The sequence below is a fragment of the Pinus tabuliformis genome, chromosome 6 (genome assembly GCF_031772625.1).
Source record: "Pinus tabuliformis cultivar Carrire ecotype Pingquan chromosome 6, CPIR1, whole genome shotgun sequence".
NCBI classification, from domain to species: Eukaryota; Viridiplantae; Streptophyta; class Pinopsida; order Pinales; family Pinaceae; genus Pinus; species Pinus tabuliformis.
Window position 1 is genome coordinate 1,528,100,432 of NC_142292.1, and position 576,716 is coordinate 1,528,677,147.

A 576,716-nucleotide genomic window follows, 5' to 3' on the forward strand; every position below is an offset into this window, starting at 1 on the left:
GTCTTGATGGATGATTCTATGCTTGTTTAAGCTTGCATAGAGGAAGTGTACTTTTTTCTTTAGGAAAGTGGTAGGGAACCCACTAAAGGCATTTTTTTATAGGAAACCATTTTTTACTAAGACATGACATCAAATATCTCTCCTTATACAAAAAATGGAGTATTCTTTATTTTTGACTACTTACTTGATTTGACCAAAATGTCAAAAACGTTAAGAAATCAATTCTTATAGGAATTAGGGTTTGATTCCTCTTTCTTGATAATTACTTGTGAGTTATGTTGGCTTATTTTAATTATTTAATAGTTTTTATTTGATCAATAAATTACTACATTAAATGTATATGAAGACCACAAGAACAATAGACATAAGATGTAGGCACACAGCCAGGTAAACCCCCTTTCAATGGGAAAACATAATCTAAATCTTCCACTAGTAGATTCAAATCAAGATGAATAGAAAATCAAAGACCCTTTAGACCTAGACAAACACCTCCTCCAATCACCAACTCATCCCTTCCTCCTTGTAGATAACCTCTGTCAAAGTATCCAAGTGTTAGCTTCCCAGTAGCAGCTGCAATCTAGAATTTTAGCCGCCAGCTACATAATTTCAGACCTATAGTAGATTCATAATTTTGACCTCAGTAACTACCCAAAAAATTCACATGTGTGAGAGGTAGATAGCATAAGAACTTGTTTTATGTATTCCCAACTTCTTCCTTCCTTATCCAGCTACTTCTCTCTCTTTTTCTACTTCTTTTTCTTGTAGATCAAACTTATTGAGCGATTTCTCCAAATAGGTCGACCTGCCTCTATATATATAGCCTTTCTACTTGGTCAAATTTCTCTAATGTAGGCTAACTGCATGGGGATAGGGCTGACTTAGTGTGGAGGTGACAAATAACCTTTTTGACTCGAAAATAATTCTTTTTACATGATAAAAAATCCTAAGAAGGATCTAATAAAAGTGAGAATGACTCTATTGACTCAAGACAAAACCTAGAATCCTTCAATTGAGGCTTTGACCTAGAAACCAATTATCTAAGCATGAATCCAATGATTTAAGAAGTCATTTGATTTATTAATCAAAATTTCTTTTAATAAATACAATTATGAAGACCGAAATTAATTACATTCTTCAACACTCCCTCTTAACTAGGGAGTTATTCATAATTACATACACATAAAAGTACATGGAAGATCTCAAAATAATATGAACTACGAAGAGTTATAGCACACGCAGTGATACATATTAGATACTTGACTAGGGTACTCTAATTAGGTGGGACTAAGGTGAACTCAAGTTTTATACTCTTTAGGTACCACCAATATTCTAAGCTCTATCACTAACTTAGGGATATGGGGGCGTATCCAAGGTTAGAGCTCCATGACCAATGCCACCCTCCCTACTTCGAGATCTAGACATCAACAAATAGGTCAACCAAAATGTCCTCCCAAGAATCTTGTTGGAAAAATATGCTTCATATCTCCCTATCAACTAAATCTATAATATCAATAAATCCAAGCATGATTCTAAAATATTCAAACTTCTTATTAGAAAGAGATTTCATCAACATGTCAACCACCTATTCATTTGTCAAAATATAATGTATCTTTATGACCCATATTGTACCAAAATCCTAATGTAATAGTACTTGTTGTTGATATGCTTCATCCTGGCATGGAACACAAGGTATTCATACATCTTGATGTTTATTTGATTATCATAATTTATCACTGTAGGATCTAGAGGCTTTCCAAACAAATATGAAAACAGTTTTCTTAACCAAAAAACTTATTTTCCTACTTCACATCTAACAACATAGTCTTCTTCAACACTGCTTTACGTAACATGATCTTGATTTCTACTCATCCATGAAACCATTGTAGATCCCAAACCAAAAAATCCATCGGTAGTGCATCTTCCACTAGTCTCATTTCCATCATAATTGGAATTAGTAAACCAGTTAACTTAAATTCTTTTCCATCATACTTTAGGAAGTGATGAATTTCTCCACGTAGGTATCTCAATATATGCTTGGAAATGATCCAATGGTCATGGCAAGGCTCCAACTGAAATTGACTAAGAACATTTATAGCAAAGCATAATCAAGTCTTGTATTCACCAAGTACATCAAAGAGCCCACCAACTTACGATATCTTGTAGGATCAACGAGACTAGAGTCGGAGCTTCTCAACTTCTTGAGATTAGTTATCATGGGAGTGGTCATAAGCTTGGAATCCATCGTAACAAAATTTTGTAACATATTGATTATGTACTTACCTTGAAAAAATATATCTCATCAGGTTTCTACCAAAACTCTAAGCCCAAGTGATAATAAAAGAGTCCGAAATATTTCATTTCAATTTCTGATGCTAGCATTTTCTTGCTTTCTAATATTCCACGGTCCACACCTGTAACAAAAAAGTCATCCACATATAGTAATATAATGAATGGTTCATTCTTCACTATCTTAATGTAGATGTTTGCATCGACAGAACTTTTGACGAACCCAATCCTTAAGATGTATGCATCCATCCTTGCATACCAAGCCCTACGAGCTTACCTCAAGCCATATAGGGTTTTCTTGAGTCCGAAAACATGAGTATCCTTGATATTTATCTCAAATACTTCTAGTTGTTCAATATATACTTATTCATCAATATTTCCATTTAGAAATGTTGTTTTGACATCGATTGGTTGGATATTCCATCCCATAATAGCAGTTAGTGAAACCAAATATTTAATAGTAGTATACCTGGCAGTAAGAGCAAAGGTTTCTTCATAATCTATTCCTTCTTTTTATGAGAAACTCTTGAAACAAATCTAGCTTTGTATCTGTCTATGATTCCATCTATGGCATGTTTGATTTTGTAAATCTATTTGGATGTGACAATAAATTTGTCACTAGGTCTAGGAATGATCTCCCAAGCCCCATTATTCATGATTGATTGATATTCTTCCTGCATCACTTTCTTCCATTCTTCTTGATGAGTTGCTTCTTCAAATGTAGTTAGTTCTTAGCTGCGTAAATTTGTCATGTATGCTACATATTGCAAGTATATCTTTGGTATTTTTCTTTCTTTGAAATTTCCTTTGGTTGCTCATGTCCTTCAACATCTTCAAGTTTTTATTTTAACCAATTTTCCCTCTTCTTTTTTTTAGCAATGATTATAGGTTGAATAGGATCACTTGGTTCTTCTTCTTCTTCTTGGCTTGCAGGTTCCTTTTCATGTTTCACTTATTCTTCAAATAGTGGTACACCTTCTTCATTAGATTTGATTGGTATATCATTGGATCTTTTGTAGTCATGATTTTCATAAAAAAATAACATCCCCTCTAACTTCGATTTAAATTTCCTTCTTTGATGTAGATTATATAAGCCTTTGATGAAAGGTTTTAACCAATAAAGATACCTTTTATAATTGTATAGTATAACATTTTCACTTTTATTTTAGAACATGGATGTATGCAGGACACCCAAAGATTCAGATATGGTTGACACATGGATTCTTCCCTCTGAATGTTTCTTCTGGTGTCACATTATCGAGAATTCTATGATGAATTCTATTTTGTATGTATAATGTTGTCATAGTTTCTTATCCCTATATAAATTTTGGTTGATCATCATCAAATATCATAGTCCTTGTACATTATTCAATGGTTCTATTTTTCCTTTCTGCTACTCCATTCGATCGAGGTTGTAGGGAATAATGAGATCCCTCTTAATACCTGCTTCTTTACAATATGAAATAATTTATTTTGAAGTGTATTCCCCTCCATTGTAAAATCTAAAGGTATTTATCTTTAAGGTCTTAACTTCATATCTAAATTCCTTGAAATTTTCAAATAGTTCATCCTTTTTCTTGAGAAGATAGAACCATGTATTTTTAGAGTGATCATCAATGAAGGTCACATGGTAAATATGACCTCCAAGAGATTTGTTAGACATTGGCCCACACAACCTTAGAATGAATGAGGTATAATATTTCCTTAGACCTTGTATCACTACTTGTAAAAGGTTTCCTTGTATTCTTTCCCAATGAACATACCTTGGATACACCTTCAAGATCTTCCTTGATGTTGGGATGCCTTTTACCATTTGACTAATAGTGAGTATTATCTTGTAATGAATATGACCATATCTTCTATGCCAAATTTCAATATGGTTGATCTTCGTTTGAACTAAGGCTTGAGGAGATGGTGTTATAACTCTATATAGTCCTTCTTCATGAACTCCAATAACCTTTTCCTTTTAAATGCTTGAATCCTTTCCCCAAACCAAAAAAATTCCATTTATAAAAGAAACCCTATCTCCTTCATATTATAAAGAATAAATGGAAAGTAAATTATTTTTAAAACCTAGGACATAAAGGATGTTGTTGAGGTGTAGCTTTGATCCTCTTTCTAGCTTTAATTATGTAAATATAAGGCCCTTGACTACATAGTTGTTGTTGTCTCCTAGCTCCACTGCATGTGATGATGGTTCCCTTGATAGAGTATGAATTTGTCCACTTTATCTCATCATATTCCTGGAGGCTCCATTATCAATGATCCATGCATTATCATTATCAAGTGTACCTATAAGTGTAACCAAGAATCCTTCACTCTTGACTCTCCTAGATAGATTGTAGATGATCCTTCCAATATAGATTCCTGCAATTCTCATGATATTAAGTCCCATATTCAAGTAATTTTCCATAAAGGGAGTAACATTTTCTTCTAAGACTTATTTTCCCTAATTTAAATGATAGCCAACAATTTTCAACCTTAGCTCTGATACCATGTTGATAAATCAATGCTTATAGGAATTACAGTTTGATTCCTCTTTCATGATAATTACTTGTGAGTTATGTTAGATTATTTTACTTATTTATTAGTTTATCTTTCATTAATAAATTACCAATTAATGTATATGAATACCACAAGAACAAGATACACAAGATGTAAGCACACAACCAAGCAAAACCCCTTCAAGGGGAAAACCAATCCAACTCTTCCACTAGTAGATTCAATTCAAGATGAGACAACCCAAGACCCTTTAGACATAGACAAAGAACTCCTCCAATCACCAAGTCAACCCTTCCTCCTTGTACATAACCTCTTCCAAAGTATTCGAGAGTTAGATTCCCAGTAATAGCTACAATCTAGAATTTTTGCCCCCAACTACAGATTTTTGGCCCCTAGCTATAGAATTTCATACTTGTAGTAGATTCATAATTTCAACCTCAAAAACTGCACAAAAGTTTTTTACACGTGAGAGATAGATAGCCCAAGAACTCATTTTAGGTCTTCCCAACTTCTTAATTCCTTCTCCAGCTACTTTGCTCTCTTTGTTGGGTGCAGTATAGGGTATATGAATGGACCAACATTTAATTTCAATCCGAGGTCTATGGATTTTGAGACAAAGAACTTGAAATGCCAAAGAAATACTCCAGCAACCTTCAAAACAAAACCCTAACTTGTCCGGAAACTGTTCACACCTTCGGATTCCTGCACTAGTTAATCCTTATTCTTATCCCACACTTAAGAGAAGTCTTTATAAATAAAACCATAAATACCAATCTTGCAATCTATCAACAATTGTGAGAAAAACCTAGTTATTATCGATTAGAAAGAAAACCCTAATTATGAAAATGCACACCCTAGCTACTAATCAATTTGGAAACTTGAGCATTTATTCCTATCTATACCGAGCAGCTCCAGTGTAAAGGATATATTGATGAATTAAATAACATATGCCTTAAAATCCCTAAAAAACCCACACACTTCTTATGCAAAACCCAATCAAAATAAGACTATCCCAGGTCTTCACTTAGTTATTTTTACACTCATCCTTGTGTTTAATCAAGTAAATGAAAAAACATATGCAAATTTGTTTAAGGTGTTATCAAATCAACAAAGTGTGCATCAACTGCACATGTTGCATGCATATAAAAAGATGACCTCTCTTTAATTTAAATGACCTCACAATCTCATATACACACCCAAGTAATATCTTATATCTTCAATCAAATGGCAAGAATGGAAACATTGTATGGATATAACTTCAATACTTGTGTAAGAAAGAAACCAAGATCAATATATTTTATAATCACAATGCAAATCAAACATTACAGGAAAATTTTCAATGAAGCTACAAATATAAAAATTGAAATATTAAACTCTCTTCTCACAAGAATCTTTTTGACATTCAAGGTGGATCAAAGGTTGCAGGCCATAAATATATATCTCTGTTTAGAATGATTGAATCTTCGAACCATGTTAGTCAAACAACATTAATGATTGAATGTGCAATCTTATAAACTAGGAAACGATGATAATTAAACCTACATATTATGTTTATTACCAATACAAGAACCAATAAGGTAATCACATTATAGAATTTGTATTAAGATTTAATGTACATGGTTCCAAATATCTCTTATCATATTACAACTCAAATCAACAATCATTAGTCTAAGAAACACAAATTGAATACCTTCCAGATCTCGATGAATTATGAAATCATCCAATACTTAACTAGAGATCCTGTGATATGACTTAGATTCAAGTTACAATTGAAGGGTTTCAAATATTTAAAGTTTTTCTCTTCTTTAAAATGGCAGAGGACTATAGGTTCAGAAGCGAATTCTAGTACTAGTGACTCAAAGTTGGAGGATTTAACTTGCACTCTATAGTACCTCTGCATCAATGCTTCATAAAATCATCACAAATTAATACCACCATCAAAACCCTAAACCAAAGCTCACACAAAACATTAACTGAATACATATCCCCAGAGAATACATATAAAAAAAACTTACAACTTAAGATCAACATTCACACCTGAGATATATATTGTTCTTTACCTGTATTCATCACACAAGTAACCACACCATTCCCAAATATTAATGAAAATAAAAATTAAATTAATGATTTGTGCAAATCTTAGAAAAGATATATCATAAGCTACACACACATATTTATTAGGTTCAAAAGTAAATTTTAACAGTGAGCACACCTTATTAAGGAGTCACACACACACACCTTAAAAAATTAACAAATCATTCCAGTAAAGTAATGTACAATAGAGGTGACGATCTAGTTTTGTTAGGCCCAAACCAACCAACTCATCTCCTATGTGAGAGATCTAAATCATAGAGACAAAATCAACCATAAAATAAACAAATAAAAGGAACAAAACCTAGCATAAGTCCTTTAGATGAATAAATACTCAGTCCTTTACATCATAAACCATATGCTCAAGGTTCAAACTAATAATATAAAACTAGAGTAACATCATCATCCCTCCTCATTCCATGGCTTGTCTTTTTATGAAGGTTACAAGATCAATTTTGGCTCTAACTGTCCAATTTTTAAATTCTGAAAAAATCTGCATTTTTATCAAATTGGCCTCAAAGAAACTCACGTAACTCACAAACCATGAAGAAATTTGGAAAATGTTGGGAGGGAGCCTAATTTTCCATATTTCTAGCAAAATCCATGTCTTAAAATTTCATGATTCTTCATCATTTGCATTAAAATTGAGGATAAATTTGGTAGTTTGAAAACTTTGTGAATTTAGGGTTGAATTGTTAATTATTTTCTAAAAATTGATCCATATGACTTGGGTGCATTTTAACTCATTTGGAGGTGATAAAAAATCATTTTGGACAAAAAAAATTGGTTTTCCCTGAAAGTGTGCCGAGATGTCAAACCCCCAAATCAATGTAAGAACCCCCTTACTGGTGCGAGAACTAAACCGCACTTAGTAAATCACCATCAGTGAAGGGAATTGCACTTGAAATTGACCAAATCTTCAAAATTATCTTTGACAAGTGTATTTGACAGCCCATGTAGTGCATTTCAACGATCAAGGTAACCTACGTGTCCATTCCTCTGGTGTAGGATCTCTTATGCATAGTGCAGGAACAAGATAATCTACATTAACAAACTTTTAATGAACATTAGTCCTTAAAAATGCATATAATAAAGGTGTTATTAGATAAAATACAAACCAAGCATATATCTTCACTATTGCATCAAAAGAATGTAGAAGTGCAAGGTAGAAGTTCATAAGCCGATAAAATAAGGGAATAAGCAGGGCATCATATGCGTAAAAATATGCATTAAATACAACAATTTGAAGGCTTGACACTCTTTTTTTGCTTCTCTTTCTTGTAGATTGAACATGTTGAGTGAGAGCTCCAAATAGGTCGAGCTACCTCTCTAGATATAGCCTTTCTGTCAGGTCGAATTTCCCTTATGCAGGCCGTATTCATGGGGATAGGGACGACTTGGTGTGGAGGTGACAAATAAACTTTTTGAATTAAAACTAATTCTTTTTACATGATAAAAAACTCAAGAAGGGTCTAATAAAAGTGAAAATGACTCTATTGACTCAATACAAAACCTAGAAGCCTTCAATGGAGGCTTTGACCTAGACACCAATGACCCAAGCATTTAGTAAGTCATTTTCTTTAATAATAAAATTTTGTTTGACAAATACAATTATGAAGACTGACACTAGATACATTCTTCAACAAAAAGCTCACTCCTTCATACTTAGTGGTAAGTGAATGTTATAGAATAAAAGCATTGTGCTTAGTTCAAAGGACATTTAAAATGGAATGTTCTACGTTACATGAGTGATAATAAGTAAGATAAATTTGGAAAAAATAACCATTGATGATTTATGAAACATTTCATTAATCTACCATTTCCCTAGAACTATTATAGCTTTGATATTACTTCAATTAGTCTTCTCACAATATACAACAAATGAGACCATTGACTTATCACAAAAAGAGACTTTATATAGAGAATTCTTCATTCTATATCACTTGAACTTAAAAAGTTCATTATCACCTAAAACAATTTGAAACACCAAGTGCAAGGCTTGTGTCCCATATTTTTTCCTTAAAAAAATAGAAAGAGTCTATTTTATGAGCAAAAGAGATTGTGGTTAAGAACATAACGTTTTAATAAATTGTGGTTTATAAATTTAAATTTTTTAATAAATAAACTAATTCCTTTATTTATATAATCTTTTCATAAAAAATGGTTTTTTTTTTTTTGTTAATTTTCACCTTACCTAAATTAATAAAATGGACTCCTTTTATATTTATCCAATCATCTTTATTTATAATTTACTTTTAATCAAGTTTTTATTTAATTAAATTTTTAATGATATTTATATTTATTATTTTGTATTATAAAATATATTATATAATTATTTTCTTCCTTCCTATAAAAATGTATTCACTATGTCCATATTTTAAATTATGTGCATAATATACTTTAAAAACGTATTAATAATGCTCCATAAAAACCCATGATTAACTTCTAATTCCTCTAGGTCCTAATTAACTCCATAAACATGAATTAACCTCCTAACACCTTAAATACATTCCCCTAAGCCCCTAAGCTCCTAACCCCTAAAACTTTAAACAATAACCTCTTAGCCCTAAGCACACAAAGTAATTAACGCCTAACTCAACCTAACCCCTTAATCGACCCTGACGAAAATAATCAAATAATGTTTCTCAACATCAAGATGACATGGGTCAAACACCTCCCAAAAGAATATATAATACATTTAATATAGAAAGACAATACAAATTACAATACAAAGACATATAATGAATAACTTACTAATGGATGATATTCATGTCTGCCTTCAGTGTGTCCATAGTCTCTACAATGATTTTTAGCTATTTTTATTAGAATTTTCCTTGGCCTCAAGCCCTTGCAATTTCTACAAGGTAAATAACATCTTTGATCCTCAAAATCCCCTTATGCCGATCTCATGTATCCTTGGCCTACTTAAGGAATGTTATGTGACATTTTTTGCCACCAAACTTTCAGGGATGTTTTTGTTCAAAAATTAACCTTAGAAAGATCCTACAACCTCTCAAAACAATGACAACTAATATATCAACTATGTCAAAGTTATCTGATGTTCGGGCCCATATATCTATATATATATATATATATATATATATATATATATATATATATATATATATATATATATATATATATATATATATATATATATATATATATATATAGATATATAATTTATTTTACAATTATATAATATTATATTAATACTAATATATTATTGATATTAATATCAATATATATTAATTGTATATTAATAATATTATATATAAGTATAATATTAATGTTAGATATAAGACTTTTCTAATCCATAATGTAGAAGTTAGTCTTTCAGATTAATCACATCGTTAGGATTGGGTCGAAGTTTCGAACCAACTAATGTGGTTCATCCTCAGGACAAGGTGAGAAACCAATCAATCTGAGAGAATAAATAGCATGGATGCATCATTGTTCAAGGTTAGCCATTCAAAATGAAAAAAATTGTTGTCATTCACCACGTTAAGTTCCCATGTTACGTTATTTCTTATAGATCTATTTTGCATGCTGATTAAATTATTTATTTTCTAGTTCTTTTTAATTGAACTATGCTCCAACCATTGATTCATTTTTATGGAGGTTAATGCATCTAGAGATTTCCATAGGTCGAGTCAAAGAAATGATGCCAGTTCGAGATGAATTTTAAGCAACGATTATGAATTTTTGATTAACTAGAGCCTTGTAGATTTTATTTCATTTTTTATTAGGGTTTCATTGATTCTATTGAAGCTAGGTGTGTTGTAGTCATTCTTGAGAGGATGGCTTATTCTGGCAAACCTTAAAATGATATTTTCATCTTTGCAATGTTTTAAAAAAGCTAGATTGGATCTAGTTTAGCTCTTAATATATGCAAATTCTTGAATAGTTTTTCATTTTACATCATATCCCTTCCATGGTGGGATTTTATTATTTGAAATAAAGATTCCATATAGGTGAATTTAATAGAAATAAGTGGAAATACCTATGAATAATTTTATTTTTTTAAATGAAACCCAACATTTTGGACTTCAATGTGATTCAATATTCATGGGATTGTAATACACAATGAGTAGTTGTAACACAAATGTATATCTATTATTTGAGTCCATCTTTATGGGTTTTTTTCCTAGAATGAGGGAAATATTCATTTCCCCCATTTCTTTCACAAGTACCTTGAGATATTTATAATCACAAGAAAAAAACATCTTGGTACTCTTTTAGTAGGTCGATAAATTTTGTCATTTGTTTTTCCGACCAGTAATATCCTAGTTGAACCATCTTTGGTCGATCATCATTTGATATATAGACTTCCTTTATATTGATCTCTACATCCATCCAGTTGGGGGCCTTCGACTCATTGAGTGTCTCCTCTTCGACTTGTATTTCTTCATACGTAGGTGGAAAGGCTAGTTGTCTGGACTTCTCATTTTCCTTTTTTTCCACTTTAAACACTAATTAAATTTTTCTGATATTCTCAGGATGTTCCTTCTTCTAACTAAAACTTTGACCAGTAGTATGAGTTCCTTCCATCTCTAACTAACTGCCAAATTTTCCATTTGATGAGCATGACACATTATTACATACAACGGTCGACAAGATGTAAACTGGTGATTATTCTTTACACTTAGTGGGATATTTTTCCTTCAAACGTTCTTTAATATACTTAGTTGTCTCAACTAGTTTGGGCTCTTTTGGTTGAAATTAAAAATCTTTAATAAAATTGTCCTTTGATTCTTTCCAGTGTAACATGAGATTCCTCCAATTTATACCATTTATAGGAAAATCGTCAAAAGTATTTGAAACAATGACGTTTCTTTGCTTATTTTCTCCTGGATTATAGGTACAACTTGTATGGCGAAACAAATTTAGAACTTATTCCTTGGTATGGCTTCAATTATACAACATTCCTTTCCTTTAGAATCATTATTCTCAATTTTCCACTCATAGAGATTTGTGTCATAGTTTTATCCTAAAATGAAGAACCAGATAATATTTATTTGAATGCGTTAGGCTCCATGTTGTCTTTGTCTTCACGCAGGATGTAATATAATATCCTTGTTTCTAAATCTTCATCCCATGGCTCAACCCATGGATTTCCTTCTTGGGGTCAAGAGGAATAATTATTTTCTTACTATTACCTTTTAATTTAATTCTACCTTTTTCTAGAGATATAGTAGCTTTCATCCTTTGACCTCGTGGTCTCCCGGCTAACACTAGGTAAGAAAAAAGACCATTCACTATGTCAATAACATCAAAGTCGACAAAGGTTGGAATTCCCATAATTGACATTTTAACTTGTTGCATCATTCTGATTGATTTGATGAAGCTGTGGTTAATTAATTAGAGATAGTTAGTTGTCTTGTAAAAGTTGGGTTTCCTAAATTAATCCATGTTTCTTTTGGAAGTATGTTTACTTGTGATCCAAATTCAACCACAATTTGTTTGAACATATATCCATTTGTTTATAAGTCAACTTGGGGGTCATGATCACCTAAATTTTTTCCTTGTGAATTTTTTCACAAGTTCTTGTACTAATTTATTCATTCATTATAGTCCTTTAATAGATTTAAAAGCTTAAAAGGATGACCAACTGATTTTTCTTCTTTTAATAATTATATAAATTCCTTGAGTAAATATCCTTTGTTAATTTATGCATATCGAAATCATTTTTGAAAAGTTCTGCTAATTTTCCCATGGTATCATTTTCAGCTTGCATATTTGGGTGATTAGCAGTACCTTTAGTTGACCAAAGAATTCGTTGATTCTGAGAAGTATTTTCTTGACCTGCATCAAACCATGTAATGACATGGATACTTTTTGGATTTGGAATTGATGTAGGAGCATCTAGACTTAGCCAACAATGTGATGGTTTGTTCACATGTTGTGGCTAAAGGAGTTGACTTTCACTGACCTGAGTGGTCAAAAGTCAGTTTTGGTAGAGAGGGTTGGATCTCTTGAAAATGATCTGTACTTCATTATTGTAATAGTTAGGAAATTTTCTTATTTTAGAATAAGGGATAAGTTGTTAGAATAGGTGTGTAATAAAGCTTAAAAATAGAGAATTGATTGTTAAATTGATTAAAATAGAGATCGAGTTGTTAGTATAGTTAGAATAGGATTTGACTCATAAAAGAGAAGAAATTGTAATGGAAATGGATTAGCTAGGATGATTGAGATTTGAGTGAGAGGCGAGAGTTGAATGATAGATAGGGTTTTTGAGACTGAGACAGAGGTCTGATAAATTGTTGTAATTGAGCTAAGAGGGCCAAGACTCTGTAATTACTATTATATTGAAGAAATTGATTCAGTGTGCAACTGTGTGTTAATCTAGTGAAGACTCTCGTTTACCTCTGTGTATCTGTGTTCTGAAACTTAATTAGGTACTTTCCTTGTTTTCACACTTTAAATTGTAAATCTTAGTGTTTATGTGTTAATTGCGATCATTAGTATTAATGGAGGGGATAGTAGAGTACAGAGTTTCTGGATCATGGCTGAAGTCTCGCGCTCACTCCTACTAGTCGATCTCAATGTCAAACTTTTAGGTCCTAGTCAGTGGTGGGGGTTAGGCCTGTATTTAACTTGTGTGCTAATTGAAGACTCGCAATTCATAGGATTTGATGGCCTCTAATATCCAACGGATATCGGGACATAAAGAGATCAATATTTAACTTCAAATTCAGACCCGAACTTTTATAGACCAAGGATTATATTCCTTATCGGCTTCATAAGGGTGGCTAAGCGTCACGCAAGTTTCCTGGCTGATTTCGTTGTGAGCCATTGGATCCCACGCGCTTTGATCAACAATGGAGGAGCAACGGATAGTTTTTTTGATTGGGGTGAGTGATGACCATTAGATTTGGAGAGAGGAGATCAACGACGTAGAGTGAAGCACTGTTTATAAAGGGAAAGTCAACATGGGACCGACGTATTTGAGGGAAAAGCAGGACCCTCAGTGTAAGGTAAGCCACATACAGAATTTGCTATAACGCATAAGATTGGTTATAAAGTAACCAATAGTTTATTTTTAAGACTACCACCTTGTTTTCATCAGCCTCTTGTGTCATTTTGGTATCAGAGCACAGAGATTGAGTTGATTGTAGTAAACTTGCCGCCAAGGATAGGAGCTGGCATAGGTTGAGGAAGACCTAAAGCAAATGCAGTTCTATTGGAGAAGATCTAGAGTCTACGTACAAGGATGGACATAATGGAGACTGCCCAGAGGAGAACACCTGATGAAGAAGTTTCCAGTGCTACAAAGAATCTTCTGAGGAAGAAGAAGAAGAGGAAAATGAAACTACCAAAGTTATCAAGATGTTGGCTAAAGTAGGTGGAAAACCAAAGGTGGAAATTCCTACATATGAAGGGAGTCTCAATGCAGAAGAGCTAATGGATTGGATCAGTGCATTAGACAAATATTTTGACTATGAAGAGGTTGATGACAAAAAGAAGGTGAATTTTTCAGTTACCAGATTGAAGGGTCATGCAGCTATTTGGTGGGATGAGCTACAAACATCTAGAATAAGAAAAGGCAAGTCCAAGATCAAGCAATGGGACAAAATGGTGAGTAAAATGAAAGCTAAATTTATGCCAAAAGATTATCAGTTAAATCTTTTCAAACAGTTACAGAATTTAAGGCAAAAAGGAATGTTTGTTAAAGAATATACATAAGAGTTTTATAGATTAAGTATTAGAGTAGGACATGTAGAGGATGACATGGAGAAGGTAGCCAAATACATCAATGGCTTAAGATATGACATACAGGATGAGATAAACTTGCTGAGTCTGAAGACCATTGAAGATGCCTATTAAGTAGGTTTGAAGGCTGAAGAGAAGCGGTTGAGAAAACAAAATAAGAGGAAGAGAGGGAAAAGTTCAGTAAGAGGTAGAGGAACTACCAGACCAAGGTTTCAGCAACATCAAAATGAAGCAAGAATTTCAAGTAGCAGACCACCACAGAGGGGATATTTTAATAGAGGAAGATTTGCACCTAGAGGAAGAGGTCGAGGAAGAGATATTTGGTGTTACACATGTGGAGAATGGGGACATGGATCGTGGGACTATCCTCATAATAGAACAATGAGTCAGAGGAATGTGAATGTGGCTGAGGCAAAGCAAGAAACACCTCAAATTATAGAAAAGGAAGAATCCCCTAAAGTAGGAGAATCCTTGTTGTTGAAAAGGGCATTGCTTAAGGCAGAGAAAGAGACTGGAGAACTAGCTTAGAGGAAGAGTTTATTTAGAACTACATGCAAATACAAAGGTAAATGTTGTAAATTGATAATTGACAGTGGAAGCACGGATAACCTTGTTTCTACAGAGATGGTGGACAGGCTAGGATTAGTGAAGGCAATACACCCTACTCCTTAGAAAGTGTCATTGTTGCATAAAGGACATCGATTATTTTGATAGAACAATGCAAGGTAGAGATACAGATTGGTACTTATAAAGATGTGATATTGTGTGATGTAATGCCAATGGATGTATGCCATGTATTTTTGGGAAGACCTTGGTGTTGGAAATAATATTGAGAGGGGGGGTAGTGTCGGGGGGGGTGTTAAATCAGTATTAGCAACTTAACAATATTTCATTTCCATAAACAGATTTATATATGCTACCTCTGTTAATGCAACTTGCGTATATACGCAACTGTGTTTAGAGCAACTAGCGTATACCTTGTAAACTTATAATTTAGTCAGTTGATATTTAATCTGTGTATCAGAACCATATAATTAGTAACAGGTACAGTAAAAACAGAGCAGACAATCACACATAAGAACACAAGAAATAAGGTGGAAACCCAATGTGGGTGAAAACCACCTGCTGCAATTCATCTCTATCTTCTTTTAATAAGAAACTTATTTTTACAATATTTCTGTACTGGTGCAGTCTTATACCAGTACACAGGCTTCTACCTGCAGAAGGCTACAACCTTCCCTCGTTCTCCAGCTTCTCCTGGAAGGGAGCTACAACCCCCTTAGTTCTTGTACTAGCTGATGTACTAGTACATAGGTGCTGACCTACAGAAGGCTACAACATTCTCTTTTCTTCCATGGACCACGTCTCATAAATTTTCAGACTGGATCCATCAATAGCATCATTCAAACATCAAAATACATCTGCATCAATCAATATCCCTTGTACTAACCAAAACTGAATCAAACAATTACTTCACTAAATGTTGTAACTAGAATACTGTAACAGTACCAGAACCTAAACCAGAACCTAGAACACTGCAACACAAGTAGCTAAAACATAATTTATGAGACGTACGGTACTTCACTGTGTTGACACTGCGTGCATAGACTGTTATATGAATTTTCACCTGTGTATACGCTGTTTTGAATTGTCGAACCATCATGTATACATGCCTTTGTTATACCTAGATCATCAGATTTATAGATTAAGACATGCACCAATTATAAAAGATCAAAACCACACAAAGATACTTCTCTTCAAGCCTTAAGATCTTGACCCATCAATAGAACTTATCCTTCTTCAAGCGCTCAGGTTCCTCCTTGATTTAAATATAGATATGCACCATAACCCAATCATCAGTATTCTAGATCTTTCTCTTCATTAGATATTCAATACTTGACTGCCTTTGCCTAATGATCTCCTCCTCCTTTTATAGTCTTAGGCCTTACTCAATACCATGGTCCAAAACCACTTAGAAGCAATACCTTGGACCAAATACTTGGGGTCAACACTTCGATCAAGATACCTTGGATCAATACCACAGGTCAAAATACTAGGGACTAAATACCACGGACCAAAAACAAGTTTTCCAACATGTACGCGCTTTTCCTTGTGTGAAAGTGTCGTGTATACACATACACGCCTTCTGGATTGCTAACCTGCGTGTATACGTGGCTATTTCAAGGTAAACCTGTGTATACATCTTTTTCCTTCATTTTGTGAGCCTGAACTGTGATTTGTTATCTGAGTGAGTTGCCATCAAGGATAACACCTGTGTCATAAGGCCAAAACCTGTGTCATAATGCCAACACTTGGCAGTTTGATCGGAAAGCTATTCATGATGGGAGGAAAAATGCTTATACTCTGGAGAAGGATGGAAATAAACATACATTGGTGCCATTGAAGGATGAAGCTGACAAAGGAGCATCTGGAAACAGTGTTATGATGATGAGTGAAAAGGAGCTGTTGCAAGAGGTTGGAAAAGGTGAAGAAATGCATTTTGCTGTCATAGGGAGACCTAAGGTAATTTTAACTTCCACAAAATTAGATGATTCACCTAAAGAAATCAAAACTCTGTTGAATGATTTTGCTAATGTTATTGTGGATGAGTTTCCAAATGCATTGCAACCAATCAGGAGTATTAGTCATCATATTGATCTAATACCAGGAACAAGTTTGCCAAACAAAGTAGCATATAGATTAACTCCTCAAGAGAATGCAGAAGTTGGAAAACAAGTGAAAGAACTGATGGATAAGGGACTAATCAAAGAGAGTCTTAGTCCATGTGCTCTACCAATAGTACTCAGTCCAAAGAAATAAGTGAATGGCGTATATGTACATATTCCAGAGCCATAAACAAGATCACTATCGGGTATAGATTTCCTTTACCACACATCGATGATTTGATGGATTGTTTAAGTGGGTCAAAGTATTATACTAAAATAGATCTGAAGAGTGGATATCATCAAATAAGAATTAGAGAAGGAGATGAATGGAAGACTACATTTAAAACAAACAGTGGGTTGTATGAGTGGTTAGTGATTCCTTTTGGACTCACTAATGCACCTAGCACATTCATGAGATTGATGAATGAAGTCTTGAAGGAATATGCAGGAAAGTTTGTTATTGTCTATCTTGATCATATTCTATTTTTTAGTAAAAGTAAAGAAGAACATCTAGAGCATATTAAATTGGTTTTAAGAACTCTATAGAAAGTGAAACTATTGATAAATATGAAGAAATGTAGTTTCATGAAAGAAGAATTAATTTACTTGGGATTTTTATTTTCTAAAGAAGGGTTGAAAAATGGATCCAGAGAAAGTCCAAACAATTTAGAACTAGCCTATTCCAAGGAATATATTTGAGGTAAGAAGTTTTCATGGTCTTGCAAGTTTTCATAGGAAATTTATCAGAGGTTTTAGTTAGATTTTTGCACCAATTCTTGAAACAATGAAGGAGACAAATCAGCCATTCAAGTGAACAGAAGCAGCAGACAGGAATTTTAAGTTACTAAAGAAGAAAATCATAGAGAAACCAGTTTTAGCTTTACTTGATTTTGAAAAAGCATTTCAAGTTGAAACAGATGCTAGTGGAGTTGCAATTGGAGCGGTTTTGAGTTAAGAATAGAGACCAATAGCATATTTCAGTGAGAAACTAAATTAAGCTAAGAAGAAGTATTATTCTTATGATAAATAATTTTATGCTATCGTACAAGCCTTAAAAAATGGAGAAATTATTTGCTACCAAAGGAATTAATATTGTATTCTGACAATCATGCATTACAGTGCATAAACAACCAACCAAAATTGAACCAGAAACATGCCAAGTGGGTAGAATTTTTGCAGAGCTTTACTTTTGTGATAAAGCACACAAGTGGTAAGTTGAAAAAAGTTGTTTATGCTTTAAGCAGGGTAAATTTCATTGTGCAAGAACTAAAAGTTGGTGTTGTAGGATTTGAAGAAATGGTTGAAATGTATAAAGATGATGCAGATTTCAAAGATATTTATACAGTAGTACAAAATCCAATAGTTCATAACAGAAGTCAGTGGTTAGATTATCTTATCCAAGGAGGTTTATTGTTTAAAGGAAACAAGTTTTGCATTCCCAAATGTTCTATGATGGAAAACATAATAAAGGATAAACATAGTGGAGGGTTATCTGGTCACTTTGGACAAGACAAAACCTTTACTCAGGTAAATACTTTTTACTATTGGCCAAATATGCGGACTGATGTTAAGAGATTTGTTGAGAAGTGCAAGGTATGTCAGCATGTTAAAGGTAGAAGCTAGAATACAGGATTGTACCAGCCATTTCCAATACCAGACCGACCATGGGATGCAGTTAGCATGGATTTTGTTTTGGGTTACCTAAAACTCAAAGGGGGAATGATTTCATTTATGTTGTGGTAGATAGATTTTCCAAGATGGCACATTTCATTGCATGTAAGAAGACTAGTGATGCAACACATATTTCTAATCTATTTTTTTTAGAAATTGTAAGATTACATGGATTTCCTGTAAGTATTGTGTCTGATAGAGATACAAAGTTTGTAGGGAATTTCTGGAGAACTCTTTGGAAGAAACTAGGTAAAAAACTTAGTTTCAGTTCAGCATACCATCCTCAAACAGATGGACACACCAAAGTGGTAAACAAAAGCTTGGGAAACATATTGAGAAGTTTAGTGTATCAAAATCCTAAGCAGTGGGATTTAGCACTAGCTCAGGCTGAGTTTGCTTATAATGACACTCCAAACCAAAGTACTGAAATGAGTCCATTTCATATTGTTTTTGGGATGAATCCAAGGGGTGTGTATGAGCTTAGAAATTTGGGTAAACAATAGACAAGAAGTGCAAAATCTGAAGAGTTTGTAGGGTAGATGCAGAGACTACAAGAAGATGTCAAAGGCAGATTGTAGGAAAGCAGTGGAAAATACAAACAGACAGTAGATATGAAAATAAGAGAGAAAGAATTCCAAGTGGGAGATTTAGTGATGGTGTATTTGAGAAAAGAAATATTTCCTGTTAATACTTACAATAAACTAAAAATGAAAAAGATAGGACCATGTAGAATTGTAAGAAAGATTTCAACTAATGCTTATGAAATTGAATTGCCAGAAGGGATTGGAATATCACCTATCTTTAATGTTACAGATTGGTATCCATACAAAGAGACAAAGACAAAGCTACAGGAGGAAACTACAAAAGATGAAGTTCAAACACCGAATTGGGAAGAACATATGCCAAAGACAGTTAAGAAAGAGGTGGAAGCTGTTTTGGAGAAAAGAGTATCCAAAAGAACCAGAGGATAAGTTTATTTTCAATATCTAGTCAAATGGAAAGGACAGCGAGTGGAGGATGCTAGTTGGTTGACAACAACATAGTTACAGAAGTATGGAGTAAACCCTGAAAGTCTGAGGGATGATTATTTTATTCCCTAGGAGTCTGATGCAGGAGCATCTAGACTTAGCCAGCAATGTGATGGTTTTTTCACATGTTGTGGCTAAAGGAGTTGAATTTCACTGACCTAAGTGGTAAAAAGTTAGTTTTGGTAGAGAGGGTTGGATCTCTCAAAAATGATCTGTACTTCGTTATTGTAATAGTTAGGAAATTGTCTTATTTTAGACTAAGGGATAAGTTGTTAGAATAGGTGTGTAATAGAGCTTAAAAACAACGAATTGATTGTTAGATTGATTAAAATAGAGATCGAGTTGTTAGGATAGATAGAATAGGATTTGACTCATAAAGGAGAAGAAATTGTAATGGAAAGGGATTAGCTGAGATGATTGAGATTTGAATGAGAGTTGAGAGTTGAATGATAGATAGGGTTTTTGAGATTGAGACAGAGGTCTGATAAATTGTTGTAATTGAGCTAAGATGACCAAGACTCTGTAACTACTATTATATTGAAGAAATTGATTTAGTGTGCAACTGTGTGTTAATCTGGTGAAGACTCTCGTTTACCTCTGTGTATCTGCGTTCTGAAACTTAATTGGGTACATTCCATGTCTTCACACTTTAAATTGTAAATCTCAGCGTTTATGTGTTAATCAAGGTCATTAGTATTAATGGTGGGGATAGTAGAGTACGAAGTTTCTAGATCGTGGTTGAAGTCCTGCGCTCACTCCTAGTCGTCGATCTCAATGTCAAACTTTTAGGTCCCAGTAAACGATGGGGGTTAGGCCTGTATTTAACCCATGTGCTAATTGAAGACCCGCAAGCCGTAGGATTTGATGGCCTCTAATATCCAATGGATATCGGGCCATAAAGATATCGGACTTTAACTTCAAAGTCAGAACCGAACTTTTATAGACTAAGGATTGTATTCCTTATCGGCTCTGTAAGGGCAGTTAAGCATCGCGCAAGTTCCCTGACCGATATTGTGGTGAGCCATTGGATCCAGCGCGCTTTGATCAATGGTGGAGGATCAACGAATTGTTTATTGATCGGGGTGAGTGATGACTATTAGATCTGGAGAGAGGAGATCAACTGCGTAGAGTGAAGCACTGTTTATAAATGGAAAGTCAACATGGGACCGACGTATTTAAGGGAAAAGAAGGACCCTCAGTGTAAGGTAAGCCATGTACAAAATCTGATATAACACATCTGATTGGTCATAAAGTAACCAATAGTCTAGTTTTAAGACTACCACCTTGTTTCCATCAGCCTCCTGCATCAGGAATCTCCTACTTTGGTATAGTCTGTAACAAATTGACAATTCTTTTATTTAATATTTTTTCAAGAATTTTAGGGTAGTCTTCCAATGAGTGATCACCCAAACCACACATATTACAAAAATGTAAGTTTTTCTTGTCATTGAGAGGAAAACTAAGTGTTTTGTATCCCTATTGCCAACATGTAAGACAATAGAATATTCCTCTATCTCAACCATGACCACATCTTAGACCATTATATCTTCTACGTCAACCATTGTATCCTCCTCGCCCTCCTTGGATATGTGGTTCATTAAATTGTTTTGAAGCTTGATTAAGGTAAATAACATGATAATAAAGCTTATTATTTGCATTCAACTTACATTTTTTAGTTGAATGGCTATTATATTTGCATATGGAACACCATTTTGCCTTAGAATTACAAAAATTATACTGACATTCCTTAGTAGTATGATTCGACACAATTTGGAATATATCACAATATACATCCAATTGAACTCGTTGAAGATCTTTATCAAAATAGTCAACAAATTTGCAGTTATCCTTGGTATGCCCTTCATTTTTCCAATTTATACACAAAAGTTTATTCTTCTAGAGATATAATTCCATTAACAAAATATATAAATTTTCAATATTTTCTTCTAATTTATTGTCAATCCTAGAGTTGTTTGACTACCCTTAATCATATGTTTCAATGCATTGAGCAATTTTAAGGGCTTCTTTGCATGTTTTCACTTCCTACATCCTTAGTGTCCCTCATGTTTTATGCAACAGGTCAGAAATGTACCATTTAACTAATAATGCTTCATTAATAACACATGGGATCCAGCTTAATAAATCTTTGAATCACTTATAATATTCCCTTACTGTCTCCTGCAATCATTATTTAATCTTTTTAAGTTTTTGAGCTACAAGATGTTTAACATCTAGCGCCTTGAAGGAGGACAAAAAAATCATTTTAATATCATTTTTACTTTTTTGTTGGTTTTCTATGCTATTCAGGAACCAAGTGTTGGGAAAAATATTGGGGGGGGGGGGGGGGGGGGGAGGCAGGTGTGAATCAGTATTTTAAATTACTAAAATTTTTAATTTCATATCCAAATTTCTATATGTGACTTTACTAAAGGGAACCTGCATATGTATGCGACTCCCTACATTGGTGAGATTGGTCCCTCGATTAATCAAAGCATTCGTGAGCTTGGTGCTAACATCAAGCATGGCAGGACCCTCTCCTCCGCTTTCACGGAGCATGCAGATAAATCGAAGCATCACATCTGCATTGAGGAGCCCCAAGTCGTTTCTAGGGTTAGTCATTTCCATCATCATAAATTGAGGGAGGCCATAGAAATTGAAAAAAGACCCAATAATTTGAATAGATATGATGGTTGGAATATTAGTAGAAGTTGGTTCCCTATCCTATCCTCCTAGTTTTTTAGGCTTTTTTTGGGATTTATTTTGTTTGTTTGTTTATTTATGTAGGTATTGACGTCCTTTTCATAGTATTTCTTGTTGATTTATTCTTCAATAGAGTCTATTTTCTTGATCCTTCATGTTTTTTATGTGTTTTATCATCCTATTGGTTCTTAACTCCTTTTAGTATTTTTGTTATTTGTTTAATGGGCCTCGAGCCCATATTTTATTGTTGACCCTGTTTTATTCATTGATTACGTTTCTTTATATATATATATATATATATATATATATATATATATATATATATATATATATATAATTTGTTTTTTTATTTTTATTTATTTATATATTTCTTTTGACTTGTGTATATTTTTGTTTTGTTTTATTTATTTTTCCATTAATTATTTTTAATTTAGTTTATTTTATTTCCTTTAATTATTTTATTTATTAAATTATCTTGACTCAATTAGGGTCTTGACTCGTTTTTATAAATTTTGACTTCCCTCGTTCAGAGTTTGACTTTGATTTTTTTTTAATAAACTAATTTAAATATTATTTTTCAAAAACTAGTAATTTTTGGTTTTATTAATATAGCCATTCCTTATTAATATTTTTTATTAAATTAATGAACTAATATCATTATTTAAATATTATTTTTCAAAAACTAGCCATTTAATATGGTCGTTACCTATTAATATTTTTTAATAAAATAATAAACGAATATCATTATTTAAATATTATTTTTCAAAAACTAGTTGTTTGATATAACTGTTACTTAATAATATTTGTTTTTAATATATTTATAAATTAATATCATAATTTAAATACTATTATTCAAATATAGTTGTTACTTGAAATTATGTCTCTACATTGCTCTCTATTTAAGCCTTTGCCATGGTCTACCTCTTCATCTGGTCCTGATGATGAACCACACTTGTTGGTTTGAAATGTGTCGGCCAAAAATTTATCTTATGTGATTTCTACTGAAAGACTTTGCTTAATTTATCATCTGTGTATCTTGAGCCAATGCATTAGTACCTCAGTAGACATTAAATAAACATTAATAATGTGTAGTAAGAAAAAAATAAACCATCACACATAAGAAACACATTAACACACATGAACACCAATATTTTAGGTGGAAACCTAATGTGGGAAAAAACCATTGTTGTTGTCCTCTTTTTCTTCCTTTTATTATAAAGAAAATTTATTACAATTTTGTACTGGCACAAACTCATACCATCACGTAGGCACCCACCTACAAAATGCTAAAACCTTCTATCATTCTCCAGCACCCACTTGAAGGGAGCTTCAACCCACTGATCTCGTTTATCGCACCCACTGGAGGGGAGATCCAACCCCCTGATCTAATTTACCAGCTACCACTGGAAGGAAGCTTCAACTTCCTCATTGAAGGATCCAACCCTGGACACCTCCATGGGCCATGTTTCATAAAAAAATTTATTTGATCCACCTGATACAATAGATCACAACTTGTAGGCCACGTTTCATCAAATTTTCAGACTCGAACCATTACCAACATTTAAGCCCAAAATCAAATATCAAAACTGAAACTGTCACTCTCAAACAAACACTGAATCATACATTGATCCATTGCATCATTCTCAAATAATCACAGAACCATTACTAATCTTTAATCAAAAACATCTAGTAGCTTCGTCATTCTTTAATCAATCAATCCTCAATCAAAATATCATTATTAAGCCCAAATCATCAAGTAAGACTTCATTGACAAACAACAGAAACATAGTAAGACTGATTAAACTGATCATACATAGAGGCTTAATTAGTACACACTTTCCTCAAGGCATTTCTGCGTGTATATCACAATATACATCTAATTGAACTCGTTGAAGATCTTCATCAAAATAGTCAACAAATTTGTCGTTATCCTTGGTATGCCCTTCACTTTTGCAATTTATACACAAAAGGTTATTCTTCTAGAGAGATAATTCCAGTAACAAAATCTATAAATTTTCAATATTTTCTTCTAATTTATTGTCAATCGTAGAGTTGTTCAACTACCCTTAATCATATGTTTCAATGCATTGAGCAAGTTTAAGGGCTTCCTCGCATGTTTTCACTTCCTACATCCTTAGTGTCCCTCAGTATTTTCTGCAACAGGTCAGCAATGTACCTTTCAACTAATAATGCTTCATAAATAACATATGGGATCTATCTTAATAAATCTTTGAATCACTTATCATATTCCCTTGCTGTCTCATGCAGTCATTGTTTAATCTTTTTAAGTTTTTGAGCTACAAGATGTTTAACATCTAGTGCCTTGAAGAAGGACAAAAAACTCATTTTAATATCATTTTTACTTTTTTGTTGGTTTTCTATGCTATTCAGGAAGCACATAAGTGTTGGGAAAATCAATGAGAGGGGATGGGGGTGGTGGGGGGGGGGGGGGGGGGGGGGGGGGGTGGTGAATCAGTATTTTAAATTTCATATCCAAATTTATGTATGTGACTTTACTGAAGGGAACCCGCGCATGTACGCGACTCCCTATATTGGTGAGACTGGTCCCTCGGTTAATCAAAGGATTCGTGAGCATGGCACTAACATCAAGCATGGAAGGACCCGCTCCTTCGATTTGGTAGAGCATGTAGATAGATCGAAGAATCACATCTACATTGAGGAGGCCCAATTCATTGCTAGGCTTAGTCATTTCCATCATTGTAAATTGAGAGAGGCCCTAGAAATTGAAAAAAGACCCAATAATTTAAATACAGATGATGATTGTAATATTAGTAGAATTTGGGTCCCTGTCTTGTTCTCCTAGTTTTTTAGGCTTCTTTTTGGGATTTATTTTGTTTTTTTTTTTTTTAATCTATGTAGGTATTGACGTCATTTTTATAGTATTTGTTGTTTATTTATTCTTCATTAGAGTTTATTTTCTTGATCCTTCATGATTTTTTATGTATTTTATCATCTTATTCGTTCTTAACTCCTTTTAGTATTTTTGTTATTTGTTTAATAGGCCTCAGCCCCATATTTTATTGTTGACCCTAGCTTATATACGCACTTTCCTCAAAGCATTTATGCATGTATACATGCTTCTCTAGAATCAAACCCGCCTATAGAAATGAATATATACGCTACTACTAGTATGAAACTTGCATGTTCATGTTCCTTTCAGGTTATCAAACTTGCGTACATATCTATAATTACTAGCACAAACCTTCGCTGCATCACAGAACTTCAGACATACCTAGGTCTTGGCATACATAGAAAAATCACACATCAAGACACTACCATTACTGATCAAATCAACCCATAATCAAAACTGTCATTTCAGATCTATTGAATCTGATCCATCATCAAATTCTGGGTGCATACTTAGTTTTATGTCAAGCAAATCATTAACAACCCATTACATGCATCTTTTCTTCAAATCTAACTATTCATATAATATTCATCACTTGCACACCTTCTACCACTATGATCTTCATCTCCTTATATAGCTTAGCCCTTATCCAATACCACAAGTCAAAACCATACTAATGTCGATGGTATTCTTATACGGGATCAAATATCTGTTGTTGGGCTCAATCCCATAGGTCAATACCATGGCAAATACTATTGGTATTTAGAATACCATGGTGTGGAAATTGTACATGCCTTTCCTTCTTCATACCCATGTGTGTACACGAATTTTATTTACAAAATCCACGTATACTTCTTGAAATTTCAACATTATCAATCCTTTGTCTCTGAGTTGTTATGCCTTTAACCAAACTCTCTGTCACATATAAACACATCCTATTGACATCTTCATCAAGTAGGTTGCCATCAAAGGACATCGCATCAAGTATTTTTCCATCAAGAACAACACATTAGTCATAATGCCAACAATCTCCCCCTTTGGACTTCATGGAAACCACTTTGGTGTTTGGTCACCACCACCTATAGATACCTATAAAACATGTCAAGATAAGCACCAAAATTTTCAAACACCAAGTTACTCTCCCCCTTGACATTAAGGGCAAACATTTGACCACTGCAGAATGAAGGCTTTTCTCTTAAGCGCTGTAGATTTGAACTACTAAGTATGAACACTGAATACTGACCATGCTCCCCTTGACCACATGCTGCAATTTCTGAAGGATGTTGTTATCACGAAACCAGTACTAGGGGCTGCAACCAAGCCAAGTTTCATGTAACTGTTTCAGACCATACTTTAGATTAGGAATTAGCCTTCCTAATCAGAGAGGGCTCTCTCATGACTCTTGACAAAATCCTTCAAACACTAGAGGGCTAACTCTTCACACATTTATAAAAATATAGCTGGCTGGACATACATCAAATTAGTCTTCATTGGGCTATGGAGTCTCTCACAGTTAATAAACCAAATCACAGTCATCTCATAGAAGCCAAGGCTCTTTGCATCATCAAAGGTTCAAACATAATTTACCTAAATCAAAGCCTGCTGAACATACAGGAAGTCAGAGCATTAAAAAATGAATTCTGAGTGATGTTCAAACATGCTTCACCAAAACCCACAGCCTGTCAAGCACACAGGAAGTCAGAGCATATAATATGAATTCTGAGGGATTGTACCATAACAAGGCTGTAAAAAGAACATTAAGAAACTAAAACCACCATCACATTTGAACAAAAAGATGCATTGAGAATCTTGGGAAGAAAAAACTCTGTTTGCTATTACTGTAACAGTCTTTTCATAAGCTCTATAAAACTCTGTTTTTGTATATACAGTCCAACCCTTTTTACATTCTGATCTGATCCCTATATAGGCAAGCAAACTCACCCACCTCGAGCTTCCTCCTCCAGCATGAGGGGAGCCTCGAAGGTGGCTATTCATTATCCCTATCTATTGCATAACTAATCTATTAATTACATAATGGCTAAACTGAAATCACAAATGGTTTTCATTTAATCAAAATCCTAAATCTTTGCTCCTTGTCGCATGATGCTTTTCTGGCTTTTGACACATGTCCTTTGCTGCTTGGGTTGAGGTGTCTTGAAGGAAAGTACACTAAATGAGTTGGCCTTGGATTCCAGTCACATAGATGGCTTCATTAATTAACCAAGGAAGGTGCTCTGTTTTCACGGCTTCTGTCTCCCATCACTCTTCATCACTTTAAAAACATGTCCACTGTTCTTTAATTCTTCCTGAACAACGCATATCACCACATCTTTCAAATAAACTGGAAACCTTATGAGCTGAACAGGTGTCTGCAGTTGCTAATTGGCTCTTAATATAATATGTTTTCCATCATCCTAAAATATAGGAAACTTTTCCTGTCTGTCAGTCTTTGCTTTGCCTCATCATATTCGAACCTAAAAGAGCTTACCTTTTATCCTTAATTGACTAAAATAGAGCGGACTGCCACATATTGGATGTGCTGTAGGTTATACTGATAGACAAGTGTCTCTCTTTCAAGTTTCTCAGTCATCTTCACCATCATAGCTGCTCTGTGTTTAAAATCATCACCTACAGCAGTTTCGTAGCGCGCTACGAAACTGCTGTGTGATTTCAAAAACACAGTCTTGTGATATGCATAATAAATTCTACTGTACTTTTAATAATCCCTAACAGGATCCCTGCTCCTCTCTCTGTCATGATAACGATCACCATTGGTTGATTTTGAAATAGCATCACTGCCATTCCTGTCACGAGGCAGTGTTCGACGCACAGGTGAGGCATCTCGGGTAGAAGCACAATGTGGTGCATGCTGGCCAAATTACACAGATAAAGCAGCTTTAACTGATGGTGGCCTTCGGGCAGTGTCATCTGATCCATAGTGATTAGTATCACCAGTCACTCCTGCATGCCGAGTGGGAGGATTCATTCATTCCAAATGAGCAGTAATTTGACACATGATAGGTACCGGTATGTGAGGAAAAAGTGTATCGAAATAGTACTGGCCTAGAAGTAAATCATGAACATAAACACCCATTGTGGTCATCCTTCCATTTGATCCTGGAGAAAATTCCTCCTCGTCCTTAACATAAGGCTCAACCCAAACCCATAACGTCTTAGGATCTGCAACATAACGCAAGTACAGGAAACCACTACATCTCATGTATGGAGAATCCTCGTGCTTAAGAAGCCCATGTATTTGCTTCACTGTCAACTTCATGGTAAAAAATTTGTAGAGAAGACAAAATGCTGTAAACGGGCCCCTACAATTCCCTTCTTGTAATGAGCTATACTCTGATGTATATCTCCTTCACGCTTCACCTTTGTACCAAGGTCTGTAAGGGCTATAGTCATGTTATTCTTAGCGATTTCAAAATTAGGATATACAGTCAAACACCTCTCAAAGAGCAGCAATAAAAACTGGACTTCCCATGTGGAACAGGTGTCCGCTGAACTGGTCTTTGGCACACTTTCAATGGGCGAATATAACGCTGGGTAGTATTACAGAAGACAAAATTTACCAAGAAATCATTTTGCATCTCTGTAAAAAACCTGCAAGGCAAAGCGACCAGAAAAAGAGACAAGGGAGATGTTCTCTGACATCTCATTTAGCATAACATTGTATGTGTCCATTGATAAACGTTCTGCTAGGAACTGATAAGTGAGTCTCAAAACGTCTAACAGTTGTTGCAACTCCACAACGGCACAGAGATCATGAGACTCAAAGAGTTCAAACAAGAAGTCAATATTTTCTCTGAAAATTTTATTCATCCTCTGCGTCCTTGGAATTTCCTTGTTTGGCGAACCAACTCCGTAAAAATCTCACATATTCCATGGAACCCGCATTTTTCAGGGTGAATGCGCTCATTCCACTAAGCATCAATTTCGCCCTCTGTCCCCACTTGATAAACTCCGGCAAAACAGTCCCAACAACGCAAATCAAAGGCGAAAAAGAAAGAGTTTAGATATCTTGTGTCAATGGCTCAATTTGTCTTCCTCCATTTGCGCATGAACAGAATGATCTATAACACCCGGCAATTCCACAAACATGATCCCACAATCCAGCGCACTGTTGTAGAGGCCATGTGTCATACAGTTAACACGTATGTTGTCACTTATCCATAATCGGTTTTACCCACAGCAGAAGAAATCTCCACCGGCCCATTTTAATAGTCCTCAGCCATAATATGAAAACGGTGCTCCCATATAGACCCGTATGTTGACACATATCATTTGGGAAAAACTCCTTCATTCCAAAAGGTATGTAAGCTTTTAAGAGGCAAACGTTAAAGCTTAAGATTGCCAAGTTCTTCAAGTGAATCGTGGAGAGCGCTGAGCAGACATATAAATTCACCATATAATCGAACAACTGCCTTTACTCGACATAGCCTGCCGTGTCAAGATGCCCTTTTCTTAAATTCAATGTATGCATGCGCAATTTGGCGCGTGGCAACCTTTGAACATCTGGCAGCTATAACGGCGCCACAATAACTTGAACATGATTAACTACTTCTCTGCTCTGGCGTTCAAACATTGCTGATAAACCCCCGTCATTTACATTACTAAAATGCATATCAAAACAAGATTCATGAATCTGCTCACACTTATTCCAGAAAGAAACAAAACCACTATTACATTAATGACATCAACAGGTCCATTACTTGAAATAAATGCAGTCTCTGTTTTACCCAGACTTCGCATGTCAAAGTTAATTTCGGGACAATCTTAAAACCAGCAAACATCGAAGCGGCTTCAACTGCATTCCTTACATCGCCTTTCTCATCATATTCCTTTTCGAGGATCTTGGTTTTGTGTAGTTGCATACAAACTCCTCTTGCAGCTGTACCCTCAAATGAAAATCCTTGCTTATGATTCTCCAAAACTGAACTACGAGAGCATATCTGGATTCCAGTTCCCTCACGATCAAACGATGGATTAGGGACCTCCCATAAACAAGAATCATGATTCTCCAACTCCCCTATGAAAGGTATTAGATTCTTGACCTTTATATAACCTCCATTCAAAATATCAGCACGGCTATCTCCAAGGGAAGTATGATATGTTTAGAATTAATATAGTCCTGTGAGGCCACAGACAACATTTCCCCAGCATTCTTTCTTCTTCAAAATATGCATCCATACGTCCACTCTTCTTGAAAACACGACATAAGACAAAAGCATTCTTTAAGTAACTCAGCCGGAGCCTTGAATTTATAAACCAGATTTCCTCTTGTAGAAGTACAGATCACAGATTAATAGCAGATTTGAAGTCACCACTGAGAAGCAGTTCTTGAACATTCAAAGAGGTGTTGAAGACATTGTTTTGAGCATAGCTGAGCTTGGTGACATTGTTGAGTAGTCTATTAAAGGACCCCTGAAGCATTCTTATAACACCTGATGTTGCGCCCTATATGTTTTCAGGCATGCTAAGATTTAGACCTTCGCTGAAAACTCGAACCAATTCCCAATTTCGTAGCACGCTACGAAACCACGCAAACAGGTAGCGCTGCGAAACTGCTAAAAATAATTCAGGCGCTGCGAAAACACCCACTCTTTAAGCCAGGCTAAAAAAATTTTAACTACAGCATTTTCAGTGATAACAGATGTGTTATCACTCAGTAAAAACACTTTAGGCTGAGGAAAGGGCTACACACATAACAACAAACTGCTTTCGACTACAAACTAGTCTTTTCTAGCTGAAGGGGGCTCCCTCAACTAATGAAAACTAAAAATTTGACTCTATAGCATGCAAAGACCAGTTTTGAAAATGTTTGTATTTTGATAATGGGGGTGGTAGAGGATTCTAAGAAAACTTATTGGTAGTAATAATGATCTCCCTATTGTGACATGTTGATGTATTTCCAACCAGCTTCATATATAGAGGCTTCATTAGTACAGCTTCGAAATAGATAACAAAATTGTAGTATAGAAAAGGTAATAGTATCAAGACATTTATCAAAAGAGCATAAATAATAACATTTTATCACTGGAGCTAAGCTCGATGACCATCAAGAAGAAAAGACAATACTTTCAAAAGCATACATATTTAATTTACAATTGAAATATACCTGGTTTAGTGAGACATGAGCATGTAATATGAATTCAAGTATAAGTGTCCCCTACACCATTAAATTAGTATGAAGAAAACAAACAAGAGAATGACATATAAAGTGAGATAGAAAATGTATTCTGAAAACATCCATACCATAAGAATCTCTATAAATCGACTGGAACCCTTGCAACATTTAGGGATGATCATTAAAACCAAATCACAAGCATAACTGCAATAACTCCTCTAGCAATTGTGAAACCAACAACAACCTTCTCTGTCTTCATTCATGAAAATATATAATAGATACATGGATCAAAATAAGTTTAGGTTCACTACATCTTCTATCCAACAGAGGATCAATCCAAAACTTAAACAAAAATAGTAAATTGTTGTTTTTTAATGCCTTTCACCAAGACATAAAGCGTAAATCACCTTTTCTCTTTCAAAAAACAACTTTCTAATACAAAATAACTTGAAAAAGTGCTCAAACTGATAAAAATGACTGAAATAGAAAAAAACATAAAAGTTGTCTTTTTTATTGCTGAAAAGCTTGCGCAGTGCCCAAAAATTTATCCTTCTAGAACTAACACGTGGCAAGTAGCTGAGGTAGTGAGTTGGACACCACATGTACTCCACATCACCCGTTTCAAAACCTGATAGGTTGCTATCATCCAACATATGTGTGGTAGTTTGCATGGACTGCGTAGTGGGTGTGCAACATTTACGTAGTGAAATTCCCAAAAACTTTTTCCTGGGTACCTCTGAGTCTTGCTAGATGGCATCCTAATACTACATGTCGCTCAACATATCAAATTTAACATATTTAAATGCCAGATATTGAGTATAAAACTTGAAAAGTAAAAATGGGGTAATCACCTTCTTTTCCTCTTGCTTGACACTTTACCATTAGAAGAATTAGTATCGAGATTTTTGATCTTGGAATATGGAGTAGTGAATTCATGTTTCTCAATTGGGGGAGATGGAATAGTATTTTTTTTGTTTCAGGTGAAGCCTTAGATTTCAGCCTTGACACTTTTCCCAAAAATTGCAGGATTCTGTCAGTGGAAACTATGAAAATGAGCTACCAAGTGACGCGTGTAACTCTTGAACTATAGAACATGTGTAAAAGAGATACGGTCTTGTATATGCACTTTTTTTTGAGAGAAACCTCTCTCAATTTCCTCAAATTCTTACCCAGCTCCGCATAAAATGCTCTACAAACTAATGGCTTAAAACAGGAAATTACATAGTCAAAACATAGGCCTTAATTATGAATTTGAAACTCCTGATCTGTTATAATTGTGAAGAAAATGGAAGAGGTTATTGTTATTTGTTTTGTTCTTGAGAAAAACCTCTTTCTGTTTCCTAAAATTCACCTCCATATGACCGAAAACTATTATGCTAAAGGATGACTAAAACATAGTATTTGTGTAATAAATAACTCTTTGATGGCTGTAATTCTATCATCGTTCATTGGCTTAGCTGAAAATCAATCCTTATTCCTCAACCATGATAATTAACTAGCTTGAACTCAACAATGCAGACACTTGTGTGAAGGATATGGCAGTCCGTCCATTGCATTTGAAATTGTTACTATTTTCTCCTGTTGTGTGATGTCAAACATCACCTCCTTTGCAAAACATGATATTTTGGGCATTATAATCATTAGAAGGTTTGGTTTAGAATAATATTTGGAGTCATGGGAGGATTATATGAGTAATACCATCTCTAATGTGCAATCATAGTTTTTTAAGGTGGAAATGGAAAGGAAGTTGTGATCATTATATGATTTATGAGTGAAGAATGATTAGACGTATAGGGGAGTAGGGTAGGGGATTTAAAACATAGGGAATGGGAAATATGGTATGTAGAATGTAGTTTATAATGTTTTGGGAAAAATAATAGACTAGGGGGATAAAAAAAAGTTGTAATTTCAATAGCTATCTTACTTTTAGCAGTGATATTTTCAATTGTCACTGTCTCATGTAAACCTCATGACAGACCCACTATTGACACATAACCCATGACTAAATTATTCAATATTTGACAATATTTCCCAATAACTCAAGACAACTTCTTGCTTTCGACCAAACCTCTTGATGACCACACCCCTGGCAATATTTTGGACAATGACATTCAAACTTATGACAACAACCATGACATTAAGTTCGATTTTATTTAAACTAACAATTTATCCATTTGGAGACATTTGAAAAATGAAAACTTACTGACCCTAACATTGGCTCCAATGGGGATGGCAGCCTCCTAGTGAGCTTCCAAGAACAAAATCGTAGACTACTAACCTAAACCATTGGGCAATGGAGTCAAACATTCAAAACTAAACTTAACTAACATACTACAAATTTTGACTACTGACTGACTATACTTATGGAAACAGACCATTGGGATCTTAGGGCCTTCACCTCAGGCTTGAAATCCTAATGACGATTGATCACCTGCTAAAGATATATATACAATCATGTGAAATGATCCCTCTAGTGTAGCCAATCAAGAAAATGATTGTCTAACTTATGCTTGTATTCAACTGCACCACACATAAAAGAAAATTCTAAAAATGGCAACTCAAATTATCCATTGTGCATCTGTTCATGATCCATAAATACAATAAAAATCATATCCCGTGATGGCTGCAACAAATTAACAAAAGGATCTTCAATAATAAGGAACATTACCATGTCTTGAATGTTAGCAAAAATACAACCACTTCCTTCATTTTCCAATTCAAAATCTTTGTTAGAATGAAAGAAGGAAATATGTTCATCAAGTGTTTCACTTGCATCAGGAAAAACAAAAGTGTATTCTTGAAAATCTACATTTGAGGCAGCCACCTTATCGACAACAAGAATGTCCATATCCACGAGATCCACAACAACCTGCTCTTCTTCATAATTTTTTTGCAATATTGGGTAGCTATCACAGTGAACGATTTCACTGCCTAAATGATCCGGATTTAAATAGGAATGCAACAAATTACAAAGATAACCATAAATATAGAGATGTATCAGAAATAATACTTCATTTAATTACTGTAAAATACTAAAATATCTTACAAACAGGAATGGAAATAAACTAGCTAGGGCGATGGTAGCTTATCTCTAAGAAGAGATGTGGCGGCTACATGCCTCTGAAATGTGTTACAATGAGGCTTGAAGGCCTATTTATTGTTGAGAAACAATGGGAAACCCTAAACATCCAAAAACCTAACCCTAGGAGATGAAACGCCAAACTGAGGGCCCTGTTTGAGTAAATTGGTGCATCAACTTCCCAGGGTCGTAACTTTGGCATACAATCTCCATTTGATGCACACAATAGCTCTTTAGAAAGATCTATCTGAGGAATACAACTTTGGGAAGAGAAACATCAGTCCATGAACCCATGTTGCTCCCATTTTTCCCAAAAAATGTCGTTTAGGGCCTTAAAATGACTCTGGAAGTTCAAGACCTGAAAAAAGGCTAAAAATAGTAAATTGTGCTACAATTGAGGAAACTAAAAAACTGAAAGAGATAGTTCTGGGGGTCCAAGTGGGATAGGTGGGTGTCCACCAAAATTCACCTAGATCATCCCCCCCCCTTTAGGATGCAATGGTCCCCATTGCGTTGAGTTCCTCCATGAGATGAGGAAACTTCTGTTGAACTTGGTCCCTGGTGAGCTATCCTGTAACATCTGATGTGTCCAGTAATGGTGGGAAGCATGGTCGAGGGTGCTCTACATTGAACACTCGGTGCAATCGAAGGAATGGGGGAATGTTGTGCTTCAAAGCATTGTTTCCCACAGCCTTGGTAATGGTGTAAGGACCATATCGGAGTGGTCCGAGCTTCTGATGGGCTCTTGTAAGGTGTTCTTTCTACAGCTGCAACCAGACTTTGTCGCTCACTTGAAACTTGTGTGGTATCTATTGTTGGTTATGTCGCTGCTTGTACTTGGCATTTTCCAGAATGGAGCTGCGATCTATCGATCTGTTGGGTAGAGGTGCTCTAGGAGTCAGATCGAATGAATGCTTGACCTAATAGTGAAACGGTGTCCCTGTGGGTGAGGAGAAGATGTTCCTGTCTGCTTTCATGACCGTATCCATCTGCTGCTGCTACTGTATGGAGGAATCCTTCATAAGGGTCATGGATGTGGTGACGATCTTCCCCTTACTTTGGGAGTGAACCAAACCGAAAATGAATTTCCTAGTCTAGGAGATGAGCTTGCTACATTTCTTAATAGTGATCAAAGAGGTGGCAGTAGGTGGGGCTACCTTTGATATCCTGTATAATGAATTACCCAAAGAAATAATAACAACTCGATGCCTTAACTCATACACAACATGTTGCCTCCACAAGTATGGCTAGCCTAATAATACATCACAAACATCAAGAGGTGCAACATCAAACAATACCTCATCTGTGAAGGGCTTGATGATGTAGGGAAGGCGGCACTACTGATGGACTCGGAGATCTCATCCTTGGTGAAGCCACCTGATACTGTACGGCTATGGGTGTGGTGTATTCAGTAGGCCCAACAGCTTCATGACCTCTACTGAAATGAGGTTCTTTTGGCTGCCACTATCGATAATGAATTACAGCAGCGAACCCTTCACCCACATATGTGAGTGGAAAAGACTCTCCCCCTCCTCTAGATCTTCGGGCTCATTCTTTTGGATATTGGTGGTGGAAACAGTGGCATTGGGCTCCGTGTCAATGATCTGCTTCCCTTTGTCATTCCTCTTGTTGGGTTCTGACTCAGGGTCAAAACATGCATCTGATTTTGAAGCCTTCAACTCGGCCACCAGCGACTGCTTGGTCCGACCCTCACTTCTGTTATGAGTGGGGCTCTTATGGAACTCACACCACTTTCTTGTGTCCTTCTTTGACTTTGTGGTGTTGTTATTTTCTTGCGGCTTCGATGGGTTGTCTTGGGTCACCCTACCTTGGCTTTGTCATTTGTTCTTCGAATTCGCAGATCCAAAGTCTCACTTCTTTTGTTTAAACTTCTACTCGATTTTGACATCATATCGGTACGTCGTGCCGAGTGAGGAGATGTTCAGGAACTACATCTCATCCTGGATGTAACTATGTAGGCAACCGCAGTATTTTAGAACCAAATGTAGCTCAGTATCCTTGATACCCAACTGTGTGTGAAGGGTATGAAAAATGTTTGTGAACTTCGACACATCTTGGTCCCTTCCTTGTCACAGCGTGGTCCACTTTATGTATTTGTCCTCATAGTTTTTGAGAGGGTGGTACTACTCCTTGATGGCATCCCGGAATGAATTACAAGTGGGTGCGGCTGAAAACAGTGATCTCGTACTTTCATCCTTCTGCTCGTAGTAGGTTTCCCACTAGTCCTTGACGTGGGGGGCTGCTTTGAGAAGAGTGAAAATAATCTTTTCCCGATTGGAAAAATCATGAACAGAAAAATACCCTTCTAGTAGATTTAACCATTTATCTATGGAATCTACATCTATTTGACCCTCGAATATGGGGATTTCAAAGTTAACTTGTACCTTAAAGGGTGTGGCATTTCCAGAGTAGTTGTTGGAAGTCGATGCGTCACCCCTAGGTGGCCGCTAAAGGATCTGGGCAAATTTTTCCATCATTGCGTTCCTTTGTCGCTCGAGGGCTTCTATGAGCAAGATTTTGATAGGATATCTTGCCCCCTCATCTTTCTTTTCATCCGCCATGGGAGGCATTTGGGAGGCTGGTTTTGCAAAGGCTCGACCAGTTCAAGCCTTAACTCCTTATAACCTGACCTCATTGGGGACATGCAAAGAAAAACATAGAAAAAGAAGACCCCTCTAATACCACTAAACTGGATTTAAACAGGAACGCAAAAAATTACAGAGATAACCATAAATAAAGAGATGCAACAGAAATAATACTTCATTTCATTACTGTAAAATACTGAAATATGCTTATAAATAGAAATGGAAATAAACTAGCTAGGGCGATGGTAGCTTATCTCTAAGAAGAGATGTGGTAGCTACATGCATCTGAACTGTGTTAAAATGAGGCTTGAAGGCCTATTTATTGTTGAGAAATAATGGAAAACCCTAAACATTTAAAAACCTAACCATAGGAGATGAAATGCCAAATTGTGGGCCCCATTTGGGTAAATTGGTACATCAACTTCTCGAGGTCGTAACTTTGGCATTCGATCTCCGTTTGACGCGCACAATATCTTGTTAAATATATATCCAAGGAAACAACTTTGGGAAGAGCAACATGGGTCCAAAAAACATTTTTTAGGGCCTCAAAATAGCTCTGAAAGTTCAGGATCCGAAAAAATGCTAAAAATAGTAAATTGTGCTACAATTGAGCTAACTGAAAAACTGAAAGAGACAGTTGTGGGGGTCCAAGTGGGATAGGTGGGTGGCCACCAACATCCACCTATATCACTAAATTTTTTGTGCATGTAATTTCATAAATATTTTCTTCATGATTTTCTTCATGGGCTGCAAATTGAGACAAGGAATGGCATGAAGGAGAATTAGAAACATTATCTTCATCTTCTTTTGGTTACATGAAAATTGACAATATCTCTCTATTGGTTCTCCCTCTTGATCACATGACTACTGCAAATTGTTATCAACTACAAAAGATGGAACATGACTGTCATCATTCAGATCTTTCTCGGTTTCACTTTCATCCAAGGGTGAAGGGACCTGTTCTTCTTGGTGATGGAAATGTTTCTCATACACAGCCTCTAGGATCTCTTCATCCATAAACTCTTCATCACCATTAGAATTCTCTAGACTTTGAATGTAAACCTCAAAATGTTCATAACAATCTTCAACCAATGACAAAGAAGGATGAGATTCTCTATATATTTCAAAAAATGTTGAATGAAAATATTTAAGAGAATAAATACTAGCAGATGGAAAACCTTCATACCAAGTCCATGTTTTTCCTTCTAAGGTTTCCATGAACATATTCATCATACAATCTTCAGGAAATTGAACCCTCAACTTGTGTGCATGCATGTGAAATTTAACGAGATGTAGAGAAACATCCTCTCTTTCTTCATCTTTGAATATTGGGAGATAACTTGACCAAACAACATGAGGCATCAGATTTGGAAAGCCAAGAATACAAGATCTATCCATAGGAGCATACCTGACATTCGTTCTTGCAGAACCCATTTTGAAAACAATCACCAGTAATTCTAACCACTACTGACCTGCAACCAATGAAGTCTTTGTGAACATTTGATCTTCTAGATCCTTTGAATTTTGGAGTCACTAGGTGAATGATTCATCATTTTCTGTGTCTTCTTGTTGTTCACCGTCAACAATGAGAGTTGAAACTTTGATAATCTTTCCTAGGAAAATCAAACCTTCGATCCCTGGAAACAATGCCACTATATTCACTCTATAAAACCCTTGAGGCTAAGGAAAGGGATACATAGGTAAACACAAACCACTTTGGAATAGAAACTGGTCTTTTCTAGTCGGAAGGGGCTCCTTCAACTAATGAAAACTAAAAATTTGACTCTATAGCATATAGAGACCAGTTCTGAAAATGTTTGGATTTTGATAATGGGGGTGGTAGAGGATTCTAAGAAAAACTATTGGAAATAATAGTGATCTCCCTATTGTGACATGTTGATGTATTTCCAACCAGCTTCATATATGGAGGCTTAATTAGTACAACTTTAGAATAGATAACAAAATTGTAGTATAGAAAAGATAATAGTATCAAAAGAGCATAAATAATAACATTTTATCACTGCAACTCAGATCAATGAACATCAAGAAGAAAAGACAATACTTTCAAAGGTATACATATTTCATTTACAACTGAAATATACCCAGTTCAATCAGTGTTGGGTCCCTATAATACTAGTGATTACCCCATTACTATTGTAGTTATACCCCTTATTTATATTTTTGTGCCCCCATTTCCCCCATATTGTTATTAATGTGCCCATAGAATCCCTATATTGTTATTTTTGTGGCTTTATATTATTATTGTTAGGTCGGCTGGATTATATTGTGACTCCTTAGACTCCTATATATAGAAAGGAGGTTTTGTCATTTGTATCATCCAAGAATTGTTCATTTATGTAATGCAAAGGAGGTTGCCCTCTCGAAGAGTCTGAATTCTAAGGCGTTGATATATCTTTTCTATCTTTTCTTGAGCTGGTTTCATAACATTTGGTATCAGAGCTTTGGATTCTAGGGTTTCGCTGCTCCAAACAAGTCATTATGGCATTTTCGCTATAACTTTTTTTCTGTGACGTTTCAGAAGTCGCAAAAACAACCCATTTGAGAAGAAATTGTGCTAAACCTTGGGTCCGAATTTAAGAGCTTTTCGCACGATATTTGCGGAGATATGATCTGAGGAAGTTGGTCTTTTTGCAGACTCCTGAATTACACTCAAAACAGGTGACCTGGGGAAAATCGTCATAACTTTCTTTCTGAGCATCGGATTGAAATTTCGTAAGAAGGTACAGAAAGAGGACAGACTTTAGTTTTCTTTTATATATTTTTCAGAGTCAAAGGTTGAAACAGTGACACGTGGCACTTCATACAAGTTCACTCTACTGAACTAGTCTATAATCAGGTCACTGCGGGAGATTGTGCATAACTCTTTCTTGGAGAATCCAATTTGGATCAGACTAGTGGCATTGGAAAGAGGACATAGAAGGCTACTACAAGTCACAATTTCAGAACTGGATGATTCGAAATTACAGATATACATCAGATTCAATATCAGGCTTTTACAAAGTAAAAAAAGGTGTGTAGTTTTTTTTTTAATTTTTGAATAAGCTTGGTTTGAAGGAATTCAAAGGGCATAGTAAAGCATTATTATCGGTAACTGATGCCTCGAGGAAAGAAAATGCAAACACCTAGTAAGGAACCTGAAAGCTCTAGCATGACTCATGAAGAAGAGGAAGAAATGCTACATGATATATCAAAATTACAAGAACAAGTGCAACAAATGTCACGCTCACAAAAGCTAACAGATGCTAAGATAAATGGCATGGAATCTAAGATAAAGGGCATGGAAGCTAAGATGGATGATCTGAAGACGTATTTGAGTATAGATTTGAAGACAGACATGGCAGATTTGAAGACAGATTTGACAAATTTTCTACAAGAAATACTTACTAATGGTGAAAAGGTTGTAAAGGAAACTCATGATGTGAACAAAAGAAATGTTAATCATGATTCCATAGACTCTAATGTTGGATCAAAGACCCACCATATTCCAAAAATCGATATGAGGAAGTTTGATGGCAAGGATCCCGCCACATGGATATTACAGATGGAGCAGTTCTTCGATCTCAATATTGTGCAAAACACACAAAAGGTACGTATGGCAACTTTATATTTGGAACCAAACCAGTTTGTATGGTATCAATGGCTTTGTTCTCGTAAACAATTTATCACTTGGGCAATTTTTACAGAAGAATTGATAGCACATTATGAGGATACAAAAAGCAACACTTTTTTTAGCCAATTGATAAGTCTCAAACAAAAGGGTTCAATAATGGATCACATTGAGGAGTTCCAAAAATTGAACATAAGGGTAAAAGATATTCCAGAGCAGCATAGGATTGATGTGTTCATAGGGTCTTTAAAAGATAATATCCAACATGATGTTCGACTTTGGGAACCTGATTCATTAGAGAAGGCATTCAGGTTAGCAAGAAAAATGGAAAGCAAAATTATGGCAACCAGGAAGCATACCACTCACAACTATAAAGACGGAAGTGCAACTGCCCCTAGTCTTCCACAACCTATAAGGTTGACACCACAACAATTGGAAGAAAAAAGAGGAAAAGGGATTTGTTATAGTTGTGATAGCAAATACACTAAAGGTCATAAGTGTGCTGAGAAGAAATTATTCTACATAGATTGTGAAGAGGAAGAAGAAAAGGAGCAAGAAAGGTCAAAAGAACAGGATATGCTCCAGGAACAAAGCCTAGATGAAGAACAAATAAATCCGACCATATCTTTTAATGCATTGGCAGGAATTACCACTCCTCAAACCATCAAGATAGAAGGACAAATCAAGAAGAAAAAGGTGATAGTGTTGATTGATTCAGGAAGCACCCACAATTTTATTCATTGTAGGGTAGCAAAAGAATTGAATTGCTTCCTATATCCAGCACCAGAGTGTCAAGTGATGATTGCAAATGGAGGAACAATAAATTGCTCTGGAAAGTGCCATAATATCAAGCTATCCATGGGAGAATATGTATTGACTAGCCCAATGCTTTCCATTCCAATGGGAGGTGCTGATGTTGTACTAGGAGTCCAATGGCTACAATCCTTGGGTACAATAGCTTTTAATTTTCAAGAACTTTTCATCAAATTTTCTATGGAAGGAAAGGAAGTTGAATTAAGGGGTATTGTAGGGAAACCAGGAAAGATAATCAACTCTAATGGTATGACAAAGCTTCTAAAAAAGGAGCAAAAGGGTGTAATTTCACAATTATGTTCGCTAGATGTTTCCACATTAGAATCATCTATTTCTCCAGATCTCCAAAAAGTCCTGGACAATCATTCTAAGGTATTTGAGACTCCCAAAGGTCTCCCACCTATGTGTGATCATGATCATGCTATTCATCTGATTCCAGGAAGTGTTCCTCCAAACATCAGGCCGTACAGATATCCCTATGTCCAAAAAAGTGAAATTGAACGTATGGTTGCAGAAATGCTAGAGGCTGGTATAATTCAACCGAGTCAAAGTTCTTTCTCTGCTCTAGTAGTATTGGTGCACAAGAAGGATGGATCATGGCGCATGTGTCCGGATTATAGGGAGCTCAACAAGCTCACTATTAAAGATAAGTTCCCCATTCCTGTCATTGATGAATTACTGGATGAATTGCATGGATCAATTTACTTCACCAAGTTGGATCTTCATTCAGGATATCATCAAATCAGAATGAAGATTGAAGACATTCCGAAAACGGCATTTAGAACTCATGAGGGTCATTATGAATTTTTGGTCATGCCTTTTGGCCTTACCAATGCACCTTCAACATTTCAAGGTTTGATGAATTCAATTTTCAAACCATTCCTTAGAAAATTTGTGTTAGTATTTTTTGATGATATACTTATCTACAGCAAGTCTTGGAAGGATCATGTTGAACATGTTGACAGGGTGCTACAACTATTGGAGGAGAAACAATTATATGCCAAAAGATCCAAATGTTTCTTTGGAGTCCAGGAGGTGGAATATTTGGGTCATATTGTATCTCATGAAGGAGTTAAGGTAGACCCTACCAAAATTAAAGCCATTAAGGAATGGAAAATCCCCACATCCATAAAGCATTTGCGCGGATTTCTTGGGTTGACAGGGTATTATCGCAAGTTTGTTAAGAATTATGGGAGAATAGCAGCACCTCTAACGACATTATTGAAGAAAGATGCATTTTCATGGACTCCGGAAGCAACAAAGGCCTTTGAACATCTTAAAGAGGCAATGTGCCAAGCACCGGTCTTAGCTACACCGGACTTCACAAAAACCTTTATTGTGGAATGTGATGCTTCAGGAAATGGAATTGGTGTTGTTCTAATGCAAGATGAAAGACCCATTGCTTTTGAAAGTCGTCCAATCAAGGGAAAGTTTCTAAGCAAAGCTATTTATGAGAAGGAAATGTTGGCAATACTCCATGCACTTAAGAAATGGCGACCCTACCTAATGGGAAGACACTTCAAGGTAAAAACGGATCATGATAGCCTTAAATACTTTTTAGAACAAAGATTATCCTCTGAAGAGCAACAAAAGTGGGTCACAAAGATGTTGGGTTATGACTTTGAAATCATCTACAAAAAAGGGAAGCAAAATGTGGTGGCAGATGCACTCTCAAGGAAGGATGAGGATGTGGAAACATTGTTGTGCGCTATTTCTATCATCCAACCAGATTGGATAAATGAAGCAAGGGAGGAAAGGAAGAATGACGAAGAAGTGTGGGCACTTATTCGAAAGCTACAACAAGATTCCAGTACGTCTGATACATTTAGCTGGAAAAATGATTCGTTATGGTACAAAGATCGCTTATACCTCTGTAAGAATTCCCAGCTAAAACAAAAGATTCTTATGGAATTGCACACTTCTCCCTTAGGAGGGCACTCAGGATTTTTAAAAACTTACCACAGGGTTAAGAAGGAATTTTTTTGGGATGGCCTTAAATCAGATATTCAAAAGTTTGTGGCAGAATGTTGGGTTTGCCAACAAAATAAAGTTGAAACAATTAAGACACCGAGTCTATTACAACCTTTATCCATTCCAAGCCAACGTTGGGAGGAGGTATCAATGGATTTTATCACAGGTTTACCCAAGTCTGAGGGAAAGAGTGTCATCATGGTGGTGGTTGACAGACTTACCAAGTATGCACACTTTTGTGCATTATCACATCCAATTAAAGCCAGTACAGTTTCTACTGCATTTATGGAAACAATTCAAAAGCTACATGGAAATCCAAAGATTATTGTAAGTGACAGAGATCCCATTTTCACTGGAAATTTTTGGACAGAATTATTTTCTTGTCTTGGTACTCAGTTAGCTCATAGCTCATCTTATCATCCTCAATCTGATGGGCAAACTGAGATAGTAAACAAATGTTTGGAAGGATATCTTCATTGCTTTGTATCTGATAAACAGACACAATGGGTCAAATGCTTGCCTCTGGCTGAATGGTGGTATAACACTTCCTTTCATACAGCAACAAAAATGAATCCATTTATGGCACTTTATGGGTATCAACCACCATCCATCACATCATATTTAAGAGAAAATTCTAAGGTTCAGGCAGTGGAACATCACATCGAACATTAACAACAAGTCCTCCAACTCTTAAAGGATAACCTCGTGTTGGCACAGAATAGAATGAAACAACAGGCAGATCAACATCTCAGTGAAAGAAGTTTTGATGTAGGTGATTGGGTATTCCTACGGCTACAACCATATAAGCAAATGTCCCTCAAGCAAGCTAAGAAGGATAATAAATTATCACCAAAGTATTATGGTCCGTACAAGGTGTTGCAAAAGATTGGTACTATGGCATACAAATTGGAGCTTCCTGCAGCTTCTCGATTGCACCCAGTTTTCCATGTTTCATGCTTAAAGAAGGTTATAGGCGACAAGCTCCCAGTTCAAACAATATTGCCAGAACTTGACGAGGAAGGAAAAATTATATTGGAACCGGAAGCAGTTATAGAAACAAGAACTCGACAGCTACGAAATCTATCAATTTCAGAGTACCTTATCAAGTGGAAGAACTTATCCGCTGAAGATTCCACATAGGAGGATGAGAATTTTATGCAGAAGTATCCAGAACTACTCAAGCGTTGAGGACAACACTTTTTTGAGGGAGAGGGGCATGTTGGGTCCCTATAATACTAGTGATTACCCCATTACTATTGTAGTTATACCCCTTATTTATATTGTTGTGCCCCCATTGCCCCCATATTGTTATTAATGTGCCCATAGAATCCCTCTATTGTTATTTTTGTGGCTTTATATTATTATTGTTAGGTCGGCTGGATTATATTGTGACTCCTTAGACTCCTATATATAGAAAGGAGGTTTTGTCATTTGTATCATCCAAGAATTGTTCATTTATGTAATGTAAAGGAGGTTGCCCCCTCGAAGAGGCTGAATTCTAAGGCGTTGATCTATCTTTTCTATCTTTTCTTGAGCTGGTTTCATAACAGTCAGACATGAGCATGTAAAATGAATTCAAGTATAAGTGTCCCCTACACCTTTAAATCAGTATGAAGAAAACAGACAAGAGAATGACATATAAACTAAGAGAGAAAACTTATTTCTAAAACATCCATACCATACGAATCTTCATAAATTGACTGGAACCCCTTCAACATTCAGGCATGATCATTAAAGCCAAATCAAAAGCATAACTTCAATAACTCCTATAGCAATTGTGAAACCAACAAAAACTTTCTCTGTCTTCATTCATGAAAATATATAATAGATAAATGGATCAAAATAAGTTTAGGTTCACTGCATCTTCGATCCAACAAAGGATCGACCCAAAACTTAAACAGAAATAGTATATTGTTGTTTTTTAATGCCTTTCACCAAGACATAAATCATAACTCACCTTTTGTCTTTCAAAAAACAACTTTCTAATACAAAATAACTTGAAAAAGTCTTCAAACTGATAAAAATGGCTCAAATAGAGAAAAACATAAAAGATGCCTTTCTGACTACTAAAAAGCCTATGTAGTAGGTGCACAACACCCAAAAATTTATCCTTCCAGAACTGACACGTGGCAAGCAGCTGAGGTGGTGATCTAGACACCACATGTACCAAACACCACCCTCTTCAAAACTTGACAGGTGGCTATCATCTAGCATACGTGTGGTAGTCTCAGCATGGACTGCATAACGAGTGCGCAATGCCTGCATAGAGAAATTCCTGCAAAATTTTGCCTGGGTGCCTCTAAGTCTTGCTATATTCCATTCGGATAATAAATGCTACTCAACATATCAAATTTAACATATTTAAATGCCAGAGATTGAATATAAAACTTGAAAAGGAAAAATCGGGCAATCACCTCCTTTTGCTCTTGCTTGACACTTTACCACTAGAAGCCTTAGTGCCAGGAGTTTTGATATTGGAATCTGGAGTAGTGAAGTGATGTTTCTCAACTGGTGGTGATGGCATAGTAGTCTTTGTTTCAAGTGAAACCTTAGATTTCAGCCTTAACACTTTTCCCAAAAATTGCATAATAATGTCAGTGGAAACTGCGAAAATGGGCTACCAAGTGACGTGTTTAACTCACGAACTATAGCAACTGTGTAAAATCGGAGATAGGTTTTTGTATATGAACTTGTGTTTGAGAGAAAACTCTCTCAAGTTCCTCAAATTCATCCCCATCCCATCAGAAAATTCTCTGCAAAATGATGACTTAAAACAAGAAATTACACAATTGAAAAATAAGCCTTAATTATGATTTCGAAACTCCTGATTTGTTACACCTGTGCAAAAACTGGAAGAGGTTATTTTTCTTTGGTCTGTTCTTGAGAAAAAATCTTTCCGTTTCCCAAACTTAGCCTCCATATGATCAGAAATTGTTCTGTTAAAGGATGACTAAAACAAAGTATTTTTGTAGTAAATAACTCTGTGATGGTCGTGATTCTATCCACGATGACTAGCTTAGTTGCAAACCAATCCTTATTCCTCAATCATGATAATTAACTAGCTTGAGCTCAGCAATGCAGACACTTGTGTGAAGGATATGGCAGTCTTTTCATTGCATTTGAAATTGTTACTATTTTTTCTTGTTGTGTGATGTCATACATCACCTCCTTTGCAAAACATAATATTTTGGGCATTATAATCATTAGAAAATTTGGTTTAGCATAATATTTGGATTCATGGGAGAATTATATGAGTAATACCATCTCTAATGAACAAAATCATAGCTTTTGAAGGTGGAAATGGAAAGGAAGTTGCAATCATTATATGTTTTATGAGTGAAGAATGATTAGATGTATAGGGGAGTAGGGTAGGGTATTTAAAACATAGGGAATGGAAAATAGGGAATGTAGAATTTAGGTTATAATGTTTAGGGAAAAATAATAGACTAGGGGGAGAAAAAAATGGTGGAATTCCAACAATTATTTTACTTTGAGCAGTGATATTTTTAATTTTCATTGTCTCATGTAAACCTCATGACAGACCCACTATTGACACATAACCCATGACTAAATTATTCAATATTTGTATAATGTTTCCCAATAACTCAATACAACTTCGTGCTTTCGATCGAACCTCTTGATGAAAACACCCATGGCGATGTTTTGGATAGTGACATTCGAACTTATGACAACAACCATGACATTAAGTTTGAATTTATTCAAACCAACCATTTAATCATTTGGAGACATTTGACAAATGCAAACTTACTGACCGTAATAAGATGTACAATAAAATACATGACCTATGACTCAGCTGCATATGACTTTCCTATCGCCAAGGACACAAACTTACATCAATCACCCAAAGGACTTGACCACAATAGTCCATACATTAATGAATTTTACAATGATTACATCATAGGTCTTTACATGACCTTTACATCAAATGACATATCTGTCATTTATAACTAAGACCAAAGACCTCAATAATACCATGATAGTCATCTGTAACTATTATGTACCATATAATAGTTGCACCAGAATCATTTTTCAGCAACAACATGAACAACAACATGCACTTCTTCACCATTAAATAAGCAGCATCATAATTTATAAGCATCATTATGTATCAAGGAATTATAATGCCAAGAATGCATTATTAGAAGCATAAAAAATGCTCCCCCTGAACCTATTCCATATCTGCAAACTTTACTCAATTAATTCTAGAACTAGCAAGAAAAATTAGAGTTTGTTTCTTTATCATACCAAGATATACGTGATTGTTTAGTCTAGAACTCACATTTATATGCAACTTATATTTCTGATATCCACATACATAAAGTGAGATACTAAAGCCTCTTACCTGCAACTCCTCATGAGCCTATGTTGTCTGTGTTAGTTCATTGTTATGACATCTGATGCAGTGTCGGTAATGTAATAAATCATGAACACAAAAAACAACCACAAGAGTCATCATCAAGACATATATGTATAACTCCCCCTGAACTTGAAGAATCAACAGAGTGATGAAGCAGGAAACATTCCTAATTTATGTTTTAGATATTCAAATGCATCATGTGGAAGATGTTTTGTAAATATATCAGCAACTTGTTCTTTTGAGGGAACATATTCTAGTTTGACCTTTTGTTCAAACACATGTTCTCTTATAAAATTATATTTAATTTGAATATGCTTGGTCTTGGAGTGCATAACAATATTTTTTGAAATACTAATGGCACTTGTATTATCACATAAAATGGAAATGGGTGGATAAAAATTGATTTGGATATCTTGCAATATTTTCATCATCTAGAGAAGTTGTGTGCAACAAGATGCAGTACCAACATATTCTACTTCTATAGTAGATAAAGTAATTGAGCTTCTTTTTTTTGTTGAACCATGATACGAAGTGAAGCCCCATATAGAATGCTCCTCCACAAGTGCTTTTTCTATCATCAAAATTTCCTACCCAAATTGCATCTGTATAAGCATGAAGAGTAAGATCTGCATCTTTGGGATACCATAAACCAAAGCCTTGAGTGCCTTGTAGATATTTGAAGATTCTTTTGACTTCATGAAGATTAGTTTCCTTTGTATTAGCTTGAAATTGTCCAACAATCCCAATTGCATGCACGATATTTGGTCTTGTTCTTGTAAGATAAATTAGACTTCCGATCATGGATTTGTATTCTAATTGATTGACTACGAGAGAATCATCATGCAAACTGAGACTACATCATATCACCATGGGTGTGCATACTAGTTTGCAATCTTGCATTCCATATTTCTTTAGAATTTGCCTGAGGTACTTTGTTTGTGAGAGAAAAATGCCATTCTTTGCATGTTGTGCTTGTAAACCAAGAAAGTATGTTAGTTCACCAAGTAAAGACATTTCAAATTCTTGTTGCATGATAGAAGAAAACCCTTGACTCATGGATTCTTCATTGCTACCAAAGATGATGTCATCCACATAAACAACAACAATTAAAAGTTTACCATCATCCACCTTTATATATAGGTTGTTATTTGCAGACCCCTTAGTGAAGCCTTGTTGTTGAAGATATCTATCAAGGCGATAATACCATGCACGAGGGGCTTGTTTTAGCCCATATAATGCCTTCTTGAGTTTGCAAACAAGATTTTCATCATTTCCTAGAATAAACCCTTCAGGTTGTTCAATATAGACATCTTCTTCTAGGTTCCCATTTAAAAATGCAGATTTAACATCCATTTGATAAACTTTAAAATCATGAAAGCTTGAAAAGGCAAGAAACATTCTAATGGCTTCAATTCTGGCTACAGGTGCAAATGTTTCTTTAAAGTCTATTCCTTCCTGTTGAGCATAACCTTTTCAAATGAGTCTTGCCTTATTTCTAATTACTTCTCCATTCTCATTCAATTTATTTTGAATGCCCATTTTTTCCCAATAACATTCTTATCATGAGGTCTAGAAACTAATTCCCAAGTGTGATTATTTTCTATTTGGTTAAGTTCTTCATGCATACCCTTAACCCAACATTCATTTTTGCTAGCTTGATTTACATTTTGTGGTTCAATGGTGGATACTAGGGCTAGATGATTAGAAGTTCCAACAAGAGTTCTTATAGTTTGTATTCCAGATTCCTTACCACCTAAAATTTGAGATTCTGGATGATTTTTCTAAACATACCTTGATGGAGTATTTTCTGGTGCTTCTATACTATCAGTTCCTTCAACTTATGCTTCATTGATTCTTTATTCCTCATTATTTTTGTCTTGTTGTAGGATTATCTTCGTCATCTATTGGTGCTTGCTTTTTGATACCTGTGGATGCTTCATGAATCACAACATCAATGCATTCAACAATATTTTGAAGTCTTTTATTGTAACATTTATATCCTTTTCTTCTAGAAGAGTATCTTAGGAGAATTCCTTCATCAACTCTAGCTTCAAACTTTCCAATTTTATCATTATTATTCTTTATATAACGCTTACTTCCAAAAACTCTAAAATTCTTAACATTTGGGGGTTTACCGTACCAAATTTCATAAGGAATTTCATCATTGTTCACACGAATATGAGCTTTATTAAGAATACTTACCCATGTATGTGTTGCTTCTCCTCGGAAGGTATGAGGTATCCCAGACTCATCAAGCATGGCACATTCCATTTGTTGAATTGTCCTATTCATTATCTTTGCTACCCCATTTTGTTGAAGATTCTTAGCTATAGATAACTTCCTCTTAATGCCATGTTGTTCACAAAAGTTAAAAAAAAATCATTTGATATGAATTCTCCTCCCTTTTCAGATCTAAGACATTTGATTTTCAAGTCTAACTCATTTTCTACTAAATCTTTGAAGACTTTAAATTTATCAAATGCTTCATCTTTATACTTTAATAAACCAATCCAGCACATTCTAGTAAAGTCATCAATAAATAAGATGAAATATGTTTCACCTCTAGGTGACCTTTTCTTCACAGGCCCACACAAATCAGTATGAATAGGTTCAAGAGGCCTACTTGCATAGCCTTCTTTGGCATTGAATTGTACCCTAGTTTTCTTACCGAATTGGCATGACTTTCATATAGTATTTTAGGGTAAAGAGATGTTGGTAAAATCACGAACTGCTCCTAGATTACTTAACTTATGTATTTGAGTGAAGCTTATATGTCCCAATATTTTGTTCCATAACCAACCGTCTTCTATTTTTCTTAAGTAACATTGTTCTAGACTGCCTTCCAAGACATAGACATTGCCTGTTCTTGTTCCTTTTATTACGATTTTTCCTGTATCAATATTTCAAACCACATAAATAATTTACCTAAAAAAAACATCATTCCCTTGGTCACACATCTGGCTAACACTTAACAAGTTATGCTTCAACCCATCAATAAATAAAACATTTCCAGTTTTAACCTTTTCTTTTAGAAAAATTGTTCTCTTTCCTTTGATAGCAACAGTTGCATTATTTCCAAAAGGTTATTTTCTTTTCTTTATTTATTTCATTAAAATACATAAACTTATCTTTATCACTTTTCATGTGTTTGGAGCATCCAATATCAATGTACCACAAGTTTTCTTGATCCGCTGCATATAAATCTAGACCATAATTCTAAGATTTGATGGGCATCTTCTTCCACACCTTAGATGTTATTTCCATTTTTTTGTCCTGAGGTATAGATTGTCCTTTGCTCCTGCATTCAGATTCTTTACGCCTAAAGTTATTACAAAAATAACATTCAGTTTCATATTGAAGAGGAGAGAAGGAATTGTAAGATTATTTCTTTACCCCAACTTCATTCTTTTGTTTTCTTTCTTCCCTAGTCATGATAGTTTTGTAAGAAACAAATTGAGTAGCCTTATGACCAAAATTGTGACAAGTGAAACATTGTCCAATAAAGTAGAAGTGTCTAGGAGTATACTACCTTCTATTGTTGTTTTCCTTTTGATTGAACTGAGTAGAGTTTACTTGTGAAGTATTTGGTCCTTTATTCTTTTCCATAGGATGGAGTGATGTTGATTGCTTCTCTTTACTGCACTGAGATAGCTTCATGTTAATGTAGAATACTTTACAATATTTGATGTTTCTTCACGGTATCCAAGACCTGTTTTTATAAGACGAGAGCATTGAACTTTGATGATTTCATCTAAGGTTTCATATCCTTTAGAAAATATAAGATTAAGACTTTTTTCTTTCACAAGTTCTTTCCTTAGATTTACTATTTCACATTTTAGCTTCTCATTATTCTCTTCCTTTTCTATGACTTTTTTCTTCAAAGTTTATTATGCTAATTTAGCTTCTTCTAAAGAAATCTTAAGCTGACATATTTCTTCAATAAGAATATCCTTTTCTTTTAGGGAATCCATGAAATTATCATCAGACACATTACTACTTCTATCTTCAAGTTCCATTAATTGATATTCTTGATTAGACTCTCCTTCTTCAACATTTGAAATACCTTCACTACCATTATTGTGTAGACGGGGAAATGGATTGGAGTTAGAACAAAAGTCCATAACTAGTAATTCTTTATTATCTTATTGATGTATATCCTTCAAGCAATCAATATTTTGTTGAAGGATCGACTCTTATTCCAATTGTTGGGAAAAATACTAAGACAGGGAGGTGAATCACTATTTTAAAATCATTAAACTTTTCAATTTCATATCTCGATTTCTATACGTGACTTTACTGAAGTGAACCTGCGTATGTACGTGACTATTATTTAGACAACTGGCGTACATTTGGTAAAATTACTTTTCAGATAATTCATCATTTGTTTATCTTGAGCCAGTGCATCAGTACTTCATTAGACATTAAATAAACAATAACCATGTGCAGTAAGAACAAAATAAACCATCACACATAAATAACACATCAACACACATGAACACCAATATTTTAGGTGGAAACCCAATGTGCAAAAAAACCACCGTTTTTGTTTTCTTTGTCTTCATTTTATTATAAAGAAAACTTCTTACTATCTTGTACTAGAGCAGACTCATATCAGCACGCAGGTACCCACCGGAAGGGAGCTCCAACCCCCTGATATGATTTACCAACTACCACTAGAAAGAAGATTTGACTTCCTCATTGAAGGCTCCAACCCTCAACACCTTCGTGGACCACATTTCATAAATTTTTATAATGGATCCACCTGATACAACACATCACAACTTGTAGGCCATGTTTTGTCAAATTTTTAGACTGAACCCACTACCAACATTTAAGACCAAAATAAAATATCAAAACTGAAATTGTCACTCTCAAACAAACACTGAATCATACACAGATCCATTGCATCATTATGAAGTAATCACATAACCATTACTGATCTTCAATCACAAACAACTAGTAACTTCGTCATTCTTCAATCAATCAATCCTCAATCAACATATCATTATTAAGCCCAGATAATAAAATAAGACTTCATTGACAGATAGCGAAACCCTAGCTTTTATACGTGCTTTCCTCAAGGAATTTCCGTATGTATACGTGATTCACCAGAATCAAACTCGTGTATAGATCTAAATATATACACTACTTGCGAGTATTAAACTTGTGTGTGCACAAGCCTATCAGGTTATCAAACCTGAGTACATATCTGCAATTACTGGCACAAACCTTCGCTGCATCACAAAACTCCAAACATAGCCCGATCTCAACATACATAGAAAAATAACACTTCAGGACAATATCGTTACTAATCAAATCAACCCATAATCAAAACTGTCATTTCAGATCTATTGGATCTTATCCATCATCAAATTCCTGGGTGTATACATAGTTTTAGATCAAGAAAATCATTAACAACCCATTACATGCATATTTTCTTCAGATCTAACTTTCATAAAATATTCATCACTTTCACACCTTCTACCAATTTGATATTCATCTCCTTATATAGTTTAGCCCTTATCTAATACCACACATAAAAAACATACTAATGTCGATGGTATTCTTAGATGGGATCAAATATCCATTGTTGGGCTCAATACCATAGGTCAATACCATGGTGCATAAACTATACACACCTTTCCTTCTTCATACCTGCGAATGTATGCGGATTTTCTTTACAGTTCCTATGTATAATTCTTGAAATTTCAACGTTATTAATCCTCTATCTCTGAACTGCTATGCCTTTGACCAAACTCTCTATCACATGTAGACACATCCTGTTGACATCTTCATCAAGTAGGTTTCCATCAAAGGACAACTCATCAAGTAGTTTTCCATCAAGGACAACACATTAGTCATAATGCCAATAGTAATTTCTCACTTTTACAAAGAGGCTACAAATGATCAGCTACTCAAAAATTTGCTCAAAATTGAAAGTTGTCAGATTGGTGTGGAACTTGAATGACCACGTAGTTCTCATCATCCTAAATTTGGCGCAACTCATTTCGCATGAAACGGACTCCGTATGCTCCCAAAAACATCTTCTACCTGTTTTCCTAAACAGGTGAATTTTTAACAAAAATATGCAGGTAGCCCAGTCAGCAGTTTGTACTACTGACATGGCGCAGATTAGGCATTCCTATGTGGCAGGATGATTGTGCATCTGACTATTTGACCTCCGACGAATTTTGTGGTGCCAAGTGGCACGATTTCATTAATCGATTTTTGGACGAATTTGATTGGTTGGTTGGTGGCCAACCATAGGTGGCCACATGGCCCTGCCACGGGCTACCACATGGCAGAACAATGGCCACGAAAAATCAGGTTAAGGTCTGAGAAACAACGGGCAAGGATCAAACCCGCGACCTCCAATCTCCAAGTCTAATTCGTCTCCAATACGCTATACATTTTTTTCTTATTATATATGATATGTGACTTATATTTAAAGTGGAAGTGATGGGCCATCCAGAAAAAGGGCTAGCCCTTGGGCACATGCCATTCAACATGACCATAAAGGATTAGAGTGGGGGGTCGGCCGGCAGGGGCGGGCTGTTGGCCTTAGCCCCAGGCACATGGCCCCCCCCATGTGGCTCAAATTTTTGAAATTAATGACTTACGGGGCAATTTAACGCACCCATAATTTCTCTTGGAGTCCTGCGAATTCAGTGCCTAGTTAGCACAATTCGGGGCGGATTGTAGGATTGGTGCCGGATTTGGGGGAATTTGTAGAGAGAATAGTGAAAGAGCTAGGAAAGCTCATAACTTCTTCAGTTTTTGACCAAATCAGTCGCAGAAAGAGGCTAGACAAGCATTTTTGGGCATTTTGGAGCCACTGGAACATGTTTCAGATTTAACTGAGCATTATAAATTGATGTATTCACACTTTTTAGCATAATAGAGAGGGTCAAGCCATTGGAAGCTGGACTAAGGAGACATAGCCCAGGGGGGTTTAACTCCTTCATCATGTGTTGTTGTGATACTGTTTTGGTAATGTTCATGTTTGTTATATATTGTTGTTCATTCATTTGTTTATGTTAATTTGTACATGAAATTTACATTAAAATATTCAAAAACTCATGTTAAAACATGTAATTAACCTCATGAATCCTTAAGCAATTTTACATATTTTGAAGAGGAATTTAGCACAACAAAACTAAATTTCCCATTGAGACCAAGTTTGGTATCATAGGTCTTGGTTTTCGTTGTGCAAAGAGGATTTAATTGTTTGCAAGTGAATGTGATGCTTACAAGGTTGAAGCTTAAGAGAGGAGAAGGGAAGCTGGTTGAAGGTCCTAAAGTTAGCTCAAGGAGGGGTGTAAGATTGCCACAATCTCCACCACCATTTCTACCTCAAATTATAGTTGAAGCTTCAATAAGCATGTCACACAAGGGAGATCCTATAAATATGATAGAGGATGAGAAGGTTTTTAGGAAGGATTTCTTTGACATGACAGAGATGGTAAAATTCCCCTATGAAGAGAGGAATACAAGACTTCAGGGTGAAAGCATCCAAGCTTCCAAAAGGAGAAGGCTCTTCAGGAGGAGGAGGTAATGGAAATGGAGGTAAACCTCCACCCTCTCCACCATAATCTTCATCTTCATCTTCACTGGAATCTTCACCCTCTTCCACTAATACAACCGTTACTCATACTCATCAACATACCTCAAAATGAATTGATAAAACACCCTTGTTGAAACTTGATGTTAAATTTGAAGTGCCCATGTATAATGGTGAAGTGAATATAGAGAAGCTTGACAATTGGGTTCATCAGTTGGAGGTCTATTGCAGAATTCAAAACCTTCAAGATGATGACATAAAGATTCAACTAGCTTCCATGAGGTTGGAGGGTGTAACACTATATGGTGGGAAGCCAAGACACAAAAAGAGATAAAAAAAAATGTGGTAAGAAAGCCATCATGAATTGGAAGAAATTTAGACAACTTAAAGGTCAAAATGTGCAAGATTACACCAAATAATTTAGAAGAAGGTATCTGATGTTAGATGTATATTTGCAATCACAAGACATGTTTTTGAAGTATATAGGGGGTTTACACAGTTATCTTAGGCATACTATCCTTATTTTTAATCCTAATAGTGTAGATGAGGTTTGTGTGCAAGCCACTCATCTTGAAGCAAGAGGGAAAAATACTCTAGAAGAGGGTGGTAAAAATCCATTTAAGGATAAAGGAAAAGAAAAGGGTTTCAAAGGGAAAGGAAAGAAAAATGCATCCATTAAGAAGAAAGGAGAGAAACTAACATGCAAGTATTGTTCCAAAGAGGGTCACGATGAAGCTCATTGTTGGAAGCTTCATCCTGAGATGAAACCAAAGAAATTCAACAACAGGGGAAAAAAGACAGCTACAACCACTCAATAGGATTTGGTATCTGATTCAGGTGATGAAATTAAAATTACAACCCTGGGTATGAAAGAAAAAGAATCAATTTCTAGCACTAGTACTTAAAATTTACGCAATGAAACTCCAAATGAAAAGAAGAGGACAGAACTTTTCCACAGAAGGGTAATCTCAAAACATAGCAAAATTGATACTCTTTTTGATAGTGGTCTCAAGTCAATCTGATCTCTGAAAAAATTGTCAAAAGTTTAAACTTGGAAACCATTCCACATCATAAGCTATATCCATTAGGATGGGTGTGTGACAATGCACAATTACAAGTAACTAGAAAGTGTAGACTAAAATTCGCCATTTCTACAAATTTCATAGACGAAGTGAAACTTGTTGTTGTGCCATTAGACATATGTGGTATAGTTTTGGGCAGCCCATATCTCTATGAAATAAAAGATATCTTCCATATACATGAAAACAATTACCATTTGTTTAAAGATGGAGTAGAATACATTGTAAGAGCCCATAGCAAGAAACTAAATATTTGTGCTTCTAATGATCAAACCCAAAAATGATATTGATAATGAATATTTTCAAGGTTGTGACTCAAGATTGAAATCTGAATTGGTTGATGTTGTTAACCAATATGATGAGATGTTTCAGGAACCAAAATGATTTCCTCCCAAGAGAGGAATCCAACATGAAATACAGGGGTAGCAAGTTTTTCCTCTTCCTAACATTGGAATGTACAGGATGTCAGTGATGGAAAGTGCAGAAATTAAAAAGAAAATTCAAGAGTTGTTGGAACATGGCGCATGTGTGTGGACATTCATGCATTGAACAAGATTATGGTAAAGAACCATTGTCAAATTCCTAGAATAGATGATTTACTTGATCAATTGAAAGATGCAAAGTATTTTATGAAGTTGGACTTAAAGAGTGGCTACCATCAAATTAGAATTGCTGAAGGAGACATTTGGAAGACAGCATTCAAGACAAAACAAGGTTTGTTTTAATGGCCAGTTATGCCTTTTGGTTTATGTAATTCTCCTGATACCTTCATGTGTGTGAAGAATGATGTGTTGAGGACATTTCTTGATGAGTTTTTTATAGTATGGTTACATGAAACATTAATTTTTAATAAATCTCATGATGAACATGTCATGCATGTGCAAAAAGTACTTGATGCCTTAACGAAAGAATAGTTGTATTTAAAGATGTCAAAGTGTGAGTTTGGGAAAACTTCTTTAGTTTACTTGGGTCATATTTGATCCAGGATGTTTTTGCTTATAGATGTATAGAAAGAATCACAATCAAAATTGTAGCTTAACACAAAATTTTAATGTGCACACAGGAAAAGAAGAAGAAAACACATAAAAGGCACAAAAAGAAGACACCAAGCCTTGATAACGGAGTTCGTCCAATTCAGACTATGTCTTTGGGCCCAGCTCAACAATGGGGAGGCATTTCTTATTAAATGGCATGAAAGAAAAGAATTACAATCATCAACTGTCCACAAGAGGCTTATACCTCCAATCTGAAATATGGCTATGAAAATGGATGCCTGATGATGGAGAGGTAAGCAGAAACAATGCATCCATAGCAATGAAGGGGCTAGAGTCATGTATAATTGTCCAAAATAGACAAATATGCACTCTCGGCCTCCTGCCAAATGAAACAGTGTGCTGCAAAATGCCTCCTTCACTGCTCTTTCCATTGATCGTGTTTTTATAATGGGCTTTTGGATAGAATCCCATTTAAATCAGGGCTTTCCTGGTTCATAATAGAGGTCAGTGTCATGGAAGGTTCAGCTGGTGTAACTCCCTCTTAAAATTGCTTTTTTATCATTGAGGCAATAAGACCTTAAAATCCCGAAAAAAAACTGAAAATCCAACAAAATCTCTTTTACCCAGACTTCAAAAAAACATTAAATCGAGCGTATTTGCATATCGAGTCCGACCTAAGGTCGCAATTGGCATATCAGGGGGTGTAAAGTCTTGATTAATTAGGATTCCTGACTGCTGATATTGGCATCAGCTGATTGCGTCGGCATCCCACTTGCATATCGGCCGGTTGCTTATCGCCGTTTGCACCCTGCCACTGCCGATATACATATATATAAGACCTCCAATCTGATTGTCTCCGATCCGCTGATCTGATTTGATTGGAGATTGGTGATCGGAGTTTCCACTACAGCTCTCTTAAGTCTGCCTCCACAAGTCATCCAGTTGCAATTTGGCCTTTTAAGGCTTAAATCCATTTTTCAAAGGAAAAATCCTCATTTTCTTAAGGATCAAAGCAACCTTTCTTGTGTGATAACTTCATCATCTAGAATTGGATTGAAGTGTCATTCACACTGTTGGAATCAGGATGACGAGATCTACACTCTGATCCTAAGTTGAATTAATTCTGATCACTTTGATTTCTAAGTTTTTCCATGCCATTGTATCTAAAGATCCACCTGGATCAATCCTCCCCATTGAGGAGCTTTTGGACCACCAAAAGTTTTTCATTAGTAAATTGGAAAGTGAGGGAATTGTTCCCTCACTTTCTCTTTCTCCATCCACCTGGCCTTGCTGGGGTGCATTCCCTTGAAACCAAATCAAAGGTATTCTACATCTCCTCATTGTGAAGTCCTGGTTCTTCTATCGAGGATGATGTCTTCGAGCAACTCATCAAGATATTCTGGTGCAAAATCATCGATGGTAGGAACTGTGCCCACCTCATCAGTGTCCATGATCAAAGGTGTTTCATACAGCTTTAGGTTCTCCACATTCACTACTAAGTACATCTTCATATATACCGGCAAGTCAAGATGAAAGGCATTGTTCCCAAATCTTCTCCAATATGGTGAATGGTCCATACTGGATTGGCTGCAACTTCTTTCCTTCTCCCTTCATCCTGTCTTTGTTGATGTGGAACCACACCTTGTTGTTGAGCTATGGAAAAGGTAGGAATTTTCTATTTATTTTCTTATCTTTTCCTTTTATCATAACTCCTTTTATTCCTAAGATGATAATATATCAAAGAATTATAGCAAAAACTAGGGAGTTATTGATTATTTCGAATTAGTTAATTATTGTCTTTTTCCGTGCAGAAAATAGAAGAAATGGAAAACTACCATTTTGAAGGAAAAGACAAAACAGAGTAACTATTGTTCCTTCACCGGGAAGCCATATCCAGATAAGCAGATCAGGATCGGAGTGCACAGTTAAGGATAAGGATGGAAAATCGCAGTATCAGTGCAAGAAGACAAAGGGATCAACTGGAGTTAGAGGATGGAGTGTATCCCTCATGATGTATTGTTCATAAGGGATCATTGTTTTACAATCTATCTGTTATTCCTTATTTTATCCACCTGTCCAGTATAACAGGGACAACGCTTGTAAAGACTTGGGGAAGGATCACTTATCATTATTCAGAATTTGCTATTGTATTTCTCTAATCATTGACTCTCATTGATTGAAATAGAGTACGCTTACCTATAACATTTTCATATGATTAATACATAAGTCGGTCGCTGTTTCGTTTGTTTATACTGAAGTAGTCCAGCAGTGCTTCACTAGCGGCTAAGGGCTCGGCCCTGGTGGATCCACTTGCTTTCTGTACCATTACTTTACAATTGCAGTCGTGTGATGGTTTGGTTTGGTTTTCATTCATTTAAATCACATTTCTTTACTATTTTTTGTTTCCAGAGTTTATGAATTGTTGTAACTGTAACTGAATTGTATTGTTGTTCCTTTTCATCATAATAAGATTATTACTTTCTACAAACTATATTGTTATGCTATTCCTTTCAATTACAAAGCTTCACTGTTCATTCTAGTAAACTGACGTTGTTGTTCATTACAAATTTTTGTTCATTTCTACTAAATAGCAAATTGTTGTTCATTTCCATTCTACAAGAATTTGGTTTTGCCTTTTAGCATTATTACAGTTAGCATATTTATTCCATTTCTATTGGCAGCATTGTTGATTTAATTTCTTGCTATTTCCAATTAGTTGTTTTAGTGTGGAGTGTAAGATCAACAACTGTAAAGAACATTGGCTATCACTGTCAGAGTTCTCAGATTGAGGATCTTGTTTATGTTTGATTTCATTTACATCAGTTGACAAAGGAAAGAGTTATTGCTACTGCATCCTTGACTGATAATTGCTGTTAATTTCTTAAGTGAATGATTTAGTTTCAGAGCATTGAGTTTCTTTTAAATTGCAAGTAGGTTTTATTTCAAGCATCCATTTACTCTTGTATTTGAAGCACTGTACTGCAAATTGGAAAACATTACTCTTGGATTGAATTGACCGCCTCAGACTGAGTACACTCTTGAAATAGAAAATCGCACCTGGATTGATAATTAATGTAGGATAAATAGGAGTTAAAAAGACACCTTTTATACCTCAACATTTTGGCGCCATTGCCAGGGAGAGTGTAGCCATTTCTTTTTTCAGAGAGTAGTGTGCATCTGGTGAGTGCCTGCTAGGAGAGAATTGCGTATTAAAAACGGAAGGTAAGAACCTACATATGGAGCATGTAACAGCCCTGCTCCCTCGCCCACCTTCCAATAGATTTGTTAACTTTTTTTGGGTAGAAATAAACATTTGAGTTGTGTGTATGAATAAGAAGAAAAAACTTGAAAATGCTCCTAAACCGCTACCCAAGCCTGATAAAGCTAAGGGACCGGTGACCCTTGGTCGATCAACCTTCATAGACGAAATCATTAAGCAATCTGAATCTCAGCCATCAATGGGCCCTAGAAAAGTTGCTTCTAGATGACCTACTAGTTCCCTTCGGGCCAAAGTTTCACCATCTGTAGCCTTTGCTAAGGTGCACAGCCAAACAGAAGAGACTGAGCAAGATTTTCAAGAAATTGAGAATTTTCGCCCAATTTCTTTTCAGGAAGGGAACTCTAGCAATATCTTCGAAGGAGGAAGAGAAACAGGGGGAATAGAAGAGCCAAAAACCCCTCTCGAAATAGTTTTAACACCTAACAGCCTAGATAAGGGAAGTGTTGTTAAGGTCATCCAAAACAAAACAGAAGAACCTGAAAAGTCAAAATCCCCCCAAATAATAGTTCAACAAGGACCACTCATTATCCCTGACCAAGGAAGTGTTGTCAAGGCCATTCCTACTCCTTCTAGTCATCTTGGGAATAACTCCCTAGAAATCCCAGAAGGATATTGGCACATATTTTATCAAATGGCCCAAAACCAGCAACCACCTCAAACCTCCACACTGCAATATCCCATTGTGGACACTGCAGTTAATGCACCTATGAAGGTCATTCCTCTCCAACATATTCCTACATTCCATGGCCTAACATTGGAAGATCCAGATGCATTTCTATTTGAATTCAATGTATTATGCCGGGGGTATGACTATACCACCAATCCCCAAAAACTAAAACTATTTCCCTCCACATTAAAAGGAGCAGCTTTACGATGGTTTATGGGGTTAGGTGGGGGTGTTATAAATGATTGGGATCAGATGAAAGTTGCTTTTCTAAATAAATATCAGGATTACTGTAGGTCCAAAGAATTAAAGGATGAAATATTTCAAATGATAGCGAGACCTAATGAAACATTGGAAGAATATGTAGAATGCTTTCAATAAAATCTCCATAGATCTCCTTATGCATATTTACCCTTGCCTGACAATGTGTTAAAAACTACATTAATTAAAGGGATGAAAGAACAATGGGTTGAAACATTAAACATTATGGGCAAAGGTGACATATATCAGGAAAATTTTGCTGATGTCATTAATTTGTGTATCAGGAGTTCGAGAGGCAGCACAAGACTAAAGGCAACAGAACATGACATGATCACAAGGGATAGTAAGGTCCCCAGTGGAGGTATAACCTACACAGAAATCAGCAATATACTAGAAGATTTCAAAACTGATATTCTAGGGACTCTGTCAATGCAGTTCAACATCATGCAAGCTAAACAAAAGCAATCAGAAGCAGAGCAAAATTTGGCAATATTCTGCCCCAAATGCAGAAAGAAACATAGCCACAAAGAGTGCCCGCTAGATATAGTCCAATTTTGCGCCATCTGCACGAAATATCACTCCATAGAAAGCCACCCCTCACTCCTGAGATTGAAAGAAGTTTACAAGGAAGCAGAAGAAGAAAAAGAACCGGTTTACCTACTCAATTAGCGCTGCTACTGGTAGCCATGACAAACAGGTATTCCATTGATCCATCCTCTTCTTTTCAGCCTCCTCAATATAATGCTTAGCAATATAATAGAATGTGGCAAAATCAGCCACCTTTCCCCAGCTGAGCACGACAGCCATTTCCCATATCATCATGGCCAAATCAAACAAATCAAACCAATTGGCTGAACTTTCCTTACTATCCACCATTTTGGAAAAACAATGCATATCCAACGCAATGGTCACCCTCCACCTCGCAGAGTCAAACCTGGCAGTCAAACTGGAAAAGACCGATAAATCAGCTAGCTGGAACGATTCCTCTCCCTCAACCTACACTGTCAGCACCTTATACATTGCAACAAAATCCCCAGACCAACTTAAGACCGCAACTCCTAGCCCAACCCAACCCGAACCCCAACAATAGACCGGTTCAATCTATTCAAATAATTGAAGGACCAGAGCTAAAAACCGAGTTAAGTGAGTGCAACGACATTCAATTAAGATCTGGGCACATTATAGAAACAGAGGGAGACAAAAATGATCAAGTTGAAAAATCGTTACCTTTAGAACAAACACTACAAGAAGAGAATGTGGTTAGACAACAAACTCATGAACAAGCAACCACCTCTTCTCCTCCATTCCCAGAATGATTAATCATACTGTGCCCAATAGAACATCCTGATTTTGATCTTCTAGGAGAACTAAGAAATTTGTGTATAAAAATTCCACTCCTCCAAGCTATCAAAGATATATGAATTTATGCAGAAACCATTAAAGAATTATGTATAAAAAAACCTGAGAGGAGAATAACCACTGACCCAACTATCCAAGTAGTCGGCACCCTATCTGACTTACTATCAGGAAGAGAAGCACCTGTAAAATATGAGGACCTAGGGAATCCTATAGTCATGATGCAAATCAATGGATGCTCCTTCCCAAATGCCTTGGTTGATTTAGGAGTTGTAATCAACATTTTAAAAACCACCACTTGTCAAAAGCTTGGCATTACATCATTAGAACCAACCACAACCTTATTGGAGTTGGCTGACCGATCGGTAGTCAAACCAAAAGGTACACTACATGATGTAATGGTATCTATAGATTCCTAGGAATACCCTGCAGACTTTCTGATTATTAATCCCAAAAACTGACTAGATGGACATCCTTTAATTTTAGGTAGACCTTGGTTGGCAACTGCTGACGCTTACATTGGTTGTCGACAAGGCAGCATGACTATAGCAAGAGGGAGTAATGTCAAGAATTTAGCCTTATACCCTCCAACCCAGCCAAGCCTCACAATAATTAAAACAAAGAAACAACCTGTATCATACCTGACAAAAAATATTAGATCACCATTAACCATTGAAGATGCCCTCGAATTTAAAGACCAAATAGAGGATGGCAATATTAACAGCTTCATTAACCAACCACAAATGAGATCCCATTTACAATGTCACATGATTGAGGCAGCATTCGATAATGATGTAGAAAAAGATCCCTTGAAAGACACTCATGATCAATCAATACCCACCACCTTTGTTTACAATAGCAAAACTATAGAAATTAAACTAGGAAAAACTTTGAACATTAACAAAAATCTGACTATTGAACAAGAAAAAAGTCTGGTTCAACTACTAAGAAAGTATAATGAATCTTTTGCATGGGATTACCCAGACATGAAAGGAATTGATCCCCAGTTGTGTACGCACCACATTTATACAGAAAAGGATGCTAGACCTGTTCGCTAACCCCAACGAAGATTAAACCCTCATCTTAAGGATATTGTGAAAGCTGAATCACAAAAACTTTTAGATGTAAACTTTATTTACCCAATATCTTACAGCAAGTGGGTCTCTCCACTAGTAGTGGTGCCAAAGAAGAATGGAAAGTGGCAGATATGTGTAGACTACAGAGAATTGAACAAAGCAACCCAGAAAGACCACTTCCCCCTTCCATTCATTGATCAGGTATTAGACACATTAGCAGGAAATAAATTCTTTTGTTTCCTAGATGGCTTCAGTGGATACAATTAGATTCAAATTTCCCCTGAAGATCAAGATTAAACCACTTTTACCTGCCCTTGGGGAAAATTTTCTTACAGAGTCTTACCCTTTGGGTTATGCAATGCTCCTGACACATTTCAGAGGGCCATCCTCAACATTTTTTCAGATCTAATAAATGAAGGGCTCAAAGTATATATGGATGATTTCACACCTTATGGGGATGATTTTGAGCCAGCATTACAAACACTAGTACCACCAGGCTCTGCCTGAGCCATGAAAAGTGTCATATGATGATGACCGAAGGATTAATCTTAGGTCATTATATCTTAGCAGCTGGAATACAGGTAGATCCGGCTAAAATTCAGATAATTTTGTTAATACCTACTCCTACCACACAAATAGAGGTACGCATTTTTCTAGGATTTTTTAGTTATTATAGAATATTTATAGAACATTTTTCTCAAATTGCTGCACCTTTATATGCACTAACAGGGAATGTTGATTTCATTTGGATAGACAAGTGTGACCATGCTTTTGAGGATCTGAAAAAGCTCGTATCGACAGCCCCGGTGCTTAGGGGCCCCAATTGGGATTTTCCATTCCAAATTTCATCTGATGCTTCAGACACAACAATTGGAGAAGTTCTTGGGCAGGAAGAAGATAAAAAGCCATATGCAATTTATTATATTAGCAAGAATCTATCTCCTGCTGAATTAAACTATACTGTGACTGAAAAAGAATTTTTAGTTGTAATACATGTTGTAAATAAGTTTAGACATTATATAACTGGATATCCTGTAGTTTTATATACAGATCACTCTGCCATAAAATATATAGAAAATAAACCAGTTACAAATGGTAGAGTAACAAGATGGTTGATTCTCCTGCAGGAATTTGACATCACAATTAAGGATTGACCTAGAAAAGAGAATCCTGAGCTGATTTCCTCTCACGAATGCCAAAGGCAACGGACGCAGCAACAGTCGAAGATCAATTTCTGGATGAACATTTGTTTGTTGTTATTGTCAGAACACCATGGTATGCTAACGTTGCAAATTACTTAGCAGTAGGCAAATTACCTAAGCATTTAACGCCTAATGAATGAAAGTAGATAGTGCAGCGCAGTACCCGATTCTCTTGGATTCGAGGCTACTTATTTCATACAGGGGCAGATATGCACATCAGAAGATGTGTCCGAGAAGAAGAAATATTTGACATTTTGAAAGCATGCCATGATGGGTTGTGTGGCAAACATTTCGCAGACCACGGGACCGGTCACAAGGTTCTACAAACAGGCTATTACTGGCCCACTATTTTTAAATATGCTAAAAAGTTTGTGCAAACCTGTGATAACTGCCAAAGGGCAAGATGCCTTGGATAATCTGATGAAATGCCTCTAAACCTACAGTTAGTAATTGAGCCATTTGAGTAATGGGCACTTAATTTTATTGGTCCTATTAACCCATCATCAAATTAGAAAACATACATACTATTTGCAACAGAGTATGTTACCAAATGGGTTGAAGTAGAGGCACTACCAAGAGCTACAGAGGATTTTGTAATACATTTTATTTTTCAATTATTTGTGCGATATGGCCTCCCGTGGGAAATAATTACAGATGGAGGACCACAATTTGTAGGTAATAAAATCGCTGCAACATTAAAAAAATTACCACATTTTGCACAAAATTACAACCCCATACCACCCACAGGCGAATGGCCAAGTAGAAAGCACTAATAAGGTAATTGAGGCAATACTGACAAAAATAGTTGCATCACACAGACATGACTGGGCTTCAAGATTTCTGGAAGCCTTGTAAGCATACCGAACAACATGGAGAAACACCACCAGATATTCACCATATCAATCAGTATTTAGGAAAGAACCCATCTTTCCAATCGAATTTGAAATTCAAACATTAAGAATAGTGCAGGAGGTGGGTTTGAATTTAAATGAGACCCAGACTAATAGATTACAACAAATAAATGAGTTAGATGAAATCAGGCTCTTAGCGCTTCAACGCACTGCATTAATTCAACAGCAGAGAGCAAAGTGGCATGATGCCCTGATTAAAAAGAAAATCTTCCACGAAGGAGATTGGGCACTCCTATACGATTCTAGGTTTCAGGATTTTCCTGGAAAACTCTAGACACGATGGCTTGGACCTTATGAGATACAAAAAGTGCATGACAATGGCACCATTACATTTATTACCATTGACGGATCTGGACACTCTTTCAAAGCAAACTGTCATCGAGTGTGACTATATCACAAACCGCTTACTAAGGAATCCTTTCACCAGCAACTACGAGAAGATTCAACTATGCAGATTCTTACTGAGGAAGATAACTTCTCCTCATCATCAATTCACTGAACAATTCCGTTGATTCTAAATTTTGTATATAAACTTTTCTTTTTTCAAAATTTTCTTGTATAAATTGTTTATTTTGCACAGGTTTTTACTGTTGTTCCATTTACGGAGCAATAGATGATTTCTTTATTATATTTTTGTGTTGTTCCTTTTAAGGAACAACTGTTGTTTCTCTAAAGGAACAACAACCATTCCTCTTAAGGAACAACATTTCTGTGTGATTTTATTTTTGTGTTGTCCCTCTTAAGAAACAATTGTTGTTCCTCCTAAGGAACAACAGATGTTCCTCTTAAGGAACAACACTTTCGTGTTTTTGCATTTTTGTTGTTCCTTTTAAAAGGAACAACTGTTGTTCCTCCTAAGGAACATCAACCGTTCCTCTTAAGGAACAACACCTCCGCGTGCTTATTTTTCGTTGTTCCTTTTAAAGGAACAGCTGCAGTTCCTCCTAAGGATCAGCAGTCATTCCTCTTAAGGAACAACACTTCCGTGTTTTTGCATTTCTACTGTTCCTTTTAAAAGGAACAGTTGTTGTTCCTCCTAAGGAACAACACTTCCGCTTGTTTATTTTTTGTTGTTCCTTTTAAAGGAACAGTTGTTGTTCCTCCTAAGGAACAGTTGTTGTTCCTCCTATGGAACAACAGTCGTTCCTCTTAAGGAAAAACACTTCCACGTGTTTATTTTTTTGTTGTTCCTTTTAAAGGAACAACTGCTATTCCTCCTAAGGAACAGTAACTATTCCTCTTAAGGAACAACACTTCTGTGTTTTTGTATTTCCGTTGTTCCTTTTAAAAGGAACAATTGTTGTTCCTCCTAAGGAATAGCAGCCATTCCTCTTAAGGAACAAGACTTCTGCGTGTTTATTTTTTGTTGTTCCTTTTAAAGGAATAGTTTTTGTTCCTCCTAAGGAACAACAACTGTTCCTCTTAAGGAACAGTTGTCGTTCCTCTTAAGGAACAACACTTCTGCATGTTTATTTTTTTGTTGTTCCTTTTAAAGGAATAGTTGATGTTCCTCCTAAGGAACAGCATCCATTCCTCTTAAGGAACAACACTTCCATGTTTTTGCATTTCTGTTGTTCCTTTTAAATGGTTGTTCCTTTTAAATGGAACAACTATTGTTCCTCCTATTCCTCTTAAGGAACATCACTTCTGCGTGTTTATTTTTTGTTGTTCCTTTTAAAGGAACAACTGTTTTTCCTCCTAAGGAACAACAATCGTTCCTCTTAAAGGAAAACACTTCCGCGTGTTTATTTTTGTTGTTCCTTTTAAAGGAACAGCTACTATTCCTCTTAAGGAACAACAGATGTTCCTCTTAAGGAACAACACTTTCGCATGATTGTATTTCTGTTGTCCCATTTAAGGAACAACTGTTGTTCCTCTTAAAGAACAGCAGTTGTTCCTCTTAAGGAACAACAACCCGCGTGTATTTTTTTAGCCATTCCATTTAAAAGAACAACAAGACTACCTGCTTACATTTGCGTCGTTCCTTCTAAGGAACAACAGTTTCGATTTGGAGTGTTTTTTGGTTGTTCCGCCGAAGGATCAGCACTTTATTTTGTGCTTGTTTTACTTGCTGATCCGCTTAAGGAATAGTAGTTTCACGTGTGATTTGTTTCTTTTTTTTGTCATTCCTCTTAAAGGAACTGCAGTTTTGGGTGAAGATGTTCTTTTTGTTGTTCCTCTTAAGGAACAATAACTGTTCCATCTAAGGAACAACACTTTTTGAGTGCATTTTTCACTGTTTCTCTTAAAGAACAACAAATTTTATTGAGAGTTTTTGTGAATAATGTTTCACTCTTCATGATCCTTTCAAGGCAAAGATACAAATACATGTAAGAACACAAAAATTAGCAGTTACTGAAATAAGCAAATCAAAGAAAAATTGTCATCTCTCAAGAGATTTCTTTGTATTGATAAGAAAAAGGAAAGTACACAACTATCTATATCACTTTGCTATATTTATCTTCACTAAAACTTATTTTTATCATCTTGGTTATTCCCTAACTATCATAATTCTCTTTGATTATTATTATTGAATAGGAATAAGGGCATATTTTCCCTATTGAGATGTTCAGACTCCTTCCACCATCCCTACTCTTAAGGAGTGTTGAGCCATCGTCTATGTATAAATAGGAAGTGCTAGATAAAAGAAAAGAAAAAGAAAAATATATATCTATATGATTACTAACAATTCTATGATTCGTCAAATGGAGGATATGGGGTCTCGTCAAGAGGCATCCTACCACGATCATAAGAAAGCAATGAAGTGGCATTCCCACTATGGCCACCACACGAGGGATATGATCCAATGGGCACAACAAAAAGAAAATAAACCCTTGGAATAGGAGGTCTCATCACAAGCCAGCTTGCCCATCTTTCACTTCTTCTTGGTGAATGGCATTGTGATCCAACTAGTTACCAAGCCAGCACAATGGCCTCCATTCTGACATCACAAAGCACTTTCCTAGGCATATATAAAGGATTATGGTTCCAAGGGTGAAAAAACAACTTTGTCAAGGTTATAAACACCTGTGGGCAACAGAGCTCTGTTGATGGTATTGGAGTCATATTTTTCAACACCGCTAGTAACCATAGACCCTTTTCTTATTTCTTTATATTTATTTCAAAAAAGCCTATGTTCCAAAATTCCTTTTTTTGAACCTTTTATGCATGAATATCGTTTAAATTCAATCATAAATGGTTTAAGTGGGATGAGGATTGCATAAGCATATTACCTACGTCAGCTATTCTTTTCCCTTTCCCACATCACTCCATAGTACCTCCATATCTATTCATGATTTTCATCATAAGCCTCGATTTTAGCAACTTGATACTTTTTGTGATTTTGTCATGGATATGTACACCTTTCCTTTTTAATCTTGTACAACTATCGTCCAGTACGCTGCTCCTCCATTTAAATCGGTCGAGGATGACCTATCACATTTCAAGGGGGCACGGGTGACTTCCAAAATACTCCTGCATATGTGTCATTTTCCTATTCGGAGGTTCTAGACTGCATTAGATCCCTTAATAGCAAAGTTTTAACGGTATTGGGATATTATATGATATTCTTGTTATCTCTGTGTATTGTTGTGTAAAATTAACAGTGTATAGAAATTAGATGAAATGGGAGGTCGATCAATACGCAGCGAGCCACATGTATTAATAGTTTCCGATGCTACATGAGAAATTTTGGTAAGAGCAAGATGGATCGCCTACTTTACACGACTACAACATCCCCATGAAGCTGTGGCTATCGAATTTTTGCAGAATTTGTTGGACGATCATTCCATAGTAAGAGGAAGGTGAATAACAGTGACAGATATAGTGATTGTAGAGGTATCTAGACTACCAACAATGGGACCCATATGGACACATAAGAAATTGAGACTTCAAGATTCCATGGCCACCTTTCGGGATAAGGGACAGAACCTGATCGTTAAAGGAAAAGGAGTCCAACCTTCATCTCTGGGGGAACCATGGACGAAACTAGATAGAATAGTACAGAGCTACATTACATGTGATGGGAGAAAGGATTTGGTAAGACCATGCCACCTCTCATTATTATCAATATTAAAACATAAATGCGATGTAAATCTTCCTACATACCTAAATTTTTTGCTGCATGATGCTGAAAAGAGTATAAAAAGATCCCGTCATATAGATACTGTAGTGAGCCACCATTTTTTAATTCGATTAGTAGTAAGTTATAGCCTTGCTCAACAACAGACTAGTTGGGAAGAATTGGTGTTCTCCATAGATGGGGGACTAGCCTTACCAGCCCCAAAAGGAAAGAGAATTTCCAATACAACAAGTAGGCCTCCAAAACACAGACACTCCAGATTAAGAATAGGCAGGGGAATGTTTGAGAGCCTCCAGGGTAGCAGCAGCCAACCCTTAGAATTACTCAGTTCTGAAAACGAGCAACCCTCACAAACCGAAGGGAGAGGTAACCAAGAGTCGGAATTAGAAGAAGAAACCGAACACTCTAGTGAAGAAGAGATGGAAGGAACTGAAGTGCCTTTAAACCCTAGCGTAAGTCCACCACAAAACCCATTGCAGGAAGACAAATTGGCCCAAATTTTGGCCAATATGAGTGAGTATATCCAACCCCAAAGTCCGCTCAACCTCAATATTGAGGCAGAGCAATCACATGAACACTCTACCCACACCAAGAATTCATCAGAATAAATAAATAATGAGGAAGAAGTAGGATCAGAAGGCACTCAGGAAGTGGAAGACCAAACTAGGGATATTCCCCTATAGGAACCTAGTCCAGAGCATGTAAACACTGAAGAGACACTCCAAACAGAGGATATGGAAACTAGCCAGGGCAAAGGCACAGCCTTGAAGAGCAAAATACAATGGAACAGTTGAGCCCAGAAATAATAGAGATAGTTAGGGAAATAACTATTCCTCCTGAGAAGAAGAAGAAAAGTGAAATTAAGAAGTTGCGAAAGGAACAAAAACACTTGAAAAATTTAGTAAAACAACTCAGATGGAAGGCACTGGAAAAGGGGAAAATCACAAGAAGAACCCTGAAAACAGTGGATGTAGCCATACAAACTAAACCTCATGATGCAAAGGCCGCGGAGACTCAAACTAAGCCCATACATATTCAGAATGGTAAGGAACAACATGCAGCTATTACAGACGTAGTTGCCCAAATAGAAAATGTATGTCTGCGATAAAGATGCTCAAACAGGGGCACTATTCTCCAACAATACGACCACCTAGACATTCCATGATAAAGAGACATGGACTATGGGCACTTGGAATTGTGATAAGAGCACCCAGATAAATCTTCAACCCAAAGATGTTTTGATAAACAACCACCCTGGTATAATAAAACTCCAAGAGGACCTGGCAAAAGCTCAGTGGACTATAGAGAAGTTTGATGAAGAGACTGTCCCTCAGAAGAAATATCAAGAATTTCAACAATAATTAAAGAGCATCAATACATCAGAGAATGTAGCCTTCGATAAATATCGAAGGGTAGAAGAAAAAATTGAGGAGGTAAAAAAAAAAAAACCTAAAAAAGTTAGGAATCAAATGGATACTCTCTATTCTTTATATACAAATGTTCTAGCATGTAGGTCACTTGCCAAAAACCATGCATTGTTTCTGTTAGAAAGATATTTACAATTAAAAATTAAGGTTGTGAAGGCAGGCAAATCTATAGAGCAAAAAATTATTGATGATTTTATAAATTGCTGTAAACACCATGGATTAAAAGTTCAATGATTACTCTGTGAGTTTTATTTACATAATTTTATATTGGAAGGAGAAATGGAGAAGAATCCTAGTCCTTTCGTGGGTGATATATAGTTTCAAGCATTTATTTCATTTGTTGTTAACTAGTTAAAGTGGCCCAAGGCCCATAACACTTTTCAGAGACAAGAAAATGGGTTAGACCACTGGGTTAGGGGTGAACCGAAAAAACCATTGCAACTATGGGCTAAACATAAAAGCCTAATGAAACAGGAAGGAGTGATTCAAACCCTGGGACCCATCCACAAAGAAATTGTCCAACAAGGGGTAGAATATTTCCTCTCTATCAAAGACAATTCCTTGGCAGTAGCTAAATTCAGATGGAAGACTTCCAATCAGAATATAAAAGATAGAGAGCCATTCAATTACAAGAACTTCAAGTTAGCTACAGATCGCTTGGTTACCTATAGTAACCTAATTTTGAGGGAAGACCCGTATTGGCTTGGTTGTAGGTTTCGAAGCCCCATTATCTGGTATCCTGGAGAAGTGTACAAGGCCATATATGAGTTTCCTGAAGGGCAGATAGGGCCCATTTTTGAAGTTTTAGCTACAAATCATGGTTTTCAACCATTGCATGACAATCCCTCTCCAACCTATTCTTTGACTACTTTGCATGCCAATTACATGGTTTTCATGAGGCCATGAAAAAGGGTAAGCAGGGGGGTGTGTTGAGCTATGGAAAAGGTATGAATTTTCCATTTATTTCCTTATCTTTTCCTTTTATCATAACTCCTTTTATTCCTAAGATGATAATATATCAAAGAATTATAGCAAAAACTAGGGAGTTATTGATTATTGTGAATTAGTTAATTATTGTCTTTTTCCATGCAGAAAATAGAAGAAATGGAAAACTACCATTTTGAAGGAAAAGACAAAATAGAGTAACTGTTGTTCCTTCACCAGGAAGCCGTATCTAGATAAGCAGATTATGATCGAAGTGCACAGTTAAGGATAAGGATGGAAAATCACAGCATCAATGCAAGAAGACAAAGGGATCAACTGGAGTTAGAGGATGGAGCGTATCCCTCAGGATCTCTTGATCCTGAGGGATTGTTGTTTTACAGTCTATCTATTATTCCTTGTTTTTATCCACCTGTCCAGTATAAAAGGGACAATGCTTGTAAAGATTTTGGGGAGGATCACTTATCATTATTCAGAATTTGCTATTGTATTTCTCTGATCATTGACTCTCGTTGATTAAAATAGAGTATGATTTCCTGTAACATTTTCATATGATTAATACCTAATTCAATTGATGTTCCATTGGTTTATACTAAAGTAGTCCAGCAGTGTTTTACTAGCGGCTAAGGGCCCAGCCCTGGTGGATCCACTTGCTATCTGTACCATTACTTTACAATCATAGTCGTGTGATGGTTTGGTTTGGTTTGGTTTTCATTCATTTAAATCGCATTACATTATTGTTGTTTGTTTCCAAAGTTTATGAATTGCTATAATTGTAACTGAATTGCATTGTTGTTCCTTTTCATCATAATAAGATTATTACTCTCTGCAAACTATATTTTTATGTTGTTCATTTCAATTACAAAGCTTTGTTGTTCATTTCAGTAAATTGACTTTGTTCTTCATTATAGATTGTTGTTCATTTCTACTAAATAGCATTTTTGTTCATTTCCTTTCTACAAGTATTTGGTTTTGCCTTTTAGCCTTATTACAGTTAGCGTATTTATTCCATTTCTATTGGTAGCATTGTTGATTTAATTTCTTGCTATTTCCACTTAGTTGTTTTAGTGTGGAGTGTAAGATCAACAACTGTAAAGAACATTGGCTATCACTGTCAAAGTTCTCAGATTGAGGATCTTGTTTATGTTTGATTTCATTTACATCAATTAACAAAGGAAAAAGTCATTGCTACTACATCCTTGACTGATAAGAGTAGGTTTTATTTCAAGCATCCATCTACTCTTGTATTTGAAGCACTATACTACAAATTGGAAAACATTACTCTTGGATTGAATTGACTGCCTCAGACTGAGTACACTCTTGAAATAGAAAATCGCACCTGGATTAATAATTAATGTAGGATAAATAGGAGTTAAAAAGACATCTTTTATACCTCAATACTTGTCGCCACTTGGAATTGATGGTCAACTCAGTGTTTATCATGTCGAGCCTTATAACGGGCTTGACTTTTTTCCAACTGCTCTTGCACTGCTTGGTGAATCAATTGGATTCGTTGAATGAACTGTTGAGCTTTGTCCCTATCATTACGTCCACTGGAGCCATCTTCCCTTCCAAAGACCATATCAAAAGGGTCCTTTGGTAGGTAACCAAAACATGTCTTGAATGGTGAACGCTATGTCGATGAATGAACTACACGGTTGTATGAATGTTTTACATAGGGGAGACGTTCATCCCATAACTTGGGATGTTTCCCACAATAGCCTCGTAATAAGTGTACCACGGTACGGTTAACAACCTCTGTCTATCCATCGGTCTACAGGTGAAATGCCGTGCTTCTTTTCAATTTGGTGTCCATCATCCTCCACAGGCTGGTCCAAAACTCTCCAAGAAAGCAAGAGTCTTGATCTGACACAATTGATGTGGGTAATCCAAAGTGGACCCAAACATGCTGAAAGAAAAGAGAAGCAGTCTGCTCTGTAGTAATTTGCTTTTTACAAGGCATAAGAATACACATCTTGCTAAAATGGTCAACAACGACATACAAATAGTCATGACCCTTCCTAGACAAAGGTAAACCTCCTACAAAGTCCATTGACACACTTTCCCAAGGACGACTCGGAATAGGGAGTGGTGTGTAGAGCCCAAGTTTTCTATTAGAGGGCTTTGAAACAGAACACATCACACAACCCTTTACATAGTAAGTCAGAGTGTTTTTCATATGAGGCCAAAAACATAATCTTTGTACATGACATAAAGTCTTTTTGACACCAAAGTGTCTAGACACAAGAGAGGTGTGGGCCTCTCGAATTACATGTACTCTTTCCCCAGTGGGAATGCACAATTTACCAAGGTGATACAACACTTTCCCCTGCAAGTGATAGCTGTCCACCTGTTAAACATGGGTTAGTTTTGCATAAACCTCCTTAAAGTCATCATCGTTAGCATATTGTTCAACATAACTCTCAAAAGATAATGAAGCATTATGCAAAATAACAGAAGCAGAAATAGGAGGGCGAGATAGCATATTGGCAACTTTATTGCTAGTGCCCTTCTTATAATTTATTACTAGATGAAACTATTGAAGAAAAAGCATCCACCTAAAATGATGAGATTGCAGCAACTTGGTTTGTGACTGAATGTTGATCAAGTAGTGTTTCCACTTTTTCACACTCTGCACCAAGGCATAAAGCTCCTTTTCATAGGTGGGATATTTTATATAGCTTGAGAAAACTTCTCATAATGGTAACAAATCGGCTTCTTTTGTTGCATCAGTACAGCTCCCATGGCATAACCACTGGCATCAGTTTCCATCTCAAATGGTTGTTGGAGATCAGGTAAGGATAAGACTGGCGCAATGCTATTTTTTTCCTTCAATGTTTTGAAGGACTTTTGTTTTCTTCCTCCCCATTGGAAGACCTGTTTCACACTTGTCAATGTGTTCAAAGGTGTTGCAATAATAGAGAAATTAGCAATAAATCTCCTCCAATACTGGACTGCACCTAGAATGCTACGGACCTCAGTTACACTAGTAAGCTTAGGCCAATTTACAATTGCTTCAACTTTAGAGGGATCAACTTTTAACTGACCATGACCAACAATATGACCTAGGTAACCCAAAGAGGTTTTCCCGAACTCACACTTTGACAATTTTACAAAGACTTTTTCTTTCTTCAGTACACAAGCACTTTCTTTATATGGCTCACATGTTCAAACCAACTCTTGCTAAAAACTAATATATCATCTAAATACACGAGAACAAACTCATCAATGAAAGGCTATAAAATATCATTCATAACCCGCATAAAGGTGGCTAGAGTGTTGCAAAGCCCAAATGGCATCACCATCCATTTGAACAACCCCTGCTTGGTATTGAAATCGGTTTTCCACACGTCCTGCTCGCAATTCTGACCTAGTGATAGCTACTGTGCAAATCCAACTTTTTGAAATAAATGACACTTTTTAATTGGTCTAATAAACCATCTATGTGTGGGAGGGGATAAAGATTTTTCATTGATATCTTATTGAGCGTGTGGTAATCCACGCACATTCTCCAGCTGTCATCTTTCTTTGGCACTAGAACGATCGGCGAACCACATGGAGAGGTGCTCGGCCAAATGATGCCCTGATCCAATAATTCCTGCACTTGCCTCTTGATCTCCTCCATTTCAATCACTGAAAACCTGTACATGCTAATATTTGGCAAAGGGGCATCATGCAATAGATGGATTTCGTGTTGGATTTCCCTCTTCGGAGGTAGTCCCTTTGGCTACTAAAACAGTTCAGTATAATTAGAAATCAATTCCATTAATTCTTGTTTATGCTTCCCATCACAGCCCTAGAATGCATCAGTGAATTCAACCTCTTTCTCCCTTACAACCATAAGCATGCATGTTTTACTGGAATTCACCAGTCATTTCATTTTCCCAGCACTTACGAGGCTGGAATTAATTTTATTTTGATGAGCCTACACTATGTATTCTACCCCATCCTTGGTGATTTGATATTTATTCTCATGGCAGAAAAATACTGCTTTTCTATCATATAGGTATGGGATCCCTAATACCATGCCACATATATCTAATGGTATTACATCCAACTCTACTTCATCTACCAGCTTAGACGCAATAAAAAATTTGACCTTGCACTTTACATTCAATTTCACTTTATCGTGTATCCATCCCAACGAGTAAGGTTTTGGGTGTGGTTTTATCTCTAAGCCAAGCTTCTTTACCATGGATTCTACAATTAAGTTTGCTTGGGACGCAACATCAAACAGATTTTTTACTTTGGTGTGATTTACTACAACCCTGATATGAAATAATTGAATTCTTTTTCGGTCATTCGAAAGGGAATCATCTACAGAACTGGTGCCTTCATTCGATTTAGAATTAACAGGGGGTGTAAGAGTACCTTTGTTCCTGCTGCTGTGATCAGCGCTTCATCTCCCGAATTTGATCCAAGGTCTTGCTGTGCCACTGCCACTTTTTTCTGCTTCCCTTTTCCTCCATTTATTTTGACGCCTTTCTAGGTGCTGCTTCCAACAGTGATCGTCATTGTGGCCTTCCTTCTTGCAGTGATTGCAATAAGGTCGCTCTCCTTCTTTCGTTGCTGATGTTTTCTTCTCCTTCCCTTTCCATTTCACTTTGGATTTGCCATTGGGAGGTTTGAATAGTGGATTTCTGGACTGATCCTCTCTTTCATTCTTGCCCCTATTCTCAATATGAATTTCTTTTACATTGGCCGAATCAATAGTGGTTGGTTCAAACAATAACAATGAATTTCTAATATAACTATGTAGTGAGCCAATATACTTAGTTACAACTTCAGGTACATAAAGTGCAATACCCAAATTCAGTGCTTGCTTCCTAAATTCTTCTATAAATGATCTGAATTGGATCCATAAAAGACTGTCAAAGAACCATGACCGTATCAGGTCGGGACAAATCCCTAAAGAATCCAAAACAGTGATCAAAAACACCCTGAACAAGTGGAAATGGCAGCTAGCGTGGAACGACGAGAACCTTGGTCAAAGCGCGCTAATCGAGGCCCATGGAGATTGCGTGGGAGGTCAAAGTAGCCCCTGGGAGCCCCGGAAAGGGAAAAGGAAGTGATTTTTGATGCGCGATTAGCGCTAATCACACATCGTTGGGCGAACAGGGCCATAATGGAGGAAGCCTGAGCACACAGATGCATGGGGAGCCGGAGAACCGCGGGCGGAAAAGGAAAAAGTACTAAAAGTACAAATTCGGGACCCGCACTCTGGAAACTGGTGGTATTGATCGGGGCGCCCTCAAACAATAAGTGGTTTTGGACGAGAGTGGAGCGATTCCATTCATTGATCAACCCGTGGCAAGCGAAGGTGAGAGAAAACCGTCATTGATCGTTCGCTATTGGTCGAGCAAGTCAACCGCATGAAACGTGCGTATGGCGTTGGATCTAGAGGACCCAGATCGAACAGTTGAGATTGTGTCCGATGGAGGAAGTGGAATAGACAAAGGAATAAGCCGCAATCCAGAAATATTTGGAATCCGTTTGACTGCCACGGTGGAGGAAAGATTCATCCATGACGTAACTGAAGAAACGAAATGATGAAGTAGGTTGGAACTGTTTAGAGGATGACATGTGACCACTCCTTGAGCGCTGATGATGACGCCGAACAGGGAACTCCAAGCGCAACTGCAGAAGGTGAATTGACAAAGGTGAAAGAGGAACCGAATAGTCTTGGAACGAATGGCTAAAAGCCATGAACAGAGATAGAACAGGCACGGAGAAGTGGAACAATGAACCCCAAGAGGAGGACTGAACACAGAGAGATAGAAAACAAAGAAAGAAGGCAGTAAAGCAAAGCAGAAATAGGACAGAGGGCCGAGCTGACCAGAGGCAGTGTTGAGCACCAAAGGCTTGAGAGATCTGAGCCATCCCAAAGAGGATATGTCCAGGTTGAGCACCACATTGGGCTATCCACTGTAGACTAGAAGATCATAGAGCTGGTAGGAAAAAGAAGTCTGTGTACTCAAGTGGCTTGGGGAATCCAAGAACCACCCTGCCAAGCAAATGTGCTTCAGGAGAACTCACATTGAGTCCCTATATTGTAATTCTCTGCTTAAAGACATAATAAAACAAGGCCACCATTGAAAGTTGGACTGGAGATGGAGCCCTAGAGAATAGGGTGAACTCCTTATTAATTTCTTGTGTTCTTGTATTTTCTTACTGTATTCCTCTACTGTCTTTCCATTTAATTGTCTGTGTATTGGCAATCTAATCGATTCGTTGCTTAAATAACATAGAACACACACCATCACATGAGTCTATAATACCTTTAAACAATAAATCTTTAACTAATGTCACTCATAGGGTGAATATCAGATCAAGTGGTATCAGAGAAAAATGATGTAAGGTTAGACAAGCTTGTGTTGGCTTAGCTATGAATTCTCACTAGATCAAAGCTCAAATTAGGAGAAGGAGAGTTGGTGGAAACTAATCCTGTAATTGGTAGAGTCTATCCTTAGAAGACAATGTTAGAGGAAGGTTCTGTGGAGCCAGACCCTCAATTCATAGAAAATTTCTTAGCTATAAAGTCTATGGTAGACGAAATGTAAAAGTACTTTAGAAAGCATAGGAATGAAGACTCCTCAGGTTCTAAACAAGATAAAGAAGAAGATGAGTCTCACTTCCATGACCACTCCAAAGGAAAGGGGAAAGAGGAAAGCCTTCCCACACCTCCTAATAGCCCTATGCATAATAAGAAAGAATCTTTGATTAAGCTAGATGTTAAGTTTGATTTGCCTATATATTATGATGGAGAGCTAAATGCTGAAAAGTTGGACAATTGGATTAGACAAATTAATGTGTATTGCAGGGTATTGAACATAGACTCAGACAAGAATAAGATTCAGCTAGCAAGGCTACACCTAGGAGGCACTGCCTTGGTTTGGTGGGAAGGCAGAACCCAAGCTGATATGAAAGGACATGGAAAGACCATCTTTTTCTGTGGTGAATTTGTTGCTACAATCAAAAAGCAGTTCTATCCATTGGCCTACATGCAACAAGCCATGATGAGTTGGCAAACTCTTCGACAGTTGAAAGGGCAAAGTGTGCAAGGGTATACTCAAGAATTCAGAAAGAGAGCATTGATGTTGGGTATCTCATTAGACTCACCAAAGAATCTTTTCAAGTACATTGGTGGTCTACACAGCTACATGAGGCATACCATCCTCATATTTAGTCCCACTAGTATATATGAGGTATATGTGCAAGCTGCTCATCTAGAAGCTAGAGAAAAGAATGGAAATCTAGAAGTTGGGGGACCATCCCAACACACTGTATGCAAGATCAAGGAGAAAAGAAAGCAGAAGTGGAAAGCAAGGAAGGCTAACATTGCACAGAAAAGCAAAGCTTCATGCACTCACTATAAAAAGGATGGGCATGATGATGAGCATTGTTGGATTCTGCATCCAGAGCTGAGACCTAAGAAGTCCAAGGGCAAGAAGAAGAAGACTACTGCAGCTATTCAGAAAGATTTTGGGTTAGACTCAGGAGATGAAACAACTATAGCAGCCAAAGGTATAAAAGGTTGTATGCTTTAGAGAATGTTGAAATCAAGAAGCAGGTGCAGGAGTTGCTCGAGAAAGGGTTCATCAAGCCTAGCACATCACCATGTGGGTCACCAATCGTTTTGGTGAGAAAGAAAGATGGCTCATGGAGAATGTGCATTGATTACCGAGCACTGAATAAGATAACAATCAAAAATTGTTATCCCCTTCCTCGCATGGATGATCTTCTAGATCAATTAAAGGAAGTTGTTTATTTCACCAAGCTGGATTTGCATAGTGGATACCATCAGGTTAGAGTTGCAGAGCAAGATGCATGGAAGACTGCTTTCAAGACAAAGCAGGGATTGTATGAATGGCTGGTTATGCCTTTTGGCTTAACTAATGCTCTTGCTACTTTCATGAGATTATTGAATGATGTACTCAAACCTTTTCTTGATGACTTTGTTATTGTGTATTTGGATGACATTCTTATTTTTATTTAAACGTGGGAAGAACATTTAAAGCATGTTAAGCATACATTAGATGTTTTGAAAAGAGAAAAACTTTATGTTAAACTCTCAAAATGTGAATTTGGCAAAACATCTCTAAACTACTTGGGTCATAGAGTAGGGGGAGGTGAATTGAAAATAGATCCCTTTAAAGTGGCAATCATTGTGAACTAGCCTAAACCCAGGTCTGCTACAGAAGTGAGAATCTTCTTAGGAGCAGCATAGTATTGGAGGAAGTTCGTTTCTAACTTCTCCTTGATTACAGATCCCTTACATGCTTTAATAGGATTGAATAAGGTGTTTCAGTGGGGAGGCAAACATCAGAAAGCCTTCAACACCTTGAAAGAAAAGATTAGTACAACACATGTACTAGCATTGCCAGATCTACAAAGACCATTTGAGATCCAAACGGATGCCAGTGATTATGCCATGGGAGCAGTGTTGACACAGCACGGTAAACCCATATGTTATCATTCTGAGACTTTTAATCCTGTAGTAGTTAACTATCCTACATATGATAAAGAATTGTATGCATTAGTTCACAGTGTGAAAAAGTGGAAACATTAATTAATGGGCAAAGAGATAGTAATACATACTGATCATCAACCACTTCAATATCTACACTCCCGAACTAAGTTGCAGCAATCAATACATTACATATGGATGGGTTTTCTAACACAGTTTCATTTAGCCATCAAATATAAAAAGGGCATACATAACAAGGTTGCAGACATGTTATCTAGACCCATTATAAATGCATCTACCATACTTAAGCATAATTATGTGTTACATGAAAGCTACATAGAACAATATGCTCAGGATATGGACTTTAAAGATGTATATGCAACTTTGAGTCAAGGCAAAAGAGTAGAAGAATTGGACTATCACATGAAGGACCGACTCTTATATCATTGTGGGAAACTCTGCATTCCACAAACTGAGAGAGTAAAGATAATTAGGGAAGCACACACTTCTCATATATCAGGTCACTTTGGGGTAAGTAAAACAGTTGCACAGCTGCAAAGGTTCTACTATTGGCCGAAAATGAATGAGACAGTTTCTAGATATGTAAGAGGGTGTGCCATGTGTGCTAAAAGCAAGCCTAGCAACAGAAAACTAGGCTCGTACACTCCATTGCCAGTTCCTTCTCACCCTTGGGAAAGTGTTTCCATGGATTTTGTTGGAGGACTGCCTATATCTAGGAAAGGTCATGATTATCTATATGTTGTTGTGGAGAGGTTTAGAAAAATGTGTATTTTGATACCTTGTAGTAAACAGATTACAGCTGAACAGACTGCAAAGTTGTTCTTCGAACATGTATGGGTTCATTTTGGATTACCCACTTCCATTGTATCTGATAGAGACACCCGATTTGTGGGGAAGTTTTGGTCTAGTCTGTGGGAACTGATGGACACCAAACTAAAGAAAAGCACAACTTTTCATCCACGAAAACATGGCTAGACAGAAGTAGTAAACAGGACAATGGTCTAGTTACTAAGAGGTTATTGTAGCAAACATCCTAAGCTTTGGGATGAACACTTGTGTTATGTGCACCATGCTTACAACGGAGAAAAACACTCTTCTACATAGAGATCTCCTTTTGAGACTTGTTTTGGTTTCACACCAAGGTCTCCTTTGGATTTTGTCTTTGGTAAAGATACCATGGTTGATGGACACATTGATGTGGACAAGGCAACTAGGTTCATTGAACAGATCCAGGAGATCCACCAGGAAATATAGGAACAGCTAGAAAAGAGCCAAGCCAAGTACAAGGCTAGGCATGACAAGCATAAGATGGAGCATAGTTTTCAAGTTGGAGACCAAGTCTGGTTGTATATCAGCAAGGACAGGATGCAAGGTGAAGATAAAAAGCTAAACCCTATCAGGTATGGACCTTTTAGGATACTTTAGAAGATTGGTGAAAATGCTTTTCACCTTGATTTACTAGCTTACATGCACATCTACTCAATTGTAAATGCAGATTGCTTGAGATTGTTTGAACCTTCAATGATTGAGGACCCTGAAGAGCAGAGTCAATTGCCTTCTATTGATGACCTGCTACTTGAATATCTTAATGAATTGCAGGAAGACACAGTGCTGGACAGGAAGGTGAGGACGACACGTAGGGGAGATGTTGAGTACCTCAGGATTGGCTCAAAGGTTCAAAGCCGAGCAATGCAAAGTGGATTGAGATTGGACAAGTGAGAAAGCAATACCCTAACTTAGTCAATGCTTGAAAACCAACTTTTGGTGGTCCAAAAGCTTTTTCAGTGGGAAGGCCGTGATCCAAATTAGATCCATAAAACACTGTCAAAGAACCATCACTGTAATAGGTCGGGACAAATCTCTAAAGAATCCAAAAAAGTGATCAAAAACACTCTGAACTAGTGGCAATGGCAGCCAGCGTGAAATGACGAGGACCTCGGTCAAAGCGTGCTGACCGAGGCCCATGGAGACTGCGCGGGAGGTCAAAGTAGCCCCTGGGAGCCCCAGAATGGGAAAAGGAGGTGATTTTTGATGCACAATTAGTGCTAATCGTGTATAGCTGGGCGAATAGGGCCATAATGGAGGAAGTCTGAGCACACAGACACATGGGGAGCTAGAGAACCACAGGCAGAAAAGGCAGAAGTGCTAAAAGTACAAAGGTAGGACCTACACTCTGGAAACTGGCGGTATTGATTAGGGCACCCTCAAACAGTAAGTGGTTTTGGATGAGAGCAGAGCGATTCCATTCATCGATCGATGCATGGCAAGCAGAGGTGAGATAAAACCGTCATTGATCATGCGTTATTGGTCGAGCAAGTCAACCACGCGAAATGTGCGTATGGTGTTGGATTGGAGGACCCAAATCAGATGGCTGAGATTGCGCCCGATGGAGGAAGCGGAATTGACAAAGGAATAAGTCGCGATCCAAAAATATTTGGAATCCGTTTGACTACCATCGTGGAGGAAAGATTCATCCACGACGTAACTGAAGAAATGAACCAATGAAGCAGGCTGGTGTCGTTTAGAGGAGGACATGTGGCCACTCCCTAAGCGCTGATGATGATGCCGAACAGGGAACTCCAAGCGTAGCTGCAGAAGGTGAATCGACAGAGGCGGAAGAGGGACCGAATAGTCTTGGAACAAATGGTTAAAAGCCATGAACAGAGACAGAACAGGCACGGAGAAGTGGAACAGTGAACCCCAAGAGGAGGATTGAACATAGAGAGACAGAAAACAGAGAAAGAAGCCAGTAAAGTAAAGCAGAAAGAAGACAGAGGGCCGAGCTGACAAGAGGTAGCGTCGAGCACCAGAGGCTTGAGAGATCTGAGCCATCCCAGAGAGGATCTGTCCGGGTTGAGCACCAAATTAGGCTCTCCACTGTAGACCAGAAGGTCACAGAGCTGGTAGGAAGAAGAAGTCTGTGTACTCAAGTGGCTTGGGGAATCCAATAACCACCCTACCAAACAAATTTGCTTCAGGATAACTCACATTAAGTCCCTGTATTGTAATTCTCTGTTTAAAGACACAATAAAACAAGGCCACCACTGAAAGCTGGATCGGAGATGTAACCCTTGAGAATAGGGTGAACTCCTTATTAATTTCTTGTGTTCTTGTATTTGCTTACTGTATTCCTCTGCTATCTTTCCATTTAATTGTCTGTGTATTGGCAATCTAATTGATTCGTTGCTTCAATAACAAAGAACACACACTAGCACATGAGTCTGTAATACCTTTAAACAATAAATCTTTAACTTATGTCACTCATAGGGTGAATATCGGATCAGTAAAACTCTGATCATCCTACCCTTTGCCTTGCCTTAAGTATTTCCAATTCATCAAAGCTTTTTGTTTGTATCTTAAGGGATAAAATTGTTACTTTAATGCAGAAGTGAAATCAGACCATGAGGAAAAGAGCTTACCCACATTTGTATTGTTATGCAATTTTCTCTCCCACCAAATGGGAGTTGTGATACCTAGCCGTAGAGAGGCTAGTTCGATTTTCACCTCATCCTCTATGATTTGTTGAATCCTGTAGTAAACCTCAATCTGCCTGATCCAATTGTTAAGCTTCTCTACATTAATTTCACCATTAAACACAGGAAGATCAAAGTTAGCATCTAATTAAAAAAAAGTTTTCTTAGATGTATCCTTTGGATTTCTGTGATTATGGTGGTGAGAGGAAGGTGAGCCTTCACTACCAGAAGGAGAAGGAGGGGTTTCTTCTCCACCATTCCCATGTGTTGAACCTTGTCCTTCTGGATTTCTCTCCTCTGATCTTTCCAGTCTTAGAACCAATTGACTGATATTTTCTGCCATTGAATAGAAAGTCTTTCTAAAATTACGCTCCTCTTCAATATGAGCTTCATCTTTAGCCATGTTTCTTCTCCGAGGTGTGTGCCCTGCCTCTGGATCAAAAGGTTCTAGTTCCCCTTCGCCTCTTTGAAGCCTACTTCTTGTTAGCATACAAACATGCAATTCACATCTAAAAATCCCTGCCCTGATACCACTTGATCCAGGATGTTTTCGCTTATAGATGTATAGAAAGAATCACATGCAAAATTGCAACTTAACATAGAATTTTAATGTGCACACAGGAAAAGAAGAAGAAAACACATAAAAAGCACAAAAATAAGACACCATGGCTTTATAATGGAGTTCATCCAATTTGGACTATGTCTCTAGGTCTATCTCAACAATGAGGAGGCCTTTCTTATTAAATGGCATGAAAGAAAAGAATTACAATCATCAACTGTCCACAAGGGGCTTATATTTCTAATCTGAAAGATGGCTATGAAAATGGATGCCTGATGATGGAGAGGTAAGAAGCACTAATGCATCCATAGCAATGAAGGGGCTGGAGTCATGTAGAACTGTCCAAAATAGACAAATATGCGCTCTCGGCCTCTAGCCAAAAGAAACGACATGCTGCAAAAATGCCTCCCTCATTGCTCTTTCCATTGATCGTGTTTTTATAATGGGCTTTTGGACAGAATCCCATTTAAATCAGGGCTTTCCTGGTTCATAACAAAGGCTGGTATCATGGAAGGATCGGTGGGCGTAACTCCCTCCTAAAATGGCCTTTTTATCGTTGAGGCAATAAGACCTTAAAATCCCGAAAAACACTGAAAATTCGACAAAATCTCTTTACCCGGACTTCAAAAAAACATTAAATCAGGCGCATTTGCATATCGGGTCTGACCTGAGGTCACATTCGGCATATCAGGGGGTGTACAATCTTGATTAATGGAGATGCCTGACTGCCAATCACCAATATCGGTGTTGGCCGATCGCGTCGGCATCCCACTCATATATCGCCTAGTGCTTTATCGCTGATCGCACCCTGCCACTGTCGATATATATATATATATATATATATATAGACCTCCGATCTGATTGTCTTTGATTTTCCGATCTGATTTGATCGGAGATTGGTGATCGGGGGTTCCACTGTACCTCTCTTAAGTATGCCTCCACAAGTCCTCCGATTGCGATTTGGCGTTTAAGGCTTAAATCCATTTTTCAAAGGAAAAGTCCTCATTTTCTTAAGGATCAAAGCAACCTTCCTTATGTGATAACTTCATCATCCAGACTCGAATTGAAGTGTCGTTCATGCCATTGGAATTAGGATGACAAGATGTACGCTTTGATCCTGAGTTGACTTCATTCTGATCACTTTGATTTCTGAGTTTTTCCATGCCATTGTATCTGAAGATCCACCTGGATCAATATTGTTGGAGGAGGTGAGTTAAAAATACATCCCTCCAAGGTTGATGCCATTTTGAATTGGCCAAGGCCCAAGATAGTTACTTGGATAAGAAGTTTTTTGGGAGAAACCCAATATTGCATGAAATTCATTGCTAACTTTTCTTCTATAGAAACTCCTTGCATGCATTGACTAGTGTGAAAAAGGTTTTTTAGTGGAAAGGAATCAAACAAAAGGCCTTTGATGCATTGAAGGAAAAGATCAGTTTAGCCCCAGTAAATGCACTTCCAGACTTGAGACAGTCACTTGAGATCTAGACCGATGCTAGTGACTGCACCATGGGTGCAGTCCTCATGCAACATGGTAAGACTATCTTTTTTCATTCGGAAACTTTCAGTGGTGCAATGATTAATTGTCCTACATATGACAAGGAATTGTATGCATTGGTGCAAAGTGTGAAAAAGTGGAAATACTACTTGATGGGTAAGGAAACAATCATTCACACTGATCATCAGCCATTGCAATACTTGCAATCTCAATCTAAGTTGCAACAATCAAGGCACTTCCAATGGATGGGTTTTCTTCAATAATTCCACTTGGTAATAAGGTATAAGAAAGGTATCTACAATAAAGTTGTTGATATGCTTTCTAGGTCTATTATTACTGCAGCTACTTTACTCAAGCATAATTCTATTTTGCATGAAATTTATATTGAGAAGTATGCATCAGACAATGACTTTCAATATGTTTATGCAAGCTTGAGTCAAGGTAACCAAGTAGAGGAATTAGATTATCATTTGCATGATAACTTGTTGTGTCATCTTGGTGAAATTTGCATTCCACAGGGAGAAAGATTCAACATCATAAGAGAGGCACATACTTCTCTTATTGCTGGTCATTTCGGTGTAAGTAAGACGGTGGTACATATATTGAGGTATTATTATTGGCCTCATATGCTTGAAAGTGTGTCACTTTTTATCAAAGGATGTTCATTATGTGTAGTCAATAAGCCTAGCAATAGAAAGTTAGGATTGTACACACCACTTCCAGTACCTTGATAACCATGGGAGAGTGTTTCTATGGATTTTGTAGGAGGTCTTCCATTGTCAAAAAGAGTTTATGATTATTTGTATGTAGTTGTGGATAGGTTCAGAGAAATGTGTATTTTGATGCCATGTAAAAAGAAAATTATAGCTAAACAAACTGCTTAGTTATTCTTTCAGAATGTATGGGTGCATTTTGGATTGCCCACATCCATTATTAGTGATTGAGATTCTTGCTTTGTTGGGAACTTTTTGTCAAGCTTGTGTGGATTCATGGACACCAAATTGAAAAAGAGTACAACATTTCATCCACAAACAAATGGTCAAATAGAGGTGGTGAGAAGAAACATGATACATCTTCTTGGTGGGTATTGCAACAAGAATCCTAAGTTGTGGGATGAACATTTGCACTACATTAAACACGCTTACAATCGGGCCAAGCAATCTTCAACTTAAACATCACCATTTGAAGCATGTTTGGGATACTTTCCTAAGTCTCCTTTGGATTTCATTTTTGGAAAGGATGTTTCTATTGATGGTCATAGTGACATAGACAAAGTAAGAAGGTTCATTGAACAAATCTAATTGGTACACCAAAGAGTTCAATAACAGGTGGAAAAGAGCCAAAGCAAGTTCAAAGAAAGACATGACAAGCATCGGGTAGATCACAAGTTCCAAGTCGGTGATGAAGTTTGGCTTCACATTAGCAAAGAGAGGCTCCAAGGAGAAGGTAAAACGCTGAAGCCAATTAGACATGGTCCATTTAGAATTCTAGAAAAGATTGGTGACAATACATTTAGGTTGGATTTGGCTTCATATATGAAATTTTATGTTGTTGTTAATGTGGAAAATTTAAAGTTGTATGAGCCTCCTTTGATTGAAGATCAAGGAGAGAATGTTCAAATTCCATCCATTGAAGATTTCTCTCCTGAATACCTTGATGAACTACAATAAGACACCATTCTTGACAGAAGAATAAGGTCTTCAAAACGAGGAATGTGGATTACCTTCGTGTGGGGCTCAAAGGAAAAAATACTTCCAAAGCCAAATGGATTGAGATTGGAAATGTGAGGGAACTCTACCCTCGTCTGTTAAACAACTGAAAGTGGTCTTTTGGGGTCCAAAAGCTTCCAGTGGGTAGGAATGATCAGGTGCTCAAAAATTTGCTCAAAATTCAAAGTTGTTGGATCAATGTGGAACTTGAATGGCCATGTAATGCTCATCATCCTAAATCCAATGCAGCTCGTTTCACGCGAAATGAACTCCATATGCTCCCAGAAACATGTTCTGTATGTTTTCCTAAATAGGCAAATTTAAAAAAAAAATATGAAGGAAACCCATTCAACAGTCCATACTGCTGATGTGGCATTGACTAGGCATGCCTACGTGGCAGGATGACTGTGCATGTGACTGTTTGACCTCCGATGAATTGTGTGGTACCAAGTGGCACAATTTCATTGGTGGAGTTTTGGGCGAATTTGATTGGTTGGTTGGTGGCCAACCACAGGCTGCCATGTGGCCCAGCCAAGGGCTGCTACGTGGCAGCCCAAGGGCCACCAAAAATCAGGTTAAGGTCCGAGCAACAATGAGCGGGGATCAAGCCCGCGACCTCCAAACTCCACGTCCAAGTCGTTGCCAATATGCTATAAGATTGTTGCTTATTATCTATGATATGCGATTTATATTTAAAGCGGAAGTGGTGGGCCATCCGGAAAAAGGGCCAACCCACAGGGACCATCCCTTAGGGGTGTGCCATTCAACACGACCACGACAGAGCAGAGTGGGGGCTCGGCTAGCAGGGGCGGTCGTTGGCCCTAGCCCCGGGCACGTGCCCCCCCCCCCCCCCCCATATGGACCAAATTTTCAAAATTAAGGATGTACTGGACAATTTAATGTGCCTACAATTTTGCTTGGAATCTCATAAATTTGGCACCCAGTTAGCACAATTCGGGGTGGATTTGTAGGACTAGTGCTGCATTTGGGGGAATTTGTAGAGCGAATAATGAAAGAGCTAGGAAAGCTCGTAACTTCTTAAGTTTTAGACCAAATCAGGAGCAGAAAGAGGCTAGACAGACATTTTTGGGCATTCTGGAGCCATTGGAACAAGTTTTAGAGTTATTTGAGAATTGTAGATTGATGTATTCACACTTTTGAGTATAATAGAGAGGGTCAAGCCACTGGAAGCTTGACCAAGGAGACGTAGCCTAGGCGGGGTGAACTCCTTCATCATGTGTTGTTGTGATATTGTTTTGGTGATGTTCATGTCTGTTATATGTTGTTGTTCAGTCATTTGTTTATGTTAATTTGTACATGAAATTTACATAAAAACATTCAAAAACTCATGTTAAAAATTGCAATTAACCTCATCAATATTTAAGCACTTTTACATATTCTGAAGAGGAATTTAGCACAACAAAACTAATTTTCCCATTCAAACCAACAAACTAGGTCATTCTTCTATCTTCGTCTGTAATATCATTAGCTACCCAAACTTATCACAAACAAACTGGTGCTTGTTTATGTCTTCATCTCCTTCATACAGAGAAATATGTTTTAACCCTATCTTTACTAGTAAAGGTTTTGCTTTCTAATTGATGGACTAGTGGGTCTTATTGACTTTGACTTCTGGCTGATACATCAAGCTTGAACTATTTTCTTGGTTTGCAACTTTAACTTGTAAAAAAAAATGAGTCGTTTGTTTGACATCCTGTTGATGGCCAAAAATAACCTCATCAACATTTAGGGATACCACCCAGTGAGAGCCCCAAATTAGACTCTTTTCTATTTGTATTGATGGTTTCAGCTAGTTCTATTGGGTCCAATTACAACCTCACCCTTCCTGCTAACTTGTAATTTCTCTTATTTCTTGTCAACAAGAAAAGGAAACTAGACATACCTTATTGCCGTGCACTTGCAAGAAAGAAACCATTTAGATTAAACAAGGGCTCAACCAAGCCACACTATAGTTTACTCCTACATAAGGAGACTTGTAAAAGTGCAGTGAATTAATTCTAAATGCAGATATACTCTAAGAGGCAACAAATAAAAACCTCAGCCAACCAAATTCTTCCAAAACAAATTTAGGAATTGATTTTTTAGTACAAATTCAAACCCCCAACTTCTGATAAATTTTAGGATAGTAAATATTTAAATTTTCTTGAGTTAATGCATCCAGATTATTATCCATGATTTTAGCTTTCTAACAAGCCAACCTGAGCCTCATTTGGTTGAGTAAATCTCAAATTAAATCCTTGAGCCATCCTAAACCTCATTTGGTTGAGTAAATCTCAAATTAGAACCTTCCAAAGTCTGGGTGGTAAATTTAATTGCACGCTGGAAAATGCACAATGCTAAAAATTCTCGATAATTTCATTAAAATTATGTTTTAACAAAGTTAAACAAAATAAATAGTTTTTAAACTTTTTGAATTAATAAATTTAAAAATTCAAAATATAAAAAAATATATATAATTCACTTAATTAAATTATATTAAAATTAAAATATCACAGAATATAGAAAGCAAAATAAAATAATAATACAAAAAAATCAAAATGGAGGGCTATGTTGGTTTAATTCTCCCGCTAGAGGACTATATGGAGTAGAATGAGTGGAGGAAGGGACCCACATGGGACCTTCTCTCCACTCACTTGATTAAAAACCAAAGCTTTATACACGAGGCATGAAATGCGTAAAATTGTTGAACCACCGAGATGATTTAAGCGGGATGACGTAATATATATTTTATTATTTATTTTTATAAAATAATTATATTTGTATTATATAAAATATATATTACTTATAATGTGATTTATATAATGTAGTTTTGTATTACAGAGAATAAATATACAAGCTCTCGGCTGCGATGGTTCTATATAATGGTCAAAGAAAAATTAAATAATAATTAATTAATAATCAGTAAAAAATTAATTAAATAATAAAAAATTGATAGTTACAAATTAGTTAAATAAATTACAATTAACTTAATCAATCTAAATTAATTAAATAATAATATTTACAAAATAAAGTAAAACATAATTTGTATATATTTAAGTGACAAGGAAAATTAATTAATCTTTGAACAAGTGCCATTTTCAATCAGTAACTCCATATTCTACAAAATTTGGGTCATTGAGAAGTTGGTGAGAAACCACACACAATGTAGTGATCAAAACAAAAAACCAAGAAAAATGAAAATCTCATAAAATAAATAAAATTAAAACATTGAAAGAGTGATTTGTCCAAAATTTATATGGAGGGTCCCTATATCATTTGTAAAAAATTATGGGGGGAAGGGGGATTATGGCTGCAAAAATGGAGACACACGGGGAAGAGACAATTATCTTTGGTTAAAAATAATAGGACAAAATTTACCAAAAGAATGAAAAAAAAAACTTTCCAAAATTTTCTCACATAGCACCATTCCCAAGGGTCCCACTTAAGGTGAAATTAAAGCAAAATAAGCTCTTAAAGTTGCAAGTACTTGAATTCTCAATTCCAAGACAATGAATCCAAATATAAAGAGTCTTTATTCTTCTAATTATATCTATGCTATTGAATAGTGAAAATAACTAGTGGGTATTTGTTGGGCATGGAATCCCCCCAAGGCATGTTTTGGGGCTTAAAACCCAAGTTTTGACCCAGTGTTGTTGTAAAGCTCCGCGAATTGTGGGCGTGAAGAACGAAAAGTATGATAGAGTCACAAGGTTGTCCTCCCTAGTTTTTAATGTAATGTCGGCTGGATAGACCTGCCCATGGTCCGTGGACCATGGGATTGTATAAATAGAGTGAGGCTCTAAGTGTAAAAAAAGAAAGTAGAGAGATAGGAAGAGAGGCTAAGGAAATAAGGTGAAGTGTGTCTTTGGGTCGTAAAGTAGGAGAAGGCTCTGCAGCTGAGTGTCCAGAGGCCTAGTAGTCTGCAGCTGAGTGTGCAAGGTGGAGTCAAGTCCGTAACCAAAGAAGGAAATAATAAAGAGAAGTTTTCTCATAATTCTGTATATCTATTCTTGGGTCAATACATGTTTGAAGTAATTTGCAAATATACTATTTATTTACTGCGTGCACTTGTATAAATGGTTTATGTTGTTAAGTATAATTTAAAGCACATAAGTAGGCTAAACTAATTAACTAACATTGGAATACAAATAAGGTCTTGGGTAATAACGCAAAAGCGCAACTTTCGACCCCCGAGTAGGGCTGTGCGAAGGCAGTATATCAAGCTGCGAGGTACGGGAAAGTGCGCGAAGCGACTTGCAAGCAAGGTCAAACCATAGACCACTTGAACTCATCAGAAATCTCCAAGGTGCGGAAACCTGGTTCTAGCACCCTCCCATACTACTTCGGGTGAGACCTTAGTTCTTGCTCCATGGACTATTGCCGAAAGGGCCAGTAGTACTGGGATTTGTTTGGCTAACTTAACTCTGAACTTGGGTCAGGCCCCAATAAGCCAACAAATGGTTCTGTTGTCGGGACCAGGATCTACATAGAGATGTCTGATTCCATATCACTGGAATCCGACAAAGAAATGAATTGAACAGTGGTTGGACAGAAAGATTCACGAGTTCGCGGCGTAGGAAAACAGGGATTTGCAATTATCAAAGGAAGAATGGTTAGATTGTTACTTATATACGGAAATCCATGAAATTTTCTTTGTATCCTTCCCCACAGAGTTGTATGAGTGGATCGTGAAGCTAGCAGACAATCAAGGAAGGTGTAGGTTCGACAAACCCATTGTGTGGACTCCAGAGTTGGTGTGCAGACTGGAAGCATCGGAAGATAAGATCATGCGTGCTCTGGACCATTGGCTCGATCAAATTATAGGAGGGTTTATCACCAAGTTTGTGATAGATACTTGAGTCAACTATAGCGAGGCGGAATGACACTTCCTCAAAGGACCGTGAGGTAAGTACGTTAAATCTTTGAACACTTGGATTAAAATGCTACTGTGTGAAAAGTGGGTTATGCAAATAAATGGATGTTTGGGGCTACGCGAAGTGGGAGGATCTACAGAAATGAAGGTAGTGTAGAACTTGAATCTAGCCCCTTGATTTCACCTCTGCAGGAAAGCGAGAAGAGCTCGCAAAGGTTTCACCAAGAAGTGCGATCAGTCTGATAAAGTAACAAATTCCTTGCATACCACCTCCACCTACACCACCACTAGTTTCACCATCTTCACCCTCGTCTTCATCCACACCACCTCTGCCACCACCACAGTTCAATATGGCAAGCACGATAAAGTTGTTAGTGTTAAAAGGAGAAGGGAACGAAGATCTGGACTAGTTTTGGTTCGTGGTAAAGGCTATATGGGAAATGCAGGGAGTCACGGATGATAATATAAAGAAAGCAATGCTAGTCAGTGCATCGCAGGATCACGCACTGATGTTATACATTAAGCATTCCAATGACAATCCAAAAACAGGGATTGCGGATATCCAAACTGCGCTAAACAGGGAATTTAGCAAGCCAAAATCAGAGACACAGTCGATTATTGGATTTAAGGAAATCGCGATGCTTCCAAGCAAGAGCCCCTGGGAGCTAGATCAGAGACTGAAGTGTATGATTCGTGAAGCCAACATGACCTTGACAGATGGGCAACACCATGCATGGTTTGTGGCATCGCTAACGCCGCATCTATGGAACGCGTTGTCACAACAGAAGTTATCCACACATGCCAAGGCCTTGGAGAGCGCAATGAGACTGCACGAGACCCCAATACAAGATCCTAAGCTGAGAGTTCAACAGATCCATGCGCAATTGAAAAACTTGTGCTTTGATATGTAGAGCTTGAAACAAGACAGGACAGCTCGCCCAGAAGCGTGTGAGGAGGTATGGTGTGTAAAGTGTAAAGGCTAGGGACATGATAAGGAACATTGTCCAGTCTTCGCGAACTACCTAGTGGGAGGAGGACCAATGCTATTGAGACCAGAGGCACAAGCAGGACCGAGCACGGTGCCTGATCCAGACTTAAACAGGAACGCAATAAAATACAGAGATAACCATAAAGACAAATATGCAGCGGAAATAATGCTTCATTTCGTTACTGTAAAATACTGAAATATGCTTACAAATAGAAATGGAAATAACCCAGCTAGGGTGATGGTAGCTTATCTTTGAGAAGAGATGTGTCGGCTACATGCATCTGAACTGTTCTCCCAAAAACTATGTTACAATGAGGCTCGAGGGCCTATTTATTGTTGAGAAACAATGGAAAACCCTTCACATTCCAAAACCTAACCCTAGAAGATGAAACGCCAAATTGTGGACCCCGTTTTTGGGTAAGTTGGTACATCAACTTCCCGGGGTCGTGAATTGGTCGTACTATCTCTGTTTGACGCGCATGATAGCCCGTTGGAAAGATATCTCCGAGGATTACGACGGAAAAGATGATTTTTAGACAGAAAAATCGCTGACGATGGATTTCCCAAAAATGTCGTTTAGGGCCTCAAAACGGCTCCGGAAGTTTAGGACCCGAAAAACTGCTAAAAATAGTAAATTGTGCTATAATTAAGGAAACAGAAAAACTGAAAGAGACAATTATGGGGGTCCAAATGGGATAGGTGGATGGCCACCAACATCCACCTGGATCAGTGCCTGCATTATGGTGCGCGATTTGTCAGATAGGAGGGAAGCATGCTACAGATAATTGCCATCTATTACAGAAGTATACACAGAGTTCCCAGCAATTGTCCTGTAATTTCTGCAGATCAATAGGCTACAATGAGTGCACCTATAGAAGTTATGAACAGATTATGGATCAGACTCCTACCTACAGAGTTCAGACTAAAACATGGGCCCTCGATCAAAATACAGGGATGGCGCGCACTAGATTTCATGGGCGCAGACAAGGTCAAGGAGGAATGGCGCCAGGAAGGGGTCGCAGACAACTGATATGCTACAATTGTGAAGGACTAGGGCATTATACCTGCGATTGTACAAATCTGACGAGATCATCATGCTTATATTGTACTCAGTTTGATCATGAGAGGGAGGACTATCCCACGTTGATAGCAAGGTTGCGCGATAAAGGAGCACTCCAACCCCCCCCCCGCGACTCAGAACCTGCAAATGATGAGGTTTGGGCCACGCGAGGAAGACCCGAATGGAAATATTGTGCTCTGAAGTGGTATCACAACAGGAGATGACAAAGGCAAGCATCCCGAAGAGAGTGCTTGGGTTCACAAGGCTCCAACAAAGGAACCAGAATTTGATTTAGAGCGCGTTAAGGAGACATTCATGGAAGCTAAAAAGAGCTTTGCGAATGCCTCCACTTCATGAAGTAAAGAAAAACTGGAACCGAAAATTGACCCGTCAATGCTCACTACATTTTTGGAGACATGCATGAAGTTGTTGCGCGACAAAAAAACGATGAAGGGACTGCAAGAACTCATCACTAGATGTGTTGGCCCAGGAGAACCGCGCGTAGTCCAGAAGCTTAGAAAGCACACAACGCGAACAGAAAGGGAGATGAGATTGATAGCGCAGATCAGGGAATATGAAATGGATCAAGTGATTTTGGATCTAGGATCAGACGTGAACGTCCTACCAAAGTAGACATGGGAGCGCATGGGCAGGCCTACGTTGTAATGGTCTCCTATTCAATTGCGAATGGCGAACCAGCAAAAGATCCCACTTATGGGAAGATTGTAGGGAATAATGGTAGATATCAAAGGTGTGAGAACTTGCAAATTTCGAAGTATAGAGATTGTTGATGAAAACAATCCCTATCCTGCACTACTGGGAATATATTGGGCCACTGACATGAATGGAGTGATAAATCTAAAGAAGCACAAGATGATTTTTGAGAAAAAGTCACTACGCATAGTGGTACTTTAGACCCTGCAGAAGGATCGCGCTACACAGAGCCAGTGCGTGACTACGACAACAACAACGATCTAGACTATATCTACAAGATAACCACATGGGAGCAAGACTGGGTGAATCCAACAACAGATGGCAGGATTTTGTGGGAGCGCGAGATCTCTTGCACCTCAGGTTCAGAAAAGGAGATAGAACGATGGTAGAACTGGTTACACGAGTTAACCATGCTCAATTGCAGCATGATGATAAGGTTACTGCGCTGCATGGAAATAGAGGTAAGATATCTACCTATGTGTGACGGGTTGAGCGAGGTGGATGATTTCCTGAACACATTTAAAAGAGAAGTACCGAAACAGTAGTGCCTTGACGCTCTGAAATGGGCACTGCGCACTACGCCCACAAGCTGGTGGGGTACACACCAACAGAATTTTGAGAACTGATGCGAATGTAGAAGGAAGATGCACATGTGGTTTGGAAAGCATTAGATGTGGATAAAAGTCGAGTATGACAGACAGAACATCCTACGCACCCACCTTTCCATATGGGTACAGACGTATGGTGCACAACCTGCATGAACGCACACCATCCTCGCGATAGGAAACATGACCAACAAGCAGGAGCGGGCAAGACAATGGCATGAGCGACGACCACGAAGTATGATAAGACCAAGCGCATAGAATATTATCCACGTGGAAGCCTTTGACAAAGTATGCGAAGTACTGAATGAGGTCCACCATGTGAAGCAAACTAACTAGGATCTACGCGTACTAGCAGTTCTATGGGCTTATAGGACCATGTGCAAAACCCTGACCACACAGGAACTTCCGAAGCTGAAGTATGCAGCAGATGCTGTAATCCATATGGGGCATGCAAAGCCTAGTCCATGCATATTAGCACCCATAGATACGATGGTTCATGAAGCCCAGAAGCAAGGGATCACACAGCCGCAAGAAACAAAACGCATAGGACTTGAGGAAGAAATCCAACAGGGAAACCTTAGACTCCACAAACTTGGAGAAGAAAGGGTACGGTTAAGGAAGAAAAGTGCTTTGATGGACGTGAAAGTCAAGAAGATGGAAGACAAAATAATGAGATATTTTCTCAGCAAAAAGACCAGAATGATAATGTAGGGTGCATGCAATCCCAATGATAGGGTTAAGACCTATTGCCACGAATTGATCAGTCTAATGCCTTGGCTTGGACCGCATATTTCTATGCATAGTGACCAGGGTAGCATGTTGCAAATGGTGAAGTGCGCAATGCCGACCGTAACAATACAAGGTGGGGATTCTCCAGGAACTATGATGGAGGACATGATGGAACTCTACACGGTTGGTGCGACCACCTGACTAGCCAAGGGAAGGGTAGTCTTAGCGCTACAAGTTGTTGGAAGGGAGCGCAAGACTATAAACTATTCTGCCTGGGAGTTGCGCGATGTTGGAGATGCGCGCATAAGAAGAGAGTCACAAGGTCGGCGACCGCACATGGAGGATTGTGCTGCCTCACGGGTTGGCCAAAAAGTGACAGTTGAAGTCACTATTCACAATGGGATGCTCGACTTGAGGCCAAATGGAGCAGGCGAAAGGTATTTAAGATGCGATTTATGGGAAAGATTTGGAAAAATTTACCGCTAAGAAAGCATTAATGAACTAGAATTAGGGGGAATGGTTTAATTCAAATTCTAAAAGCGCTATAAATACAAAGGGCTTCCCAGTAAAAGCAACACTTGATCATTTGTGAATTGAGCGATTGAGCAAAGTCTTGAGTGTTGAGAGTCGAGTGTTGATTAAGACCCTGAATTCGTGAGTGATAGATTGTTGCACAACTACAATGACAACAACTAAGGATGGTATGGGGATAGCAGAGGTGACCGTCGGCGAGGCTGTAGGGCCTAACTGTGGGGGATTTTCTAGAAGGCGTCGGGATTGTGGCAGAGATCCCAAAATCACCTCGCATGCCAAGACCTAAGAAGGATAAACAAGCAATGGCTTCCATACGCATGTCCCTGCAGAACCCACTGCACAACAAATTGTCGATGGAGGAGAAGGGGAAAGCCATCACTATAGACACAGACGAAGAAGAAGAAGTTTTGCAGGAGCTTATCATCGCAGAAGAAGAAGATGAAGCAATGGAGGTAGATACTAAGCCTGCGGCCTCGGCGATAAAACTGCCCGCCTATGCCCCCCCGTGAAAAGGGAAGGCCAAAGTGCCCAAGGACCTAGATGAGACCAAGAGCTCGCTCCAGACCTGTCAGGAGGAAAGAGTCGATAGTGCGGACACAAATCAACCTCCCTAGGAGCCTATGACTCTCTAGTGACAAACAAGACAAACAAGAGAAATCCTTCTCTAAACATGCATTTACTATATAAGAAATCAAGTGTTTAGATCCTACCTGTAGTCCAACGCTGTTGTAGCAGTCCAGCTCCGCGGATTCGGATGAGCTCCTCCTTCACTTTGAAACCTGCATCCACTAACAATCAAACGATTAAATAACACTTGATAATCTCATAGAATAAAACATATTTAACACATAGACCAAGGAGTACATGAAACAACTCATAAATAACAAGTTATTGAGAAGAATGGACTCATTTGCATTAATAGGAAACAAAAGGAACAATTACAACCTGAGCCTTGGTGTTGTGCAAGTCCCTCTCAGTTCTGGCCGCCAATGCCAAATAAGTTGCCTAGTGATATACCCAAGTTCGAAGGTAAGCCTGGAGAGGATCCGTCCAATCATGTGATGACTTACCAACTCTGGTGTGCTTCAAATTCTATCTCGGATGATTCGATCTGCTTACGTCTTTTTCAGCGTACACTCATTGGTCTCGCGGCCAAGTGGTACATTGAGTTACCACGGGCCTCTTTTTACAATTTTAGCCAGTTAGCTACCTCGTTCTTAACTCACTTTCAGTTGCCGGTCAGATATGATAACGGCACGGAGTTATTAACTTCACTAAAACAATCGACGTCCACGTATATTTCCGATCACATTCATGAGTGGAGACGTCGAAGAAGGTTAGTGAAAGTTTTTATTCCGGACCAAATCTTAGCTGAATGGTTTGTTAAATCATTGTTACCGAAGATTACTGAAGATGTAGCTAAGGCCGGAGTAGTTACTGAGGAGCAAGTCATTTCTCAGGCGCAGTACCTTGACTTAGTTTATACTCAGTCGGGTACGTTACACGAGAAGATCCCAGATCTTCCAAAATCGAATCAAATCGCTGCTGCTCCTTCGGGATCTCATGCCGCTGATGGTATGATTGGTACGGTGAACACAAAGAGCAAGAAGAAGTCTTCCAAGAGTTCTACTACTCCTATAATCACCTTGCCTGATTCCCCGACAGGAGAATCTTTTCCTGAACTTTCCGCCGATATTCACGCTGTAGAGTCATCTACGGCCAAATCAAAAAACAGTGGAAAGAAGAAAGGGAAGAAGAAGGCTAAAGCAGACAAGGCTCCGAAGGAGAAAACAGAAAAGTCGGAAACCAATGACGAAAAGCGCAAACCTCGATATCCTTGTCTTATTTGTGAAGAGGATCATTTTACAAGAGATTGCCCTCATCGGGCCGAGGTTGTGAAAATAGTCAAAGGTTCTCCCACTCCTGCTGTGTTGAAAGATCCATTTCCAAAGCAGGAGAGTAAGATGATAGGTTCTTCCTCGACTGCCAGTGAAGAACCCATTTTGTCATTCGTTAGGCGCGTCAAATCTGGTAAATCCAAAGTTGCGATAAACGGTAATTGCCGGTTAGGATCTCTAAAACTCTGAGTCATGACACCAGCCCCAGGAGGAGGATATCCAGGATAACTAGGAACAGGAATCGCATTAGGGATATTATATCCTCCTGGAAAACCAGGATTAACCAGACCGTACTGGGGTTGTTGAGGTTGATGATAAGTGTACCCAGGATATGGTTGATACTGGTAAACCGGCTGTTGGACAGCTTGCCCTTGTTGGTACTGTCCCTGGTACGATTGTTGAACAAATTGAGGTTGAGTAGTGACAACCGTACTTATACCAGGCTGACCTATAGGCATCTGGACCATGGTTTGAATCGTAGATCCAGACAATGGTAAAGATGCCTGAGGAGTGGTTGCAGAGACAGTAGAAACCAGAGTTGTCGATACTCCAGAAGTAAGTGCGGTAGATGTAGCGGTAGTTGCAGCAGCCGTTTGAGATGGAGTACTAGGTGCAATTGGCGACTGAGTAACTACCGAAGTTACAGAAGTTTGAACATTTGACTGGACAGGTTGCGGTTGCTGGGGTGAACCAGAAACTACGGGTTGTCCAGCTTGAGGTACCAACTGTATACTTGGCTGCAACACCTGTTGACCCTGTGATGGATCCCACACTAACATTCCGGGGTATTGACCCGTAACGGGTTGAGAATACTGAGGTCCATAACTAGATTGAGGATAGGATTGATAACTGAAAGGTACAGTTCCCATACCTTGACCATATGACTGACCTTGAGGTGGTTGATAACCTTGACTCGAGTATTGACCTTGAGGTTGATAACCTTGGGGTAAATACTGATACTGGGGTTGACCTTGGCCTTGAGGTTGATACCCTTGAGGTTGATACCCTTGGGGTTGATACCCTTGAGGTAAATATTGATACTGAGGTTGACCTTGGGGTACATATTGAGGCTGGGGTTGACCCTGAGGCATGCATTGCACCATAGGTACATACTGACCTTGAGGTTGCCCCCCAGACATGATTTGTGTACCTTGAGGTTGCCCCCCAGGCGGTAATTGGCCACCTTGAGGTTGGGAAACAGGAACTGAACCTGACATCATGTAAATGTCTCCTACACCCAATGGTATATTACCATTGTTTCCAGCTAATAACCCATGATCGACGGGTTGAGGAGACGCCCCCGCAAAGGTACCAGAAAGCGACTGATACCCAGTGGGAACAGAAGGACCGCCGTGTAAGAAAGATTCAGGAGTTTGAGTAAACACGGACGACTGACCAGACATATTTACAGGAGTATAAATACCTCCAGGTGGAAAAGGAGTATGAGGTGTAGAAAAACCTATCCCTGAGTTGTCTAAATAATTGGTTAACGAAAGGTACCAAGTAGTACTTCTAGGAGGACTGTAAAAGATAGATTCACGCTCCCTGAGCTCAATAGTAAGTTGATCTTCAAGATTAGAGACACCTATTTCTTCCTCTGGAGCAAGTTCTTCAATAGCAATCAAACCAGTGGGAAGATTTTCGGTGATAACTCATTCTACTCTTGGTGAATCTGGAACACTAGAAGTCGGAGTAACAGGTTCAGATATTTCAGGTTCTTCGCCTATATCACTAGTAGACGAAAAACTACTAGCAAGCTCAGAAACTGTAACAGCTTCGGGATTATAACCTGTCTCTAGACTTTGGTAATCTGGATGGACTACCAAGGAAGATTCTCCTTCTTCAGGTGAACCTACTTTACTGCCACTAGGAGGAGTTACAAGGACCTTCAATCCTTCATACTGACCCGGGACGTCTTCAGGAGATCCACCCCGTGATCTACGGAGTTTCCTCAACAAATCAGTTCCGGTAACAATCTCAGGTGACTTGCCCCGAAGTCTACGGGACTGTCTCGGTAATTCCGCCACAGCTAAAAACTTTTAACTACTACACACGAAAACAAAGTAAAATCTCAAATAAAACCACCTAAAGTCGCTAAAGAACCAAACAAATTTGAATCACATGCCTAAAGAATCTAGGGCGTCAAACCAAGCACAAACAGTAGCCTTCCAGATCGAAAACGCTGGTTGGAGATGAAACCCAACATCGCCGGATTCAGTACAGAAGTGGCGGGTGGAACAGTTACCCCAGCAACCTGCTTAATGAATAGACCGGCACAAGTTCCTCCACTTTAACCGTCTCGAGTGAAGTGAACCCCCCGGAAAATCCAAGTGAGTCTAGCCGACGTCTGCTCCAGGTACAGTGGGATCTTCCCTCCACCGTCACCTCGGTAGAATCCTAAAGATAATGGTCACTAAGGTTACCAACCGCAACAAATGCACCTGGGGGAACAGTCTACACTCCGACAGCACGCAAGGGCAGAGTATCAAGCTCAATCCCCTTGCCGGTTCCTTGACAATAATCCAAGGTTTACCGACAAGTGACCCCTGGCTCCTCGAAAATGGTTAATCCGAGGTTTACCGTTTGTAATACGTGTGTGTCTGGCGTTGTTCCCAACGAGGGAGGATTGATCCCCTCACTGGTTCGGACACGAGCTCGTGCTTCTCCTTTAAGAGGAGCTTTCCCAGAGTACAAATGAGACAAATGGATTTATTCTATCACAAGATAAGCTACTTGTTTGGTTTTGTTGTCTTGGAGAGTTAATTACTCTCCTACTCCAAGACACTAGCCTGATCTAAATTGGTGTTTCAGAGCCCTAGTAAATAAAAGTTACTACGTTGATTTTACTTTAAGCGTTAATTTTATGGTTTTTCTTAAAGACAAAAGGTAGCGGAAATGAAACCAATGGTGTGTAGACTCGACTCAAACCACTACAAAGATGCACCTAAGATGATTTACGCTACTTTCCTCTTTCAATGAAATTCCTAACTAAGAGAGTTGGAAAATGCAAATTTTAATAGAAAACAACTTTCTTAGTAAAGACAATCAAAGAAACAATTCTCTTTATCTTTCCAAGCATACAAACATGACCACTCTTTACGTGCACGAAAAATTCATTTTCTTTCAAAATTCCTCAAAGCTACTTGAAACAAAACTTTTCAAAGGAGATGTTTTTGTATTTTCTTTTATCTAATAAAGCATATAAATCTATTTTAACGAAAATCAATCTCAAAAGCTATAAAATCTATGAAAAATTTACTCACAAGCAAATCAAAAGGAAATTTACTCTAAGCAAACCTAACGAGGCAAAAGCCTACAAGGATGATTCTAGGTTGTTTTACTCGACCACAATCAAGCCAAGGACCAGCTAATGCAGAATCAAAAGACCAGTCAAAACAAAACTCAAATCTTTTTGTTCTTTTTGTAAAATGGAATTCAATACTCAATCAACAAGCACTTCGAAATTTGCCAAAGAGACCACTCAAAAGTAAGTTGCTCTCACAGGTAGACTTTATGACAGGTCTGACTTCTAAGAATGCTGACAAAACCAGAGAGATCTAAGGCTTGACAACTTCTACCGCCAAAGTCACTACAAGACCTACTCAAAAATCAAACCCTAGGGCTTAAACTTCTATGAAATCCACTAAAACACTCAATGCTATCGAAACAAGTTCAGGTGAAGATCTTTGACAAGAGACTAATGAATCTGGGCAGCAAAAACTAAGAAAAAGCAAAATCTAAGAGAAAAATGCAAAAAAAATGGAAATTTCTTAATTTTTAGCAGGGGACGCAGGCAACCAGTTAAGCCAAGTGCGGGCCCGCTCTGTGCACACAGCAACAGTGCGTACAAGTACGCACTGTGCAATACTCAGAGGGTGCGTCCTACTGAAAAAACCAAGAAAAACTAAATTGAATTTAATCCTAAGCTAACCCACCCAAATACAAAGTCACAGAGCCAAAAACCAGAAAATAAATGACTTTTCTCAGATCAAAGTTACATACAAAGGAAAAGACTTTCACATCAATGGATTCCCTAGCGGAGTCGCCATTTTGTCAGGCGGAAAGAGTCGATAGTGCGGACACAAATCAACCTCCCTAGGAGCCTAAGACTCTCTAGTGACAAACAAGACAAACAAGAGCAATCCTTCTCTAAACATGCATTTACTATATAAGAAATCAAGTGTTTAGATCCTACCTGTAGTCCAACGCTGTTGTAGCAGTCCAGCTCCGCGGATCCGGATGAGCTCCTCCTTCACTTTGAAACCTGCATCCACTAACAATCAAACGATTAAATAGCACTTGATAATCTCATAGAATAAAACATATTTAACACATAGACCAAGGAGTACATGAAACAACTCATAAATAACAAGTTATTGAGAAGAATGGACTCATTTGCATTAATAGGAAACAAAAGGAACAATTACAACCTGAGCCTTGGTGTTGTGCAAGTCCCTCCCAGGGTCCATCAAGAGTTCTCCTTTACTTTGACAAAGCTCACCCACTTCCAAATAGAACAAGTAAAGATGACAATCTCTCCTCACAAGCTTCTAAATGGGAGTCCTAATTCCTGTAGCATCTACCCTTAGAAATGTTCAGCTTTCAACCTCCCCTCCTTCTGGCTCAATGCCTGTATTTATAGTGCTCAAGAAGAAGTTAATCAGGTCCACCATCAATGGGATAATCCCCTCTTTGGATGGGATAGCTCCCTTATTGATGGGATAAGTTCCTCTTTGGTAGGGGTACATGAACCATCTGGAGGCGCTCAATACACGTCGAACAACCTTCTAGAATGCTCTAGAAATGACCACAAGTAACTTTTTAAAGATGAAACTTGCGCATTTTGACCTTTACAGGGGGACGCACCTGCCCCTTTACATACAGAGCGTACAAGTACGCAGCTTTTGTGAACATTGGGTGCGTACCCGCAGGTAAGGTTGAGAGAACCTGCGTACCCAGAGATAAATACATTTATAAAGACTTTCTCTCTTTTTGGAGTTTGACATGGAGATCAGAGGCATAAGACTTGCCTAAGAGGATAGCATGACTGTTGATAGAGCCATACTAACTGTAAATAGTCATGGTGACATTTTTTAGTGTAACAAGACCCCGCTCCTCCCAAATGGAATTATGTTTGAAGGCACGCACCTAGGCCATGTACCGAGCATGAAATTCGAGTATTGGGACCTCGCTGACCATGAGAATTTCCCTCACCTGGAGACCAGAAACCTCATGAAGCAGAACACCGCGAGGGTAGTGACAACATTAGAGCCAGAAAAGTGGTTGCACGGAGTGGAAAAGGCCAGGCTGCTAAACCTACTCTAGGTGTTGCATTTCCACCATGCCCCAATCATCATTTTCGTCATCAAGCAACTGCTATGCCTGGTGCATGATGGGTGTTTATGGTTGGAGGAGCCTATTCCAATCACGGCAGACTTAATTCATTGTGTCTCCTGGCTTCCATACAAAGGAGAGGACCTTGCGGCCATATCAGAAGGAAAGGGCAGTGATTTGGCCATTGCGGAGGCCATGAAGAATAAGTACAAGCTAGAAACAAAGAATAGGGGTTATGTCATCTCCAACATCAAGGACAAAGCAATACGTGTGGCAACCCAAATCTTCGCAGGAAAATTTATGCGCAAGTGCTGCACAGGCAAGATACCTGCACTAGTGGTCGCACTAGCCGAGTAGTGAACAAAGGGGATCCAATTTAACTGGTATAAATTCCTCTGCACAAAATTTTTAGAGAATTTTCACGAAGCCCAAGAGTAGGATAAAACCTTCCACTATGCATGGTTGTTGCTGTACATAGTGCTCATAGCAAGGGAATTTCCAGAGGACAGTCAATTCCCCATCATTGACAGAGATTTACCAAAGGTCGTGAAGTACGCTTCACTCTAAGCCACGAAGGATGCTACAAGGATACATGATAGCAAGATCTTCTGGGTGCTCATGGAGATGAACATCCAAATGTGGATCAATCATAAGCCACAGTTGTTGCCCACGGTTTACAACATTCTGTAGAGTTTTGTAGAGTTTAAGGCTGACATGCATAACATATATATCAGGGTGTGCAAGGATCCGACAAAGCATTGGACAAAGCTACCCTTTGTAGCCACTGACGATGCCAATTTCAATGTCTTGGAGGCATGGCTACCAGAATGGCATGCCCCAGAAATTGCAGAACTCGAGAATTCGACAACAAAAAAGAATAAAAACGATGCCAAGCTACGCATCTCACAGTTGGCCAAAAAACAACGGAAGGAAACAACAGCAGCCGAAGTGCGGGCAGTGCAGGAAGTAGCACAAAAAGCAGCTGAGCAGGAAAAGGTCGCAGTAGCAGCAGCAGCATAGGAATCAGCCGTGAAGGCATCTGTTTCCGGGAAAACTAGTGTCTTTTCAATCTGCTAGTCCCACTAGGATTGGCAGCTATCCTAGAAACAAACAATCAAAACAATTTGCGATTTCCTTTATGTATGATAGATAAGAGAGAAGCAAAGGGACCAATCTGGATCTTCCGCTTGACTCCTTGCTTGATTCCTCTCTCCCTTGATAGAGCTTTCACCTCTTCTCCTACTTATCCTGCTCAATGAACACCTATAGAGACAAAGTAAAAAAACACCATCAAAGCATCTCGATCTATTATATCATAAACAATGCAGAATCAGAAGTACATTGAATATACAATGGCATTCATAAACAACAACATTCACAAATACATGACTGTATGGAGGAAAACTCAAAGAACTTTATTAATAGTAGAAGGGAGAATTAAAACCCAGCTGTTTGATCCAGCATCATCCTCCCAGCATCAAAGCCCTCTTCACCTCATGAAAATCAAGATCACCCAATAATACAATGTCTTCTCTCAAAAATAAACTATCAGCACTTCCTTTCAATTACAAAATTCCAGCCTCTAGAACTCTCATATGAGGGATCCATTTATAGATGTCTGCAAGGGTGTGAGCCATCTATGGTATTTTGATTATTGTCATTCCACTTGTTGTTCTTAGTTCCACTTGGAGATTTCTTGGATCTCTTACTCATCCCTAGGCGAATTCAGAGAAGCAAGTGTCATAGGAGAAGTTTTTGGAAGATTCCATGAGCATCCACTTAGAAAAATGTCTTGGACATTTGTCCATCCTCACCCATCGCACCCTACAGAAGGCCTCTTCAGTATGCATCAAACCTGACTATTGTAGAAGTCAGTATGCATCGCACCTTGACAGTGGGGCAGTCAGTATGGTTCAGTTTTTGCCAGTTCTGAGTGTTTTTTCAGGTGGAACTTTTGGGGAATAATGTAATCAATTGACCATGATCCTTTAGGGTATGAAACAACACTTTTAGGGGTTAAAGAGCCCTTGGTTTATCGACATATAAAATTGGGGTCGCAGTGCCCAAATATGTCTATAACAGTTGCCCCCTAAAGCATGAAGTCGTAAATCTTTTAATGTTAGGTGAAATGCTTTATCATGAGGATCTGAGGTATTCGAACTGGAAGGTGACCTATATAAGATACAATACAATACATCATCATCATATTATTTTCATGATCTAGCTGAGGCGGGCATTCCCATGCTCAGCTTTATAAATTCATTTTCATGTACATAGGACAGACATTCGTCTACTGTTGCAGACTGGTGATTCTTCACATGAAGAGTCATCTTCCCTGGCTTAGATGACTATCTGTGAAACTTCTATGTACACTTGATGTCTTTATGTTCCTGAATATATCACAGCCCGGATGGATGAAACTAGATCCGGGGTCTTCAAAACTCGTTCAATCTTCACCCGATGTACAAGTCGATCCATGTGAAAAGATGTCCTGAAGTCGAACATGGAAAGACATCGCTTGATTACCAGCCAATAATGTAAGTTGTTAACAGGCGCGAGAGGAATCACTGATAATGATAATGACCCTCAAAGTACTACAGTAAAATTCATGTGGTGTGAATATATGATCTAATGTCGAACACCACACAAAATCTTTCGGTTGAAGGCCATTGATGTAAACCTGTCGTTGGAAGTGAGAAACTTGCCTTTCAGGCATGCAAGCTTCAAAGTACTGAAAGAGGTGCTTCTAAGTCAACTTCTTGGATAATGAGCTGATGTCGACAAGAAGTGACCCATCGTATGAGGGCCTTAATTTATCCCACATCTATGACATGAAACGGAGCAAATGATTTTCTGGAGGTGAAAACGATCTGATGATACAAGGTTTAGGAATGGCGGTCATGAAAAATGGAGGGTGAAGGTATTACAGTGGATGAGGCATTAGCTAGATGGTGAATTCTTTGAATGACTTCTCTTGAACATATCGGCAACACTAAGATGGATTGGTAGCATTAACCCCAAAATATGGATGGTATGGAGGACCAATGATCGGTGAACAGAATAACCCAACCCGACTTAATCATGGTGATGGAGTGAAAGTGTCATGTTCAAGAGCGACCTACTACCAATAAAGTTCTTTAAGTTTTCTTCCCTTTTTCCCCAGTCATTTCTGACCAGTACCTCTTTATTTTTGTCAAGCTTGAGGAGGATAACATATGCTTGTTCTATAATTTGCCCTTCAAGCAAACCTGTCACTATGTTTTAGCAAGCCTAGCGATAGTGAAACTCATTCTTGTCTGGGTGGACAAGTTTGTTGCTATTGTTTTAACGAGTTTAACAACAAATCAAACTCAGTCCTTTTCATGTTTAGAGAGTTTGAAAAGGGATGAAAAGAGAAATACAGTAGTTCTTTTTCATAGCATAATCCCTTAAGTCCAAAAAAGATTAAAATCATACAAAATGGATGACTTTTCGATCACTTTAGCAAGCCGAAAAGACAAGCGCTCGAACTTTTTCATGAGATAATCCCTTAGGTTTAAAAAAGTTTAAAATACACAGGAGGGATGGTGCTTCCAATCACTTTAGTGAGTTGGAGAGGCCAATTGCTCGACAATATTTTCATATTTAGAAAGTTTGAAAAGGGTTTAAAGTGGACTCATTTTTTGAGGAATGAGTGGCGTTTAGGGTAGCAACTGGCTCCGAGTGAACTTGGAACTTCTAAAAACATGGTGATGTGAAGAGGGTGGCTAACAAGACCACTCATCGCAGTTGTTCCTAAAAAAGGTAAACAATCAAGTGGAAGCATATGATTGGCAAAAAGAATGGAGGTGATGGCAGGAACACAACCAAGGCTCAAAAGGCTAATACAATGGCCATCATAAAGGTTATTTACCGAGGGTGGATTCATTTTTTTTTTAACGAGCTTGAACCGGGAGAAACCATGCTTAGTGGTAGGTTTATTTTTTAACGAGCTTGAAACATGCGATAACATTGCTCATGAGAGTGCGGGTTCATTTTTTAATAAGCTCGAACTTTGCGGAAAGTATGCTCATTAGTAAGTTTATTTTTTAACGAGCTTGAACCATACGATAACATTGCTTGTTTGAGTGCGGGTTCATCTTTTAGCGACGAGCTCAAACCTTGTAGAAAGTATGCTCGGTAGCCTTTTCATGTAGGCTAGCAATGACCAAACTACAAAGCTAGAAAAACTATTAAAGCTAAAGAACTGTTGAGGTTAGGTAGGATGGTTTCATCAACTTGTTTAGACAAAACCCTTCCTTTGCTTCGCCCGCAGAATAGACGAAGGTGAATGGTGTGTCAGACCAATCACCTAACCTAAGAAGTTGAAATACTAGAAAGCTAAAAAATCTAAAAAGCTAAAAAATGAAATTGGTCGTTTTTTGCTTGCATAAAAAGGTTTGCATGCCCCCAACATGATGAAAAAGAGTTTTCAGTAACCATATGGAAGCTTTTTGTGGTTAAGCAGAATGATTTTCTGTCAATGCTTAGACAAAACAATCCTTGCACTTTATCCGCCAAATAGACAAAGGTGAAAGGTCACCCAAACCGATCACATAACCTACAAGGAAACTTATCTCTACAGCTGGGTTCGTCTGCAAAATAGACAAGGGTGCATGCCCCCTAAGCTTCGTTACATTCACCGGACTACTCGCGGTAATTAGGTGGATGGAATGAAGGTTGAAGAGTCATTCTCGACTCAAAGAGACCATTTAGGGATGATGTTTGACTTGGCACTATGTTTGAACCGGGAAATGAAAGCTAGTCAATAAGCTGGACAACTTTGCCTTCATGCGGGAAACACATCAATCGAAAGAGTGTGGAAACAATAGCTTCCATGCTATAAACATAGTCATGTCCAAGGAGTAGATTGTAATTTAACGACCCTTGGACCACCATCACGTTCAAGTGAACGATTTTCCTTCTCAAAGTTATAAGCAACTTAGGAAGGATCCATAACGATCGACTGGTTCCTTTGTCAAAGCTTGATAAATTTTGTTTACCGGGCATAAGCGATGGTGAACCAAACGCTTTCCAAGCAGTTGAGGAAAAGATACTCACTGAAGCCCCTTCATCTATGATAGTGCCAAACATGATCATTTTGTAAACTTGTACTATGATTCAGAATGGTACATTATAAGGAAGGCGATATCTTGCTAGTCGATTCCAATCAAAGGAAGCGATTAGTCTAGTTGGAGGGGGTACTGAATAAACGGGTGAAATAACCCCTTGAGTAGTGGGAACTGGGGGATTCTCTTCTTGTTGTGAAGGAATGGGTGGGTTGCCCCCAAGTTCATCGAACTCTGAATTGACAAAAGGAATTTGAACAGTATTGTTCTCACTCTCATTGGGAATGATATCATCTGAAGGTGGATCTTCTGAAGGCAAGACTGGGTCGACTGCCATCGCGACCTGTTGACTTTGGTCTAGTGTGGACTCAAAAGATTTACTTTCAATGATAGGTGCTTCAACCAATAGTTCAGTTAAGTCAGTTAGATTTTCAACTAGTAAAGGACTAGGGGAAAGTTTCTTGTATCCAGGTGGAAGTCACTGCGGTGAAGCAAGACGGTTATGTAAGACCCTTTTGGCCTCATCCAAAAAATGGAAACGGGGAAGACGGCGATGCCCTTCACATAATCCACATGGAGTTTTGACCTTTCCTTTCTGCCCAAGAATTTCATTTTCACTAGTTGATGGTGTGCTGTCAACATGATCACCAGAGGTTGATGACACTGGACAGTGTGAACGGGGAGACTATTCTCTCAAGATCCACGGAATGTAAGGACAATCTTGATGAAAATGGTTTCCTTCACAAATTAGACAAGGATATTTTGGAGATTTAGTGTGCGGATGTTCACCAGATGATTCATTGTTGCCCCCTTGCTTAACTAACTTCTTCTTCTTCTCCTTTCCTTTCTTCTTCTTCTCAGGCACTCGGTTACTAGCATCACTATTTTCACCAAGCGAAGATGAAGAAGGGGAGGGAGAAACTAATGAGGAGGAAGGTGAAGGGTCAACTTCAGTATCAACTGGATGCTGATTCGATTGCTAAGGAATCACGTTATTTTGAACCACAGAGGTTGAGAATAGCCATATTGGCAGGCCAATAGTCAGACCTGGCAGAGACAATGTGGCCATATGAGGTGCACCAATATTTCCCCAAGATGTAAAAGGGCTAGGAATCCTCTCAAGAGGGATTCCTTGATTGGTAGACTCCATTAACTCAACCTAAGATCAACGAAGGAACGGGGATGTTAGTCCGAATTTAAATAAATTTTAATGATGCTTTGACATAGCTTTGCTTTTTCAATTTTTAAGAGTCAGGAAAAGCTAAAGATGACTCTAGTCCCCTTCGATTTTTAATGAGCCTGAAGTGACAAGTGCTCAGATGGACCTTTTCTTTTAAGGAGTTGAAAAATAACGAAAGTGACTACTCTGGAAATCTAGATAGAGGGATTAACAAACCAATCGCAAAACTGCAAAATACACCTTGGTGATAAATTAAAGAGAAATTACCAAGGACTTATGTACGGTAGTCAATCTTCCCGAATGTAGTGTTTAGTGCATTGCGATCGATAGGGCGGCAAACACGACTTCCTATGGATAAAGGATATCAGCCTATTGTGGTCTCCCAATATATACTCGACGGTATGGGGAACACAAGTCCGTGCTAGCACTTGTCGTATCAAAGAGGAGGAATCACCCAACCTTCGATGAAAATGATAGTTACTAGATTTTACGACGCTGGAACATGTCTCTAGCCTAGACCTCTAGATGTGTTGTGTTAGGTTCCAAAGCGTTGTTAAGTTCATTGAGATTTATTTTAGAGTTGATATTGCTTAGAAGTTTTCTTTTCAAGGTTCACCACGTGATGTATATGTAAAATTCCTAAATATGCACTCTAAAATGATAAACAATCGTTGTTTATTTTTTTTAGCAATGAAAATCCTAGCTACTAAGGAAAGAAGATTACGATTCTTTCAAACAGAGAGCAAACAACACTCACTAAATGCACTTTTCCTAAATCATTTTTCGCACACAGTCTAAATGCAAATGCAAATGCATATATTTTTTTTTCGTTCCCTTAATTGAGAAATGCCAGAAAGGCAAACTAAGTATAGATCTGAAATATTTTTCTTCAAAGTGACATTTCGACAATTTCTTTTTCAAAATGAAAGGAAGACTTAAATGACACTTTTCAATTTCGAATAAAAAATGCTTTCAACACTTCAAATATCAACAAATCAAATCAAATACATGACAAAAAGTTCAATCGACTATCTAGAGAAGGAAGACTCAACGACACTTCACCTTTTGATACAAAACGACAGTTATGACACTCTTTTGCATCAAAATGACAGTTCGATTTTATCAACTTTTCGACAATGGATTGCAAATGATGGACAAATACATAAAAACACTTGCTAATCCTATTCAATGGAGGATGAACTATGTAAATAAAGGAGGCTTTAGCAATGAGATATTGTTCATAAGCAGCAAAACAATTGAACAGAGCTGAAAACAAGGACAAAAACCCAAATTTCAAGGAGAGAATTTCATTTATCCTATATAACAAAGGACCTGGTATAGTATTGGAAAAGAAGTCACCATCCTTTGTTATCTAGGAGTCTGAAAAATATGATCTCTCTAAGAAAGAGACATCTTCTCATCAAGAGGAAAATTCTCAAAAACAAACCACCCCTGTACATTCTGATGATATTCCAATAAACTCAACTCCCATTATAGAACAACCTTCAGTCTCTATTCAAAATCCACCTTTTCCTGAAAGATTGAAAATTGACAAAGGGGTAGAAAAACAGATTGTGTTGCCTAATTATGATATGATAGATGAACTAAAGAATGTTTGTATAAAAATTCCTTTGTTACAAGCTATCAAAGAAATATCAATATTTGCAAAGACAATCAAGGAGTTAAGTATTAAAAAATTAGGAAGAAAAAGGAAAGAAGTTAAAATAATCCAGTTAGTTGGAAAAATTATAAATATCATGATGGGAAAGACAAAAGTTCAAAAATATCTAGATCCATGAAGCCCCACTGTGAAAACACACATCAATGGTGTTGATATTCCAAACACATTGATTGATTTAGGAGCAACCATAAACATCATGAGTAAACAAATTATGAATCAGTTGAAACTTCCTAATCTTCAATATACACCTACATTATTGCAATTAGCAGATAGATTTGTTATCAAACCTGATGGTGTGTTAGAAGATGTATTTGTATCCTTATATTCTTGGGAATATCCTGTTGACTTTATTATCTTAACACCCAAGAATAATCTATGAGGACGCCCATTGATTCTAGGAAGACCATGGTTAGCTACAACTGATGCTTTTATAAGTTGTAGATCTGGTGATATGTTTATCTCTGATGGAAGTTCAACAAATAAATTCACATTATATCCTCCTGCAAAAACAATGATAGAAGTAGAAAGTGAAGCATGGATAGATGATGATAATGAAAACTTCAATATACGACAAATTTTCGCCACTTCACAAATAAATGAAGAAGATCAAATTTTGATTTTAATGGAAAATAATGAATCTTCCTCATATTGTGAACAAAATCATAGTTTTCAAGAACAATGTAATATTGAATATTCATCATCTCGTCAAATGGCTTTACATTCTATGGAAAATTTTGGAAATTCTTTAATAGAAATTTCTCCAAGAAAAACTTTGAATATTAATGATAATCTCGAAGAATGTCAAAATAAAGAATTAATAAAGATGCTGCAAGAACATTCCTCTAGTTATGCATGGGAATACATTGATATTAAAGGAATTAACCCTAACACTTGTATGCATCATACATATTGAAGAAAATGCACACCAATCCAACAACCCCAGAGGAGAATGAATCCAAGTCTAAGGAAAATGGTTAAAGAGGAATTACAAAAATTGTTAAATGTGAATTTCATTTATCCAATATCAGATAGCTAGTGGATTTCACCATTGGTAATTGTTCCGAAAAATAATGGAAAATGGAGAGTATGCATTGATTATGGGGAATTGAATAAAGCTACTTTAAAATATCATTTTCCACTTCCTTTTATAGATAAATTCCTGGATACATTGGCAGGGAAAAAATATTTTTTCATTTTTGGATGGTTTTAGTGGATATAACTAGATCCAAGTAGCTCTAGAAGATCAAGATAAAACAACTTTGACCTATCCATGGGGAACCTATTCTTACCAAGTACTTCCTTTTGGGTTATGTAATGCACCTACAACATTCCAAAGAGAAGTTCTAGGTATTTTCTACGATCTAATTCATGATTGTGTGGAAATTTACATGGATGATTTTACTATCTATGGAAATTATTTTGAAGAAGCTCTTAAAATTTTTGGAAAATGTTCTCATTAGGTGTAAAGAAGCAAATATCTCATTAAGCCGTGATTTTTTTTTTATGATTCTTACTGAGGGAATTGTCTTAGACCACCATATTTCATGAGATTCAATTAAAATGGATGCATCTAAGGTAGAAGTCATTTCCAAGTTATTAGTTCCTACATGTCAAAGGGATGTTAGAATTTTTCTTGGTTTTATTGGCTATTATAGAAGATTTATAGAAAAATTTACAAAGATTGCCTCTCCAATTTTCAAATTGTTTACAAAAGATTGTGAATTCATCTGGAATTCCGATTGCCAAAAAGTTTTTGAAACATTGAAAGAAAATATTTCCGAAACACCCATTTTAAGAAGACCAAATTGGAAACTACCTTTTCACATTTCATCTTATGCCTTAGATAAAGCTTTAGGAGTTGTATTAGGACAGAAAATTTAACTCCTTATGCCATTTACTATATAGGCAAAAATCTGACCCTCGTGGATTTGAATTATATTGTAACAGAAAAGGAACTTTTAGTTGTTGTACATGCCATCAATAAATTCAAACATTATATCACTGGTTATGAAGCATTCCTTCACATAGATCATTCTTCAATTATATATTCAATGAATAAATAAATTACTAATGGCAGAATTATAATATGGATATTGTTATTACAAGAATTCAATATTACTATTTTGAATAGACCTGGAAAACAAAACGCAGTTGTTGATTTTCTATCAAGAATCCAAAATCATAATAATGATGTTTCTATGGAAGATAATTTTCCTGATGGGAATCTTTTTGGAGTATCTATTAAATCTCCTTGGTTTGTAGATATTGCTAATTATTTGGCTACAGTGAAGTTACCATCATACTTGTATCCTCGAGAGAAAAGGAAGGTTATTCAAACTAGTGCATCTTATTCATGGCTAAATGGAGAACTGTACAAGACAAGACCTGACTTAATCATTAGAAGATGTGTTAGAGAGGATGAAGTATCAAAAATTTTAAATGCTTGTCATGATGAACCATGTGGAGGACATTTTGTTGATAAAAGAATTATTTATAAATTCCTTCACTTAGGATATTATTGGCCTTCTATTTTTAAGGATGCCAAGGAATATGTTAAGAGGTGTGATAATTGTTAAAGAATGGGGAAACTTGTTCCTTCGGATGAAATGCCTCTACAACCTCGGGTACTTATTGAACCTTTTGAGAAATGGGCTTTGGATTTTGTTGGTCCAATCAATCCACCATCAAGACAAAAAAGGTACATTCTTGTTTGTACAGATTATGTCACAAAATGGGTAGAATCTAAAGCACTTCCTTTTGCTATTGAAAATGTTGCAATTTCATTTCTTTTTGAGGATATTTTCACTCGTTTTGGTGTCCCAAGGGAAATTGTGAGATCAAGGCACTCAATTTACATCCAAGTTGGTACAAAAGATAATGGAGAAGTACAAAATCAAACATAGGAAGTCAAATCCATATCATCCACAAGCCAATGGAAAAGTTGAATCTACCAATAAATTAATTGAGGCAATTCCTACCAATACTGTGCATATGCATAGAAGGGATTGGCAGAAAAGCTTCCAGAAGATTTATGGGCATATCATACCACATGGATAAATACAACATGACATAGTCCTTATGAACTTGTTTATAGAAAGCAATTCTTGTTTCCTATTGAGTTCTAGAAAAAGAATTTTAAAATAGCAGCCAAGTTGGGTCTTGATTTATCAGAAGCCCAAAGACAAAGAATGGAGAAATTTAATGAACTTGATGAGATATGGCAAGATTCTATTCATAGAACCAATATAGTCCAACAAAAAATATCCAAGTGGCATGATAAGTTTATCAAAGAAAAAATTTCAACCTGGTGATTGGGCATTGATTTTTGATTCAAAATTCAAATATTTTCAAGGAAAATTCCAGACTCATTGGCTTGGTCCTTATGAGATTGAAACTGTCTTTGATAGTGGAGCAGTCAGAATCAAAACCATTGATGAAGAGAAAGTAACCTTCTTTGTAAATGGTCATATGTTACAAATATATCATAAACCATTAACAAGGGAAGAATTCATAAGAAATTTGCAAGATAATCTTGATTTGAAGTGGTCAAGGAAGATTATTCTTCCTATCCAACCTAGCTTTTTACTTTATTTTTCAAAATATAGAAAAAATATAAAAATAAATAAATAAACATTAAAAAAAATTGTATAAACATGAAAACCAACATCGTTGGCACGTTTATATCGAAAATCTAGGTTGAAAACCAAGAGTTTTTGGCAACCTAGATTTCATTTTTCTTATTCTAGTCCCATTTTATTTTTAATCCTCTTTTCTCTTTTGAAAAATAAAGTAGCTACGGAATTTTCAACAATCTGCAGCTCTAATAGAATTCTGCCCCTGATTTAACAGATTGTAGCTAGGGAAAATGAAGATCATGGAAAAATCAAATTCAATGAAGATTGCAGCTGGAGCAATCTAACAACCTACAAAGGACAAATCAAAATCAATAAGATAAAATATCTAAGGTATGTAAATATTAATTTATATAATAAAGGTAAAACATTTGAGTTATGAAATAAATGATGAGTAACCATTGCTACTGCCATATTGAATGATGATTACCCTTATTACTCTCACACGACTTTGGTTTTAATGGAAATATCTATGTCTTGTCAACCAAGTGGTCATTAACCTTGATATAATTTGAAATTCGCCCTCTCCTCTCTATTCATCATTCCAATTCATGCACAATACTTCCATATACCATTTCACTCAGCCATGTTTCAGTTCATACTCGAATTCCTTCCACTCCTTAACCTTGTTGAAAGAGAAATTATGGGCCAAGATTCTCTAACATGGGGTTCATTGTAAGATTAGAGTCAAATGGGGTTAAGCTTCTTGAAGGATGCCCACAAGTAAGAAAATTGTTGCAGCAGGCACGATGGCTAGAATTCATGGGAAAATTTGATGGGCACGAGAAATAGCTAACAAAGTCTTTCACTAGGGAATACGATGGCATTGAAACATAAATTGGGGACATGAAGCTAGTTTTGATAGATTATTTCGTAGCAGAAGCAATCGGATTACCAAGAATCAGAGAGAGTTGGTTCAAGAACAGAAAAATTGAAGATAAAGAATGGAAAATTTTCCTCAAGAATCCAGGTATGGATACTTCTATGTTGAAAAATGGAATACAAGTCACAACTTTGAAGAATAATTGGAGGAATTTGTTATGGATCATTCAAAAGTTTATAACTTGTGAAGGAAGATTCGGTAACATGTTATTTTATCATGCATGCTTAATGATGAATTTCTTTTGACGGGAATGAAATAAACCTACCATATTTCCTACTTCATAGCATAAGAGAGATGGTTGGTAATATTCAAAGGCAAATACAATCTGTAGATAATACCCTTTACCATCATGGCCTAGTGAAAATCCCGATTGAGGCCCATCTGAGAAACATAAGAGATAATTGGGAAGATTTCTTAATTAGAAATCATTTTAAGGAATCAGAAAATGAAGAGCTTAGCTGTAAGACCAAGAAGAGTAGAAAAAAATTCCCTCAAACCCTAAAGAAAACTCAACTGCATAAGAAGCACAAAAAGAGTAGTACTTTGATGATGAAACCCCTCTTATAAATGTGTTAGAAACTCTTAAACAAAAGAATGTTAGAAGAAATACAACCAACAATAAAAGGGAAAGTTCATCGAAAGAAGAAACGGAGCAAGAAGAAGTTAAAAAGTGTCCCCGAACTACTGAAAAACCACCATCAATTATAAGAAGAAGTGTAAGGCTTGTTAGTTCTAGTCTTCACGGCCTGTCACCAGGGATCAACATGAGCTCTTACTATGTCTGGTTTTGTTAGATGTTTTGCACATGAGGTTCAACACAAAACATGTCACAAGTGTGTCCATCAAAGAAGCTCGGAAAAATATTTCCAATGGTATATCACACTCCCATAACCGGCTCCTGGATTAGAAGATATGATCGAAATGGATGAGTAATTCTTGGTTATGCATGTTTTGAGGTCAGTTGTTGCAGACAATGGCAAGTTTAGTACAAAATCCGTTTCTGAAATAATGGTAATGAATTTTTCAAAAGTGAAAGAGGTTTTTGTTCATCACATACAAGATAACAAAAACCTCCTTCCGTTTATTCACAGTGCTACTATGTGGGAGATATATAGTGATATTTGGAGCCTACATTAAAACAAAGCAAAATTTTCATATTTTTTACTATTTTAGTCATTTTAGTACGGGGCCATTTTACAACATATGGAAAGTAATTTTGAAAAACCCAAGGAGGTTTTTTTTAACCATGAGCCATGCAACAAAAGCCTCTTTCATTTTATTCACAGGTGTCACGAATTGGGATATGTGACTAGATCTTTACAACTCATTTTCACATATTTAAATTTTTAATGATTTTCTGTTTTAGAGATGAATTTTGGAACATATTGCAAGCAAATAGAAACAAATTTCCCAAATTTGAGAGAGGCGTTTCTCCAACATGATCTTATCTACAAAAACCTCTTTCATTTTTGTAACAGGTGCTATGGTTTAGGAGATACAAGGTCATATTCAACACCTATTTTCAGAAATTGGGCCCAAGTTTAATGTAACTGATTCTATTTTGAAGAAAATGGTTGAGCTCAATTCCCTTAGTACAAGGATGAGAAAATGTATATATTGTATGAATTTCATAGTGTAGGGATTGGAATTTGGCAGAAGGTTGAACTTTTGGGAAAGCTTGGAGCTTCATTGTATATTCATTTCAGCAGTTTGGCTAAGGAATAAACCAGGGTTTGCAACACTTTATGGGATTCATGTGGCATCTTGCTTTGGTATTGTGTTTTCTTCTGTAATTGTAAGTTTACATGTGTTTTATGTATGAAATTATCTCTCTTTGCTTCATCTTAACTAAATCAAACAAGGATACAGGTAGAATACATTGAAAGTGCAGTGCTCTATCTAGGGTTTGTATAGTACTCAATTTGAAGTACCAAATCACTTGCCTACCTTGCCCCATAGAGATCTCTGCAAAACTGAGCCTCATTCCCCGGATCCAAATATGCCTTTCACATTTGAGCCAACAAAACATCATCAAATTCAATTAAACACATCTGTACACATACCTAGCCTAAAATAAGTCATTAAATCGGTTATCTCAAGCTTTCATAGGCCATATTTTCTGAGATTGACAAGGAGAGAGCCCTCTCCCGACTTGGTAGGGCTAGCTACCAGGTTAAGCGTGGTTTAATGTACCCTAGATCCTACCTTTCTCAGCTTGAGGTAGATTTAGGCCCTAACATAGTGGCGACCATACTGGGGAACAAATTGTTTGTTTGTTAGTGTTCTTCATTTTATAAACTACAGACGGAGCCTGAAGTTAAGCCAGGTAGCCTTCAAACTGCTCTTGCTCTGCAAGTGCATAAGTAGATGAATGCTGCTTCAGTCAATCTTCGGTTTAGTTTATGAATTGAACATCTGACTTGCAAATTGCCCCAGTACATTAAACTAGGGAAGAGGTGACAGATATTCTCTGCGAAAGATCATTCAAATTGCATATCTGATTGCTGATGGTGGACAACGGTCAGACACGTATGAAGGCTAAAACATTCACCTGGCGACTCCAACTCAATCCAGAGATTCCAGTGCTCACTGATCCATTCATGCACTAAAATAAAATGGTAGGGTATGTGGTAAACCCTTCGCTTTGTGAAGTTTTAAAATAAGTTAGAGCTCAGTTAGTGGATATTGAAATTGATGAAACATTTTTCATTGTCGTGCTTCAATTTTTGAGATCTCTGAAGTTTCCTCCTTAAGCTAAAATTGGTTTCTTTGAGTTAGTTGTTGAAAAACTTGAGAAAGAGATTTAGTATTTAAATGATCAGATCCAATCATATGAATTCCAAGATCCCAAAAAGTTCTTGGAAACTCTCCCTCCTTCAAAACAAGAAACAATAGAGTTGCCTATGGATGTTTGCATTGACAGTTTGCAGCTGAAAACATGTATTGAGGAGTTGGGGCAGCAAACAGAGTCTAGTTTTTTCGATCCTATTGCAACATAAATGGAAATTTTTTTCAGTTCAAATGATAGATCAAATTGTCTTTTACATAACCAGACTCGTTATGTGCATGTATGGTTGTCAACATTTACATTTGTGTCATGGTTGAAGCACTTTCAAGTAGCATCCTTGTCACAGTTACTTTATTGGTTGATATGGCATTACAACTTTACTTGATCTATCAATTTTGCAGCAAAGTGGGTTAGATTTGTACATAAATAAGCTGCCCAAGTCAACATTTCATTTTTCGGTATTTGTTTACGTACATGTTGCAACATGTATATGTTTTTGGATTGGTATGAGTTGTTTTGGGTTTGCAGTTGTTTGATTCCATTGCCCAATGGATGAGGCACTTGGTCTATGGTGTTCTTGACACCTCCAAGGAGCTGCCATCCCCCATGGAGCTGATGTTAGTTCCAATCTTCGCATCCTGTCACCAGGGATCAACATGAGCTCTTACTATGTTTGGTTTTGTTAGATGTTTTGCACATGATGTTCAACACAAAACATGTCACAAGTGTGTCCATCAGAAGAAGCTTGGAAAAATATTTCCAATGGTATATCACACTCCCGTAACCGGCTCCCGGATTAGACAATATGATCGAAATGGATGAGTGATTCTTGGTTATGCATGTTTTGAGGTCAGTTGCTGCACACAATGACAAGTTTAGTACAAAATCAGTTTTTGAAATAATGGTAAGGATTTTATCAAAAGTGAAAGAGGTTTTTGTTAATCACATACCAAATAGCAAAAACCTCCTTCATTTTATGCACAGGTGCTAATGTGGGAGATATACAATGATATTTGGACCCTACATTAAAACAAAGCAAAATTTTCATATTTTTTATTGTTTTAGTCATTTTAGTGCGGGGCCATTTTACAACATATGGAAAGTAATTTTGAAAAACCCAAGGATTTTTTTGTTAACCACGATCCATATAACAAAAACCTCTTTCAGTTTATTCACAGGTGTCATGAATTTGGATATGTGACTAGATCTTTACAGCTCATTTTCACAGACTTAAATTTTTAATGATTTTCTTTTTTAGAGATGATTTTGTGGAACAATTTCGAGCAACTGGAAACGAATTTCCCAAATTTGAGAGAGGTTTTTCTCTAACATGACCTTATATACAAAAACCTCTTTCAATTTTGTAACAAGTGCTATTTTTTAGGAGATACGAGGTCAGATTCAACACCTATTTTCAGAAATTCGTCCCAAGTTTAATGTAATTGATTCTATTTTGAAGAAAATGGTTGAGCTCAATTCCCTTAGTACAAGGATGAGAATATGTATATATTGTATGAATTTCATAGTGTAGGGGTTGGAATTTGGCAGAAGGTTGGACTTTTGGAAAATCTTGGAGCTTCATTGTATATTCTTTTCAGTGGTTTGGCTAAGGAATAGACCAGGGTTTGCAGCATTTTATGGGATTCATGTGGCATCTTGCTTTGATATTGTGTTTTCTTATGTAATTGTAAGTTTAAATGTGTTTTATGTATGCCATTGTCTTTATTTGCTTCATCTTAACTAAATCAAACAAGGATATAGGTAGAATACATTGAAAGTGCAATGCTCTACCTGGGGTTTGTATAGTTATCTATGTTTTCAGTTGTTTGAAAAGGATCCCTGAGTTTTCATGCCCCTTTCAACTCCTCACCTATATAAAAGCTCTCCATCTCACTCAATTTGAGGTACCAAATCACTTGCCTACCTTGCCCTATAGATCTTTGCAAAACTAAGCCTCATTCCCCGGATCCAAATCTGCATTTCACATTTGAGCCAACAAAACATCATCAAATTCAATCAAACACCTTTGTACACATACCTAGCCTAAGATCAGTCATTACATCAGTGATCTCCAGCTTTCTTAGGCCATATTTCCTGAGATTGACAAGGAGAGAGCCCTCTCCCGACCTGGTAGGGCTAGCTACCAGGTTAAGCGTGGTTTGATGTTACCCTAGATCCTACCTTTCTCAGCCCAAGGTATATTTAGGTCGTAACAAGGCTAAAAAAACATTGCATGAACAATCTCATCAATCTCCAGAAGTTGTCAATTTAGAAGAAGAAGACGAACCAAGAGTTCCATCACTAGTTGCAAGTCCAGCTAGAAGAACTCCAGAGATTGATCATGTCCAGTAGAAAATTTATGATTATATAGAGACATTGGAAAGAAGAGCTACATCCAAAGTTGTTGCATCATCCTAAAAACAAGAAGTAAATGAAGGAATTCATTCTAATATTTTAGGAGAACTCCAAGTTGAAGACACCCTTAAGCAAGAAATTTATGAATTGGAAATATTGAATAGACATTTGAACCAAGAGAATGAAACACTAAAGGCACAAAATGAAATCGGGAAAACTCAAAATGACAACATCTTGCTACATCTTGGTTTATGGTATAAGAAAATAAGAAATTGACAGCTAAAAACAATTTTTTTAAGAGGAAGATTATAAGTCCACAACACAGAATTTTGATGAAGAAACTGAGGATGACAATCACTGTCAAGAAAGAAATAAGGACTAAGTTGGATGTTGTTGCTCAGGTTGATCCAGGAGGATCTTGTCAAATTAGTTGCACAGGTTTAGTTTCACCATTAGCATTCAGTGTCCAGTATCTTAAGCTTCGAAAGTAATGTTATGGTTGTCTAGTGTTGGTTTTCATGATGATATGGTTTTGTACTTGGTTGTCGACATGGGTTTGTCATCCGTTGTGCAGGGTTTGGTGTCGACATGGGTTTATCGTCATGTGATGTTTGTCGCAAATGTCACATTGTGATGAAGACGGGTTATAAAAGGGTTTTTAGAACAAAGAGTGTAAAAGTCCAAGTCCTAAAACCTAATACATCATGTATTAAAATTTCATAACCCTAACCTATACCTAAAACCTCATGCAAACATTAAAACCTACACCTAAGTCTAAACCCTATTGGAACATTGTATAAATAGTACAATAGAAACCTAACACCTAAACCCTAACACATTAACCCTTTCAATACAAATCAAATGCACTAAACCTAAGTTTGGGGATTTAATACAAAGCAATGTGTTATATTCATGCCATAGTTCCCTAACCGTAGCAGTTAGCCGCATTGGAAACGCGAGCATGTGAACATGTGAGAATTCACCAGGCAGAGTTTGCATTTAACAGTGGCGGATTATGGAACCACAAAAAGGTAAACATGTGAATGGGCACTGAGTGCAATCGCATGGATAAGAAAGATCACCATGAAAATAATAGTCACAACATTGGAAATGTAGTTAGGCTAACGACAGAAACATTTGTCACATGCAGGACTGGAAAACCGCGCTGGTAGCCGAAACTGTCGGATCTAACCTGCAATTGCGGCCTTTTGTGGCTAGACCGCAGCCTATTCACATGGGCAGTCAACCAACTTCACATAGTTAGCTGACTGCCAACGGATTATGACAAACCTAAAGTCATTTTTGGGTTTTGTAATTAAAGTTTGGGCTATTTTAGTACAAGGACCTTGTAACAAACTTCTAAGGTGGCTCTAAGTCATAAGACCGAACCCTAATTTCAGTATTCATGCCAATATTGGCTAGGGAGACTTCAGATGTACCTGAAACCCTATAAATTCACCATTTTGTTCATGAAGAAGGCATTAGTGGTTTTGAAGTTTTGTGTGTAGATTCAGGAGGTTATAAGCAGTTTTGTTTTTAGTGTAACAGGAGCATCGAGAGTGAAAATTGGGAATCTATACAGGCGTTGGAAAGCTAAATCAGAGAGATTTCTTGTGGTAGTGACGAGAAGTGCATGCGTGCATAACTAGACTGGTTAATTTTCTATGTAATCAACCTCCTTAGATTCAATCCTAAGAAAGCAGTCGTCCATCTTGAAAGCGAACCCGGAGACATAGTCCACTAGGGACGAACTCCGTAATAAATCTCATTGTTTGGTATCACTGTGTTTTTGATATTTTTCACTTCTGATTACATCTTACTTATGTTTTAATTATGTAATCAATTCATCCCTTTTCAATCAATTCTCATGGTTAAAGAACTTTAAGTTAACATTCAAGTTCACCATTGGCATTCATAAATTCTACTTTAGTTTAACATATGATCATTTCAGATCATATAATTTGGTATCAGAGCGGGTTGCGTTTGTAGAATTTTTCCATTGAATGTTAACTAGGTCTAAGTTGCAATGTGGAGAAGGAACCCTCGAGGAGATTGATCCAGATATTGGAAAGTGAAGAGTCGCTCATAATTCGACCATGACAGGATCTGATGTAGGTGAAACCCCTAAAACTAAGATGAGCGAGGAACAATTTCAACAAGAATTATTGAGTATGCAACAGATGTTGGGAGAACTTTATGAAGATAAGAAGTCAAGAGATGCAGATTCTTCTTCAAAGACATCGAAGAAGGACAAAGGCAAAGGCAAGGCTGATAAACCTCCTTCACCTCCGTCATCTCCATCTTCATCTTCTTCTTCTTCTTCTTCCAGTGAAAAATATGAAACAGAAAAGAAACCTAAGAAAACATCTCTTTTGAAACTTGATGTAAAATTTGAGTTACCTATTTATGATGGTGAAATGAATCCTAAAAAGTTAGATAACTTGATTAAGCAGTTAGAAGTGTATTTTCGTATTCAAAACATTTCTTACGATAAAACGAAAATTCAGTTAGCTACACTTAGAATGGGGGGAACAACTTTAATCTAGTGGGAAATTAAAACTCAGATAGATGTAAAGCAAAAATGTAAAGTCATCTCTTCATGGTCTAAGTTTTTAAAAGCTCTTAGGAAACAATTCTATCCTTTAGGATACATGCAACAAGCTGTTATTGATTGGCAGTACTTGAGTCAAGGTAAAGGGTAGAGTGTTCAGGAGTTTACTCAGGAGTTCAAAAAGAAATCATTGGCACTTGGTATTTCATTGGATACACGTGAAACTTTATTAAAATACATCGGCAGTTTACATTCATATTTGCAGCATATATTATTGATTTTTAAGCCTGATGATTTTGATGAAGTGTGTGTTCAAGCCATACATATTGAATAAGGTGGCAGACCATTCAAATTTTCACCACAATCATCCAAAGAGTTGGAAATCAAGGATTGCAATGACAATAAAGGGAAGAACAATTTGAAGAGAAAGAAATCAATGATATCTCAGAAGGAAAGACCTACTTGTTCTCATTGCCAAAGAATCAGTCATGATGAATCTAGGTGCTGGAAACTTCATCCCGAACTTAAGCCCAATAAGTTCCTTAAAGAGAAGGATGAAAAGAAAGAAATTGCAACAATCCAACAAGATCTAGGTTCCGATTTAGGTGATGAAAGGAGGATAACTGCCATAGTTTCGACAAGTAAAACTTCTGACACTCGTTCAAGTTCGAATACTATTTCATCTTCATCAAACATAAATCCTTCAAATGAGGATAAAAGAGTTGAATTATTTATCATAACGATAACTTCTAAGCACACAAAAATAGATACAATGTTTGACAATGGATCACAAGCAAATTTTATATTTGAATATTTAGTTAAGAACTTGGATTTGGGGACACGAAATCATCCAAAACCTTACCCATTAGAGATTTTTAAAATTCTCGATAGTTTCAATAAAATTATGTTTTAACAAAGTTAATAAACTTTTTGAATTAATAAATTTAAAAATTCAAAATATAAAAAAATATATATAATTCACTTAAATTAAATTGTATTAAAATTAAAATATCACAGAATATAAAAAGCAAAATAAAATAATAATAAAAAAAAATCAAAATGGAGGGCTATGTTGGTTTAATTCTCCCGCTGGAGGACTATATGGAGTAGAATGAGTGGAGGAAGGGACCCACATGGGACCTTCTCTCCACTCACTTGATTAAAAACCAAAGCTTTATAAAGCCTCCACTTAATTAATACAAATCCCCTCGAGTCCCTCCCATTTTCACACGAGGCATGAAATGCGTAAAATTGTTGAACCACCGAGATGATTTAAGCGAGATGACGTAATATATATTTTATTATTTATTTTTATAAAATAATTATATTTGTATTATATAAAATATATATTATTTACAATGTGATTTATATAATATAGTTTTGTATTACAGAGAATAAATATACAAGCTCTCGGCTGCGGTGATTCTATATAATGGTCAAAGAAAAATTAAATAATAATTAATTAATAACAGTAAAAAATTAATTAAATAATAAAAAATTGATAGTTACAAATTAGTTAAATAAATTACAATTAACTTAATCAATCTAAATTAATTAAATAATAATATTTACAAAATAAAGTAAAATATAATTTGTATATATTTAAGTGACTGTGAAAATCAATTAATCTTTGAACAAGTACCATTTTCAATCAGTAATTCCATATTCTACAAAATTTGGGTCATTGAGAAGTTGGTGAGAAACCACACACAATGTAGTGATAAAAAAAATTGAGAAAAATGAAAATCTCATAAAATAAATAAAATTAAAACATTGAAAGAGTGATTTGTCCAAAATTTATATAGAGGGTCCCTATATCATTTGTAAAAAAATTATGGGGGGAAGGGGGATTATGGCTACAAAAATGGAGACACACGGGGAAGAGACAATTATCTTTGGTTAAAAATAATAGGACAAAATTTACCAAAAGAATGAAATTCCAAAATTTTCTCACATAGCACCCTTCCCAAGGGTCCCACTTAAGGTGAAATTAAAGCAAAATAAGCTCTTAAAGTTGCAAGTACTTGAATTCTCAATTCCAAGACAATGATTCCAAATATAAAGAGTCTTTATTCTTCTAATTATATCTCTGCTATTGAATAGTGAAAATAACTAGTGGGTATTTGTTGGGCATGGAATCCCCCCAAGGCATGTTTTAGGGCTTAAAGCCCAAGTTTTGACCCAGTGTTGTTGTAAAGCTCCGCGAATTGCGGGCGCGAAGCGCGAAAAGTATGATAGAGTCACAAGGGTGTCCTCCCTAGTTTTTAATGTAATGTCGGCTGGATAGACCTACCCATGGTCCGCAGACCATGGGATTGTATAAATAGAGTGAGGCTCTAAGTGTAAAAAAAGAAAGTAGAGAGATAGGAAGAGAGGCTAAGGAAATAAGGTGAAGTGTGCCTTTGGGTCATAGAGTAGGAGAAGGCTCTGCAGTTGAGTGCGCAGAGGCCTAGTAGTCTGCAGCTGAGTGCACAGGGTGGAGTCGAGTCTGTAACCAAAGAAGGAAATAATAAAGAGAAGTTTTCTCATAATTCTGTATATCTATTCTTGGGTCAATACATGTTTGATGTAATTTGCAAATATACTGTTTATTTACTGCGCGCACTTGCATAAATGGTTTATGTTGTTAAGTATAATTTAAAGAACGTAAGTAGGCTAAACTAATTAACTAACATTGGAATACCAATAAGGTCTTGGGTAATAACGTAGAAGCGCAACTTTCGACCCCCAAGTAGGGCTGTGCAAAGGCAATATATCAAGCTGCGAGGTACGGGAAAGTGCGCGAAGCGACTTGCAAGCAAGGTCAAACCATAGACCACTTGAACTCATCAGACATCTCCAGGGTGCGGAAACCTGGTTCTAGCACCCTCCCATACTACTTCGGGTGAGACCTTAGTTCGTGCTCCATGGACTATTGCCGAAAGGGCCAGTAGTACCAGGATTTGTTTGGCTAACTTAACTCTGAACCTGGGTCAGGCCCCAATAAGCCAACAAATGGTTCTGTTGTCGGGACCAGGATCTACATAGAGATGTCTGATGCCGTATCACTGGAATCCGACAAAGAAATGAATTGAAGAGTGGTTGGGCAGAAATATTCACGAGTTCGCGGCGTAGGAAAACAGGTATTTGCAATTATCAAAGGAAGAATGGTTAGATTGTTACTTATATACGGAAATCCATGAAATTTTCTTTGTATCCTTCCCCACAGAGTTGTACAAGTGGATCGCGAAGCTAGCAGACAATCAAGGAAGGTGTAGGTTCGATAAACCCATTGTGTGGACTCCAGAGTTGGTGAGCAAACTGGAAGCATCGGAAGATAAGATCACGCGTGCTCTGGACCATTGGCTCGATCAAATTATAGGAGGGTTTATCACCAAGTTTGTGATAGATACTTCAGTCAACTATAGCGAGGCAGAATGACACTTCCTCAAAGGACCGTGAGGTAAGTACGTTAAATCTTTGAACACTTGGATTAAAATGCTACTCTGTGAAAAGTGGGTTATGTGAATAAATGGATGTTTGGGGCTATGCGAAGTGGGAGGATCTATAGAAACGAAGGTAGTGCAGAACTCGAATCTAGCCCCTTGATTTCACCTCTGCAGGAAGCGAGAAGAGCTCGAAAAGGTTTCACCAAGAAGTGCGATCAGTCTGATAAAGTAACAAATTCCCTGCATACCACCTCCACCTACACCACCACTAGTTTCACCATCTTCACCCTCGTCTTCATCCACACCACCTCTGCCACCACCACAGTTCAATATGGCAAGCACGATAAAGTTGTTAGTGTTAAAAGGAGAAGGGAACGAAGATCTGGACTAGTTTTGGTTTGTGGTAAAGGCTATATGGGAAATGCAGGGAGTCACGGATGATAATATAAAGAAAGCAACGCTGGTCAGTGCATTGCAGGATCACGCACTGATGTTATACATTAAGCATTCCAATGACAATCCAAAAACAGGGATTGCGGATATCCAAACTGCGCTAAATAGGGAATTTAGCAGGCCAAAATCAGAGACACAGTGAATTATTGGATTTAAGGAAATCGCGATGCTTCCAAGCAAGACCCCCTGGGAGCTAGATCAGAGAGTGAAGTGTATGATTCGTGAAGCCAACATGAACTTGACGGATGGGCAACACCATGCATGGTTTGTAGCATCGCTAACGCCACATCTATTGAACGCGCTGTCACAACAGAAGTTATCCACTCAGGCCAAGGCCTTGGAGAGCGCAATGGGACTGCACGAGACCCCAATACAAGATCCTAAGCTAAGAGTTCAATAGATCTATGCGCAATTTAAAAACTTGTGCTTTGATATGCAGAGCTTGAAACAAGACAAGACAGCTTGCCCAGAAGCGTGTGAGGAGGTATGGTGTGTAAAGTGTAAAGGCTAGGGACATGATAAGGACCATTGTCTAGTCTTCGCGAACTACCTGGCTGGAGGAGGACCAATGCTATTGAGACCAGAGGCACAAGCAGGACCGAGCGTGGTGCCTACATTATGGTGCGTGATTTGTCAGATAGGAGGGAAGCATGCTACAGATAACTGCCATCCATTACAGAAGTATACGCAGAGTTCCCAGCAACTGTCCTGTAATTTTTGCAGGTCAATAGGCTACGATGAGCGCACCTGTAGAAGTTATGAACAGATTATGGATCAGACTCCTACCTACAGAGTTCAGACTAAAACACGGGCCCTCGATCAAAATACAGGGATGGTGCGCACTAGATTTCAGGGGCGCAGACGAGGTCAAGGAGGAATGGGGCCAGGAACGGGTCGCAGACAACTGATATGCTACAATTGCGAAGGACTAGGGCATTATGCCCGCAATTGTACAAATCCGACGAGACCATCATGCTTATATTGTACCCAGTTTGATCATGAGATGGAGGACTATCCCACGCTGATAGTAAGGTTGCGCGATAAAGGAGCACTCCAACCTCCCCCAACTCAGAACCTGCAAATGATGAGGTCTGAGCCACGCGAGGAAGACCCGAATGTAAATATTGTGCTCTGAAGTGGTATCACGACAGGAGATGACAAAGGCAAGCAGCCCGAAGAGAGTGCCTGGGTTCACAAGGCTCCAACAAAGGAACCAGAATTTGATTTAGAGCGCGCTAAGGAGACATTCATGGAAGCTAAGAAGAGCTTCGCGAATGCCTCCACTTCATGAAGTAAAGAAAAACTGGAACCGAAAATTGACCCGTCAATGCTCACTACATTTTTGGAGACATGCATGAAGTTGTTGCGTGACAAAAAAATGATGAAGGGACTACAAGAACTCATCACTAAATGTGTTGGCCTAGGAGAACTGCGCGTAGTTCGAAAGCTTAGAAAGCACACAACGCGAACAGGAAGAGTGATGAGATTGAAAGCGCAGATCGGGGAATATGAAATGGATCAAGTGATTTTGGATCTAGGATCAGACGGAACATCCTACCAAAGCAGACATGGGAGCGCATGGGCAGGCCTACGTTGTAATGGTCTCCTATTCAATTGCGAATGGCGAACCAGCAAAAGATCCCACTTATGGGAAGATTGTAGGGAATAACGGTAGATATCAAAGGTGTGAGAACTTGCAGATTTCGAAGTGATAGAGATTGTTGATGACAACAATCCCTATCCTGCACTACTGGGAATATATTGGGCCACTGACATGAATGGAGTGATAAATCTAAAGAAGCGCAAGATGATTTTTGAGAAAAAGTCACTGCGCGTAGTGGTACTTTAAACCCTGCGGAAGGATCGCGCTACACAGAGCCAGTTTGTGACTACGACAACAATGACGATCTAGACTATATCTACAAGATAACCACATGGGAGCAGGACTGGGTGAATCCAACAACAGATGGCAGGATTTCGTGGGAGCGCGAGAGCTCTTGCACCTCAGGTTCAGAAAAGGAGATAGAATGATGGTAGAACTGGTTACACGAGGTAACCATGCTCAATTACAGCATTATGATAAGGTTACTGCGCTGCATGGCAATAGAGGTAAGATATCTACCTATGTGTGACGGGTTGAGCGAGGTGGATGATTTCCTAAACACATTTAAAAGAGAAGTACCCAAACAGTAGTGCTTTGACACTCTAAAATGGGCAGTACGTGCTACGCCCGCAAGGTGGTGGGGTACACACCAGCAGAATTTTGAGAACTGATGCGAATGTAGAAGGAAGATGCACATGTGGTTTGGAAAGCATTAGATGTGGATGAAAGTCGAGTATGACAGACAGAACATCCTGCTCACCCACCTTTCCATATGGGTACAGACGTATGGTGCACAACCTGCATGAACACACACCATCCTCACGATAGGAAACACGACCAAAAAGCAAGAGCGGGCAAGACAATGGCATGAGCGACGACCACGAAGTATGATAAGACCAAGCGCATAGAATATTATCCACGTGGAAGCCTTTGACAAAGTATGCGAAGTACTGAATGAGGTCCACCATGTGAAGAAAACTAACTGGGACCTACGCGTACTAGCGGTTCTATGGGCTTATAGGACCATGTGCAAAACCCTGACCACACAGGAACTTCTGAAGCTGAAGTATGCAGCAGATGCTGTAATCCATATGGGGCATGCAAAGCCTAGTCCACGCATATTAGCACCTGTAGATACGATGGTTCGCGAAGCCCAGAAGCAAGGGATCACACAGCCGCAAGAAACAAAACGCATGGAACTTGAGGAAGAAATCCAACAGGGAAACCTTAGACTCCACAAACTTGAAGAAGAAAGGGTACGGTTAAGGAAGAAAAGCACTTTGATGGACGTGAAAGTCAAGAAGATGGAGGAAAAAATAATGAGAGATTTTCTCGGCAAAATGACCAGAATGATAAGGTAGGGTGCATGCGATCGCGATGATAGGGTTAAGACCTATTGCCATGAATTGATCAGTCTGATGCCTTGGCTTGGACCGCATATTGCTATGCATAGTGACCAGGGTAGCATGTTGCAAATGGTGAAGTGCGCAATGCCGACCGTAACAATACAAGGTGGGGATTCTCTAGGAACTATGATGGAGGACATGATGGAACTCTACACGGTTGGTGCGACCACCTGACTAACCAAGGGAAGGACAGTCTTAGCGCTATAGGTAGTTGGAAGGGAGTGCAAGACTATAAACTATTCTGCCTAGGAGTTGGGCGATGTTGGAGATGCGTGCATAAGAAGAGAGTCACAAGGTTGGCGACCGCGCATGGAAGATTTTGCTGCCGCACAGGTTGGCCAAAAAGTGACAGTTGAAGTCACTATTCACAATGGGATGCTCGACTTGAGGCCAAATGGAGCAGGCGAAAGGTATTTAAGATGCGATTTATGGGAAAGATTTGGGCAAATTTGCCGCTAAGAAAGCATTAATGAACTGGAATTAGGGGGAATGGTTGAATTCGAATTCTAAAAGCGCTATAAATACAAAGGGCTTCCCAGCAAACAACACTTGATCATTTGCGAATTGAGCGATTGAGCAAAGTCTTGAGTGTTGAGAGTCGAGTGTTGATTAAGACCCTAAATTCGCGAGTGATAGATTGCTGCACAACTACAATGACAACAACTAAGGATGGTATGGGGATAGCAAAGGTTTTCGTCAGCGAGGCTGTAGGGCCTAACTGTGGGGGATTTTCTAGAAGGCATCAAGATTGTGGCAGAGATCCCAAAATCACCGTGCATGCCAAGACCTAAGAAGGATAAACAAGCAATGGCTTCCATATGCATGTCCCTACAGAACCCGTTGCACAACAAATTGTCGATGGAGGAGAAGGGGAAAGCCATCACTATAGACACAGACGAAGAAGAAGAAGTTTTGCATGAGCTTATCATCGCAGAAGAAGAAGATGAAGCAATGGAGGTAGATACTCAGCCTGCGCCCTCGGCAATAAAACTGCCCGCCTATGCCCCCCCGTGAAAAGGGAAGGCCAAAGTGCCCAAGGACCTAGATGAGACCAAGAGCTCGCTCCAGACCCCGCTCCTCCCAGATGGAATTATGTTTGAAGGCACGCACCCGGGCCATGTACCGAGCATGAAATTTGAGTATTGGGACCTCGCTGACCACGAGAATTTCCCTCACTTGGAGACCAGAAACCTCATGAAGCAAAACACCGTGGAGGTAGTGACAACATTAGAGCCAGAAAAGTGGTTGCACGGAGTGGAAAAGGCCAGGCTGCTAAACCTACTCTAGGTGTCGCATTTCCACCGTGCCCCAATCATCATGTTCGTCATCAAGCAACTGCTATGCCTGGTGCATGATGGGTGTTTATGGCTGGAGGAGCCTATTCCCATCACGACGGACTTAATTCATTGTGTCTCCTGGCTTCCATACAAAGGAGAGGACCTTGCGGCCATATCAGAAGGAAAGGGCAGTGATTTGGCCATTGCGGAGGCCATGAAGAATAAATACAAGCTAGAAACGAAGAATAGGGTTACGCCATCTCCAGCATCAAGGACAAATCAGTACGCATGGCAACCCAAATCCTCGCAGGAAAATTTATGTGCAAGTGCCGCACAGGCGAGATACCTACACTAGTGGTCGCACTAGCCGAGTAGTGAACAAAGGGGATCCAATTTAACTGGTATAAATTCCTCTGCACAAATTTTTTAGAGAATTCTCGCGAAGCCCAAGAGTAGGGTAAAACCTTCCACTATGCATGGTTGTTGCTGTCCATAGTGCTTGTAGCAAGGGAATTGCCAGAGGACAGTCAATTCCCCATCATTGACAGAGATTTACCAAAGGCCATGAAGTATGCTTCGCTCTAAGCCACGAAGGATGCTACAAGGATACATGACAGCAAGATCTTCTGGGTGCTCATGGAGATGAACATCCAAATGTGGATCAACCATAAGCCACAATTGTTGCCCATGGTTTACAACATTCTGTAGAGTTTTGCAGAGTTTAAGGCTGACATGCATAACATATATATCAGGGTGTGCAAGGATCCGACAAAGCAGTGGACAAATCTACCCTTTGTAGCCACTGACGATGCCATTTTCAATGTCTTGGAGGCATGGCTGACGAAATGCCATGCCCCAAAAATTGCAGAACTTGAGAAGTCAACAACAAAAAAGAATAAAAACGATGCCAAGCTGCGCATCTCAAAGTTGGCCAAAAAACAACGGAAGGAAATAGCAGCAGCCGAAGTGCAGGTAGTGCGGGAAGTGGCACAAAAAGCAGCCGAGCAGGAAAAGGTCGCAGTAGCAGCAGCAGCATAGGAATCAGCCGCGAAGGTAGTTGTTTTCGGGAAAACTAGTGTCTTTTCAATATTCTAGTCCCACTAGGATTGGCAGCTATCCTAGAAACAAACAATCAAAACAATTTGCGATTTCCTTTATGTATGATAGATAAGAGAGAAGCAAAGGGACCAACCTGGATCTTCCGCTTGACTCCTTGCTTGATTCCTCTCTCCCTTGATAGAGCTTGCACCTCTTCTCCTACTTATCCCGCTCAATGAATACCTATAGAGACAAAGTAACAAAACACCATCAAAGTATCTCGATCTATTATATCATAAACAATGCAGAATCAGAAGTACATTGAATATACAATGGCATTTATAAACAACAACATTCACAAATACATGACTGTATGGAGGAAAAATCAAAGAACTTTATTAATAGTAGAAGGGAGAATTACAACCCAGTTTTCTGATCCAGCATCATCCTCCCAGCATCAAAGCCCTCTTCACCTCATGAAAAGCAAGATCACCCAATAATACAATGTCTTCTCTCAAAAATAAACTATCAGCACTTCCTTACAATTACAAAATTCCAGCCTCTAGAACTCTCATATGAGGGATCCATTTATAGATGTCTACAAGGGTGTGAGCCATCTCTGGTATTTTGATTATTGTCATTCCACTTGTTGTTCTTAGTTCCACTTGGAGATTTCTTGGATCTCTTACTCATCCCTAGGCGAATTCAGAGAAGCAAGTGTCATAGGAGAAGTTTCTGGAAGATTCCATGAGCATCCACTTAGCAAACTGTCTTGGACATTTTTCCATCCTCGCCCATCGCACCCTACAGAAGGCCTCTTTAGTATGCATCGCACCTTGACAGTGGGGCAGTCAGTATGGTTCAGTTTTTGCCAGTTCTGAGTGTTTTTTTAGGTGGAACTTTTGGGGAATAATGTAATCAATTGACCATGATCCTTTAGGGTATGAAACAACACTTTTAGGGGTTAAAGAGCCCTTTGTTTATCGACATATAAGATTGGGGTCGCAATGCCCAAATATGTCTATAACAGTTGCCCCCTAAAGCATGAAGTCGTAAATCTTTTAATGTCGGGTGAAATGCTTTATCATGAGGATCTGAGGTATTTGAACTGGAAGGTGACCTGTATAAGATACAATACAATACATCATCATCATATTATTTTCATGATCTAGCTAAGGCGGGCATTCCCATGCTCAGCTTTATAAACTCATTTTCATGTACATAGGACAGACATTCGTCTGCTGTTGTAGACTGGTGATTCTTCACATGAAGAGTCATCTTCCCTAGCTTAGATGACTATTTGTGCAGCTTCTATGTACACTTGATGTCTTTATGTTCCTGAATATATCACAGCTCGGATGGATGAAACTAGATCCGAGGTTTTCAAAACTCGTTCAATCTTCGCCCGATGTTCAAGTCAATCCATGTGTAAAGATGTCCTAAAGTCGAACATGGAAAGACATCGCTTGATTACCAGCTAATAATGTAAGCTGTTAACAGGCGCGAGAGGAATCACCGATAATGATAATGACCCTCAAGGTACTACAGTAAAATTCACGTGGTGTGAATATATGATCTAATGTCGAACACCACGCAAAATCTTTTGGTCGAAGGCCATTGATGTAAACCTGTCGCTAGAAGTGAGAAACTTGCCTTTGAGGCATGCAAGCTTCAAAGTACTGAAAGGGGTGATTCTAACTCAACTTCTTGGATAATGAGCTGATGTCGACAAGAAGTGACCCGTCGTAGGAGGGCCTTAATTTATCCCACATCTATGACATGAAACAGGCAAATGATTTTCTGGAGGTGAAAACGATTTAATGATACAAGGTTTAGGAATGGCGGTCATGAAAAATGGAGGGTGAAGGTATTATAGTGGATGAGGCATTAGCTAGATGGTGAATTCTTTGAATGACTTCTCTTGAACATATCGGCAACACTAAGATGGATTGGTAGCGTTAACCCTAAAATATGGATGGTATGGAGGACCAATGATCGGTGAACAGAATAACCCAACCCGACTCAATCATGGTGATGGAGTGAAAGTGTCATGTTCAAGAGTGACCTGCTACCAATAAAGTTCTTTAAGTTTTCTTCCCTTTTTCCCCAGTCATTTCTGACCAGTACCTCTTTATTTTTGTCAAGCTTGAGGAGGATAACATATGCTTGTTCTATAATTTTCCCTTCAGGCAAACCTGTCGCTATGTTTTAGCAAGCCTAGCGATAGTGAAACTCATTCTTGTCTGGGTGGACAAGTTTGTTGCTATTGTTTTAACGAGTTTAACAACAAATCAAACTCAGTCCTTTTCATGTTTAGAGAGTTTGAAAAGGGATGAAAAGAGAACTATAGTAGTTCTTTTTCATAGCATAATCCCTTAAGTCCAAAAAAGATTAAAATAATACAAAGGGGATGACTTTTCAATCACTTTAGCGAGCTGAAAAGACAAGCGCTCGAACTTTTTCATGAGATAATCCCTCAGGTTTAAAAAAGTTTAAAATACACAGGATAAATGGTGCTTCCAATCACTTTAGTGAGCTGGAGAGGCCAATTGCTCGACAATATTTTCATATTTAGCAAGTCTGAAAAGGGTTTAAAGTGGACTCGTTTTTTGAGGAACGAGTGGCGTTTAGGGCAGCAACTGGTTCCAGGTGAACTTGGAACTTCTTAAAACATGGTGATGTGAAGAGGGTGGCTAACAAGACCACTCGTCGCAATTGTTCCTCAAAAAGGTAAACAATCAAGTGGAAGCATATGATTGGCCAAAAGAATGGAGGTGATGGCAGGAACACAACCAAGGCTCAAAACGCTAATACAATGGCCATCATAAAGGTTATTTACCGAGGGTGGATTCATTTTTTTTTAACGAGCTTGAACTAGGAGAAACCATGCTTAGTGGTAGGTTTATTTTTTAACGAGCTTGAACCATGCGATAACATTGCTCATGAGAGTGCGGGTTCATTTTTTAATGAGCTCGAACTTTGGGGAAAGTATGCTCATTAGTAGGTTTATTTTTTAACGAGCTTGAACCATACGATAGCATTGCTTGTTTGAGTGCGGGTTCATTTTTTAGCGACGAGCTCGAACCTTGCAGAAAGTATGCTCGGTAGCCTTTTCATGTAGGCTAGAAATGACCAAACTACAAAGCTAGAAAAACTATTAAAGCTAAAGAACTATTGAGGTTAGGTAGGATAGTTTCATCAACTTGTTTAGACAAAACCCTTCCTTTCCTTCGCCCGCAGAATAGACGAAGGTGAATGGTGTGTCAGACCAATCACCTAAACTAAGAAGTTGAAATACTAGAAAGCTAAAAAAGTCTAAAAAGCTAAAAAATGAAATTGGTCGTTTTTTGCTTGCATAAAAAGGTTTGCATGCCCCCAACATGATGAAAAAGAGTTTTCAGTAACCATATGGAAACTTTCCGTGGTTAAGCAGGATGATTTTATGTCAATGCTTAGACAAAACAATTCCTGCACTTTATCCGCCAAATAGACAAAGGTGAAAGGTCACCCAAACCGATCACATAACCTACAGGGAAACTTATCTCTACAACTGGGTTCGTTCGCAAAATAGACAAGGGTGCATGCCCCCTAAGCTTTGTTACATTCACCGGACTACTCGCGGTAATTAGGTGGATGGAATGAAGGTTGAAGAGTCCTTCTCAACTCAAAGAGACCATTTAGGGATGATGTTTGACTTGGCACTGTGTTTGAACCGGGAAATGAAAGCTAGTCAATAAGCTAGACAACTTTGCCTTCATGCGGGAAACACGTCACTCGAAAGAGTGTGGAAACAATAGCTTCCATGCTATAAACATAGTCACATCCAAGGAGTAGGTTTTAATCTAACGACCCTTGGACCACCATCACGTTCAAGTGAACGGTTTTCCTTCTCAAAGTTATCGGAAACTTAGGAAGGATCCCTAACGATCGACTGGTTCCTTTGTTAAAGCTTGATAAATTTTGTTTACCAGGCATAAGTGATGGTGAACCAAGCCCTTTCCAAGCAGTTGAGGAAAAGATACTCACTGAAGCCCCTTCATCTATGATAGTGCCAAACATGATCATTTTATAAACTTGTACTATGATTCGGAATGGTACATTATAAGGAAGGTGATATCTTGCTAGTCAATTCCAATCAAAGGAAGCGATTAGACTGCTTAGAGGGGGTACTGAATAAATGGGTGAAATAACCCCTTGAGTAGTGGGAACTGGGGGATTCTCTTCTTGTTGTGAAGGAATGGGTGGGTTGCCCCCAAGTTCATCGGACTCTGAATTGACAAAAGGAATTTGAACATTTTCGTTCTCACTCTCATTGGGAATGATATCATCTGAAGGTGGATCTTCTGAAGGCAAGACTGGGTCGACTGCCATCTTGACTTGTTGACTTTGGTCTAGTGTGGACTCAAAAAATTTACTTTCAATGATAGGTGCTTCAACCAATAGTTCAGTTAAGTCAGTCAGATTTTCAACTAGTAAAGGACTAGGGAAAGTTTCTTGTATCCAAGTGGAAGTCACTGCGGTGAAGCAAGACGGTTATGTAAGACCCTTTTGGCCTCATCCAAAAAAGGGAAACAGGGAAGACGACGATCCCCTTAACATAATCCACATGGAGTTTTGACCTTTCCTTTCTGCCCAAGAATTTCATTTTCACTAGTTGATGGTGTGCTGTCAACATGATCACCAGAGGTTGATGACACCGAACGGTGTGAACGGGGAGACTATTCTCTAAAGATCCGCGGAATGTAAGGACAATCTTGATAAAAATGTTTTCCTTCACAAATTAGACAAGGATATTTTGGAGATTTAGTGTGTGGATTTTCACCAGATGATTCATTGTTGCCCCCTTGCTTAACTAACTTCTTCTTCTTCTTCTCCTTTCCTTTCTTCTTCTTCTCAGGCACTCGGTTACTAGCATCACTATTTTCACCAAGCGAAGATGAAGAAGGGGAGGGAGAAACTAACGAGGAGGAAGGTGAAGGATCAACTTCAGTATCAACTGGATGCTGATTCGGTTGCTAAGGAATCATGTTATTTTGAACCACAAAGGTTGAGAATAGCCATATTGGCATGCCAATAGTCAGACCTGGCAGAGACAATGTGGCCATATGAGGTGCACCAATATTTCCCCAAGATGTAAAAGGGCTAGGAATCCCCTCAAGAGGGATTCCTTGACTGGTAGACTCCATTAACTCAACCTAAGATCAACGAAGAACGGGGATGTTAGTCCGAATTTAAATAAATTTTAATGATGCTTTGACATAGCTTTGCTTTTTCAATTCTTAAGAGTCAAGAAAAGCTAAAGATGACTCTAGTCCCCTTCGATTTTTAATGAGCCTGAAGTGACAAGTGCTCAGATGGACCTTTTCTTTTAAGGAGTTGAAAAGGAATGAAAGTGACTACTCTGGAAATCTAGATAGAGGGATTACCAAACCAATCGCAAAACTGCAAAATACACCTTGGTGATAAATTAAAGAGAAATTACCAAGGACTTATGTATGGTAGTCAATCTTCCTGAATGCTGTGTTTAGTGCATTGCGATCGATAGGGTGGCAAACACGACTTCTTATGGATAAAGGATATCAGCCTATTGCGGTCTCCCAATATATACTCGACGGTATGGGGAACACAAGTCCGTGCTAACACTTGTCATATCAAAGAGGAGGAATCACCCAACCTTCGATGAAAATGATAGTTACTAGATTTTACGTTGCCGGAACATGTCTCTAGCCTAGACCTCTAGATGTGTTGTGTTAGGTTCCAAAGCGTTGTTAAGTTCATTGAAATTTATTTTAGATTTGATATTGCTTAGAAGTTTTCTTTTCAAGGTTCACCACGTGATGTATATGTAAAATTCCTAAATATGCACTCTAAAATGATAAACAATCATTGTTTATTTTTTTTAGCAATGAAAATCCTAGCTACTAAGGAAAGAAGATTACGATTCTTTCAAACAGAGAGCAAACAACACACACTAAATGCACTTTTCCTAAATCATTTTTCGCACACAGTCTAAATGAAAATGCAAATGCATATATTTGTTTTTCGTTCCCTTAATGTGAGAAATGCCAGAAAGGCAAACTAAGTATAGATCTGAAATATTTTTCTTCAAAGTGACATTTCGACAATTTCTTTTTCAAAATGAAAGGAAGACTTAAATGAAAATTTTCAATTTCGAATAAAAAATGCTTTTGACACTTCAAATATCAACAAATCAAATCAAATACATGACGAAAAGTTCAATCGATTATCTAGAGAAGGAAGACTCAACGACACTTCACCTTTTGATACAAAACGACATTTACGACACTCTTTTGCATCAAAACGACAGTTCGATTTTATCAACTTTTCGACAACGGATTGCAAATGATGGACAAATACATAAAAACACTTGCTAATCCTATTCAATGGAGGTTGAACTATGTAAATAAACGAGGCTTCAGCAATGAGATATTGTTCATAAGCAGCAAAACAATTGAACAGAGCTAAAAACAAGGACAAAAACCCAAATTTCAAGGAGAGAATTTCATTTATCCTAGATAACAAAGGATCTTGTATAGTATTGGAAAAGAAGTCACCATCCTTTGTTATCTAGGAGTTTGAAAAATATGACCTCCCTGAGAAAGAGACATCTTCTCATCAAGAGGAAAATTCTCAAAAACAAAACACCCCTGAATATTCTGATGATATTCCAATAAACTCATCTCCCATTATAGAACAACCTTCAGTCTCTATTCAAAATCCACCTATTCCTGAAAGATTGAAAATTGACAAAGGGGTAGAAAAATAGATTGTGTTCCCTGATTATGATATGATAGATGAACTAAAGAATGTTTGTATAAAAATTCCTTTGTTACAAGTTGTCAAAGAAATATCAATATTTGCAAAGACAATCAAGGAGTTAAGTATTAAAAAATTAGGAAGAAAAAGGAAAGAAGTTAAAATAATCCAGTTAGTTGGAAAAATTATAAATATCATGATGGGAAAGACAAAAGTTTAAAAATATCTAGATCCAAGAAGCCCCACTGTGAAAACACACATCAATGGTGTTGATATTCCAAACAAATTGATTGATTTAGGAGCAGCCATAAACATCATGAGTAAAGAAACTATGAATCAATTGAAACTTCCTAATCTTCAATATACACCTATATTATTGAAATTAGCAGATAGATCTGTTATCAAACCTGATGGTGTGTTAGAAGATGTATTTGTATCCTTATATTCTTGGGAATATCCTGTTGACTTTATTATCTTGAAACCCAAGAATAATCTAGGAGGACACCCATTGATTCTAGGAAGACCATGGTTAGCTACAACTGATGCTTTTATAAGTTGTAGATCTGGTGATATGTTTATCTATGATGGAAGTTCAACAAATAAATTCACATTATATCCTCCTGCAAAAACAATGATAGAAGTAGAAAGTGAAGCATGGATATATGATGATAATGAAAACTTCGATATACGACAAATTTTTGCCACTTCACAAATAAATGAAGAAGATCAAATTTTGATTTTAATGGAAAATAATGAATCTTCCTCATATTGTGAACAAAATCATAGTTTTCAAGAACAATGTAATATTGAATATTCATCATCTCATCAAATGGCTTTACATTCTATGGAAAATTTTAGAAATTCTTTAATAGAAATTTCTCCAAGAAAAACTTTGAATATTAATGATAATCTCGAAGAATGTCAAAATAAAGAATTAATAAAGATGTTGCAAGAACATTCCTCTGGTTATGCATGGGAATACACTAATATTAAAGGAATTAACCCTAACACTTGTATGCATCATACATATTGAAGAAAATGCCACACCAATCCGACAACCCCAGAGGAGAATGAATCCAAGTCTAAGGGAAATGGTTAAAGAGGAATTACAAAAATTGTTAAATGTGAATTTCATTTATCCAATATCAGATAGCTAGTGGATTTCACCATTGGTAATTGTTCCAAAAAATAATAGAAAATGGAGAGTATGCATTGATTATGGGGAATTGACTAAAGCTACTTTAAAATATCATTTTCCACTTCCTTTTATAGATCAATTCCTGGATACATTGGCAGGGAAAAAATATTTTTCATTTTTGGATGGTTTTAGTGGATATAACCAGGTCCAAGTAGCTCTAGAAGATCAAGATAAAACAACTTTTACCTATCCATGGGGAACCTATTCTTACCAAGTACTTCCTTTTGGGTTATGTAATGCACCTACAACATTCCAAAGAGAAGTTCTAGGTATCTTCTATGATCTAATTCATGATTGTGTGGAAATTTACATGGATGATTTTACTGTCTATGGAAATTATTTTGAAGAAGCTCTTAAAATCCTGGAACATGTTCTCATTAGGTGTAAAGAAGCAAATATCTCATTAAGCCGTGATTTTTTTTATGATTCTTACTGAGGGAATTCTCTTAGACCACCATATTTCATGAGATTCAATTAAAATGGATGCATCTAAGGTAGAAGTCATTTCCAAGTTATCAGTTCCTACATGTCAAAGGGATGTTAGAATTTTTCTTGGTTTTATTGGCTATTATAGAAGATTTATAGAAAAATTTACAAAGATTGCCTCTCCAATTTTCAAATTGTTTACAAAATATTGTGAATTCATCTGGAATTCTGACTGCCAAAAAGTTTTTGAAACATTGAAAGAAAATATTTCCGAAGCACCCATTTTAAGAGGACCAAATTGGAAACTAACTTTTCACATTTCATCTTATGCCTTAGATAAAGCTTTAGGAGTTGTATTAGGATAGAAAATTTAACTCCTTATGCCATTTACTATATAGGCAAAAATCTGACCCTCGTGGATTTGAATTATATTGTAACAGAAAAGGAACTTTTAGTTGTTGTACATGCCATCAATAAATTCAGACATTATATAACTGGTTATGAAACATTCATTCACATAGATCATTCTTCAATTATATATTCAATGAATAAATAAATTACTAATGGCAGAATTATAATATGGATATTGTTATTACAAGAATTCAATATTACTATTTTGAATAGACCTGGAAAACAAAACGCAGTTGTTGATTTTCTATCAAGAATCCAAAATGATAATAATGATGTTTCTATGAAAGATAATTTTCCTGATGGGAATCTTTTTGGAGTATCTATTAAATCTCCTTGGTTTGTAGATATTGCTAATTATTTGGCTACAATGAAGTTACCATCATACTTGTATCCTCGAGAGAAAAGGAAGGTTATTCAAACTAGTGCATCTTATTCATGGATAAATGGAGAATTGTACAAGACAAGACCTGACTTAATCATTCGAAGATGTGTTAGAGAGGATGAAGTATCAAAAATTTTAAATGCTTGTCATGATGAACCATGTGGAGGACATTTTGCTGATAAAAGAATTGTTTATAAATTCCTTCACTTAGGATATTATTGGCCTTCTATTTTTAAAGATGCCAAGGAATATGTTAAGAGGTGTGATAATTGTTAAAGAATGGGGAAACTTGTTCCTTCGGATGAAATGCCTCTACAACCTCGGGTACTTATTGAATCTTTTGAGAAATGGGCTTTGGATCTTGTTGGTCCAGTCAATCCACCATCAAGACAAAGAAGGTACATTCTTGTTTGTACAGATTATGTCACAAAATGGGTAGAATCTAAAGCATTTCCTTTTGCTATTGAAAATGTTGCAATTTCACTTTTTTTGAGGATGTTTTCACTCGTTTTGGTGTCCCAAGGGAAATTGTGAGATCAAGGCACTCAATTTACATCCAAGTTGGTACAAAAGATAATGGAGAAGTACAAAATCAAACATAGGAAGTCAAATCCATATCATCCACAAGCCAATGGAAAAGTTGAATCTACCAATAAATTAATTGAGGCAATTCCTACCAATATTGTGCATATGCATAGAAGGGATTGGCAGAAAAGCTTCCAGAAGCTTTATGGGCATATCATACCGCATGGATAAACACAACAAGACACAGTCCTTATGAACTTTTTTATGGAAAGCAAGTCTTGTTTCCTATTGAGTTCTAGAAAAAGAATTTTAAAATAGAAGCCAAGTTGGGTCTTGATTTATCAGAAGCCCAAAGACAAAGAATGGAGAAATTTAATGAACTTGATGAGATATGGCAAGATTCTATTCATAGAACCAATATAATCCAACAAAAAATATCCAAGTGGCATGATAAGTTTATCAAAGAAAAAATTTCAACCTGGTGATTGGGCATTGATTTTCGATTCAAAATATAAATATTTTCAAGGAAAATTCCAGACTCATTGGCTTGGTCCTTATGAGATTGAAACTGTCTTTGATAATGGAGCAGTCAGAATCAAAACCTTTGATGAAGAGAAAGTAACCTTCCTTGTAAATGGTCATATATTACAAATATATCATAAACCATTAACAAGGGAAGAATTTATAAGAAATTTGCAAGATAATCTTGATTTGAAGTGGTCAAGGAATATTATTCTTCCTATCCAACCTAGATTTTTACTTTCTTTTTCAAAATATAGAAAAATATAAAAATAAATAAATAAACATTAAAAAAAAATTGTATAAACATGAAAACCAACATCGTTGGCATGTTTATATCAAAAATCTAGGTTGAAAACCAATAGTTTTTGGCAACTTAGATTTCATTTTTCTTATTCTAGTCCCATTTTATTTTTAATCCTCTTATCTCTTTTGAAAAATAAAGTAGCTACAGAATTTTCAACAATCTGCAGCTCTAATAGAATTATGCACCTGGAGCAATCTAACAACCTACAAAAGACAAATCAAAATCAATAAGACAAAATATCTAAGGTATGTAAATATTAAGTTATATAATAAAGGTAAAACATTTGAGTTATGAAATAAATGATGAGTAACCATTGCTACTGCCATATTGAATGATTATTACCCTTATTACTCTCACACGATTTCAGTTTTAATGGAAATATCTATGTCTTGTCAACCAAGTGGTCATTAACCTTGATATAATTTGAAATTCACCCTCTCCTCTCCATTCATCATTCCACTTCATGCACAATACTTCCATATACCATTTCACTCAACCATGTTTCAGTTCATAGTCGAATTCCTTCCACTCCTTCACCTTGTCGAAAGAGAAATTATGGGCCAAGATTCTCTAACATGGGGTTCATTGTAAGATCAGAGTCAAATGGGGTTAAGCTTCTTGAAGGATACCCACAAGTAAGAAAATTGTTGCAGCAGGCACGGTGGCTAGAATTCATGGGAAAATTTGATGGGCACGAGAAATAGCTAGCAAATCTTTTACTAGGGAATGCGATGGCATTGAAACATAAATTGGGGACATGAAGCTAGTTTTGATAGATTATTTCGTAGCAGAAGCTATCGGATTACCAAGAATCGGAGAGAGTTGGTTCAAGAACAGAAAAATTGAAGATAAAGAATGGAAAATTTTCCTCAAGAATCTAGGTATGGATACTTCTATGTTGAAAAATGGAATACAAGTCACAACTTTGAAGAATAATTGGAGGAATTTGCTATGGATCATTCAAAAGTTTATAACTTGTGAAGGAAGATTCGGTAACATGTTATTTTATCATGCATGCTTAATGATGAATTTTTTTTTACGGGAATGAAATTAACCTACCATATTTCCTACTTCATAGCATAAGAAAGATGGTTGGTAATATTCAAAGGCAAATACAATCTGTAGATAATACCCTTTACCATCATGGCCTAGTGAAAATCCCAATTGAGGCCCATCTGAGAAACATAAGAGATAATTGGAGAGATTTCTTAATTAGAAATCATTTTAAGGAAGCAGAAAATGAAGAGCTTAGCGGTAAGACCAAGAAGAGTAGAAAAAAATTCCTTCAAACCCTAAGAAAACTGAACTGCACAAGAAGCACAAAAAGAGTAGTACTCTGATGATGAAACCCCTCTTATAAATGTGTTAGAAACTCTTAAACAAAAGAATGTTAGAAGAAAGATAACCAACAATAAAAGGGAAAGTTCATCGAAAGAAGAAACGGAGAAAGAAGAAGTTAAAAAGTGTCCCCAAACTACTGAAAAACCACCATCAATTATAAGAAGAAGTGTAAGGCTTGTTAGTTTCAGTCTTCACGGCCTGTCACCAGGGATCAACATGAGCTCTTACTATGTCTGGTTTTGTTAGATGTTTTGCACATGATTTTCAACACAAAACATGTCACAAGTGTGTCCATCAGAAGAAGCTCGGAAAAATATTTCCAATGGTATATCACACTCCCATAACCGGCTCCCGGATTAGAAGATATGATCGAAATGGTTGAGTGATTCTTGGTTATGCATGATTTGAGGTCAGTTGCTGCAGACAATGTTAAGTTTAGTACAAAATCAGTTTATGAGATAATGGTAATGATTTTTTCAAAAGTGAAAGAGGTTTTTGTTCATCACATACAAGATAACAAAAACCTCTTTCAGTTTATGCACAAGTGCTACTATGTGGGAGATATACAACGATATTTGGAGCCTACATTAAAACAAAGCAAAATTTTCATATTTTTCACTGTTTTAGTCATTTTAGTGCGGGGCCATTTTACAACATATGGAAAGTGATTTTGCAAAACCAAAGGAGGTTTTTTTTAACCATGAGCCATGTAACGAAAATATCTTTCATTTTATTCACAGGTGTCATGAATTGGGATATGTGACTAGATCTTTACAGCTCATTTTCACATATTTAAATTTTTAATGATTTTCTGTTTTAGAGATGATTTTTTGGAACAATTTGCGAGCAACTAGAAACGAATTTCCCAAATTTGAGAGGGATTTTCTCTAACATGACCTTATCTACAAAAACCTCTTTCATTTTTGTAACAGGTGCTATGGTTTAGGAGATACAAGGTCATATTCAACACCTATTTTCAGAAATTGGGCCCAAGTTTAATGTAACTGATTCTATTTTGAAGAAAATGGTTGAGCTCAATTCCCTTAGTACAAGGATGAGAAAATGTATATATTTTATTGATTTCATAGTGTAGGGGTTGGAATTTGGCAGAAGGTTGGACTTTTGGGAAAGCTTGGAGCTTCATTCTATATTCATTTCAGCAGTTTGGCTAAGGAATAGACCAGGGTTTGCAACACTTTATGGGATTCATGTGGCATCTTGCTTTGGTATTGTGTTTTCTTCTGTAATTGTAAGTTTACATGTGTTTTATGTATGCCATTATCTCTCTTTGCTTCATCTTAACTAAATCAAACAAGGATACAAGTAGAATACATTGAAAGTGCAGTGCTCTACCTAGGGTTTGTATAGTTATCTATGTTTTCAGTTATTTGAAAAGGATCTCTGAGTTTTCATTCCCTTTTCAACTCCTCACCTATCTAAAAGCTCTCAATCTCACTCAATTTTAAGTACCAAATCACTTGCCTACCTTGCCCCATAGAGATCTCTGCAAAACTGGGCCTCATTCCCCGGATCCAAATCTGCCTTTCACATTTGAGCCAACAAAACATCATCAAATTCAATCAAACACATTTGTACACATACCTAGCCTAAAATCAGTCATGAAATCGGTCATCTCAAGCTTTCATAGGCCATATTTTCTGAGATTGACAAGGAGAGAGCCCTCTCCCGACCTGGTAGGGCTAGCTACCAGGTTAAGCGTGGTTTAATGTTACCCTAGATCCTACCTTTCTCAGCCTGAGGTAGATTTAGGTTCTAACATAGTGGCGACCATACTGGGGAACAAATTTTTTGTTTGTTAGTGTTCTTCATTTTATAAACTACAGACGGAGCCTGAAGTTAAGCCAAGTAGCATTCAAACTGCTCTTGCTCTGCAAGTGCATAAGTAGATGAATGCTGCTTCAGTCAATCTCCGGTCTAGTTTATGAACTAAACATCTGACTTGTAAATTGCCCCAGTACATTAAACTGGGGAAGAGGTGACAGATCTTCTCCGGGAAAGATCATTCAAGTTGCAGATATGATTGCTGATGGTGGACAACAGTCAGACACATATGAAGGCTGAAACATTCACCTGGCGACTCCAACTCAATCCAGAGATTCCAGTGCTCACTGATCCATTCATGCACTAAAATAAAATGGTAGGGTATGTGGAAAACCCTGTGCTTTGTGAAGTTTTAAAAGAAGTTAGAGCTCAGTTAGTGGATATTGAAATTGATGAAACATTTTTCATTGCCGTGCTTCAATTTTTGAGATCTCCGAAGTTTCCTCCTAAAGCTAAAATTAGTTTCTTTGAGTTAGTTGTTGAAAAATTTGAGAAGGAGATTCAGTATTTAAATGATTAGATCCAATCATATGAATTTCGAGATCCCAAAAAGTTCTTGGAAACTCTCCCTCCTTGAAAACAAGAAACAATAGAGTTGCCTGTGGATGTTTGCATTGACAGTTTGCAGCTGGAAGCATGTATTGAGGAGTTGGGGCAGCAAACAGAGTCTAGTTTTTTCGATCCTATTGCAACATAAAGGGAAATTTTATTCAGTTCAAATGATAGATCAAATTGTGTTTTACATAACCAGACTCGTTATGTGCATGTATGGCTGTCAGCATTTACATTTGTGTCATGGTTGAAGCACTTTCAAGTAGCATCCTTGTCACAGTTACTTTATTGGTTGATATGGCATTACAAAATTACTTGATCTATCAATTTTGTAGCAAAGTGGGTTAGATTTGTACATAAATACGCTGTCCGAGTCAACATTTCAGTTTTCGGTATTTGTTTACGTACATGTTGTAGCATGTATATGTTTTTGGATTGGTATGAGTTGTTTTGGGTTTGCAGTTGTTTGAATCCATTGCCCAATGGATGAGGCACTTGGTCTATGGTGTTCTTGACACCTCCAAGGAGCTACCATCTCCCATGGAGCCGATGTTAGTTCCAGTCTTCGCAGCCTGTCACCAGGGATCAACATGAGCTCTTATTATGTTTGGTTTTGTTAGATGTTTTGCACATGATGTTCAGCACAAAACATGTCACAAGTGTGTCCATCAGAAGAATCTTGGAAAAATATTTCCAATGGTATATCACACTCCTGTAACCGGCTCCTGGATTAGACAATATGATCGAAATGGATGAGTGATTCTTGGTTATGCATGTTTTGAGGTCAGTTGCTGCACACAATAACAAGTTTAGTACAAAATCAGTTTCTGAAATAATGGTAAGGATTTTTTCAAAAGTGAAAGTGTTTTTTTTTAATCAGATACAAAATAAAAAAAACCTCCTTCATTTTATGCACAGGTGCTAATGTGGGAGATATACAATGATATTTGGAGCCTACATTAAAACAAAGCAAAATTTTCATATTTTTTACTGTTTTAGTCATTTTAGTGCGGGGCCATTTTACAACATATGGAAAGTAATTTTGAAAAACCCAAGGAGTTTTTTGTTAACCACGAGACATATAACAAAAACCTCTTTCAGTTTATTCACAGGTGTCACGAATTGGGATATGTGACTAGATCTTTACAGCTCATTTTCACAGACTTAAATTTTTAATGATTTTCTATTTTAGAGATGATTTTGTGGAACAATTTCGAGCAACTGGAAACGAATTTCCAAAATTGGAGAGAGGTTTTTCTCTAACATGACCTTATATACAAAACCCTCTTTCAATTTTGTAACAAGTGCTATGGTTTAGGAGATACGAGGTCATCTTCAACACCTATTTTCAGAAATTCGGCCCAAGTTTAATGTAATTGATTCTATTTTGAAGAAAATGGTTGAGCTCAATTCCATTAGTACAAGGATGAGAAAATGTATATATTGTATGAATTTCATAGTGTAGGGGTTGGAATTTGGCAGAAGGTTGGACTTTTGCGAAAGCTTGGAGCTTCATTCTATATTCATTTCAGCAGTTTGGCTAAGGAATAGACCAGGGTTTGCAACATTTTATGGGATTCATGTGGCATCTTGCTTTGGTATTATGTTTTCTTCTGTAATTTTAAGTTTAAATGTGTTTTATGTATGCCATTGTCTCTCTTTGCTTCATCTTTACTAAATCAAACAAGGATGTAGGTAGAATACATTGAAAGTGCAGTGCTCTACCTGGGGTTTGTATAGTTATCTATGTTTTCAGTTGTTTGAAAAGGATCCCTAAGTTTTCATGCCCCTTTCAACTCCTCACCTATATAAAAGCTCTCCATCTCACTCAATTTGAAGTACCAAATCACTTGCCTACCTTACCCTATAGAGATCTCTGCAAAACTAAGCCTCATTCCCCAGATCCAAATCTGCATTTCACATTTGAGCCAACAAAACATCATCAAATTCAATCAAACACCTTTGTACACATACCTAGCCTAAAATCAGTCATTACATCAGTGATTTCCAGCTTTCTTAGGCCATCTTTTCTGAGATTGATAAGGAGAGATCCCTCTCCCGACCTGGTAGGGCTAGCTACTAGGTTAAGCGTGGTTTGATGTTACCCTAGATCCTACCTTAATCAGCATGAGGTAGATTTAGGCCGTAACAAGGCTCAAAAAACATTGCATGAACAATCTCATCAATCTCCAGAATTTGTCAATTTAGAAGAAGAAGACGAACTAAGAGTTCCATCACCAGTTACAAGTCTAGCTAGAAGAACTCCAGAGATTGATCATGTCTAGCAGAAAATTTATGATTATATAGAGACATTGGAAAGAAGAGCTACATGCAAAGTTGTTGCATCATCCTAAAACCAAGAAATAAATGAAGGAATTCATTCTATTATTTTAGGAGAACTCCAAGTTGAAGACACCCTTAAGCAAGAACTTTATGGATTGGAAATATTGAATAGACATTTGAAGCAAGAGAATGAAACACTAAAGGCACAAAATGAAATACAGAGAACTCAAAATGACAACATCTTGCTACATCTTGGTTTATGGTATAAGAAAATAAGAAATTGACAGCTAAAAACAAATTTTTTAAGAGGAAGATTATAAGTCCACAACACAGAATATTTATGAAGAAACTGAGGATGACAATCACCGTCAAGAAAGAAATAAGGACTAACTTGGATGTTGTTGCTCAGGTTGATCCAGGAGGATCTTGTTAAATTAGTTGCACAGGTTTAGTTTCACCGTTAGCATTCAGTGTCCAGTATCTTCAGCTTCGAAAGTAATGTTATGGTTGTCTAGTGTTGGTTTTCATGATGATATGGTTTTGTACTTGGTCGTCGACATGGGTTTGTCATCCATTGTGCAGGGTTTGGTGTCAACATGGGTTTATCGTCATGTGATGTTTGTCGCAAATGTCACATTGTGACGAAGGCGGGTTATAAAAGGGTTATTAGAACAAAGAGTGTAAAAGTCCAAGTCCTAAAACCTAATACATCATGTATTAAAATTTCATAACCCTAACCTATACCTAAAACCTCATGCAAACATTAAAACCTACACCTAAGTCTAAACCCTATTGGAACATTGTATAAATAGTACAATAGAAACCTAACACCTAAACCCTAACACATTAACCCTTTCAATACAAATCAAATGCACTAAACCTAAGTCTGGGGATTTAATACAAAGCAATGTGTTATATTCATGCCATAGTTCCCTAACAGTAGCAGTTAGCCGCATTGGAACCGCGAGCATGTGAACATGTGAGAATTCACTAGGCAGAGTTTGCATTTAACAGTGGCGGATTATGGAACCACAGAAAGGTAAACATGTGAACGGGTACTGAGCACAACCGCATGGGTAAGAAAGATCACCATGAAAATAATAGTCGCGACATTGGAAATGTAGTTAGGCTAACTACGGAAACATTTGTCACATGCAGGACTGGAAAACCATGCTGGTAGCGAAACCGCCAGATCTAACCTGCAATTTTGGCCTTTTGTGGCTAGACCGCAGCCTATTCACATGGGCAGTCAACCAACTTCACACAGTCAGCTAACTGCCAGCGGATTATGACAAACCTAAAGTCATTTTTGGGTTTTGTAATTAAATTTTGGGCTATTTTAGTACAAGGACCTTGTAACAAACTTCTAAGGTGGCTCTAAGTCATAAGACCGAACCTTAATTTCAGTATTCATGCCAATATTGGCTAGGGAGACTTCAGATGTACCTGAAACCCTATAAATTCACCATTTTGTTCATGAAGAAGGCATTAGTGGTTTTGAAGTTTTGTGTGTAGATTCAGGAGGTTATAAGCAGTTTTGTTTTTAGTGTAATAGGAGCATCGGGAGTCAAAATTGGGAATCGATACAGGCGTTGGAAAGCTAAATCAAAGAGATTTCTTGTGGTAGTGACCAGAAGTGCATGCATGCATAACCAAACTGGTTAATTTTCTATGTAATTGACCTCCTTAGATTAAATCCTAATAAAGTAGTCGCCCATCTTGAAAGCGAACCCGGAGACACAGTGCACTAGGGACGAACTCTGTAATAAATCTCGTTGTTTGGTATCACTGTGTTTTTGATATTTTTCACTTCTGATTACATCTTACTTATGTTTTAATTATGTAATCAATTCATCCCTTTTCAATCAATTCTCATGGTTAAAGAACTTTAAGTTAACATTCAAGTTCACCATTGGCATTCATAAATTCTACTTTAGTTTAACATATGATCATTTCAGATCATATAATTTGGTATCAGAGCAGGTTGCGTTTGTAGAATTTTTCCATTGAATGTTAACTAGGTCTAAGTTGCAATGTGGAGAAGGAACCCTCGAGGAGATTGATCCAGATATTGGAAAGTGAAGGGTCGCTCATAATTCGACCATGACAGGATCTGATGTAGGTGAAACCCCTAAAACTAAGATGAGCGAGGAACAATTTCAACAAGAATTATTGAGTATGCAACAGATGTTGGGAGAACTTTATGAAGATAAGAAGGCAAGAGATGCAGATTCTTCTTCAAAGACATCGAAGAAGGACAAAGGCAAAGGCAAGGCTGATAAAACTCCTTCACCTCCGTCATCTCCATCTTCATCTTCTTCTTCTTCTTCTTCCAGTGAAAAATATGAAATAGAAAAGAAACCTAAGAAAACATCTCTTTTGAAACTTGATGTAAAATTTGAGTTACCTATTTATGATGGTGAAATGAATCCTAAAAAGTTAGATAACTGGATTAAGCAGTTAGAAGTGTATTTTCGTATTCAAAACATTTCTTACGATAAAACGAAAATTCAGTTAGCTACACTTAGAATGGGGGGAACAACTTTAATCTGGTGGGAAATTAAAACTCAGATAGATGTAAAGAAAAAATGTAAAGTCATCTCTTCATGGTTTAAGTTTTTAAAAGCTCTTAGGAAACAATTCTATCCTTTAGGATACATGCAACAAGTTGTTATTGATTGGCAGCACTTGATGCAAGGTAAAGGGCAGGGTGTTCAGGAGTTTACTCAGGAGTTCAAAAAGAAATCATTGGCACTTGGTATTTCATTGGATACACGTGAAACTTTATTAAAATACATCGGAAATTTACATTCATATTTGCAGCATATATTATTGATTTTTAAGCCTGATGATTTTGATGAAGTGTGTGTTCAAGCCATAGATATTAAATAAGGTGGCAGACCATTCAAATTTTCACCACAATCATCCAAAGAGTTGGAAATCAAGGATTGCAATGACAATAAAGGGAAGAACAATTTGAAGAGAAAGAAATCAATGATATCTCAAAAGGAAAGACCTACTTGTTCTCATTGCCAAAGAATCAGTCATGATGAATCTAGGTGCTGGAAACTTCATCCCAAACTTAAGCCCAATAAGTTCCTTAAAGAGAAGGATGAAAAGAAAGAAATTGCAACAATCCAACAAGATCTAGGTTCCGATTTAGGTGATGAAAGGAGGATAACTGCCATAGTTTCGACAAGTAAAACTTCTGACACTCGTTCAAGTTCGAATACTATTTCATCTTCATCAAACATAAATCCTTCAAATGAGGGTAAAAGAGTTGAATTATTTATCATAAGGATAAATTCTAAACACACAAAAATAGATACAATGTTTGGCAGTGGATCACAGGCAAATTTTATATCTGAATATTTAGTTAAGAACTTGGGTTTGGGGACACGAAATCATCCAAGACCTTACCCATTAGGATGGCTAAATAAATCAACTCAGATAAAATTCACAAAGTAGTGTCGGTTAAGATTTTCCATTACAGCTAATTACATTGATGAAGTGGGATTAGATGTGGTTCCAGTAGACATATGTGGAGTTGTCTTAGGAAGTCCTTATCTTTATGATCGTGATGCAACATTTTATAGGAGAGAGAATAAATATCACCTTAAGAAAGATGGGGTTGAATTTATTGTCAGGGCACATCAAAGTAAAAATCACTTGAATTTAGTTGTTGCTAATCAGATGAAGTGATTAATAAGTTCAAATAAGATATTTGTAATCATGTGTGTAAAATAACAACATAAGAATCAACATGATGTTTGTTCAGGTTGTAAGTCTCAGTTTAAAGATAGTTTGATCGAAGAGGTAGAATTTTTTTTAGTTCTATTTAAAGAAATAAAACATCTTACTCATAAGTAGGGAATACAACATGAGTTATGGTTGATGCCTAAATCTCATCTTCCTAATGTCAGAATGAATCAATTCAGTCCAATTTTGGAAGTTATCAATTAGAGGGATGCAGGTCAATATTGGGGAAAATCAATGTTAAATTTTTTTTGTATTGTGTCACCATTTCATGTTTCAAACAGTTTGGAAGCCTCTTTCAAGTGGAGAGGAAGCCCATTTGTTTTCATATCAAAGCCTTTTCTAAAGCAGTGTCAAAGTATCCAATACATCTAAGGAAAAATTATGCATCAGGGGAAAGTGCTAATCAATGGAAACATAATTTAATGAATGAAGAAACAATGATTCAAATAAATCAACAACCACTTCAATACTTTCAAAATCAAACTAAGTTGCAGCAGTTTTCACCTTACAATTTGATGACTTTATTGCAACAAGTTCACTTAGAACTCAAGAATTGAGAAAGTATATCAAATCAAGTAGCTCGTATGATGTCAAAAATATCTTTGATTGTCTCTGTCATTCCGCAATATAAATTGTTAATACATGTCAATCACATTGAATAATATCCTGTAGAGACTGATTTCAAAGATGTGTATGAATCACTAATTCATGGTACTTCATGGAAAGAAGCCAATTTCCATGTTCATAACAGGTTGTTTAACCATCTTCGCAAGTTGTGCATACTGTTGATGGATGGAATAGTTCATAGAATAAAAATGTGCCATGATTAGCATCATCAAGGTCATCACTTTTAGATGATTGATCAAATGTATTGGTACATCTTTTAGACAAGGTGGAGAGTGAGGGAGCTTTAACCTCATTTGTTATATGTCTAGTCAAACTTTTGTGGTCCAAAAGCTTTCAAGTGGAGAGGATTGATTTGTCAGATCAGTTGCACAGGTTCAATTTCGTCCTCAACATTCAGTGTCTGGTATCTTCAGCTTCGACGATAATGTCATGGTTGTCCAATGTTGGTTTTCATGATGATATGGTTTTGTACATGGTCATTGATATGGGTTTGTCATCCGTTGTGTAGGGCTTGGTGTCGACATGGGTTTGTCGTCAGGTGATGTTTGTCACAAATGTCACATTATGACAAAGACGTGTTGTAAAAAGGGTTTTTAGAACAAAGAGTGTAAAAGTATAAGTCCTAAAACCTAATACATCATGTATTAAAATTTCATAACCCTAACCTATACCTAAAACCTCATGCAAACATCAAAACCTAAACCTAAGTCTAAACCCTATCAGAACATTGTATAAACAATACAATACAAACCTAAAACCTAAACCCTAACACATTAACCCTTTCAATAAAAATCAAATGCATTAAACCTAAGTCTAGGGCTTTAATACAAAGAAATGTGTTATATTCATGTCACGTTCCCTAACCACAGCAGTTAGTCATGTCAAAATTGCAGGCATGTGAACATGTGAGCATTCACTGGGTGAATTTTTCATTTAACAGTGGCGGATTATGGAACCACAGGTAGGTAAATGTGAATAGGCACTGAGCACAACCGCGTGGGTAAGAAAGACCGCCAGACAAATAACAGTCCCGGAATTGGAAATGAAGTTAGGCTAAGTGTAGAAACAGTTGTCACATGAAGGACTGGAAAACTGCGCAGGTAGCTGGAACCGCCAGATCTAACCTGCAACCGTGGCCTTTTGTGGTTAGACCACAACCTATTCACATGGGCAGTCAACCAACTCCATGCAGTCAGCTGACCGCCAGCAGATTATGACAAACCTAAAGTCATTTTTGGGTTTTGTAATTAAAGTTTGGGCTATTTTAATACAAGGACCTTGTAACAAACTTCTAAGGTGGCTATATTTCATAAGACCGAAACCTAATTTCAGTATTCATTCCGATCTTGGCTAGGGAGACTTCAGATGTACCTAAAACCCTATAAATTCACCATTTTGTTCATGAAGAAGGCATTAGTGGTTTTGAAGTTTTGTGTGCATATTCTGGAGGTTATAGGCAGTTTTTGTTTTCAATGTCACAGGAGCATCGAGAGTCGGAATTGGGAACTGAGATAGGCATTGAAAAGTTAAATCAGAGAGCTTTCTTGTGACAGTGACCAAAAGTGCATTTATGCACAACCAATATAGTTAATTTTTTGTGTAATCGACCTCCTCATCTTCAATCCTAATAAAGAAGTCACCCATCTTGAAAGCGGACCCGGAGACGTAGTCCATCTAGGACGAACTCTGTAATCAATCTTGATATCTGGTATCGCTGTGCTTTTTCTATTTTTCACTTCTGGTTACATCTTACTTATGTCTTAATTCTATGGTCAATTCATCCCTTTTCAATCGATTTTCATGGTTAAAGCACTTTAAGTTAACATTCAAGTTCACTGTTGGCATTCATAAATTATACTTCAGCTTAACATATGATCATTTCAGATCACAGGTATCTGAAGAAGCTCAGTGACATAAAAGTATCATAAATTTTGAAATTTTGCATGAGGACATGCAATGTCTTCTGTGTAGGGGAATGTTGAACCCCAAAATTGCTTCTTTTTGACAACCTTTTATACTCCATTCTCCCCCTTTTTGACCTTCATAACTCTAATTTAGGTATAAATTTACAAGGTTTATGGCATAGCAGGTACATAATCATATTCTATTTCATAAATATCATTTGTATTTATTATTTAACTCAATATTTACTTGAGTTATTGAATTACAATGATTCTGCAACTAATGTATGATTTTGCAGCTAAGTTCAAGGTTTGATGGGTTGCGAAGCTTTAGCTGAAGAACATGGCATATGGGAAGGTGGAAATTAGTAGGTACAACGATTTTTTCCTACCTTCATAATCGGGATTAATAAGGAAGGCACCGTAGCAGTTCAACCAAAGAGAAAGTCAACCACTAAGGAAGGTGAATCAAGCAAGCGAGGAATTAGTGAATGCAAATATTCAGCCTCATGATTTGCTTTGTTGATAGAAAATCATGAGGAAATCACACTATTTTATCTTTTAATGTTAATTTTAGTCATTTTCGATTAGCATAAGGACATAATACTCTGAAACAATTATGCGTAGGAGTTTTATAAATTTGCCTCTCGGCATGATAGACACAGATTTGGATATTGTTTTTAAACTATGTTTTTCCAATTAAAGATGTTATTGTATTCCTCTACTGTGTGACTTAATGTGTGGTTAATCATCTCGTGAAGGCATTGTGTTGACACCTACTTCTCACATGAGGGACCCCTCAAGATAGTAAGATTCTCTTTTAGTTGCAATGAGTATTTTATTCTGTGTTTCCTGTAGGATTTTGTTAATTCATTTAATCGCTCAAGTTTTTATTTTTGAATGCAAGTTTAAGGTTGTTTTTCAGTAGGCTTATTTAATCATTTTATTGTTGATTGAAGTGATATTTACTAAGCACATGGACAAAGTATAAGTTGACATAGATCAATAGCATAGCTTTACATTTCAGTTCTATAGATCAGATTTTCATGTGCAGTGTTAATCTTTCTGTCAAGAGTAGATCTATTTACTGTGCTAAATTTCATTTTCAAGCAAGTGTGTGTGTGATTTCATTTTCAAGCAACCATGTGTGTGATTTTATTTCAAGAAAAGTGAGTGTGATTTTGTTTTTAACAAGTGTGAAGCAAATGTGAAGTTTATTTCAAGAAGAGTGTGATCTTTCCTTTAAGCAAGAGAAATAGAATTGATTACATTTTTTATGAATGATTTATTTACTTACATAGTTGTAGAGAAATATGTGCATTTCGATATCTCAAATTAACTTAGGAATTGTTTAAGTAATAAATACTCCTAGCACAAACAATGCACATACATTTCATCAGTTTAGTAGCCTTGGTTGATAATTCATGCAAGTAATTTAATGTCAATTAAATTACTAAACACTCCTATATAAAATATGTACAAGTGAAACTTAATCTAATAAGTCATGTCAAAGTGTACCCACTATTGGGCACAAACCAAGGATTCCCATACATGAACACATGGAAGAATGGAGGTACCATATTGCACCTCATGATGGGGCCATGCCATAGAAAGTTGAAATGAGTTATTCCTAAAAGGTTGACCAGGGACATTCTAACATAGTTGTTCTCTCAAAAGTAACCTGAGGACATAAGGGATAATCAAGACATAAAGGAGGTATAAGATGCTTGTCAATAGGTGGTAAGGAGTATGATAATTCGTTGGCAAGTTTGGTAGTAGAAGCCCATGACTTGAATTCATCCAGGGGTTGCACTTCCAAAGGGAGTCGTGGAGGTTCCCCTGAATCATTCCAATATTTATGTTTCCAACGTCTACTTGTTCCTAATTGGGGAGGCTAAAGGTAGAAAGAGGAAAAATCTCCCCAAGTTTATCATCAAGTAGATCCATGACTTCCAAGTTGGCTAGCTAGGAGAGGGTTTGTCATTGAGGGAGTCATGTGGAATAGGTGGACTGACAATCCATGTGGGAAAAGGAACCTATTCATATTCCATATCGGGATGGAGTTGTTGACTAGCGTCAAGAGGTACTAATGGGACTTCCTAAGAGGTAATATCTTCCAAAAAAATTGGCAAAGGATGATCACTAGCTTGATCAACTTCCATAAGATCAGGCGACACCCCCCAAGGATTAGGATTTCTATGGGGTCCATAGGTTTTAGACGAGATCATATTAAGATTTAGAGGAGGAGGAAGGAATGTCAAGCAGTGGTAATTGAGTAAATACCCCAATATGAGATGAGATTTTAAACAAGCCCATGCCAACACTCTGATATGGACTAGGGATATCTCCTACAAGTGGGACTAAGTTCCCTATATTGGAAATTTGAGCCAATGACATCCAATAATCAAGTTGATCAATGGTCACAATATTTCCTTCATGATGAAACCAAAGGAAATGAAATACAAATGAGGCAATTGTTGGCATTATGGCTCAGTTGTTGGTTGGAATTGATGCCAACCGAGTAGAATTGGTGTATTGTTGGTTAAAATTGATGTCAACCTAGTAGCATTGGTGTATTGTTGGTTGAAATTGATGTCAACCTAGTAGCATGAGTTGCTGGTAGCATGTGATGTAGAGGTAATTTTTTTGTGCATTGGTTTTAGATCTTAGTTCAATGGTTTCAAATGTTAGTGCAAGTATTTTGCTTGTGTGTGGATGGATTGCCAGGTTGCGGAGCTGCTACACCTAGTTGAAAGTGAATGAGACTACCAAGTTATGTTTATGATACTTAGTGTGTGTGTGGATGGTTTTTGGATTATATGATAAGTTTCAAGGCCTATCATTCATGATTTGAAGGTTATTTAGGTGTTGGAGATGTTGTGGAGTAGATTGATGTCTTAGGTGTTAGTGCAGCTGATAGTTAGAATTCAAGTCAAGATAGCTTCACTTGTGATGATGATGGAGTTGTGAAAATGGATTTTTGGAGTGTTGCAGTGGCTACAAAGGTTTCATGAGGTCTTTGTTATGGATCTAACCCAGAAATATATGATAAGATAAATAAACCCAAGAATATCAATATCTGAATATAGAAAGAAATGATTCCCTTTATTGATATCAAAACCCTTAAGGTAGGGCAACACCATACATTCACTCCTTAAGGAAGGAGAACACTCCACAAGCCATATGCCTATTCATACAATAATTCCTTGACATCTCTCCATGTGGAGTCTCTAGCCTCTATATAGGCCTCATACATACAATACCATGGGTCATTACCATGGTTCCCTCATACCATCGAACTAATACCATGGGCCCATTACATTATTACTAACTACTTGTGGTCCCTTACATGATATGGGTTAGCCACCTTATTTATTACTATGGCCCATCCCATTATTACATTATTACCTTGGGTACCTCCCTTTGTACCCCATATTATCCCCCCTAGGTATATAACATTCCACCCCCCTTAGCATGTTTCGTTCCCGAAACATGGGAAGAACACAAATAATAAGATCTACTCAAAGGAGTAGTCCACTGGTACCATTGACGTGCATCTAGCCATCCAAGAGAAAGGTGAACCCTCGATCTCGCTGGTGCCTCGCTCTCTTGAGATGGAATTTGATCGTGGCAGCTCTTCTGTGTTGATGTGTAGTAGGTGGATCTTTGCTCCACTCTATCTGTCATGTGGGGGTTGTTGTCCTTGTGGCTAATTGGTTGCCATCTTGTTGGTTGTTGTCTTTCGGGGTGATGTGGGTGATGATATGTTGAAGTTTTAACCCACGGTGTCTTTTTCTTTAATGCACCCCTTACTGGAGCCTCACTATTATCTAGTGCATGTTGTGGTGCCTGCTGTGGTGTCTTATCTTCTAACATTACTTCAACCACTGAATCCTCATCAGATGTGTCAGCACTTTTAACCTTTTCGGCTTCAGCCTCTGTTTGTGTTTGATTGTCGACCATCAACTACTCATCACATGATATGTCAATCCCTGGAATATCTTTTGCGTCAACCTCTGTGGATTCTACCTGTTTATTGATGGAAATATCCTGTAATGTAATTTTCTTCTTTTTATACCAGAGCTTCAGGAATTTCTTTTGCACATTAATATTGATAGTACCCACTGATTCCATCCAAGGATATCCCAAAACAACATCCATATTATCCATCTCTAAAGTATAAAAATCACCATGCAACACATACTTATCCATAGAAATCTTCAAATCCTTATACACTTGAACATCCTCATCATCCACCTGTGTGTGTTCAATGTGTTTTGCTGGAACTTGCAATTTTTTTGCCAAATTAACATTGATAAAATTATGCTTGCAACTAGGATTTATAGAAACAATGATCTTCTCCTTCTGAATCAATCCATGAACCTACAATAAGGAAATACCAGCATAAAATAACCCTTTAGGTTTCTTGGTTTCCTTCTTTCCTATAAAAATAAAATCTTTGCTAGGCTATGTGTTTTTCTATGTGATCTTATCCACAAGATTAGATTTATGGTCAAAGTGGTCCATAAGAGCTTTTTTGAATGTGTCCCAAGTCAAGGGCCTTCCATAGCAACGTTGATGCCCTTGCCACCATTGCCATCTTTCATTGTCCAAGTACATTTTTCCCACACTCAGCTGAGTCTCATCATCCATGACGTAATTCAATCTGAAATATTTCTCCATTTGTGCTAGCCATCTGGCTGGATGAGAGCCATCAAATTTATACACGTTCCTCTGATCTAGGCCCGCCATCACAAAAAGTTTGGCGAAAATTTGAAATGGCCACAATTCCATCAATATTGCTCAGAATCCCTATTATGACATGTTTTTGGAAATGGAACAACCATTCTGCATCTGCCCATGTGATAGAAATCTTGATCCAGGCACTAGAATTTCAGATCTACGTTGCAACTCTCCCGTCGTCACCCAAAAATTCTGAAAAAAGAGTTGATTTTAAATCAGCGATATCTCCCTCATCCGGACTCCGATTCGACTGATATTTTTTTTTGAAATTGGGTAATTTTTCACAAACAATCCAGATCTACAATTGGATTCTGTAGATATTGCACCATGACATCCAGATCTGCGCCGCAAACTCACTGCCCTGAAAAATTGTCTACAACACCACTGATTTTTAGATCAGCGATATCGCCTGCATCCGAACTTCGATTCGGCCGATTTTTTTTTTTGAAATCGGGTATTTTTTCACAAAGAATTAGATCTGCAATTAGATTTTGCAGATTTTGCCCCAAAACGTACAGATCTGATCTGCAAACTCGCCGACCCAAAAATTTCCTGCAAAACATAAAAAAAATTCTCCACTTTTTTCCCAAGAAAGTGCTCTGATACCACTTGTTATAGATCTGATCCAAAAATATAAGATAATAGAAATAAACCCAGAAATAATAAGATATAAATAGATAGAAATGCTTCACTTTATTGATCAAACCCTTAAGGTAGGACGACACCATACAGTCACTCCTTAAGGAAGGAGAACACTCCACATGCCATATGCCTGTTCATACACTAATTCTTTGACATCTCTCCATGTGGAGTCTCTAGCCTCTATATAGGCCTCATACATACAATACCATGGGTCATTACCATGGTTCTCTCGTACCATCAAACTAATACCATGGGCCCATTACATTATTACTAACTACTTGTGGTCCCTTACATGATATGGGTTAACCACCTTATTTATTACTATGGCCCATCCCATTATTACATTATTACCTTGGGTACCTCCCTTTGTACCCCATATTATCCCCCCTAGGTATATAACAGTCTTATAAAAGGTTTTAAAGTAGTAGAGAAAGTGTTTGCAAGTTTTGAGCTAAGGAAACTTGATTTTGACCATCCTCTGCCCTAACTGCACGAAGTTAAGCTTGGGCATGTGGTTGAAGGGCTCCAACCACTTAGAGATAGGCCTATGCATGTGATTTTGACTGAGATTTAGTAGTTCTATGGGTGTGGTTATGGCTTGAATGGGAAATTTCTCTAGATTCATCATGCACTTTACGAATTTCGCTGATTGCCTCGTGCATATTGAAGTGTTAATTCATCTTTTATTTGTTGTAGGTGTAAGAGAAATTCTAGAAGATGGTTAAAAATAAGAATATTCATTGTTAAGTGAAGTTAGTGGCTAGATTAAGTCAAGGAGGAAAGATATGGATCACTTCCAACATATGAACAGAGCTCCACTACAGAATTGTAATTATTGATTTAACCACTACAAAATATTACAAATAGGTGGATTTCATGAGGTTATTGGAGGGGTTATTTTGAGTAGTAAAGATATGGTTGCGTGAGTAAGGAGAGTGAGAGTGAGGGAAGAGAAGTGTGTGCAAGTTATATAGGAGATCATGCAGAAGATCTAAAGTAGTTCACAACAGTTGGAGATGATAGAAGAAGCATGATTCAACCAATATTTCTTATAGTAGTGAGGAGATGGAGTAAGGAATGATTATATATCATTTATTGTATGATTTCTCCAAGTATTTTCATCAAATTATTATTTTTATATGCAATTTTTTTTTTTCTTTTGTAGATATGGAGTGGGTATTTCATAATTGTATCATTTTGATTGATCTGATTGATTTTGAGCTAACAAGATAAGAAGTTGTGTGTTTTTCTAGTTTAGTAGTTCATATTGGATCCACTCTAAAATGAATGAAACAAGGTCCACTGAGAAACGTGGAGTGGGGAATCTGACAAAATTAGTATAATGAACAGATTTGTTCATAGTCTAATCGGTGTTGGGCAAGGTTCATTGGTCATTGTGGCTACCAGCATATCAGATGAATATCCGTAGAGTCGTGAGATTAGGATCAAATTTCCTTACTGAAAGTAGCCATGTGATTATTCTATGTAATAGAATTGTTTGAAAAATAATGAAATTATTTGAGCATCACAACAACAGCAAGGGTGGTTTTTTACTCAAAGGGGTTTTCAACCAGAAATACCTTGTGTTCCCTTATGCATTTTTATTTGGTTGATTTTATGGTTCACATGTGATGGTCTTGGTGTAGCTGCAAATTGAGATTTTTATTTGTTGAGTTGTTTAATGTTTTAAGTGATATAATATATTAATGGGTTAATGAATGTGTGGAATTAAAAATTTAATAATCTCGGTCACTACTGATTCACACCCCTCCCCCTCTCAGTAGTGATCACATTTCCAATAATTAGTATCAGAGTGGGTGCCTTTGTTGTAGCTTCACCGCTAGAAGGTAGATCATGGGAAATCAAGGATATTTTTCTATAGATGCACTATGGAAGGTGAGATTGGAAGCATACTTCATTGATCTTGATGAGAATGTTTTTCTCTCATTAGAATACAATACATATGATGAAGTCAATGTGGAAGCCAATAATATCATATACTATAGGAATTTTGAGGTCTAAAATGGGCCTTATAAGGAAATTATAAAATGATAATAGAAATAATAAAATAAGTTTATATTACGTCATAAAATTTTAGAGGGAAAAAATGAAAAACTATTTTTTCAACTCGTATTTTCAACTTAGCTCCCTATGGGTGATCTGATAATCACCCTATGAGTGACATCAGTTAAAGATATATTAAATAAAGGTATTATAGACTCATGTGCTGGTGTGTGTGTCTATGTTATTTAAGCAACGGATCGATCAGATTGCAAATACACAAACACTTGAAATGGAAAGACAACAAAGAAATATAGTAAGTAAATACAAGAACACAAGAAATTAATAAGGACTTCACCCTATTCTCCAGGGTTACATCTTCGGTCTAGCTCTCAGTGGTGGCCTTATTTTATTGTGTCTTAAGTAGAGAATTACTGTTGATACCTAATCCTTGTGATGGGGTGAATTATTGTAAATAGATAGATAGGAAATATGAACAGTCATCGGGAGACGAACTGAACAGTCTCTCCCTCATGTATATAATGAGGACCTACTTGATGGAATAATACAGTCAATTATTTCTACCCTATGGAGTTACTGCCTGGCCTGACATGGTATCAGAGCCAACTCCTTTTTTTAGCTCTTATGCTCCTGTAACTCCTCTGTCTGCCATATTCCTTTCCTGCGCTCTTTGTCTGCCAGAAGGTGGCTTTCCATAAACGTTTGTTGTTCTACCAAAAGGCGATTGTCCATAAACGTTGCTGCCTCTGCCATATTCCATCTGGAATGTCAACGTTTTCTCACATAACATTAAACATCTCTGTGAGCATGCCCTGAATCACTGAGCGCTCTGCAGTCTATCTCCATGTCGAAGGAATGTATGACCACTATTTCGCTGAGGAATCACGCTTGAGCTTGTGTCATACGAAGCGATGACAAAGGAAATGTTCTTGGACCGAGGGTTTCAGAAGTCGAGATGGTAACCCTGTATTGAATATGCTGCTCCTGATTTGAATATTGCTCCGGTGGAGAATGCTGCTCCATTTTGAAAAACACTGGTATACATATATGTTGAATGTGTTTTGGCTATACGCTTTTTTTTTTGGCATATGCGTTGAATATTGTGTGATGGTTCATGGTTACACCGCCCACTCTACCTACGGATCTTGGTATTTGCTCTTATTACCTACGGTTTTGGTATTAATACAGTTACAATTTTGATTAATATGCATATAGTGTTCCCAATAAGAGATTTTCCTGAAAGCTTCCATATGTTCTACTGCTCCTGCACGTTGAACTCCTAAACAAAAAATAATCGGTTCAAAAAATTGGTTGAACTCCTCTGCACCCTTTTGGTTGAATAATATTAATTCTTCGGAATACGCTGTGTGATTTGTTGGTTGGCAATAGGTGGGGAGACAACATGGCTATGCATGGGTATGGACGGGATACACGCTTTGTTTTGGCCATATTTCCGTAATTTTCACCACAATTTTTATGATTGTATCAATGCAGAGGAATTAAGGTTAAAGGAGTAATAGTTTATCTTTGTGTGCTAGATGTTGAGATTGTGAAGGTGTTTGACTAGCCTTGGTATCACTAAAGAAAAAAAAAAGGGGTGTTGAGTAGAAACAATTTTGCTCAAGATTTTCCTTATTTTATTAGTCATTCTGGATTTAAGGAATACAATATATTGATAATGGTGCAGTGAGCAGTTCCTTTTTGTCAAGGGCATGGATTCTTGATACATTGTATGAAATAAGGTTGAAAATACAAATGGTGATATTCTATATGGATAAAATATAGTTTTTCTCTTTTCTAGCAGAAGTATTTTTTTTACAGTACACGGATTTTTTCTTGCTAGCAGAAGTATTTTTCTATCAACAGATATATATTTTTTTTACAGAATGCATTAAATCATATCCATGGTGGGAATAGTTCTCACTAGCAAGGAGAACTATCCTGAATGGTCCCGGATGATAAAGCACACCCTCATTTTCAATGAGTTATGGAAAGGAGTGTGTGTCGGAGAAGGAGACAATGACCCAGTACAGCCTACCTCAGACAAAGAGCTCATCATTTGGGAAAACAATAACAGCAAAGCTTATGCATTAATCGCAACATCTGTAAATGAAGAGGTGAGTTGCCATATTTCATCATATTCAACTGCCTTTGAAGCCTTACAAAAGCTGAAAGAACTCTATGAATCAAATTCTGCACTTGAAGTTGTCCAACTCAGGATTAAACTCTTCACTCTTGAACTGCAAAATAATGATCCTCTTGCTCTTGCATCAGAAGTAAAATCTATAATGCATGATATCAAATCCACTAAGGTTGAATTGGATATTCCTCTTATCGCTTTTCTCAAGGCACTTTATCCTACTTACTCCAATTATCTTCAGTCATTGCAAGCAAATGGAAATCTCAAAGATATAACCTTTGAATCTCTTGTGAAAAAGTTTGCTGAAAGAGAGAAAGCTTTTGGAAAGAAGACGGCCCCTGAATCTTCTGAAGACGCTGTGTGCCTTGCTCATAAAGAAAATCATCTTGCTCAAGATTCTACAAGAGGAAGAGGTGGTCGAAAGAGGAAGAGGAAGATGTTTCAATGGCAGGGGGGCATACATTCTAATGGAGAAAAGGCAGATTTGCACTGCATTCGCCGCAAAAGAAATGGATCACATGATGCCTCTACATGCAAGCTACCATGGGACAAAATTGAGCATAAAAGAAACCAATAGAAAGGTAAAGCTGATGATACAGACAAAGGTAAAGCACCTGAATCCGCTCACTATGTTGTGGCACAATGTAACACTGGAGTAAATGAAGATTTATTTAATGCTTCACTTGCTTCTTGGAAAAATGATTGGTTGCTTGATTCAGGAGCAACCTACCACATGACTCATAGAAAATATTTTTTTGAAGATTTCATTGACAATGTTGATGGAGTGGTATACTTTGCAGATCAATCAAAATCAAGCCATCAATTCTTGGCAAAATCAGGCTTAAACTGCCTAGTCTTCCAGAATTTCTTCTGGATCGTGTTCTATATCTCCCACAGCTCAAGAGAAATTTGCTGTCCTTGGTCCACATCCGCCAGCAAGGTCACTCCATTCATATGTTTGATGGCAAGCTTGAGGTAAGAAAATCATCTGATCACTCACTTGTCATGAGGGGAATAGAAGAAGAAAGGCTTCTCAAACTGCAAGGAACCTATGCTCATGCACAACATTTCTCATACAATTCTCATCATGAAGAAGGTACACTTCCATCAAGTTTATTATGGCATGCTAGATTTGGACATTTGAACTATGACAATCTCCGCTTGTTGAAGAAACATGGTGTTACTATTTTGCCTACAATTCCTAGGAAACTTAAGCAATGTGATGCTTGAATTCTAGGAAAGCATAGCAAACAGTCTTTTCATGATTCACATTCAAGAGCACATAGGAAACTTGAACTCATTCATTCAGATTTATGTGGTCTAATGTCTATTCCTTCTGCAAATGGAAATAAATATATCATGACATTTATTGATGACTACACCAGAATGTGTTGGGTTTATTTTTTGAAGAACAAATCTGATGCTTTTGAAACATTCAAGAACTTTCATAAATGGATTAAAAATGATGCACAATCTCATACTGGGTCTATTCGCACTAATAATGGAAAATAATACACATCAAATGAATTTGAAAACTATCTTCACCAACATGGGATCAAACATCAAACAACTGTGCCTTATAATCCCCAACAGAATGGTGTAGCTGAAAGAATGAATAGGACAATCTTAAATATGGTACGATCCATGCTCTTTTTCAAGAATGTAAAGATAATGTTTTGGGCTGATGCTGCTCTATGTGCTGCATATATAAAGAATAGATGTACATCTAATGCTATAAGAAACAAGACTCCATATGAAATGTGGTATGGACATGTTCCTTCGATAGAGCATCTCAGTGTCTTTGGTTCCACCTGTTATGCCTTAATACCAAAGGTACATAGAAACAAACTTGGTGCTAGAAGTCGTAAGTGTATCTTCCTGGGGTATTCAAACACCTCCAAAGCATACCACCTCTATGATGAAGTAAATAAGAAGTTTGTTGTATCTAGAGATGTAATTTTCCTTTAATCATCCAAAACTGACAATGTTGTTGAGCAGCAACTTGATCGCTTAGATAGATTCGCAAAAGCAAAATCATTTCAAGAATTTGATAATCAGATTCCACATCTTGAAGGGGGGATTCCTATACTAGATCAACATGTGGAATCTTCTTCTGAAGAACACTCTCCCCCGCATGAAACTCCAACTACGGATGATGCTTTAAGTGATGTGATTGATAGAATTGGGAGACTCAATCTTGATTCAGTCCCAGCTCAATCAACGGAGCAGCATGGTCCATCTAAAAAAGGTCCCCCAAAGTGGGTGACAAAGACACTTGAAAGTGTTCATCCTGATGAAGTTGGAAAGACAGGAACCAGAAATTCAAACCAACAAAATGGAGGTGATGTAGATGACTCTAATTCACCTGTTGATATGGATGTTTCTTATGATTGTGAATTGAACTTGTCTACAGATTTTGAACCAACTTCCTTCAAAGAAGCTGCTTCTCATGATGAATGGAAAGAAGTGATGCAAAAGGAGTATGATGCCCTTATAAAGAACAGCACTTGGAAGTTGGTTGATCCTCCATTAGGAACCAAACCAATTGGCTGCAAGTGGGTCTACAAGAACAAGTATAAAGCTGATGGCTCACTTGACAAGCACAAATCTAGGCTTGTGGCAAAAGGTTTTACACAGAAGGAAGGGGTTGATTATGAGGAGACTTTTTCCCCCACAGCAAAATGGGCTACCATCCGGACACTCTTTGCACTAGCAGCTCAGAACGGTTAGAAAGTCCATCAAATGGATGTAAGAAATGCTTTCTTGAATGGAGTTCTAAAAGAGAATGTTTTTATGTCCTAGCCTGAAGGATTTGTTGTGAAAGGACATGAACATAAAGCATGCACACTTGTGAAATCCTTTTATGGCCTCAAACAAGCACCGCAAGCCTGGTATGAAAAACTAACTGAGCATCTTCTAAAACTCAATTTCAAACATTTTGATCTTGATGATGCAACTTTATTTGTCAAGAAAGTTGGCAAAATAGTTGTATATCTTGTGGTATATGTAGATGATCTTTTGATGACAGGGAACAATGAAAGCTACATTGCAACCATAAAGAAGGAATTGGGGAAAAGTTTTGAAATGACTGATTTGGGCTATGTTCATTACTATCTTGGCATTAAAGTAACCCAACATCCAAAGTCCATATTTCTTTCTCAAAAGAAATACATTGGAGATTTTCTGAATAGGTTTGGTATGACAGAGTGCAATTCCCTTACTACTCCAATGGAACAAAACTTAAAGCTCACATCTATTGAAGGAAAAGAATTTGAGGATGCAACAAACTATAGACAGCTTGTAGGAAGTCTCAAATACCTAACTACTACCAGACCAGACATTTCGTTTGTTGTTGGAATTCTCTCCAGGTTTATGCAAAATCCATGTGAGGGACATTGGTCTGCTGCAAAAAAAGTTCTAAGGTACTTGAGGGGAACTCGAAACTTTGGAATCAAGTATACACAGGTGGACGACTTCAACTTGATTAGATACTCTGATTCAGACTTTGATGGAGACAAAGAAACTGGGGTATCTACTTCAGGATATGTTATGAGTCTTGGATCAGGAGCTGTCTCCTGCAGATCACGCAAACAATCAATTCCAGCAGATTCCACAACAAAAGCAGAATACGTGGCAGCAGCTGAAGCAACAAAAGAAATTGTGTGGCTCAGGAAAATTCTTGAAGATTTGCAGGTAAAACAAGTACAATCAACTCCACTCATGATTGAAAATAGCTCTGCAATAAAGCTGGGCAAGAACCCAAAATTCCATGATCGAACGAAGCACATCAATACTAAATATCATCTAATTCGACATCATGTTGAGGCCAAAACAATCCATCTCCGTCATTGTTCCACAAATGAGCAAATTGCAGACATATTCACCAAAGCGCTTGGAAGAGAAAAGCTTGAACGATTCAGAATGATGCTTGGACTCACCAACATCCCTTCAGATTAAGGGGGGGAATGTTGACACCTAATCCTTGCGATTGGTTGAATTATTGTAAATAGATAGATAGGAAATATGAACAGTCACCGGGAGATGAACTGAACAGTCTCTCACTCATGTATATAATGAGGACCTACCTGATGGAATAATACAGTCAATTATTTCTGCCCTATGGAGTTACTGCCTAGCCTGACAATTACAATGCAGGGACTTAATATGAGTCTCCTGAAACATGTTTGCTTGGCAGGGTGGTTCTTGGATTCCCCAAGCCACTGGAGTGCACAGACTCTATTGCCTACCAGCTCTTTGACCTCTCTGGTCTGACATATCCTCTCGGGGATGGCTTGAATCTCTCAAGCTATCTTGTGCTCGATGTTGCCTTTGGTCAGCTCGACCCTTTGTCTTCTTTATACTTTTCCTTTGCTTCACTGTCTTCTTTACTTCTCTGTTCCTCTGTCTTTGGTTCTTCCTCCTCCCAGGGTTCTCCGGTGTCTTCTGTCTTCTATTCATGGCTTTAAATCCATTTGCTCCCATGTCTGTTCAGTTCCTCTTCCTTCCCCGTCGAATCACCTACTGCAGCTATGCTTGGAGTTCCCTATTCTACGTCATCATCAGCCTCATAGGGAGTGGCCACTTGTCCTCATCTAATTGCGCCAGCTTGCTTCGTCGGTTTATTTGTTTGGTTATGTCATGGAATGAGTCTTCCTCCACCGTGGAAGTCAAACGAACATCAAATATTTACAAACAACAGCATAATCCCTCATTGGTTATGCTTCCCCATCGGGCACGATCTCAGCTGTTAGATCTAGGGCCCCTAGATCCGACGCCATACCCACGTTTCACACAGTTTACTTGCATGACCGTTAGTGCATGATCAGTGGCAGTTTTCTCCCTCCTCTGCTTGCCATGCATCGATCGCTGAGTGGAATCGCTCCGCTTTCATCCAAAACTGCTTACCGTTCAAGGAGCCCCAGATCAATACTGCCGATTTCAGAGTGGTTCCCGCCTTTAGCTTTTAGCCCTTCTGCCTTTTGCCCTACGGCTCTCCAGTTCCCCACGCGACCGAGTGCTCAGGGCTTCTCCATTTCGATCCTTTTCGATCATAAACCTCCTCTGTTTCCCTATCTGGGCCTCCCAAGGGCTAATTCTGCCTCCTGCGCAGTCTACGTTCCACGCTGGCTACCATTGCCATTCGTTCAAGGTGTTTTTGATCACTGTTTTGAATTCTTTAATGTTTTTCCTGATCTGATGCAGTCATGGTTCATTTGACAGTTCTTTATGGATCCAATTCGGATCACAACCTTCCCACTGAAAAAGCTTTTGGACCACCAAAAGTTTGTTTTCAAGCATCGACTAAGTGAGGGTATTGCTTTCTCACTTGCCCAATCTCAATACACTTTGAACTGCTTAGCTTTCAACCTTTGAGCCCAACCCTGAGGTACTCTACATCTCCCCTGCGCATTGTCCTCACCTTCCTGTCCAACATTTTTTCTTCTTGCAATTCATTAAGATATTCAGGTAGCAGGTCATCGATAGAAGGCAATTAACTCTGCTCTTCAGGGTCTTCAATCATTGAAGGTTCAAACAATCTTTAGCAATCTGCATTTATGACTGAGTAGATGCGCATGTAAGCTGGTAGATCAAGGCAAAAATAATTTTCACCAATCTTCTCAAGTATCCTAAAGGGTCCATACCTGATAGGATTTAACTTTTTACCTTCACCTTGCATTTTGTCCTTGCTGATATACAGCCAGACCTGGTCACCAACTTGAAAACTATGCTCCATCCGATGCTTGTCATGCCTATCCTCGTATTTGGCTTGGCTCTTTTCCAGCTATTCATGTACTTCCTGGTGGATCTCCTGGATCTGTTCAATGAACCTAGTTGCCCTGTCCACATCGTTGTGTCCATCAACTATGGTATCTTTACCAAAGACAAAATCCAAAGGAGACCTTGGTGTGAAACCAAAATAGGTCTCAAAAGGAGATCTCTGTGTAGAAGAATGCTTTGCTCTGTTGTAAGCATGCTGCACATAACACAAATGTTCATCCTAAAGCTTAGGATGTTTGTTGCAATATCATCTCAGTAACTAGATCACTGTCCTGTTAACTACTTCTGTCTAGCCATCTATTTGTGGATGAAAAGTTGTGCTTTTCTTCAGTTTGGTGTCCATCAATTCCCACAAACTCGACCAAAACTTCCCCACAAATCCCGTGTCTCAATCAGATACAATGGAAGTGGGTAATCCAAAATGAACCCATACATGTTCAAAGAATAATTTTGCAATCTGTTTAGCTGTAATCTGTTTATTACAAGGTATCAAAATACACATTTTACTGAACCTATCCACAATAACATATAGATAATCATGACCTTTCCTAGATTTAGGCAGTCCTCCAACAAAATCCATGGAAACACTTTCCCAAGGGTGAGAAGGAACTGGAAATGGAGTGTACAAGCCTAGTTTTCTGTTACTGGGCTTCCTTTTAGCACACATAGCACACCCTATTACATATCTAGAAATTGTCTCACTCATTTTCGGCCAATAACAAAACCTTTGCAGCTGTGCAACTATTTTACTTACCCCCAAGTGACCTGATATCAGAGAAGTGTGTGCTTCCCTAATTATCTTTATTGTCTCAGTTTGTGGAATGCAGATTTTTCCACAATGATATAAGAGTCGGTCCTTCACATGATAGTCCAATTCTTCTACTCTTTTTCCCTAACTCAAAGTTGCATATACATCTTTAAAGTCCATATCCTGAGCATATTGTTCAATGTAGCTTTCATGTAGTATAGAATTATGCTTAAGTATGGTAGATGCATTTATAATGGATCTAGATAACATGTCTACAACTTTGTTATGTATGCCCTTTTTATATCTGATGACTAATTGAAACTGTTGTAGAAAACCCATCCATCTGTAATGTCTTGATTGCTGCAACTTATTTTGGGAGTGCAGATTTTGAAGTGGTTGATGATCAGTATGTATCACCGTATCTTTTCCCATTAAGTAATGTTTCCACTTTTTCACACTCTAGACTAATGCATACAATTATTTATCATATGTAGGATAGTTAACTATTGTAGGATTAAAAGTCTTAGAATGATAACATATGGGTTTACCATGCTGTGTCAACACTGCTCCCATGGCATAGTCACTGGCATCAGTTTGGATCTCAAATGGTCTTTGTAGATCTGGCAGTGCTAGTACAGGTGCTATACTAATCTTTTCTTTCAAGGTGTCGAAGGCTTTTTGATGTCTGCCTCCCCACTGAAACACCTTATTCAATCCTGTTAAAGCATGTAAGGGAGCTGCAATTGAGGAAAAGTTAGAAATGAACTTCCTCCAATATTGTGTTGCTCCTAAGAAGCTTCTTACTTCTGTAGCAGACTTGGGTTTAGGGTAGTTTACAATGACTGCCACTTTAGAGGGATCTATTTTCAATTCACCTCCTCCTACTATATGACCCAAGTAGTTTAGAGATGTTTTGCAAAATTCACATTTTGAGAGTTTAACATAAATTTTTTCTCTTTTCAAAACATCTAGTGTCTACTTAACAAGCTTTAAAAGTTCTTCCCACGTTTTACTAAAAATCAAAATGTCATCCAGGTACACAATAAAAAAATCATCAAGAAAAGGTCTGAGTACATCATTCATTAATCTCATGAAAGTAGCAGGAGCATTGGTCAAGCCAAAAGTCATAACCAACCATTCATACAATCCCTGCTTTGTTTTGAAAGTAGTCTTCCATGCATCTTGCTCTGCAACCCTAACCTGATGGTATCCATTATGAAAATCTAGCTTGGTGAAATAAACAGCTTCCTTCAATTGATCTAAAAAATCATCTATGTGAGGAAGGGGATAACGATTTTTTATTGTTATCTTATTCAGTGCTTGGTAGTCAATGCACATTCTCCATAAGCCATCTTTCTTTCTCACCAAAATCATTGGTGACCCAGATGGTGATGTGCTAGGCCTAATGAAACCTTTCTCGAGCAACTCCTACACCTACTTCTTGATTTCAGCATTCTCTAAAGAAGACAACCTGTACATTCCAATGTTAGGCAATGACACATCTTGCTGCAAAATAATATCATGTACTATTACCTTTTTGGGTGGCAGACCTTTAGGCTCTTGAAATAAGACATCATACTCTGAAACAACATTTTCTATATCAGCTTGTTGTTCATCATTACAGCCCTTAGTAACAATTGCTTGCATGAATTTATCATTCTTTTCATCTGCCCTGAGTTTGTGAGAGTATAATTATTCTTGAGCTTATGAGCTCTTACAAAGTATTCGATTCCATCTTTAACAAGTAGATACTTGTTCTCAGCTCTATAGAAAATAGCCTTTCTATCATACAAGTAAGGAATTCCTAAAACAATTCCACATATATCCAAAGGAATTATGTCTAACTCAACTTCATCTACAAATGTTGACCCAAAAGAAAACTTGAGTTTGCACTGTCTAGTCACTTGTAGTTGTGCTTTATCATTCAACCATCCTAATGGGTATGGTTTTTTGTGAGGTGTAGTTGCTAATCCCAGTTTCTTTACAATTGCTTCAGAATTAGATTTACTTGTGAGCCACTATCAAACAAAGTATCAATCTTTTGATTTTTGGAAACAACTTGAATATGGAAAATCTCATGTCTTTTTCTCTCGTTTTCTTCATCAATAACAGATTGAGCAGAATTACTAGTAGATGCTTCTGAATTCTTATCTTTTATACCTGTGGCTGCAATAGTTGTTTCATCTCCTAAGTCTGACCCCAAATATTTTTGAATAGTTGTAGCAGTATTCTTCTTCTTGCACTCAGACTTCTTAAGTCTCAGCTTTAGATGCAAAATCCAACAATGCTCATCATAATGCCCATCCTTTTTACAGTGAGTGCATGAAGCTTTACTTTTCTGTGTAGTGTTAGCCTTCCTTTCTTTCCACTTCTACTTTCTTTTCTCCTTGATCTTGCTTGTAGTGGGTTGGGATGGTCCCCCAACTTCTGGATTTCCATTCTTTCCTCTAGCTTCTAGATGAGTAGCTTGCATAGATAGCTCATCTATACTAGTGGGATTGAACATGAGGATGGTATGCCTCATGTTGCTGTGTAGACCACCAATGTAATTCAAAAGCATCTCTGGTGAGTCTAATTAGATACCCAGCATCAATGCTCTCTTTCTAAATTCTTGAGTGTACCCTTGCACACTTTGCCCTTTCAACTGTCGAAGAGTTTGCCAACTCATCATGGGTTGTTGCATGTAGGCCAATGGATAGAACTGCTTCTTGATTGCAGAAACAAATTCACTCCACAAAGAGATAGTCTTACCATGTCTTTTCATATCATCTTGGGTTCTGCCTTCCCACCAAACCAAGGCAATGCCTCTTAGGTGTAGGCTTGCCAGCTGAATCTTACTCTTGTCTGAGTCAATGTTCTGTACCCTGCAATAGACATCAATTTGTATAATCCAATTGTCCAACTTTTCAACATTTAGCTCTCCATCATATATAGGCAAATCAAATTTAACATCTAACTTGATCAAAGATGCTTTCTTATTATGCACAGGGCTACAAGGAGGTGTCAGAAAGCTTTCCTCTTTCCCTTTTCCTTTTGAGTGGTCATGGAAGTGAGACTCATCTTCTTCTTTATCTTGCTTAGAACCTGAGGAGTCTTCAACCTTATGCTTTCTAAAGTCCTTATACATTTCTTCTACCATGGACTTTATAGCTAGGAAAATTTCTATGAATTGAGGGTTTGGCCCCATAGAACCTTCCTCTGACATTGTATTCTGAGGATAGACTCTCCCAATTTCAGGATTAGTTTCCACCAACTCTATTTCTCCTAATTTAAGCTTTGATCTAGTGAGCATTCAATAGCTATACCAACACAAGCTTGTCTAACCTTACAGCCTAGAGCTCTGATACCACTTGATCTGATAATCACCCTATTAGTGACATCAGTTAAAGATTTATTAAATAAAGGTCTTATAGACTCATGTGTTGGTGTGTGTGTCTATGTTATTTAAGCAACGGATCGATCAGATTGAAAATACATAGACACTTGAAATGGAAAGACAACAGATAAATACAATAAGCAAATACAAGAACACAAGAAATTAATAAGGAGTTCACCCTATTCTCCAGGGCTACATCTTCGGTCCATCTCTCAGTGGTGGCCTTATTTTATTGTGCCTTAAGCAGAGAATTACAATGCAAGGACTTAATATGAGTCTCCTGAAATAGGTTTGCTTTGCAGGGTCGTTCTTGGATTCCCCATGCCACTGGAGTGCACAGACTTTGTTGCCTACCAGCTCTTTGACCTCTCTGGTCTAACAGATCCTCTCGAGGATGGCTTGAATCTCTCAAGCTCTCTGGTGCTTGACGTTGCCTTTGGTCAGCTTGGCCCTCTATCTTCTTTGTGCTTTTCCTTTGCTTCACTGTCTTCTTTGCTTCTCTTTTCCTCTATCTTCGGTTCTTCCTCCTCTTGGGGTTCTCCGGTGTCTTTTGTCTTTTGTTCATGGCTTTAAAGCCATTTTCTCCCATGTCCGTTCAGTTCCTCTTCCTTCCCCGTTGAATCACCTATTGTAGCTGCGCTTGGAGTTCCCTGTTCGGTGTCATCATCAGGCTCACAAGGAGTAGCCACTTGTCCTCCTATAACTGCGCCAGCCTGCTTCATCGGTTCAATTCTTCGGTTACATCATGGAATGAGTCTTCCTCCATCGTGGCGGTCAAATGGACCTCAAATATTTACAAACATTAGGTTAATCCCTCGTTGATTCTGCTTCCCCATCAGGCGCGATCTCAGTCGTTAGATCTGGGACCCCCAGATCTGACGCCATATGCACGTTTTGCGTGGTTGACTTTCTCGACTGTTAGCGCGCGACCAGCAGCGGTTTTCTCTCTCCTTCGCTTGCCACGTGTCAATCGTTGAGTGGAATCGCTCTGCTTTCATCCAAAATCGCTTACCATTCAACAAGCCTCCGATCAATACCACCGGTTTCAGAGCGGGTCCTGCCTTTAGCTTTTAGCCCTTCTGCCTTTTTCCCTACGGTTCTTTGGCTCCCCACGTGACTGAGTGCTCTGAGCTTCTCCATTTCGAGCCTTTTCACCCAACGAGTGCTAATCGCGAATCAAAAACCTCCTTTGTTTCCCAATCTGGGCCTCCCAGGGGCTAATTCCACCTCTCGCGCAGTCTCCATGGGCCTCAGTCAATGCACTTTGACCCAGGTCCTCGTCATTCCACGCTGGCTGCCATTTCCATTGATTCAGGGTGTTTTTTATCACTGTTTTGAATTCTTTAATGTTTGTCCTGACCTGATACAGTCATGGTTCTTTTGACAGTTCTTTATGGATCCAATTCAGATCAATGGGTTTACTCAAATTTTTAGCAAAAACACTTGTTGGATGCAGAATTGATTCCTCGTCCAAGGAGTACCTAGATTGCATACTTTCTATGAACCTTGCTACATGAAAAATGAGAAATACATGAAAAACTTGATTGCAATCACATTTTTCATGTATTTCTCATTTTTCGTGTAGCAGCATCCATCGAAAGTATGCAACATGGGTACTTCTTGGATGAGGAATCAAATTTTGCATCCAGCTAGTACTTCCACTTGAAATTCGAGTAAATATTTAGGGAGATAATTCAAAAATACAAGTCGAAAAAGTAGTTTTATTATTTTATAAATTTTTAAACTTTTTACCTTTTTGCTCCAAAAAGGGTGACTCATCCCCCATGGTTAAAATCATCATCTAGAATCCTATTGGTTCTTATAAAGATTATTTTGGTTGTACATTTTTCTTAGGAGGCCCATTTTAGACTTCAAAATTCACTTAATAGTTTGAAGAACCTATCAGATCATGATGCAACTAAAGTGAGTGGTTGCAAGACTGTAAAAGAAATTATAGAAAAGTTGAAAAATATGTATGGAAAAGAAGGATTTCAAGTTTTAGATCTTGTTGAATAACCTCACTACATTCTTGAAGAGAAGAATAATATTATAGAAGACTCCACACTCGTAGAAATAACATATTTAGACTCCTCTCAAGGAGATAGTGAGAGTAACCATGAGAGTAATGACATGCTCAAAATTGATTTAAAAAGATGGCATGATGAAATCAACAAGAAAAATGAAATATTATCAAATCGGCTGCAAGATCAGGAGGCCTATTGTGAAAGATTAGAAGATTAACTAGTCTCCTTGAGATGTGAATTAGAAAATGACAACAATCAGCTATCCTAGTATCGAAATTTGATGAAAAGCACTGGAATTTTGGATGATATCCTTATGAGTCAAGATCTCCTGTTAGAAAAACGTGATTTGGTTTTGGAGGATAGTCATGCTCCATGAAGGAAAAGGAGAAAGTAGAAGACAACTATATTGTAGAAAATCATAAGCCTATCACCATTGAAGTTAAGCAAATGCCTAGGAAGCAACATAAATAAAAGAGGTCAAGAAAGAAAAGGAATTATCATAAAAAACAAATACATGCAAATCACAACCACTACATGCAACACTTCAAAGAGAAAGGAAGCAACCAAGCTTATTTGGTATAACAAATCAAAACCCAAGGTATCAAAGTTTATTTTATGAGTATTTTTTTTCTTACAATACTTTTGGACATCGAGCTATAGGATGCAGATATTTTGCAAGAAAACAAATATTGTGGATGTGCAATGCAAGTCAAGGTAGATTTTATACTAATGTTAAATGTTTAAAATGTGGAGGAGAAAGAGACTTATGTTAGATCATAACCTACTAATATTTGAAGGAGAAAAGATGAATTGCATGGAACTAGCCCTCTAAAGGATTTCAAGAAAAAAATTTCAGCATCATGCATCTAATGATTTCAGCTCCACAAGATCATTATGAGACATAGAAGGTGTTGAGAAATCCATTGGGGTGGCAAGTGAATTGATTTATCTTAGTATGACACTATCTTGTGATGTTTTATTATCAGATATTATTCTTCCAATTTATTTTTTTCTTGTCATCAAGACTAATGCCAATCAATAAATAGGGGAGGAAACAAGATGTAGGCACAATGCCAGGGAAAAACCCCTATCTAGGGGAAAACATAGTCAAGAACTCTTCCTTTAGTAAGATTCAATAGAAAGTTAATGTTACCAAGACCCTCATAACCTAGACAAAGACTAATTCCATCCATCAAGTCAACCTTGTCACATCATGCTTCAATTTTGAGTTCAATATTGGATATTTTGTTCTACAATACTTTGTTATGGTAATAAAATCCTGCAACCCTTAACTTCAGTACTATGATTTAGTCCAACAACTATGTCATGCTTTGGTTCTGTGGTGTCTCAATAATACTTCAGTCCCGTGATAATCCCAAACAAGCTTCAATCACATAACAGTAGTATCACACTTTAGTTATGTGGCACTCCAAATGTGCTTCGATCCTATGGTGGTAGCAGTCATATGATGAAATAATATGCTTTGTTATTTTAGTGTTAGCACATATACGATAACACAATCCTTCAATAAACTTTGGTCTTATAATGATAGAAAACACAGTCTTGCTATAAAGTCATTCCTTGGTCTTGCGGTGGTAGCCCAACTTTCGGTCTTGTGGAGGTGGCCCAGTGTTTGGTCCAATGGTGGTATCCTTGTTGTGGTGGTAGCCCAGTCATGCCTCAATCCTCTTATCTAAATTATCTTCCACTGTGTTACATCGAACTTGTATCCTTTTTCTCCTTGTTGAGTGAAGTCTGCATGCCTATATATAGTTGTTCCCAACTGTGAAATAATTTTACTTGATCATTTTATGAAGCTGACTTTTGGAGGATTTGTTTGGAGGTTGACTTTGCAAGGTGACTTGATGGAGGATTCTTTTGACAATATAATTTTGACTTTGACTTAAATAAATATCCTAAAAGCCTACAATGGAAGCTTAAACTATGACAATTGACGCAAGCATGAAACCCATGCTTTAACAAGTCAATTTAATTAATAATAAATTTCTTTTTCCTTCTTTTGATAAATATATTTCATTATGACTCAATTATAATTATGAAGATCAAACCTAGTTACATTCTTCAACACTCTCTATTAACTAGGGGGGTATTCATACTTACATATATCTATAGAGGTACATGGAATATCTCAAAACACATGATCTATGAAGAGTTTAGGAACATATGGTGCCACAGATTAGATTCCTGACCAGGGTAAGCTATCAGGGTGGGACTAATATGGAATAAAGCTTTCATCCTCTATAGTTACCATTAGACTTACTTTCTAACCATCAACCTAGGGAACTAGGTGCATAATGCAAAGTCAGAGCTCTATGACCAACATCACCCTCCCTACTTTGGGAACTAGACATCAACACATATGTTGGCCAGATGTCCTCCCAATAATTTTGTATCACATTGATGCCTCCTCAAGTCTCTTTCAAAAACTTTTCGTTCAGTAAATCATTAATATCAATTAAACCAAGCATGCTTCTCAAATATTCAAACTTCCTCTTAGGAAGAGACTTTGTTAACACATCAACTACCTTTTCATTGGTTGGAACATACTGTAGATTCACGATCCTATCTTGTACCAAACTTCTAATATAGTTGATATTCTTCATCCTTGCATGGAACATGATATCTTCAGACATCTTAATGTTGCTTTTATTATCATAATTTATCATAGTAGGACTTAGAGGTTTCTCAAACAAATATGATGGAAATTTCCTCAACCATATAGCTTCCTTTCTTATTTCACATGAAACAACATATTATACAATCAAATATTGCTTTCCTTCTTTTAGTAGCACCTTAATATTCTCCAATTTCTTCTTCAACATATCCATCATGACTATAGTATGCCTTCCCTCTCAACTTGGGAGATATACCCTTCCTTTTATCTAGGCTATGTCTTAACTTAGGGCGATCAAATTATTTCTATTTCATCAGAGAATATTTCATGGCTTCCATCCTTCTTCATACAACTTTCTTTATCATGCTTATCAATCAAATCATCTTTACGTATGAAAATCTTCATCATCTTGAAGATTATGTACTTGCACAACTTAGACAACAAGTAAAACCAGATACATATATTGAAGCATGAAGTTAACTATATCAGAATCATACAATAATGGAAGCATTAGACTTTAGACATCAAATACCAAAACTTAGTTATGTTCATAATCAACTAGAGACTCATAATTATATAATTCAAATTCTTTCTCAGGTTAGGTTATAAGCACTAGATCACATCAGTAACTCAAACAAGATATCAATCTCATTAAATCTAGGGCCTAAATATTTATTTTAGAGATATAACATACTGTACTATAATATACTGTAAACCTTAGAAGCAATCCAAAAAATATAGTTCTACAATGCATCCAACAACTTTGAAATTCATATGTTAGAATTATACTAGGATTTAATGCGAACAAATTTCATAATCACAACACAATCTAAGGTTTGAACTAAATGACCAACTTCTACTAGGATTTCATTGTAAATCCTAGATTTTATCATCATAATGGAAACACTATCACCATATCCTAGAATATCAAACTTCTACTAGGGCTTAGTTACAAACCCTAGAACTTATCAACAAATAGGTTAGCACATATACATATCTAGGATAATCATGCATAAGCATATTTTATATTGGACAAACCCAAGACACAAATTTCAATACATTTAAAGTCATACATATAATGATCTTGATTATGCTATGGTTTTTTATCAGACGAACAAACATGCACCTAGGGTTTCATTCCTAGGAGCTTACTCTCGATACATAAGGGTTTCACTCATAAAACCTAATTTACCAAAAGCTCAAGGTATAGGAACACATTACCATCCAACCCTAAAGGACTAGGCTTTCCATAATAATACTAAAAGTCCAATCAAAACATTATCATTAAAAACCCCAAATATCAAAAGACTAATATTTTCTAGATTTCATCAAAAACCTTAAACAGACTAGGGTTTTCACATTAGCATTGACATACACTTTGGTTAGGGTTTTAAAGAGAACCTTTCAGGGTTCAACAAAATAATGAATGATTTTAATGAGGGTGGATTCAATCTAATGATCAATCACCCAAATAAGAATCTTTACAATTCAGAGGTCCTAGAGATAACGATGTTAGTAATGTAACACAAAATTCAAAACATAATGAACATACTTTTTAAAAGAGTTTTATAAAGTGTATTGTCTAAGACATACTTGGAGATGTTCCTTAACAAACCTTGTAGGGATTCCTTGAAGTGCTTTCTTTGAATTAAGCCATGATCTTTTATACCTGTAACAAATACTTCCAAGCAAAATATGTGATACCAAGAACATGATGTTAATTTTCAATCTAGATTTTCTATGCAACAATGGAGGATGGAATCCTCGGATAAACATATATATATAAAAAATCAAGTTATATTTTCTTTCAAACAATACTAGGATTTTACTTGAAAACCTTAGAAGATAAGGATTATGGTTCTTATATGACAAGAGTTTGTATGTCAGCTAGGGATTACAATATTTACCCTAGACTAACTATAAATAAGGATTATATGGACCATCTAAGATTTTATAATATTAGATATATTGAAAATCTAGAAGCTCATTTAAATAAAATAAATATACATACCTCGTGTTTACATACCTTTGATTCGATAGTCCATTATTCTTGTTGCATATGCAGTTGTTAAGTAAGGAACAATGGAAATACTTGATTTCTATAAGCTGGTTCCTAGAGAGTTTAATACCATTTGTTTGATGAGACATCAATATAAGATATTTTCCATAATTTTCCTAGGATGGCAATCCCTTTTGGTTACAAGGATCAATTTCCTTCATTCATGTTTCTGCCTGTGTTAACTTGGATGGCCTTCAATGATGGTGTTGTCTTAGACAAAGGATATAGGCTTGCGATTCTTAAATGCTGGAAGTGATCACTCATAAAATCCCTTTGCTAGTTCTTTAAACAACTTCTCTACCCCTACAAGGGTCTTACAACTCTCGGTTATCAATAGGAACTTTGTTCTTGATTATTTGACTTGCACAAAATAGTTTAGGGCTTCGTTGGCCTTAGACACATCTTCATATAATTTCCCTAACTCAAAGCCTTCCTCACACTTCTTGTAATAGCCAAAAAATTTAGATCATATTCTTCTTTTTCTTCCAAGACTGCATTTCCTTCTTGCCAACAAGGTGATCTTCAACCATAGCTCTAATACCATTTTAGAAATCCATTATGGTGGCAAGTGAATTGATTTCTCTTAGTATGACATTATCTTGTGATGTTTTATTATTAGATCTTGTTATTTCAATTTATTTTGTTCTTATCATCAAGACTAATCCCAATCAATAAATAGAGGAGGACACAAGATGTAGGCACACTACTAGGGAAAAACCATTCAAGAACTCTTCCTTCAGTAGATTTAATACAAAATTGAGATGACCAAGACCCTCATAACCTAGACCAAAGACTACTTCTATCCATCAAGTCAACCTTGTCATATCATGCTTCAGTTCCGATTTATGTATTGGTAACACAATCCTGCAACCCTTAACTTAGGTACTATGCTTTATTCCAGAAACTATGTCATGCTTTGGTTTTGCAGTATCTCAAGTATAATTCAGTCTTGTGACAATCCCAAAGAAGCTTTGATCACATAACAATAGTATCATAATTTAGTTCTATGGCATTCCAAATGTGCTTCGGTTTTGTGGTGATAGCACTCATATAATGACATAATATGCTTCAGTCTTGTAGTGTTATCACACATATGATAACATAGTCCTTTAGTAAACTTCAGTCCTATAATGATAGCAAACATAGTCATGCAACAAATTCATGCCTCAGTCCTATGGTGGTAGCCCAAGTTTTGGTCCTGTGGAGGTGGTTTGGTCTTTGGTCCTGTGGTGGTGGTAGCCCAGTCATGCCTTGGTCCTCTTATCCAAATTATCTTCCATTTTGTTACACCAAACTTGTATATGTTTTCTCCTTGTTGAGTGAAGTCTACATGGCTATATATAGTTGTTTCCCACTATGAAATAAGCCGACTTGTTCATTTTGTGAAGACGACTTTTGGAGGAATTGTTTGGAGGCCAACTTTGCAAGGTGACTTGATGGCGGAGTATTTTGACAAGATAATTCTGACTTTGACTTAAATAAAGATCCTAAAAGCCTACAATGGAGGCTTGACCTATGAAAATTTACCCAGGCATGAAACCCATGCTTTAACAAGTCAATTTAATTAATAATAAAATTTCTTTTTCTTTCTTCTGATAAATATATTTCGTTATGAATCAAGTGTAATTATGAATATCAAACCTAGTTACATTCTTCAATAGAAGGAGAGTGCATGAGTCTAGGGGGGGTTCTACAAGGTTTGAAGGTTTATCTATCATTTTTATCTTTTTATCTTCTCATGCCTGATAGTGGTTGCAACCATGTTGTAAGAAGACTATTTTTTTTATCCATGCATACTATCAAACATTTATGCAGCAACCAACAATTTTTTATGGAGAGGTGGAATATTCTAAGGGGGAGTTTGATATGGCTTTGTGTTTTCATGTATAACACTTAGATCGTGCAGGATACTATTTCTTCCATGGGAAGTTTGGTGATGGTTTGGGAGAGTGATGTTACTCACATTGAAACCATCACTCATTGTACTTCATATTTCACATGAGGAAGGGTCATTGATGCACGCATGTGTTTTAGAGAGTTGCTGGTCAGATTTGTGAATTGTTTGAAGAGAATTGATAGATCATTTTGTACATTATTAAGTCCTTGTGTTTTTGGTTGTATTATGGTTAAGAGTTCGTTGCATGTGTACGAACATGAGTCATGTATATCACATTGTATTATCATTTTAGCCACTTATCCTATTTTCATATAATTTTGTCATGATGTCAGTATATTTTACTTCTTCCATGTCATTAAAAATGAGTCAAGATCCGAGCACTCAAGTGTCTAGGTTTGAATCTTGTTCATGAGGATATTACCTTTAAAATTGCCACATGTACAAGTTGATGGTGATGATATTTGTGCTTGTTGGTGCACATATGATATCAAGAGAGCATGGATGTAGTTTGTATTTCAGATTCCTCACCTTGTTGATGATCATTTTATGCCTAAAGGTTGTGTTTCTATAAATATGGTTGTTGTTGCCAACTTTGATTACATCCCTTGATAGTATGATGGGTTATTTTCTCTTCACAATAGGATATTATGTTGTTGTTTGTTAGACTCATGTCATGCATCAATTGTGGGAGGATGTATGATTATATATTGTTGCTCATTGTTATGTGTTGTTGAATAATTGATGCTACAATTGATTTTTGGAGCCTTATGACATTGATGCTACTAACAATTCATGATGCAAATTTCTAGTGCTATCATGTGTTATTGATGACAATGAATGAGTGGTTGGATGTGTAAGAGTTGTGCATACTCTTTTTGGTGTGTTGATTGATTTTCTTGCTTTTGGCATGTATTGTACTTTTTCTTTAGCCATGTGTGCACTAATGAGTGCAAGATCATCTTTGTAATAACTCATGTATTGGTGCATTGGTAGAATGTTCCATGAGTTGGAGAGTGTTATGAGTTTTGGTCATGCATTGGAGAGAGTTTTGGAGGCATTATTATAGCCATATGTATTACATTATACATATTCTTTTCATCCATGTACCTTCTTATGGAGCCTTGTATCATGTTGTTATATTATTTTGGAGTTAGAATTCAAGAGAGAGAGAGAGAGTCATGGGTCATGTTAAGTATGTATTGATGTGAGTTTTTGAGAGTTGCTACAACCATGTTTGGGCTAATAGATGTCTTATATTTCATCCATGTATGGGACTTTAGTGTCATTATAGTCATGTACTATCATGTTCTTTTTATGGGTTATTGGTTTGTAAGTTGAATCATATAACAATCATGTCGTGTGAAGTTAATCTCTTGGTCCATGAGGTGTAGCCTTCAGATAGAAGGCATTGATTGTAGGTTGACGATGGTGATGCTTAGGACGAGTATGTCTAATGTATTCTTGATAATCAGATGGAGATGTTGTGTTGTTTCTTGAGAGATGATGTATGGTCATGTTGCTACTTTTCCATTGTTACCATGCATGTATTGCTATTATATTATTAGTGAGGACATTATGATTGATCAAAGGATGTTGTTTCTACTATGATATACCTATTTGTTGTTGCTAACTATTATAGTACGTTGTTGTTGTTGAGATGGTTTGATAGTGTTGTTGGGTTAGGAGCTTGTTGCTGCTAGTATATAATTGTTGTGTTTTGATGGTCATGATATGCTACTACTACTTTGTCTTGAGAGTGATGTCAATGTATATGGAGAATTTGTTATTGCTAAGTTAGGAGAGAGGGCATTTGATAGGGTTATTTTTGTTGTTGCTTGTTGGCATGATTCCGCGAGGAGTGAGAGAGATTGTTGCTACATAATTAGTGGATGACCATTAGATTTTTTATTCTTTTGATGTGCTTATCCCTTTTCCATTGATGCCAAAGGTGGAGAGAGTTAGGAGATCTATTTTTTAGAGGCCAATTGGATGGTTCAACTGGGGTTGCTATCAATGCCAAAGGGGAGAGTGTTGGCATTATGGCTCAGTTGTTGGTTGGAATTGATGCCAACCTAGTAACATTGGTGTATTGTTGGTTGGCATTGATGTCAACCAGGTAGCATGAGTCGTTGGTAGCATGTTATGCACAGGTACTTGGATTATGCATTGGTTTCAGACCTTATTTTAGTGGTTGCAGATGTTAGTGTGGGTATTTGGCTTGTGTATGGATGCCTTAACAGGTTGTGGAGCTGCTACACCTAGTTGAAAGTGATTGGAGACTATCAAGTTATGTATATGGTATTTGGTGTGTGTTGGGGGGGGTGGGGTGGTTTTTGGCCTATATGATAAGTTGCAAGGCCTATTGTTGATGATTTGAAGGTTATGTAGGTGTTAGAGAAGTTGTGGAGCAGCTTGATGGCTTAGGTGTTCGTGCAGCTAATAGATGGAATTTAAGAAAACCTAGCTTGACTTGTGATGATGATAGAGTTGTGAAAATGGTTTATTGGAGTGTTGAAATGGATACAAAGGGTCCTTGAGTTCTTACAAAAGGTTGCCAAGAAGTGGAGAAAGTTTGGGCAGGTTTTGAGCTAAGGAAACTTGATTTTGACCATCCTCTACCCCAACCGCATGGATTTAAGATTGTGCATGCAGTTGAAGGGCTCCAACTACTGGGAGACAGGCCTTTGCATGCATTTGCAACTGTAATTTGGCAGTTCTGTGGGTGCATTTGTGGCTTGAACTAGAAACTGCTCAATAGTCCTCTCGCACTTTGCAATTTTCTCCAATTTCCCCATGGATATTGAAGTGTTAACTAGTCTTTTAATTTTTGTAGGTGTAATATAACTTCTAGAGGATGGTTAAAAAAAAGAATATTCATTATTAAGTGAATTTAGTGTCTAGATTAATTCAAGGAGTAAGGATCAAGATCACTTGTAGGATATGAACAAAGCTCCACTACATAATTATAATTATTGATTTAACCACTACAAAAGATTACAAATAGGTGGATATCATGAGGTTATTGGTTGGATCTTTTGAGTAGGAAAAGGCATGGTTTCATGAGTAGGGAGAGTGAGAATGAAGGAATAGAAGTGTTATAGGACAAAATGACCTCCTTATTAACTCAGAGGTGAAAGACAAGATGACTTAAGCAAATACCACAATTGCAGGCCTTGATTCCACACTAACGCTCTCTGCACACTGCTAACATACTTTATAAAGCTTTTTACCATACATAGAGGAGCGTTAGTCACCCTGCTAACTCAAGTTGTTAGACCAGGGGGAGCGTTAGTGAACCTAAGGGATGTTCAGAGGGTCAAGCCAACGAATCTGCTCACAAATATCTAGATATTTATCCCTAAATTTGCTCAAGAAAAGCAAGGAAACTCCAAAAATTGAGATATTTGGAGAAATTCCAATCTGAGAATGAAGACAAATGGAAAAGGCTTGAAAACAAGGTAGGTTCATGGCTTTTGCCCTAATGAACTCTAGGAGGAGCTTGGTAGCCCCAATTCGATTGCTACATAAGCAGTGAGAGGGCCATTGTAAAAAGGGTCAGAGCATTTGGAAGGATAGCCCATTAAGCTATTGTGAAATTGTCATACACTTGAAGAAGTGAGCTGAAAGAGGGAGAGAGAGAGAGAGAGAGGAAGAAGGGGCAAGGGAAGGTTGATACAACAGATGGTTGCAATCACTCTTCCACTATAAATATAGAATTGTGGTTGTGTTCCCTACTCCATAGTGTCGGTAATGTTGTTCATTGATTTGTTCATTATGATGCTTTTCAAGATGAGTAGTTAAGTTATACACTAATATATGTTTATTGTGCATTCTTACATTAGTTTTCAAGAGTGTATGCTGTGATTTGTTTTCCTTGTCCTTTGTGTAGGAATTGTCTTGGAGCCGGTCTTGAAGGAGTTCTTCTTGCCGCATAGAGATCTCCAAACAAATCTAGAAGGAACTAAAGGTGATCCTCTTTCCATACCTTGCCAATTTATGTTTGATAGATGAACATGTGCATAACTTGGTAGCTTCTGCAAATAATCTTACAGTCTGTCGAAGGTCCCAGGAAGGCCTTTGAGGGTAGTTTTCATCTTACATACACCATGCATTTTACCCCATAGCAGAATTGGCGACTCCGCTGGGGACTATACATCTAGTTCTCGGTCTACCTAGTCTCCCCTCAGTTCTTCTCTTTCTTCTAAGAGCTTCCTACTTCTTCAAATCCTTTTCTGATCCACCAACTATCTTGTTACATCATACTAGTTTACATTCTCCTCAGAAACTGATCCTAAAGGCCCTTTGTTTGAGCTATTTCCCTCACTAACGCAGGTTTCCAGGCTAAATAGAGCTTTATAAAGCTCTGTGCCTATGTACAGGGAGCATTAGTGGCCCAACTAACTCTCTGTTTACACTGAAACAGAGTGTTAGTCTCCCATTTCCATGATTTCCAGAAGATTCTGTGGACCAAAAGGGGGGGGAACTTGTCTCAGGGGCTAAAGTAAGATCTGCAACTATATTATGTTAACAAATTTGGTGTCCTAAAAATTCATTTTTAGGAAAATGTTTTAGTTTTTCTCTCTTAAAATACATTTTTTTTGAAAGAAAGACTGATAAATTGTATTCATCCTTCTGTCGAAATAGTTGTAAGCTGCTTCATTTTGGTTTTTAGTAGTTGTTAGGAAATATTGGGAAAAGAATCTTTTGGTTATGCAAGTGTTGAATGGCTTTAGATGCATAGATGAATCCATGAATATGAGAAAAGATGAATATGTAGAATAAGACTTGTTTGCATAAGAAATTGAAAAAAAAATTCAAAGCATTGTTCTGCATGATTTATTGAGTCAAGAGTCTCACCATATTCATACATCAACACCCCTACCGAAGACAAATAATCAAGTACACTAAAATTTACATTAAAATCAATCAGTTACTCTTTTGAGCAAACCAACATTAGCTAGATTAGGACCTTGGGATAAGCATGTGAGTAAACTTCCCAAGGTTGAAAACCAAAACTAGTGCCGTTAATGAGTGAAAAATACTTCTACACTGATATTACTAGGACCACTCCACTAACAACGGAGTGAAATACGAGACAACATCAGACTGTAATTGAAGGTAGCCCGCCTTCTCTTACAAATCCTTTGGGCATTCTATGTATTGGGGGTCCCTTCGGGGATTTCGGAACTGAGTCAGGGACTCGGGTATCCTACCCAGACAGCGTGTTGTCTACGATTATGTCCCCCCTGGTAATGTCTATGATTTGAGGTATCTCTAGTGGCCAAAACTTCTAGGTACTTACACAAGGTGACTGGGACGGGCTGTCTTGGTACCTAAAATAGATGGATCTACTTTGTCTTTAGCTTTTGGGAGGGTGTTCATCTTTATGAGAGTACTTGGCCCCTCAATCTAAGGTTCAGGTGAAGCTCTAGAGTAACCGTAACCGTACATTTGGCCATCCTTCTCTGTTATTCATTGAGATACTGTGTTTCATCTCTAGTGATCAGTGCTTATCAGATGAGCTACTTTCCCTCAGTTTGTTGATTGATATATTTAGTGTATTTTTTATTTTTAGGTACCTGAGTGCTATCATTCTCGATACTTTAAAGAATATCACATTAAAATTTATTTGATAAAACTTAACGGTCATTGTGGCTACATCCGGCCCTCATCGTCGCTCTAGACGATTGTTAGGACTTCATCCACTCATTGTGGAAGATCCGCCGAGTTCCACTGACTTGGATTCCTCATCTTTGAGGAATCAGTCTCCTAAATCTCACACGAGATCTGTGTGGACGACCGACGATTCTAGTTTGCCAGAGGATTTCTTCACGGAAGGATTTCTTCCTCACTTTAACACTCTGATTACAAATCTGACAGATCTTATCATTGCTCCCGTGGTACCTGTACTTCCTTCTTTAGTAGGTGGAACTTTCCCATCTATCCAGTCGACGACTCAAGGGTTGTGGAATTTTAGAGACACTGTTGGTCCTCTACCACTTCCCCAGTCGATGGTCATCACAACACCGGTAATGTGGAATCCTGCTATCCTGTTTGTCCCAAGTATGACAACTCACGTAATGCCCTCTATAAGTGGAACCTAGCAGATGCCAGGTTCCACTCCTATGGTGCCACAATGCATACCTTCGACTAGTGCCACATATAGTGCTCCATATAACACTCAATGTGGCACTATGGGCGCAGTTCCTGTTTACCAACAACAAGGTCGGCCGCCAATGTACAGTTCCAACCCCCAGTTTCAGATATCTGGGGGGTTCCCAATATGCACATGACGGTGAGGAATGTCACAGTTCCCCCTCCATTCTCAGGCATGCATGGACAGTCACTGATTGACATGAGTGTTCCCTCTGTCAATCAAAGCCATATGGTTAGTTCTATGTCGGTTGGGAATCCATAAGGGGTTCCCAACCAATCCATGGGGGCACCCTACTCACAAACTCAAACGAGTTAAGGGGGCACCGCTTATACTGGGGGTAATTTCATACCCCAGTATCAAAATCCTCATGGAAATCCACTCTACAACACTTTACCGCAAAGAAACTGTTGCACCTTGCAACCCATGTACACTATGGGGAACCAAATGATGGAAGGAGCACATAGCTCCTCAGGTCATCCGTCATCACCATGGTCCGAGTCGGGGGCACCTAACTCTCCACCTTTTTTGGCAACGTTGGATATTCCTAACTTATACAAGTTGAAAAATGACCCCATCTACCACAACTTACAATGGTCGCCGATCCCGCATAAAATACCAACGGACATTCCAAAGTTTGATGGAAAACAAGGGGAGGATCCAAGCACCCATATCACCACCTACCATCTTTGGAGTGTTTCTAACTCTATGGTGGATGATAGTGTCCAGTTACGTCTTTGTCCCCACACCCTCACTGGAAACGCAACGAAATGGTATATTGAGTTACCATGTGCGTCAGTAAACACCTTTGACACTTAAGCGATGAAATTCCTAAAGCACTTCCAGCTACCCATCCGCTATGAGACTGGGATAGAGCTCCTCACTTCATTTTGTCAAGATACCACCACCCACTTCTCCAATCATATACATGAATGGAGACGTAGGCGGAGGTTAGTAAAAGCTCCCATCCCAGACTTTCTCTTAATGGACTGGTTCTGCAGGTCCTTACTTCCTCAAATCGCTAGAGATGTTGCTCTAGGTGGTGCGGTCACAGAAGACCAATCCATACGTCGTGCCTAGCACTTAGATTTGGTATATTCATAGTCTGGCACTCTTTACAACATAATACCCAATGCTCCTAGTAATCCCAATGCTTCCGCCACTCAACACACCGAAGTGCATGTCGACGGGATTGTCGACGCAACCTTTGGGGCCACTGTAAAACAAATTAGTGGTTCCATTACCAAGATGGCAATGGACCCCTCTACCAATACGACTGCTCCTCTTGCCATTGCAATAAAATCTGTGCAGTCTACACAAAATCCTAGTGGTAAGAAAAATAAGAATAAGAAAAATACTGCTCCTTCTGAGGAGCAGTCAACAAAGCAGCCCAACCCAAAACAGAAGGTTGTTGTGCCTACTGCAAATGAAAAGGATACACCTGCCAAATTTTCTTGCAAAATCTGTGCTGAAGACCACGTAACCTGGCATTGTCTACATCTTCAAGAATGCGCTGAGTACCTTGCCAAAAGGGATATTGGTAAGACCCCTGCTGTCCTTAGGAAACCTTTTCCCACTCAGCAACAGTAAAAGCCTATTGCAAACCAATAGCAACCCACGCCAGGGGGAAACGATGGTTCGCAACATCCTTCAGCTGGAGAAGGATATTCTGCTGTTTACACATTTGGGATGGTAGATCTTGCCACAAGATCCAAATCTTATGGAACTCCTGTCGCTCATGCAACGGAACCTTCCTCAAGTCAAAGCCCACCGCCGCCAAATGGTTTGCATATCGATGGGCTGGTTGCGGACCTTGTAATTCGACCCCCAAAAGGGGCACTTCAACACACAACGCACAATACATCTCCACGTGTCGCCCAACACTACAACATTGTAGAGGATTTGGCGCAAGCGCCGTTGGCTATGTCAACGCTCGAAGTATTACAAACATGCCCAACACAACAGAAAGCTTTTCTTTCGGCTATTGGTGGTATCGACCCAGAGGATTCCATGGTTGTTGTTTTCGACATGAACAAGTGTAAACCTCCCCTTTCTCACTAAATTTCATTCTAGGTGCATATCACCATGAAAGGTAAAGGTATACACAAAACTATCATCGACAAAGGTGCTTCGACCTGCGTGATGTCAGCTTCATGTTGGCTCGACTTAGGTTCTCCAACCCTATCCCCATCGTCGAACTCCCTGAAAGCTTTCGACGGCCACACCTTTATACCAAAAGGATACTTAGCCGGTTTCCCCATCACTTTGAGTGGGAAAACCGTAATGGTGGACATAGAAGTCGTGGACAGAAAACTCGACTATAATCTCTTGCTGGGTCGCAGTTGGACATATGCCATGATGGCCGTCATATCTACTATCTTTTGCATAATCCAATTTCCATTGGATGGAAAGGTAGTTATAGTAGATCAGTTGTTATTCTACACCCCTGATTATTCACCATTACCAAGTGGCTTCGTACCCCTAGTAGGAGGTGGAACTGACTCTTATGTCAATTTTGGTACCAGTCTATTGAAGGCTTCTTCCCTCATGGGTTGTTTCCCTATTCAGCCACTAAAGGTTTCACAGATGGTCAATATGCTTTCATCTATTCCTCATGAACAGACTGATCCATGGATCCTACCAGCTACTAAAAACATTGACACATATGGAGTACAAATGTCGTTGTCACCAGTTGAATTGGCCTGCGAAGCCATTCAAATTGCATCTGAGTCTTTGGTCACTTTGGTTTCGGCCAACAGTACCACTACCTCTCCCATAACCACTCCTTCTTTCGATCCACTCAATCAAGTCCTACATATGGATGAAGCTATTAGAGAGATCACGAGTTTAGAAGGGCAACTGTTGAGCTAATTTGTGGACCTAAATTAACACAATTATTTCTTATCAATCCGGGTTATTTATGCTTTGAGGCAAGTTCACTATATGTGAAGATCAGATGTAATCAAACCTTGAAAGAAAAGTTATTCAAAAGCTAAAAGTAATACATTCTGTAACTCTAATTCAATCAGCTTAAAAAGAGGAAAAACATTGAAATGGTTCTTGACTCAAGTCCACCTTCACCTCAATTATCACTTAATGAATCAGAGATTGAAACCAAAATCTTAAGATGGATAAATTGTTAATGAAAGAATCTATTAACTTAAGAGACACATAAGGTATTCCATCATAATTCATTCATCTCAATATCAAAATCTCAATGAGAAACTACTTGCATGCAAACAAAAGAAACTAGTTTTGATTCATCATTTTAGCAGAAGGGATGCCCAACTTGAACACCTGTTTTTCCAACTCAATAAAGTGATGAATAAGATATCAAATAATGAAATCAACCACTATGCATAAACCATAAATCAATCTGAAATAAAGCTTTGAAAAACTAGTGCTACAACAACCAGATTACAAGGAAATAAAACTAGTTAACAAGGAAGTGTACTTAGCTTGGAATGGGGGCCCTCCACCCTTGCCTTGCACACTTGAGAGGTGATATCAGAAGCTTAAATTCAGTCACACATCCATATAATTGAATGGAAAAATAATAATAACACAAGTCTTCAAATTAACTCCTCAATCAAAAGATGTCACAACATAAAAGTATATCATAAGTCAATACATAAGCGATCAAAGTTTTGGCTTTAAATAAGAAGTCTCATGAAAAGACTGATCTGTATTCACTCAAACAAACCCATATACTCTCATCCACCTATCTAAGTCGAATTCATTACTCCCATCCCAAGAAAGATGACCAATCCTATAGAATCTCAAAACTGCCCTATTTCTATGGGATTTCTGAATGACTAGTCATGGTTGACTAGCACCAAATGGGCCTAATAAAGCTTGTTCTGTTTGAACTAAGCCTTGCTGGTTTAGTCCTAGTTCCCAAGATGTTCATCCATGCATTTCATTCGTGCCCAAGTGTCCTGAAACCATATCAACCATAGAGCTATTACGAGAATTTCTGAATTTGCCAATTTTGCACTAAAAAACCAAATTTTCATAAAAACTTTAGAAATTGAAAAATTAAAATTAAATACCTGAATGGATATCAAATATACATCAAAATGGGATAAATGAAGGGAAAATGGATGTAAAATAGATGGATAAGTAAGTTTCTTTGAGCAAAAATAAGACCAAAACTAAGGCCCAACATCTCTCCCTTGCTTATCATCAAACATGTCCCCATGCTTGCTTGCTCATCTTTGACCTTCTTCTATTTGTAGTAGATGTTGTACCTATAGATGCTTCCTGTTGTGCTGCCCTGACCAAACAATCCAGACCTGTGTCATGTCTCTCCCTGAACAAAGCTGTTTTGACCTTTTGTTTTTCATACTTTGCCTGCCACATGTTCTTTTCCTTTAGCCATTTAAATGCTTGCTTAGAAAGTAGATCATTTTTCCTTTTCAGTCTCCCCAATTCTTCATTTAATTTTTCATTTGCCTTAACCAATTTAGCATTATCTTTCTTATTTTCCTTGTTTTCCTCTTTTAATTGTTTCTCCAAGATTTTGCTAATTTCCAATTGGTTAGTTAAGTCCCTGATTCTTCCCAAATTGATTTCTCTCTCAAAATCTTGTGTTGTTTTCATTAGTGATGCTGCTGCTGCATCATCATATGAAGAATCCTTCTCAAATACCTCTTGTGCAATATCATTTTCTTCTTGTTGTCTTGGGGAATATGTTTCTACTTCCTTGTCTAAATCAATGGAACTTTTATTCCTAAATCTTCTAGGAATAGACATAACAGACATTTCATTTTCTTGCATGACCATGTTATTCTGTTGTTTGGCTCTTGTTTTGGGATACAAGGGTGAGTTCATCAATCCTCTGTTTTCCTGCTCTGTTTTATCCTGTACTTCATTAACCTGTTCAATGAATTGATTTTTAGACATGAACTCTCGCCACACTATGCCCTGTGACCTCACCTGATACTCAACTAGGATTTTGATTAATCCTTGGTGGTAAATCTGTCCTGCTTTAGGCCTGTGTTCATGTTTGACTGTTTCAATCATTCTCAAAAGGCTCCTATATAGGAAATAAGGCAAGTTAATCCTATCCTCCCCTTTAATATGCTGCAGAAGTCTGACATGATACAAGTGGGCAACGCTATATCCTCTATCACAAGTCAAAAACTTCTGGATGACCAAAACCAACTCACCCCATGGTTCATTAAACCATTCCCTGCGTATCCATTTTGTTCTATCAAATGTCCCTTTCCGGTTCTTCTCAAGAAAGAAAGTCCAAGCTTTCTCCTTGAAGTGCAGGCCTTTGTAATACTTCTCACCTATCATGGGTAGATCTAAAGCTTGGGAAAGATATTCCTGGGTTACAGGAATAATGACATCTCCTACCCGTGTCTGGTCTTGACTGAAATTGTTTATAAAGTCCCTGGTTATTTGTTCAGAGTGGCCATCAAATTTTTGTAAGAAACTTATCATCCCCGCTTGGTAAAGTTTTTCTATAGTTTCCTTCCCCCAGCTTTCTATCTGAAATTTTGGCTCTACTCTAACTGACATTGCTTCTGTAAACCAGTGAATGAATTCCTCTGCTGTTACTAATTTCATCTTGACAATAAAAATATAACTATTTGTTTGTTTTCAAAATGAAACTTTTGAAATCAAAGAAGCTTACCTTCCTCCTCTCAATCAACTTAATTCTGACTTTCTTAACCTCTGTTTGACTCTGCTCTCTGCAACAACACTGTTTTAGTTCCCTGTTCAATGCAAACAAACACCTGTATACCCCTGTCAATATACTGCTCTCTGTTTTTGAAAACAAAATACATATACAAACAATGTCCATGTATGCTCATCGCCTTATTTCGTTGCCAAAATCAAACCATTGTTTTACTGTGTATGTTCAACCAAGAAAACTGAGTGGTTCGCATGCATATGGCTCTCGGCCTCATAAAAAAATTTCAAAATGCTCTCGGCCTAATCAAAAACATTTGAAAAAAACGCTTTTGACTGATCACAAAATTTTGGAAAATATGCTTGCGGCCTCATCATAAAAAACAATTACAAAAATGCGCTTTGTTATCTCATAAATATTTGCAAGAAGGCTTTCGGCCTCAGCATGAAAGGTTGAGGATTATACACATACTCTCGGCCTCAAAACACGGGTGATAAAACAAAAAAACACAACGCATTTAATTCTAAATGGCTCGGCAATCAAACTTTGTTTGGTAACCCAAAAATTCACATGGCATTATTCATTCAACCCTCAGGCATTTCAATCCCCTGTTTTGGTGCAAACGAAAGCAACAATGCGCAGCAAGGGTTACAGATGCATGTCGTTTCATGCATATGGTATAGTAGTTTGACTGTTTGTTTGAAGTTTAAAACGGCACACAACAGAACAAGGTGTGGCAACAAACAAAGCGTAGTGCACATTCTACAGCACTCACAATTTAATCACCACTCACCGCCATACAACATAACATGCCATAACAGTTAAGTTTCATGCCTCCTCTGTTCATAGATTTCATTGTTAACACGGCATGCCATAAAAACTCCTCATAACAATGCCAAATCCTAATGTGTTAATCATGCAATGCATTCTCATTTAAGTGAAGCGTGATTCACTAGCAGTTCATACCAAGATTCACGCAGTGAATCAACGGATTTGAGGCTATGGTTTCGGCTTACCTATTATCAATGAGCGCTCTGAGGAATATCCGGCGCTCCAAATCCTTGTTCAACTATGCAATTGACTGGTGGCAAGGGCAGAGCAATCGTAACCATTAATAACAGATAGTTCATAACCTTTACTTTACTGTGTGCCGAGCTTAAACAACTAGTGCATTACCTGATTGAATCCCGAAAATCTATTATCTCTGAACGTTAAACCTGGGACGATTTCCTTCTTTAAATTTGCTAATACTCACTTCACCCTCCTTTTCACTAGGCTGCAGCTTCAAACACCATTTCTCTGAGCTATTCGGCAATGAGGATTATGGTTTAAACAACACAAGAGCTCAGTCGGTTCATGACCGTTTCAGGGCTATACTGCGCTTCTTATTCATTGTTGTTCACAATACGTGGTTTAACATGGCCATCCTGTTTGACCAGTCGCCTCACTGTGTCATGAGGATGGCCAAATCATCATTTCATACGCATGACCCTTGCGTAGTATAATGTCCAATGACAACTGGTTGCCATGCCACCGTGTTGAGCTCGTACCTATGTGCTGGCCGGTTGTCGTTTGGGGTTAACGTTTTATTCATTGCTATTGTTTTACCATCATGTCCATCGTCGTGTGCTTGCAATGATATTCAAACATTGCTTGTCTTGCAATGATTTGTATGCAATGACATTTCAACACCACACCCCGCCACAATGTTTATATGCACAGTCTTTGCATGCGGCCGTCCACCATATATCATACCATATCGTATGCGTTGTTTCAGCCTTCACTTATAACTATATTATATACCATATATTATGCACCTTTGTTTCATATACCTTATGTCATATGCGCTTTGGGCTATATATGACTATAGCGCATTCACATTTGTTTTTGACTATGGTATATGTTGGTATGATATATAATAAATTTGATTTCCATATAGCGCATGGGGTTTGTTTGACTTGTATAACATATCTTTATAATTTTAAAATGACCATTTGGGTCATATTTAAAATTATCACCACCACTAATGCTTTGAGTTGTATGTGCAGGTTGAAAGTTGTCCCAGTTTGGTCTTTCTAAGCTCTTAAAGAAAAATACTTAGGGGTAATAGGGTTAATGAAAATAGGGAATATGTATGGAAATTAAAGGGAATAGGGTTATGATGTATAAGGGTTATAGGAATATAGGATATGAATGATAATGAATATCCTCAGGTACTAATTTCAACTTAACAAAAACTAAAAATTTCTAAGAAAAATTTGAATTTTTAAAGCACAAAATGACTATACATATACTCCCCTGGATGATGGCTGTACAAGTGAGATGAAATCAATTGATCAGATGTTGTAGATGGATCAAAATGTAAACTTTATTGCTGCTCCTTGTTCTTCATGTTCTGGTTCTTGAATTGTTAGTCAGGTCCCTCTGTAATGATTCTTTGTTTCAGGTCCCTTTGCACTGCTTACAAAATATGCACATGTTGTTTTGACATTGGCAGGTCTTTTAGGTCCCTCGGCAATGATTCGTTATGTTAGGTCCCTCTGTTGACAATACAAGTTCCTTCTATACTTCAGCTTTCCAGCTAAAGAGCTGATGTTTGCAACGTCAACTTTCAACTTCAACTTTTCCAGCTAAAGAGCTGATGCAAGTCTCCCCCTTGTTGAAGATATGACTTGTCCTCAAGTCATTTGGTGGTGGAGAGTGCCTGCATTAAAAGTATCTGAGAACAATAGAACAAGTATAAGGAATTCATAGAGTCCAAGTTGCCCTGGTTTTCCCCTATGAATTCGTGCTTGCGAAGTGCCATTTGCCTGGTTTTCACTCGCAAACAAATTATTTGTTTTTTTACGTTTTTTTTTATATGTTATTTTTTTTTATTCAACTACTAGACTGGAAGATGGCTAATCCTGTGCCATGAGTTCCAGTTCTGTATCTTCAATCAGTTGTTTCATAAAGCTTCTTTACTGATAGGCCTATTGTAAAATTTGAGCCTATGTCCATTCACTATAAATGAGGTGGAGTCCTGGTCGATTGTCCTGATCTTGACTGCTCCATTGTCAAAGATTTCGTCAATTTCATATGGGCCTAGCTAGTGTGTTGTGAACTTTGCTTTGAAGTCTTTGAATTTGGAGTCAAAAAGAAATGCCCAGTCTCCCTTGCGAAATGTCTTTGTTTTGATATATCTGTCGTGCCACTTCATTCTTTGTTGTTGCACCAATGTAGTATGTTCCATGGCTTGTTGACGATGCTCATCCAACTGATTTAGTTCCATGATCCGACGTTGTTGTGCTTCTGTCAAGTCTAGTCCTAGTTCAGCTGCTAGTCTGTACGTATGTATCTGAAACTCTATAGGCAGTAGGGCCTCTTTCCCATATACTAACTGGTATGGACTAAAACCAGTTGTAGTTTTCCATGTGATTCTGTAGGCCCATAATGCATCTTTTAATTTTTCAGACCAATCTTTTCTGTTCATCTATACTGTTTTTGTCATGATATTTTCTAGTACTTTATTTGTTGATTCAACCTGACCATTTGCTTGAGGATGATATGGTGTAGATTTCCTGTGTTTGATCTTGTATTTCTCCGTTAGATCTCGTACCAGCTTTGATGTAAACTGTGTGCCTTGATCTGTTACAATTTGTCTAGGTACTCCATATCTGACAAATATTTCTTCAAAAAGAAAGGTGACCACTGTATCTTCTGTTGCTCTGTTTACTGCTTTAGCCTCTGCCCATTTGGTTACATAGTCTGTACATACTAAGATGTACCTCTTTCCATTTGATGGTGGATTGATAGGTCCAACAAAGTCAAGTGCCCATTGCTCAAATGGTTTTATGAGGACTTGTGGCTTCAGCGGCATCTCATCTGTTGTGATTGGTCGCCCTATTCTCTGGTAGTTGTCACATTGCTTGACATATTACTTAGAATCTCTGAAGATGGATGGCCAGTAATAGCCCAGTTGCAGCACCTTATATGATGTTCGTTTATCTGCAAAATGGCCAGACATGGTTCATCGTGACATGCTCTTAGAATGTCTAATATTTCATCTTCTCGCACACATTTTCTAATTATCAAGTCTAAACCAGTATAAAATAAATCACCATTTACCCAACTATACCTAGAGCTTGCTCTAACAATTTTGTATTTTTGCTTTTTAGTGAATTGAGCTGGAAACGTTCCAGAAGATAAATAGTTTGCAATGTCTACAAACCATGGTGTTTTTACTGTGATGGCAAACAGGTGTTCATTTGGAAAGTTATTTGCAACTGGATTTGGATCGTTGGGTGAGTGTATGCGGGACAGAAAGTCAGCCACTTGATTTTCTTTCCTGGCCGGTCTTGTATTGTGATATTAAATTATTGCAATAACAGTAACCATCTTGTTGTTCGTCCATTGGTGATGGGTTTATTCATCAAGTATTTGATTGCTGAATTATCTGTATGAATGAAAACTTGATATCCTGTTATATAGTGCCGGAATTTGTTTACTGCATGTATAACGGCTAACATTTCTTTCTCTGTGACTGTGTAGTTCATTTCTGCAGGTGTTAGATTCTTGCTTATAAAGTATATTTCATAAGTGAACAAGTTCTCTTTCTGTCCAAGAGAGGCACCTATCGTGGTATCGGATGCATCAGTTGATATATGGAATGGAAAAGACCAGTTTGTCCCATGAAGAATGGGTGCAACTGACAATTTCTCTTTCAGAATTTGAAATGCATTTTGACAATCATTTGTCCAGTGAAATTCAATATCTTTTGCTAATAGTTTGAACAGAGGTTGGACTATTTTACTAAAGTTTTCAATGAATCGTCTATAATAGCCTGCATAGCCTAAGAAGCTTCTTACCTTTTTCTCTGTTGTAGGAGGCATTAAGTTTACTAGGACTTGGATTTTTGCTGGATCCACCTTAATTCCTGAAGCAGAAATATGGTGTCCCAGAACTATTCCTTCTGTCAACATCATATAGCATTTCTCATTGCTTAATGACAAATTTGTTTCAATGCATCGTTTCAAACCTTTCTCAAGGTTGTTTAGGCAATCATTATATGTGTTTCCGTAAACTGTGAAGTCATCCATATAGACCTCTACACATTCATGAATTAGATCAGCAAATATTGCAAGCACTGCTCATTGGAAAGTTGTAGGTGCATTGCATAGACCAAATGGAAAAACATTATATGCATAGGTTCCCCATGGGCAAGTGAATGTTGTCTTGTCTTGGTCTTCTATTGCTATTCTTATCTGGTTGTATCCGCTAAACCCATCTAAGAAGGATAAAAATTTCTTTCCAGCTAATGAGTCTAACACTTGATCAATGAATGGTAGAGGAAAATGATCTTTTAGTGTAGCTTTGTTTAGTTCCCGATAGTTCACACATACCCTCCACTTTCCATTTTTCTTTGGTACAATAACCAGTGGAGAAACCCATTGACTATCTGAAATAGGATAGGTGAATCCAACTTTTAACAATTTTTGCAGTTCTTCTTTCACTATTTCCTTCATCATGGGATTCATTCGTCTTTGAGGTTGTCTTACAAGTTTAAATTGATAATCTGTATAGATGTGGTGGATACATGTGCTAGGATGGATTCCTCGCATGTCAGTATAATCCCAGGCAAAAGCTTTTGAATATTTCTGTAATAATGCAATTACCTCTTGCTCTTGCGCTGATTGCAATTCGTTTCCAATGTTTAGATGTTTTCCAGGATATACCTCAATTGTTTTTATTGTTGGATTGGAGATTGTGTTTACAGGAAAGATGTCTATAAAAGATTTCCGCAGAGTTTGAATAGTACAAGTTTCCTGAAAGCATTGATTCAAAAGGTTACTTGCAGCTTCATATTGAACTTTTCTAAGCTGCTCTGAAATACTTGGTTCTGAAATGAAAAGATCCATTAAGTCTTCATTCTCTTCTTCTTCTCTAAAATCAAAGAACTGATTTATACTTAAAACTAATTTAGTTTGTTGCTTTTCTTGAGTTTCAAGTACTGATTCTAAAGAAGTTGATTGTGCAGGTGAATAAAGAGTTATGTGTTTCCTTTCATCTCCATGTGAAATAATCATGCTTCCTAATCTGCATCCTATGAAGGCATCAGCGGTAGCTAACCATGGTCTGCCTAAGATTAGAGGATGTCATCCCAAGTTTGACTTTGGTTGCAAGATAAGGAAGTCAACAGGATACTCCCATGAATCCAAAGAGACTATGATATCTTCTAATATTTCTTCAGGAACAACTTTAGATCTATCTGCTAGTTCCAAGATTGTAGAAGTTGATCTAATGTTGTTTAAATGCAAAGTTTTCATTGTCTCCATTGTCATTACATTTATAGCTGCTCCCAAGTCTATTAATGTGTTTGGTACTGAGAAATTATTTATTGATATAGTAACCATAGGGATACCAGGATCAATATATTTCTCTACTATGGTTTGTGTAGACATGAGGCTTGCTAATTTACCAATGACTTGGATTGTAGTAGGATCCTTTTTCTTTTTCTCTGATTTCCTAATGCACAATTCCTTTATTGTTTTAGCATATATTGGTATTTCTTTAATTGCCTTTAACAAAGGAATTTTTACATAAGCATTTTTTAACTCATCTAAGATATCAAATTCAGGAAGGGTTGTTTTGTTTTGTTGTTCCACTAACCTTTCAGGATAAGGTGGTGTTTGTGTTGTAATATTTGTTCCTTTCTGAATTTATATCTCAGTTTGTGATGTTTCAGGTGATTCTCCTTGTTCAATTGGTTATTCTATGATTGGAGGAGAATCCTTTTTAAGCACTTTTCCAGACCTTAGATGGACATCATTAAGAGGAAGAATCGAATATGTAGGAAAACATGCTGCTTCCTCTACAATGTATGTAGATTTGTCCACCTTATTATTTGGATTTGCCATTGGTTGGGCTGGTAGTTGAGTTGGTCTGGGTTGATTTGTGGGTAGCTGTAACTGTTGTGGTTGGGTCAACAATGATGGTGGATTCTGCTGTGGAAATGGAATGGATTGCGGATATGCAGAATGTTGTTGTTGAAAGGGTATGGATTGTGGATATGCAAATGGTTGTTGGTATTGTTGCTGGTATTGTTGTTGATACTGTTGAGGTGGCTGGTTTCCATAACCATATCCTCTCCAACCTTGTACAGGTTGTTGTGAATATTGTTGTGGAGGCCAAGCTTGCCATGGCATTGGAGGGGTCCAAGGATTTTGAGGTGGATAGGGATAATTTTGTTGAGGGAATTGCTGCTGATTTTGTTGAGGCATCCTAGGTTGCCATGGTCTTCGTGGTGCTACATAATAGAAACCTTCTATCCCTGGCACTTCTTCCATTGAGTTCATTTGTAATTCTTTCAATCTTAGACAATTTTCTGTGGAATGATTTTCTGTACAAAGACCACAAACCTGAACACTATCCAAAGGACATTCTCTCAATGGATGTTGCTTTCTACATTTGGAACAAAAGATTGCTAGAGCTTGTTCTTGTTCTTCTTTCTTCTTGTTTGCCTTTAGCACATCTACTTGTGTCCCCAATGTACTCAATAGATCTGTTTTATAAATTTTCCAATAAGCTTCCTATTTCAGCTCTTGTTATCTCTCCTGCAGCTGACTTTGCTGCTTTTGAACTTGCTTCCCTTCTTCCGGTTTTTGATCTTCCTCTAGAATATTTTTGACATAACTCAACAATTTCATCGAATGGTAGGTTTGAAATGTCTCCTTTACCCATCACTTTCAAAATGTCAAGGTATTCATCCCTTACACCCTTGAGAAAGATTGTGCGAACGGTTTCTTGATTTAGAGAGTGTTGTTTAGATTTCTGTATATTATATGCAAATCTTTCCAAATATTCTTCTAAACTTTCATCTTCTTGTTGTGTCATTCTAAAAACATCTTCCTCTGAATCTCTAGATCTACAATAAGCTTGATATTTCTTAAGGAAGACGGATCTCATATCATCCCAAGAAGCTATTGTTTGTTCTCATAAACCCTTAAACCATTTCAAAGCTGTTGCTTTTAATGTTGCAGGGAAAAGACGAAGTTTATGAATGTCATCAGTATATCCATATGTTCTACATAGAATATCAAATTCAAACATAAATGCATCAGGATCTTATATGGACATTCCATAAAAGTTTGGCAATACAGAAGGTGAATATTTTTTATTTTTACTTCTTCTCCTAATATTGCACTTGTGTTTACTATTGGAAAGCCAAAGGTAGTCTCTTGATCATTACCATCTTCTTGTCTTTTCCGATCGTTTTCTAGCTTTCTATCATTTTCTTGTTTTGCCTCCTCTTCTCTCTTTCTTCTCCATTCTCTTTGTTGTCTTTCATATTCAGCTCTTTGTTCAGGAGTGAAAATAACAGATCCATGTCCCTCTTCTGCCATTGGTTGATTTGTTTCAATTTTGAGTGGAGTTTCAGGTTGTTGGAAGATAGGAGGATTTATGGATGGAAAGACAGGTTGTTTTCCTTTGATAATTTCTTTTTGTTTTCCGGAAGTTGAGAATTGTTTTTGTTTTGCTTCCCAAGCTAACAAAGTTTTCCTTTCAATCAAGGTTAATCTTTGTCCAGTTCTTTGTTTTTCTGCCAATTCCTCAATTATTGGATTACCAGTAACTGGGGTGTTTGATGATCCTATCTCTATTTGTGGGGGGTTTTTGATAAATCTACCTTGAGGATATCTATATCTAGGCATAAAGAAACATAACTAAAAAGGAATGTAACTAATGTTTTTGTTGTTTTGAAATTTATCTTTCTATTGACTATGCCGATATTTGCCTCCCCGGCAATGGCGCCAAAATGTTGAGCTAATTTGTGGACCTAAATTAACACAATTATTTCTTATCAATCCGGCTTGTTTATGCTTTGAGGCAAGTTCACTATATGTGAAGATCAGATGTAATCAAACCTTGAAAGATAAGTTATTCAAAAGCTAAAAGTAATACATTCTATAACTCTAATTCAATCAGCTTAAAAAGAGGAAAAACATTGAAATGGTTCTTGACTCAAGAAGTCCACCTTCACCTCAATTATCACTCAATGAATCAGAGATTGAAACCAAAAGCTTAAGATGGATAAATTGTTAATGAAAGAAGCTCTTAACTTAAGAGACACATAAGGTATTCCATCATAATTCATTCATCTCAATATCAAAATCTCAATGAGAAACTACTTGCATGCAAACAAAAGAAACTAGTTTTGATTCATCATTTTAGCAGAAGGGATGCCCAACTTGAACACCTGTTTTTCCAACTCAATAAAGTGATGAATAATCTATTAACTAATGAAATCAACCACTATGCATAAACCATAAAGCAATCTGAAATAAAGCTTTGAAAAACTAGTACTACAACAACCAGATTACAAGGAAATAAAACTAGTTAACAAGGAAGTGTACTTAGCTTGGAATGGGGGCCCTCCACCCTTGCCTTGCACACTTGAGAGGTGATATCAGAAGCTTAAATTCAGTCACACATCCATAGCATTGAATAGCAAAATAATAATAACACAAGTCTTCAAATTAACTCCTCAATCCAAAGATGTCACAGCATAAAAGTATATCATAAGTCAATACATAAGCCATCAAAGTTTTGGCTTTAAATAAGAAGTCTCATGAAAAAACTGATCTATATTCACTCAAACAAACCCATCTACTCTCATCCACCTATCTAAGTCGAATTTATTACTCCCATCCCAAGAAATATGACCAATCCTATATAATCTCAAAACTGCCCTATTTCTATGGGATTTCTGAATGACTAGTCATGGTTGACTAGCACCAAATGGGCCTAATAAAGCTTGTTCTGTTCGAACTAAGCATTGATGGCTTAGTCCTAGTTCCAGAGCTGTTCATCCATGCATTCCATTCGTGCCCAAGTGTCCTGCAACCATATCAACCATAGAGCTATTACGGGAATTTCTGAATCTGCCAATTTTGCAAATAAAAACCAAATTTTCATAAAAACTTTAGAAATTGAAAAATTAAAATTAAATACCTGAATGGATATCAAATATACATCAAAATGGGATAAATGAAGGGAAAATGGATGGAAAATAGATGGATAAGTAAGTTTCTTTGAGCAAAAATAAGACCAAAACTAAGGCCCAACAACAACCTTGGGAGGATTCGCACCATCATGTTTCGATATCTGATTCGGACATGATGCATCTTCAAATCCTGCCATCTGACGCACATGAAATTGTTTCCTCATTGTATACGACTATCCAAACTTTGGACTCGAAAGGAAACAGGGGCAATATTTCAAAAACATTGCTCCTCGATATTTCTATCATGATAGGCATAGTGGAAAACATATAGATTGGAGCCAATCACAATCCTGAGGAAATTGTGAGCTTCAACTACCCATTTGGGGACTTCCACGATGTTTTTCCTTGGTCTTATGAGGAAATGCATGGCATAGAGCCTTCTAATGTCAAGCATGAGATCGAGAAAGATCAAGCATTCTTTTTACGGTATTTTTCTTGCTCGTTAATCCAAAAAACCTCGAGTCTTCTTCTTTGGGCTCGTTAAACTACTACAACGAAGATAATAGACCACTTTTAGGGATATTTTTTTCTCTTTAAAAAATATAAACATCCCTGAGTTTTCACCATTGCGCTCGTTAAATCTATGCAATGATAGCTAGAGCACTATTAGAGATATTTTATTGCTCTTTAAAAAATATAAACATCTCCTATTTTTCATCGTTAAGCTCGTTAAATCTTTGCGACAATGGTCAAAGCACTTTTGGAGATATTTTATTGCTATTTAAAAAATATAAACATCTCCGAGTTTTTTGTTGTGGGGCTCGTTAAACATACACCGCAATCAATAGAGCACCTTTAGGGATATTTTATTGCTCCTTAAAAAATGTAAACATCCCTTAGTTTTCGTCATTGTGCTCGTTAAATCTATGCAACGATAGCTAGAGCACTAATAGAGATATTTATTGCTCTTTAAAAAATATAAACATCTCTTAGTTTTCATCGTTAAGCTCGTTAAATCTTTACAACGAAGGTCAGAGCACTTTTTGTGATATTTTATTTCTCTTTAAAAAATATAAACATCTCCGAGTTTTCATCATTAAATACATGCAATGATGCTATGAGAAACTCTTTTTTGATCTTTTTCCATCTCATAAATAGAAAAAGACCAAACGAGCATTGTTTTTAGGCGCTTTTTTCTCACACTTTAAACTAAAAAAATCCCGAGCTATGTCTTGTTGCTCGTTAAACTTGCTAAAGATGACCCAAGCTATGTCTTGTTGCTCGTTAAACTTGCTAAAGATGACCCAAGCTATGTCTTGTTGCTCGTTAAACTTGCTAAAGATGACCCAATCATTCTTTTAGGTACTTTTCTCGCTCGTTAAACTGAAAAACCCCGAGTTTTTGTTACTAGGCTCGTTAAAAATTCACGATGAAACACGAGTTTAGTCGGCCATCCCGTACTCGTAAAAAAATGAGGTCGACATCTATTGGAAAAAGGTTTCTCTTTATCCGGGTTCAATATATTGAAATACGGAAAAGTAACTGACCCGGGTATACTATTAACCTTTTGTCGCACCCGATTAACAACTATGACAAAGGGACCACCATGGAGTCTCTCTTTATGATATTTTTAGACTCTCTAAATATGAAAAGACCACAGAGTTGTCTAATATGGACTCGTTAAATTACACAGACAAGATATAGAGTCATTCTCTTTACGATACTTTTCGGACTCTTAAAACATGAAAAAATCGACGAGTTTTCCTATCTGGACTCATTAAACTAATCAGATAGGGAAAAGAGTCATTCTTTTTGCGATCATTTTCAGACTCTTTAAACATGAAAAGATCGATGAGTTTACCCATCTGGACTCATTAAATTAATCAGACGGGGAAAGTGGACAATACAACTGTATTCTATATTTGAAAGCGTGGTTTAGAAGCAATCGTTCCCTTGAACATGGCACTTCCTCAGATAAACCTTGATTTTGATGGCCTCTCAATATGAACCCTACCAACCCATGAGTTTTAGCCTATATACCCTGACGTAATTGCATCTCTGTATCCTAACACTCTGTAGTGTTCATGAGTCTAGTGTTGTCTGGTTAAAACTATTGTCGTGCCTTCTATTGTTCAAGGGTCCCCATTTGTTTCCTCTATCAACCGATCATACATATCCTTTCATCATGCCCTCCGTTTCTTAGACCCAAATTCTCAAAATATTCCTCATAAAACAAAATCATTCTTGTCTTGTTTCATGTCAACTAATGTAGGACACGTCATTGCCTACCTTTCGACATGTTCCTTCCTATCGACTTCAACAGTCTATCTAGGAAGATAACCCAGAAACACATTCAGTGCCTTAGTACTTGTAGACATTAGTGGCAGGTTACCTTGTGTTTGATCATGGGTTTTCATTATTGGCTCCTAGTTAAGTGATTCTACGAGTGTTCGACGACAAAGAAATCTTTCACACTCACTAGTTTGCACTGTGCATCTTGGAGACCATCACCATTATCGGTGGCCTTCCTTGCATCTGTTAACGGTCTCCATTATTGACTGCTAATCATATGATTTCGTGCATGTTCGACGTCAACACATCTTATCACATGTACCAATCTATGTTGTTCGGTGAAGCGGAAATCAAGACCTTGGGTAGAGGCTTGCATCATTTAGCCTTGTTTCCTCTCCGAAGTTGCGGATATTATTCTTTGGAGATAGCTATTTCAGGATGATTTATTATGACACTAGATCTGCTCTGTGCTTATCGGCGGCCAGCATTGTTATATCTCTGAAGAGAAAATTACTCTGACATAGATACTGAGCATGGGAATGCTCGACTGAGGACATGATTTTAGCAGTTTTGTATATATGTGTTGTATCAGGTTTCCTTTGCCGCCCGAAACTTCACTCTCTCTACAAAATTTTGACAGAAAATTACAGTTTTAGTAAGGTATTTTGGTCATCATCTCTGCCTCTGATCTCATACTTTAGGGGGCATCTGTTATAGGACAAAATGACCTCCTCATTAACTCAGAGGTGAAAGACATGATGACTGAAGCAAAGACCACAATTGTAAGCCTTGATTCCACACTAACGCTCTTTGCACACTACTAACCTGCTTTATAAAGCTTGTTACCAAGCATAGAGGAGCATTAGTCACCCTGCTAACTCAAGTTGTTAGACCAGGGGGGCATTAGTGAACCTAAGGGATGTTCAGAGGGTCAAGACAATGAATCTGCTCACAAATATCTAGATATTTATCCTTAAATTTTCTCAAGAAAAGCAAGGAAACTCCAAAAATTGATATATTTGGAGAAATTCCAATATGAGAATGAAGGCAAATGGGAAAAATCTTGAAAACAGGGCAGGTTCATGGCTTTTTCCCTAATGAACTCTAGGAGGAGCTTGGCAGCCCTAATTCAATTGCTACATAAGCAGCGAGAGGGCCATTGTGAAAAGGGTCAGAGCATTTGGAAGGATAGCCCATTAAGTTGTTGTGAAATTGTCATACACTTGAAGAAGTGAGCTGAAAGAGGGGGAGAGAGAGAAGAAGAAGGGGAAAGGGAAGGTTGATACAATGGATGGTTGTAATCACTCTTCCACTATAAATATAGAACTGCAGTTGTGTTCCCTACTCCATAGTGTCGGTAATGTTGTTCATTGATTTGTTCATTCTGATGCTTGTCGAGATGAGTAGTTAAGTTATACACTAATATATGTTTATTGTGCATTCTTACATTAGTTTTCAAGAGTGTATGCTATGATTGGTTTGCCTTGTCCTTTGTGCAGGAATTATCTTGGAGCCGATCTTGAAGGAGTTCTTCTTGCCGCATAGAGATCTCCAAACAAATCTAGAAGGAACTAAAGGTGATCCTCTTTCCATACCTTGTCAATTTATGTTTGATAGATGAACATGTGCATAACTTGGTAGCTTCTGTAGATAATCTTACAGTCTATCAAAGGTCCTAGGAAGGCCTTTGAGGGTAGTTTTCATCTTACATACACCATGCATTTTACCCCATAGCAAGAAGTGTATGTAGGTTGTGCAAGAGATCATGCAGAAGATCTGAAGCAGTTCACATCAGTTGGAGATTATGAAACAAACATGATTCAACCAATGGTGAGGATATGGAGTAAGGAATGGTTATAGATCATTTCTTATATGATTACTCCAAGTATTTTCTTCAAAATATCATTTCTGTATGCAGGATACTATTTGGGGTTTGGCAGAGATTGATTAGATATTTCATAATTGTAGTAGTTTGATTGATGTGATTGAGTTTGAGCTAATGAGATAAGAAATTATTTTGTTGTTCTAGTTGAGCAGTTCATATTTCTTCCATTTTGAAAATGAATGAAATGAGTGCCACATACAAGAGTGGCGTGGGTGCTCTGACAAAATAAGTATAGAGAATAGATTTCTTAACAGTCTAATCAGTGTTGGGCAAGGCTTGTTGGTCATGGTGGATTCCAATGGATCATATGAATATCTATAGAGTTGTGAGATGAGGATCAGAGTTCCTTACTGAAATTAGCCACGTGATTATTATATGTAATTTAATTGTTTGAAAAAATAATTAAATTATTTGAGCAGGGCAACAATAGCAAGGGTGGTTTTTGACCTAGATGGGGCTTTCCACCAGAAATATCTTATGTTCTCTTGTGCATGTTTATTTGGTTGATTTTATGGTTCACATGTGATGATCTTGGTGTAGTTGCAAATTCATATTTTTTATTTTCTTATTTGTTTAATGTTTTATGTGATATAATATGCTAATGGGTTAATTTATGTGTGGATTTAAAAATATAATAATATCGGTCACAACTAATCCCCCCCCGCCCCACCACTCTCAGTGGTGAGCACATTTCCAGCAAAAAATGTGATCATCAAATAGAACCAACTATGACCAAGGAGCAGGTTATAATCCAAATTTGTGTTGATGACTTCAACATCGACATAAATGGTTTTACCCCCTAGCTCAATGTCAAACTTGGGAAGAACCAAATGCTTATAGAGTGGTATTAGACTTAGCGAGTGGTGGAGAGCCAATACGCGCTTCCAACATGATGCTGACATGACATAGGTAGTAGAGCCTTCATCAACTAGAGTGGAATGACTATTCCTGTGGAAGATTCATACACTTATCTAAAAGGAAATATGGTGAGGCAATCGAACAACAACATTGTCAAAATTAAATGTGATAAGATTTGAGATTGAGGGGTCCACTCTGCCAATCATAGACAACAAGGCCTTGTGTTGTTGAGGACAACTTTTCAACACCTCCAAGGTAGACATGGCACAGTGAGAGAGGGCTAGATCTTCAATAATAATATAATGTTGTATAGCCTGAGAAGATGGATTGCATGTTGTCTTATGAAAGACACCCTTAGGTGGGCAATAAACAAGTTCCATAGGCTTATCTAACATGAGAGGCCTAGTGGAAGGAGTTAGAGTGGGTGAGTCCTAAGGAGAAGAAATTGACTTAGGAAAATTATAGGACATAGCATATGTGGTAATATTAACTTTCTCTTGACACAAAAGGATGGATGAATTAGTGGTATGATTAGAATTACTAGACAATAAAACGATATGGGTAACCCAAGGAAACAAAAATTAATCAACTGATCATGCAAACAATTTCCATGTAGTTTTTAATGTTATAGAAAATTTTGAGAAAGTACCTTACCACCTCGTAGATCGGTGAAGGGTGTTGAGTTCATTGCAGAAAATATTTGTTCCAACCAAGTGATCTGTATTTGTATGATTAGTTTTGTTGTGCTAATAGAAATTATAGATTTATAAACATGTGCTTGCTTCTTGCTTTTTGTGCTGAGGTTTCCTTCGTTGTTGGTGCTTCCAAACAGGTAAATTTCCTTAAGTTAAAAAAGACATGCATGAGAAAAATAGCTTCAAAAATGAATGATGAATAACAAACATGTATAGTACAAAAAACCATCAAACATTAACACAGTTTTTTGATGAAGGAGTTCACCCCTCTTGGGCTGCATCTCCTTGGTCCAGCTTCCATGGCTTGGGCCTCTATATTAGCTCAATGTTGCAAAAATATTGTTTACAAAGATCTATTTCTCTTGATGCTTTACCAATGTGTTCAGAAGGTCCAAATTAGATAAGAAAAGTTATTTTTTATCTCAATTTAGTTGAAAATTGAGTAAGTTATGCCTCAAACATTTTTTCCTAGAAAACCTTTGCTAAATCTGGAGAGACTCCAATTACGTCTGCCAAGTTTGGTGGCAGTTCCAAATTTGGTGGCTCCGCCATAAGTTCTGCCAACTTAATCAATGGATTAATTAACTACTAATCTTGATTATGGCGCTAATCACACCTAATGTTGGCATTGGCCCTTGGTCACGTGTTTGAGGTCGCATGGGGTGGAGGCTAGCCTGCAAGGCTAGCTCCCACCACGCCACTGTCGGAAATTCTGTATACTTTAAATATAATTGCATGGCCACATGTTTCAAAGTCCACAACTGTGGTTTTCTGGTATGGAAAAGAATTCAGGTGGGGGAGGTCATGGGTTCAAAACTCACCTCCACCCAACCCATATACTTTTACCATATTAAATATATAACATATGTAATATAAATTCTAACTTTGAACATATTCCTTATTAAATATATATAACATATGTCATATAAATTAAAAATGTGAATGTATTCTTATATGCCATATTAAATATAGCACGTCATATAAATGGAGTTGTCTTTAGTGAGACTTTTTGGAAGCTTTTACGATGGGTTTTTCCCATCAAATATCTCTAAAATCCGGCAGAATTTATTGAAATCATAAGCTTGATGGGTAATCTTGTGCAATAGAAGTGCCCTAGGGGTTTCCAAGGTGATGAATCCATATATACAATAAAAAAGCTAGTTTAAATAACAAAAATTAAGATTTCACCTCAAATTTTTCCATCAGATTCTGGCACTGGAAAGCACAAAAATTCGCACTAAAGACAACTCCCATATAAATTTGAACTTTGAATATATGCACCCTTTGAAATATTCTAATTATATATATATATATATATATAGAGAGAGAGAGAGAGAGAGAGAGAGATAGTTAAAGAAACTATATAATATAAATAATAACTATATATAATATATAATAATATTTAAACAAAAACAAAAATAAATTCAAATTCCACCTTGGAGTCAACTAGGCAATTTCACCTTCCCCGAGACAAACTAGTGAATCTAGAGGTGACACTTGTCATAGCCCCATTGGGCTAAAACTGAAGAAGATTCCCCTTTTTGACTGGACTGCTGACTGGACTGCCATGTCATCATTCTGTCCCATTCTGCAATTTTTTTAGTTTTTTATGAAAACGAACAACAGGCATTTTCTCCTTCATCCAGATTCCATTTTTGATGAAACAAATTGCATTGCGATCGTCTTGACGAGACGAACACAACCATATATTTTTCGAGCCAATATGAGAACATTGAATTTTGAGCTAAATACTGAGCACCTGATCACCAAGAGATCTTGCCTCCTGCAGTAGATCTACTACCTACACACATGCATCAACAAACATATACAATAAGTAGCCTTCCACATAAGCCTGCTAGCTCAAATAAAACTTAACATGTATAATAAACCATAAGCATAGATTTATAGGAAAGGGAACATGTAATTTCATTAATCATAAAAAAAATGAAAGTAAAACAAATGTATACCTTCAAATTTGGATCTCCTCTCCAAGATTCAGCAAAGTCTTCCCATTATGACCCGTTTGACCTCAAATATGTATGAACTAGAATCAGAGTGAAAACATAACAATAAATTGTCCAAGGCTCTCTAGCTCTTCCTTAACCCTCTAGGATAGACCAGTATATATAGGACCAAAGAGCCTCCAAAGAGGATGAATGTAGACACGGGGTGACAATAAGTTAGGAAGAGTCTCCAATAATAGACCCCTAGTCAACTCATACACACATAGGTCAAGTTGATCTCCTTGGGAAAATAAGCCTCTAGAAATCTTTTTTCAATTTTGATCCTTTTCTTAATTATCTCCATTATGGAATAAGTATTTTCTCATAATTATAATACTTTAGAAAAATAATTATGATAAATTGCTTAATTATGTAATTTCATCCTTTTAACATGGAATAACCCCCACATAAGTAAATGTAGAAGTGAAAAGGGGATGCATTTTAGCCAGGAAATGAGGTAAGTTGAACTTAGGTTAATTCTCTCACTATAATGGAGTGACAAATAAGGTTATAACAAATACCTCTAATATGAATACGAAAAATAGAATATATGTTGCATTGTTCTTTGATGGCATGTCGCGATTCCTTATTTCACTAAGCATTGGCACACCTCGGGTAAGATGCCTTTCTTTCTCATTGAGTGAGGTGAAAATGTCAGTGTAATGCTAGACTACAACAGACTCTTTTGTTGGCGCCCTATGTCTAAACCCAAGATCTACCTCTATTAAAATTTTAATCCAAATGGTGAATACAACTCAAATGAGTTCAAATACTTTTGCAGAGAAGGACAATTAAGAGGGAGTTGACAACTCCCTACAACCCCCCAAAATATGGCTTTGTGGAGAGAAAGAATAGATTAATTATAGAAGGAGCTAAAGCAATGACCCATGACTATAAATTACCCATGTATCTATGGAAAAAAGCATCCATAACAATTGTATATGTTCATAACAGAAGTCCTCATAAGATATTGGGGAACAAGACACTGGAAGAAGTATCCACTAGGAAAAAATCAAAATTCAACCACTTGAGGATATTTGGTTTTCCAATGTACATACATGTTCCCAAGGAAAAGAGAACAAAGCTAGAGCCTTTAGCAAAGAAAATAAACTTCGTTGTATACAACAACATTTCAAATGCTTATATAATATACATATCCTAGTAGAGAAAGATTGAGATTACCAGAGATGTAACCTTTGATGAAAAAGCAACTTTAGGAAATATAGAGAGCCTCACATGGTGGAGGAGAGAGAGCAGTAATAGGCTCCCAAGGATACTGTGATGATTTACTCTACTCTAGAAGAACACATCCCAAAATATCAGGATGAGACAGTAGAGCTAGAGATACTAATATATCCACCCAAAGAGGTTACACTCATCAAGAAGAGACCAATATGGCTCCAAAACACGTTGTAGGAAGCAGAAAAAATATGTAGCTCCTAGAGGATACTTTATAGGGAGTAATAGACCACACAATTTTTCCATATATGTGGTGCTAATGAGTAATATCATTGATTAAGAACCTTCAACCTATATGGAAGTTTCAAAATAGCAAGTGTGGAAATAGGTTATGATGGAAGATACCAATCCATCATGAAAAATAATGTGTCAGATGCAGTTCCGATACCAGAAGGGAATTCAATGGTGACTTCAAAATGGATATACAAGATCAAGCATGCTACATATGGAAGCATAGAAAGGTACAAGCCTATATTTGTGGCTAGAGGATTCTCCCAAAAAGAGGGAAAATATTATAATGAAACATTTGCCCTAATATATAGGTACACTCATTTTAGATCTATCATATTTATTGATTTTGTTATGGATTCAAAATTACACCAAATGGATGTAAAGACTTCTTTCCTGAATGGCGTAATTGAAGAAGAAGTGTACATGGAGCAGCCACAAGGTTTTTTGATCCATGGGAAGAAGTATTATGCTTGTAAATTGATGAAACCTTTGTGTGAGATTAAGCAGGCACCTAGGTCATGGTATGCGAGAATAGATAATTATTTAATGAGCTTAGGGTTTACCAAGAGTAATGCATATCCCAAACTTTATTACAAGGTTGAAGACGGTTTCTCCTTGATATTGGTACTATATGTAGATGACATGTTCCTTAGAGTAGATGAGAAGCTCATAAATGGGTACAAGGTATATCTCACTTCAAATTTTGAAATGAAGGATACAATTTTAATGTACTATTTCTCAAGATTAGAAGTGTGGTAGAGACTAGATGAGATCTTCCTTAGCCAAGGGAAGTATACAACTAAGATCCTACAAAAATTTAGGATGATGGATGAAAATTCCATGGCCACACCTATCGTTTCGAATCTGAAGTTCTTGAATGATTTTTCTTCAAATTTGGTTGATCCCATGATGTAGAGATAGTTGATTGGATCCTTGATGTACATGGCTAATACCAAGCCAGATATATGCTTTGCATTGAACAAAATGAGTTTGTACATGGTTGCTCATAAACATGTGCATTTGGTAGAAACAAAGCATGTATTGAGGTACCGATAAGGTACTATTGGATATGGACTCAAATATGTCTCAAGAAGTGAAGTAAAGTTGCAAGGTTATATAGAGTCTGACTAAGAAGGGAGTGTAGTAGACAACAAAAGCACATCAAGATGTTGCTTTAGTTTGGGATGAGGTATGATCTCATGGTTTAGCGGAAAACAATTCTCAGTGGCACTCAGTACAATAGAGGCATAATATATAGTAGCCAATGATGCAAATAGTGAAGTAGTGTAGCTTCAAAAATTACTTCCAGGGTTATTTGATCTAAATTTAGAGGCAACCTGTTGTGTGAAGACTTCATAGAATCTATTAGCACCTAAATCTACCTTAGGCTGAAGGAAGGCAAAATTCAGGGTAACCACAAACCACGCTTAGTTTGGTAGCTAGCCCTACCAGAACAGGAGAGGGCTCTCTCTGAGTAACGCTCAACGAATAAGTAAACGGAATGGTCTAAGATGACTAACCGTGAAATATTGATCTTAGGCTAGTGAGTAAATATGGATACAAGAAGCAATTTTTTATGAATGACTAAGTTTCTGGGATGGTATGGGACCAACAGACAACAATGAGCAGAGAATTTAATACAAAGGCACAGATTACTTCGTGAGGCAAGACAGGTGGAAAGTCTAGAAATTTAGTTTGAAATAATGCGGAATGGAAGAATTGCTTAGGAGGGTGAAAAGGGCATAAGTACATGAATCCTTTTCAACAAAATAAGAACACTGAACATGAAATTTTCCCACAGGCAGAGCAATAAAAATGAATTCTACCTTATCTAACTTAGAAAATTTCATTGGAAATGAATATGAAATGAACTGTGAAACATTACGAAATGCATATGAAACATAAGAGACACATTTTCTACACTCACAACCACATGAATCTCATGAAACAGAGCCGCTGCCTTTCATTAATCCTCTGTCAAAATATACAATGAAGAACTGAGTTTCTCTCCCACAGTCTCCTAGAAATTACAAGCCAACCTTTTGCAAATGGTTTGCATACAATAAATAGACTATGCCATGAGGAAATAGAACGACCAAGAGTTGGGGAGTTTTTCGAATCATTACAAAGTGGAAGTGGAAAGCCAACCATTAGTTATAGGTGCAGCGTTACAAAAATGACAAATGGCTTGGGTGACTGCTCGCCTTCCTTTGCCACTTGGATAGAAGCCAACCTTTAGTGGAAATGCTTTAAATTTTTCCTTAGGTGCCGAAAAAATTGTAGTGTAGATGAGCGGGTCCACTTGGAGAAAGTCGCGAAACGGAGGTGAATTTGGCCCTTTTCTCTATATACGCCGCGCCACTTTGGAGGTTGTTTTGAGGCACCTGCAAGAGTCCAAAATGTGCCCAAGTGTGCTTGTTTGAAATCCTGGCCTGTCTACTTTCCAACCCAAGTGGAATTTCTGAATTTGGTGCTCATTTTCCCCTCCAAATCTTCATTATCTCAAGACTGCTTCCTGTGTGTCAAAATAGGGGCAGAGAGGTCATTTTTTTAGTGTTTTCTGACCTCCCGGAGACTCAAATCATGCCCAAATTCCTTGTCCAAGCACCAGTAGTCATGATTTTGCATGATGAATCCAAAAATGCAAACCATTTGTGATTTTGAGCTCCCAATCCTAAGTGTCGCGCCAGTGGCACGACGCACAGGGAGAAAAACCCTGTTTTGTGCCCAAAAATTTGTCATGTGACCAAAATTGCCCCAAATTTTTTGAAATTTGGGCTGGAGGTTCTCTATGAAGTGCTATGCTAGGCCACAGAGGCTTCAACCAATATCTGAAGTCGATCAGGCTCCCTTTGCCTCTTTTGATTCTTGATTGCCTTCCTCAATTTCGCCTTCAAATTCCTGATTCGGGCCTTGCACACTTTGTTTCGCGCCATGTAGTGGAAATCCATGTGTCTCAGAAATGCATGGTCCTTGTTGGCCTTGTCCAGTAGCCTCTCTAAGTGCATGTTAACTCTCTCAAGGTTGGCCTCCCGATCCTCATTAATCTCTTGCTCCAATGACGTGAGCTCAACTCTTCTCCTTTGTGCAGCTTGGTGATGCTCATGAATGTTTTGTAGCTCCAAGATCGCTTGCTGATCCTCAAGCTATTTGTTCCTCTGCTCTAGATATTTCATGTTCCACTTAGCCCTCTCCAAGTCGAGGGATAAGGCTTCGATCTCTGATTGCTGCTCCTGGATGATCTCTCTAAGTTGTGCACTTGGTGGATCTATATCTGTATCATCATCATGAAGGAGAACGAATTTGGTCTCTCGTTCACCTGATGGCTCACCTGAAGGCCCCTCATCCTGCATTGGCTCCTTGCATTTCTCCTGTTCCTGTGATGCTGATGGAGGAAGTAAGGCCCCTTCCACCCCGGGTGGAGATAACACTCGTTTTGCCGCTGCAAACAACCGTCTGGTGCCTTTCTGATATGTGATGAAAACCGGCACACTAGCAGTCTCATGGCACTCATACCGACGAGAAGGTTCACCCTCATGCTTAACCTCTGATAATACTTGTGAAGTGCTGAAGAGGTCATGGGAGATGAAATCATCCCAAGTAATGCCTTGCAATCCCAACTGATGAACCACCAAAATCTTAATAAGAGCAAAGTGATAAACACTGTTAAATTGCTGCTGAGGGGTCTTGTGCTGCATGAAGGTGTTCATCCTCTCTCTGTTCCTGCAAATGAAATATGGGATGTTCATCATCCGTACCCTGGTAAAGTGCATGAGCAACCTGATGTGATAGGCATATAGATGAGAGAACCTCCCCTCATAGCTGAAGTACTTCATGATCAACTTCATGAATGGAGCATATTCATCTTTCAAATATCGGAATGGAAAGAATCTTGTGAGTCGCCTCAAGAAACTGGCCTTAATGTAAGGGTCATAATGTTGCCGATGAACCTTTTGTTTCTTGTGCCATGGTTCTCCAACATTTGGTATGCCGGTTGCTAATGAGACAGTTTCAGGTGTCAGTGTGAAGGTGACACTGGCCAAGATAGAGTGATCTCCATGTAGGTGAAGCATAAAAAGACGGGCCAACTCATGATGAACTCGAACATTAGCCACCCTTTGGAAAAATTCAAAACATGATAGATGCTGGAAGCATGACATGGCAAGAGGGCAGGCCTGCAATTTAGTGAGGGTGGTTGGCTCATCCCTAACATGTTTGCCACTCTTGTGATGTCTCCTGGGAGCCTATTCTTCTGAGGATGAATCACTTTGTGTCTCCATCTCATACTCTGATGAATGCTCAGATGCCATGACTGTTGTGTGTACTGTACTTGGGTTGCCCTTTGATGATGGTTTGAAACTAGGTGTTGTTGTGATATCTATTGATTTGAGGGGTTTCATAAGCAACTTGAGGCAATTTGGCATGGTTTCAGGCCTTTGTGGGTGTGCGCCGCGCGCCAAACCCAGTGCGTCGCGCGCCAAACCCAGTGCACCGCGCTTGTTGTGTGCACTACGCCTGTAGAAATTTTTCACTATGGGGTGGCTCTGTATGTGCTGCGCTCTGTGTGTGCGCCGCGCTCTTGAAAATGACTCCCACTCACTCTTAAACACGCACTTTGTTCTCCTAATCACTTTGCAACATTTCTCTATGACCTTGATTTGCACAATGACCTTGTTTGCTTGTGGAAACCTCTGTTTAAAGGCTTTGAAGTCATGGGTTTAATTTTTTTTCTTCTCCAAAAACCCACTTTGCTAATGTTTCATTTTGGCTTTTTTCACTGACTTAAAGCAACACTTGAATTTATCTTTTCCCTTTGGAATTTCAGGTCAAATGATGAAGTTTTCGACACTCTTTGTAGGGATTGCATGACAGGGCATTTGGCCACGGAAACCATGACTACACCTGAAGAAATCAACTGGCGACTTTTTTGAAAATTTTATCACAAATGACACTGTTTGACTTTTCTTCAAAACATAATTTTGAAGAATAGTCGAAATTTGTCCACATGACGATGAAACTCTCTGAATCATAACTTGGTAAGGGCCTCACTCTGGCCTGCATGGCTTTATTGGACATGGTTGAAGAACAAATTGATTAATCCCTAGACCTAATTATCGAAAATGACTTTCGACCATTAAAGGACCAGACCTTGATTGTCATGGACTTTAATAACTTTGATGAAAATACCTAAGCTAGCAGGTACAAGACATGAGGGGAATGAACTGACAAGAACCTTCAGTCAGATTATGGCATGCCTCTAGCGGAATGCAGCTGAGTGAATGGAGCGAGACACCTAAAAATGAGATGCAGAAAGAGTTTTGATCTCTAACGAAGGACTGACAAGATCAACTCTAACATTGGCTCCAATGGGGGATGGTAGCTCCAGCTCCTTGGAGATGCCAAGAACTGCAGATCTTTGGGTGAGCAGACAGTGCCTTCGTCCATTGGGCTATGGAGTCATTATTTCAACAAACAACACAAGACTTTGACACATTTATTGGCTGGAACTTGGCTTAAACCGACATTAATTATGAAACCAACATGACTGAAAAACTGACTCAATGCAAAAGGAAATGACTCATGACTGAAAAAACTTGACTCTAACAAGTTAACTCAAAATACTAAGAACTGAACTTAAAACTTAAAGCTTGGTGGTAGTACATGACCACCTGCATTTCTTACAAGACTATATATCATCAAACTATATCAAACTGCCAATGTAACCAATCAAGAAGACGGCTTCTTGACTGATTCTTCCGATCAGATCTTCTAGTCAACAATTGATACTGGTAACTGGGCATCCAAAAACACAGTTGACCATGATCTCCTTCATCACTGAATACTGCAATAATCACCTTCACTGTTGACTGCAATAGATCTGCCATTGGATCCTAAAAAACATGAAGATTGACCTCTTGCTAGAAAAACAAGGTATCTTTTTCTCTTGATTCTAATCTTCCTTCATAATATACTTCAGAAAAAGTATGGTCGTGGTCCTCAAAATTTTTTGAACAAGTAGATGAGAAGATTTCCTCCTCAAAGAACATTCCAAAACATGAGACATATGAGGAAGAATCTGAAAGGGAATCCTGAATAGTCTGGTCTGCTGAAGTCTGAATATATGGTAGGTCATCTTCATACGATATGATAGCTAGATTCTCATTACATTCATCACATTCATCAATCATGAGAAAAGCAACTTCATATGTTTTTTGAAACCTAACACTAACATTTCTATCATATACCATAAATTCATCCAGAGGAACTTTTTTACTTGCTTGAGAAACGATCTCATCTTGCTATTCATGAGCTGACTAGATTACCTCTTCATGAAGACTGTGTTCTGCTGACATGAGAAAATTTGGATCCAAAACTATGTCTTCTTCATCCCAGATGATTTCAGCAGCAGATTTCTCTTTAATGGGACTTAGTACAAGGTTTTTTTGGTCATCACAATCTGAATCTAAATCTGAAATGGATGACTTGACATTATCACATTCTGGAATTAGAACTGGACTTCCTTCATGTTGTCTTCTTTTATGGATAGATCTGAACCGACACTTTTTCTTTCATCACTTTCAGCGATATGGAACTCTTCAACCTATTTCATGTAATTCATGTTTACTGTCAAGATGCAAAATTCCTTCATTTTCCACCGTACAAAGATCTTGATTCTGCTGCAACGTTTCCTAAGCATCTTGATGGGACTCCTCTAGTTTCTCTTCATGTTGCTGAAATGGATTCTCGTACAAGGCTTCCATGATCTCATCATCCATAAAATTATCATTCTCATAGTATTTTTCAAGGCTTTCAATAAAAGTAGAAGCATGTTTGCAACAGTCATGAACTAGATTTAATGATGGATAAGATTCTTGATATCTTTCAATGAACAGGGCATGAAAATCCTTTAAACAGTAAATACAAGCAGGCGGCAAACTTTCATACTAAGATTTGGCTTCATCTTCCAGAGTGGTCAGGAATATCTTCATCAAGAAATCTTCAGGAAAATCAACCTTCAACTTGCGAATATGCATGTGAAATCGAACTAGATGTAAAGCAGCATCCTTCTTACCATCATCTTTAAACGTAGGCAGATTCCTCGACCAATCTACCTTCGAAATTTTATTTGGAAGACCTGGGATGTGATCTCGGCTCATGGGAGCGTATCTTCTTGCAACCCGCTCCATATTGAAAATCTCAAAGCTACTGATCTCTCTGCAGTGGAGTCACCATGAAGGATTGATTGTTGGATTCTTCAGTGAATGGAGTCGCCAGGTGAATGATTTCAGCCTTCTTATGTCTGATCATTGTTCACCATCAACAATCAGCTCTGAACTTGAGATATGTACTGGGGCAAAACAATCTTCAAGCAAACCATTTTCGTTCCCCAGCGGAGTCGCCACTATGTTAGCACCTAAATCTGCCTTAGGCTGAAGGAAGGCAAAATTCAGGGTAACCACAAACCACGCTCAGTCTGGTAGCTAGCCCTACCAGAACAGGAGAGGGCTCTCTCCGAGTCACGCTCAGCGAATAAGTAAATGGAATGGTCTGAGATGACTAATAGTGAAATATTGATCTTAGGCTAGTAAGTAAATATGGATACAAGAAGCAATTTTTTATGAATGACTGAGTTTCTGGGATGGTATGGGACCAACGGATAGCAATGAGTAGAGAATTTAATACAAAGGCACAGATTACTTCGTGAGGCAAGACAGGCGGAAAGTCTAGAAATTTAGTTTGAAATAATGCGGAATGGAAGAATTGCTTAGGAGGATGAAAAGGGCATAAGTACATGAATCCTTTTCAACAGAAGAAGAACACTGAACATGAAATTTTCCCATAGGTAGAGCAATAAAAATGAATTCTACCTTATCTAACTTAGAAAATTTCATTGGAAATGAATATGAAATGAACTGTGAAACATTACGAAATGCATATGAAACATAAGAGACACATTTTCTACACTCACAACCACATGAATCTCATGAAATAGAGCCGCTACCTTTCATTAATCCTCTGTCAAAATATACAATGAAGAACTAAGTTTCTCTCCCACAGTCTCCCAGAAATTACAAGCCAACCTTTTGCAAATGGTTTGCATACAATAAATAGACTATGCCATGAGGAAATAGAACGACCAAGAGTTGGGGAGTTTTTCGAATCATTACAAAGTGGAAGTGGAAAGACAACCATTAGTTACAGGTGCAGCGTTACAAAAATGACAAATGGCTTGGGTGCCTGCTCGCCTTCCCTTGCCACTTGGATAGAAGCCAACCTTTAGTGGAAATACTTTAAATTTTTCCTTAGGTGCCAAAAAAGGTGTAGTGTAGATGAGCGGGCCCACTTGGAGAAAGTCGTGAATCAAAATGTCGCGAAATGGAGGTGAATTTGGCCCTTTTCTCTACATGCGCCGCACCCAATTATATATGCGCCGCGCCACTTTGGAGGCTGCTTTGAGGCACCTGCAGGAGTCCAAAATGTGCCCAAGTGTGCTTGTTTTTGAAAGCCTAGCTTGTCTACTTTCCAACCCAAGTGGAATTTCTGAATTTGATGCTCATTTTCCCCTCCAAATCTTCATTCTCCCAAGACTGCTTCCTGTGTGTCAAAATAGGGGTAGAGAGGTCATTTTTTGAGGTTTTTTTGACCTCCTAGAGACTCAAATCATGCCAAAATTTCTTGTCCAAGCACCAGTAGTCGTGATTTTTCATGCTGAATCCAAAAATGCAAACCATTTCTGATTTGTAGCTCCCAATGCACAAGGAGAAAAACCCTGTTTTGTGCCCAAAAATTTGTCATGTGACCAAAATTGCCCCAAATTTTTTGAAATTTGGGCTAGAGGTTCTCTGTGAAGTGCTATGCTGGGCCACAGAGGCTTCAACCAATATCTAAAGTCGATTGAGCTCCCTTTGCCTCTTTTGCTTCTTGATTGCCTTCCTCAATTTCGCCTTCAAATTCCTGATTCGGGCCTTGCACACTTTGTTTCGTGCCATGTAGTTGAAATCCATGTGTCTCAACAATGCATGGTCCTTTTCAGCCTTGTCCATTAGCCTCTCTAAGTGCATGTTAACTCTCTTGAGGTTGGCCTCCAGATCATCATTATTCTCTTGCTCCATTGACGTGAGCTCAACCCTTCTCCTTTGTACAGCTTGGCGATGCTCACGAATGTTTTGTAGCTCCATGATCGCTTGCTGATCCTCAAGCTGTTTGTTCCTCTGCTCCAGATATTTCATGTTCCACTTAGCCCTCTCCAAGTCGAGGGATAAGGCTTCGATCTCTGATTGCTGCTCTTGGATGATCTCTCTAATCTGTGCACTTGGCGGATCTGTATCTGTATCATCATCATGAAGGAGAACGAATTTAGTCTCTTATTCACCTGATGGCTCACCTGAAGGCCCCTCATCCTGCATTGGCTCCTTGCCTTTTTCCTGTTCCTATGATGCTGATGGAGGAAGCAACGCCCCTTCCACCCCGGGTGGAGATAACACTCGCTTTGCCGCTGCAAACAAACGTCTGGTGCCTTTCTGATATGTGATGAAAACCGGAACACTAGCAATCTCATGGCGCTCATACCGACGAGAAGGTTCACCCTCCTGCTTAACCTTTGATAATACTTGTGAAGTGCTGAAGAGGTCGCGGGAGATGAAATCATCCCAAGTAATGCCCTGCAATCCCAGCTGATGAACCACCAAAATCTTAATAAGAGCAAAGTGATAAAAACTGTTAAATTGATGCTGAGGGGTCTTGTGCTGCATGAAGGTGTTCATCCTCTCTATGTTCCTTCAAATGAAATATGGGATGTTCATCATCCATACCCTGGTAAAGTGCATGAGCAACCTGATGTGATAGGCATATAGACGAGATAACCTCCCCTCACAACTGAAGTACTTCATGATCAACTTCATGAGTGGAGCATATTCATCTTTCAAATATCAGAATGGAAAGACTCTTGTGAGCCGCCTCAAGAAACTAGCCTTAATGTAAGGGTCATAATGCTGCCGATCAACCTTCTGTTTCTTGTGCCATGGTTCTCCAACATTTGGTATGCCGGTTGCTAATGAGATAGTTTGAGGTGTCAGTGTGAAGGTGACACCGGCTAAGATAGAGTGATCTCCATGTAGGTGAAGCACAAAAAGACGGGCCAACTCATGATGAACTCAAACATTAGCCACCCTTTAACAAAATTCAAAACATGATAGATGCTGGAAGCATGACATGGCAAGAGGGCAGGCCTACAATTCAGTGAGGGTGGTTGGCTCATCCCTCACATGTTTGCAACTCTTGTGATGTCTCCTGGGAGCCTGTTCTTCCGAGGATGAATCACTTTGTGTCTCCATCTCATACTCTGATGAATGCTCATATGCCATAACTGCTGTGTGTACTATACTTGGGTTGCCCTTTGATGATGGTGTGAAACTAGGTTTTGTTGTGATATCTGTTGATTTGAGGGGTTTCACAGGCAACTTGAGGCAATTTGGCATGGTTTCGGGCCTTTGTGGGTGTGCGCCGCGTGCCAAACCCAGTGTGCCGCGCGCCAAACCTAGTGTGCCATGCCCGTAGAAATTTTTCACTGTGGGGTGGTTCTGTGTGCGCTGTGCTCTGTGTCTGTGCCCCACCCCTCTGTGTGTGCACCGCGCTCTGGAAAACGACTCCCACTCACTCTTAAACACGCACTTTACTCTCCTAATCACTTTGCAATGTTTCTCTATGACCTTGATTTGCACAATGACCTTTTTTGCTTGTGGAAACCTCTATTTAAAGGCTTTGAAGTCATGGGTTTAATTTTTTTCTTCTCCAAAAACCCACTTTGCTAATGTTTCATTTTGGCTTTTTTCACTGACTTAAAGCAACACTTGAATTTCTCTTTTCCCTTTGAAATTTCAAGTCAAATGATGAAGTTTTCAGCACTCTTTGCAGGGATTTCATGACAGGGCATTTGGCCATGGAAACCATGACTAAACCTGAAGAAATCAACTGATGACTTTTTTGAAAATTTTATCACAAATGACATTGTTTGACTTTTCTTCAAAACAGAGTTTTGAAGAATAGTCGAAATTTGTCCACATGACAATGAAACTCTGAATCATAACTTTGTAAGGGCCTCACTCTGGCCTACATGGCTTTATTGGACATGGTTGAAGACCAAATTGATTAATCCCTAGACCTAATTATCGAATATGACTTTTTTCCATTAAAGGACCAGACCTTGATTGTCATGGACTTTAATAACTTTGATGAAAAGACCTAAGCCAGCAGGTACAAGACATGAGGGGAATGAACTGACAAGACCCTTCCGTTAGCTTATGGCATGCCTCTAGCGGAATGCATCTGAGTGAATGGAGCGAGACACCTAAAAATGAGATGCATAAAGAGTTTTGATCTCTGACGGAGGACTGACAAGACTGACTCTAACAAAATCTAGTCTTTCACAACAAGTCAAAGCATATAGATATAAAATACCATTTCTTCCAATACATGGTACATAGAGGATCAGTGGAACTCTAGTACATATCCACAGATGAGCACACAATAGACATTCTCACCAAACCTTTGTCTAAAGTGAAGTTTGAATACTTCATAGACAAGCTTAGTGTGATGTAGAATGTCCACCCTCATTGAGAGGGAGTTGTGATGTTTCTCTTATAGTGGGAAAACACTCTTCCCCTTACCAAGGGTTTCCCATACCAATCATGTGAAGTGATTGAGGGAGTAATGAGTAGCCTAGTACAAGCCATACCTATGCCATGTGAAGTGGCTAGGTGTGATTGGGACTGCTAGGAGAGGAGAAGCATCATATATACTTGCATCATAGACTTGAGACTATGGTGGTAGTCTTGCCCATACCATGTGAAGTGGTTGGGTGTGAATGGGACTACTAAAGGATAACATCATGGAAAAATGCCTTCCTCGCTAAGAGGGAATGTCGATGTTTTATATAGCAGTAGAAGGTATTCCCTTATGGACAACAATGTATAATATATACTATATTATGTACAACAATATATATTTATATATTATATTACATATATAATATAATATATAAATATAAATAAACAATAATTAATTAATAATGAAAAAAAGAAAAGACATGTCTTATTAAAAAACATGTCTATAAATTAAAAGATACCCTGACTATGTGTGTGTGTGTTTGTATCAATGCCCTCAATTTTAATCAACAAAAATAAAATATCTCCTCTATCTTATATCAATCTAATAATGTTTACTCAATAATCTTATATCTCCATTGCATGTGAAACAATAATTTTACCCAGTAAAACACTAATTTAGCATATTCTAATTTGAAATTTATCCAAATTTTTTAACATTAAATTAACATCAGAAATTAACTCTAAATGTAATAGTAATACATATTGATGGCTTAATTAATTACTTAGTAATAATGTTTTTAGTTTGCTTAATATTTTTCATTAAATTTTCCTTTCATTAATATATACAACTTTTAGAAAGTAAAATATTTAATTTTAATATATATATATATATATATATATATATATATATATAGAGAGAGAGAGAGAGAGAGAGAGAGAGAGTACTTAGCAACAACGTTACAATATATTTCGTTATTTAATTTTTTTTAAATATGATAGTGAATATATTTTTGTTATTTTTTTTAAATATTATATATCACTATCATATTAGTGAATACACAATTGTACATCACCCTCATATCACATCTCCTTTTAATTATATAAAACTTATTAACACTAATTGCACCGAGATGTGCTCTATAATACGATATAGGGGAGATGTGTAGTTGTAATGTAAGTAAGTATGTCAACATTTTGTAAATGTTAAGAAAATGTATATAGAAAAAGAAAACGTCTCCCATTATGGGGATGATGTCACTCAGAGGGAGGTGAACTGCGAAGCCAAGGTAGTGCGTCTCGCCGCACCGATGAGTGACTCGGGATGAATCACGAGGATTGTGTTGGGGGACTGTTGGGTAGCGGAGGTCCCGCGTAATAGTTTTGGGTCTGATAGCCTAGAAGTTAGGGTAAAAATATTGTAAATCTATGAAATATGCAAAGCGCAAAATGTAAAAATTTGAGTTAAATGGTTGTCTGCCCAAGAAATAATATAGAGTAATAGGAAGTAAGTCAGTCCGCGGACCACAGGAAGGTATAAATAGAGCGCAGCTCTATGGGGGAGAAGGTAGTTCTTCTTGGATAATCTAGGATCTGATGTGTGATGGGTTTTTGAGGAAGACAGTTTGAAGCACTTGTAAGTCCGAGTCAAGGATTTGGGTAGTGGATAGAGGCTCTACAGCTGTGTGCACAAAGGCCTAGAAGAGTCCGCAGCTATGTGCAGCCATTTTTGCGCGGAGATCGGTTAGCAGCCTCTGTGCTTCGCTTGTACTTGCAGAAAAATCTTCCATCATTCATTGTACCTCTTCTACATGTTTCACAGACACGTCGGTCTCTATCTCTGTTGGTTCCAGGGTGGCATATTTTGTCTCCATGTGTGATATTTTGCGCTCTATGGTGGTCGAGACTGCAAATGCCTCATCTAGCCAAGGCTGGAGATAGGCCTTAATCACTGCTTCCTTCTATCTGGTGGCATCGGCCTAGATTTTCAAGTCCTGGGCCTCCCTCATCTTAGCCAAGCACTACATAATGGCCATGGTCTACACGGTTCCTTTGATCGTGTCGTGGGCTTGCTGGAGCTCCCTGGCCTCGGTTTCCAATCGCTGAAGTGTGGGATCCTCCTGGAGGGTGGTGAGCATAAAAATCGATTGGGTTAATAGGTTAGTACATTCCTTCATTGAACGTGTGAGCATCTCATGCCCAAAGGTAATGATGTTTCTACGATGCGCGGTGAGCTCTGGGGGCGTCGACGGCGGAATCTATAGTTTTAATTCCTCGATCTACAAACTGAGCTCCAGCTAAATTCGCACAGTGTCATCCTTGGCTTGAGGGAACCCAATAGCAAAATTGCATATTTGTGTCTCAATAGGTAGCTCGGCCCCAATCTATATCTCAGGGGCACCTGAGCGGCTTCTGCTACTAACTGCTCCACCTGTTGCTTCTGTGTGACTACTTCGTCCTGTTGGATGTGCAATTGTTCTATATTAATCTTATGTTCCCAGAGTATTTGTTCAGCGCAGTCTTCTATGGCGCGGAGCTCCATTATGGTGCTATCCTAGAGCTGTTACAAACTTTCTCGCGATACGGTAGCCACATTTAATCCTAGCACAACTCAGTCCTCTGCATTTGCGATGATCGATGCTCCTACAGGAATCGTGATGGAATGAGCTATTTGAGCCTTCAACAATGGTTCAGTGGCTATCCTACCAGGAACCTCCTAAGTAGTGTTAGTGCCCATTGGCACAATCCTTATCCCAAGTTCCTGGAGCTGTGTATAGAGTTCCCCCAACACAATCTGCTGGTTTGACATGGCCTCGTCGACGACATCCTGAGTGGCGTCCCGAACGGTGTTTTCTATGTCATTTAAGTCACCCTTGGTTAAGGTGGTCACTTCGCTGTTTGCTTTAGATGCCTTTGCCTTCTTTCATGGCTTCGGCCATTCTGGTTGCGCTGACCGTTTCAAAGCGGCACCCGTAGCAGTTGATGGTCATTCTTTCACGGTCGTCTAATTGGGTGCCTTCTGACTACTTTTGGCCATTGTCGATGCAGCCCCTCCTAGTGGTGTCTTTGCAACTGCCACTTGTGCAGCCTCCCGAGCTGCTTGAACCTTAGTGGCGAGCTTTTCATTTCGCTTTTGTTGGGTGGTGTGCTTAGCTTCCTCCTTTTGTTTCCAGATAGCGACCTTGTTGTGCTCTACTGCCTCTGGTTTGCGCCATGCCGGTGGCTAGGTATCCACAACCGCGTCGATAACGTCATCAATGGAAAAAAAGGGGAGCAAGGTCTATGTGTGGGCCGGGTTCTTGCACACCCTGATGTAGATACAATGCATGTCCGCTTTAAACTCGGAAATATGCTTCATGCTTTCATAGATCCCGTTGGACAGGCGGGGTTACTTGTTAATCCATTGGCATACATTCGTGTCCATCAATATCCAAAAGATTTTGATGTTCCGGATTCATCTAGCGTCCCTTGTCACCCAAAGGGAAGTGTATCTGGCAGCTTCTAGCCAATCCGGGTCCAAGATAGGAAACTGGCTATCTTCGGGTAAAGTGGTCTCCGAGTAGATAGTGGTTGAATTTTTGAAGCACATATACCATTGCTAATCCCTCTCGCTCGATAGTGGAGTAATTTTTCTCAGCTTTGACAACCGACAACTTATGAATGCAATCAGATGGTCAATTCCCTCCGCTCCTGGTTGAGTAAGTACCGTCCCCAACACAATACATGACACGTCGACATGCACATGAGATTCAACATCGCATTTCAGAAAGACCAAGATAGGGGCGGATGCCATCTTTTCCTTAAGCGTCTCCAGACTTTTGTTGCATTCCTCATTCCAGCAATAAGTAGCATCCTTCTTCAACAACTGTTCCATTGGAGTCATGATCTGGGCATAGCTTTTGATGAACTTCTGATAGTGGCCCGTGTGTCCTAGTGTGGCACATAGTTGTTTGATACTTTGTGGCGCTTGCAGATTGAGAATGACAGTGATCTTTGCCGGATCCACCATCAGGCCTTGCTTACAGACCACATGGTCCAGTAGGTTCCCGAATGGGACAAGGAAAGTACACTTCTTTAGGTTTAGTGCAATCTGGTGTCGGCGGCAAGTATCCAGTGTTAATCGTAAGCTCACTATGTGTTTCTTAACCAGTCCAATCACAGTCTAGTCATCAAGATAGACCTATAAGAACTTGTGCATAAATTCCTTCCATGCCGCTACCACTATTCGTGAAAAGATTGCTGGCGCGTTCTTCAATCCAAAGGGCATCACCGTGTACTGAAAGAAACCCCATTCAGTGGCAAACATTGTTTTACTCCCATCCTCTGGCACAATCTTGATCTGGTGGTATCTTGATGGGCCGGTAGCAATGCATCAGTGCACTTCTTATTAACATACTTTAGTAAGTATGTCAACATTTTGTAAATGTCAAGAAAATGTATATATAAAAAAACGTCTCCCATTATGGGGATGATGTTGTAGTGGTATAAATGTAAATAACTAAAAGTATTTCATAGTTTAGGCTTTTGTGAGATGAGTAATTTAGATATAAGACTTTGGATGCATCACATTCTATCTTTTAGTCAATGTTTCAAGCCAACCAATGTTGCTCATCATCAAGACACCCTGATTAGAACTTTGACTAAATGTTTATAGATAAATAGAGCAATTTTTTCATCCCGCATATCTCACCTATTTATCTATTGGAAGTTAGTCATATTTCTCATTAGAGTGTTTTGATGATAAGCCATACTAGTTGGATCAAAACGTCGACTAAAAAAAATGTGATGGATCCAAAAGTCTTATATCTAAGTTTAAAGTAATCAAAATAATAAAATTCAATTTGTTATATTTAACTTTGTTTTTATTAACAAAATTATGAACCATTGTATGGATAAAAGAAAATCATAATATTCATAGCACGTTAAAATATATATAACATATAAATAGTAGCTATAATTAAGATCTATTTTACCATATAAATTAAAACAAGTGTTGCAATCCCATAGTCTTGATTTGGAAGGAGTTAATAAATTGAGATGTGAAGTGGATAAATTAATTGATTTTTGAGGCACAAGGAATAGTTGCATAAATTTTGGTGTATAGTAATGACTAGTAAGTATACACATTTACAATTTTACTCCTGCAAAAGTGTTGAAGAAAACATAAATAATGGTAGGAAGTGACTCTTGATAAGTATACTTATTTTCATTTTATTACTATTATTTTTTTATGCAAGGGATTGCTTAAATTATGGTGGGAAGTAACTTATAATAAATATGTTATTTATGTGAGTATGAACTAATTTCAATTTTTTTTATTTTTGGGTTAAAAAATCACTACACAAATATCTAAAAATCATGCATGAATATTGGAACCATATCCATAAAGTATGGCATAAAATATATGATGCAGTTATCCACATGGAATTATATTATGCAATGGCTACAATAAAGCCTTCAAGTTATAGTCAAATCAAATATTTGAAAAATAGTTTTTTAATAAAATTAAAAAATAAGTATTTATTTTTCAAAGTTAAACATGATAAGTTGCATTGGTCAATGCTAGACTAATAATGGTCAATGACAAAATCAATTGCTAGAGTACTTCTTAGCATGGACTAATAATGATATTGTAACAATATCTAAATTTAATTAATAGGCATATAAAAGAAATTTACTGCATAACATAAATAATTACCGAGAGGAATATATATAGAAAATAACCAGCAACAACTATAAACACATAAACACTAATGTTTATTTGGGAAAACCCCAAATCCGGGGGAAAAACCCAACCTAACAAGATCTCATTAGCATTGGCCAAAACCCTGGCCAATCCGACCAAGTGAGCCTTCACCGCTCACCTCCAGGTCTTGCATTACAATGAAGTCCTTCCAGCCTTTTATAAGCTCCACTACATATTATACCATGGGCAGAATACTATGGGTGCACAATACTATGTGCCCCAAAACCATCACTGTTTAACTTGGTCAACTTTGACTCTATCCTGAGTCAAGTTTACCTGACAATAATGCTTACAATAAGCTTACAATATAATAAGGTTCGTAACCATGAATATTCACCCCCACTTTACCATGTATATTATTAACTTGTACATAGGATTTGTTACAATATCATGGAATAATACCATGCCTTATCAATATCACATGTCGAAGAGTCATAACTCATTTAACAATCAAAATATTTTAGTTTAACTTATTTTTACAACAATTTTTTAATTAAATCTAAAAGAAAAAATGTTATATTTTTAGATATATCTAACCCCTCTACCCTTACTACTAAAAATATATTTCTTGGATATTCTGTGGAGATTAAATCAAGGCTTTAATAAAATAAAAATAAGAATAATTTTATACATAGAGATGTGAAATTTAAATAATACCAACCTAGATCCATCTTAACTCCTGATCTACCAAGCACTGAGAGGGATAAAATCTCTTTTCCACCAAAAGTGGTTTGAAAAGAGATTTGATCTCTCTCAACACTTGGTAGATCCAGAGTTAAGATAGATCTAGGCTAGTTATTAGAAATCTATAGTAATAATAATAATATATATCTTTAAAAACACCTTGACTGCTCACATTTGTTTTTTTAATGAAAAGATTATAAGACACATAAATAGATATTAAAAATTTACACATAAGAACTCACATTTGTTTAAAATGTTTAAAAATAACTCATATAAATGTTAAAAACTCTATATGTTTATGTGAATATGTTATTGTACTTCAGTTTCCTGTGAGATTAGGTGAGAAAAGATATGACCTTAGAGATGTTTGATGGTTAAATTATTTGGTTGGGGTGTAGTAATCAGAACAAAGGATGAAATTTAATGTTGTCATGCAAGAGGGTGAAAGTTAATGTAACAATAATCAATGTTGAAATTCATTTTATGTATTTTTAATATTCAAAATTTGAAACAATTTGGAAATGAAGAGATGCATTTGGAATGCAAAGAGACAAGACTTGTCATTTCGAATTCACGTACATAATTCTGATAGCCATCAAAGTTTATTTATAAAAATGTGTCAGGTTGGAAGGCTAAAAACGTTATAGATTTGGAGAATGTGAGAGTTGATTGACTAGTTGTTGATTAGTTACCTGATATATAGAGAACAAATGTGAAGTGGATTTAAGAAGAAAAAGGAGCAGAGACAGAGATGGAGGTATGCAGATTCACAGACCAAGTAAACTAGAAAATTATTTCTTATTTGTATTAGGGGATTGTAGACTCCTTTCAAGTTGTAACTTGATAAAGAATAGGCTAGTTCCTATTAAGGTAGGAACCTCTTATGGGTTGTAGCATGCAGAAAAATTGTGGGATTTGGAGGTTCCTCGCGAGTTGAAACTTGTAGAAGAATTGAGGTAACAACCTCTTGTAGGTTGGAACCTATAGAAAATATGATGTAATAAGGTTCTAGGATCTTTCATTTCCATAATAGTAATAACAAATTTGTGGTTCTCTCCCTTTATGGGTTTCCACTTATATTTGATGTCGATATGTGTTGCTTTTATGTGTTGATTTGATGTTATGGTTTACATATTACATGTTGTTCACATATTAAATTTGGCATTGATAAGGTGTTGTGTTGCTCATTTAAAAGATCATTTAACCATTGAAAATAAAATAATTTATGTCCATGAATGTATTGATCCGATTCATGTGTCACCGCCTCCCCCCCCCCCCATTTTGGTCAAGTTTCCAACAATCGGTATCAAAGTTGGTTCCTTCTATGTAATCTGGAAGGTAGACCTGGTTGAGTCATGGACTATCAAAATGTGCCTATACAGTTTAGTACTGCAATATTTCAATAATGGAAAAAGAAGCTAAAATATGAACTGATGGGTTATGAACCTAATGTATGGAAGCTAGTGTGTGATGGATACAACAAAGAATCCCACTATAATCAAGAACAACAGTGGAATGTTCAAGAAAAAAATGTAATGTATAACAATGTTCATAATATGGATCCTGAGACTAAGATAGATTTAAATTTTGCAAAAGAAATTTAGGAAAGGTTATAGCTCATGCATGAAGGAGATACTTGTAGATGCAATATAGAAAAGGAAAAGAAAAAAAGGAAGAAGAAAAAGGCCCTTGAGAGGGAAAATATTCAATAAAATGAGACATGTTCTACTAGTGTGAGTGTGCCTAATTTTCATGAAGAAAAGACAGAAGAACAAGCTAAGTTCTACTAATCTTTAGTTGAAACGGAAAGAATGATGAATGAAATCAAATATCAAAAGAAGTTGTTACATATATTTGATGAAAGAGAGCATGAGTGCAAGGAGGAAATCATTAGTTTGATGACACAACTAAAAGAAGCTAAAAGAACTAAAGAAATGATGAGAAATTGGCTAAAGGAGAGAGACCTATCATGTGAAATATTATAGGTTGAGATTGTTTCAGCAAGAAGTGAAATCGATGAAAAGAATAGATTGTGTAGAAAGCTAGAACAAGAGATTATCTCCATGAAGAACTCAAAAAAGGAAGTCGTTAAAGAGGATACAACAACATCAATAAGATGAGTAGAAGAATCCAACAATAGCATGATTTGTAAAGAATAAAAAAAAATCAAGAAGAAGTATCAAAAACCAAAGAATAAGGTTAAGAAATGGTTCTTTTCAAGAAGGTAATTTTCTCATGGAGATGAGTTGAGAAAATTTGGAAGATCCCAAAGGAGATTCTTTGCTCCTGTGAAAGATATGAAGTGTTCTTCTTGCCATGAACCTATACATGTAGTAGCAGAATTTAAGAACAATCAAATCAAGACTAATTGGTAGAAGTTGTAGTAGATAAAGAAGTTTCCCCAAGCAAGCAAACATCAAAGACAATCTGTAACCAAGTACACAAACTCTTTCTATGGCTAATGTTATTTGTGCAATGGATTTGGACATAAATTTATTGAATGAAAATTGTATGCAAAGAAGAAGATGAACACAAGAAGGCACACACCATTTCCAACATTTCCTAGTCATATAAGGTGTTATTTATGTAGTAACCTTGGCCATAAAGCTAAAAGATTGGAAGATGTTGTGTACCGTAAATAAATCTAGACAAAATATGAAGACTGATCCAAAAGGAAATACAAGAAACATAAGGCAACCCACTAAAGTGTTGAAGAGAAAGAAAAAGGAGCAACATGTGACTATAATAACAAAATGAATTCAGCATGGCATCACGGGGAGTTGATCGTGAAGTAAAATAATAATATTTTTAATTTCATTGTTAGAGGAGCAACAATCATGAAACATGAAACATATCAAGGGGAGAAGAACCCCAATAGTACCTTGAGAATATATTACATAAGTTGGAGTCTCTACAATCATATGAAAAATGGATTAAGAAGAGTATAATGACATATATGAACAACTCTGATATCCAAAGAGAGAGTATCTGAACCATATGCATAATATACACAACAAAGAATTTGAAGTCTCCCCAAAACAAAATGACAAAGATAATCAACAACTTATATCATTTCAATCATAGTGAAAACAATGTAGCCAACGAATTCAATTAAAAGAAAATTAAAAGGCACATCACATCTACAAAGAATTAAATTCAAAGGAAGAAAATATGATAAAAGATACATCATTGAACTATTATTCAAAGACAATGCATAAAATCCATTCGAAGATGATAGTTATCATAATTGGTGGTGTGGTTATCGCTTGTTGTACTATAAATTCCCACAGGATCGTAAAATAAAATTAAGGTTGTTAATGAAGCGAAAGGACTAAGAATATATTGATATATATCTCTTTTGTAACACCCTCCTCCCACATCTACCCAAGTAACTAGACAACTGGGGTAAACATGTGATGAGAGGCTACTATGATTGGATTTGACCTCCTATGTGACCTTAAGGAAGTGGAATTGATGGAAACTTCACACATAGTCATCCAACATTATCTTCAGGACCCAGAGAAACCAATCCAACACTTCAAACAACTTTCCCTTGGGTCCTACTGAAGTTTTGACCAACTTAGGCCTCAGTAGCTCTCATGCTATAGGCATGATAGTGTCCAAAAATGCAAAGTCGCTCTCACCGACTTATGTCTCAGCATCCGAGGACCCAATTTTCCAGTCCTGTGCCATTGACCCCAGGATTTAAGCCACTTTTTCAGGCCCAGATCTGAGGTCACTGCCCAGAATGGAGTGATAGATTAATATCAGTAAAAGAATAGGAAAGCAATGATGCTAAATAATAATTTGAAAAGGACCTTAACCAGGCCCCTACTAGCCATGACAGGCATTTCGTCAAACATATCATCAACATGTAATCTACATGTGTAAACAACAGAATTAAGTGTAGGGATCTCATACTTATCTGAGAATTTCTATGAACCATTGTTCCCTCATGTCATTTGTTACATTATCATCTATTAGGCCATATAGATGTATTATCCATTTTTTTACAAGTAAAAACATTTTGAGATCCATACATAGCTACAATCATAAAACATACATATAATCAACATAATAGGGACAAAAATATCATAAACATATTAGCCATAAAATATGCATATACATCAGTACATTTACACATGAAAATCAAGGGAATGAATTTCTCATTAATGAATGCAATAAACCAACCAGAGATGGGACTACCATGTTCCACCCGACCATAGATTGTCTGAGCCAAGTCTCTCTTCAGCAACCACCCTCGTACCATATTCCAAGCATGAATGTGGGACTCATAGAACACGCCAAAAACACCAAATAAGCATGGATGCCATCAGATTTCTTCGCCTACACCGTGAGGAATTTGAATGCCTCCTAGTATCTCAAGCCTTACCATAATCCATAGTCTGATCTAGGGATCACTAAGCCCTACACCGAGACACACTCTCCACACTTTACCGTACATCCCATCCCAGAAATACTAGGCCCAATGGAGAGAATTCCACCTCTTGGCTTTACCATATATCCTGCCATTCATTGGCAAGTATTCCTAGGCCCACCGAGGCACACAATCTAGCTTTACTGCAACCCACTATCTAGTTCAAGGGTTAATAGGCCATTGGCTTTATCGCGATCCACAGTCTGGTTCAGGGACCACTAGGCCATGTTTTTGCTAGTTCATAGATCCACCCCACTCAGCTTCAAATCCATCCAACCATCCCACATTAACTGAATATGAGAAACACATATCATCAAAGCTATCAGGAAATGGAAAGGCTAGGCTGAAGAACACTATCACACCTGGAAAAACCCATGCCATGATAGAAAATAACCACATGCAATACCATGCATACCAAATCTAGCAAGGAAAATACACATGCAAGTTGATACCTGCAATGAATCCTATTGTAGCTACTTGATCGTGCCTTTCCCTGCTTGATCATTGCTTCCTTTTACCTTCTTTTCCTTTCTTGCTCCAATGCCTAAGTGTCCCAAGAAACTCTAAGTGTTCAGAGTGAGAAAGAGAGAGAATAATGAGAGAGCTCCAAAACTCAACTGACAAAAGATTACCAACTGATCCTTAGAAGCGTTCTTATGAACGAGGCTTATAGTTTCTTCATTTTCCATTATTTTCCTTCATTTTACTCCTCACTGCAACCTGTGACATTTCACCTCCTTTTTCTCTTAATTTCTATTATTTTCATAAATAATTGTGCCAAAAATGTCATTTTTCCTTTTCAAAACTTTAGCCATTGCCTTTGCCAATTTCCTTAGCCATAAAAAAACAAATGAACACCCCCTATGATGTCTTTCCCAACCTTCAACTTGGAATAAGTGTCTCATCAACAGTTATTATTGTTTTTAACTTTTATTACATGGAATTTTCACAAGGGATGTTACAGAACACCCCCCCGCCCCTCTTGATAAGAGAATCCGCCACATTGTTATCTTTACCTTTGATGTACCTGATCTTGAAATCAAACTCATTGATTGTGGCCAACCATATATCCTACCTGGCATTCATATTTGACTCGTAAAACAAATATCTCAACCCAATATGATCACTCATAAGTACAAAGCTCATGCCAAGAATATAGTGTCTCCACATCTTCAATGCATGTATGATCGCTGCTAACTCAAGATCATGTGTCGGGTAGTTCTGCACGTGCTTGTTTAGTTTCCATGAATCATAGCATACCAACTGTCTAACTTGCATAAGGACTCCACCAAGTCTTCTCTTGCAAGCATCCATGCATAATACAAAATATTTGTCCAGATTTGCAATATGTAGAATTGGTGCATGTGTCAACAACTGTTTAAGCTACTCAAATCTAGCCTCACACTCCTCTGTGCATTTGAATTTCTTACCTTTCCTCTGTAATGATGTGATAGGATAAGCAAGCTGTGAGAAGTTCTTGATGAACCTCCGATAATATATTGCTATCACCATCCTAACTGATGTGGCTTTATTCTTACCCTACAATATTATTGGTTCCCCATTGCCATCAACACATTCAATAACTTTATCATAGTAGTCTACCTTGATGCTACGAAGATACAACCAATCCATGCCCAATAACATATTGTACGATCCCAACAGTAATACATTTAGATGTGATGCAGTAGACATACCATTCAAGTCAAATGCGTAGGCTCTTACTCAATGATAAACTCGCTTCTTTGTACCTATAGCCAACTGCACTAACCAAGACTCTGCATGCAATTCCTTACTCAAACCACACTTATGCACCAAGTGAGGACTAACATAGCTATAATTAGATCCATGGTCAATCAAAATAGAAATAAACTGATCACAAATCTTACCATCCATCTCAATGATATATGCCTGGTGTTCTGCCCGTCTGTTGTCCACTACTGCATAAATACAAGGAATAATCTATCCAACATCCGCAATAGTCTGTGTCTCCTGTGCACTATATATCTTATGCCTGCCACCCTAATTCCACAGAAAATCTCTCCTAAGGCGTTCCTCACCACATGTCCAACACTCCAATCGACCATTGCCCTCACCTTTATGTTGTTGTTGTTGTGACCCATGTCCCTATCTAGTTGCATTAAACTTCTTTTGTAGTGCCACATTTTCTTTCCCATCTGCATTATGAGGCCTTGTTCTCTTAGGCTGCCATTTACCTCTACCTTTGTCTTTTCCTTTCCATCCTTGCTAAGATTCATTCTTACACTTTGACTATTCATAACAATGCTTCAATTCCCAATGACTTCCTCAAGTGACTAAGACTTGTCATAATTAATCCAATCCCTAAATGCTAATGGAAAACCACTCAAAAATATTTGAACTTTATCCTTCTCATCAATAAGATATGGTACATACCTCAATAGCTACAAAAAATTGGTCATGTACTCTTAATATGTCATTGATCCCACTTTAGCTCATAGAATCCTTTGGCCTTACTTTTGTAGTACCTCTCTAACAAGTACCTCTTCCTAAAAATCCTCGTGAACTCCTGCCAACTCAAGTCATATTTCCTGATGTCTCTGACTTAAAATATTCCAACTAGATGTCTGCTTTACCTTTCAAGTTGAAGATAGCTATTTTTGCCTTCATGTTATCTGTATATTCATGCAACTCAAATAATTTGTTCATCCCAAGTATCTGAGCCTCTACGTCTTCTGGCTTGTTTACATTTCCGTCAAAAGTAGGTGGTTTTGATTTCTTGAATTCGTCTGGAAAGTATCCCCTGTCACTCCTCCTGTAAGGATGATAACGGTGACGATCACGATGTCTATCAAAACCAGAACTAGAATATTACCTGTAATCATCGCCCCTCCTATTTGGAGTGTCCAACAACCTGCCATCTCTCACCGTATCAGATCTATCCAACCTATGTCTACCAAGAGACCTACTGTCATATGCCCCATTAGTTATATCCTCCTGTCCATGGCTGATCCGAAGTGGCCCTTGTCGTTGTAATTCTGTCAAAATCTAAAAAAGTATTGCATTAACCTCTGCTTGTTTCTCTTGTGCCTGTATGATCTAGTCATTATCTTCCTTACAACCCCTTATCTCTTCCTTCAAGCTTCTTAATGTATCTTCCAAATTAGAAGAGTGCCCATACCACGTTGTTCATCTAATGCATAGGGAGATTCTATGTAGTCTACCACCTTGATAGCCATTTTATCTCTTTCCTACAATGCATAATGTGTCAGATAAACCAAATCACAAGAAATCAATGTACCTTAGAATAATTCGAGGAGGATACCTCATCTGCCATATCAACAAATAAGTGTGATACATGAATAACATAAACATAATAACACATAGACATATGAAAATAAATGTATCAACACATAAACATTGTTCTAATTAGGGTCCAGCTATCAATGCAAAGCCATACCAACAATGCATGTTATGACCTCATGCATGACAAAAACCATTACTCCATTGTAAACATTCCCACATGCATAAGCAATGCCTAATGAACTACACCTGCGCATAAATGCATGTAGTCGAACATAAGTGATCAATTCTTGTAATCAACCTACAAGACCGATACATGTAATCAAATCTACAATAATGTAGCCTAACATACAAGAATGTAAGTAGGTGACATAAAATCAACATGCAAGTGACATATAACAATATGTAACTAGTCATATACTCATGACACATGCATTCCACAAAATCAACATAAAATTCAACATGGCAACCTTACTACAACCATAATCAATCATTCAGCAAATGCAACAAGAACATGGAATGCAAGTGTAAAAGACACATATGCAACTCGCATGCATGCATGACCAACACACACCACCCATCCAGTCTGAGGGGTGAACCATGCTCTGATACCACTCCGTAACACCCTCCTCCCACATCTACCCAAGTAACTAGCCAACCCGGGTAAACATGCGACAAGAGGCTACTATGATTGGATTCAACCTAATATGTGACCTTAAGGAAGTGAAATCAAAGGAAACACTACACACTGTCATCCAAAATCAGCATTAGGACCCATAGAAACCAATCCAACACTTCAGACAGCTTGCCTGTAGGTCCTAACGAAGTTTTTACCATCTTAGGCCTAGGTCACTCTCATGCTATTGGCATGATAGTGTACTGAAACCAAAAGTCACTCTCATAGGCTTATGTGTCAGTGTCCATGGACCCAATTTTCCAGTTCTGTGCCAGCAACCCCGAGATTTAAGCCATTTTTCAGGCCCACAATGGAGTGATAGCTTAACATCAGTAAAAGAACATGAAAACAATGATGCCAAAGTAATAAGTTGAACAAGACCTTAACCAGACCCCTACTAGCTAGGACATGCATTTCATCAAACATATCATCAACCTGTAACCTACAAGTGTAAACAACATAATTAAGTGTAGGGTTCTCATACTTATCTCAGAATTTCTATGAACCATTGTTCCCTCATGTCATTTGTTGCATTATCATCTATTAGGTCATATATACATCAGTACATTTACACATGAAAATAAATGGAATGAATTTCTCATTAATAATGAATGCAATAAACAAACCGGAGATGGGACTACCATGTTCCACCCAACCATAGATTGGTTGAGCCAAGTCTCTCTTCAGCTAATCACCCCCATGCCATATTCCAAGCATGAATGTGGGACTCAGAGAACACACCAAAAACACCAAATAAGCATGGATTCCATTAGAGTTCTCCACCTACACTGTGAGGAATTTGAGTGCCTCCTATTCTCTCAGGATTTACCATAATCCACAGTTTTATCCAGGGATCACTAGGCCCTACACTAAGACACACTCTCCAGGCTTTACCATAATCCCATCCCGGAACTACTTGGCCCAACGGACATAAATCCACCTCTTGGATTTATCGTATATCCCGCCATTCATCGGCAAGGTTTCCTAGGCCCATCGAAGCACACAAAATGGCTTTACTACAACCCATAGTCTGGTTCAGAGGTTATTAGGCCAGTGGCTTTACTTTGATCCATAGTCTGGTTCAGGGACCACTAGGCCATGTGTTTGTCAGTTCAGAGATCCACCCCACTCAACTTTGAATCCATCTGGCCATCCCACATTAACTGAATATGAGAAACTCATCCCATCAAAGCTATCAAGAAATGGAAAGGCTATGTTGAAGAAGACTGTCACACCTGGAAAAACCCATGCCATGATAGAAAATAACCACATGCAATACCATGCATGCCAAATCTAGCAATTAAAATACAATGCAAGTTGATACCTACAATGAAGCCTATTGTAATTGCTTGATCTTGCCTTTCCCTACTTGATCTTTGCTTCATCTTGCCTTCTTTACCTTTCTTGCTCCAATGCCACAATGCTCCAAGAAAAGCTAAGTGTATAGAGTGTGAGAGAGAGAGAATAATGAGAGAGCTCCAAAACTCAACTAACAAAAGATTACCAACTAATCCTCAGAAGCCCTTTTATGAATGAGGCCTCTATTTTCTTCATTTTCCTCCTCACATGTTGATCTGAACTTAAACAGGAGTGCAACAACTTAAAAATATAATCATAAACACAGAGATGCAGTAAAAAAACACTTCATTTCATTAATAGAAAAATATTGAACTATGCTTACAAACTTCATGGAAATAAGATAGCTCGGGTGATGGTAGCTTCTCTCTGAGAAAAGATGTGGCAGCTACATGCCTTTGAACTGTGTTAAAATGAAGCTCAGGGGCCCATTTATTATTGGAAAACATGAGAAAACCCTAAACAACCAAAACCCTAACCTCAGGAGATGTAACACCAAGAGTTTGTGGGCCTCATTGGGGTTAGCTGGGAAGCCAACTTCCTAGGGTCATAACTTGGTCATATTATCTTTGTTTGGTGCGTATGATACCTTGTTGGAAAGGTCTCTCTGAGTACTAAAGGCTTCTCTACAAGCCCTTCCATATCACCACAATGTTGTTGTGGACCCCAAAAAAACTGTTGGCATTATGATACATATGTTGTACTTGATGGCAACCCACTCATCTCAGATAATAAATTATAGTGTAGAGAAAAGTTCACGCACTTATATGCAGAGAAAAGTTTATTTCATGTAGAGAAAAGTTCACGCACTTTTATGCAGAGAAAAGTTTATTTCATGTAGAGAAAAAGTTCACGCACTTTTATGCAAGGAAAAGCGCGTATATGTTGGAGAACTTACCTTTGGTCCATGGTAGTTAGTCCTTGGTATTTGAACCTATGAGGAAAAGCGCGTATATGTTGGAGAACTTACCTTTGGTCCATGGTAGTTAGTCCTTGGTATTTGAACCTATGAGGAAAAGCGCGTATATGTTGGAGAACTTACCTTTGGTCCATGGTAGTTATTCCTTGGTATTTGAACCTATGAGGAAAAGCGCGTATATGTTGGAGAACTTACCTTTGGTCCATGGTAGTTAGTCCTTGGTATTTGAACCTATGGTTTTGGACCATGGTACTTCGTCAAAAATGTTGATCTTGTTAGGATATTCTGACACATAGGATATAGTTAAGTTCAACTTGGTCTAGTATAGAGTTAGGTTAGAGTTAGGTAAAGTGTGTTTCTTTACCGTTGTACATTTTGTAACTTACAATCCGACGGTCACGATATGTAGTGATCTGACGGTTCACTCTCACCTCGGTATTACCGACACTTGATCCGTGGCTTGACACCCGATTGGTCCATGAGTTCTATTTAAAGGGCATGGAGGGTCATTGTTCGGGTAATCCGTGCATGAGAGAAGCTTATGTAAATTTTCATTCTTTGATTAATAAATTGCCTGTAGTACCCACGTTGGGACAGGCCATGGACTGTTTCCCTCCTTGCACTCTGAGGGTTTTAACCACGTCAAAAATACTGGTGTATTGATTTGAGATCTGGTTGTGAGCGGTGTCCTTTTGGTATTATTTCTGTGGAACTTACCCTGTAAATTCCTACATGGTATCAGAGCTATTTGAGGGCCGCGTCCGTTGGTGATCCAAATCTGAAGCCGGTAGAACTGCATGCGGCTGTCGTTTCCTAGATCTGCTGTTTCTGACTGCTTTCGGGCCGAGAGGACTGCTCTGTTGCATTCGGAGCATCTGTTCCAGTGAGGAACCCCTTTCGTTTCACGTGAAAAGGTTTCCGGTAGCCCTAGCTGCGTCATTTTTCAGATCGGGAGGTATACAGTGTTTCTTTTGCAGTTTACTGTTATTTTCTCTCTGCTTATTTCGGTCTCAGTTTATTTAGCCTTTTTTTTAACCAGATCTATACCTTTCATTTCTGCGTATGCTCTTTGCCCTGCGAATCTGTGCGATCTGGGCAAATCAGAAACAGAAAGGAAGGATTTTTCTCATGCGTATGCTCTTTTCCCTGCACCTTAGTGTGATCTCGGAAAATCAGAAACATTGAGAAAAATATTTAGTTTTTCGGCTAAAGCTAACTTTGAGATTTTTTTTTTAAATTTCTAGTTTTTTGGCTAAAGCTAACTTCGAGCCACAAGGTTCGTTTTTCTTTGCATATTCGTGTTGGGTTTTGTGTTTTGTGTTTTGTAGGGAAAAAGAGCTTTCTCAAGGCAAGCACGCAAACCAAGGCCCCCCCCCCCCTCTCTCTCTCTCTCTCTCTCTCAAATTTTTTGTATAGATCAATTGGTTCAAAGCTATTTTAAGAGAGTAGAGGTCTTGGGTTCAAGTCTCCATTTTGTGGGGGCAGATTTTTTCATTCCCGCACATTCGCGCACTTTGCCGGCAACATCAACAATTTTTTTTCAAAAAGCCATAACTTCTTCATCCGGAAGCCTTTTTCAGAGCCGTTTTTTTTAAAACCGCCTATTTTTTCGAGATCTATCCGTTGGAACACTTACTTTCAGCATCTTCAGCTTCAGTTTTTAAAAAAAAAAATGGAAAGTCCATGCCAAGTCATTCTTGACAGCACTAACTACTTCCAATGGGTAGAATACATGGAAGATTTACTTAGAAGTAAAGGTCTCTTCAGAATAGCCACAAACCAAGAGAAGAAACCAAAAGATGAAGACAAGGCGGCAAAATGGGAAAATAGACAAGATCAAGCACGTGGTTTGATAGGGATGTCTATTTCTCCTGATCTTAGATTCCACATTGCAGGACTTGAGACTCCTCATGAAGCATTAGAAAAACTTGCTAAAGTTTTTGGGATTAAAAATGAAATTAGAGCCCATCAACTTGAAAATGAGCTGCTTACTTTGGATCCTAATAATTTTTCTTGCATTGAAGATTTCTTGTCCAAATTCAAGACCCTTAGATATCTCTTGGAAGGTGTTAAAGTTAAGAAAGAAGATGGTAACCTTATTTATTCCATCCTTACTAAGTTGGGACCAGCCTACTCTGTATTTGTTTCCACTTTCCATTCTACAAGGGAAGCTTTCATTTGTCAAGGACAAGACTACAAGGCCCCTTCCTTTGACTCCTTTTGTGATTCCTTAATAAGAGAACAAGAAAAACTCTTACACCTTGGTCTTCTTAATCTTGGAAACTCTTCCACGAAAGCGTTAGCCGCCCAGCAGCAACCAAATTCAAAGAATCCTAAGAAGTCATATCCTCAAAAGAATGGTCCTAAACCATCTCAGCCTCAAAATGAAAGATCATTTCAGCAAAATGATAAGACCAATAAAAACAAATGGAAGAAGACTGATAGACATTGTAACTTTTGTAATCGAGATGGCCACTTAGAATCTAAATGCTTTAAGAAGATGGAAGCCTTGGAAGCCGCAATGAAGAAACATAACATCCATGTGGAGCCTACTTCAACTTCAACTTCCGGAATGGCACTTTCTGCATCTCATTGTCAATCATCTCAGTCTGGTTATGCATTAAATGTATCTTCTTCTTCTTCTCATTCTCATGAGTGGCTCATTGATTCTGGAGCCTCTTGTCACATGGCCAAAAATCAAGCCATGTTTTCTTCTTTAAATGATTGTAACACCAAAAATATATATATTGGTGATGATAGATCTCTTAATGTTGTAGGGACTGGAACTGTTCATCTAGACAATGGTCAGTTTAATGATGTATTATGTGTTCCAACCTTATCCTGCAACCTTCTATCTGTCTATCAGATCACTCACTCAGGTGAAGGTAAAATTGTTGAATTTTCACCTCATGATGTTGTAATCAAGGATCTAAAAGATCCTAAACAGATTCTAGCTACTGGTCTTGCTGATGATTCCAAAAGGTTGTATAAGTTTCACAACTTTGGGTCATCCAATCTTCCCTCAGTATTTGTTGCTCATAATGATGAAGTGAGCAAACTTTGGCATGAGCGATTTGGTCACTTAAACTATCGCTCCCTTCAGCATCTATGTAAAGAAAATATGGTGACAGGTCTTCCTATGGTATCTTGCAGAGATGGTGTTTGTTCCGGATGTGTACTCGGAAAACATCATCGGGACAGTTTTGACAAACGTGCCTCTTGGCACGCCTCAGCCCCTTTACAGCTTGTGCACAGTGATTTATGTGGTCCTCTTCCTGTTGCTTCATTCTCTGGCTGCAAGTACTTCTTAACTTTCATTGATGATTTCTCCAGACGCACTTGGGTATACTTCTTAAAACTCAAGAGCGAAGTATTTAACACCTTTTTGGCCTTCAAAGCCTTTGTTGAAAAACAATCTGGACATCAAATTCTTAAGCTAAGAACTGATAATGGTGGAGAATATGTTAAAAACACATTCATCAACTTTTGCACCGAAAATGGAATTCAAATGCAACATACTGTTCCATACACTCCACAACAAAATGGTGTAGCTGAAAGGAAAAATCGCACCTTAAAGGAAATGGCTAATTGTATGCTGCAATCTAAAGGACTCAGTCTTAGTTTTTGGGCCGAAGCAATTAATTGTGCAAATTATATAATCAATCGCACTCCTACTAAGGTTCTAGAGAATATCACTCCAGAAGAAGCTTGGAGTTCCATTAAACCAGATGTAAGTCACTTTCGTGTGTTTGGAAGTGAAGCATGGGCCCATATTCCAGATGAAAAGCATAAAGCTTTAGAACCTAAGAGTGAGAAATGTACTTTTTTTGGATATTCTGAAGATGTAAAAGGTTATAGACTTATTCCATTTAAGTCCAAAAATGTTATCATTAGAAGAGATGTAAAATTTAATGAAAATAAATCGGCCTGCGAGCCTAGTCCGGCGGATGTGCCACCTCTTCCTATCTCTTCTACCTTTGAAAACCTTTCTTCTTCAGATGATGAAAGCGAGGATGATAATCCTCCCCCACCTTCTCAGGATCCTCAACTTCCAAGATGGGTCCGTGCTACTCGGGATGCAGCAGGTGATCTTGCCGGTGATCCTACAGATCAGCGACGTACACGTTCTCAGTTTGAAAGAGCCTCTTCTTTACTGGCTCAAGCTCCAGTAAATCATGATCCTGACACTTTTGCAGAAGCTTCAGGCCATCCACATTGGGAAGCAGCTATGAATGAAGAATATCATTCATTAATGACAAATGATACATGGGATCTTGTTCCTCTACCACAGGGACGCAAACTTGTTAGATGTAAATGGGTTTACAGAACCAAGTATGGACCAGATGGGAAAGTTGATAAACATAAAGCTCGTCTCGTTGCTAAGGGCTTTTCACAGGTTGAAGGCATTGACTACACTGAAACCTTCTCCCCTGTTGCCAAAATGAACTCTATCCGCCTTGTTCTTTCCCTTGCTGCCTCTTTAAAATGGGAAGTCCATCAGATGGATGTTAAATCTGCCTTCTTGCATGGGGACTTGCAGGAAGAAATCTATATGGAACAACCCATTGGCTTCATACAAACAGACTCCAGCCTTGTTTGTCGACTTAAGAAATCCCTTTATGGCCTCAAGCAAGCTCCTCGGGCTTGGTATGCCAAAATGGATAACTTTCTTTTAGAATCTGGCTTTTCTAGGTGTCATTCTGACAATACTGTCTACACCAAGAAAGTGGGCAACTCTCTTATCATCCTTGTTCTTTATGTTGATGATCTTATTCTTACTGGTAGTGATCCCAACCTTATAAACCATGTGAAGTCCAGCCTTAAAAAGAAATTTGAAATGACAGACTTAGGACATTTACACTATTTTCTCGGTCTTCAAGTCTTGCAATCCCAAGAGGGTATTTTCCTTTCCCAGTCCAAGTATGCTTGTGATATTCTTCGTCATTTTCACATGGAAGACTGTAAGCCAGCCCCTTCTCCCTTTCAGTCTGGAGTCAAACTTTCAGTCTCTTGTACTTCTCCTGAAGTTGATGCTACCTTATACCGTCAACTTGTCGGAAAACTCTTGTATTTAACCCATACTCGTCCTGATCTTTCCTTTGTTGTTGGCCTTGTTGCTCGTTTTATGCAAAACCCCCGTGAAAGTCATTGGAAAGTAGCTAAAAGAATACTTCGTTATGTTCGAGGTACAGTACAGTTTGGGATTCATTACAGTGCCAAAGCAGCTCCTCTGTTAGTTGGTTTCACTGATTCTGATTGGGCTGGTGACCCTGATGATCAGAAGTCTACTGCCGGTTATGTCTTCACTCTTGGTTCAGGACCTATTACATGGGCTTGTAAGAAACAGGCTGCCATTTCTCTTTCGTCAGCAGAAGCAGAGTATCGTGGTGCCGTGGAAGCTAGTAAGGAAGCCTTGTGGCTTCGTCAGATCCTATCAGAGTTTGGCTTTGAGCAGCAGCATCCAACCACACTTTGGTGTGATAATCAAAGTGCCATTCAGCTATGCAAAGATCCAGTCCAGCATCAGCGCAGCAAACACATTGAACTACACATGCACTTCATCAGAAAGCTCATTCATGACCATGTTCTTGAAGTGCAATATTGTCCAACAGATGATCAGGTTGCAAACATCTTCACAAAGGCTCTCACAGAGGCGAAGTTCACTAAACTTCGATATATGCTTGGAGTTCAGGAAGTTGTCACTAAGGGGGGATAGGCTCTAGTGCCTCCTTCCTTCTCCTATTGTGTCATATTTGTAAATCCTTCAATCCTATCCCAAGTTGTTCTTAAGGGGGGATGTTAGGATATTCCGACACATAGGATATAGTTAAGTTCAACTTGGTCTAGTATAGAGTTAGGTTAGAGTTAGGTAAAGTGTGTTTCTTTACCGTTGTACATTTTGTAACTTACAATCCGACGGTCACGATATGTAGTGATCCGACGGTTCACTCTCACCTCGGTATTACCGACACTTGATCCGTGGCTTGACACCCGATTGGTCCATGAGTTCTATTTAAAGCGCATGGAGGGTCATTGTTCGGGTAATCCGTGCATGAGAGAAGCTTATGTAAATTTTCATTCTTTTATTAATAAATTGCCTGTAGTACCCACGTTGGGACAGGCCGTGGACTGTTTCCCTCCTTGCACTCTGAGGGTTTTAACCACGTCAAAAATACTGGTGTATTGATTTGAGATCTGGTTGTGAGCGGTGTCCTTTTGGTATTATTTTTGTGGAACTTACCCTGTAAATTCCTACAGATCTCACGTACTTTCATGGCTGGTTCATGGTATTAGTCCAACAGTTTTTTGATCCTATGGTTTTGGCCCGTGGTATTGTGAAAGGCCTAAGCCTATATAAAGCAAAGGAGATCACTTGGCTAATTCATTCTTGCAAATCGAATATCTTAAGATCTGAAATATTGGGTTATTGTTTTAAAAGTTTGATCTATGAAAGGGAAGTTGAAAGCGAATCTGTGAAGGGTGATCTCTCGAGCGCTACAGCTGCGGAAGTGTGGAGGCACCATAGAAGGCGCAGTGCGGAGATGCCACAGAAGGTGCAGTGCGGAGACGCCATAGAGGTGCCACAGAAGGCGCAGTGCGGAGGTGCCACAGAAGGCGCAGTGCGGAGGCGCCACAGAAGGTGCAGTGCGGAGACGCCACAGAAGGCGCAGTACGGAGGTGCCACAGAAGGCGCAGTGTGGAGGCGCCACAGAAGGCGCAGTGCAGAGGTGCCACAGAAGGCGTAGTGCGGAGGCACCACAGAAGGCGCAGTGCAGAGGCGCCACAGAAGGCGCAGTGCGGAGGCGCCATAGAAGGCTCAGTGCAGAGGCGCCACAGAAGGCGCAGGGCGGAGACGCCACAGAGGCGCCACAGAAGGCGCAGTGCGGAGGCGCCACAGAAGGTGCAGTGCGGAGGCGCCACAGAAGGCGCAGTGCGGAGATGCCACAGAGGCGCCATAGAAGGCGCAGTGCGGAGGCGCCACAGAAGGCGCAGGTGCAGTGGTCGCGGCGCCACAGAAGGCACAGGTGCGGAGGTAGTACAGATATCCGCAGATCTATACCAGTGAAGTTGCGATCCCTGCTTAAAATTTGTTTTAACTGCCTTTGACTATTCTGCAGGGTTTTGGGTGCATAACTGATGTTTGGTTACTGGTATTGAGTTCAGATAACAGCATGATTAATGACTTATCTTTATGTACTAGATCTGGTTGATAACTCTCATAATATCATTGTATATGTATGGATCTGGTGATTGGGTGATGCAGAAGGTTGTTTGATTATGAGCTTCAATGTTGTTGTTGGGTCCAGTATGAAAATTGGATGAAAAGTGGCCTTTTAGATTATGTGTTGTGCTTCAGTGTATCCAGTCTGAAAATTGATGAAACGTGGTACCTGGAGGAGAGAAGATTGTAGGCCAGCGCCTATGTACTAGTATCTAAGCTAGTACAAAAGCTAAGGGAGATCTTTGGAGCATTGTAGCAGGTAGCAGCTTGCGTACTAGTAAATGGATCGGCTAGTACAAGAGCAAAGGGGGTTGTAGCTCCCGTACTGGTATAAGACTGCACCAGAACAAATATTGTAAAAGGATTTTCTTATTAAGAAGAAGATTGAGATGACTTGCAGCAGGTGGTTTTTCTCCCGCATTGGGTTTCCACCTTATATCATGGTGTTTGTGTGTGTGCCTTATGTGTGATGATCTATTCTCTATTACGGCATCCGTTATCTGATAATATGGTTGATAATGTTCTAATGCACTCATTGAAGATCAATTAACTTAATCATAAGAAGTTGTGGAAGTAGCATATATGAATCTGATTATGGAAATGAAAAAGTTTTATTAATGTGATAATACTGATTCACCCCCCCCTCTCAGTATTATTTCCAACAATTGGTATCAGAGCAGGTCCTTTGATAGAAGCTTGATCGCTTGAAGGAGATCCTTGGAACAATGGGAAAGAAGCTTAAGAAGAAAGCACCTAAGAAAAAGAAGTCATCTCAGAAGAACTATGACAGTGGGAGAATCGATTGGGGATTAGGTATAAGAAGCTCTTCAGATTCATAATCATTATCAGGTATGAATATATTATCCTCTGATGTTCCAGCTATCTTTCCTTTTGGAAGAGATGAAAGTGATAGCGAAACTACTGAATTTGCTCTTATGGTGAACAAGAAGATATTAAATAGAGGCAGAATTTAAAAGGCTGACAGACAAAATTAGATATCAACAAGATCTATTGAACAAAATGGAATGTGATTTCAAAGAAGAAGCTACCAAACTAAAGGCCCAACTAGAAGAAGGAAACAAGGTAAGAAAGCTACTCAAGGACAAGGAAGACCAATGTCAAAAATTGCAGCATGAAGTGACATCATTAAGAAAAGAAGTCAACGAAAGAAGCACAACCATCAAGAAACTCAAAGATAGATCCAGCTACTATGAAAATCTTGAAGCTACAATCCTCTCACTAAAAGGAGATCTTGAAGAATCAAAGAAGCAGAATACAGATCTACTCCAAGCTATTGCAAAACAAGAAAACGAAGTCACCATCTTAAAATCTCAACTAGAATGTGCCTTCCGAGTTCGTCAAATGCAGCAGGATCTGAATGAAGAACAAGAAAAGGAGATTCTCAAACTAAGGGAACAAATGGAAGAAGGAAGGAAAGTTGAAGAAGATTTGAAAAAGCAATCTCTTGAAAAGGAAGAACAGCTTCAGGTTGAGGTAAATATCTTGAAAGGTAAACTAGAAGAAAAGGATAAGCTTTTACGATTTCAAGATAGTTCTAAAGTCTTGGATGATATTCTTAGTAGTCAAAGGTCTCCTGCTATAAAGACTGGTCTTGGTTTCCATGAATCTGTTGAAGGTGAATCTAGTTCACAAGGTGAGGCAAGGAACTCTAAAGAGAAATCTAAAGTGATCAACGAAGAAATGAAAGATCAATCTCATCATCAACCAAGAAAAGAGATTCCTCAAAGAAAATCCTTTACTCCTCCTATGAATAATGTTGAATGTTATGTATGTCATAATCTTTGACATGTTGCAGCTAGATGTAGAAGAAGAAGGGTTCAAGACCATTATGCAGAAAGATCATCACATTCAAGGTACTTTTATGGATATTGCTTTGCTTGCAATATGTTTGGTCACAAAGCTGCTGATTGTTACAGGAGGAATATGAAACATGTAAGATGTTATGCATGTAACAAGCTTGGACATATAGCTAAGGAATGCAGGAACAAAGTGTGGGCACCATATCAAAAGGAGAAAATGTCATCATCACGCTTGAAGATATGGAGGAAAAAGGAAGTACAGTCAGAAAAAGGCAGCACTGCACAACATACAGACATACCAGAATCAGAGGGAGCTGAAAGTACAAAACTTCAGTGTCCTGAATCTCATATGCAAACTCCATAAAGGAAAGTTGCATATATATGCGAGTTAGTTACTGCACAGTCGTGTATATGATTGTTTGAAGAAAGGCAGTAGGGACAGATTCAAGAGAAGGATCAGTTTTGCTCTAGTTAATAATAATGATGTGTGGATATGATGGTTAGAAGTGTTTTGGTTCTAACTTGATATTGATGATGTCTTGATACTTCTTATTGATATGCATGATCAGACAGATGGCACAGGTTTAGAGGGAGCATATGGACTTAATGCATTATTGGCATTATGGTTAATAGTCCTTGGTGATGATACTTATATGGATAAATGATTCATCTTGCTATGGTTATGAGTTGTTCACATGGTTCTTGGATCAGATTTATGGTTGATTCTCTAATGATGCTTGCATGGGAAGCACTTAGCTTGAATTCACATCTTCTTGATGTTGAGTCACTCATATGCTATTGTCGTCATATGCATAAAGATCATATATTACAGTTATGATTCCTTTCATTCTTGGCGCAAATGGATGAGGATTGTTGGCTGGATACAAGGATGATTATTCAAAGTTGCATTGTTGGAGACATGATGATAATGAGCTCTTATCTATATGATGATAGGATTGTTTCATACATATGTTGATTAATGCAGATATTCCCAATTGATGATACTTGATTCATGTAGATCTGGATGGCTATGATGTTTCTCACATAGAATGTGAAATTCTGTTGATGCGGACATACCTTGATGATTCATGCACTAATACAAGTTGCTGGTCTAGTTGCTGTTGACAGATACTATGGAGCAGATCATAAAGTGTTGTTGCTGATGTTCATCTTATTTAGGTGATGTCATATCAAGACTCATGATGTAATAGTGTCATCTCTTCAGGTCATGTAACGACCTATGTTGGTTTCCCCACTATGCCTGGGATGAAGATGTAATGTATTTGGTTTTCATTTTTCTGATATATCCCCACTTGGTTGGGTGATGGATGTATGTATTGAATCTTTTAGGAAGGTCATTTGTGATGTAGAACATCCTTTTGCAGACCTTGCTTACAGTCAGGGGGAGCCTGAGCATGAACAACACTATATAGCAGAGCAGACATTTCAGCTTGTTCTCAGAAAGGATCAGATTGGTGCACCATGACATATACAAAGGGGGAGCTCATTCAGAGATTTCAACAGGTACTCAGGGGGAGCTTATAATGCATTGTTGGCATTATGGAGGACGTACAGAAGGAGATCTTGGATGTTGGTCTAATTATTCCTGCAATCTATCTCTTTCATGGTCATTTATGGTGTTTGGTGGATTATGTTTCTTCTTTACAGATCTGGTTCATATTCAGGGGGAGCATATCATGCATTGTTGGCATTATGGAGGAAGTACAGAATGAGATCATGGATGCTGGTCTGAATATTGCTGCAATACGTCTCTATCTCTTTCATGGTCATGGATTATGGTTCTTCTTTGCAGATCTGGTTTATAGTCAGGGGGAGCATAACCCTTTGCCCTTGATGTCAAAGGGGGAGAGTGATTGGTTGTTGTTGCCATCAAGTCCAAAGGGGGAGATTGTTGGCATTATGATACATATGTTGTACTTGATGGCAACCCACTCATCTCAGATAATAAATTATAGTGTAGAGAAAAGTTCACGCACTTATATGCAGAGAAAAGTTTATTTCATGTAGAGAAAAGTTCACGCACTTTTATGCAGAGAAAAGTTTATTTCATGTAGAGAAAAAGTTCACGCACTTTCATGCAAGGAAAAGCACATATATGTTGGAGAACTTACCTTTGGTCCATGGTAGTTAGTCCTTGGTATTTGAACCTATGAGGAAAAGCGCGTATATGTTGGAGAACTTACCTTTGGTCCATGGTAGTTAGTCCTTGGTATTTGAACCTATGAGGAAAAGCGCGTATATGTTGGAGAACTTACCTTTGGTCCATGGTAGTTAGTCCTTGGTATTTGAACCTATGGTTTTGGACCATGGTACTTTGTCAAAAGTGTTGATCTCACGTACTTTCATGGTTGGTTCATGGTATTAGTCCAACAGTTTTTTGATCCTATGGTTTTGGCCCGTGGTATTGTGAAAGGCCTAAGCCTATATAAAGCAAAGGAGATCACTTGGCTAATTCATTCTTGCAAATCGAATATCTTAAGATCTGAAATATTGGGTTATTGTTTTAAAAGTTTGATCTATGAAAGGGAAGTTGAAAGCGAATCTGTGAAGGGTGATCTCTCGAGCGCTGCAACTGCGGAAGTGCAGAGGCGCCACAGAAGGCGCAGTGCGGAGGCGCCATAGAAGGCGCAGTGCGGAGACGCCACAGAGGCGCCACAGAAGGCGCAGTGCGGAGACGCCACAGAGGCGCCACAGAAGGCGCAGTGCGGAGGCGCCACAGAAGGCGCAGTGCGGAGGCGCCACAGAAGGCGCAGTGCGGAGACGCCACAGAGGCGCCACAGAAGGCGCAGTGTGGAGGCACCATAGAAGGCGCAGTGCGGAGGTGCCACAGAAGGCGCAGTGCAGAGGCGCCACAGAAGGCGCAGTGCGGAGGCGCCACAGAAGGCACAGTGCAGAGGCGCCACAGAAGGCGCAGTGTGGAGGCGCCACAGAAGGCGCAGTGCAGAGGCGCCACAGAAGGCGCAGTGCGGAGACGCCACAGAGGCGCCACAGAAGGCGCAGTGCGGAGGCGCCATAGAAGGCGCAGTGCGGAGGCGCCACAGAAGGCGCAGGTGCGGAGGTAGTACAGATATCCGCAGATCTATACCAGTGAAGTTGTGATCCCTGCTTAAAATTTGTTTTAACTGCCTTTGACTATTCTGCAAGGTTTTGGGTGCATAACTGATGTTTGGTTACTGGTATTGAGTTCAGATAACAGCATGATTAATGACTTATCTTTATGTACTAGATCTGGTTGATAACTCTCATAATATCATTGTATATGTATGGATCTGGTGATTGGGTGATGCAGAAGGTTGTTTGATTATGAGCTTCAATGTTGTTGTTGGGTCCAGTATGAAAATTGGATGAAAAGTGGCCTTTTAGATTATGTGTTGTGCTTCAGTGTATCCAGTTTGAAAATTGATGAAACGTCATACCTGGAGGAGAGAAGATTGTAGGCCAGCGCCTATGTACTAGTATATAAGCTAGTACAAAAGCTAAGGGAGATCTTTGGAGCATTGTAGCAGGTAGCAGCCTGCGTACTAGTAAATGGATCGGCTAGTACAAGAGCAAAGGGGGTTGTAGCTCCCGTACTGGTATAAGACTGCACCAGTACAAATATTGTAAAAGGATTTTCTTATTAAGAAGAAGATTGAGATGACTTGCAGTAGGTGGTTTTTCTCCCGCATTGGGTTTTCACCTTATATCATGGTGTTCATGTGTGTGCCTTATGTGTGATGATCTATTCTCTATTACGGCATCTGTTATCTGATAATATGGTTGATAATGTTCTAATGCACTCATTGAAGATCAATTAACTTAATCATAAGAAGTTGTGGAAGTAGCATATATGAATCTGATCATGGAAATGAAAAAGTTTTATTAATGTGATAATACTGATTCACCCCCCCCCCTCTCAGTATTATTTCCAACAAAAACGTCGTTTAGGGGGTCAAAACTGCTCTAGAAGTTCAAGACCCAAAAAGCTGCTAAAAATAGTAAATGCTGAAATGAACAAGGAAACAGATGAAACTAAGTGGGGGGGATAGGTGGAATAGGTGGGTGGCCACAAGTATCCATCTAGATCATTCCTCCCCCCTTAGGAAGCAATGGTCCCCATTGCATGCAGAGCCTCCATGAGGTGAGTAAATTTTTGTTGAACCTGGTCCCTGGTGAACCACTTGCCCCGGTGAAGGAGTTGACCTGCTTTGACAACTCAATATAGTTGTATCCTTTGTTGGCGAGTGTTATTGATCTATGTTTCTATGATCTAATCAGTTGTGGCATGTTCCATGCAGGTCGGGTTGAGCTCTGTTGGTGTGAGTTTTTCTGCAATGTCATATGTGTCCAAAAATGGTGGAAACTATGGTTGAAGGCGATGTACATTGAACACTGGGTGCAGACCAAGGAACAGTGGTATGTTGAGCTCAAAGGAATTGTTACCAACAACCTTGCTAATGGTGTATGCCCCATATCAGAGTGGGGGAATCTTGTGATGGGGTCTAGCAAGGCACTCCTTCTACAAAGGTTGCGTGGCACTCGATGTTGATCATGGCGTCACTTGTACTTAGCATTGGCTCTGTCCAATATATCATGAACCTGCTGGCAGATGTTTTAAATGTGCCCAATGAAGTTGTTAGCCCTTTCAACTTCATACTGAACGTGAGATGAATATACCTTAGTGGTTGCAAATGTTATGGCCACATCAATGGGGCATAATGGTTGAAATCCCAGCCCTACTTGAAAGGGGATGTGGCATGTTGAGCTATGGAGAGATTTGTTGTATCTGTGTTGGACATAGGGGCGACTTTCATCCCACGTTTGTGGATTCTTTGAGTTGTACATGCGTAGAATGTGTATGATCATCATGTTGACAACCTCTGTTTGGCCATCAGTTTGGGGATGGAAAGTCATGGACTTAGTAATTTTTTTATCTAGCATCGACCAGAGACTTGACCGAAATGCAGTCAAGAATCTGTTGTCCTAATCTGAGACAATGGATTGTGGGATCACAAAGTGTACCCATACTCTCTTAAAGAAGAGCTTAGGAGTGGCATCTATAGTGATACTTTTCTTGTAGGCCACCATGATGGCCATCTTAGAGAATATGTCAACGACCATGAAAATGAAATCATTGTCATGCTCAGTAGAAGGAAGGACCAACATTTAATCCATGGAGATAGATTCCCAAGGCTAGCAAGGATTAGGTAGAGGAGTATACATGCCTTGCTTCCTGATGGTTGGTTTGGCAATGGCGCAGGAGATGCAGGATCTAATGTACTTCCCAATATCTTGATGAATTTTCAGCCAATAAAAATACTTCTGCAATACCACCAATGTTTTCTCTACTCCGAACTGTCTAGCGACCCAACTATAGTGCACCTCCCAAATCATCTTGGCACGCTCACTTGAAGGAACATAGATGTGTTCCAGGTGGCATAACAGTGTATCCTAAGGTGAAATTTTGGAACTTGCTTCCCTTCTAGGAGTGTCTAGTATATGCTGCCGAATTCTAGATCGCTCTTGTAAAGATGCAACCACCCTGATGTCTTGTGCCCATAGGAGTCGAGCACAGTGATCAGCGCCATGACCGGTGGTCAGGTAAGGAAATCAGCAACATTATTGGTGTTTCCCTTCTTATATTTAATGTTCAAATGGAACTATTGCAAATAGGTGGAACATCTATGATGGCGATCATTCTGCAACTTCCCTTGTGTCTGTATGAACTGTAGAGGTCGGTGGTCTTTGTGGATGACCATTTCCTTCCCCATAATGTAATTCTTCCATTGATGGTAGGCCTGCACGATGGAATACATTTATTTTTCATCAGTGGGGTACTTTTGGACTTTGTCTGAAAGTGTATCACTATGGAAAACCACTGAATTCCCATGCTAAGTAAGAACTGCACCAATAGCATAGTTAGAGGCATATGTCTCAATCTCAAATAGTTGTTCCAGGTCTAGTAGTGTGAGCATTGGTGTAGAACATTGGCAGTTATTCAACTCAGATAACTCTTGTTGTTAGGTTTCTGACCAAACAAAATTTTCTTTCGCTCCTCCCTTGGTGACTTGACTTAAAGGCCAATTGAAATGAGAGAACCCCAACATGAACCTACGGTAGAAATTTGCAAGACCCAAAAAGTTGTAGAGCTTTGTTAGAGTGGTTGGCACTGGCCAATCCCGAATGTGTTGTATCTTGGATGGGTCCACATGTACACCCTGCTCATTAATGATGTACCCTAGATATTGAACCTGGGTCAAGCCAAAGGTGCATTTCTCTAAGTTAGCACACAGCTTGTCTTGGTGCAGGGTTTGAAGGACCTATCGATATGGTGGAGGTGTTGTTCCCAACTCTAGCTGAAGATCAAGATGTCATCTAAAGATGCCACCATGAATGCATTGGTGAAGTGTCGCAAGATGTTGGCCATTAGTCTCATGAAGGTTGCAAGAATCTGATCAACATGACCAACCATTTGAAAATGCCCTCCTTTGATTTGAAGGCAATATTCCACACATCAGAGGGTTCGATAGGCACCTGGTGATAACCTGAATTGAAGTCAATGTTGCTGAAATATTTGGCTCCATTGAGCTGGTCCAAAAGGTCATCAATCCATGGGATTGGGTACCTATTCTAGACAATGATCTTGTTTAGTGCCCAATAGTCAATACAGAGCATCCAGGACCCATCCTTCTTATGTACTACTATAATCAGGCTCCCACAAGGTGATGATCTTGGTTTGATGTGCCCTTCCTACAATAGTTCCTGAATCTGCCTCTTGATCTCATCGTTTTCCAGAATAGAGAATCAATAGATTGGTCCATTGGGCAGCGGCACACCCAGGGTCAAATCGATAGAGTGCTTGACCTGACAATGCAGACGTAACCATGTGGGTGAGGTGAAAATATCCTTGTACTCCTCCAAAACCTTGTTCATCTGTTGTTTCTGTGAAGAGGAGCCCTGCCTGGAAGCCACAGCCACAACCTTCTTCTTGCCCTAGGGGCGAATCATATGGAAAACAAATTTTCTGGTCTAGGAAATGATCTTACTGCATTTATTTGTTGTAATCAAAGAGATGGCAGTATGCAGGGCTATCTCTGACAACCTATAAAACTTATTAGCCAAAGTAATATTCATAGAGTGAGGTCTAGACTCATATACAACATGTTTCTTCCACAAGTATGGTTGTCCTAACAATACATCACAAACTTCAAGAGGAGAAACATCACACAATACCTCATATGTGAAGGGCTTGATGCTGTAGGGAAGGTGACACTACTGGCTGACACGAAGATCTCGTCCTTGGTGAAGCCACCCCATGGTGTATGATTGTGGATGTGTTATAGTCATTAGGTCCAACCGCTTCACGACCTCTGCTAAAATCAGGTTATTTTGGCTCCCGCTGTCGATAATGAACTGCAGCGGAGAACCCTTCAACCACATATGTGAGTGGAAGAGGCGTTGCCCCTCCTCTAGATCTTCAAGCTCAATCTTCTGGATTTTGGTGGTGCCCATGGTGGCACTATGCTCTGCATCAATGATCTGCTTCCCTTTGTTAGTTCCCTTATCGAGTTCTAAATCAGAGTCAGAACCTATGTCTGATTCAGAAGCCTTCAGTTCATCCACCAGTGACTGCTTGTCCTTGTTGGAAATAATGCTGAGAGGGGGGGTGAATCAATATTATAAAATCAATAAAACTTTTTAATCTCCATACTTAGATACATATACGCTACTTCATTTAAGTGAACTCGCGTGTATACGCTACTGTGTCTAATGCAACTAGCGTATATCCAAAATACTTATAATTCAGTTAATCCATTAAATGTTGATCTTTAGTTAGTGCATCAAAACTTCATTAACCACATGAACAGTAAGTAGGTATAGTAAAACAGAACAGATCATCATACACAAGAAGCACACATGAACACCATGATATAAGGTGGAAACCCAATGTGGGTGAAAAGCACCTGTTGCAATTCGTCTCTATCTTCCTTTAATAAGAAACTTCTTTTTACAATGTACTAGTGTAGTCTTATACCAGTACGCAGGCTTCTACCTGCAGAAGGCTACAACCTTCTTAGCTCTTGTACTAGCCGATCCATTTACTAGTACGTAGGTGCTGGCCTACTGAAGGCTCCAACCTTCACTCGTTTTCCAGCTGCTCCTGGAAGGGAGCTACAACCCCCTGGCTCTTGTACTAGCCGATATGTTTACCAGTACGTAGGCGCCGGCCTACTGAACTCTACGATCTTCCAGGGACCATGTTTCATACATTTTCATACTGGATCCATAAAACAATCACCATTGCAATACAATCATGAACTACACCTACATCATCAATCTCTAAATCACCGAATACTGAAACCCTGTCAACAACACAGTCACCAGAACACAGAATAGACAACATAACTCTGCAACAACAACCAGATCCAACTGCAACTTCAAATATCACACTTCGTACTGTATACGCTACTCGGATGAACCCAACCTAAGTGTATACACGCTTTTACCAAAGACAGCCCGCGTACAGATCTACAAATTCTAACTTATAACTTTGCAGCTATTTCAGACATCAGAACATAACATTTACAGAATAAACATGCGCCAATAATTCAGATCTAGTATATCCATAATCAAACCATGTAATTATAAACATTCCAAGCCTTAATATCCTGATCCATCATCCATCATCATCCGCATAGGTGCATCCTTGATTCAGATCAAGCTAAGCATCACAAACCCATAACCAGCATACTAGATCTCACACTTCATCAGATATTCATCACCTTCTCACCTCACCTTGGCCTAATGATCTTCTCCTTATATAGGTTTAGGTCTCACACTTCATCAGATATTCATCACCTTCTCACCTCACCTTGGCCTAATGATCTTCTCCTTATATAGGTTTAGGCTTCTCTCAATACCATGGCCCAAAACCATGTTGAACCAATACCTTGGACCCAATACCTGGGGTCAACACTTCGGACCAAATACCGCGAACCAATACCATCGACCAAATACCACGGACCAAAACTTAGTTTTCCAACATGTACGCGCCTTTACTTTTGTGAACTTGCGTGTGTACGTATACGCACATTTTTCTCTACTCACCCGCGTGTATACACACTTTCATCAAGTCTAACCTACGTATACCTTTCTTTTGACCTACCGCACTAGATCTGTCATCTGATTAAGTTGCCATCACCTGTATCATACCTCTGAGTGATTTTCCATCAAGAAAAACACCTGTATCATAATGCCAACAATCTCCCCCTTTGGACTTGATGGCAACCACTACACCAAGTCACTCTCCCCCTTTGAAATCAAGGGCAAAGGGCGGACCAAGATATTCTCTTCTTTGATATACATTCTGTTGTCCATACTCCCCCTGAGTATATGCTGAAGTTTCTGAGTGAGCTCCCCCTTTGTATGTACCAAGATGTACTAATCCACCCATGCTCCCCCTGAGCACATGCAAGGTTTGAAAAAGCATAACATGACTCTATACATACATCAATCTCCCAATCAAGTGGGAATACACCATTTTTTACTCATCCACCCAATCAAGTGGGGATATACCAAATGTTTATACATGACTCATTACATCATCCATCCCATGCATAGTGGGGTAACAAAATACATCATATGACTCAGAAAGACCAAGGACCTAAACAAGACCATGATAGTTATTAGCAGCTATCATACACCATATGATCTACATTATAAGCATCTAGCATCCAGACCTATAACCTGCAATCCATTCTTTTGGTCAAGCAAGATATGTCGATAAGCATCATCACCAAAGACTTCTAACCATAATGCCAACAATGAATTATTTGAAATATATGCTCCCCCCGAACCTGTGACATGCCGTCATCAAAACAGTGACTGAACCATATCAGACTTCTGTACTGCTGCTTTTCTTTAGAACATCATATACATGACTGTGCAGCATATAACTCGTGTATATACATGACTTGTCTTCATGAAACCTGCGTATGAGATTTAGAACACTAATGTTCCACACTTCCAGCTTCCTCTGAATCTGTCATGTCTGTGTACTCTGCTATGCCACATCTTTCTGGTTGTACTTCCTTTTTCTTCCATATCTTCAACTGCGATGATGTTTTCTTCTTCTGGTTTGGTGTCCACAATCTTCTCCTACATTCTTTCGCTATATATCCAGGCTTGTTGCATGCATAACATCTTACATGTTTCATATTCCTCCTAAAATAGTCAATGGCTTTGTGACCAAACATATTTCCAGAAGAACAATATCCCTTAAAGTACCTGGAACGTGATGATCTTTCTGTTTGACGGTCTTGAACCACTCTACTTTTGCATCTGGCTACAACATGTCCAAGATTATGACCTACATAACATTCAACATTATTCATTGGAGGAAATAATCGTCTATCACTTCCAAAGTTAGGAGCAAAAGATTTTCTTTGAGGAATTCCTTTCCTTGGCTGTTGATGGGGTTGTCTTCTCATCTCCTTGTTGATCATTTTTGATTTCTCATTAGAGTTCCTTGCCTCACCTTGTGAGCTAGATTCACCTTTAGCAGATTCATAAAAACCAAGACCAGTTTTGATAGCAAGCGACCTTTGACTACTAAGAATATCATCCAAAATCTTAGTACTATCTTGAAATCGTAATAGTTTATCCTTTTCTTCTATTTTACCTTTCAAGATATTTACCTCAACTTGATGTTGTTCTTCCTTTTCAAGACATTTCTTCTTCAAAATTTCTTCAGACTTTCTTCCTTCTTCCACTTGTTGCCTTAGTTTGAGAATCTCCTTTTCTTTTTCTTCATTCAACTCCTGCAGCATTTGACGAACTCTGAAGGCATATTCCAGCTAAGCTTTTAAGCTGATAACTTCTTCTTTGAGGGAACTTTCCATTTTGCTAAGTAGATCTTGTTGATCTATGATTTTATCTGATACTTCATTTGCTTGTTCAGCTTCACTCTAGGGTGATTCAAAATTTAGATCCTTGCTTCCACTTACCGGCAGGCTGTCATTGTTCCTTTGAGTAGGCTTCTTCTTTTGACGCGCTTTCTTTCCCATTGTTCTACGGATCTCCTTCAAGCGATCAAGCTTCTACCAAAGGACCTACTTCGATACCAATTGTTGGAAATAATACTGAGAGGGGGGTGTGAATCAATATTATAAAATCAATAAAACTTTTTCATCTCCATACTTAGATACATATATGCTACTTCATTTAAGTGAACCCGCGTGTATATGCTACTATGTCTAATGCAACTAGCATATATCCAGAATAATTATGATTCAGTTAATCCATTAAATGTTGATCTTCATTTAGCGCATCAGAACTTCATTAACCACATGAATAGTAAGCAGCTATAGTAAAACAGAACAGATCATCATACATAAGAAGCACACATGAACACCATGATATAAGGTGGAAACCCAATGTGGGCGAAAACCACCTGCTACAATTCGTCTCTATCTTCCTTTAATAAGAAACGTCTTTTTACAATGTACTGGTGTAGTCTTATACCAGTACGCAGGCTTCTACCTGCAAAAGGCTACAACCTTCTTAGCTCTTGTACTAGCCAATCCATTTACTAGTACGTAGGTGCTGGCCTACTGAAGGCTCCAACCTTCACTCGTTTTCCAGCTGCTCCTGGAAGGGAGCTATAACCGCCTGGCTCTTGTACTGGCCGATATGTTTACCAGTACGTAGGCGCTGGCCTACTGAACTCTACGATCTTCCAGGGACCACATTTCATACATTTTCATACTAGATCCATAAGACAATCACCATTGCAATACAATCATCAACTACACCTGCATCATCGATCTCTAAATCACCCAATACTGAAACCCTATCAACAACACAGTCACCAGAACACAGAATAGACAACATAACTCTGCAACAACAACCAGATCCAACTGCAACTTCAAATATCATACTTCATATTGTATATGCTACTCGGATGAACCCAACCTGCGTGTATACACACTTTTACCAAATACAACCCGCGTACAGATCTACAAATTCTAACTTATAACTTTGTAGCTATTTCAGACATCAGAACATAACATTTACAGAATAAACATGCGCCAATAATTCAGATCTAGTCTATCTATAATCAAACCATATAATCATAAACATTCCAAGCCTTAATATCTTGATCCATCATCCATCATCATCCACATAGGTGCATCCTTGATTCAGATCAAGCTAAGCATCACAAACCCATAACCAGCATACTAGATCTCACACTTCATCAGATATTCATCACCTTCTCACCTCACCTTGGCCTAATGATCTTCTCCTTATATAGGTTTAGGATTCTCTCAATACCATGGCCCAAAACCATGTTGAACCAATACATTGGACCCAATACTTGGGGTCAACACTTTGGACCAAATACCACAGACCAATACCATGGACCAAATACCACAGACCAAAACATAGTTTTCCAACATGTACGTGCCTTTACTTCTGTGAACTGGCGTGTGTACGTATACACGCATTTTTCTCTACTCACCCGAGTGTATACGCACTTTCATCAAGTCTAACCCGCGTATACCTTTCTTTTGACCTACTGCACTAGATCTATCATCTGATTAAGTTGCCATCACCTGTATCATACCTCTGAGTGAGTTGCCATCAAGGACAACACTTGTATCATAATGCCAACAGTCCCGACACTCACTTGTATTCTGAGTGGATATCTTATGGAACTCACACCATTTTCCCATGTCATTCTTTGTCTTCGGGGTGTTGTTCTTTGCTTGCAGCTTCGGCAGGATGTCTTGGGTAGCACTGCTTTGACTTGTTCCTTTGTTCTATGGTTTGTGGGTGACTTTCCTTTGCTCTAGATTCACAGATCCAAAGTCTTGCTTCTTCTATTTAAACTTCTGCTCAATCTTGACATCATACTGATACACTATGCCGAGAAAGGAAATGTCCAGGAACTCCATCTCATCCTAGATGTACTTGTATAGACAACCATAGTACTTGAGCACCAAACGCCGCTTAGTATCCTGGATACCCAGCTTCATGTGAAGGGTATGGAAAGTATTTGTGAACTCTAGAACATCTTGGTCCCTTCCCTATTGTAGTGTGGTCCACTTTATGTATTTGTATTCATATCTCCCAAGAGGGTAATATTGTTCCTAGATGGCATTTCAGAAAGAATTCCAAGTGGGTGTAGCTGAAAACAACGACGGTTCACTCTCGTCCCTTTTGTCATTGTAGGTTTCCCACCAATCCTTGACGTGTGGGGTGGCTTTAAGAATTGAAAAAGTAATACTTTCCTAATTGGAAAACTCATGAACTCAAAAATATCCTTCCAATAGATTTAACCATTTATCTACAATGTTTGCATCTATCAGGTCTTCGAATATGGGAATATCGAAGTTAAATTGTACCTTAAAAGGAGTGGTGCCTCCAGAGTGGCTGTTGGATGAAGATACATCCCCTGTGGGTAGCCGTCGAAGGATCTAGGAAAATTTATCCATCATCACATCCCTTTGTCGCTCGAGGGCTTCCTCGAGCAACATTATGAAAGGATCTCCTATGCCCTCATATTTATTTTCTTCTGCCATGGGAGGTCGTCAGGTTTTGTAAGGCTGATCTTGCAATGCTTCAACCAGATCAAGCCCTAACTCCTTATACCCTAACCTCGTTGGGGACATTCAAAGAAAACAGAGAAAGGGCAGACCGCTCTCATACCACTTATTCAAACTTAAACAAGAATGCAAAAACTTACAGATATAATCATAAACATAGAGATATAGCAGAAAAACACTTCATTTCATTAATAGAAAAATATTGAACTATGCTTACAAACAAAATGGAAATAAGATAACTCATGCAATGGTAGCTTATCTCTGAGAAGAGAGGTGGTGGCTAAATGCCTCTGAACTGTGTTATAATGGGGATCAATGACCTATTTATTATTGGAAAACATGAGAAAACCCCAAACACCCAAAACCCTAACCCCAGGAGATGTAACACCAAGAGTTTGTGGGCCCCGTTGGGGTTAGTTGGGCAGCCAACTTCCTAGGGTCATAACTTAGTCATATTATCTCTGTTTGGTGCGTATGATACCTTGTTGGAAAGGTCTCTTTGAGTTCTATAGGATTCATTTTAGGCCCCTTCCTATGGCTATGGGCCTGCTATGGACCCCAAAAAAAAATTGTTTAGGGGGTTAAAACTGCTTCAGAAGTTCAAGACCTAAAAAATTGCTAAAAATAGTAAATGCAGAAATGAATAAGGAGACAGATGAAACTGACTGGGGGGTCTAGGTGGAATAAGTGGGTGGCCACCAATATCCACCTGGATCACATGCAACCTATGATCTTTCACCTCCTTTTTCTCCTAATTTCCATTATTTTCATAAATAATTGTGCCAAAAATGCCATTTTGCCTTTCCAAAGCCTTAGCCATTGCCTTTGCCAATTTCCTTAGCCATAAACAACCAAATGAACACCCCTAGGATTTCTTTCCAAAAATTCATATTGGAATAAGTGTCCCATCAACCATGGTTATTGTTTTTAAATTTTATTACATGGAATTTTCACTAGGGTTGTTACATCTTCCTTTATAGCAAAGGATGTATGGATGAATTTGGTGAATTTGATATTATAATATTTGGAGACAAAGTCATTCTTGAAGAGCCAAGTTTGACAAAGTGGCCAATTTTTTATTTCTTAATTGTTTTCTACTCAACTAGATACTCGCTTGAGAAAGTTGAAGCTTATGTTCCTCTTTAAAAGCCCTTCCTTGTGAATGAGCTAGAACCCCAACATATTTTCCATGATCATTGAAAGGTATATGAGTGCCTTAAAAAATTTGGTATTTCTACTGCAAGCAATGCACTTGTGAATAAGGATTACCCCTATCGAGAGATGGACTACTTTGTGGGGCAAGAGGATTTTTTTTAAGTCCATGTAAAATGGCCAAAGTTTGTATGGAAACATAACAAAGAACAAGGCCAAGAAGCTTGGCATTGGAGCATATTTCCAACAAAAGTCAAATTATGTTGCAGAGATATACAAGTCTACATGTGTAGATAGGTTTGAATTTATCTCATTTATTAAAAAAATCTTAAAAGTATAATTTGGTGTTGTTCCCACATCACTTGAGAATTGGCACACGAAATTCAAGAAGTGACACATTAAATTCAAGGTGCAAACATTTACGAAATTTAATGTAGAATATTTAAACATGAACCCCAACATGCAAGAAAATTGAGAAATACAAGAGCATAAGGTAGGGTTAGATCAAGATGCATGCAAGCATGAATCTCAATGCAGACAGAGCATGAATTTCAAAACTGACCTAAATGGAAAAATATACAAACTAGTCGATGTGTACAGTTGCAACAGGCTGACATGTTCCATTGCAACATAGTGACATGTATTGTAATGGAAACAAAATTCCTGCATGTGTTGTTAATTTTTTGACTTTCTAAGAACTTTTTGTATAGAAATTTGTTTTCTAAAGAGTTTTGGGCAGAAAAAATTTATGCTATAGACTAGTATAGTGGTAATGTTGCAAACAAAATGCACCTTGCATCAATGTAATAAATGTTGTATATAAAAAATAATAATAATAATAATAATAATAAAACATGATCTATCAAGCATGGCATTATGAACCAGAGACTGGTCCTACAACATATCATAGCAGAACAGTCATGGAAGATGTCACACTAGAATTGATGAGAGACTTCTTCTAGGATGATTATTTTTTACATAAATGGGATTACATGCTTATTTATTTTAGGATAGAAGGAATCATATATGAAACGTGAGAGTTTTGTCACACTATACTTTGATGATATGACAACAACACTGAGGTCAACAAATTGAAAATTGATCTAAAAATATGGAAATTGGAGTATGGATTTCTATGGGAGAAACATGTGTTGGAAAGATAATCCATTACATAGCTTGTTGGGGAATCAAGAGTGTAGAGTGAGAAACCAGTGGTAGTGTGTGTTACATGAGTGTTAGAGGGATGCATTATCATATAATTTATGAAATTACAACACTAGTATGCATAATTTATGTCGGTATTCAAACGATTATGAGACTATGAGAATGTGTTACACAAGCATATGTTATGGATAGATTGGAGGAGAACGTTATGCCTCAAAGCCCAAACTGACAGCCAGTGCATAGACCTGTAGCATGCGAACCGGTCAGGGAATACAAAACAGAATAGTTATAAAGTGCCAAAGTAGAGAATGTTGTGGTGCTAGAGATATATGCCAACAACCAACCTTCATAATTATACGTTAGTTGGAATACACCTAACCAGTGGAAGGTATGTGTTACATAGTTTTCATTACCTTCATTATCCCAGAGCAGTCTGAACATGCCATAGAAAAGGATGTCAAATGATGACAATAACACTTTAATTAATGTGAAATACATTATTCAAATATTTCCAGTATTGTAAACTATAATTAATGTGTTGATCATATTTTCTCATCAACAAGTCGGTCTCTTAGCAAATATTTATGTGATGTGATATGGGTCTATGGACTGGTTCATATTGGTAACTATTGTGATGCGCAACGTAGAAACACAACCTCACACTCTCTTTCTAAACCATCAACTTCAAGCATGCATTTGAAAATGACTATAGTATATTAACAACATAAAAAAAACACCATGTGCATAACAACAGGGTGAAATTTTATAATTCTAGTTCAAATATTGTAAAGTCGAGTAACTTCCATGAGTTCCTTTTCAAATACTAGATAATCCTCTCATCTTTTTCAACTGCAATAATAATTTCCCACAAATGACATCAATAGATTTTGCAATATGATTAGGCTGGATGAATAAGTGCAACAGGTTTGATATCCATTTTTTTCACGTTAGATGAAGTCAGGATCACAATGGTTGGTTGGTTCGGTCATTGACTTTCTTAAACATTGAAAAGTGGAGTGTTATAAAAATGCTCCTAACATTTAGTTCCCACATGAACCATTATCCATCAGTCACGTTGGTTGGTATAATAATTGTGAGGATTTATGACTAGGACCCTTTTGTGGGATATAATTGTTTGAAATTCTTATCACGATCTTTAGTTTGCTTGGAACTCCAAATGAAGAAGTTTGGTCAGGAATTTCATAATGAGTGTCCTAGATTTAGATGAGAATTGTTTAGACTTGTTATCAAAACTGCTAGTATGTGACCCTTCAAAGAGAATCTTTGCCAAGAATGATCTATTGCATCCTTATTTCTTTGAGTTGAGAAAGTTTCTCATTACTCATAAATTGTGAAGATCTCGAGAAAAATGGGCACACTCGATAATATATTTAAAGTATTGTGCACCTATATAGAGTTAAATCCTAAACCAGAAGGAGAGTTAGAAGGGGAAGGTGACTGATACTCTATGCAAAGGATATGAGTTCAAATTTAGGTGCAGTGAATGGCATTCTAGTGCAATATGCTCATTCGAATAGTCTAAATGCATATTTTGACAATTTCAGGAAGACATATAAGAAAGAATGCCACCAACATCCCTTGGATTTAAGATATGTAAAAAATGATAAATAATGCATGAGATCCCACGTATCCATCGTCATGTTCTATGTAGAAGAAGAAATCCAAAGAATTTAACTCACCAAAAAAATTCTTCAGTATACATCTGTAATACTTTCTACAATAATTACTATATCATCAATTCAATCATGTTCTCATTTGCAAGGTGTTCGATTCCCATCTGAGAAAATAGGCTTGGAAGTAAGTGAAATGAATATTATGATTGAACGCTTTGAAGTTGTTGATTCATCTAGTAGAAGATATACAAATATTGACAATATAATTGACATTGTGTAAGAATAGAATGAATGTGAAGTGGCTTTTGCTTGCAGCGATCTTTATCACTTTTTCATATCTGGTTCTGGAGTGTTTAGCTCTACCATTACTAGTGGGGATCAAATCCTGCCATAGCTCGAGTGCCTACTTGACCCAAGATGAATATTGGTTTTCTCAGAAATTCGAACACTATTCTTTAAAGAAATCATGACTGATAACTAGGTGTCAAGACAAGAGAAGAAGGAAAAGCATATATAGATGCATTGTGTGCTATAAATTTCCCTCAATTGAAAGTGAGCATAAAGGCTATCATGTAGATCGATGAAGGAATAATAAGTGGATTTGACTCTTTCTATGGAGTGTACAAATATTTTCTTAATGTGTAAAGGATCTAGTGGTTTCAGTTCATTGTGCATTTATTTAGAGGACAAATATGCCTTATCTAAAGAGGAGGAGAAGACAAGGAATGAAAGTGCTAACATGTTTTGAACTTTTTGCCATTGATGTCAAAGGGGAGGTAAGCAGAAAGGATGGAAAAATTATTCTCAAGACAAAAGGGTGAGGATCAAAGTGCTGCATTCAATTCCAAAGGTGGAGATTGTTGGCATTGTTGTCATTGATGGCAAAGGAGCAGTAGCAAAGTATGTTTGTTATTCTTGTGTTGATGTTTATGTTGTAAAGGGTGTTTTTGAAAGGTTGTTTGTGCTGGATAAAGTTTGTTTATGATGTATGCATATGATGGTTGAGTTGTTATGATACAAGCCAAAGGCATGAAGAATATTGTGATGTTAATGTGATGTTGTGATGCATTGTTTCCATATGTGATTACTTGCAGAGATTGTGCATAAGTTGTTGCAATCCATTTTCTTGTGAGATTAGGTGAGCATAGATATGGCCTTGGAGATGTGTTTATGGTTAGAATATTTTTTTGAGTTGTTGTAATAAAAACAAAGGATAAAAGTTAATGTTGTCATGTAAGAGGATGCAAGTTAATGCAACAATCATTAAAGTTGAAATTCATTTTATATATTTTTAATATTCAAGAGTTGAAATAGTTTGGAAATGGAGAGACACCTTCATAATGAAAAGAGACAAGAGTTGTCATTTTAGGTTCATGTATGGAATAATTTTTGGAAAGTTGGCTTTGACTGGATGGCCAGTGGCCTAGTGAAGGCATATGCAAGTGTGTTGGAATTGATGTCAATAGTCATGCTGGGAAGATGTGTTGGGTAGTTGGTATTGCCTAACTATTGGAAGGAGTAGTGTTGAAGTATTGGCAGAAGTGTTGACCTTGATGTCAACCAAACTAACTTGGATTATTGCTGCAGTAAATATTGGTAGTGATGGCCCAGGAGGAATCTCATGGTAGCTATAGGATTCATGTAGAAAATCATCAAAGTAGCAAGCTTATTGGAGAAGCCATAAAATTATGATTACAGTGATGGACCAGATGGAAGTCCATGATAGTTGTAGGCATCATGAAGAGGATCATCATGGTGGTTGTGAGTTCCTCTATGTGGAGAGTCAAGGAGAAGAATAATGTTAGAGAGATAGGATCCATATTAGAGGTAGAAGATGTGATCAAATGCCACATCAGACTTTCTCCATTGGAAAGTTCTATAGAAGATATTTCCAAGGATATGTGGAAGTCCAAAAATGGAATCGTGGATCAAAAGTTATGGCCTACTGAAGTTTAAGGATTTGAAGCCTTAGGTAGAAAAGAATATCGACATATCAGAGATTAGTGATTTAGCATATCGGCATATTAGAGATCATCAGACTCGCATATAGAAGGTCTAGAGATATCAGTGATCGCAACTTCATATCATCAGCCATATCTATGATCGCAACATCAGAGCATCAACCATGTCGATGATCGCAACATCAGAGCATCAGGCATATCAGCAATCACATATCGAACGTTAGGCATACCAGTGCATCACAACATTAGAGCATCAACCATATCAGGGAATCACATATCAGATAGTTGAGAGACATTGGATATTAGCGATCGTAACATCGAAACTCAAAGGAGATCGGAACATCGAAAATCGGAGGGTCGGAACTTCTGAAATGTGAAAACCTTTAAAAAGTTGCAATATTGTTAAAAGTTTTGATAGTGTTAAAAATCGATGGGTTGTGCCAATAAGGATTAACAAAGTATTTCATCGCAAAACCAAAGGTAGACATTCCCTTTTCTCTCTCCTTTAGTAGGACACATGGCAGCATATGATTGGTTTTGATAAGCTAAATGTGGCAGCATATGATTGGTTCTAATAAAGCTATAGTGGCATCTGACATCAGCATTACATGACGATACGAAAGGACATGTGGCAAGCACTTTTGTCATTTTGGAGTGATTACATCATATCACAGGTCATTGTATCATAGGTTGAGGATGTCAACACTTATAACAGTTGGCAGCTGAAAAAATGTTGATAAGGGGGCTCCGATATTAGAGCTGGCACACAATCAAGAAGAAATCATAAAACCAAGGGCGCTAAGCTCTTAACAAAGGAAAAGTCACCCCTGAGCTGGAAAAAAATTCCCTAGCGCCTTAAGGCTAAGCCTCTGGTCACTACACCCAGTCCCATCGAGGAAAATAGAAAGGGGCTAAACAAAAGGGGCCAAGGACATTAGAACTTTGTTTTCATAATGACTTTAAGAATAAAAGTCTCGATGAGTAAAAGCTTTGATATAACACCATTGCAATAATAAAAGACATATTGGGCTCCGATAGTGTAATCTAGAGAGTTATGAGATGGATGAGCCTGCAGTTGCAAGATTGAATGCAGGAATAGAGGAGTTGGTCTCAGGATTAATGGCGACTATCAAAGATTGTTGGGTCAAGGTAGCAAGGACCATAATCTTTGGGAAAGAGTGTTCGGTCTACCTTGAGGTGAGACAAGCTATCCCTGTGCTTAGATGTGTGTCTCAGTGAGTTAAGTGGATGAATGGTTCGACTACCATAGGGTTAATGCAGATCGATAGAGTTGGTTCATGGAGTTAGATGGGTCACCAGAAAACTCTAAGATAAGGGATGAGGAAAATGATCCATAGAGAAGTCATGCCAAAGTACAGTGAAACCATGAATATGCATGGAGAGCCTCAGTGATAGGATAGTTGTTCACAGAGAGGATTGTACCTAGTTGGAGTGTGTAGGTGAAATGAGAATTAATTCTTAGTATGGAGAAAATAGTCAAGTGCCCATTCTCATGGTTAATGCAGTGGCAGAGACCAAGGCAGACACAGCAGCAGAATGGAGGAGCCATGTCAAGGTATACTTGTGTTGTGTGAATATCAAATAGATTGGTAGCATTGATCAGGGGGTAGTAGAGGAAAAAACCCAGAAGCTTAGATGAGTAAGGTGGGGAAGAAACATAGTTTCTAGAGACCTATGGGAAAATCTCTCTGTGTGTGCACTTCTGTGTGAGGCTAAGTGAGCCTATTCCACAAAGAAAGGACGAGAGTGCATAGGTAGAGGTAAGAGACCGTTAGAGCTACGCTACTGTGAGAAAAGCCAAACTTTCTACGCTGCTATGAGTAAGCCTGAATGTGTCACTTCTTTGTGAGAAAGGTTGAACGTGCCTATGCAGAGAATGAAGGCCAAGAGCTGAGTGTGCGTTGTAGAGAGTAGAGGGCCAAGACTTGACTATATGTTGATTAAGGGCAGAGAGTAGTGATTTGCTTCGACTGTGATAAGTGATTGATGTTGAGAAGATCATTGTGTTGCTATAGAGTGAGCAGAGAACAGAGTTGAGATCAGGTAGAGTGGCTACCAATTACAGAGAACATTCATTTCCTATCTGAGTGTGGGTTGGAGCCTTTATACAAGAAGTTGGTGCTTCCATCTCTAGTGGGTGTTTGATATGGATTAGGGGTTGGTGCCTCCAGCAAGTTGGTGTTTGCATAAATCCAAGGAGCTGCAAGTTGGTTCTTGCAACAAATCTTTCAAGTTGGTGCTTCACATGGTGCTTCTGGTAAGTTGGACAGGTGTTGGGCACCAAATTGGCCTATATTTTTCCTGCATTTCCACTCCTCTTTTCATCCCTTTTGTATTCATTCGCATATATTTACTATGTAAAACTATGAGGTAATTCCCCTTTATCGTCTCTTGGGATATTTAACTAATGAAGTAAAGTCATGAGGGTTTTACCTATGTGAACCACTAAAACATGTTACGCAGATTATGGAGTGTAGGTGTTGACCACACGACATATCACAGCAGTCCCTCGATTCACAGCAGCTGATCGACCACGATGAAATAACATAACTAATTTGCAGCTGTTCTCAACCTGCTTTTGGATCATTCTTCTTCTTGGTCTCTCGGCGCTAGTGCTGTGATGGAACTGATGTATATCTTTGGGCATATAGTTTCCATGTTTTGGGGAGAGACGTTATTCCCCTTTGTACTGTATAAAAGACGGGTCATTCTTGTATCAGGGGTTAGTCAAACCCTGCATTGTATTCTAACAACATTGTTCAGATTAAAAAAATACAAACCCTTTTGCTGGTCTATCGTTCATTGTGAGTAATGCAACCCTTATCAAAGAGCTGGGCCTGCTCTTTTGATCAAGTGTTGCATTGCTGTGTTTATTTCTTGATTGTTGTGGCAGATTCTTTAGATCATTGTGAATACCTTTTTAATTTCTGCAGTTGAATTTCTATTTCTATTTCAGCAATGCTTTGATTTCGTAATCATGAACCCTTGGTTGATAACAGATTGTAACCTTGCCCCTGCATATACCTTGCATGTTGCCTTGAAAAGAATACGCACCTGGATTGATACATTAATGAAGGAAAAGGTGTGAGTAAATTGTTCATACCTGGACACCAACATTTTGGCACCATTACTAGGGAGGCTAACAAGGTGCAAGACACGATCCGTATCAACCAGAGGGTCAATCTCTCATCTTGGGGAGAGAATGAGCTTTCTCACTCTGCTCCAGGTCCTAAGCGTAGGTATTTCACTTGTTTCACGCTTATATTGTTTTCCTGTTTTTATTAGGGCCGATCTATTTCCCTGGGGAGGGAGGAGTCCTTTGATGCCCTGCTCCAGGTCCTGAGCTTAGATTTCCCTAGCATTTTTTGTTGTTTTGATTTTGAGAAACCCAATCTCTTGCCTTGGGGATGGATGGGTCCTCTGATACCCTAATTCAAGTCTTGAAGTGTTAGGTTTTCTCGTGTGTGTGTTATTTTCTTGATTGGGTTCTTGTCCTGGGGAGGGAGGAGTCCTTTGATTCCCTACCCCAGACCCTAAACCCTAGGTTCCTGTTTTCTTTTCTTCTTTTTCCATTAACTACCCTCTTTTCAATGTGATCTCTCGTCTTAGGGAGGGAATGGTCTTTTGACACCCTACTCCAGGCCTTGAGCATTGTGGTTTGATCACAACATCTGTCGTCACACCAAATTGTATGAATAAAGATCCAAATAAAAGGGCCAGAGGGAGAGCCCCAAAGAAAGGAGGACAGGATTTGGGAAGGAACACTTATATCTAGCAAATCATTGCAAAAGCTAAGTCAGAGGCATCTTCCCATGAAGCCATGACGCCAGGTGCATAGACAAAATCTAAGGGACAATCTGTAAATCAACCAGTGTTGTCCATAGCATCCCTTGCTGATTCGATACAACAGGCCCTTCCAGTAGCCGAAGAGACAAGCAACAGTACGCTTGATAAAGGGATATCATTGCTCGTAACAGAAGAAGAAGAAGTTGCAAGTAAAGCATCCGAGGGAACAATCCATCCCAATAGGGAAGAAGAAGTTGCAGAGAGGAGATCTGAAGGGTCAAGCCATTGTGATAGGGAGGAAGAAATTGCAAAGACACTTCTATCACCAAAGGATAGAAGAAGCGCTATTAAGGCAACTTGAATCCCTGTGAGGAAAGCCCTTCTGGTGGAGCCTACTAAAATTCCCAATGAGTATCGGAGGATATTCATGGAACCTACAACATCTACTATTGACTTCCCAATTGGGGATTTAGGGACTGGTGCACCAACAAAGCCCATTCCTTTATCAGCTTTACCCAGTTTCCATGGGCTTACTTCAGAAGACCCTGACACGTTTTTGTTTGAATTTGAAATTATGTGTCGAGGGTATGATTACATAATGGATGCTCAGAAATTGAAAATCTTCCCTGCTATTCTAAAAGGGACTGCCCTGCGGTGGTTTATGGGTCTTGGGGGAAGGTCTATCACCACATGGGAGGAGATGAGAACTGCTTTCTTGGAGAAGTACTAGGACTACTGTAAATCATGGGATATTAAAGAAGAGCTTTTTAAATTTACACAGAAAGAGGATGAAAATATGGAAGATTGTGTGGAATGCTTTAAATACACACTGCAGAGATCAGGTCACTCTGAATTGGATAAGGACATTTTGAAAATTATCCTTCTTTGGGCCTTCCGAGAAGACTCTTTGGAATTGTTAAATATAGTCAGAAAGGGAGATATATCAAAGGATAACTTTGACACCATCTGCAAGTTGTGCATCCAATGTTTAAGGGGAGTTGCAAGGAATAAACAAGGGATTCGATCAACAAAAGTATCTGGTGGAGGTGTTACAAAAGAAGAAATTGGGAATCTGTTGGACAAACTGAGGACTGATATCCTGAGTACCTTGTCTAAACAGATAGACACGCTGCAAGTAGAACATAAACAAATCAAATTGGAAAGAACTGTGGCTGTATTTTTCCCAAAATGCAGAAAGAAACACCCATAGAGGGAATGTCCATTAAACGCGGCAGAGGAGTGTGCAATCTGTGAGCTGAATCATGTGACAAGTTCATGCCCATCCTTGCCAGGACTAAAAGCAGTTTTTCAATGGACAGGCGAAGAGATGGAGTAGCTATACTTTATGGGACCTAAAAAGCCATGGAAACCTCGGCCGTAAATGGGAAATGATGGTATGTTTCCAGATCCATCTCAATATTTTAGCAATTTTAATATGGGTCCCCAGTCCATGCCTTATCTGCCCATGTGGCCCCAATACCAATTTCCACCTTAGCAACAGTGGGCTCCTCAAGCTAGTTCATGTTCCCCGTGGGCTCCGAACTGGTGGGGACCTTCTCCTCTTGGTTAGTTTCCCCAGTCAATGTCACAACAAAAACTTCATTTTCCCTCTAATGTGCCTCCTAGTAATCAGCCTGTTCATCCCCAACTTCCCATCCAACCCAATCTGAATCCTAACAATAAAGGGGTTTAGCAAGCTGACACCCTCAACCTACCTTCATATAGCATCTCTACCATAGAATTATATGAGATGAATTTATGATTTGTGCAGACAGTAGATGCTCAACCCTCACCAATATTTATTGAACAGATTGACAGTGAGGAAAAGGAATTGGAAATGGTTAAAGAGGAACCAAACTGATTCAACAAAAATCATACACCTCCTCAACCGCCAGTTACTCAAAAACATCAAGCTGAACCACCCTATCTAGAAAGGTTGGCTTTGAGTAAATCAACCCCTCAAGCTGAGTTTGACATGTTAGGGGAGTTATAGAATTTATTTGTCAAGATTCCCCTATTGCAAGCTATGAGGGACGTACCTATATATGAAAAAACTCTTAGGGAATATTGTGCTAAGAAGCCTAAAAAGAAATCAAGATACCTGCTCACCATTAACATAATGGGGAAGCTATTAGATTTCATGATGGGAAGGTCCATGCCTGTAAAATATGGGGATCCTGGGAACCCAATTTTAACCGTGCAAATTAATGGGGCAAAAATTCCAAATGTATTGGTAGATTTGGGTGTTGCCATAAATGTCATCACTACTAAAACTATGCGTGCATTAGGTCTTCATAAGTTGAAACACACACCTATAGTGTTAGAACTGGCAGATCAATCTATAACAAAACCAGTAGAGAAATTAGAAGATATCATGATTTTGGTTGATTCATGGCACTACCTTGTGGACTTCCTAGTACTCCAAATGCAATCTCCAGCTGGAGGCCATCCCCTGATTCTGGGAAGACCGTGGCTAACAACTGCAGATGCTTATATTGGGTGCTGTTTAGGACATATGATCATTTCAAATGGGAAAAACACTAAGAATCTAGTATTATATCCTCCCGCAGAACCTAGCCTATCAGCAGAATCAATAGGCCGAAAGAAATCTTTATACAAGAAAGAGTCTAAATCAGAAAATGAGGAGTTGAGACCAGTTCTTACTATTGGAAAGGCCCTCTAGATGAAAACAGAAACAAAAGATGACACAATTTCTACCTTTATCAGTGATCCCTGTTCTATTTCAGATTTGAATCGGAAAATTCTGGAGTCCATCTTGAGTTGTGAAACTCAGGAAAGTACTGGAACAGAAGATGGATTTGATGAGCTACCTACAACTGCGCCCCATGACATAATTTCCGTGGAAATAGAACCAGGAAAAGTCTTGAATTTCAATCAAGATCTGTCAGAGTCCCAGAACAAACAACTCTTTGATGTTCTCTGGAAACACAAAGAAGCCTTTGCTTGGGATTACTCAGATATGAAGGGAATTCCTGCTAATCTATGCACCCATCACATATACATTAAGGAGGACTATCTTCCTGTGAGGCAACCCCAGAGAAGAATGAACCCTGCTCTGAAAACCATTGTTAAGGAAGAGCTCCAAAAACTATTGGATGTGGGATTTATCTACCCCATTTCAGACAGCCAATGGGTTTCTCCATTGGTACTGGTCCCTAAGAAAAATGGTAAATGGTGAATATGCGTGGACTACAGAGAATTAAATAAGGCAACTTAGAGAGACCATTTTCCATTACCATTCATTGAACAAGTCTTGGATACATTAGCTGGGAAGAAGTTTTTCTCCTTCCTGGATGGATTTGGAGGGTATAACCAGATCTAGATAGCTCCTGAAGATTAGGATAAGACCACATTGACATGCCCTTAGGGAACTTTTGCATACAGAGTCCTCCCATTTGGTCTCTGTAATGCACCTATAACATTCCAGAGCGCAATTTTAGGGATTTTTCTGATCTAGTGGATGATAGTGTTGAGATTTATATGGACGATATCACGACATATGGAGATTCATTCGAAGAAGCATTGGGGAAGCTAGAAAAATTTCTTGAAATATGCAAGCAGGTGCATGTCTCTTTAAGTATGGAGAAATGCCATATGATGATGAAAGAAGGAATAGTCCTCGGACATTTTCTTTTGGCTACAGGAATCCAGATGGACCCAGCCAAGATAAAGGTAATACAACATTTTCCAATACCCAAAACACCCACTCAGGTACGTAGCTTTATCATTTGTGCTGGTTATTATAGGTGCTTTATAAAAAAATTTGCTAAACCAGCACATCCGATTTTTGAATTACTAACAAAAGATGCAAACTTTGTGTGGACAGATGACTGTGATGCAGCCTTTGTAAAAATCAAGGAACTGGTTTATAGTGCTCTAATCCTTAGAGGACTAGACTGGGCATTACCATTCCATATTCATGTTGATGCTTCCCAGACAACAGTTGGGGCATTTTTGGGTAGCAAGTGGATAAGGTACCATATGCAATATACTGTGTTAGTAAGAACTTGGCTCCTGCTGAGTTAAACTACACAGTGATTGAAAAAGAATTCCTTGCTATCATCTGCACCATCAACAAGTTTCGGCACGATATCACTGGTTACCCCAACTTTGTATACACTGATCATGCAACCATTAGGTATCTGATGAATAAACCCGTTACTCCTGGTCATATTACAAGATGGATTTTACTACTTCAAGAATTTGATATTACCATAGTAGATAAACCAGGGAAGGACAACGTGGTTGCTGATTTTCTGTCTAGGTTAGAAAATAATGCCGAAGGTACACCTATTGAAGATAGCTTTCTATATGAATATCTCTTTGAAATTTCCGCTAACACCCCATGGTATGCAGATATTGCTAACTATCTTGCTACAAGGAAGGTACCTCATCATTTTTCATATAAGGACCAACAAAAAATTATTCATTATAGTACTCGATATTCATGGATGGCAGGATACCTATTTCATACATGGGTTGATCAATAGATTTAGCGCTCTGTATCAGAGGATGATATCTATGAGATATTGAAGGCCGCCCATGGTGGACCTTGTGGGGGACATTTTGTAGATAAAAGTGCAGGCCAAAGGTGCTGCAAATGGAATACTACTAGCCTTCTATCTTTCGTGATGCTAGAGATTGTGTCCGAAGATGTGGCAATTGCCAATGAATGGGACAACCTGGGAAATCGAATGAAATGCCATTACAGCCCCAAATAGTCCTTGAACCTTTTGAGAAGTGGGCCATCGATTTCATTGGACCCATCAACCCACCTTCCCACCAGAAGGTTCACATCCTAGTCTATACTGATTATGTGACTACGTGGGTGGAAGCCAGTGTGGTTGCAAAAGCAACAGAACAGGTGGTGGCAGATTTCCTTTTTGAAGAGATTTTTGCCTGATATGGTACCCCGAGGGAAATTGTTTTAGATGGGGGAACACATTTCACATCCCACATGATAGAGAGGCTTATGTAGAAATATGGGGTTAAACACAGAGTGACAACTCCTTACCATCCCCAAGCGAATGGACAGGTAGAAAGCACAAACAAGGTATTGGAAAATATCTTGACAAAAACTGTAGCAATTCATCATCGGGATTGGTCACAGAAACTTCCGAAAGCTCTTTTGGCATATAGGATGAAATGGCGAAATACAATTGAGTTTTCACCATTTTAGCTAGTCTATGGGAAATTCCCCTTGTTTCCGGTAGAATTTGAGATTAGTACGCTCAGAACAGCTCTGGAAGTGGGATTAGACTTATCAGAGGCCCAGAAACACCGGCTGGAACAACTCAATGAGTTAGATGAGATTCGTTTAGTAGCTGTCCAGAAAGCCACTACTGTCCAAAGCAGAGAACGAAATGGCACGATAAATTTATCAAGAATAAGGTGTTTCATACAAGAGACTGGGCATTGTTATATGACTCCCGGTTCAAAGATTTTAAAGGAAAGCTTCTCACTCATTGGATGGGACCCTATGAAGTGGATGTTGTATTCAACAATGGAATAGTCATATTGGTTACAGTAGATGAAAATTGTACTTCCTTCCTAGTGAACGGACACTGTTTGAAGTTATACCACCGTCCAACTTCTAAAGATGCCTTCATCAAACATCTTTCTGATACATCTGGTTTGATGGTTGTTGGTGCAAAGAATGCTCCCTCTACCTTCTGTTAATATATATATATATATATATATATATATATATATATATATATATAGATATATCTATATATATATATAGATAGATAGATAGATAGATATAATAATAATAAAAAATATATGTTGTTACTACTTGTTTATCTTTTTGTAGGAATAAGAACCGAATTATGACAAGGAGAGACTAAGAAAGTTTTCAAGTAACAGTTGTTGTTGTTACTCCATTAGTGTTGTTACTTCGTCGTTGTTGTTACTCTACATGTTGCTATTACTCTGTTGGTGTTGTTACTCTACCGTTGTTGTTACTCCGTTGGTGTTGTTACTCCGTCATTGCTATTACTCTGTCGGTGTTGTTACTCTGCCGATTGCTTTTACTCCATTGATGTTGTTACTCTGTAGTTGTTGTTACTCTGCCGTTGCTGTTACTCCACCGGTGTTGTTACTTTGTCGTTGTTGTTACTCCGTCGGTGTTGTTACTCTGCCGTTGTTGTTACTCCATCGGTGATGTTACTCTGAAGTTGTTGTTACTCTGCCACTGCTATTACTCTATCGTGTTGTTACTCTACAGGTGTTGTTACTCTGTCAGCGTTGTTACTCTGCCATTGTCGTTACTTCGTCGGTTACTTTTGCTATTACTCCACCACCAGGTAGGTCACCAGGTACGCCTTCATTTACGCTATGGATTTAATTAAAATATTCCAAAGAAGAGACTAGTACGTAGCGCGGACAACTGCATTCAAGTTGGGGGGGTCCCATCATAAATAAATGACGGTGTATCGAAAATCATAATCATATCACATCATTACCAAATCCAATGAGAGCGGAAACCAAAAATCATGCGATTTTATAATCATGATTCCTACACATTGGAATTTGAAATCGTATGCCAAGAACTTTACTGGTCATTTCCCTAGCACGTTGTATTCAATCACCATAATCATTCACCTGTACTACCATACCCTGCCACTATTTGCTGTGTTTTTCGAGGTGTGCCAGCCTTTATTACTATTCTTTTACCCCACGGCAACCATGCTAACATTATTGCCATCATCAATTGGGTTATTGTTACTCTCCCCCTACCAGCCGACTATATCCATCATGTTGACCTAGTTCCTACAGCGATGGGTGGGTTGGCTGTGTGCCATGAGCCGGAGGGAACGACATTGGTCCGAAACAATTAGGAAGTATGGTAGGTTTTTGAAAATGCACGGTGGAACGTCTATTTCAACAGATTGCAAGGTTTTAACGAGGAGATTGCGATTGAATTCACACTTAATTTAGAGGAAGGGAGCTCTCGGGTCCAGGGGAGAGAAATCCTTGTTATAGAAGAAACCATTGTAGAGGTCAGTGGGCTACCCCAGTAGGGGAAAATATGGTTTTCACGAAGAACCGCCCTCCTAGAGTTCCCCAAAACATTCTTGCAAGCTGGAGAAAATGTTGTTCAAAAAGGTCGGGGGTACGATCGGAATTCATTACCACACCCATGGGATGAGGTAGCAGGTTTTGTAATGAGATACATAACCTGCGAGGGGAGGTATACCACCATGTTTAAATATCATTTCAAAATATTGGCTCACCTCCGGTTCCCACAGATGGAAGCCTTCTCATTGAATATGCCTTTCTTCTTGTTAAGGAGTCTCCAACTGATGGTGCACTCTGCTTGGCATTCGCGACAAGTAGCGGTAGTCATTACCAACCATGGTCTAGTTCGGCTATTAGTCATGCATGCAATCAGTCGACTTCAAATGCCATGGGAAACATTCCAGGATTCTACAGAGGAAGAGATAGCAGCTACTAGAGTCGCTACAGAAGAAGAGCTGGAAGCGATGGAGGAAGGAACCGGAGCAGAGGATGAATATATAGATCAAGAGGAAATAGAGGAAATGGAGATGAAACCCGAGGGGCTAGAATAGAACCAGGAGCGTGAACCAGAGAGGATAGTCAAGGCTGCTCCACAAGAACCAGCCTCAACTGCAGAACCGATGGAAGAAGAAGTGTTGCAGCAAGGGGCCAATATAGAAAGGGCCACTAGCACCATGACTGAGGTTGTCTCTCAAGAACCAACCTCGACCATGGAGCTAGTGGAGCAAATCAGCAGCACTGTAATAAGCGAAGAGGGACCACATCAGGCTGAGGTGGAGGAATTCGTTAATATTGTGGCCAGGGGGTGTCCCACAAGAACCACCCTCGACCGTAGAACCAATGGAGGAAGATGAACCAGGACGAGAGGGGCCCAAAGATGAAAGAACTGTGGGGCCAAGAGAAGAAGAGGCTATGGGTATAATGGATGGAATTGATGTGATGATGAAAGAATCCATTTGTATCAATGTTGTGCTAGAAGAAACAGTGCCAACATCGTCTTTTCAAGAACTATTAGATACAGAAGGTGGTGTTACACAAGAACCACCATCAACATATCCAACCCTGGAGATTACAGAGGAATTAGATTCTGGGACTGATGTTGCTCCACAAGAACTAGCATCAATCTCATAACAAGGGACTACACAGGCAGGGGTTTTAACCCAGAGCAGAGGGAAAGAGCCCAAGGCTACAACTGGGGTCAAGATAGATCAGGTAGGAAAATTCTTTCATTTTTCCTCTTACTTATCCATTCCAAAAGGGGCAAGGGTGTCTCGCTCTGCCCAAAACACAGAGGAGGATGTGTCCATTCCACTAATTTTGAAGTATGATGGGTCGAATAAGGAACCATTTGCCACAGGTTTGTTGGCCACAAACCTCCACAGAGACCTTTCCTAGGAACCCAGAATAAAGGAAGATGCAGATGTTTTTGAAACAAGGTAACCTGGAAGGGAAAGTTTGACTGAACCACCAATGGACATCCATCAAGTGAACCCGCTACCTATCGAGATAGCTTCATGGCAAGATGAGGTAGGAGACATTAAGGAAGTGGCTGCTCCCTAGGAAGAGAGACCAAGGAAAGAAGCCCCATCGATTGACCCTGTGGATACTCCCTTGAGCAATCCACCACTTGTCGAACCGGCTGCAGTACCAGATGAGGTGGTGGTCAAACAAGAATGGGTAGAATTGTGTGAGCAAAGAAGGCTGGTTATGAAGAAAAAATATTAGCTACAATTCAAAGAAACAATGTGGCTCAAAACAGAGGTTAAGAGGCTGAGAAAACAAATACATTGGTTAAAGAAACAGGTGAAGAAATATAAGCGGCGGGATAAGAATCCCAAAACCATGATGGCCGAAGCAGGGACACAGGTAGATGGAGTAGCAACAACCTCTGTTTCCACCCAGATAGAACCAATAGAATATTTGTTTGAAGGTCGTGAGTTTTCTTTGATGGCTGAGGTACAAACCTGGAAATCCATCACGGCGTGATATCAGAGTGAAGCGAATAAAGCCCAAGAATGAGCATCCATGGCTATCTTTGAATATGTGGAGCATATTGATAATGTGATTGAGGCATGCAAAGCACCAACTTTAGGTGGAGAGGCTGGAAACACAAGTGGCAGAGTTGAAAACCAATAAAGAGTAGATGCTCCATTTAGCACAAGAAGTGATGGCATGTCACCCTTCTGCTTCCAGTTACTCTTTATTTTTGCATGAAATCTTTCTTTTCTTCTATTTGGAAAGCATCCAGAAAGAAATTAGTCATGAGTTTGAGGATAGTGTACAGTTCCTCCAGATATTGAGAGCCCATGATGTGCCAACTCAGCATTTGATGTGTGAGCTTTACATGCATGGGTATCTCTTGCATGTTGAGAGAGAACTTAATCTGGTTCCATATGTGGGGTACATTCATTTAAGGGCCCTCACCTCTTACACTTTTAGTCAGATAAGTTGGCAAAAGGCTTCTGACACGTTTGAGTCAAATCAGGCCATGAAGCCTTTTATGCTAAGAGGAGAACCCGAGAGATCAGCGACTATGTACAATAAGCACACTACATTTTTAGAAATTATGGGAAATAAGGAACAGATGCTGAGGACACAAAAGTGGTGTATCAATCTCTATGTCAAAAAATTGGTCATGTTTCAAGCAGAGACCCTAGATAGTTGTCAAAAAAGGTGGATAATGTCACCCACATCTGTCCGGAATAGAGAATCGTTTGGAGCACCAAATTTTGCATGAGCACTCAGTAGGGTGCTAAGATATGTGGCATGCATCCAAACATGTGGGGTTCGGTGGATGTGAATTCAATTTTAGTACCCTGTCCTTTAGTTGCCAATAGATCACTACACCCCATCATATAATGTACCAAATTATTGGTGGAAGGAAGTTCTTATCTCATAAGGGTTTAAGGTTCCAGGAACAAAAATGGCCAAGGAATATGATCATGCCTGGCTTCATGAAGCACACAGCCTATCCAACCCAGACCTGCGAAGACGATGATCTACAAGAGGGCATGCAGAAGGCTAGTTGGGTGATTAGAAATGACCCCTAGGTGACCTCATGAAATTAATGAAGGTATTACAGACTCATGTGTTGGTGTCTATCTATGTTATTTTAGGCAACAGATCGATAATACTGCAAAATACACAGACACTTGAAATAGTAAGAGATCACAGTAAGAAAAATATAAACACAACAAAAATTTAATAAGGAGTTCACCCAATCCTCCTGGGCTACATCTCCTGGTCCACCCTTCAGTGGTGGCCTTTTTATTATGTCTTTAAAATAGAGTTTTACAATAAGGAGCTCATCTGAGTCTCACTTAATAGAGAATGATTAGTAAGATGGCACTTGGAATTCCCAAGTCCTTAGAGTTCACAGACTCCCTTACTGAATTTCGACCTCAATTGGTCTCTATCTGCTCGATGCTGTCTTTGCTCTGATGGTCAGCTCGGCTTCTCTATTCTCTGTCATTTTCCTCTGTTTCTATGCCTCTCAGCCTTCGGCTTCATTTCTGCCTCCCTTTTGCCTCACTGTCTGCTCGTGGCTTTAAAGCGAGTTCGTTCCTCCCGACTGTTCGTTTCTACTTCCTGAATCTCTGGATCACCTACCTCTATCCGCTGGAACTCCTCTGCCCTGTGTCACCATCGCTGTGTAATGCTTCGCAGAGAGGTGGCCACTTGTCTCTTTGCAAACTGAGTGTCAGTTCTTCTTGAACGATCATTATTTCCATTATCTCCCAGATGCCTGTGAAACAAATCCTTATGTCGACTCATCAGTCAAATCAGACTTCAAATCTTATGCGCCGCAGTTTATTTCTCCCTCGGGTCCGGTCATCCATTGGGTTGAACCTCTGCTGTTGATCTGGAGCCCCCAGATCCTATGGTCTTCGCTCATAACGCATGGTTGAGTTGCTCGATCATTACTCTGCGATGTAAGCAGTTTCTCTCTCTCATCTGCTGGACACACATCACTTGGTGTATGGAATCGCTGAGTCATCGGCCAAACCCACTTACCTCTCAAAATGCCTTCGATATTCTGCCAGTTTTGAGTGTGGGACCCGCCTTGTCGGTTTTAGCGCTTTCCCACGGTTTTCCAATTTTCCTTGTGACTAAGTGCTAGGGGCTTTTTCTTCTCGAGGGGTCTTGCCCAGCGATACGCAATTAACACTAATCGCGTATCAGAAACAACCTCTGTTTCTAGATCTGAGCTTCCTAATTTCCATTTTTGTGCCATGCGTGATCTCCATGGGCCAACAGTCAATGCGCTTTGACCAAAGGTCCTCATTGTTCCGTGCTGGCTGAAAATTACCATTATTGAGAGGTCATTTCTGATAGATATAAGATTTCTTGAAGTCTGTCATTCATTTTTAACAATCATGGAATTGTTTGAGGATCCAATTCGGATCACGGCCTTCCCACTAAAAAAGCTTTTGGACCACCAAAATTTGGTTTTCAAGCATCGACTAAGTGAGGATACAACTTTCTCACCTATCCAATCTCTATCCATTTTGTGCTGCTTGGCTTTGAACCCTTGAGTCCAATTCTGAGGTACTCAACATCTCCTTTGCGCATCGTTCTCACCTTCCTGTCCAGAACTGTGTCTTTCTACAATTCATTAATATATTCAGGTAATAGGTCATCAACAGAAGGCAATTGACTCTGCTCTTCAAGTTCTTAAATTAATGAAGGTTCAAATAGTCTCAAGATGTCTGCATTAACGATTGAGTAGATGTGCATGTAAGTTGGTAAATCAAGGCAAAATGCATTCTCACCAATTTTCTCAAGGATCCTGAAAGGTCCATACCTTATTGGTTTTAGCTTTTTACCTTCACCTTGCATCCTGTGTCTATGCTCCATTCAATGCTTGTCATGCCTTGCCTTGTATTTGGCCTGGCTCTTTTCCAGCTATTCTTGTACTACCTGATGGATCTCTTGGATTTTTTCAATGAACCTAGTTGCCTTGTCCACATCACTGTGTCCATCAACTGATGTGTCCTTACCAAAGAAAAAATCCAAGGGAGACCTTGGTGTGAAACAAAAACAAGTCTCAAAACGAGATCTCTATGTGGAAGAATGTTTTGCTCGGTTGTAAGCATGCTACACATAACACAAATGTTCATCCCAAAGCTTGGGATGCTTGCTGCAATATCCCCTCAGCAACTAGACCACTGCCCTGTTGACTACTTCTGTCTGACCATCGGTTTGTGGATGGAAAGTTGTTCTTTTCTTTAGTTTGGTGTCCATCAGTTCCCACAGACCTGACCAAAACTTCCCCACAAATCAGGTGTTTCGATCAGATATAATGGAAGTGGGTAATCCAAAATGAACCCATACATGCTGAAAGAATAAGTTTGCAGTTTGTTCAGCTATAATCTGTTTATTACAAGGTATCAAAATACACATTTTGCTAAACCTATGCACAACAACATATAGATAATCATGACCTTTCCTAGACTTAGGCAGTCCTCCAACAAAGTCCATGGAAACACTTTCCCAAGGATGAGAAGGAACTGGCAATGGAGTGTACAAGCCTAGTTTTCTATTGTTGGGCTTGCTTTTAGCACACATAGTACACCTTGTTACATATCTAGAAATTGTCTCGTTCATTTTTTGCCAATAACAAAATCTTTGTAGCTGTGCAACTATTTTTCTTACCCCAAAGTGACCTGATATTAGAGAAGTGTGTGCCTCTCGTATTATCTTTACTCTTTCAGTTTGTGGAATGCATAGCTTCCCACAATGATACAAGAGTTGTTCCTTAATGTGATAATCCAATTCTTCTACTTGTTTGCCTTGACTTAAGTTGCATATACATCTTTAAAGTCTATATTTTGAGCATATTGTTCAATGTAGCTCTCATGCAATACAGAATTATGCTTAAGTATAGTAGATGCATTTATAATGGGTCTAGATAACATATTTGCAACTTTATTATGTATGCCCTTTTTATATCTGATGACTAAATGAAACAGCTGTAGGAACCCCATCCATCTGTAGTGTCTTGATTGCTACAAGTTAGTTTGGGAGTGTAGATATTGAAGTGGTTGATGATCAGTATGTATAATTATTTCCTTGTCCATTAAGTAATGTTTCCACTTTTTCACACTCTGTACTAATGCATACCATTCCTTATCATATGTGGGATAGTTAACTACTGCAGAGTTAAATGTCTCAGAATGATAAAATATGGGTTTACCATGATGTATCAGCACTGCTCCCATGGCATAGTCACTAGCATCTGTTTGGATCTCAAATGGTCTTTGAAGATCAGGTAGTTCTAGTACAGGTGTTGTACTAATCTTTTTTTTCAAGGTGTAGAAGGCTTTCTGGTGTTTGCCTCCCCACTGAAACACCTTGTTCAATCCTGTTAAAGCATGTAAGGGAGTTGCAATTAAGGAAAAGTTAGAAATAAACTTTCTCCAATATTGTGCTGCTCCTAAGAAGCTTCTAACTTCTATGGCAGAAATGGGTTTAGGCCAGTTTACAATGACTACAATATTAGAGGGATCTATCTTCAATTCACCACCCCCTACTATGTGACCCAGATAATTCAAGGATGTTTTTTCAAATTCATATTTTGAGATTTTAACATAATTTTTTTCTCTTTTCAAAACATCTAATGTCTGCTTAACATGCTTTATGTGTTCTTCCCACGTTTTGCTAAATATAAGAATGTCATCCAGATATACAATAACAAAATCATCAAGAAAGGTCTGAGTACATCATTCATCATTCTCATGAAAGTAGCAGGAGCATTAGTTAAGCCGAAAGGCATAACTAGCCACTCATACAATCCCTGCTTTGTTTTGAAAGCAGTCTTCCATGCATCTTGTTCTGCAACTTTGACCTGATGATATCCACTATGCAAGTCTAACTTGGAAAAATAAACAGCTTCCTTCAATTGATCTAATAGATCATCTATGCGAGGAAGGGGATAACGATTTTTTATTGTTATCTTGTTCAGTGCCCGGTAATCAATGCACATTCTCCATGAGCCATCTTTCTTTTTCACCAAAAAGATTGGAGATCCACATGGTGATGTGCTAGGTTTGATAAACCCTTTCTCGAGCAAATCCTGAACCTGCTTCTTGATCTCTGCATTCTCTAAATCAGACAACCTATACATTCCGATGTTAGGTAATGGAGCATCTTGCTGCAAATTAATATCATGTACTATTCCATTTTTGGATGGCAGACCCTTGGGTTCTTGAAACAAGACAACATATTCTGAAACAACCTTTTTCTAAATCAGCTTGTTGTTTAGCATCACAGCCCTCAAAAACATTGGTTTTATCAGGTTTCTTTTCCTTTACAACCATCAGTAAAAATTGCTTGCATGAATTTACAATTCGTTTCATCTGCCCTGAGTTTATGAGAGTATAATTATCCCCGAGCTTATGAGCTCTTACAATATATTCAATTCCATCTTTAATGAGGAGATACTTGTTCTCATCTCTATAGAAAATAACTTTTCTATCATACAAGTAGGGACTTCCTAAAACAATTCCACATATATCCAAAGGAATTACATCTAACTCAACCTCATCTACAAATGCTGACCCAAAAGAAAACTTAAGTTTACATTGTCTAGTCACTTGTAGTTGTGCTTTATCATTCAACCAACCTAATGGGTATGGTTTCTTGTGACGTGTAGTTAGTAATCCCAATTTCTTTACGGTTGCTTCAGAAATCAAATTTACTTGTGAGTCACTATCAACAAATCTTTTGATGCTTGGAAATAACTTGAATATGGAAAAGCTCATGTCTTTTTCTCTCATTCTCTTCATTAACAGATTGTGCAAAATTATTAGTAGATGCTTCAAAATTTTTACCTCTTATACCTGTGGCTGCAATGGTTGCTTCATCTCCTGAGTCTGACCCCAAATATTTCTGAACAGCTGCAACAATCTTCTTCTTCTTGCCCTCAAACTTCTTAGGTCTCAGCTCTGGATGTAGGATCCAACAGTGCTCATCATCATGCCCCTCCTTCTTACAGTGAGTACATGAGGACTTGCTCTTCTGTGCAGTGTTGGCCTTCCTCTCTTTCCATTTCTATTTTCTTTTCTCATTATTCTTGATTGCAATGGGTTGAGATGATCACCCAACTTCTGGGTTCCCATTCTTTCCTCTAGCTTCTAGATGCGTAGCCTGAATAAATACCTCATCTAGACTAGTGGGATTAAACATGATGATAGTGTGCCTCATGTAGCTGTGCAGACCACCTATGTACTTCAACAAAGTATCAGGTGAGTCTAATGAAATTCCTAGAATTAAAGATCTCTTCCTAAATTCTTGAGTGTAACTTTGTACACTTTGCCCTTTCAATTGGTGAAGAGTTTGCCAGCTCACCATGGTTTGTTGCATATAAGCCAGTAGATAGAACTGCTTTTTGATTGCAAAAACAAATTCACTCTAGACATAAAGAGTCTTACCATGTTTCTTCATGTCATCTTGGGCCTTGCCTTCCCACCATAGCAAGGCAGTGTCCCCAAGGTGTAGGTTGGCCAGCTGAATATTGCTCTTGTCTGAGTCGACATTCTGCACTCTGAAATAAACATCAATTTGTCTTATCCAATTGTCCAGCTTCTCTACATTCAACTCTCTAACATATATTGGAAAATCAAATTTAACACCTAGTTTAATCAAAGATGCTTTCTTTTTATGTTCAAGGCTATTAGGAGGTAAGAGAAAGCTTTCTTCTTTCCCTTTGCCTTTGGAGTAGTCATGGAGGAGAGATTGTTCTTCCCCCTTATCTTGTTTGGAGCTTGATGATTCCTCATCTTTTTGTTTTCTAAAGTCCCTATACATTTCCTCTACCATGGACCTCATGGCCAAGAAAATCTCTGTAAATTATTGTTTTGGGCCCAAGGAACCTTCCTCTGACATTTTCTTTTGAGGATAGACTCTTCCATTTTCAGGATTAGTTTCGACCAACTCTCCTTCCCCTAATTTGAGCTTTGATCTAGTTAGCATTCAACTGCTAAATCCAACACAAGGTTGTCTAACCTTAACAATCTAATGCTCTGAAACCACTTGGTCTGAAATCACCCCTAGGTGACCTCATGAAATTAATGAAGGTATTACATACTCATGTGTTGGTGTGTGTCTATGTTATTTTAGGCAACGGATCGATAAGATTGTGAAATACACAGACAACTGAAACAGTAAGAGATCACAGTATGCAAAATATAAACACAACAAAAATTTAATAAGGAGTTCACCCAATCCTCCTGGGCTACATCTCCTGGTCCAGCCTTCAGTGGTGGCATTTTTATTATGTCTTTAAAATAGGGTTTTACAATAAGGAGCTCATCTAAGTCTTACTTAACATAGAATGATCAGTAGGATGGCACTTGGAATTCCCAAGTCCTTAGAGTTCACAGACTCCCTTACTGAATTTCGACCTCAATTAGTCTCTATTTGCTCGATGTTTCCTTTGCTTTAATGGTCAGCTCAGCTTCTCTATTCTTCGTAATTTTCCTCTCTTTATATGTCTCTCAGCCTTCGACTTCTTTTCTCCCTCCCTTTTTCCTCACTGTCTACTCGTGGCTTTAAAGCCAGTTCATTCCTCCCAACTGTTCGTTTCTACTTCCCGGCTCTCTAGATCACCTACCTCTGTCCGCTGGAACTCCTCTACCCTGCATCACCATCGTTGTGTAATGCTTCACAGAGAGGTGGCCACCTGTCTCTTTACGAACTGAGCGTCAGTTCTTCCTGAACGGTCGTTATTTCAGTTATCTCCTAGATGCCTGCAAAATGGATCCTTCTATTGACTCATCGGTCAAATCAGACTTCGAATATTATGCACCACAATTTATTTCTCCCTCGGGTCTATTCATCCATCGGGTTGAACCTCCGTCATTGATCTGGAGCCCCAGATCCTATGGTCTTCACTCATATCGCATCGTTGAGTTGCTCAACCGTTACTCCGAGATGTAAGTAGTTTTTCTCTCTCATCCACCGGACACACATCACTCAGTGTATGGAATCATTGGGTCCTTGTCCAAACCCACTTACCGCTCAAAATGCCTCTGATATTCTGCTAGTTTTGAGCGCAGGACCTGCCTTTTCGGTTTTAGCGCTTTCCCAGGGTTTTTGCGCTAATCGCATATCAGAAACGGCCTCCATTTCTGGATCTGAGCTTCCTAATTTCCATTTTTGCACCATGCATTGTCTCCATGGACCAACAGTCAGCGCTCTTTGACTGAAGGTCCTTGTTGTTCCATGTTGGCTGCAAATTTCCATTATTCAGAGGTTATTTATGATAGCTATAAGATTTCTTGAAGTTTGTCATTCATTCTGAACAATCATGGAATTGTTTGAGGATCCAATTTGGATCATTGGGGGGAGATGTTGGGCACCAAATTGGCCTATCTTTTCCCTCCATTTCCACTCCTCTTTTCATCCCTTTTGTATTCATTCGCATATATTTAATGTGTAAAACTATGAGGTAATTCCCCTTTATCGTCTCTTGGGATATTTAATTAATGAAGTAATTTCATGAGGGTTTTACCTATGCGAACCACTAAAACATGCTATGGCTGCAGATTATGGAGCACAGGTGTTGACGCATGGCATATTGTAGTAGTCCCGTGATTCACGGCGGCTAATTGACCATGATGAAACAACATAACTGATTTGTAGCTGTTCTCAACCTGTTTTTGTATCATTCCTATTCTTTCTCTCTCAGCGCTAGTGCTATGATGGAATTGATGTATATCTTTGGGCATATAGTTGTCAGGTTTTGGGGAGAGATGTTATTCCCCTTTGTATTGTATAAAAGACGATTCATTCCTGTATCAGGGGGTTAGTCAGACCCTACATTTTATTGTAACAACATTGTTCAGATTAATAAAATACAAACCTTTTTGTTGATCTATCGTTCGCTGTGAGTAATGTAGCCCTAATCAGAGAGCTAGGCCCGCTCTTCTCATCAGGTGCTGTGTATTTTCTTCTTGTGTGTGTATTTTGTATTGTTGTTTTTATTTCTTGATTGCTGTTGCAAATTCTTTAGATCACTATGAATACCTTTTTAAGTTCTGCAGTTGAATTTCTATTTCTATTTCAGCAATGCTTTGATTTTGTAATCTCGAATCCTTGGTCGATAACAGATTGTAACCTTGCCCTTGCATATACCTTGTGTGTTGCCTTGAAAATAATATGCACCCGGGTTGATACATTAATGAAGGAAAAGGTGTGAGTAAATTGTTCATACCTGGACACCAACAATAGGGATCTACAAAAAGAGGGAGTTGATGCTTCCTGCTAGTGGATGCTCGCAAACAAAGAAATGGAGTTGGTGCTTCTTATGAGTGGGTGCTCACAAAATAGATTGATGTAATAGAGTAGGTGCTCTTATTATATCAATAAAAACAACAAGCTTTGGTGGTTTTTTCTCGAAAGGGTTTCCACATAAAAACCTTGTGCCTCATGTGTATGATACTCATGGTGTGTATGCTTGTATGTTGATTTCATGTTGCTACCATATCACATATTGTTGCTAATTATATGGATCGGTGCAAAGCTTGAATAACAAAAGTAAATAGGCATAAAAGCTTAGAATTGGCCTTAATATTTATTCACCCCCCCCCCTTAATATTATCATTGTTTCCAATAATTAGTATCAAAGTTGCGTTCCTTTAGGAATAGCTTAATCGCTAGAAGTTAGATCAAAAGGAAATAATGGCTAATAAAGTTTGGCTAACAATAGATGGAGTTCCATTCTTAAATGAATCAGACCATGAGATCAACTATGAAATATGGAAGGCTAGAATGTTGGCCTATTTGACACTCTGGGATGCAAATATGAGTTTCTCTATCCATTATAGAGAAAAGAATGAGCAGAATGTAAAAGCCAAGGAGGTCATCATTAGAAGGCTATCTAAGTTAGATGATGATAAGGTGAGGCATTGTGTGTTAGCAATGGAAGTGTTGGATAGATTGAAATGCCAGTATGGTAGAGATAGCCATTTGGCTCAAGGAGGGACTGAGGAGTTTAGATGCTCAAGCAATGAACCGAAACTTGGAGAAGTTGTTGCTCATCACATTCCTAGAAGTGATGAAGAAGTATCGGATGGGAGATCTTGTTGCTCAGAAGGTAAGATATTGTTGTGTGATAAGTGTAAATAAATATGTCATTCATTATCTAAATGCTCATGTGAATCCCTTGAAGATAGAGAGAGACATGCATCTAATAGTTTTAATTAAGATAGACCCAGTTTAGTAGCAATAGAAAATAAGGGATCCTCTGAAGAAGAAGAGAGATTCAGGGTGTGCTCATCCATAGGAGTAAATGAGAATACCTTGGGTAGTGATGATGAAGGGATAACCCTTAAACCTGTGGAAGACTCCATGGACACAAAGAGGGACTTAGATCTTTGTGATAACTCAGCTAGCACCTCTGATAGTGAAGAAAAGGATCTAAATGAAAGGATCCATTTTAGAAAGAAGTTGATCTCTTCTCTAAAGGAGATCAAGGACCAATTAGAGGAAAATCTCAAGTAAGAGGACAAACTAAAAATTTATTAGCTTGAGAATGGAAGGTTGATAAAAACATTACTTGATCTAAATGCTCAACAAGAAGAGGCTAGTAGATCAAATGGAAAGTTAACCAATTAGCTGGGTGAGAAGGAAGCTTACTGTGGGAGACTACAAAATGAGGTAGTCTCATTGAGACATGACATAGAAAAGTCAAAAATAGAGTTGTCTCAATATCAAAACCTTGAAGGGAGAAATAATGTCTTGGATGAGATGCTTGGAAAGAAAATATCCCCTCTCATCAAGACTAGTGTAGGTTTCAAGAAGAAACCAAGCTCCAAGATTGTGAATGTTGAAGGGTCAACTTCCCATGTAATGGGAGTTCAAGATTCCAACAACAAAAAAGAAATAAAGGTAGTTGGATGGCAACAGCAGCATGGAAAGCAGCAGCAATGAGAGAAGAAAAGGCAACAGTATAAGGCTAAGAAGAAACAGTCGATAGTTCAACAAAAGAGGTCGAGGTAGCTGCAAGAAAGAGTGCATGATAGCAATGAAAGTTGTCATAGAAGGCACATGAAGAGCCAATAGAGGTCGTTTCTTACTCAAGGAAAAATCCTACAAGTAAAATGTAACCTATATCATTAAAATCCTTTTCATGGATATTGTTTTCCTTGCAATAAGTTTGGACATAAAGCCATTGATGTCAACCAGACTAGCTTGGATGTCTATTGCAATAGATGTTGGTAGTGATGGCCCAGGAGGAATCTCATAGTAGCTGAAAGCTTCATGTAGAAAATCATCACAGTAGCAGGTGTTATCACTCAAGTTTTCCCAAAAGTTGTAAGAAAGGGAAACGAGGCCGAGGTAACCATAGACCAATATTTTAGATACAAAATCTAGCCAATCTGAATCCAGAGAGGGCTCTCTCTTTATGATTTAGCTTTGTTTTTAAAGGTATTAGGCTAGTTATGAAGTTCTAGAGTTTTGTTTGAGTTTGGGTGGTGAGATTCAATAGAGCAGAGAGGTAAAATAGAGTAGTTCAGTCCATTGGGCTAATGGAGTCAAAGAAGATGGCTTTCTGGATTTGGTTTCTTAACAGAGGATGATTTCACAGAGCAAGGTAGTCAAATAGGGAACAAATAAAGACTTGAAACAGATGGAATGGGCTCAAATTGGGTGAAAGGCAGTTAAGGATCCTTCAACCTATTTAAAGAGGGAAATTGGATGATTACTGATAAGGAGCAGTTAAGTATTCTTTAACAAATAATCAACGTGAAAGAATTAGAAAACAAAAGCAATTAAGATTTCACTGCTTATCCTAATTCTAAAGAAAACACAGAGAACAATAATGAATTGAAAACAAAGTGCAATCAAGCATATTCTGAAATTAAATCTTTTCTTTATCATTTAGATTATGAAACATAGATGATGTAATAAACTAAGAAAACTTTAAAACACAAGATATAGAGTACTTATTAATCCAGTGGTTGATTCAAGAAGTCTGTGACAAGTCCTTTGCTTCAATTCTTCATCCAGTAGGCCATGCAACAGTTGATTCCAACAACTTTTTATTCCAAAAATTCAATATTACAACAAAGTCTAGGAATCCACACTCAATACGCTAATTGAGGGGGTATTTATGCAACAAATTATAAAACAAATATCTCATAATAGAGTGAGATAATATCTAGGATGACTAAAAATAGTTTCCAAGAAATAGAAACAGCTATCCTTGAAAATAGGGAAAAGATGAACTGATGTTGTGTTGATCTTGTTTTTTTTGAATGTGCTGGAGGCAGGCCCTAGGATTCAACTTGCAACTATCTTATTCAGTTACTATGTGCTGGCTGCCCATCTTAATTGATACTCTTTGACTGTGATCTGATACTCTTTGACTTGTTTTGACCCCTGTTCATCCTACTCTGGTAAAAAACTATGTCTGGTCATCTTTCCTCTATCAAGTTGTGCCTCTAAAGGTCCACTGGTTAGGGTAGCAATCTCTGGGCATCTCTCTTTATTTCTTTCTTCTGCAGGCTTGGAAGTCCCTCGGTGTTGGTTTAAACTGCGTTAAAGAGGAAGAAACCGTAATGGCAGGTTGAATGGCCGGCACAGAGCTTGTTGTTGGAATCTTTGTGGTCGGGTGTCGGTTTGTAACTGAGCTGCTGGCTCGGAAGTTTATTACTATGCCCGGAGCACTGTATGTAGCAAACTACAATGAAAATGGCAATTTTTATCATTTATTTGACAAAACGAAGGTTTGGCGAGATTTTTTGGATTTCAGTGGGCGGATGACGTCAGTGGAGGGTCGAATGACGTCAATGAAGGTGGTAAGTGGTTTTGCTCGCACTGCTTTTGGGGTCAAGTGGTATTGGATGGAGGGCAAGTGAGCACATCGGATGAGCGACGTGTGGCAGAGGTATGGGCAGAAAACTGTCGGCGATCGTGAGTTAACGTGCAGTCAAAAAGTGGTCGCGATATGGATGTCAACCGTTGGATGTGGCGACAGAGATGGCGGGGAGTTAATTTGTGGGCCCGACACAATAAACAATGTTTTAATCATTTCATGTGTGATTTAATTGGTTGGGGAAATAGTTATTAATTAACCTGGATGGTTAATTAATCCTGGTTGTCGTGCGAGAAGGTTATTAACAGATTTCAAATAAACCTGTTAACCCTCGTTTAAATGGTGTTTATGATCATATTCGACTAGGGACGGGATATTTATAATATCGGGGTTTTTTATTATATATTTACATAATATGGGGAAGGTTCAAAATGTTTGGTAATTATATAATAAGTGTTAATAGTTAATATGAAAATGAATTTGAGCGCTAAGTTATAACAACAATTGACTTTTGTAATTAAACTTAGGATCGGGATGGAAAAAGGGTTTATATGAGAAATGCTTGCCATTTTCCTAAGTAAAATAGGGTTTTACTTAGGCAATGTTTATGAACTGGAATGAATGGTTTATGAGTGATATAAAGAACAGATCTTAATATTTTAGGGGGAATTAGTGAATGATTAGGGAAAAGTAAGAAGGGGAGTTAGTTATGTAACCTTGCCTCGCTTGAGCTGCATCAAGTATAATTCATGCCTGGCACTTGCGATAGAGATAAATATTAACACATTTAGAGACATAATCTATCACAAGTATCATTCTGCAACACCATCTACCTACCCTGCCTACTTTGGCCTAGAATTTTTTCTTCTTTTTCGGGTGCACTTAGACTGGCAAACCCTTATTAACTTTCCTTTTCTTTTCATGGTAAGCCTACCTAAGTCTACACTTATTACATCCAAGGGCTCATATTTAACTGTTGAGCTCCTTTTTATTTACTCTACCTATCTACTTGTCTGCCAAGATTAAATAGTTTGGTTAGATTTTATTCTCTATCTCTAAAATAGGAAATTCAAATATGAACTAGCCAAGGTTAAGTTGTTTGTCCATTCATCAATTGTGGCATAAATTAACAAGCTGCACACAATGCTTATTACAGAAAATGAAAAAGTATTGGCATTTTGGACTTGCACACTTTCCTAGTCTTTCTTTGTTTGGGGTTCATTTCTTTCACTTTTTTGACCATTTTATTCCTTTTTTTTTTAACCTTTGATTTTTCTTTTAGGGCATACCCTCTTTACATTTTTTGATATTTTGATTTTTTGATAATATGGAAAACCTTTGCAACAAGAAAAGGGATGAACATATTACAGAGCTCATCAAGTCAATCATGAAATGTGACACCTATTGGTATAGGAGCATAATAGTGGCTCCACTTGGGGATGGCTTTTCCTAGTGGAAAGTCAAGAACAGCAGGTCAGATGGCCTTCTGAATATGCTCTGAAATCTCCTTTTGCTGGTTTCTTTATTGTATATATGACAGCACACTTGTGAAGCTTAGGGCCTTCTCTTCAGACTTCAACTCCAACAAGTTACTATCCAATCCAAACTGTGACATTATCAAGGATATAGTATGTACATGTCAGAGTCAGAATACATTAAAAAATTGAATCAAAGTAATGTTTCAGCATTTGACCATTCATTGGTCCTTCTTCTGTTTCTGTACCATCCAGGCTCTTCAGAAAGTAAGTGTTATTCCCTTGCAATGCCTGGATGATAAATGGCCCTTTCCATAGAAAGTCAAACTTCCCATGTTTTCCTTTGTCTTCTCTCCTGGAATCCCATCTTAGAACTTTGTCTCCAAGGTAGAAGTCTTTTGCTTTGGTCCTTTTATCAAATATTTTCTTGAGTTTTTCTTGTAACACTTGGAATATTTGGTGCACTTCTTCTCTAGTCTGCTGCAAATGGATGGTCTGATTTATTCTCCTTTGAATGTCATTGGGTTCCACTTGAGATTCTTGCAATAATTTCATTACAGGAACTGCTAAAGATGAAGGAAACATAGCCTCCATGCCATAAACTAACTCATAAGGGCTAGTTCCAATAGATCTTTTTGTAGTAAGTCTGTCTGCCCATAGTGCATTTATAAGTTTCTTGTGCCAGTTTTTCTTGTTCTCTTCCAACAATTTCTTAATAATATTAATCAGGCTTTATTGGAAGATTCAGCTAGACCATTACCTTGAGGATAATAGGCTATGGAATGGCCTAAAGTGATATGGTATTTGTTACAGAAATTTATCATTTTCTTGGACTTGAAGGTAGCAGCATTATCGGTTATGATCTTTTCAGGACAGCCAAATCTAGACAATATGTTGGTTTCTAAGAATCCTATAATCATTGTGTCATTGGCTTGTCTAGAAGGAATGGCTTCTATCCATTTGGTGAAATAGTATGTGGCAGTGAGGATCCATTTATGTTGGCCAGAAGAGGGAGGGTGTATTTCTCCAATGAAGTCTAAACCCCATTGTTGAAAGGGATTTTCAGTGGAAATTGGTCTCAAGGGTAAGGGTAACAGTTTCCTTTTTCCTTCAAAAATTTTGCATTTGTGGCAAGCAGTGAGAAACTTCTTTACATCAGCGAACAAGGTTGGCCAATAAAATCCAACCCTTAGGATTTTTTCTGCAGTTGATTTCCAATAAAGGTGTCCACCGCAATCCCCTGCATGAAATTCTTTGAGAACCTTGTCAGCTTCTTCTTTTATTAAACAATTCAATAGAATACCTTCATGATTTTTCCAAAAGAGAGCATTATCTAAAATATAGAATTTTGAAGCTTTCATCTTTAAAAACCTTTTCTTTGTTATGGATAACCCTGGAGGAGCCTGCAGGTTTAATAATACATGAGTTATATCAACATACCAAGGTGATTCTAAAAAGGACTGGCTGATTTGTGGAGTCGCCATCTCCTGTTCATTATCCAGTTCATTAATATCTAGGGCTTGAAAGTTTGTTTCAGTCATGAGTTTAGCCAATCCCTGTCCTTTTATAAGCTTTGTAGGTTTTATCTTAATATCATACTCCAATATATTAGCTATCCATTTACCTCGTTTGCCTTCAATTCCATCCTAAGTCAGGATGTCTTTGACAACAACATTTGGTACATAGGCTATTACATGGGAGTACAATATATAGACTCTGAAGTCTTTAATAGCTTTCACAAGTGCAAAATCCTATTTTTCCTTCATTTTGTAATTTAGAGGGGCATCTCTAAGTGCTTTATTGAAAAATGCTATGGGTTTTTCACATCCTTGACCATCTTTTTGCAGTAAAACAACTGCTATAGTGTGTTCTGATGCAAATGAAAAAATTATGAAGTCTCTATCGAACTTTGGACTTGTAAGGACTGGTGTTCTAGTCAAAGCCATTTTAATTTCTTCAAATGCTTGTTTGGCTTCTACTGTCCATTTAACCTTTGAATCCTTTTTTAACATATTGTTCAGCAATCTACTTAATTCAACCAAATTAGATATGAATCTTCTTAAAAATTTAATCTTTCCTAGGAAAGCTTGAAGTTATTTGACATTTCTAGGGTGGGGTATTTGCATAATAGCTTCTATTCTAGCAGGATCAATTCTGATGCCATCTTTGGAGATAATATGGCCTAACAATTTGCCTTCTTCTAGACCAAACAAAGACTTTTTAGGATTTAATGAAATACCATACTTTCTGCATTTTAAAAACACTTGTTTGAGATGATCTAAATGTTGCTTATCTGATTCAGAAAACACAGTCAGGTCATCTAGATATATAACCAGAAAATCATGAATTTCATTTGCAAAAGCTATGTCCATTGCTCGTTGAAAGGTTGCCCCTGTATTCTTAAGTCTGAATGGCATTTTAACATATTTGAGTGTACCCCATGGTGCTGTAAATGCAGTCATTTCTTGGTCATCAGAATGAACCAGAATCTAATTATAACCTAAAAACCCATCCAAAAGTGAAATCCTAGAAGCACCTACTACCCTTTGTAAAATATGATCCATCTTAGGTAAAGGGTAATTTTCTTTCAAAGAAACCTTGTTTACATTTCTTGAATCAACACATAATCTGATTTCTCCTGTTTTCTTCCTGGTAGGCACTAAATTAGACACCCACTCTGAAAATCTAATTGGAGCAATTATCCCTGCATCATGCATTTGTTTGATTTCTTTTTCAATTAAAGGAAGCAGTACAGGGTTAATTCTTCTGAGCTTTTGTTTGAATGGTTTTTGATTTTCCTTGAGGGGTATTATATGTTGAATTACAGAGGTGTCATAGGACTTCAGGTCTTCATAGCTCCAGGCAAAAACATCCTGGAATTCTTTTATTAGTTCAACATACTTAAGTTTTTGATCAGGGGGCAAATATTTGGATAATTTTACCATTTTTGGCTTTTCTTCAGTTCCTATGTTATAGTCTTCAATGTCTGCTTTTAGAGGTTCCATCTTGGGTTTCTTTGGAATATCGTTGAAATCAAAGAGATCTTCCAAAGGAGTTGATCCTTTGGGCAAATGATTGTCTTTCAAATTGATAACTTCAGATTCTCCTTCAATAATCTCACTAACATCTATTTCCTTAAGATCCTGTATTTCATTTTTGGTAAATTTCGATGGATGAAGCATTTGCGTTTCATTTTCTGCTGAAATGTCTATTTCTATATAATTTGTTGGATCAGACTCACTAACTGTATCTACATCTATGTTAGTGCTAGAAAATTCTTCTTCTAGGGTTAAAAAATTGTTGATCTGATTATCACTGTCAAACACTTTCCAATTATTTACATTATCAGGTATGGCTGGCATGTGTCTAATTTTAGCTGTGAATTGATGATTTGGTTCAAATGGTAATTTACAGGTGCTGGCAAATGTTGCCAGGCTATGAGCTTGCAAGTTATGTTTTCTCGGGATTTTGGCAAGCTGAGTTTCTAGAAATGTATTGAGGATCTCCATAGATGTTCCTCTGTACTCTCTTAATCTGGGATCATTTGTTAAGAACTTCCCTTTTATCTGTTGAATGATTAAATCAAAATCTCCTAGGACTGACACTCTAGTTGCTCCCAATTTCTTGACTAGTTTAAGACCTAGCAATAGAGCTTCATATTCAGCCATATTATTAGTGCATCTAAAGTTTAATCTATAGACATGGCCTTCAACATGATTGTTTTCAAGATTGTGCACCTAGACTCCTGCTGTTGCTCCTAATTTGTTCACAGAACCATGAAATTCTAAGTACCAAAGGATTTCATGTTCATAATTAGTATATGGAGTTTCAGGGATCTGTTTAATAGGGAGATCTGGTTTTTTGGTTTCTTCTAGTTTATCTGATGTTTCATGATTTTCATAAATTTCTTGGATTTGGACACTAGTCTTTTCATTTGAAATTTTTTCTATTTCATCTACTAAAATTGTTATTTCATGTGGGTGATCAATTTCAGCATTGTAAAGGATAAAAGAATCCATATTTGAATGTACTGAGAAGATAGGGAAATTTTAAGGTTTCTCTTGACTACTTACTACATACTTCATTAAGGTTTCTCTGTAGAGTCTCTTGGGTTGACCAAACACTTAAATAGTAGCGTAAGACATGTCTAACTGTAGAGATCCTTGAAGCTTTGCACCCCAAGATCTAGACAATAACATGCCATACTTTGGTGGAATATCCACTACTACTATGTCCATTAAGATGGTTTTGGCAGGATATTGGACTAGTGACACACATAAGTCTTTGATTAAACCCAAACATCTGACCTCACTTGAATCAAAAGAGAAAAGGTCCTTATATGGCCTAGTGATGTCAAGGTCTAGTCTCTCCATTACAGATTTAGGCATTAAGTTATGAGAAGCACCAGAATCAAGCATGGCATTATGAAGTATTTTATCATGTATGTTTAAACTTACATAGAAAGGAGGAACTTCTCCCTCTATTGTTTTTCCATTTACTCCAGGGCCAAATATCAATTCAGGCTGGTCATCAAAAACATTTACTGAATCTTCATTCATAGATATTTTGAGTGATCTGCTGATTTGACTTCTGTAGACATCATGTCTAGCGAATTCTGATAATGGAACATCTATCTTTAGTTTGCCTACTTCTGTCTCAATATTAAAAGGTTCTTCAGTCTACGTTCTTGTATTTCAGACAGATGGATTTTCTGCGTTTCTCTCCTCTTCAGGAGTGGGATTATGGGCTGAAGTTGTTTCCATATCAAGTTCTAGAGGCTCTTCTACTTTTCCTTTAGAAGGAATAGAAGTGGAAGGTTGTGTGTTCTTTGGTTGATTATCTGATACATCTTCAACAACTGGGTTATTAGGGTTAGGACCTGTTCTAGAAAGAATATGAACAGGGGGGGTACTGATCTTACCTTTTTTAGGCTACTTAGTATTTTTCTGTTTACTGGCTTCAAGGAAATCTATTCTTCTGCTCCTCAGATTGTATTGTTTGTGGACTTCATAAATGCTATATCATTTCCCTCCCTAAAGTCAAATGATTCACCTAACTGAGTTTGGAATTGTTTAAGGATGTGAGCTTCTTGATCCTCTTGGGTCAAGAAAACTTGTTGTTCATTGTTGAGTCCCATCAGATTAATTTGAGTGTCTTCTGTTGGTTCATCAGAAGTTGAGGCTTCAGCATAATTTTCTTGAAATGGGGGCCTAATATTTTGGTCAGGCCCTGTCTTTCTAGTGTTAGGATTTTGGTTCTTCCTGAAATTTGGATTTCTCCCAATATTGCTTGGTTGACCATCCCAAGGGGATTTTCTCTCGATTGTTTCTACTCTATCTCCAAGTCTATCCATTCCTTTAATAATAACATCTAATTTTTGTTCAAAGGCAGAAGGTTCTTCTTTGAAAGGTGTCCTCCTTTCAGCTCTGGCTCTAGATCATTTAGATATCAGGTTGGCCTCAACACTGACTGCTATACTTTGCATCTCTTCTAAGTTTCGAGGAGCTATTTCCCTAAGTTGGTATGCCATATCAAAATCAAATGCATCAGGGAATTTGATCAAGGCCAAATCTGGAGGAGGTCTGAGATTTTGAAGGATAGAATTGTAGACATTATTGAATCTGGTACAGTAATCTTGGACAGTTTCTTGTGTGCCTCTTCTTAGGTTTTCATATTCTGAAAAAATGTGGAGCGGATCTTTCTTCTTTTCCCATCTGTTCGAGAAGGTCTGATAAAGAGCTTGTGGGTCATTGATACTGTTGGTAGGGAGGGCTCTAAACCAGGTTCTAACATCTCCAGTTAAACTTTGCACAAATACTTTCATTCTAACATCATCAACATCAACCTCATATATTTCAAAATAGTCGGTCATTTTCTTGGTATGTTTTTGCGTTGTGTAAGTGGTAGTACCTTCAAAGGAAGTTATTTTACTTTGATAGTCTTGGGGCATAGCCCCTGGATTTGCAGGTAAGTGCAGGGAAGTATATTGGATTGCCATGGTTGCAGAAATAGATGTGACAATTGGAGTAGGGATAACAATGGGAATGTGTGTTGTAGATGGAGGAGTGGAAAGGGTGGCTGATGGTGAACTTGGAGAAGCTGTAATAATCAAAGAAATGTTTGGTGTTCTTTCAGTGGTAATATCAGATTGAATGGAGTTTTGCAAATGTCTGTCAAGATGTGAAGTAACAACTTCAATCTGCAATTTTTCAATGAATATTGGATCTTGAACTGTGTGGGTTAACCCAGATTCTGAAAAGGTAACAAATGAAGAGCTTTCCAAATAATCATAAAAGGGCTCATCCTTAGGGTAGATCCACTTCACAGGACAGGATCTTGATCTAAATAGAGGGCGAGAACTAGTAGAATTTTCTTGGCTCTCTTGTCTTCTAAGAATCCTAGGAATCAGATTAGGATTTCAAACACAGGTGGGGGATTAGGATCAGGGTTTGATCTGATGTAATGAATCCTTTCTGAAGCCAGGTTTCTAGGTGTGTTTTTGGTTTTTTCTTGAAATAGATTTGATAATACAACTTTAACAGTCTCTTCTAAGAAGTTCTAGATGTGGGAATTTTGAATTTTCTTAAAGACTTATTTGAAAAGAGGAACTGATCAAGTATTTGAAACCAACTGTCCAATCTATAAGCTAGACCAGAGATAGACTGAAGTAGCTTTCATTTACTTCTGCAATTGCAAAGCAAAAGCATTTCAAAGGCTACCTGGCTAACTTCAGGCTCCATCTATAGCTTATACAGAAAACGATAGCAACAAACAAATTATTCAAGTCCCCAGTGGAGTCGCCATTGATGTTATCATTCAGGTTTTCCCAAAAGTTATAAGAAAGGGAAACGAGGCCGAGGTAGCCATAGACCAATCTTTTAGATACAAAATCTAGGCAATTTGTATCCAGAGAGGGCTCTCTTTATGATTTAGCTTTTTTTTTTAAGGTATTAGGATAGTTATGAAGTTCTGGAGTTTTGTTGGAGTTTGGGTGGTGAGATTCAATAGAGAAGAGAGGTAAAACAGATTAGTTCAGTCCATTGGGCTAATGGAGTCAAGAAGATGGCTTTCTGGATTTGGTTTCTTAACAGAGGATGGTTTCACAGAGCAAGGTAGTCAAACAGGGAACAAATAAAGACTTGAAATAGATGGAATGGGCTCAAATTGGGTGAAGGGCAGTTAAGAATCCTTCAACCTATTTAAAGAGGGAAATTGGATGATTACTGATAAGGAGAAGTTAAGTATTCTTTAATAAATAATCAACGTGAAAGAATTAGGAAACAGGAGCAATTAAGATTTCACTGCTTATCCTAATTCTGAAGAAAACACATAGAACAATAATGAATTGAAAACAGGGTGCAATTAAGCATATTCTGAAATTAAATATTTTCTTTATCATTCAGATTGTGAAACACAGATGATGTAATAAACTAAGAAAACTTTAAAACACAAGATATAGAGGACTTATTGATCCAGTGGTTGATTCAAGAAGTCTGTGACAAGTCCTCTGCTTCAATTCTTCATCTAGTAGGCCATGCAACAGTCGATTCCAACAACTCTTTATTCCAAAAATTCAATATTAAAGCAAAGTCTAGGAATCCACACTCAATACTCCAATTGAGGGGGTATTTATGCAACAAATTATAATAAAAAAATATTTCATAACAGAGTGAGATAATATCTAAGATGACTAAAAATAGTTTCCAAGAAATAGAAACAGCTAGCCTTGAAAATAGGGAAAAGATGAACTGATGTTGTGCTGCTCCTGTTTTTTTTTAATGTGCTAGAGGCAGGCCCTAGGATTCGGCTTGCAGTTGTCTTCTTTAGTTACTTTGTGCTGGCTACCCGTCTTAACTGATACTCTTTGACTGTGATATGATACTCTTTGACTTGTTTTGACCCTTGTTCATCATGCTCTGGTAAAAAGCTTTGTCTGGTCATCTTTGCTCTGTCAATTTGTGCCTCTGAAGGTCCACTGGTTAGGGTAGCAATCTCTCGGTATCTCTCTTTATTTCTTTCTTCTGAAAGCTTAGAAGTCCCTCAGTGTTGGTTTAAACTGCGTTAAAGAGGAAGAAACCGTAATGGCAGGTTGAATGGCTGGCACGGAGCTCGTTGTTGGAGTCTTTGTGGTCGGGTGATGGTTTGTAACTGAACTGTTGGCTCGGAAGTTTATTACTATGCTCAGAGTGTTGTATGCAGAAAACTACAGTGAAGATGGAAATTTGTATCGTTTATTTGACAAAACGAAGGTTTGGCAGGATTTTTTGGATTTCAGTGGGCGGATGATGTCAGCGGAGGGTCGGATGACATCAGTGGAAGGCGGTAAGCGGTTTTGCTCGCACTGCTTTTGGGGTCAAGTGGTATTGGACGGAGGGCGAGCGAGCACATCGGATGAGCAACGCGTGGCAGAGGTACGGATGGAAAACCGCCGGCGATCACGAGTTAACGCGCAGTCAAAAGGTGGTTGCGATATGGATGTCAACCGTTGGATGTGGCGACGGAGATGGCGGGGAGTTAATTTGCAGGCCTAACACAATAAACAATGTTTTAGTCGTTTCGAGCACAATTTGATTGGTTGGGGAAATGGTTATTAATTAACCTGGATGGTTAATTAATCCTGATTGTCGCGTGGGAAGGTTATTAACAGATTTCAAATAAACTTGTTAACGTATTTGATCGGGGGCGGAATATTTATAATATCGAGGTTTTTTATTATATATTTACATAATACAAGGAAGGTTCAAAATGTTTGGGAATTATATAATAAGTGTTAATAGTTAATATGAAAATGAATTTGAGCGCTAAGTTATAACAACAATTGACTTTTGTAATTAAACTTAGGATCAGGATGGAAAAAGGGTTTATATGAGAAATGCTTGCCATTTTCCTAAGTAAAATAGGGTTTTATTTAGGCAATGTTTATGAACTGGAATGAGTGGTTTATGAGTGATATTAAGAACAGATCTTAATATTTTAGGGGGAATTAGTGAATGATTAGGGAAAAGTAAGAAGGGGAGTTAGTTATGTAACCTTGCCTCGCTTGAGTTGCATCAAGTATAATGTCTGCCTGGCACTTGCGATAGAGATAAAGATTAACACATTTAGAGACATAATCTATCACAAGTATCATTCTGCAACACCATCTACCTACCCTACCTACTTTGGCCTAGCATTTTTTCTTCTTTTTTTCGGGTGCACTTAGACTGGAAAACCCTTATCAACTTTCCTTTTCTTTTCATGGTAAGCGTACCTAAGTCTGCACTTATTACATCCAAGGGCTTAGATTTGACTGTTGAGCTCCTTTTTATTTACTCTACCTATCTACTTATCTGCCAAGATTAAATAGTTTGGTTAGATTTTATTCTCTATCTCTAAAACAGGAAATTCAAATATGAACTAGCCAAGGTTAAGTTGTTTGGCCATTCATCAATTGTGGCATAAGTTAACAAGCTGCACACAATGCTTATTACAGAAAATGAAAAAGTAGTGCCATTTTGGACTTGCACACTTTCCTGGTCTTTCTTTGTTTTGGGTTCATCTCTTTCACTTTTTTTACCATTTTATTCCTTTTTTTTTTTACCCTTTGATTTTTCTTTTAGGGCATACCCTCTTTACATTTTTTACATTTTTTAATCTTTTGATTTTTTGATAATATGGAAAACCTTTGCAACAAGGAAAGGGATGAACATATTATAGAGCTCATCAAGTCAATCATGAAATATGACACCTATTGGTATAGGAGCATAACAGCAGGCTTATTAGAGAATCCGTAAAATGATGATTACAGTGATGGACCAGATGGAAGTCCATGATAGTTGTAGGCTTCATGAAGAGGATCATCATGGTGGTTGTAAGTTCCTCTGTTCAGAGAATCAAGGAGCACAATAATGTCAGAGAGATTAGAGCCATCTTATAGGTAGAATATGTGCTCAAATACCACATTAGACCCTCTTCATTGGAAAGTGTTCTAGAAGAGCTTTCCAATGATATGTGGAAGTCCAAAAATGGACTCCTGGATCAAAGTTATGGCTTGCTGAAGTTCAAGAATTTGAAGCCTTATGAAGGAAAGAATATCAGCATATTAGAGATTGGCGGTCCAGCTTATTAACATTTCATAGATCAGAGGACCAGCATATCGAAGGTCCAAAGATAATGGTGACCGCAACATCATAGCATTATCCATATCAATGATCGTAGCATCAAAGCATCAGCCATGTCGGCGATCGCAACATCAAAGCATTAGGCATATTGACGATGACATATCGAAGGTAGGGAATACGAGCACATCACAACATCAAAGCATCAACCATATTGATGCATCACATATTGGAGGTCCAGAGACATCGAACATCAACAATCACAACATCGGAACTCGGAGGAGATCGAAACATCAGAAGTCGAAGGACCGAAACTTCTAAAAGTGAAAACCTTTAGAAATTTTTGATATTGTTAAAAGTTCTGATAGCGTTAAAAACCGCCGAGGAGTGCTAATAAGGATTAACAAAGGATTTCATCGAAAAACCAAAGGTGGATGTGCCCTTTTCTCTCTCCTCTAGAAGGACATGTGGCAACGTATATTGGTTCTGATAAGCTACACGTGGAAGCATATGATTGGTTCCAATAAGCTACACATGGCATCATATGATTGGTTCCGAAAAATCTATAGTCGCATCTCACATCAACATGACATGACGGTACCGTAGGACACGTGGTAGGCAGTTTTGGCATTTTAAGGGGCCTAAGGGGAAAAATATGGGTGACACATGTTGCTCAACAATATTCCTTTCTAAGGCTACCCATTATTGCCTCCTACTGCTTATCAAAGTAGCTCCCTCTGAGCCAATGCTCCTTGCGCTCCTGCACCTTCTTTCTTGCCTCTGCATGGGGACTGATCCTATGGACTTGACTTGACTGTGATCTTCCTATCATTCCACACTTCCACTGCAACCCATCTTCTTCCCACGACATAAGATATTGTTGTGTACTCCTCATGCTAGTTGCACTCCACCTTTTCAATTCCAATACTTTCAAAATAAACCAATTTATTCTTGTAATCAGCAAGAAAACACAACCATACCCTCATCAATAAGATAAACCTTTATGTTTGTTCTTCTTGGCTTCTTGCATCTAACTTATTCAACCTCCCTTGAGGCCATTCTGTTCTCTCCATAATGCACAAAAAGGCCATTCTCTTCTATCCCCCTTTTTGTGCATTATTTGGTTGTTGCTACCCAACAAATTTTATTTCCTTGCATGTCGTATACAGTCTATGGCTTTATGTCCAAACTTATTGCAAGAAAAACAATATCCATGAAAGGGATTTTGAGGACAGAGGTTACTTTTTCATTGTAGGATTTTTCCTTGAGTAAGAAAGGACCTTTGCTACCTCTTCATATGCCTTCTATGAAAACTTTCATTGTTGTCATGCACTCTTTCTTGTAGCTACCTTAACCTCTTCTGTTGCACTACCGATTGTTGCTGCTTAGCCTTATGCTGCTGCCTTTTCTTATCTTGTTGATGTTGCTTTCCATGTTGATGTTGTTGTCAAACAAACTTTTTTTCTTTGTTGTTGTTGGAATCTTAAACTCCCATTACATGGGAATTTGACCCTTCAACATTCACAATCTTATTGCTTGGTTTTTATTAAACCCACACCAGTCTTGATGAGAGGGGATATTTGCTTTCCAAGCATCTCATCCAATACTTTATTGCTCCCTTCAAGCTTTTGATATTGAGACAACTCTATTTTTGAATTTTCTAAGTCATGTCTCAATGAGACTACCTCATTTTGTAGTCTCCCACAGTAAGCTTCCTTCTCACCCAGATAATTTGTTAACTTTACATTCAGTCTGCTAGCCTCTTTTTATTGAGCATTTAGATAAACTAATTTTTTTCTCAACCTTCCATCCTCAAGCTCATAAATTTTTAGTTGCTCCTCTTGCTTGAGATTTTCCTCTGTTAGGCCCATGATCTCCTCTAGAGCAGAGATCAACTTATTTCTAAAAAGGATCCTGTCATTTAGATCCTTTTCTTCATTATCAGAGGTGCTAGATGAGTTATCACAGAGATCGAAGCCCATCTCTGTGTCCATGGAGTCTTCCATAAGTCTAAGGGTTATCCATTCATCATCACTACCTGAGGTATTCTCATTTACTCCTATGGATGAGCACACCATGAATCTTTATTTTTCTTTAGAGGATCCCTTAAATCTATTGCTACTAAGTTGTGTCAATCTTCATTAAAACTATTAAATGCATGACTCTCTTTGTCTTTAAGGGATTCACATGAACATCTAGATAATGAATGACATATTTATTTACACTTATCACACAACAATAACTTACCTTCAGAGCAACAAGATATCCCTTCCAAGACATCTTCATCACCACCAGGAGTGTGATGAGAAACAACTTCTCCATATTTTGGTTCATTGCTTGAGCGTCAGGGCTCCTTAGTCTCTCCTTGAGCCATATGGCTATCTCCACCATATAGACATTGTAGTCTGTCCAACGCTTCAGTTGCTAACATGTAATGCCTCACCTTATCATCATCTTACTTAGATAACCCTCTAATGATGACCTCCTTGGCTTTTACATTCTGCTCATTCTTTTCTCTGTAATGGATAGATAAACTCATATCTGCACCCCAGAGTGTCAAATAGGTCAATATTCTAACCTTCCATATTTCATAGTCGAGCTCATGGTCTGATTCATTTAAGAATGGAACTCCATATATTGTTAGCCAAACTTTATTAGCCATTGTTTCCCTTCGATCAACATTCTAGCGATTAATCTATTCCTGAAGGAACATGGCTCTGATACCAATTGTTGGAAACAATGATAATACTAAGAGGGGGGTGAATCAGTATCAAGCCTAATTTTAAACTTTTATGCCTATTTACTTTTCTTACTCAAGCTTGGCATCGATCCATATAATCAACAACAATATGTAATATGGCAACAACATGAAATCAACATACAAGCAGACAAAGAATGAGTATCGTACACATGAGACACAAGATTTTTATGTGGAAACGCTTTCGGGAAAAAACCACCAAAGCTTGTTGTGGTTATTGATGTAAATAAGAGCACCTACTCTGTTACATCAATCTGTTTTATGAGCACCCACTCACAGGAAGCACTAACTCCCCTTGTTTTTTTGCTAGCACCTACTAGCAGGAAGCACGAAATCCATATTTTGGCAGATCCCTATCCAGCTTACCAGAAGCACCAACTTCACGGATTTGTTGCAAGAACCAACTTACATCTCCTTAGATTTATGCAAGCACCAATTTGCAGCAGGCACCAACCCCCAAGCCTTCTCAAGCACCCACTAGAGATGGAAGCTCTAACATTGTGTATGTAGGCTCCAACCCATACTCAAATTGTAAATAATGCTCTCTATAATTGGAAGCCACTCTAATTTATCTCAAATCTATTCTCTGCTCACTCTTCTCACTTTGATATGTCTGTAACAACAAACCGATCTGCTCAACAATAGTCACTCATCACAGTTGATGCAACTCATTGTTCTATGCTCTTCATCAACAAGCAGTCATCTCTCGACCTTCTTCTCTCCACAATGCACATTCGGCTCTTGGCCTTCATTCCCTACACAGGAACCTTTAACCTTTCTCACACAGTAGTGACACCTTTCACCTTACTCACAGTAGCGAATGTAACTTTGGCCTTTCTCAAAGTAGTGCAAATCTTTGGGTCTCTTACCTCTCCCTAGGCACTCTCAAACTTTCTCTGTGGAATAGACTCACTTAGCCTCACACAACATTGCACACACATAGAGATTTTCCCCTTAGCTCTCAAGAAACTATGCTTCTTCCCCAACTTTCTCATCTAAGATTCTGGGTTTTGTTCCTCTCCTGATCGATGTTGCCACTATGTCTTGTATTCACACTACATGAGTGTACCTCGACATGGATCTTCCATTATGTTGCTACATCTGCCTTGTTCTCTACCACTCCATTAACCATGAGAATTGGCACTTGAATTTTTTCTCCATACTGAGAATTAATTCTCAGTCCACCTGCACACTCCAACCAGGTAGAGTCCTCTCTGTGAACAACTCTCCTATCACTAAGGATCTCCATCCTTATTCATGGTTTCACAATACTGCGGCATGGATTCACTGTGGATCATTGTCCTCATTACCTTGTCTAAGAGTTTTTTTCCAATCCATCTAACCCTATGAACCAACTTCGTTGATCTGCATCAATTCTATGGTAGCCAACCCATTCATCCACTTAACTCACTGAGACATGCATCAGAGCATAGAGATAGTTTGTCTCACCTCAAGGTAGACCCAACACTCTTTCCCAAAGATCATGGTCCTTGCTACCTTGACCCAATGATCTTTGACAGTGGTCATTAATCCTAAGACCAACTCCTCTGTTCTCACATTCAATCTTGCAGCTGTGGGCTCATCCATCTCATAAATCTCTATATTACACTATCAGAGCCCAATATGTCTTGTTTTATTGCAATAGTGTTATATAGGAGCTTTTACTCATCGGGACTTTTATTCTTAAAGTCATTACAAAAACATAGTTCCAGTGTCCTTGGCCCCTTTTGTTTAGCCCCTTTATATTTTCCTCCATGGGACTGGGTTCGATTACTAGAGGCTTAGTCTTACGAAACTAGGGCATTTTTTCCTACCCCAGGGTCATTTTTCCTTTGTTAAGAGCTTAGTTCCCTTGGTTCTATGAGTTCTTCTTGATCGTGTGGTAGCCCTAATATCATAGCCCCCTTATCAACACTTTTTCAATTGCCAATTGTTATAAGTGCCAACATCCTCAACCTCTGATATACCAACCTCCAACATGATGTCATCACTCCACATGGTACTTCTTGAGTCGAAAGGTTTGCATATTGGGTGAAATACCCTTATTTCATTTAAGCTGTGAGTTTAATTATGCCTAGCAGTCTTGTGTTAATGAAACACAATTGGTGTAAGCGTTCAATGTCCTTTAGTCTTTCAATTAGCATATCTAATGGAAATTCATAGTTTGGGCTCATGTGGAGTAACCTTGTGTGCAAATGCACATTTTTTTATGAGAGAATATTAATAGAGTTTGCCTGCTACATTGTTCTAGTTGTATCATTTATTTTGGTTCAGTTGATAGTAGTTGAGCAGCAGTCCCTATTATATAAATATGATCTCAAGGGGAGAAGTGGAGATGCTCAAATTAAGAAAACACAGTCTCGAAAGAAACAACAACTGTGAAGTGCGAGCTGAAATGCGTCATCATTAATTGGTATTAATGATAGTAGCAATACCATGAGAAGGTTAATTGGTATCAATTTCTTTTAATTGATACAAAAGATGCATCAGTGGAGAGAGTACTCGGCTAGCAACCATAAGGTGTCCAAGACTGGAGGCATTCAAATCAGAGGTAGTATATGTTCCGGGGGATCATATCACATATGCCTAGTTTATGGAGAAGAAACAATGACAGTCACATTAAAGATGTTTGTGAAGTAGAATGCACATCTCAACAGCTAAACTCTGGTCTTCACAACCAAGTGATTACATGGGTGGAGAAAGGTGGCTTGTAGCCCCTTGCCATTTATGTCAAGGGGGAAAATAATATGTGGAGAAAATATGATGGCTTGTGTATAAGAAAGTAGACCATTGGTGTCTTATGCAATGAGATGTGTGGAATGAGCATGAGGTATTTCCATCACATGAAGATAAGGATGGAGTGTTGCCATTAATGCCAAAGGGGGAGATTGTTAGACAATTGGCATTGAATAGATGGCTAGTGTCCTAGTGAAGGCATCTACAAGTGTATTGGCATTGATGTCAACAATCATGCTGGGAAGATGTGTTGGGAAGTTGGCATTGCTTGACTATTCGCAATAGCAATTCATAACTATTGGCAGGAGTGTTGGCATTGATGTCAAATAGACTAGCTTTGATGCTTGTTGTAGCAGATGTTGGCAGTGATGGCCTAGGAGGAATCTCATTGTAGTTGTAGGCTTCATGTATAAAATCATCACAATAACAGGCTTATTGGAGAAGCCATAAAATGATGATTACAGTGATGGACCAGATGGAAGTCCATGATAGTTACAGTCTTCATGAAGAGGATCATCATGGTGGTTGTGAGTTCCTCTATCTGGAGAGTCAAGGAGCATATTAATATCAAAGATATTGGAACCATATTAGAGGTAGAAGATAGGCTCAAAGACCACATTGGACCCTCTCCGATTGGAAATTTCTCTAGAAGAGATTTCCAGTGATATGTGGAAGTCCAAAAATGGACTCATGGATCAAAAGTTATGGCCTTGCTGAAGTTCAGGGATTTGAAGCCTTAGGTAGGAAATAATTTCAGAATATCAGAGATCTGCGGTCCAAAATATTGGCATATCAGAGATCGGCAGACCCGCATATCAGAGGTCCAGAGATATTGGTGATCACAACATCTGATAATTAGCCATATCAACGATCGCGACATCAGAGCATTAACCTTGTTGGAGATTACAACATCAGAGAATTAGGCATATCGGTGATTGCATGCCAGAGGTCGGGCATACCAGTGTATCATAACATTAGAGCATCAAGCATATCGATGCATCGCATATTAGAGGTCTAGAGACATCGGAGATCAGCGGTCACGACATCGAAGCTTGGAGGAGATCAGAACATCGATAATCAGAGGATCAGAACTTTCGAAAGTGAAAACCTTTAAAAAGTTGTGATATTGTTAAAAGTTCTAATAGCATTAAAAACCACCGGGGATCATTAATGAGGATTAACAAAGGATTTCATCGCTAAACCAAAGGTGGAGGGGCCCTTTCTCTCTCCTCTAGTAGGACACACGGCAACATATGATTGGTTATAATAAGCTACACATGGTATCATATGATTGGTTCCGATAAAGCTACAGTGGCATCTGACGTCAACATGATGTGGCAAAACGACAAGACATGTGGCAGGTATTTTTGGTGTTTTGAGGGGCCTAACGGGGAAAATATGGGTGACACATGTCACCAGTAAGGAATTGCCACGTGGATTGATGACAACATATCAAAGGTCAGCATATCGGAGGTTGAGGATGTCAGCACTTTATAACAGTTGGTAATTGAAAAAGTGTTGATAAGGGGGCTTCGATATTAGGGCTGGAACACAGTCTAGAATAACTCATAAAACCAGGGGCACTAAGATCTTAACAAAGAAACAACAACCCTCGGGCAGGAACAAAATGCCCTAGCACCTTAATGCTAAGCCTCCAGTCATCGCAACCAGTCCCATGGAGTAAAATAGAAAGGGGCTAAACAAAAGGGGCCAAGGACATCGGAACTATGTTTTCATAATGACTTTAAGAATAAAAGTTCCGATGAGTAAAACCTCTGATATAACACTATTGAAATAACACAGGACATATTGGGATCTGATAGTGTAATGCAGAGAGTTATTAGATGGATGAGTTGGAAACTGCAATATTGAATGAGGGAATAAAGGAGTTGGTCTCAATATTAATGGCAACCATCAAAGATCGTTGGGTCAAGGCAACAAGGACCATGATCTTCGAGAAACATTGTTGGGTCTGCCTTGAGGTGAGACAAGTTATCTTGTTCTCTGATGCACGACTTAGTGATTTAAGTGGATGAATGGGTCAGCTACCATAGAACCGATGCAGATCAGTGAAGTTTGTTCATGGAGTCAGATGGATCAACAAAAAACTCTGATACAAGGCAACGAGGACAATGATCCATAGAGAAGCCATGTTGAAGTATTGTGAAACCATGAATAAGCATGGAGAGCATTAATGATAGGAGAGTTGTTCATAGAGAGGATTGTGCCTAGTTGGAGTGTGTAAGTGGACTGAGAATTAATTCTCAGTATGGAGAAAATAATCAAGTGACCATTTTCATGGTTAATGTAGTGGTAGAGACCAAGGCAGACATAGAAACATAATGGAAGAATTGTGTTGAGGTACAATCATGCAGTGTGAATACAGGACATAGTGGGAGCATAGATCTTGGGGAAACAAAGGACCAAAACCCAGAAGCTCAGATGTGCAAGGTGTGGAAAATATCTATGTGTGTGCATTATTGTGTGAGGTTAAGTGAGATTTTTCTATAGATAAATTTCGAGAGTGCCTAGGCAGAGGTAAGAGACCCTAAGAGTTGTGCTACTGTGAGAAAGGCAAAATTTTCTTTTGTTGTTGTGAGTAAGGCAAAAGGTGCCTGTGCTGTGTGAGAAAGCCTAAAGGTTCCTGTGCAGAGAATGAAGGCTAAGAATTGAGTGTGTGTTGTGGAGAGAAGAAGGTTGAGAGTAGACTATATGTTGATGTAGAGCATGCAACAGTGAGTTGTGGGACTATGATGAGTGATTGTTGTTGAGTAGATCAGTGTGCTACTACAGATTAGGTAGAGTGAGTAGAGTGAGGAGAGAACAAGGCTGAGATCAGGCAGAGTGGATGCCAGTTATAGAGAACATTCAGTTCCTATTTGAGTGTTGGTTGGAGCCTGCATATAGGAAGTTGGTGCTTCCATCTCTAGTGGGTGATTGAGAAGGCTTGGGGGTTGGTGCCTCCTGCAATTTGGTGCTTTCATAAATCCATGGAGTTGCAAGTTGGTGCTTGCAACAAATTTGTGAAGTTGGTGCTTTAGTAAGCTAGATAGGGATCTACAAAATGAGGGAGTTGGTGCTTCCTGCTAGTGGGTTCTAGCAAACAAGCAAAAGGATTTGGTGCTTCTGTGAGTGGGTGCTCACAAAACAGATTGATGTAATAAAGTAGGTGCTCTTATTTACATCAATAACAACAACAAGCTTTGGTGGATTTTCCCCGAAAGGGTTTTCACGTAAAAACATTGTGTCTCGTTTGTATGATACTCATGGTGTGTATGATTGTATGTTGATTTCATGTTGCTTCCATATTACGTATTTTTGTTGATTATATCGATGGGTGCCAAGATTAAATAAGAAAAGTAAATAGGTATAAAATTTTAAAATTAGCCTTAATACTTATTTGCACCCACACCCCCCGCCCCCTCACTATTATCATTGTTTCAAACAATACTGACATCCATCAAAGTTCGTTTATAAAAATGTGTGAGGTTGGAAGGCCAAAAAAATAGCGAGTTAGATAATGTGAGAGTTGATTGATAAGTTATTCATTAGTTACCTTACACATATAGAGTGGATGTGAAGTATATTTGAGAAGAAGAAGTAGAGGCAAAAATGGAGGTATGCAATTCATAGACCAGGTAAACCAACATATTGTTTCTTGTTTGTATCAGGGGATTGTAGTCTCCTTTCAAGGTGTAGCTTGATAAAGAATAGGTTGGAACTTGTTGAGGTAGGAGCCTCCTATGGGTTGTAGCTTGCAAAAACTTTGTGGGAGTTGGAGCTTCCTTGCAAGTTGAAGCTTGCAAAAGAATTGAGGTAGCAACCTCTTATAGGTTGGAGCCTACAAAAACTCTAATGTAATAAGGGAGTAGGTTCTTTCCTTTGCATCAAAACAATAAAAAATTTGTGGTTTTCTCCATTTATGGGTTTCCACATATATCTAGTGTCCATTTGTGTTTCATTTATGTACTAATTTGATGTTATGGTTTACATATTACATGTTGTTCACATATTAAATTTGTTGTTCATACCGTGTTATGCTACTCATTTAAAAGTTCAATTAACCATTGAAAAGAAAAATCATTTATGTCCATGAATGTGCTAAACTGATTCACCCCTCCCTTTCAATTTCGTCAAGTTTCCAACCATTGAAAATGAATGGTTGCAAAAGTTTAAAAGAGTATTTTCTATATCAATCTCTTATATATAATAATCATTATTTTGTTTTTTAAGCATTTTACAAAGTATAATTAGGAATAATTATTAAAGTATTTAATATTATAAATTTAAAATATAAAATAATTTAAATAAACAAATATTTTTTTGTTATATTCAAGATTAATGTTTGCAAAAAGTTTTATAATAAATTTACTAAAAACAAATTTATAAAATCGATTTCTTATACATAAAATAATCATTATTATATTGTTAAAACATTTTACAAATCAACCCATTAATAGAATTGCAAAAAAATTATAAAAAAAATTATTATATCGATTTATTATACCTAAAATAATCATTATATATTGTTATAACATTTTACAAATTAACTAATTAATAGAATTAAAAAAAAAATTACAATAATATAGATAAAATGTAATTTGAATTTAATAATATCAACAAAGTTAATTTAAATATAATTTAAATTTAAATCATGGTTTTTTTCTTCCTTTAATTATTTTAAATTTATTTTTTAAAGTGGATAATTTTTTTTAAAAAGATTTTAAATTTCAATAATAAAAATATAATATGACTCAAGTTATAATACTTTTAAGGAAAATGGCACTCTTTAAAACTTTGAGAGTTATAATTAGGTTTTATCCAAATCATTCGACATTGTTAACTATGAATCCCTATTTTGGAGAATTTAGCATCTATGGATAAATATTAATTCCCTAGATAAGTAGTTGTATCTAGAACAACAGTTTAAAGTGTTTTAGACTTTTCCTATAAGTAATAGATAAGATGAGAAGATAGAAGGCCAACCTGTAGTTTCGCTTTCCTCACGTCTCCCTTGTATCAATTTCATCGCTCCTTCCCGTACTTCATCTGCTTGATAAGTACCCTATAAACACAAGAAAAGACAAAAACCAATCAAAGCATACGACCTATTGAATATAAGTGAAAGGAATCAGATACAATTCACACACATAAGCATTATGAAACAATACAAACATATGGAAAAAAGGTTCAAACACTTTATTAGATAGAAGAAGGAATTACAACCATCGATGACTGGTTCAAAGCCATTCCTCCAACTTGGGTCCCATCCACATCACATCAAAAGCATGGAAAACTTGTAGCATCACAATACTTTCTTCAAAGCCAAATCTCAAAACAACATTATCTCCTTACAATTCAACATAGTCCAACCCCTAATCACTTAGATGAGTGGTCAATTTATAGGAATATGAAGGAGGTTTTGTCATTAATGGTGGTGGCATTGAATGGCCTTCCATACTTAGAATTAGTTCCATGGAGGAAGGGATGAGAGGATAGGATGCACCTTAACTCATTCCTCATCCATTTCCGAGCTCATAGGAGTTGATAAGTTAGGGAACCTTCTAGATGACTCCAAAAGATAAGAATATTCCCCAAACGCTATGTGAATTTTGCTCATTCTCGTCCAGCGCAAGTGAAAGGAAGCCTAAGTGCTCCGCAAATCACCCTGGCAGTGGACTTAACTGCTCTGCATCGCACCTTCATAAGGGCGTACCTGTGTTGGTCCCTCTAGAGGTTATTTCTAGATGTCTTCAAGTCATGAAACTATCTGGGAAGGAGGAATTCACAGGGGTGACTTGTTTAGGGCATGAAGCAACTGAAATTAGGGTTTGATGAGCCCTAAAACACTGATCTCGATGTTGGGATTTAATATGCCCAAACGGATCTGTAACAGTTGTCCCCTAAAGCATGAAGTCAAAAAAATGCCAATTTCGAATGAAATGCTTTACGATGTGAGTGAGGAGGTATCAAAGTGGAAGGTGACCTGCATCAATTACAATACATATATCATGATATTTGATTTTGCATGAATTGCTGAGGGAAGGCATACCCATGCTGAGCTTATAAACTTTCATTACATGTACATAAATAGTCATCTACAAATATAGACCCATGATTGAAATGACCATCAATGTAAATCCATTGTACATATGATTTAGTACTCCTGAAATCATAGCTAGAATGGATGAAACTAGCTCTGGGGTCTTCAATCTCGTTCAACCATTCGCTCAAGTACGAGTCTAACCATGTGAATATGTGATCTGAAGTCGAACATGGGAAGACACCATCTGATTACCAACCAATGATGTAAGTTGTTAATAGATGCTAGAGAAATCACCAATAATGATAATGATCCTCAAGGTACTACAGTACTTTCTATAGGGTGTGAATGGATGATTTGATGTCGAACACCATACAAAGTATTTCGATCAAAATCCATTGATGTATGCCTATCACCGGAAGCAAGAAACCTGCCATTGATTCATGCAAGCTTCAAGGTTTCGAATGGGTGTTTCTATGTCAACTTCTTGGATAATGAGCTAATGTCGAAAAGAAGCGACTCGTTGCAGGAGGGCCTTGATGTATCCCACATCAACGACACGAAATGAGTGTAGTGATTTTAGAGATGGAATCTAACTGACAACACAAGGTTCAAGAATTGCGGTCATGAAAATGAAGGTTTATGGTATTGCAACAGATGAATTTTGATTGAATGACTTCTCTTGAACATGTCAACGACACTAAAGTGAATTGGTAGCATCGACACAAAACAAAGTGATGGATGGTATGATAGACCAATGGTGTGATAACCATCAAGCTAATAACCCAACCCATATAGTCACGATGATGGAGTGAAAGTGTCATGTTCAAGAGCGACCTGCTACCATAAAGTGGTTTTACCCTTTTCCTATTTTCCCCAGTCATTGGTGACCAGTACCCCTTTATTTTTATCAATATTGAGGAGGATAACATATGCTTTTTGTATAATTTCACCCTACAGGCGAATCCATCACCATTTGATGTTTTAACGAGTCTAGCGAAGGTGAAACTCAATCTTGTCTAGATGGACAAGTTTATCGCTATTTGATGTTTTAACGAGTTTAACGACAAAGATAACTCGGTGCTTTTCATGTTTAGAGAGTTTGAAAAGGGACAAAAAGAAAACTCCACAAGTTCTTTTTCGTAAATTAATCTCTCAAGCCCAAAAAAGCGTAAAATAATACAAGAGAGATATCATTTCCAATCCGTTAATGAGCTGAAAAGGACAAGCACTCAACAATCTTTTCATGTTTAGAGAGTCTGAAAAGAGCTTAAAGAGAACTCCACTTTGAGGAACGAGTGGTGTCTAAGATAGCAACTGGTTCCAGTGACATTAGAACTTCTCAAAACATGTTGATTTATGTGAAGAGGCTGGCTAATAAGACCACTCATTGCAACTGTTCCTCAAAAAGGGTAAAACAACCAAGTGAATGCGTATGATCGGAAAAAGGGATGGTGGCGATGGGATGAAAACAACTAAGGCTCATTTGACAAAAGAGTCTGATAGAATGGAAATCACGAGGGTTAAAATGGAGATGGGTTCATTTTTACACAAGCTTGAACCATGGGAAACTATGCTTGGATTCAGTTTCATGTTTGCACAAGCTTGAAACGAAAAACTATGCTTGGATTCAATTTCATTTTTACACAAACTTGAAACAAAGAACTATGCTTGAGATTGGTTTACATGCCCCCAACATGATGAAAGGGAGAGTGTCCTATAACTAGATGGAAGTCACTGCGGTGAAGCAGGACGGTTATCCAACACCTTTTTAGCTTCGTCTAGATAGGGACAAAGGTGAATAGGGTGATTACCTTCACTAACCTATAGGGAAACTTAACTTTACCATTAGGTGCATGGCCCCCAAGCTTCATTGCATTCACCTAAGTAGACTATTCGTGGCTATCAAGTGGATGGAATGAAGGTTCGTTTACGAGATCAAGTGAAAGACTCGACTAGGATTTTATGAGATCTACTCAAAATCTCGACCTGGAACTTTACTCCAGGGGACGTCGTTTCATTTTTTAATGAGATTGACACAAGACAAGGAACTTTGCTCAGATTCCTTATTTCATTTTTTAACGAGGTTGACACAAGACCAAGAACTATCCTCATACCCTTGGTTTCATTTTTTAACGAGGCTGACACAAGACAAGGAACTATGCTGCAGGGGTCCTTGTTTCATTTTTTAACGAGCTTGACACAAGACAAGGAACTCAGCTCATATTCCTTGTTTCTTTTTTTTTAAAGAGGTTGACACAAGACAAAGAACTATCCTCATGGGAGTTGTTTCATTTTTTTAATGAGGTTGACACAGTAAAATAATTATCCTCATGGACCTATGTCATTTTTTAACGAGGTTGACACAGTAAAAGAACTATCCTCATATCCCTGGTTTCATTTTTTAATGAGGTTCACACAAGACCAGGAACTGTCCTCGTTTTCCTTATTTTTTCACAACCCATGATAGGAGGTCATGACTTCCAAGAGGTTCTCATATGATGGGAGAATAATTCTTTGGAAAGAGAGATCTGGCTCCAATGCCCCCAGTACATAATGTACAACATCACTGAATTGATCGTCACTTGATGTAGGTATGGAACGGGTTGCCACATGATTAACCCGTGGTGGGGATGATACCATTGGTACAAAAGGACCATTTAGGGTAGATGGTTGACATGAAGTCATATTTGGACCGGGAAATGAAAGCTGGTCAACGGTGACAATTCTGCCTTCATGTGGGAAACAAATCACTCGAAAGAGTGTTGAAACAATAGCTCCCATGTCATAAACATAGTCACGCCCAAGAAGTAAATTTTAATCTAAAGGCCCTGGGACTACCATCACATTCATATAAATGATTTTTCCTCCCAAAGTAATAGGCAACTGAGGGAGGATCCCTAATGGTTGACTGGTTCCTCTATTAAAAGCCAACAAATTCTAGGTAACAGGCACAAGTGGCGGTGAACCGAGTGCTTCCCAAGAATTTGAGGAAAGGATACTCACTGATGCACCTTCATCTATAATAGTGCCCAATACAACCATATTACAAACTTGTATTATGATCTGGAAAGGCACATAAGAAGGAAGACGAAATCCTGCTAGTCGATTCCAATCAAAGGAAGTGACCAGACTACTTGGAGGGGGTCCCATAAGAACGGGAGAATGAACTTCTTGAGTTACGAGAGCAGGGGGATTTTCCTCCTGTCTTGATGGAACAGGAGGATTTCCCCCAAGCTCATTGGAATCAGAAGAAACAAAAAGAACCTGAGTGGTATCATATTCACTCTCTTCGGGAAAGGTACGATTAGATGAAGGTGAAATGGGGTCAACTATTACCTCGACCTATTGATTTGGGTCGGGTACAGACTCATACGATTCACTTTCAGAGAGAGTGGGTTTGACCAATGGTTGATTTTGGTCACTCAATTCATCAACTAATGAAGGATTAAGGGAGATTCTCCTGTAACCAGATGGAAGTCGTTGTGGTGAAGCAGGACGGTTATCCAACACTTTTTTGGCTTCATCCAGATAGGGACCAAGGTGAATTGGGTGATTCCCTTCACATAACCTATAGGGAAACTTAACTTTACCCTTATTTCCATGAACTTTACTACTGCTAGTTGATGGTGTGTCACCAGTACGATCTCTAGAATTTGATGACATAGGATGATGTGAACGAGAAGACCATTCTTCTAAGATCTGAGGAATATCAGGACAATTTCAAAGAAGATGGTTTCTCGTACAAAGTTTGCATGGATATCAAACTTTGTGAGGCTTAACGGATGGTTTCTCATCAGATGTTGCATTCAAAGCAATGGTTGCTTGGTTGCCCCTCTGCTGAATTTGCTTCTTCTTATTCTTCTTCTCCCCTTTCTTCTTCTTCTTAGCCACCTGGTTACTAGTACCAATACTTTCACCAGGCAAAGAGGAAGAAGGGGAGGAATAAACAACTGAGGAATAAGGCAAAGGGTCAACTTTAAGATCAACTGGAGGTTGATTTTGTCTAGTTGGAGGTGTACTCAATTGCGGAGAAATCACGACATTTTGAACCAAGGAGGTTGAAAACAACCATAATGACAAGCCAATGGTAAATCCTGGAAGGGACAATGTAGCCATATAATGAGCACCAATATTTCCGAAAGGAGGAAAAGGACTAGGATTCCCATCAAAAGGAATTCCTTGATCGGTGGACTCTAGATTTTTCGCCATATGTTTCAACCTAAGATCAACTAAGGAGCGAGCGTGGAGGATGTTATCTACGGTCAGTTAATTTTATTTTAATCAAAGTACCATAACAAAACAAAAAATGGATAATATAGGCAAAAGTTTTACCAAGCAACTGTGAACTACAAAATACCTCCCGGCAAACCGAGAAGTACGTGTAGGCAATCTCCCCGAAGGTTGTGTTCGGTGTATCACAGTGTTCAAGGCAGCTGACTCGATTACCTAAGGATGGATAGAAACCTAGTGTTGTCCTCCCATATATACCCTAAAGTATGTGGAGGTCCAATTCGTATAAGCGTTGTCGAATGCAAAACCACACAATGAGAGCATTCCCATATAATTTACATGCTATAACATTTCCTTATATACCCGAAGGTACATGGACAAGCTACGATATACTCACATACGTGGAATAAGGTATCACACTCAGGATGTATTGCAGACAAGTTAGTGACAACTGCTTTGTTTTACGATGCTGAAACACGTCTCTAGCCTAGACCTCTAAATATTTTTTGTTAAATGACAATTATCCATTAGGTAAATTCAGATAAATTTTAAGTTGATCTTCTTTAGAAGTTTCCTTTCAAGGTTCACCACGTGATGTATGTTTGCAATTCCTAAAATGCAACTAATATGATAAGCATTCTTTCCATTCAATTTAACAATGAAAATTCCCTAGCTAGTAGGGATAGAACAACCAGATCTTTGACAAAGAGCAAAGACCACAACTAATGCAATTTCCCTAGCTATTCCTTTCAAGCATTCAAAAACTACAATATGAAAAATGCAAGTTTTTCTTTTCGAATCCCTTAATGTTATGATGAACAAAAAGGAAATATGCACATACAATCAATCAATCTTTGATAAGAATGAAGACTTTGACGACAATTCTGATTCGAAGGAAGAGAAGCCTTTACGACACTTTCTTTCAACTGAAGATTAATCAATTATATCCTGACTTTGATTATTGATTGATAATGAAAAATAAAACATGAAGAAACATTAATCAATCCAATCAAATTTGGGCTAGACCAGGAGATAGAAACTCATTTTCTGAGACATAACATTCATTGATCAATAAGCATACAATCAAACAGAGAAAAGTTAGCAAAAACTCTTTCCAAATGTGGGAAACTGATCCTAGGAGGATCAGCGTAGCCCAAAGTGGGAGACAGTGTGCTTCATAGCACTGTCCCTAAGCCAGGGGTGCTATGCAGTGCACTGTGTCCCTCACAATCCTGCACTGGTGACAGTAAGCCATTTTAAGAGGCAATTTGACACAGTTTTGACAAATTTTTCAATGTAAAAAGCTTAATTACAATCTATGAACACAAATAAGGTCTACAAGGATGTCTTAGGAGGTGGAAAAGCTACTAGGAAAGAGGATTCTTCCCCATTATGGTTGCTAATTTGTTTTGGGGAATTTAGCATTTACGGATAAATACTAATTCCCTAGATAATTAGTTGTATGTAGAACGATAGTTTAAAGTGTTTTAGACTTTTCCTATAAGCAATAGATAAGATGAGAAGATAGAATGCCTACCTGTAGTTCCACTTTCCTCTCGTCTCCCTTGTATCAATTTCGTCGCTCCTTCCCGTACTTAATCCACTTGAGAAGTACCCTGTAAACACAACAGAAGACAAAAAACAATCAAAGCATATGATCTATTGAATATAAGTGAAAGGAATCATATACAATTCACACACATAAGCATTATGAAACCATACAAACATATGGAAAAAAGGTTCAAACACTTTATTAGATAAAAGAAGGAATTACAACCATCGATGTCTGATTCAAAGCCATTCCTCCAGCTTGGATCCCATCCACATCACATCAAAATCATGACAAACTTGTAGCATCACAATACTTGCTTCAAAGACAAATCTCATAGCAGCATTATCTCCTTACAGTTCAACATAGTCCAACCCCTGATCACTTAGACGAGTGGTCAATTTATAGGAAGATGAAGGAGGTTTTGTCATTAATGGTGGCATTGAATGGCCTTCCATACTTATAGTTAGTTCCATGGAGGAAGGGATGAGAGGATAGGATGCACCTTAACTCATTCCTCATCCATTTTCGAGCTCATATGATTTGATAAGTGAGGGAACCTTCTAGAGGACTCCAAAAGATAAGAATATTCCCCAAACCCTATGTGAATTTCACTCATTCTCGCCCAGCACATGTGAAAGGAAGCCTAACTTCTTTGTAGATCACCCTAGCAGTGGACTTAACTAATCTGTAGCGCACCTTCATAAGGGCTTACCTACACTAGTCCCTCTAGAGGCTATTTCTACATGTCTTCAAATCATGAAACTATCTAGTGAGGAGGCATTCAAAGGGGTGACTTGTTTAGGGCATGAAGCAACTGAAATTAGGGTTTGATGAGCCCTAAAACACTGATCTAGATGTTGGGATCTGATGTGCCCAAATGGATTTCTGACAATCCCTTGATATCTTTCTTAAATCTGACTATCTTTACCATCCAATATTTGTTGTAAATTACTTTCTCCTTTATGTTAACCCCCTCCTTATCATAATTAACTCCTCTAGGTCTAAAGATGACCTCCACTTGACAACTCCAGAGGTTCCTTTAACCTCTTCTCCTACACTCAACTTGTTTTTGTTAAAAGGGTGAAAAATATATGCTACCCTACTCTCCATTAGGTAAGCAAGAAACCCTCTTCTTGGGTGGAATATATATCATCTTTTATAAAAAATATTTTGTTTTCCTTAGCTATGGGGAGTTGTAGGGGTAGGGGCATCCTTCAAGGATTTGGTGTTAAAATGTAATCTAAGAGATACATATCCATATCATATGATCTATATGGTTAATGGCACCTAAACACAATCATCATTATAGTAGAAGAAAGAACAGTTCACTTCCCATTTCATAAAGGGAATGGACTCTAGTAAGATAGTTTAATGGTCTTAGGCCAAAATTGGCATACCTTCATCAATGGATTTCTTACACTTAGAAATTATAATTAAAAGAAGAAGAAGCCTAAATTGATCCATGCACTAAAATTTTCTTCATAGTTTAATTTGATATAGTAGAAGACAAAGGTAAGATCTTCATCTGTAGACCTACATTTCAATGTAAATTTGGATTCTACAAGAAATCCTAGCCTCTAACTTTTAACTTGGCATCAGATTCCATCTCCAATGCTCTTGCTTGGATAAGTTTGTGTAATCCTTTATTGCATTCTTGGGGATATATTGATTCACCCATTGATAAAGGAGATGCTTTAGGTCTAAAGTTCAAATTTAAGAGCATGTAGATAAAAGAAAAGTTAAATCAATACATACACTAGTCAAATCATTACCATCACTTGCATATGTGTGAATATGGATTTCAATACTTTTTTCCCAACGTAAATTAAGTTGGTAGAAAAAAGATACATCTACGAAAAAGAGAAGATAGTCGTAAAATGTGGGGCATGATTTGAAACATGGCATATCGGTGCTTATTACACTAAGAACCCTAAGGTATGACATGCGACAACAACTCTTAGAATCAATGCCAAAGTCTCACCACATTGTTAGCAAGGACCTCCTAGTGTCTATCCATCTAGTCACATCTCAATTCACATAAAAAAATCCTCCATATTCACGTGTGGCACTTAACCAAGGAAATAGGATAATAGACCTTCCCGCCTCCTCCTTTGATGGAGGATTTTTCACATTTAGCTCAAGTTCCTAATTTAAAAAATGAAATAGAGCCTACATGATCAACTCCCTAGTTTAGGTGAGCTCAATTGGATAAGGGGAAGAAGCAAAAGAAAATCTAAAGATGGGAAGCATGGGCACCAAATGAATTCATGCCATTTCTTCAAGTCTAGTGGGAGGAATAAATAGAACCCATCAAGAAGAAAAAAATGTAATATACCTTAACAAATGATGTTCTATATGACTCGTATTCATCATCAAAATTTATTTTAATATGTATTTTTTTATTTAGTTATGCTCTTAATACGTATGTCACTTTTCATGTGAATTTAGCTATGAAATACCATCTCACACAAAAGATAATTTTGGTCTTGGGAATCACATAGAACCAGGAGCATCAGGTGATTCCCCCCTTATCACAAAATTTCTTCTTCTGTTAATAAAACCTCATTGTATAGTAAAATAATGTTTTAATATAAAAATTTATTTATTAATGTGGAAAAATATAAATTGATGGTGATGATGATTAACATCTATTAAGATGAGAGTCTATAGGATCTTAAGAAGGTAAAATCATTACTTGGAATTTTTTGGTAAAAACATATTGAGAGAAGTCTTCCAAGATCACCATAGTTTTGTTGAATTCAAAGGCCAAGAATGTTAGTAATATGACAAATATTTTAAAAATTAGATCTAATCTGAGTATATTTTGGACAATATAAGAAAAAGTTCTTTCATTTTCAACCCTTTTAGTTTCACAAAGGTGGCAAACTCTTTCATCTCATGGTGTTTTGGTAATCAACCAATGTCCAATATCACTATGGAGGTCATGATAATTTCTTCTTATTTTAGAAATGTGTATTTTCTTCTTTACACTAATCATGATAGAGAAATATTTTTTATTTTTTAGATTACGGTTGACCAATTCCATAAAATATCTTAATTTCCTTTTCTCTCTAACTCTTTATCACCACACAATTCTTAGATTTTTATATAATGATATTTGTGTCGAAGGGTGATCTATAGCCAAGTGGGAGGAGGGCAGGAACGGGAGAAGATGATGTCCCACAATGTTACATTAACAAATTAAAAAATAAAAATAAAGAAAATAATTTAGTGTCATCCACAAATAAAACAATTCAATTTCCACGTTAATTTTACATCAACTTTATATAAAGATATAAAGTAACTGAAAGTGAAATTAATTTTTATTTTTTTAGAAAGAGGGAGATGTGTAATCCTTCAATATTTAATAGAGTTGAAACCTTGATATTTTAAAAAAATTTAAAAATTATTTTGATATTACAATTCAACATCAAGAAAAATTGTAATGCATTTTGTAATATATATATATATATATATATATATATATATATATATATATATATTTTAATGTCCATATTAACATAATTTTATATCAACTTTATATATTTCAAATGATAAAATAATTGTTAATAAAAATTATATTTCTACTTTTCTTTGTGAAAGAAAAGAAATGTGTAATGTATTTGATTCTTAGTATGGAGTTGATATGTGGCATTCAAAAACTATTAATAATAATAAAAGAATAAATATGGGTTAAAAATAAAATATTTCAACATCATATATATAAAGAAAGAGATTTTCAATGTTCAATAAATTTCAATAACAAAAATAATTCAATATATAATTATATAAGGAGAGAGAGATTTTATCCCTTGGATAAATGTTTTATACTTCCCAATATGAAGAGGAACTTATATTTAAAAATATACTAATAATGAGAAAACATTTTAATGTAAACAATGTGAATCATAAATAAAATATTTTGATGGTCATATTTAATAAAATATTTCAATGTCAACTCTCTCTCTCTATATAAAGCAAATGAAAATTAAAAAATTCTTATAGTTAAAACATTGTATCTGTATGTTCTTCAAAATGAAGAAGTTGTGTAATTCCTTCTTTGCTCAACATGGAATTGGCACATAGCATATATATATATATATATATATATATATATATATATATATATGCTTCCCAATATGAAGAGGAACTTATATTTAAAAATATACTAATAATGACAAAACATTTTAATGTAAACAAATGTGAATCATAAATAAAATATTTTGATGGTCATATTTAATAAAATATTTCAATGTCAACTCTCTCTCTCTATATAAAGAAAATGAAAATTAAAAAAAAATTATAGTTAAAACATTGTATCTGTATGTTCTTCAAAATGAAGAAGTTGTGTAATTCCTTCTTTGCTCAACATGGAATTGGCACATAGCATATATATATATATATATATATATATATATATATATATATATATATATATATATATATATATGTGTCAAGTGTCAAGATGTTTCTTGAGGTGCAAAGTTTTCTTCAATTTTTCACTCCAAAAGAGGTTTGCATCATAAGAAATTTTCTCTATAGCTTGATATATTTGGGTTAACATGGATCTATGTTGTTTGTAGAATTTTCCTTATTGTGTACATGATCTCTTCCTTTATTCTCCAATGGTCTATCCAAAAATAAGCATAGTTATGCCTTTCGTGCTTAAGCTTAAGGTTGTTTTGGCTAGATTTTGAAGCGATTTTAAGAAGCCTCATGTCTTCCATGTTGTTTAGCCTCTTCTTATACTTTAGATACCTTATCATAGTCATGCTCACAATGGAAAAGGCTTCAATGGGAAAAGACTTAGCTTCGATAAAGATAAAATAGGGTATTTTTCCTAATTTTGAGATTATAAGTTATAAATTTCTTTTAAATTTTATTCTATCTTTTTCCATGACTCTATGAAGATAACATCTCTAAACCTAACATCCATGTAAAATAATAATATTTTTTTAATATTAATATCATTGACTTTTTAAATTATTTATTAATTTATTTTAGAATTATTAATATAGATAATAAAAAAAAATTAATATTTTTAAATATTTTCTTACTTCTTAAAATAAAAATAAATTTAATAGAAATTCATTTTGGAGTCTTTTTTGAACTAATTAATGATATTTTGGATTTAATAAATTTATAAAGATATTTAAAAATAATATATTTTTATTTATTTCTTGCTTATAAATGCTAATTTTAAAAATATTTTATTTTTTATTTCATAAAAATTGAAATTATATATATATATATATATATAAAGATTCATCATAACTGATCTATTAAGCATTGAGATGGATCAAATATCTTGTAGTGCAAACCCATTTTTAGAAAAAAAACTTGAGGAAAGGTTTGCACATTGGGAAATTTGATCCTTCTCAACACTTGATAAATTTGAAGTTAGATGGATCTAGGTTGATCTAGGCTAGTTCATTATATATATATATATATATATATATATATATATATATAACTAAAATTCAGTTCATTTTATTGTTGGGTTATTTTTTAATATGGTCTCCAGAAATAGATACAAGTATCTTTCACTTTCTTATAAAAATTATTAAAAAGAAAAAGATTATAAAAAATTTAGATGATGTTTATTTATTTGTAGGAAGGAGTCTCCACTTGCAGGGCTTATCAATAGGACTAAAGGATATAATGAACATGGAGTAGACAGATCATTAAGGGCATGAATATGCATATGAAATAAAACTAGATATGTTGATTTTAACAATGGCATAACTAAGCCCCAAGAGTTAGCTCAATCAGTAAAATCAAGTGCCTCGCCAATGGGAGGTCACAGGGTCGAATCCAAAAGCTCTTGGGGTCAAGTCAGTAAATAGGCCGAGGGGTGTGACCCCCTTCGGGTGGGGTCCACCCTAGCATTGAACAACCCTGAATGTAGCAGACCCACTGACCATGGATATCCGTGAACCAGAAGTGAAAAAAAAAAAAACAATGGCATAACTCCTCTTGCAATGACACCAAGGACTATAAGTTCAGTTGCTAGTTTTATGGATAGATTTAAGTTATTTAGTATTGCTATACTGATACCTACTTTTGGATCGATACGGACTGGAATCAGGTTTCCCTTTCCTCAAGTGAAGCAATTAAATTCTCCCTTTACTTTGACATAATGAGTGTTGTATTTCTATTTTCTCCAAACGAAATGAGTATAGATTTATACATTGATGAAATATATTTATGCTTGGACTTGTTGAAGTTATATAGAAAAATATATCATCTATAAATTTGGAAGATTCAACATTGTACTTCTATATTATACTTTGATAGAATCAATGTTATATTTTTAGATGGAGAGAATGGATTTAATTTTATACTTTGAGGAGATGTATATTTATTATGGCTAAAAGAGTTTTAAATAAGATTAAAAACCAAATGCAAGATTTTTTTAACTTTAGTAGTAAATATATTTCTATTATGACCACAAGAGTAATATTTGAATGGAATATTTTTTTACTTTGGGAAAATGTGCTTCTATTTGGATTAAAGGAATGTATTTCTGTTTAGGTTCATGGATTTGTCATAAAATCTAGAGAAAAATAAGAATCCAAAAAAAAAAATTACTGCATCTAGTTAATAATGAAAGAAGAATTCTAAAAACATTTTCTCATTCATCTTCACACTCAAGTAAAATTTCAAAAATATAAAATAAAATGAGTAACATACGTGACAACTTCAAAAAAACCTCATCTTTGAAGGATCTGTAACAAAGTGAGCAAGCTTGTTCTTCCCAAGTTTTGCTAGAATACATGCATCCTCAAAGCTATTAAGTCTTTGTGTTGTATGCCTTTACTGAGTGGCTCTCTTTTCCTAATAAGATAAGAAAATTCCCCAGAATTTTGATATTTGTGGTAGAAATTAGGGTTTACTTTCATTTAGCTACATGCATGGTGTAGTACTCCTCAATTTTATTTTAATTATTATTTTATTTTAATTTAATTTAATTTTTTAATGTAATTTGACCAAGACAAAATGTTTACATAACACCATCCTATCCATTTTAACTTCGGATCTACCAAGCATTGAGAGACCAAATATCTTTTCACTCTAAAAGAGGTTTGCATCTCAAGAGATTTGATCCATATCAGTGTTTCATAGATTCGGAGTTAAGATGGATCTAGGCTAGTTTAATTTCCCCCTTTAAATAGGCTATATTCCACATGAATACCATGGGTCGATACCATGGGTCGATGCCATGGGCCATTTTTATTTTGATTTTATTTTAACTAGGTTAAAATGTATTCATTACATTACATTACAACATCTCTACAGTACTGGGTTTATTTCTTTTTTTATTTGTATTTTTTTGACCAAGTTAAAATGTTTACATTATATTACCCTACAACATCTCTACCATAGTGGGCTGGAGAGCATCTCTCAAAACAATAACATCTTATTTAAATAACTAATTTTATAATATTTTATAAAAATAAATTTAAAATAACAAATTTATAATTTGGTTACTTAATTCACAATAATGATATTTTCTTTAATTCTAATTTAATACCAACAACATCAGATCTACCAAGCACCAGGGATCAAATTTCTTTTCACTTTAAAAGAGGTTTGCCTCTAAACATGTTTGATCCCTCTGAGAATTTGGTAGATTTGGAGTTAAGATTGATCTAGGTTGGTTTAATTTCACCCTTTAATAGGCAATATTCCACATGAATACATGGGTTCTCATAAGCTTGGAGCTCAAAACCCACCATTAATATTTTTATAAATTTAATAAAAATAATAATTTATTTTTACTTTTATTTTATTTTAACCAAGTTAAAATGTTTACATGACATTGCATTGCATTGCATTACATTACATTACAATATCTCTACCATACTAGACTAGAGAATGTCTTTCGACAAGAGATTTGATTCCTCTCGGAGCTTGGTAGATTGGGAGATAAGATGCATCTAGATTGGTTTCATTTCCCCAGTTAAATAGGTTATATTCCACATGAATACCATGGGTCAATACCATGTGTCAATAGCATGGGTCTTAGATATCATTTTTTAGGATTCAACTATGTTAAGTAAGTCATTCATCTATGACCATATTCATGAGAGGTAGTGTTACACTAAAAAATGTCACCATGACTATTTACAGTTAGTATGGCTCTATCAACAGTCATGCTATCCTCTTAGGCAAGTCTTATACCTCTGCTCTCCATGTCAAACTCCAAAAAAGAGAGAAAGTCTTTATAAATGTATTTATCTCTGGGTACGCAGGTTCTCTCAACCTTACCTGCGGGGACGCACCCAATGTTCACAAAAGCTGCGTCTTTGGACGCTCTGTATGTAAAGGGGCAGGTGCGTCCCCTGTAAAGGTTAAAATGCGCAAGTTTCATCTTTAAAAAGTTACTTGTGGTCATTTCTAGAGCATTCTAGAAGGTTGTTCGACGTGTATTGAGCGCCTCCAGATGGTTCATGTACCCCTACCAAAGAGGAACTTATCCCATCAATAAGGGAGCTATCCCATCCAAAGAGGGGATTATCCCATTGATGGTGGACCTGATTAACCTCCTCTTGAGCACTATAAATACAGGCATTGGGCCACAAGGAGAAAAGGTTGAAAGCTAAACATTTCTAAGGGTAGATGCTGCAGGAATTAGGACTCCCATTTAGAAGCTTGTGAGGAGAGATTGCCATCTTTACTTGTTCTATTTGGAAGTGGGTGAGCTTTGTCAAAGTAAAGGAGAACTCTTGATGGACCCTGGGAGGGACTTGCACAACACCAAGGCTCAGGTTGTAATTGTTCCTTTTGTTTCCTATTAATGCAAATGAGTCCATTCTTCTCAATAACTTGTTATTTATGAGTTGTTTCATGTACTCCTTGGTCTATATGTTAAATGTGTCTTATCTTATGAGATTATCAAGTGCTATTTAATCGTTTGATTGTTAGTGGATGCAGGTTTCAAAGTGAAGGAGGAGCTCATCCGGATCAGCGAGGCTGGACTGCTACAACAACGTTGGACCACAGGTAGGATCTAAACACTTGATTTCTTATATAGTAAATGCATGTTTAGAGAAGGATTGCTCTTATTTGTCTTGTTTGTCACTAGAGAGTCTTAGGTTCCTAGGGAGGTTGATTTGTGTCCGCACTATCGACTCTTTCCGCCTGACAAATTGGCGACCACAGTGGGAGTTCCATTAATGTGAAAAGTCTTTTCCTTTGTGTGAACTTTGCTCTGAGAAAATTGGTTTATTTTTCTGGTTTTGGCTCTGTGACTTTGTCTGTGGGTGGGTTAGCTTAGGATTAGATTCTTTTTGGTTTTTCTTGAATTTTTCAGTAGGACGCAACCTCTGAGTGTTGCACAGTGCGTCCCTGGACGCACTGTCGCTGTGTGCACAGAGCGGGCCCGCACCTGTCTTAACGGGTTGCCTGCGTCCCCTGCTAAAATTTAAGAAAATTCCATTTTTTGCATTTTTTCTCTTAGATTTTGCTTTTTCTTAGTTTTTACTGCCCAGATCCATTAGTCTCTTGTCAAAGATCTTCACCTAGGCTTGTTTCATTGGCATTTCTGCTCTAAGCTTTCATCAATTGGGTGTTTTGAGTCTCTTTCTTGAGAAATTCTTGATTTGTTTTCCTTTGGTCATTACTTGGAGGTTTCTCTCAGTCCTTTCACAATTTTGCATCTTTTTGCTTTTGTTTTTGCAAAAAAAAATTTCCCCCTCATTCGCCGGGGGGGGCTAAATTGCGTTTGAGTGTTAATCGCCTTTGAGTGTTTTTATTTTTGATCTTTGGAACTCTCGCCCAATTTTCTCGGCTTGCACTTGATTGGTTCTTAGATTACATTAGAATCATCTTGTACTTGAGGATTCTCTTGCATAGATCACATTTGCATAATTAGAATTCTCATTTTCAGAATATGAATGAAAAATGTGCATAGATTACATTTGCATACTTTTCAAGTGAATTGTGCATAGATTACAATTGCATAGTTTACATTCTGAAAAATCAATCGTAGATTTAGATCAGTTTTCTTTGATTTGAATTTACACAAAAATAAAAATGAAAAAAATGGTTTGGAATTGATTTGCATTAGTTTTTCTTGATAAAATTAGTGCATTAGAGAATTTGTTATATTTTCTCTTAGTGATCAATTTTTTGCATTGTTGGAAGTGAATGGAAACTCTCTCCTTACTTTAGTTAGGATTCATCGAATTGAAAATATTCTATTATCATATTCGATTGCATTCAGTTGAGTCAGGTCATAACACCATTGGTTTCATATCCATTTACCCATTTGAGTAATAACAGCCTTAATAACACAGCGCTTAATTAAAATTCATCTAGTAATTTTTACATTTCTAGGGCTCTGAAACACCAATATAGATCAGGCTAGTGTCTTGGAGTAGGAGAGTAATTAACTCTCCAAGACAGCAAAACCAAACAAGTAGCTCATCTTGTGGTAGGATAAATCCAACTGTTTCATTTGTACTCTGGGAAAGCTCTTCTTAAAGGAGAAGCACGAGCTCGTGACCGAACCAGTGAGGGGATCAATCCTCCCTCGTTGGGAACGACGCCAGACACGCACGTATTACAAACGGTAAACCTCGGATTAACCATTGTCGAGGAGCCAGGGGTCACTTGTCGGTAAACCTTGGATTATTGTCAAGGAGCCGGCAAGGGGATTGAGCTTGATACTCTGCCCTTGCGTGCTGTCGGAGTGTAGACTGTTCCCCCAGGTGCATTTGTTGCTGTTGGTGACCTTAGTGACCATTATCTTTAGGGTTCTACCCAAGGTGACGGTGGAGGGAAGATCCCACTGTACCTGGAGCAGACGTCGGCTAGACTCACTTGGATTTTCTGGGGGGTTCACTTCACTCGAGACGGTTAAAGTGGAGGAACTTGGTCCAGTCTATTCATTAAGCAGGTTGCTGGGGTAACTGTTCCACCCGCCACTTCTGTACTGAATTCTGCGATGTTGGATTTCATCCCCAACTAGTGTTTTTGGTCCGGAAGGCTACTTTTTGTGTATGGTTTGACTCCTAGATTTGATAGCGCGTGTTAATTTGTTTGTTTTTACTTTTAGAGACCATAGGTGTGAATCGTGAATTTTAATTGTTAGGTGTGAATTGTGAATTGTTAATTTTAGTTTTTAAATTGTTAATAAAATTCACTGAAGTTGAATATAATGGCAAACGTTCCGGAATTTACCAACCTAGGAACCCCTCCTAACGAGAATCCTAGTACTTTTCCTTACTTTGGAAATGTTGGTCCTCCTTATATGGCTACTTTGTCATTACCTGGATTTACAATAGGTTTACCGATATGGTTATTTTCAACTTCGTTGGCCCAAAGTACTCCAATTGTTCCACCTCAACCGAATGCTTCACCTCAACAGAGTTCACCATCTCAACATCACCAACCTTCTGTTGACCCTTTACCTTCTTCGCCTAATTTTTCTTCCTCCATTTCTTCCTCTTCGCCTGGTAAAAGCCTTGATGCTAGTAACCAGGAGGCTAAGAAGAAGAAGAAGCAAGATAAGAAAGAAGTCAACCAACCAACCACGACTGTAAGTGTTAGTTGTGTTGAGGAAAACTCCGACATGCATCGTAAACCCAAATACCCTTGCAGGCTTTGTAAGGGTGACCACTTCCTTGTCAATTGTCCTGGTATTCCAAAGGTCTTGGAAGTATGGTCAGAAAAATCTCATCAACTTTCCATTGATCCATCAACCAGTGATAGTCAGGTTCCTGGGAAAAAGGGTAAAGTTAGGTTTCCTTGTAAGTTATGCAAAGGGAGTCATCAAACTCACATTTGCCCTCACATGGATGAAGCCTCAACATTGTTGGGAAACCTTACTGTTCCACAGCAAGAATTTCCAACTGGTCACCATAAACTTTCTCCCAACCTACCGTCAACTGACGGAGTGATTGATCTAAATTCAAGTACAGTCGATCACACTCTCCCATTGGAGAGTGAAACTCATGTCACTCAGGTTGATGATCAATTAGTTGATCAAGTGGTCGATTCAATTTCACATTCGATCGATCACACTTTCCCTTTGGAGAGTGAACTTCATACCGCTCAGGTTCTTCTTGTTACATCAGATTCTTCTATGTCTGGGGGCATTTCACCTGTTTCTACAGAACCCCCTCCAAGCACTGAGGTCTTTTCCTTTGATTGGAATAGACTGACAGAACCTCGTCTTCCTTCCTCCATCCCTTTTCAAATCATTGTCAAGGCTGGTGGTAGGGACATACACCGTACTCAGGTAGATGAAGGTGCTTCTGTTAGTATTTTATCCTCAACTGTTTGGAAAGCTTTGGGTTCCCCTCAGCTTGCGCCTATTACGCAGAATCTGAAAGCTTTTAACAGAACCATTAGTGAACCTTTAGGGATCCTTCCTAAGTTTTCTATTACCTTGGAAGGTAAAACTGTCTGTATTGATCTTATGGTAGTTCGAGGTCCCTTGGATTTCAATTTACTCCTTGGGCGAGACTATGTTTATGCAATGAAAGCTGTCGTATCGACACTCTTTCGCGTGATGTCTTTCCCTCACAATGGCAGTATTGTGACTGTAGACCAGCTTTCATTCCCTAGTCTTGTTTCAACTACCAATAATATGACAGCTCTAAATGTTCCTGATTCTAAAGTGGTATCTACCCCGCCACGGGTTAATTATGTGGCAACTGGTCCCATGTTTTCAGTTACCGATGTAAGTGAGCCTCTCACTATTTTTTCATCTTCCTTTGATTTAGATCCGGTAATTGACATGGAAAACTCTATGGGATTACTTGAACACGATGTTCTTATCCCTTTTGAGTCCCTTGACATGTGTTCTTTCCAGAGAACTATTCTTCCTTCTGATGAAGATCTCTTAGAAGCCATGATCAAGGTGTGTCCATTGACATGTCCTTCTTCCAATTGGAAGCCATGATCAGTGAGCGTGAGGATAGTTTCTTCTAGTCTCAACCTCATTAAAAAATGAAACTGGAAGTCATGAGCATAGTTCCTTGTCTTGTGTCAAGCTCATTCAAAAATGAAACAAGGAGTTGCGAGGAAAGTTCCTTTTACTGTGTCAACCTCGTTAAAAAATGAATCAGTTGGCGAGGACAGTTCCTTTTCCTATGCCAACCTCGTTAAAAAATGAAACAGGTGTCCACGAGGAAAGTTCCTTTTACTGTGTCGACCTCGTTAAAAAATGAATCAGTGAGTACGAGGATAGTTTTTTCCTGTATCAACCTCGTTAAAAAATGAAACAGGCTAGTATGAGGATAGTTCTTTTACTGAGTCAACCTCATTAAAAAATGAATCAGGTAGATTTCAGGATATGTAGGTAGATTGTAGCAAGTAGGGTTTGAGGATAGTTCCTGTTACTGAGTCAACCTCGTTAAAAATGAATCAGGTATGAGGATAGTTCCTTTTACTGTGTCAACCTCGTTAAAAAATGAATCAGTGAGTATGAGGACAGTTCTTTTCTTGTGTCAACCTCGTTAAAAAATGAAACAACTCCCTTTTCAAGTCTAATCTTCACAAGATCTTGAAAGTAAAGCTTCATTCCATCCAACTGGTTGAATGAAATGAAGCTTGGGGGGCATGTACCTTGATTTGCATCATTATGCTGGGGGCATGCGAACTTCTTGAGCATAGTTCCTTATCTTGTGTCAAGCTCGTTAAAAAATGAAACAAGGATAGGTTAGATAGGTAGATTTTAGAGAGTAGTCACGAGGAAAGTTCCTTTTACTGTGTCAACCTCGTTAAAAAATGAATCAGTGAGTACGAGGATAGTTTTGTTCCTGTATCAACCTCGTTAAAAAATGAAACAGGATGTTAGAGGATAGTTCCCGTTACTGAGTCAACCTCATTAAAAAATGAATCAGGTAGATTTTAGGATATGTAGGTAGTTTGTAGAAAGTAGGATTTTGAGGATAGTTCCTGTTACTGAGTCAACCTCGTTAAAAAATGAATCAGCTATGAGGATAATATGTACCTCGTTTTGCGTCATTATGCTGGGGGCATGTGAACTTATAACAAGCATAGTTTTTCGTTTCAAGCTTGCGTAAAAATGAAACTGAATCCGAGCATAGTTCTTTTCCTGTGTCAAGCTCGTTAAAAAATGAAACAAATCCTCCTCTAATTGAGTCGAGAGTTTGACTAGATCTCATAGATGTTAAGTTGTATATTTAGGTTAGTTATTTCAGTTTTTTGTTTTAGGTCCAGTCTTTCAAATGATCTCGTAACTCAACCTTCATTTCATCCAACTGGTTGAATGAAATGAAGCTGGGGGGCATGCGCTCTAGCAGTTATACTTAGGGGGCATCAAGCACAGTTTTATCTCTGTTTCAAGCTTGTGAAAAAATGAAACTACTTTGAAGCATAGTTTTCCTCTGTTTCAAGCTTTTGTAAAAATGAAACCTATCTTGAGTCAATTTCAGTTATTTTCAAGACTCGTTAAACTCATGAAAATCTCGAGATTATTTTGCTATCTTTCACTCTCGTAAAACAAATGAAAATGCCGAGTTCTTTCCGTCTTTTCCTGCTCGTAAATTAAATTGAAAGTCGGTCATATGAGTACATTTTTATCATTTTTTCAAACTCATTAAAACTTATGAAAAAGTGAAAACCATGAGTACATTTTTATCATTTTTTCGAACTCGTTAAAACTTACGAAAAAGTGAAACCTCAGAGTCATCTTTTAAGCCCTTTTCTGACTCCTAAAATATGAAAAGATTGCCGAGCGTTTCTTTTACACTCGTTAAAACGGAATTAAAAGACGGTCCCCTTATAGCCCTTTTCTGACCGTAAAAACAGGAAAAGATTGCCGGGTTTTTGTCGTTTCAAACTCGATACTGGAAATAAAACGACGTGTCCTTGATCGCTTTTTACTTTTCAGGTCAGTGGCACTAATTATGAAAGTACTCCTTGGTCGCAAGATCAAGCGGTTTCCCCAGGTATTATTTTATACTTTTTCAGGCTTGAGGGACACAAATCTACGAAAAAGTTCAACTTGGAGTCTTCTTAAGTTTTTCAGACTCTCTAAAATTGAAAAACGCCGAGTTTCTCCTATACTGGGCTCGTTAAACATTTCACAGTAAAGGACCTGTTCAATTACAAACAGGAACGAACCACTCCTTCCTAGGGTTCGAATCAAAACTAGGTTGGACTCATCCGAAGGATGAGCTTATAATCAAGCATATGTTATCCTCCTCAAGCTTGTAAAAAATAAAGAGGTACTTGCCAGAAATGGTGGGGGAAAAGAGAGAAGAATGAGCCTATTTGTTACCTTTTGTCTCAGAAGAAACTTTATTACCACTCTTGAACACGACACTTTTCATTCACCTGGGTTGGGAAATCTTTTACCTCACAATTGATCAAACCACTTTGAAAGTCTTCAGCCGGGTTCCAGGGATTAACTTTGAGTTATTCATCACCAAGCCATCTGTCGTGTCGTTATGTGTTCAAGAGGTCTGCAAACAAAACTTTCATCTGCAAAATACTTATCATCCATTTGACCATCCCTGAGTCAGTCCTTACAGCAACATTTCTTCAACTTGAACAATGATTTCGTGTTGCGGGCTTGCCTGCAACGAGTCGCTTTCTATTGACATCAGCACATTATCTAGAGAGATGACTTAGAAATCGTCAGTACCTTGAAGTCTGCATGCATCAATGGCAGGTTTCTCGCCTTTGACGTCAGTTTACATCATTGACTTTCGATCGAAGGATTCCGTGAAATGTTCAACATCAACTCATTCATTCACATCTCATGGATTGTACTGGGTACTTTGAGAACCATTGACATTACTGGTGGTCTCTCTCACGCTTGTTAACAGTTTACATCATCGACTGGTAATCAAGTGGTTTCTACCATGTTCGACATCAACTCATTTATTCGCATGGCTAGAATCGTACCAATTCGGGAAGTAGAAATGAAGACCCTGGATCTAGTTTCCACCATCCAGGCTGCGAGGAGTTTTGTATTCATTATCTAAGTAGACTAATCATAAACAGATGGCTGCGCCCATACTGTGTCTACAAAAGTCTATGATTATGATGTACTGCAAGATCATTCCTGTATCAGAGTAGTTAGTCTGTTAGTTAAAGTTTTAATCTGAGTATGGGAATGCCTACCTCAGTGATGATATAATCTTATACATGTATTTTGTGTTGAAAATTGCAGGTTCTGACCAGGCTCTCCACGAGATAATCCTTGAAATGATAAAGCGCTTCACCCTTCCTAGATAATACAAAACCCTAATCTATTACAGGCTTCGCACTTTAGGGGGCAATCTGTTACACTAAAAAATGTCACCATGACTATTTACAGTTAGTATGGCTCTATCAACAGTCATGCTATCCTCTTAGGCAAGTCTTATACCTCTGCTCTCCATGTCAAACTCCAAAAAAGAGAGAAAGTCTTTATAAATGTATTTATCTCTGGGTACGCAGGTTCTCTCAACCTTACCTGCGGGGACGCACCCAATGTTCACAAAAGCTGCGTCTTTGGACGCTCTGTATGTAAAGGGGCAGGTGCGTCCCCCTGTAAAGGTTAAAATGCGCAAGTTTCATCTTTAAAAAGTTACTTGTGGTCATTTCTAGAGCATTCTAGAAGGTTGTTCGACGTGTATTGAGCGCCTCCAGATGGTTCATGTACCCCTACCAAAGAGGAACTTATCCCATCAATAAGGGAGCTATCCCATCCAAAGAGGGGATTATCCCATTGATGGTGGACCTGATTAACCTCCTCTTGAGCACTATAAATACAGGCATTGGGCCACAAGGAGAAAAGGTTGAAAGCTATACATTTCTAAGGGTAGATGCTGCAGGAATTAGGACTCCCATTTAGAAGCTTGTGAGGAGAGATTGCCATCTTTACTTGTTCTATTTGGAAGTGGGTGAGCTTTGTCAAAGTAAAGGAGAACTCTTGATGGACCCTGGGAGGGACTTGCACAACACCAAGGCTCAGGTTGTAATTGTTCCTTTTGTTTCCTATTAATGCAAATGAGTCCATTCTTCTCAATAACTTGTTATTTATGAGTTGTTTCATGTACTCCTTGGTCTATATGTTAAATGTGTCTTATCTTATGAGATTATCAAGTGCTATTTAATCGTTTGATTGTTAGTGGATGCAGGTTTCAAAGTGAAGGAGGAGCTCATCCGGATCAGCGAGGTTGGACTGCTACAACAAAGTTGGACCACAGGTAGGATCTAAACACTTGATTTCTTATATAGTAAATGCATGTTTAGAGAAGGATTGCTCTTATTTGTCTTGTTTGTCACTAGAGAGTCTTAGGCTCCTAGGGAGGTTGATTTGTGTCCACACTATCGACTCTTTCCGCCTGACAGGTAGTCGTAACTGACTAATTTCCCATGATTTTTTAATAGTCCACTTAGCACTCATTGCATTGAGTGATGCTCATAGGGGTGAAGAAGTGGGATTGAAACTAGTGAAATGAAACACATAGCGTCAATCATCACTTCTGGGGCTTGCACCCAGTAACCAAGACTTCCTGGGAAGTCACCCATCCCAGATCACCTTTGGATCAAACACCCTTACTTTATTTTTAATATCATATTAGTTTTATAGTATCACTTTTATTTTATTATTTTTATTTTTATTTATTTTATTTTATTTTGACTCGATTACAAGGTTTACATTATATTACATTAATCTTTTTATTTTACTTTTATGTAATTCCACTTAGTCAAAACGTTAAACATTACATTACAACATCTCCACCATACTGGGCTAGAGAGCGTCTCTCAACACAATAAATATATTTCGTGTAGTCTATGTTATAAATGAAATAACATTTTTCACCCGATTTTGGCCATATAATTTTAAGATTGTGATATTTTATTGTTTAAAATGCACTTTTGAATATATAAACAGATTTAACACCTTGAAAAACCCTAGACACTTGAATTTCATAACCACATAATGATTTCATGCTATAAACTATGTTACATCTTGGCACTTAATGTAAGAAAAGTATATTAGGGGTGGGGGTGTGGGGTTGGTAATTTTTTTTCCCAAGAATAAAGGATAACATAGGTATGCTTGGGGTTTAGGTCAAACTTCCAATAACGTTATTGAAGCCTATGCCTTATATCATGGTTTGAGGCAAATTGTGAATCCGAGAATTCAGGAGATAGATTATTTTTTATGATTCCTTGAATATACTTCACTATTTATATTCAACGTCTCTCCCCTCAAATATAAATATAAGTTAGTTTTTTAAGTGGATTTATCGACTGTACAGTCTATCCCAAAGAATAAATGTGTCCATGTTCTCAAATCAAACAACTCCAAGGTTGATCACATGGCTAATTTGGGGTCAAGGTTATGATTACTATGTTATGATCATAATAATCATTATAATTGCACATGTGCGCTCCCCACATTGTTCCTTTTGGGGGTGTCTCGTGGAAGATATTTGGGTTAATTTGAATTTGGTGAAAGGGGATTGCGGAAATCTTTGGATGAAGGTGGTAGCTATTTGCAGAAACTGGGTTTGACCTCATTGTATGAGACTTGTTTATGGGTTGATGAAGAAGTATGAGTTGAATAAAGGAATTATGTGGGAGTGTCAAATATGGATGTATGTAGAGGACTTCCCAAGTCTAATCCCTTTTGAAAGTATGATGGTAGCGAGGAATGTCTATACTTCCTTCCTGCCTAAATCCTTCATTTCCAACATGTAGCTTTAGGTGCATATTTAGTTTATTTTGAGCCTTTAAATATTGAAAGGTGTCCTCTTATTTTCTTGGGAAGCTATGGGTGCAGGCATTCCACCATGAACTCTACTATGTGTGTTGTGTAAACTTTGGGATAGAGGAATGATGTCCATGTTTTACTTTCAGCTTCAAGTAAGTGAATTATCACCCCTCTACTATTCCATTGTAGACAATTTCAGTTTCTTCAGCTTTTGTTATCTTAGCCTATCTTCAAAGAAATATTTTTTTGGTGCTTTTCATCATTGGACGCCATTTCGCCTATGGTGCCATCTTTCTACGGGTTTTTGTTCTCTGTCTTTGGGTTTCATTTTATCATGGTGCCCCTACAAATCAATGAGGGTGCTCCTCAATTTTATGCCATTGCATTTCTTAAGGAATGTGTTAGTTTGGATGAATATTGGGGGATTTCATCCAACTCTAGGTTATTTGTTAATTGAGTCGAATTCGCCAGTTTTAAGACCAAGTGTTTGACTCCCTTGGAAGCTAAGAAAATTATGGGCTTTTCTGGCATCCCTTTGGAGGTGGTAGGTGGCTATTTTGGTACTGTTTGAAGTTTGCAATGATTATTTTATGCTTGGTCTGTTTTCATTTTAACTTATCTCCTTTACTCTTGTGCCCATGTCTCGTTTCCTTATTGTTCCGGAGTTTTTTATGCTCCTAGTGCTATCTTAGGGAGCCTTGTCTTCGTGGAACCTCAAAACTCAAAATAGGAAATAGAACACAGTGTTGGCTTGTAGGAATTTACTCCTTGAAGTACAGTGGAATTGGTCCCTTAACTCTAGACCCCTTCTTAGAAGTAGTTTCTCGTTGCTTGTTAGTTGGATTTAAAGTATGTATCTTAGGGGATGAAACTATTTGGAGGTTATACTTCAACCTATCAATCAATATATTTATATGATTCTTGACAATATACTCTCTCTGCAATCTAAGATTCAACGAATGGAAAATGAAATTGACCCTCTCAGATCCTAGATTAAGTAAATAATTTTTGGGTTGAATGAAAACAATAGTCAATGGAGAGACTCATAAATCAAAGCAAAGGAATAATTCCTCATGGTTTAATGTAACATTTTGATGCTTTAAAATTTTTGGTTTTTGTTAGGTCAATATTGGCAAATGTACAAGTGGAATATCGTAGATATTTTAGCATTTTGTTCAAAATATTCAAGGTCATATATTTGTAGATGGTTAATGATACATATTGCATTCCAATCATGTCTTGGTTTCAAATTGCTTACTAAATCATTTATCTAAACTAACCTTTAGTTCAGTGTATTTTAATATAATACCTATTCTCGATTCTTGTTTAAAAAAATTGCAAGAAAATTATGTTATTTACCATGTGATTTTTACCATCTATACATTGACCTAGAATTGATCATTATATTATTTTCCATCCATATTGATTCTTTTAGAGTGGGAAAATTTGAGGAATCAATGTGCAGGGCCATTTTACTGACAATAATAGTTTGGAAAATTGGGGGAAAATTGTTCAGGAGTCATTTTGAGGCATTAAATGACCCCTTTTTGGGTATTTTCCTTACTATGGACTTAGATCCCTTAATATACACACCAATACCTTTCCAACGGTACAAGAATTAACTCAATTAGAGCTTGTATGATAAATTTACGGCTCCCAAAAGTTGACCTATCATGTTTGACCACCATAGTTCAAAAGGATTCCATGTCAAACCTATTACGTATGGAAAAAGGGCTAGCCACGTAAGAAATATGAAAAAGTCTCTAGAAAGGTCATGTTTTAACTCATATTGAGGGTTGAACCAATCTAATTTAACCCCTAGTTGGCTATCAGGTTGTGTTATAGATGGGCCACTAGGGGCAAAAGGGGTTCCTTTTTTTTCAATTGCATTTTGTTCCATAGATGAGTATAGTAATTGAGAGTGGATAGGAAGAGAGTAAAAAAAGGAGGTTTTTTGTATTTAGTAGCCCATGGGCCAAAATTCTCACTCCTTTATGCTTGCATCAATTTCTATTTAGAGAAAGAGAGTGCAGAGAAACCTCATCTTGCAACTAGGTTTTCTCTCGAAATGGTTTCCCAAATCATATCTTGTGTTCACTGCGGTTTGTGAGTTTTATTTTTCTACTCTATTTTCCATATTTTATCTATTGCATGCATACACATAACACAATGATTAACAAATCCATAAATATAAGGAAAAAATAATTCTCATAATATAGATTTTGGATTTTCAAAAACATTTTATCATATCTATTGGGATGAAATGTATCCATGGCAATTTACGAATAATGTTGGTACCAAAGTAGGTTTATTTGTTTATTTGTTTTTTTGTTTTTTTGCTTTTTTTGTTTTTTTTTTTTGCTTTTTTTGTTTTTTTTTTAATGTTTTGTGGGGGGTTCCAAGGGATGTAGCTTGATTTAAGCATAAAATCATAAAAACATAGCCATTGTCATTAAATCTATAAATAACCATCGAGATTAGATAGAGAAGAGGTTCTCGAGGATGGAAGAATAGTTCACAGATATCAGCCATAACATTAATCTCCCTATGGTAGATATAGTTAAAAAGTTGGGAATCAAAGATGACATAAGTTCCAACTCAAAGGTTAGATCAAAGGGTGATACCGAAGAAATATAGAGGGATCCTACGAAGAACCTGAAAAGGAACAAACCGGTTTAAATGTTGTGAACCATTCATAGTTCCTATATAGTATGGAAGTGAAGGTTGATATCAAGCCATATCAAGTGAGATTGATGCCTTAAATTTAAATCACTAGTTGTAGTAGTTAGATGTTTATTTTAGCATTCACCACATAGAAGATGAACAAAAAAATAATTTACATGTCGAAAATTAGAGGGCCATGCCTTAACCTCATGGGAAAGCCACACAAAAAACATGATACTAGAGGTATATCCTCCAATGACTAAGTGGGAGGATTTCATAACTCTCATAAATTCACATTTCCACCCTATCAAGTATGCAGAGGACTAGTGGATATGTTGGCATTATTTTAGGCAAAGATAGGGGCATAGTGTATAGGAGTACACCACAAAATAAACAGATTTAACACCTTGAAAAACCCTGGACACTTGAATTTCATAACCACATAATGATTTGATGCTATAAACTATGTTACATCTTGGCACTTAATGTAAAAGAGGAAAATTAGGGGTGGGGGTGTGGGGTTGGTAAATTTTTTCCCGAGAATAAAGAATAACATAGGTATTCTTGGGGTTTAGGTCAGACTTCCAATAACGTTATTGAAGCCTATGCCTTATATCATGGTTTGAGGCAAATTGTGAATCCGGGAATTCAGGAGATAGATTGTTTTTTATGATTCCTTGAATATACTTCACTATTTATATTCAACGTCTCTGCCCTCAAATATAAATATAAGTTAGTTTTTCAAGTGGATTTATCAACTATACAGTCTATCCCAGAGAATAAATGTGTCCATGTTCTCAAATCAAACAACTCCAAGGTTGATCACATGGATAATTTGGGGTCAAGGTTGTGATTACTATGTTATGATCATAATAATCATTATAATTGCACATGTGCACTCCCCACATTGTTCCTTTTGGGGGTGTCTGGTGGAAGATATTTGGGTTAATTTGAATTTGGTGAAAGGGGATTGCGGATATCTTTGGATGAAGGTGGTAGCTATTTGCAGAAGTGGGTTTGGCCTCATTGTATGAGACTTGTTTATGGGTTGATGAAGAAGTATGATTTGAATAAAGGAATTATGTGGGAGTGTCAAATATGGATGTATGTAGAGGACTTCCCAAGTCTAATCCCTTTTGAAAGTATGATGGTAGTGAGGAATGTCTATACTTCCTTCCTACCTAAATCCTTCATTTCCAACGTGTGCCTTTAGGTGAATACTTGGTTTATTTTGAGCCTCTAATATTGAAAGGTGTCCTCTTATTTTCTTGGGAAGTTATGGGCTCATGCATTCCACCATGAACTCTACTATGTGTGTTGTGTAAACTTTGGGATAGAGGAATGATATCCATGTTTTACTTTCAGCTTCAGGTAAGTGAATTGTCACCCCTCTACTATTCGATTGTAGACAATTTCAGTTTCTTCAGCTTTTGTTATCTTAGCTTATCTTCAAAGAAATATTTTTTTGGTGCTTTTCGTCATCGGACACCATTTCGCCTATGGTGCCATCTTTCTACGGGTTTGTGTTCTCTGTCTTTGGGTTTCATTTTATCATGGTGCCCCTACGAATCAATGAGGGTGCTCCTCGATTTTATGCCATTGCATTTCTTAAGGAATGTGTTAGTTTGGACAATTATTGGGGGATTTCATCCAACTCTAGGTTATTTGTTAATTGAGCTGAATTGGCCAGTTTTAAGACCAAGTGTTTGACTCCCTTGGAAGATAAGAAAATTATGGGCTTTTCTGGCATCCCTTTGGAGGTGGTAGGTGGATACTTTGGTATAGTTTGAAGTTTGCACTGATTATTTTATGCTTGGTCTGTTTTCATTTTAACTTATCTCCTTTACTCTTGTGCCTATGTCTCATTTCCTTAGACTTCCGGTGTTTTTTATGCTCCTAGTGCTATCTTAGGGAGTCTTGTCTTCGTGGGACCTCAAAACTCAAAATAGGAAATAGAACACACTGTTGGCTTGTAGGAATTTACTCCTTGAAGTGCAGTGGAATTGGTCCCTTAACTCTAGACCCCTTCTTAGAAGTAGTTTCTCACTGCTCGTTAGTTGGATTTAAAGTATTTATCTTAGGGGATGAAACTAATTTGGAGGTTATACTTCAACCTATCAATCAAGATATTTATAGGATTCTTGACAATATACTCTCTCTTGCAAGAAAATTATGTTATTTACCATGTGATTTTTACCATCTATACATTGACCTAGAATTGATCATTATATTATTTTCCATCCATATTGATTCTTTTAGAGTGGGAAAATTTGAGGAATCAATGTACAGGGCCTTTTTTACTGACAATAATAGTTTGGAAAATTGGGGGAATATTTTTCAGGAGTCATTTTGAGGCATTAAATGACCCCTTTTTGGGTATTTTCCCTACTATGGACTTAGATCCCTTAATGTACACACCAATACCTTTCCAACGACACAAGAATCAACTCAATTAGAGCTTGTATGATAAATTTACGGCTCCCAAAAGTTGACCTATCATGTTTGACCACCATAGTTCAAAAGGATTCCATGTCAAACCCTATTACTTATGGAAAAAGGGCTAGCCATGTAAGAAATATGAAAAAGTCTCTAGAAAGGTCATGTTTTAACTCATATTGAGGGTTGAACCAATCTAATTTAACCCCTAGCTGGCTATCAGGTTGTGTTATAGATGGGCCACTAGGGGGAAAAGGGGTTCCATTTTTTTCAATTGCATTTTGTTCCATAGATGAGTATAGTAATTGAGAGTGGATATGAAGAGAGTAAAAAAAGGAGGTTTTTTATATTTAGTAGCCCATGGGCCAAATTCTCACTCCTTTATACTTGCATCAATTTCTATTTAGAGAAAGAGAGTGCAAAGAAACCTCATCTTGCAACTAGGTTTTCTCTCGAAGTGGTTTCCCAGATCATATCTTGTGTTCATTGCGGTTTGTGAGTTTTATTTTTCTACTCTATTTTCCATATTTTATCTATAGCATGCATACACATAACACAATGATTAACAAATCCATAAATCTAAGGAAAAAATAATTCTCATAATATAGATTTTGGATTTTCAAAAACATTTTATCATATCTATTGGGATGAAATGTATCCATGGCAATTTACGAATAATGTTGGTACCAAAGTAGGTTTATTTGTTTTTTTGTTTTTTTGTTTTTATGCTTTTTTGTTTTTTGCTTTTTTGCTTTTTTGCTTTTTTTTTTTTTTTTTTTTTTTTTTTTTAATATTTTGTGTGGGGTTCCAAGGGATCTATCTTGATTTAAGCAGAAAATCATAAAAACATAGTCGTTTTCATTAAATCTATAAACAACCATCGAGATTAGACAGAGGAGAGGTTCTCGAGGATGGAAGAATAGTTCACAGATATCAGCCATAACATTAATCTCCCTATGGTAGATATAGTGAAAAAGTTGGGAATCAAAGATGACATCAGTTCCAACTCAAAGGTTAGATCAAAGGGTGATAACAAAGAAATATAGAGGGATCCTAAGAAGAACCTGAAAAGGAACAAACCGGTTTAAATGTTGTGAACCATTCATAGTTCCTATATAATATGGAAGTGATGGTTGATATCAAGCCATATCAAGGTGAGATTGATGCCTTGAATTTAAATCACTAGTTGTAGTAGTTAGATGTTTATTTTAGCATTCACCACATAGAAGATGAACAAAAAAAATCATTTACATGTCTAAAATTAGAGGGCCATGCCTTAAGCTCAAGGGAAAGCCACACAAAAACATGATACTAGACGGATATCCTCCAATGACTAAGTGGGAGGATTTCATAACCCTCATAAATTCACATTTCTACCCTATCAAGTATGTAGAGGACTAGTGGATATGTTGGCATTATTTTAGGCAAAGATAGGGGCATAGTGTATAGGAGTACACCACAAAATAAACAGATTTAACACCTTGAAAAACCCTGGACACTTGAATTTCATTACCACATAATGATTTCATGCTATAAACTATGTTACATCTTGGTACTTAATGTAAGAAAAGTATATTAGGGGTGGGGGTGTGGGGTTGGTAATTTTTCTTCCCGAGAATAAAGAATAACATAGGTATTCTTGGGGTTCAGGTCAGACTTCCAACAACGTTATTGAAGCCTATGCCTTATATCATGGTTTGAGGCAAATTGTGAATCCGGGAATTCAGGAGATAGATTGTTTTTTATCATTCCTTGAATATACTTCACTATTTATATTCAATGTCTCTCCCCTCAAATATAAATATAAGTTAGTTTTTCAAGTGGATTTATCAATTGTACAGTCTATCCCAAAGAATAAATGTGTCCATGTTCTCAAACCAAAAAACTCCAAGGTTGATCACATGGCTAATTTGGGGTCAATGTTGTGATTACTATGTTATGATCATAATAATCATTATAATTGCACATGTGCACTCCCCACATTGTTCCTTTTGGGGGTGTCTCATGGAAGATATTTGGGTTAATGTGAATTTGGTGAAAGGGGATTGCAGATATCTTTGGATGAAGGTGGTAGCTATTTGCAGAAAGTGGGTTTGACCTCATTGTATGAGACATGTTTATGGGTTGATGAAGAAGTATGAGTTGAATAAAGGAATTATGTGGGAGTGTCAAATATGGATGTATGTAGAGGACTTCCCAAGTCTAATCCCTTTTGAAAGTATGATGGTAGCGAGGAATGTCTATACTTCCTTCCTACCTAAATCCTTCATTTCCAACATGTGGCTTTAAGTGCATATTTGGTTTATTTTGAGCCTTTAAATATTGAAAGGTGTCCTCTTATTTTCTTGGGAAGCTATGGGTGCATGCATTCCACCATGAACTCTACTATGTGTGTTGTGTAAACTTTGGGATAGAGGAATGATATCCATGTTTTACTTTCAGCTTCAGATAAGTGAATTATCAACCCTCTACCATTCCATTGTAGACAATTTCAGTTTCTTCAACTTTTGTTATCTTAGCGTATCTTCAAAGAAATTTTTTTTGGTGCTTTTTGTCATTGGATGCCATTTTTCCTATGGTGCCATCTTTCTACGGGTTTCTGTTCTCTGTCTTTGGGTTTCATTTTATCATGGTGCCCCTACGAATCAATGAGGGTGCTCCTCGATTTTATGCCATTGCATTTCTTAAGGAATGTGTTAGTTTGGATGAATATTGGGGGATTTCATCCAACTCTAGGTTATTTGTTAATTGAGTTGAATTGGCCAGTTTTAAGACCAAGTGTTTGTCTCCCTTGGAAGGTAAGAAAATTATGGGCTTTTCTGGCATCCCTTTGGAGGTGGTAGGTGGCTATTTTGGTATAGTTTGAAATTTGCAATGATTATTTTATGCTTGGTCTATTTTCATTTTAACTTATCTCCTTTACTCTTGTGCCTATGTCTCGTTTCCTTAGAGTTCCAGTGTTTTTTATGCTCCTAGTGCTATCTTAGGGAGTCTTGTCTTCGTGGAACCTCAAAACTCAGAATAGGAAATAGAACACAGTGTTGGCTTGTAGGAATTTACTCCTTGAAGTGCAGTGGAATTGGTCCCTTAACTCTAGACCCCTTCTTAGAAGTAGTTTCTCACTGCTCGTTAGTTGGATTTAAAGTATGTATCTTAGGGAATGAAACTAATTTGTAGGTTATACTTCAACCTATCAATCAAGATATTTATAGGATTCTTGACAATATACTCTCTCTACAATCTAAGATTCAACGAATGGAAAATGAAATTGACACTCTCAGATCCTAGATTAAGTAAATAATTTTTGGGTTGAATGAAAACAATAGTGAATAGAGAGACTCATAAATCAAAGCAAAGGAATAATTCCTCATGGTTTAATGTAACATTTGATGCTTTAAAATTTTTGGTTTTTGTTAGATGAGTATTGGCAAAAGTACAAGTGGAATATCGTAGGTATTTTAGCATTTTGTTCAAAATATTCAAGGTCATATATTTGTAGATGGTTAATGATACATACTACATTCCAATCATGTCATTTGGTTTCAAATTTCTTATTAAATCATTTATCTAAACTAACCTTTAGTTCAATGTATTTTAATATAATACCTATTCTCGATTCTTGTTTAAAAAAATTGCAAGAAAATTATGTTATTTACCATGTGATTTTTACCATCTATACATTGACCTAGAATTGATCATTCTATTATTTTCCATCCATATTGATTCTTTTAGAGTGGGAAAATTTGAGGAATCAATGTGCAAGGCCATTTTTACTGACAATAATAGTTTGGAAAATTGGGGAAAATTTGTTCAGGAGTCATTTTGAGGCATTAAATGACCCCTTTTTGTGTATTTTCCTTACTATGGACTTAGATCCCTTAATATACACACCAATACCTTTCCAACGACACAAGAATCAACTCAATTAGAGCTTGTATGATAAATTTACGGCTCCCAAAAGTTGACCTATCATGTTTGACCACCATAGTTCAAAAGGATTCCATGTCAAACCCTATTACTTATGGAAAAAGGGCTAGCCATGTAAGAAATATGAAAAAGTCTCTAGAAAGGTCATGTTTTAACTCATATTGAGGGTTGAACCAATCTAATTTAACCCCTAGTTGGCTATCAGGTTGTGTTATAGATGGGCCACTAGGGGCAAAAGGGGTTCCATTTTTTTCAATTGCATTTTGTTCCATAGATGAGTATAGTAATTGAGAGTGGATATGAAGAGAGTAAAAAAAGGAGGTTTTTTGTATTTTTTAGCCCATGGGCAAAAATTCTCACTCCTTTATACTTGCATCAATTTCTATTTAGAGAAAGAGAGTGCAGAAGAACCTCATCTTGCAACTAGGTTTTCTCTCGAAGTGGTTTCCCAGATCATATCTTGTGTTCATTACGGTTTGTGAGTTTTATTTTTCTACTCTATTTTCCATATTTTATCTATAGCATGCATGCACATAACACAATGATTAACAAATCCATAAATCCAAGGAAAAAATAATTCTCATAATATAGATTTTGGATTTTCAAAAACATTTTATCATATCTATTGGGATGAAATGTATCCATGGCAATTTACGAATAATGTTGGTACCAAAGTAGGTTTATTTGTGTTTTTGTTTTTTTTTTTTTCTTTTTTTTTTTTTGCTTTTCTGTTTTCTTTTTTTTCTTTTTTTCTTTTTTTTTTTTAAATATTTTGTGGGGGGTTCCAAGGGATCTAGCTTGATTTAAGCAAAAAATCATAAAAACATAGCCATTGTCATTAAATTTATAAACAACCATCGAGATTAGACAGAGGAGAGGTTCTCGAGGATGGAAGAATAGTTCACAGATATCAGCCATAACATTAATCTCCCTATGGTAGATATAATGAAAAAGTTGGGAATCAAAGATGACATAAGTTCCAACTCAAAGATTAGATCAAAGGGTGATAACGAAGAAATATAGAGGGATGCTAAGAAGAACCTGAAAAGGAACAAACCGGTTTAAATGTTGTGAACCATTCATAGTTCCTATATAATATGGAAGTGATGGTTGATATCAAGCCATATCAAGGCGAGATTGATGCCTTGAATTTAAATCACTAGTTGTAGTAGTTAGATGTTTATTTTAGCATTCACCACATAGAAGATGAACAAAAAAAATCATTTACATGTCTAAAGTTATAGGGCCATGCCTTAACCTCATGGGAACGCCACACAAAAAACATGATACTAGAGGGATATCCTCCAATGACTAAGTGGGAGGATTTCATAACTCTCATAAATTCACATTTCTACCCTATCAAGTATGCAGAGGACTAGTGGATATGTTGGCATTATTTTAGGCAAAGATAGGGGCATAGTGTATAGGAGTACACCACAAAATAAACAGATTTAACACCTTGAAAAACCCTGGACACTTGAATTTCATAACCACATAATGGTTTCATGCTATAAACTATGTTACATCTTGGCACTTAATGTAAGAAAAGTATATTAGGGGTGGGGATGTGGGGTTGTTAATTTTTTTTCCCGAGAATAAATAATAACATAGGTATGCTTGGGTTTTAGGTCAGACTTCCAATAACGTTATTGAAGCCTATGCCTTATATCATGGTTTGAGGCAAATTGTGAATCCGGGAATTTAGGAGTTAAAATGTTTTTTATGATTCCCTGAATATACTTCACTATTTATATTCAACGTCTCTCCCATCAAATATAAATATAAGTTAGTTTTTCAAGTGGATTTATCAACTGTACAGTCCATCCCAGAGAATAAATGTGTCCATGTTCTCAAATCAAACAACTCCAAGGTTGATCACATGGCTAATTTGGGGTCAAGGTTGTGATTACTATGTTATGATCATAATAATCATTATAATTGCACATGTGCACTCCCCACATTGTTCCTTTGGGGGTGTCTGGTGGAAGATATTTGGGTTAATTTGAATTTGGTGAAAGGGGATTGCAGATATCTTTGGATGAAGGTGGTAGCTATTTGCAGAAAGTGGGATTGACCTCATTGTATGAGACTTGTTTATGGGTTGATGAAGAAGTATGAGTTGAATAAAGGAATTATGTGGGAGTTTCAAATATGGATGTATGTAGAGGACTTCCCAAGTCTAATCCCTTTTGAAAGTATGATGGTAGTGAGGAATGTCTATACTTCCTTCCTACCTAAATCCTTCATTTCCAACATGTGGCTTTAGGTGCATATTTGGTTTATTTTGAGCATTTAAATATTGAAAGGTGTCCTCTTATTTTCTTGGGAAGCTATGGGTGCATGCATTCCACCATGAACTCTACTATGTTTGTTGTGTAAACTTTGGGATAGGGGAATGATATCCATGTTTTACTTTCAGCTTCAGGTAAGTGAATTATCACCCCTCTACTATTCCATTGTAGACAATTTCAGTTTCTTAAGCTTTTGTTATCTTAGCCTATCTTCAAAGAAATATTTTTTTGGTGCTTTTCGTTGTTGGACGCCATTTCACCTATGGTGCCATCTTTCTACGGGTTTGTGTTCTCTGTCTTTGGATTTCATTTTATCATGGTGCCCCTACAAATCAATGAGGGTGCTCCTCGATTTTATGTCATTGCATTTTTTAAGGAATGTGTTAGTTTGGATGAATATTGGGGGATTTCATCCAACTCTAGGTTATTTGTTAATTGAGCTGAATTGGCCAGTTTTAAGACCAGGTGTTTGACTCGCTTAGAAGCTAAGAAAATTATGGGCTTTTCTGGCATCCCTTTGGAGGTGGTAGGTGGCTATTTTGGTATAGTTTGAAGTTTGCAATGATTATTTTATGCTTCGTCTGTTTTCATTTTAACTTATCTCCTTTACTCTTGTGCCTATGTCTTGTTCCTTAGAGTTCTGGAGTTTTTTATGCTCCTAGTGCTATCTTAGGGAGCCTTGTCTTCGTGGAACCTCAAAACTCACAATAGGAAATAGAACACAGTGTTGGCTTGTAGGAGTTTACTCCTTGAAGTGCAGTGGAATTGGTCCCTTAACTCTAGACCCCTTCTTAGAAGTAGTTTCTCACTACTCGTTAGTTGGATTTAAAGTATGTATCTTAGGGGATGAAACTAATTTGGAGGTTATACTTCAACCTATCAATCAAGATATTTATAGGATTCTTGACAATATACTCTCTCTACAATCTAAGATTCAACGAATGGAAAATGAAATTGAACCTCTCAGATCCTAGATTAAGTAAATAATTTTTGGGTTGAATGAAAACAATAGTCAATCGAGAGACTCATAAATCAAAGAAAAGGAATAATTCCTCATGGTTAATGTAACATTTTGATGCTTTAAAATTTTTGGTTTTTGTTAGGTCAGTATTGGCAAATGTACAAGTGGAATATCGTAGGTATATTTTAGCATTTTGTTCAAAATATTCAAGGTCATATATTTGTAGATGGTTAATGATACATATTGCATTCCAATCATGTAATTTGGTTTCAAATTGCTTATTAAATCATTTATCTAAACTAACCTTTAGTTCAATGTATTTTAATATAATACCTATTCTCGATTCTTGTTTAAAAAAATTGCAAGAAAATTATGTTATTTACCATGTGATTTTTACCATCTATACATTGACCAAGAATTGATCATTATATTATTTTCCTTCCATATTGATTCTTTTAGAGTGGGAAAATTTGAGGAATCAATGTGCAGGGCCATTTTTACTGACAATAATAGTTTGTAAAATTGGGGGAAAATTGTTCAGGAGTCATTTTAAGGCATTAAAAGGCCCCTTTTCTATTATTTTAGGCAAAGATAGGGGCATAATGTATAGGAGTACACCACAAAATAAACAGATTTAACACCTTGAGAAACCCTGAACACTTGAATTTCATAACCACATAATGATTTCATGCTATAAACTATGTTACATCTTGGCACTTAATCTAAGAAAAGTATATTAGGGGTGGGGGTGTGGGGTTGGTAATTTTTTTTCCCGAGAATAAAGAATAACATAGGTATGCTTGGGGTTTAGGTCAGACTTCCAATAATGTTATTGAAGACTATGCCTTATATCATGGTTTGAGGCAAATTCTGAATCTGGGAAATCAGGAGATAGATTGTTTTTTATGATTCCTTGAATATACTTCACTATTTATATTCAACGTCTCTCCCCTCAAATATAAATATAAGTTAGTTTTTCAAGTGGATTTATCAACTGTACAATCTATCCCAAAGAATAAATGTGTCCATGTTCTCAAATCAAACAACTCCAAGGTTGATCACATGGCTAATTTGGGGTCAAGGTTGTGATTACTATCTATGATCATAATAATCATTATAATTGTACACGTGCGCTCCCCACATTGTTCCTTTTGGGGGTGTCTCGTGGAAGATATTTGGGTTAATTTGAATTTGGTGAAAGGGGATTGAGGATATCTTTGGATGAAGGTGGTAGCTATTTTTAGAAAGTGGGTTTGACCTCATTGTATGAGACTTGTTTATGGGTTGATGAAGAAGTATGAGTTGAATAAAGGAATTATGTGGGAGTGTCAAATATGGATGTATGTAGAGGACTTCCCAAGTCTAATCCCTTTTGAAAGTATGATGGTAGTGAGGAATGTCTATACTTCCTTCCTACCTAAATCCTTCATTTCCAACATGTGGCTTTAGGTGCATATTTGGTTTATTTTGAGCCTTTAAATATTGAAAGGTGTCCTCTTATTTTCTTGGGAAGCTATGGTTGCATGCATTCCACCATGAACTCTACTATGTGTGTTGTGTAAAATTTAGGATAGAGGAATGATATCCATGTTTTAATTTTAGCTTCACGTAAGTGAATTATCACCCCTCTACTATTCCATTGTAGACAATTTCAGTTTCTTCAGCTTTTGTTATCTTAGCCTATCTTCAAAGAAATATTTTTTTGGTGCTTTTCGTCGTTGGATGCCATTTCGCCTATGGTGCCATCTTTCTACGGGTTTGTGTTCTCTGTCTTTGGGTTTCATTTTATCATGGTGCCCCTACAAATCAATGAGGGTGCTCCTCGATTTTATGCCATTGCATTTCTTAAGGAATGTGTTAGTTTGGATGAATATTGGGGGATTTCATCCAACTCTAGGTTATTTATTAATTGAGTTGAATTAGCCAGTTTTAAGATCAAGTGTTTGAATCCCTTGGAAGCTAAGAAAATTATGGGCTTTTCTAGCATCCCTTTGGAGGTGGTAGGTGGCTATTTTGGTATAGTTTGAAGTTTGCAATGATTATTTTATGCTTGGTCTGTTTTCATTTTAACTTATCTTTTTTACACTTGTGCCTATGTCTCGTTTCCTTAGAGTTATGGTGTTTTTTATGCTCCTAGTGCTATCTTAGGGAGCCTTGTCTTCGTGGAACCTCAAAACTTAGAATAGGAAATAGAACATAGTGTTGTCTTGTAGGAATTTACTCCTTGAAGTGCAGTGCAATTGGTCCCTTAACTCTAGACCCCTTCTTAGAAGTAGTTTCTCACTGCTCATTAGTTGGATTTAGAGTATGTATCTTAGGGGATGAAACTAATTTGGAGGTTATACTTCAACCTATCAATCAGGATATTTATAGGATTCTTGACAATATACTCTCTCTACAATCTAAGATTCAATGAATGGAAAATGAAATTGACCCTCTCAGATCCTAGATTAAGTAAATAATTTTTGGGTTGAATGAAAACAATAGTCAATCGAGAGACCCATAAATCAAAGCAAAGGAATAATTCCTCATGGTTTAATGTAACATTTTGATGCTTTAAAATTTTTGGTTTTTGTTAGGTCAGTATTGGCAAATGTACAAGTGGAATATCATAGATATTTTAGCATTTTGTTCAAAATATTCAAGGTCATATATTTGTAGATGGTTAATGATACGTACTGCATTCCAATCATGTCATTTGGTTTCAAATTGCTTATTAAATCATTTATCTAAACTAACCTTTAGTTTAGTGTATTTTAATATAATACCTATTCTCGATTCTTGTTTAAAAAAATTGCAAGAAAATTATGTTATTTACCATGTGATTATTACCATCTATACATTGACCTAGAATTGATCATTATATTATTTTCCATCCATATTGATTCTTTTAGAGTGGTAAAATTTGAGGAATCAATGTGCAGGGCCATTTTTACTAACAATAATAGTTTGCAATATTGGGGGAAAATTGTTCAGGAGTCATTTTGAGGCATTAAAAGACCCCTTTTCTATTATTTTAGGCAAAGATAGGGGCATAGTGTATAGGATTACACCACAAAATAAACAGATTTAACACCTTGAAAAACCCTGGACACTTGAATTTCATAACCACATAATGATTTCATGCTATAAACTATGTTACATCTTGGCACTTAATGTAAGAAAAGTATATTAGGGGTGGGGGTGTGGGGTTGGTAATTTTTTTTCCTGAGAATAAAGAATAACATAGGTATGCTTGGGGTTTAGGTCAGACTTCCAATAACGTTATTTAAGCCTATGCCTTATGTCATGGTTTGAGGCAAATTGTGAATCCGGGAATTCAGGAGATAGATTGTTTTCTATGATTCCTTGAATATACTTCACTATTTATATTCAACGTCTCTCCCCTCAAATATATAAGTTAGTTTTTCAAGTGGATTTATCAACTGTACAATCTATCCCAAAGAATAAATGTGTCCATGTTCTCAAATCAAACAACTCCAAGGTTGATCACATGGCTAATTTGGGGTCAAGGTTGTGATTACTATGTTATGATCATAATAATCATTATAATTGCACATGTTCGCTCCCCACATTGTTCCTTTTGGGGGTGTCTCAAGGAAGATATTTGGGTTAATTTGAATTTGGTGAAAGGGGATTGCGGATATATTTGGATGAAGGTGGTATCTATTTGCAGAAAGTGGATTTGAAATATCTTCAGCTTTTGTTATCTTAGCCTATCTTCAAAGAAATATTTTTTTGGTGCTTTTCGTCGTTGGATGCCATTTCGCCTATGGTGTCATCTTTCTATGGGTTTGTGTTCTTTGTCTTTGGGTTTCATTTTATCATGGTGCCCCTATGAATCAATGAGGGTGCTCCTCGATTTTATGCCATTGCATTTCTTAAGGAATGTGTCAGTTTGGATGAATATTGGGGGATTTCATCCAACTCTAGGTTATTTGTTAATTGCGCTGAATTGGCCAGTTTTAAGACCAAGTGTTTGACTCCCTTGGAAGCTAAGAAAATTATGGGCTTTTATAGCATCCCTTTGGAGATTGTAGGTGGCTATTTTGGTACAGTTTAAAGTTTGCAATGATTATTTTATGCTTGGTCTATTTTCATTTTAACTTATCTCCTTTACTCTTGTGCCTATGTCTCGTTTCCTTAGACTTCCAGTGTTTTTAGGCAAAGATAGGGGCATAATGTATAGGAGTACACCACAAAATAAACAGATTTAACACCTTGAAAAACCCTGGACACTTGAATTTCATAACCACATAATGATTTCATGCTATAAACTATGTTACATCTTGGCACTTAATGTAAGAAAAGTATATTAGGGGTGGGGGTGTGGGGTTGGTAAATTTTTTTCCCGAGAATAAATAATAACATAGGTATGCTTGGGGTTTAGGTCAGACTTCCAATAACGTTACTAAAGCCTATGCCTTATATCATGGTTTGAGGCAAATTGTGAATCCGGGAATTTAGGAGATAGATTGTATTTTATGATTCCTCGAGTATAATTCACTATTTATATTCAACGTCTCTCCCTTCAAATATAAATATAAGTTAGTTTTTCAAGTAGATTTATCAACTATACAGTCTATCCCAAAGAATAAATGTGTCCATGTTCTCAAATCAAACAACTCCAAGGTTGATCACATTGCTAATTTGGGGTCAAGGTTGTGATTACTATGTTATGATCATAATAATCATTATAATTGCACATGTGTGCTCCCCACGTTGTTCCTTTTGCGGGTGTCTCGTGGAAGATATTTGGGTTAATTTGAATTTGGTGAAAGGGGATTGCGGATATCTTCATTATTTTAGGCAAAGATAGGGGCATAGTGTATAGGAATACACCACAATAATACATTCCTTTAATCACATGGCTAATTTGGGTTCAAGGTTGTGATTACTATGTTATGATCATAATAATCATTATAATTGCACATGTGCGCTCCCCACATTGTTCCTTTTGGGGGTGTCTCGTGGAAGATATTTGGGTTAATTTGAATTTGGTGAAAGGGGATTGTGGATATCTTCATTATTTTAGGCAAAGATAGGGGCATAGTGTATAGGAGTACACCACAAAATAAACAGATTTAACACCGTGAAAAACCCTGGACACTTGAATTTCATAACCAAATAATGATTTCATGCTATAAACTATGTTATGATCTTAATAATCATTATAATTGCACATGTGCGCTCCCCACATTGTTCCTTTTGGGGGTGTCTCGTGGAAGATATTTGGGTTAATTTGAATTTGGTGAAAGGGGATTGCAGATATCTTCATTATTTTAGGCAAAGATAGGGGCATAGTGTATAGGAGTACACAACAATAATACATTCCTTTAATCACATGGCTAATTGGGGGTCAAGGTTGTGATTACTATGTTATGATCATAATAATCATTATAATTTCACATGTGCGCTCCCCACATTGTTCCTTTTGGGGGTGTCTTGTGGAAGATATTTGGGTTAATTTGAATTTGGTGAAAGGGGATTGTGGATATCTTCATTATTTTAGGCAAAAGTTGGGAATCAAAGATGACATAAGTTCCAACTCAAAGGTTAGATCAAAGGGTGATAACGAGGAAATATAGAGGGATCCTAAGAAGAACCTGAAAAGGAACAAAACGGTTTAAATGTTGTGAACCATTCATAGTTCCTATATAATATGGAAGTGAAGGTTGATATCAAGCCATATCAAGGTGAGATTGATGCCTTGAATTTAAATCACTAGTTGTAGTAGTTAGATTATTATTTTAGCATTCACCACATAAAAGATGAACAAAAAAAATCTTTTACATGTCTAAAATTAGAGGGCCATGCCTTAACCTCATGGGAAAGCCACACAAAAAACATGATACTAGAGGGATATCCTCCAATGACTAAGTGGGAGGATTTCATAACTCCCATAAATTCACATTTCTACCCTATCAAGTATGCATAGGACTAGTGGATATGTTGGCATTATTTTAGGCAAAGATAGGGGCATAGTGTATAGGAGTATAGGAGTACACCACAAAATTTGGGAAGATGGCAATAATGTTGGGTATCTCACCAAAGAACCCAAATGTACTCCTCAAGTATATGAGGGGTCTACAAAACCATTTGTAGAAGAAAATGATGTTATTCAAACAAATAACAATGGATGAGGCTTGTGTATAGGCACACTACCTAGAGAACATAGGCCAAAAGAAAATGAAATCAAGTGGTCCAAAGTAGAAGGAGAAATAGGAAGCTTCCAAGGTGGGGAAGAAAAAGTCAAAAGTAGGAAAAGACAAAAAGAAAAAATCCACAACACACTAGGAAAAGGATCCCAACAACCACTACAAGCACTATAACATTAATGACCATACAAAGGGGTAGTGCTACAATTTACATCTAAATCTCAACTTGAAGAACAAAAAGAAAGATGGTAAGAAGAAAAATCTCATGGCCATTGATTTGAGCAACCAAATGGAAAAAACTTAGACATGGATGATAATATTTTGTGTACATTAGTGCATAAGGGGGTGAATTTTCTCAACCTTCATCAATAGGAAGAGAAGGAAATAACTAGAGTCTTCCATATAACAATACAGACCAAGAAGATGAAAATTGATGCTCTATTTGACTTAAGATTATAGGAGGATCTCATAGCAATAAATTTGGTCAAGAAACTGGGGCTGGAAACTCATGACCATCCTATTCCATATCCATTGGGTTGGGTCAACAAGGAGGAAGAGATAAAGGTAAACAACAATACAATATCACATTTTTTATTACTGTTAATTTTTTTTACTGAAGTGGAGTTGGATGTAGTTCCACTTGATGTATGTGATTTTGTATTTGGGTGTCACTATATGTACATGTGAGATGCAATCTTCATCTAGAGAGTTAACTAGTACTGCCTCATTAAGGACAAAAAATCCTTCATCATCAATGCACACAAGGGAAAGTCAAAGATCTCATTGAAGTTGATTAGTTCTAGCAAGAAGTATGTTTTGTTGTTTTAATAGAGAACTAGTTTGTAGAAGAGCCCAAGATAGTTAAGTCATCCCTACAGGGATGTACTAAGGAATAGGAAAAATAACTAGAAGATTTTTTATAGGTGTACAAGGGTGTGTTTCAGGAGCTTAAATGACTATAACCACCCAAGATAGAATTGGAGCACAAGTGTTGGGCACCAAATCGGGCTATCTTTCTATTGCATTTCCATCCCTCTTTTTGTCCTTTTTGCACTTATTCATCTGTATTTACTATGCTAAATCCGCAAGGTAATTACCCATTTCCTGTCTATTGGAATATTTTATTAATGAAGTAAAGTCATGGGGTTTTGCCTATTCACAGCACTAAAAGGCATGTTTGACCGCAGCTTCTGGAGAACATGTACCGATCTTTCATCATCCCATAGCAGATCCGTGATTCATAGCAATGACCAGCCATAAGGAAGCCATGTAGCCGAAGTCGCAGATGTCCCTGAACCATTCTTGGACCATTCCCTGATCTTGTTCATTCGGTGTTGGTGCTGTTCTGAACCGATGTATATTTTTGGGTATACGGTTACCATGTTTTGGGGAAGGATGTTTTTCTCCTTTGCTTTGTATAAAAGATAGGTTATTCCTATAAAAAGAGGAGGCTCTCCATCGATATTGTAATAGTTTTCTTCCAGTTAATAATATACCACTCCTTTTGCTGCTCCACTCTTCGCTATGATTAACGCAACCCTAATCAGAGAGTTGCGTCTGCTCTTCTGATCAAGTGTTGCGTAGTTCCTGTTGTGTTTCATTTATCATTTTATGGTTGCTATTGCAGATTGTTATTTCTTGCAGATTGTTATTTCTTGTAATTGATTTTCTTGAGTACTGCAGTTAATTTCAGTTTTATGGCAATGCTTTAAGTATTAATCACGAACCCTTGGTCGATGATGGATGGTAACCTTGCCCCTGCATATACTTTGTGTGTTGCCTTGAAAAGGATACGCACCCGGATTGATAGATTAATGTAAGAAAAAGGGTGAATAGATTGTTCATACCTGGACCCTAACATTTTGGTGTTGTTGTCGGGGAGGCTAACAAGGTGCAAGACATGATCCGGACCAACCAGAGGGTTAATCTCTTGTTCTGGGGAGAGAACGAGTTTTCTCACTCTGCTCCAGATCCTGAGCCTAGGTGTTTCTTTTTGCTTGTTTTCATTTGCTTTCCTATTTTCATAGGGCCGACCTCTTGTCCTGGGGAGGGAGGAGTCTTTTGACACCCTGCTCTAGGCCTTGTGTTAGATTTATTTTTCAAACCCTTTTGTGTTTTAATTTTCAAGAAACCCTAGCTTTTACCCTGGGGAGGGAGGAGTCTTTTGACACCCTACTTCAGATCTGGAAGTATTAGGTCTTCTCGAATGTGTGTTTTTTTTTTGTTTCTTGTCCTAGGGAGGGAGGAGTCCTTTGACACTCTGCTCTAGGCCCTGAACCTTAGATTCTTGTTTCTTTTCTATTAGGTATCTCTCTTTTCATAAGCTCTTTGGTCTTAGGGAAGGAATGGTCTTTTAACACCTTACTTCAAGTCTAGAGCATTGTAAGTTGACACCAAGACCTTCTGTCATATCAATATTTGTATGAACAGAGAACCAAATAAGAGAGGTAGAGAGAGAGCCCCAAAGAGGGGAGGACCACACTTGGGAAGAAAGTTTTACATCCAACAAAATTATAGTAAAAGTTGAATCAGAAGCATCCTCTCACGAAGCCGTGAGACTGAGTGTGCGGAGGACAAAATCTGAGGGACAATTGGTAGATCAACTAGTTCCATCCACAGTATTCTTGGGCAATTCAACACAACAGTCCCTTCTAGTAGTTGAGGAGACATCCAATAGTATACCTGACTAGGGGAACCCTACACTGGTAATAGAAAGGGAATAGGTTGCAAGTAGAACATCGATAGGGTTAGTCCACTCCAGCAAGGGAAAGGAGGTCATAGTCGAGGGATCAAGTCATCAGGATGTAGGAGAAGGAATTGTAGGGGCACTCGCATCACCAAGGGACCGAGGAAGTGTCATCAAAGTGACTCGAACCCGAGTGGTAAGGAGCCCTTGGCCATCTTCTACAAAGCCTATTGAAATACCCAGTGGTTATTAAAGGATATTTATGGCACCTACAACCTCCACTATCGATTTCCCGATCGGGGATCTGGAGGCTAGCACGCCCACGAAGCCCATTCCATTAGTAGCCTTACCAAGCTTTCATGGGCTTATTTCAGAAGAACCTGACACATTTTTGTTCGGGTTTGACATAGTGTTCCAGGGGTATGACTACATGAAGGATGCCCAGAAGTTAAAAATTTCCCTGTTGTTATAGACGTTTTTGTGCCTTACAGCATTGAGCATGAAATGTCCATAATCTAAGGGATCCAAAGTCCCTAAACATGTTGTTCCTACCCCTAGAGGAACAAGGCTAACAAACCACAGCAATTCACAGAAGTTCTCCACTAGAAACCGCTCAAAAACAAGTCAATTCAGGATCATGTCAATGGCTCCACTGGCTGTCTGTGCTGAATGTCAAAGCCAACACTGGCTACCTGCGCTGAGCGAGAGTGGACATGTGGCAAGCTCATTTCTCAAGGTGTCAAAACCCAGGAAGCTTCCAAAATGACACTTGCCTCAGGGAATTCAACTGGTGATGAGTAAGAGGTTCCAAATCTCCAAGTGGAAGCAAGAACCTCCAAGTGGAATCAAGAAATGACAGAGGGAGAGGACACTAGTCAGATCTCAAGCTGACTCATCCTCTCTCCAAACATCTATATATGGATCTCTCCTCCATGAGATCTAGAGAGGCTGGAATTTCTTTATTGCAAAGAATTACTGTTGGTTTGAGATCTGAATCATTGGGTGCTTAATGCTTTGAAGGGAGGTGAAGATAGGAATTCCATTTTGCAGGGAAGGAGATGCTGGATTGGAGCCCTCTAGGTTGTATCTCTTCCTGAACCTTGTTATTAATCAATAAAGCTATCTTGGTTTCTCCTATATACTGGTGTATCTTTGATGTATGATTTCATTAGTATGTTTAGTTTACTTCTAATCCTGAACTAGTTATGAATATGAATCTATGTCTTGTGTAGTGTTCTTCTCTTGTGATCTTGCAGAAACTTGTTGAAGCTGGGCGAGCGAGAAGGCAAGTAGCTGGGAACTCTCCAAGAGAAGAGAAACTAGATCAAGGGACAAACGGAAGACACCGGTTAGTCCATCCATCTCTCTTCATTCTTAATTCATAAAGGAAGAATACTAGAATAGCTGTCTCTGTTTGTTGCTAAGGCACTGTCACACCTTAGGTGGATAGGATCGTCCTGCATAGGCATTTTTCCCCACAAAAAATTGGCGACTCCACTGGGGAGACTTGTTTTAGTCATTTTATTTGTGCCTCTATCATTGTTTGCTTCATAGACTCAACAGCAACAATCGAACTACTTCTGCTACTCTCAGATGCAAAGTAGACAGTTGCTGCCTTGATCCAATCACTGGATTTGTCTATGATCTGAACAATGGACTCACAAATGATTTGATGATCCTTTGTGATAGATCTTAGTACCCCCTCAAAGCATCCCTTTGATTGTACCTTGCTTGTGGTTTTGATTTGGCCTGAAACCGTTGATTAATTAGCAATCTGTGACCCAGAACCCAGTGAGAAACTCTCGTTTCTCATTCAGCGCGAACCCTGTGAAGGGATTCTGCATTTCAACGCAGGTCCTGTGAAGGCCACCTACGCTGAATGTCAAAACCCCAGTGTTGAGGTTGCGCTGATCCAGTTTTGCCTTGTGCAGCTGGGGTTCTCTGCTCTCTATTGCCCTGTTTTGATCTCTGTTTTTTGCAGCCTGTAACTAGCATAGGTACCAGTCTGATAACTCCTTTTCTCTGCTTAGATTCCGCCTCCTTTTGTACAAAAAGACTGTGAGTTTTTTATGTGTTTGTGGCGTCATTTACAGTTTTCCTTTGCATGAGTGAAATAATCATCCTGTAGCCCTTGATTCAAATCTGTTCATTGTGATCTTAGGAGAGAGTTCATTGGCTGTTTACGGTTGATTATACATTTACTTTTCCTTATTGGTTTGAGTTTGTCTCTTTTAAGCGTCGAAACAAGTGTTCATTTCGAAAGTCGTAAAGTGTTGTATTCTCTTCTACCCTTTCTGATTTCGAAAAAGTAAACTTGTTTGTACTTGTCATTTAAAAGCAAATTCAAAGTTGTACAAAAAGCTTTCTTTGTAGGCATCAATACTAAGAAAGAGGAAAACAAACACCTACATTGTGCATTTGCATTTTGATAGTTTGCATGCTTGATTTAGGAAAAGTGCATTAGAGTGTGCTGATTGCTCTTTGAGAAAAGATGGTGTCTTTCTTTTCCCTTAGTAGCTAGGATTTTCAAAGTTGAAAAGATATAAAGCTTGCTTATCATCTTTAGACTGCATTTAGGAATTGTATCATACATCTCGTGGTGATCCAGAAAGGCAAACTTCTAAAAAGATCAACTTAAAATAAACTGAATGAAATTAACAACACTTTGCAACATAACGCACAACATAGAGGTCTAGGCTAGAGACGTGTTCCGGCGTCGTAAAGCCTGGTGACTGTCGATCTCGTTGAAGGTGGGTGATTCCTCCTGAGGGACGATAGCGCCAGTACGGATTGTGCTCCCACGTACCGTCGCATATATATTGGGAGACCCCTATAGGAATATAACCTTTATCCTTAGGAAGCCGTGTCGTCCGCCCTACTGATCGCAATGCACTGAACACAGCATTCAGGAAGATCGACCGCCCGTACCCTAAAAAGTATTCTGCGGTTTTGCGAAAAGTTTGGCACACCCTCTACCTAGAACTCCAGAGCAGTTTCTTTTGGCCTTTTTCAGACTCTATAACAGAAAAAGTCCATCCGAGCATTTGTCACTTCGGGCTCGTTAAAACATCGAAGGAGACTAGAGTCATCTTTAGCTTTTTCTCGACTCTTTAAAAGTGAAAAAGCAGGTTGTGTCTAAAGCGTCTAAAAAATTCATTCAATTCGGAAACACATTTTCCCCTTTTGTATTTTGGTTGATCAAGTAATCCGCAATCGTGGAAGAAAGTCAATTGAAACCCTGTCGTTCGCGGAGGCTTACAAGTCAACCGTCTTTGTCTCCGGAATCGAAAACAGTACGGACAAAGCGAACTCGTTTAACCGGTTCGAAATCTCCTATCAAAGTTAGAACAAGTGTTCCAACAACATCTGAGATTCCGGTTACTCCAAACATTTCTGGAAACCCTGCCTCTATTGAAGAAGTTCAACAGCCACAGAGGGATAGTAACATTGATCCTAGTCTGAGAGAAAATACTTGCGTTACTGAACCAGTTCCATCTGTGACCGGTTCAGAGAGTCTTGCTCCTCAAACAACTGTCGCTGTCGAATCAACCCCTTCTTCGGCACCAGAAATATTTTACGGACCTGACGGTCTTCCTCTTCCACCTGGTTTGATTGCGATAGAGGAAATTGTAGAAGATCCGCAAGCAAGTACTCCAACCCATTTTGGAGTAGGGGTCACTCTATTTCCTTCTACGTCAGAAGTTAGTCTATCACCAGTGGAAGTTCCTGTAGAGTCGCTAGGCAATCTATTGGATAGACTCAAAATGTCTGAACAACCGTCAACATCCAGGACTGTGTCGAATGATACAGCGACAGCAGAACTCCCTGCCGTCACTCCCACGATGTTTGCCGGCGTGCCATCTGTCCCAACTAGCTCGCAACCGCTAGAAGGAGTCCACCCAGGGACTATTTTGACAGTGTGGTCTGTTCCAGTTTGTTCCTCCGGAATAATATCCGGCAACTCTTATGTTGAGACTCGACAAATTGATCCCTATGGAGGTCAATTTGGGCCATCCAGTCCCCAAGGGCAATCAATCCCCTTGTGTTCCGGATTACCGCCGTATGGGGGGCAGTATGCCCTTTCATTACCCCTTCCGAGAGGATATCCATACGGGAGTTCTCAACAGTATTCAGGTTATACTGGAGTTACGACAAGTGGTTGGGTACCTATGCTACCCCAGCAACCAAGAGTTGTGTATTCTATGCAACAATGTGTACCTATGTCGAACATCCCGACAACACCAGCTATTGTAACAGTGTCACAAGTTCAAACGATGCCTGTTGTATGTCAACCTCAGATTTCTCAGGTTGTAATGCAACAGCCCCTTGACCCTGTGACTCAACCACAATCACCAACTGGTGGGGCGACACAGGTCCAAATGGGTACAATTACCCCACATCTTGGTCCGCCGGTTAGTATAGCACATCAGAACATGGCTTCACAACCGTGGCTGGTGCAATACCAACAACCACAGTTCCAGCAAGTGTACCAAGGTTCTGAGCAGCAGATCTTTGCGAACAGTGGACAACCGTACATTCAAAACGGTCAAAACCAACCGCTTTACAGTGGTCAAGTCCACCAACCGTATCAGTCATACCAACATCAATTACATTATGCTGGTATGCAAAGACCAACTGTTCAGGCGATTCCATTGTATCCTGGGTATGCTTCACCTAACCTGAATCAACAGTTACCATTCGTGGCAACTCTAGAGTTACCTGATTTACACCGGTTAACAAATGATCCAATTGCTTACGCCCCTTGGTGGCCAGCGATTCCTCACAAACTTCCATTGGACATTCCTAAATTCAATGGAAATCCAGGCGAAGACCCATCGAATCACGTGATGAATTTTCATCTGTGGTGTTCATCAAACACCCTGAACGATGATTCGATAAGGCTTCGCCTTTTCCAGAGGACGTTAACGGGTCCAGCGGCTAAATGGTATATTAAGTTACCTAGAGCCTCGTTCGACAATTTCAGCTCCCTAGCCACGACTTTCTTAACCCATTTTCAATTACCGATAAGGTATGAAACGGGAATGGAAATCTTAACCAACTTCAAGCAGACAACAGCCACTCATATATCCGATCATATACATGAGTGCCGTTGTCGTCGTAGGATGGTGAAAACATACGTTCCCGATCAGCTATTAGCTGAATGGTTTATAAAGTCGTTGCTTCCTGCCATAACGGAAGATGTGGCCAAGGGAGGAGTCGTAACAGAGGAGCAAGTTATTTCTCGTGCACAATATCTAGACTTAGTTTACACTCAGTCTGGCACGCTCTACGACAAAATACCTGACGCCCCTAGACCGGAATTCTCAATTCCTCCTCCTCCTAAATCAAATAGTGACTCTCATGCCGGCGATGGTGTGATTGGCACGGCAAACGCGAAATCGACAAAGGCTTCGTCTAAGAAAGCCCGTAAGACTTCAGATCAAAATGCGAAAGAAGAAATTCTTGCTTCGGAAGTAAATGCCGTATCAGTAGATAAAGGCAAAGAAACCAATCAACCAGGAAGCAAGAAGAAACAAAACAAAGGGAATAAGAAGAAACAAGGTGAGTCATCTCCTGGAAAAACTTCTTCAAACCCTCCTAGGAAAGGGAAACCAAGAAGTCCATGTTTTATATGTGATGAGGACCATTGGACACAAGATTGTCCATACAGAGCTAGCTTAAGAGGTTCTTCAAAAGTTCGCAAACCTCAGCTGTGTTAACTGATCCGTTTCCCAATCCAGGTCAAAATCTGGTTGATAGTGGAAATGCTTCGCCGTCACAAGTGCTAATGTTGTCGATCTCCAAGCAACAAAATGATGCTTTGATTTCGACAAGGAACAAAGATTACGGGAATCCGCAGCTATCGAACGACAAAGGTAAAGATCAACCAAGTAGTTCGACAACAACTTCGACCGAAGTTGTACCACCCATCATTCCTGAATTAACAATAAAACCGCCAAAAGGAGTAGTACACAAGTCGACATTTAATCCTCGCGCCAGAACGGCGCAGCATTATAACATAGTGGAAGATTTGGCCCAATCGCCATCCGCTATGTCGACTCTTGAAGTACTACAAAATTGCCCATCCCAAAGGCAGGCATTGTTATCGGCTATTGGTGGGATTGATCCTAAGGATTCCAATCTTGTATCCTTCGACCACAGAGGATACGATCCTCAGTTACCAGCTCAACTAGCTTTCCTTATTCAAGTGAAAGCCCTCAACAAAACTGTTCACCGAACAATTATTGATGAGGGGGCATCAACATGTATTATGTCGATGAGTTGCTGGAAAACTTTAGGATCTCCAACCTTGTCGCGATCTTCGACGACATTAAAAGCATTCGACGGAAGGACATATACCCCGTGCGGTATCCTAAATAACTTGAAGGTTGAACTAGAAGGAAAAACAGTAGAAATAGATGTTGAAGTCATCGATGGGAATCTTGATTACAACATCCTACTGGGAAGACCATGGATATATGCCATGGCAGCTGTTGTGTCGACTTATTTTAGGAAGATCGCATTCCCTTTTCAAGGAGGGATTACGATCGTCGACCAACAAAACTTCCTCCCTAATGGTTCACAAGTTACAGGAAGCATTCCCATGATCCATGGAAGCAACCATTCGCTTCAAGATATCGGAGTAGGCCTACTGAAAGACCCCACATTAATGGGAACTTTCGCACTTCCACCTCCCATCTATATAGGAGAAATAACATTGGTAGCAGCCCGCAACATGATATCTTCTACGAAGATCGCAGAAGACGATATCGACATGGATCATGCAATGGTTTTACCCCCAAGCCCAATAGAAATATTGTAGCAATCAATGTTTCGGGCATGGGAGGCGAACCCAAATCAACGCTCATCAAGCGTTTGGGTAGATAGGTCTAGAGAATATGGTACCTCATTAGATCCTTGGTCGAAAGTGCATGGGACTGACGAAGGAATCCTACAATCAATGTTGATTGAGGGGGAACCATGGAATGATTGCCACCATCGTTCCCTTCTTCCAGATTATGAAAAAGATACTCAACATGACCTTTATCACCCTTCAGTTTTTGAATTCCTATCAAATACTGTAAATACGGTGGATTCCGAGCGAAACTTATCCAATATTGAAGAGACTATAGATCTCATGGAGGAGAGATCCATATATAGATGTTTGGAGAGAGGATGAGTCAGCTTGAGATCTGACTAGTGTCCTCTCCCTCTGTCAGTTCTTGATTCCACTTGGAGGTTCTTGCTTCCACTTGGAGATTTGGAACCTCTTACTCATCACCAGTCGAATTCCCTGAGGCAAGTGTCATTTTGGAAGCTTCCTGGGTTTTGACACCTTGAGAAATGAGCTTGCCACATGTCCACTCTCGCTCAGCGCAGGTAGCCAGTGTTGGCTTTGACATTCAGCGCAGACAGCCAGTGGAGCCATTGACATGATCCTGAATTGACTTGTTTTTGAGCAGTTTCTGGTGGAGAACTTCTGTGAATTGCTGTGGTTTGTTAGCCTTGTTCCTCTAGGGGTAGGAACAACATGTTTAGGGACTTTGGATCCCTTAGATTATGGACATTTCATGCTCAATGCTGTAAGGCACAAAAATGTCTATAACAGTTGCCCCCTAAAGTATGAGGTCTTTTATCGGGTGAAATGCTTTATCCAGGAGGGTCCGAAAGTTCATCCAATGCTGGGAGGAGACCTGTAATAAGATACAATACAATACATTATTTTTCATACAGCTTTCATGATCTAGCTGAGGCGGGCATTCCCATGCTCAGCTTTATAAATTCATTTTTCTGTACATAGAACAGACAATCGTCTGATGGTAGACTGATAATTTTGATGAAATTATCATCCTTTGAGTAGGATGATTATCTGCTGAAACGATGTACATGTCAATGTCTTTATTTTTCCTGAATATATATCGCAACCAGGATGGATGAAACTAGATCCGGGGTCTTCAAACTCGTTCGATCTTCACTCTAAGTACAAGTCGATCCATGTGAGAGATGTTCTGAAGTCGAACATGGAAAGACATCGCTTGATTACCGGTCAATGAGGTAAACCGTTAACAAGCGCGAGAGGAATCACCGATAATGATAATGACCCTCAAGGTACTGCAGTACAATTCACGTGGTGTGAATAGAGGACTTGGCGTCGAACACCACGCAAAATCTTTCGGTCGAAGGTCATTGATGTATACCTGTCGCCGGAAGTGAGAAACTTGCCATTGAGGCATGCAAGCTTCAAAGTACTGAAGGGTTTGTTCCTAGATCAACTTCTTGGATAATGAGCTGATGTCGACAAGAAGCGATCCGTCAAAGGAGGGCCTTAATGAATCCCACATCAGTGACACGGAACGGAGTTAATGATTTTGATGGAGGTGAAAACGATCTGTGACATATGATTCAGGGTGGCGGTCATGAAAGGATGAAGGATAATGTATGGCAGTGGATTGGACACGGTTGACTTTTCTGAACGACTTCTCTTGAACATATGGCGACACTGATGCGATGGATTGATAGCATTACCCCAAATATGGATGGTATGGCGAGACCATGGTGATGTGACCGGTGAATGAAACAACCCAACCCGATTGTGGTACGGAGGAAAAGTGTCATGTTCAAGAGCGACTTGCTACCATCAAAGTTTTCTTTAGTTTCTCCCAATTTTTCCCCAGTCATTGCTGACCAGTACCTCTTTATTTTTGTCAAGCTTGAGGAGGATAACATATGCTTGTTCTATAACCTGCCCTTCGGGCAAGCCCATCGCTATGTTTTAACGAGCCTAGCGATAGTGAAACTCGTTCTCGTCTAAAGACAAGTTTGTCGCTATTTAATGATTTTAACGAGTCTAACGACAAAGACAACTCGGTCCCTTTTCATTTTTAGAGAGTCTGAAAAGGTACGTAAAGTTAACTCCAAAATTCCTTTTTCGTCATCTAATCCCTTAAGTCCGAAAAAGTATAAAACAATACAGAAGGGATGAGTTTTTGATAGTTTTAACGAGCCGAACAAAACAAGCGCTCGATCTTTTTGTGCAATAATCCCTCGGGTCCAAAAAGATTAAAATCTAGAGGAGGGATAGCACTTTCGGTCGTTTTAACGAGCTAGAAGGCCAAAACTCGGCAATCTTTTCATATTTTACGAGTCAGTTGAAAAGAGCTTAAAGAAGACTCGTCTTTTGAGGAACGAGTGATAAACAGGGTTAGAAGCTGCTTCCAGGTACAGGTTGGAATTTTCCAATCACGGCAGTGTCACAAGGATGGCTAGGTGAAATCACTCTTCGCAGCTGTTCCTCAAAATGGGTAAACAATCATATGGAGGTGAACGATCGGCCAAATGAAAAGTGGAGGTGATGGTGCAAACACGACCAAGGCTTTAATGGCTGATAAGGTTACATTCACAGTGGTTATTTACCGGAAGATAGTTCATTTTTTAACGAGCTTGAACGCGGAAAAACACTGCTCAATCTTATGTTTATTTTTTAACGAGCATGAACTATGCGCTAAAACTGCTCGGATCTTGCGTTTATTTTTTAATGAGCATGAACTGTGTGCTAAAACTGCTCGTTTATATGGTCAAATTTTGATTTTTTACCATAACTAGTTTTGCCCTTTTCAAAGATAGTATTGTATCCTCAATTGCTACATCAAACTAGTTAGAAATGAATAACATTTGTTTTGAAAATGAGATTAAAACCCTAATATTTCGCTTTGAACTACGTAAAAAGCAATTAAAAAGTGTTTTTTACCTCTCATTTTACCATTTCATTTGCACTTGGTTTGTTGGAGCTCTGGAGGTGCATCTTTCTCCTTGATTTTCATCAGCTGATTCCGGGAGATTCTGCGGACGATTTTCGGTGCTGTCTGGACCAGGTAGGAGCTAAACCCTAGCTCTTTCTTTTCATGGTTTCCTTTTTCCATTCTGTGCCTGTTTTCCTGCTTCTCTGAGCCCCTGGGGTTTTGTTAGGGCGCTCTTCCATCAGCGCAGCTGGTTCACTCGAAACCTGCGCTGAATGTCAAGCTGCCTTAAGGCAGTTTGACCTTCAACGCAGGTGGAACACTGGCTAGTTGCGCTGGGCACAGAAAACTGGTTTTGTTGCACAGTTTTTTATGAAAATTTCGCCAGTTTCTCATCAAATCCAGGATCTTACTCCTTCTCTTGTTTGCTTTGCAGGGACCTTTGTGCAAAATGGCCCTTACATGGCGAGAACGAGAACATGAAGAAGAGGATATGATTGCCCTCCATGATCCTGTCACGGTGAACGCGCTGCGGAACTGTGGCCTGCTGAAGTTCTTCCGTATCTCTAGTATGAGAGCACAGATCTCCCTACTACAGTATATGCTTGATGCTTGGGATCCCATCAACCAAGTATTCCAGATTAGGGGCAAATCCATCCCCTTGACCATAGTGGACATTTACTTCTTGACTGGGTTGTCAAGGCGGGGTGCCCCCATTTCTTTGTCAGGTTCGGCCCGAGGGAATGACTCAGTGAGAGATTATGTCCGCCAGTATTGCAGGGAAGGATCTCAGCCGAGCAGAGACGGCAAGGTCGTTATCCGTGAGATTACTGACAAGTCTCTCAGGTCCATTCTGTATACTATTGGTAGGATGGCTGGTAGCGCATCTCTTCATGTTGCCAACAGATCCTATGTGCAGCACGCCTTGGAGTGTCTCCAACCGAAAGTATTCAACTGGTGTGATGCAGTACTTCTTCAGATGAAAAGTCAGTTGACCAAGGTAAAGGACGGGAAGTTAAAGAACTTTGGATTTGGTTCTATTTTGACTGCCTTTGCCTTGGAGAAGATACCACTGATGCAGCCTCAGTATATCGCACTCAACCTGCCTTCTCCTACCGAGCCACGTATGCAGAGATGGGTTGATCACATGTCTAGGCATGCCAGTCAATCTCAGATTTCTTTCACTGATACCTTCTTCAGGTGGTTCGAGCGTCAGGAGATGGTCTATTCCAAGTATCCATATGTTGGCATGGATTTCCGAGGTAATCCGGATTTGGCACTGCCGGATGGCGAACAATGGGGCGCTATTGGTAAAATCTTCGACCATATCACTGTTTACTGTTTTTGTTTATAATGTCCTTGTGCTTTATTCTATCAAGACTTTAATCAAACTCATGTGTGCATGCAGATGTTGGTCCTGTTCGTCCGGCAGTTCGCCCGAGAGCGCCAGTCGCTGCCCCAGCAGGGGAGAATGCTGGGAGGGTTATTCTTCGCGATCTTGATGTGGCTGAGACCCTTACAGCTATGCAGGAGCAGGTTGAGAGCCTTACTCTTGGCATTCCAGATGTACGGATCGACGAGTTACCTTTACAGCTGCAGCGGCATACTACTGGTGTGCCTAGACGATGGACTCGTCTCTTGCGTATGATTGCACAGGCCGTGACGTGCTATCATGAGAATCACTAGGCTAGGGTGCCCCCTAGCATTTTTGAGTTTTTGGGTCATGCGACCAATTTTGTCTTGGTTACAGAACATTACATGTAAACGACAAACAGTTTATATATATATTTTGATTTTCGGGGTTTATTCTGGTTGAGTTATATGATCCATATGTACAACATTGATGGTGTGTCTCTTTTTATAAATGTCACAAATGTCTATCTAACACATAGTTTGCTAATGAGTCGGTTAATGTGTTCAAGTTTCTAGAAATATGCTGGTATTGAATTAAATCAAACTGTCTTTCCAAAATCTTAACCCTTAGAAACATACGATAAATAGCTGGGTTGCGGACGGAATATATACCATTGAGTTGTAGTATCACGAGTTGTGAGTCTAGCCTGACGATTAGTCGGCGTATACCATGGGTGACAGCATCAGAGAGTAGTTCTATCAACGCGCTATATTCAGCGATATTATTCGTTGATTGCCCAATACACACACCTCTGAAACTTACTAACTCGCCGCTTGGATCAAAAATGGCCCAGGCCGCGGAGGATAGGTTCCACGAACTACGACTCGCTCCGTCAGCATATCCCACACATGTCTCAGAAAGGTTCGACATCTGCAATAAATGTAAAAAGGTGGATTACTCGACCAAAACAAACACTTTAGCGAAAACAAAATACAACAAAAGCACACAGGTTACTATTTAAGCATAGTAACACTTGAGGTACAACCCATTTCGGGGCTGCGCCAGTGGAATTCCGTCATAATCCATTAACTCGTAGGCTCCTTTTGCTAACACTCGTTTAACAATATAGGGGCCCATCCATAAAGAATTAAATTTACCTGCTCCCAATTTGTCGGATTCTTGGTCGTAAAGCAAGACCAAGTCACCTTCTGAGAAGACACGGGGTTTGACATTTTTGTCGAACTGCGCCTTGACTCGTTTCTTATGGGCTTCGTTAGCCAAAGCGGCGTCACGACGGGTTTCATCCAATTGGATTAATTCCAAGAAACGAGCCTCTTCTTCTGAATTTCCGGGGAGGAGATCGATTGCGAGTTTAAGAGACGAAATTTCACACTGGACTGGTAAGACTGCTTCCAGGCCATACACCAGTTGGAAAGGTGTGAACCCGGTCGCATTTCTTACTGATGTTCGGTAAGCCCACAAGGCTGAGTACAGGATTAGGTGCCACCTTCTTTTGTGAACTCCGATCATCCTTTGCAACATACGCTTCAGGACCTTGTTGATCGCTTCAACTTGTCTGTTGGCTTGCGGATAATACGGGGTAGAGCTGTCGTGAGATAGCCCTAGCTTGGCAGCTAATTCAACCATCATGTGATTGCGAAAATGTGATCCATGATCTGTAACTATAGCCTGTGGTACGTCGAACCTAGCGACTACATGATTAAAAAAGAAAAGGACAGCTGTTTCACCAGTGTTATCTAATGTAGGCATCGCCTCGGCCCATTTGGTAAAATAGTCAACGACGACTATGATATACCCATGCCCCCCGGTCGAGGTGGGGTTACATGTCATGAAATCGATGCCCCATTTGGCGAAAGGCCTAACAGCAACTATTGGCTGTAAAGGTGCGGGTGGTCTTCTAGTTTTGCTATCAAAAATTTGACAAGCATGGCAACTTCTGACTGCGGTTATGCAATCTTTGAACATGGTTGGCCAGTAGTATCCTGCTCGTAAAAATTTTGTGCTGTTGCATATCCAGATTGATGCCCCCCACACGCGCCTGAATGACACTCATTCAGGGCTTTTTCGACCTCCTCATGGGTGAGGCACCTCCTCAGAACTGTATCGATACCACGACAGTAAAGCGTATCACCGACGATCATGTAGTCCTTTGCTTGGTATCGTATACGTTTCTGTTCTGAGTGAGAGGTGTTAGGCCTGAACTTTTGGGTTTGGAGATAAATTATGATATCTCCATACCATTCATTGCTTGTAGATATCAAAAACAAATTCTCGTCCACGATTGACTCTTCGGATGTTTCATCGTTGGACGACGATGGGAGATCGCACAATAATTCTGCGAAAACTAGAGCTTTCTTTGATTTGGATTTTACAAATTCTAGATCAAACTCTTGAAGGATCGCTATCCATTTTGAATATTTCCCCCCCAGCAACTGTCGCGACAGTATATAAGTCATGGGGTTGCAATCTGATAAAATGGTAGTTTTCCGAAAGAGGACATAATGTCGAAACCTTTGAATCTCTTGAACAGCTGCAAGCGCTAGTTTTTCAACATAAGAATATTTGCTTTCTGTATCATTCAAGTTTTTACTCAAATAATATATAGGATGTTCAATTCCATCGACCTCTTGAACTAAAACCATCGCAATGGTCGTATCTGCTGCAGCTAGATACATGTTAAAATCTCTTTGAAAAGAGCTTAAAGAAGACTCGTCTTTTGAGGAACGAGTGATAAACAGGGTTAGCAGCTGATTCCAGGTACAGGTTGGAATTTTCCAATCACGGCAGTGTCACAAGGATGGCTAGGTGAAATCACTCTTCGCAGCTGTTCCTCAAAATGGGTAAACAATCATATGGAGGTGAACAATCAGCCAAATGAAAAGTGGAGGTGACGGCGCAAACACGACCAAGGCTTTAATGGCTGATAAGGTTACATTCACAGTGGTTATTTACCGGAAGATAGTTCATTTTTTAACGAGCTTGAACGCGGCAAAAAACTGCTCAATCTTATGTTTATTTTTTAACGAGCATGAACTATGCGCTAAAACTGCTCGGATCTTGCGTTTATTTTTTAACGAGCATGAACTGTGTGCTAAAACTGCTCGTTTATACCAGTCATATGATAAGAGTGTCTCATTGAGATTCTATTTTTTATGGAGCTTCATCTCACGAAGCTTTGCCCCGGATCCTTTCGTTATGCAAGTTCGGAAACGACTAATCCTACGAGTTTAGAGGGTTAGAGGTCCTAAAAATTTTAAAAATAAATAGCCGCCCCTTGCTTGCACTCCAAAAGGTTTGCATGCCCCCAGGCATAAAGTACGATTTCAAGGTTACCTCTACTTCTCCCATCATCGTCCAACGATGAAACATCCGAAGAGTCAATCGTGGACGAGAATTTGTTTCTGATATCTACAAGCAATGAATGGTATGGAGATATCATAATTTATCTCCAAACCCAAAAGTTCAGGCCTAACACCTCTCACTCAGAACAGAAACGTATACGATACCAAGCAAAGGACTACATGATCGTCGGTGATACGCTTTACCGTCGTGGTATCGATACAGTTCTGAGGAGGTGCCTCACCCATGAGGAGGCCGAAAAAGCCCTAAATGAGTGTCATTTAGGCTCGTGTGGGGGGCATCAATCTGGATATGCAACAGCACAAAAAATTTTACGAGCAGGATACTACTGGCCAACCATGTTCAAAGATTGCATAACCGCAGTCAGAAGTTACCATGCTTGTCAAATTTTTGATAGCAAAACCAGAAGACCACCCACACCTTTACAGCCAATAGTTGTTGTTGGGCCTTTCGCCAAATGGGGCATCGATTTCATGACATGTAACCCCACCTCGACCGGGGGGCATGGGTATATCATAGTCGCCGTTGACTATTTTACCAAATGGGCCGAGGCGATGCCTACATTAGATAACACTGGTGAAACAGCCACCCTTTTCTTTTTTAATCATGTAGTCGCCAGGTTCGGCGTACCACAGGTTTATAGTTACAGATCATGGATCGCATTTTCGCAATCACATGATGGTTGAATTAGCTGCCAAGCTAGGGCTATCTCACGACAGCTCTACCCCGTATTATCCGCAAGCCAACGGACAAGTTGAAGCGATCAACAAGGTCCTGAAGCGTATGTTGCAAAGGATGATCGAAGTTCACAAAAGAAGGTGGCACCTAATCCTGTACTCAGCCTTGTGGGCTTACCGAACATCAATAAGAAATGCGACCGGGTTCACACCTTTCCAACTGGTGTATGGCCTGGAAGCAGTCTTACCAGTCCAGTGTGAAATTTCGTCTCTTAAACTCGCAATCGATCTCCTCCCCGGAAATTCAGAAGAAGAGGCTCGTTTCTTGGAATTAATCCAATTGGATGAAACCCGTCGTGATGCCGCTTTGGCTAACGAAGCCCATAAGAAACGAGTCAAGGCGCAGTTCGACAAAAATATCAAACCCCGTGTCTTCTCAGAAGGTGACTTGGTCTTGCTTTACGACCAAGAATCCGACAAATTGGGAGCAGGTAAATTTAATTCTTTATGGATGGGCCCCTATATTGTTAAACGAGTGTTAGCAAAAGGAGCCTACGAGTTAATGGATTATGACGGAATTCCACTAGCGCAGCCCCGAAATGGGTTGTACCTCAAGCGTTACTATGCTTAAATAGTAACCTGTGTGCTTTTGTTGTATTTTGTTTTCGCTAAAGTGTTTGTTTTGGTCGAGTAATCCACCTTTTTACATTTATTGCAGATGTCGAACCTTTCTGAGACATGTGTGGGATATGCTGACGGAGCGAGTCGTAGTTCGTGGAACCTATCCTCCGCGGCCTGGGCCATTTTTGATCCAAGCGGCGAGTTAGTAAGTTTCAGAGGTGTGTGTATTGGGCAATCAACGAATAATATCGCTGAATATAGCGCGTTGATAGAACTACTCTCTGATGCCGTCACCCATGGTATACACCGACTAATCGTCAGGCTAGACTCACAACTCGTGATACTACAACTCAATGGTATATATTCCGTCCGCAACCCAGCTATTTATCGTATGTTTCTAAGGGTTAAGATTTTGGAAAGACAGTTTGATTTAATTCAATACCAGCATATTTCCAGAAACTTGAACACATTAACCGACTCATTAGCAAACTATGTGTTAGATAGACATTTGCGACATTTATAAAAAGAGACACACCATCAATGTTGTACATATGGATCATATAACTCAACCAGAATAAACCCCGAAAATCAAAATATATATATATAAGCTGTTTGTCGTTTACATGTAATGTTCTGTAACCAAGACAAAATTGGTCGCATGACCCAAAAACTCAAAAATGCTAGGGGGCACCCTAGCCTAGTGATGCTCATGATAGCACGTCACGGCCTGTGCAATCATACGCAAGAGACGAGTCCATCGTCTAGGCACACCAGTAGTATGCCGCTGCAGCTGTAAAGGTAACTCGTCGATCCATACATCCGGAATGCCAAGAGTAAGGATCTCAACCTGCTCCTGCACAGCTGTAAGGGTCTCAGCCACATCAAGATCGCGAAGAATAACCCTCCCAGCATTCTCCCCTGCTGGGGCAGCGACTGGCGCTCTCGGGCGAACTGCCAGACGAACAGGACCAACATCTGCATGCACACATGAGTTTGATTAAAGTCTTGATAGAATAAAGCACAAGGACATTATAAACAAAAACAGTAAACAGTGATATGGTCGAAGATTTTACCAATAGTGCCCCACTGTTCGCCATCCGGCAGTGCCAAATCCGGATCACCTCGGAAATCCATGCCAACATATGGATACTCGGAATAGACCATCTCCTGATGCTCGAACCACCTGAAGAAGGTATCAGTGAAAGAAATCTGAGATTGACCGGCATGCCTAGACATGTGATCAACCCATCTCTGCATACGTGGCTCGGTAGGAGAAGGCAGGTCGAGTGCGATTTACTGAGGCTGCATCAGTGGTATCTTCTCCAAGGCAAAGGCAGTCAAAATAGAACCAAATCCAAAGTTCTTTAACTTCCCATCCTTTACCTTGGTCAACTGACTTTTCATCTGAAGAAGTACTGCATCACACCAGTTGAATACTTTCGGTTGGAGACACTCCAAGGCGTGGTGCACATAGGATCTGTTGGCAACATGAAGAGATGCGCTACCAGCCATCCTACCAATAGTATACAGAATGGACCTGAGAGACCTCTCAGTAATCTCACGGATAACGACCTTGCCGTCTCTACTCGGCTGAGATCCTTCCCTGCAATACTGGCGGACATAATCTCTCACGGAGTCATTCCCTCGAGCCGAACCTGACAAAGAAATGGGGGCACCCCGCCTTGACAACCCAGTCAAGAAGTAAATGTCCACTATGGTCAAGGGGATGTATTTGCCCCTAATCTGGAATACTTGGTTGATGGGATCCCAAGCATCAAGCATATACTATAGTAGGGAGATCTGTGCTCTCATACTAGAGATACGGAATAACTTCAGCAGGCCACAGTTCCGAAGCGCGTTCACTGTGACAGGATCATGGAGGGCAATCATATCCTCTTCTTCATGTTCTCGTTCTCGCCATGTAAGGGCCATTTTGCACAAAGGTCCCTGCAAAGCAAACAAGAGAAGGAGTAAGATCCTGGATTCGATGAGAAACTGGCGAAATTTTCATCAAAAACTGTGCAACAAAACCAGTTTTTTGTGCCCAGCGCAACCAGCCAGTGTTCCACCTGCGTTGAAGGTCAAACTACCTTAAGGCAACTTGACATTCAGCGCAGGTTTCGAGTGAACCAGCTGCGCTGATGGCAGAGCGCCCTAACAAAACCCCAGGGGCTCAGAGAAGCAGGAAAACAGGCACAGAATGGAAAAAGGAAACCATGAAAAGAAAGAGCTAGGGTTTAGCTCCTACCTGGTCCAGACGGCGCCGAAAATCGTCCGCAGAATCTCCCGGAATCAGCTGATGAAAATCAAGGAGAAAGAGGCACCTCCAAAGCTCCAACAAACCAAGTGCAAATGAAATGGTAAAATGAGAGGTAAAAACACTTTTTAATTGCTTTTTACATAGTTCAAAGCGAAATATTAGGGTTTTAATCTCATTTTCAAAACAAATGTTATTCATTTCTAACTAGTTTGATGCAGCAATTGAGGATACAGTACTATCTTTGAAAAGGGCAAAACTAGTTATGGTAAAAAATCAAAATTTGACCATATAAACGAGCAGTTTTAGCACACAGTTCATGCTCGTTAAAAAATAAACGCAAGATCCGAGCAGTTTTAGCGCATAGTTCATGCTCATTAAAAAATAAACATAAGATTGAGCAGTGTTTTTCCGCGTTCAAGCTCGTTAAAAAATGAACTATCTTTCGGTAAATAACCACTGTGAATGTAACCTTATCAGCCATTAAAGCCTTGGTCGTGTTTGCACCGTCACCTCCACTTTTCATTTGGTCGATCGTTCACCTCCATATGATTGTTTACCCATTTTGAGGAACAGCTGCGAAGAGTGATTTCACCTAGCCATCCTTGTGACACTTCCGTGATTGGAAAATTCCAACCTGTACCTGGAATCAGCTGCTAACCCTGTTTATCACTCGTTCCTCAAAAGACGAGTCTTCTTTAAGCTCTTTTCAACTGACTCGTAAAATATGAAAAGATTGCTGAGTTTTGGCCTTCCACCTCGTTAAAGCAACCGGAAGTGCTATCCCTCCTCTAGATTTTAATCTTTTTGGACCTGAGGGATTATTGCACAAAAAGATCGAGCGCTTGTTTTACTCGGCTCATTAAAACTATCGAAAACTCATCCCTTTTGTATTGTTTTATACTTTTTCGGACTTAAGGGATTAAATGACAAAAAAGGAACTTTTGGAGTTAACTTTATGTACCTTTTCAAACTCTCTAAAAATGAAAAGGACCGAGTTATCTTTGTCGTTAGACTCGTTAAAATCACTAAATAGCGACAAACTTGTCTTTAGACGAGAACGAGTTTCACTATCGCTAGGCTCGTTAAAACATAGCGATGGGCTTGCCCGAAGGGCAGGTTATAGAACAAGCATATGTTATCCTCCTCAAGCTTGACAAAAATAAAGAGGTACTGGTCAGCAATGACTGGGGAAAAATTGGGAGAAACTAAAGAAAACTTTGATGGTAGCAAGTCGCTCTTGAACATGACACTTTTCCTCCGTACCACAATCGGGTTGGGTTGTTTCATTCACCGGTCACATCACCATGGTCTCGCCATACCATCCATAATTGGGGTAATGCTACCGATCCATCGCATCAGTGTCGCCATATGTTCAAGAGAAGTCGTTCAGAAAGAGTCAACCGTGTCCCATCCACTGCCATACATTATCCTTCATCCTTTCATGACCGCCACCCTGAATCATATGTCACAGAACGTTTTCACCTCCATCAAAATCATTAACTCCGTTCCGTGTCACTGATGTGGGATTCATTAAGGCCCTCCTTTGACGGATCGCTTCTTGTCGACATCAGCTCATTATCCAAGAAGTTGATCTAGGAACAACCCCTTCAGTACTTTGAAGCTTGCATGCCTCAATGGCAAGTTTCTCACTTCCGGCGACAGGTATACATCAATGACCTTCGACCGAAAGATTTTACGTGGTGTTCGACGCCAAGTCCTTTATTCACACCACGTGAATTGTACTACAATACCTTGAGGGTCATTATCATTATCGGTGATTCCTCTCGCGCTTGTTAACGGTTTACCTCATTGACCGGTAATCAAGGGATGTCTTTCCATGTTCGACTTCAGAACATTTCTCACATGGATCGACTTGTACTTAGAGTGAAGATCAAACGAGTTTGAAGACCCCGGATCTAGTTTCATCCATCCGGGCTGCGATATATATTCAGTAAAGATAAAGACATTGACATGTACATCATTGCAGCAGATAGTCATCCTACTCAAAGGATGATAATTTCATCAAAATTATCAGTCTACCATCAGACGATTGTCTGTTCTATGTACAAAGAAATGAATTTATAAAGCTGAGCATGGGAATGCCCGCCTCAGCTAGATCATGAAAGCAGTATGAAAAATAATGTATTGTATTGTATCTTATTACAGGTCTCCTCCCAGCATTGGATGAACTTTCGGACCCTCCTGGATAAAGCATTTCACCCGATAAACGGCCTCATACTTTAGGGGGCAACTGTTATAGACATTTTTGTGCCTTACAGCATTGAGCATGAAATGTCCATAATCTAAGGGATCCAAAGTCCCTAAACATGTTGTTCCTACCCCTAGAGGAACAAGGCTAACAAACCACAGCAATTCACAGAAGTTCTCCATCAGAAACCGCTCAAAAACAAGTCAATTCAGGATCGTGTCAATGGCTCCACTGGCTGTCTGCGCTGAATGTCAAAGCCAACACTGGCTACCTGCGCTGAATGTCAAAGCCAACACTGGCTACCTGCGCTGAGCGAGAGTGGACATGTGGCAAGCTCATTTCTCAAGGTGTCAAAACCCAGGAAGCTTCCAAAATGACACTTGCCTCAGGGAATTCGACTGGTGATGAGTAAGAGGTTCCAAATCTCCAAGTGGAAGCAAGAACCTCCAAGTGGAATCAAGAACTGACAGAGGGAGAGGATACTAGTCAGATCTCAAGCTGACTCATCCTCTCTCCAAACATCTATATATGGATCTCTCCTCCATGAGATCTAGAGAGGCTGGAATTTCGTTATTGCAAAGAATTGTTGTTGGTTTGAGATCTGAATCATTGGGTGCTTAATGCTTTGAAGGGAGGTGAAGATAGGAATTCCATTTTGCAGGGAAGGAGATGCTGGATTGGAGCCCTCTAGGTTGTATCTCTTCCTGAACCTTGTTATTAATCAATAAAGCTATCTTGGTTTCTCCTATATACTGGTGTATGTTTGATGTATGATTGCATTAGTATGTTTAGTTTACTTCTAATCCTGAACTAGTTATGAATATGAATCTATGTCTTGTGTAGTGTTCTTCTCTTGTGATCTTGCAGAAACCTGTTGAAGCTGGGCGAGCGAGAAGGCAAGTAGCTGGGAACTCTCCAAGAGAAGAGAAACTAGATCGAGGGACAAACGGAAGACACCGGTTAGTCCGTCCATCTCTCTTCATTCTTAATTCATAAAGGAAGAATACTAGAATAGCTGTCTCTATTTGTTGCTAAGGCACTGTCACACCTTAGGTGGATAGGATCGTCCTGCATAGGCATTTTTCCCCACAACACCTGCCACACTAAAAGGGACAGCTTTGTGATGGTTTATGGGCCTTGGAGGAAGATCTATTTCCACATGGGATGATATGCGGACAACTTTCCTAGAAAAATACCAGGATTACTGCAAATCCCGGAACATCAAAGAGGAACTTTTTAAGTTCACACAAAAAGAAGACGAGAGCTTGGAAGACTATGTTGAACGATTTAAGTACAAATTACTCAGGTCACTTTGACCTGGATAGGGATATTTTGAAAACTATCCTCCTTCAGGATTTTCATGAGGACTCTTTGGAATTGTTGAACATCGTAGGAAAGGGAGATATATCGAAGGAAAGCTTCGATGTTATCTGTGAACTATCCATCCAGTGCTCAAGGGGACTCGCAAGAAACAAACAAGGGATTCGCTCAGCAAGGGTATTTGGCGGGGGTGTTATGAAGGCAAAAATCAGAAACTTGGTGGACAACTTGAGAAATGATATCCTTAGTACTCTGTCGGCACAGATGGACACGCTACAAGTGAAACAGAAGTAGCTGGAATTGGACAGGACCATGGCTATATTCTACCCAAAGTGTAGAATGAATCATCCAGAGAGGGAATGTCCATTGAACTCCGTAGAGGAATGCACAATCTATGAATTAAATCATGCAACAAGCTCATGCCCCTCCTTTCCAGGCCTAAAAGCAGTGTTTCAAGGGACAGGAGAAGACATGGAGTAGATGTACCTCATGGGGTCTAAAAAGCCATAGCAGCCTCGACCACCAATGGGAAATCAAGGTATTTACTCGGACCCATCTCAATACTTCAGTAATTTCAATATGAATCCTCAGTCCATGCCCTATCCACCCATGTGGCCACAATACTAGTTTTCACCTTGGCAGCAGTGGAGCCCTCAAGCTGGTTTGAGCTCCCCATGGGCTCCAACCTAGCGAGGACCTTCTCCTGGGCAATTTTCTCAACTGATGCTAGAAAAACAACTCCAGCTACCCTCTAATGTGCCTCCTAGTAGTCAACCTGTTCATCCCCAACTTCCCATCCAACATAACCCGATTCTTAATAATAAAGGAGTTCATCAAATCGACACTCGCAACCTACCTTCGTATAGCATTTCCACCGCAGAATTGTATGAAATGAATTTACAATCAAGGTGGACATTCAATGCTCAACCTCCACCAATTATCATTGAACAACTTGATAGTGAGGGTAAATAATCAAAATTAATTAACAAGGAACTAAAACAAATTAGTAGAAATCAGGCGCCTCCTGCAAAACAACATCAAGCTGAACCACCCTACCAAGAAAGATTGACTTTGAGTAAATCAAGCCCTCAAGCTGAATTCGACTTATTAGGTGAATTACAGAATTTATTTGTCAAAATTCTCTTGTTGCAAGCTATGAAGGATGTACCGATATATGAAAAGACTCTTAGGGAATAATGTTCGATGAAGCCAACAAAGAAATCCAGAGGCCCCCTTACTATTCACGTCATGGGAAAATTATCAGATTTTATGATGGGAAAGTCAATGCCTGTAAAGTATGGAGATCCAAGGAACCCAATTCTGACAGTGCAAATTAATGGGATAGAAATTCTGAATGTGCTGGTAGATCTGGGTGCTACTATCAATGTTATCACCACTGAAACCATGCATACATTAGGTCTTCGTAAGTCTTAGAACTAGCAGATCGATCGATAGTAAAACCAATAGGAAAGTTAGAATATGTAACAATTTCGGTGGATTCATGGCACTAGCCCATAGATTTCCTAGTATTACACATGTAATCTTCAGTCGGCGGCCATACCCTGATTTTAGGTAGGCTGTGGTTGGCTACTGCAGATGCTTACATTGGGTGCCATTCAGGGCACATGGTCATTTCAAATGGGCACAACACTAAGAATTTAGTGTTATACCCACCTGTAGAACCAAACCCATCCACAAAACCAGCAGGTAGCAAGAAAATCTTATCCAGGAAGGAACTTGAATCGGAAAATGAGGAATTAAGACCAGTCCTTACTATTGGATAGGCCCTCCAATTAAAAATGGAATCGGAGGATGATGCAATCACCTCTTTTATGAATAATCATTGCTCCGTTTCAGAACTAAATCAACAAATCCTAGAATCCATCTTAAGCTGTGAAACATAGGAAACTATTGAAACAACAGAGGGATCTAAGGAGCTACCCGTAGTTGCACCCCATGGAGGTATCCCAGTGGAATTAGAATCAAGAAAGACCTTGAACATTAACCCAGACCTATCAGAATCCCAAAAGAAACAACTTTTAGATGTCCTTTGGAAACATAAAGAAGCCTTCGCCTAGGATTACTCAGACATGAAGGAGATTCCTGCTAATTTATGTACCCACCATATATATATTAAGGAAGATTGACGTCCTGTGAGACAGCCTCAGAGAAGAATGAACTCTGCATTGAAAAATGTTTTAAAGAAGAACTTCAAAAATTACTAGACATAGGCTTTATTTACCCCATTTCAGACAGCCAATGGGTTTCTCCATTAGTAATGGTCCCTAAGAAAAATGGTAAATGGCGGATATGCATGGATTATAGAGAATTAAATAGGGCAATGCAGAATACCATTTTCCTTTACCATTTATTGACCAAGTTCTGGACACATTGGCTGGCAAAAAGTTTTTCTCCTTCCTAGACGGATTTAGTGGGTATAACCAAATCTAGATAGCTCCTGAAGATCAGGACAAAACTACTTTCACATGCCCCTAGGGAACATTCACATACTGGGTCCTTCCTTTTGGCCTGGGTAATGCACCTGCAACGTTCCAGAGGGAAATTTTGGGGATCTTCTCTAATTTGGTGGACGATAGTGTTGAAATTTACATGGACGACTTTACTCCATACGGGGATTCATTTGTAGAAGGGTTGAGAAATTTAGAGAAATTTCTTAAAAGGTGCATACAGGCGCATGTCTCCTTAAGTATGGTAAAGTGCCATATGATGATGAAGGAAGGAATTGTTCTGGGACATTTGCTTTCAGCTGAAGGAATTCGAATGGACCCAGCTAAAATAAAGGTAATTCTACACTTTCTGATACCCAAAACATTCATGCAGGTACGCAGCTTTATTGGTTGTGTTGGTTATTATAGGTGCTTTATAGAAAATTTTGCTAAAGTAGTACATCCACTTTTTCAATTGCTGACAAAAGATGCATATTTTGTGTGGACAAATGACTATGATGTAGCCTTCATGAAAATCAAGGAATTGGTCTATAGCACTCCGAACGATGCTTCCTAGACAGTGGTTGGTGCAGTATTGGGACAGCAAGAGGACAGGGTACCATATGCAGTTTACTATGTTAGTAAGAATTTGGCCCTTGCTGAATTAAATTACACAGTGACTGAAAAAGAGTTCCTTGCTATCATCTATGCCATCAACAAATTCTGGCATTACATTACTGGGTATCCTACCTTTGTACATACTGATCATGCAGCTATCAGGTATTTAATGAATAAATCTGTTACCCCTAGTCACATTACAAGATGGCTTTTGATACTACAAGAATTTTACATTAATATAGTAGATAAACCAGGGAAGGACAATGTGGTTGCTGATTTCCTGTCTAGGATAGAAAATGATGGTAAGAATACACCCATTGAAGATAATTTTCCAGATGAACATCTTTTTGCAGTTTCTGCTAACACTCCGTGGTATGCAGATATTGCTAACTATCTTTCTACAGGGAAGGTGCCTCGTCAGTTTTCATATAAGGATCAAAGGAATATTATTCATCATAGTACCCAATATTCATGGATGGCAAGGTATCTCTTTCATACAGGGGTTGATCAACAGATTCAATGTTGTGTGGCAGAGGATGACATCTATGAGATATTAAAGGTCGCCCATGATGGAGCCTGTGGAGGAAGTTTTGCAGATAAGAGAACAGGCTACAAAGTGCTGCAGATGGGATACTACTGACCTTCCATCTTCCGTGATGCTCGGGATTATGTTCGTAGATGTGATAGTTGCCAATGGATGGAACAACCTAGGAAAGCAGATGAAATGCCTCTACAACCCCAGATAGTCCTCAAACCTTCCGAAAAATGGGCCATCAATTTTGTTGGACCTTCAACCTACCTTCTCATCAGAAAGCTCACATCTTGGTCTACACTGATTATCTGACTAAATGGGTGGAAGCTAGAGTAGTCACAAGAGAAACAGAGCAAGTAGTGGCAGACTTTCTTTTCGAAGAAATCTTTGCTTGATATGGTACTCCAAGGGAAATTGTGTCAGATGGAGGGGTGCAGTTCACATCTCACATGATAGGGAAGTTGATGCAGAAATACGAGGTTAAACACAAAGTGACAACCCCTTATCATCCGCAGGCAAATGGACAGGTAGAAAGTACAAACAAAATATTGGAAAATATCTTGAAAAAAACAGTAGCAAGTCATCACCGGGACTGGTCACAGAAACTTCCAGAAGCCTTATGGGCGTATAAAACAACATCGCAGAACACAACCGAGTTTTCTCCATTTGAGTTAGTCTATGGGAAATCCCCCATTGTTTCCAGTAGAATTCGAGATCAACACACTTAGAATAGCTTTAGAAGTAGGGCTAGAGTTATCAGAAGCACAAAAACGCCAACTGGAACAGCTCAATGAGTTGGACGAGATTTGATCAGTAGTTGTCTAGAAAGCTACTGCTGTTCAACAGCAGAGAATGAAATGGCATGATAAATTAATCAAGAGCAAGGTGTTTCGCATAGGGGATTGGGCATTACTTTACGACTCCCGGTTTAAAGATTTCAAAGGCAAGCTTCACACTCGGTGGATGGGACCATATGAAGTGGATGCAGTGTTTGACAATGGAATAGTTAGACTAATTACAATAGATGGGAATCATACTTTGTTCTTAGTAAATGGACACCATCTAAAGCTATACCATCGTCTAGCCTCTAGAGATGCCTTCGTCAAACATCTTTCTAATTCATTTGGTTTAATGGTTGTTGGTATAAAGGACACTCTCACTCTAATCTAAAAATAAAAATAATAATAATAATAATAATAATAATAATAATAATAACAATAAATAATAATAATAAAACAAAAAAAAACATTGTTATTACTTACTTGTTTGTATTTTGCAGGAATAACGAAGGAATATAGCCAAGAGAAATGTAACACTCGACACTGTTACTCAACCGTTGTTGTTACTCCACCAGTGTTGTGTTGTTACTCCACTGGTGCCGTTACTCAGTCATTGTTGTTACTCCACCGCTGTTGTTACTCCGCCGCTGCTGTTACTTCGCAGTTGTTGTTTCTTTGCCGTTGTTGTTACACCACCGGTGTTGTTACTCAACTGTTTCTATTACTCTGCCATTGTTGTTACTCCACTGATGTTGTTAATCCATCGATGTTGTTACTCCGCTAGTGCTATTACTCACCCGTTACTGTTACTCCACTGCTTTTGTTACTCTACCAGTGTTGTTACTCCACCAGTTATGTTACTCCACCATTGTTGTTACTCTGATGGTGTTGTTACTCACCAGCACCGTTACTCCATGTTGTTGTTACTCCATCAGTAATTTTGTTGTTGCTCCACCACAAGGTAGGTCCCCAGGTATGTCTCCGCTGAATTTTACGGATTTAACTAAAATATTCCAAAAGAAACCAATACATGTTGCGGACAGTCGTAATTAAGTTGAGGGGGTCCCGTCATAATAAACGATGGCATACCAACAAAAATGCATTCATAACACACAATTCACACCAAACTAAATCCAATGTGAATGGAAATCAAAAGATTATAATGATTTTGTAATCACAACCACGACGTATTGGAATTCGTATTTGTACGCAAAAAGTTATAACCAGTCACTTCCCCAACACGCCACATTGGACCATTGAAAACATCCAACTGTACTGCCATAACTCACCATCATTCTCTGAGATTTATTTAGGCGTACCAATACTGTTACCATCCTTTTTCCTGCAGCGACCATGACATTATTACTGTTACCAATGGTTTGGGTCCCTATCATTTTCCCCTACCAGCTAACCGTATTCGTCGTGCTGATCCCGCCTCTACAGCAATGGGTTGATGGTCTATGTGACATGAGCCAGAAGACACAAAAAGAGTTCAAAACAGTCGGGAAGTATGGTAGGTCTTTGAAAATGCAGGTTGGGATGTCTACTTTGACAGGTTGAGGGGGTCCAACAAGGCAATTGTGGTGGAATTCACACTCAATCTGGAAGAAGAAAGTTCTTGGGTCTGTGGGATAGAAGTCCCTGTTACGGTGGAATCCATTGCAGAAGTTAGCGGGCTCCCTCAATATGGACAAAGATGGTTTTCAAGGAGAACTTCCCTCCCAGATTTTCTTGAAGCCTTTTTGCAGGCAGGAGAAAGCATTGCTCAGAAGGGGCAAGGATACGACCGAAACTCGTTACCGCATCCATGGGGAGAGGTAGCAAAGTTTGTAATAAAGTATATAACTTGCGAGGGGAGGTACTCCACTATGTTAAAATATCATCTCTGGATATTAGCTCACCTCTGATTCCTCCAAGTAGAGGCTTTCTCATTAAATGTGCCTTATTTCCTACTAAGGAGTCTTCAGCTAATGGCACAGTTTGCTCAACAGTCGCGGCAGGTGATGGCGATTATTACCTACCATGGGTTGGTCCAGCTACTGGTGATGAATGAAATTAGTCGGATTCCAATTCCATGGGAGATATTTCAGGATTCCACGGAGGAAGAGATAGCAGCTGTTGTGGCCGCCAAAGAAGAAGAACCAGAAGCAATGGAGGAAGAATATGGAGAAGGAGATTACTATGTTGACCAAGAGGAGCCAGAGGAAATGGAAATGGGATCCGAAGAACTTGAAGAAGAGGCTAATCCTCAAGAGAAAGCCACAACCGCGGAACTGATGAAAGACAGAGGAGTCAACATAGAAAGGCCCACTAGTAACACGGCCGAGGCTGTTCCACAAAAACCAGCCTCGACTGTGGAGCTAGCAGAGCAAATCGACAACACGACAACAATAGAAGAGGTACCACAACAAGCAAGGACGGGAGAATTGGTTGATATTGCGGCTAAAGGTACCCCACAAGAACTTCCTGCCACCGTGGAACCAATGGAGGAAGACAACCCGAATGAAGAAGAGGTCATGGCCGCCCCAACCATAGAACCAATGGAGGAGGATGAACCAGGACGAGAAGAGCTCGGAGCTAGGAGAACCATGGAAACTACGGAGGAAGTTCTAGGAGAACTAGGGCATGAGGCTGGCACTGCTCCACAAGAACCAGTGTCAACCTCGGGACCAAACACTATACAAGCAAGGAACGCGACCCAAAACATAATTGTCGAAGGCCAGAATGAAGATCCCTACCAATTTTCCTTTTTCTCTTCTATTCCAAGAGGAGCGAGGGTATCTCGTTCCCCCGGCGCACAGAAGAAGATATCGTCGTTCCCCCTGCTTTGAAATTTGATGAGTCGACTAGAAGAAGAGGTGCCAGAGGATTGTTGACTGTGGACTCCCAACAGGACCCTTTTGAAGGATAGCTCAGAGAAAAGGAGCCTGAAACATCACAAATGCCACAACCAGGTGGGATAGATGTTGCCCAGACAACAAGCATCTCGAAGCCTAAAAGAGAAGAAGAGGTAGATATCCCTGAGGCAGGGGAACTTGGAGGGGTTCCAGTAGAAATATTAACCAGTGATCATCTCACAAGGGCACCACTGGTCGTAGTGATCACACAACAAAAGGAAGCAATTGTTGGTGAAGAGGAGGGACCAAGCGAAGCGGTCCCGACGAATGATCTAGTGGTAAGGCCAGGTGAGAAGGCCGTAAAACAAGAAAGAACGAGTAATGGAAGGAAACCTAGCAGTCGGCGTAGCAGAATCTTTCCCGGGGGATTTACCTCCAGCTGAACCAGTTGCAGAAGTTGAAGAGGTTTTGGTTAAGCAAGAATGGGTGGAGTTGTGTGAACAATGAAGACTACCTATCAGACAAAAATACCAGCTGCAATTCAGAGAAACAATGCGGCTCAAGACAGAGGTTAGGAAGTTGAGAAAACAGGTACATAAATTGCACAAGTAGGTGAAGAAATACAAGCAGTGGGCCAAAAAGTCCCAAGCCAAAGTAGTTGAAGCAGGGACTCAGGTGGACTAGATAGCCACAACTTCTGCTGCCACTCAAACAGGCCCGATTGAGAAACTGCTTGAAGACCATGAATATTCCCTAATAGCCAAAGTGCAGACTTGGAAATCCACTGCAGCACGGTATCAAAGCGAGGTAAAAAGAACTCAGGAATGAGCCTCCACAACCATTCTTGAATATGTGGAGCGTATAAATGTCATGAGGTTGAGGCATGTGAAGCAACAACTCAAGATGGAGCAGTTGGAAGAGCAAGTGGCAAAATTGAAAGATGATAAGGAGTACATGTTTAACTTAGCACAAGAGGTGATGGCATGTCGTTCCCCTGCTTCTTGTTATTTTTTATTCTTGCATGAATATTTTTTTTTCTTCTGCGTGGAGAGCATCAAGAATGAAATCAGTTATGAAATAGAGGACAGTGTACAATTCCTCTATATATTGAGGAGCCATGAATTGCCAACTCAACATTTGATGTGTGAGTTTTACATGCATGGGTATCTATTGCGCACGGATAGAGGATTCAACCGAGTCCCATATGTCGGAGACATTCATCTAAGGACTCTCACCTCTTACACTTTTAATCAGATCAGTTGCCATAAGGCTTTTAATACATTTGAGTCCAATCAGGTTACAAAGCCTTTTATAATAAGAGGAGAACATGAAAGGTCAATAACCATGTTCAATAAACACAACATCTTTTTGGGAATTGTGGGAAACAAGGAAAGAATGCTAAGAACACAAAAATGGTGCCTTGATATTTGTGTCAAACAATTAGTCACGTTTCAAGATGAAGCCCTTGATTGTTGTTAGAAAAGATGGATGATGTCACCTACAGCTGTCTGGAATAGGGAACCGTTTGGAGCACTGAATTTTGCATGAGCACTCAACAGAGTGCCAAGGTATGTGGTGTGCGTCTGAACATGCGGGGTCCGGTGGATGGGGATCCGGTTCCAGTTCCCCACCATCTGGTTTCTAGTGGAAAATTACACACCAGCATATAATGTTCTGGGTGATTGGTGGAAGGAAATCCTCTTCTCATAAGGTTTTAAGGTTCTAGGGACATAGATGGCCGAAGAGTATGATCTCGCTCAACTCCAGGAAGTCAACAGTCTGCATAACCCATACCTGCGGAGGCGGCGAGTTGCATGAGGACATGTAGAAGGCTAGTTGGGGGCAGATGTTGGGCACCAAATCGAGCTATCTTTCTATTGCATTTCCATCCCTCTTTTTGTCCTTTTTGCACTTATTCATCTATATTTACTATGATAAATCCGTAAGGTAATTACCCCTTTCGTGTCTATTGGAATATTTTATTAATGAAGTAAAGTCGCGGGGTTTTGCCTATTCACAACACTAAAATGCATGTTTGACCACAGCTTCTGGAGAACAGGTACCAATCTTTCAGTGTCCCACAGTAGATCTGCGTTTCACACCAATGAACAGCCATAAGGAAGCCTTGTAGCCGGAGTCGCAGATGTCCCTAAGCCATTCTTGGACCATTCTCTGATCTTGTTCATTCAGTGTTGGTGCCGTTCTGAACCAATGTATATTTCTAGGTATACAGTTACTAGGTTTTGGGGAAGGATGTTATTCTCCTTCGCTTTGTATAAAAGATAGGTTATTCCTATAAAAGGAGGCTCCCCATTGATATTGTAATAGTTTTGTTCCAGTTAATAATATACCATTCCTTTTGCTGCTCCACTCTTCGTTGTGATTAATGTAGCCCTGTTCAGAGAGTTGGGCCCGCTCTTCTGATCAAGTTCTGCGTAGTTCATGTTGTGTGTCATTTATTGTTTTATGGTTGCTGTTGCAGATTGTTATTTCTTGTAATTGCTTTTCTTGAGTACTGTAATTAATTTCAGTTTTACAGCAATGCTTTGAGTATTAATCACGAACCCTTGGTTGGTGACGGATAGTAACCTTGCCCCTGTATATACTTTGAGTGTTGCCTTGAAAAGGATACACACCCGGATTGATAGATTAATGTAGGAAAAAGTGTGAATAGATTATTCATACCTAGACCCCAACAACGAGATCTAGTTGTTTCCAAAATATCCATTGTCAAACATTGGGATATAAAGGAATTAGTCTATTATAGAGGAATATGGGTGAAGAAGTAGTTGTAGAAACTACTAGAAAAAAGTGTTCTTTGACCAAGTACTACAACCATATAGGTCACTCGTCATCATTGTGCCAAAGAAGGATGGGAATTAGTGATTGTGTGTAGATTATAGGGTGTTAAACAAAATTATGCTAACTTAACAAGTAACCCCTCCCCAAGATAGATTATATGTTGGATTAGTTGCAGCAATCCAAATACTTCACCAAGCTGCACTTAAAGTCAGGATATCACTAGTTTTAGGTATGAGAAGAAGATACTTAGAAGGCCACCTTCAAAACTTAGAAAGGTTTGTATGAGTAGTTAGTCATGCCATTTAGCCTATGCAATTCACCAACTACGTTCATGAGACTAATGAATGATATCTCTTCTTCATCTTTTGGCAATATATTAAATGAAAATTCATTACATTAAATAGAATTTTTTCCAATATCCATGTTGGCTATTTCCAACATTATAAGTCTTAATTACAATTACAAAATTCTGGGATTCTATCTTCTTTGAGCAAGAAACGAGGAAGAATGGATGTACATGTGATCTCGCAAGGTAGAGAAGAAGGAAAGAGGTTGTGGATAAGGGAGCTATACATGATTGAGATTGATGACATTATGGAGGGTTGAGAGATAGAGGTTTAGGAATGGAGAATGAAACAAAGTTATTGGAGGAAGATATCACTCTACCTTTTACAAGGGGAGGGTAAGAAATAGGGTTTTATCATTCTAGTGGATATAATTCTAGGCTATAGAAAGAACAAGTTATTTGGATCTAGAGGATCACTTTATAGTCTTCCATTAGTCTTGAGGCCTAGAGGGCTACTAAGGAAGGGTTTGGGGCTTGCAATCCTTAGAAAAATTCCCATAGTCATGTCAAAGTTTTCACTTGAATGATAGTTTTTCATAATCCAACTTTTATAAGTGCATCTAATTATCTAGGGTTATATTAATTACTTTCAAGATAACCTTCTCTAGATCCACTTCCACATTCACTCAAGCACATCTAGAAATTCCTTTTGGATCTAGCTTGTCTATATAATTCTTTAGTAAGATCCATATTTCTACCAAGGTGTTGTCATTTTAACTTTGGAGAGAAAGGTGAGGAATCTCAACCTAAATGGTCATGTCTAACAAAATATCCACTTCTAGATCAAAATCTAGTGACAAACTATTTAAATATACCCCTTGAGAGCCCATGAGGTATGATATGTTTTAAAATATTGGATCCTTATCTTCTTTGAGTTCAAACATAAAAGGATATAATCCTTTACCAAAAAGGTAGTGAGGCAACTTGCCTTTGAGTAATGCTGACTAGGTTTTTCTAACTTACTAGTCCATGTCTCTATGAGAATACCATATACCCATGGACTATCTAGTGAGAACTTGATTTACTAAAGAAATTTCCTTCATCTTGGTTTGGTGAGAGACAAGTTCACATATGAGATAGAATTTACTTTATTCATGAATCTAGAGGGAGTGAGATTCTATCCATATTTTTTCATCAATAAGATCAATAACTAGAAGGAAGTCACATCCAATAAGGGTGCAGGGGGGTTTACATGGAATCACTCTCTTAAATCCATTGCCCCATGCCAAAGGGTTGATCATTGTAGAATTATAGTGGCACCCAAGGCAAAGACACAAACCTACATCTAACACATAAGAATTTTTTGTTTATATCAAATTGCATGTCTCTATACTTCTTCTCGTTCTGAGATTTCCTACTTTACATTATCCTTCCACATTGCTCATTGCTTATTTAATATTGAAAATAAAATTCTTGAAGACTTTAAAAAGAGCATTTGGACCTAGAGAGCTTTAAGAGGAAATAAACTAAAGAAAAAAAAAACTTAGAGTCATCTCTTCATATGCAAGATAATTCGTTGATGAAATATTTTTTCCTCACTAATAAAATCTCATTTCCTTTCAAAGTAATTCATTGATGAAATAGCTCATTACATCTCACAGCTTATGGACAAAGGTTGCCTATGCAAAATACACCTGCCCTGCTAATATCATGGACTGGGTCCGGCAGAACCAAAGGAGCAACAACAATATTTCTATTATTTGGAAGGTGGTGATAAATTCCATCTCTCTTATATGAGAAGGATTAACTTGGAGTATACATGATGGAAACACAATTCGTATTGGAGCAGATCCTTGGATTGGATGTGGAAATTCCCATAGACTTCCTAATGATCTGATAAGATTTCTATCCAGTCATGGCATCTCTCACATTAGCCACATTGCAGATCATAACAATTCTACATTTTTTCAACAGGCTTGGAAATTTGCCCTTGAGATTAATCTCCCCGCTCAGTGGCATCAAGTTTGGCATGATTTCACAGAAGCGCTCACTCAAGCCCATATTCGGATTACTGAAGGCGGGGACGAGATTATATGGGCCTTTGCAAAGCACAGGAATATTCGCCTAAGGAGGGATACTTGAAGTTGATGGAGACTGTTAACCGCAACATATTGAGCTCTGGTGGAAAGCACTCTAGAAACTCAAAGCAGCACCTAGGACTCGTATGCTCATGTGGTCTATCTTGTTTAACAAGATCCCAACCAGACTCAACTTGATGAAGAGATTATTCTACGGACCATTCTGGTGTCACCTATGTAGAAGGGACGATGAGAGTACTGAGCAACTATTTCTAGCTTGCCCTATCATTACAGAACAATGGAATCTTATCATTGCACATTATCCTTCTCTCAAATCATGGCAGGGCAGGAACATTTTAGAAGCTTGGAACAATTGGTGCAGTGGACATAATGGCAAGGGCGGGAACATGCCATTAATTATGTGCTGGGTTGTCTAGATCACCAGGAATCAGTCAATTTTTAATCTTAAGGCCCCTCATTGGCCTTCCATTATGTCCAAGGTCATAACTGATTTTGATCTCCTTCCTGAAGAAGACCCTAACCCTCCCTCTTGAATTATTCAGCCTGAATCCTTTGATAAATCCATCCCATGGGCATACTTTGATGGCTCTGGCCAGGAAGGGGGATGTGAGGGACGGGCCATATTAAATATTAATGAATCTCATTGCTTCAAAATAAAAATAAGATTGGGGAGGGGCACTAATAACTTTTTTGAACTATGTGCTACAAAATATCTCATACAATTTGCACTTGAAAAACATTGCAATCATCTTCAACTATTTGGGGATTCCAAAATAGTATGCAACTGGTTAAATAGAACATCGCATTGCAATGCATATTCATTGAGGCACATTTTGGTTGAGGCACACAGAATTTTATCATGTTTTGATTCATTTGTCTATCATCACATTTACAGGGAGCGCAACTCAGGGGCAGACTTCCTATCAAAGGAGGCAGCGCTCAGGCAAGATGATGACTGGTTAATTCAGGAAGAAATTGATGGAGTATTCTACCAACATTATCACAGACCCTTCATCGATTTGCATGCTAATCAGGGGCCATAAGCTCCTCATGGTTTTTTGAACAACTCTATATATTTATGTTTTCTTTTCTTTTTATGACGCACATGAACATACATTAAAATTTATCGATCTCTCAGAGAAGAGACAGGTTCCATTTTTGGATGTTAACAGTTATCTTTCTCTCTGTGGAAAGACAATCACCATTTTTTGGATGTTTTTCACGTCACTCCTTGCGTGGAGACCATGTTTTTTGAATACTTTTTTGTATCTCTCATCTGACTAGCTATCCAGCCACTATATACATATGCTATGGCATTTACAAAATGTAATTTCTTATTATTAATAAAAATTACAACTTTTTTCCAAGGGAAAAAAAAAATAAAAAAAATAAAAAATAATAATAATAATTAAATTCATTAATGAAATATTTTTTCTCACTAATAAAATCTCATTATCTCATTTCTTTTTTAAATTTATTTGTTTTGATACAATGTTGTTTATATTCATTTCTTTCATTAAATCTCAATTAGGATTAGGGTTTGATAACGTAAATAAGCTAAATCTACAATTTACTATTACAATATAGAGTAATATTTTATAAATTGATTATTTATAAATTTATTGTGAACTCATTGTCCTCCACTAACTCAACTTTAAAGTGGAAAAAATTGCATTTTAAAATAGGTTTTTTTTTAATTTCCCAAATTTAATTTATATTTTATTATTTTATATAATAAAATATACCTTTAAATTATGTTTACACCCATATCACAATTCAGTATTATAAGAGCGTTTTGTCACATTGCACAGAATTCTCTTATGAGGAAAGCTTTAAATCATTCCTCCATATTATAATACTTAGCACCCAAACCTACATAAGCATCTACCTTGTACAAGCATTTAAGCCCACAATGGAATTAAATTAAAACACTTTATTTTTACGAACCAAATAAACCTTATTAAAAAATTAAAAGGAAAAATCTATATAATAAATATCTACTTTATATAAAAAACCTTATTAAACCAAAAAAAGAAAAAATCTATATAATAAATATCTACTTTATATAAAAAATAATGGGGAACCTTTTCCTTTATATATGAATGATGTTTGATTTGTTACTCAAAAAGAATCCACGCATATTAAGACATATAAAGGTTAGGAGATAGTTTCGGAAATCCCTTTAGGGTTTTAAATTTGTATAAGTTTTAAATATTTTAAATTATTGATTTGATTAATAAAGCTAAGGGATTGTTCGATTTCTCATTTTAATGATTCATGCACCTCCTTGATAATTAAAGGTTTAAAAGGACTATTTGAACGGTTCTTCCCCACAAATATTTAAAAATTAAAGCTTATGATAAATATTTTTATTTCTAAGCATTGATCTTTGTAGCTATTAATTTAGTTTTAATTTTTTTTAAGAATAAAAGATTATATGTAGGGCAGTATAAAATTATTTTAAGAGATATTTTTAAATTCTTATATTTTTTATAAAAAGATAAAGTTAGTTTTTGAAATATAAGAGGAAATTTAAAAAATAATTAATAATTAAATTTGAAATTTGAAATTTAATTTATTAATTAAATTTAATATATTCATATTTGTTTTAAATATTTTATTTAAAATTTTTAATTTATATTTTTAATAAATAATTCTAATTTTTTTATTATATTTAATAAACAAAACACCTTATTACAATCAAATTATCTATCAAATTCCATCTTTATCTATAATATCTAATTCTTTTAAAAGTAATAAGTAATAATTGAATTTAAAAAAAAAAATCAAGAATGCCTCCTTAAACCCATGATAGTTAAGAATTAGGAATTTAAGGTGACTCGATTAGGCTTACCTAGGGCCCATACTTTCATAGCTCACTACTCCATCACGACATAGTCACTAAAGTAGCTCACTCAAGTCACCACTTAAGTAGGGACAATGATGTCGTTGTCAAACACACTTTATATTTCAAAGAAGAAAAATCAATCACATAATAACCTTAAAAAGTATAGCTATGGTGAATTTCACATCTATAACAACATAATAATTAAACTAATAATCAAGCAACTTAATTTATTAAACAATAAGATAAATAATACTTAACTTCACATTAGTTAAATTAATCATTTAATAAGAGAAATAATATATCAAATTATTATTTTCAAGTTTTAGAGTTAGTTTAATTGGTCGAATTCTCGTCTTTAAAGTACTTTTCTTATTAAGAAGTCACATGTTCAATTCTCTAAACACTCTTGGGGTCCATGCTTGAGTCAGTAGGAAGGCTCAAGTCAAATAAAATGAGCTCACATAGTTAATCACCCACCCTTATTTTGCACCCAATATACATGTAAACCTAACTTTTCATGCCCCAAACTTTAAGAAGCCAAAACAACTAATTAATTGATTAATATGTACTGTTGTGCGAGAGAGGTGTGTGGAAGAAATATGCGAAGAGGAAATGTATGCAAAGATTCAAAACATTGGGGATGGAATTTTGTGCTCATTGCTCCACACACTCGTTATTCCACACAACACTTATTTCTCACACACATTAAAAAGACACTTCATTTAATATTGGATACTAAGTTTATGCTTAAAGTTAAATAATTTCATGTCTATGGAAGAAATTTCCCTCTGCACCCACATTCTCTCGCACATACCCCCTCTTCCACACATACTTCATTCCACACACATCCCCAATTCCATACACCTTTTCTCCCACATAACTAAATTTGTAAAAGTTTAAAATGCAATAAAAGTTAAACCCACTAGGAGGCAATAAAAGTTCCATCAAGGTCGCCAAAGATCCATTTCAATATTGACAAAACAAAAATATTGAGCTACAAATGCACTTCATTAGAAATACCATTCATGATTGAGTTATTGAAGTTTTAATTTTCCCTTTTGATGATTAAGTTATATGCATTTTCACAAAGTCAATTAAAGAAGTGAAGTTTTGTAAACTTTGATCTATGTTAGGAGTTTAGGAAGTTATCATTAAGAGGGGAATATGCTCTAATTATTTGTTCCTTCTCCTATTGTGTCGCCTTTGTAAATCCTTTAGTCCTATCCCAAGTTGTTTATAAGGTGGGGTGTTAGTGTATTTAGACACTTAGGATTTAGTTAAGTTCAACTAGATCTAATACCTCTTTAGGTGAAAGTGTGTTTCTTGGTATGTTTCTTTGGTGTGCATTAGTTTCATTGCAATTCAATATTTTCGACATGTGTTGAAATATGGCAACAAGAATATTCCAATTTAATTTTTCCTTGAATTAAATTGTGAATTAAAATCAAATTTAGTCTTAACAGCTACGTGGAAATAATTAATTAATTTATTTTAAATTAATTAGTTGGAGAAATTCAAGTTAGAATTCTTTCTAAAGTCATGCAAGATTTATCCCTTAAATTAAGGAGATAAGATTGAGTTATATTTGAGTTGTAATTAGTTAAATCAATTTACTAAGTTAAGTCCAGTTAAATTAGTTCCAAACTGTTTGAGGAACTAATAGTGAGTTAACAGTCAGTGGATGCATTAATGTACTCAACTAGTGCTACTCCAGTTAACTGAAGATTCCTCATCAAAAACTCATGCATGTCTATTCTGAGAAAGACCCAGTTGAGATTAATGTTCAAGGACAATTTACTATCAGTGATGTGTTTTCTCATGGAGAAAACTCATGCATGCAGTCAAGGATTTATCCTTGAGGATTACGCAGTTTTGAAGATTGGTTTTCCACTTGGTAAGAGGCTAATCATCCACAAGGAATAGCGCAAGGAAATAGGAGCTTGGAGGGTAGAGAGGAAGGCTAAAGAGAAGCCAAGATTGCCTATGAGCATCTATGAGGATTGTACTGAGAGCTGGCTAGCTGTGAGAGCTAAGGCTTTGTATAATTCATATGTATTTCCACAATGTATGATAATACAATAGTGTGGGTTTTTTAGCTGAGGCTTTCCCCAAAGTATTTTCATGTGTATTGTGTCATTGATTCTTCTTCTTCTGGTTATATTGTTCATCTCGATCTTTAAGCTTCCGCAAATTGATAGTAGAAGTAGGTTATAGTATTCTACTTTGATTTATATTGCATTATCAGGTTAACCTATCACAGATTTTCTACATGGTATCAGAGATATGAACAATATACTAAGAAGAGAATTCGAAGTTTGAAGTTCAGGGTTGCAGGTGAAAATCGAATTCATATCATACTTCAAGTTTGGCCAATGGCATTTAATGGCTTGAGACTCGAGTATGCCTTGGAAGGTGGCTCGAATTACATAGCATGGAAAGATAGAATGGAGGTTGTATTATAAGACAATGGCTTGAAGGAATTCATTGATCAAGAAATCCCAAAGCCAGCTTCAACTAATGCACAAAACTTGGCTGAGTGGAAGAAGTGTGTGGCGAAGGCAAGACAGATCATCCTTGAGGGAGTTCAAGACCATATTGTCTCGAGTCTCCATGGAAAGGATACTCCATTTTTAATGTGGAATCCATTGAAGGACCTCTACCAAAACAATAGCGACCAGAGGAAATTGGAGCTCAAGGATAAGCTTCAAAGAATCAAGATGGAGAAGGGTGATACTATTTCCACATATCTGAACAAGCTCACCACCTACAGAGATGAGATTGGCTATGTGGGAATAACTACTACCAATGATGATATGGTGAGGCTCACTCTCCTTGGCTCTCCTTGGCCTTGCAAAGAGTTGGAATAGCTACTAGGACTCTGTGAATGGAAGGGACAAACAGTCATATTGGGAATGACTATGGTCGGATATTATGCAGGAGGAGGTCAGGAGGAGAACATGAGATGGTTCTTCATCCAAGAACGATGATGAAGAAAATCTAGCCTTAGCAAGTAAGGCAAGGAAAGGGAAGGGGAAGGCTTCCCATTTCAAAACGAATTCTTCTCATGGAGGGAAGAAGAGTGACATGTCTAAAGTAAGATGCTTTAATTGTCACAAAGTGGGACATTATGTGACTAATTTCCCATCAAAGAAGTCCAAGAAGGGATCCTCGAAAGGATCAGAAGGTGAGGCATTAGTCTCTCAGTTCGAAATGGACTTTACCCTCATCACTTGCATGGTGTCATCGATGTGGGTTGTGTCTGGTATCTTGACAGTGGAGCCTCATTCCACATGATCGGTGATAAAAAATTATTTAGTGCCTTGGAGGAGAAATACCTCAAGATGCGCATAGAGATGGGTGATGACAGAAGGTATTGTGTTTCAAGAGTGGGCACAGTCGCTTTTCAAAGGGAGCATGGAGCTCCTCTCACCTTGACAGATGTGATGTATGTGCCTAGATTGAAGAAGAACTTGGTATCGGTGATGATGTTGGAGGAAAAAGGCTACGATGTTGTCTTTAGTAAAGGAAAGGCGTTCCTAAGACACATAGCCACGGGTCAGACCAAGAGGAAGGGATGCAGGTGAAGAATCTCTATAAACTAGAGGTAGATGATTGTGCAAAATTGGTGCAAAGCCAAGACATTGGCGATTTGTGGCATAGGCGGTTGGGCCATTTTCATCATGGGGCTTTGAAGATAATGCAACAGATATCTACATGACTTCCCAAAGGTAAACTTGAGCAAGTTGACACATGCAAAGTTTGTACCTTGGGAAAGTACACCAAGTCTTCCTTTCATGGTCAAGATAGTCGGGCAGATGCTATCTTAGAGCGAGTTCATACTGATTTGTGTGGACCATTCTCGACGACAGCCATAGTGAATCTAAGGTATTATGTGATTTTCATTGATGACTATTCTCGTAAATGTTGGATTTATTTCATGCAGAAGAAGGACCAAACTTTCACAAAGTTTTGCGAGTTCAAAGATTTGGTCGAGAAAGAGTCAGGGAAGAAGATGAAGGCCTTGAGAAGCAACAACAGTGGAGAATATGTCTCTCAAGAGTTTAGGGACTTCTGTGCAGCGGAAGGAATTAAATGAGAGTTGTGACACTTCATAACCCACAACAGAATGGGGTGGCCGAGAGGAAGAACATAACTATTGTAGGGGTAGCACGGGCAATGTTGCATGACCAAGGCCTACCACTTCACTTGTGGGCTGAGGCATGCAACACAATGGTCTATTTGCAGAATAGAAGCCCACATCACATACTTGGGATGAAGACATCAGAGGAAGCTTTCTCCGGTAAGAGATCAGATGTGGGTCACTTCAGGATATTTGGCTCATCGGTATATTTCCATGTGACAAAGGATGCATGGAAGAAGCTTGAGTCGACAACAGAGTTGGGGATATTTGTGGGGTACACTGATACACCTCACAACTATCGAGTGTACTTGCCTACCAGTCGGAGGACAGTGGTTCACAGAGATCTCAAGTTTGATGAGCAGAAGGCCGTGCAAGTTTCCCTTGAGAGGGAGCTCCAAATGCAGGCTATGGAGGAACTGTTGGTTCCTATGGAGGAGGGGCCTCAGACTGATGCGAAGCAGCCGCATGTAGAGGTTCCAGGAGTGGAGACATCCACTCAAGTAGATTCTTCCAAAGATGGATGGAAGCGCACAAGAGAAGCTGACAGATTGTTGGAGGATGTGAGAGAGAATTTGGGAGCACCATCTTCTCAGCGCAGGCAAAGGAGGTCACTTGAGAGGTACATTGGATACAGGGTCCTTGCTAGGGAATGTGCTGAGACCGAGCCATCTTCCTTTGAGGAAGCAGTGCAACAACCGTTTTGGGTTGATGCTATGGTGGAGGATTATGACTCCATAGTTCGTAAAAGTGTTTGGGACGTGGTTCCGAGACCGGAGAACAAGTCAGTTGTGAGTTCCCAATGGATTTACAAGGTAAAGCAAGATGTTGATGGTAGTGTGAAGAAGCATAAGGCGAGATTTGTTGCCCATGGCTTTTCACAGGTTGATGGGATTGACTATGATGAGACTTTTTCTCCTGTCGCAAGGTACTCATCTATCAGATCTATGTTGGCACTATCGGCATAGATGGATTGGAAGATCCATCAGATGGATGTGAAGACTGCATTCCTCAATGGCCAGATTGAGGAAGAGGTGTACATGGAGCAGCCAGAAGACCTTCGATCGTGAGTCGCATGTGTGTCGACTCAAGAGAGCGATGTACGAGATGGAGAAAGCACCTCGTGCTTGGTACAACAGGATAGACAACTACTTCACCGGGTTGGGCTTCACAAAGAGTGAAGCGGATGCGAACCTGTACCACATCGTGGTGAAAGGTAAGTTGTTGATCATCGTACTTTATGTTGATGATCTCATATTAATGGGTGAAGTTCAATTGATCATGTCTTGCAAGGAGGACCTTGCAAGAGAATTCAAGATGAAAGACATGGGTCTCATGCATTACTTCCTTGGCATGGAATGTGGTAGAAGGATGGGGGGTTGTTTGTGTCTCAGAGAAAGTATGCCAACAAGATACTCAGGAGATTCCACATGGAGAATTGCAAGCCCATGCAGACTCCTCTAGCATGTAACTGGAGGAAGAAGGTTGATACTTCAAGAGAAGTGGTAGAGGCTACTGTGTACAGGCAACTTGTGGGTTCACTGATGTACTTAGTGAACACATGACCAAATTTCTGCTATGTGGTGAACCAGCTGAGTCAAGCGATGGTTAAACCTACTAAGATGTTTTGGAAGGCATCAAAACATGTATTGAGATACCTCAGAGGCACATCTTAGTATGGATTATGGTACAAACAGACAAAGGGAGTGAAGCTACAGGGATTCATTGATGCAGATTGGGCAGGGAGTCCATCAGATCGGAAGAGCACATCAGGAGGGATTTTCAACCTTGGGTCAGCGACAGTTTCTTGGTACAGCAGGAAACAAAGGTCGGTTGCACTCAGCTTGGCAGAGGAAGAATACATGGCTACAAGTTAGGCATCATGTGAGGCCATCTGGATGCGGAAAATTGTAGTTGGTTTGTTTGATCAAAGGATGGATCCAACTGTGATCTATTGTGATAATCAGAGTTGTATCAAACTCTCTGAGAATCTAGTATTTCATGATAGGTCCAAGCACATCGACATCTGGTATCATCATCTCAGAGGGGTAGTGAGAAGGATCATGTTGCTGCAGTATATTTCGACAGAGGAGCAAGATGCTAACATTTTGACAAAGGCATTGTCAAAGTGAAAATTTGAGTTCCATAGAAACAGGATTGGGGTGGCAGATAATCCCTTTCTTGTTGAGAGGGAGTGTTGAAATATGGCAACAAGAATATTCCAATTTAATTTGTCCTTGAATTAAATTGTGAATTAAAATCAAATTTAGTCTTAATAGCTACTTGGAAATAATTAATTAATTTATTTTAAATTAATTAGTTGGAGAAATTCAAGTTAGAAGTCGATCTGAAGTCATGCAAGAGTTATCCCTTAAATTAAGGAGATAAGATTGAGTTATATTTTAGTTGTAATTAGTTAACTCAATTTACTGAGTTAAGCCTAGTTAAATTAGTTCCAAATTGTTTGAGGAACTAATAGTGAGTTAACAGTCAGTTGATGCATTAATGTACTCAACTAGTGCTACTCCAGTTAACTAAAGATTCCCTCATCAGAGACTCATGCATGTCTATTCTGAGAAATACCCAGTTGAGATTAATGTTCAAGGACAATGTAATATCAGTTGCATGTGTTTTCTCATGGAGAAAACTCATCCATTCAGTCAAGGATTTATCCTTGAGTATTGCGTAGTTTTGAATATTGGTTTTCCACTTGGTAAGAGGCTAATCATCCACAATGAACAGCGCAAGGAAATAGGAGCTTGGAGGGTAGAGAGGAAGGCTGAAGAGAAGCCAAGATTGCCTGTGAGCATCTGTGAGGATTGTACTAAGAGTTGGCTAGCTGTGAGAGCTAAGGCCTTGTATAATTCCTATGTATTTCCACCATGTATGATAATACAATAGTGTGGAGTTTTTAGCTGAGGCTTTCCCCAAAGTATTTTCATGTGTATTGTGCCATCGACTCTTCTTCTTCTGGTCATATTGTTCATATTGATCTTTAATCTTCTGCAAATTGATAGTAGAAGTAGGTTATAGTATTCTACTTTGGTTTATATTGCATTATCGGGTTAACCTATCACAGATTTTCTTGATATTAATGACTCTTGATCCATGGATTAACACCCAATTGGTCCATGATCTCTATTTGAAGAGCATGAAGATTCATTATGAAGATGAGTTGTGAGAAAATATCTTGTAAACAAATTCTTTTGCATTAATAAAATTTCATAAAGTGGCCATAATGGATAGGGTTGTGGCATATTTCCCTCTTAGATAATTTTAACCACGTAAAAATATTGGTATTATAATCTTTGATTTGGTTGTGTGAATGATTATTGAAGGTATTCATCCTATGTGGAATACCCTAGTATCCTCAATAATAATAATACAATTTGGAGCTTAATTGGGAATGATGGCTCACAAGTGTCGAGCTTTGAGGATTTAGTCAAATCATGGGTGGAGCACTTTAGAGAACTTTATGTGGAAAAAAATAAACCTACCATGACTGAAGTGGTAAGCATGTCCACTTTATTTCCAAGATTCGTGTCTAAACATGATAACATTAGACTTATGGAAAAAATGTTAAAGGAAGAGCTTGACATAATTCTAACTTCCTTCTAGAAAGATAAAAATCCCATCCCCAATGGTTGGTCAGTGGAATTATTTCTTGGTTTTTAGGAAGTTATTGAAGCATATTTGTTAAATATTGTTGAGGAATATGTAATTTTAGGTAAAGTCTTGTTAGTTTTTAATCCAACCTTTATGTTTTTTATCCCATAGAAATATAATCTTAAGTCTCAATTTCATCCTTTAACACATTTTCCATAAGTCTAGCATATTTGTTAAGGATTGTTAAGGAACCTAGAATTTTAGGTAAAGTTTTGTTAGGTTTTAAGCCCAACTTTATTTCTTTTGGTCCCATATAAGGATAATCCTAAATATTTTGAGGAATTTAAGGTAGTTTAATTTTATAACTATATATACAATATCGTTGCCAAATCATTTCATAGTTAGAAAGATTAAAGGATTACCTTTGGGAGCAATTTCCAATGAGCAATTTGGCTTCATCAAGGGAAGACAAATTCATGAAGTTGTAGGTGTTTCCTAGGAGGAGATACATGTTGAGGTTTGTAGCTATGGTTGGTCTTCATAATTAACATTTTGTCCTTCCATATGTATGTAATGATAAATGCCAATCATGTTCTTTATGTTGGCTAAAAAAAGGGAAATTTTGGAACTTGTAAAAACTAAATTTTTGGCTCCAATTGTAAATTCCTACCTCCATAAGTTTAGGTCAACCTTCCCCTTTGGTCACACCCATTCAGCCTCACAAGACATTATATATACACCATTTGATCCTCCTCTAATAAGAATAAACTCAAACTTTATGTGGCAAGCGAATATGACTCTCTAAGGCAAGTGAAGAAGTCTTTCTATGGAAAATGAAGAAGTCAAATTTGAGGCAAGTAAAGAAGATGAATCCAAGGCATATAATAGGATGAAACTGTAGCAATTTTTTTGGGATTATCTGTAGTTGAACAAAGTTTTCATGAGAGAAGAAGAGGGTCAGACCTCAACCCTAACAAAGCAGACTAGACCGAGTTTAATTGGGCATCTTGATGACATAATTTAAGGGCAATTGATCCGGATTTAAACAGGAACGCAACAAATTACAGAGATAACCATATACACAAAGATGCAGCGGAAATAATACTTCATTTCATTAATGGAAAATACTGAAATATGCTTACAACCAGAAATGGAAATAAACTAGCTAGGGCGATGGTAGCTTATCTCTGAGAAGAGATGTGATGGCTACATGCCTCTGAACTGTATTACAATGAGGCTCGAAGGCCTATTTATTGTTGAGAAACAATGGAAAAACCCTTAACATTCCAAAACCTAAACCTAGGAGATGAAACGCCAAACTGTGGGCCCCGTTTGGGGTAAAGTGGTACATCAACTTCCCGGGGTCGTAACTTTGGCATATGATCTCCGTTTGACGCGTACAATAGCTCATTAGAAAGATCTATCCGAGCACTATCATTGTTGGGACGGGCAACATCAGTCCATTCCATGGACCCATGTTGCCCCCGGATTCCCCAAAAAACGTCGTTTAGGGCCTCAAAACGGCTCCGGAAGTTCAGGACCCAAAAAACTACTAAAAATAGTAAGTCGTGCTACAATTAAGGAAACTGAAAATGCAGAGAAAGACAATGGTGGGGGTCCAGGTGGACTTGGCAGGTGGCCACCAATATCCACCTGGATCAGCAATGGATCAGGTTTGACTTACCTTTAGTATTGGTCAATTTGACCTTGTATAATGACTTGATGTTTCTCTATTGAACTTAATGATTTCTCTAAGTAGGGTTGTTGGGTTTTTCCCCCATGTGGGTTTTCCTAGGGTAAATTATTGTGTTCTTGTGTGGTTGTCTCTTTATGATCCTACTGACATTTTTATTTTTATTGTTGAGATTATCTATGCGATTACTTTATGATTAATAATAAATTCCAGAAAATATTAACCTAAGATAAGATCATAAGAAGTAATTTTTTGTTGAGAGGATTCTTTAAAAATCGACATGGGATCAGAGCTATTGGGTGAAAGAGCAGCCTTGCCAGTTAGCATGTTTTGATAGAATGACAAAGGAGTATACCAAGAATCGTTAGACTAACATCACAGTAGGGAAAAATATCCTCAAGACTATATTACAATAAGTTGAAGAAATGCTATCAAAAGAGTCCTTGTTTGCAAAAAGAATAACATATTCATCGAAATATGTTCATGCATTTGCAGTCTGAAGTTATGATATGACAAGTCAAATTAAAGGTCGTATGTCTGGTGCGAAAAAGGGAGTTATGTTTAAGGTATAAGAATATCCCTATGTAAAAACTAGACCAAAGCTAACCTCATCTCAAGTAGGCTGAAAATCTGAGAAGAAAATTGCATCTAGGCCGAAAATCTCAAAAGATGGTTGTAGGGCGCCGAAAATATCTTAAGCTAGTTATAAGACCTAAGATACTGTTGGAAATACTGAGACGGGGGTGAATCAGGATTTCTTAGCAATTAGTAACTTACTAATATTTTGAGAGTATTAATTAATCTTCAACATCAACTTGAAGCATAAACATGCAATATATAGTAGACACTAAATATTTAGGTGGAAACCCTTCTGGGAGAAAAACCACCGAACACTTCTCTAATAATTGATGAGTACATCAATGCTTCAACTACAACTAAAATGAAAGTCCCAAATCCCTAATACTCTAGAAAAGAGTTCAATTTTCCATCTCCAACTGGAAGGACACTCCAATGCCCTAGTTTTATCAATAGCTAGTGAAAGGATGCCTCAGCACCCTAGTAAGCTCCAACTTGCCCTAGCACCACCCTACCACCTTGAAGTGTTTTGAGGCTCCACCCTGAAGGTGACTTCAACCACCTACCTAGCACCACCCAACCACCTTGAAAGTGACAATGAGATTGAAAATTATTGTGGGCTCCTGTACCAGGGATAATGACCCACTTCCAATGAGTATACTTCTGCAAATTATTTGTGGGCCCTCATACCAAGGAAAATGACCCACTTACAATGAATATAGATAGAAAAATGAAATCCCAATAATGAAACCCTTACTTCAAAAAAACTACTACAATATAACAAGACTATAGAGAAGCACAACTAAAAATTAACAAAAAACCTTAATGTGAACTTCTTATTGCTGCTATATAATCCTTTGAACCATATTGATGCAAAATAGAGACAATGATGCATAGGCATATCTATAAATCAGAAACCCTAACTATTGCACAAGATGATACTGATAATGGTGGAATCCTAACAGATTCTCTTGTGCCTTCTTGCAAAATCTTGGAAAGTTAACATCCCTATTCAATAGGCATATCACTTTTATGTTCAACATGTTGCATGATTTGTCGTATGGCTATGAAATTGGTAAAATTACATAGGTCTGAAATCTTAAAAAATAGTGTGTTTCTTCCATGTCACATATATGTAACAAGTGTATGGCCATTAGTGTCAATCCTTCTATTTGGACTGATGTGCTTTTAATTTGATCATGAGGATTCTATTTTAATAGGTTGAATTCATAACATTATAATTAACAAATAAACTAGTTGTAATTGTCTCAGAATTACCTCAATCAGTGAGGTGAAAAGTCCTTAATTTGTTCCAAGTAAGACCAAACTTATCCAGAGATTAGGACACACAAAATTTACACTTTCATGCTAATATTGGCACATGAAACCCACTTTAGATCTTAACAAGGATGAATAAATCTAACCCTTGTGCACAAATGTATTGGCTTCAGGTACTCTTCTTCAAGACAGATCTAGGCTATAAGATGAAAAAATCAAGAAATGATCAAGGTATTTCAAACTACAAAAATGTGGTCTTCTAAAGGAGCCACAACATTTTTCTATATTTTCTAGTACTGGTAGGTCACTTTATTATGCTCATAATATTTATAAGAAGGCCACAAAGTTTAGATCATGCCTAAAACTCCTTCGCTAGTCCTAATGAACAACCATCTTTCTTTTCAAGGATTCCAATTGTGCACTGAGAAAGCCCTAATGGATTTTTGGAAGGACTCCAAGTCCCAAACTCCAAACAAGAACCAAAATCCCAAGCCTTTCGATTGATACTTCCTTTCTTCACAGGATTGAGATAGTTTCAGAGATAGATTCTTTAAGAGATATTTATCAAGTTCATACATTTGTAGGAGATATCTAATCCCATATTTTAGATTTTGGAGGGACTCATGAGAAACAACCAATTTGTACTTTTGGAGGGAGAACCACAATTAAAAATTTTAATTTCAATAGCTTGGATCCCAAGAAATCATGACCATCTACCTTTGGGGATGAGAATTGAATTTTTTAATGAAGTTCAATACCCCTTGTAAATTCAAAATAATGTTTGAGGTCATACATGGGATATTTTAGCCACAAACTTGATGAAAAACATACTTCCTTGATTTGAATAATTCATATTTAAACAATCATACAAACTGTGAGGGCTCTCGGGGCATGACACATGCCAATGGAATCGACTTGATGACGAGAATCCAACAAGGATGATCCAAACTCAAAACATCATTATTTTCCATGTCATTTTGGTGAAAAAAGGTGCAGAATCTATTGGTGCTGCTTGGGTTGACACCAATGACAACAATATTTCAACAAATACCTCAAGAGACCTGAGGATACTTCAGTCAAAGTGAAGAATACCTCATGTATAATACTAGAAGGATGAATGAATTCTTAAATGGTCTCAGAAAACCTCAAACTATCACAATCAATGAAATTTATTTGGTGTATAATTCTTTTATGAATTGATTAATGTTTCTTAAAGTACAATCATTGGAGTGCATATTTCTTCAAGAATAAATCCTGAGAATGAACTTATTTTTGCATTAAGTCTTTATGACTAAAGCTGGGGAGACTTATCAAGAAGCCTAAAATAATTTTGAGATCTACTCTTTGACCAGTGGAAGAAACTTTATTCAAAAGAAGGGATTAATTTGTTGAACAAGGTTTGAGAAGAAGGAATGATACCTTGAAGTATTGAATATCTAAGAAAGCATTTGTTAGAAAAAGGGACCATCAAACAAAAGGTATGATCTCAAAACCAAGATGCATTGCAAGATATATGTTATTGCTCTCAGAAATTTTGAAGTCAAAGTTCTTCTGGAAACATTTTATGATCACTTGTTAAAGGACCAAGTATAGGTCTGATGGAGAAGTCTGTATTAAAGACTTGTGTCAAAATTTCTATTGGATTTGTTGACCTCTAATATATTAAAGGATGAAAACTTTTCAGTACAAAAAATAATTAGCCTGACTATGTCAATTTTCTTGAAACATTTCCCTACAAATCATATGAAATTATGTAAGGAATCATTAAAGAACCATGTGTGTATCATATAAGCCATTTTCGTTGCATTCAAGTATGATATGGGTGATATGAATGTGTGCAATAAAGTGATGATTAGAACATACACATTCTGTAAGGCATCCTAAATATGAGTTGAATTAAGGCTTTATATAGACATATATAAGAGACATTTCCTTAAGTCATCTCTATGGAAATATAATCGTTCTTAAGATATACGATCTCTAAACTTCCTTTCTGAAAGGGGAAGTCATGAAATTCATTTGCAAGTATCCATTCAACCCTTGAGAAATATGGTTATTAAATCTAAAGAAAATATATTGCTATGATTTGAAAGCTTAAGTGTTAATGATTTTAAAGGAGGAAGAACTACTTGATTCAAAGAATCAAGGAGGCATAAAAATTATATGGCCTTGAACATTCTTGGATATGAAAAGGTTTCTACTGATGTTTCTACTATTACCAAAAGCTTAGAATTTCTAGGCTCATAGTGAATAAGAGGTTGATTTCCTATTTAAGGCTGAAGAATGAATGTCATCATAAGATAAATGAGCCAATTGCATAACCTATTAGTATTATCGGGTCAACAACAAGGGGGATACCCGCCTGGTCCGGACCTTGGTTGGCAGCTCCTTATCCGTTTGGTGTAGCGGGTCCGACTGGGGATAATGGGACCAGTTTCCCAATCTATGGGTGTGTGTGTGCAGAATTGGATGTTTCTGATCTAATAGTAGCTATCTAAGCTATTCTAATTCAAACTTTAATCTAATTCTATGCTATGGTAATTTAATAAAAACAGCACATCTAATCTATGCTAACCCGGGATGTAATTCTTCTATTATGCGATCTAAAGAGATTTCAAATAACAACTGGTAATACAGATCGTTCAGCGATTATAAGAAAGGAAATCAATTAAGATGAACTATTTCGCATAAGAAGTTAAGCAAAATAGTTGTGAACAGCATATCGCATAATAAGCTATTCATACATTACACATAAATAAATAGTTCCACCGTACAAAAGTGCCAAATGGTAACTCAAACATTCATGCAATAACATATAAACAACTAAAAACTGTATATCACTTTAACATATAAGCAGAAATGGTCAAGAGATAAAAGTACCATTTATGACTGGTCCTACTCATAAGCTTCAAGCAATAATGATTTATTTCTCCTTGCTCTAACATCTACTAAGAGTACAAAAGTGAAACATCAGTAGCAGATATCAAATGAAAACATCAATAAATCTTGATCCATTCATTCACCAAAACCTCCTCGGAGGGTGCAAAAGTGCATGTTCTGAGGACAAGTTTTTGATAAATTTCTGGACCCTTCTCTAAATGCATGAGAAGGGTTTAAATACTACTAACTAAATAACTTATTTACACATATTCAGGATACGGTTTAAATGACCGCCCTTTTTCTAAGCAAAATTATTTCTAAAATTATATCTAATATCTAACTATTTCTATATTTGCTCCTTAATGTTGCAAGCATTCAATATTTGCCTGGGTAGAGTTGGTTGACTATCTTCCGCTTTTGGTTGAGCTAAACAAACAGAAATGGCAAGTACTGGCACCATTTTTTCCAGCAAAATAGCAAATATGCTTTAGAATCATCTCTGGCTATGTGGATTTACTGTGTATGCTCAGTAATAACTCAAATTCCACTTGGTTAACCCTTAAATTGCCTCTGCCTTTGCTTTCTTGCGTTTCCGGGCTTACGAGTGACTAAGCAGTTAAGGACTTTTCTTTTTGAGCAATTTTCTCAGCGATGTGCGATTAGCGCTAAGCGCTAATCGCGCATCGAAAACTGCCTCCGTTCTTTGATCTGGGCCTTTCTGGTGCGTTTTTCGGCTTTAGCGCCTTTCCTTCACCGGGTATAAGCTTTAAAATTTTGCAAACACACTACTTTTGTGAACTTCTACCCTTGAGCGTTAAATCGCCTGTTGATATCAGCATTGTTCAACCATTCATTGAACCATGGCTCTGACTGATAGATCTACAATGAATAGCTCAGTAGCGCTCTGAAATTTGCGGCTCTGTTGCATGCGGCATCCGTTCATGAGGGCATTTCTTCTCTGCTTCCGAGCATTGAAGCTTTACCTTTTTCCTTAATTGCTCCCTACACATTGCTTCATATTGTTTTTTTTTGTTCCTGCAATTCACACATAAGGAGAGCATAATGATAATAAAAATTGACAAGAAAGCTCTGAGCTCTACGGATGTACAAAAACATGCCACCTGACGTGAACTAACTCTTCGAAAAACACAAAACTGCCTTTCATTAACACTTGGCATACATTCATTAATTTTTATTAATGCGCGTATTCAATTTTTCTTGAATGTTGAGCCAGGGAAAATCTGCGATGGACGATTTCTGCGATTCACCTCGCAGCGTCGCATCGTCGCGTTATCGCATTTTATCAATATGTGTTATCGCAGGGTTAGCCGATCACGCCGATCACAAGATTGCAAGTTTCTATTTCACGCGATCACAAGATCGCCGATCGCATTATCGCATTATCGCAAGATCGCAATTCGTTACAATTTGTTAAATAGTTATGTGTTGTTTTTGCGATGTTGTGATATGCGATGTCGCGTATCGGCCGTCGGCCTTTTCTTAAAGTTTTTGTTTATGAGAGTTTCTTAATGCATGTGATGCGATGGATTTTGTGTCGCATTCTCACAGTTTATCATTCTACTCACAAGGGAATGTCCTATCTTTTTTGCGCGATGCGATATTTTCTTAAGGAGTATAATACATGAGTTTTAATTAAATTTTTTTAATTTTTTACTAAGGGTCCCCACTTATCTAGTGTTATTGCTAATACTAAATGAGGAGGGGGGTTGTTGGTGGCCACAACAATTGGCGATTCACTTGGAAGAACTAGTTATCTTTGTTTTCCTATTGAATTTTTCAAACTTCCAAAACAGAAAATTTTTCAGAAAATTAAACTTTGTTATGGACAGATAGAGTACATTATGCTTTTAAACTATCAATGATATTTTGTTTCAATCTCTTTTTATTCTAATTATTTGCTTCCTTAGGCTAGTCCTTGTATTTACATCAGTCATTACTCGGTCTTGTAAAGATAAAATAAAGCCTCCTCTGTAAACCAGTTTTTAAATATGCTCATTTGTCGTAGGTAGAGCCTCTGCTGCCAGCAGGCGTTTATAGCATCGATAGGGTTACCTGTTACCAAGCAATGATCCTGTATCCTACTTAAGGTGACCTACAACTTTCAAAGAAAAATCCATATTTACACTTATCGCTTTGACTTTCTTTTTATTCTTAAAGAACAATGTCTTGGTTTGGTAGCCAAATTATGACATAGTCACTCACTTGATTCATAACTTTGCTGAACAAGCTGGCTCGTGATGAGACCCCTTGTCTTTTGATTGCAACAATCTTGAGTCATTGCCCTGTTGTGGTAGACAGTATTGGCAAAGTCAACAAGTTATGATATCTGTGATCATGATAAACCGGCTCGTGATGAGACCTCTTATTCTTCAAGATATAGTGTATTCTTGGATTATCCCTCTGGAAGCTGCGATTCTCCTTTAGCAGGGAGGAAGTCATTGTTTCCTTAAGATGGCCCTGGACGACAATAATAGAGTTTTTTGGAAACAGCTGTTCTACAGAGAATCTTCATTTTGTTATTGATACCTTTCATTATGCTGATATAAAACAATTTCTTCACTAAAGGTTGCTTTCATCAAATTCCTTGAAGCTGAAACTTGTATCGTATCTAGGCTAAAGTTTTTAATTGTATCTGTCAATAATAAAGACCAATTTTCCAAAAGATTTGCTATTTATACAAGCGAAAAGCTCAAAAACTGAAAGAGAATTGGTGTCTTTTTCGTAAATACCTAATGTAACCATTCACAACTGGTTTTATTATGAAAAGAAAAATTATTCTACAAAAAATAGAAGAATAATCTTCTATGGAAAATATTTCTTGAGAATTTGTCCATTAAGCAAAGGATCCCTTCTACCTGCTAAATCCTATAACACAAATGTTGATGGACCTATGACTTCAACAATCTGAAAAGGACCAAGCCACATCCTTTGAAATTTTGTGTGTTTGCCCTTTTCTTCATGAGCCTTATCCCACTTTAAAACTAAATCTCCCATCTGAAAATCTTTTCTGGTTATTATGTTTGAATCAAAAGAGGATTTTACAAGCGCTTGATGATGAGCATGCGTTTTCTTAGCTTGTTCTCGCTCTTCTTCTAATTTAATTATTTCCATTTGTCTCAGCTGTAAGGAGGAAGTTGGTACTTCATCGATGTATTGTACTAAAGACAAAGAGGGAATGGCTAAGTGAGTTGGAAGAACCACTTCTTTCCCATAAACTAAATTAAAGGGAGAAGTACCGATTGAAGCTTTTTGCGTTATCCTATCTGCCCATAAAGCATATACCAAAGCTTTGTTCCAATTCTTTTGATTCTGGTCAACTGTTCTTTTAATAATCCTAATTAGGTTTTTATTTGTTGACTCAGCTAACCCATTACCTTGTGGATAGTAATTGGCCGAATATTTAAGTTTGAATCCTCTTTTAAGTGCAAAATCAGTCATTGCATTTCCAGAAAAGTATGATGCATTGTCAAACATTAAAGTAGATGGCAATCCAAACCTAGTGATTATAAAGTGATCTATGAACTCAATAATATTTTCAGAATTAGCTGTCTTGAGCGGAACTGCTTCTACCCATTTTGCAAAATAATCTGTTGCCGTGAGGATGTACCTATGCTACTTAGAAGAGTGAGGAACGGAATCACCTATTATGTCCAAGCCCCACTGACTGAAAGGTTGCTTGATGTTTACCGGTTGTAGTGGCAGGGACAGCTTCTTTTGTCTCCCAGCAGTAGTTTGGCAGACTTGACATCTTCTCACGTAACTGTGTGAGTCTTTGAACAGCGTGGGCCAGTAATATCCTGTGCGTAAGATTTTATGTACAGTAGCATCTCCAGCATAGTGTCCGCCTGCTGGCCCATCATGGAGTTCCTGCAAAAATATTTCAGCTTCAGTTTTTTCAAGACACCTAAGAAGAACAGAATCATAATTTTTTCTAAATAATATCATTTATGAGCTGATATTGTTTAGCTTTCAATCTTAGAGCTCTTTTCTTAGTACGATCAAGGTGTGAAGGAGCATACCCATTCCTAAGATAATAAATGATATCAGCATATAATGATTCTGCTTCGTTTAGGCTTACCTCACCCATTTGTACCTCTTCAGATGGAGTTTCAGAATTTTGCGATGCTCCGGCCAGCATTTTGCAGAAGCCTTGACCTCTTACGATGTTTGCTTGTTTTATCTCAAGGTCGTATTCCTGTAAGGCAGTAACCCAATTGGCCCTTTTCTCACCCACATCCTTTTGCACTAGAAGATTCCTTACCGCTGGAAACGGTACTATGATCTTAGTATGGGTTTTAAGTAAGAAAGGTCTGAAGTATTTGACCGCTTTGAAAACAACATAAGCCTGTTTCTCCACGTCAGAATAATTGAGTTCAGCACCTTGCAAATTTGAGCTAAAAAATGCAATTGGAGCTTCCACTTTTTCTTGATTCGCTTGAGTTAGTATCGCAGCATATGACTTATCTGAGGCAAATGTGTATAAAATAAAAGATTCTGAAAAATTCGGGGTTGCCAAAGATGGAGTATTAATAATAGCTTGCTTGATCAGGTTGAATGCTTCATGTTCATCTTGACCCCATTTAAAATTTGAATTCTTTTTAATCATGGTCTGCAAAGGAGACACGATTCGCGAAAAATCTGGAACGAATCTCTTTACAAAATTGATTTGACCAAGGAAAGATTGCATGGCCTTTTTGTTATGGGGTAGGGATATTCCAGAAATTTCTTTGATTCTGTCGGGATCAATGTGAATACCGGACTTTGACACTATGAATCCTAGAAGTTTCCCTTCACTTAATGCGAAAAATGATTTCTTTGGGTTAAGTGAAACTCCATACTTTAGACACCGTTGAAAGATTTGTTTCAGGTCTTTGAGATGGTCGCTTCGCTTCTTGGAGTACACTGTTATATCATCCAAATAAATTACTACAGATTTATTGACTAAACCTTTGAATGCAATGTCCATGGCTCTCTGAAATGTAGCACCAGCATTAATCAAACCAAATGGAATCTTCCGATATGCATATGTGCCCCATTTAGTTCTGAATGTGGTTTTCAACTGATCATCAGGATGTACCAAAACTTGATTGTACCCTGAAAATCCATCCAAGAAAGACATTAGTTATGAACCTACCACCGCCTGCAGTGTTTGCTCCATAGATGGAAGAGGAAAATTGTCTTTGACAGGCTTTGTTAAGATTCCGAAAGTCAATGCAAATCCTAATGTCTCTGTTTTTCTTTCTAATGGGTACCATATTGGAGACCCATTTGGAATGTCTGACGGGGAAGATTATCCTGGCTTTCAGTAACTTGTTGAGCTCGGTTTTTATCTGATTTTCTAAATTGGGGTGGATCTTTCTTAGTTTTTGTTGGACAGATTTTTCGTTATCAATCATAGGAATAGTGTGCTGGATGATAGAAGTGTCGTATGCTTTTAGCTCATCATAATTCCAGGCAAAAACATTTTTATATTGTCTCAAAAGACGAATATACGCTAGTTTCTCTTCAGGGGCTAGGCCGAGGCCTAGATTAATGTTTTGTGGTTTAGCATCGGTCCCTAGGTTTACTAATTCGTAGTTCAAAGTTGAGCTGTAGAGTTTTGAATTGGTAGACCTCTTAAACCGATCTTTCAAATCGTATAAGTCTTCTACCTTAACCACCGACTTTGGTATAGCATTATTAGTGCTATTTTTTTGCAATTGTCGATCGTGCTGGTCTTCGTCGATTATTTGATTGGAGTAGGATCCTTCAGATGTGAGGAAATTTACGATATCAGGATCATCATTGAATACTCTCCAATTTGTGATGTTGTCAGGAATGGACGGTCTAAAGATTAATTCTATTGAGAATCTATCTGGACTAAAATCTTCGGAGGGAATAAGCTTAGAGGCTACGTTAGCCAAAAGGTCTGCACTTGCGTTTTGGAGTCTCGGGATTGAAGAAATATTAAACGATATGAAATGCTCAGTCAGATCTTGTACTAAAGATTGATAGTGTTTTAAGTGACCTGATAAGCAATGTATAGTGTTACGTACCTGCTTAACCACAATCTTAGAGTCTCCAAAGACTTGAAGATACTTGACATTTAACCCGATTGCTTTGTACAGGCCTTGAACCAAAGCCTCGTATTCTGCTGTATTGTTTGTGCAATCAAATTCGAGTCTGCATGTGAGCATGATCTTTTCTGCTTCTGGACTAATCAGAGCGCATCCTGCTCCTGCTCCTTCGTCAGATCTAGAGCCATCAAAAAATAATTTCCAAAACAAAGATATATTTACAGGTTTATCTAAAAAATTAATACATTTCAAACTATCAGTTCGAGAAAAATTCTCAACTTGGGACAAAACAGAATTTTCTAAATAAGGTGACGCATGAGCATTGAAATTGCCAAGGAAGGAATCTACCAAGTAATTGCCAATGATACTGTTGTTATATGCTACCGGTTCATTTTCTCCCTCTAACTTCGTTACTATGTACTTCTGGTGTAGCTCTCATTCAACTTTTATTTGATTCGGTTTACCGTTGTAGGGCAGCCACATGTGCGACCAATCAATTATGAAGTATCCATGGAGTTTCTCTGACCAATCCCTGCTAAGAATTAAGCCATAGAATTCTTTGATGTCAACAACTAGAATATCAATAACCTGACATACCTTCGGGTTGGATGACAATCTTAGGGTTACTTGATTTAGTTCGCCGATCACTTCGACTTGAGATCGATCGAGCTGAACTATGTGCACTGTGGATTTTTGTGGTTGAACATTTAATTTGGCATATATAGATTTGGGTAAAATATTCGATGAAGCATCGGAATCTACTAAACAATTGTGCACATTTTTATTGAAGATTTCATAAGTAAGGAGAAACGGGGGAGTGTGAGATCTTGATCTTCCTCCAATCAAGGCGATGTCATTTGGATCAATCTTACTGATCGCGTTCGTTGGAGGTCTTACCATGTTGTGGGAAGCTTGAGAAAGTACAGCAACAGGCAAAGGTGCAATTGGCACAACGTGTAATTCTTTCATCATTATCTTCTGTTGATGTTTCAATTTGCTCAGTTCATACAGGGTGATATCAGCCCTAGTCTTTTTCATGTCATCAATAATATTGTACTCCATTTCATCCGACACTATCAGTGTTTTCGATGGAGTCATTTCATCTGCTTGGACTGGGCTAGTTTGAGTCGCTTTAGATGTCGTTTTCTTTGTTGCAACTTTTTCTTTTGTTGCAGAGCTTGCGCTCTTTTGCTTAGGGGTAGTTTGGGGAGGATCAAGCTGATTTTTACTTCATGTGCTAACTAGAAATACTTCTTGATCTTCCTCTTGTGGGAGGATGAAGTCCCACATTCCTTGTAATTCCACAACTTCTTCATCATCGGTCTGCCTTTCAATGGCAATTTCCTCTTCCTCTTCCTCGGATTCAGCATTTGATATGGCATTGGGTGGCTTTGCATCCATTGAAGGACCTCTTTTAAAAGCTCTGTAGGGCTTTTTCGTAGAAGTTTCCGCTACTTGCTTTTTTATGTTGACCATCTCATTGGACATGGTCTTTAGAAATTTCTGCAATCCTTCTAAATCAAAAGGATCTTTTGGCTATTTCTTCTTGGAGTCTTCCTTGAAGGTGACTTTTTTGGACTTTCGTTCCTCTATCGCGGATCTCTTTTCCAGGGCTATTATTCGTTTTTCTACTACTATCGCCTCTTTCATGTTTTCAGCTAAGGCTGTTTTATTTGCCCTGTCCATGAAGATGGACATGTTCGATGGCAGGGCGGTAATATACCATTCGCATCGTACTTCTTCGCTGGGCTGAGAAGCAGTAGGAATTTGTTGAAAATTTTGTTGAACCGTAAATTGAAATCCTTAATAGGTTCTCTAGCTTCGGCTTTAAGATTGGATAGGTCATTGATTAACGTTGTCGTTGATCTGTCATCACCAAACTTGGTTAGGAATTGGTCCTGGAAGATATCCCAACTTGTAATGGATCCAGAGGGTAATGAAAAGTACCATGACCCGGTTGTCCCTTGCAGTGTATAGGGAAAAAGCCGAACAACAACATCTTCATTAGTAACCCAATTTTGATTAATGGAAAGCATGAAGTTATTTATGTGCTCCTCTGCTAGCATACCTACCTCGGGATTAAATTTGGGCAGCCATTTCTCAGGATGGGCTGGTATTTGACTCAAGGGTGCAGGCATTAAGACTGCCCCAGGGTTGTTCCATGGAGACTGGGCCATCGTTGAACTGCTACCGGAGGAAAGTGCAGAAGATGATGTCTGTGGCTGGGAGGATGAGGATACTATGATCGTAGATGATTGAAGAGGGGTTGTGGGAGTTCCAGTGGACGTATGAACGATGATCTGGAGTGGAGGTGTGGATGGTTGACTTCGCGGTGAAGTATTTGAGATGGATGATGCAGACGAAAGAGTCTCACTGTCAAATTCTTGCGGTGATTTCCTTGCTCTTTTCCTGGTGGGAAGAGGTAGTTCGGTTGGCTTGACGCCAAACTTTTCACTCTTTAGCCTGGTCAGGGGATGAGCAGGGTTGTACTGCGAAGTCACGCTGCCTTGAGATTTATCAAACCTCTGAGGGGAGATGGAAAATCGCTGAAGTTTGTGAATCAGGGATTCGACTTCAGGAGGTTCAATGGTAGATTGGTCTGAAATATCAGGGTGTGTAGCAACGGTTGATACTCGAGCGACTTCTGACTCTGGATTTAAATGTAATGGGGAAGTCGGGGGAGATGATGAGGGCGATTTACTCTCAGAATGGTATTCAGATTTGGATTTACTTGCCATTCATAGTTCAGGCCCTCCTTCTAGCACCAAATATGTTGAAGCCCCGAAAATCGGGTCGACAACAAGGGGGATACCCGCCTGGTCTGGACCTTGGTTGGCAGCTCCTTATCCGTTTGGTGTAGCAGGTCCGACTGGGGATAATGGGACCAGTTTCCCAATCTATGGGTGTGTGTGTGCAGAATTGGATGTTGCTGATCTAACAGTAGCTATCTAAGCTATTCTAATTCAAACTTTAATCTAATTCTATGTTATGGTAATCTAATAAAAATAGCACATCTAATCTATGCTAACCCGGGATGTAATTCTTCTATTATCCGATCTAAAGAGATTTCAAATAACAACTGGTAATAAAGATCATTCAGCGATTATAAGAAAGGAAATCAATTAAGATGAACTATTTCGCATAAGAAGTTAGGCAAAACAGTTGTGAACAGAATATCGCATAATAAGCTTTCATACATTACACATAAATAAATAGTTCCACCGTACAAAAGTGCCAAATGGTAACTCAAACATTCATGCAATAACATATAAACAACTAAAAACTGTATATCACTTTAACATATAAGCAGAAATGGTCAAGAGATAAAAGTACCATTTATGACTGGTCCTACTCATAAGCTTCAAGCAATAATGATTTATTTCTCCTTGCTCTAACATCTACTAAGAGTATAGAAGTGAAACATCAGTAGCAGATATCAAATGCAAACATCAATAAATCTTGATCCATTCATTCACCAAAACCTCCTCGGAGGGTGCAAAAGTGCATGTTCTGAGGACAAGTTTTTGATAAATTTCTGGACCCTTCTCTAAATGCATGAGAAGGGTTTAAATACTACTAACTAAATAAATTATTTACACATATTCAGGATACGGTTTAAATGACCACCCTTTTTCTAAGAAAAATTATTTCTAAAAATTAAATCTAATATCTAACTATTTCTGTATTTGCTCCTTAATGTTGCAAGCATTCAATATTTGCCTGGGTAGAGTCGGCTGACTATCTTCCGCTTTTGGTTGAGCTAAACAAATAGAAATGGCAAGTGTTGGCACCATTTTTTCCAGCAAAATAGCAGATATGCTTTAGAATCATCTATGGCTATGTGGATTTACTATGTATGCTCAATAATAACTCAAATTGCACTTGGTTAACCCTTAAATTGCCTCTGCCTTTGCTTTCTTGCGTTTTCGGGCTTACGAGTGACTAAGTAGTGAAGGACTTTTCTTTTTGAGCAATATTCTCAGCAATGCGCGATCGCGCATCGAAAACTGCCTCCGTTCTTTGATCCGGGCCTTTCTGGTGCGTTTTTCGCCTTTAGCACCTTTCCTTCACCGGGTATAAGCTTTAAAATTTTGCAAACACACTACTTTTGTGAACTTCTACCCTTGAGCGTTAAATTGCCTGTTGATATCAGCATTGTTCAACCATTCATTGAACCATGGCTCTGACTGATAGATCTACAATGAATAGCTCAGTAGCGCTCTGAAATTTGCGGCTCTGTTGCATGTGGCATCCGTTCATGAGGGAATTTCTTCTCTGCTTCGGAGCATTGAAGCTTTACCTTTTTCCTTAATCGCTCCCTGCACCTTGCTTCATATTGTTTTTGTTTTTTATTCCTGTAATTCACACATAAGGAGAGCGTAATGATAATAAAAATTGACAAGAAAGCTCTGAGCTCTACGGATGTACAAAAACATGCCACCTGACGTGAACTAACTCTTCGAAAAACACAAAACTACCTTTCATTAACACTTGGCGTACATTCATTAATTTTTACTAACGCGCGTATTCAATTTTTCTTGAATGTTGAGCCGGGGAAAATCTGCGATGGACGATTTCTGCGATTCACCTCGCAGCATCGCATCATCGCGTTATCGCATTTTATCAATATGTGTTATCGCAGGGTTAGCCGATCACGCCGATCACAGGATTGCAGGTTGTTGTTTCGCGCAATCGCAAGATTGCCGATCGCATTATCGCATTATCGCAATTCGTTACAATTTGTTAAATAGTTATGTGTTGTTTTTGCGATGTCGCGTATCGGCCGTTGGCGTTTTCTTAAAGTTTTCGTTTATGAGTGTTTCTTAATGCATGCGATGCGATGGATTTCGCGTCGCATTCTCGCAGTTTATCATTCTAATCACAAGGGAATGTCCTATCTTTTTCGTGCAATGCGATATTTTCTTAAGGAGTATAATACATGAGTTTTGATTAAATTTTTTGAATTTTTTACTAAGGGTCCCCACTTATCTAGTGTTATTGCTAATACTAAATAAGGAGGGGGGTTGTTGGTGGCCACAACAGGTTGAAAGGATAAGAATAATGTTTAGCTAAGAATATTAGACTAGTAACCAAGTATACAATGGGATCCCTCATCTTGGTTGTTTTCCAAAAACATGGGGATTTTTTTATTTTGGAATATGACTTGAAAGAGATGTGAAATGAACCTTTGTAATTCTAGGGATTTGAAGGTTGAATCAAAGTCTAGGATGTGAAAAATTTTGTGGTCTTTTCAAAATTGGATATCTATGGTTTGTAAACCTAGCAAGAAATAAGGGTTTAAGGTTTACGGACAAAACCCTAGGATTGGATTTAAATCAAGTTTTCCGCTGAAAGAAGAAACCTTAGCTCTTGTAAGAAAGGAATGACATAATAATGATGTAGATGAAGCTGACAAAGTTGCAGATGGATGCAAGAAGACCAAATATCAAGAGGGAGTTGACATTCTTCTCAAAATATAAGTATTTTATATCTCTCTTCTTTGATTACTACTATTGTTTTTATTTTACTATTAGTTTGTCTCTTGTCTTTGAATCCTTTTCTTGGTTATAATTTCTATTCCTTGGCCTCATATTGAGAATTGAAGGTACAGAATGAAGGATGTCAAGGCTTTGGAAACATGTGGAAGAAGAAAGCAAAGTTGTGATAAGAGGACTCTCCCAAAAATAGGGATTTGTTTTGAGAGATATTATACTAGATTTGAGCTTAAGAGGGAGCAATCAGATCAACAAAATTGATGCCTTGATCTATGTTGAAAATAATTTAGTGGTGACTTCCAAAATGAAGTATGCAGTAAATGGAAACTTGAGAGAAGTACAAAGTGAACGATTACCTCAGTAATACAAGACTATGAAAGGAAATATTTTCAAGTACACTTTTGTCAAAAGATTATTATTTTTATAGTTTCTATTGAAATTTACACTAGATGGATATAGAGATTGTCTTCCTCAATGAAATAAGTGTACACAAAATATACCTCAGGTTTGTGAGGTACATGAACATTTTTTAAACTTGTAAGAAAAAAAAGACTTTGTATAGGCTCCTCAGACTTGATGAATCAAGGTTGATCCTATATGATATGTTTTTCTGACGAAAATGGAAGAACCCATGTGTTAAAGGGAGTAGCATTGACCGAAAATATTTTCTTTAAAGGGAGCATTCAATGCTTCCTGATGAACCCTTGTTTTAGCTTCATAGGGAGTTGATCTCTAGAATTAAAATTAATGATATTAATATCGTTAGTGGTAGAGGGATAAAATCATGATTGTCACAATAGGATCTGCTTCAAAAAGAATACCCAGTTAGGGTAACTAAAAGTAATCAAGATGATGGATCAAGTGAAGGAAACAAATAAATTTATGATTGTGCTAAGACATATATCTCAACATATGTTGAAGTACCAACATGGTATGATTATCATTAGTTACGGTTTTAGAGATGAATCAAACAAAGAAGTATGGTTGCATCGATGCATGAATTCAAATTGGGAAAGGAGTGATGTAGACACAAAGAGTTTGCGTATCTCTTCCGTTTGGGCTCCATTATGATCTCTTAGATGAGCAAGAAGTAGAAATTTGTTACACTTAGAGGCTAAGTATATTGCATCTTGATTGGAAAGTTGAGAAGCAGTATGAATTCAACTTGTAGGATTATTGATTAGGTGGAAATGACAGGATGATGAAAGGTCAAGGCACTTTGAGGAGAGTAGTATGGCTCCAATATTATAAAGCATATTATCCCAAGACAAGCTTGGAGTGATTGATAATGTGTCTCTTAGCAAGAGGGAGTAATGAGACAACAACATCATAGGATAATTGTTCTTATAAAGAATGGTCCTATAACTCTCTCATAGAGAGTCTTGATATGATAGCATCATGGACAATAATTTTCCCTATGTCAAATATGTTAACTAGTTCGGGAGCATGGTCCAGAAGAGGACAATCATTCTCCCTATGTCAAAGATGTTGACTAGTTGGGGAGAACAGTCTTAGAAGGCCAGGATCACCCAGTTAAGTGTGTGGCTTTCAACATTAAGCTAGGTCTCTCCAGATAGGATGAATAACTCATTTAGAGTCGAGCCTAATTTCTCAGATAGAGTGTGGTATTTGGAGTTTCACCAAGAGGTCAAAGGTACCAGCCCAGAGAATGGTGAACCAAAAATAGTCTAGTTTAGGAGTAGTAACCAAGACTATCGGTCAATGGTACCAACTAGAGTTTTCATGACTGTTTGATGCTAAATTTTATGCCATGTGCCAAGAGTATCAACCAGGATTAAGGGCGAGGAGTATCAACCAATTGTGTTATAAACCTTGATCACTATTGGGGGGCAAGGGGGTAAATCAGTAGTGTGACTTGTTATACATTTTTTTACCAAATTTTAATTTCTTTACTTAATCATGCATCAAATAACCAACAACCCATTAAATCATCACATAAGCATAAACCATGTAAGAAACTAAATCAAACAACCATGATATCAACCATAAACAACACATCAAGGCACAATCACATCATCACACACAAGACACAAGATATCTGGTGGAAAACTCCTATGGGACAAAAAACCAACCTTGTTGATGTTGCACTATTCTAAATCTTTGTTATGTCAAGAAAATATACTTTTACATAGATTATATAATACCCATCATCTAGGAGACTTGACTTCATATATAATTCACTGGCACTCATCATCCAGGAGACTCGATCCCAATGGTTAATATGAAGACTCTTCTCACATGAATCTATGGGCACCCATCCACTAGAGTCCATCATGACCAACGATCCTCACCCAGTTACCACTAAACTATACAACCACCATTGGATGGAGAAATTACTTCCAATATGTTTTCGTCGTGGAATCACTGCTCCAACTTCATGAGGCTACTCCTCCTCTACTCTATATAGACATCAATTTCATTCATTTTCAAAATGGATCCAAGACACTATGCTTAACTAGACTTAGCTCTGCAATCCAAATCTTAACAACAAGACACCATCAACAAATCAAACAAAAACACCACAAAAATATGTTGTTCACTCAAGAAAAATAGTGGCTACAATGCAACAATCAAATATACAACAACACAATCATCCAAAAACATAAACACGTCACAGTCAGACATAACATCAAACCCTCATTGCTCAAAACAAATACTACATAACACAATCAATAACATACTTAAACCCATGCAAACACAAATATCAGTCACATAACCATGGAGATGCACTATGCTCTTCTTTTCTACCATAATTCATTGATCAAAGTGCTCCATACATATTGGATAAATTCTACAACAACTTTTGCAACTCTTTCACAAATAATAGATCGAACTTTGCCTCTGCAACATAAATTTTGTCGTTGTGTTGGCTTCTCCATGCATAATTCTAGTATCTAACCTCTTCCATTACCTTTGTGTATGTACATGCATAAATATCTCAGCCTTCGTATGATCATATTTTTAGTGCCAGTCTTTGCAGCCTTCCTCCAGTGATCAAACATGCTCTTACAAAGTGATTTTAAGGTTTCAAGGTCAAATTTTGTCATTTCAATGAGTCTTCAAGCAAAATTTGGTCACTAGGTATTAGGTCTAGGGTTTGTTTTCACTCTTTCTAAAGTTGTCCAAATGTCGGTCCATGTCATCATTCAGCTGAGTGTACCATCATTTAGAGGGTTTTCATTATCATGTCAGGTTCCAATGGGTCATTTTACACCTTGTTCATGTTTCTGTTGCGCCTAGGTAAGGTCATTTCCCTCTCCTAGGGTTTTGAAGGCAATTTCTCTTGGATGGTCAAATCATCAGCAAAACTAGTATCCTGATGTTCATCCACCTTCCCCTATCCTCAATTTACCTTATTAAACACTTCCCATCACTGAGATCCCCCAAATTCCTCATTTTCGCACAAACCCTAGTTTCTTGCTACAACTTGGCAATTTTCTAGGCTAGGTCTGTGTTTTGCCCTTTTTGACCCCTTCCCCTCACTCAATCTTTGAAATTCCACTTTCCCCTATGTCCTAACATCCCTCCCTACTTCTCAAAATTTTCTCAAGAATTTATAAGCTCCCTATCCCCTTCATTTCGCTTCATTTTGACAAATCTCTTGTTCCACACATCGGGGTAGGTTTTACTCAAATGATACTTCTGAGAAAGAAAAGATGAATTTGGTAAAAATGAGAGAGGTTTTTGTCAAAAACAGTCCAAGGAAGAAAAACCTCCTTCACTTTTTACACAAGTGTCATGGTTTTACATAAATGTAAAAAATACCGTTGCCTTAGGAGAATTGATTGTACCTCTAAAGTGACCTTGGGAAAATCAAGTTTTCTCCTAGCTTGGTTGGCCAAATGACTTTTTTGATGTGTCAAATGATAACTAGACACAAATATCTTTCCACTCAGCTATCATGAGCTCAATTTTGAGGTGAGGCAGACCTTCAAAAGTTGACTGCAACAACACTCTGCCTTTAGGCAGCCTCATTTGGCACATTTTGACCAGTCTTGGGAGATTTGATTTTTGATAGGTCAAATGAACTCCAAATTGAAAAATTAAAATTGGGTTGGAAATTATACTCAAATACCTTTCCAACTAGCTATCTTGTGCCCAATTTGGACATCAGGAAGGCCTCCAAAAGTCTCCTTCAAAAAGCGCTACGCACAGGCTCTATGCGCCGCACCTCAAGCCCAATGCGCCGCGCCTTCCCTGTGCGCCGCGCCACCTGGCACGTGCTTTTGCTAGGGAGCTCCAAACTGAAAAAAGTTTACATTTTTGGATTTGGCATGAAAAATCATGACTTCTGGTGCATGGCCAAGAATTTTGGGCAAGTTTTGAGTCCTCGGGAGGTCAAAAACACTCAAAAAATGACCTCTCTGCCCCTATTTTGACACACAGAAAGCAGTCTTGGGAGATTGAAGTTTTGGAGGGGAAAATGACATCCAAATTCAGAAATTCCACTTGGGTTGGAAATTAGACAGGTAGGGCTTTCCAAAAAGCACATTTGGGCTCAATTTTTTCTTCAGGAAGTGCCTCAAAGTGGCGTGATGCATACAGATTTTGGTGCAGCGCATAGAGGATTTTTGCTCAATTTTTCACCTTCCAGCTCAGAAATTCGGCCAGTTTGACTAGTTTTGCTTTGTGATGTAATTTTTTATCTATCTTGATGTAATTGGATAAACATGATGTAATTTTGGCACTTATTTACTTGTTCTAGAAGATTCATTCACCAAAAGGTGAAATGTGAGTGAATGAATCAGTTTCCTAGCATATAGGGGTAAGTTGTTTGACTACCTAGTTTTCAGTTCCTTGTTTAGAATTGGTTCAAACAGCTCCTAGAATGATGAGCTCGACCCCTAGAGGCAAGGGAATGGGTTGGGCTAGTCTATATCATGTAATTCCTAAGTCATTTTCAGGGTTGGACACTTGGGATTGCTTTGGCATATCATTGTACATTCTATCTCTGCATTTTTGGCTAAGGAAAGACCAGGGTTTTGCAGCACTGTTTGGGATCCATGTGGCTTTATGTTTTGATGGTGTTCTTCTCTAAGTAATTGTAAGTTCATTAGTGTTATGTGTATCATTTTCTATCTCTTCTTCTAAATTTGAACAAATGAGTGATTAAGGTGGAATCCATTAACTGTTATGCTCTGCCTTTGAATTTGTTTAAATTTCCATGTTTTCATCTATTTAAGGAGAATTATTGAGACTCTCTTGCTCTCCTTAGCTCCTCACAAGTCCGATCTATCCATTCACTCACTTTAAAGCATCAAAACGATTGCCTTCCTTGCCCCAATCAGAACTCTGCAGAAACTATGCCTCATCTCTGAGCCCAATTTGCCTTTCCCTGTTTCCAGTAAAAAACCCCCAAAAACTCAAATCAAACCCTTGTACTTCATACCTAGCCTAAAATTAGCTTGTATTTCAGTCATCTCGAGCCCCATCGCTTGTCTTTTACTGAGATCGACCCAGAGAGAGCCCTCTCATGTCCTCGTAGGGCTAGCTACGAGGCTGAGCGTGGTTTGATGTGGACCTAGAACCTTGTCTTTTCAACCTGAGGCAAATCTAGGCTCTAACACATCTATTGTAGAATCTCTACCTCCTATGTTTTCACTCACATTTGCTCGCCCTACACCTAACCATTTAACCTCATAATGAAATATTTTCTCCTCTATTTAAACAGATTTGTCCATCATACCCACTACTCAAATCATCAATCAATTCACATTGTTACCACTTATTCAAACTGTAGATTAAGTCAACAGAAGTTTCTAAGCCATGCCATGGGAAATTTCCATAGTTTCAACCTCTGGATAACATTTGACGTGTGAGGAATGCAAGAAATCCAATTCTACACAGGGTAACATTATTCTTGACTTAGGGAGGGAATTAATAAGAGGGGTAACATGAGTTTCATGTGTAAGACCCGAGTTAAAATGTAGGTTTCCTTTGGAGGACCCGAGTTACCCTTTTTTCATCCCCAAAACGCAGTCAAAACTGCTCCAAAACCTGTTGAACTTAACCATATGCTTACCTAAGCATCTCCCAAATCTCCTCTATAAGCTCACGTAAAGCCTCTAAAACATCACATCAAAGCCTCCAACCCTATCTAAATGATCAACATGCCAAGGCCTCTCAAATTAGTTGAGATCATGCCAATAAGTCATATCATCTTCCTTAGACACTTGCACACCTTCTACACTTCTACAAAAAGTCTGTAGCACATGAATAAATGGCTAGAACATTAATTGATAAAATAGGCCATCTCTACAACAAGACATGAATATGAACATGAATACCTATTCTTTCCAAACTCGTCAACATGGATCACAAACATCACTAACACCTGTATAAGCATCAAGCCACATCAATTCCATCATCCTACATCAACGAAAACATATAGAAAATAATGAGATTAACATCAATGCACCATATATATCATTAGAAGGCATCACAAGATTAACATCAATGCCAACACAACCAACTCAATGCCAACACATCTAGTTGCAGCCAATCAACATATGCATGACTAAGCATCTGCAACACATGCTACAAGGTTGGCATGAATGCCAACACAAACTAGTTGGAACTACACAAGCCATACTGTCAAAAATCTCCCCCTTTGGAATTGATGGCAACCACACACAATCTCTAGACCAATATCCTCCATCACCCCCCCTTGACAACAATGGAAAAGTGTCAACATCATCTAAAAAGGAAATAAGAACTCAAGTACAAGAACTAGAGCACCTAACCTCTACATGGCTGAAATAATAATGCATATTAACAAGCATCCATGCCTGTCACATCAACAACAAGTAGCATATCAAGGAAATCAACAAATAGTCTCCTTAGAGCAGCATTCCCAACCAAACAAACTCTTGCAACAACAATAATATGCATAAGAGGCAACCCATACTCTCCATAGAAAGAAACAATAATGGCTAATCACATCCTCTCTGCTCATATAATGAGGTCAAGGGCCCCAATAGTTGAAGCATAGAATGAGACACACCATGAACACCTCTAAGCATATCATAATGTCAACAATGGATGGTTGAAGAAAATAAGATGTTCCCCCTACACACATGCCATCTCCAACATCACTCCAAGCTGTAATGAATCGCTTTCACTACAAACAATGCTTCCTTGCCACAAGAGATAAGTGTTATGTGGAACAAGATCCATATGACCATGACTAAATGACATATACATTACAAGTACATGGTTGAAGCAATAACATAAGACCTCATACATGACCATTACATGACCTCATGACTAGAAGACCCAATGATAAGAACAATACAAGTACATGGCTTCAAGAACATTTTACATGATTTTAAAATGAAATACATTTCTACTATTATCATCTCCTATGGACCAATGTCTCAAAAAAATAACATAACATGACTCATACAACATCATTGGCTCATACATATGGCTACAATATGACTTTATGAGACTCCTCCAAAACATGCCTAACACCATGAAGATTCAAACCTCTAATGACTATACTCTCTACCAACAATTATAAATACATGGTTGTAATAATGAGTAGTGTCATGCGGAAAGAGTCAATTTTGCGGACAAAACCGACCTCCCTAGAAAACAAGGCTTTTCTAGTGACAAACAAAACAATCAAGCACTATCTTTCCCTAAATATGCATTTAAAATAAAAGCAACCAGGTGTTTAAGGCTTACCTCTAGTCCAACGTTGTTTGTAGCAGCCAAGCCTCTCCGATCCAGATGAGCTCCTTCTCCTTGAAGCCTGCATTCACTAACAAGCAAACGATTACATAGCACTTGAATAACTCATATAATAAAACATATTCATCATAAAGACCAAGGAGTTTATGAAACAAATTATATATAACAACTTGTTGAGAAAAATGAACTTAATTGTATTAATTGGAAACAAAAGAAACCTTACAACCAGTGCCTTGGTGTTGTGCAGGTCCCTCCCAGGGTCCAGCAAGAGTTCTCCTCTACTTTGATCAGCTCACCGACTTCCAAATGAAGCTAAGAAAGGATTGGAATCTCTCCTCTCAAGCTCTATAAGGGAGTCCTAATTTCAGCAGCATCTACCCTTAGGAATGTTCAGCTTTCAACCTCCCCTCCCTCTGGCCCAATGCCTGTATTTATAATGCTTTGGAGGAAGTTAAACAGGTCCACCATCAATGGGATAAGCCCCTCTTTAGAAGGGATAGCTCCCCTCTTCATGGGATAAGTTCCTCTTTCATTGGGATGCATGAACCATCTAGAGGCGCTCAATACACGTCAAACCATCTTCTAGAATGCTCTAGAATCGACCACAAGTAAGTTTTTTGAAGTAAAACTTGCGCCTTTTGACTTTTACAGGGGTACGCACCCACCCCTTTACAGACAGAGCGTACAAGTACGCAAGTATTATGAACTTGAGGTGCGTACACGCAGGTAAGAGTAAGAGAAAGTGCGGAACCAAAGTTATATTGATTTTTAAAGGCTTTCTCTCTTTTTTGGAGTTTGACATGAGGAGCAGAGGTTTAAGACTTGCCAAGGAGGATAGTATGGTTATTGATGGAGCCATACTGACTGCAAATAGTCATGGTGACAAATTTTAGTGTAACAAGTAGATAACAACCCAAACATGGTTGGTCAATGTTTGAAGTCATTGTATCGTGTCATACCACAATGTCTCATGCTAGGGTAGCTAAAAATGATCAACAAAGGCTGCAACAAGGCTGATAACAAGTATTTCCACTCATAAATAGTAAGTACACGAACTAAAAAAATGTGAGTGAAAATGAATAAAAGTATGAAGAACAAGCCTTGAAACCTTAGAATTTGCACCTGAGATGTGCGCATAATCTTAAGAAAATCATCAAAATAGAGTAACGCTACCCCTAATATTTTGTCTTGCATTAGAATGCTCTCTTCCAAGCCATGGGCAGTGTTAGTAATGCTTCACGACTCATTTCTAACCTGTGTTACACTTTCTTAGGCCTCCTTCCTCATGGATTTTTCCAACTTTGCTCTCATAATTTGATGAGGAAGAGTACTCCCTTGGTCTCTTCTTTCTACTCACTCTTCCCTTCAACACACACATTTTCTGGTGTCTTGACTCCCTTGGAAATCACTCTTTTTTATCCTTCTTTCCAGATAATGCAACCTTTGGAGTTAAAAAACACTTCCTTACCTCCATCAACCATGTGGATCGCACTCAAGATACTGTGCTTTAGGCCTGCAATGAGCCACACATTACTTGCAGTGGTCTTATTCTCACCAAGATTGGCTTTATCACTTCCTAATACTCTAGCTATTTCATTTCCTTCAAAAACATGACAATTAGTCTTGGTTCTCTTTAGGAAGTGAAATTTCCTCCTATCTCTTGACATTTGGTGTGAGCATCCGCTATCAATATATCACATGTCATCCTCATCACACGAACAAAGTGCAATGCCACATCTTCCTAGTTGCTCCTCCTTCTTCCAAGAATTCCTTGGTTGGTTCCTTGGTTGTGCCTACTCCTTTGTCTGTTGCTTTTGAACAGATGGCCTCAAGGATCTAGGCATCTTACAATATTTGGCCATGTTCCCACAATTATGACACACATAACATTTTATATGTCAAAGATATGAAGCCAAAGGATATCATCTATTGTTGCTCATGTTGGATCTCCATCTCCTCGTGCTAGATCTTCATTCAATAGTATTGTGTACAAACATGTTACAAGAAAAACAATAAGCATTAAATGAACTTGTATACCCGAAGGTGGGTCCTCTAATTGAATGATCAAACCACTGCACATATGTGTGCATTCTCCTTTTACAAGTATCAACTACATGTCCAAAGTTGTGGCAAGAAACTCACTCAATTTCGTCCATTAAGGGGGAAAAGGAGTTTTGAATCCTCGTCTAAAATATGCCACCATAAATCCTATGAGCAAATGATCTTCTTGGTTCTCCTATTTTTTGTTGTTGGTTGATCTATTTTCTCTTTCCTCCCTTGTGGCTATGGTTAGTCACATTCTTTGTTGTGGAATTATTTGGTTTTGCGTTATTATTCTTTCCTACATGAAAATTTGTCTCTCCCTTTTGAGAATAATATAAAAATCTATCCATTTCTATGGTGCTATTTACCAATTCCAACTGTTGAACTTTTTATTCAAGTTGTTTTCTCAATTTTTCAATTACACCTTCAAGTGCTTCAACATAATCCTTCTTAGATTTTTTCTTCCTACAATTTACTTCAATTATTTTTTATTATGCTAGGTGTGTCCTCAAAGTAGTGATCTCCTCCTTGAGATCATTCTCATTTTTATCACAGATCTGCAATTTCTTTTCATGCTCCTTGCGTGCATCAGTTACTTTAACAACTTCACTAGAAATCTCTTCAATAACAACCATGGAAAATTTATATTCAAGCTTAAGGAGAATAAAACTATGACCATCATCTTCACCAACCAGATCTGAATTATCAACACTACCACTATAAACAATATAACTAGAAAGTAAATCATTATGGCTTATACCTTCAAATCTATTTTCCTCTTGTACAGTGGGTTCAATTGAAGCTTCGTTCTCATTGGATATCTTATCCTTCTTTTGTTTATTGTTGCTCTTCTCAACCTCTTAATTAGTGTTGTTGTTTCTAGTTACAAATAACATGTGTAATCTATACCAAACCTCCTTGGCATATTTTAGATCTCCAACTTTCTCTAGGTCTGCATTATGGAGACTCTCAAAAATGATACTCCTTTCTTGAGAACTTTGCTTCATTACTTTAGATGAAGGCTAATCATCATCATATCCTTCAAAAAATAATCTCCAAATTTTATATCCACAAGAAAATAATTTATATTTCCCACTTTCTTTCCATACCTTGAAATTTGTAGCAATGAGGACATGTATTCCTTGAGAAGTCATTCTGTTTTTTTTTTCCAAATATATCACCAACAAACCCCATATCTACTCTCCAGCGATCAAGCTACAACTAAGCTCCCTACTCTGATACCAATTGTTAGAAAAAATGAGCACTACTGACAGGGAGGGAGGTGAATTAGTAGTGTGACTTGTTATACAACATTTACCAATTTTAACTTTTCTACTGAATCATGCATCAAATAACCAACAACACATTAAATAATCACATAAGCATAAACCATGTAAGAAACTAAATCAAACAACCATGATAACAACCATAAAAAACACATCAAGGCACAATCACATCATCACAAATGAGACACAATACATCTAGTGGAAAATCCCTCAAGGACAAAAAATAACCCTTATTGTTGTTGCACTGCTCTAAATCTCTATTATGTCAAGCAAGTAGTATTTTACATAGATTAGTTGACACCCATCAGCCAAGGGACTCAACTTCATATACAATTAGTTGAAACCCATTAGCCAGGAGACTCTGTTAGGTTCATATACCAATAGGAGTCATAATTTTGATTGACTAAGGTTAAGCCTTGTAATATTGTACATACCTTTGCTTTCTACAAATGTTTTCCATATTAAAAAAAAAATGTAAAGAAGGTATGTCCTAAAAGAATAATCAAAGGACAAAAAGAATGAAAATGGTCAAAAAATGAAAATATAGGAACCCCAAAAGACAAAAAGAGACCATGAAAATGTGCAAACCAAAATGCCACTACTATTTACTTTTTATGCATAATAAATGACTGTGTACAGCTTGTTGCTTATGCCACAATCCATGATAGTCAAAATGTTTAAAATTGGCTATTTCATACTTTGAATTTTATGTTTATAGGTAGTGAATAAATCTAACCAAACAGTGTAATCTTGGCCGATCATTAGATAGGTAAAGTGAATAAAAGGAGCTCATCAGTTTAATCTAAGCCCTTGGATGACATAAGGTTAGAATTAGATAGTTTATTTTGTAAAGAAAAGAAAAAGATTGATAAGGGTTTGCTAGCCTAAATGCACCCAAATTAGGGAAAATTTTAGGGGCTAATATTCGCCCATGGGCTAATTTTCTTTAAATTTTCCAAAAAAAAGATTTGATAATTTCCATTTTTTTGTAAAAATGATTCACCAAAATTTTATGGAATGAAATTATTTTACCCTAAAAATCACCAAAAAATTATATATAGACTATATAAAAATATTATAAATTTTAATATTTTTACAAAAATATCTCCAAACATTTTATAGATTTCATATTATGGACTAGTGGGACTCGCCAAGGTTTCTAAAATTTAAGATAAATTTCCATCCTTAAAATTTTCCCTGACCCAAATAAAGTGAAGAAAAAATGGTAGGATGAGCAAGTGGGTAAGTAGTATAAAGGTTGCAGAAATATCATATCATTTGATACAAAAAGCACTTATGTCATTGTTCCAAATGCATCATTTAAATATGCATAAGTGGTAAACAAAACAAAAGCAATGGTTCACAATTTGGTTTACTTAACATCCCCTCATTCATTTTAACCCCTATGACACTCACTAACTTCCCTTTCATAATAAAAATATTAATACCTATAGTTTTTAAGTCAAAAAGGCTCAAAGAATTTCTCTGACTTCTGGTGGGACCGGACCCTCGGCTTGATGACTTAAGAAGGAAAGGTGTTAAATTCCCTTATAATTCATTCATCCCCCTCACAAAACCCCTTTTCCTAAGGTTAAGTTCTCTTGCCTAGGAAAACCCCTTTATAAACATGTTTTATGTACAAAACCCACCAAACATATTTATCCTAAATACTAAGTATATGGAAAGCACACAACATTTCATATACCTAAGTGCAATACCCCTTCCGCTCATTTCACCGCATATTAACTTTTTAACTTTATTATTTAAATTTCTGAAAAACCCATTGTCCCATATATATTTAAGTCCTTTATATAAATTAACCCCACCCCTTACCGAAAACTTTTTGTATAAATTGTCGTGCAACTTCACCTCCGGATCCTCGTATGATCTCCCTCCCCCTCATTCAATGGCTCGCATCCATATTGGGCCAACCCGAGATCCGCCCTTTACCCGCCCGATAAGGTGGTTTTCCTCCCAACCCCCGATGCTACATGTCAAACAATGAAACAATTACCCAAATGTATCTTGTTGCTCTAGTGCACCCTTGTGAAGTCCTGTAGAAATATGTTGCATGATTTTAAAAGCTCCATGGTGTAGAATGCCCAATCTTCTATTCCATAACTCACCGATGTCTCAACTCTGCACCTTCTCTGCTTTAGTGCTCAAAGCAACATAGTCTTCTACATCCAATTTGTAGAGGTTCTTCATGTAGATTTTTACTTGTAGATTCAAACTGCTTATGTAATATTCTAAAGCAAACGGCTTGAATCTACTCTACTCATCAGTGAAAACAAAAATTGATCAATGAAAATACTAAGGAGAAAAGGAAGAATTTCAATCACACATAACATAATATTTTTCGGGGGAAAGTAATTGCTCAAAACCCCGACTATCTATATTGGATTAACCAAAAGACCTGAGAAGAAAATACAATGCTTGTTCAACCCGAACAATTCCTGCACAAGTACAATCTATCTCTCTACTTCACAAACCAACTCAAGCCAACATTGAGCCAATTTTGTTGCCTGCCAAGCCCCTACTTCCTTGTGAAATTCCTGAGAGAATTAGCACATATTTAAAATGTAAATTCCTCACTCATAATTGTGCAATCCATCATAGGTCTTCTACTAATTGCGTGCACCATTTTCACAACTCAAAAAATTGTACAACTTATAGTACATTATCCCTGAACTCTAATCTCAATTGGGTCTTCCTCTTAACTGACATGCATGAGTTATTTATGAGTGAGTCTTCAGTTAACTAGTGGAGCAATGAAGTTGCACTGAAGCGACTCCTCACTACGATACCTCCTACTAGTTCCTCCAACTGTTTGAACTAGCTTAACTGACTATAACTCAGTTAGACTGAGTTAATTAATTATAACTCAAAATAACTCAACCTAGCCCCTAAAATTTAGGAATCACTCTACATGACTCTAGATAGACTTCCAACTCAAATTTACTGAGCCAACTAACTCAAATTAACTTAGTTAACTATTACAAGTTGCTATGAGAATATAATTTTGATTTAATTCCTAATTTAATTCAAGAACAAATTAAATTAGGATTACTTCCTGTTATTTTTAACACTCCTTCTCAACAAGAAAGGGATTATCTACTACCCCAATCCTGCCACTGCGAAACTCGAATTTTCATCTTGACAATGCCTTTGTCAAAATATATGCATCCTTCTCCTCTGTGGGAATGTACTCCAACAACATGATTCTCCTCTGCACACAATCTCGAAGATGATGATATCAGATATCAATATGCTTGGACCTATCATGAAAAACTGGATTCTCAGAGAGTTTAATACAACTCCTATTGTCACAATAAATCACTGTTGGATCCATCTGATGATCAAACAAACCAACCAGAATCATCCTCACCCAGATAGCCTCACAAGTTGCTTGACTAGCAGCCATGTACTCTGCTTATGTTGAACTGAGTGCAACTGATCTCTGTTTCCTGTTGTACCAAGAAACATTTGTTAACCCAATAATGAAAATCCCACCTCATGTTCTCTTCCTGTCAGATGGACTCCCTGTCCAATATGAATTGGTGAAGCCTTGAAGCTTCACTCCCTTTGTCCGTCTGTACCAATTAAAACCAAACTGAATGGTGCCTTTGAGGTATCTCAACAAATGTTTGACTGCCTTCCAATACATTTTGGTAGGCTTAACCATAACTTGACTAAGTTGGTTAACTGCATAACACTTGTATGGTCATGTGTTCACCAAATACATGAGTGAACCCACAATCTGTCTGTAAATTGTAGCCTCCACTACTTCACCAAAAGTAGCATCCTCCTGCCTCTAGTTACCAGCTAAAGGAGTCTCCATCGGTTTACTTCTCTCCATGTGGAACTTCTTCAGTATCTCATTGGCATACTTTCCCTGAGAGACAAATAGCTCCTCATCTCCTTGCCATACTTCCATCCCCAAAAAGTAGTGGATGAACCCCAAGTCCTTCATTTCAAACTCTCTTGCAAGATCCTCTTTACAAGACTTGATTAGGTTATCATCACCTGTCAAAACCAAATTGTTGACATATAAAACAATAATCAAAAATTTACCTTCAACCATAATATGGTAAAGGTTCGCATCTGCTTCACTTTTGGTGAAGCCCAACCCGGTGAAATAGTTATCGAACCTAGTGTACCAAGCATGGGGTTCTTGTTTCAGTCCATACAATGCTCACTTGAGTCTGAAAACATGTGACTCTGTGTTGAAGGTCTCAAATCCTTCAGGCTGCTCAATATACACCTCTTCCTTAATCATGTCGTTGAGCAATGTTGTATTTACATCTATCTAATGTATCTTCCATCCCATCTACGCTGATAATGCTATAATGGATCTGATTGATGACTACCATGCTACAGGAGAAAAATTCTCATCGTAATCAATCCCCTCCACCTGAGAGAACCCTTTGGCCATAAGCCTGGACTTTTGTTTCTCCACACTACCATCATTTTCTTGCTTTACCTTGTAAATCCATCTGGAACTGACCACTAACTTGTCCGTTGGTCTTGAGACCACTTCAAAAACACTATTCCTGATAATGGAGTCATACTCCTCAACCATGGCATTAACCCAAATTGTTTGTTGCACTAATTCCTCAAAAGAGGATGGCTTAATCTCTACACTCTCGCTCATCAATTGTTGGCATTATGGCTAAAGTGTTGTCCTTGATGGCAACCCATTCAGGTGATAGATCACAGTACTTCAAGTCAGCAGCAGAGATTGATGATCAGCTATCAAATATTGAAGAAAATAAGGGGTACGCAGGTACACCTTGCATAAGGTGCGTACACGCAGGTCAGTGTTACATAAAGTGCGTACATACCCGCAGTTATCCCGTTCAGGAGGTGCGTAACCCCAGTGCACACATTTCAAGGCAAAGAAATTCACATGTGGGGTTTTCTTATGTTTTACTCTTGGTATTTAGCCGACGGTATTGTGTTATTATGGTGTCGGCTCGTGGTATTGATCCATGATTTAAGGAAGAGCTTTCCTATATAAAGCAAAGGAGATCATTTGGCTTGAGCATGTTTTTGGTTGAATATCTTATGAGGGCTAGATCTGGTCTAGATCTAAATAAGGCGAATCTACTGATGGACCGAGATCTCTTCGGCGCATATTCAGATCTGTAGATCTGACTGTCTGGGTTATTTCTGAAGTCTTGAAATCATCTATGCCCGAAGGTACGCAGGTACAGTGAGAGAAAAGTGCGTACATACGCAGGAACGAAGCGTTTCAGGTGCGCCGGTACGCAGGCACAGAAGGGTTTCAGGTGCGCCAGTACGCAGGCACAGAAGGGTTTCAGGTGCGCCGGTACGCAGTCACAGAAGGGTTTCAGGTGCGCTGGTACGCAGTCACAGAAGGGTTGCAGGTGCGCCGGTACGCAGGCACAGAAGGGTTGTAGGTGCGGAGGTCCGCAGGCAGTTCAATGGACTCAGAGCGAGGTACGCAGGCTAGCAATTGAGCAGAGTGCCTACGTAAGCAGGCGAGCAGTTGAGCAGGGTGCGTACTGTAAGTAGGCAAGCAGTTGAGCAGGGTGAGTACTATAAGCAGGCAAGCAGTTGAGCAGGGTGCTTACGTAAGCAGGCGAGCAGTTGAGCAGGGTGCTTACTTCTCTTAAAATCTTTGTTTATCATTGTTGTGTTCTGGGTTTGGTCCTATTATTGTTGATCTGGTTACTACAGTTGACTGGGTGATTCTCTTATACTTGATGATCATTTGATGCTTATGGATCCAGTTTGAAAATTTATGAAAAGTGGTCCTTGTAAGAAAAGAAGTAGGGGGTTGTAGCTCCCTTCCAGAAGAGACTGGAAAACGAGAGAGAGAGTTGTAGCTCTCTGCAGGTTGCAGCCTGCGTACTGGTAAAGGACTGCACCAGTACAAAACCATTGTAAAAGGAGTTTCTAATTTGAAAGAAGATAGAGACATATTGCAGCAGGTGGTTTTCACCCACATTGGGTTTCCACCTTACATCTTGTGTTCTTTGGTGTGACTATCTGTTTTCTTTTGTTCATGCTCATTATTTTATGGTACTGACATGCAAAAATAATTCAAAGAACAAATAAAGAAGATTTATTAAAAGAATTAGATAATACTGATTCACCCCCCTCTCAGTATTATTTCCAACAATCAAAGCCATGTAGCTAGTGCACCTCGCTGGTGACCTCCTCTGCCTGCATTGCGATGTGGGTGCTCCCAAATTCTCTCTAGCATCATGCAATAACCTTTTAGCCTCTGTTGTGTGATTTCTCCCATCTCTAGAACACTTTGCATGAGTGGGTGCTCCCACATTATCTCTAGAATCATGCAATAACCTTTCAGCCTCTCTTTTGTGCTTTCTCCCATCTCTAGAACACTCTGCATGAGTGAGTGTTTCCACTCCCTGGTCCTCTGCATGTGGATGCTCCAAATCATCCTGAGGTTCCTCCTTTGGAGCTAAAATATCCTCAACCGTATGTAGCTGAAGCTCCCTCTCAAAGGAACATTTCATGGCCTTCTCTTCATCAAAATTCACATCTCTGCGAACCATTGTCATCCTGTTGGTTGGAAGGCACACCCGATAGTTGTGAGGTGTATCAGTGTACCCCACAAATATGCCCAACTTAGTTGTTTGCTCTCGCTTTTTTCATTCATCTTTGGTAACATGGCAGTAGACTGATGAACCAAAGATCTTGAAGTGTGCCACATCTGGCTTCCTCCCTGAAAAAGCCTCTTTCAGTGTACTCATCCCGAGAATTTGATGAGGGCTTATGTTCTACAAATAAACAACTATGTTGCATGCTTTAGCCCTCAAGTGTAATGGTAGGCCCTAATCATGTAACATCTCCCTTGTCGCTCCCACAATACTTTTTTTCTTCCTTTCTACTACCCCATTCTATTATGGGTTATGAGGTGCTATCAACTCATGTTGAATGTCTTCTGATGCACAAAATTTTTTGAACTCATTTGACACATACTCTCCACTATTATCGATTCTATGAGCTTTAAATTTCCTGCCAGTATCTTTCTCGACAAGTGCTTTATATTCAAAAAACTTAGCAAACGTCTGATCTTTCTTCTGCATGAAGAAAATCCAACACTTACGAGAAAAATCAACAACAAATATTACATAATACTTGTGCTTGGTCATGGATGTTATCGATAACGGTCCACACACATCTTAGTGAACTTGATCAAGGATCACTTGTGCTCAACTGTCTTTGTCATGAAAGGAAGCTTTGGTGTACTTCCCCAATGTACACCCTTTGCATGTGTCTCTCTACTCTAGTGTACCCTTGGGAAGCCATGTAGAAATTTGTTGCAAGATATTTAAAGTGTCATGATGTAAGTGACCCAATCTCCTATGCCACAACTCACCGATGTCTTGGCTCTGCATCCTCTCTGCTTTAGTGCTCAAGGAGGTGTAGTCTTCTACCTCCAATTTGTAGAGGTTCTTCACTTGAAACCCTATCTGCTTCACCCATCTTGTGGCTGTGTGACAAAAGAACACCTTTCCCTTACTAAATATCACATCATAGCCCCTATCCTCTGACATGGAAACATAAACCAAGTTCTTCTTCAAACCTAGAACATACATAACATCTTGTAAAGTGAGTGGAGAACCAGACTCCCTATGAAAGGCAACTGTATCGATGTTGGTTGCATTATACCTCTCATCATCACCCATCTCGATATGCATCTGGAGATCCTTCTCCTCCAAGTTTCTGAAGAGCTCTTTGTTACCAATCATATGGAATGAAGCTCCATTGTACAGTTACCACACACTACCCATCATCGATGACAACATACAAGCAATGAGGGTAAAATCTAGTTCAAACTATGAAGTAAGAGCTTCACCTGCTGCTCCTCCTAAGGGCTTCTTATCGCCCTTCTTATGTTGACACTTTGTTGCAAAATGTCCCAGCTCGTGACAGTGAAAACAATTGATTTTTGACATTTCCTTCTTCTTTCCTCCCTGACAAGAATCTAATTTTGAATGGGATGAATTCCCTTTCCCTTTATTCTTCTTATCAGTTAAGGCACAATTCTCCTCATCATCATTCTTTGATGACGATCCGTCTCTGGTGTTCCACCGAATCTCTTCATGTACCAAGTTGGACCACAGTTTCTCCCACTTTGGTAGCTTCTCCCTCCCATTAACTAAGTCCTAGTAAATTTTCTAACTCTTGGGAAGTCCTAGAAGTGCTAGACTCACCAAATCGTCTTCAACAACAGTAATCCCAACACTTCCAATTTCATCCCGACATTGGGTGAACTTGGTCAAGTACTTCGAAATTGAGTTGACCTTCTCCATCTTGATCTTTTTGAGTTTTTCCTTTAGTGCAAGCCTCCTATGGTCCGTCAATGCCTTCCACATTGAAAATGGATTTTCCTTGTCACAGAGATTCAAGACAATATGATCTTAAACGCCTTCTAGGATAATCCTTCTCCCCTTTGCCACACACTTTCTCCATTCAGCTAGATATTTAGCATAAGATGTTGAAGGCTTTAGAATATCATGATCTATGAATTCCTTCAACCTTTTGTCTTCCAACAATGCCTCCATCATATCCATCCAAGATATGTAATTCGAGATGCCCTTCAAGTCATACTCAAGTCTCAAACCGTAGAATGACATCCTGCTAACTCTAAAGTATGAAGCTGCAAATTTGATTTCACATACACAACAAACATGTATTCTCCTCTTCTATAATGTCTTTAGCCCTAATACCATGTATATTTTTACTTGTAGATTCAAACTACTTATGTAATATGCTAAAACAAAAGACTTGAATCTACTCTACTCATCAGTGGAAAAAAATAAATAAATAAAATAAAATAAAAATTGTTCGATGAAAACACTAAGTAGAAAAGGAAGAATTTCAATCGCACATAAAACAATATTTTTCTGGGAAAAGAAACTTCTCAAAACCCCAACTATCTATATTTCATTAACCAAAATATCTGAGAAGAAAATACCATGCTTGTTCAACCCTAGCAATTCCTGCACAAGTACAATCTATCTCTCTACTTCACAAACTAGCTCAAGCCAACACTTAGACAATTATGTTACCTGTCAAGCCCATGCTTCCTTGCGCAATTCCTGAGAGAATTAACCCATATTTAATTGGGAAATTCCTCACTCATAACTACGCAATCCATCATACGCCTTTTACTAATTGCATGCACCATTTGTACAACTTGGAAAATTATACAATTGATAGTACATTGTCCTTGAACTCTAATCTCAACTGGGTCTTCCTCTAAACTGACATGCATGAGTTATTTATGAGTGAATATTTAGTTAAATGGTGGAGCAGTGAAGCTGCACTGAAGCTTCTCCCCACTACTATACCTCCTACTAGTTCCTCCATCTGTTTGAACTAGTTTAACTAACTATAACTCAATTATATTGAGTTAATTAATTACAACTCAAAAGAACTCAACCTGGACCCCTAAAATTTAAGAATCACTCTACATGACTCTACTTAGACTTCCAAATCAAATTTATTGAGCCAACTAAGTCAAATTAACTTAATTAACTGATCTGTAAATCACCCTATGAGTGATCTCAGTTAATAATTATTAATTGAAGGTATTTCAGACTCATGTGCTGGTGTGTGTCCATGTTATTTTAGGCAACGGATCGATCAAATTACAAAATACATAGACATTGGAAAATGGAAAACAGCAGAGAAACACAGTAAGCAAATACAAGAACACAAGAAATTAATAACGAGTTCACCCTATCCTCCAGGGCTACATCTTCGATCTAGCTCTTAGTGGTGGCCTTATTTTATTGTGTTATAAAGCAGAGAATTACAATGAAGGAGCTCAATATGAGTCTCCTGAAACAAAATTGCTTGGTAAGGTGGTTCTTGGATGCCCCAAGCCACTAGAGTGCACAAAATCTTTTCCTTACCAGCTCTTTGACCTCTCTGGTCTTTAATGGAAGGAGCCCAATGTGGTGCTTAGTCCTGACAGATCCTCTCAGGGATGGCTTGAATCTCTCAAGCTCTCTGGTGCTCGACGCTGCCTTTGGTCAGCTTGGCCCTCTGTCTTCTTTCTACTTTTTTGCTTCACTGTCTTTTCTTTGTTTTCTCTGTCTTCTTCCTTTTCTTCTCCATATTCCTCTCGGTGTTTGGTGTCTTCTGCTTTGTCTGTGCATGGCTTTAAAGCCATTCGATCTCATGGCTATTTGATTCCCCTTCCACCTCCATCAGATCGCCTGCTATAGCTTCGCTTAGAGTTCCCTGTCTCGGCGTCATCATCAGGTTCACAGGGAGTGGCCACTTGTCCTCCTGCAACTGCACCAACTTGCTTCGTCGATTTGATTTCTTAGTTACATCATGGAATGAGTCATCTGCCACCTTGGCAATCAAATCGGACGCCAAATTCTTATAGATCGTGGCTTAATCCCCTGTCGATTTCAGTCTTCCCATCGGGCGTGATCTTAGCTGTTAGATCTAGATCCCCCAGATCCGACACCATTCGCTCATTTCGCGCGGTTGACTTGCTTGACCATTAGCGCACGATGAGTGGCGGTTTTCTCTCTCCTCCGCTTGCCATGCATCGGGCTCTAAGTGGAATCTCTCCATTTTCGCCAAATCTACTTACCGCCCAAGGGTGCCCCCAATAAATACCGCTAGTTTTTGAAGCACGAGTCCCGTCTTTGCCTTTAGCCTTTTTCCCCATGGTTTTCCCGTCTCTCATGCGAACGAGCGCTCAGGGCCTCTCCTTCTCGAGGGGTTTTGCTAAGCGCTAATCGCGCATCAAAAACTGCCTCCTTTTCCTAATCCAGGCTTCCCAAGGGCTAGTTTCACCTCCTGCGCAGTCTCCATGGGCCTCAGTCAATGCGCTTTGACCAAGGTCCTCGTCATTCCATGCTAGCTACTAACTGCCACTATTTAGAGGTGTTTTTGATCACTGCTCTTAATTCTTTAAAGTATGTCCCGACCTAATACAATCATGGTTCTTTGATAACTCTTCTTGGATCCAATTCAGATCACGGCCTTCCCACTGAAAAAGCTTTTGGACCACCAAAAGTTTGTTTTCAAGCATCAACTAAGTGAGGGTATTGTTGTCTCACTTGTCCAATCTCAATCCACTTTGTACTGCTCGGCTTTGAACCCTTGAGCCCAATCCTGAGGTACTCAACATCTCCCCTACGTGTTGTCCTCACCTTCCTGTCCAGCACTGTGTCTCCCTGTAATTCATTAAGATATTCATGTAGCAGGTCATCAATAGAAGGCAACTGACTTTTCTCTTCAGGATCCTCAATCAATGAGGGTTCAAACAATCTCAAGCAATCTGCATTTATGACTGAGCAGATGTGCATGTAAGCTGGTGGATCAAGGCAAAAAGCATTCTCACCAATCTCCTCAAGTATTTTGAAAGGTCCATACCTGATAGGCTTTAGCTTCTTACCTTCACCTTGCATCCTGTCCTTGTTGATATATAGCCATACCTGGTCACCAACTTGGAAACTATGTTCCATCCAATTCTTGTCATGCCTAGCCTTGTATTTGGCTTGGCTCTTTTCCAGCTGTTCCTGTACTACCTGGTGGATCTCCTGGATTTGTTCAATGAACCTAGTTGCCTTGTCCACATCACTGTGTCCATCAACTGTGGTATCTTTACCAAAGACAAAATCCAAAGGAGACTTTGGTGTGAAACCAAAACAGGCCTCAAAAGGAGATATTTGTGTGGAAGAATGTTTTGCTCTGTTGTAAGCATGCTGCACATAACACAAGTGTTCATCCTAAAGCTTAGGATGTTTGCTGCAATATCCTCTGAGTAACTGGATCACTGTCCTGTTAACTACTTCTGTCTGGCCATCAGTTTGTGGATGAAAAGTTGTGCTTTTCTTTAGTTTGGTGTCCATCAATTCCCACAGACTTGACCAAAACTTCCCCACAAATCGGGTGTCTCGATCAGATACAATGGAAGTGGGTAATCCAAAATGAACCCATACATGTTCAAAGAACAATTTTGTAGTCTGTTCAGTTGTAATCTGCATATTACAAGGTATCAAAATACACATTTTTTTGAACCTATCCACAACAACATATAGATAATCATGACCTTTTCTAGACTTAGGCAGTACCCCAACGAAATCCATGAAAACACTTTCCCAAGGGTGAAAAGGTAATGGTAATGAAGTGTACAAGCCTAGTTTTCTGTTACTGGGCTTGCTTTTAGCACACATAGTACACCCTCTTACATATATAGAAATTGTCTCATTCATTTTTGGCCAATAACAAAATCTTTGCAGCTGTGCAACTGTTTTACTTACCCTAAAGTGACCTGATATCATAGAAGTGTGTGCTTATCTAATTATCTTTACTCTCTCAGTTTGTGGAATGCAGAGTTTCCCACAATGGTATAAGAGTCAGTCCCTCACATGATAATCCAACTCTTCTACTCTTTTGCCTTGACTCAAAGTTGCATATACATCTTTAAAGTCTATATCTTGAGCATATTGTTCAATGTAGCTTTCATGTAGCACAAAATTATGCTTAAGTATAATAGATGCACTTATAGTGGGTCTATATAACATGTCTGCAACTTTGTTATGTATGCCTTTTTATATCTGATGACTAAATGAAACTGTTGAAGAAAACCCATCCATCTGTAATGTCTTGATTGTTGCAACTTAGTTTGGGAGTGTAGATATTGAAGTGGTTGATGATCAGTATGTATTACTGTCTCTTTGCCCATTAAGTAATGTTTCCACTTTTTCACACTCTGAACTAATGCATACAATTCTTTATCATATGTAGGATAGTTAACTACTGCAGGATTAAAAGTCTCGGAATGATAACATATGGGTTTACCGTGTTGTGTCAACACTGCTCCCATGGCATAGTCACTGGCATCTGTTTGGATCTCAAATGGTCTTTGCAGATCAGGCAGTGCTAGTACAGGTGTTGTACTAATCTTTTCTTTCAAGGTGTTAAAGGATTTCTGATGTTTGCCTCCCCACTAAAACACCTTGTTCAATCCCGTTAAAGCATGTAAGGGAGTTGCAATTGAGGAAAAGTTAGAAATGAACTTCCTCCAATATTGTGCTGCTCCTAAGAAGCTTCTCACTTCTGTAGCAGACTTAGGTTTAGGCCAGTTTACAATGACTGCCACTTTAGAGGGATCTATCTTCAATTCACCACCCCCTACTATATGACCCAAATAATTTAGAGATGTTTTTCCAAATTCACATTTTGAGAGTTTAACATGAAGTTTTTCTCTTTTCAAAACATCTAGTGTCTGCTTAACATGCTTTAAGTGTTCTTCCCACATTTTACTAAAAATTAGAATGTCATCCAGATACACAATAACAAAATCATCAAGAAAAAGTCTGAGGACATCATTCATTAATCTCACGCAAGTAGCAGGAGCATTAATTAAGCCAAAAGGCATAACCAGCCACTCATACAATCCTTGCTTTGCTTTGAAAGAAGTCTTCCATGCATCTTGTTCTGCAACTCTGACCTGATGGTATCCACTGTGTAAGTCTAGGTTGGTGAAATAAACAACTTCCTTCAATTGATTTAAAAGATCATCTATGCGAGGAAGGGGATAATGATTTTTGATGGTTATCTTGTTCAGTGCTCGGTAGTCAATGCACATTCTCCACGAGCCATCTTTCTTCCTCACCAAAACGATTGGTGACCCACATGGTGATGTTCTAGGCCTGATGAACCCTTTCTCGAGCAACTCATGCACCTGCTTCTTGATTTCAGCATTCTCTAAAGCAGACAACATGTGCATTCCAATGTTAGGCAATGGAACATCTTGCTGCAAAATAATATCATGTACTATTTCCTTTTTGGGTGGCAGACCTTTAGGTTCTTGAAACAAGACATCATACTCTGAAACAACATTTTCTATATCAGCTTGTTGTTTAGCATTACAGCCCTCAAATACATTGGTTTTATCAGGTTTCTTTTCCTTTACAACCATCAGTAAGAATTGCTTGCATGAATTTATCATTCTTTTCATCTACCCTAAGTTTATGAGAGTATAACTATTCTTGAGCTTATGAGCTCTTACAAGGTATTTGATTCCATCTCTAACAAGTAGATACTTGTTCTCAGCTCTATAGAAAATAGCTTTTCTCTCATACAAGTAAGGACTTCCTAAAACAATTCCACATATATCCAAAGGAATTATGTCTAACTCAACCTCATCTACAAATGCTAACCCAAAAGAAAACTTGAGTTTGCACTGTCTAGTCACTTGTAGTTGTGCTTTATCATTCAACCATCCTAATGGGTATGGTTTCTTGTGAGGTGTAGTTGCTAATCCCAATTTCTTTACAATTGCTTCAGAAATTAAATTTACTTGTGAGCCACTATCAAACAAAGTATCAATCTTTTGATATTTGGAAACAACTCGAATATGGAAAAGCTCATGTCTTTTTCTCTCATTTTCTTCATCAATAACAGATTGAGCAGAATTACTAGTAGATGCTTCAAAATTCTTACCTTTTATACCTGTGGCTGCAATGGTTGTTTCATCTCCCGAGTCTGACCCCAAATCTTTCTGAATAGTTGCAGTAGTCTTCTTCTTCTTGCCCTCGAACTTCTTAGGTCTCAGCTCTGGATGCAGAATCCAACAATGTTCATCATCATGCCCATCCTTTTTACAATGAGTGCATGAAGCTTTTCTTTTCTATGCAGTGTTAGCCTTCCTTGCTTTCCACTTCTGCTTTCTTTTCTCCTTGCTCTTGCTTGCAGTGGGTTGGGATGGTCCCCCAACTTCTAGATTTCCATTCTTTCCTCTAGCTTCTAGATGAGTAGCTTGTACAGATACCTCATCTATACTAGTGGGATTAAACATGAGGATGGTATGCCTCATGTAGCTATGTAGACCACCAATGTACTTCAAAAGAGTCTCTGGCGAGTCTAATGAGATTCCTAGAATCAATGCTTTCTTTCTAAATTCTTGAGTGTACCCTTGCACACTTTGCCCTTTCAACTGTCGAAGAGTTTTCCAACTCATCATGGCTTGTTGCATGTAGGCCAATGATTAGAACTTCTTTTTGATCACAGAAACAAATTCACTCTAGACAGAGATGGTCTTACCGTGTCTTTTCATGTCAGCTTGGGTTTTGTCGTCCCACCAAACCAAGGCAGTGCCTCCTAGGCATAGGCTTGCGAGTTGAATTTTGCTCTTGTCTGAATTGATGTTCTGTACCCTACAATAAACCTCAATTTGTCTAATCTAATTGTCCAACTTTTCAGCATTTAATTCTCCATCATATATAGGAAAATCAAATTTAACATCTAGCTTAATCAAAGATGCTTTCTTATTATGCACAGGGCTATTAGGAGGTGTGAGAAAGTTTTCATCTTTCCCTTTCCCTTTGGAGTGGTCATGGAAGTGAGACTCATCTTCTTCTTTGTCATGTTTAGAACCTGATGAATCTTCATCCATATGCTTTCTAAAGTCCCTATACATTTCTTCTACCATGGACTTTATAGCTAGGAAACTTTCTATGAATTGAGGGTCTGGCCCCACAAAACCTTCCTCTAACATTGTCTTCCGAGGATAGACTCTCCCAATTTTAGGATTAGTTTCGACCAACTCTCCTTCTCCTAATTTGAGCTTTGATCTAGTGAGCATTCAACAGCTAAACCAACACAAGCTTGTCTAACCTTAACAGCCTAGAGCTCTGATACCACTTGATCTGTAAATCACCCTATGAGTGATCTCAGTTAAGAATTATTAATTGAAGGTATTACAGACTCATGTGCTAGTGTGTGTCCATGTTATTTTAGGCAACGGATCGATCAGATTGCAAAATACACAGACACTGGAAAATGGAAAACAACAGAGAAACATAGTAAGCAAATACAAGAACACAAGAAATTAATAAGGAGTTCACCCTATCCTCCAAGGCTACATCTCTGGTCTAGCTCTCAGTGGCGGCCTTCTTTTATTGTGTCTTAAAGTAGAGAATTACAATGAAGGAGCTCAATATGAGTCTCCTGAAACAGAATTGCTTGGCAGGGTGGTTCTTGGATGCCCCAAGCCACTAGAGTGCATAGACTCTTTTCCTTACCAACTCTTTGACCCCTATGGTCTTTAATGGAAGGAGCCCAATGTAGTGCTCAGTCTTGACAGATCCTCTCAGGGATGGCTTGAATCTCTCAAGCTCTCTGGCACTCGACATTACCTTTGGTCAGCTCGGCCCTCCATCTTCTTTTTGCTTTTTTTCTTCACTATCTTTCCTTCGTTTTCTCTATCTTCTTCCTTTTCTTCTCTGTCTTCCTCTCAGTGTTCAATGTCTTCAATGCTTTGTCTGTTCATGGCTTTAAAGCCATTTGATCTCATGGCTATTCAATTCCCCTTCCAGCTCTGTCGGATCGCCTACTACAACTCGCTTGGAGTTCCCTGTCTCGACATCATCATCAGGCTCACAGGGAGTGGCCACTTGTCCTCATGCAACTGCGCCAGCTTGCTTCGTTGGTTTGATTTCTCAATTATGTCATGGAATGAGTCATCTGCCACCTTGGCAGTCAAATCGGATGTCAAATTCTTATAGATCGCGGCTTAATCCCCTGTCGATTTCGGTCTTCCCATCGAGTGTGATCTTAGCCGTTAGATCTAGATCCCCTAGATCCGACGCCATTTTCTCATTTTGCGCGGTTGACTTGCTCGACCATTAGCGCGCGATGAGCGGCGGTTTTCTCTCTCCGCTTGCCACGCGTCGGGTGCTGAGTGGAATCACTCCATTTTCGCCAAATCTGCTTACTGCCCAAGTGTGCCCCTGATAAATACTGCAGGTTTTTGGAGCGCGGGTCCCGCCTTTGCCTTTAGCCTTTTTCCCCACGGTTTTCCCGACTCTCATGCGATCTAGCGCTCGGGACCTCTCCTTCTCGAGGTGTTTTGCTAAGCACTAATCGGGCATCAAAAACTGCCTCCTTTTCCCAATCCGGGCTTCCTAAGGGCTAGTTTCATCTCTTGCGTAGTCTCCAGGGGCCTCAGTCAGTGCGCTTTGACCGAGGTCCTCGTCGTTCCACGCTGGCTGCTAACTGCCACTGTTTAGAGGTGTTTCTGATCGCTGCTCTTAATTCTTTGAAGTCTGCCCCGACCTGATACAGTCATGGTTCTCTGATAACTCTTCTTGGATCTAATTCAGATAATTAACTATTACAAGTTGCTATGAGAATATAATTTCAATTTAATTCCTAATTTAATTCAAGGAAAAATTAAATTAGGATTTCTTGTTGCTATTTTTAGCACTTCACTCGAACCTTGATCCGCTTCACTTGTCCCATGGCTATGTGACAAACGAAATCCTTTCCTTTGCTAAATATCACATCATAGCCATGGTCTTCCAACATAGCAACTAAAACTAAAATCTTCTTCAGACCCAAAACATACATTGCATCTTTTAATGTGAGAGGAGAACTAGACTCCCTCTGAAAAGTAACAATACCAATGTTGGTCGCGCTATACCTTCCATCATCTCCCATCTTGATGTGCATTTGGAGGTCCTTCTCCTCCAAGTAGCTGAAAAATTATTTGTTTCCAATCATATGGAATGAGGCTCCATTATCCAGATACCACACACTACCCATCACCGATGTCACCATGCAAGTAAAGAGGGTTAAATCAAACTCAAATTGTGAAGCAAAGGCTTCACCCGCTCCTCCTCCTGATGACTCCTTATAGGCCTTCTTGTGTGGACACTTCATTGCATAGTGTCCTAGCTCATGATAGTGAAAACATTTAATCTTCAACAAGTCCTTCCTACCTTCCTGACTAGAATCAGATTTGGAATGGGATGTATTCCCTTTCCTTTTCTTTTCCTTTCCATCCAAGGCACAGTTCTCCTCCTCATCACAATTAGATGAGGTTCCATCTCTGGTGTTCTGCCTTATCTCTTCTTTCACCAAGTCAGACCATAAAATCTCCCACTCTGGTAGCTTCTCCCTCCCATTTACCTAATCCTCACAGTTGTGCCAGCTCTTGGGAAGGCCTAGAAGTGCTAGCTTGGCCATATCATCCTCAGCAACTATAACACCAAAACTCCCAAACTCATCTCTACATTGGGTGAGCTTGGTTAAGTACTTTAGTATTGTGTCAACCTTTTCCATCTTGATCTTGCAAAGCTTGTCCTTCAGTGCTAGCGTCCTGTGGTCGCTATTGTTCTGAAACAGGTTGGTCAAGGCTTTCCACATTGCATATGGAGTCTCATTCCCATGGAGGTTTAAGATAATATGATCTAGAACTCCTTCTAGTGTGATCCTTCTCACCTTTGCCACACATTTCTTCCAGTTCGCCAGATATTGATCATCAACTATTGGAGGCTTAGGAATATCACTGTCTATGAGTTACTTCAGCCTATTATCTTCCAACGCTATCTCCATCCCATCCCTCTAAGCTATGTAGTTCAATTTGCCCTCAAGGGCATACTCAAGTCTCAATCCATAAAACGACATCCTGCTGACCCTGAAGAATGATACTGCAAATTCAATTTACCTACAAAGACAAACTCGTATTATTCTCTTCCATTGTGATTTCCACTCTGATACCATATATAAATTCCTTATAGATTCAAACTGCTAATTATAATTTGCTAAAACAATAGACTTGAATTTACTCTACCAATTGCAGAAACAATTAAACAATCGTGAAATCATGAAGCATAAAAGAGAAAGAATTCAATCAAACACATTACACAATGATTTCTTTGGGAAATCCATGGCTAAAAACTAGTCCTATATGTATATTACATTAGGCATAAAATATGAGAAGATTATAATGCTTTTCTAATGCTCGAGCAACCTCTGCACTATCTCTATCTGTCTCAAAAATTCCTACACAGGCCCAGGCCAATACTTAACCAATTCTCTGCTTGCCCAAGTCCCTATTTCCTTGCATTCTTTCCTTGGGAATATCCCTCCTATTAATTAGGGAAATTCTCAATAGGAATTGTGCAATCCATCATAGGCCTTCCTCTGACTGCATGCACCACCTGCACAATTTTGATGATTATACAACTGATAGTTCATTTCCATTGAACTCCAATCTCAACTGGGTCACTCTTAGATCTTCCATGCATGAGTTATTTATGGTTGATTTATCAGTTAACTAGTTGAAGAGTGATGATGCACCCCACTGCTAGACCTCCTACTAGTTCTTCCAATAGTTAGAACTAGTTTAACTAACTTTAACTCAGTTAAACTGAATTAATTAATTACAACTCAAAATAAACTCAAAAATGGCTCCTATAAAGTAGGAGACACTCTACATGACTCAAGTTATACCCTCAACTCGAGTTAACTGAACCAACTAAGTCAAACTAACTTAGTTAACTCGTACAAGTTGGCACGAGATGTGGAATTACAATTTTCTCCTAATTTAATTCAAGGGAAAATTAAATCAGGATCTTTCTTGTTGCAATTTTCAACAGCCACTAGACCTAATATGCTACCAGGTTGGTCTTAACACAACCTAATGGGTTGGAGTTGATTAAAGCCCAAATGAGGATGGTCTTCCACTGAGAGACTAGGGAGGGCTTGTTGCACCAAAGGAAGTCCTAATGCTGGAGAGAAGGAGACCTCATTTAGAAATTGGACAGCCATGGAGACCACTTTATGGCACCCCAGCTAGATCTTGGAACCCCATAAGATATATTGAGGTGGATTTGAGGGACAACCCTCAAATTTTAGATGATCCAGGAATCTACACATTCTTTGACACCTCTTCACCCTTGGACAAGACATTTGGAACATTTATGATCGATGATGTCAACATTTTAGGGGCTACGACTCACACGTGTGGGAAAATTAGGCATAATTTGATGTTAGCTAATGGGTTGACTTGTAACCCAAGGTTAGTTAACAATGAAACTTGTTTTAGGGCCTTTTTCAACTAAAATTAGGTGACCTAATCCTCATATGAATGGAGGATAGGCTCATTTCATTTGATCATGATCCCGTGTGACTACTTAAACTCTCTTATAGAATTCACCCTAGCTAAATTGTGACTTGTATCTTATGGAGATGTGATATATGGTGGATTTGTGCTAGTGGAGTTATTCTTTGGCTTTGGATATGTCATTTGGAGCAATAAAGGACTTGTTCATGCATTCTATTTTGTAACTGTACCCTGCGTTTGATAAATCTTTGTACTTTGTGGCTATTGTATGGAATTGTTGATTATCTAGGGTTTCTAGGTACAAATTTATTGTTGAAAATTATTCTATGGACCCTTGATAATAGTATTTCATGTATTACCCACATATAGAATGTGAATGACAATCCCATGGGCGAATCTTTCAACTAACTCTTCCCATTGACTTTTCTCCCTCACAAAAATGATATTTAGTTTTTGAAACCTAGGGTTTCATATTCCCTTACTCCTTTACTAAGGTTTAACCAGCCTAGGTCCATCTTAACTACGGATCTATCAAGCACCGAGAGGGATCAAATCTCTCAAGGTGCAAATCTCTTTTTTGAGTGAAAAACTTGAGGAAAGGTTTTCACCTCTAGAGATTTGATCCCTCTCGGCACTTGATAGATCCAGAGTTAAGATGGATCTGGGTTGGTTTCAGTCGTGTGTGTGTTATAGACATTTTTGGGCACTGCAACCCCAAGCATAAAATGTCCATAAACCAAGGGCTCCTAAGTCCCTAAAAGTGTTGTTCTAACCCCTAAAGGAACAAGGTCAACTGATTACAGCTTCTCCCAGAAGTTCTCCATGAAAAATCACTCAGAACTGGTCAAAACAGGATCATTTCACCTGCTCCATAGGCAAAGTGCGTTGCATATCACCTAAGTACACTATGTGGGTGCGTTGCATTTCAAAAAGCCCTTCTATGGGGTGTGATGGGCGAGAAGTGACAAATGGCAGTGTCAATCCGTGAGGTGAAGAGGCATGGAATCTTCCAGAAACTTCTCCTGTGACACTTGCCTCTCTGAATTCGACCAAGGATGAGTAAGAGATCATCGATCTCCAAGTGGAAGCAAGAACTATCAGAGGGAAGACACTAATCAAATCACAAGCTGACTCATCTCCCTTACAGATATCTATTTATGGATCCCTCATCCCAGAGATCCAGAGGCTGGAATTTTGCATCTTGTAAGGAATTGTTGTTGGTTTCTTGAGGCAGCATCATAGTGTTGGGTGATCTAAGCTTTGCATGAGGTGAAGAAGGGCTTACTTGCTGAGAGGATGATGCTGGGTCAGAACAACTGGTTGTAACTCTCTTGGCTCTTTCTTGATTATCAATAAAGATATTCAAGTTTTCCTCCATACTATTGTGTCGTTTATGTTTTATGCATTTGTATGGTCAATTTACATCTGATCCTAGATTGTTTATGATAATAGATCCATGTTCTTGTATAGTGTTATGATACTTTTATTCTACAGGTACTCTATGAAGCTGGGTGTGCAAAGAAGCAAGTAGCAAAGGACTATCAGAAGAGAGAGGAATCGAACTAGGAGCCAAGCGCAAGACAGAGGTTGGTCTCCTTTATTCTTCTCTCATCTATCTTTCATAAAGGAAAACAAAAGTAGTTTTACTTTGTTTGTTTCTAAGGTAGCTACCACACCTTAGTGGGATTAGCAGTTCTGCATAGACACTTTTCCCTGTAACAAAATGGCGACTCCATTGGGAAGCGACTAGGTTGTTTGTTTATCTACATTTTATTTACTTTATAAACTTACAGACGGAGCCTGAAGTTGAGCCAGGTAACTTTCGAACTGCATTTGCTATGCAAATGCAAAGTAGATAAATGTCGCTTCATTCAATCTCCAGGTTTTGTTTATGAATTAAACCACTGATTTACAAACTCTCTAATTGCCCTTGTGGTGGCTCTAGTAACCTCCTTAGATCTACCCCTGTTGTTGATTTACCGATTACCACTTGCTCGGCCAAAATCCCTAAACTGAACTACAAACTGTGACCCGGAACCCAAGAAAAGTCTCGTCTCTGGCCCAATGCAGTCTCTATTCTGTGAATCTGAAATTCAGCGCACTTCCCAAGTGTAGTAGGTGCGCTGCATTTCAAATTCACTATGTTACAGGTGCGCTGATCAGACTAGACATTGTTCCTGAATGTTGGTTTCTGTTCACTCTTTTCAGATCTATTCAAGAATTTTGCTGCCTGTAGTCAGTATACCTCTGTTTGAAACCCCTTTCCTTGCTGATATTCCACCTCCATTGTGCAAAGAACTGTAAATGTTTTTGTGTATTTGTTGAGTCATTTTCAGTTCTCCTTTGCAAAAAAGTAACGTAATTGTACTATCGTTTCTTGATTTGAAAGTGTCGCAAGTGTCATTTTCAGTCATAGAAGAGAGTCTGATTACTCTTGATAGTCGATTACCCTGTTACTGTTGTATTTGATCTGAATTTGTAGTTTTTCTAGTGTCGAAAGCAAGTCTTCATTTCCAAATCGCAAAGTGTTGTCATTGTCTTCATTTTTTATTTTGAAAAGAAACTTGTTAGTAATTGTCGCTTGAAAAATAATTCAGATTTGCGCATTAGCTTTATTTTTATCATTCACATATTAAGAAGGCCGAAAACAAATACATGCATGTGCATTTGCATTTAGACTGTTTGATTGGTTTGATTTAGGACAGTGCATATAGTGTGTGCTCTTTTCTCTTTGTTGAAAGAATTCTATCTTTCTTTCCTTAGTAGCTAGGATTTTCATTGCACAAAGAAGATAAAAGATTGTTTATCATCTTAGATTGCATTTTAGGAATTGTACATCTACATCACGCGGTGAACCTGAAAGGCAAATTTCTCAAGCAAGATCAACTATAAAATAAATTTAATGAATCTAACAACGCTTTGGAACCTAACGCACAACATCTAGAAGTCTAGGCTAGAGACGTATTACGGCGTCGTAAAGCCTGGTAACTGTTGTTCTCACTGTTGGTTGGGTGATTCCTCCACTTTGAGACGATAAGTGCCAGTACGGACTTGTGCTCCCATGTACCATCGAGTATATTTTGGGAGACCACAATAGGCTTAATCCTTTATCCATAGGAAGTCGTGTCTGCTGCCCTATCGATCGCAATGCACTGAACACAACATTCGGGAAGATTGACTACCGTACCATAAAAAGTATTCTGCAGTTTTGCGATTGGTTTGGTAATCCCTCTACCTAGATTTCCAGAGCAGTCTCTTTCGTTCCTTTTCAGACTCCTTAACGGAAAAGGTCCATCTAAGCACTTGTCACTTCAGGCTCATTAAAAATCGAAGGCGACTAGAGTCATCTTTTGTTTTTTCTTGACTCTTTAAAATTGAAAAAACAAGTTGTGTCAAAGCGTCTAAAATTTATTTTAAACGGAATAATCATCACCTTTCCTACATTGGTCTTAGGTTGAGAGAATGGAGTCCACCAACCAAGAAATTCCCCTTGGAGGAAATCCTAGTCCCTTCTCCTCTTGGGGAGATGTTGGTGCACCCCATATGGCCACATTGTCGCTTCCAGGATTGACAATCGGCTTGCCCGTATGGCTCTTCTCAACCTCTGTCGTTCAGAACATAGCAATTCCTGAACAATCGAGTCAGCAATTAGACGATTCCAGAGTTACCCCCCAACCCTCTACTTCCTCCAATTCTTCCTCTCCTCCTTCCTCTTCGCTTGATGAGGCTGGTAAAGCCAAAAATAAAGTACCAGAGAAGAAGAAGTAAAAGAAGAAGAAATAGAAGAAGAAGAAGGAGCCAAAAGCGAAAGGGGGCAACCAAGCGTCGTCTAGCGAAAATCCACACACTGCACCGACCAGGCCTAAATCGCCATGTGTCATTTGCAAAGGAGACCACTATCATAGAGATTGTCCCTGCATCCCTTGGATCTTAAGGGACTGGTCTCCTCGTTTGCACAACCTAGTGTCGTCAACCTCTAATGATCATGTTGGAAACACACCGTCGACTAGTGAAAGTGAAGCCCCAGGACAAAAAGGAAAATATAGATTTCCTTGTAAACTGTGCGAAGGCGATCATGCCGTCCACCGTTGTCCCTTCTTAGACGAGGCTAAAAGAGTTTTGGACGATCGTCCAGTTTCACGTTACGACTTCCTCCTGGATATAAAAAACTCTTGCCGAGTCCGTCACTAGTTGAAAATCCGGCTAACCCGCCCAGGTGGTCGGCCGAAGCATCTATCATTGAAGACAAACCATCTGAACCCATACCAGGCGAAAGTCAAAAGGTCGAGACAGCAGTTGACCCGGTCTTGCCTTCAGAGGTTCCATCTTCAGATGATACAGTCACCGAAGAGAACAAGGATGACACCGTCCAAATTCTTTTCATAAGCACAGACTCCGATGAACATGGGGGCAATTTACCCATTCCTTTACCGCAGGAAGGAAGTTCGTCAGAGTCGTACCCGGCCGTCTATTTGGTCCCACCTCCAAGCAACCTAGTTGTTTCCTTTGACTGGAATCAACTAGGTAGGCCCCGTTTACCGACTAGTGTACCATTTCGAATCATTGCTCAAATATATAGAATGGTTTTGGTCGGTACCATCATAGATGAAGTGGCTTCTGTGAGTATCCTTTCCTCGACTGCTTGGAAAGTGCTTGGTTCGCCATCGCTTTTGCCTGAGATGAGAAATCTAACAGGCTTTGACAAAGGAACCAGTCGACCATTAGGGAACCTTCCCAATGTGCCCATAACATTGAGAGGGAAAACCTTTCATATGAACGTAATGGTAGTCCAAGGACCCCTAGATTATAATCTACTCCTTGGACGAGACTATATTTATTGCATGGGAGCAATTGTCTCATCACTCTTTAGAGTAATGTGTTTTCCACACGAAGGAAGAGTGGTCAAGCTCGTAGACCAGCTTTCATTTCCCGGATCACACATAGCTAATAGTCATATACCATCCCTGAATGGTCTTTTCACACAAGGAATGTCTCATCAATCCCCAGTCCGTCCACCTAATGAGCGCGAGTGATTCGGGGGACATGACTGAAACCCAGGGGCATGCACCCTAATCTGCTTCGGCAGGAAAACTTCGGATATAGGGTAGGTTTCCACAAGAGATATATGACTAGTCTGTACTCCCGTCCGAGATTGGAAAAGGGGGTTAGACTGGAATAAGATTCCCTCGTCAAAGTTATGTGAGTGGAGGCGTCTGCACCGCTCACCTTTGTTTATTGCGGTAGACATCGCCGAAGAAGTGTTTTGTTTGCGGTCCAGATAAAACAATCTTTGGTAACCTAAAAGAGGTAGGCCTTTCCCGATAAAACGAATGTTTTGTCGGTAGAATAAAAGGTGACCTTGAAGCTTTATTTTATACCTGGGGGCATGCAAACCTTTTGGCGTGCAAGCGAAGAGCGACCATTTATTTTTTAAATTTGTAGGTCCTCTAACCCTTTAAACTCGTAGGATTGGTCGTTTCCTAACTTGCATAAAGAAAGGATGTGGGGCAAAACTCTAAAAATTGTCGTTTTCATATATGAGACATTCTTATTATACGACTGGATTAATCGAGCAGTTTTAACGCGGACTTCATGCTCGTTAAAAAATAAACATAAGCAATGAGCAAATGTTTCCCCCAGTGTTTAAGCTCAATAAAAAATGAACCAATTCCCGGTAAATAACCATCGTGAATGTAGTACTTCAGCCTTTAAAGCCTTGTTCATGTTCCCATCATCACCTCCACTCTGTATCGGCCGATCATTCACCTCCATTTGATTGTTTACCTCTTTTGAGGAACAACTGCGAAGGGTGATCCCGCTAGCCATCCTTGTAACACTGTCGTGATTGGAAAATTCCAAACCTTACCTGGAATTAGCTGCTACCCAATTTTATCACTCCTTCCTCAAAGACGAGTCTCCTTTAAGCTCTTTTCAACTGACTCGTAAAATATGAAAAGATTGCTGAGCCATTGGCCTCTCTAGCTCGTTAAAGGGACCGGAAGTGTTATCCCTCCTTTAGATTTTAATCTTTTTGGACCTGAGGGATTATTACACAAAAAGATCGAGCGCTTGTTTTGTTCGGCTCGTTAAAAGTATTGAAAATTCATCCCTTCTGTATTGTTTTATACTTTTTCGGACTTAAGGGATTAGATGACGAAAAAGAAATTTTGGAGTTTCCTTTATGTCCCTTTTCAGACTCTCTAAAATTGAAAAGGACCGAGTTATCTTTGTCGTTAAACTCGTTAAAACCTAATAGCGACAAACTTGTCCATAGCAGACAAGAACGAGTTTCACTATCGCTAGGCTCGTTAAAACATAGCGATGGGTTTTCCCGAAGGGCAAATTATAGAACAAGCATATGTTATCCTCCTCAAGCTTGACAAAAATAAAGAGGTACTGGTCAGCAATGATTGGGGAAAAATTGGGAAGAAAAATTGAAGAAACTTTGTTGGTAGCAAATTGCTCTTGAACATGACACTTTCACTCCGCATCCAAGTCGGGTTGGGTTGTTTCATTCACCGGTCACATCACCATGGTCCCATCACACCATCCACATTTGGGGTTAATGCTACCAATCCATCACGTCAGTGTCGCCGATATGTTCAAGAGAAGTCACTCAGAGAATTCACCTGTGTCTCACCCGCTGCAATACATTTACGCTCCATTCTTTCATGACCGCCACCCTGAACCTTATATCACCAGATTGTTTTCACCTCCATTAAAATCATTTGCTCCGTTCCGTGTCATTGATGTGGGATTCATTAAGGCCCTCCTATGACGGATCGCTTCTTGTCGACATCAGCTCATTATCCAAGAAGTCGATCTAGGGACACCCCTTTCAGTACTTTGAAGCTTGCATGCCTCAATGGCAAGTTTCTCATTTCCGGCGACAGGTTTACATCAATGGCCTTCGATCGGAAGATTTTGCGTGGTGTTTGACACCAAGTCCTTTATTCACACCACGTGAATTGTACTGCAGTACCTTGAGGGTCATTATCATTATCGGTGATTCCTCTCGCGCCTGTTAACAACTTACATCATTGGCTGGTAATCAGGCGATGTCTTTCCATGTTCGACTCCAGAACATCTCTCACATGGATCGACTTGTACTTCGAGTGAAGATCGAACGAGATTGAAGACCCCGGATCTAGTTTCATCCATCCAAGCTGCGATATATATTCAGGGAAATAAAGACATCAAATGTACATCGTTGCTGCAAAGATAATCATCCAATCAAAGGGATGATGGCTATACCAGAATCATCAGTCTACACTCAGACGATTGTCTGTCATATGTACATGAAAATGAATTTATAAAGCTGAGCATGGGAATGCCCGCCTTAGCTAGATCATGAAAATATTATGAAGATTATGTATTGTATTGTATCTTATTACAGGTCTCCTCCTAGCTTGAAAGAACTTTGGATCCTCATGATAAAGCATTTCACCCGACATCAAAAAGATTAACGACCTCATGCTTTAGGGGGCAACTGTTATAGACATTTTTGGGCACTGCAACCCCAAGCATAAAATGTCCATAAAACAAGGGCTCCTAAGTCCCTAAAAGTGTTGTTCTAACCCCTAAAGGAACAAGGTCAACTGATTACAGCTTCTCCCAGAAGTTCTCCATGAAAAATCATTCAGAACTGGTCAAAACAGGATCATTTCACCTGCTCCATAGGCAAAGTGCGTTGCATCTCACCTAAGTACACTCTATGGGTGCGTTGCATTTCAAAAAGCCCTTCTATGGGGTGCGATGGGCGAGAAGTGACAAATGGCAGTGTCAATCCACGAGGTGGAGAGGCATGGAATCTTCCAGAAACTTCTCCTATGACACTTGCCTCTCTGAATTCGACCAAGGATGAGTAAGAGATCATCGATCTCCAAGTGGAAGCAAGAACTATCAGAGGGAAGACACTAATCAAATCACAAGCTGACTCATCTCCCTTACAGATATCTATATATGGATCCCTCATCCCAGAGATCCAAATGCTGGAATTTTGCATCTTGTAAGGAATTGCTGTTGGTTTCTTGAGGCAACATCATAGTGTTGGGTGATCTAAGCTTTGCATGAGGTGAAGAAGGGCTTACTTGCTGAGAGGATGATGCTGGGTCAGAACAACTGGTTGTAACTCTCTTGGCTCTTTCTTGATTATCAGTAAAGCTATTCAAGTTTTCCTCCATACTGTTGTGTCGTTTATGTTTTATGCATTTGTATGGTCAATTTACATATGATCCTAGATTGTTTATGATAATAGATCCATGTTCTTGTATAGTGTTATGCTACTTTGATTCTACAGGTACTCTGTGAAGCTGGGTGTGCAAGGAAGCAAGTAGCAAAGGACTATCAGAAGAGAGAGGAATCAAACTAGGAGCTAAGCGCAAGATAGAGGTTGGTCTCCTTTATTCTTCTCTCATCTATCTTTCATAAAGGAAAACGAAAGTAGTTTTACTTTGTTTGTTTCTAAGGTAGCTACCACACCTTAGTGGGATTAGCAATTCTGCATAGACACTTTTCCCTGTAACAGTGTGACCAAAGAAAATCTAATGAACATATGATTAATTTTATCAAAAATATGTAGAATCATCTAATCAGTTTAAATATGCTAAATATGTCTTAGATTAATCTGGTCATTTTAATTTTAAATTTTCTTAGTTACATCAGTTTGTTTAGTGATAAATATTGTGATTACCTTTAATTATGAAAAATGATGAAATACAAATTTTGAATGTAAAGTGACAATGTAATAGTGTTGAATGATAGAAAATGTGAATAATAAGAATATCATAAATTACAAATAGTTTTCATTGTGATTAATCTCAAACTATTTTCTTCTACTATTCTTATTGTCACCCCTGTTACTTTTGTGTTTTTTCATATCAATTATATGAAAAGGAGAGGTTAAATCGTAAACCATTTAAATCTTTAGCTCAAGATATTGTAGTAAGCATCATACCTTGTCTCTCTTTCTCTCCAATATTAATAGGTTGAATTACTATAACACAAAAATCAATGTACACTGTCAATAATTTTTTATGCTTACACTGAAATCAATGCACAATATTAATCCAATAACTTTAAAATCAATGCACCATCATACATCCAATTACATCAAATTAGAAATCAATATCTACACTGAAATCAATGCATCTAATGCAAGAAATGAAATAAGATCAGAAAACAACATTTACACTGAAATCAATGCATCTAATGCAAGCAATCAAATATGAAAAGAAATCAACATTTACACTCAAATAAATGCATCTAGTGGAAGTAAGAAAATAGGTTTATAAACCAACATCTACACTGAAATCAATATATCTAGTCATTTTAATTTTAAATTTTCTTAGTTACATCAGTTTGTTGAGTGACAAATATTGTGAATAACTTTAATTATGGAAAATGATGAAATAAAAATTTTGAATGTAAAACTGTTGAATGATAGAAAATGTGAATAGTAAGAATATTGTAAATTACAAATAGTTTTCATTGTGATTAATCTCAAACTATTTTCTTATACTATTCTTATTGTCACCCTTGTTATTTTTGTGTTTTTTCATATCGATTATATGAAAAGGAGAGGTTAAACCGTAAACCATTTAAATCTTTAGCTCAAGATATTGTAGTAAACATCATCCCTTGTCTCTCTTTCTCTCCAATATTAATAGGTTGAATTACTATAACACAAAAAGCAATGTAAATTTTCAATAATTTTTTATGCTTACACTAAAATCAATGCACAATATTAATCCAATAACTTTAAAATTAATGCATCATCATACATCCAATTACATTGAATCAGAAATCAACATCTACATTGAAATCAATGCATCTTAAGAAAGAAATGAAATAAGATTAGAAAACAACATTTACAGTGAAATCAATGCATTTAATGCAAACAATTAAATATGATTAGAAATCAACATTTACACTCAAATACATCTAGTGCAAGTAAGCAAATAGGTTTATAAACCAACATCTACACTGAAATCAATGCATCTAGTGCAAGTAATAAAATAGTATTATAAACCAACATCTACACTGAAATCAATGCATCTAGTGCAAGCAATCAAATGGGATTAGAAATCACCATCTACACTGAAATCAATGCATTTAGTGCAAGCAATAAAATAGGATTAGAAATCATCTACATTGAAATCAATACACCCAGTGCAAGCAATCAAATATGATTAGAAATCAATATTTACATTGAAATTAGTGCATCTAGTGGAAGCAATCAAATAGGATTAGAAATCACCATCTATACTGAAATCAATGCATGTAGTGAAAGCATTCAAATAGGATTAGAAATCATCTACATTGAAATCGATGCATCTAGTGCAAGCAATCAAATATCGTTAGAAATCAACATCTACACTAAAATCAATGCATCTAGTGCAAGCAATGAAATAGGATTAGAAATCACGTCTCAAACTGAAATCAATGCATCTAGTCCAATAATTATTCTTCCGTCTCTCCCCCCTCCATATATATATATATATATATATATATATATATCTCCTTCCATCTCTCCTTCTATCTCTCTATCTCAACCCCCCAAACACACACGCTCTCTCACTCCATATCTATCAATCTCTTTGTCCCTCCCTCTCTCTCTTCATCTCTCTCTTCTTCCCTCTCTTCACTTTCCATCTATATCTATATCTCCCTTTGTCTCTCTATATCACCCCCAAAACATACACTCTCTTTCTTCAATATATCTATCTATCCCTCCCTCCTCCTCTCCCTCTCTCTCTCTCTCTCTTCCCCTTCTCTCCCTCTCCCCCACTTCTATCTCTCTTCCCTCTTGTTGTCCTCTCTCCCTCTCTCTCTATCTTCCTTATCACTCCCTCTCTCTCTCTCCACCTTTATCTCTATAATTCTTTCTTCTTACCTCCCTCTCTCCCCTTCCAACTCCATCTCTCTTTACCTCACTCTCTCTCTCTCTCTCTCTCTCTCTCTCTCTCTCTCTCTCTCTCTCACCCTCCAACTTTGTTACTATATCCTTCCCCCTCTCCTCTATCCTTCTCTCCCCCATTCTCTCCATGTCTTCTTCTTGTCTCTTTATCTCACCCAAAACATACACACTCTATCTCCATCTCTCCCTTCTCACTCCCTCTCTCTCTCCACTTCTCACTCTCTATGTATTTCTTCTTCCTTCCCTCTCTCCCTCCCTCTCTCCTCCCTCTCTCCTTCTCTCTCCCTCCCTCTCTCCTCCTCTCTCTCAAGTCTACTCTCTCGTACTTCATCTCTCTCCCTTTATCTTCTACCTCTCTCTCTCTTCCCCCATCTCTCTCTCTCTCTCTCTCTCTCTCTCTTTGCCCTCCAATCCTCTATCTTCCCCCATCACTCTCCTCCTCTCTCTCAAGTATTTTATCTCGTTCTTCCTCTCTCTCTCTCTCTCTCTCTCTCCAACTATATTACTATATCCCTCTCTCTTGCCTTCTCTCACCCCTTCTCTCCATCTTTATTTCTTTGTATCTTTATCTCACCCCTAAACATACACTAACTCTCTCCATCTCTCCCTTGCAACTCCCTCTCTCTCCACTTTTCACTCTCTATGTCTTTCGTTTTCTTTCCTTATGTCCTTCTCTCTTGCAAGTCCTCTCTCTCATCCTTCCTCTCTCTCCCTTTCTCTCCTACCTTCCTCTCTCTTCCCTGATCTCTCTCTCTCTCTCTCTTTCTCTCTCTCTCCCTATGCCCTCCAATCCTCTCACTATCTCCCTCCCTCTCTCCTTCTCTCTCTCCCCCCTCCATCTTTGTGTCTCCCTCTCCCTCTCTTACCCTTCTCTACCTCTCACACTAATCTCCCTCCCTCTCTCTCATCATTCCTCCTCTCTCCTATCCTTAAGCTTATTTCCATTTCTCCCTTGTCACTCCCCCTATCTCTCCACCTCTATCACACTATGTCTTTGTTCTTCCCTCCCATATATATCTAGAGTTAATATATATCATGATATATTAATATATATTATAATATAACAAATTTAATATTGTATTAATCCAAAGTTATTAAATTTAATATTATAATATATTAATATGAATATTAGATTTAATAATAATAATAATATTAATATTAGGGTTAATAATGTTTTTTTTGCATGGTATTAATAATAATTTGGCCCATCAGCTTGGTATATAATTAGATGTTGATTGCTAATCTTATATATATATATATATATATATATATATATATATATATATATATATATATACCATATCTCTTTTATAAATATGGTATTTGGCCCATGGTATTATTAATTATTTGTCCCATGGTATTTGGCCCATAGGCTTCACCTAAATAAAACATATTTTTTGAGTTTTCGTAAATATAAAGAGGTTTATGGAATAAATATAAAAGGAGGTTTTATTTATTTACCATACCTCTAGTTTATTTATATTTTTATTTATTTACCATACCTCTAGTTTATTTATATTTTTATTTATTTACCATACATCTTTTTTGAGTGTTCCTAAACCTCTTTATATTTTGAATTTATATTGTGTTTATACATATTAATAATTAGATTGATTTTTAAAGAGGGTCGACATTAGATTATAAATGTTAAATGTTAAGCATTACATTTACATTTACATTTGCTTTTACATGTTTACATTTTTATGTGAGATCTACCCTCATACTTGGTTATTTACATTTACGTTTACATTTACATTTAAGTTTATATTTACGTTTTTGTTTTTATGTGAGATCTACTTCCATACTGGGCTGTAGAGCGCCTATGTATGCAATCATCTTTAACCATCCCTTAGACTTGCTTAGACTCCATCACCCAAGATTAATGCACTCATCCTTTGATCCAGACTTATGCAAGAACACAAAAAAATAAACATATAAACATAAACACAAAAAAATAAAGATATAAACATAAACACAAAGATGCAACATAAATAAAACTTCATTTCATTAATATCAAAGAATTGAAATATGCTTACATACAAAATGGAAATAAACTAGCTCGGGTGATGGTAGCTTGTCTCTGAGAAGAGATGTGGCAGTTACATGCCTCTGGACTGTGTTACAATGAGGCTCAAGGGACCTTTTACTATTGAACATCAAAGGAAAACCCTAAAAAACCAAAACCCTAACCCCAAAAGATAAAACACCAAGAGTTTGTGGGCCCCGTTGGGGTTAGTTGGGCAACCAACTTCCCAGGGTTGTAACTTGGTCATATGATCTCCATTTGGCGCACACGATACCTTGTTGGAAAGATATCTCTAAGCACTATAGGATTTTCCATAGGCCCTTTCCAATATATATGGACCTACTGCGGACCTAAAAAGAATGTCGGTTAGGGGGTCAAAACAACTTCGGAAGTTTAGAACCCGAAAAACTGCTAAAAATAGTAAATGCTGCAATAATCAAGGAAAAAGACAAAACCGATTGGAGGTATAGGTGGAATACATGGGTGACCACCAATGTCCACCTAGATCATCCTTGTTACATGGTTGATCACCTTGAAATTCATCTTAAATCTCACTTCTCTTGACTAAAACCTGAATTTCAGCCTCTTAAGATAAGCCACTAACTAGGGCTAGGGAACTTTTCTCAACTAGGGTTTTAAATTATCCTTGGTAGAGGGATTCAACATGTGGAGGTGAGGTATTTGCCTCAAAATCAAGTCATTCTCGTGGTTAATTTCTCTATTTTAGAGTAAACATCCATTGCCCTAAGTAGATTTTTCCCTATAAAAGCCATAATTTTCCCTAAGCTTCAACTTGGGGCTTAGTGAAGTTTTCTTATTCCATAAATTGAAGGTGCACATTTGTTAGAAACCTTTTCTTAGCCTTTTGACTCTGGATAAGCCAATCCACCTTGCTAATTTACAAGCCCTAGGTCACATTAAGCTTAAATTTGGCTATTTGGAGGGTGTGAATTACCTTATTGTGCTAGGTAAGCCTTGTTCCTAAGAGAAACAACCCTCTTTTAGCCTATCTTTGTCACCTTATCCCTTGTACTTGATAAATTCATTATGTGACCTAATGTAGGGAAGCCTCCCTAGTGGTGAAATTCCACAAAAGAGTAAGAGGTAGTGGTTGTGGTGACAATGGACCACACCTCATAATTGTTGTCCCTTGATAAAGCTCTTGTCTTGTGAGCTAACCTCACAATGCCTGCTAGATTTTGAGGCAACAACACCAATTTCAAGTTTTAAGGGAAATAACTCTCCACCTTGTTGCAACTTTCTCGAATCTTAATCTAGTCAACAGTCATGGTAACTCCACTTATTAAGATAAGGAACTACATTATAATACCAAAATGATATATAATTAAAGGCTTATGGCTAAATGATTCACCAACACATAACTTAATGAAGAATAATATGCACCATAAATAAAAAGATATAATAATCTATAATATATGTGGTTTTCGTAACAAGTTTATGAACACAATAGAAAACTTCAATCACAAATACATAGCTATCACATGAGATACCTTGGAGAAACACATTTTAGAAAAACTCCAACTTTGAAATGGCTATTTTGTTTTAGTGATAATTAATGGTTCTTTTATAGTTAAAGATATCTTTGGGTATAACATGAGAGATACAATGCATAACGTTAATGCAAAAATCAATCTTATAATATCTCTTCTACAAATTAGTTAATTAACTCTCGCCTAATTCAATCCCTCCAACCTCCACAAATAGTGTAAATATGGTGTCAACCTAACTTATGGATGATCCATTATCTCCTATGTCACCTACTCACCAACCAAACATTTGGTGTAACCTTTATTAGCTTCTTGTCAATTGAACCCCTCTTCACTCTCAAACTAGTCCTTTTACTCTTACCTTCTTAGGTATGTAGAAGTATAATGACCTTCCCAACTATTTATGGAATTGTTCTTAAGGAATTAATGATAGTATTCCACCAATGTTCCATAGTGTTTCATATTCTACACAATTTGGGAAATATTGTTCCTTTCGTACTCTACCACATGGTATTTTGTAAATGGTCAAGGGGTCCACATATTGACACCTAGGGTGGCCATGTTGCCTACTAACTAGGGCTTATCCTATTTTGTCTTGGGGAACTTACTTCTTCTATTATGAAAATGTATGGATGTGGAGGTAAGCATATATCATGCTCCACATGCACTAGCCTCCATAAACCTTTAACCTCTGTGAGGAGCATTAAGCACAAAGCTCGACTCTACTTTGACTCTTTCCCTCCCTTTCCATACACTAGCCTTCATAGCCATTTAGCCTTTGCATGGAGCACAAAGCCAGAATTTACTTCAACTGCTTCCCTTCCTCTAAATACATTAGCCTTTTCATGCCTGAAAGCTCCACACAAAGTGAAAATGCAACTCCTTGCCACTCAACCAAAAGATCTCATACCCGGGAACATTGCATAGCCTTTGCGAGTGTGGAGCTAAAATTTTGCTTCGCATCACCAATTATCTCCACATCCCTTGCCTTCACCCCTTTTGAAGACTTCCATAATTTTTTGCAAGGCATCAAGCATTTAAAAAAATAGGTTTTAAACGCAAAGAATTGAGACTTCTTAAGCACAAAATAAACTAGAGAAATAACCACTTAGCCATTTTGAAAATTGATAAGTGTAGTCAGATCAATATATGCACATTTAATAATACACAAAGTAGCAAAATACATTAGATCTCCATTATGATTAGCCATTAATCATCAAGAGGGTACAACAACCTTACATGTGCATATCACATCAATCAAAATCCTTCTAATCATATTGTAACGATACCCAACTCAATGATAACAATATGTCTATCCTAAACAAAATAAAGTAGTCTAACTATTAGATGTTTTTTTCCTTTTTCATCGAAATTTGACAATACAAACTTTAGTCAAATCATGGATTTTAATGGTTTAAAATGCATTTTTGAATATATAAATGGATTTAGTGCCCTAAAAAACCTTTGGGGGACTCTTTTCCACATATTACACTATTGAAACTTAAGATTCCAAGAAATCCCTACTAGATTTTAGGGAAAATGACTGAGAAAAAATGCCTAGAAAACAACAAAAATTTCTAACAATTAAACTATTATAAACAAAAATCTCCAAATATCTCCCAAATTTCCATAATATATCTACTTAAAATTAAATTAATTACACAAAAATTATAATAATTTAAAATAATCACATATTCATCGACTAAATATAAATAAATAAAAAATTATAATAAAAATATTAAACATAAAATTTCCATATAATCTAAACACAAACCCTCTTACACACCTCTATCCAAAAGTTTAAATAGAAACATAATTAATCATCTTAAAACCACCACCTTAAAACCACCTTATTATCTTTCAATATAAAACTTCCTTTCCACATAATCTAAACACAAACCCTTTTGCATACCTCTATCCAAGAGTTTAAACAAAAACATTACTAATCACCTTAAAACCACCTTATTATCTTTCACTATAAAGCTTCCTTTCCACCTAATCTAAACACAACCCATCTTACATACCTCTATCCAAGAGTATAAAGCTTCCTTTCCACCTAATCTAAACACAAGCCATCTTACATACCTCTATCCAAGAGTTTAAACAGAAACATTATTAATCACCTTAAAACCACCCCCATTAAAACCACCCTATTATCTTTCAATATAGGGCTTCCTTTTAAGACAACAAGTCAAAACAACCATTTCTCTTTGATTCTCTATTTTGCATCTTAATTATCAATAAATTATGCTTAGAATTATGAGAAAACTACCCTTTTCTCCTGCCAAGCCCTTTTAGAAGCAGTCAAAATTGTACGTATTCAACCTATATGGGAAGGTGTGCATAAGCACTAGCTTTACTTTACCCAACCTATGGTAGGCGGTGTTCATAATTGCGAGCCTTTCACTCTCTACTAATATATTTTAATGATTACAACACTGCTCATGTCTATCACTTTTAAAAAAGGGAAACATAATTGATTAAAAAATATTAAGATTTTTGACTTTGTTTTGCATGAATCCAGACACATCTTGTCCTTTGTTCCGAAATGAAATAAATGTATTTCATAGATCTAGGAAAGGACTATTGACTTTCTTGTGCAAGAATCCAGTGTACCTCTATATCTTTTACTAGTGCAGGTGGTATGATGAATAGCCATATGCATTTTTAGTTAAGTATATTATAGGTATATTGTATTTTTGGATTCTTGTTGTGATGGTTATTTTAAGTAATTAGTTTAGGTATAAGTGGTGTCTTTTTTTAATATGATAATTTAATTGTGTAATTGGTGGGTAATATGGCCATATTTAATTATTTTTAAGTTTGTGATTTATGATGTTTTTAATATTAATATGTTTTATGTAATTGGTGACACATTATAATTTGGAGGCATTAACTTGATTTAGTATTATTATTGTTAATATGTATTTAGTAGACTTTATTGTTAACTTATTTTAGGTAGATGACTTAATTGATTAAGTTGACTCTTAAGATTTTTAAGAATTGAAGGATATAGTGACTTTACTTATGCATGTATGAGTCATGATATTATTTAATATAATTTTTTTGGACACAACTATATGTTTGATCAATAAGATCAAGTGATTGTATATTGCGATTTATAAATAAGAGGTCTCAGGATAAAGTCTCAAGGTTGATTCCCTCAATAAATATTAATTATTATTAGGCCTCACTTGATATCCCTATTATATTAGGACACCAAAACTACAATGAGACAATTTACTCTAAGTATCATCATTAAAATGAAGAGGGAATTGCCTAAAATGTTTCCTCAAAATATGTATTTTATTCCCCGAAAAAAACAACAACATATTTGATCACTATTTTAAGGAGACCCTATAACTTCAAAAAATTCTCATATTATTTAAACCTTACCTGTTATGAAAATCTCTTCTATCCTTGCTCATAAATCCAACCTCTCTAAACTTCAAAATTTTAAATTTAAATAATATAAAAATAAACTTAAATACATGTCATAAGATCATTTGTTATAATTTTTCTATATTTAAAAATTTATTTAATCACTATTATTTTAATGCATGTAAGATGATTTAATATCATTTTTCTATATCTAAAAATATATTTGATCACTGTTTCAAGTTGACTAATAATTTTAATATTTTTTTAATAAAAAATAAACTTTATTTTACCTATAAAAACATCCCTCACTCTTCACGTTTTATTGATAAATTAAAAAACTATTAAAAATACTAATTATTTAGTTGTCTTTTTCTTTGAAAGTGTTCTTTGACATTTTGTCTATGATTAAGCATGTATTAAGCCAATATTACAAAGCTATAAACACAAAAACCATCATTACAGGTTGTCAAACAATTCATAATCCATCTCTTGATTTTTAAAATTCTTTTACTAAGTTTCCTTTGACTATGAGTGTTGTTCAATCAACATCATGGAAAATCGTTAACACTAAGGTTGTTTATCCAACCATAATGATCTAAAGATTAGAAATGAAACCTTATTAAAAGGAATATAACTCTTCCCACTTTACCAACCACATGGGTCCCACCAACTTTTACTTTAATATTCTAAAATTATTTTTTATATTGATGTCTCCTTTTGAAGGGATTGGAGTCCTTTCCCTGAAGGCCTCTAGGGTAAAAAAAGTCATGAAGGATAGGGTAGTGCCACCTCAGGATCTTCCAATCATGCTTAAAGTTATCTGGAGGAAATATTATTTTATAGAATATCATGCTTAAAGTTATGTGAAGGAAATATTATTATATTGCATAGGGCCATCTTAGATTTGCTTCCAAGAAAGAGTTTGTCTGTTTCTTGAAAGACATCTGTACCCACCTGGAGGCACAATGTCTTATGGGAGGACAAATTTGTCAAACACACTAATCATGTACATGCTTTTTGAGATATCAAGAAATGAATTCTTCACATCCATAATGTATAGAAAAACTAAAAACACCTAGAGTAGAATCTTGGGACTAACAAGGGGCCCATATGACCTAGCGCTAAGTCCCCCACATCAGAAAAGAAAGTGACCTTAGTTGAAAAAGTAAAATATGTTGAAAAATTAAAGCAAGTGACATTCCATTCAAAACATTAATTGCCAATGTTCAAGGCAAATCTTTGTCATGAGAACCTAGTGTAAAGATTAATTAATTTGTTTCTGGGAAAATGGAGTGCTAGACTTTGACCCGGGGGGTTGGGGTCCCAACACGAGTTAAGGACTTTGATAGCCATTTACTCTCACCGTCACCTGCTCCCTAACCCCAGTTAAGAGGCGGTATGATTTTCAAATCCAAAAAAGTCAACGGCAGGTTGAACGGCCGGGCCGCCGGGGCCGGCCTGTCAGCGTCTCCCTCACCGTTGGATGATCCCGTCACGTGATATCAACGGCAACCGAGCGCCGTAGATGAGGCAGTCGGTCAAATCCACGTTGGCACGAGTGGGACCCGCCGTGACAGTTGCGTTACAGCATCGGCCTCCTTGAGTCAGACTTCCCTGACACGAGTCGTCGGCGACGCTGTACAGTCGGACACGTGGCGTGTTCCGGTTCGAGGATTCCATTACGTGACTGCCACGTTGGATTGACTAATAATTCAATTCCATGGAAGGAATAAAATATATTAATTACAATAATGATGATTGTAGAAGAACCTGAAATTTAGAGCGATAAATAAATATAATTAATTAATCGTAAATTTCTGGTCTTCGCCATTGGCATTGGGAATTGGATTTATACTTTGCAGATGGAATCGGAAGGATTTTAGCATGGTAATACCAAAGGTTTTAATTATTATGGCTATTTTTTAATTTTTTTTGGGGAAATTACCGGAGGCTCTGAAATTCAACGACCCGACTCAGCCTGGTCAAGGTAAGAAGAGATCTTGAACAGACTTATTCTGTTCTTTGGTATAATTATAATAATAAGAGCACTATAGGCCTTCATTTTAAATACCCAATGGGTTTTCACCTCTAGTTTTTGCTTTCTGTATTGATGGTGAAGATTGGCGAGGTTAAGAGTATTATTTCATGTGTGTGAGGACGTTTCTTTGCATAGCAGAGGGATTTTCATGGAGATGACCAGAGTAAATTTGGTATGAACTTTGAAACATGCCTTTGTATTATTGTTTCAGATCCTGCTCTGAGATATTGGTTGTCAGAACTGTCAAAGGGAATTGGGAAAATTATTGTGGGTGTTTTGTTTGTTTATTGATGTCGGTGTCTGCAAATGAAAATCTGTCTGTTTCTGTCTTTCTTGATCCTTGGAAGTAGTTCTGGGACTGAAAGGAAGAGATTTGGCAAAGTTTTTATTTATTTATTTATTTTCATTATTGAAATGGGGATGTGGTAGAGGAATAGGGGAGTGGTGGCCATGGTGATGGGTTCAGGCGGTGGTGGTGATGATTGGGTTTTCCTTTTGTCGAAGGAATAAATAAATTGTGCTATGCGTTTCTGGTTCTGAGCTTGCGAAAAATGTGTTATGATGGGCTAGGTTTTCCAAGTTTGTTAGAGAGACTATTTGACTGGTGGCGAGTGGAAGGAAGGATGCTGTTTTGAGTATTCTTTATAGTAAAATCGAAGTTTATGATTCCTATTTTGTTTGGTCAAGATCTTGGGCGTTCTTGTAGGCTTCAGATGATATAAGGTTCCGAAGGGAATGGATGATGCGGGGTTTTGGGTTTGATTTTTTAGATACGGGTGGAACCCATGGATAGAGGATCGGTGGTTTGACCATTATGTATAGTTAAAATGTGAGCGAGTGCACTTGAATTATAACTCTTCTGTCTTGTTCTTGGCCATTTACTATTTGAGAACCCTGATGAATGCCTGGCTTGTTCTGTAGTATGCCTTGTATATTTTTTGGTGGATCTTATTGTTAATAATTAAGGAAAATGATTCATTGAAAACAAAGTAATTTGGTAGATTGCATTTCCTGTCTGAAGGGATTTTTTATATGCTTGAGTTCTTTAACTTCTGACATGCTGTATATTTCCTTGAACTTACCGGATATTGGACAGATTGTTGTTTTGCAGATATCTTTCATATGAATCGGCAATAGTAGCTTCTCCTGACCGCATTTTTATGGCAAGCAAGTTATATATGAAGCAGAGGATAATGGACCCAGTAAACATTTCCCTTTCCCTTAATATCCAGAGGGATCGCGATGTGCAAATAATGAGTAGAGCAGGTTTAGACAGTGCGCAGCGCATGGTGAGCATTCTATCACAGAAACATCAGCAGAATCAACAAGAACAGGTCCAGCAAGAATTCGGTTTGGCTGCAGAGGATGCTTTATCCAAGTTAAACAAGGTGGTATCGCTCTTGAGCAGAAAAGGCCATGCGCGGGTTAGAAGGGGTCCTCTTCAAACTCAATCTGCTTCAGGATCTGGCTCTGAACAACTATTTATGGATGGCCCAAACTTCTTGGATTTGGAATCCCCTAAAACTCACGCCTCTGCTTCTATTTACTCATCTTCTTCATCAGATTTTGCTCTTTCACAATGTGTCAAGCAGTTTTTACCTTGTCAGAGCTCGTCCTCAGGCGTCCTAAGCGCGGACACTAACCGGCATCAGCAGTTACATCCGCAGATGCACTATCCACCACTGCAGCTTCAACATCTTAGTCCACAACCGGAAGTCATGTTTAGAAATGGCTACATGCAATTAGACAACTCGATGAGCTGCACAGCAACAATTTCTTCAACAAAGTCATTTATGTCATCTTTAAGCATGGATGGTAGTATTGCTAATGACAAGCAACTGTTGCAGTACCAGTCAATTTCTGCAGCCCAGGAACGGATCCCTGGTGCCTCCTCTAAGAGGAAATGTTCCGGTAAAGGTGATGACAGCAGTAAATGTGGAAGTACTGGAAGGTGCCACTGCTCCAAACGGAGGTTAGCTTCGCTCTGCATAACAAATTAACTTCTAGTTGCCGTTTATTATGTTGTAGCCTCAATTTTGTGCAGTTTATTTTCAATTGAAGCACAGAGTTCCCCAGTATTTGTCTGGATGTTGGATCTAGAAAATGTAGCAGAGAGTATTTTCAGTATTCACAGTTATATTTATTCTCACTCTGGTCAACTTGATACAGTTTCACGCTTAGTAGGAGTGCCTCCTTGATATTGATTGCAGATTTAAGAATTTTCAGGGTGTAAAGCTAATGTGGTGAATGAAATTTGCAGGAAGCTACGAGTGAAGCGTACTATTAGAGTGCCTGCTATTAGTAGCAAATTAGCGGACATTCCACCAGATGAATTTTCCTGGAGGAAATATGGTCAAAAACCAATCAAGGGCTCTCCACATCCCAGGTACTAACCTTAGTTGCAAACTTACGGTGAATTTTCAAGAAGTCCTTTATTTGACCAAACTTTAAGGTGTATGGAGAGTTTTAGTACGTAAACCCTTGTGTTTACCTTTCCTTCCTTTACTTTCATCCATTCTGTTTCTTGTTTCTACGTTGTTGGCGTGAGTGCTTTATTAAACATATATCATGACACTGGTGCTAAAGTGGATGACAATCATAAAATTTGGAAAGAATATGCTTACATTTGTAGCATTTTGTTTGCTTATTGAAAGACCGCTTATGTCTGAAATTTCGTTCACATATCAGGAAATAAATATGCACCTGTAAAGATAAATGATCACATCTTCATTCAAGTTTGGCACCTGCTCTTGTTCTCTCACATTATCGATAGTCAGTGCATTATTCTTTCTTATGCCTTCATCATCTAGAAGCCAATATTGCATGAGAATCTGTCCCCACCCCTGGGGGACACACCCCCTGCATTGCCCTCTCCCTTGGGACTTGGGGACTACAGAGGAAGTCTGGGTGACTTCTTCCATGTCCTCTTGGCGTTTTCTGCCAAATAAAAGGAGGTTTGGGAGATGTATGTTGATGTTTTGGAGATGTATAGATGCCCCCTATCCAAACTAGTGTCCAACATTTTTTGAAGAAAAATATTCACTCACTAATTTGACCTTCAAAGTTCAGACCATGATAAATATTATCTATCCAGTGTGTGCTACAGCCTACAATGCTACATATGTAATGAGGGGTAATGGCAAAAACAGTTTTGACTTCCATGTTCAGTAAGCTTTTTACCTTGAATCTACTCTTTTCCGGGGTTTTAATATCCATGCAGACAAGCATTGTGGACCTATTATTTCAGAATTGCCACTTTTATTGAGTTGTATAATAAACCTATGTTCTAAAATCTTTGTTTTTAATTTATAATATTTTAATTGTTTTAAAAGATTTTTTCTTATCCCTGTCTGCTCATATCCTGGAAATTTACAGGTTCCTTCTTTCCATCCCTGAAAGCCTAACCTCTTTGCTCCATCCCCTGTCTTAAAAACTTGGTGCAACATAGCTAAAAGCATATGAAAAATATTGTAGGTGTAAATGCCCTATGTTTTACTGAAGTTTCATTTTCTGCAGAGTTTGTTCATATTCTGTAAATTCAACTATTATTCTCATTGATAGTAAGTACATGTATTTCGTGTTTGTTAAGCATTTTCTTATTCTAGCATTCGATCTTGGCATCTCTCTAATGTTTTTGAGTTTTCTCTCTTGGGCATTTTTCAATGGTTGTCAAGTTTAGTTTCATACAAATTTCCCTCAAGTGCAAATTCTCTGTTACCTTTTGAATTCAGCTAAAGGCTGAAAATTCATAGGTTCTCTTCCGTAAATTAATTTCAAGTCAGTTTAATTTTCTTGTTTAAGAGGAATACTAAGCCAATATTTGTTTTGTTTTGCAGGGGTTATTACAAGTGCAGCAGTATGAGAGGCTGCCCTGCCAGGAAACACGTGGAACGTTCCTTGGAAGATCCTTCTATGTTGATTGTGACATATGAAGGCGAACATAACCATTCACGTTTGCTATCATCGAATTCAAGTCTGATAGTTCACCCATAGATTCCCATGCAGTATTTTGCTATTTTGGCTGCATAGGTTACTCCTGCAACAATAACGCGAAGGCGGCAAATTTCTAATGTGGATGTTAAATCCATTGTGGGCAGTACAAAGTGCAATCCTTGAGGCAAAATTAACACTGCAATTCTTTGAAGGAACTTGCCCATGGGTTAGGAAGTGATTTTCACAATTTTGATCCACACATTCACTGTTCATATTTGATTTGTTAGGACAAAGGTATAGTCAAGCGTACAGGATAGCAAAAGCTTTGTCAGATACAGACTGCAGTATAATGTATTGATGAGTTCTGTACCTTAAATGCAAGGCCTTTGCTGCCACAAGACTTTCTGTCCAAGGTCTTATTGAATATTGGCCGTCTGAACCCACATATTTGTGGTTGTAAATTAAAGCAGAGTAAAAATGATAAACTTCCTCTTCCTTGCTTTGTTAATTCTCCTTTTCCTTAAAATTAATGATGCAGTTTAACTGCCATCTTTGATAATAACCTGTGGTTTATATTTTGGGGTTGTTTTAGAATCTTGTTTTAGTGCAGAACTTAAGCTGGGTGCCTTTGGCATCTTATTTCCTGTTCAATCAACCGTGACATGATTTTAAAATGAGCAATGATAATGGTGCACTGAATTTTCCTTTTGATGCTAACTTGCAGGTGTTGTCATGCAGATAGATGACTGCAATATGTCCATTTTTCTAGGTTAAGAAGCAGCTGTATTGATAGTGTTGGAAGATAATTAGAACATTGGAATCACTTTTTTTGTATATTTTTTTAAATCCATATGACCATGCACAGGAAACCCCATGAGGCTTCACCACAGTCAATGGGTGGTAACCACAGTAAACTGCTGGCACCGATCTTGGAGCTTAATCCCAAGTGGGATCAAGGGCATCAAACCTATGACCTCCGCTACTTCTGGGGGAGAGATCTCACATCAGGTTCATGACTGCTTGCGCTAATGCCCAGAGTTTACCATTGGAAGATGTTTATTATGGCTGTTTGATGCCATTTATGTTAATCTCCAAGTGAAAAGTTTAAAGAACTGTCAATTGGCAATTGGAAGCTTATCATACAGATAAAATGTCTGGTTCTCCAAGGCCCTGATTATGGAGTCTAACCCCAAGGAGATTAAGGGAGTTAAACCCATGACCTTCCCTACTTCAAGGGAAGATGTAACATCTGGCTCATGATTGCTTGAGCTAACCCTTGGGACATAATATTGGAAGATGTTTATTGGCTCATGACTGCTTGAGCTATCCCTTGGGTAATAATATTGAAATATGTTTATTATGGCTGTTGTTGCCATTTACATTAATCTGTAAGTGAGAAGTTTAAAGAACTGTCAAATAGCAATTGCAACCTTACCATACAGATAAAATGTCTGGCTTTCCAAGTAAAGATCAGCTGAATTTATAGACTTGAGGATGGACCTTACATTGGGAGATGTTTATGTATGCTGTTGTATGTCATATGCATTAATTCGACAGTGAAAAACACTTGCAGATGGGCACTTGGATGCTAATCGTATAAGCTGTGCACAAATTTCACCACCTCCATTTTGAAGCAGTTAACTTAACAAGAATGGTAATAAATATGATGTTTGTTGTGGCCATTGATATCATCTACATTGATGTGTTTTTTAACTGTATAAGTTATTCGCATGTTTCGTTACTTCAAGGTAATCTGAAATTGGCTTGTATTCAGTCAACCTTCATTTTACGGAATCAATGGCTACCGGTGAGTCATCTCTCATATTGAATTTATTAGGTTTTTAATGCAAAGTGAGCAACGCTATTTTCAGCAACAAGCGTTTGGTCTAAGAATGTGAACTATATCTGGTATACATTAGTTGGAAGGTATGATGAAGTAGCCATAACGGCATAATTGATGTCATTAAGGGCTCTCATAGCCTAAATTTAAACAGGAGTGGTTATCCCATGCAAGAACGGAAGAGTGATCAATTTCACAGTAAAAGAGCATGGGGGGCTGCTGTCACAACGGAGTAATCAATGATTCAAACTAAAATGTATGTTATGGTAAATCACGACGCTCCTATACCAATGGATCTATTGGTTTCTGTCCCATCCATAACACAATTGGTGTTTATATGTTTGAGTTAGTAACCCCTAATGTATGTTATACCCAGACATCCTGGGGGCATCCTTCGAGGAGGTGATGGCTTGATGATGCTGTCAGGTTTATTGATAAGTAATAACTCGAGAGCAGCAGTTTTATTCCACCACCTTAAGACCTTCGATACTGCAGAGGCTGTCACCAGTAACAATTTGTTGTATTAGAAAATGTTGAATGAAACAATCTTGCATCTGGCATGAATCAACCTTCTGTTGCATGCAAACTCCGATAGACATGTTTAGTCATATCATCGGGATTCCTGTATTTGAAAGCATGCTATTTGTTAGTTGCATTTCATAGCTCTTGGGTGCTTTTGGATTCTTTTAGACACCAATCCTTGGCATCGATATCAATTGACCAAACAAGTAATGGGGAAATATTGGTTTCAATTGTGTTTCTTGTAAATAGTATTGGGGTTTTAAAGTGCAGTTTGTGTGCTGTTAAAGTGGAAAGAATGAAGGTAGCCCAAGGCCCTATGGAGGGAAAAAGCATAGAACTTTGATTTTTTTCAAAATAAACGTGCAAGAAGAAGCACCCCATGAATCCATGTGATGTAGGAAAGTAAGGGTTTTCTTCTTATCTCTTAATAACCCCAAAAGTAAGTGTTCATTAATGTCAAGGAAAACAACAAAGAATTTTGGATTAAAGGGAATCCATGAAGGACCACACTATGTATAGTTTGGAGTGGCCCAATGTCACTGAGGACAACAATGGAGAGTCATACCCCTATTCTCATTAGGAGGATCACAATGAAAAGCCATACCTCTATCGTTTGGTGGCACTAGAATTTAGAGCTAATGCATATTGAGTTTATATATTTTTCACTTTGGTGCTCGTGTTCCTTGTTTTATGAATATTGTATTTCCTTGTTTTATGAATATTGTATTTCCTTGTTTTATGAAAATCGTATCTCCTTAGAGATGTACATGTTATTAGGGTTAAGTTTTTCTTTCTTTTGTTTTTCCTCACCTTTTACTATTTCATGAGAGTTGAGTAATTTACACATGACACAAAAATGAAATTCTATTTACAAGGTCATTTTCTATTTCATGAGAGTTGAGTAATTTATACATGACGAATAAATGAAATTCTATTTACAAGGTCATTTTCTATTTCATGAGAGTTGAGTAATTTATACATGACACATAAATGAAATTTTATTTACAAGGTCATTGTCGAAGTTGGTCAAAAGGAGAATAACTTGAAATATTGAGTTCATGACTTTTCCATTCCTCATCCATTAAGAGATTTGATGGTGTGCAATTATCTTTCCAAATATGAGGATGACTAAGAGATTGAGTAGCTGAGGAATAGGAATGTCTTCCTTACTGTAGAGATAAAAAAAAATTAAAACCTTGTCATATTGTGAACATTTATGGGAGGAGCTTATAGGTAGATCTCTCATTATTGTGATTAAGTGGTAGTATATCATGTTTGGAAAATGGGGATATAAACATTGGCTAGTTGTTGCAAAGATGTTAGGGCTCTATTGAGCCCTTTGGTGCCATGTTGAAAAGCATGAGTGCCCTCCATCCCCCTTTGAGGCCCTCACTTATTTGTTAACTAGGGTTTCACCTTCATACATGTGTATAGTATGAGATTCACACTTGTATACTTACATATGCCTACCCATGTAGAGGTGCCTTGTGCAATCCACCCATGTATTTTGTTTTTGTTAGCTACCCAATAATGTTATGATACATCTCAAGTACTACTCTAATGTGATGGATCATCTTCTTAAATTCTCCCTCTACTTAGCCTAGACATGGGACTTCATTGAGGTGTTTAACACTTTAGTGGATTCCTTCTGTCTGCATTCCCCTCTTTGGGCTCTAGTGCTTGGTTGCCAATTTGACTCATTTAATTTGTTGGTAGACTTAGATCTCAATGCTAATTGAACTATCCTAATCTTGTGCATCCCTAGGTTATCATTAACAAGATTTTAAGATCTCAATTAATCTAATGGTTTTCTCCCTTGTCTTCGTCCTCTTTGTCTTACCAACAAGTTAAATGGGGAAATAACACCAACTAACTAGGGTTGATCAACTAACAATTCCTTTAATGAGCTAAAATTCTTTGTGTTGGAAATGGAAAGAGAAGAATGAAGATAACTCAACTAGGTCACTGAATGCTTCAGAAATTTGCTTCAAATAGGTTGGCTTGGCATTTTCGCTATAACTTTTTCTTTTGAGATGTTTCAAATTGTAGAATTTGGTGGAGGCATAAGAGAGATCTATTGACACATATGGTAGAAATTTCAAACCTTGGTTCACTCTAATTTTGGAGATATGCTCTGAGGAAGTTAGGGTTCTTGAATACTCTTGAAATATGTTTCAAATAGGTTAGCTTGGAATTTTTGTTCTAACTTTCTTTTTGAGATGTTTTAGACTATGCAATCAAGAGGACACAGAGAAGATATCTCTAGGTACATGTGACAAAAATTAGACTTTGGTATGCTATACTTTCAGAGATACTCCCTTATGGAAGTTAGGGTTACCAAATAGTCTTAAAATTAACTTCAAATAGGTTAGTTTGGCATTTTTGCTATAACTTATTTTCTAAGACATTTCAGATTGTGAAAATGTCATAGATTCAACAAGACATATAGAAATGCCTCAAGTAAAAAAACTAGAATCATATTTGCAAAATTAGATACATGGCATGTGGTACAAGTTTGTTCTTGGGAAAAATCCAAAAACAAGAAGTTTTGGGAGAAATAGACTGGACAAAGGAAAAAGCAACAAGCAAACCTAGTGAAGGAAGAAACAACAAGTAGACCTAGTGAAGGAAAAAGCAACTAGCATGCCTGGTGAATGAAGAAGTAGCAAAGAAGACTCAATGAAGTAGGTTGGTGCTTATGAATATCATGCACTAGAGGGATTGGTTTCTCCTGTAGGTTGGTACCTACAAATTTTGCAACAGAGGGGATTTGTGTCTCCTATAGGTTGGTGCCTACAAACCTTGCAGTAGAGGGAATTGGTGTTTCTTATAGGTTGGTGCCTACAAATCTTGTAGCATAGGAGATTGGTGTCTCCTGTAGATTGGTACCTACAAGTATTGTAGTAGGGTGTATTGGCGTCTCCTTTAGGTTGGTGGCTACAAAATTTGTAACAATAGGTTGGTACCTACATAGCTTGGATCAATAGGTTCATGCCTATAAGGATCTATTATAAAGAATTTTTCATTTATATCTTGTGTTCCATATGTGAGATTGTTTGGTAATGATTCATGAATGTTTAAATAAGTCATAAATTGCCTTACTGCCAAACTAAATGAGGAAAGGCCAGCTAACTAGGGTTAATTATTTGACAATTTTTTTAAAGAGCTAAAAACCTTAGTGTAAGAGAAGAAAGTAGACAACTAGTTGAAAATACATCTGTGTATATGATTAAGCTTCATGGGATGAAGTGGAGAGTATGAGAATCGTCCAAGAGTGATCCTCATCTTGAAATCTCAAAGGGGATGATATCTCTTTCCTAAGCTATGATGGAACCTACCTTGGAAATTTTAGTGTTGAAACTTCCATGGTATGAGTGGAACTATGCCAATGAAGAGCTCCAAAATTAATCAATGAAATGTACAAGGTTGGAACCAATATTGCTAAAGAAGTCTATAAAATTGTTGGAGATGACAAGGGCAAGCAACTCTAGGGGCTTGAGAGAGATGGGATGAGATTAATGATCAACTCGAATGTCTACCTATAAATTAGGGTTTTAAAAAATAATATGGTTTAAATTTCAATGCATTGAAGAGGCTTTACAAGGAGGAATAAATAGATATACGTTGGCATTGGAGTGACCTCAAAGTATAAGAGAATATTGAATTAGTTGTAAGGGTTTCCAAGTAGTATAGATCCTTCATACTATGCTTTTTCATTAGGTGCCATTGGTTTGGTATAACTATAATATGGGTTTTAAAGCCCAAAATGACCCTCTATTATGTGACATGTGGTTTGATAATGGAAATACCTTATGGAAATTTGCAATACATTAGTTCCAAAATATCAAGAAGCTTTAGGGGTTTAACCCAAGTTGATTCCATAAATAGAAAGTTCCAAATGGGTTTAGGTGATTATGGACCCAAAATAAGGCATTATAAGTGACTATGGATCTAGGTTAGGGGATTTTGGCCCAAACTATACCCATGAAGTAAGGAAATTCCCAATATGGTTGCTCGAAAGGGTTAAAATGTGTTAGGTTAGTAACCAAGCACTAGATACCACAAAGGGGAGGAAGCACCGAAGGAGCCTAACCAAGTGCTAGACATATCAATGAGGTCCCATGTCTAGGCTAAGGTGAGAGAAACTCCAAGAAGATGGCCCATCACATTAGAGTAGTAGTTGAGAGGTTTCATAACATTATTCAATGGGTCACGTATGAGCATGGCACATGGGTGGATTGCACAAGGAACTGCTAGGTGGGTAGGTGTATGTAAGTATCCAAGTGTAAATCTCATAGTACTCTACACATTTCTTAAGGTGAAACTCTTTTAAAAATAAGTGGGGGCCTCATAAAAATGGGAGGGGAGGGGGATGCCTTTCAACATGGCACCATTGAGGGCTTGGTAAAGCCCTAACATCTTTGAAATACTAGCTAACATTTAAATCACGATTTTCTAAATAGGATAAACTACTACTTAATCACAATGCTTGTGATTGAGAGATATCTCTATAAGTTCCTCCCAAAAATATTCATGATATGGACAAGGTTATAAATTTTCATTTATCTCTACAACAAGAAATCCATTTCTACTCCCAAGTTGCTCAAACCCTTAGTCATCTTGATATCGATAAAGAACATTGCATAAGCATCATGAGGGTAGGGATGAAAGATCATCAAAGCATGAACACGCTACTTATAGAGTTTTCACCTTTAAACATGTGCAGAGTATGAGAGTCACACTCAAATACTTAAATTTGCCTACCCACCTAGAGGTCCCTTGTGCAATCCACCCATGTGCCATATTCATGTGACCTATTCAATAATGGTAGAGTACTTGTCAACTACTACTCAATGTGATGGACCATCCTCTTTGAGTCTCTCTCACTTTAGTCTATACATGTGACGTCATTGAGATGTCTAACACTTAGGTGGGTTCCTTAGGTCCCTGTTCTCCATTGTCGTTGATAGTACATGTTTTCCAATTTGACTCATTAAATTTTCTAGTAAAATTTGATCTATATAATTGAATTATCTATAATTTTCTAGTATAATTGAATTATCCTAATCCCATATATCCCTATATTATCATTATCATTATAGTCCTAATTAATCTAGTGGCTTTCCATCCCATCATCATCCTCTTTTGGCTTCCCTACAAATTAAATGTGGAAATAATGCCAACTAACTAGGGTTAATTAACTGAAAATTCCTTTAATGGGCTAAAACCCTAATGTTGGAAATGGAATGAAAAGAATGAATATAATTCACTCAAAATTCATATTTGAAGATGATTAAGCTTCCTAGGTTAAAGTGGAGAGTTATGAATATCCTCCAAGAGTGGTCCACATCTCGAAATAACTTCATGCCCCCAAAGGGAATGATACATTTGATTACCCCTTATACTAGTCGGAGTACATATATATCTATGCAACTTTTTTTCACACCACTGTAAGCCCAAGGTCACAACTTAAAGCCTTGTAATAACCATGTGAGGCCCCATATTAAGAATCATAGACTTTGTGACGAGTCCAACCATGGCCAGTCCCTTTGAGTTCATCTCTCGCACCTTTCATCCTAGATAATATTGGAAGAACTTCGATGAACATACTTAAGGACTCATGGTTTTAGAGAAGCCTACTTTTGTAGGGGTAATCACTAATGTATGGACCAGCCTAGCCCACATTGGGTGCATCTATGTCATACCGCATGGTTATGAGTATGTTAAGTCTATAGGTGGCCTTAGATTTGGTGTAGTATCCCTCAGATGTAACTCAACATGGAAATCTCACAATTATTAACTTTTCACGCTTACTAAGGCAGTTTGCATTTCTCGATACAAGTGATCCTGAAAGTCAAAAAATCAACTTGCTCTTATTTTGTTCAGTTTGATGAGAGGATCACATGCCACATGGAATATTTTTAATCAATGAAGGCATGGTCACATTATGGTTGGTCAAAGCAATTAACATGTATTATAGGTTTCAAGGTGGAAGATCAAGGGAAGTGTTGGGAAATTTTTGACATGCATTACATAAAAAATGGTTTATAAGATAGGAGGAATAAAACCCATGTTTCATATTTTAAAACTCCTTAAGGGTGTTGAAGATCTACCTTTTGGGCATGATGAGGTGGCATTGACTAGGGTGATATGTGAGCACAATAGAATTTTCGAGCTAACATGGCTTATCACAAGTGACAATAAGGCAAATAATACTTAAAACAGGTGGAATGCTTGGTTAGATCATTAAAATATTGAAGATGTGGAAAAAGGTGGCAAGGTCGAGTTACTATCCATGAGAAAGTCAAGTCAACTAGTTGTGAAGTGGATAAGGTAGTTGGAAGGTAAAAGAGGAAATTGGAAGCATCTTAGGATCTTTAAGGGGGGCGTTGAGGTAGTAAGGCTAACATTCTTCACTTTTTAGTCTTTGGGCCATCAACAAGTGGAACATTGGATTACTTTGGGTTATGCGAGTCAAATCCAACCCTTAAGTGGGGAAATGCCATGTAAAAAGATGTTTTTTCAAGAGGTAAACTTAGTCTCCAACTTGTTGATGCTCAAGTTAAAAAATAATTTTTTAATGGAAGGAGGAAACTAATTGTTAGTGAAGAAAATTATAAATTTCTAACTCCTCCACCCATTTGTTGTTGTTGACTATGAAACCACTTTATGTCATTCAATAAAGAAAAACAATGTTAATATTGAAACAGGAACTATAAACTCAAAACAGGAATCTAGCCAAAAAATCCCCAAAAAACATGAAAAATAGTGCTAAAAACGAAAAGTGTGTATACTGGAATTATGTCTTTTTTAGGGTTAATTTTCAACATATTTAAAAAATGGCAGTAAAACCAATTTTTTTTAGCAAAAAGCAATTGTTTTTGAAGAAAAAACACACTAATGTTTTTGGTAGAATAGCATTTTTCTTTCCTAGGTATCATTTCAACATTTATTAGTAATGACGATAAAAATAAAATAATGGGATCCAAAACACATTAAAATTCCATTAGTTTTCATCCATGTCGTTAAACATATAATAACATGACACTAAAGATCACTAAAATTCTAATTGTTTTCAACCATAACATTAAAGATAAAAAAAAAAATGGAAAATTTTCAACCATAGAATTAAAAAACTCTAAGTTTTCAACACATTTAAACCATGACATTATGAACAAATTACATGACTAAATTAATCAAAATGTCAATACTTGTAGATTGAATGAAACATAAATTATATCTCTAAGTTATTGTTGCATTGTAGATATTCTAAACAATAAAACTCATCATAATTAAAACATATAATCCAACAAACATAAAAATGACTCATAACTTCATTTAACATCATATGGAAATCAAAAATTTTATTTCAAGATACGATGCAAACATTAGTTATATAAACTGTCTTAGACAATTATTCAAAATCACTCATATTTTCTTGCATGCCATCATAATTCACATCTTCAGAGGAATTACTAGATGCAGATGAAGATGTTCCATATTCTTCTCTTTCATCAACTAGTGCCCCATCTGAGTCCACATGTATGCCCACCATTTCAGGTTTCAAAATTCTTCTGGATTTACGATTTCTTTCAACAGGCACCCATCTCAACATTATTTCTTCTGGTAACAACCTCTTTAGAATCTCTATCGTCTTGAAGTGAAGAGTTCCTCCCTTTGTCAAATTGAAGTCATAAACAAGTATGTCAACATCCTCCAACTTTAAGAGGTATGTGTGGCGACGATTTATATTTGTACCCTTTCTTTTTCTCTTCCCGCCAATTTTTTATCAACTACCATCTCTGGCTTATACACACCATTGAATAGTTGTGTATTTGTGGCATACCAATGTACTTCAACACCTGCAACATATTCATTTTATGTAATGACCTTTATAACCTTAGCAACCTAAAATGGATAGCCATTGGGATCTCCATCCGCTAGCACTGCGATCATTCAACCTTCCTTAATCTTACGTACTGAACCCCTGTAAAGGTCTTCCATGGCTTCACGTTGTGCACAAGATCTTCTGAAACCAATATACACTTCTCTTTCCTATACCTATGAAGAATTAATAATACCTTGAGATTATTGTTAGTCAACAATGTTTCTTTCCTCATGTTCATTTGACACATTTTGTGCCCAAATAAATGGAGTTTTCAAAGGTATATCTTAATTTGTTGTTCTTAAAATGATATCACTTTTATTATTGTAAAAATACTTCCACCAAACTAAATCAACAATAACAAAGTACTCACCCGGATGCGGGTGTTAACCTTAGCATTTAATGACATGGCCTTCCGTCCAGCCATCAGGATTGCCAGCCGGCAGGAGGGCGATCATCCGGCCCGCATGAAAGACGCCATATTAAGGTTCATGGTAAGTGAGTTAATGTTCACTCAGTCTCGGACGGCGCTGCAATTCAATAAGCGCATGGCCCTTTCGTCCTGGTTCGCGCTCTTCAACATGACGCGCCTTCATTTTCCCGCTGCGAGTTTTGCCTTCGGCCTTTATATCACCATGTGGTCTCAGATGGTTCATCTTGTCCCTCCTGTGGCCTTAGTCGCTTGGCTCTGCAACAATTCGGGCTTTCTTAGCATCCCTGCTCCGCCGGTTCTTCTCCGTCTCAGCTGTTTTCTCAGTTTCCCTGGTGCTCCCTCAATGCCTCGTAGTCGAGGTATTCCGCGAAGGGGTGGTCGCTCTGGTATCAGAGTAAGCCCCTCGCCTTCAGAGCCCCGGCATTTAACCCCAATTGCTTTGGCTCAGCCCTCTTCTCCGCAGTCTGACCAGGAGAGAGCCAACCCAAACAGCTCATACCAGTCTTCCAGTTTTGTTTTCCAGAGTCGGCTCAATAGACCGACGGTTACAGTGAATTTTTCTGTGTTTATCTCTAAGGAGGAAACCCACCATCCCAGCTCGACCCCTCCGGCTTTCCCCAGTTCTTAGAATGAAGGCGTTCTGCTCGGAGATATGACGGGGCTGGTTTATCACCCGGACTTCATCAACGAGGGAGCCCCTGCTTCGAATGTTCCTCAGCAACCCGCTCAGGCCATGGAAGAAGACAAAGTCAGAGAACCAGCTCATTTCCCTTCTGGAAATTTACACCTGGTAACGGATTCGGTTGGAGAACCGCTGCTGGACGAAGAAGGCTATGTCACATGGGTAGCCTCTCCAAGTCTGGTGAAGGAAGAAAGGCAAGCCTCTCCAAGTCAAGTCGACTGATTCGACTCCGGGTGCTTGTTATGTTTTTTGACTCTGTGTCTATGGTTTTACAGTTTAAGTCTCGTGTCTGTTTTTGTCTTAGGCTTCAGATGGTTATAGCAGTCTTAGACAATTCAGACTTCTTTTTCTGTTATACAGTTAGTCTTGATAGATATCAATGTATTTTTGAAACTGCTGAAGGATGGGCGTATCATAGTCCAGATATTTTTTGTCAGAATGTCAGGGATAGCAATCGATTTCTCAAGGTCTGCATTGTTCATCTAGTGAACAACACCTACTGTAAAATCCCTGAGTCTTTGCTAGAGGATTGGCCTCGGCCTCCTTTGAGGCTCTGATCTTTGTACATATCTTTTCACTTTTTTAATAGAATAGCATTTACCGAGAAAAAAAAAAAAAACAATAACAAAGTACTCATATGTATATCTAATACATTTTTTAATTTCTTCCAGGCAATCAGAATACTTTATATCTCTATTATGTCTGCGTGCGTGATGAACTTCAACAACTGATTGTAATAACAATATATTTGATGCAAATATTGGATGATCTGGAATGAACTTCAAAAATGGCAAACCTGATGATGGCGCCCATTCTGCAGTAGATGAATACTTCTTGCCCCATATTAGTGTTTTCCCATCAATTTTTTTTGATATGAAATTGATGTTGGAAGCTAATGTCATTAAGTTGTTCAATGCATTTCTCCTCACCATGTGATCCTTGAATATACCTTCGCATGTCAACAATTTCTTCCAACACATAAAAAATAGGCTCTAGCATGTATGATTTCTTAATACATTCAATTAATGATGGAAAGCTTCCAACATCCTTCCTCCTCAATGTGACTGAAAAACGACTGAACATCTGATTAATATGGTCACGAGTGTGCCCAACAAGAAGGAAACCAACGTTTACCTTCTGAAAAATTCTCAATTCAACATGCATGTTTAGATATCCAAAAACAATTTAATTTTTGTTTTCACAACAAGTGTTGTCCAATTGTAGATACAAAACTTCAGGAAGATTACCAAACCAATGGGAAAGCACATCATGAATTATGGTTATTATCAGATTTGCATCATTATGAATATTTGGAGCTATGAAGTATACCTTTGGAAACATTTTCCCATTGAAGACCATACAATTGACCAAGTGATACTGAATAAAAATTTCCTCCTGTAAATTTTTGGATGTGCGAACAAAATGTGGTAGAAGTGTTTTCTTCTGGTCCATACCATCAATTATCAAACCCAAATATTTATTTGTATTATCATAACACTTCTTTTGATTCTTGTACAACTTATTCCTTTCATTTGTTTGTTGTTCGCGATGCTCTTGAAGCGCTTTGAAAATTGAATCTACACAACATAAAAGAAAGTCATTAATAAATATGTTTTCATAGTTGATGACTATACAAATTTAAAAATTAATGTTATGAATGCTTACCTCTTTCTGCCCCTTCACATTTATCCATTTTTTATTTAAGAGAAGCACATGTACTGAAAATCCCCATCCTTGTCTTCTTAGGAATACAGATATTGTTGAATTCTTTCTTCCATATATTCACAGAATATTGATATGTAATAAATCGACCATTTCCTTCAACACCTTTTGCATATTATTTGTATAAGTTGTATATTTCTCGTCTTGAGAAATTATCTGGAATATGTATTGTATCTCTATTTGGCATACACTCTCCATGCTTTGAAAAGAAGTATTTCATCCATGACATTGCAGTATTTGATAATGGCCCAAATTGTCGTTTATGACGTACTTCTAAATAAAATGTGGGATCCTTTTCCAAATTTTCTTGGATTCCTGACAGACGAAAATTACCCAGTGAATGAAACATTTTGAAAACCTTTCTACATATAAATAAAGACCCAATATGATAATTATAACCTGATAATGTAGATTGTGTGCACCCCACTAAATATGAATTTTGCATGCTTTTATTCATTGAAAAATATCTCTTCCTTTTCTCCAATGCAAACTTGAAATCCATATGCTTCAAGCAATAGTTTTGACAACATTCACTTGAAATGAGAGCACTGATAGAACTTCTTCTCATGAGATATTTTGCTCTACCCCTTGTATAACTAGAACATCTTGGATTGATACGAAAAGGTCTGCTCCTACTCCTTGATACAATATTTGCTGGCAACATCTCCATCATTGGATCATCATCTATATAAGCATTTTCATCATCATTATGAGGAATACTATCCTTACTATGATCATCTGTGATTTTGAAATGCTGACTTGGAGGATATTCTTCATCTTGCCTTTCTTCAGTGCTACCCTCATAGTCCTTAGAATTAGGACTAAATAGAAAATTTGACTCGATGTTTATTGGATATTCTTCATCATGTGCATTGTCAGTGTTTCTCTCATAGTCCATAGGATTAGGACTATGTGGAAATGTGACTCTTTACTTACTAGAAATTCTTCATCCTGCCCTTCGTCATTATTGCTCTCACAATCCTTAAGATTAAGACTAAGTGCTTCATCATGCTCTTCGTCACTATTGCTCTCATAGTGCTTAGGATTAGGACTCGGTGGAAAATGTGACTCTCTATTTACTGGAAATTCATCATCCTACCCTTCGTCACTATTGTTCTCATATTCCTTAGTATTAGGACTAAGTGGTAAATGCGACTCTAGATTTATTGGAAATTCTTCATCCTGGCCTTCATCACTGCTGCTCTCATAGTCCAAGGATTAGGACTAAGTGGAAAATGTGACTCTCGATTTATTGGAAATTCTTCATCTTGGCCTTCATCACTACTACTCTCATAGTCCATAGGATTGGGACTAAGTGGAAATTGTGACTCTCTATTCATTTGAAATTATTCATCATTCTCTTCATCACTGCTTCTCTCATAGTTCATAGGATTAAGACTAAGTGGAAACCACGACTCTTTATTTATTTGAAATTCTTCATCATGCTCTTCATCACTACTGCTCTCATAGTTCATAGGATCAGGACTAAGTGGACAACATGACTCTTTATTCATTTGAAATTCTTCATCATGCTCTTCATAACCGCTGCTCTCATAGTCCATAGGATTAGGACTAAATGGAAACCGTGACTCTTTATTTATCTGAAAATATTCATCATGCTCTTCATCACTGCTGCTCCCATAGTCCATAGGATTAGGACTAAGTGGAAACGTGACTCTTTATTGATTTGAACTTATTCATCCTGCCCTTCATCAATGCTGCTGTCATAGTTCTTAGGATTAGGATTAAGTGGAAGATTTGACTCTCTATTCATAGTGAAAGAATTTCCGTTATATTCATCAATATGAATATAGATGTTACGTGACGAAGATGTTAATGCTTCACAAAGTGAAATTTCACTAGCAGAATAATCCATGTCTTTCAAACATAATAGGTTGAATGATACAAATGCACTCTCTCTTAATGATAATATATAGCTTAAAGAATGAATTTTTCCCTCCAAAGTTTCCCTCTAAATTTTTTTGCCGAAAATTTTCCTTCCAAAAATTTCGTTTCATGTATTTTCCTCCAAAATTTTTTTCTACAATTTATTGAATTTTTTTTTTTATTATTATTATTATTATTATGAAATTAATCTTTTAAACTAAATATTTAAATTAAAATTGTAAACTAAATCTTTTACCTAAATTATTTTTTTACTTAAACTATATAGCATTTACTAGACAATTGAATTTTCCTTTAAATTTTTATTATATCTTCTAACACACATTTAAAATAAATTACTATATTGCCATAACACAATTTATATGTTAAGTTTTTATAAAAAAAAATTAATACCACATTCACCATGTGGTAAAACAATTCCGTAATGTTCGCTTTATACAATATCGTCATAACAAGATTTATATGTTAAAGTTTTTATAAAAACAAATTAATACCACATTCACCGCGCGATAAAACAATTTTGTAATTTCCACTATATCATAAATTTCATTATCATTATTCCTCACATCACATCAAGGCTTTTCAAGGTTCGTTAAAAGACTTGGAGCGATTTTGTGGAACAACTACATTGTTATCGAAAACATATTCAACAAAATATTATCGCATTTGAAAGGTTAGTTTCCCTTTTGTTGTGTGCAAGTTTTAAACTCCCATAGGTTTATTAGTAGTTATGTGTCAGTTGGGTTGTTATCTTTGTGTAAAATAACAAACCAAAAACATATTCTAGTAAAATAATATTTAACTTTTTATTAATGGAATTTAGATTTCTTTTAGAAATTAAAATTTTAGATGAACCAGGCTTACCCGACAGCCCCCTGGTAGGCAGAAGGCCACCATGTCCGCAATGGGCATGGTGGGCCCGGTCGTGCCTACTGGTGACACCCACCCCCGCGGCCCAACACCGTCCTGCCCCACCCTCGTGGCCCAATAAGTCCGTGGTGGTGGAGGCCCGATTCAAAATCGGGCTTCCACCCCACGAGCCCTTTGGGCCGCAGGGGTGGGGTGTAAGCGCGACCCCACGGGCCATGGGGACGCGGGGGTGGGGTGGGAAAGGGCTACATGCAACTCCCTTCTGCCTCATCCCCATAGCCTAACGATCCCATGGGGGTGGAGTCCTGTTGGACCCATGGGGGTGGAGGACCGATTCGGAGAATCAGACCTCCACTCCCATCGGCCCGTTGGGCGGGGGGGTGGGGCAGGAGGTGGCTACATCCTTCCCGCCCCACCCCCACAGCCCAATGGGCCCGTGGTCCGATAGGCCTCCATGCCCACATATTCCGCCTCCATGCCCACATATTCCAGTAAAATAATATTTAACTTTTTTTTAACGAAATTTAGATTTATTTTAGAAATTAAAAATTTAGTTGAGCTAGGCTTACTCGACACCACTCTAACAGGAAGAAGGCCACTTCATCTATAGTGGGCGTGGTGGGCCCGGTTGTGTCACCGGCGACACCCACCCCTGTGGCCCAACGAGTCCGTGGGGGTGGAGGCTCGATTCAAAATCGGGCCTCCACCCCCATGGGCCCGATGGGTTGCCGGGGTGGGGAAGGAGTGCAGCCCCATGGGGTTGCAGGGGTGGGGCAGGAGAGGGCTACACACAACTCCCTTCCACCCCATCCCCACAGTGCAATGAGCCCATGGGGGTGGAGGCCTGTTGGACCCATTGGGGTGGAGCACTGATTCTGAGAAACGAGCCTCCACTCCCACGGGCCCATTGGGCCGCGAGGGTGGGGCAGGAGAGGGCTACACTCAACTCCCTTCCGCCCCATCCCCATGACCCAATGAGCCCATGGGGGTGGAGGACTGATTCTGAGAAATGAGCCTCCACTCCCACGGGCCCGTTGGGCCGCGGGTGTGGGGCGAGCTGCCCAATGGGCCCGTGGGGGTGGCAGCCATCTTTTTAATTTTTTTTTTATAAAAAGGTTATGTTTTAAAAATTATTTATGATTTATGATTATTTATCATTTTTAGATTTTGTTTCGTTTTGTTTGTTTACTTAAGCTATTTTTTTGTAATTTACTTATTTATATATATGTGTTTATTTTTTGCAGGAAAATGACATTAAGGAAGATTTTTTGTGAATCTTTTTGGACTAAAGACTGCAAAAATTAAAGGTGGATCCTCAAAAAACACTACTGAATGAACCAAACCTGAGCTAATAACTACAAATCTATCAAGTGCCTCAAACGATAAGAAGATGATTTCTTATCGAAAGAAATCACAAGAAGTGAAGCATACTGAAAATGTATGGTATGTGAAGGATAGAGAAGGCGAACAACATATGCAGATATATCTATATGTCGATATCCCTAATGATAGTGGACTTTATGAGGTGTTGGGAAAAATACTAGACATATGTTTGATACCGGAAACCGAAGTTGTTTATGTACTTACAAAACTGCCCAAGTCACATGACAAGTTTAAAGAGCAATTATCATTGTCAACGTATGACACGACAGGGGAATCTACAAAGATGCATAAACAAATCATAAATGAAATTGCACAAGATATCGTAAGTATTGTTATTTATATTTATGTGTTTTGCATTATTGTAACTGTATCATTATATTTTTATAACTTAGTTTTTATTGAGATATGATATTTTGTTTGATAGAAATTTATTGAAAATCTTTCAATTATGTTAGGAGGCATTTATTTCATAGAGCAAGATATTATGAATGTTCTCAGGAGTTTCTACTTAGGGTCAAAAGAAGATATAGAAAACAAGCAAAAAATAGTAACATGATGCTACAAAACTACATCCAATGGATCAACAAAGAATGTCTATAATGGATAAATCTAGCAAAGGTAGACATGTTTCTTTTGAGGATGAGGAAGTCGAAACTGACGCTGAAGAATATGTTTCCATTACTGAGGATGAGATTAGAACTGATTTTAGAAAGGAGAAGAGCCATAAAAGACCAAAAGTAAAAATGCCCAAAAATGTCTTTGTTTTAGTTGATGATGAGAATGTTATTTATCTAGAAGAAAAGAGGAGAAAGAAAATGAAAGTTGATCATTTTCAAATAGTGAAGGCCAACAATGAAGATCCTAGTGAAAATTCAAAAGAAAGCAGGGAAATCATTACACCAGGAGCTGATTTAGATGATGACATTATTAAAACAAAAAAATGATATTCGACATAATTTGACCAAGACAAACTTAATTGAGGGTGGTCGTACATTTCAACTTAATGTGAAACAAATCTATAAGCCAAGTGAAGAACAATTTAAATATCAAATCAGATAGCCACACCACCTGCACGTTCACAACTTGAAGACATTGATGAGGTACAATCCATATGCTCATGTGCTTGATTATGTGCTTCTTGTTGATCTAGTTCAAGTTCTCAGCAAAGAAGCATTTGATAAGTTAAAATGTTTTGAATACAATTATTATGTGCTTGGGGGGAACCATTCTGTAGAAGCTCAAAGGCAATTGATGGAGGAATATCCCAATAACCTATGTTTTGAAACAATGAAATGTATAATTTATGCTAGTTTATTAGATATAGAATCAAAATTATTGGCATGGGACCATAATACAGATAATTAATATAGGATGTCTATGAATTTCATCCAAAGGGTTAGATTTATTCATAATGAATTTGAAGAAAGATGTGGTGGGGATAAGATAAATGTTAGTCTAGAATTTCGAAATGAATGTTGTATGGCAATAGGCTATCAAATTGAGGAAAAAATCAATTCAAACAACGAAAAAGTATGTTATGATATATTTTGAAGTATTGATAACATTTTCCGTTGGCATTTAGAAATTGAGAGATATGGGCATTGATTAATGATATTTTTAGCATGTGGGAGAACATTGACATTAAAAACTAGAAGATCAAAAAGTCTAAACCATTGATATGTAGTAGTAGTAAATCAGGTCTTGAAATGAAGTGGCTTCAAGAAAATATGACTATCACACCTTAGAGAGCATTGCAAGGAATGAAGGATAAAAAACTTGTCAAAGCGATATTATCTCGTGTGAAGTCAGGGGAATTATCATTGGATGAAATGTGTGAGGAATTTCAAAACATAAGTTTGCTGAATTTTTTTACTTATTTCTAGATTATAATTTTCTTTTAAATATAACATATTGTTCTTGGTAGTATTTGTTATACATATCATTGTATTAAATTTTTTTACTTTATCTATTCAGTCACAAAGTTTACATGAAAATACAAGAAAAATGGTTAAATTGTTAAATGAAGATAGTTGGGATGATGTTGTATGCAACTATCCAGATTCAAGTTCTACATCAACACTAAAAGATTTCTATCTTACATTATGTTGGTCTATACATTCATTTCTATTCATCTGTATACTATTTTTATTTTATAATTTATATTTATATATTTTTTATTTTATTAAAGATGAGGAATGATGCAAATAGAGCACCAGATAGTTTCAGAAGCTTTATTGAAAAAATTAAGATCAAAACACTGAGAAAGCAGCATCTTAGGAATGTTGAACTTGATCCAACTCTTACTCATTTCATTTGGAATGTGCTTTACACTATTCAATATCAAGTAATATAAGGTGATTGTGAAAACATTCCTAAACTCATACTTAAAAGGGATTATTCCTTAGTTATTGCAGATACTCCCCATGGTTTCAATATCCCAAACATTGACTATAATAATGACCCTTATACTTATCAAGCTCTTAGTAAAGTGGTTGTGAGATTTGTAGAAGTCACATCATCACCATTATGGAGATTTGTGACATTTCATTCAGACACACAATTGACATTATTATTAATAGTCTTCAAAGGGAAAACAAACTCAAGGATGCAACTCACATGGTAAGACATTGAAATTGTATGTTTGATTAATGCTAAAAAATTCATTTATGTACAAGTTAATTGAACTTTTACTATTTCATGTTACAAGAAAAGGTCAAATATTTTTAACTGTGAAGATCAACTAATTATAAATGATTTTGAGTTCATCCATATTTATAGTTAGACAAAAGATGATAGCTATAAGTCTATGCTTCTTAATCGAGTAGATCGAAAGAGTCATAGCCAAGTACTGGTTTATGATGCAGTTGTGAAAAAAACTAACATATGAAGATAAAGAAGCAAAATGAGAGATAGTTAACATTTATCAAAAACCACAGTGATTGATTAACTCTCTTATAGATTTATGTTCAAATGAAGGAGATTGGGTTCTAGATTTTTTTCAGGCTCATGTAAGTTTTATTATATAGAATTGAATTTCAATATCTTCTTTCTTAATTTATTTGTCATTATACTAATTTACTTCATTATTTCTTATGTGCTTGATAATTAGGTACAACACTAGCATGTTGCCTACAAAAAAGAAGAAATTGCATTATTATTGAAAAAGACCCAGTACAATGGAAATTTATTCAACGAAGAATTAATGCTCTTCAACTTCTTCCAGATGCAATGCAAGAAATTGGGTTGAGGAAATGGGATTTTAATGAATCATGTGTGGAAAAAAGGCAAAGGAACCTCAACCACCATTAGATGTAATGATTGGAAAGGCATACATTGAGAGATTCACAAACATCAAAGATCCATCAGAAGAGGAATATGAGCAAAATGAAGCAGAAAATATTGCGGAAGAAGACAATAATGAAACTCTAAAGGATGAAGAGTTTGAATTACGTGATATTGTTGATTGAATTTAAGTTATTCTTGGAAATCAAACCCATTTTTTGTAACTATTAATTAGTTATACTTGTAATGTTTTTAATTTGACATTTTATGAGAAGAATAAGTATTCAGTTAATGTTGTTATATGTTCAATATTTGTATTATGTGATTTTCACTTTAATTTTTATGTGAATTATTATTTTTTGAAAAAATTGTAATTCTTATTATTTTTTGACATGAAATTCATAAAAGAAATATTATTTAACCATTTTTAGTTAAAATTTTCCTATAAAAATTGTGATTTTGACATGTCATTTCTAGCAAAAAATGATCAAAATGTGTAATTCTTTAGTTATATTTATGTTCAAAATGTTTATTTTTATGTCAATTGTTAAAAATTATTGTTTTTTAGAGGCAATTATTTGAAGTGCATTGAAAAATTAATTAATGATATATAAATATGTAGAATATCAAAACTTTAAAATATCGATCTTCTTCTTTAACTATGCAAAAAAAAAGACCTCACCACAAAATAAAAAATTAAAAGAAAGAGAAGAAAATATAAAGAAAAAGACCACTTCAAAAATTATTAAATTTGAAAAATAATTATTCACATTTAATACATTAGAAAATTTAAAGTAAAAAAATAAGCCTTTTAAAAAAAGGGCTTGATGCAGAATCAACACTTTTTAAAATGAGCGTGCAAATCAATAACATTCTAAAAACCATTGTACATAAAAAAAATTTAGTGTCAAAAGCTATGCTAATATATATATATATATATATATATATTCTGCATCACCACTTTTCAAAATCAGTTGACTTTTTTGCTACCTCAACAAAACGCATAATCGTATCAATTCCTATTTCAAAATTTACATTGTTGAAACCATTTGCAAAGATACTTGTGTATTGGATTCATTTTTCATGTTACTTCTTTTTAGCTTTAGCATTTATTTTTTGCTTGATAGAACAAACTTGCAAGTACTATTTGGTTATCACAAATATATTATCGCAATTCATTAAGGGACATATGGTCATTAGGAGGGGAAATCTAAGCGCAGAGGCTTCACCTCACCCTTAGCTAGCATCAAGAAGACACGTTCCAAGTGATGGACAAACCCTCTAGGAGGAATCTTCAAGAAGAGTGTGGGATATTGATTCCACTATTGATATAGTAGTTGAGGCATTTTGAATGAGTAGATCTTCCCAGTGGGATCAAATTTCTTGTAGGTATTCTAGAATAATTTGAATGGGAAACTTTCACCCAAAACTCCTCATTCATTCATAGTCCTAAAGGAAAAGATGACAAAAAGAGGGTTGTGATCATGAACTGGAAAAGTGGTAAGTAAAGGGATATCAAGCTTTCTTCTATAGATATGCAAAAATTCATAGATGTAGCATACTATTTCCTGCAGATTTTCACCTCACAAGGTGATTTTTCCAATTGAGTATCATAAGAAAACCTTGTGCTAGCTTCAAATTTGATTTTACTAGTTTTTATCTCTAATTTGAAGCTAAATTAGGCAATTTCCAGCCATTAAAATATTTATCCTTTGCTGGAATAAAATTTTGGGTTTTGCACTCAGTGGTTTTTGACTCTAAGACCTTAATAAGTGAATTTTCTGTTTGTTGGAAATTCAATTTTTTTGTAGGTCCAAGAATTAGAAGTGGTCTAAGTTGACTTATCTTCAACTTTCTAGCCTCTCCACCCTTAGATCTTAGATCTACAAGTGTTTAGGAACTTTTGGGTGGTATTATAGGGGGAATTTCTTGTTGTTTTCTACAATATTTTGTATACTTTGTAGGATGTTATAACGAGATGACAAGCTAATTTACACAATAACTCCTCTAACCAAAGATCTAATCATAGAAATACATACATATTTGGTTAGTATATTTTATGTACACTCAATTTGACCACCCACCCATTATATTTGGTTAGCCTTGAGCGCCTTTCTTGCTGGTTTAGAACATGTTTCTACATAGTTTACGTAATATTCTAGTCGGGAAACAACATAAAGCTCCTCCACTTCACCCATTAGATCTTGTTACAAGGCATTGATCTTGTATTAGTTGGTTGGAATCATTCCAAGAATCCTGCCATGGTCATTTTGGTGGGAGTTGGGCTTAAAGAGTGGGGACTTGGGCCAAAGTGATGGTGAGCCCTTGTCTTATGTGTGCTAGTTAAGTAGGTTGTATAGATCTTCAACAACTCTACTAATTGAAGTAGTAACACCTCCCTTTCCCTAGTTGTAATGGTACCTACCAAGAGTGGAACTATACCAATGAAGAACCTTTGAAAAAATCAATAACAGCTACAAGGTTGGAACCAAGATGCCCAAAGAAGTCCCTGTAAAAATGTTGGAGATGACAGATGTATTCAACCCTAGGGGCTCAAGAGAGGTAGAAGGAAATTAACTAATAACTTGAATGTGTACTTGTAAATTAGGGTTTTAAAAAATAAAAGAGTTCAAAATTGAAAGAGTCATGGATGCTTTACAAGGAGGAATAAAAAGGTATAAATTAGCAAAGGAGTGACCTCAAGGTGTAAAAGAACATTGAATTAGTTGTAAGGGTTTCCAAGTAATATATAACTATCATACTATGCCATTTTCTTGGGTTCCGTTAATTTGGTATAAATTATTATAACATGGGTTTTAAAGCCCAAAATGACCCTCTATTACATTACATGTGGATTGATAATGAAAAGACCCAATGGAAAATATCAAGAAGGTTTAGGGGTTTAGCCCAAGTTGATTCCATAAACAAGAAGTTCTAAATGGGTTTCATTGTTAATGGATTGGAATTAAGGCACCCTAAGTGTTATTGATCTAGGTCGGGGATTTGTACCCCCAATTATACTAATGGATTTAGAAAATTCTCAATATGGTTGCCCCATTGGGTTACAAAATTGGAAACCATGCAATAGATACAATTAAACAAGAACAAGGACCTAAGGAACCCAATAAATGTAGGTTTTAACCCCGTACAAGAATTACTTGCATACGAATTCAAAAAACAGAAAATAAACAATGACGAGAGCATAAAACATAAAACAAATATACGTAGAGAGTTTCCCCTGGATCCCAAAGCTGGGACTACCAGATTTATTTTTCATTATATTCCTTTCAATGTTACAATATCAATATATATATATATATATATATATATATATATATATATATATATATATGCAAAAGCATCCATAAATCCCAAGCCATTAACCCTGGATTAGAACATAAGCATAGTTCCCTTGACCAGATCTACAAAATATCATGAGAAGAAACCCATCATGCCCAAAACCATGTGCAAAAACTACACAAAACCATAGGTATGTCCGCCCACATAATATGGTCCAATTTTTTTTCCCTAGGGCGCTGCCCCAAACTCCATAGAGGGGCTACCCCCCTTAAACCCCCTGACAAGGGGGCGGCTACTACCCCCCCTATAACCTCCTTGTTGTGCCTGACACAATGAACAAGGGGAGACTGTCGCCCCCCCTGTTACATATGGTTCTAGTCATGGAAATAGTATAACACACACCCAACATTCTCCCACTTGTTGTTTTCTTTTCACACGGGGCCACAAGAGAGTTTAGTCATTGGTCCAACCTTGCAATGTCCATTGTTTCTCTACATCAATAAAACTTCTCAGTGCTCACAGACTTCGTCAATGAATCTACAACATTCTTCAAAGTGTCCACCTTTACCGGCAACACCTTTTTGTCCTCAACCATATCCCTTACAAAGTGATACTGAACATCAATGTGCTTTGTCTTTGAATGATAAGTAGGGTCCTTTGCCAAGAAAATTGCACTCTGTCATAGTCTATCCTTATAGCTCGTTGTACTAACCCCATACTTGAACACAATCTCTGCAACCAAATTGTTTCCTTGCTTGCATCAGTGGTTGCCATGTATTTTTTGCCTTTGTAGTTGAAAGTGCCACTACAGGCTGTCTCTTACTCATCCAATTTACTGCACCTCCAAATAGGTTAAACACATACCCACTTGTATATCTTCTCTTATCCAAATCTCCAACTCAGTCTGCATAAAAAAATTCACAAATGTCCAAAACTTTATCCAATCCTGGTCTTCCTTGGTAGCACATATGATAATCACTAGTGTCATGCAAATACCTGAAAACTCGCTTCACTGTTGTCCAATGCTCCTTCCCCAATTTTGACATAAACCTGCTCAATACTCCCATTGCATGTGCAATGTGTTTAATCAATTTAGTGTGCTAAATTGCTCTACATAAATATCAATCCGGGTATCGTAAACTAATGAAGTGTGGTGCACTATATGTGCTTAGTTAACCTTTTTATTACTTCGTTGTTTTATAGTTTATGTTGTTTTTGGGGGTTTTGTTTCTTAAGCTTAAGGATATTAATCTAAGAAAGAAAAGTTATGCTTCTAAATGAAATCTCTAAATGTTAATGGACAACTAAATCTAATTTCTAAAGAAGGGAGAAAAGGAAATGAACATTAGATAAAAGCAAATCAAAACTTTGAATAGTTAGATTAATCTAAGTCGGCAAAATGTCTATGAAATGAAAGTAAGAATGATAACAACTAAATGAAGTGTTTTATCACTCCGCTATACAATTTTGGGAGAACTACCTCCTTGTGATAGCATTTGGAGGGACTCCATACTTCATTGTTCTAAACTGAAAATGAAATTGCAACAAACTTAAATGAAAGACTAAGACTGAAAGTGAAATTGCAACTAATCTACTATAATAGCTAAATGAAGTGTTTTATCACTCCGCTATACAATTTTGGGAGAACTACCTCCTTGTGATAGCATTTGGAGGGATTCAATACTTCATTGTTCTAAAACTGAAAATGAAATTGCATCAAAATTAAATACAAAACATGTAAAAGAAAACTAATCTATTGTGTGCTCTAATGCTCCAAGCACCAATTGGAAAATACTTTCTTGGACTATTTTGCTAAGCATAGATCACACAGTTAGATAAATCTACAATCAACTGGTTGAATACATTTGCATGAATTAAACTTGCATGAATGGAAAATTTAAACTATTAAACTTGAAAACAATAAAATACCATACTTGAATGCAATCAAAGCAAAACTACAAAATAAAATCTACTCTACCTTACATTCTAATATGCTCATGACATCTCCTATTTCACATCTCCTTCCATGTTGGGAACTTCAAAGCTTTATTCAAATTCTTCAAAATTACAAAGTACAACAAGTTGAGCTAACAAAGTTTACAAAAGCTTTCCAAAGCTATCAAATGAAGGAGAGAGATCTCCTATTTATACAAAAAGATGAGAAGTCATCTCATTAATGAGAGTCCATGAATCTTTCCCTATACCTCTAGAGTTCGAATCAAAATATGAAATAATAAGACACATGTCTTCTTAAAGTTTCAATACAAATAGGAAATGTGGCGCATATCCTCATGATCCCATGATCCTCTCTACTCAAATTCGAATTTGGCCTTAGGATGCCAAATAAAGGTCTTCTAGAAGCTTCATTTTGACCTACACATGTCAACAATCTCATCCCACTTGTTAGGTATAAGCATATGCACATTATTTTCTAACTTTTAACCACAAATTCACTTAAAAATGCTAAGAATTAATAAAGTTTGGAAAAACATAAATGTGACCCAATGATAATGAAAGTGAGATGAATGTAGTGACATGGTAGTAAAATGAAGGTGAAATGGAGGTGATATAATGGACATGATAGTGAAAGTTTAATGGAAGTGAATGCCAATTTCAAGACCCAACATACCCCCCAACTGAAGCTATTGCATGTCCTCAAGCAATATATATTACATTAATTCTTTTGATCCTTAAGCTTTGGCGTAACTTTGCATGATATCTTTGATAACTTCATACTTCTGCGAAGTGTTTTACTTAAATTACGACATGGTTGGTTCTTGTGTTACAACCATATTTTGTTGTTGCATTCAATTTTGATCTTTGAACTTTGCATAATGATAGTTTGATTATTGTTGCAAAGTATATCTTTATTGGATTGCATCATGGTTGGTTCTTGTGTGACAACCATTATTGTGTTTGTATCCAATTATCCTTTAAGCACTTTTGAAAAGCCATTGTATGCTCATAATAATAATGTAATAGTTAATATATTTTGGAAGTATGTAGGCTTCTGAATATGATATGAACATGGAAATATATGATTATGAATGTATTTCCCCCCCAATTGATGGTATTGGCAATTTTATGAAATGAAGAAGAGAAATGTTTTTCCAAAAATTATCATTCTAGCTTTTTATGGAATTCTATGGTAAAAAGTTAGAAAATGACGTACCTTAACTTACCCTTTGGAAATGGATGAGTTGTATGTGTGGTGGCTACAAAATTCTGATCATAATCTTCTTCAAGTGGCTAGACAAAAATAGTCATGGATAAAAAAGTCAAGATGAATTTTCATTGCTTCTACTAAAACTTGTTGAATTTGCTCCAAAATGCTGAAAATAATAGTCTCATGTTTTCAAAACTCATTGGCACAATTCCTACTATGTGAATAGATGTTCTGATGTCGAACATAGCAGGAAATTGTTGACTTAGTGGCCATTAATGGATGCCACTAATCAACACGAGAACTCTCACCATTGATGACAATGAGAGTAAAGATGCTCAAACACATCTTGCTAGGTACAAATAAATTTGCCGATGTCGAGTCACCTAGAAGATTCGATGAACAAGGGACATTAATGTATTCCCATTGTTCATCAGCGTGAGGACTTTCCATTAAGGCATGCAAGCCTCATGGTGTTTTTGCAAGGAATTTAGACTCAAAAGACTATGGACTCAATAATTTGCATTGAAGAAGGGTTTATTTGCAAAATGAAAATGATAGGAAAGGGAAAATGAAAATGGAAGATGGCAATGGAAAGTAATAATGGCAATGGAAAATAAGCATGTAACTGAGCCTCTTGCTTTTATTTGTGGATTAGGAGTGGACAAAAAGTAATGGAAAGTGTATGTGAATGTAGATGGAAAATATGGAGACAATACTATCTGAAAGTTTTGCAAGTGCTCGGATCTGATTTTGCATTAGCATGTGCTTATGCATTGATGTTTCTTCTTTGTTGTTGATCATCCTCTTATGAAACAAATTGGTATCTAAGAGAGACACTATTCACTTGTAGTCATTTGTCCTTCCTCCTGGAACCTGACAAAAAAAAAAAAAAAACTAATACTTCTTCTACAATGGAATGTAAGAATATCAAAAGATAGAGGTGATCAATCTCTCTAGTTATGATATTTACACACAAAACTAAGAATTCATATTAATGAAACAAGTTCACAAAGGAAAACCAAAAGAATTTATACCTGCTTCAAAATTAGTGCCTCAAGTTAACTGTTATATCTTTTGAGAAATTTATTCATTCTTGATTGTTTCAAACTCTGATTATGGATTTCTCATTTTGTAAATCTCATTGATATCTTTCCAACGACACTTGAATCATTGAAATATGATTTCGTATGAGAAAGCTAGGCTAATTTGACCAGTGAGGTTTTTCAGCTGTAGAATTTATGTTTAGCTATGGAATGGATTTAGCTGCAGAACGTGCATAGTTTCTGTAGCTAAAAATATTGAACAGAAAGTTAGCTATCCATTTTTCATCATCAGTCCAAAATTAATCAATACCTTTCAGAAAAGTGAGCAAATAATCTACTTATTTCATTGATTCAATGATTTTTTTTGTTTTTATTTTTTTAACCTGTGAACCTTTGGTTTTGTTTTTCATTTTTCTCCTTGAAGTCAGGAAGAACATGCGGCAACATAGTGATAACACACACCTTGAAAACAGTGATGGATTCTTCATTTTGAGACAATGAACCAAATCAAAATTCCTGCCCTGATATTTTCCAAGCTACCCATGTAGTCATTTTTCCTTCTTGACACTTGAAACCTGCAAAAGCGTGAAATTAGCTGCGGAACAACCAATTAGCTACAGAGTGTGGCTACGTTCCATAGTTAAAAGACAACCAAGACATCGGTTTTCTGATTTAAGTTATTGGAAAATAAATTTTATGCAGCCAAGTACCAGGAAGGAAGTCCAAGACCGCAGCTGGTGCACTTGGATGAAAACAGAGTGAAAAAAAAATGTTTGACAGCTGTGCGAGAGAAGTCTGGTTGAGTACATATCATTGATCTTAAAACAGAGGTTGAATCATGAATGTTGCGCCACTAAGCAATAGTCATACCATGAAAGACAACAACACTGAAGTAGGCATCCAACAAAAGTATATGATCTGCTGAAATAGAAGCCACATCTAGCAGTGTTGGCTCAGGCGGTGCATTGAAAGAATAAGAAATCAACGATGGCTGGATCATAACTACAGAATTGTTGACATTCTCCCTATTCAGTAACATGCGGAAGTAAGCTGTCTCATCTGGGCTATTATTAAAAACCTGTACAAACTGAGAACGTCTAAGATTGAATATGAATTGTGGCAATATTGCAAAACTTGAGTTCAAGCTGAATGAAGAGACGTCATCCTTTCGGTAATTACCAAATCTCAAACACACACGAATGACCGTTAGCATTAAAGATGGAAGGCGTGGTGAATTAGACTCTTGGATTCGCCATATGGATTGAATGTCATATCATGAATTTGTTTTCAAATCGGACTTCCCTTCCTCAAGCGTGCCATGTTAAAACAATGTTCTGTACATTTAATAAAAATCGTTTTTTCCTCACGCAGCATGCCAAATGTGGCTTTAGAGAACCAAAAAATTCTCCCAAAACGTTGTGAATTTCTCAAAACCGGCTCTAAGTTATCTAATTGACCCCGTCCCTGAAAAAACCCATGTTTTTGTTTTTCCTAATTCATTTTTCATCTGGCCAGAATGTGCATTTAAATTTTGACGTTTTTTATAGTTCTACATTTTTTTGGAAGTATTGCATTTGGCTTTCTGGGTTTGATTTGCATTTTCAGCACAAACAATAGCAAATGAACGGTGATCTGAACACTGAAAATTTTCAAGGACACCCCGAAGGGCTACCCCAAGTCTAAAGGCAGTCCCTTTCGATCTGTAATCTTTCGTAAACACATCCTCTTGATCGCTGTCTGTTATGCCAATTTTTTATTTTTATTTTATGTCAAATATTCTATCACCCTTCACTGAATTCCTCTTTAAGTTGTGTTTTAATTTGATTGCTGTTGCAGGGTCGAGAAATCGCTGAGAAATGCAGTGACTGCATGACTGAAATGAATACAGGTAGGTGAATGACCTCTAGACAAGAAATGCAAAGATTTACTACGTCCACCATAACTTCAAGAAATGCAGAGATTTATTTGTTTTATTATGTAAAACATGGATACTTTTTTTTTTTAAATTACATATGTTATATTTTTCAAAAATTAAAAATATACATATATAGTTTACTAATAATAATAATAATAATAATAATATATATATATATATATATATATTTTAAATTGATTTGTTAATAAAATTATATGTTATATTTTCAAAAAAATATACATATATATTTCATTAAACAAAAAATGATTTTTAATTTTTTTTTTATTTGTTTTTTAATGATTTGTTATTTAAAATTATATATATATTTTCAAAGATTTAAAATAATACATATATATTTTATTAAACAAAACAATTTATTGAAATTAAAGTTTGTCATTGAATCAAATGAAATGATGAAAATATATATTTTTTTAAACATAAAAATTCTTTTTCTGATCCTCCAGATCACACAAAGTGTAGGAGGAGAGCATACTCGAGAAATTATTGATTTTTTTTTAGATGTAAGATTACACTTCCCTGACAACGGTGCCAAAATGTCTAGTCAATTTAGTGTCCTAAATTTCTCTACATAAATTATCAATCCGGGTACTGTAAACTGATGAAGTGTGGTGCACTATATGTGCTTAGTTAAATTTTTTCTTACTTTATTGTTTTATAACTTATGTTGTTTTTGGGGGTTTTGTTTCTTAAGCTTAAGGAAATTAATATAAGAAAGAAAAGTTATGCTTCTAAATGAAATCTCTAAATGTTAATGGACAACTAAATCTAATTTAATGTTAAAATCTAATTTCTAAAGAATGGAGAAAAGGAAATGAATATTAGATAAAAACAAATCAAACTTTGAATGGTTAGATTAATCTAAGCCAGAAAAATGTTTATGAAATGAAAGCAAAAAATGATAACAGCTAAATGAAGTGTTTTATCACTCTGTTATACAATTTTGGGAGAACTACCTCCTTGTGATTGCATTTGGAGGGACTCCATACTTCATTGTTCTAAAACTGAAAATGAAATTGCAACAAACTTAAATGAAAGACTAAGACTGAAAGTGAAATTACAACTAATCTACTATAACAACTAAATGAAGTGTTTTATCACTCCGCTATACAATTTTGGGAGAACTACCTCCTTATGATAGCATTTGGAGGGATTCAATACTTCATTGTTCTAAAATTGAAAATGAAATTGCAACAAAATTAATTACAAAACATGTAAAGGAAAACTAATCTACTGTGTGCTCTAATGCTTCAAGCACCAATTGGAAAAGACTTTCTTGGACTATTTTGCTAAGCATAGATTACAGAGTTAGATAAATCTACAATCGACCGGTTGAACACACTTGCATGAATTAAACTTGCATGAATGGAAAATCTAAACTTGAAAACTTGAAAACAATAAAATGGCATACTTGAATGAAATCAAAGAAAAATTACAAAATAAAATCTACTCTACCTTACATTCTAATATGCTCATGGCATCTCCTACTTCACATCTCCTTCCATGTTGGGAACTTCAAAGCTTTATTCAAATTCTTCAAAATTACAAAGTACAACAAGTTGAGCTAACAAAGTTTACAAAAGCTTTCCAAAGCTACCAAATGAAGGAGAGAGATCTCCTATTTATACAAAAAGATGAGAAGTCATCTCATTAATGAGAGTCCATGAATCTCTCCCTATACCTCTAGAGTTTGAATCAAAATAGGAAATAATACGACACATGTCTTCTTAAAGTTTCAATACAAATAGGAAATGTGGCGCATATCCTCATGATCCCATGATCCTCTCTACTCAAAATCGAATTTGGCCTTAGGATGCCATATAAAGGTCTTCTAGAAGCTTCATTTTGACCTACACATGTCAACAATCTCATCCCACTTGTTAGGTATAAGCATATGCACATTATTTTCTAACGTTTAATCACAAATTCACTTAAAAATGCTAAGAATTAATAAAGTTTGGAAAAACATAAATGTGACCCAATGATAATGAAAGTGAGATGAATGTAGTGACATGGTAGTAAAAGGAAGGTGAAATGGAGGTGATATAATGGACATGATAGTGAAAGTGTAATGGAAGTGAATGCCAATTTCAAGACCCAACACAATGTCTAGTCTAGTACAAACCATTGCATACATCAGGCTATTGACTGCACTTGTATATGGAACACAGGACATGTCCTCTTCCTCCTCTTATGTCTTGGGACACTGTTCAACAGATAACTTTACACCTACAGGAATAGGGGCCTTCACTGATTTACTGTCCTGCATATTAAATCTCTATAGTATTGTCTCGGTTTAACCAGAGCTTCTTCTTTGCCTGATCTCGTTTAATTTCCATGCCCAAAATATAGTTTGCAACACTAAGATATTTCATGTTGAATTTGGAGGACAACTGGGTTTTCAATTCTTGGATAATTTCTTTGTTATTTCCAATCAACAACATATCATCCACATACAAGACCAACTAAATAACACGCTCACCAATTAACTTAAAATACACACACTGATATGCGTTGCTTTTGGTGAAGCCAAGTCCCTATATATATGAAGCAAATTTCTGATACCACATCCTTCGTGATTGTTTTAACCCATACAAATATTTTTTTAACTTGCATACCAGTTCTTTCTTACCCTTCATCGCAAAGCCTTCAAGTTGCTTCATGTAGATCTCTCCTTCTAGATCCCTGTGAAGAAATGATGTCTTCACATCCACCTGTTCTACCTCAAAATAAAAAGCAGCAGAAACAAATAAAAGTAATCTAATAGAAGCTACCTTGGCAACATGAGAAAAAATATCACCAAAATAAATTCCCACCTCCTGGGAATAACCTTTTTCTACGTGTTATCACTCCAGGAAGCTCTCCTAGGCTGTAGCTCGGAGATGCTTGGTAACATATAAATCTTCAATATTGTTCTCTGAACTATTGGAATGGATGATGGTTTGGATCAAGTCAGATGATTGTTTCAACTCTATTTTCACTCAAGACATGCATGAACACCCTCAACTTTACAAGGCTTTAAACCACTAATGCTCAATAGTTTATAGACTCAATGGATAGATGGAGAATACTGACTGTACCCGCAGATGCATACATAAACACATATGAATGGCTAGTTACAAGAAATAAATGAAGTTTACAAATCTAATCTATCAACGCAGAGATAAGATGACAATTATCTGGCATTAGACATAGAAGAAAACATGAATAACCTATTCAAGTGCAAGCTGAGAACATAAGAGAAAATGGGAATTGAACATGTAACAACAAAAGAAGCTTATATTGCTAGAATGAAGATGAGAAGCTAGAGTAGCAGAGTATCCACAATCTCCAAAAGTTGAACCCCTCATCCTTCTAACGTTTAGCGATTTATAGGCTTTTTACAATGCTCCCAAGATCTCAAAGGCTTGACGTGTTTTAATCTATCCTCTCTGTCTTTTTAACGACTTGATGCCATGAATAGACACGCATGAGCTCGAAGGTTTCTTTTTCTAACAGCAGTAACCAAATTCTGGTAATTTTGTCTTGCTGTCAAGTGGCTTGCTCATGCCAGCGATGCTCCATGGTGATTTCTACTAGTTTGGTTGCGTTGCACTATTTTTTTTCCCCTTACGGCCATATAATATGTTATTTCAGTTCACCTGTTGACTGTTAAAAACACGAACAAAGCCAAACAGAGCTATCGGGTCCGTTCTAAGTCGTTGTTGCTTGTCGCAAATGGCATGTCCCTTTGTTTTTTATAAATACATCAAAACATTGGAAATACATTAAAAATGGTTCATGACAGACTTCAAATTTTATATATTTCCCTTCACGAACCCTTTCGGGTCCGGGTCTTATCGCATATCTAAAGTCGCTTCGGTCCTGCTCCAAGGTTCCCCTTTGTATTTTAGAAATATGTTAAAACTACGAAAATGCATTAAAAATGACTTTTCTGCGGATCTCAAAATCTATGCAATAATTCTTATATAGCCATCAGGCCAGGCTAATCGCATTACACATATACATGTATAAAGGCCCTGCTCCATAATGTTTCCCTGATTGTGATCTACCAATGCAATTGATCGCAATCGCATATTGCAATAACCCTGGGCAGTTTGGTGAGTGCTCTATTGTGTTGGCTGATTGTGATTCTGTGATGCAACGTGGGCCATCGATCTGCGCGCTTGATCGACAGTCCATGTTAACTCCGTTGATCGCCATTGCAAGTTCCACACAGTCTCGCCGATATCCACCGATTGCCACCGCCGATTGTGATTCGTCGACTAGATCTGGACCATTGATTGGCCAGATCTGACGGTTGCTGTGCATTCATTTCTCAAGCATCCATTGCTCTGTTTTTTACTACTTTCTAGTGTTTTTCGCCTCTCGATAGTGTTTTTCCACCTGTTTGAAGGTTTTTCTCTTGCGATTGTTTTGATCTTTTAAACGATTTTCAAAAACTCAGAGAGTGTTTTGGCTAACGCCCTATAGCCAAAGCAGAGCATAGGAGATGTGGCCGTCGGAGCTGAAACAGGGGACATTTCCGTTAAAAATAGCAGCACTGTCCCTCAGGGGCTAACACTGGCTCCTTCTAGGGATGAAAGCCTCCCTGTGAGGTTTCAAGAACCACAGACAAATTCCTTTGTTGTAAAACCAAAATCAAATCTATATCCTAATGTTACATTGGGCATGGAGTTTATTTTGCATAGAAAATAAAAACTGAAAAACATATTTACAATATCAAGGCTTTAACGCCTTAAATGAAATAAAGTTTCAAGAACCGCCCATTGACAGGGCCACCAAGAACATCTTCTCCTTCTAGACTATGCAGAATAAAGGTATTGTTCTACTGAATTTGAGCGATGACAAACGGACCTGTCCATAAGGAGTCAAACTTACCATGATTTCCTTTCTTTTCCTTCAATGCATCCCATTTGAGAACCCAATCACCAACTTGGAAATTGTCCACTTTTGCTTTCTTGTCAAAGGTTTCTTTGATTTTCTTCTGATGAACTTTTGACTTCTCAACCAGTTGCTCTCTGATTTGTTGTAATTCAACCAGGGTATTCATTCTCTTGACCATGTCATTTGTCTCATCTTGTTCTTCTTGAAAGAATTTGGCCATAGGGAGAATCAGTTGGATAGGAAAAACAACGTCAGCACCATAAACCAGCTTAAATGGAGAATTTCCTATGGACTTCTTGTTGGTAACTCTGTCAGCCCACAGTGCAAACTTCAACTTGGAATCCCAACTCTTTTTGTTGCCCTCCAACAATTTTTTGATTATCCTTACAAGACTCTTGTTAGATGATTCTGCCAGACCATTGCCTTGAGGATAATATGAGGTAGAATGCGCCAATTGAATGCCCATGGATTCAGTCATGTCCACCAATTCCTTTGCCTTGAAAGCTGTTGCATTATCAGTGACTAGTTTGGTTGGGCACCCAAATTTAGTGAAAATGTTCTCATTCAAGAACTTTATGACAACTTGATGATTAACATTCTTAGTGGGTATAGCCTCAATCCACTTGGTGAAATAATCAATGGCTACCAATATCCATTTGTGCTAGCCACTGGAATGTGGGTTGATCTCACCTATAAAGTCCAAGCCCCACTACTGGAAGGGACCATGGTCATGTACTGGCTTCAAGGGCAAATATTTTAGCTATTGTCTTCTTGCAAACCTTTGACATTTGTCACAAGACCTCACAAAAGAACACACATAAGAGAATCGAGTAGGCCAATAATACCCAGCTCTCAGGATCTTGTGGGCTATGGTTTTCCAATAATGATTCCCTCCACAGATGCTAGAATGGAACTGGTGCATGACGTCCACAGATTGTCCTTTATCTAAGCATCTCAAGAGGATTTCTGATGGGTCTCTCCAATAAAGCATGTTTTTATTAATGCAGAATTTGGTTGATCTGAGCTTAATGGCCCGGGCTTGACTTGAGCTAAGCCTTGGAGGGACTTCTAGCTTCTGCAAAAAATTAACTATACTGTAATACCATTCATAGGTGGCTATATTTTCAGCCAAATACTGATTCTTCTCTTGCTCTTCTGCTGCTTCCTCTGTCTGCTCATCACCTGAGTTTGAACCCATGAAATTTATGTCTAACAAACTGCAATTTTCCTCAGCCATAAGTTTAGCCAAGCCCCGACCTTTGACAAGATTAGTGGGCTTCACCTCTATGTTAAACTCTATGAATTTTGCAATCCATTTAGCTCTCTTTCCATCAATATCTGGATGAGTTAACACATATTTTACTGAGGCTGAAGGTACATATGCAACCACTTTGGAATGCAGAATATAAATTATGAATGCCTTTAAAGATTTTATGAGAGCATAAGCTTGTTTTTCAATAAGGCCATACCTTAGTTCAACATCCCTCAGAGTTTTGTTGAAAAATGCCACGGGGTGCTCTACGCCTTCATCATTTTTCTGCAACAGAACTGCTGCAAGTGTATCATAAGAGGCAAAAGAGAAGATATAAAACTCCTTGGTGTAATCTGGGTTGATTAGAGTGGAAGTTTCTATGATATCTTGTTTGATAGCTTCAAAATAGCTTCTTGCGACACCTGTCCATTTTATTTCTGATCCTTTCTTCAGCATGGAAGTGATGTGCTTCACTGGCTCTGCAAAGTTTGGAATGAACCTCCTTACTAAATTAATACTACCCAGGAAGGATTGGATGTCCCTTCTTGACCTTGGGATGGACAATGTCTGAATTGCTTGAACTCTTACTGGATCAATCTTCACACCTTTAGCAGAAACAATATGTCCAAGAAGTTTGCCTTCTTCTAGAGAAAACTGTGAATTCTTTGGGTTCACAGAAATTCTGAACTGTATGCACTTTAGAAACACCTCCTTCAAACGCTGCAAATGGTCCTTGTGAGTGCTAGAAAATACTGTTATATCATCAAGGTAAATAATGACAAACTTGTCTTTCTCTCCCACAAAGGCTATGTCCATGGCCCTCTGAAAAGTAGCCCCAACATTCATCAGTCCAAAAGGAATCTTGGAGTACATGAAAGTGCCCCAAGGAGTAGTGAAGGTAGTCTTTTCCTGATCTTCTGGATGTACATCAATCTGATTGCAACCTAAAAATCCATCCAAGAAAGACACGACTTTAGCCCCTAAAACTTTTTGCAGCAAGTGCTCCATCTTAGGCAGGGGGTAGTTGTCTTTTTTAGAGCATTTGTTCAGATTCCTGAAGTCAACACAAAGCCTGATTTCTCCATTCTTCTTTCTTACTACCACAAGGTTAGCTATCCACTTTGAATACCTTAGGGGAACTATGATCTTGGCATCCAACAACTTCTTGATTTCTTTCTCAATCAAAGGCAATAAGAGAGGGTTGATAGGTCTTAATTTCTGCTTAAAAGGGATGGTGTTCTTTTCCAGTGGAATCTTATGCTGAATGATGTTTGTGTCATAGGTTTTAAGATCATTGTATTCCCAAGAAAAAATATCAGCAAATTGCTTCATCAGGGTGCAATACTTGGAACTCTAGGCAAAAGACAAGTGAGTGGACATATTTATATGCTTTGGATGAGCTGGACTCCCCACATTATGTTTATGAACATCAGACTCGTTTTATTTTTTGGCAGGCTTATAAGGTACATCATTATGATCAAACATCTTCTCTAGGGGCACCAATCCTTTGGGTATATGGTTACTAAGCAACTGAACAATGTTGTCCTGACCAATCTCGTCCTTTAGCTTGGACTGGTTGCATTCTTCCATGGTTTCATTTTCTTGGTCGATGTGCATTTCATAAAATTCATCAACGACTTGTAAAAACTTATTAATTTCATCATCATCTTCAAAAACTTTCCAGTATTTGACATTGTCAGGCAGAGATGGTTTATATTTCACCTGAACTTCATAAGTCAACTTAGGAGGAAAAAGAGGAATAAACGTGCTAGTAGACACAACAAGGGAATCAACAAGCTTGTTCTTCATTCTCGGGATGTAAGAAATGCTGAAAATATTAAAAGAGTCCTTGAGCTACCATACCTCATCTTTGTATGCTTTCAACATTGGATGCTTTGCTTGGAAATTTTTGTTGACCTGTTGAATGATAAGGTCTGCGTCTCCAAACACTTTCAGACCTTTTATGCCGATTTCTCTAGCAGCGTTTAAGCCCAATATCAAGGCTTTGTACTTTGCTATGTTATTTGTGACCTGAAAAGTTAATTTGAAAGATAAATGAATACGTTCCTGTGTGGGGGACACAAGGACTACACCTGCCCCTGCAGCTTCCTTAGTGCAAGCTCCATCAAAGAACATATCCCAAATTTGTGGGCCTTCTTCCTCTATGATTGGCAAACTGGTTTCTCAATCTGAAGAATACAAGCTCCAAAATCAGTGTCAACAACATATATGGGATGATTAGTGGGATTCCTTTCATCACTAATAATATAAGCCAACTGAGCTTCTTTGTATAATCTTTTGCTCTCACCTCCAAAAATTGGGACAGTAGCATAGGACAGATCATTTTGTAATGTTCCACCTAGTCTCTTGATCCAACCTTTGGAAAGAAACATGCCAAACTTGGGGGGTACATCTGCTACCACAATATCCATCGTCATTCTCTTCATGGGAAGCTGAGACAAAGTGATGGCTAGGTCCTTGATTAATCCCAGGCATTTCACTTTTTTAGAGTCAAAAGAAAACAAGTCATGATAAGGCTTGGTAATTTCAAGACCCAACTCATCCATGACAGCCTTGGGCATTAGATTATGGCTGGCTCCAGTGTCCTGAAGGTAGTTGTTAAGGATTTTGTCGTGAATAGTTAGAGAGACATAGAATGATGGGGAGTTGTCATCATAATTTTCAATCATTGGTCTAAGAACAACAGCTGGTTTGTCATCTTGTAGATTTACATAGTCGGTGGAGGCTTTGATGGCATTAGGCTCAAGGGCCTCGAGGATAGATCTCTTGAAGGACTCATTCTTCACTAGTTCAATCAGAGGTATAGGTATTCTTAGCTTCTGAATTTCTGATTGAAAACTAAAAGGAGAAGGAGACTTGTCAAGGCCTCTTACCTCGTGAGCTGGAGCTTTGAGGATGATGGGATCAACTGCCAGTTGCTTCTTCTTATTAGCTTGCTGTATTGCAGGGACAATAGCTCTTTGAACATGAGTTTCCTTGGCATTATTCATCTTTGACCTTGGATTATATCTGTGTTGATCAACAATTTGCAGAAAAACTTCATAATCCCATTCTTGGTTGATCTAGTCATTGAATAATGACTTTTCATAGGTCGCTGAGGTAAAAAAGGAGGCACTGCCTTTGTCTTCCAGACAATGGATCTCATCATCTTCTTCAAACTACTCTTCTTCCATGAATACATTCTGGAAAGGGGTCTTCACCCTTTGGTCTTCATTGGTATCTTTGCTTCTTTGCAAAATCTGCAACTGATCCAGGTGGATATTGGTGGCCACCTGCCAAGTCCACCTGGACCCCCACCATTGTTTCTCTCAACATTTTCAGTTTCCTTAATTGTAGCACAACTTACTATTTTTAGCAGTTTTTCGGGTCCTGAACTTCCGGAGCCGCTTTGAGGCCCTAAATGACGTTTTTTGGGAAATCTGGGGAAACATGGGTCCATGTTGGATATGCCAAAGTTACGACCCCGGGAAGTTGGTGTACCAATTTACCCAAACGAGGCCCACAGTTTGGCGTTTCATCTTCTAGGGTTAGGTTTTGGAATGTTAAGGGTTTTCCATTGTTTCTCAACAATAAATAGGCCTTCGAGCCTCATTGTAACACAGTTCAGAGGCATGTAGCCACCACATCTCTTCTCAGAGATAAGCTACCATCGCCCTAGCTAGTTTATTTCCATTACTGTTTGTAAGCATATTTCAGTATTTTACATTAATGAAATGAAGTATTATTTCCGCTGCATTTCTGTGTTTATGCTTATCTCTGTAATTTGTTGCATTCCTGTTTAAGTCCGGATCAGTGGTATCAGAGCGGTCTGCTTTTTCTCTGTTTTTCTTTGCATGTCCCCAACAAGGTCGGGATATATGGAGTTAGGGCTTGAACTGGTCGAACCTTTACAAGACTAGCCTCGCAAATCCCGACGGCCTCCCATGGCGGATGAGAAGAAAGACGAGGGGGCAGGAGATCCTATCAAAATCTTGCTCGAAGAAGCCCTCGAGCGACAACGGAAAGCGATGATGGACAACTTTGCCCAGATACTTCAGCGACTACCCAGAAGCGACGCATCGTCTTCCAACAGCTACTCTGGAAACGCAACACCCTTTAAGGTACAAGTTAATTTTGAAATCCCTATATTCGAGGGTCAGATAGATGAAGATGCCGTAGATAAATGGTTAAATCTGATAGAGGGTTATTTTTCTGTTCATGAATTTTCGAGTCGGGAAAAGATTGTTTTCGCTCTTCTCAAAGCAGCCCCCCACGTCAAGGACTGGTGGGAAACCTACTGCGAGCAGAAGGATGAAAGTACTGGCTCACTATTTTCAGCCGCACCCACCTGGAATTCATTCCAGGATGCCATCAAGGAGCAGTACTACCCTGTCGGAAGCTATGAGGATGAATACATAAAGTGGACCACGCTGCAGTAGGGAAGGGACCAAGACGTGCCGGAGTTCACCAATCTTTTCCATACCCTTCACACAAAGTTGGGTATCAAGGATTCGGAGCAGCATTTTATACTCAAATACGGTGGCTGCCTGCACAAGTACATCCAGGAAGAAATACAATTCCTGAACATCTCCTCGCTCGGCACAGCATACCGATATGTCGTCAAGGTCGAGCAGAAGTTTAAACAAAAGAAGCGAGACTTTGGATTTGTGAATTCAAAGCAGGGGAAAGGTGCCCCTAAACCACAGAACAAAGGACAAAGCCAAGGCGGGGCAGCCCAAGACAACCAGTTGAAGTTGCAAGCAAAGAACAGCGCTGCGAAGCCGAAAAAGGACACGGGAAAATGGTGTGAGTTCCATAAGAGCTCCACTCACAACACAAGTTAGTGTCAGGCCAAGCAGTCACTGGTGGCTGAGCTAAAGGTTTCAGAATCAGATGCATGTTCTGACTCTAAGTCATAACCTAAAAAGGGGAATGACAAAGGGAAGCAAATAATTGATGCAGATCCCAACGCCACTGTTGCTACTGCCAAGATCCAGAAAAATGAACCCGAAGATCCAGAGGAGGAGGAGCGTCTCTTCCACTCCTAGATGTGGGTAAAGGGCTCCGCGCTGCAATTCATTGTTGATAGTGGGAGCGAAAAGAACCTCATTTCAGCAAAGGTCGTGAAGCGGTTGGGCTTACCGACCACAGAACATCCACAACCATACACCATCGGGTGGCTTCACTAAGGACGAGATCTTCGCGTGTGCCAGCAGTGTCGCCTTCCATACAACATCAAGCCCTTCACGGATGCGGTATTGTGTGACATTGCTCCCCTTGAAGTTTGTGATGTATTATTAGGACAACCATACTTGTGGAAGCGACATGCTGTGTATGAATCAAGGCCCCATGCTGTTATTATTACATTGGGAAATAAGTTGTACAGGATACCAGAGGTAGCACCACCTACCGCCATCTCTTTGATTACTACAAAACAATGCAATAAGATCATTTCCAAAACTGGGAAATTTGTTTTCCTAATGATACGCCCTCAAGGAAAAAAGAAGACGGTGGCCGCGGCCTCCAGACAGGGCCCCTCCGCATGACAACTACAGATGGACAAGGTCGTGGAGGAGTACGAGGACATCTTCACCTCCCCCTCAGGGGTTACACTGCACTGTCAGGTCAAGCACTCCATCGATCTGACCCCAGGTGCGCCGCTACCCAATGGACCAATTTAGCGCCACTCTGTTCTAGAGAACGATGAAATCAAGAGGCAGATTCAGGAGCTCCTGCAGAAAGGTCACATCCATCCGAGTTCATCGCCTTGTGGGAGCCTGATTGTGTTGGTACAAAAGAAGGATGGGACGTGGAGACTTTGTATTGACTATCGGGCACCGAACAAGATCACTGTCCGTAATAGGTACCCGATCCCGCAGGATTGATGACCTCCTGGACCAACTAAAGGGGGCGAAATATTTCAGGAAGATCAATATGAAGTCAGGATATCACCAGGTACCAATTGAACCCTCTGATGTGTGGAAGACTGCCTTCAAATCCAAGAAGGGCCTTTTCGAATGGTTGGTTATGCCTTTCGGATTGACGAATGCTCCCGCAACCTTCATGAGGCTAATGGATGACATCTTGCGGCCATTCACCAACTCATTTGTAGTAGTATACTTGGATGACATTTTGATCTTCAGCCAGAGTTGGGAAGAACACCTCCACCACATCCGACAGGTTCTCCAAACACTGCGGCAACACAAGCTATGTGCCAATTTGGAGAAATGCACTTTTGGCATGACCCAGGTTCAGTATCTGGGATACATCATTGATGAAAAAGGGGTGCATGTGGATCCAGCCAAGATCCAAGTCATTCAGGATTGGCCATCTCTAACCACTCTAACAGAGCTCTCCAGCTTTCTAGGTCTTGCCAACTTCTACCGCAGGTTCGTGTTGGGGTTTTCTCATATTACTTGGCCCTTGAGTCAAGTCACCAAGGGAGGAGCGAAAGCAAAATTCTTTTGGTCTGAATCTCAACAAAAGGCATTCATAGAGTTGAAGGATCGCCTCTGCACGGCACCAGTGCTCACGTTACCAAATTTACAACAACCATTTGAGGTCGAGACAGATGCCTCTGACTATGCGATTGGGGCAGTCCTTACTCAACATGGACATCCAATGGCATATCACAGTGAAACACTTTCAGACACAGTCCGGAAGTACCCGACTTATGATAAAGAGATGTATTCCATTATGCAGGCCTACCGACAATGGAAGCATTACATTTTGGGGAAGGAAACGGTCATCCACACCGACCACCGACCCCTGCAGTTCATACAGACCCAAGGGAAGTTGCAGAATGATTGCCATCAGAATTGGTCTACATACCTGCAACAGTTCCACTTGAATATCAAGTATAAGAAGGGTAGCACCAATAATGTTGCAGATTGCCTCAGTCGACCACCGATCATGGCATTAACCACCGTGCTCAACTCTTGTGGGCATGAGACTTCTGATTGGCCACTTCTCTACAAAAGCGACCCAGAATTCGGCCACACATACCAAACACTCTTGGAGGGTCGGCGTGTTCCAGATTTTCACCTTCAGGATGCCCTCTTATGCCACTTGGGTCACCTTTGTGTTCCTTCAACCGAGCGTGCCAGGATGATTTGGGAAGCACACTACAGTCGGGCTATTGGGCATTTCGGGGTCGAGAAAACAGTGGCAGTACTGCAAAATTATTTCTATTGGCCAAATCTTCGACAAGATGTTGGGAAGTACATCAGATCATGTACTGCTTGTGCCATCGCTAAACCGACCATCAAGAATCACGACCTCTATACCCCGTTGCCTACCCCTAGTCGACCTTGGGAATCCATCTCCATGGATTACATGTCAGGCCTCCCTTCCACTAAGCATGGAAATGACTGTGTTTTTGTGGTCGTCGATAGGTTCTTGAAGATGGCCATTATGGCGGCCTGTAAGAAGAGTATCACAGCAGAAGCTGCTGCTAAACTCTTCTTTGAACGAGTGTGGGTGCACTTTGGGATCCCACAATCTATCATCTCAGATCGGGACAGTCGGTTCCTCAGCACATTTTGGTCCAATCTTTGGTCAACGCTGGACACAAAACTCACGAAGTCCACATCCTCCCATCCTCAAACTGATGGCCAGACAGAGGTTGTCAATAGGATGATTGTGCACATTCTGTGCATGTATAACTCAAAGCATCCACACACATGGGACGAGAGCCTCCCCTATGTTCAACACAGCTACAACCAAGCTCTTCATAGCTCCACTGGCCATAGCCCTTTTCAGGTGGGTTTGGGATTCTAGCCACTATGCCCCATTGATGTGGCCATGCCACTTACAACTACTCAAATAAATTCAGCTCATGTCCAGTCCGAAACAGATAAGGCCACTAGCTTCATTGAGCGCATCCAACATATTCGCCAGTAGGTCCATGACATTCTGGAGAAATCAAATGCCAAGTACAAGCAGCGACATGATCAACATCAGGTGCCACACAAGTTTCAGGTGGGCGACAAAGTCTGGTTGCATTTGCAAAAGGAACGCCTTACTGGAGCCTATCGGAAACTGAGACCACTCTGATATGGTCCTTACACCATTACTAAGGCTGTGGGAGATAATGCATTTGAGCTCAGCATTCCCCCATTCCTTGGCCTGCACCCAGTGTTCAATGTGGACCGCCTTCGGCCATACTTTCCACCATTGCTAGACACATCCGACATTGCAGAACAGCTCACACCCACAGAATTAAATCCAGATTGCATGGAACAAGCTGCAACTGATCGGATCATGGACACACAGATCAAGAACACTCGCCAACAGAATATCCAACTGTATCGAGTTGTCAAAGCAGGCCAACTCCTTCACCAGGGCAAGTGGCTCACCAGGGAACAAGTTCAACAAAAGTTTCCTCATCTCATGGAGGAACTCAACGCAATGGGGACCATTGCTTCCTAAGGGAGGAGGAATGATCCAGGTGGATATTGGTGGCCACCTGCCAAGTCCACCTCGACCCCCACCATTGTTTCTCTCAGCGTTTTCAGTTTCCTTAATTGTAGCACAACTTACTATTTTTAGCAGTTTTTCGGGTCCTGAACTTCCAGAGCCGTTTTGAGGCCCTAAACGACGTTTTTTGGGAAATATGGGGACCCATGTTGCCTCCCAAAGTGGTAGTGCTTGGATATATCTTTCTAACGAGCTATTGTACGTGTCAAACGGAGATCGTATGCCAAAGTTACGACCCCGGGAAGTTGGTGTACCAATTTACCCAAACAGGGCCCATAGTTTGGCGTTTCATCTTCTAGGGTTATGTTTTGGAATGTTAAGGGTTTTCCATTGTTTCTCAACAATAAATAGGCCTTCGAGCCTCATTGTAACACAGTTCAGAGGCATGTAGCCACCACATCTCTTCTCAGAGATAAGCTACCATTGCCCTAGCTAGTTTATTTCCATTACTGTTTGTAAGCATATTTTAGTATTTTACATTAATGAAATGAAGTATTATTTCCGCTGCATTTCTGTGTTTATGGTTATTTCTGTAATTTGTTGCGTTCCTGTTTAAGTCCGGATCAACAACTGCTCATTAGCTCTTCTATATGGATTTGGATTTCTAGGAGAAAAGGTATTAGGAACTCTTCCCTTCCTAGGGTGCTGCTCAACCTTTAATTTGGAGATTTCAGAGGCTACTGACTCTATCGTCTTGGTCGTTTTATCTATCTTGGGATCTGAAGATGATGAAGATTCGCCCCTCTGTCTCCTTCTACCAACATTCCCCTCGAGCTTCTCTGCGGCCATGATGTTTGATTCTACTTCCAAGGCTGCATCCTGCATATTAGCCAAAGTAGCACATCGCCTCTCCCTCAACAGTAGATAGAAATCAGAATCAAAGGCACTGGCATAGGTGAGTTTAGCAGAGGTAGTGGTGGGTTTTACTTCAACTAGTATCTTGTTGTACATGTAGTTAAACCTCTTATTAAAATCAGACAACAACTCACCATTTCCCCTCTTTAAGTTCCAAAACTCAGTGTGGTAGTAGAGTAGATCCTTCTTATCCCCCCAATGCTTTAGGAATGCATCATCTAAAGCCTCAATATCTGCTATAGACCTTGGGGCTAGTTCTCTGAACCATTTTCTAGCCTCTCCATCTAGACTTTGGACAAAGACTCTCATCCATACATCGTCTTCACTAATGTCCAGGTTATCAGCATAGCTATAGAATGATTCAAGATGTTCCTCTGCTGTAACACCTTCAGTCCCAGTGAACTTAGGCCTATACTTCTGATATTCTCCAGTAGGCATGGCATTCAAAGGAGTACACAGTACTAGAGGTCCATACCTAGCAGCTATGATTCTTTCCATTTTGGTAGGTGCTTATGGTCCTACCATAGCTATGTTGGCTATAAGGGTATTGGAAATCTGAATGATAGAGGGCTGAGGAGTGACTGATAGGACTAAAGGAGTATGATGGATAGGAGGTGAGATTTCCTTTGGGCTTACAACAAAAGGAGAACCTAAAGAATAAGGAGCTTTATGAATTTTTGAGATTTTTTCTTCACTGCTAGTATTAGATGCTATACTCTCAACATGTATTTGTTCTATTACAGGATTTTCTTGAAGAGATATAGAATATTGTTTAGAGCTACCTGAACCTGATGCTCCTTTCTGCAATGCCTTTCTTTCTTTGATGATTTTTTTAGGGTCAGATACTGGGTCAGCTTGTGGCTTCTGAGGATTTCTCCGAGTATGCCTCACAAACTGAGCCAGAACTATGAAGTGGAGTCGCCAAGAGGTTCGTCCTCTAGTAGAGTCGCTAGATAGATGATTACAACCGAAAAATTATCCAGAATTTGTCTATCATCAAAGCTGGATCTATGTTATCACTCCAGGAAGATCTCCTAGGTTGTAGCTCGAAGATGCCTGGTAACATATAAATCTTCAATATTTTTCTTTGAACTATTGGAATGGATGATGGTTTGGATCAAGTCCGATGACTATTTCAACTCTGTTTTCACTCAAGACATACTGACTGTACCAACAGATGAATACATAAACACATATGAATGGCTAGCTACAGGAAGTAAATGAAGCTTGCAAATCTAATTTATCAATGCAAAGATAAGATGATAGTTATTTGGCATTAGACATAGAAGAAAACATGAATAACCTATTCAAGTACAAGCTTAGAACATAAGAGAAAATGGGAATTTAACATGTAACAACAAAAGAAGCTTATATTGCTGGAATGAAGATGAGAAGCTAGAGTAGCAGAGTATCCACAGTCTCCAAAAGTTGAACCCCTCATCCTTCTAACTTTCAACCATTTATAGGCTTTTTACAATGCTCCTGAGCTCTCAAAGGCTCGAGGTGTCTTAATCTATCCTCTCTGTCCTTTTAATGACTTGATGCCATGAATAGACACACATGAGCTCGGAGGTTTCTTTTTCTAACAACAGTAACCAAATTTTGGTAATTTTGTCTTGCTTTCAGGTGGCTCGCTTGTGCCACCAATACTCCATGATGATTTCTGTTGGTTTGGCTGCGTTGCACTATTGTTTTTCCCCTTACGACCATATATACTGTTATTTTAGTTCACCTGTTGACTGTTAAAAACACAAACAGAACCAAACAGAGCTATCGGGTCCATTCCCAATCGTTGTTGTTTGTCGCAAATGGCTTGTCCCTTTGTTTTTTAGAAATACATCAAAACATTGGAAATACATTAAAAATGGCTCATGACGGACTTAAAATTTTATATATTTCCCTTCACGAACCCTTTCGGGTCTGGGTCTTATCGCATATCGCAAGTCGCTTGGGTCCTGCTCTAAGGTTCCCCTTTGTATTTTAGAAATACGTTAAAACTGCAAAAAAACATTAAAAATGACTTTTCTGCGGATCTCAAAATCTATGCAATAATGCTTATATATCCATCAGGTCTGGCTAATCGCAATGCACATATACATGTATAAAGGCCCTGCTCCATAATGTTTCCCCGATTGCGATCCGTCGATGCGATTGATTGCAGTCGCATATCGCAATAATCCCGGGATGTTTGGTGAGCGCTTTGTTGTGTTGGTAAATTGCAATTCTGCGATGCAACGTGGGCCATCGATCTACGCACTTGATAGACGGTCCACATTGACTCCGCCGATCGCCATCACAAGTTCCACATAGTCTGCACCGATATCCGCCGATTGCCACCGTCGATTGCGATTCGCCGACTAGATCTGGACCGTTGATCAGCCAGATCTGACGAATGCTGTGCATTCATTTCTCAAGCCTCCACTGCTCTATTTTTTACTGCTTTCTAGTGTTTTTCGCCTCCTGATAGTGTCTTCCACCTGTTTGAAGGTTTTTCTCTTGCGATTACTTTTATCTTTTAAATGATTTTCAAATACTCAGAGAATGTTTTGGATCTGTTTGGATCAGCACCTCAGGGTTAACACCCTATAGCCAAAGCGGAGCAGAGTAGATGTGTCTGTCGGAGTTGAAACAGGGGACATTTCTGCTAAAAATAGCAGCACTGCCCCTCAGGGGCTAATACTACCAACCAAGCTTTGTATTTATCCACCTTGCCTTCTGCATTCATCTTCATCTTAAACACCCATTTGTTTCCAATGGGTTTCCTTCCAGCCGGCAAATCCACCAGATCCCAAGCCTCATTTTTTTGAAAAGATGTCATTTCATCAACCATGGCCTCTTTCCAAAGTTTGTCATCCTCTAAATCTACTACTTCCCTAGCAGTTCTCGGATCATCATCAATAATAATAAAGAAAATTTTGAACAAAAAGCAGCTTGACTATACCTTTTTGGCTGCCTTTTTTCTCGAACTTATCTTCTCACAGTTTGAGTTTGTGGCTCTTCATCTTCTGATTCCTCTTTTGCTGTAGAGTCTAATTCCTCCTCTTTTAACTCAAACTCTATCATCTCAGGTTCCTTTGGTAGGAATTCATGTTTAATAACATATTTCACCTCTCTAAACACTAAATCACGGCTGTACAAAACCTTCCTTGTTTCTGTGTTCCAAAGATTATAACCTTTTAAACCATCCTTATACCCAATAAAGATGCACCTTTCAAATTTACTATCCAACATGGTTTTTTCTCCTTTGGAACATGTATATATGAATCAAATCCAAATACCCTCATATTTGAAAGAGAGGGTCTCTTACCAGTCCATACCTCTTGTGGAGTTTTATCCTCCAACATTGATGAAGGTGATCTGTTAACCATGTAACATGTAGTTTCCACCGCCTCTGCCCATAATTCCTATCCTAACTCGACACCATTGAGCATGCTTCTTGCCTTTTCCATCAAGGTCCTATTCATTCTTTTTGCAACTCCATTTTGCTGAGATGTGTATGGAGTAGTCTTCTGCCATGCTATACCACACATCTTGGAGAACTCTTCAAGTTCTTCAGCATTATCTGTCCTCAACACCTTTATTTTCTTCTCTATCTAGTTTTCCTCCATAGCCTTAAATTCTTTAAACCTTTCAATGACTTCAAATTTTTTCCTGAGGAAATATGTCCATGTATTCCTTGAGAAGTCATCTATAAATGATACATAGTACACAAACTTACCTAGTGATGGAATCGACACAGGTGCAAACACATCACTGTGCACAAGCTCTAATATTTGTTTCACCCTCTTAGCACCAGAGGGGAAACTCACCCGATTTTACTTCCCATATACACAATGTTCATAGAAATCAAAATCCAGAGAGGAATTAGACATACCTTCTACCATACCATTACCATGATGTATTCAAAAGTCCTTCTCTCCAATATGTCCAAGCCTTTGATGCCATAGCATGGTATTTTCTCTAGAGACCACTAGATTTTCTGCTCCACTTTCAGGAACCACAAAACTATTGCACCCATCAATAATAGTGCTACCTTAAATCTTGTATAGAGTTCCAATCCGAACTCCCTGCATCAATACTAGTGCTCCTTGAACTTGCATGTATCTTTCTCGAACATTGTTTTTACACTTGCATCATCCAACTTGCTTACAGAAATCAAATTTCTAGCCAATGTAGGAATATGCAGAACACCCGAAAGTGTTCTAATCCTTATATCATGCAACTTCAACTTTACTTTTCCGTGAACGACGATTCTATCCTTCCTGTCATCCCCTAAAAATACATCACCACCATCATATTTATCATGCTCGCTGAACCACTCCCTGTGGGGAGTGAAGTGAAAGGATGCACGTGAGTCAATTAACCATGCCTCATGATCTACATGTGTACTTGAAGGAGAAGCCAAGTACACATCCCCACCTTTATCTGAGGTGGTTTTTGCCTCTACATAAGGAGCATCATCAGATCCCTTTCCTTTCTCAGGAGCTTTAGATCTACAGTCCTTTTTGAAGTGCCCTTCCTTTTCACATTTCCAGCACACCTTTACAGGTTTTCCTGGAGATTTATATCTCCCTCTAGATTTTAGATCTCCCACTCGAGGATTTATTTTTGTTTCTGTTATGGGGTTGTCCTCGTACATACAGGTCATCACCATTCTGGCCCTCCATATTTTACCATTTCATCTCCCCTGACAACAAGGATGAGACTATTTCATCAAACTACAAGGTAGTCACATTGCTACTTATTAAACCAACGAGACTATCCCACGAATCTGGTAGAGAACACAACAAACTGATGCACTTATCTTCATCTGAAATTTTTATATCAACATATAACAACTGGCTTACCTCAATATTATAGGCATTCATATGCCCTATCACTGAGTCTCCATCCTTCATCCTCAGGTTATACAACTTTTTCTGTAGGAACAGTTTAATCACCAGAGACTTAGATTGGTACAAAGTCCCTAACTTGTCCCACAAAGTCTTCTTTGAGGCTTCCCTTGATACATTCAACAATATTGAATTTGAGATACACAACCATATTGTACTCTTTGCCTTCTGATCCAACTTCGCCCAGTCTTCAGCTGACATTTCCGTTGGTTTAGTACCCGACTCTACCACAATCAACTGATCTTTATCAACTAATAGATCCTCCATCTTGAGTTTCCACAACTCAAAACTTTGACCATTAAATTTCTCGATCTCTATCTTTCCATTGCTCGCCATATTTTTTCACCACAAGAATCGATCCCACAGATCTCCCACTGAACAGGGTCTACCAGAGGCCTGAGCAAAATCCCTCAGCAACAAAGGTGTCCCCTTGAAGCCAAAAAATTCTGAAACCAAATGTATGTTTTAACCCCATACATAAATTACCTGCATATGAATTCAAAAAGAAGAAAATAAACAATGGTGAAAGCATAAAGCATAAAACAAATATACACAGAGAGTTTCCCTTGGATCCCAAAAAAGGGACTACCAGATTGATTTTTCATTATATTCCTTTCAATGTTACAATACATATATATACATGCCGAAGCATCTATAAACCCCAATAAATTAGCCCTGGATTAGAACATAACCGTAGTTCCCTTGACCAGATCTACAAAATACCATGGGAAGAAAACGATCATGCCCAAAACCATGTGCAAAAACCACACACAAAACTATAGGTAGGTTCGCCCACCTAATATAGGGTCCAAAAGCAATTTTCTCAGGGCACTGCCTCGTACCTCGTAGAGGGTGGCTACCAACCCCCTCAAACCCCTCGACAGAGGGGGGATGCCAACCCCCCTATGACCTCCCTTCTCCACCAGACACAATGAACAAGAAGGGACTATAGTCCCCCCGTGCGTGCAGCTAGTCATGGAAAGAATATAACACACACCCAACATTAAAGTCATTGACATCTCAATGAGGTCTTGTGTCTAGGGTAAGGTGAGAAAAACTTTAGGAATATTATCCATCACATTAAATTAGTAGTTGAGAGTTATCATAACATTATTGGGTGGGTCACATATGAATATGACACGTCGGTGGATTACAAAAGGCACCTTTAGGTGGGTAGACATATGTAAGTATCTAATTGAAATAACATACTCTACACTTGTCTAACGTTGAAACCCTTGTAAAAATAAGTGGGGGGATCATAGGATTTCTTCCTTTTCTTTATGTGGTGGCAGGTGGGTTTTTGGGAGGGTGGTTGTGGGGTGGGCACATGCCTTTCAATATGGCACTATTGAGGGCTCGATAGAGCCATAACATCTTTAAAAACTAGCGATTATTTATATTCCTATTTTTTGAATAGGATTTACTACCATTTATTCAAAATAATTTGGGTCAAAAGATTTGCCTATAAGTTCCTCCCACAAATTTTCATAATATTGACAAGGTATTTTATTTTTTATTTTTTTTAAAGTTGTGCAACAAGAAATTGATTCAAACTCCTAAGTTACTCAAACCCTAAGTCATCCTCATATTTATAAAGAACATTTCGACCTAGTGTGCGAGTACGAATGGAAAACCATCAAAGTGAAGATTCAATATTTAAAGAGGGAAAGAGGACTTTCGGGCACTCCCCTCATCACAAGATTTGGGTGACATGCCTCCCAAATCCTCTAATAATTCCTTGTATCTCATTAGATCCTTTAACATGATTCCTCAAGATTTAGATATCAAACCTTCTTTAAGACACCTTGAGTGTATCAAGCAGTTGACCACTAGGGTTTCTTCATTTCCTCCTTTCCCATACTTTTGTATGCCCATGCATAAGATGTGTACCTTCTCCAAGACTAGGTTTCTAGATCACTAGATATTTCTCTTACTTCTCCCTTGCTATTTCCTTGATTAATTTAAGGTTTTCCCTCTTCTTTCTCTTCCTCTCTTTCCCTCTATCTCTTTCCTTATCTTTCTATTAATACCCTAGGTGATCTTTTCTAAACATCGAAGGGTACCTTATTCTAATGAGGTTTTCAAGTTGAATCAAATCATGTCCTTGATGAGGCTTATGATGATTCCACTTTGGACCTCTCATTATTAGTTCTAGCCACCTCGTTATATTTCCTAAGTATCCCCTCACCTTCTCCCTCTACTAGCCTCTTGTATGTTCCTCTTTTTCATAAAACCCCTTTTCTCCTTTTACTTTGATTGCATCACTAATGGATTTGTCCCCTCTAAGTTGTAATATTTGGTACAACCCCACTCAAGACAACCCCTCCTGATTAGAACCAACCATCAATTCTTTGGTCTTTCTCCTAATATGTCACATTGGTTGGTTGCACTTTATTTCTGACAACTACAGAGCCCCTTCTATGGCTATCTCATTTCCTTTCGTATTTTGCATGAATTCATTGGTATACCATTGGCATTGGTCTTTTATCTTTCTCAAATTGACCTCAATTTGATGCTTTTTTGCGTTTTGTGTTAACATTCATTGAGTTTTCTTAAGAACACCATGTTATTAATCAGGAAAATAAATTAAATAATATGTGAGATACATACTGTATATAAAACCTCTGTAGTCTTATCTTAGCATGCCATGTGTCTTGTTACCCATCCATATACATGGTTAACCCTAGGAGAAGTTTTTCTTGTAAGATGAAAAATTCTAGATAGTGGCCTCATATGATCCTCCCATATGACTCTCACCCAATAATTAGTAAGCTCATCCACTTGATCATATTTCTTACCAAATGAAGGTAGGTTAATGACCATGCAACACATTAGCCATTATTTCATAGGAATGGATTATATTTTAATGTTCTAGACATCTAAGGATCATGAGTTTAAATTAGATAATGGATCATGATCCTTAGAAGTTATACTTGTTTCTTTATTTCACTTTGATGGCCATCCTTTCCTCCCAGTCATGTGTACAACTTGGGATTTTTCTTTCACTATCTAGGAGAGGCATGAATAAGAGACCTTGATAAAAGTACCATGTTTATATCCTTACATACTTAACACTTTCCATTTTTCCTTAATCTATTGTACCTCCCTTCTTTTGGCTATTGTTAGTTGCTCACACTAGCTCCCTATTTGCCTCATCCTAATAGAAGGGGGGGTTGAAAATTTCCCAAAAGGTGATGAAGTTGCAAAAATAAATAAATTTAAAAGCATGTGTCAATTATTAAAATAAAAAAAGTGGCACCAGATGAATAATAATTAAAAGGAAATTTAACTTGACCTTTACTTGTTGAATTTTGTGTAGCTTGGGAGGTACTCCAAGCCCTGGTGTTCGAGGGTTGGAGGTCAAAGCGCCACAAATGGGCTTGTGGGATTGAGATCCAAGCTTGGGGGTTTTGCAACCATTGTGATTTGGGCCAAAACTATGACGTATTTACGACATATGATGGATGAGGATGATAGTGCTTGACGAGATGATTCCAATGCAACGAGAATCATCCGATTCTGAGTTGTCGTTAGAGAGAAATGAATTTTTGAAGTTGACTAATTAATTATTGGTTGTCAAGTCATGTAGGCTTGATGTAAATAACTCCAATAGAAGGGTCTCTTCATTAATTCGGTGAAGCCCCTCTTTAGCCTATAAAAGGAGGGTGAGATTATTCATTTTAGGCGTCCTTTTTGGTGCAACACAAGGCAAGAAATATAGCTCTGAAATTTCCCTAGCTGTAGTAAGAGAGGGAGTCTCTAAGACAATGTGGAGGAGGTTCGAGTTCCTTGATGGAAGCCGAGTGAGTTATTGGAGCAATGGTTTGTTTTTGGGTCATGTTGGTGGAGGCTGAGAGGTTGTCTTAGAGGTTGCAAGCCTGTTCTTGAGGGAGGAAGGGAAAGGGTGTCGTTTTGTGGGGTTAGGACCCTTGGAAAGGGTTTCCGCAACAAGGGATAGGCTTACTGTAGCAAGATGTGGTCCCTAAAACAACCACACATCTGCATTAAAGCCAACAAGGAAGGCATAAGACCTGTTTGGGAGTGTTGGTAAATAGCATGACATCGTGGGGTTTAGGGAGTGCTGGAGAAGGGTGACCACAACCTTAGAAGGACTGTGGCAGCTGATGTGTGAGGGATGGTAGGACTGTTATTGATGCCCTAACCAGTCCATGAATGCAACAGTCAAGGAGACCACAAACAATGAGCAAAGGTATGTTATTTATGACATTTCTTATAGGTGTTGGATCCTAGTTTAGGATCAGATTTGGATCGTGATAGGGAAGCCTATGGAAGTCAATGAAGAGAGGGAAGATCTCATTATTAGATTCCCTAGACTAGTGATAGTTTCCACAGTGATTGGGACACAAACTTGGAATGAGAGTTTGTCATGTATTGGGTCAAAGTGTTCACTATTGCATGGATCAGTTTATGGGTAGCTTGAGGAGGCCTTAGGAGTTGTTTGGAGGAGCCCATGTGGATTTTTGGGAGGCCTACCAAGCAGCCAAGGTGACAATAGGCACATCATATTGGAAGGCAAGAGGGCTGCAACAAGGTGTGTTGCAGATACTATAGCGTGGACTTAGTCTCTCATGGATTGTTGGAGGGCAGCGTGAGAGAAGACCAAGTGTGGATGTGATTGGGCACTTATGGTCTATTGGAGGATAGTGTGATAGTGTCCAAGTTGGAGACCGATGAGAAACACCTTGATGGACAAAGGTGGTTGCAAGAGAGGCATATGATGAGCTCAAGGGTCTGATCAACCAGGAGCAATTTGTGTAGCCTGAGACTTGTGTGTAGAGAAGGACTTCTACAACAGATGATGGGAAATCCTCCTAGCCCGTGTTCATTGTGGTAGATGGACATCTTGCAGTTTTTAGGTGGAAACCCTTCGTGCCCTATGTTGGTCTTCATTAGAGCAGCGTAGGAAGACCATAGTGGGCTGAAGTCCCTAAGTAGCTGAGGAGTAGCAATGCACAGATCGAGAGTTGTTCACAAGTAGAGCTGTGAACGACTCAACAAGAGTCTCGATGTGTTGTGGCCTTAATCGAGAAAGGCACAACCAGATAACAGATTGGATAGCCAAGATTCAATGGCCAGATGGAATTGGAGAATTGATAGAGGTAGGAGTAGCATATCGGGCACTGAAGGATTGGTAAGGTACAGGGTACGACCAAGAGGTGTTGAGAGACCGCGCTACAACCAGATGGTCAGAGTATCTTGTTGAGGGAAGATTGGTTTTCGATGTATTGACACCAAGCCCTGCTTTGTATCTTGTACTAGTGGATGTATGAGGGCCATTATCCCTAGTACAAGAGCCCTATATTGTTGTATTATATGTTGTTTAATATAACGAAGTTGGTATGAAAATTGTAAAAAGTTGTCTATATTCCGTGCATGTGTGATTTGCTGTTGTTTATATTCTACTGTTCAAAGTAGTATCATTGAGATTCTTGATTTGGTAGCGTCAGCAATTTTAAGATTTTATCCTAGACCCAAGATCGTGGAAATTCAACATTACCCACTCATGTGAGACCATTCACCCTAGTCCCATGTTTATCACACCTATCTAAGTAAAAGGGACTTATGAAAACATCCCAACCCCAATGAGAAATGAACTACTTCATCCTAAAATGGGTCTTAAATGAAATTAATGAAATCTTGCTAAGCAAACCAAATTAAACAAAGAAAAAGGCTAAGTAAAAGGTGGGAAAATAAATGTTGATTAAAGGGTAGCTAAAGTAAATGCAAGTGATCCCTCCATAAATGGACACATGGATAACAATATAGCATAAGTGAGTATAATACTATGACAAATTTCAAATTGCCAAATTCTTATGATTCTTGAGATTATAATCAAAGGTTGGCCTTCTACTTATTTATTGGAACTACTTTTTTAATCTCCAGGGCTTCTTTGATTTTTACATAGAGTGGAGGAGCTTGGTAGAATGGGACAATTATCAAAGGCACCAAAATATAACAACTAGAGCACATACATAATCTAGCATAACAATGTGGTGGAGATGCCCAAAAATTATAGAGTTACAACAAATGTTTGTATAGGAATACCATACATTTGCAATATCCTCTACTAACAATCCCTTGACAAACCTCAATTTGGCAAAGATTGTGTAAATATTCAACAAGAGAAAAAAAATCTCAAAAGAACCCAATGCCAATTTTGTTATGAAAATGTGGCTTGCAATATATACATAATCTAAGCATAGATATCAAATTTACAAGAGTGCTTAGGTCATTGAATAGATTAAAATAAAGTTGTTTTTTTTGTACTAAAATTATTAGTTATGAATTATTAAATTATTCATAGATCTTACATAGTATATATCTTATGAGAGAAAGGAATTGTGTTCATATTTAAAATTCTTGATGTTTCAATCCATAAGTTAGGATCATCATTAGGAGGTTGTTGAGCTTGTGGATGATGATAAGCCTATTTATGATGATCCCAACTTGTGGATTGAAACATTGAACATTTTAATTATGAGCATAGTTCCATTCTATCTTAATTATCAATAATATTTGATCATCTATTTAGAGCTACTGCAGTGAGAATAAGTGTAGAGTATTATAGGTGGCCATTGGTTTTAATGGGTTGTTTTAGAGTATACATTATTTTGTTGCATTTGTATGAAGATGATTTTTTTCCAATGCGTAAACTATGGAATTTTTTATTTTTATTGTTGGGGCACTACTGTGATATGAGAACCTTGGAGAATCCTTGAAAAAGAAAAAGAAAAAGAAAAAGAAAACTTGGCCTTACTTTAGCAATAGTAAGCTTGTATTTTTACTACAATTGATCTTATAGCTTAAATAAAAAGGTCCCATGATTCATTGAAAATCATATTTGAAATAAAAATAATTTGAAAATAGATATAAAAGTAACATTTGATCTTTTAAATCAACATTTCATAATTTAAAAGCCCTTTTCTTGATAACAAAATAAATACCTCCTTGAAAATGTTTCTTTGTTTGACAAATAAATCCAAGCTTGAGATAAACACTCTTCTTTTTCAATGATTCAACACCATGGCTTTCTCACCAACCTAGTTTTAATACCATGTTAGCAACCATGCATTCTTAGACACAAAATTTTAGAGATTAGGACAAGAAAATATTATAATAGGTGAGAGGCTAGTGTGTAAATAACCTCTATAGCCTTATCTCAACATGTCATGTGTCCTTGATCAACAATGCAAGGATACTCACTATGTTAAGAATGTGACAAGGAAAATCAATCTTCTTTTTCAATGATTCAACACCATGGCCTTCTCACCAACCTAGTTTTGATTCCATGTTAACAACCTAACATTCCTAGACACACAATTCTATTAATTAGGAAAATAAAAGGTCATAATAGGTGAGAGGCCAATGTACATATAACCTCTATAGATTTATCTCAACATGTCAAGTGTCCTTGATCAATAATGCAAGGATAATCATCACTATGACAAGAATGTGTCAAGGAAAATCTATATACTAGGAAATACGTATTTCTTAGAAGATTTGTATTTATTATCATTCTAGGACAATACTTATTTAAATAAAATTTAGAGGTATTATGCTAAAATTTAATGCTTGCATCAACTCCACATTGATGTTTGTTTCCTCCCATGCTTGCACTAACTCTAACTTATCATACATTGCTTTTGCACTTGTGATAACTATGGATTACTCTATGACACCTCTTGTGCTCATGTTTTCTAAATTATGTATGCCACATTGGACTCCATGCTATGTTCTTGATTGATTTATGGTGTCTCCATGATCGTGATAATTCTTAGCCAACATATCTCATCTTTCATGCCCACGTTAACCCTAGGTCACCATACATTGCCAGCATGCTTGCTATAACCCTAGATTAATGTATGCCACCTCTCTTGTTCGCATTGACCCTTAGCCTGTGTATGTTACCTCATACCCTTTTCCAACATCATTCTAATATTTTCTACTTATTGTTTTTTAATCTTTATTGGAATCACCCTAGCATCATTGCCTCTCAACTTTGGCCTTTCCCTTAGTAATGGTGTTGATATCCCTATCCCAATTGAATCAAGTTGTTAATCTTTGTAATGCATGTACCTATCTCATCTTGATGAATACTTACACTATCATGACTCATCTGCAGGTAAATACAAGTTTGTCACTCATTATGAATCTTACTATTGATTTTACAGTCGATGTGCTATTATTATTGTTAGATTCAGTTATGTTTTTTACGTGTTCTAGTGTTTGTTTCACTAACATAGTGATTAGAACTCAAGGATATCTAGTCTCATAGTTTAACTATTATATTGTTCACATGATATTAGGTTCACTATGTGTTATGTTGGCGTTTACATCTCCTAGTTTAGTTGATATCATTCTTACATGGTGATTACGGTTTGCCCACTCCCTTATCCCAAGATTCTTGCTCCACATGCATCACCTACTTATTGATCTTTATTTTTCTTTGGTATTCTAGTTGTTTGAGATTACACTAATCCACAAGGCAAACTTTGTAGTTTCCTTTCACACTTAATTTTACAACATTTGGGCCTTCACAAGTATTCCAATTTGTATGGACCTAATTAGTGAAGGATTCCTTTGTGACATTGATGCATTGGTTTACATACAGGGACACTCAAATAACTCCTATGTACTTTCTTCCGTATGCCCTTCCTTGCAACTAATTATTATTCTCATATTATCAATAACAAATCCTACAAGAAGGGGGAATGTAGCATAGGAGAATAATACATGGGCACTCACATATGCCTACCCACCTAAAGGTTTCATGTGTTATCCATGTGTGTTGTATTCATATACGTCATTCCCAATAATGTTATGATACCTCGCAATTATCATTGAAAATGTGATGGATTATCTTTTTAGAGTCTCTCTCACCCTAACCTAAATGTGGGAACTCATTTGGTTTTTCGTGTTTGGGTGGATTCTTTATGTCTTTATTCCTTTTGTTTGTCAATATAATTCATTTTAACCCCTTAGAGTATTTCTTTATTTCATGGGTTCATTTGGGAGTGCAAACCCTTGACTTAAGTCCATGGTCACTTGTTATTCTTTAACTTGGGTCTATAGTCATTCAAACCCATTTGGGACATGCTATTTAGAGAATCAATTTGGCTTAATCCTCTAAACTTTCCTAACCCTTTGGCATTGCCCATGCTAGATATTTCCTTAGGACATTGTGACTATCAATCTACAAGTTACATAATAAAAAGTAATATTTAGTGTGAAAACCTATATTACCATTATATTAAACTATCACACGTAATGAAAAAGTGTAGTATGATGATTCCATAATGAAAAAGTGTGGTGTGATAATTCCATATGACTCAAATACCCTAAACTTTAATGCAACATTTTATACCTTTAATTTCTCCTTTGCTCTATATTTATACTTTATATTCCTTTTTATAAAACCTCTTTGACTCTTTCAATAATGAACTTTTTTTTATCTTTAAAAACCCTAATTTACACATTTGGATTCATTGTAGATGTATTTCTGCCTGTATGAAGCCTTTAGAGCATGTTTTAGGCTTCTTATACACTGATTAACTTAGTTCAAACTTGTAAATTTAATATATTCATCTGGGAACATTTTCATTGGTATAGTTCCAGTCATACCTTAGACCCGAGAGTGAATACAAAGTTAAGTCGATCCTCTCGTTGAGCTTATTTTCCTTTTGTTAAGACATCCTTGAAATCGTGGTGGCGTGGAAGCTTCTTCGAGTTACAGTGACCATTATTTCTATGGAGGCTAACGTGACATTTGCGAAGAATCGCCATAACTCATTGCCCACTTAATCAATGTAAGCCCGCATTAATGAAAATTAAGATTTTTTGCGAGTCTTTCTTTCAATCAATGCTATAATTGCGTAGCGGCCATTAACGACGCGACGAAATTATCCATGCACAGTTAAAGATATTGGTGACAAAAAGTCAATATTAAGAGATTGTGATGGACATATTAATTGCAGATGAATGTTAATAAATAGGAGTTATTTTTAGTGTGATTTTTTGGATTTTTGGATGTAGGAATTCCGTGGAAAAAATTGAGGTGAAATATTGATTTGTGTTATTTAAAGTAGTTTTTTGATTGTATATATGGATTCAGCATCTTGGAAAACAAAATCGCTAAGGCACTTCGATTGCACAGGATTACCCATCAAGCTTGTGATTTCACTAAATTTTCGCAGGATTTTAGAAAATTTGACTGAAAAAACCCACAGTAAAAATATCCAAAAAGACAACTCATAACAAATATGTGATTTGTTAATGAACATTAAATGAATGAAGATTGTATATGTGATTTGTTAATTGGCATTAAACACTCTACCCAAATTTAATTAATGAAATAGAACTTATCCATTTTCCTTGCTCTTTTAGGTTTGCTCAGTGACTTGCGGGCCATTGGTCTGAGATTAGGAAACTCGGGGAGATGTGGTTCAGTAATGGAAGAAAATTTAAGTGGTGAATTTAATTGGATGGTTCATTTATTTAGATTATTATGGGAGGAAAATTTAAGTGGTGAATTTAATTGGATGGTTCATTTATTTAGATTATTATAGGAGATCATTAATATAATTTATATAAGTGTAATTATTTATTATATTACGAATTTTACCAGAATTGAATTTTATGATTTTAGCTGAATTGAATCTTGTTTAATGTTGAAAAATCTTTCATCACATTCAATCTCTTTAAATACTCCTCATTACTATTGGATCTAACTTTTTTGAGTACTTATTCTAACTGTATATTGAAAGTGAGAGATTAACAATATTGAAATGGAAACAATGTAAAGACGTGTTTTATTTCTTTTAATTTTACAATTTGAATAGTCACATTTTTTTGTTTCTTTAAACATTCTTGTGGTGATAGTTCATATCTTAATATGTGCATATAAAAAATGATGCAAAAGAAGGGGGATGTAGTTCCATATCTTCATTCACTATTTACAAAACCTGGATTTTGCTTGTTAAATATATCAATATAGATCCATCTTAACCACAAACCTAGAAAACCCCTAACAGATCAAATCTTTTGAGGTGAAAACCATTTTAAAAGTGAAAAACATTAAAGAAAGTTTGCAATTCAATAGATTTGATCCATTTCTGTGATTAAGATAGATCCATGTGAATTTTTCATTGTGAAAGTATAAATCTATTCAAGGCCTCAAAAATTCCCTTGTAAACTTAATTTATGTGAAGTACATAGTTTAAACTTGCAATTCCAACAAATCGTTGATTTAGATAAAATTGACCAAAAAATATACTTAAAATGAAGATATACTCATTTTTTTTTTCAATTGCTATATATATGTAGTTGGCATTGAAATCTTATACTTAAAATGGGTACTGATATTCTATTTTTATTTTTTTAACTCTTTCTCCATATTAAATTGATATTAATATAAATTAGTTGAAATTGATATTCAAATAATATTTTTTTTCCAAGAAAAATATAAAAATTATATATTTTTAACAGTTGAAAGTAAAATATTTGACAAATTTTACTTTTAATTACTTTATTTCTCTTTAAAGTTGATATAAAATTGTGTTACTTCATATCTGTATAAAAATATATTTAATGGCTAAGAGCGTCCATGAAATATTTTTATATATCCTCTATAAATAATTGTAATTTTTTTTTTTTAATGATTTGACAATAAAAATAAAATATCATCGACAAAATAAATAATATGATCAGAATAAATTATTAATATTTTATAATATTTTTAATTAAAACTACATAAATATGTACATTCATTTTTATTTTTTAATTATAATGAAAATTATATTTTTATTTAAAAAATATTTTATTTTATTTAAAAACATTTTATTTTTATTTAAAAAATATTTTTAACAAAACATAATCACACATCACTCTCATAAAAAAAATACCCATCAACCAAAAAAACGGATGTAACTCACATTACCCACACTGATACCAAGCCACTAAGCCATATATCAAGCACCGAGCCAAAATCTGAGCAGACCCTGGCCACTACACCATATGCCAAGCACCAAGCCAAAATCTGAGCAGACCCTGACAGTGAAAAGAGTCCAAACAAAATCTTTGTTGCTACACTGAGCTCTGATTATCAATCCAGCACAGAAATTCGGGAAGAAATGTGCAGTCCAAGCCAAGCGAACAATCTAAATTTTTCATGTCATCATACCTCACGTGTTGCATATGTGCTTTTTCAAACTTCAGACTTATATGGACCCTAGATTTAAGTCTGATACACATCCGTTATCTGTTGCTTTGGAGGTCAAAAAAAACGCATCAGAGTATTTCATCTTTAACAATAGTTTGCTTCTGTCTCTATCAAATATTGTTGTGTCTCTGGCTCACCATCACCGTTACCAAAGCCCTGGACCCTATTGGAGGTTGGTGTGCGGACAAGAAATCCAATTTCATCTGTGTCCAGGGTTGCTAAACACTATCCTTAAATATGTAAAGTTGCAAAACACTATCCTTAAATATGTAAAGTTGCAAAACACTGATGTTTACAGGGTTGCCAAACACTATGTGTAGATATGGGCTGTGAACATGCCAAAATCTGCGTAGAAAAAAGATATACACAATTATGAGGAGGTGTCACGCCCTCAACTCCTTAAATGGTTTTTTACACAATTATGAGCTGGTGTCAGGCCTTCAACCCCTCTTTAATTTCTTTAATGAAATTTTGGGACTAACTTCAATGCTGGATACAGAAAATGTTTACTCAGTTTATGAGAGGTGGTTAGGTTTTCATTTTTTTTATTGAATTTTGGGACCAACTTTAATGTGGAATAAAAAAATAATTTACTTAATTATGAAAGGTTGTCACACTCTCAACACTTTCTCTGATATTTGAATTTGAAATTAAAAAAAAAATAATAATAAATAAATAAAATTAAATTCTACACAAACTAATTAATCTACAATTTATAAATTACATTAAACTATTTTATACCTTATAACATAACATCATTGAAAAATAGAAAAGGAAATGGTCATCCCCATTAGGTAAGTGCTTTTTATTAGATTTTCAAGTATGACTTTGGTCCTAAAGTCAAAATTAGCCGTTGCACAAGATAGCTGTTGGAGGCTCTTCTCAGACTATTTAACATGCTAAGCTGGATCTGTTTCTTCAACTTGTCCTGACGATGAATCACACTAATTGGTTCGAAACGCGTCGACAAATGATTTATCTTGTGATTTACGCCCAAGAATTTCTCTTAAACTTAATATGGATCACAGAAGCCTCAATTCAACAACTAAAAATGTGGTCAAAAAACACACATTATAGATTTTGGTAGATACCTTTTGATGATACTAAAAACCAAAACTTACACACAAAGAATAAAATTCCCATGGCACCACGGATTTCTAAAAATTGCATCCCTATTTATTATTGGGGAAGGAAAAATTTTGAAAAACCAAAACTTACACATTAAAAATAAAATTCCCATTTCACCATCGGTTTCTAAAAACTACATCCCTCATTATTATTGGAGAAGGAAATATTTTTAATTTTCAAGAGATCATTCTTCTTCTACATATTTGGAAGAAGTTGTCCTAACTATTTCCTAAACAAAAACAAATAAAATTAGTTTATATTATATTTTTTTTAGAATTTTATATAATCTAGTATTTTCTAGACACTTCCTAGATTTAGAAAAAATTAAACATATATATTTTTAATAATGCAAGATGCTCCTATATCAGACTCTTAAGGAACAAAATTCTTCATGGACCTTTGTCCATGATTTTTCATTGTTGTTGCCTTCACTTAAAAGTAAGAATGATTTAGTGAATTGGTAAAATAAAGTGTTCTATTCAATTATTTTCCTCATGGATCCCAATGTCTGTTTGTTGGATGTAGACTTGGTTTGCTTCTTAATTGTACTTGATTTGGAACCTTGATTTCTTCTTGAAATTGGGTAAAAGACATTAAACTTTTCAGCATAATTGAAATCTTTTCATGAGTTATTTCTTCAACTTTTATCCTCAATCTATTCCTATCTTCTTTGATTTCACCTACACATGAAATAAACATGTTAATGAAAACAATTTGTTCATTAGGATTTTGAAGCCCATCCTCAACAATGAAAATCAATGCCGTGTATATAAATTCAAGGGGAACTTGAAAGATTTTTCTTCACATTCCTCTATCCTTTCTTCCACACATATATGCTCCACTATCTCATTTTGAGCCTCGAATGCATGGAATTGCACCTGCTTCACTTGTTTATGCTTATCGTTTCTAAGGATTGCAAATACTCCCTCTTCCACAATATGCTCACAGCAATATTTATGTTCAATATAAATTTGAGGTTTCTCACACAAATTCCCCTTGTTGTCTCTCAAGGCAATCTCTTTCTCTTTATTTTCTTGTTGTTCACACATGACAATTTCTTCACTATCTCCTTCCATAATAATTTATTTATGATAAATCTCCTTTGATGTAGATATCATTGGATAATTTATCCCCACTCTCATCAACACTTCACTAGACAATTAACTAGTCATCCTATTATCCTGTTCATTTCACAAAATCTAATTTTCTAAAGGAAAATCAATTACCTCAACAATTTCCTTTGTCTTGTTAAGCAATGTATATTTTGTTTCCTCTTTTGTCTCTTGCTTCAAAAACTCCTCACTCATCATTAGAACTTGACTATTAATCTCTTCCATTGCATCTTCATCCTTTAATGGTAGTAATGTGTGTTTCTTACCATCATTTTCAAAATTGTATGTGTTGCTCCTTCCATAATGCATTGCTTTTCAGTCATATTGTCATGGTTTTCCTAATCAAACATGACATACATACATGGGCATAACATCACAAAGTAATTTATCTTTGTAGCATCCAATCTAGAACTCAACTTCACAATTTTCATTTATCTGGTGTCCTTCCATGACACTTTGTATGGAGTAGGATGTGTTGTTCTATTTAGGTTAAACTTTTCCACTTTGTAGGCACCAAATTGCAATACTTCTATTGTCAATAATAACTTTACAACATTTACCTTTTGACTTACAAGTGACTTTGAATAATGTTTTTCTTTGTGGAGGTTCCTTAATATCCTTGGTAGGTTTCAACGAGACTCTCTTCCTTATTAGGGATTCTCCAACTTCTGGTGCAATCTCATGGATGGAGGACTTCACACTTTTTGTATCTATCTATGTAATGTGGACATTTCCTGTATTTGTGGAAGTGTTTTTTGAAAATTCATTTGATTTGTGGCCGATTGTGTTGCATGTGTAACATATAACAACAAAATATATTTTTCTACCTCTTTGATATGGTCTTATTCCTTTGAAATCTCCTCCTCTTGATGATTGTTCTAGCTTATGGGAAATCCTTCCTTCTTCTGTCTGTTTTGGAAATAATCCTCCACTACTTGTCCATCGTCTGCTTCCCATTCTACTTCGCTCATTTTCTCTCTTGTTTTGTTTCCTTTCCAATTTATCTTCCACCTTGAGAGCTACCATGTATGCTTCTTCAACAGTTCTTAGAGCAAAAATACTCAGCTCATTTTGGATTTCACATCTTAAACCATTAATATATCTACTTACCTTTCTAATTCCTTCTTCTGCATGACCAACCCTTATACTTATCTTATAAAGTTATTTTGTATACTCTTTCACAAACATTGATTTTTGCTTGAGGCTTTGTATTTTTCTGAAGAGATTTAGCTAATAATCTTGGGGTATAAATTTACCTTTTAATTCACCACCATTCAGTCCGAAATAGTAATCTTATTCTTCATTTTTTTTCTTTCATTCACTTGAATATTTTCTTGCCATAGAAAAACATGTCACTTCAATCTGCTTACTACAAATTTCACTTTCTTCTCCTCAACTGCATTCTCATAGTCAAAATATTTATCCATGGAAGTGATCCAATTGATCAAATATTCAACATCTAATTTTCCTTCGTACATAGGCACTTCCATCGTGGTTTGGTGCTTAGTCCTACAATTATCTTAATCATTCTTTCTACTTGAGTTTCTTCTCCAATGTTAGCTTCTTCTTCTTCTTAGGACTCTTCTCAATCACTATTGTCGTTAGTGTCAATGCCTCTAGTTTATCCCATCAGTGAAATTATATATACAAATATGGAATACATCTTCTAAAGTTTAACAATAAGCAAGCCTAGATATATTTTCCAATTAGGCCAGAAAATAACTTCCTGATGAATAAAATTCACCCTAAAGCTCTCTTAATTAGTCTTGCACCTATAAAAATATGTTTCCAATAAATAAATAAAAAGAAAAAAAACAGAATCACAAGAATAGGGAAGACAATAAGAATTATTCCAAATCACCAAACTTTAAGATACATCAGACACATGCATAGGCAACAACCTATGTGCATTACCAATTCTGGAGAACAGACTCCCATTGTGATTCCAACAGTCATAAATACACCCCATAATAGTATTATATTGTTGCACAATCACTTGTTGTAAGCATAACCAACCATGAAAATGTGACACTTGGACATTGAAATGACAAGGTTGTTGCTTTCATAATAAACATATAAATGTTTGGTGAAATACCTGTTACTCTGAATCTCCAAAAGCATGACAACTTAAACTTAACCATTTTTAAGAATCCCATCAACACCATATTATCTAGCATGATGAAGTGCTATATTCATATTTCCAACTTCCTAATACATTTGCAAAACCATACCCTTGAATTACCAAGATTGCAACAATATTTGTTCAAAGTTGTGCTTGCTTGAATCAATCCAAAACAAGAGGATGCTAATGCCAACGTTTATGTTTTGCTAAGGTTTGGAGAGTACATAATAAAAGTTGATTTAGGGACTTCGAAAACACATTTATACTTATAGACATTGGTAGTGATGTTGCTTTTTTTCCATGTAAACAATGTCAAGGACATGAGTCAATTGTCATTCCACCTTTCGATCATGTAGTTTCTTACTCCTATAGATACTTAGACTTACCTTTCAATCATGTAGTGTCTTCCTCCAGGGAGTAATAAATGTCATCATCATGTAATTGCAGATAGGAAGGATATAGAGATGAGACAACATGAGATGAAGGGAGTCGTAAGTAGAGGGACGTGTTGGCCTTGTATTTGTGGGTCATGGTAGATACTATCAAGATGTCACATTCAACCGATAAATACGTTCTTCATGGAACATCTACACAAACATATGGATTTCTTTGGTTGTTATAAATCACAAATTTCTCAGCACATGTGAGTACACCACTAGGACCATCTCCACCTCCTAGCACTTTGACGAGTAAATGCACACCGATGTCAATAAGTCCAGAAACTTAGGTGCAACATGGTTAAGTCCAAGATTGAGTTTGTAAAAGGTAAGATGTTTCTCAACTTGCTTGGATATCATTCTCTTTCTTAGCTCTCAACTTGCTCAATTCTCATTTGCAACAGTATCCTTTTTCATCCATGCAACTCACTCATGTGTTATAGTGTATCACATAAATTTTACTCATAGGAAAATCATGTGGGTGGATTATTGAATCTAGGTGAATATCAATGGCCACCCACCTATGCCACTATCTCAAAGCACAACTCTCCATCTTGGAAAATTTTCTATAGTTTTTGGGTTCTTAACTTCTGGGGCTGTTTTTAGGCCTTAAATGATGTATTTTTGACATGGTAGGGGCCCATGAAATAGTTATTGTATTTGGATTGGGCTTGATTGGAATGTGTACTTCTAGCATAAACCTTCCTAATGGGCTACCAAACCTGCCAAAAAAAGATCGTATGCAAAAGTTATGACCATGGAAAGTTGATGTACAAACTAACCCTATGAGGGCCACAAACCTTTTGGTGTTTCATCTTCTAGGGTTAGGTTCTTGGATGTTTAGGGTTTCCTCATTGCTACTTTATGTTTAAAAGGGCCTTTTAGTCTCATTGTAATGCACTATGGTGAATGCACATAGTCGTAACATCTCTTTTGAGAGATAAGCTACCACCATTCGAGTGATTTTGTCTCACTCGACATTATTTATCATTTCAACACATTCCTTTTATTAATAGAAGCCAACTTTTACTATATCTATGTGTTTTTGTTATAAATATGTATGCAATTTTGTTCCCTTCATAAATCTAAATCAATGGTATCATAATCGTCTACTCTTCATTTATTTTTATGTGCATGTTCCCAACAAGGTCAGGGTATAAGGATTTGAGACTTGTACTACTTTATTCTTTGCAAGGCCTTCCTCACCAACCCTGATAGCCTCCCATGGCAGAAGAAAAAAATTACAAGGGAGTAGGAGATCATATTAAACTGTTGCTTCAGGAAACCTGCATATTAAATGATGAATAGTTTTTCATAGATTCTTTGATGACTGCCAATAACCAACACATATTTTTCAAGCAACTACTTTGGAGATGTCACCGCCTTCAAGTTCAAGTTAGTTTTGATATTCCTATATTTTAAGTCTAGAAAGATTTGAATGATCTAGATAAATGGATAAATCTATTAGAAGGATGTTTTTATGTCTACAATTTTTTTGATAGAGAAAATATTACCTGTGCACTCCCTAAGGCTATCCCCCATGCAAGGATTGGTGGGAGACTTACTAAGAGAAAAAGGCCACAAGGGAATCCACAATGTTTGTGGCTGTAACCACTTGGGTCTCTTTTAGGAATGTTATTGAGGAACAATATTACCATGTTGGAAGCTATGATGGCCAATATATGAGATGAACCACACTATAGCAAGAGAGGGACCAAACAATGCTAGAGTTCACAAATATCTTCCATATCTTGTGTACCAGGATGGATACCAAAGACTCCAAGAGAAATTTAGTTCTTAAGTACCATGAAGGTATGCAAAGATACATGTAGATAGAGTTAGAGTTTCTAGACATTTCCTCATTGGTTGTTGCATTAATATGCTGTCAAAATCAAGCCGAAATTTAAACAAAAGAAATGAGTGTTTGGATCTATGAATTCCTCATGTAAAAATCAGGGAAAAGGCAGCCCCCTCCTACATAACAAAGGATAGAGCTAGGATAGACCACCCTAGGAAAACCTCTCTATGCCACAAATAAAGAAGGGTAATGGGAAGACAAAAAAGACATGAGAAAGTGATGTGAATTCCATAAGATCCCTTGGCATAACATTGATGAATGTTTCTCAAAGAAGTCATTGGTGGCAGAGATGAAAACCTTAGAATCAAATCTAAGTTATTATTTTGAATTAGATCTATACAAAGGAGAAGTAGATCATTGATGTAGAACTCAGTGCCACAGTCACTACCACTAAGGTATAATTAAGTGAACTCAAAGAACCAGAGGAAGTTGACCACCTTTTTCACTTGCAAATGTGGTTAAAGGGTGCTCTCATGTACTTCATTCTCAATAACATAAGTCAAAAGAACCTCATCTTAGCAAAGGTATTCAACTAGTTGCACCTATTGATAACACCACGCCCATAACAATACACCATTGGGTGTCTCCCCCAAGGGTGAGATGTTTTCATTATCCAACATTGCCACTTGCCCTATGTCATCAAGGCCTTCAGGGATGATGTATTATGTGATATTTCCCTGCGTGAAGTTTGTTATGTTATTTTTTTCCAACCATACTTGTGGAAGTGTCATTTGTACATGATTCTAGACCTTGCAGTGTTATTATTACTTTGGAAAGAAAACTATGTAGGATATCAAAGGTAGCTCTTCCTACCCCTGTTTCTTTGATCTCTACTAAGAAATGCACAAAGGCCATCTCACAGACCAAAAAAATTTTCTTCTTCCTAATTCGCTCTCAAAGTGAGTAGGTCACGACCACATATGTGGCGTCCACATATGGCTTCTACACGCAGTAGAAGTAAGTGGACAAGGTTGTGGAAGAATACAAAGATGTCTTCGCCTCACCTACTAGGGTACCTCTACACTGTTAGGTCAAGCATTCAATCAATATGACCCCCAATGCACCTTTACCCAATGGGCCAGTCTATTGCTAATCTCTTCTATAAAATGAGGAAATCAAGCACTAGGTCCAAGAGTTTCTCTAAAAAAGGCACATTTGACTAAGATCTTCATCCAACGAAAAAAAAATTGTACTTGCGTAAAAGAAATATGGGACTCAATGCATATGCATTGATTATAGGGCCCTGAACAAACTAACAATTAGGAACTAATACCCAATTCTCTGAATTGATGACCTCCTTGCCCAGCTCAAGGGGGCCAAGTACTTCACTAAGATTGATTTGAAGTTTGGCTACCAATAGGTCATAATAGAACATACTGATGTATAAAAAACTTCTTTCAAGTACAAATAAGGTTTTTTAAATGGTTGGTCATGCCGTTTTGAAACGAATAAGGTTTGTTATCACACAATTATATTTAGAATATTTGGAATATTTGAATATCAATCAAAGGATACATTTTATTTTTAAATAAAATGCTTGAGTACAAGTGATGTGTTGATTGTACACAGGTCTTGATATATATATATATATATATATATATATATATATATATATATATATATATATATATAGACAAGATTCCCTTTCATGAATAATATATATTTTAATTATTATTATTATTATTGTGTTCATAACATTTCCTTACCCTTTAGAAATGCTTTCTCCTTAAAGCATAATGATGAAAGGCTTGATACCATTTTCCATCTTGTAATGTCTTCGCATTTTTCCCAATTCTTGGAACTTTCATATTTGATGATACAAGATGATATGAACATCTAATTGTGGTATCAAATTGTCACACTGTAAAATATTATGATCCAAAATCAATCTTCTAGGAAACCTTGAGATTATTTAATATCTAGGATGAATTCTTATCATAAGACTTAAGTTTATTCATGTTGTGCTAGGAAATGTTCCTAAGACAAGCATCCGTTGCTCCATGAATCTTTCCCTAGGTCCATCAGATGGTGTGTGGCATAATGTACAAATTTACAAGATATGAGGTAAGCACATACACAAATATTCTATCAAATAAGCCATAAAACACATACTTTATCCCTCGCGGGTTGGAGAAGATCATGGAATTTGAATACGATGTTGGAGATATCACTTCTACTCGAAGATCTTGCTCATATCTGCTTTGATCCAAGCCCTTACACATAAACACCAATGATTTTTCCTCCATAAATGACATATCAACATGTACAAACCATAATCAAATCAACATATATATGAAAAATACGTGAAAAATATAAAGGGGAATTCATAAATGCTCTTATTAATCAATGGCAGATACACATTATAGCTTATTGTATCGCCATCTCCTCCTCAATCCTTGGTATGGCTCCTCCCTTGACTTATTGCAAGACTGGGCTCACCTCACAAGAAAAGGAAGCTCAAGTAGAAAATTTCTAGCATGACCGATCTCTCTCATGTTCCAACTCTGTCTCACCCGTGGAGGCTTCACTGGGCGAGTAATACCATACCACATACATTCATATTGGGGTATATGTATTGAGGAAAAAATGACTTAATATATTGAGCATATAATAGGGGGTAAAGGGTTTTTATATTGGTAGGTATAAGAAATGGAGCTCAAAGTATATAAAGGGGTATAAAAATGTTAATGAAAAAATGGATACCTACAATATTTAGTGAAAGTCGGGGTTTTTTAAATTGGGTAGGTGTATTAGGTTCGTATTGCCAGGGGGTTATATAATGTTATTTTTAGAGGTATTTTTCAATATGTAGTCAAATTAAGGGTATTTAGTATTCCACGAACACACATGATATGTAAGAGGTTCGTTGAGTGAAGCCCCCGTGGTCTCACTCTTTTCCTCTTGATAAGGTTAGATTATATAAGCTCATTCTATCCTTTGGGGGAATGTATTTGGACACCTAGGGTCTTGAGAAGTTAGGAAACTTATACAATAATGGACCTTTAGCCAACTAATACATAAGTAGGTCAAGTTGATCTCTGTTGGAATGACAAACTCTAGAATGTTTTTATCAATTATGAGTTTTTCCTCAATTATGAAGTAATTATTATTTCATAATTATGAAATTGTGACAAAATAATTATGAAAATTACTCAATTATGTAATTTCATCCCCATAACATCTAATAACTCCCTTATAAGACCCATATAAGTAATATTAAGGGTGAAAGGGGATGCATTCTGGCCAGAAACTAAGGTATGTTGAACTCGGATCTCTTGTATTATAGTGGAGTGGAAAATAGGGTTATAACATATGCCCCCTAATGCATGAGGTCAAAAGAGAAATTGATGGCCTGAATGCATTACTAAAAAATGTAGCTAAAAATGAAAGGAAGAAGTGAAGACCAAAGGATTGAATCAAAGAAATGATGATACCTAGGTCTCAAACATAATAAGATCATTCCAAAGTCATGCATACCCATGCTCGACATAAAGAGAAAATAAGCATGGACACCAACTATACACTACAAATCCATGACATGAAATGATAGGACATGGCCATGAGAGATACATAGTGGATCCATTAGACAAACCAAAAGATCATAGCCATCAACAAATACAATGTGGATCTATATCATAGTATACATTAGTAGGACTATGGACACAAAAAGAGAAGTTCCCCAAAATAGTCCTCAAAGTACATAAAATGATACATAAATCCAAAAAAGCTTGGGAAGAGTGCCATATAAGATAAACATGTCCTTATACCAAGGTATTCTACACAACCCTGATGGTACAAATCTATGTCATGCAAATAAATGTGTTAATGTCAAGCATGATAGAAAATTCTTGATTATCGGTCATTAAGGAATACCATTAACAGACGTGAGGGGACCCACCAATGATGAAAATGGACCCCAAACTAACTAGCACATTCCACTAACTATGAATAAATGATATGATGTCAAACACTCGCGTACTCGACTGATCATGAGTCAATGAGGTAAACCCACTTTCGATTGCAAGGAAGCCCACCACTAAGATCTGCAAGCTCCAAGGCACTACTAGTTCCTAGTTCAAGCTCTTGGATAATGAGATGAAATTGACAAGAGAAGATTCATCGAAGGATGGCCTTAATGTAACCCCCCATTAACCAACACAGAAAATACCTAGAGATGATGTGAATGGATGAAGTCATGAAGTATGATTGACATCAAAGGTCAACAAGGACTGTAGATGGCCGATTAAGGTTTATACTTCCCTTGAACATGTAAGGACATGACACAAAAGTAACTTGGAAACATTGACTAATGAACACCACATGATACCATGAAACAACATAGGAGGCATTGAATCATGCTCCATAGTGATTGGAAGAGTAACCAACATTAGGAGTAAATAAACTCATAGGTATGGTACAACTCTTAAGCAAGCTAAAGCCCAGTTGTGAGGAAAAGACACAAACATGTGCCATGTTCAAGGGTGACATGATTGACACTTCCATTTTGACTGATAGAATGAAAAAAGTGATTTCACTTCCTTTTTCTCCTTTTTATCTCCTTTATAGTTTAATGAGCACAAAAGAGAAGATAAGTGAGCTCGACAATGTTTTTTTCATTTAGTTTTAATGATCTTGAAAAAGAGAAAGGATACTGGACATCCTTCAATTTTTTAATGAGAATGAGAAGGATACAAAGGAAGTTCGTCCTGGAGGAACAAGTGTTATAAATGGTAGCAACTAATTTCGAGCTAATGGATATTCCTTAAGAAAAATGAAGCGAAGAGGCTGGCAAAGGATACCACTGATCACAACAATCCCTCCAAGAAGGGTAGGAAACCCAAGAAAAAGAAAAAAAGGAGGCAAACACAATGTGACAATGGTGATGAAACAAGACCGAGACTTATCTAGATGCATAAGTAAGGTGGAGTGTAGCAGCAATTTCAAGGCACAAAATGGGTGGAATCCTCCTAAGGTATAACCAAAAGATGAAAAAGGAGATAAAAAGAGGTTCAAATTCTAAGTCATCCCAAGTCAAAAGGAGGGATTCCGGGGTGATACAATAATGTAGCATTGACACCAACATCAAAAATAGGTGCAAATATAGGGAATCCATGTATAGGAAAGCTCTACTGCCAAGTTATGACATGCAAATAGAGACAGGTTAATATAGCAATCTAACTTAGTTGGAACTAAGACATAATGAATATTGAAATGATGGTCAATAATGCAAAATAAGTGGTAGGGAAAGACGTACCCCTACATGCCATGTTGAAGAGAAACACACCTAGTGTCCTGTGCATGTTGCAATAGAAGTGCCACCCTATCTTGTAAAATCCATCCAAATAGACTAAACCCATGGTTAAATCACATAATGAAAGAAATAAAACATGGATCAGGTAAAAACGTGACCATATATTTTTTGTTTTGAGTTTTATAATTTTTATTTTTATTTTTTTACACATATGATCTACTAGAAAATTGTTCACATCACACACCAAATCAAAACTAAAATTCATATTTACAAGGTGAAACACAATCTAATATGTTATGTTATGCAGTGCCCATAGGCAGGCAAAGGACACAAATTATTGTATATGAATTTTTGGGTTATTATCAGCACCATATGGTACACCGTGATAGGAACATGCCATAGAGAGTTGAATTTCTGGATTCTTAAAGGTTGGCGATGCTAGGGAAATTCTAAAACCAAATAATTAGTAGGAACGACCTAAGGACATAAAGGGTGAGTAGTCTGATGAGCTAATGCAACTCCTTGACAATGGTTATCAAGACATGGAGGGGGTACAAGACACTCATCAATTAGAGGATGTGGGTTGGACAATGATAACAAAGTCATGCAAAGATAATAACACATAATTTTTCAAAAATGCATACACATAAACTAGAAATATCTCGAAATCCACAAACTGGCCAAGATTTTATTAATAATAGTGTTGTGGTACAAATGAGTTGGAGAAAATGTGTCTAGGTTTACATAAGGCAAGCTACAAGCACCAAGTGATGAAGACAAGAAAGCTCAACAACTATAATAGCAAGCTCCTCTAGAAAACTACGTTGTTGCTCCAAAACTACATTGCTGCTTGACTTTGCACCTTGATTTTCCCACTCTAGAGTGCCCAGAAAATTCTATAAAATTAGGATAGTGCTCATTGCCAAAAACCCAGAAAAACCCAGAAAGAGTTTGGCATATCTCCAAGCCAAAGTCAAACCCACAAAATGGTGCAAATTCCCCAGCTAACTATCAATTCACCCTGCAATAAGAACTAGGATTTCAGGTCCTAATATCGCCTAAAAAATTCTCTAAAATTATCTATAGACTCCTCTCAATAAACCCACAAAAACCCAGGAAGGGTTTTGGCTGAATCCAACAATCTCCGGTGACACCCAATAAGTCTAAATTGCCCAATTTGGCCATAAAATGCCACACAAAACTAATACTGCTGAACTAAGCCCAAATCCACCACTGGAAATCTCTCCCAACTTACGCTAAATTCTCTCGTGAGGAATACCTTCAATCTCCGACCTTTATCTCTCCTCAACCTCTATTCCTCCAACTCTCGTGCACTTCCATAAATGTAGAATTTCAGCCCCAAGAATTCTCTCAACTCGTCCCAGCTGAAATGACTTGCAAATATGCCAAATGGAAACTCTAAATTGAGCTCCCAAATTGCCTCACTAGGGAGACACTCGAAGTTCTCTGAAATGACGGTGGAATTCCCGCTTGGAAATTCCTTGTGCTAAATAGCATGGTTGTCTTGGCTAAGTAGCTCAAGAGAACTAATGTTGAATTGTCAAATGATCAAAAATACCAAATGGATGCCTCCAAGCTCTATTTATAATTTTTATTCCTCTCCCTTGGTGGTCCCCACCTTCCACTAATAAAATATTACTTTGCCGCCATTATTCATTAGAATAATAATTTCCACTTTTCTCCCTCAAAATAATATTTTCTCTTTTTTTATTTAATATCACCAAAACTTGGCAAAACTCCTTAGTGAATGTTGCACTCACAAAAACTGGGAACATTGCAGTTTAGTATCAGAAACCCAAGACTTGACTTAGTACAAGGTTGCCACATCCAGGAGTGGCAGAGAAAATACCGCCCAGTCTAATTCAATATTACTTTGCCAATCTCTACCAGTTTATGTTAAGAGAGAATAGAGACATCAAAAGGAATAATATCACTAGGATTAGCAGGTGAATCCATGACCTCTAATATGTCTTATCGAGAAATAGACTCATCATTGAGGGAGTCATGTGGAATAGGTGGAGTGACATCCTGCATGGTAAAAGAATCCTAATTAGATTTGATATTGGGATGGAGTTTCTAACCAAAGTCAGGATGTATTGATTGGACCACCAGAGACAGTCTCTTCCATTAAAGGTGGCATATGCTCACCATACAAGTCTACTTATAAAATTGAATGCACCACCCAAGGGCTAGGAGCTTGATGGGGTCCGCTAGTGATGGAGGAGATTATATGCATAAGAGTGATATAGGTAGAGGAAACATCGAGTGGGGGTTATAGGAAAAACACCTATAAGTTATGTGATTTTAAATAGTCTCGCACTGATAGTCTAATAGGGTGAACGGTTGTCTCCAACAAATGGCACAACAATGGCCGTAGTGGTATACATGGTCGATGGCACACAATATTCTAGTTGATCTATCATGGAAAACTTACCTTCATGGGGAAAGTGAAGCACACAAAATACCGAGGACACAAAAATTATCATAGCATAAAACCAACTATGGCCAAGGAGAAAATTATAATCCAAGGGAACATCACTGAATTCAACAACTACAGTCATAATTTTTCCCCATAACTCAATGCAAAATGAAGGAAGAATTCCCTGAGGCATCATGGTATGTCCGTCAAAGGCCTGAAGAGTTATACTTGGCTTGAAAAGTGCTGAAGAACCAAAATATTTCCAACATGAAGTGCCCATAATACAAGTGGGAGACCCTTCATCCACTAGAGTGTAGTATACATCTCGATTGAATATGTGCACCAAGTTATGAAATGTGACTTGATGGGAGAGTTTAAAGCAAGGGGCATCAACATCAAACATAATCAAACTTGAATCCAAGGGATCCACCCCCATGATAATAGTTAATAAGGCTTTGTGTTGTGTAGGAAAACTTTGCTAAACCTCCATGGCAAACATAACATAGGGGGCTTGGGCTAAATCAGCAACAAAACTATAGTGTTCGGCAACCCACGCATTAGGATTATGTGTCAACTTTTGTAGAACACACATAGGTGGGTGAAAAGTTGAATCCAAAGGTTTATCTAGTGTAATAGATCCATTGCAGGAACTGGGGGTGACTAGGTCCTTAGAGGCAGAACTTAACTCAGGAGCATCATAGGATTTGGCTCTCGTGGAATAGTTAATTTTCTCATTGCACATAAGAATACATATAATAGGATCATCTATAATGATATGTTAGGTGAAAGTAATTGAGATTGTTTAAGTTGTGTTGGATAAAAGTAATTGGAATGGATTGAGTTGTGTTGAGCTACATCATTGTCTAATTATATTTTTTATGTACATTTTATATCATAACATTTTTATGTAATGTTTTATTTTTTATTTTGTAATTATTGGTGAACGAATCAATGCAACAAAAATTTCTATAAACACTTAATAGAGAAAGAATCAAACGAGAATGGAAATTAAACCTTTTATAACGATATGAATGTGTTGTATTTTTTATAAATAATTTCAAACATTGGTTTCATAGAAAACAACCTCCTACCAACATATTGAGTTAATAAAAAAATGATGATTCTCTCCACCACATATTAATTCCATTTTTCAACACAAATATCACACACACATATTAGTAAAAATACAAATAAATAATTTAAATAAAAAAATTTCCTAATTCATTTAAACCATAACTCAGTCAAATATGAAAACATCACAAATCAATTTATAGGAAATAATCATACTCCTCGATGGGGGTGGAAAACAATGTATGGGGGGCAGGGGGTGAGCATGTTATCCCGCCACCTCAGAAGTCATTTAGGAGGGGGGGAGGTGGCCAACCCCCCACATGCAGAAGTGTGTGAACTAATTGGGAAGTTTCCATTTTGGATAGCATGCATCATATTTTCACTCATGATTGAAGGGTAATTGCATTCAAAGGTTTATGGTATTGTTCTAAAAATCCCCCACTATAGATGGGATATCCTAGGCCTGGTGGCGAGGGCAAGGTTGTTTGTGGCAATAATTCATTTTCCTCAGTGAATATCTTATTGGTTGTTGTACATGTGAATCTATTTTCTTTCGATCCTGGTCTTGAGAGAGACTGGAATTCTATGGGTGTTGTGCCAGTAAATGGTGTCCGAGAACAAGGAAATTTGAGGGAGGAGCACATAATTCGACCAACAAAGAGAGGACTCCATCACAACATCGAATTTCAAGTGAAGAAATGCCACCCCTCACACTTGGCCTGCACATTTCGATGGGTTGTTACTTCATCAACTCCTCATTTATATCTAGGGAGGCTGAAAACATGGGATGCATTTTACAATTATCGATTCATGCTTATGGCTATTTCTCTCTAGGGGTATCTGACATTAATTTTTGGGGAGCCAATATCTGTTTTTCTTCTCCCATCTACTTTGTTGCCTTTTGTTTATCTCTTGGACCTCAGTTTGGGGTTAATTTTTCTAAGCAAGACTGTTGGGGCCATTCTTCTTCTTATGGTCCATCTTTTCAAAGCTCTACCTTGATTTTGTTTGTGGTTAGAAGGGGGATTTTAAATTCAACTTAAAATTTTGTTGTTATTCCCTCCTAGACAGCATGCCTCATCAACACATGCACAACCATCGAGGAGGGGGTGGTTGTGGCCCCCAGGGTATAACTTGAGTTGAGGTCTCGGTAGAGGAGGTTGTGATTATTTTTAATCTGGATACTCCCTTTGAAATTTGATCTGAAATATGTCATCTTGAATCCTTGTTTAATTATGATGAACATACTTGATCTGATTCCGATATCATTGAAGAGGTTTCCCAATGGGTTCCTGGCCTTAGTAATACTAGGGGACAACAAAAGAAATACCTCAATTTTGTAACTTTGCACTGGCAAATGAAAACCATCATGGGCCGAGTATTGAAATAAAAACAAGAGGAACATGACACCATATTTATAGCCCTAGAGGACATCAAATCTGCTAAGAGGAATCAACACTATTGTTTAGAACAATCAGATGCCCAGATAGCTCACTTGGAGTGTCATATCCAGTTTCCCCAGTGACCTCAACTGATTGATGTTTCCTACTTTGTACTTCAATACTAGTTCTCTTAGTAATTATGCTCTAGATATGACTTTTGTTTTTTAGAAGATACTATGTTTTGTTTAGAATTTATGGTCAGTAGGTGATCAATATATCCGTTTCCCAAGTAGTAGATTGAGATCACCAATGATTGGCCTAGTTGGAATATGCTTATCTGACAATATACTGCTTTTTTATTTTAATTTATGAGGCAATACAAATTTAATCTACAAAAAAAAAAAAACTGTGCTATATGTACTACAAGGACATAATAAGTGAGTTATTGAATATGAAAATGAGTTATTCCAAATATATAAAGGTTATGAATTATTATAAAATAATAATAAAAAACCATAAATTTTATCTTCTTTTTTTTCAAGTAAATTTGTATTACCTTACAAAACATGAGATTACATAATGAGATAATATTTTTAATTTGGTCAATCATTAGGAAGGCCAAATGATATTAAAAAATGCACTCTTCTGAGAGAGGATGAAGACAAAAAGTTTTCAAAAATTTCAAAATAAGGCATACATGCACTATTGGTTGGACCCACCATCTCACACATCTAACATCCCATCCACGGACTACCTGTCTTTCTAGTGAGTTGCGAGCAAGCCTTTTAGAGAGGAGTGTCTACCAAAAGATGCCAAGTGGAGGAGATCTTGGGTGGAGAGTCCAAACAACCATAATTTGTAAGCATATATTCCATATTGTTCCCTGATATTTGGATGTGGTGGGAGATGATGATAGGAATGTTAAATATTTGAGAGGAGATTCGACAAAGAAATTTCTCCAAGCGCTAACACTTAGATGTTTTATGAACAAGTGTGCCATTTCGGAGCTTGTGGAGAATCTGAATAATAAGTTGAGAATCTCCTTCCACAAAAAAATTGGAGTAGCCCTGTTTTTGTGCTATTTCTAGGCCTTCGAGGAGAGCCATTAGCTCTGCTGCATTATTTTTGTTGATACCAAGTGTGCTAGAGTATATGTGGAGAGGTAAGCCAAGATGATTTTTGAATGCGCCACCATAACCAATTTTCCTAGGTTCCCTTTTGAGCCACCATCAAAATTTAGTTTAAAAAAGGAGAGAGGCAGAGGGGTTTAGGATAAAGGGATAACTAGTGTAGGTAGTCAGATTGGGGTGGATGAAGAGGCAATGCAAATGTGGGGAAAGTTCCATCTGCGAATGTCTGGCTTCTAAACTATGCTCTTGCCAGTCTTTGGGTGACCAGGGGAGAGCGTTGATGGTTTCTTTGATTTCCTTTGTATAATGTTCCCAAGAGAGTCAAGAGGCCAAGAGAGGTTTTTAAAGATGTGGTGGTTACACTCCTTCCACACGACCCACAATAGGAATCTAAGAGGGAGTATTTAGATGTGGTTGAGGATGGAATTAGAAAAAAATTGCTTCACCATTGATTGAGCAATGGTGTTTGGAATACTTAGTAGGTATCGATCATAATAGTGTAAATTTTAACTTGTCAAAACAAAAACAAAAAATCAATTAATAAAATAAGAAGATATGATATGTACTTTAAGAACATAATAATTCAGTGATTGTATATGACAATGAGTCATAAGTTATTCCAAATAAAAAAGGAAAAAGGTTATGAATAAAAACATTTAAAAGAATAAGCTCCAAGGGATAGCTCAAGTGGTCGAGTTCCTGTTGCTAAAGCACCTTCCCAGTTTGGGAGGTCACGGGGTCAAATCTCCTCGACACCCTTGGGGTTAGGCCTGTTAAGATTGGCCGACGGGCAGATCCCTTTGGGTGAATCTGCCCCGATATTTTCCCGCCGTGAATGTAGCGGCCACTCAGTGACCGTGAACCACAACTTTAAAAAAACAAAAAACATTTAAAAGAATAATTTATAATATATATTTTTTTCTCTGTAAAAACTATCTAAGCATTATATTATATATACAAGAAAGATTACAAACTGCATGACATGCCTTCCAGAGCCTGAAGAGTAACCCTGGGAATCCTGACTGTAGACCTTACAGCTCCCTTGTAGGGGCAGCTTCGCCCAAACCAAACCGAATTATGAGAACAAAAACTTCCCACACAGGGGCCGCACCGAACCAAACTCTCAAGGCAGTAAACCAGACACATGACTGCCCACGGAGGGGCTAACAACAGAGATAGTCTGACCCTTATATCTGATAGATGTAAGCGTGACTGTGTCACTGGTGTCAGCTATCCAATTCGACTTCCCAAAGATAAGGCCAGACCATAGACTCGACCATAGACTCAGAATTAAACAGGACAAAGAAGTAAGAAGCAAATGCCAAAAGACTGAGACAGAAGAAGCAAATGCCAGAGGACCAAATGACAAAATCAGGACGTTACCCGCCACAGCTTTAATCTTGGAGACGAGCTGAAGATGGAAGGATGGTCGCGAGGTGTGCTTCCGCCTCTTCAACCAGGCTCGTATCTTCAACCACGTAAGCCCACCCATCACCTTCCGCGCGTCCTTCCCACAATTTCCGCCATGTTTCCTCTTCCACACCTGGAGGAGGTGGCCCCACCGGAGGGAAGCGGTCTTGCAGGCTTGATTCCCCCAAGCTTCCAGCATCAGACGCTGGAAGCACCTCAGCAGTGTTCTTTTCCACAGACAAGTGTTCTTTTCCAAGGCTAATCTCCTTACCCGGGTCTTCCATTTGCTTCTCCTGCGGGTCCTGGGGGTGTTCTTCCTCACCTTCTTCTGGAATTTTGGTAAACATGATGGAGATGTGGGCATTAACGCCTGCGTTATCCTCAGTGCATGGCAAGGTGAATACCACAGAGCCGAATGCAGGAAGCTCCGTTTTCCCTTCACAGGAACTCCCGACCTCCACAAATTGTCTAATGGGTAGCGGGGTTGCTCGAGCTCGCCGGTGACAGTAGCAGCAGCAGCAGTGGTGATGCTCATTTGCTGCAGGGGTTCGTGAGGAAGACCCTCTCGATGGACCTCTTCTGCATGGCTGTCGTTCTCGAAGTTTAACCATTGTAAGTCTAAAGCTTCCTCTGTATGCTCGAGGGTGAACCTGGAATTGGTAGCAGCAGCAATTTCCTTCCAATTCACTCTCAGATGCCCAGCTTTCACCTTGGCTACCTTCCCTTGAGAGCCGACAATTCCTTTTCCAGACTTGTTGCTGCAAAAACTCAAATTGCCCTCTCCTTCCAACCCAGCAACCAGAATGGCGGCAAAGACAAGTTTCCAGACCACAGGGTAATGAAACAGTCCTTGGCCGAAGCTTGCTGTGCTTCCACGACCGCCAACTCTCCTCAGACCAAAATACCCTGCTCGAGCCATCAAGCCTGTGATATTTTCCTCCAGTTCCTCGTTGCAGGTGCACATTAATTCCGCCCTGCTCCTCCATCTACCTCTCCTCTCCTCCATTGAATGCATTAACAAGTTGGGGGGCTCAATTGCCATAAGACGTCCTCCTTCGGGGAGCTGTGGGATTTACACGAGGCAACCCATGCGCTGCATGTGGCATGCCTGTACTTCTCGATTCGACACCCGCATCCGGGGTTTCATTGTCCCTGAGAATGAGACTCTCACAATCCTGCTTGAGTTGATTGTTGGGAATGATGTTCAGGTTTCCCTCAAGGAAGGGCTGGTCTGAGTCTACCCCTATATTAGCTAGAAGATCGGCTATCTTATTGCCATCTCTTTTAGTGTGATGAAAAGAGATGGCATTGTAGCTGCATATTTCCTCAGCCATGTAGCTGAGCCTGGCCTCCAATCTCCAACTATTGGCTACCTTCCTGGCTTGTGACCCACTCTGAATGCGAGTGGCCATGTTTATGAGAATTTGGGAGTCTCCTTCCACAATCAACGGTTGAAGATTGTGTCGTCTAGCTGTAAGTAATCCTTGCCACATACCCTCCAGCTCTGCTGAGTTGTTGGTGTCCCAGCCTAGGTTGCCAAAGTAAATCTGTTGTAGGATTCCTTGGTGATCCCTGATGATGCCGCCAAATCCTGCAGTACCCGGATTACCTTTAGAAGCCCCATCAAAGTTGAGCTTGTATGAGTGCATGGGTGGAGCTTCCCATCTCCCATCTTCCCTGCCTTTGCAATTTGTTGTATGCTGTGTAGTTAATTCCTGTGGCATTTGCAATCCCCAGTTGTTTAAGATATTTTTCTCATTGTCTTCAGTGGGGAGATCCTGTTGAGTCCAAGTCTTTAATAGCATGGTTTCTTGGATGTTGGCATGTACTCTGTTCCATATGTCCTCCTTATTCGAACTAAGGTTTTTGAATATGCGCCTATTCCTTTCCTTCCAAATGTTCCACAGCAAAATACCTGGAATTATGTTCCATAGGTGGTTGAGCAGTCCATTGTTGTAGGGGCTTTTCGGCCATTGCCGTATGGTTTTTATTATGCATCCCGCCTCTCTGCATCGTCTTTGACTTCTAAATTCCACCTTCTCCCAAATTTGAGTTGCAAGCGGACAAGTATCCAGTAGATGCTGCAAGGTTTCTTCATTCTGATGGCAGTTGTGGCATAACGAAGGTCCTTGGAAGTTGCGCTTCTGCAGTTTATCCCATGTAAGAATCTTTTTATGCCCCACCATCCAAAGAAAGTGAGTTATTTTGGGCCATGTCTTGAAGCTCCATATTCTTGCCCAGAGAGGATCCGGGATGGTGGTGGTACCTTCTAAAAGGTTATAGGCTTCAGAAGTGGAGTAAGATCCTTTGGGAAGATAGCCCCATCTGAGTATGTCCTCACTATTGTTGTACCTGATGCTCCTCTTTTTTAATTCACTGTCAAGAGCTGCTGCTTCCTGGGTGTTGCTGGTGTTGGATATATGATTACTTGATTGCCATTTCCTGAAGCTCGTTCCCAAATCCGGACTCCAAAATTGATGAACTTTAGCTTGCTGCTGCTCTTGTTGACCTGGAATTAAGGTTGCTGGAAGAACAGCTGAGAGTTTAGGTAGCTGATTCCAAGCGTCGTTCCAGAATCTGGCACTATGTCCATTTCTTATTTCCCAGAAGCTGTGTTTCTGAACCAGCTGGTGATGAAGTTTTGCCGCATTCCAGATGAGTGAACCTGTGCTTGTAGGTGTAAATCTAATAAGCTCTGCTTGGGGCATGTTGTTGGTGTATTTGGCTATCCATACTTTGGCCCACGGTTTGTCCGGATTTGTCAACCATTGCCACCAAATTTTGGCGGTCATGATGATGTTACTGTGTTCAGGATCTCGGATACCAATACTGCCTTTGTGCTTGGGTTTGCAGGCAGTGTCCCATTTAACAAGTGCCCACTTGCGGTTAGTGGCTGAACTTCCCCAAAGAAAGTTGCGCTGCAGGTTCCTAAGGCTTTTTAAAACCCACTTTGGAGCGGTTAGGATGGAAAATAGATAGAGTGGCATGGCTTGAAGGATGGACTTTAGGAGCACAGCTCTGCTTGCCAGGTTAAGGGAGCGGTGTGTCCATAGGTTTAATTTGAATTCCAATTTTTCAATAAGCCCACGCCAAGCTGGTTGCTTTATTGCGGAAGCAGTGAGAGGCGCCCCTAGGTAAGTAGAGGGGAGAGTAGCAGATTGAAAACCCAATATGCGAGAGACAGCCCTTTTTACAGAGGGTGGGGTGTGGAAGAAGAAAATGTGGGATTTGGTAGTATTGATTTGTGTTCCTGAGGCTCTAGAGAAGTCATTGAGCAAGGATTTCAGACAAGAGGCTTCTTGAGCAGAGGGGTAGCCATAAAGCATAGTGTCATCAACAAATTGCTGATGGGAGGAGGCTGGGGTGTTATGAATAGAGATTCCCCGGAGTTGATTAGAATGCAGAGCCTGCTTGATATGCCTTCCTAAACCTTCTGCCATGATTACAAATAAGAAGGGGGATAAGGGATCCCCTTGCCTAATGCCCTTGGAGGGTTTAAAGGGGCGAGAGGGCAGCCCGTTGACAAGTATGGAGAAGTGGGAGGAGGAGATGAGGCTCATTATCCATCTTACCCAGGTGGCACTAAAGCCAAAGGCTCTCAGCATGCTCTGTATATAGGGCCAACTGAGTTTATCAAAGGCTTTTGAGAGGTCGAGCTTGAGTAACATGCCCGCTTGTTTATCCAACTTAAGTGAGTGAATGATCTCATGGGAGAGAATTATACCGTCCATGATCTGCCTGCCCTCCACATAGCCAGACTGCTCCGGAGATATGATCTGAGGAAGAAGGGGCTTGAGTCGGTTGGCTATGACTTTGGAAATGACTTTGTAGAGAACATTGCAGAGGGCAATGGGCCTAAATTTGTCAGGGGTAGTGGGGTTCTCTTCTTTGGGAATGAGAGTAATGAAGGTGGAATTAAGAGAAGGTAACAGCCAACGAAGGGCCCTAGATTCTTCTACTATTTGCCAGATCTCTTCCTTAATCATATCCCAGAAAGCATGGAAAAAATTACTGGTAAAGCCATCAGGGCCAGGAGCCTTACCTTCTTTAAGCTGCGCCATTGCTTCATCCACTTCTTGGCTTAAAATAGGGCTCATGAGCAAGTCGTTTTGCTCATCTGTTATTATTCTGGGAATGTTGCCGGTGATTTTCTCAATAGCTGCCCTGCGATCCATTATTGGCTCTTGGTGAACCTGTTGGAAGTGATTAAGGAGGATTTCCTCTATTTTTTCATGCTCCTCCTCTTTCCCTCCTTCCTGGTTTTTTATGAAGGAAATCTTGTTGTGCATTCTTCTTTGCACTGTGGTGTTATGAAAGAATTTGGTGTTGCGTTCCCCTTCTCTGAGCCATCTGATCCGCGATTTCTGTCTCCAATAGATTTCTTCTTGCTTCCTTCTTTCTTCTAGCTGATTGTGTATATGCTTTTCTTGTTCCAATGTTGCCTCTGTGTGCCCTGTGTTGATAACTGTCTAATGGAGAAGCTTGAGCTCCTGATTGAGTTGCTGTTGGGCTTCAAAAATGTTCCCAAAGGTCTCCCTATTCCAGCGTTTGAGATGGCCTTTTAAGTATTTTAACTTTTGTTGGAGTTGGAACATTTTGGTGCCTTCTGGAGGAACAAAGGAGGCCCAAATAGATTTGACGAAGTCCTTGAATGCCGGGTGAGATAGCCAAAAGCCTTCAAATCGAAATGGCTTCCTGGTGCTGTTCCCTGGCCGTTGCCATTGCAGGGCTATTGGCCAGTGGTCCGACCCTGAGTGAGCCAGGATCTCCGCAGTGAAATCCCCTCCAATGTGCACTGCGTTGTCCGAAATCAAAAATCGGTCCAGCTTGGAAGCAATCTGATGTTTCCCCTTTCTGTGATTGCTCCAAGTGTAAGTTCCATTACAGAAGGGCATGTCGATGAGAGAGGAGTTTAGTATGAAATCCTTGAAGTGTTCTACTTCAGGTTCCATTCTAGATCTTCCTCCTGTTTTATCCTCGATCTTGGTGATCATGTTGAAGTCCCCCGCAACAATCCAGAGTGGGTACTGTCTGTAGATATTAAGCTCCTCGATGGTGTCCAGAAGCGCTTTTTTACTACCTCCATCCTGTGGGAAATAGACATTGGAAAGGTTTCCATGAACCTTTGTGCCTAGAATGTGAAAGGCAGCTTGTATGAGATGGTGTGAAGCATGGAAGTCAGTGAGCGCTATGGTTTGAGTGTTCCAGGCTATAGCAAGCCCTCCCGAAGCTCCGGTTGCGTCCACGGCCACTGAGTGGCAGCCTGGCCAGGCCTTTGAGAGTATTTGTCCCAGAGTTATGCTGTTGCATTTAGTTTCTTGGAAAAAACATATTTGCGGTTTCTCCATCTTGATCATGTTTTTGAACATTCTGTATTTTGCTAGGCCGTTGAGCCCTCTAAGGTTCCAAGAGATGAGCTTCATTGATAACTGGGTTGAGAGGGACTGAAGTACTTCGTAAGCTGCGCATAGTGGCCTGAATCCACTAGGACTTTGCCAACCTCTATTGTTCGTTGAAGAACGGTTTTCCTTCCCCTTTTTTTGAAATCTTTTGGACGTAGTCTACCATCCCAGGTGCTTCCAGCTTGAATTCCTAGCTGATGTTGTTGGTAGACTTTGGAGATGACTATTTCTAACTTTTCTAAGTCAGTTGCAGCTATGGTTTCATAAGCTTCTTTCCTGCATGCCAACTCTAGCTCATTTATATCCAGACCTTGAAGGTCTACATTGTCGGCCTCTTCATCCATTATCTCAACAGCATTGGTGTCTTCCTGAGTGGTCTCTGAAATCTGGGTGTCCTTCAATCTCCCATCTATCTCCATGTTCTTGGGGGTGTTCACAGGGTTCTCCTGGATCCTGGTTAATATGGTCGGGATGATAATGGGGGATTTCGAGTTGGGAGGGGGGCTGGAAGGGGGTGGGCGGCTTGAGGAGGATGGGAGATCTGATTTGCTGGGATTTTCCAGAGGCTGTTCTTCCGGAATGTCACTGAGGGTTTGAAAGCTATTCTTGGACGCTTGATCTTTGAAGTTACTCTGCTGAGACTTTTGCCCACTGGCATTTTTCCTGTTCGAACGCCTTCTGTTAGTAACTTTGGTGAACCCATCTTGGTTGGGCTTGGCTGCGGGGTTCTGAGATAGATCTGGGGCATTTAGAGGACAATCCCTAAATAAGTACCCAAGAGCATGACATCTTCTACACCGGAAGGGCACATGCTCATAGTCCAGGGGCTGAACCCATTCTTCATCCCAATGGGAGAGCGTTATCGACTCTGGTAGCGCTTCATTCAGCCTAATGAATACACAAATTCGTGCGTATGATATGAATCTGCGTGTTTTGGTTTCCTCAGCTGTTCTGATGTATTCTCCCACGCCATTTCCAATTCTCCGGAGGGAGTCTTCATCCCAATATTCATCAGGGAGTCCATATAGACGAATCCATACTGGTGCCCAGGTTAGGTCTTCCTTGTCTGGGTTGAATCTGGGCTTCCAGTCTCGCATGTACAGACCCGCTGCATTGAAGAAGTGTGGGCCTGTTCCTAGTACTCTGAGTTTGTCTTCAACACAGTAGAAAATGACTGTAAAAAAGCCCTTTGGTCCTAGTTGCAGCAGGACACCCCCTTTCGGTTTCCATTTGGCAGCTATCCATCCGTAAAGGGCTTTTTCCGTAGGCCAGAAGCCTATAAATTTCCCTATTATGGCGTGTTCCTTCATGAACTCAATTCTGGCATTTACCAGGTGACCTTGAAGTTCGATTCTTGGCCTTTCTGCAGCTACAGGTTTGCAGGTTGCTGAGGTCACTTTTGGCGTTTCCTCCTTGTCTTTTTTCCCTTTGTCTTGCGGTCCGATGCCCTGGCCATGCGGACTTTCCGATTTGTTGTTCTCCTGCTGCGTTGAACCATCTTTATTCAGTATCTCCCTGTTGAACGTTCCGAAGAGGAGGTCATTATTCTGCTCCTGCTGCATTGGGGAGGGCCCTGACGCCCCCCCCTGCGTTGTCTCCATGGCGCCTGACTGGCGCAGTACGCTGCTCTGTTCTCTCAGAGCCTAGAATAGGGATGACTGCAGGGTCTTTGTTCGGCTGTTTGCGCCGTCACGGGTTGCAGAGAAACCCTAGTCGTTTCTTGCAGAGCTCGCACCCCAACAATAAAAATTTGATATATAATAATTTATAATATATTAATTTGAATAATAAAAAAATAATTTTGAATAATTATTATTTTGTAATTAAAAAAATAAATAATTTAAATTAAATAGTTAATTGAGGTTATCCCTAGTTGTTGGACAAAAAGGTTGTTATTATTTCAATCTAAGCTCAATTCCTTGTGAAAGCAAATATAGAAATGTGATGTGTCATTTTGAAACCCATCCGTGAAAACAAATATAGAATAATTTCAGAATGGAGAATAAGCATCTCAAAATGAAATGATGAGATCTAATAACATGAATGATGACATGGTATGGTATTCCCGTGTTCAAAAAGTAAAGACTGAAAACCCAAAATGAAGGGGTCAACTTTGAGATGTTGTAGCAGACAAGATGTGATTGGAAATCTGATTATAAGGGAAATGCATATTTATAGATGTCTTGTGAGTTACTAGAAATTTATTTCCAAGGGACATCCATATTTATAATTATCTGATGAGGGATTTGGAAATCTAATTTCAAGTGAATTACCTACATCCAATCAATGTAGTTGTAATCTAAACGATCCACTACATCCCACCAAGATAGTTGAGAAAGAACCAAGTTACCCATGAAGTGAGAAATAAAATATTTACTCGGAATTATGTTTTTTCCCATTCTCATTTTCAATTTTACAAATTAAACCGTTGAACTCCTTTGGAATACATTGATAGTTGAAAGACAATAGAGTTGTCAAATTATTGGATAGATACGAAGTCATTAGAGTATCAGCCAATAATATTTATTGCCTCATTTCAATGATGTGATTATTACAATTTTTTTTGATATTATTATTATATGTTTAATATTATTAATAATTTTTTTTTAATTTTTTTTTTAGGAAATTTAATTGGTAATGATTATGGAAATGAAGTATTATGTTTTAAGAGGTTGCAGATTTAAATTTCTCAAGTTTAATTGTGGTCATGTGTTTGGGTGGTATGGTTTACGTAGAGATTATAGTGGTAGCGGTTGGTATTATGTTTTAAGAGGTTGCAGATTTAAATTTCTCAAGTTTAATTGTGGTCAAGTGTTTGGGTGGTATGGTTTACGTAGAGATTATAGTGGTAGCGGTTGGAATCGAATCCATGTCACGCGAGTACAAAACTAAACTAATTGTCATTCTCATGATACAAAATAAATAAATTATATTTAATTTAATCAATAATATTAATAAAAATGATTTGATAAAAAAATGTTAAATAAATTGTTGTCTTTAATGTCAAGGAGTGTGTCTGTAGTAAAAAAACAAGTGCACATGAAAAAAGTGAATTCAACTAAAAAGGGTTTAAAATGAACTCAAAATAAAAAGTGAATTTATGTAAAGGTGAAGTCAAAATAAAAAAATTAATTTACATGAAAAGTTGTAAAGTAAATTTATGTAAGAAAGTTAAAAAGTGAATTCATGGTTTCAAATCCTTGCTTTTGGAAGCTCATGGTATTTTCCTGTAGTATTTGGAAAAGTGAAATAAAAAGGAAATTGTTTATTTAATTCATAATTGTCGTGTCTTTTATTATCAACACATCTCTTGATGAAGGGCTATGATAATGTATAAAAAAGAAATGAAAGGAAAGAATATGAGCAAGTGAAAAATGTAATAGCTGAAAAAGCTAGTGGAACAACAATGAAATATTATTTTGTGGAGTGGCAATTGAATACCATATATGGAGTGACAATTGAATGTTATTTGTGAAGTGAATCAGTAGTGTCTTGGTTTCCATTATTTCTAACAATTGCTATCATAGTCAGTGTCCTTCAAGATCAATTTAACGGTGGGAAGGAAGATCATGGATCATGGAGAACTAGGATTGGATTACCTCATATGGAGTTCCATTTTTGAATGACTCTAATTATGCAACTTGGAAGCTAAGGATGAGAATCTATTTGCAAACTCTTGACTTAGATGTATGGCTATATGTGGAGAATGGAGTAATAAATGATAAGTTTGAAAAATAAGCTAGGAAGGAAAGCATGGGAGGGTTGTCTAAGTTATATATTG

General features: G+C 37.8%; 2 protein-coding genes and 1 pseudogene across 4 annotated transcripts; 1 reads left to right on the plus strand and 2 right to left on the minus strand.

Moving 5' to 3' along the window:
* Window positions 1-28,245: 28,245 nt before the first annotated feature.
* On the minus strand, window positions 28,246-28,806 carry LOC149264544 (pre-mRNA splicing factor SR-like 1 pseudogene; annotated as a pseudogene).
* Window positions 28,807-481,493: 452,687 nt separating this feature from the next.
* Window positions 481,494-486,132, plus strand: LOC149264545 (putative WRKY transcription factor 21). 3 transcript variants are annotated; one of them, XM_089428291.1, is made up of 4 exons: window positions 481,494-481,640; window positions 482,788-483,663; window positions 483,952-484,077; window positions 485,528-486,132. In XM_089428291.1, the coding sequence occupies exons 2-4, from the start codon at window positions 482,852-482,854 to the stop codon at window positions 485,682-485,684; spliced, it is 1,095 nt and encodes a 364-aa protein (XP_089284417.1). In that variant the 5' UTR covers window positions 481,494-481,640; window positions 482,788-482,851; the 3' UTR covers window positions 485,685-486,132. The 3 variants fall into 3 exon arrangements, with proteins under 3 accessions (XP_089284417.1, XP_089284410.1, XP_089284426.1); XM_089428284.1 differs by lacking the exon at window positions 481,494-481,640 and adding an exon at window positions 481,707-481,863; XM_089428300.1 differs by lacking the exon at window positions 481,494-481,640 and adding an exon at window positions 482,140-482,520.
* An 85,870-nt stretch (window positions 486,133-572,002) lies between these two features.
* On the minus strand, window positions 572,003-572,881 carry LOC149264546 (uncharacterized). Its single transcript, XM_089399452.1, has one exon. It carries the CDS (start codon window positions 572,879-572,881, stop codon window positions 572,003-572,005), a length of 879 nt encoding a protein of 292 aa, XP_089255578.1.
* Window positions 572,882-576,716: the final 3,835 nt, after the last annotated feature.

Bases quoted from the DNA above. Each gene is read 5' to 3' on its own strand.
- LOC149264546 (XM_089399452.1), bottom strand. From the start codon at position 572,881: ATGGAGAAACCGCAAATATGTTTTTTCCAAGAAACTAAATGCAACAGC.
- LOC149264545 (XM_089428291.1), top strand. From the start codon at position 482,852: ATGGCAAGCAAGTTATATATGAAGCAGAGGATAATGGACCCAGTAAAC. The intron at 483,664-483,951 runs GTTAGCTTCGCT...TGAAATTTGCAG, and splicing joins TGCCACTGCTCCAAACGGAG to GAAGCTACGAGTGAAGCGTA. The intron at 484,078-485,527 runs GTACTAACCTTA...TTTGTTTTGCAG, and splicing joins AAGGGCTCTCCACATCCCAG to GGGTTATTACAAGTGCAGCA.